Source organism: Tachypleus tridentatus, chromosome 9 (assembly GCF_004210375.1).
Source record: "Tachypleus tridentatus isolate NWPU-2018 chromosome 9, ASM421037v1, whole genome shotgun sequence".
Taxonomy (NCBI): Eukaryota; Metazoa; Arthropoda; class Merostomata; order Xiphosura; family Limulidae; genus Tachypleus; species Tachypleus tridentatus.
Genome location: NC_134833.1, coordinates 36875029 through 37322464, shown reverse-complemented (window position 1 = coordinate 37322464; position 447436 = coordinate 36875029). Strand labels below are relative to the sequence as shown.

Here is a 447436-nt window from a genome sequence, read left to right as displayed (position 1 = left end):
TACTAAACAGCATATATTGTCATTTTACAGAGAAAACTAACTTTATGTTTACTTTCAGGTTTTATAAGGCCATATTTGTTTTATTGTAGAAATCTGACTTGTTGATGATACATTTCAACTATAAAATATCAAAACAATCCGCTTGTTTTAAAAATAATATGTTAAAACAAATCAAACGAATGTACAAATGTTCGTTAACACTGTTGGTTACCACAGTTGTATTCAGACCTTTAAATAATTGTTTCTTTTTTGTCAAAGTCCACACAGACGAGCTCAGTTATTTTAGAGCACAATTAATAAAACAAATTATTATTCTACACTCGATTATTATAATATAGTGTGTGATAATTTCATTTTGAAAATCGCTGCTATATATTCTTTATCGCTAAATTCACGATCACGAAGTTGAGTTCTTTGTTAACATTAGGTGCAGTAGCACCTAGGTACATCCCAACCTTAGAAAATAAAAAAAAAACATTCTGCTCAATACTAGCATTGAACAGTGTGTGATTCGTAAACAGTTACGTAAACAAAGTTACCATAAAAATTCGCTTCTAAAAGTGATTAAATATAGTATCTACACTATTTAAACTATCTAAATCACAATGTATGCATTAAATTTAAACAAAAACAAACATGTATATCTAATATTTGCATTTTTTAGCACAGTATCAAAATATGCTATTAACAGCAGATATTTTATTTTTACCCCTATGAAGGGGCAGACTGGTATTTTTTTTTTTATCACTAAGAGATACTTAATGAGTGCTCCATACTCCATTGAGAACGGAACAGTTCACACTGAGATGAAACATGCATCAATACGTTAACAGAGTTTGTGGTCCAGATATGCAATTTAATTAATTTACATTACTGAGTTGTAGTCATCCTTGTTTTAAAAAATAAAAGAACTAATCTTGTTCATCTTACAATGATGACAATATTCTTAAAATTCATCATATTGTTAATGAGTTCGTTGGGTTTTATCAACAAGTATAATCTTTAGCACTTGGAAATAGCCCATCATGAGAGTTTTCAAATATTCATATGACCAACTTCCTCTGCTATTAGGCCCGGCATGGCCAAGTGTAAGGCACTCGACTCGTAATCTGAGGGTTGCGGGTTCGAATCCCCGTCACACCAAACATACTCGCACTTACAGCCATTGGAACGTTATAATGTTATGGTCAATTCCAGTATTCGTTGGTAAAAGAGTAGCCCAAGAGTTGGCGGTGGGTGGTGATGACTATTTGCTTTCCCTCTAGCCTTACACTGCAAAATTGGGGACTGCTAGCGCAGACAGCTCTCGTGTAGTTTTGCGCGAAATTGAAAACAAACCAAACCACATCTCTGCTATTAATATTACTATTTTCTGAAGACTACAATAAATAGAAAACAGTATCTATCACATGCATTTTTATTTTAAATTCACCTTAGACTAGCATCAAATTAGCAACATATCACTTGCTGGAGCTTGTAGACACCCTCCAGTAGCACAGAGGCAAGACTCTGGGTTTATACCGCTAAAACTTTGGCTTTGATACCTGCTACGAGCAAAGCAGAGATGGTCCGTAACACCAAACAAACAAACAAACTCTCAGCCACTGAATATATGGCCCACTTTCTACTCTCTACAAAAAATGAAATATTCTGGATTCGGTACAACCAGTATATCAATTATTGAACTGACATTACTAGTTTACTTTCTACTCTTTTTCTCCAAATAAAAAATAAACTATTCTGAATTCCAAACAGCTACTAAACCAAATTCTTAAGATTACATTACTGATTAGGGAAATACAAATGGAAACGACAATAAACTTTTGAAGTTTGTTAGCTTATGTTTACACACTACTATTTTTGTTTCGATCTCATATCGTGTGATACCAACAAAAAATAAACTAATAAAAACACCTAACTGGTTTATTTTGTACGTCCTACGTACAAACATGTAAATATAAGAAGAGGTCATGACGAAAACATGGAATGAAATTAATCAATTTTTATTTGAATTTTAACCCTCTATTGCGCACATTATGAAAATATAATAGAAAAACTGTTTTTTTTTATTTCTTACTTAAATAGATCTCAACTGTACAAAAAAAGAAATTACTTTTGTGAAATATGTTTTGGTAAGTTATGAATAGATACGTTACGTAGAAGTAACATTGTTCAACTGAGAAGTCAACAAAAATAATTCCGTGCTTTATTTAAGCTGTTACCTGGAAGTAAGAGCAACCAACTCCAGAATTGAAACTTTTTTTTTAATGTTTTAAGCAACAGAAATAAATTTGTTACCTATAAGTTGCAATGAAAAATTGAGATATAATCTTTAAAAGCTGCTCATCAGAGTGTGAATATTTTGTTTAATGTGAACATAGATAATGTTTCATTAAAAAAAATACGAAAAGCAAAGGGTCAGGATTTACACAAGGGTATGAAAGTGATATTTATATTCATATTCACAGAATGGCGCTTTATGCAACATAACAAGCAAAGCTGCTAGTCAGAGACTTGTGGTATAAGGCACGCTTATCACTACGATATGCTTTGCTGAGTTCGCACAAGAGCCAAATGCTTACAATAACTGAACCTTGTGAACTATAATTCGGATTACGGTCGAAAACGTCGATAATAGCGAAGGTTCGCTGCTGATGAATCAATGCATTTCAAACATTAGTTTTGTTCTTAAAAACTGAACTCCTATTTAAATTAGTACATTACATCAGTCACATTGATTGTTTTTCTAATTTTTACTTGTGATCTATTTGGGTTGCTTGTTTTGCATAATAAATTATTGATAAGTGGTAGTGTATTATATAGTTCTTTTCTGTAAATATATAACATTAAATGAATTCTGTAAAAGAAACTAATTTTCAAAACGGCTGGGCCTTGTCGAAGCGTGTCTGTACTTTGAGACCATGGGTGTGCATTATAAAAGTGGTGATCAAATTTCATCTCTCTATCAGACAAGAATAGCTCAAAAGTAAGAAATGGATGATGTTGACTAGTTAGTTGCCTACTCTCCAGAGTCTAGTCAGAGGAAAGAAAAAGTTACAGGTGAAGGTTATTAAAGTGTTTAAGAGACCTAAACATGACAATTAAATAGTAATCAAGGGATATGATCCCCAAACGCTGTAGCAGTGATAGACTTCAAATAAACCAGTTCCTAAAAAGGAGGCCTAGCATGGCCAGGTGGTTAGAGAGTTCGACTCTCAATCTGGCTAAATTAGGGACCGCTTTTTCTGATTAATAGTTCAGAATTAGGGATGGTTTTATCTGATCTCTAGTAGGAGTCTCTAATCTGACCATTTAGCCCAAAATATACATAACGTATCTTTTCATGTTGAAAATACTAATGTAATAAATAAAATGATTAAAAAAAACAACATATTCTTAGGACAAGAACCAAATGTCTTTTAAAAGGTTTGATAAAAAAGGAAGGTGTAGTTTCGGATAGAAAACTGCTCTATTAATCTCGTGGAAATACACCATTATAAAATAAACAATTAATGATCAATTGTTTGGATGAAGATAATTATAAGTAACACATATAATTTGAGTTTCAGCGTCATTAGCCTGCAGATTTACCGCTGAGCTGCTGCGGAAGCAACATAACACGAAACGAACTACTTTTCTGGTGTCAACACCTGATCATGTATGTAAATGTTCCTAAAACACTGTGCACATTTTAGCATAGATGCATTAAACAGTTCAGAAAATTCCTAATCTAATCAAAATCTCCAGACAGTATATAAGAAACTTAAATATAAAGTTTAGATATTCGTGAATATCTAGTTGTATATTTGTCTTCCATTTGAATTATTTTCAAATGATGTACAGAGGATTGAGAGCGTTATATTAAAACAATTTTAAATACGTAAATGAAAACATCATGTGACAGTCACGGGCACTGTAAAGTCACGATGGGATGGAATGTATCAACCTACATTTGGACATTTTTGACATTTCTTTGTTAGAATTATAGTACCGAAAACTGATCGCTTTTGGGAAATGTATGAAACATACCTTTTCACGGCAAAATATTTATACACACAAATTACATTGCTGCGTTAAAATTGGGGTTTACAATCTCCAAAAATACGTGCATTCTTTCTACTTAATAGTAGGCTTGGCATGGGCAGGTAGGTTAAGGCGTTTGATTCGTAATCTGAGAGTCGCGGGGTCGAATCCCCGTCGCACCAAACATGCTTGCCCTTTCAGCCGTGAGGGCGTTATAATGTGACGATCAATCTCGTTATTCGTTGGAAAGAGAGTAGCCCAAGAGTTGGCGGTGAGTGGTAATGACTAGCTGCCTTTCTTCTAGTCTTACACTGCTAAATTAGGGACGGCTAGCGCATGTAGCTCTCGTGTAGCTTTGTGCGAAACTGAAAAGAAATAAACTTAATTGCATTGAAAACTAAAGGAATGTGTATCAGCTTTGGGTACCAGGACCAAACAATAACTGGCAAAAGCCGTCCACCTACTATAGGAAACACTATGTAACAGAATAAAGAAGGATGTCCATCCAGAAATGCGGCATCAGTCACATGCACACAAGTTATTTCCGTGACATATCATTTCAATTGTCTCATATCTTATTAAGCAGATGGAGTATGAAAAATGTATTCTTTTTATTTCGTACGAAACCATTAAACACAGTACCTGCGATCAGACTGGTGAAATAGGTGTTATTAGAAAACCTTCTTCCTCATATATTAAATGGATTATTGAAAGCATAAAGAGAGAAGGAATGCATTGAACACGATAAGCTTATGATAGATTCTTCTGCAATAGAAATTACGTTTCGGGACGAGTTTCAAAATGCTCGGTGTTCAGATATAGTGTAATGACACGGTTAAGCTCTAAAATCATTTAATATAATATTTTAATTCTGTATGACACATAGGCTTAATGCTAAATAAATAGTAATAATTTGTTAAATGCACACAAAGCATTAAATTGTAAAAAAAAACTAGTTTATTATACGTTTAATAATTTAACAAAATAGCTTTATCAAATTAACTAAAATAAATATTCATAGAAGAAATATTCGAAGTGGAGTAAAATGAATTATATACAAATTATTTTGAAGTTGCCAAAGTTTTCAACTTTCCACAACATGTTAACTACACACAGTGGTAGCTTGATGTAATTCAAGTAAAAAAAAAAAGAAATTTTCAGCGTTTTTAGTCTTACATGTTTCTTTGGAATAGACAGTGTCATACCTTGAACAACGCAAAGAAAGCAGAAAATAATTTAAATTAATGACAAAATTATATATATATATATATTTGTATTCGCTCAAAACGTTTTGTACCTTTTACAAACAATTCTGTCTCCAAATGGCTTAGCATAACACTTTTGTAAATAATGATTGATGTTGATACTGCTAGGTCACTCTGTGAACAACAACAACAAAAAGTAATCAACGTTATATATTTACAAAAATAATATCGAACAATTTTTTTAAACTCAAGTGTGATTTAGCGAGGGCAATACTAAGTAGTTCAGAAAACAGGTAAGAATCAATATAAAAATCACTATATATTTAGCTAAATCTTTCTAAGAATAACATTTATTTTATTTCAGGTTTATTCGAACCTGAATTCTGTTCAATGAATTCAGGACTGAATAAAATTATTTAAACTGGGTAGTTCTATACAGTCTTCTACGGTTTCATGTTTTCATCTCTATCTTGTTTTTATACTTTTTGGATGATAATCCCGACACCGTACTTAACTTTTGCAATTTTTTTGTTATTACTTCAAAATTGTGTCGTTGAAATAAATTGATAAGTGAACATTTGTTTTATGTTCATAATTCAATGGTAATATATATTGTTAATATCATATTAATTTTGTCATTTTTTCTAATTTTGAATTACAACAAGAGACAGTGAAGCACCTTGAAATGCTGAATCTACGTGAAGAACCCACGCCTTCTAGCTTCACCCTTATTTACTACATGTGCACATAATCTACTTCACCACATACTAGGGTCATGTTGACTAAACCTCTTCATATGGGTTAAATGTCAAATGTCATGCCATCGCGTTTATTGACTCGCATTTAAATTATTTTATTGAATTACTATTTTATGAATTTATGTCAGTAAATTTGGTATCAAATTGTAGATCACAATTCATATTTTAGTATTATACATTATTTAATTTCTTAGTTTAAAAGTATTATTCTTATACGAGATTATCCAAAGGATAATAAATGAAAATAGTATTTAATATTTTTAATTAAATAACATACTAGTTTGAAACAGTACCCAACTGGAAAGTACGTCAATAGAACATTGGTTGGTGAAGACAGTAGATAGTTTGAAAGTATACAGTCAGGGAAGATATAACAGAATGTGACAGTAAGTTTTAGGAAAGCTAACCTAAAAAAACAGTACATAGTAAGAAGTGTGCTGAGTGCAAATTTATTGTTCTAAGCTATATCTTCAATGCTATAGTGCAACTGATTGATAGAGGAAGATATTAAGTTGTCCAGAAATAAATGTCGAAATTCTCACATTTAGAAGCTGAATATTGAGTAACTTATCGTTGGTTGATTGGCTTAATCTATCGTTTGTCGCTTGCAAGGTGTCTTAATTGTCTGCTTTTTCAACCCTACTCAGAGTAAGTTTTGCAACCCCAAGGCAGCATGGACAAAAAGGATTTTCCTCTGATTTCCCTTTACGACTTCAAACTTGGACAAAAGGTATCAAAATTACATGGAACATCAACCAGGCTTTCGGCCAAGGGCTGTTACTGAAGGTACAGTTCAGCGTTGGTTCCAAAGGTTTCGATGTGGAGATGAATGTCTTAAAGACCACGAAGGTCATGGAAGGAAACCATCCTTAAATTAAACACATTAAGGGGAGCATTTGAGACAGACTCTCGCACAACAGTGCATGAACTTGCAGAAAAACTAGGCACAAGCAAATCACGTATTACCAACCACCTGAGTGCGACTGAAAAGACGAAAAAGGTATATAAGTGGGTTCCACATGAGTTGATTGAAGATCAACAAAATTGGCATTATAATGGAATTGGGAATCGAGGTTTTGCGTCATCTACCTTATTCCCCAGACCTTTCCCCTACAGTTTTTCAGTTTTTCAACCACTTTGACAACGTTTTGAACAATAAACGCTTTCAAAACCAGGCGCCTGCAGAAGAAGCTTTCAGGGAGTTCATCGATCATAGAAACTCTGATTTCTACAGCAGGGACATAAACAGCATCGTTACACGTTATCAAAATGTGCAAAAGCAAATGGCGCTTATTTTGATTAAAGCATGTTTTACAACCCTGGCTTATACTTTTCCAAACTTCGCAGTTTAAAAAACGAAATTTATTTCTGGACAACCTAATATAAAATACAGCATAAAGAGCCACCACTGTTTTATGACTAGGATAATCTCCTACGGTAATCGTCCACTATTAAAACTTGCTGAAATATAGTACCGAAAATCCACGTAGAGACTGCAAACTCGAATAAAGATGGATAATAGACTCGAGTAATCGATATGCGATAGAAATATCGGGAACCTTTCATGTGGCAGCTCCCAAGTTAATACACTATAAAATACAAGAGTTTAAGTTCCCAACTAATGTACAAGCCAGGAAATCTCCATATTTTCTTATTGCAAAAAGTAGAGGTCTTAGGAAATTTCGCAGCACGACAAAATTAAGGAGGTCGAATTAAGTTTACAATTACTCATTCAGTTGTTTGTTTGGTTTTTGTTTTGCACAATGCCTCTGCAATCTCACTACAGAGTAGATATCACTTGTAATAATTTTATAATGGAGTTATAATAAGGATTTGTACCTTGATAAAATTGTCAGCAGTAGACCTATAATCTTCTTTGTTTATTTTTTTCGATCTCTTATTTATAAATTCTCAATTCTCAGTTTTTAATTATCTTGTATGTTATGTTGTTGTTGTTTTTTTAATGCACAACAATGGGCAAATATATGTCTAAAGAAAGACAACTCTCACTAAGAACGTATAACAGTTTATTAGTAGAAAAGTAATTTTTTTCAATTAAAACAAATGCGTCTAAAATACCGCTTTCAATAAAACTTCGTGTCTTTTAAAACAATTATTTACTGAGTCAGGTGGTTTTGTTCTTGGGGTTTCGTGTAAACACGCATTTACTACACTTCGAGTACAAAAGCAACTATTCAGCAACTATTAATTATATAATATTGTTTCTTCATTCACTAATAGTTTCCCGTGATTTTTGTCTAGCTTTTATACTAGTAATAAAATAGCAGCATAGTAAAATAAAGTAACAATCCAGAAAAACAATTTTGGGAAAGAAAGTAAGTGGTAATCGTCGCTGGAAAAAGGTTACTGTTTGTTGTTTAATGATATGTAGAGATTGTATGTCTGATTATTTTGAAGTTAAGTAAAAAGACACACGATATCCATACTCTGCCCACCACAAGTATCAAAATCCGGTTTCTAGCGTTGTAACTCCCCAGACACTTTTTTTTTTTACTTTATTAATCTGCCCTCATAGAAGGGGTATAAACATAAATATATCATACTGTTTAGAACAGAATATGTTAATAACATAACATAGCAATAAAATAGACAATTATTTACAATATTCATATTATAATACACTGCTTAGAAGAACAATAATGAGAAATTTGTCAAATAACAAAAGAGTAAAACTCGCATGAAATATTACTGTAACTTCTCACACAGTACATATCCCTGTGGACCCTCGAGACCATGATTCCTGTCTCGACTAGAGGCTCTTCCTCATCCTCCCGACAACTTCGAGCAACATGACCTTGCCTGTGACAAATCAACTGTGGACAATCCTTGTGCAGATGATCTTCAGTGAGACACAAATTACACAAACATCGTTGATGGTCTTCTTTTGTTTAAATAGACTTTTACCCATGTGATCTAACACTTGGATCACATAAAGCAAAGATATACAGTAACCAGTAAACGACACACGCACAAACTTAATACCATTATAAATCACCAGAACACTTAACTTCGCACTCGTAGTCGTTTAACTCATAAGTATGGCTGTCATCAGTAACATACTCAATTACACCAAAACATTAAACAGTCAATGTACTACTGGCCACCTTTTGAGTCGCACAGTTTTTGCCATGAATATTCAGACCAGAATCTACCCCAAGATGAACGTCGTCGGTTAAAATAAATGTAATCTCATAACTCTCAGGACGAGGTACAATAGGAGAAATGGAATCAGCATCAAATTGAGTAATAACAGCTTGATTAATATGAGACGCCTCCACAAACACAGTTCTTTTTATCACATCTGAAGAGCCTGACTGTGCAGCTTGAACAGGACAAAACTAACTAGGTCCAGGAAACTCTACATTCAAGAAAAAAAAAGAACAAAAGAACAGTTCATGATCCCCCCGTACAAAAAAGCGTAAAGCACCATCTATACCTAAACAGGAGACGATGTAAAACACGTTTACTCAGTCCGCAGAGATACTGCTGTGCCACTGGGAGTAGAGGACGGGGAAAATAAAATAAAAGCAGTGACAAAGGCAACTTTACCATAACAGGTATAAAAATATGTACCCATACTTCCCAGATGTGTGTGTGTATAGTTGGTATGGCAAGCCACACATATGTTGACCATGTACATTCAAAATAAGTTATGTAACTTTCTTTCTCATAAGTATGAAAAACATCATCATAATCTACTCGTCAGAAACATGTTGCTTATCAGAAGTGTTTGACTTATATAGCAACAGTTAATTATACTATTCTTCTGAGGGGGACATGGCCCCAGAGTTTCCTAGATTGAGCTGCTCTCAAATGGTATTGATCAACACTGACTACTGGGTGCTCGGTAAAAGTTCGCCAACACACTGTTGCTTTCCCATCACAAGAATTACTAGTCTAGTTTACAATGGGAACTTTTACAACAAATTCGTTTTTGATTTTATTGAATCTGTTCTTGGGTTTTCCATTACGATTAGCATTCAGTGCAACAAAAGATGTAGGTCTGATCCAACTGTTGTTTTTACACAAGTTGCTTGTGACATATTCTCTCATAAAAGGCCAAATCATTCGCAAGAAAAAACTAAACATGTCCAGAATTTTGTAAAAACAAAAAAAAAGGCCTGGCATGGACAGGTGGTTAAGGCATTGGACTCGTAATCTGAGGGTCTTGGGTTTGAATCCATGTCACACCAAACATGCTCTCCCGTGGGGGGTGCTATAATTTTATGGTCAATCCCACTATTCGTTGGTAAAAGAGTAGCCCAAGAGTTGGCGGTGGGTGATGATGACTAGCTGCCTTTCTTCTAGTCTTACACTGCTAAATTAGAAACGGCTAGCGCAGATAGCCCTCGTGTAGCTTTGCGCAAAATTAAAAACAAACCAAACCAATAATTGTAAAAAAAGGCCAAACGACAACGTGTCCGAGAAAGGAGGGTGGCACGGATTTTTGTTTGTGTTTCGCGAAAATCTATTAGAGGGCTATCTACGTTAGTTGCTCTTAAATAAGAAGTGGTAAGCTACAGGGAAGGGACCTATTTAACACCACCTACTATTCCTAAGACTGCTCTAATCAAAGAGAGAAACTGATAGTCACATTACAGTGCTGAAAGGTAGAGCAGGTTTGGCAATGGGATTCGAATCCGAAACTTACTTGTCGCGAGTCAAGTTCCATAACCATCAGGCCTGCAAGGCCAGCCCAATTGCCATTGCCTTAGCAGTAATAATCTAGCTGATGTTATAAACATTCACTCTTATATAAGATAAAAAATGCGGCCCGGCATGGCCTAGCGCGTAAGGCGTGCGACTCGTAATCCGAGGGTCGCGGGTTCGCGCCCGCGTCGCGCTAAACATGCTCGCCCTCCCAGCCGTGGGGATGTATAATGTAACGGTCAATCCCACTATTCGTTGGTAAAAGAGTAGCCCAAGAGTTGGCGGTGGGTGGTGATGACTAGCTGCCTTCCCTCTAGTCTTACACTGCTAAATTAGGGACGGCTAGCACAGACAGCCCTCGAGTAGCTTTGTGCGAAATTCCCAAACAAAAAAATAAGATAAAAGTAATATGACAAAAACAGATTAGACACAGAATATATGTTACAAGCAACTGAATATAACCATAATCTTTATTGTAGTGACTGGAGTGTTACAGTTCAATAAAATTTACTTTAAGCATACATGTATCTCTGTATCTGGAAGTGGAAATAAGCGATCAGTTGTCCCCGAAATCTTCGAAACTTGAAGTATCTTCAGCAGAACTGTTACCACCCGTTTCATTTGAATGCACAAGATTGGTGGTATGTAAATTCCAGATACGCAGTGTTACAAGAAATTCCTTGCAGCACTTGCTACCAAAGTGGAAGTCCATGTAAATTATGACAATATTTACGAACACTGAACTGCTTATGCAATCTAGAAGCTTTGTTTCTATGGAAGCGACAAAAATACGCGTTATGTAACAGAATTGCGCATATGAGTAATTAAGCAGGAAAGAGTGCAGATCTGGAGGTCTCTGAATAGTTTTTACTTCACCAAATGTTCCTATATCAGGACAATTGACTAGAAATAATTCTCTGAAAAATGCTTCTTCTACAAAACTGAGGTGGGGTTAATTCCTCATTTGGTGTCCAAGTACGTAAAATGAAATTGGTTGATTGGTAAACAGCCCATTTGACTTAAGGCTTGGTCGTGATACAGGTGACTTAACCCTCGGAACATATATTTTTGCTTTCGATAGCCTATTCATTAGCCTGATCTCCACTCTTCACGGATTCAAGAAGTCCAGACACATTGTCTTAAACTCAAGAATGTTTACTTCGAACTGGGAAGAATTGCTACTTGTAATAAATTCGTTTGTTTATGCAATAAATTTTGTTCCAAAATTGTCTATTAATACAATGTTTTCACGAATAATTTTAAAACTAAGGTTGTCAAAGCGCTAAGTGATGAAAGTTTTATATTATTATCATTCTGATACAAAAGATTCCACTGTTAGTTTCAAGGTTTCTTACACAGGGATATCAGTGAACAGAGAATATAGTCAAAACTTCCGAAGTAAAAAACATAAAATATTAAAAAATGTTAAAACAAAATACCTTATATAATCTCAAGCTTCAATACTTAATCCAACATAGGTTTGAAAGTCATAACGCAAAAGCCGGATAAAAATTGTAATAAAATAACAACAACAAATTCTTATTGCTATTTCCAGGTGTGTTTCTTTTTCTTATTCTGAACAGTTGAAGTTATGTTTTCGTTATTTCACCTGTAATAGCCCTTTGTGAAAACAAATTGCAGACATGGTAAACATTTTAAGCATGTTTTATATCACTACTGTATGCGGATCTGAAAGCAAACTTTAAATTAATGCTCGCGCACGTTTACTGAAATGAAGAATGCATCTGTTCTTTGACGGAGAAACGTTGCTACTGCCTCGAGTTTGGCTAGAACAGTATTAAACTTAATTTGCTTAATCACGAGGCCTCTAGTCAGTGGTTAGCATATAGGGTTGTGCTGTTGTTGTTGTTTTGAATTTCGCACAAAGCTACTCGAGGGCTATCTGTGCTAGCCGTCCCTAATTTAGCAGTGTAAGACTAGAGGGAAGGCAGCTAGTCATCACCACCCACCGCCAACTCTTGGGCTACTTTTTACCAACGAATAGTGGGATTGACCGTCACATTATAACTCCCCACGGCTGAAAGGACGAGCATGTTTGGCGCGATGGGGATGCGAACCCGCGACCCTCAGATTACGAGTCACACGCCTTAACACGCTTGGCCATGCCGGGCCTATAGGGTGGTGAATCTAAAGTTCCGTGAATTGCATTATCTTAACGACAAAACAAAAATGATTTGCTTTTTGCCCAAAGCTATACGAGGACTAACTACGCTGCCGTCCCTAATTTAACAGTGTAAGACTAGAGGAAAGGCAGCTTGTCATCACCACCTACCGCCAACTCTTGGGCCACTCTTTTACCAACGAATAGTGGGATTGGCTGTAACATTATAACGTCCCCACGGTTGAAGGGACAAGCATATATGGTGTGACAAGGATTCGAACCCGCGATCCTCGGATTACGAGTTGAATGCCTTAACCACCTGCCCATGCCTGGCCCCAAACAAAAATTACTCTCTACACTTTAGACGTGTGTGTGCGTGCTATAAAAAGTGACGTTCAAATTTTCTTCTTCATCTGAAAAGGAAAAAAATAACTCTAAAGTTAATGGAGAGTGGTTTTGACCAGTTGCCTTTTTTCTAGACTCGTAGCGAGTATAGTACAGATAATCCATTGTGTTGCTTTGTTCAAAACATTTCAAAATTACGAACGGCTAGTGCAGACAGCCTTCGCATACTTTGGGTGATATTCAACAAGCAAACAAAAACACAACTATTATTTTTTATTGGGCTGAACTTCCTTGCCAATAATTACATAAAGTCATAAATGAACTTACGTGATTCTACGTGATTAAGTTTTTAACATTTTTACAGAGCCGTACAAATTGCTTATGATGTCTTGTGCAAAATGGAAGTTCCACGCTCCTCCTAAAAAAATATAATCTATTTTTGCCTTTAAAGATGCAAACTTGTGCCCCTACGGGTCAGTGCAAGGTGCGGGTGCTGCGCTCATACCTAGGTATCGCCCTGCACATTTATGTTATTAGTATGCCCAACTTAGAAAGATAAACTTAAAATATACAAGAATTTAATAAGTGTCTGTTTGTTTGTTTGTTTGGAATTTCGCGCAAAGTTACACGAGGGCTATCTGTGCTAGCCGTCCCTAATTTAGCAGTGTAAGACTAGAGAGAAGGCAGCTAGTCATCACCACCCACCGCCACCTCTTGGGCTATTCTTTTACCAACGAATAGTGAGATTGACCGTCACATTATAACGCCCTCACGGCTGAAAGGGCGAGCATGTTTGGTGCGACCAGGATTCGAACCCGCGACCCCCGGATTATGAGTCGAACGCCTTAACACGATTGGCCATGCCGGGCTTAACTAGTGTCTATTCTAAATGAAATTATTTTATATAATACGGTAAAACTAGATACATGGAAATGCAATGCACTTTGATTTCAGACCATTTCGTCTTGAAGTTGTCATATTTGGCCTGGCATGGCAAAATTGATAGGGTGCTCAACTCGCAATTTATGGGTCACAAGTTCGAATTCTCATCCCACTAAACATGCTAGCCCTTTCAGTCGTGAGGAATTATAATGTTAAGGTCAATCCCACTATTCGTTGATAAAAGAGTAGCCCAAGGGTTGGCAGTGGGTGGTGATGACTTAGTTACTTTCCTCCAGTCTTTCATTTTTATATTACGGACGGCTAGCGCAGATAACCTTTGTGTAGCTATGCGCAAAATTCATAACAAACCTTCGAAGCTAAATTATTAAGTAAAACTTAGCAATACATTCATTTATATGGTACAGTACGATGTTCTAAAATCTTGGATATAAGCCATAGAAAATGAAAAGGAAAACAACAACTAAAGCTCAGAAAAAGTTGTTTTTGTTTCAACTAATGGTACATGGTGGTATGTTGATGGCAGACATATATTAGGATGCCTCTCTTTACTAACAGCAACACAAAGCATTTGTAAGAAATTTATCAGACAATCAATTACTAAAACTATTTTGACAAAGTAATAATCATCACTTCGTAGTCATTTAAACGTGATTTGCTTGTGGTGAAGATGTACATGCATTTTACAAAAGACTGTAACAACAGATCCGATACTAACGGATAATTCGCTATGGAGGGAGGTAGCGGGAGTGCTCCCCATTGGCTGATTTGAAATATAAACTGTTGGCAATAATAGCATTGTTGAGACTATACATACAGTGGAGGAAGTTATATACCAGGTAATTAGCCAGAAAACTTGTCAGGTTGTTAAAAACTGGTAAGTAACCTCTGACATCAGGTATCTTTGATCAGGAAATCATCCAGCTTTGGATTTATTATAGTTATGGCGTCTCAAAACAATGGCTTAAGCTGTCTACGGCGTTATCTTATTCGTTTTTGGACACGGAATCTCAGGGTTCAGGTTCTTTGGCTAAATCTGTTTGAACCTCTTTGCTTTTGATATTTATGGTTATAGGGGTTTGATGGTTCAAAGTAAAAGATTTCTTTGTGAATGTTAAAACACATTTTTATCACCTGAAGTTTAAGTTTGTCGATTGGTTCTGATGGTTTGATTAATTTGTATCTTGGGTTTGGATTGAAATCTTGGCGTGAACTTAATGATCTGGCGTGAAATGAAGGGAATGGTTCTCAGAAGTCCATTGTTGTTATGTGTTTTTTTTTTTGTATGTAAAGTGGATGTATTCAAGGTGGCAACTACATTGAAATATTCGATCAGCTAGTTAACTAACAGTTTAACAAATAAGGTAATCTTTCCGGTTTTTCAGGATCTGATTCTGTAAACAGTTGATAAACCATCTATTAGGGCTTGTTTGACTTTCTAAATAGTGACATGAAGATACAAGTTTCTTAGAAAGATACTGTACAGGCTGGTACTGCTTACTAAAAGATGACAAGATGAAGACTTGGTTCTGAATTACATTGACAGCATAGGTAAGCGAATCTTTAGATATAATGCTTGAACAAAGGCAACACCATGATTGATTCTTCTTGTTTTCTCTGCTTGCAATTTTGCAGCGGGTGTAAAATTTCTGATAAAATCACAAATTGGCTGAAAAGAGCAGGAAGATGACAAACTATTGATAATTACCAGGTACATCTCTTTATTCAAAGTCTAGTTCTTCTCTCTCTCTCTGTCAGATGTCTCTGTCGACTGTCTATTTTCTGCTCGAAAATTGATTTTACCCAGTCATACATATATTATTTTTAGATAAAACGAATACAAGTGTTCTCTAAGCATGTGACCTCTATGCTAGACTAGTTATTCAAGATCAGTTCAATAACTCGACCAGCACGGACATCGAGATACTTGCTTGAGAGATGTGTTGGATGAGGGAGAGTGTACTTGAAAGCCTTTGTTTACATCAAATTAGGAAGTTTTGGGCAACGTTTCGAGCTGCTAACACAGACTTTCTTCAGGTCTGATGATGATCCGTATTAACAGTTCAAAACATCTGAAACGTCGTCCAAAAATCTCAACGCAGATGAATTCACTCCATTAACAATGTCCTCCAAGTGTGTATATATTTGTACAGATCCATTTCTGAGTGTAATAACCTTACCCTTTTCCATAAAACGTACAGAAACATATACTGAAATTTTGCACACAGAAAAATTGGGTGTACCTGAATAAAGCATTTAGGATAGGTAATTTTAAAATTACAACTGACTTTGAAGTGAAACTAAGATAAAGAATGTATTATAATTTGTAATTTTTTTTTTCCCAGAGTCAGATTTTCTAACTGTTTTTAACAAGTTTGTTTCATAAAAATGTTAAAACCAATAGTTCTGCACATCTACAACCACCACAGTTACCGTATAAGTATTATTCCACAGCATATACAGCATTTCTTACATGATTATGGGCTATTTGTGTTGTAAGTACATAACATGGCTCTCATCATTTTTCGTTTAAAAATAAAACTAGTACATGAAATTGTTTGAAATTTGACAAGAACTTTACTAAATGTATTTAATTTCAGAGAAATAAAATATTTGATTTTGCTCACTATTTCTAATAAAACTTTATTATTTAATAATCTTCAACACTGTTCTCTTCTTTTTTTTTCTGAATTCTGTTAAAAGCAGAAATTCAGCTCCAAAAGATTTCACTGTTCTTGAAACTAGTCGTTTAGAAATATACTTTTTAGTTTATATTTTTAAACGTATATGGTATGAATGACTTAGGCGAGTCTCCCGCGAGAACAGCGGTAAATCTTCAGATTTACAACGCTAAAATCATGGGTTCGACTCCTCCTCCCTGGACACAGCAGATAGCCCGATGTAGCTTTGCTATAAGAAAAACACACACAGACATAGGCATTTTCTTTTACACTGAGAGTCGTAGGCTCTAATCTCTATTTCACCAAACACGTTCACCCCTTTAGCTGTTGGGACCGAGGTAAATCCAACTATTTGGTTGGTAGGGATGACTAGTTGTCTCCCCTCTAATCTTTCACTGCTAAATTAGGAATGGATAGCACACATATCCCTTGTGTAGCTATATGCAAAATTCTGAATAAACCATACACTGAGAATGAAAGGCAATATAATAAGGTTGTGTTTCTCACTGGTACAGCGGTAAGTCTATGGATTTACAACGCTAAAATCAGCGGTTCAGTTCCCCTCGGTGGACTCAGTAAATAGTCTGATGTGACTCTGCTGTAAGAAAAACACACATACTATACTAAGGTTATTTCAAGACTTGAATAATTAGCTTTACTGAACGTTTAAACAACAAATCCTATATTTCTTAGATTTGATGTAGAAAAATATACCTCCGTATTTATGAAAACCGTTACATAATACAAATATGGAACGTATTCTTTCAAAAAACGTTGAATGATGAGTAGGCTTCACTAAAAGTTTGTGGACTATCTTCATATATACCAAAATGTTTTTTTCTTTTCACAAGTTAACTATCAAACATGTAGTGTGATTTTGATTTTGAGATTAAAAATATTTTTATGTATCAGAAAAGTTTCAAGATTCAGATGCGTAATCTTTATAACCTCTAGATGATTATCAAATGTATTTTAAGAAACCCTTTATATTTTATCTATCATTTTTCCTATAGAATCTTTCTACAGTTTGGGTAGATTTGACTGATCTCGTAATCACCATAAAAATTAGAAAATTGATGTAAATTGTGCCTTTTCGTTCTAGAATGGCTACAAATTATATGAAAACGTAAATTTTTAGTCTAAATAGCTTACATCTCATAACATTATACATACATATATATATTTACCATTTTTATTATAGCCCCCCAGTGGTACAGGGATATGTCTGTGGGCTCACACCGCTAAAAACAAGGTTTCAATACCCGTGGTGGGCGGAGCACAGATAGTCCATTGTGTATCGTTGTGCTAAATTATAAACAAACAAACAAACCTTTTTTTATATTGACCTTTCAGCTGTGCCTGGCTATCGTGAGAAAAGTTTCAACCATGTGAGTCACGTGCATTTTATGTTACCATATCCAAGAATAAGTGAAATGGCTTGGCTGTGTTTTAGTGGGCTATTATTCCATAGAATAGAATTAAATTTTATTTATAACACATTATGGATGTATGTGTATTATTACTGTTTAAAATAAGTTCTTATGTTTCAGATATTTTACTTAAAACACAGAACAGTAAAGAAATTATTATAGAAAGTAATTATCTCTTCTAGTTACGAATTTTATACTCTTTTGTTGTTTGCCATAGGCTGCTAAGGATCGTTAAATTTCCCATGTGGAGGATAAATTACTGTATCAATACCGTAGAATTCCAGTATAATTTATCCAGTTTGGTGACCATGCTACTGAAATTTCGACCCCTCTAAAATTTATCTTATCTGTTTAGAGCCTGTGATCCAAAGACGTTGTTTCTCACGAAAGTACTTTACAAAGGCTCAGAAAACCACGTGAGAGACATTCTGAGCTTTCGATTGGTTATTCATACGCCGTAGATAGAAGTAGGTGTATGTAAACAAGTGTTTTCAAAAATGGAAAGAAGTGGGCGGTGCCACTGTGATTGATTCAGCTCGTGTAGTTGATATCTCAGCAAACAGAAAATAGCGGAGTTTCTTATTTTATATTCGAGCTTGTCGTTATTGGTAATTTGAGTTCCTAATCCGTAATAAACTATAAACTTTGTACTTGTATACCATAAATTGAACTAATACTGGATTTAACATACCACGTGACACACACAAAATATTTATCTTTAAATTAAGAAATTAAACAACGTATATTTCTAGAACTTTAATTATAATCTACAATTTGATACCAAACTTATTGACACAAATACATAAAATAATAGTTCAATAAAATTTTGAATCTGAGTCAACAAAAGCGATGACATGACTTTGACCTATGTTGATAGGGTTATAAATTCAAAGATATTGTTCCAGTAAGAACTCTCCAGTTAATAGCATATTTAACCAAAACTACGTTATTTCTTTTAACTTTGTTTGCTTTTTTTTTCAGTAAATGCGTTAACATTGTGCCACCTACTGCATTACAACATATTGGTAATTATATCATCTGTCATGATTCTTCAGAAGTAGAATTTATTTATCTAATATTCTAATTACAATTAATCACAACATTTCTTATTGAAACATATTGATGTATTCCATCGTACTAAAATGTTGCTAATATTACGTTACAAAAGTTAGTTTCTGTAATGTACACGTTGTTATTGTAGATACTATTATTGTTATTATACAGTACTGTGCAACTATTCGGACAAGAGAAGATTTTGTCATTCTTTCCAATATTAGGGCTAATTCTTCCATATCATTACAGAATGTAAATTTCAACGTTATGGTAATGCTTCACTGATCCCTGTTGACAACTGAATGAGCCAGGGTAAGAATATTTATCATTCTCTATAATTCCCATATATTTGTACCAAGGGCATGTCATAAGGGTTCTGCTTGAATGAACATACTGATCAAACTTAGGGTATGAAATAACTGTCATGGTACTCCATACAATGTCTTAACTATATAAAAAGAAGCTAGCATATAGCACCAGTATATACTAAAAAAAATCAGTTTAATAGCATTCCAAAAATAAACATTGATAAAAGCAGTGTTAACACTACATATTAAGTCTTGTTATCATGTCATGGCCCCAAAAGCGTAAAGAATTATCATTAGAGCTGAGTTCGCATAAAAGCTTTCGTTGATGCTGGTTGGACTCTCCAACAAACTGCTTCAGCCTTGAAATGCTCCCCAGTCACTGTCAAGTACACTCTAGATTGTGAGACCAAGACAGTTAAATTTGAAAACAGGAAAGGAAGAGGCAGAACACCTAAACTCAATGGTACTGATGTTACGTATCTTTGTTTATACAGCTTTTGTGACAGATAGAAGACTACCACTGATCTCGAGCATAAAGTAAATGACCATGCACCAGATGACAGAAAAAGTGTCCAGATCTACAGTATCAAGAAGACTGAACAAGAATAGAATATTTAGTCACGCAGCAGTTACAAACCTTTACTTTGATCTCCAAACATTGTCAAGAGACTGAAATTTGATAAAAGGTACAAAAACTGAACTAGTAATAATTGGAAAAGGGTGTTATGGACGGATGATTCGAAGTTTGAAATATTTGGTTCAAAGCACAGGTTGTACGTCAGGCGTAAGAAAGGTGAAAGAATATTTACCTCAATGCATAGCACGTACCATAAAACATGGGGAAAGCAATGTGATGGTTTGGGAGTGTTTTTATGCTGAGATGACAGGAGATATTTTCAAAAAAGATGGAATAATGGACCAGCGTATGTAACATTAGATATTAATCCATCTTGATAAACCCAGTGGTTTGCGTAATATACTATTATAATACCAAGAAGATAATGAGCGCGAACACTCATCCAACCTATGCAGACTTTACTTAACTAAGAATGAAGCTGTTGGAGCTATTCACATGGTTCAATATCCCCCACAAAGCCCCGACCTCAATACAGTTGAGCAGATCTGGGATTTTATAAATCAAAAACTTAAGAAATGTTAGAGACATTTGGAGTAAACTTCTTAAGGATATTTTGATTCAATATGTTGCAACAATACATGAAAAACTGTCTGCAGTTATTAAAACAAAATGAGAAGACACAAAATATTAACTGTTTGCTGAACTCAACACTTCTACTGAGTTTTGTTGTACATGTTTCACCTGTGGTTTACCTTCCATTGTTTTTTGAAAGTAACCTGAAATATAATATTTAACTTTATCCTCTCACTTTTACACAACACTGTTTAACTGTGTTGAAAACTTTGTAAAGTTGTGTATTACATTTTGTGACTTATGTCACACTGAGAGCTGTTTGTAGCGTTTGAAAAGCATAAAAACGACACTTGGGTTGAATTGTTTATCCCAGAGCACAGGCTAGCATAATTTATATATAGATTTTGAGAATGTATTCACAAAAGTAACATTCAAGACTTACTTGACAATAGAGGCCGTCTTTTACACCGAAGCTCAACAAAATATACTTAATTTACTAAAAATAAAGAGTTATTTTATATACAGGCAATTATGGTACTATAAGGAACAGGGAAACAAGGCAGTCCTACTTGTTTTCTGAACTATTTGATCATGCTAAAAGAACTAAATAAACGAAAATGTTTAAAATTTTCAATAAAATTAAAGCAGATAGAAAACATATGACCTGAATATATCACACTGACATATCTCGGTGATATAAAGCGAATGTTACTCTCAATGTCTCAGTTTTAAACATAACTTCCTAACAAAAAATACTGTCATACCACAAAAGTAAGAAGGTAATTTTTTTTGTAGAAAATTGTCTAGGATGATTTGTAAATAATTTCAGCACTGTTTGTAGAAATTGTAGTTAAAATAGACTTAAGTTGTTAGACGGGATGCTACAGAAAATACTTTCGGGTTTTAAAGGTAGAAATAATATATTGTGAGTTACAATAAAGCATACTCACGGTAAACTGCAACTCATAATACATTATTTCTAGCTTGATTGTGTCAGTTTGTTTGAATTTAAGCACAAAGTCACACAGTGTGCTATCGGTGCTCTGCCCACCAGGAGTATCGAAACCCGGTTTCTAGCGGTGTGAGTCCACAGACATACCGCTGTGCCACTGGGGGACCGTTTGGGTTAGCTAATAATAAACCAACAATGTGAAATGTTTGTGACCACCCAGTGAACTACATGGTAGTTACTTTTTAATAAGTGACATATGTACAAAAAATTTAATGTAGCAAATACCTTGTTTTAGTATTTTCGTTCAAGTCGTAAAGTTGTCCTTATAAATATTTGAGGTCTTTAGAATTTATTAGAGGATCATTGTGGCTGTGTGTTACTGGAATTCCTGTAAGTTGTATTCATTTCTATCTATTTTGTACTTCAAAAGTGTCTCGATCATTCCTTGTGTTTCTCACAAATACGAAGAGTTAAATACCAGGAGGATAATATGTTAACTGTGATTAGCAGCGCCGAAAGGGAGCGTATTCAAGAAAGGTTTGAAAACTGGTGGTTCCATCCTCTGTACAGAACATATCAGTAAGAAATGATATGAACAGTTTTTTTCATCATAACAGTTTATAGTTGGTCTATAAACCCTGAAAAATTACATTATTACCCAAGTCATCAAGTATAACCTGGCATTACCGAAGAAGTAAATCAATTTTTATGTGAACTGCAAGTACACATTTTGTAACCAAACATAGACCAAAGACACCATTTGTTAAAAATAAAGAAAGGAAAATACAAAAAAATTAAGAGATGAAGATCTCCAAAGCTTTCAATAGTTCTCTGTAACCAGGTGCTATCATGAAGCTCACAATGACAAACATATGCCATCTGATGAGGTGGTTCCTGCTTTGAAGAGATAAGGCACTACTGTGAAGTTATTTTGTGGAAGTAACTCTTGCCAGCAGCCATAGAGAAGTGCTTGATGATTATATTTTTCAGTTTCTAGGTCTTTTGCTTTCATCCTACCAAACTGAAAGCTTACACACTGGACATAAAGTACAAAAGTTAAATTTTGGAGGAGAACGAACAGGATGAAGACATGAATATAACAAGACTTAGCACAGCTATTTTGCCAATCTTTAAGCATTCTGCTCTTGGAATTTCAATACACATTGTTGGGATATTTTTTTCATTGTTCTTTCAAAGAGTCTGCAGTTCATGGCACACTTCTTTTGCACAACCATTTGATTCGCTCACTTAGAGATCCACTCAGTGTTTAGCAGGTACCTTGAATTATTTTTCAAAATGTCAGTAATGCAGAACAAAAAAATTGAACAATGATTTATATTTCTGTAATTATAATTGTTGTACAATGAGATTAAGGTCTTAGCTCCTAATGAATTTACAATTATGGATTATTGTTCTTTCAGGCATGTAGATTGGCAAATACTAGAATCAAACGTTGAGGGAGAAAGTTTTTGAAAACTCTTGAAGATGGTGTGGGTCCTAGTTAGCAAACTGTATAAAAGAATGGTTGGAAGGAAGAAAGCTGAGTGTTGTTTCAAATAAAGTTCAGTCAAATTGGATTATCCTACAAGTGCAGTACCTTAAGACTCAGTCTTAGGACCTTTGCTCTTTTCAATTTCTATCTCTGACAATTTTTATCAATGGTCAATAAATTATTTAAACTTGCAAATGATATTAAGGCTATATATGTTGTTAGCTGTGAAGAAAATGATGTTACCTGACAAAGAATTTGGATTATTTGATGAGTTTAGCAAGTAAATGGTAGATGGCTTGTAATTATAAAGGAATGCAAGGTAATGCATGGGTATATCATAATTCGAATTATGACTACAATATTGAGAGGAATAACCTTAACAGTGCTATAGAAGAAAAGAATTTTGGTGTTCTGGTTGATGACTCTCTAAAGTCATTTGAAAGAGATTTGGTTCGATATAAAGAAATATTTAATGCAAATAAAAAATGTTATAAGTTAATTGTACAGGTCACTGATTAAGCTACATGTCAAATATCGTGTTCAGTTTTGAGCTTCTTTCCTTAGGAAGATGGCCCCCCAGTGTCTCAGCGATATGTCTGCGGACATACATCGCTAAAATCCGGGTTTCGATACCCGTGGTGGGCAGAGCACAGATAGCCTATTGTGCAGCTTTGTGCTTAATTCAAAACAACAACCTTAGGAAGGATATTAAATTGTTGGAAAGGGTTCAGAGAATGATTAAATCGCATGTGTTCAAATGACTAAGTCATTATTGCAGTACGTATTCCACATTTAAAATCAATCTGCAAATTAAATTGTGAATATATTTCTTTGTTGTTGTTCTTTTTGAAAAGTATATCATCTGTAGTTGTACTGGATCCATTTACACCATCCAATGTCACACTGTTAAGTTGATTTTTATTAATTTAGCTGTATCACCCGAACAGAATACAGTCACTTTCTGTGTGACTTTCGTTTTCAAAATTATATTTACCAGGAGAAATTGGTCCTTTTAAAATTCTGAAACATTGTAGCAGCAAGTTGAAGTTCTGACCTTTTCACTAATTTTTAGTAGGAGTGGTTTTTTCAGTCCTTCTAATAGTATTCTCTTCTCTTTCTTTTAGTGTGTCATGAAATGGAAAACATAACCTTTTTCGTTTTCTAGATCTAATTTTCCTTCTCGTTTTCGCATCCCCTTTCAATTTTGTGTACAAGAAAGATAGTGGTTCTTGGTTTGTTTTGTTTTGGAATTTCGCGCAAAGCTACACGAGGGCTATCTGCGTTAACAGTGTAAGACTAGAGGGAAGGCAGCCAGTCATCACTATCCACCACCAACTCTTGGGCTACTCTTTCACCAACGAATAGCGGGATTGACTGTAACATTATAACGCCCCTACGGCTGAAAAGGCGAGCATGTTTGGTGAGACAGGGATTCAAATCCACGACCTTCAGATTACGAGTAGAGTGCCTTAACCAACTGGCCAGGTTTTGTTGGAAGAAAGGAACTCACAAAAACGAAAAATAAATTCCGTACTAAAACAAACAAAAACAACAACAACAAAGTAATGGGTGCTTATGACATTCTATAAAACGAACCAAAGATAAATTATTGCAAAATAAATTAAATGCAAAGTTATAATGAAAACAATTAAGCTGATATGCAAAAATGTCTTAAAGCGTATTCGCACGTTTATAAACATATGCTTTTGAACGAACTGTGCATGCGTATTTTAATACTAAACAAGCAAAAAAAGTTGAAGAAAGCTGTAGCAATTACAGAAAATATAACGTTAATTTTCTTTTCTGGAAATTACACGCACGTAAAGCGTTATTTGTGTGAAAGACTGTGCAAATAAAATTCCAAAGTTGAAATCGAAGCTAGTCGTCACGTGATAAGAACGACATTGCGTCATGACGTAGCACACTTGTTGATAAAGCGATTATGAATGGAAAAGCTGGTATGCAATACGGACTCCTTGGGCAAAGACCTTTCTTACAATTTGAGATTTCTAGCACAAAATTAAGAAATTTGCGAGAAGAGTTCCTGACAGCCAAACGCATTATATTGATTACATTTTATTTCCCACTGAATTAAATATACTGCAATTTCTTTGTTTTAGCTACGATGAGAGTTTTAGTTACGGTTTCTTAAAAACTTTTTAGGGGTAACCATTTTTCTGAATAAAATCTTCGGACATTCTCCTTAGTTCGATGCTTAAGTTGTAAATAGTACAAATGTCAAGAATGATTTGAATTATGTGTTTAAAATTTCTAGTTCGTTCTGCGTATTTCAAGTTTACTTATTTTTCTGACTTTTAGTTTCTTATAAATACAGGAGTTAAATTCAACTGATTCTCTAATGATGTTGTTGTATGTACTTTTGTTAAACTACATAGTTGCGATGTTCTGCCTTTACTACATTGTAAACACTTTTGTTTAGTTATATTGCTCTTCGTAGTTTTTTTTTAACACAGTGCACCTGCTTCTTATCGATAGAACACAAATTTTCCTTGTTTTTTTTTATCTCTGGTCAACCGAACTTCACTAAAACCACGAACTGACCCTTTTTTAGTATATCCTTTTTTTGTTATTATAAAGGTAGGTTGTTTTCTTATGTTAATTAACTATTTTCCTTGTTTATTGTTTAAATATGGTTTAACACTGGAAAGTTTAATTAAATTTTTGTTTTATGATTTAATGGAAAAGTCTTTTCGTGGGATCTGTTTTTTGTGTGAAAGGAGTGTGTGTGTGTGTGTTTTCATATAGCAAAGCCACATCGGGCTCTCTGCTGAGCCCACCGAGGGGAATCGAACCGATGATTTTAGCGTTGTAAATCCGGAGACATATCGCTGTACTAGCGGGAGGCTGTGTGAAAGGAAATTTACCTTCAGTAGTACTTTAAGACTTTTAAATACAGTTTCTTCACCGTTTTGTTCGATCGCTAGGGTTTTGATTTTTCAATCCGTTTACATGTTTCAAGTGTTTTGTTGAATTTTAGCAAGGCGGTTCCTAATTTTAAAATGATTGACTGAAGTGATATTAGCAACACCACCTAACGCCAACTCTAATCGCATATTGAGATTTGACTGCCACTCTTGTAACGACTCACGGCCTCAAAGTGCCGAGTGGGAATTTGTTTTTTTTTAAGAGGTAACAGGAACTTCACCTACACAGGTCAATACACTAACCACTGAGACTAACTCGGCTGGCAAGTTTGACTTTTGTTCCTCTTGAATATGATACTTCACGATTGGTTTTCTACTTCGATATCCCCAATACATTTGTGTTTGTCAATGGTAGGTAACTTATAGGGGATTATGAGCATATTAAGTTCTTTGTTAAACCATACAGATTTAGTGTTGTATTGGGTAAACGGATGATCACGGTTTTTCGAGATGTGGCTATTCTTTTGACATTTCAAAATATCAACTTCTGCTGATAACGTTTGCGCAACCTTACATATTGTTTTGGTTGTTGATAAATCCCTATAAATTACTTTTTTGAATAAGATATTTTATAAGTTGTAGAATTCATGTTAAAAATTTAACACGTGCACTGCAGCGAATAACACTCGCACTTTGACGAGTAATTGTTGTTAATCGAACATTGCCTTAAACGTCGCACTAGCAATTGCTTTATAAAACAAACAAACAAACCAACACAGTGATAAGTACGATATTAAATTTACTCATCCAGTGGAATCCTCATCTCTTAATACTCAAATATCTGTAATACATAAAGTTGGTGTCTTTTATTACCATAGATTGCCTACTTTTAAGAATTTTAAAGCTATTTTGAGTTATATAGGAATATTTTTACTATTCATACTCCTTGAAAAACGATTCATATAGCATATGCAAAGAGACTGAAGGCCCAAAGGCTACAAACAGCTTTCATTTAAAAGGAGAATCTTCAATAGCAACGGCTGTAATTAGATCTCAAATCGTTCAAGAGATGGAGCAATGAGCTAAAAGTTCGTACTTGAAAAGAAACTTGGAGCCCTTTAATGAGTGGCTAAGAATGATATTACAAACGTACATATAACAAATTAATCAGTAAAATTAGTTTTCTAATGCAGCCCTTACATGGTGCTGCATGACACAGTTGCTTATTTTACTTCTTGATAAAGTTAGCCATGGACATGACTATGACAGTAGCTAAGCATATCCCCAATACAAGTCAGTGATTGTTTGCTGTAATTTGAATGCATTCAAATCTTGGCATAGACCATGGAACAAGAAAGTGTTATGGAACTTGGTCAACACCACTGCACCTTCAACATGATGATGAAGACTTTGTGAGGGTCAATAGTTATCTACATTTGCTAAAACGTGTGTTAAGTGTTTTACAGGTGTTTGCAAACACAAGCAGAGGGCATCCATAAAGGTCTTAGAAATTTTCCAGTAGGTTGGTCTCAAATGCCATAAATAAGGTCTGCTAACATCATAATTTAAAGTTGTGAAATTACACATTTTCATTAGACTATAAACATCCTGTAAGCTGAATAAATCATGATGAAATGCCTCTCAGCCAATCAGAGTTTATTTCCTAGTAGTCAAAAAAGTGCCAGTATAAAAAAAACAAAAAAAAAACAAGAGCATAAAACGACAATGAAGAGTAAATTCTGATAGCTTAAAGTGAGAACACCAATAGGGCTTAGGTTGGTAAAGATAAGAAAAAACATTATAGCAATAAGACGATGAAGACACATCAAAGTTCCATTAAACATTAAAGAAGAGTGTTGATTTTAAACCCTTTTATTTTTCTTACAGTTGTTAAGTGTGTGTTACTACACTTTTAAAGTTTTTAATTCACCTCATATCAAAGTTCAGTTTGTGTTCTCTGTGTTTACACAGTAAAATGTAGTGGTAGTGTGTTTATCTTTTGGTTAAGAACTGGTTTTCTTAACTTAATGACACTAGATTCTATCATTCTAATTTAGAATTCTTCCAAGGAATGGAGGATGACACAGGAGGTAGGCATATCATCATATCTGTGTAGATAAGGGTTGGTAACACCACTGGTGTTGTAGGTTTTAGCATTAGTTTTTCATTCAGTTCTAGAGCCTTCTAGTGGCTGATCCAACACACTCCTACTTGCATCTCTTGCACATGAACTTGTAAACCACTAGTGAGGAATTCAATGAATGCTGTTTGTCTTTAAAGCTAGAGAGCCAACCCTTTTAACCTATAATGGTTGTAAAGACTCATTTTAACTGAACTTGTGAATATAGTGTCTGATTGATTGATTTTTTATTAGTCGTGTACGAAACAATGCCTCAGTATGGTGTGACTAAGATCACAATTTTCTTCAAAACAATCTAACACATGTAATGTTTTAGTTTTCTTGTAGATTAATCTATTCAGGAATCACAATGGAAAAACATTCCATCTAAGCAATAGTTTAAGGTTAACTTCTACTTTGAAACTTTTTTTACTTCCTAATATTTGAAATGCTATATATTCCAGAGTTTTAATTAGAATTCCTTTCACATTTTCAAAGTTTCATTTCTTCAGTCACTAGAAGGTTCTCCAGTCAGATAAATGAATACTGTAATAATAAAAATTACAACACAAGTGTCATTCCTAACCAATGTCTAAACAACTGTGATGTCATGTATACTCCAGTTTCTTCTGAATCATTTTTCATCCTCAGGAAGAATTCCACTTTAGCATTAAAGGTTCTCTTGTCATTAAGCTATAAAAACCAGCTCTTAACCAGAAGATTAGTACACAACTGCTACATCTTTAATAGTGAAAGTATATGGAAAGAACAAAACAAAAACTTTAACTGTTACATTTTTTTCAACTTTAGAGACCCAAATTTCAATTTTAAAAGACTTCCTAAAGCATTCAGATGAAACAGCTGTATAGATTTCTTCAATGATTCTTGAAATGTAATATGTTTAGAAAAAGTTTCCTATCCTTTTCAATTTTACTTCAGTGGGGTTTGGTTTGGTTGTTATGAATTTTGTGTAAAGCTGCAAGTGGACTACCTGCACTAGCTGTCCATAATTTAGCTGTGAAAGACTAGAAGATAGGCAGCTAGTCATCACCACCACAAACTCTTGCTATACTCTTTTTCCAATGAATGGTGGACTACCTGGATCACATTATAATGCCCTCACAGCTGTAAGAGTGAGCATGTTTAGTGGAATGGAGATTGAAACCAACAACCTGTATATATCAAATATAGCACCCTAATTACCTGGCCATGCTAGGCTAGGTGTTTGGCTCTAGTAAACATATTTGTTTTAGGAACATAAATACTCCTTGGATATTACTAGAATTATGGTAAAATAAGAGAAGTTAATGATTCACTGTTTAATACAAATAACATATTAGATAAATCGTTATCATTTTTCAATTTCCACAAAAATGTTAGCATTAACCCTTTCCTTACTTGAAAATATATTTCAGATACATTCTAGATCACAAAGCACTATTACCTCACATGATTGATTGATTGATTTAGTGTTTTATGGCACAAAGCAGCGAGGCTATCTGCGCCAGACATTCGGTAAAAATGTAAAAAAAAAAATAAAATAAATAAATAAATAAATGTAGTAATAGACATAAATGGAAATGAAGGTAAAACAAAAAAGTATAAAACCAATGTTGACACCTAGTCTACAATGTTAAGATAGAAGGCAGAGTAAAAGAAGTTGTAAGGTATTTACTCTAGCAAAAAGGTAATGATCATAACCCGCCAGGAAGACTAACAGGTAAGTTCAAGAACCACCGTCAGTCACCTGAAGTTGGTCTTTCCAGTCCTGGTTCTGGGTTATGTGTCATAGCAACCAGTATCAAAATGTAAAAGAATAGAAGTTTTAAAAGATACATAGCAAAATTGTAACAATGAGTAGCCAAATGTACTGTAAAAAGATATAGTCAAGTAAATGGAGTAAAATTTGTAAAAGTAATTGAAGATAAAAGCAAAATGGCAATTAAAACAGAAAATGGCGTAAAAACCAATGTTGACATCCAGTCAACAAAGTTGTAAAGGACTATCTGTAGCAGAATGGTAATGATCATAACCCACCAGGAAGACTAACAGGTAAGTATAAAAACCACCGTCAGTCACCTGAAGTTGGTCTTTCCAGTCCTGGTTCCGGGTTATGAGTCAATATGGCCAGTACTAAAAAGTAAAGTAGTAAAAGTGTGAAATGATATGCAGCAAAAGTATAATAACAACTTGCCAGGACGACTAACGAGTAGTTCAAATGGATAATTCAAACAGTAGAGTTAGTCACCTGAAGTTGGCCTTTCCAGTCCTGGTGTCGAGTTATTTAATGTTCTGGCCATTGTCCAATGTCAAATTGAATGAGAGAGATTAAAACTGTAAAAAAGGAACCACAATTAAAAAGGTGTAATGAATAAATATGCAACACTTAAATGAGATTAAAAAGATTAATGGCCATTAAAAATTAAAAACATTGTCAAGGTGGACAGAGTCACCATCACCAATAATTCTGTCCAATGTTACAGACTGACCCTGGGAAAAAATATGTTTAAAATATTGCCGTCGTTGAGAATTGTAACGATGGCAAGAAAGTAAAACGTGGCTGATAGTGATTTGAGTGTTACACAAACTACACATTGGTGCATCAGTTCCAGATAAAAGAAAATGATGAGTTAAAAAACTGTGACCAATGCGTAGCCTAGTGAGAACAACTTCCTCCTTCTGATCTTTACGGAAGCTAGATGGCCAAAGTCCAATTTTAGGTTTGATTTGAAAAAGTTTGTTGTCGCGTTGCTCACTCCAAGTGGACTGCCAGCTGGCATGGAGCCGAGCCTTGAAGACAACACCATAGTCCATGTACGGAATAGGCATAGGAGTGATGGTGCTGAAGCAGACATATTTAGCTGCCATGTCTGCAAGCTCGTTCCTGCGAATACCAACATAGCCTGGTATCCAGAAAAACTGGATTGAAGTAGCTGCTAATGAGAAATGGGCCAGTCGGTTTCAAATATCAGCGAGAATAGGATGTGAGCTAACGTGTAGCGATTCCAAGGCAAGTATAGAACTAAGCGAATCAGTATAAATAGTGCAGTTGGAGTACTGCTCAGCTGCAATATGATCCAGGGCAAGAGATATGGCATACAGTTCAGCAGTGAACACAGAAGCTGTAGAAGGGATTCTGCGCGCAACTACTGACCCATAACAAACCATAGCAGAGCCCTCTGAATTACCTGATTTGGAACCATCTGTATAAATGGGAACTGAATGATTGTTTGAAAGATATTCATTGAATAAAAGACGGTACTTCCAATCTGGAGTATCTGCCTTTTTTAGGTGACTGAAAGAAAGGTCACATTTGGGGGCTGTAATAAGCCATGGTGGGATGGGCCGACCTGTGGAATCTGCAATGTTATCCAAGGACAGACCCAATTCATCCAATTGCGCCCGGATCCGAAGGCCAAACGGAGCAATGACAGATCGTCTGTTCTGAAAAAGTACTGCCCACCGAGGAAGGAAAACACATTTCCAGGTGGGATGCTTTGGTAAGGAATGAAGTTTCGAAGTATATTGTAAAGATAGTTGCAATGAAGGTTCATGAGATTCAATGTATATACTTTGAACTGGAGAGGTACGGAAAGCCCCAGTGCAGAGTCAAAGTCCTTGGTGATGAATGGGGTCCAGCATCTTTAAGGCGAGGGTCTGGCAGAGCCATAGACCATTGATCCACAATCGAGTTTCGATCTAATAAGAGCACGATATACCTTTAACATTGAACAGCGATCTGACCCTCAACTGGTAGAAGAGAGAACACGGAGGATGTTCAGTGCTCTTGTGCATTTGACCCGAAGCTGCTTTAAGTGTGGTATAAAGGTCAGTTTACGATCAAAGATAAGCCCCAAGAACTTGGTCTCCGGGACCACTGGCAGCAAAACTTCACCGATATGAAGTTCAGGATCAGGGTGAATACCCGTCGGCGGCAAAAGTGCATGCACACAGTTTTGGAGAGAGAGAAATTAAAGCCGTTCGCCAGAGTCCACTTCCGTACACAATTGAGGGCGGTTTGTAGTTGCCGCTCAATATATCTCATGTTTGACGACTGACATGAGATGTGAAAGTCATCGACATACAGCCCATTCGCAACAGTGAGAGGGAGTTGTTCAGTGATGGCATTTATCTTTATACTGAAGAGTGTAACACTCAATACACAGCCTTGAGGGACTCCAAGTTCCTGTACAAAAGAACGGGAAAGTGTCGAACCCACACGAACTTGGAATCTCCTGTCCATTAAAAAATTTTTAATAAACATGGGTAGATGGCCACGTAACCCATATGTATGGAGGTCTCACAAAACGCCATACCTCCATGTTGTGTCGTAAGCCTTCTCTATGTCAAAGAATATTGATACAAGATGTTGGCTGTTGAGAAAGGCTTCTCTGATAGATGTTTCAAGACGAATTAGGTGGTCTGTGGTGGAGTGCTGTCGACGGAACCCACACTGGGTAGGCGAGAGGAGGTTGTTTGATTCAAGGAACCAAACAAGACGAGCATTAACCATCCTTTCTAATGTCTTACAGAGACAGCTCATCAAAGCAATTGTATGGTAGTTTGAAGGAATCTTGGGATCTTTCCCTGGCTTAGAGAAAGGTAAAATAATAGCCTGGTGCCAGGCATCAGGAAAAACATTCTCCTGCCAGATCCAGTTGAAAACAATCAGAAGGACATCAAGAGAAGCAGGAGATAGATGGTGCAGCATGTCATAATGAATATCATCAGGTCCAACAGACATACTAGCAGACCAATGAAGGGCCATTTTAAGTTCCACCAGAGTAAAGGGACAATTATAGTCAAAGAAACAGTCAGTTGAAAAGGAAAGAGGTGATCGCTCTGCCCGAGTCTTGATAGCCAGGAAGGTGGAGGAACAAGCAGAAGTGCTAGATACCTGGCAAAAGCTTTCACCTAGTGTTAGCGATGTTCCGAACAACAGTCACCTCCTGACCATCAGAGAGTAAGATCGAGAGGGGGACAGAATTGTAGTGCCCATTAACCTTTCGAATCCTGTCCCATTTGATCTTGGAACTGGTGGTAGAAGATATGCTGGTTGTGAACTTAATCCAAGATTCCTTCTGGCTTTGACGTCTTACCCACCCAGCATGTGCACGGGCCCGTTGGAAAGCAACCCGGTTTGAAAGTGTGGGATATCTACGAAAAGTATCCCAGGCCCGCTTTTGAGCCTTCCGTGCTAAGTGGAAAGCAGGATTCCACCCCGGACGAGGATATCGTGGAAAACGTGTCGAGGTTTTAGGAATACACTGAGCAGCTACATGTGTAATACAGTCAGTTACCGCTGCTACACAGTCGTCTATTGATGGCTGACAGACGAAGGCAGTGAAAGTGGACCAGTCTGCCTGATCCAGCTTAAACCGGGGCACGTGGGTAGGGTGGCATTGACCACATCCAGTCTCTCTCAAAAGGATCAGAAAATGATCACTGCCTAGTGGATTACTGTCAACCCTCCATGAAAAATGGGAGAATAATGAAGGGGAGCAAACTGAGAGATCAATAGCAGTAAAGGACTGACTAGGTGCATGAAAGTAAGTGGAAGAACCAGTATTGAAAGAGAAAGATTGTGATCAGAGAGCATCTGCTTTACAGATCGGCCCCTCCCATCAATAATAGCACTTCCCCAGAGGGGATGATGTCCATTAAAATCTCCTAGGATTAGAAATGGAGATGGCAACTGTTCAACAAGAGCATCAAGATCTGATTGATCATATGTCTCTCCAGGGGACAGGTACAGAGAACAAACAGTGATGGTATGACCCAAGGAAACATGGATGGCTACAGCTGCCAAGTGTGTGTTGAGTGACAAAGACAGGGTGGGCACGTGTTGATCAACCAACAGTGCCACCCTCCATGTACTTGACCATCACACAACCTGTCATTTCTGTACAGAGAAAACTGCCAAATGGAGACAGTATCAGCAGTTTTGAGAAATGTTTCTTGTAAAGAAAGACAAACAGGATGGTAGAAAGCAATCAGCGTTTTGATATCGTCCAGATTAGAACGTAAACCTCGACAGTTCCATTGTATCAAGGTGGTCATTTTTAAGAACGGGTAGGTGAAGTGGCTGGAGAACCCTTCAGTTTACGACCACGTCTTTTTTCTTTACTGTCTTTAGTCGGAGGAGGTCTATCAACCTCCATGGATCCTGCTCTGGGTCGGGTGGGCAGGTTTTTGTTATTGGAAGGGGAATCCAGTGACTGAGGACGTGAACGAATAATTGTTTTGTCTCTTGTGGTGGGAGAAAAAGATGTATCAGAAGAAATGCCTGTATTTGAAACTGAAGGACGTGGATCTTGAGGTTTGTTGGAAGGTATGGGAGGAACAGAGATGGGTGTGGAAGTCGATTCATCAACCTTTTTAACCACGGAGGTCAAAAGGCTTTTCATTTGTTTTGAAAACGATTCTCTTGGAGGCACAGAGAGATCTGTCTGCACTCCCACTGTAGTTGTGGAATGAAGTGCAGCAGCATATGTCGAGATGGAGTTGTGGACAGCAATTTCCAAGCCTCAGGATAACTAATGTTATGTGTCGTTTTCAAGCGCTGCACCTCTTTTTCCTCCAACCATTTTGGGCAAGAATGAAAGTAAGAGGGGTGAGAACCATTGCAGTTTACACAATGTGGATTCATGTCACAGTCATAGGCATCGTGGTCCTTGCCTCCACAACGAGCACATGTCAGGGAACCACAACAAGATGTCTTTGAGTGGCCGAATCTCTGACATTGGAAACATCAAAGAGGGTTTGGTAATGTATGGCCGAACCCTGCAAATGAGATTACCTGCCTTGATGGTGGCAGGTGCACGTGGTGAAGTAAATGTTAAAACGAGGGTATTTGTTGGCAGTGTAACTCCATCTTTGCAAGTGGAGATGTGCCTCACTGCAGAAACTCCTTGAGTGGAGAGACCAGCGAGAATCTCTGACTCGGGAACATTCTTCAAATCCCTTTCAACAATAACTCCTTGTGAAGAATTCAAGGTAGCATGGGGTGTAACCTCAATAGGTATATCCCCAATTGCCTTTGAATTCAAGAGGAGTTCACTGTGTTGGGATGTGGATGTTTCAACCAATATGTCACCAGATCAAAGTTTCTTTACTGACTTTGGAGAGCCAGCAAGTCCCTCTAGTCCCTTTTGAATAAAAAAAGGGGCCATTTACCCTAAAGGTTTTTCCGAAAGAGAATGTAATATAAGAAAATGAGGTACGTGTGTTATTGATGTTGAAGATTGCTGTTCTGAGTATTCAAGACGTGGTCGCTTACCCATTGACTGTTTTTTTTACAATCTTATTTAAAATTTTTGGAGGATCCATAGGAAAAAGAAAACATTTCGGTATCCACTGACCCCACCCACCATGGAGCCCTACAAGGGGACGCACTACAAAGTCATGCAAGGACAATGCAGCAACGCCAGGGTTTTGTGAACACTATACCCAAACACCAGCATCAGGCACAATGTCCACAACACCCGTTGAGAACTTCCAACACTGGTACTTGGTTGACTCTAGCCCAAGTGGACCAGCCAATTGACCCAAGGGGGGCCACCCAAAGGTCGCCCGTCTACAGGAATTCAAGGCCAAAGTGGTGTGTTAGGGTTGGACCCCTCAACCATCAGGATCCTCTCCTCCCCTTCACGGGTCGCCACGCACGGCAAACACGTGGGTGGATGTTTAGATCCCAGAGAAGGTAACCAGATAGAACAGAACCTTCCCTGGAGGTCCCCTCACCACATACAGGAATCCACACCGAGGGGTACCTCACATGAAACTGTTGTGGAATTTACTGATGATGATACTAGCTTTGAAAAAATTTATAGTTCTTAACATATTGACATGTATTATGCCAGCCTATTATGTAATCTCATAATGCCGTAGCCCTCCACCAATAGGAGTACAACACAACCTTTATGTGCCATAATTGCTGTTAGCATCAGCACATGACCACAGGCTTATTCTTGATAAGGTAAATAAAATGCATTGAAAGTGGAGAGAAAGGGTGAGAGATGGTACAGAGAGGTATGTATTTGAAATACATCTTCAAATATGAAAATTTTAACTTCAGAAAAATTACTTCTCTCTCTACAACAGAGCTACGAGAGTTTCACATTTAAGATGGTTGAGTGGCTAGTGCTGAACAATTACAAAGTTAACTCCTTTTGGTGTTCACAAAAGGTGATAGTCCAAGCAGAAGAGCAACAGGTAGCCTTAACTGGACATAAAAGACAATCAGAAACAGAATGATCTCATAATCAGGAAATAGAAGGAAGAGAAATGAGTGAAAATAAGCCAATCATCCTCTCAGATAGCTGAAGTTTTCAGAAGAAAGAAATCAACTGGTCCATATGATATAGATGATGAGTGTTTGGCAAAGATGTGATTGTCCAAACAATGATAATCAAAAGCAAGAAGAAGAAAAGTGAAGAAAAGGAATAGTAACAGGAAAAAGTTGTGAATAATGCCACTAGGTACTCTGTAGTCACTGAAGTTGACTGGTCTACATAAAAAACAAGGAAAACAGAGGTCCCAAAAGTAGATGTTTTCCTGGCAGACTATGGATGAAATGAACATAGAAGCACTAGAATGTAAGACCATGAAATGAGTGAACAACTGTAGCTAAAAATTTTGGAACCTGCAGATATCCCTTATTTGTTGATAAACCCAGATCACTATTTTGTAGACCAGAATTTAGAAACAGAGGAGATAAAAAACTGTTCCTCTCAACTGGAAAGGAAAACACTGATGTGAAGATGCAAGGCAAGTGCAATTCAGTCATAACAATGAAGATGAAAGTAAAAATGAATGGAAATGTAGAAAGGCAGATATGAGATAGCAGGATATGAGCCACAAATTTCTCTGACCTCACTGAAGGAAGATACAGGGCAGATAGAAACCACAGTCCCCAAAAATGAAAGAATGTTTCCTGTGGCAAGAGAATGAGACTGAGGCACCTTTTATATCAAGGTCTCCATAGTGTGAAAACGTACAAGAGATGAATGAGCCCACCAAGTACGAGAATCAAGAAACTCTCAAGAAAATGTTGAAAATGCAGAGGTTCAGATGAAAGAGGATCAGGAAATGGAATATGAAAAGACAGACTGAAAAAAAAAAAAAAAAAGGTCACCAGTGAAGGGAGACAACAGCTGAGCAACTGAGGAAGATGGTAAAGGTAAGGACTAAAGGTTTCAGAGCCAAAAATAAGCTCCAAGAATGGGTTACCACTGAGAATTTGATGTCCTGCACTGTGGAAGGAGAAATAACTCATGAGTAAAAGTTGATAGGACAAGGAAATGAGAAAGGTAAACCCATGAAACTCTCTTGGTCAGGTAACCAACTAAAGTCAGTGAAGTCAAGTGAAACAGGAAACCAGGAAACTGAAAAACTGTCGGCAAGTTGCTCCAACTCTAAATTCTGAGGAAATGAGAAAACTCACAAAGAATGGTAAACAGTGAAAAGGGGCAAGATATACATCATGGAGGAAGGGAGGCAGATACCCAAAAGGAAAGCATGCAGACTGAGAAGGTCTCAAGAAGAAGGAAATCAATACAAAATAAACAGAGTAGAAAAGGAAACAGAAGTCAAACAAGGAAGAATGAGTGTCTTCATGAAAACTATCAGAGATCACAAAGAAAAGACAGTGAGAAGGTGTAGGTTAGAAATATAGCAAAGAAGTAAAGATAAAATGAAAATATGCAAGAAAAAAGGAACAAATAGAGAGAGAGAGAGGAGTGCTTCAACCAGACAGAAAAGATACAAAAGAGTGGAATTTATGACATAACAAACAGAAAAAAAGAGGAGATACCTTTTCCTTAGATAGAGAAAAGCAGAAGCTACAGCTGGAGGTTGAAGAGCTGTTCAAAAGTGTCTTATAGGCAAAGCATTCTCCATAGAAAGCAATGAAACAACAACAAGGGACCTGGAACTGCAGAAGTAGGAAAAATGGAACCAACCACTTGATGTTTGATAGCAGATACATCATAGTTGAAAAACGTTAGAAGTTAGAATGTTGTTATACTGTAGTTCATTCATAGCTCTGCAAGATAATAGTAATTTAATATTTTTACAATATTTACAGAACTTTGCCACAGATTGGAATCTATTTCATGCAAGGTGTTTGATCCAGTAAGTGAGCTAAAGAGAACTACTGAACATAAGATTCTTGAACAGATAAGATGATCCCAGTTGCTGTTGACTCAGCTGAAGAACATACTTGAATGGAAATGTCTGGGCCTCAGAACTTTATTTTTCTATGTTGGTTAGATAAAGCCAAATTGCAATCAGATTAATAGAACATAAGTGCAATGACAAAAAGTAACAAAATTAAATTAAAGGAAGTTGATCAAAGTGACTAGACACTCAAAAAACACAGGCAGTACTGAGAAGAGAATGAGCCTATGATCACATACTAGTGCTTTCAAGGATTACTGTGTATGGAGGGCTAGAATATTTTGACAATTATGTGATAGGCTGGCATTTTACACATACACACATGTATAAAAGTAAAAATATTTAGTTTTATTGTTTAAAACATAACTATTATGACTAATTGTTATCATCCATAATTCTGAACTACTGATTACAGGGAAGGGAAATGACTGACAGCACCTATCAACAACTCTTGAGCTACTCTATACCAATGAATAGTGGAATTCACCATCACATTTTAATACACAGTTGAAAGATCAAACAATTTCAGCACTGGGTTTCAATTCAGCAGCCTGCAGTTATCTTTTGTACTTTAGAGTTTTTATTTTGTTTACATTATTAACATATATTAACAACAATTTTTGCTAGCAGTTTTTATACAAGTGTATGGACTCCCTTAAATAGAAAAAATACATAACTTCTTGAGGAACTGTTTAATGGCTTGAAATATGTAAGTCTTCCAAATTAAAATGAATTATATTTATTGAAGAATAACACCAGGAAATACAATGCAATTGTATATTTGTCTTACATGTATCTAACTCATATCATATATTATTTACAAATTTATAGCTCTATTCCTTGTTGTCACCTGATAAAAAAAATAAGATCTTTCTGTATTATTTTTGATATTTTAATCAATATTCTTTCTTCATATATTTCATAAAGCTTTCACTTAGATGTAGTGATATATCATACACATTAATTCTTTATACAATATTACATTTCAAGATTTCCACAATTACTACAACATGCAGTACCCTGGACTTGAAAAAAATCCATATTCTAATTCTAAAGAAAACTATAATTCCTAAGCATATGCTACAAATTGCTAAAAGTTCACTATTATCTTTTTTGTCTTCTTTGGATCTCTTCATTCATTTGTTTCAGTCCTTTCTGTTATAAAAACAACAAAACATATCAAGCATATCACTTGTGAAACTTACTCAGTAGCACATCAAATAAGTTCTCCATCACATTACTGATTACAAATTTCAAGAACATTTAACAATATCCTGTCACTAACATTCTGGTTCTAAGACTTCTAAACAGTCACATTATTTACAGTTACATTTTCTTGTATTTTTTACATCAAGTATAAAATCTTTAAAAATTTATATAATGATTGAAAATAATTTCCAAAAGTTTTAACAGACTTTACATATTTTCAGGAGATATTTTAAACATTTATATGTTACTACTTAATTCTTTCAACTCAATAAACATACAATTTATGAAATTATATTTTATATAGTGCATATGTAAGAATTTGATATAATTACATAAAATAGTTTTTAAAGGTATTTTCACATCTTCACTGTTTTTAACCCTAATCATCATTTTTTATCAATACACAACCTAATTACTTTTAAGAAAACTGTTTTTTTTTTTTAACTTGTTCTAAGGCTTAAATCTAGAAATTCCTGAGAAAATTTGAAATGGCTGCAGAAGTGGAAATATTTCATTATATTATCAAATAATTTGGAAAAACTGTAGCTACTTTTCTGTAGAAAATTATTAAAGTCTGTGCACATCAAATCATTTGTGTTACAATGTAATCAGTTAAATACTAGGTGCACTGATTTAATACAGTATTGGATAAATACAGAAACATTAGGAACTGTTGTAAACTCAAAGTGTATGAAACACACATTGAAACTGTTTTGAAGATATTTGAAAAATGTTTAATCAGCATTATCCATAAACCTAATTAATGTTTTTGATTTTTGGTTTTAACTGATAAAGTACTCTTGATAAAAAATAAAATAAAATAAAATAAACATACCCACTTTCCAAAGTTCATGAAATTTAACTTTTTTCGTACTGATTTCTTTATAGTTTTTCAAAACTAATGATGGAATGTAAGCTTATTTTTTTGCATTATGATGCAAAATTAGTACGCTTGTTACAATTTTTAAAGAAAAGCTATAAAAACAGGGATTTTAAAGTATTAATATAAAACTGAAAATAAAGTCTTCAAAAAATTCTGATTTAAAAAAAAATTAACACCATAGAACAGAAATTTCATTAATGATGTGGTGTTTCTATATCCCCAAAGCTGAAACACTATAAATTATAATACTTCTTTTCAGGTAACTTTGGAGTTTAAGGTTTCAGTGATTTTTGTCAAGAGAGAAAATGGATGGTTGGTCATAAACTGCAGATTGAACTCCTATAAAGGTAAGTGTTAATTTGTAAAGGCAACATTGTATTTTCCTAAAAAAGGTATTTCAGATAGATATTCACCTATCTACAGAACAGATAGCTAGTACTTTATTTCACTGCCAAAAATTACGTGTGCAAACCTTTGAATGAAACTCCCACCCCCACATGAAAAATCATGTTCTGCAGTAGGTTATGATGCAAACAGCATTCAACTATACCCCTCCATCAGTAGGAGGTTAACAAATCTTATTCTCTGTGTATGGTACTCCTCTTGAGCATTTTGTGTATACCAAAAGGTAATTTTTTAACTTGACCCTGCAGTGTTCACTTGTGTTATTTTTTGCATCAATAATTATAAAGATTTTGCATTTATTAAATTTTCATATATTTATTGACATTCAAGTGTTATCTTTCTTTCTGAAGTTTTTTTTTAAAACTGATTACCCTAAAAAATTACCTGTCATATGGAGCTGGGTTAAATCTACTTAATTTATTATGACATATGATTTAATAATGAGGAAGGTTATTAGATAAATATATTAAAAATCAATCATCTTCAAACCTTATCTATTATCATAAAAAACAACAAAAAACCTATGATAATTACAAGATGAGCTGTCACTATCATTGTCACTATAGTTTATAATGTTGCATCTGGTATGGTGGGGAATTTTCAACTTTGGCTTTTCCTAGTACTTAACTATTTAGCTGCCTTGGGCACATAATCCCACTTTAAGAGCACTACAATCAACACACATGTATATGGAACATACTATATAACACTTGTTTCCGCTTTGAAAAACGATATATATTTGGAGTTTGGAACTTTGTACAACCACAAAAAGTAAAGATTTTAGTTTTAACTTTAAGATAAGCAATGGAATATTAAAATATGTATCCTGCTTTTTATCCTGTTTCTAGAAATAAATTTGGCACTGAGAGAGTGAGAACATTAGCCAGATGCTTAAAATTTAGAATAATATATTTATTTAAAAATTTTGGTTCACCATGGTTAAACAAAAATGAAGTATTATTTACATACACAAAATGTGTCTAAAGTAATCAGTTATAACTACACAGTAAAATGTTATACTCACATCATTACACCAACTATAAGACATTAGTTGGAAGTACAAAAAATAAAACAGCTTCATATATAGAAGGATTTGCCATTTCATTTTGGATTTTTTTTTCATACATTTTTTTTTTAATCCTTAAAATCATCATGGAAAATCTTAGGCTGCACATAATATTATCCACAAAAAATATTTGCAAACAACCATAATAAAATGTAGATACGCTACCAGAAAAAACTATTTTTTTGGCATATGTCTTAACACTTGGGATTTCTGATAAAACATTACCATTTTTACTATTTAGTGTAATAAATAGTAGGAGAAAAACAGAAAAATTATCCTATTATTGTCTGTTGAACTTTTAGCACATCACTTAAGATTTTGAAATACTAAACTGAGAGGATAAAAGGTATGCAAACATAACATACCTTGAGTTCTTCACTGAAACTTGTACCAAATGAAGAAACTTTCCTGCCAGTATGTTTTAACTTGTCTTCTATATGATATAAGGTGTCTGAATTTTTCAACTTCTCCATGCTTTCCTCACCTGTCAATATTTCAAATACAATCCATTCATAACAAGTCCCATCATACTTTGAATTTAAATTAATCTGAAACAAAATAAACAAGGAGTTCATAACCTGCCCTACCAATTAATATATCCTTAAATAGTTAAAAAAAAAACTATTAAGTTGTCAGTGTATTATTTTTAAAAAAACCTGTAGACACCAACTGAGTAAGAAAAAACTAGAAAAAATATAGACATAGCTTACTGATGCCTCCTTCCAGACAAAGTTCTATAATTTTTAAGGGAATTTTGGAGAAATAGAGAAATTTAACACAATATATGTGACTAAATGCAAGGGATATGTCATTCAAATTATTTTTGGATACAAGAAATTTGACAATTTTCAAACAGACTACATTACAGATCAGTCATTTCCCATATATTTAAAAGTGTATAAAATTTCATTTTTAAGAAGGTGGCATTTTGGATATACATAGAGCACCCAAAACTTTTTTGTCTTCAAATAAGGTGTATTTGCATAACTCCTTTATTTTCTTGTTTACAAAAATACACATCTAGAAGACATCAAAATAGAAAAGGTTTTATTTATAAAGGAATGAAGTATATAGACAATTATGACAAAATTATTTTACCACTCATGTTCCTGTTATTTTATTCACACACACACAGTAGCAAATTTACGCCTAAGAACAAAACTTAATAAAATGAATTTAGTAAAAGCTATGAGTAATATTAGATTAGATACATGCTGTATAAAATGAGTGATTAACATCATTATACACCAATGATACATCTAGTTCAAATTATGAGTTTATTATAGATTCAGTGAGTTTTAACTAAATCAATGAATACAAGATTTGTTTAAAATAAAACCATTTATGATACTTCTAACAGTTATAATGAACTATATTACATTAGCTGTGATATTTTAATAAAAAAACAATTAACACAGTTAAACTTGCAGCCTTCAGCAAATAACATGCATAAAAACAGCGATTATAACTTTGAATCTACGAGACTACATCTTTCAGAGACATGACATGAGTGAGACTTTGACTGCTCCAACTGCACTTTTCTGCATCTGTTGGTCAAGTTGTTATAAAAAATATTTTTATTTCAGATGGTTATGAAATGTGAGGTTAAGGTATAGTATGGGGTGTTGATGGTAGAACTTGCCCCATCATTTTTGATGTGTTATAAGCTAGTACCTTGATAATAATATTGTCATATAGCTAGATGTAACAAAATGGCATGAATTGACATATTATCATAAATTTACTTTCACTTCTATGTTCTTAGAATTACTGTTATATAATAAAATGCATCTCAACTGTCAGCACCTTCAGTTTAAACTATAAAAACAGCCCCAAACTTGACTCATTTAACAATGTATACCAATTTGGATAAAGTTAACAGCAGTACAGAAGGATACATGCCTCCCTCTTAAAAAGAAAACTTAAGTCTTAAGTTATGCCTATGACTAGAAGCTAACATCAAGCAATAAAACAGTGGTGAGTACAACTAAGCTCACATCAAAATGTGTCCAATGTATACAAATAACTCATGGAATTCACATCATTAAAAAACTTTTAAAACTTTTGACATACTTTAGACTAAATTTTACCTTATAACTTATACGACTGTTAATTTTGACTAAATTTGATTTGTCAGAGTGACAATGCAGCCACCAAATATGGCATAGCCTTTATGAATATCCACATTTTATTCTGTCAGACCATATGCAATGACAGTTAAATGAGATATATTCAGCCCAGAAAGTAAAGATAACCATATATCTTGACCAGAATTAAGTAAATTAGGCAATGTCTATCCACCACAAACAAAAATAAATTATTTTTACTCGTTTACTAGTTTCCTTTTATGCTATTATAAGCAAAAGTACAGGGTGTTCAGAAACTCACTGTGCACTTATATATTTATCAACAGACATGTTTCAATATAAAATACAGGAGGTAAATATAAATGACAGTTATAAACAATGTTGAAAGTGACCCCCATTGGCATCAATACAGACTTGGATCCTTCTTATTTTGTTTCTAAACACCGCTAGCAGTTGCTGGCTTGAAATAGACTGAATGAATGCTGTTATCACTGCTTTCAAGCTGCACAGTGACTTTCTGAACACCCTGTACTTGCCACCAGTGATGGAAAAAATTTAAGTTAATCTATCAATCAAAATTATTTCATGGACTTCAAAAAGGTTAATTATTTTGCATTCTTGGTTTCACTCAGAACCAAAGAACAGAGCTGCTCATACAACCCACTGTAAAAAGTAATTATTTAGCACTTCAGTCCTGTCAAGAGCCTCTTAACAATAATATAGTGGCAAATCTAAATTTTTATTTTTTAACTTACATCAGAAATTGAAACCTGTGGTTAATTTCTAACAACTTGGTAGAACATACTGCTTGAGTATTAAAATTTGGCATGAACATTATTCATGCCTGTTCTCCTTCCATTTCAAAAGTAAATGTTGAGCTTTGGCTGCATATAAAGCTTTTCAAATAGGAGACAAACAAGCACTCGAACAGACATCATGGTTTGCGTTATACATAAAATACTGTATATTACCACTAAAATTGTTGTATCAATGCAACCACACTTATGCATATATGCACATTTGTTTAAATCAGATAAAACTATTACCTCTACAGTCATCTTCTTACAAATAATTCAATGTACAGAAGTAATTATTTTTGAATGAGGCATGTTATAATTCAGATCAATGTGTAGATAATATGGCAGGTGGTAACATAAGCAATAAGGGAGATGCCATAAACATCATTACAAATGTGTGGTACAAACTAATAAGGGGTTTTACTAGCAAAATATTTTTGATTCTATACAGCATGATGCTGTGCTGTAGATATTTAACACTTCATAACACTCAGTAGGTCTACACACTGGTAAAACTTTTAAAATGAGCTATGTCTCCTTTTCAAGACCTTTTAAACATCAAGACCTGCAGATCGCTGTACAGGACAGGTTAGCTACGGCTCTGCCACTGCAAAATGACCTTCAGTATTCCACTGGAATCCGTGTGTTGACCCAAACAGTTCACTATTGTCTACATAAAGGATGTCTTAGGGCCAGACGGCCTGCAAGAGGTATTATTCTGACAGCACAACACCATGCAGCCAGGCTGGAGTTTGCTCATCAGCACCTGGACTGGGTACTTCATCAATGGGCCACTGTGCTGTGGACAAATGAGAACAGGTTCACCGTGTCTTGTGATGATGGATGTGTAAGAGTGTGGAAACCTCGAGGAAAGCAATTTTCCACCTGTAACATTGTGCAAGTCGATGCTTATGGAGAAAGTTCTGTAATGGTCTGGGTAGGCATATGCTTGGATGGTACAAGGACTTATTCATACTCGACAGGGGTGCTCTGAATGCACTATGATATAGAGACAAAATTATGAAACCCATTGTGAGGCCTTTTTCTGATGCTGTCAGCAATGGGTTCATTCTCATGCAGGTTAACGACCGAGCCCATGTCGCCAGACTGTGTATGGACTTCTTTGATGAGGAAGGAATAGAGACTTTTGAGTGGCCCGCCAGATCTCAAGATTTAAATCCAAATGAACATTGTTGGGATATGTTGTCGAAGCATGTTAGTGAATGCTAGCACCCTCCTCAGAATGTACAAGAACTCCGACAAGCCCTGATAAACGAACGGGATGCCATACTTCAAGATAACATTAACAGACTGATTTGAAGTGTGCCAAATCAGTGTTTGGAGTGTGTCACAGCCCATGGAGATCAAATTAGATATTGAATGTTTCAAACATTTCTTGAATAAATGCATGTAAACTGTTTAAAATCTTCTTTCACATGGGATATCAGTTTTGGTGATATTGGTCATTTTTAAAAATTTTATTTCTCAGTGTTTTATTGTTCATCACACATTAAAAAAATAGATACAGGTGGAACTGAAATGAGGTAAATTACCTAAAAAAATATTATCACATTTGGAACACTAAGATAAATTATGTAAGAAAATATACTTGTTCCTTTAATTTTTTTGAGCAGTTTATATTTCTGATAGATACTTACCACAGAACAACTAGATCCCTTATGGGTTTGCCTGTGAGATTTGCATGTCACTATTCTTGAGCTAACTCCTACTGAAGATTCATGGGTTAAACATGAAATGTGCTCATACATGAAATCATTATGTGACAATAGTTCCTCACAAAGAGGTTGACACGTTTTCTGCACACAGTAACTCCCTTAAGCACTTAACACTTGCAATAACTTCATTCTTAAATGAGGCAAGGAAAAAATGCATTGGAAGTGAGGAGATTTGGTGGGAATGTGTGCAGTGGTGATTATTTAACAGAAATATATTTTTAGATTAGGACGATGTTAACATCCAAGATACCTTACCTTCATACACAGAATGGGTTGAATCACATATTGAATTGATGGAGCAGCCAATGCAAATGAGCTCCCTTCAGAAAACACCCAAAGGGAAAGCTCTTGGAGTGTAACACTCAATGGCAGAAGTTCCATGTTGGCATATCTGTGGAAGACCACATCTTGTCTCAACCAGGGTATACTCTTCACTTGGAATATGATGAGGGAAGAAGCAAATAAACCTCAAGTGTTGCAGAGACAAGTAGAATAAGAACATTTGACCATCTGCACACAAGCCAATAAGAGTATTGTGGTTAGAATGAGATCAAGCTATACAGAGTGTGCTCACCAACTCTTTGAGGGAGACATGCTTTACACTGACAGTAATGTATTCTCCCTGTATTACACAGAATACAATCAAAGAGAAACTCTGAGGTCTGCTGCCCCAAGAGCTAGGAACTGTTTCTCATGTTATACTTCAAGAAAGGGAATGAGGCCCAGATAAGTGGCAAGATCTGCATTTGGTTCCAGATGCCTGTCAGAAATATATTTTACTAGAGACAGTGCAATAGATGACCACAAAACCCTATTTTAAAAAGCCAGCAAGTGATTGCCAAAGAAGCAAGCAGTAAGTTCCTTCATTCCAACTTTTTCCATGATAGTCCACAGAACAGTATGGTCTGGATCAAACAATCAAGTAATTCTGAAAACCATGAGATCATCTGTAGTGGTTTTTCAGAAAACTCAATCTCAACAGTTGACACTGGTAGAGCCAGGGATGATGAATTAAACACTTTCTGTTACCATTGGCCTGATGTCAATATTTGGAAGTAAGCATACCGTGGGAGGCAACTCTAGAAGAAGAGATAAGAAAGCATACTTACCCATCTCAAAGACAGTGAGTTGATTGGTGAATGGAGGGATGAAATCCTACTGGCGATAAAACAGCCACATGGTGAAAATAATGAGTAATGCCTGCTTGGAGTATTGGTAGTGTGCAAGGACTGATAAAAACAAGAAACAAGAAAATGAGATTGGTGATGAATCTGATGCCAAGAAATATGAAAAAGCTTGAAGATACAACATCTAGGGAATAATACACCAACTGATGAAGTTGATAAACCCATCTAGCAAGAATAGAAGGTGAGAGTTCCATGAATGAAGTTCTCAATGTCAAAACAGGCAATGACCTTAAAAATGAAAAAATTGTGTCAGGTAACATAGAAAATCCAAAATTGGACATAGGAGTTGATCTGGGTCTCAGAAAGTATAGAGATAAGAGACATAACAAGAAGTCTTAGGAAGAAAAGGTCCAGTCAAGCTGGAGGAGTAAATAAGTGCAATGTTATAGTGTAAGAGAAGCATTAAAAGCACATCTATCTGAATGACACTGACCACAAGAAGGAGAAGTAAGATGAATCTTTTGAGAGGTCAAAATTTCATGTTTTTTAGACCTAAACACAGCATAGTTACTAAGCTTGATAAATTATACTGAAATTCTATGTTATTGATGCAGTAATTTATGATTTGTTTGGTTATTCAAAGAGGTATATATAAAACCTAAAAAATAATTCATTTCACATCCTCCACATGGCAAATTTGATGATCCTTAGCAGCCTATGGCAGACAACAAACAAGCCTAATGTTTGTAACTGGAAGAGATAATTATTTTCTATAACAATTTATTTACTGTTCTGTTTTTTGAGAAAAAGAAATGAAACTTAAGAACTTATTTTAAATAGTAATAACACATATACATACATGATGTTTTATAACCAAAATTTGATTATATTCTATAGAATAATAGTTCACTAAGACACAGCCAAGACATTTCATTTTGTAAAAGCCAGTTTTATATTCTTGGATATGGTGACATAAATGCACGTGCTTCACATGATTGCAACTTTTCTCATGTTAGCCAGGCTCAGCTGAAAGGTCAACATAATAAAAAGGTTTGTTTGTTTATAATTAAGTACAGCAATACACAATGGGCTACCTGTGCTCCACCCATCATGGTTATTGAAACCTGGTTTTTAGTGGTGCAAGTCCACAGACATGCTGCTGTGCCACTAGGGGCTACAATAAAAATAGTAAATATATATAAAGGTATATAATGTTATGAGATGTAATCTACTTAGACTAAAAATTTGCATTTTCATGTTATAATTTCTAGTTATTCTGGAACAAAAGGCATAATTTATATTTATTTCCTAATTTTTATGGCAGTTTTAAGATTGATCAAATTGACCAAACCCATACAGAGATACAATAGTGAAAATAACAGATAAATTATAAAGTTTTTTCTTAAGAAGTGTTTAATAACTATCTGGACATTATTAAGATTTTGTATGTGAAATATGAAAATTTTCTGATGTATAAAAGTGTTTTTAGTTTTAAAATATTTGTATGTTGGATTGCCAAAATGACATCTTGTATATGAAAGCCTTGTAATTTTTACTGACAATCTGTGTATGCTTACTAGTTTAGAAGTTAGAGAATGAAAACTATAACAAGCACACAATGGTCAGTCTCTTCAGCTACGTCCATTGCAAGAGAGTTAAAGGAAAGACTGGTAAAAAGCAAGTAGCTATATGCTTAAAGTGATTGTGTGTGACAGCATGCAAAACCATATTGAGATCCCACTCAAGTATAGGAGTTAGTGAAGAATGAAGGACTAACAGTGTGAAGAAGACAGGAGAAGAAAACACTCTAAGATAACTGGAAAAATAGTAGATGAAGCCACCTAATAACCAGCAACTGTGGAAACCAATAAACCATAGTCAATCAACCAACTGAAAAATTGAGAAAGGTGTGTCACAGCATGACAGCCAAGAGGAAAGGAGTGGCAAATAGATCAACAACAAAAAAATCACCACTTCTACTGATGTACAGAAAATATGGAGGGATGACATAAATGGGATAAGAAGAAGGCACAAGCCCTAAGAGCAATGGATTGGACAATTCCTACATATGGTGATAAAGGGATGATACCCTTCGATGAAAAAGTGACCTCTGAGGTTGAAGTAATAAAGTGGGCAGAGGAAGAGGAGACTTAGATACCAATGAAAGAAGCAGAGAAAATCAGAGGCATCACCAAAAGGATCCAACAAGGAGTGTCAGAGAGGAGATAGGCATACAGAAAAAAGTGATACCACTACTGGCTGAAAGCACCAACAATCAGTTACAAAGGGTGAAGAAATGGGTACCAGAAGGAAAAATGCTCGGGGTTAAAAAAAGTGGCAAATGCATTCATGATGGTTGACATAATAAATGACCACAGAATTGTTAGAGTGGATCATGACCAACTTATCCACTAGAAGAGGTAAGATACAACAACATATCTAACAAACAGGGAATAATTTGAAGATATTTACGTGGAATGAACTCTTCTCCTGTGCCCAAATATAAGAAGTCATATTGTCATTAAGAGGTGTGTCCCAACCAAAGAGGGGAGTGTTGATGAAGAGATGAAGATCTGGTCACAGTGGCAGTAAGGAAATATCAAATTTGGTATTGGCACAGCCAAGCATCAAGATACTTCCTTTTGTTTTCTAGGAATTAAGGTTCACAATTGAAGATAATAGATCCACTGGAGGAGGCATCCAAAGGAAAAAGTGATTCAGGCAGATGCATAAGGGATATAGTTATTCTGTGGGAAAAGGTGAGGTATTGTCTCAGAATTTGTTATTCCAACAACAACAACAAAAAAGACTAATAATATCATAAAAACCTGCAAAAATTTAAAACACCATTGTTCTTGAACTATTAGCTTTGAGGAAAGCACAATGATCTAATTGTTAGTTGAAATAAAGTTTTTAGTTATTATTCACATATTAAAGGTTGTTGTTTTTAACTTTATTGTCAAAATAATTTTATTGTTTTCTAATAATTATGCCATACATAATTGTGAATATTTATAAAAATTACTTTTACAAATTGGCAAACATATATGTCAGAGCTCAACCACAAGTTATAACAAGTACAAAGACTAACTGTTGCAGTATATGTGCATAGTTAATTAGATAGATGTTCTTTGACATACATGTTTAATTTAAAAACACAACTGATAATTCATTCTCTTCAAAGAGAAGCTATGAATGGGTCTTGTTACATAATTATCATCAATATCATATTAAAGCAAGATCCTTATACAGAATTAAAAATTAATGATGTAATTAATATAGCTCATTTAATATTTCAATCTAACTACAAGCAGGGGTATGCAGTGTCATACACAAAAAATTTTAAAGCTTTGAATACATTGATACATCACTAATAGCAATATTTTAAGCCACAAGTTATTATCAACAGCTACAAGTTATTCAAATATATGCACCCACAGGTTGGAAATGCATTATAATAACAAGCCCTTCCTTTTTCAGGTCTGTTGAAAGCCTTCTCTTACACTTCACCCATTGCACATTTAAAAAAAAACAAAAAACTACAGCTCAAGCACTTAAATTATTTTTGCTCAATTACAAATTGAATATATTCAGTACATAATTATAACAAGATATAGAAAATTTCAATTTCAGATTTGCTTTAAACATGAAAGCTATGGGTTTATATTAGGAGCTTTGAGAAAACAAAAAAAATTAGGTTACTGAATATATTACATTTATCCATTGTATTTTTGCCAAAATTGATGATGTTAACTTTTAAAATCCATTTAACTTTCCTTATTTACCTTTCTAATGAAATGTTACTTAGAACTGCACTATAAACCACAAAAAAAAGTTTACCAAGGTATTTTCCTTTCATAAAAATATATGCAGTTAACTGTGCTGCTCTCCTTATGGGATAAGAATTGGCAAGCTAAAAGAAATAAAAACAATTTTGATTATGCATTTATATCAGTGTTACTAATATCTAAGACAATTCTTATTTTTATTATCATTCATTTTTTTAAAAATAACACTTTCACACACACAACTTAGTAAAACAAACACCAAGATGAATAATCTTATTGAATTGTTGATATATTTTAAAATTAAGAATTTTAAGCAACAAAAATTAAATTGCTAATTTAAAACTTAAAATAAGTAAATTTGATCTATATAAACAAAATATTGGTACTTTCTTTTAAAGAAGGTGAAAGCAATCTCTGTCAAACATCACTATTTTGTACGAAAAGTCATAAAAACCAATGAATGGAAACCACAACAGTCCATGTGTTTTTTTTCAAATACTTGCATATACAACTGACATCAAGTGTTTGTTTCTTTGTGTCAAAAAGATTCAGTAACTACTTTGATGTGCTGCTTTCTGTCAGAGAATTTTTTTTTCTGTTGGGAGTTCAATCACATAATTTCTTTTCTTAAAATTTATAACATTCAGAATATTCTTAAGTAAAGCACTTATAACTATGCACAACAAGAATAACACGAGCATACCCTTAATAGCAAGCAAGTGAACAGCTAAAATGTACTTACAGTTACTAGTTTTGTGTTTTAATTTATCAAAAGTGTCTCCTAAAGAAACATTACAAAACTCTAAAAACACCCTCAGAACTCTTTAGATTGTTTACCACAAGTACATAAAAATGTCACATTTGGTTACACACTTCTTATTATAACATTTTATGGTACACAAATAAGATTAAATCCAAACATAAGCAAATTTTAGTGCTATATGATACATTTAAATAATAGAAATTATTTTCAAAAAGAAAGATATATTTAACATTAAAAATATCAGAAGGCAACATAGAACAGAAAGAAATCAGACCATAATGGTAAATTTACATTTTCTATATTGAAAAATTTCTTTTTATAGGTACTTACCTATCTTTACTCATATAAATAGCTATTTTTTTTTCAGTGCTGCCTTCTATATGCTAAATGTATTTAATACATTTTATCTCCCTTACATTTGAATTGGCCTGTTCCAATGCATCTCTCATGCAAATCATCATGGGTCAGCCCTTCACCAATAAGAGTGCAACATACTCTCATAATTCATGCAACTTCCTCTTCAATTCTACCAAACCATCACTGAGTTTTGGCAGAAGATGGAAGCACCAGCTTTCAGTGGAGAGAAAGGGTGGGAAGTGTTAGGAGATAAGTACCAACTGGAAATCATTCTCAGTATTGGAAAATTATAACTTTCAATACAGTATAATAACTAGTAAGAATTCCACATTGAATAGGTGGACGGACAAGTGTGAAGGAAATAAAGAAGAATCCTTCAAAAGATTACATAGGACATACCCTAAAAGGAGATAGTCACATTCTAGGATCTGATGTGGGAAAATGCATCATTTCTGAATTAGTTATACTCTTTGTCCAATGTAAAAAAACGTCACACATATGGGAAGAAAATGGTGAAGCACATCCAAGTGAAAGAGAATTAAGGTCATATAGTGATCCAAACCATATAATACTTAGCAACTTTATCACATAAATCATAAAAGTGGGTAAATTAAAATGATGCATCCTAGGTAAGAGAAGCTAGGGCACTACAGACCAAAACCCAGGCTGCTGGGAACCAACATCCATATGAGGGTAGGAAAGAAAATCATACTGGTGGTAAGTCATCTACAATCCAAAACCCAGCTATCTGGTGGGGTTAAAAAACAAGATCACACTGTCTTTACTTCAAATTCAAGAGGCTGAAGGGAATCAAAATCCCTCAGATCTGGGAATGTAGCACATGTTAATATAAGAAACTGATAGCTTGTTCCAGAAACTCAACATCCCATATGGAAAAGATGTCTGCATAATGTAAACCATCTCTCTCAAAATCGAAATTAACTGAAACTGTCCCAAGCACATTATCATCCTGTGAATAATAAGCATTAGAGATTAATAGAAAGGGAAAAACTGTAATAATCTGCAAGTACCTCCACCGTGACCCACAACACTGATGGAGTAACAATAGTATAAGTGAAGGAGAAATACAGACATCTATAACGTGTGTGAAGACTTACATTGATTAGTTTAAATGCAAAACCCAGCCACTGAGAACCAACATCCATATGGGGGAAGGATGAGGGACCCTAATCAAAGGAATGAACTGCAATTTTCATGGTTCACTCCTATTTATACATTTCATAAAGACTGATATCATGTTATCTATACTAACAGACCACCACCTCCCTACTTTCAAGTAATGGTTGAATAACCATTGCTATATTATGTTTGCATTTAAAGTTATAAAAATCCTGATTCCCAGTTTGCCCATGAAGAAAAAAGGTCCATCTTTTAAAAATACTCAGGTTATAAAGTTTTTATTACACTGTGTTAAGACTTCCTGAACTTGCATGTTTTTCTGACATAAGGAACATAAACCCAATTCAGATAAGTATATTCTTTTATTTCCTAACATAGGCATTTTAGTGATTCAATGCTCAAGTACCAATATAAACACTTAACTTTTATTAATGGGCATACAGTCCTTTCAAAATCCATCAGCAGGGTGAGAACAAACAATGCCATAGCTATGACCACTTCTATTCCCAAATGTGTTGGATTTCTAATAATTCATTTTGGTAATAACAACTTGAAACAATCTAATATGACTGTTGAAGACTTTCTCAGTTTGTGAAAACACAATAACACACATCTTTAGCCTCAGACCACACATTAGACTGCCTGTCTCCAGTATTATCTATTAAACATGTGAACAGACATATCCTCTGATTGTAACACACAAAACAGTACACACAATAATTAAACAACTCAACAATAAAATTCAACATTTTAATGAATTAACAAAACACCAATGCAGAATTAACCCCCAACTTGCCTTAATTAACCACCAAAACCTAATATCATTCACTAATTTTCTCGCACAAGATGGATTTCACATTAACTTTTCTAGCATTTTTTACATTGACTGGCAACTTCAAGTACTTTATTTCCTGTAGTATTTTTTCACTCTTGTCTTTCTATTCTAAGTTACTCCAATCATGTTTTTAACTTTTAAAAGTTCTTCTACTACACCTAACTAAAAATCCATTCACTCTCTATACTCCTTCAAATTCTTTTTTAGGTTCTGCCAAGAGAATAAACACAAATCACACTTCCCTCAAAACATCAAATCAATATTAGTGTAAACACTGCATGTGCCACACTATAATCTTCATCAGTAAGTCAGTCTCTTGCAGAATTGCCTTCATTAGAATATAGTCCTTCACCTGTTAGCATCAACTCTATATGCAGATACTCTGAAGAAGGCAGCCAATCCCTCTTACTTCCCTTAAACTTCCTCAACATTTACTTCACGATTACAATGATGCCCTCACACCAATACATGTCAACACTCAATGTGAACAAATGGGTGAATTGCTCAACTATAGCTGAAAATAACTATTCCAAAACTCAGAAACTCACTGAGAAATGCACAAGTCATTGTCAACATGCTAAGTCACTAGTGCATAACATAAAGAACCAAGATGTACCTAAATCTCTCAAATTAAAAGCACCAATCAGAATAGGTGTGCATGATCAGAATTTCTGCAAGATTCCCAGTTTGTCTCTGAAGAAGAAATATCCACCTTTTGAATGTGCTCGGGTTATAGGAATTTTAATCACTTCGTATCAAGACTTCTTGAACCTACATGTTTTTCTGTTATCATGAATTTTGTTTGTATTTTGTTAACACATTCAGGAGGATGCCTCTATGGTTTACTACGCCAGTGTCTTGAAAGTGGAGAGAACTTTCAAACTCTAACAGAAGAAAACTGGAAGGAAAATGCAGTAGAGAGAGTGGAGGAATGACAATACCTGAGACAGTACAACAGGTGATCATGAAACCCTATTTTTAGAAATAGACCACACTTATTTGTGCAATACAAGGCATAACTAGGATTGATAGCTATCCCCTTCTGCTTTACCTATATAGTTCAAGGAGATGTAAAGTCTGGGATGAGCAAATATTTTGTTAAAATTAAATTTAGAAGATAAACTTACAATCAATCTTGTAAAGCACTTCATATCTGCAATGTGTGCTATGTGGCCATAATATACAAGTTGACATGGCCTTTTGGTGTGAATTTATCTGTTAAAGATGAAACACCAATGAAAAGTAAGGTGTTGAATTCAATGAAAAGATACTTGGAGCAGAATATTTGAGAAAGATGATAAAGAGGAATAAGCCAATTGAATTAAGAGCCAAACCCAAGTGGTGAATGTGGAAGGAGAAAAACTTCCAACCACAGATGGAAGTTATACAAGTATTATAACAGAGAAGAGCATGTACATAAAAATCTATCTGGGTCAGGTAGAGAATAAAATATAAAACAGAAGGAAAGGAAGGTAATTAAACAGAATAGTTATCCTCACAAGCTGTCAAACAGTCAGGGAGGGAAAACAATCCAGAGAAAGGAGATGGTACGTGGAAAAATAAAGAGTATGTGAAACATTAATGGCAAATAAACACTCCTGATGCTCAAAGGTAAATAGGAAAAGGAAGAAAGATATAAGGGAAAATGAAATGTAAAGCACTGGGAGAATGGTCCAAATGTAGGCAAAGGGAGGCAGTGCAAAACCACCTTAATATTCCAATCCAGAAGGGAAGCAAACTGTGTCAGACAATAAACCTGGAAGGAACACATCAACAGGTAAAGTGTAGAAAAGATAAATACCTACAGAATTACAAAAAACAAAAGATAAAGGTGTGTGGTAGAACTGCTTGAAAATTCAAGATCAAGGAAACATAAAACCTCAAATCCAAAAGCAAAGAAATCTACATGACAAAGAACAATGGGCAAATCAGGGCAAATGTAAAAGCCTGAAGAGAAGCTAACTATCAGAAGAAGTCATATTTCCTCACTAATGATCAGTCAGAGGAAAACCATGTATGATAATGGAGGACAGGAAGGTCCAGATGAAACACAGGTGACAGAGTGGTCAGAGGAAGAGGTAATGGAAGAGGAAAGCAGAGATGGAAAAGCTCCAAAATGGCCTGGATAGAACCAACAGGAGGACTGAATACGGAGTGTCAAAGATGATCAAAATCACCTGAAGAAAAATGAGAATGGAAGATAAGAAAAATGTATTGATCCAATCCTGGCTGAAAACATCAATAGTCAGAGGAAGACGATGAGACCAAACCTCAGGCAATTTATGGTTAAGAGATGTAGAAAAATCCTCAATTTGAGGAGCACCCCAATGAAGTCCCCAGTGGTTATCAAAGAAGGTCGAAACATTGTTCGCTCCTCAACAAAAAATTATTTTCTCAACCCAAACCAGTCATTTTTACATATAATAGGATAGAGACTACTTCATCAGAAAGATTTTTCTGGACAGGAATTTGATCTCCAACAAAAGTGAAAGCACCTGGAACATGACACTCAATATTATATTCTTGTGGAGGAGCCCAAAGAGAAGTTCCAACATATGAATGCATGCAAAGGGATTGAGAATAGGGTGCCAACCTGGTGATAGAGAAAATCAGATGATTTCTGGACAAATGGAAAAAAATGAACCAAAACAATGTACAGTGAGAAGCTATGAAATACTGATATGATAAGACCTATCCACCACAGACCAAAACCCTGAATCTTCCTGTTGATCAATTCACACCCCATCCCTGAAAGAATTCATCCAGGGAATGTGTAAATCCAGACAAGTAGGAGGAAGTGGGACACTCTCCGACATGTGAGTCATGTCTAACCACCAATGCTGATCATCAATAAGGGCAGGAGGAAGGGTAATAAGAGCCAACAAAGGATCCCTTGTGAGATTCCACTGGTTGTGAAGAGCCTATGAAGAAGCCCACATATGAACCTGACCTAAGGAAATGAGGGCTACTGTGGAAAATCACATCCCCAAAAGTGACAGAACCTCACAAGATGTAATAGAACTGAAAACCTATCTAACAAAGTTAAAGAGTGGACCTAACTGAGATGGGTGTTCTAAAAGAAAACATCCAAGTTGGCAAGATATTGGAAAGGTCACAGCAAGAACTTCTCCAGCTTTATTAACCAACCCACTACAGCCACCTCCAAAAACAGTTGATAAGAGTGACATGCAGACACCTGTACAGAATAAGCTAAAAGTAACCAGTCATCCAAAGAAAACGGAATCCTCAACCTGAAAGCACATAAATGATGAACAAATGTTCTGACTGCCCAACAAACATACAAGGCTGGATCAAGTCCAAAAGGCAGTGCAAAAAACAGATATACCACCCCATAGAAATGCATGAGTGACACAGTACCAGGATGTGAAAATAAGAATTTGCAACATTCCTCATGGCCATCAATAAACCTGGAGAAAACCCATCTAAAGGTGAGAAAGGACTCCAAGGTAAAAATGGAGCAGATTGAAAATTAGACTGAGACAAGACAAACCCAGTACAGGCCACCAGTCTTTGGTTTGTTGTGAGGGCAACAAACAGCCTGGAGAAAGATGATGAACTGGTGTAATGGTCTGTTGAGACAGAAAATCCTGTACAGCCTCAGATAGATGTTGGCTGGTGGCAGGATCTGAAGTAATAGAGAAGAAAAAGGGCACCTGAGTCAAAGGAAGTGGAGAAAGAAATACTAGGAAGAAAAAGGGAATAAAAGATAATATAAAAGACCAGGAAATTCAGTTAAATTAATAAAAGATTTCTTCAATGTAAAGAAAAAACAAAGAATGAAATTCCACTTCAGAAATTAAACTGTTAAAACCATAAAAACGATTCACATTAAGAGCACTAAAAGAAAAAAATATCTCAAATTTAGTAGAATTGAACAGAAGAAATCACATGCATGATGAGAGTATGTCACACTCATAATTGATGGAAGCTAAACCCATCCTTTCCATAAGAGACACTGGATTCAGTCAATTCCAATGGATAGAAGATAAAAGGCTTGTAGCATGAATAAAAAAAACCTTTTGCATACAAATAGCAGCACTGAACAAGAATAGCTATTTATATAAGTGGAAGTAATGTACTGAATCAGGATTAATCTCCTGTCTTATTTAAAACAGATGAGAGAATTTCACATACACAATAACAATAAACATCACAGTTCAATAGAATGTACATAACAAATTACATATATTAATTTTAACTTGCTAATATGAGTAAATTAAGAATGAAAAATAATTTAAACTGTTTTTCATTTTCACATTCAGTATATATTGAGTAAACTTTCAACTCTTCAAGTTGGTAAATAATAATAAACTTATTATTTTTGTTTCTTTTTAAAATGAAGCTGCACAAATACTAACCTAGAGATATTTATTGTATCCACCAGAGGTAATGAACTCAGATTTTTAATGTTAAAAGCACTTAAACCTACTGCCAAGCCATGTGGAGGAAGAAAGGGTATTGTGCAATTATATGTAAAAGGTAAAGTTTTGTTAAAAGTGAAAAAATACACACAACAGTCTTCAATGTAAAACTGTTTGTACAACAAAACATTGTTCATTAAGGAAAAATATTCTAAATATAGATCTCACCTGTTCAATCAAGTACTCATTGTTAACCAGGTAACTAAAAATAAAGACAAAAATATTATTCACAACTTACACACTGAGTGCTATTAAAACAAAATAATTACAGTGAAAGTACTTCTAAGAACATGTAGACTGATACCTTTGCTTTTTCTTGTTTCACATTTTTACTTTAATAAAATGAGATCTAATTAAGTTGCAAGGAAGGTAGGTATTACACATTAACATTTTCAAATCAAACTTATAAAAGTAAGAGATAGAAACATTTGAGGTTTGGTTTGTAAATAGACTTTTTACTTCATAAAATAAGGATAGTGAATTATTAAAACAAACTTTATAATCTATGGTTTTAACCTCACTATTTTTCCACCATGGTCCATGCTGGGAGGAAATTGTCAGAAATAACAAACACCCACTTCACTTACTATTGCTTTCTACATATAGGAAACAATGAAAATGCAGCAAATATGAATGGCATATTGAACACTGCTCACAAGCATATGTAATGGCAGGAAAATGAAATAGAAAACCTTTCAAAAATAATATTCAATGAAACTGTTTACAGTTTGTAGTTGTCAACTGCTTCATATATCAGTGTACATGCATTAAGGTAACAGATATTGTTTTAAACTGTTTTTAGTTAGTTACTATGATTATCTTTGCATTGCTTTATATTAGACATTCCACAGCATCAAGCATTCTTCCCAGTTTCTTATGAATTGAGGAATGGACAGTTTTAAAAACATCCAACTGACAAAGTGATGGTTTTATAGCATAGCACACTAGAAATGTGAACACCAACAACTGAGTTTAATGCAGTTACTCTCATTTTGTTAACTGAAATTTAAAAAAAAAATAATTAAAATCCTGTTCTATCAAAACTACAGACCAGCTTATTTTATTTCAAAAGGAACAATAAACTGTCTACAGTCAGTATGAATTTCTTAGGGTCAGTTAGATGATCAGAAAAATACATTTTTATTTGGCCTTATGTAGCTAGTTTAGTCAGAAGCAGACTATATAACATTCATGCAAGAAACTAGAATAGTAATACTGCAAAGTCCTAACTGATTAATAATAAGCAGTTTGGATTTTTTGTGTTTTTTTTTCCATAGTAGCAAAGACAAGCTAGCCATGTAAGTATAAATTTCAATACATTTTTTATTTAGATCATATAGAAGTAGCAGATACATAGTAATAGGTAAACAAATCTCAAGTTAGGACAACCACATTTCCATGAAGTTGGTTTTAGATACAGAAAACTACATTTTGAAAGCCAGATGTGTAAAAATAAAAATAACACATCATTTGTGGCATTTTATATGCACACATAACAATTAAGTAACATTTGGTTTCTAAAACCCTGTCTAATTAAGATGGTTCAAGGATCTGAATACAATGTGATTAAAACAGCTTGTCTCAATAAAAGACAACTTCAGTAGACATGAAAAGTAAAACATGACTCTTGGGATTAGTGGGAGTTCATTCAGGTGAAGTAATACCTTGCATAGAATTTACATGTCCATATTATTAATATAAACACTTAAACTAAATCATTTTTTATAAATAATTCATTTTATTTTAAATAACACAAGTGTAATAAAACATCAATTTATTTCTACTGATGCTTCAATTACACAGGCCTGCAAATTTAAATTTCATAAAAGTTTTGTTTTTAATAATAGATTTTTTATAATTCAGTGATGTAGATTTCGAAAATAACTTTAATTTTTTCTGTCGCATAAGAATTTTTTAAAAATAAAAAAACTCTTACTTGGATCAAATTATTATTACGTTTAAATCAATAAGACTCTTACATTGCAACTGGTCTAGAGATATCTACAGCCAGTGATTGTAAACATCTGAAACACAACAAAATGTGACCTGATTTCAGTGAAAATTATTCATTTATGTAAAAGCACATACTGTGGAGAAAAAGGAATTACTATAGAAGATGTAAAAAAATTTGAAGACAACAAAACCATCACAGGCCTGGATTATTGGTTTGTATTTCTCAATAACAAAGCTGTAAGTGCATTAAAACACAGTACATTGAGTGTGCCAGAATGGGTCATTATCATGCCAATGGGAGACTCTGTAGATTGAAAAACAAGCTGTAGAAAGAAGAGACATTTAAAAACATATAGTAAGTTCATTTCCATTATTTGAAAAGGTAGCCATGTGTAGTGAGTGTCTTACCTATGATTTGGCAACTTAAATTTTATCAATATGCAACTGTGTTAAAATAAACCTCCTTATCAATAAATAACAGCTGTTTAATGATCAGAAACTGGGCAGGTTTAAGGACAGTTAAAGGATATGTTATCCATCATTTTAGAATGTTATGTATATGAGAGAAAGGGTATCATTTCAAAATGCACCATACAAAAGATTAAATAACCAAATTGCATGAACAGTCTGAAAGACTATCTCATCTTGATTAATCTAAAAAAACAGTTATTATCCAGCACAAACATCAGTCCATCATCCAAATCAAACACATATGATGTATTTATGTTGCAGTATAATGAAATCAGTACTTTTAAGTGCATTGCATTTAATCTTTATTTCATTCTCATGAACTCAGGTGTCCCAAAACACACAATATTATTCTGCAATAGATATTTTATCATATCTCCTGTTATTAAATAGAACCTTTTCCAGTACTTTAGAAGAAAAAAATCAGTGTTATCTGAATATACCACAGAATTATATGAAGCTCAAGCCACTAAGGTAGTGTTTTATTATTAGTAATAGAAATAATAATTTTAGAATGTATTTATATGTATACTGATGAAAGTGAAAAGTCAATAAAATCTCCAGTTATGTCTCACTTAGAATACTGTGTATAGTTATGGCCACTTCTTCTAAAAAATTACAATGACTTACAGGAGAGAGTTACCACATTAACTTCAGGTTTGCTGAGGCTGTCATATGAGAATACGTTGAAATCTTGACATGTTTTCATTGGAAAGATGAAAGGCTCAGGAGAATAACAGAAGTTTGAGGTTGTTAAAGAATCAGAATTCATATGTGTATAATAATATTTTCAACAAAAAAGCTGCAGACAAAAAGGTTAGAAGATACATGTTTAACATATGAAAAACTCAGACATGACTTCAGTGAAGACTTTCCCTTTCCTAAAGTAACAGAATGTTGCTTTATGGAATAGTTTTCCTTTAAGTGTGGTAAATGCTACAATACTGAATGGGTTGAAAGGAGATTGGAAGAGTGTTTTACAAACTGGAGTTGGATATAAGACAGTGGTTCTTAACCTGGGTTCAATTGAACCTTAGGGGTTTGGCGAGTCAGTCTCAGGGGTTCAGCAGAGGTCAAGACACACACACTGTGTGTGTGTCCATTCCATTAACCCCATTCGTATGATTTGTGATGTCATGCTCCACTTCACCATCATTGGCTGTGGCTGATCACGTCACATCACCTGGCCTTAATATCTGTGCTGCAGGGAACTTTGTGTGCTTAGCAGTCGACTTGCGACTGTAGTAATGGTGTGTCATTTGTGATTTTTTTCCTAATCTTTCAATCTCTTCATTCTAACTATGTCGAGCAAAAACAGAAAGAGGGTCAGACAAATACGTACAATATGGATTCACGTGTGTAATGGAACATGATGGAAGTCAGCGTCCTCAATGCATGATTTGCAATGCCAAGTTGAGCAATTCTATCTAGCACCGGCAAAACCAAGAGAACACTCCCTAAAGCTGCATGGAGATGGGAAATACAAGAACACAATGCTTGCTGAATTTAAAGTAAAGAGAGCCAGGTTCGATGAAAAGGCTACTTTGCCTGTTCACGTCTTTGTACCCATCGACAAACCGATCCTCACAGCATCGTACGAAGTTGCTTACTTGATCGCAAAGCAGGGCAAATCACCCACCATTGGTGAAGCACTCGTAAAACCAGCTGCATTGAATATGGTGAACAACATGCTGGGAAAAGCTGCTGGAAATAAGTTATCCCAAATTCCTCTTTCAAATGACACCATCAGCAGCAGAATAGATGACATGAGCAATGACATTTTGGTTCAGGTAGTTGCAGATCTGATTTCAATCCCAGCAAAATTCAGCCTTCAACTCGACGATACCACCGACATTTCCAATCTAAGCCAGCTTGTTATATTCGTGCTATATGTGAAGAACGATGAGATAAAAGAAGATATTTATTTTGCAAGCCTCTTACAACAACAACTAAGGCAGCTGACGTGAAGAAACTTGTGGATGACTTCTTCAGAGACAACGATCTTTCATGGGATATGGTTTCTGCAGTTTGTTCAGACGGAGCTCCAGTCATGCTGGGACAAAACTCTGCTTTTGGTGTGCTGGTGAAAGCCAATGCACCACACATCATTGTAACACATTGTGTTCTGCACAGGCATGTGTTGGCAACAAAAATTTTGCCTTCAAAACTGGCAGAAGTATTAAAAATTGTAGTGGAATGTGTGGACTCTGTGCAAAATAGTGCCCTGAAGCACCACGTCTTCAAAGAGTTGTGTAATGAAATGGGCTCTGAATTCGAGGTACTTCTGTACCATTCTAACATTCGGTGGTTATCCCGGGGAAAGGTGCTGAATTGTGTTTTTGCCATGCATGTGCAATTAGCCCTGTTTTTGTGAGAGCACCAACATTGTCATGCAGATTGCTTCAAAAAATCTGAGTTCATTCTCATTTTGGCATACATGGCTGATATCTTCAATGCTCTCAATCAACAGATGCAGGGCAGTGGAGTCAACATCACCTGAGCAGAAGAAAACCTGAAAGCTTTTCCAAAAAAGCTACCGTTATGGAAACGACGAACAGAGAATGATAACTTCGCAAACTTCCCCTGCTGGATGACTGTGTAAGTAAGATCAAAGATGTGTCTGAAATCGGAGACATTTCTGTACCCGGGGAACTGAAGCAAGCAATTGTCATGCACTTAGATAAGCTCACAAAGTCTCTCGACAGATACTTCCCCACCAGAGAGTCATATCCAGCATGGGTGAGACAGCCGTTCACGTTTAGTGTTGCGACAGCAGATGTCAATGATGAATACCTCGACAAAACCATTGAACTTCAGCAAAGCCAGGTTCAATAGCAACCTTTCAGATCAACAACGCTCTCAAAGTTTTGGTGTCACCAAATCATAGCATACGCTCTTATTGCTAAAAAAGCCCTTGAGATACTCATACCGTTTGTTACAATGTATCTTTGGGAGCAATCCTTTTCGAGGATGATAGATATAAAAACAAAGAAAAGGAACAGACTTTGTTGTGAAAATGATATGAGAGTGGCACTTGCCAAGGTGAAGCTGCACATTTCTGAATTTGTCTCTGAAAGGCAACAGCAAAAGTCGCATTGATTTGCAGTAAATATTCATTGAGTTATGTTTTTGTTTTTGTGTGAAATTCATGTTTTGTTGGTTTTGTTCTTTTAACACAGTGATATTGTGTGCAACTGATGCATGGTTCATTTTGTGCACTAATAAAATATCTACTTATGTTTTGAATTTGAAAATATCATTTTTCCAATTATGAAGGATTCAGTGAATGCAAGTACAAAACTTCCAGGGTTCAGTACCTCCAACAAGGATAAGAACCACTGATATAAGAAAAGGTTTCCAAAATTCAGTTTAAAGAAGGGCTGTAATAAGAAATGGGGTAAAGTATATGGGCCAAAGGTACCTCATTATTGCTTAAAAATGAAAACATTTTACACTAGGATAAAAAATTATTGCAACTGTATTTCATTGAAACATCTCACATGTAATTAAATTTAAAATTATTTTCAGTGCATATAACTTTAAGACACCAAAAGGTTGATAAAAACTGTTCAAAAGCAAATCTTAAAAAAAATTTCTATACCATTTTGTATAGGTGCAAATACTTACACAGCACAGAAAGTTGCACTTAACTGAATGTTCATGGAGTCAGTCAGTAGATCAATCCCATAATGAAGATGTAATGTTGTCTATAATTCAGAATTTATGAAGTTTATTTTTATGAAATGGAACAAGCTTTTTTTTTGCAGTACAAATCTGTTTTACATAAAAAAATCAGACATGTTTAGGAAATGCTGATACTGGTCTGACTCGCACTCTGATAAGCTGAAATACAAGGTGATATTCATGTGAAGAATACTTTTGTCTGTCATAAGGTTTGCAATTTGCATTTGAATAACTTCTACAATGTTCCAACTGTATATAAACATATTATTGAAGTATTTTTATATATTTATCTGTTTTAACAATAGTAACAGGAGATTGTAAAATGTTGGGTAACATGATATGTTGATAATTAATCCTCCAATGCATAATAACATGTTGAATGGCATTCTGTATGTTTGTTTGTTTAGAATTAGGCTGGGCAATGCATGAGGCTGGGGATTTTTTGATTCCCACTCATGCACATAAGGTTAATTGTTAAAGTTGCTACAATATGGTAGATTAATTCCCATATCCACAAACAAAATGAAAATTTTAAACTTGGGGTATTGAACATATACAAATTGAAGACCTTGTATAATGTACATATTATGTTTTCAATGGCTGGGAATATGGTACATCTTCCACACTCCAGTTCTTGAGTTCCTCTTATACCAATAGACTAGAATTTCTAATAGTATCACTAATATAACTTTTAAATTTTAAGTACAACTACTTCAAAATACTGTGATTTGTTTCAAGTTAACATTTCAAAGTGTACCAATAACAGACTCAATTAGGCTGAAAGTTAATATTTAACAGTGAGTTGCTAACATTCGCAATATAACTAAAACTAGTGGTAAAACTACCAAAAGAGAAATAGTAATAATTAATGTCAAATAATAAAATATAGTAATATTAATGTATTATAACAAATATAATGAAGTAATGCTCATCTTCGTAACAAATCATTAAAAGTAATACTTACCGAAACAATGCTCTTAACACCATTTCTCCATTTGCTGTGTTACATACAACACGGTAGTACTTCAGTATTAAATCTTTCCCAAAACTGTAATTAAAATCCAACAATTTTTGTTTGGTTAACGTATCCGCTAAACATTAGATGTAACTAACCTATAAGAATAATACTGCCCTCTAAAAACTTCAATAATCATTTTCTAAAAGCTGTTTTTATTTTACTTATTTTAATTAATTTTTGTACTTATAAAATGTCGTTAGATAACATACATATAAAGATGTAATAAATAAATGGACAAGAGATTCGCTAAATGAAATATCTTTCATGAACAGAGCACTATTAAGGCAAAAGTATTCAGAAAACCAATTAGTAAATTCCTTGTATACGAGTACAGATCGCTAGACTTGGTTGTTGTTTGTTATTTTGAATTAAGCACAAAGCTACACAATGGGCTATCTGTGCTCTGCCCACCACAGGTATCAAAACCCGGTTTTCAGCGTTGTAATTTCCGCAGACATACCGCTGAGCCACTGGGGGGCACAAGACTTGGTAAATAATTTTTATATATATAAAAACGCTGGTATGGATTGAGAAAATTCTATGTAGAGGAGCAAACCTGACGATGACCGAAGAAGGTCGAAACGTTGTTCGCTTTACTACATATAAATTTTTCTCAACTCATACCATCCATTTTTACATAAATATTTTCTCTAGAAATGGGATTTCTCGTCATCACGGATAAATAATTTTTATCGATCAAATCCTTGTAGTTTTAATCTCTTTGTTTTATCTGCTATAATGATGACGTATAAATTTTTATTGAGGAAAGTTCGAAGACCTGCTACCAAATCAATATGTAGATTAAGTAATTTATGCTTCGAAAAAAAGCTTATATTTCTGTTTTGTTTCCAGTAGCCTAGATAAATTAAAGTTAAGGGTGCAGAAGTATTAATATTTTTGGGTGATTTATTCGTTTGTGTGTGTGTGTGTGTTTTCTTATAGCAAAGCCACATCGGGCCATCTGCTGAGTCCATTATTTGTTTGGTAAAATAATAATATAAATTCAGTATTGAGGGTGTTAGCTTTATATCTTGGAAGGCCATTTGCAACTTATTTTTCGACAAAGTAATTTATCAATGTAGTAATTTGTTTGTTTTCCATAAAAATTACTGGTCATAATAATACCTAATGATCGAGAGTTTTTGCGAAATATCTAAAATCAAGTTTGTTTGTTTTTAAATTTCGCGCAAAACTACTCGAAGGCTATCTGCGCTAGCCGTCCCTAATTTAGCAGTGTAAGACTAGAGGGAAGGCAGCTAGTCATCACTACCCATTGCCATCTCTTGGACTACTCTTTTACCAACAAATAGTGGGATTGACTGTCACATTATAACGCCCCCACGGCTGAAAGGGCGAGCATGTTTGGTGCGACGGGCATTCGAACCAGCGACCCTCGGATTAGGAGTCGAACGCCTTAACACGCTTGGCCATGCCGGGCCGCTCTAAAAACATCCATAAATACAAATAAATAATAAGTTCATTAATTCAGCATTCAGTGAAGTACTTAGTGAGTGAGTAGTAAATGAATATTCAGTGAAAATTCAGTATTTAATTTCTGTAGTGTACATTAGTATATAAGAGGCATTTTAATACTAAAAATAAAAGAATTTATAACACGAAATTTGTTATTTTTTCATTGGACGCTCAACGTTTCACTTTATAGCTTCTTCTGGAGAGTTCCACTGAAACATAGATCGTAACTGACAGCACAAGGCTTAAATAGTTTAAATAATTAATTTGAAACTACAGCTTGTCTTTGAAATATTAAGAATCAAGGCTTATTGTTGAAAGATTTATATTGCTAAAATATTTAAAAGCATTATACCTGTAGTACACAAAACATTCTATTTACGTTACATATTGCAATAACAAAAGATAAAATGCAAATAAATTAATTAACATTATAGGCATCATTCTTTATCGCTATTTTTGTGCTCGTAGATGTCCAATGAGAAGAGCTTCTTAAATTTTTCTGTCATTGTACTTTGTAGCTTTGGCAAATCAGTTGTTATTTGTTAACGATTTGCTAAAAATATTATCTGTAATTGCACTTCTTTCATGTTGATGTTTGTATGGACAGTCACTATTTTCTCTTATCTCTGTGTGTAAGCTAGGTTCTTCCCTTTCACCCAGTCTGATATGATGATCGATATTACATGTAAGCTAGTAAACAACATTGGAAACAAGTCATCCATGTTTAGAACGCAAACACGTTTTTGCGAGACAGTTGGCTTTATCATATTGTAGGGTAGTACTGAGATTTTGAAAGTTGGCATTTTAGCTAAGAAATAGTTGTCTAGTAATCTTAGCTGGATGATCTTCAAGAAATAATGGCTTCCTTAACGTGTATATATGTTATAATAGGCAAAGATATGAGAATTAGATGAAGCAGCCTCAGCAAAGTAAGATTACATCTTTACCCCTATGTGGATTGGTTGGATTCAATGTGTGCATACTTCACCTTTGTGCAGAATGCAATGTAACATATTATTATGCATTTCATGTCAGAGTTAAAAAATATGTCACACTGCTGATTTCACAACAGTTCGTGCTAGACTAGAAAAAACTACCAGATATGGCAGAGGAAGGTACAAAAAAAACTCTCAGACATGTTTTTAATTGTTTGTTTGTTTTGAGTTATAACTCCTCACACACACAGCTGAGAGAGCGAGCATGTTTGGTGTAAAGGGAATTCGAACCCTCGACCCTCAGATTACGGGTCGAGTGCTTTAACCACCTGATTTATACGAACTATAGAACAAATCTGTTTGCGGCTTTGGTCAGCTCTCTGCTGGCCAATGCATCACGCAACACATTTTTATGTATATACTCTATTGAGGTGAAGTTAGAGACGGTCCTTGGGGTCTTATGTACTGCAGGATATTTTGTAACTTTCAATATAATTTCCTTCCGTAATATGCATAAATTTGCAGGCTTAGGTACACAAATGTAATACAACTAAACACAACTGGCTAATTGAAAATAATACAGCCAGAAAGGTTAATAATTTGTTCTTAAGTATCTAAATTATGAACTGAAACGTAAGATCAGTTGAATCCTGATTGGTCAGAAATTTTGCTTTATGTTCCAAAAGCATGGTTGCGGCAATTCTTCGTCCTAGTTTCTATCAGGAGCAAGTGATAAAATATTATTGTAGTCAAGTAATAACATTTTTACAGACTTATGTGTTCTTACACATATATATTCCTTCTGTAAAATATGTATTTCTTTCACCTGTGGAAGTAAAACTGCTCATATTTATATACGAATCCAACCACATTCCTTTTATCATCACCTGGTTGTTATGCACAGAAACTCTAGATCCAGTAAGAAAGAAATAAGGGATGAAAGTGAGCCTCCAAATTCTAATTCCTGTATGTGTAACCAAAATAGGTCAGCCATCATGCTGACCATAACTGCGTCATTTTCTTAACCATGGAAATTCGTTAATATAAATGTTTTGTTTCCTTTCAGATATCAGTTTAGCACAGTTGCAAGCAAGTACACAGCATTACTACAAAAGTGTCACTTTATGCCTTCTGCTATAAACTCGTAGTCTGCATTTTCATGTATATCAAACGCATCTTGTGCTGAAATAATGTTAAATAAGTATTCAGAGCACCTCAATCTGCATGATTTAAAATGAATTTGACCCGGCATGGCCAAGCGTGTTAAGGCGTTCGACTCGTAATCCGAGGGTCGCTGGTTCGAATTCCGGTCGCACTAAACATGCTCGCCCTCCCAGCCGTGGGGGCGTTATAATGTGACGGTCAATCCCACTATTCGTTGGTAAAAGAGTAGCCCAAGAGTTGGCGGTGGGTGGTGATGACTAGCTTCCTTCCCTCTAGTCTTAAACTGCTAAATTAGGGACGGCTAGCGCAGATAGCCCTCGAGTAGCTTTGCGCGAAATTCAAAACAAACAAACAGTTAAAATGAATTTACTCATAACCAAATAAAACACTGGGTACACCAAATTTAAATTTGGAGTGATACAAACTACTATTTCGCTTTTCCCATTGAGTCAGTCTTTAATGCTGGTAAATATTTCGATTCAATACATTTGATATATTACTTACTATCAGTAGCAAATATAATAGTTTTAATTGAATTTTTAAAAGCATATAATATATCTAGCCGTTACTGTTATCTTTGTCATGAACATTCACTGTTTGCCGAGTCAGGCAACTTCAAAATCAAAAGATTCTATAACCAGTCCTAATGAAAATATCAAATATACTGTATTTTCAAATAATAATTTATACGATAATAATTATAGTTAATTTCATATCTCAAAGTTTTAACACCAAGATAAAAAAATTGTACTCTCAGTAACTGATTCACTTGTGTTATACAACGTTCTTAAATGACGTCATATAAACTTTCGTACATATATTTATAGATATATTTCTACATATATATTTATTATCATTATAAACCACCAGGAACACTGTTACTGCAACAAGACTTCTGCCATAAATATCTGCGCTTGTCATCTCTAATTTAGCAGTATAAGACTAGAGGGAAGGCAGCTAGTCATCACCACCCACCGCCAACTCTTTTACCAACGAATAGTGAGATTGACCGTCACATTATAACGTCCCCACTGCTGAAAGGGCGAGCATATTCAGTGTGACGGGGGTTCGAACCCGTGACCTTCAGGTTACAAGTCGAGTGTCTTGACCACCTGGCCATGCCGGGCATCAAAAAAGAAAGCGAGAGAGTTAAAGGCGGTTTGATTAGAGTGTGAATAATTTTTTTTTTCATACCTAATAGTGAGAAATGTAAAACTGTGGAACATATAGAAATTTTAGCAAGGTAGAGGCTATCTTAAGCTGAGACAGTTCAATTTCTCTAAGAGGGTCGATGCCCTTTGGAATGTGTTATTAACGGATACTGTGGAAGCAATAAATTTAAATTAGTTTAAGAAAAACCTTGATAAGCAACCAAATGATAATGGGTGACTTTAAGATTTTAAAACTTATTTATTAATAATTTTAGTTTAGTTTAAAGGATGGTATAGCCGAGATGGACCAATATTTCCCATGTTGTTCCAAAACATTATTTTATGTTTAAAATAAAAACAACCACGCGGCTGTCTGAGAACTGAATATACTTCATTCTTCTTTGTTGCACATAGAAAGGAGGTGTGAAATCTGAGTCGTCGCGAATAAACACAGTTGTTTCATTTCGTACAAGAAAAACTTCGCATTTAAAAATAACTATTTTAATTTCAGGAAAAATGATAACCCAAATTAGGGTGTTAAAAATACTGAACTTAAAAACATTCACATTTTAATTTACATGTAGGTAATGGATTAACCTATCGTTAGTAAGCAATTATTTGTCTCTTGCTAAACCTAAGGCTACACAATGGGTTATCTCTCCTCTGTCCACTACAGATATCGAAAGCCGGTTTCTGGCGATGTAAATTAGCAGACATACCGCTGTGCCACTGGGAGTGTCAGTAAACAGGTTACTTCATTAATTAAATATAGAGGTGGACTTCACACATGTGAACGTACTTCATGCACGTAAAACTGTAAATCCACTTTTATCCCGTTGCAAGTGCTTAAAATGTAGTAGTGCCAAAGGTCAGACTCGTTGACTTTACACCCAAGAAGAGTTGTCTCAGGTGTAATAAAGAGAAACAAATCTAATTAATATAGTAAGAATTCAAAATAAATATATCATATTTAAATCATTTATTGTTATAAAACATAAAACGTTTTATATATTTAAAAACGGCTGGTATGAGTAGAGAATGTTTTTTTTTTCTTATAGTAAAGCCACATCGGGCTATCTGCTCAGCCCACCGAGGGAAATCAAACCTCTGATTTTAACGTTGTAAATCCGGAGACATACCGCTGTATTAGTGGGGGGCGTGAGTAGAGAAAGCAGTAGAGGAGCGAACAACGTTTCGACCTTCTTCGGTCATCGTCAGGTTCACAAAAAAAGAAACGGTTACTGACCACATATTTGAAGGCGGTTTTGTAATTGAGTGTAGGAATGTAGAGGGCGTGTTTAGATGTTTGATTATATTTATTAATATAGGTATATATGTATTGGTTTATTTTCGGCTTTAGTTGTTGTATAAGTAAGGCTTCTTTAATTTTGCATTTGTTTATGTTTGTTCCTTTTTTTAGTATTTGAGTGTTTTCTATGGTTATGTTGTGTTTATTTGATTTGCAGTGTTCGAAAACGTGTGATGGTGACTTTTTGTGTTCTTTGAGCGGCAGCATAGGCAAAGCTTTCTTTGAGCAAGTGTTTGTGTTTTGACTGCTTTATTTATTATATTAGTCATACGGTACATGCTGAATTGTTTTCGTTCTTTTATTTTAGAAATTAATCCCAGTCATAATGTCCACAGCTAGTAATAGAAAGTGCACATTCAACAGTGGATTGCAAAATGAATATCCATTCTTGAAAAAAATTGTGGCAAGGAAGACAGAGTGAAATGTTCACAGTGTTCAACTGACTTCTCTGTTTCACATGGTGGCCGCTCAGACATAACAAACCATTCAAAAAGTGCTAAACATGCAGCTAATCTTTCAGTAGCTGCTCAAAGTTCAAGAGTTGATGTGTTCTTCAAAAAACTGAGCCTGAAGAGAGTGACTTGTTAATAGCTGCCAAAGAACCAACCTTTGCTTATCACAGTGCTGTCCATAACATAAGCTTTAAAACAGCTGATTGCTCTTTCAAACTGATTGCAAAGTTATTTGAACCAAAGTTCAGTTCTGGTAGAACGAATAATGAGGCTATTAGTTTGAATGCAATTGTTCCTTTAGCAGCAGAGGAATTGAAGAGAGACTTAATGGAGGTCCAATTCGTTTCACTTACAGCAGATGCTTCAAACTGAAAATATGCCAAAATTATACCTGTCATGGTGCGATATTTTTTGCCAGAGAAAGAAGTGAAAGTAAAATTTTTAAACTTTTAGTCCGTTCCTGGAGTGACATCAGAAATTTTGATGAATTGCTTGCTTCCTTTGTATTTCACCCTATTAGATGTAATGTTAAACTCAGAAGTGAAGGGTAACTAGGATTTCTCTCAATTGATAGAACAACTTATTATCAGGCTAGTTATTTAACATGGCTACCATACTAATTTATTATAAATTCAGAAAATCATTGCTTGAGGTAGAGTAAAGCATAAGCAAGGTTAGAGAGCTTTCAACTAATAAAATATTTATTTTATATAAAGCATTCAGTATCAATGGCATGTTTATAATAACATCAATTCAGATTTGAATTTATTTAAAAATAACACTGAAAAAAAATGTGTATTTGTAGTATGGGAACTGTACACCCCCTGAACATGAAGTGAAGAACTGATGCTCCATTTTGATCCCAGCAGAACTACACCACTTTCCATAAAATTCTCAACAATATCAGTTGTAATGCATATATAACAATACAACAACTTAATGCATATATAACAATATTTCATTATGTTCAATGAAAATAAATCATTCAAAATCATTTTACATAATATGAACAATGATAAAAAATAACTGATCAGAAAGCAAAATAATGAGTTCTTTGAACTCTTAAGTTCAAATTAATTTTGGCAGATTGAATATTTCTGGTTTTAAAAAAGGCTTTGTAAATTTTTAGCAATGGTAAATTCATTTTCACTGACTAAAATTTAGAGTCAGTAGAATAGTGTAATACTTTACAAAGGAACTGTTTATCTTGCATTCACAAAGATTAAGTCCAAGTCTTTTTTTTTTTTATCTTTTATTCAACAGTAAGGTAGTGGTGTTTGTGCAAATATTCTGTTTTTTCTGATGCAGGGAAAAATGTTTACTTGTTATATGAAAATGATGAAAAATTAGAAAATAATAAATAATACAAGATATCACATTCAGTCTGTTAATAGTAACAGTTTCCTTGTTTTTATTGCAGCAAAACATCTGAAGCATCACTAATAAATATTTGGCAATACAATATTTAAAGAGATTAAAGATTTTACAGTACTTTCAGTGCAAACATAGTGTAGATTTTGTATGGTAGTCAAACTTTTCACCCTGAGTACAAAGTAAAACAACGAATACACATGGTTAAAAGAAAAGTATATCTAATTTAATTACCCTTAAACATTATTTATGGCTTAATTTGCCTTCAGAAAAATTTAACATCTTCCATGAAACATGCAGATATATATCTTCTGGCTTGATACAATACAAATGTTTTACAGCTATCTGCTAGAATGGAATTTTTCCAAATCCTACTGGGAAATTACTGATCAGATTTTCTTAACAATCTTTTGGCTTTAAGGAATTCTTCCTCAGAATAAGCCATGAAATAAAAGTTTTGATGAGTATTATTTCTTGGCACTTGTGTATAATATGATATTAAAATAACAAACCATGTTCAAATAGGTACAAAATTAAAAACATTCTAATTAAGGCCAATCAAGATGATGTTGCAAGATCAAACATGATGAATCAACTTTTTAGTGGTCATAGATTGGCCTTGATTAAAATGTTTTTAATTGTGTATCTATTTTAATATGGTTTGTTATTTATTCTTTCAAAAGTTTTGGTGTTATTGCTTTATTATCACCTTTATATGCAAGAAAGAATGTATGCTTGTTCTAAAAATATCCACAAATCTACCCAATCTTGAAGTTAAAAGTTGTAGTGTGCAGTACTAAATTGCCTATTTTGTATTAACACAGGGTACTATTTATCCATGATAGTCTCTGTAGACACATCTTATTTGCATAAGTGAAGTATGCAAGAGAAAACATATATCTAGTGTAATTAACTACTACTTATTTGACCAATTAATAACATGAATTGAAAAATAAATACAATTCAAAGGATTCTCATTCAATGAGTTTCATTAAGATGTCTTAGTAAGTGTGCTTGTTTGTTGAATTTTGCTGAAAGCTACACGAGGGCTATTTGTACTGGCCGTCCCTAATTTAACAGTGTAAGACTAGAGGGAAGGCAGCTAGTCATCACCACCCATTGCCAACTCTTGGGATACTTTTTTACCAATGAATAGTGGGATTGACCATTGCATTACAATGCCCCCATGGTTGAAAGGGCGAGTATGTTTGGTGTGACGGAATTTGAACCTGCAGTAAAACTGTGATCTTGCAATGCAACCTAAGAAGAAAAATTCCATAAAAACTGCAACAATGTAACAAAAAAATGCTAAAAATAATATACAATCAACAGAAATCTGTTATAACGATTCATTGTGGTTCAATTTATTGTAATGGTAAAGTGCAGGAGCACTTATGTGTATTGTACATATAAATTGCTTAGCCTATATTATTAACCATTTAAATGCTATGCAGTGTTATAGAATTTGTAAGAATAACAAACTAGCTTTAGAAAAGTGTCTACATTTTGGTACTATCAATTAAAATATCATTACAAGTACAAGCAAAAAAGCATAAACAATTATTATAAAATAGGTTGAAATAAATAAAATAGTACAAACACTATAATTCCATACCTAGTACAACTATATACAAGCTTAAGTCAAGTGTAAAACATACCTCTTGATAAAAAATCAAAAAGTAAAAAAACAATCTTGAATAAGTTACCTGAACAACTTGGCACTTAAATTTGGTAATTAATTTTATTATACAGCAAAGTTATAAAAATATTAAGTGCAGATAAAGTGTAATACTTAATTGAGTCTAAACTAGAAAAAGTTATATAAAAATTTTTGTTCTTACAATTCCCTTTTGTTGTATTATACACTTAACACCAACATTAAAATGTTTTCATGCAAAGAACTTAGTATGTTTAAATCAAATTTTGTAATTACAATTATGTGCCGTAATTCTCAAGACAGACTGAATATGTTTAAATATAAAATGTTATAAGAATAAAATCCAGTTTAGTGAGTGAACAACTTGGCACTTTAAAATGGCATTTCTTGTTCTTGTGCTAATTACATTAACACAAAAAAATTATATTTCAAAAATGAAAAGTTTACACCAATTATCTTAAGCACAACTTAATTATTGGCAGTAAGATCATTTAGTACAAAGCTACATATTGTGCTATCTGTGTTCAGCCCACAGTGAGTACTGAAACCTGATTTTTTGGTTAGATAAGTCGTCAAACTTACTGATGAACCATTGGGGTTTGTTGAAGAGAAAGCGAGACAATAAGTAATACTGTGCTCCATTACATTTCTCAAACTAGCTTCAAGTACTTATAAAATTAATGGTATGATTTACTACAATAAATAAATTTTTAATCACGAATTTTAATAATATTCAAATAGAAATGATAATCAATAGGTCAAAGAACTGATAAAAAGTGTTCTGTAGGCCATAAAAAATCATGTTTTAAACAATGCTTTACAGTTACTAATTTTTGTGTAGGTTTCACTAATAGCTTTATGAAAAAACTTCACTATCATTAATAATATTAACAGGTAACAGTAGTGAAAGTGAACCTTGATTTGAAGAACAATGCTTAATATTAGTAAATCTTATAGAAATAGTAGCAGGCATAAAATGTGTGATAAAAATTATATTAACTGTAGATGTTTTTTGCTACATTCCTCTTAATTTCTTCTTTGTAGGTACAAAATCAGAAGCATGTAAAAAAAGCATGTCAGATCTGATATATGACTTCATGAGCTAAATGGCCAACTCAGATATCCCAAGATTCAAATATTAACACCCTTAATTTAGAGCTCCTGATAAAAAGAATGCAACCTAGTACAGAGAAGATACCAACATAACCTTGTATATTCTCTTAATCAAATAGCTGGATTAACAATCACAATTACAATATTTCCATATATGGTAAAACAGAACATGTTCTGCTGCATTTGCAGTTTGAACACTGAGCCTCCCAACCCACAGCTGAACATATAAGCCACTTGGCTATGCAAGTATGGTTCACATTTGTGCAAATTCATTTGCCCAGGTGTGCCTCACTAATTTCTTATAGGTTTATATAAAGTCATATTGAATGTATGAAAAATGTCTATTAAATTTTATCTTTTGTCATCATATAGTTGATTTCAAGAAGCTAATAACAAAATGATATTCTTATTATGTTGATGATTAAGAGAACATTAAAATAAAATGTAATTGGAGACTCCAGCATATCTTTATACATATATCACAGATCCTTGACAAAATCAGTGTTTTATTCATAGTTTTCCACACTGAATATATTTACCTTACATAAATGTTTGCTTACATATTGTCTTAATTTAATGACTTTTCCTTACTGCTCATTAGGTCAGTGTATGTGTGTTTTCTTATAGCAAAGCCACATCTGGCTACTTGCTGTGTCCACCAAACGGAATCAAACTCCTGATTTTAGCATTGTAAATATGCAGACTTACCAGTGGGAGACTCATTGAGCCAGTCTTGTAATGACCAAGTTATTATTACTTTCTATTTATTAAAATGTAAAAAGTAAAAAGAAGAATAAAGACCACTGTAACAGGACACTTATTTCTGAAATGAACAGGAAATACATTTGAAGGAAAGTCTGTAATATTAGTTAAAGAATTAGAAAGAGAACATACAGTTGTGTGTAATAATCCATTCTATATTCTGTAGTGATATGTGTAAGAATTTGTGTAGTTTCTAGGAAAACAATAAATGCTACTACTAATTACAGAACTTTACTTAGTATATCATTTGCATTTATCATAATTTTGCTCTAAGTAAATTTTCTAAAATATTTTCTTTAACATTTATTAATAAAATCTCACTTTCTTACACCTAAATACTTTTAGACATTGTTGTTTTGAGCATTTTATAATAACTAGTTTTAATATAATTAAAAAATTATTAACATTATGTCACAGCATATAATTACTGTTGGTCAAACACAAATTATTATTACTAAACAATTTACCTTCCTGCTACCTGATACACAAAAGGGTGACTATTTCAAAATTGCATCAAAATGCTATTTATATTTATATTACAAACACTTCAGTATTTTAAGAAACTATAAAGACTTATTTTTTGTATATGATGTTATGAAAATAATTTAGCAGTTACTTATATTTATGAGTGAGCTTTTAATTATTGTAATTTACCATTTAACCTAAATTTATAAAATTGAGCTATTCTTTTATCTTAAAATCAAATAAGTTTAAAGGTATTGCATATTAACATATGCTTTATGTTCTTATTTATTGCACATTGGTAATAATGTTTTTGAGGAATATTTCTTTTAAATGTTGTAAGAAAATAATTATTCTAACTTTTTGTAAGCTGTTTCAATTAATTTTTTGTTGGAAAAATGATTTTTGAATTACATAATTAAACATGTAAACTAGCTGTGACAAAGAAAAGGAACATGAAATAACACTGTTATTTTTAACATTCAACTCAAAACCTGAAATGCCTTTAATAATTATATCTTTGGCTTCTCTAAACGTTTTAACAAATATAAAATCAACAACCTTTTCCTTCAATAATTTATTACTAAATGAAAAAAGCTTTTAATAAATACTGTTAATTATATAATTCACACAATATATGTACTGCTGCACTTAGAATACACATCAGACACTTTTAATGTTTAAGCATTTTTCAAGTTTTAATTATTAAAAGTGAAATAAGATAAACAAAAAGAGCACTACCAATTTTTTTGAAAAATAAATTCATATCAAATTTCTCATCACAAAATTCACAAGAAAGGTTTTAATTGAAACCTTTTTTAATTTTTTATTTTAAATTAAACGTTAATGATCGTAATTAAGTTAAATGAAGGAATATCAGTTCATAGTGTAAAGCTGATTTGATATGCAAAGAAAATATTCTATTCTTTCATTCAAAGTTTGTGGAGTAATATTACCTTCAAAATCTTGTCTATAATTAGAACAACAATGTTTATTTGTTTGTAAAATAAAGTTGATTATACTGCAAAAACTCAACTTATTCTGGATTAAGGAAGAAATAATGATAACTATTTTAGATACTGATGAATATCAAATTATTAAATTAATTGTCTGTAGAAAATCTATCTGTACAAGTACTTGATATGTATATGTGAAAAGGACAGGTTGGTGAAGTGCATGTGCAGAAAATATATTTCTTCAAGTACATGATATGTTTTTGTGATGTGATGTGTTTAACAACACTAAAATAGTATTCAGTTACGAGAAGGTTAAGTAAGCTTTAAGATTGAAAAAGGAAGTATACATACCTATAAAACTAGCCTACTACAAAATGTGACAACCAATAACATCAAGTACATTACTAACTCTATGTGCATAAATGGTTCATTCAACAGAAACACATATATTTATAGAGTGCAATACAACAAATATAATACCTTAATTTCTGGTTAAAGGATTATTTAAATTGCAGAGTAATAAACACATTTTTATTCAGAAGAATGCATGCTTATAAAAATCAATAACTGTTGATATGTCTTAAGTAAAGTTTGAAATATTTCTTAAAATTCAAAGTGCTATTACTATTTGTATGTATAAACAAACAATACAGAAAACTCATGCATTCTCTGTAGGCAGTTTAATCATTAAAAATTAAATAAAAGCAAAAATTGAGCACTACAGAGTTTTGAAAAATAACTTCACATCAAATTTACAAGAAAAGTTCTTATTTAAATATTCCCTCCCTCTTTAAATAAGTTAAAACATTCTTGTCTAATGATATTTGTGAAACTTCATTTCAGAAAATATAAACTATCAAATACAATTCATGAAAGTATAAGACAAGTGGATAAGTTTGTATTTATTAGTACTAGGATCATCATACCTACTTTTTCTCTCAGCATACTACCACGAATTTCAAAGAAATACTTTCAGTTTTAATCCAATTTAGACCCAACTTTTCTTTACAAAAACAACTGAAAGGCACTGATGTGCTTTCTGAAGTGCCAATTAAACAAGATGAACAAATCCAATCTTTTAAGTAAGAAAATAAAATTCAGAAACTTGACATATAAGATATATTGCTCAACACAAGTATAACTCATTAAATGTAAAAAAATATTTTGTAATGAGTCAATATCTAAACCTACAGCAATTAACTTAAATATTCCATTACTTTACCAAATTGCTTCATTTCATGCTATCTGGCATCAAATAAAATTTTTATTCTTAAAAATGTAAAGTAGAACAATAGAGATTGATTGAAGACATACACCATACTGTAAAGTAGGTATTACAAATCTTATCTATATAAAAAAAAAGTTCATTCTGAACAAGTGCAATAAGTTTCCAAAACTTTAACTCACACTATCTAATATAATAAACCTTACAAAAGTTGAGGAAAAATTGAACAAATAATTGAAATAATCTAATAAAGATAATTGTTTGAAACATAGTAAACAATACGGTGATTCTTAAACACCATGAATACACCTTCATGTTATTTTATTACAAAAGTATATTAGATTGTAGAATTTCAAAGATATGTATGGCACTTAATTAGTTGATAATTTTCTAGGTAGAACCTGTGATACTATTTATCCATCCCAGGATCTGTGTGGAATAACACGCTAACATTTTCTCTGATGTAGAAGGTGCAGAACGGTAAAATTACACAGAATTATCTGAAAAAGCAAAATAAACATAAATGTTGATGACAGCATAAGAACAAGTTGCAGACATTGGGAAATAATTCCAAAATTATCTACCAGGTCAGTCTATTTTGTGTTCAGTTTTTTATATTTGTTAATTCTATTCAAAAAAGTCTTTCTTGATGTTTGTTTGGGAAATTCATACAAAGCTACACAATGGCTGTCTGTGCTAGTTATACCTATTTTGAATTCATGGATAGACTACAGAGATAGCAACAAGTCAACAGCACCTACTGCAAACTATGGGCTACTGTAGTTGCAAAGTGGGATTTGATTGTTCATTTTAATAACACATCCATGCCCCCAGAATATGGCGTTTGTTTTTGTGACAATTAAATGCAAGCCATGGACTTTAAAATCACAGTTTGGACACAATAATCACTAAGACTTGCTCACCAGTATTACTTAACTTTTCCTCAAATCAACTATTATGGAACACTTTAACTGTACCAAAGTAATATAACAACCCTGTTTTATTTAAGTAGGACTAGACATTAGTAATTTGGTATATGAGTGGAATACCAAATATTTTCAAAAAATATAAATAAAAGAATAAAATAATATCTCAGATAACTTTTAGCCCCAAAAAAACTTAATGTAGAAAAAAACAAACATTATACTCCATTTGCTATTACTGAAAAACGGTTCAGAATAAAAATAATACAATGATGTTAAACATTTTGTAATTTAGGACAGAACACAGGAGCTTTACTCCACTTGTCTTAAATGATGTATTTTATTGCATATTTGTTGTTATAAAAAAATCAATATCCATAGAATTTGGTTTATACATACTGCAGTCACTTGTCTTTTAGATTTACACTGGGAAGTGGCAGAACGTTTGAAAATTTGCCATAAACCAAATATCCCATGCTAAATATGTCTCATTGACAGTAACAAACACTGCATTAACGTGTAACAGTTGTTCTAAAGTTTGACTAACTCTCTGCATTTTTGAGTGACCTAAATAGTTATTGAATAGTGTTTAAAACTTATTAAAACATGAATAAGTCACCATTTTATATTTTTCTTGTTCTTGAGTTTCTGTGAACTTATATGATTATTAACATGTATATATTACTTAAATTATAAATTTCATGAACACTTACACCTGTTTTGAAAGAAGAATGTTAATACAACATGATTAGTGTAGCCCCCATGTACAAATTGTATTATGTATATAAAAAAACAGGTCAATAAACCAGGTAAAGCAAGGCACTTTTCAAATAATCATTTGATTTTTCTTAAATTAAGTAACAAAATACTAAGACCTTAATAGCATAACTATATTAAGAGGTTTATTTTAAATATAAAATTATATTATAACTATAATACTTGATAAAATCACTGGCATTAAAATGAGTAATAAATCTCCTACATACTTGTTGAAAGATTAAAATAGCTAGTTCTAAGTGTATGAAAACTAAAATTTTGGGCATCTGTAAGAGAAACAAGGATTGCATGTATAAATTTTAACACTCTGGATAGGTTATGATCTTAAATGACAAAGAAATTGTTAATACGTCTGTAAAAGTGAAAGAATTAAATGGTCAATGTTTTGACCTTATGACCTGCACTGGGACCAAAGAAAAGTAGTATAGAACATTAATAATATGTATATAAATAGTAGCCATTTCTTGTTCATAAGAGAACCAATCTTATGATATCCATGTGAATAATTTCTACTCTATTTCATCACATAAAACAGGAGTTTGTGACCTTTTTTAGTGCAACCCCCCCAAGACAATTAAGGCTCCCCTCTCTCTAACGAACTGATAGGTAATAAGTACTTTACTTTTACTGCAAACAACATATGTAAAGAATGAAATGATAAACCCTGTTAAACCAAGGCTTATGCTGTCCAAATGATATTCATTTCATTTTCTTAAACCAAATGAAAAAAATGTCAACCTTGATTATGGTGGTAGGGTGGAAAGGTTGTCCTGTATGTAGTATGCTGTGATCTTGTATTCATAAAACAGCCCACATTTAACTAACCTTGAATGGTTATAATAATATATTGGTTGTGTTGAATACCTTGAAGGACAAGAGTGGTTATAATAAATACATAACAATAGCTATTTATGTAAATCAAAAATATGTGATTCAAATATATTTATTGATTGTTCTGAGAAAAATGTTTTGTTAATCTTAATCTAGTCTTTGAAAAAAATGCTGACATAGGAAGCATATTATCTGATTGGCAGCTTTAATTGTTTGTTTTTTAATTTTGCACAAAGCTACACATGGGCTATCTCCATTAGCCATCCCTAATTTACCAGTGTAAGACTAGAGGGAATGCAACTAGTCATCACCACTCACTGCTAATTCTAGGGCTACTCTTTTATCAATGAATAGTGGGATTGACCATCACATTATAATGCTCTCATGGATGAAAAGGCGAGCATGTGTGATGTGATGGATATTTGAACCCACGGCTCTTAGATTGTGAGTTGCGTGTTGTAACCACCTGGTCATGCCGGGCCTCAGGCAGCTTTAAAAGAAGCAGCTGGAGACATCCACATATTGATAAAGGGGAATTACACAAGATCCTTATATTTGGTAATTTGTAGTGAAATTTGATAACAGGGTAGTTAACAATTAGTTAAGTGTAACTAGAAGTGAATAAAAGGTGGTTTAACTGGCTAGAAATGAATGAAACTCAATATCAAACTATCCATTTGCTGGAAGGAAGTTCATTTTGAATAGTTTGAACAGACAGTTTTGCATACTCTAAAGGCTGATGTCTGTTACTTATCAGAACTTTTTCAATAAAATTAAATCCAGCACTACTCTATTCCCAGTATCTTTAATTCCCTAAAAGTCATTATTAGCTACTGTAGCCTTTGTATGGAAAAGTTCAAGTTCCTTTTGAAATCTTCTGCCATTTCCCACAGTTCACACTTCTACTCTGCTTACAATAGCCTAACTACAAACTCTCTCTACATACAAATTACACACTTTCACTACTAGATTTCTTAAACTTGCATGCCAGTTCCAAGTTCTCTCATAAAACTCACTCTTTACAAACTATAAGCACTTAACATCTATGCTACTCCTAACTATTGTAGCCTGCAAATATGTAATTAATGCTACAAACAAGTAGTCAATTGACAATGCTATTAAACCTATTTTACCATTACCTTATTTTCTCACTAAAGTAATGAAGCTTATTTATAAAATAGAAAGTGCCAAATAACTAATCTTTAAAGAATATTTAGGTAGTAATACATTTGGCCATTTTTATAACTTTCCAATTATCTAAATTGTAAGTAAAGTCATGTTGCACATGCTAAGTCTAACCTAATGTTTGTAATACTTACAGCACTAAGTCCTAATTAACCCTAATACTGTTATTTACCAGTTCTTTAAGACAAATGAGTGTTAAATATTATAATGGAATATAACAACAACTACTTTTTGTTTTACTGTAATTAACCATTACAAATTAAAATACTTACTATGATAGAATTAACAATCCAAGTGATTTAGGAAAACGTTTAAACTGTTTCTTATTTCATTGGAATGGAAGCCATGTTTCTCCAAATGAATGGAAGCTGAGCATTCTGAATGCTAGAAAGTAAGAGCAGTAAGTTAGCAAGTAAACAATTTAATAAGTAATAGTTTATATAATAAGAAAGTTGTGTAACATAATGAGTACAAAGAACTAGACTGCTCTTTAATTATTTGCACTCACTGAAATACACAACTATCTTTCCACAACCCTTTCCATATGTTGGATACACTGATTATGTAATATAAGAACAAATTGTTTTTCAGTAGTCTTACACACATAAAATAATAGACACAAGACAAGGACCATAGTTATCATAAAACATGAGAATAATATATCAAGATTTACAATGATTTCATGAAAGAATACAAAATGTGGTTAACAATCATCATGTACAAGGAGGAAAACGTTTTGCATCAGTCTTGTACTATAAGGGAAATATGAGATGTTGCTTGAGATATAATGTATGATACAAAATCATGTAACAACCAGCTGTACAATAGTTTAATAATCTGAGGGATGCAGGGATATGATTATGTGATCTGAATATTACAGTAGTAAAATGTCTTTCTACATAGGAGGCATTTTTTGCTTGTAGTATTTCAACACGAACTAACACGATGGGCTATCAGTGTGTAGTTTGTAGCATTATAAACCTTCAGACTTACTACTGAGTTACTGAGAGAGCACTGTAGGAAGCTCAAAAACTAATATAATAGTTAGTGAGATAAGGGAAATAACTGTCAATGGTTTAATAACATTATAGGTGAAAAAATGTGGGAAGTAATGACCAGTACAAATGAAAAATTTACAATGATTGCTAATATTGGTAGAACAAATTGCACCCTACAGTGATAGTGAATTATGAGAAAAATAATTTAATAAAAAGACTTCTAATATGGGAGGTAAATGAAAAAAACAGTTATTGTGGTCTCTTGTAATCTCAGTGAAATGGTTTTAAAGTGTACTTGAATCATATGAGCCATATTTTATATTTCTTAATACAAAAATGTTCTTAAGCTACATAATTACTATTAGTAAAATCTTATATTTCCATGTTTCATGAAGGACAATATTTCACAGATGTCTTCTAATAAACTAGATACAAGATATATAGGCTTGAGACAAAACAGCATGAATACAAATATTCTTACAATGCCTTTTAAGTGCAAGGAAAGTACTGAACTAAAAAAGCAAAGCAAAAAAAAATCACAATAACACCCATAACATGTTCATTGAAAGATGAGGATGGTGATAGCTATGGAACTTAAGCAAAGCAGCCCCTTGCTAGTACAGCGGTATGTCTACGGATTTACAATGCTAAAATCAGGGGTTCGATTCCCCTCGGTGGGCTCAGCAGATAGCCCAACATGGCTTTGCTATAAGAAAACACACTTAAGCAAAGCAACAGAACAATGAAAATGATAGAAATACATTTACTAGGTGAAAGAAATTGAATGTGGTTACAAAAGTTAAAGATTAAATTAGATTATCATTTATAGCAGTGTAACTTCCTATCACAGTAACCTATTGTTATATATAAAAAATAACTTCCAAACAGAGTAAGCCACTGTTATGTATATAAAATAACAATAACTTCCTATCAGAGTAAACTATATACTTAAGAGATCAACTGAAAATTAATCTCGTCATCAGTATAGGTGATTAAATATAAGTTTCTTTTATGTATTTCTTACAAGCACTAGAATGTAGTGCTTCATTAGTTGGGTATCCTTACTGTTAACAATATCTGCTGCTGTAAACCCAATAATATCTTGTGAGGTTCAGCCAGTTTAGGAGATTCAAGTCAGTCATAAATACATATAATCAGCTAATAATGGAAGCAATCTGTATAAAGAACATATGAAACTAAAACTAAATATATTAGATATTCAAATCATTACTATTAATAAAAGTAAGTACAAAGAAAGAAAACAGCATATCTTACCTAAAGGACATAAAAATATTAGTATTCAGCATTCCAAATGTCTTCAGATATCATTCATCATTATTTTAACTCATTTTGGTAATTTAGAAAAACTATACAATGCACCAAATGTATTTGTATACGACACTAGTTTTTTTTAAATACTCATCAGTTTTTATTACATTATGAAAGGTACCCAGTGAAATACATATGACCATTTACAGAAAACATGCCCAAACTGACATTTCAAACCCAGCAATATTTAAAATTTATTACATGTGCAAAACCATTCTGTACTTATTGTTACAAATGCATTTAAGTCATTCATGTTTAAAATAATAAAGTTTTTAAATGCTTACAGAAAAGTTTCTAGCTCATTTTCCTAAAAAGAAGCTAATATTTTAAGTAAACAAAGTACACAAAACCATTGTAATTTACTTTCTACACATTGTATACAGAAAATATTGCCTTAATATTGAAATACTTTCTACACATGAAAGAGATACAATTATGAAAGTTTCATACTGCATATCTGAATGTAAGTTGCATGTAAGTATGTTGTGGTCTCTTTCTTACTCAGAAAGCTAGGTGGGATTAAAAAAAATATTACCTGGAACATACTTTAGCTCTTCTGATTAAAACACTGTAGGTCACACATTTGATATTTTTTTTCCATTCCAATATATTTAAATTGTATTTTGTCCAGTCATAATATCTAATTAAAAATATCTTTTGACCAACATGTAATGTGAATCAAATCTATTACTTTACTGCTACCATAAATTTAACTCATCAAAAAGAAGAGTATTGCTCTATTTTTTTGCATGTGATGGGGAGAATTTAAATTAAGTCATACAAGTCATCATTTCAATGATAAGCTTTATTGGACCACTCCAACACATAATAAGCAAAAAGACATACACTTTTTAACAAACTCTCCCCTTCTACAATAGATAATTTATATTTGTATTGAACAGCCCATCCAAGATAATTCAATTAAAAATGTGTCCAATTACAAAACACTAGTAGAAACTGGAAAACACTGTATCACTTCTAAGAAAAATTCTGAAAAATACACAATTTCAAACTACTTTTTTTAAATTATCTTGCTGATCTAACAATTTTCACATATAGGCTTTATCACAAAAAATAAAACAACTAAATTCTGTCATTCATTGAAACCAACATTTCAATTAAACAAAATACATTTAATCTAATACACAAGTAGAGGTGTACAGAACTTCACAACAAAAATAATACTGAGCTCCAAATCCACAATAATATACCATAAATTACAATCCAATGCTTTCTAGTACTGTAATGAAAGACTACAATATTGCTTATTTAATAATTTTACTTTGAAATAAATTACTTCAAAGTTTGACAAAAAAAAGTTGTGTTTTTCAACAACTTTTTTACCTTGTACAATCTGATTTTTTAATATTATATGAGAAAAGCTAAAAAGAGATATAACTCAACTTCCAAAACAGATTACTGCTTTTTCTTCTCGTGATAGTATAATACATTTTAAAAACTTTTAACCCTACTGAACAAACACTAATTTTACAGAATTCTTGAAGTTAAATTACAACAAAAATTTATTAGGAATATTTGCAATTTCATATCACTATATAATTGTATTTCCCAACTTGGAAATGCTCTAAGCAATTTACATAATTTTTTATCATCTCATGATTGGACAAGTCAGCTTATGATAGTAAACAGAACCCTGTTTTTAATTATATTTTTTTCTCTTACATTAAATATTTATAGATTAGTATTCAATTAATTATTTAAATGCAGTTATTCTACAATAACAGTATTTATGTATATCCAACCTACTTCTCTAGGTAATGTGCTATATCAGTCCAGTAAATGTCATTTATTATATACAAAATGTCTATCTGTGTAAACAATTTAAATCATAATATCTTCTCTTCTCCTTTCTCAGTTTTAAGTAGTAAAGGATTACGTACACATCTCTACAACATTTAAAACACTAGATTTGGAAGAATTTTCAAACAGGTAAATTCCATTGTATACTTGCTTCTCATAACAACAAAAAAAATTTAAACAAACAACCAATAACAACACTAAATACTTAATTTATTTTCAGTGACCAAAAACTGTGTTCTTATATCACTCAGCTTTAGTTATAAAACTATGGAATGACAATGTGCAAAAATGTTTGCAATTAACTTACTGACAGTTACTTTATTATGAGGTATTCATACACAATGTAAAGACAACATCAACCTCACTAACAAAAATACACGACTATATTGAAACGATACTGAAGGTTACAGAAAATTACAAATACAACAAAAGTGTATTGAATAATAGAAAAATGTAATTACTTGTTTATATCTGACTTTTTCAATATATTGAAGGACAAGTCTATAAAATATATTAGTTCAATTAAGAAATTGTAAAAAAACATACCTTACAGTTAAAGGAATAAAGGGAAGGATGCTTAAGTTTTTTTCACTGATAAAATTTTAAATTACATATAAGCCATGCAATAATATGTTACTAAATAAAATACATGAATGCTAATGTATTAAATAAACAATAGTAACAAATGTCAGTTATACAAACTAATTGTAGTTATGTATTACTGTAGTAAGATTATATAAAAGTCATGAATGCTATTTAGAATAACATTATTTTACATGTCTAACTTGTAGAAGCATAAAGTACCATAATGAAAATAAATCTATACAATAGATTAGTACAGGCATAATTAAAGATTACTGAAAAATCTCATACATAAAAAACATATTTTCTTTCTCTCTGAGTGTGTGTGTGTGTGTGTATATATATATATATATATAGAAAATTCTTTTGAAAAACCTTACAGTAGTAACTTCACTTATTATTTGAAAATATTTAGCATATTTTAATTACTTAAAATAACAAATACTTCTTTAGTGATGCCAATTCAAATATTTGTATGAAATTTGATGATTTTTCATTCATTATTTAAGTCTAACCATTCATATCAAGAGTGTTAATGTATTTAGAAATATCTTTATTAATTATGCAAACCACAAAAAAAATTTTAGGAACTGAGAAAATCACTTAAAATAACTTTCTAGATAAATGTTGAAAAAATTCCAAATTAATTACAAGACAAGTTTGTTGTGCACAGTCACTATTTAAAAGGGTAAAGAAAAACCTATAATATTCTTATAGCTACATATTTCATTATTTGGACTAATTTACAATCAATATAAACTTAATGGAAACAATGTTTGTCTCAGAGCTCTTATTTGAAAAGCATAATATAAAAATCATGGCTAAAAACTGACTCACTCTTTTACAAACGAAACAACATAATGTTAAATGATACAAAATTTGTCTTTTGGATTCAGTACAATCAGCAGAACACACACCTAAAGGATTACTGACTCAGTAAACAACAGCAATGAAAAAAAAACAACTTAGAGGTATAACTACATATAAAACTGCAACCTGAACTTTCTTAGTCAAAGAGTGCTATCCAAACATTCAAAACACCGTGTAAACAGACCACTTAGTAATATACAATGTTCAACTTAAAGGATGACAGACAGAAAAAATAACAGAAATAATATTGTAAGCAAAGATAAGAGTTTGAAAAAATATTAACCCATGAAACATGATTATAAAGCCCTCACTGTGTTTTCTTCTTTGATAAATAAAGAAAAAGACACAGACAACTATTACATAAGGTTCCACAACAATATCCTAAAAGTTCTTTTTGTAGAAGTCTATACCATTCTATACATACTCTCCAGTTACAAATATTGAGGTCTGTGATTCACTACTACAGGTGTCAGTCACACCATTAAAGGGCTATTTACTATCAGTCAGTTGCTTTATCATATACTATCATGTTACACATTCTTACACGGTGTGACTGTCACCCACTATCATCTAGTATGGTGAAAACTTATTCCGCTCTGACTTCTTACTCCCATTATGGGATGTACTGGTACGTATTTTGGTGGTGAGAGTTTTGCGAGTCTGAGATGTGAGGTTGTTGAGATCAGCAAAGAGAACAGAGGTGGTGGGAGTATAGGCAGCAGTAGCAGCAGTGAGGCCTAGAGCCAGAGGACTTGGCTTGACCAGCTGACTGAGGGATATAGCCAAGGGACTTGGGGTGGTAGAAGCCACAGTGTGTGATGAGGCAGGGAGCGAGTTCGGGTCAAGGGTCAGGTTCTTATGCAGTTCCATGCTGCAGACAGAAATGGGAAAGAAAACAAAAAAAAACACAAAAATATGGATTAGACTGTATGGATTTTTAGGGTACAATAATAATAGCAAAAAAAAAAGAATAAAAGGCTAAATGGGTAAGTAACATAAAACAAGTTTATAAAAACATAATATTTGTTAGACTACTCAACATTAACACAAACTGTGAATCTTAACACATTCATAATCTTTTTTTTTTTTTTTTTAAAGCAAGATCCATATTAATTTCCAATATACATCTTTAATGGTGTTATTGTACCATTACCTGAATAATAGTAGAATATGTTGTAGATGCAAACTAATTGAATTTTGAAAATGAAATGGATGGAACTGTTTGTTCCTCAAAATCTGTATCCCAATTGAGCAACAGTAGCAACTATGACATTATCCATCAGCTCAGCAATTGTTTGTAACTGATATCAAATAGTTCAAAAAATGATTTATTTAAATTTTATTCACTTAATCATGAAGGATAATTGTTTACTCTTCATGAAATTAAAGCATAAGATAATAAATGGATAACTTGCAATTTTTATCAACAGACATTTCAATTCAGTGAAAACAGAAACCTTAAACAACAAGAATCTTACAGTGTGACTATTTGAGCTGTGATACAAAAAGAACCCTCTCACTTCCACAAAATTTCTCTTCCTGTAAGTAATGCAGTGTAAATGTTTTATTCAATTATGAATGAATATATAACACTTTTGTAGAAAGCAAATAATGAAGTTCGTAATTTAAATGAAGAAAATTATGTTATTTACTAGGCCCAAGGTAATTTTATCTCCATTCTTTAGTTATTTTTCATGTTACATTGTGCCCTACAGCCATAGGTATAATTCATCAAATAAAAGTAATTTAGGGAATGTCAAGGTTTTCAATAAAAATAAAACATAAAGTTCTTAATTTAAGTCGTGAGAATCTATAGACACCAATTTCAGCTCACAAAATTGTAAAATAACTACTAAATAAACATTAAACTGATATTTTGTTTCCTAAATATCCAAGCCATATAAACTTAGTGTTTAATTTGTAATGTTCTATCCTGACCTAGGATACTGTTACTTTGACAATGTCATTAAGTTTGTATAGCCCTTCCAGAGGTGACTGGTCCTCTGGTGGGATAATGGTTCATTGTGGTGTTATTTAAATTGCTAGAAGTTATATACAGGGATGTGAGAATTTTAAAAAAATATGTACTTATGACATGTTTTAACCATCATCCTCTGTTTGAGAGTTTGGAATTTGCCAGATTTATTTTATGTCTGTGGTCAGAATGATGTTTTTCATTAAAACTGTGATAACACTGAATTCAAAGCAAGAAAATTATTTATCAAAACTATAGTACTGAAGTACAACTTACATTGAGTAACTTTACCAGACCTAGTCAAGCAGTTGGGTGAGATAGTACCTATGTGTTCAAATGCAAGTGAGTTGAGCAACAGAATACCTAGTTATGATACTAACAACTTCCAGGTGTACTCATTTCTTGGTCAAGGCAAGCTATAGAACAGGCAGGATTGCAAAGAAACTTCTGCTCTCATGAAATTATGAATTTTGCGTGATATGATATGCCAAACTGTCAGTGAGTTTTATTTTTCAAACCTCAATTTGAGTTTATGAGTAGTATTGTGCATTCACTGTTTGAGTTTCTATTAACCGTTGCTGTTGTGTGTGTGATAAATATAAAAGATTGAGAAGCACGGTAATATTTTTAGGTGCACAAATCACACACTAAATCATATACTGAACAGTAATTTTGTATTATAAGGACCAATCAACTATAAGGAACCTAATGAAAATGTATAACATATTATTATACCATTAATAAAATTAAATTCATTATTGATAAAATCTGTTTAAAAGAATACTCTTGTAATGGAGTGAAATATAGTACCCAATTACTCTAACTGAAAGCAGTGAATATGATAACTTGAAAAAAAAAGTAACAATATGATAGGTTATGAGAATGAATTTAATAATGAAAACAGTTATGTTATAGAAGTGATAACATGATTTGGTTCGAATTTTGTGCAACTCTACGTGGGGGGTATCTGCACTACCCATCCGTAATTTAGCAGTGATAGACTAGAGTGAAGGCAAATAGTCAGCACCATCCACCACCAACTCTTGGGCTATTATTTAACTAATAAATAATAAGGCTGACTTTCACAGTATAACGCTCCCAGGACTGAAAGGTCAAACATGCCTGATGATGGGTATTAGAACCTGCAACCCACAGATTGCGAGTCAAGCATCTTAACCACACAGTCATGAGATAATGTAAAAAACAACTAACTGAGAGGGGTGGGCATTGGATTTATCTATTATTTTTGTTATTAAGTTTAAGATTTTTTTCTCTTATGTTTGTTCAGATTACATTATCATGGACTGAAACTATAAATGAATTACATAATGCTAAATCATTTGGTTCATATTTGTAACTGATATGTTCTTTATATTTTCTCATAACTGACTTAGTGTATGAGTATTAAATTAAACTGAATATACATACACTGAACTACTGCAATACATCCACTTTACATCTACTATGCATGCATGTAATTTCAAATGTTTAGGTTGACTGTAATGCATAGATTCACACATTAATCCAGTGTTTTTGCATGGACAAAACAATTTAACTTTTCACACATATCATTTTTCAATTCTTTTCACCTGCAGACGATCATGACCTTTATTAAAAAACAAACATACAAATAAGTCGGCCAATTTTACATATGATTTCAAAACCTTTTAAAATATTTAATACATTATTACCAGATGGGATTGTCATCTGGAAAACATATTAAGATCTTCTACTTATATTAGTGTGAAATGATGCAGTGAGAAAAGCAAGATACATTATCTTTATGCTATCCAAATATAACGTAGCACTGATCCACTGGATTGATCTTACATTGAAGATAGAATATTGAATATATGTTTAAGTTTACTATGTGTAACTATGTAAACAATACTATGCTGAATGACATTCTGAAGAAAGTCATGACTTGCATACTCTGGCCCTCACCCATGCCCAATAATTGGATCTGTGCACAGTTGGTTATGGTGTTTTCATTATTATTATTACCCTGACTCAACACTTATTTGTTATCCCTATTATCACCAAAAACATGATAATTAATTTGCAGTAAAAGAAGCACTACAATTTGATACACTGTTTACCATAAAAATTTTTGCACAACTTTTTTTTTTAACTAAAAGAGACAATGCATGAAATTAATATATACATAAAAACGACTGGTATGGGTAGAGAAGGCTTTATGTAGAGGAGCAAACAACGTTTCGACCTACTTCGATCATCATCAAGTAGGTCGAAACGTTGTTTGCTCCTCTACATAGTGCTTTCTCTAACCATACCAGCTGTTTTAACATATATATATTCTCTACAAGTGGGTTTTCTCGTCATCACAGAATGCATGAGATTTTTATTTAATTTTCATTTTTACTTGTTGACATTACATGAAACATGTAAATATTCATAATCTAATGGTATGTTGTATGTTTGTTTCCTATACTAACATAGCATTCTGAAAAAAATCAAGATTAATCCATAAGTCTGAGCCACTGCTAACTATTAATCTCTCATAAATTATGGATTAATATTCCAAATTCGTCATATGAAAAATCTATGAAAGAAAATATAATATTAAAAATTCATTTACTACACAATTCTGTTTTTGAAACTTTCATCTGAGCTGGAGATCTTGAAGGTGGCAGCAAAACCATCTAACTAGAAAAAAATAAGTTACTGATGATGTTTTCAAAATACAAATGGATGAAATAGATTGGTTTATAAAAGAAAAATGTTTTCATGTTCTATTAGCAAGAGTATTTTAAGATTTATAATATGATGTTAAATGCTACACTTAACATATGCTGTCATACTATGATGGCTACTACCTTAAATTTCAGCTTACCATGGCCTTGGGCCCATATTGCATACATGAAGAGAGAAGTGGTTTTGTGCCTTCTTTAATAACTTATGTTAGAAATGTTGGTGTTAGTTTTACATCAAAGGAAGGATGAAAGTCATAAACCAATACTGCTAGGAAAACTATGGTATTTTAATAAACATTGACATAACAAACATATAATACCTGCTAGTTTAAATAAATTCATGTTCCTTTATTTTGACTTTCAAACTAGAAACCCACATTCCAAGCCTGGGTGTTGTCTAGCTTGGTAAAAAATTGTCTTTAAAAAAGGTTCATTATTAAATACATGTATTAAAAGTCTAAGCCATTACCAATTATAAATTCTTTAAAACATCATTCTAAAGAACCAAAATTAATGCATGTATTTAAAGAGTAATGTATAAAGAATAACAATATAAAAAATATTGTATGATGAAAATTTATTTATTTTAGTGTTTTGAAAAGTTTCAGTTAGAGCTGCAAAATTATCACAGGATGAAACTTTACTGTAAGTAAAATTATTGAATTAAATACATTAAATCTATTAATTACTAATATATTACAACTAGAACTTAAAATGTTGTTATTAAATAAAAAATATATTATAACACAATCATACTTTGTGTGTTTGCTCCCTTATTTGGCATTATTATTTCCAGCTTAAAAATATTGTATAGTATATGTTGAGAGAAGATAGAGATAATAAAAAATGGTATATGGGTGTTTCATTGAGGAGAGTACATTTCTTCAAGAGCATGAACTGATTCTTTTCTATTTTGTAACCACCCATGGGTGACAGTAAAGATTACTAAAATGAAAGACTCATACACTGCCTATGCCTGGCTTATTCTGATACTTACATAATATTCCATGATGTTAAAATTATAAACAAAAGTGTAAAAATTACTGTAAAAAAATCAAATCTGAAGTACATTTACAGTAAATTAACAAGTTCCTTTTGGTTTCATAAAAATCAAAGGTCAGGAGACTAGTTATATGTATTCATAAAAGTAGCCCCAACTGTAAAAAAAGAGAGGAAGTAAACAACAGTGTGAGTACTACTATTTTATTGGGTTTAAATAATACATAATTACATCTTATATCAACAGTGCCAAAGCTTACTGCACTGTTAGCCAGTCTTCATTTCATGTGTTTATAAGGAAAGATGGTTCATAGTGATGCAATTTTTGTTATGGTAGTTATTCCAGATTTACGAAATTCCTCAGATAATATATTAATGTGTTAATTTCTACAGAAACCTAAAATAAATCTAGAAATGGGTATAATCATTGTTTGCTAGAGAATTGAGGTTTGCCAATCATATTGCTACCCAGCTTAGAACTTGTAAAGTTATCAAATTTATGTAGTTCTGTTACTTATTTATTTTTGTTTTCACATTAATGCAAGTTATGTGTTAATGGAGGTTTTTCATTTAACATTCCTGTTGTCTGAAGACTTGAATTATTAATTAACAACACTTTGGATTATTTGGATGATATTTGATAAACTGGGATGATATTTTTCCAAAAAGTTAAATGTATATAAAACAATTTCCATTCAAAAGAAGACAAAACAGAAATTCAAATATCAATAGAAGCTCTGTAGGTTTCAACCAACACAAACATTTAAGCAAGACCTTACCTTTCACTGTGTATTAATAAAACAGACAATTGTCCTACCTTGTATTGATCAAGTATTGTGCTAAGTTAATGGCTTCAGGTGTTCCAGATATTGACACAGTTCTGTCTTTGGAACTTTCATCTGAGTTAGAGATCTTTATAGTGGCCCCAGAGAGCTGCCTATAAAATAAAGTAATATATAAATCGCAAAATAAACATTTCACACAACTACTTTTATCAAAAGAAAAAAATTCAATTATTGTATACATAAAGGAATGTCTGTATAACTAACTATATAACTGACCTGCATAATCTAAACAGATATTTAACCCTCTGTATATAGATTAAGTAATTCTAAATATGTAGCAATGAAACTATACACAGTATAACTTACTTTATTAAGTATATCATCACAAATGTTAACAGACCTTTTTAAAGAACATTAAAAATTTGTTGCACTTAAAAAAAAAATTCTAATTAAGTATTTGTATCACACATTTTCTCTAAAAATTTATAAAGCCTTTACTCAATTTGCCAAGTGCAAGATGAATTTCGTGTGAAAAATAAAATATATTTTATTCTTAAAGTTTTATATACTTCATTTACATGACTTCTAAAATCTCCTATATGAATATCAAAGGTTTTTCCAATAAAACGTCCCTGTATATAGGCTTGGTTCATTTGACTGATTTTGTAACCACCATATAAAAATATAACATATATATAAATTATAATTTTTTTTCTTTTTACAATTACTGCATATTGTAACAGATAATTACAGTTATTTACCCTAAAAGTTTCACTCCTATAACCATTTCACAAGTGCTTCCATTTAATTATATTGTTTTATTGCTCTTCAAATTGTATGTAATTACTAAACCAGTCAATAAAACAATAAGTTATCTAATAAGTTTCTAATTTTTAAATATTAGTTACTTTTAAAACAATGAATAAAAATACATAAAAACAATGTTTTTGCAGTCAAGATCTTGATAAAAAATTAACCATAATTTTTGATGAGGTTTTTATTAGTACATTATTTATTTCATATATTCAATTCAGAAAACAAAGTATAATACACAAAGAATATAATCTCTGATAACTATTACAATTTAACTGAGTTTTCTAATTAAGCTATAAGTGGTTTAAAATAATTCCTCTATTTGGTCAAAGTGCCTTAGCAATAGCAAAAAATGAAACTATAGAACAAATAATTTAAAATATGTCATCAGAAAGAGTTAGTCTTGAGAAATTCACTAAATTAAAATCTTTTCTTTTTACAAGTGGTGTGGCAGCGATTGAAAGGAAGCATTAGTGACTTTTTTTGAAAAACAGGATGATATTGGAATGCATGACATAAGGTTTTGACTATTTGGTTTAAATTTCACTAAAGCATCAAGATTGGAATCTGTCACATTTTTATGAGACTGCATTATTTACAGTAGGTGTCTGTGAGTTATTGACAGTAAGTTTCAAAAACACAAAGACGTATCACAATCCACTTGTTTTAAAATAATGTATTCAAAACAAGTCAAACATATGTACAAAAAATCATAACACTATTAGATATCACATAAGTATCCACATTTAAATAATTGTCTCTTTCTGTCAGAGTTCATACAGACAGGTTCAATTACTTCAGAACATACTTTGACAAGACAACTTATTCTCCTCTCCTCTTTTGTTTCAAAACAAGACTGTGACATTCAATTTAAAATCAACACTTTATGTTCTTTATGACTAATCTCACAATCATACAGTTTCTTTTTCTTTTTACCGCTTTTACCTTCATCAACTTCAGTTTCTTGCACTAATTTGGTCACCTACATTAGGCCTAGAACTTCCTACAAACTACAAGACACTATGATGTAGCAATACCCACTTAAAGCAACATTCAGAGAAACATTCAGTAAGTTTGAGTAATATGACATCAACTGACAACAGCTGAACTATGCAAATAATGATTCGTAAACAGTTATGTACACAAATTTGACACAACTATCACTTCTAAAAATACTAAATTTAACACTCATGAATTACACCTACCTAAATCATAACTCTCATATTACATTTAAATGAAACACTCACTTATATCTAACAGAGGCTATAAATTTAGATTATGTGTTAGCAATATCAATACCATAATAATGTAATTGGTATTAAAACTCAAAAGCTGAAACAGGAGTAGAAATAACCTAAAATGAGCAACTTAGAACAAAGAAGTGTTATTTGTTACACAGAAGTAAAGCTTGAGAACTTATTTAAATATATCCTCTTGAAATGAAGAAATTAAAGCAGAGATAATACAAAAATTAACGTCAAACACTTCATTCTGATATGAAGTTAAATGACATGTATTGATAATAAAGTACATTAATGACATGTGCACTTTGACCTACCTATATACTAAAGCTTAAAACAATCAATTTCATATAAAAGTATATATCTTTTAAATCTTTTCATTGTAATAAAAAACAGGCATTCAGCACTAGCTTTAAATATTTTGATGAAATATGTGAAAAAAAATTACATGCTCAGTGTTTGAGGGGGGAGACATTTTGAGTTTTGAGAATTATACCCCTACTCATCAGCAAACCTCACACTTTTACATTTACTAATCATGTTCAAAATATATGTAATACATAAAAACTTGTAAAAACCATGTGATTTTCACCTTTGTTGATTCTTAAGTCCAATAAAGTACAACAACGTTTACCTAATTTCATTGATTTTAGCTCCACCTTTGCCAATAACACAGCCAATCAGATCATTTGGAATATTCATTTCTGTTACAGTTCCAGGTGCGATGATGTTGGGAGTGGCAGAAGTACCTGGACGTAGACTGCCATGTGCTGCAAGTGAAGCTAGAGCTGGTGACATAAGCAACCCTGCATCAGCATACAGTTCCAGTTTCTTATTCATGTCTACATTTAATATATAATGAAAAGAAAGTTATTAGCACAGATACATAATGGAAACTTAAGACTTAAACTATATCACACAAGCAGTTAAACCCTGACTTTAAATTTAAAAAAGAAAAATTTCTATCCATAATCCTCTTATTCCTTGGCAAGAAATTGCAAGATTTTAGCATATGTTTTTATTCAGAAGAATCAATGATTTGCTTCTGGTAATTTTTTAAAATTTTACAGGTTACTTGAGTAAGTAAGGGTTAAATGAAAACTGTATAAAGTGTATGAGATACAGCAAGGTGTTGATGATAAAATGTCAAGGTCCAACAGAAACGTTTGTTCAGTTCTGTAAAAATAAAATAATTTTAATTAATATTAATGTCTAAATGTATGTTCAACAGTGAGTTGCTGTGCTTTGTGTGTCTTCACTGATATAATGTAATAATTTTAGTTTGAGAAAAATGCACAGTATATATTTAAATGTTTTCAAGCAGTTGATAAAATACCTATTTTATTATTAATCTTTTTTTTTCATCAACAAAGTCATAGAATTTAACATTTTCTTATTTTCATTTACATGAACAGTAGGTTTTATAATAAATATGTATTTATTAAACTTTTACTTTCTGTAGTTGAAAAACTTTAAGGCCATATTTTAGGTTATACTATAAACATATTTTTTGATGAGGTTCAATTATTTTATGATAAACATTTCGTTTGGTTTGTTTTGATTTTCACATAAAGCTACATGAGGGCTATCTGCACTATCTGTTCCTAATTTAGCAGTACCAGATTAGAGAGAAGGCAGCTAGCTATCACCATCCACTGTGAACTCTTGGGTTACTCTTTTAACAATGAATAGTGGGATTGACCATCACATAATAACATCCCCATGACTGAAAGGGTTAGCATGTTTGGTGTGACAGGTTACAAGTGCCTTAAACCACCTGGTCGTGTATGATAAACATATCTCCACTGTTATGGTTGTAATATGATTTGATTTTTTTTTTATAAAAGATTATTCCAAATGATGTTATGAATTTAGAGTTGTATAATTTTGGAAGATAAATTAGTTTTATGTATTTTTTGTTCATAAAATTATTTTAAAAAATCCTTATAAAATTTGTTATGTTTAGAAATATGAACTACAAGTATGTGATAACAAAACAAATTTATGTTCATTAGTAAAATTACCAGGTCTACCAAAAACATTTATATCCTTTGCTTCTTCTGGATGACAAGACGGCATGGGCTTACATCATTTACCTTGTAGGTCTATTGTCATAAAATCTTTAGAAATTCACTCCTACTAGCCAACTGCTTCATATTCATGGAACTATTTTTAACCCTTTCACTGTGGCTAGGGATGTATATTCCTCAATGCACTGAGAATTATACACCCTAGCCACAGTGAAAGGGTTAATACATTACTTAACTTGTAATTCTAGGTGACCTGAATACCTGAGTCTTGCCTATGTCACCTGAATGTTTCTTGATGATCATAGTTTGGGAACTATGCACTAAATAATTAGCAAGGAATTTCAAAATTGTATAAATTAGACATAGAGTAAATAATGGGTTTTGGAAACCCTCTGGGGTATACCCAAGAACCCCTGAAAGTTTCATGGTTATTAGAAATCAGGAAGTTTAAGCATTTTTGTTATGGCCAGACACAAGCCACTTTCTAGTAAAGGTACTACTAGTTTCTCAAGGAACATAATTTAGGTTTCATTAACATAACCAAAAATTCAGTTTTGAAAATATTCTATCACCAATTTTTCTTCATGAAAATAGCTTTCAAGAAGCAGAAACTTGCAGTTGTAAAAGGATTGCTAAGAACAAGGAGTAAACAAACACTGATATATCTCTAATATCATACAAGAAAAAAAAAGAGGTTACCTTGAGCAGTTAAAGTTCCAAGAGCATGAGTTGGTAAGAGTGGGGCATTTTGTAGAGCTAACTGATGTAACTTGGTTAGCTGTGATCAAAGAACAAAAGAGTTAATTACAGAAAGAACTGCTAGAGTTGGTTTGAATTTCTTAAAAAATTGGCTATTAATATGATGTCATAACATTTGTTCAATATTTCACAATGATTAGCTAATTGTGTACTTGGGATGAAGTTTCTACAAAAGATTACACTTCAAAACACAAGTAATTATCCTGTTGATGTTAGCAGTTTATGAAAATGAAAGTGAATATGCTTTCTAGCCTATAATAAAACTGAGATCTGATAATTGGTAAAAGCTAAAGAACAGGGTATTAGTTACATGGTAACATATTTTGGTTCATTTTACTGACACAGTGCTCGTGCAGTTAGTGACTTAAGTCTTAACTGAAACAGTTGATTTAAGAACTTCCAACATGCTATGCATGCATTCCAACACTAGCTGAAAAAAGTCTGGTGCTAAGTTTCAAAACAGTGACTAGTCTTATGCAACTACAGAAACGACAGGTTTATTTTGTCAGTCCTGTATTCATGACAGATTTTTCAAAGGCATTTGTGGACATACAGAAGTATGCATAATAAATCACTGGATAACTTTCATAAGTGCATCATGTTTGTAAAAGAAAACCCAATTTTTACATGAAAGTTGTGAAGACACTACTTTAATTCCCAGCAAAATGTCAAGCCCAAATTGTTTAATAGTATAGAAGGTTTCAGAAACCATAGGAAGAAAGCTCATTCTTTAGTTTCCTATACTGCACTGCTGACTATTGAAAATGAGCTAAAAAAACCTGCTGAAACACTTTGTGGTTTTCCAAATTTACCAATAAAAGTAATTTGGCAAATGATAGCAGTACAATAGAACTGTGAAACATGTTGCAACCCTCTCACAAACAGTTATTAAAATTATAATTGCCATGTTTCCAAACATCTTTGTTGCACTAAGAGTTAATGCTTTCCCAAACTTAGTTCATGAGATACTTAAGATTAACCATGATAAAAAAAAAACAACACTGGTTGAACTGGTATATTTTTCAATTGAGTATGAAACTGCACAAAAATTAGACTTGAAGAAAGTAATGAGTGATTTTTTTGTAAATGAAAGAAAGAAAAATGAAATTTTTCACACCTGTAAAATATGCAACTGACATAGCTTAATGCATTAATTGTTACTCTGGCATGTCCTCAGGTTTTAATAAATAATGTTCATTTGATTTGTAGTCCTATGAATTTCTTGTACAACTGAATGTAAAAGTGAAGGGAGGTTGACTGAAACATGCCTAGGATGGTAAAATAGCTATCATTGGCCTGTTTCCACACAAGTATCATCTTGTATGAAAATAATTATTTGGGCGAATTATTTACTATTAATAAGATGTAATCAAACTATAATACTGTATATTATGGTGGTTTTTCAAAATGAAAGTTAAAAAAGTAATGCTCCTAACCCTTAAAAGTTTTTGTATGTATGAAAAAACCATTGTGATGAAATTTTAAGTCATGTGGACTAAATTTAGGGGTTGTACACAGAGATTGTAATTTCACATTTGTGGCTCACACACGTTTGGAGTTGATTATTTATTCTCCACTGCTGTACCTGTGATTTCGACCATTCCAGTTGACCTTGCTATGTACAGCACGTTCTGAAGTTTTCTTAATTGTGTACAGTACAGCTGTAACCTGGAGTATGCAGACCAGTGGGACAAACTTTTTTATTTAATCAGTACTATCATTTATTTATTATTTACTGTAATTTTTTTCATTAAAATCTAAACAGTTTCATGCATTTTTTTCAGAATAATTGATACCTATCAATGAGTGATCACGACAACTCATTCTAAGGATTACCTTTGCAAACCAGATGATGGGACTGAAGGAACAAAACTTCCTTCTATGGGTTAAGTTCTTTCATTCTTTCTGCACTTTCACATTAAGGAGGAAAAGCCAATTAGGAAAAATGCCACAACAGTGATCATACATGCAACAGAATTCTGGGAGAAAGCAAGAATTCCAATGATCTGCAAAGATAATACAATTACTAAAGTGGAGAAGTTGTACACAGTTTATTAGTTTGAAGAAAGAGAAAAACAGAAGGAGAATGACTTTGAAGCAGAAATGTGCAACTTATTTGACATAGCCATCTCCGATGCCCTCACAACAATGACAAATCAAGAAGACTAAGAATTCCTGATTACTCAAAGGGAAGCAGGCCACTGAGGAACAATGGGACCAACTGATGCCAAGCATGTTATAAAAGAGAACCAAATGCTGAAGAAGAAGATAATGAGAGAATTATGAAAAAGTCAATGGGAGAAGGAAAATGCAGCATCCTCAAACACAGTACAATTGGAGTCATCTTCCAGCAGCAGTACAGATGAATCTGCAAATGATGATGAAGATTCTACTGTTGTTGTTCAAGGAGCAAGCCTTTCAAAACGTCTCAGAGTCAAAAAGAATATAATATCTTGATCACTGTCAACAGCTCTTGACATGACAAAGCTGTCAGACAGGGCTGCTATTTATGTTCTAACAGAAACAGTACACTCAACTGGTAAAAATCCTGAAGAATTCAACATCAACTACTCCTCCATCCAATACATGCTACAGAGTCACCAGAAAATGCTCATAGAAACACTGAATGCTGAGTTTTGAAATGATGTGCCTTTGATTGTCCACTGGGATAAAAAATTCCTCAGGACATCCAAGAAACATATTGACCACCTACTAATTACTGTTATTGGCAATGGGGCTCTCAGGTGTTAGAAGTTGCCAAGTTATCAAATGGGACAGGATCAGAATAAGTCGAGGCTGTAATAGCAGCTCTTAATGAATGAGGTTTGAAGGAGAAAGTTATAGGATTGTCATTTGATATTACAGCTGCTAATAATAGGTGAAAGTTATGTGCATGTGCTCTCATACAACAGGAGCTGCAGAAGGATCTTTTGTATCTGATATGCTGCCATCATATCTTGGAACTTCTTGCTTATAGAGCTCTTATCACACTCATGAATATTACCAAAGGACCAAATGTTTTGATTTTTAAGAGGTTTCAAGATTATTGGGAGTTTATTCATAGAATGTCATATGCAACTACAGCTTATTTCATCAGTGACTCAGAGCCAGTGGCTTGGGCTGAAAAGTCACTGACAGAGTGAAATGACCATTACGATGACTACTAAGAATTCAGAGAGCAATCATTGATCTTAATGGGTGTCACTTCTTCATTGGGCATCCACTTTATGACATCTGATCCCATGCACTATCCTAGGTGGATGCCCAAGGTAATATACTTGCTCAAGAACTGGCTTTGTTATGATCAGTTTAAACTGACAGACAGGAAGAAGAAAGGTTTTCAGCATATGTGTGTCTTTGCAACTAAGATCTACCTCAAGAGACATGGAATGAAGCTCCTCTGTCTGCATCACCACCAAACAATGACCTGAATCTTCTGAAGGCTCTCCATACTTATGACTCTGTCAACACTTCTGTATCAAAAGCTGTTATAGACAAGTTCTCATCACACTTCTGGTACCTGTCAGAGGAGCTAGTGGCCTTTGCTTTTTTTATCCATTTGTTCTCTTCTACAAAGAAGCTTAGGGCAAGGGCAATAAGGGAATGTGAAGGAACAGAAGATGCTCCTAAGCAACACAGTCAATCCAGCAGCTACTGAGCAGCTTTAGCTACCTGATCTTGTGACTAGAGGGTCTGTATTCTTCTTTGAAAAGCTTTATTTGTCCACCAATTTCGTAGACCAGTATCCAAACACACAGTTAGCTAGAATGGATTATAAGGAGGCTCTCAAGGTTATCAACAGCCTAACTGTCACAAGTTGCTCCCATTGAAGAGTACAATTGTCTCATGACAAAAGATAAACACACACCCAGTATCTGATTCAAGTTGTGACAGACCATTGCAGGAGGTTTCCCAATTTCAGGAAATAAACAATGAGTGGGTGGTAACCATGATACTCTTGCCTTTGAGCAGGTAATACTCTCTTTTTAAGGAAGGGGACCCAAGTGCTTGCATTTTTAGGCCACCAGAAGTTCTCCTGTTTTTTATTATGAAAGTATCTTTAATCATAATATTTATCAAAACTTTAACATCATTGTGCGACCCCTAAAACTTAATGTATTTAAAATATATTTCACATGAAGTTTTACCTCAATACCAAAAAAATTAAAGGTTAGGAGTAAAACAATTAAAAAAAATTTGCTTGATGTAGCTAAGAACCACCTTACTGTATATACTAACCTACTGTATAGTAAAATCCTACTAAAAAACTCCAGATATTGTAAATCTTAATTTTTACACAGAATGCAAATCAGATTGGTTGTTAAAGTTTTTATTGATTTCAAGCATAAGCCTTTAATTATAACACTTTTTCTGTACTACTATGCACCTTTAATATTCAAAATTGATTAATAAAATAAAGCTTTAACAATCAGTATGTAAAAATAATATTGGAAAATGAAGTCACATTTGTGCTTATTTATATATTTCAGTGTAAAAGTACTGTCAGTTAACTATAGCTACATAGGATATAATATTTAGCAGATATTTTGCATTCATAATGCTATTATTTATAAAATATTACAATGTATATATCTCGGACAGAGCTTAAGGCAGATTAGCCCCATGTTACATGGGAAATGATACATCTTTTCTTTTCAAAATGAAATAGTTTTCAATCTATCTTATCAGTTTCAGAAAAATCAGTTCAACAAATTTTCAAACATTAAACTGCTACAGGGTTTATGTTACTACATGTACAACAACAACAAGCTCTAATAAAGGAGCTTTGAATGTATGATCTCACTCTGAACACATGATTTTTGTAAATTACATTAAAATATTTGTACAATGTAAGTTAAATAAAGAAGCATAACTTTTCACAAGCTATCAATACAGAGAGCTTGAAAGAAAAAGCACAGAAAATTTAAATGCTAAACACACAGGCAAACAAAAAATGTGGAATTACCGGTGACCATATACTAACATCAGGATGTGGGATAGCATACTGCCCCTGAACAGTGTAGGCCTGACCACCTGCAAATATGACTGGTGGCATTGTTGGCTTTGGACGGTATGGTATTGTTGCTCCTTTTGGAGAGGACTATAAAGAATTAAAAATGTGTAAGATTCACAGTCTGATATATATATATAATTAATATTTAATTAATAAAACATAATTAATAACTAATGAAAACTGTTATCTCTTTGATGTAATGTAATTTCAGGTAATTTCCTTGGAGTTATTCATATGGAGAAAACTTCACAAGCTATAAAAGTTACATTTATAATACCATAGCAGATATAAGTTCCTTGAACAAAATATCATACCTACTATTACACATGTCAATGTTAGAAACATTACGAGTCGAGTGGTTATTAACACACTATTCTATGAGTAAAATGGGTACTAATATTAATGAGAAGATACCTAGTTTGTGATCATACTTAGTCCCATAGAAACACTATATAATCCAATCAAAAGAAATCAGTAATTTAATTAATTAGTTATTCTTTTGTTGGAGGTGAATTATCATTGCTATAGTGATTAAGTCAGACAGTAGCAGTCAGAATTGAATTTATTCAAGTCTATACTAGATAAAGAAAGACTACTTTATGAATGAAATTATGTACATGTAATACAAGGATGGCATATTTAAAAGAGTTCTAAGACAGTTTGCAACTGAACATTTCATTACCAGACATTTTGCTACCAGTCTTTTGGTTACTAGGGTATTCCCTACCTGTTCCAGCTATACATAGATGTTTCATTATGGCTTGACAACTATTCAAGAAAGTGGCTGGCCTACAGGCTAATGACCCAGTAAATAAACACTACTTTCTTTATGGAATTGCTCAAAGCTTGAATCATTTTTAAACTTTTAAGATCTTTCATCATTTTAAATAAAATGTTTTGTAATATGAGAGCCATTTTAAATTTGAAGGAGTGTTTCTTTAATAAACTAATATTTTCTGATATTTTATTGACTGAACTGTTCATATAGTGAATAATACTGATGAAATATTTATATTTTATTATTCTAAATATGATATGCAAGGAAGATTATGACATAAAATTATTAGATAGTGAAATGCCCTAGTAACAAAAAGACTAGTAGGGAGTGGGTGGGTAGCAAAATGGCTGGAAACAAAATGTTCAGGGGCAAACAGTCAAGCCACCATGTAAAAGAGCCGTAACTCAGATATATTTACTTCCATTAAAGTGGTGTAATTTTACAATAAAATAGTTTCTTAATTTAACTCACAAAGTATCAACCAATGAGAATACACCTAACTGAAGTTGTGACAAACTGTGGTAAAATTTATAAAAAAACATAAATTAATGTAATTTTAAGTTTTACATTATGGCATAGGTTATACATAAATTTTCATTTATTTATGCTGAAATAAATGTAAAATGTCTCAGAGTTTGATCATAAGCTTATGAGAGAGATAGCAACATGTGCTACAATTTTTTATAAATTCAATTTTAATAATTTACTAAATCAGATGTAAAATTTACAGTGTAAGTACAGACATACCCCAAGTGTACCTAAACTCAATCAGAACATGATATGGGACTAAATTAAATACATCATAATACTTTTCAACAACAAAAAAGTGTAACAATACAGTATCAGCAGTAGGATTATTAATGGAGTCCATGGACACTCTCAGACTTATAAACACATTTTTCTAATTTATTCATACACTGAAGTGCTTGTGGGCAGGGTTAGCTCTTGCCCAGTTTAGGTCTCATGTAAAGCTCACTTCTGGAGCTTCTACCAGTATTGCCTGTAAGGGGAAGTGGGCTTTCTTACATGTACATGAAGCAACAATTGTAAAAAAAATAAAAAGAATCTCACTAATACTAGAAACTAATAAGAACCAAAATAATTTACATTTTATATAAACATTTTTCTGTAAGACATTTCCACTTGTTGCTATATTTCAGAACAATACTGTATCATAATTTTGCACAAACAATATTTTACAATAATAATACAAACTTTGATTCAGAAATATTTTGCTTCTATTGCGTAAGCTTTTTATACAAGGCTATGTTACAAATCACCTTGACGTTTATTTGATAAAGTCTTAAACGTTATGACTTCAAGTGTGATTGTGGAGCTTGGATCATGTATGAACCAAAAGATGTGTAATGTATTATAGATTAATCCAATTACTAATGGTGTTACAGGGTGTTCTCTATCCAATAAAATGTGTTGCAAAATTCAGTATTACTAAAATAATGTCCCATAATTTAGTCACATTAAAAGAGTCATGAATTCTTTTTGTTAGTATTTGAGTTAACAATAAATATAAATTCAAACTCAAACTACTTTGCAAATTCCAATACAAGCCAGGCACCATGCTTCTGCATTTACTTTATTACCAGTGGCATGTAAATGAGTCACCGTAGCATGGGGCATTCTCACTACTTCAGGGTCCCATGTAACTGCATGGGTTCCAAGTGCTTTATATCACTACTGCTTGTGGATCTATGGGTTTTTCTTTTTCTAGTTACTGGGGTACCAATAACACAAATTACACAAACAAATTTTAAAACAACATGACTGTTATTGCAATTATGACATAAGGAAATAACATGTTTTTTGTTTTTTTTACCCTCCCTGATAATATTTGGAAAAACACTTTCTTGTGGAATTATGTTTTTTGTTTTCAATATACTTGAATAGTTGTGAGATATCTGAAATTGAAAAGAAAATTCTGAACAAAATGCTTTTCATTATAATACAAAGAAGGAATGCTAAACGTTTTTGAATGTGTAAGGAAAAGTGTGCTTACATTTGCATGGTTAATGATTATGCTCAAGTTTACAATTGCATATTTTTTATGGTGAAAATATTTCTATTTATTGAAAACATCATACACATAGATAAGAAATAACTAATAAAATGGCTTCTAATGTTATATTAAAACCTTTACCTGTCTAAGGAGACTATGTAAAATATGGAATTTGTAAGAGTTCACTTTATTATTAATGTAGTGGATTGTCAGAGTTTCAGATATAAAAGAATGTTTAGTGTGGTATTACTAATTAATTTACTTTGTGTCTGTAGTTCACTGATGTCAAGACTAGAAGGTCTAAGTGATAGATGTACAAGTAGTTGTGACCAGATGAGTAGAAACAGAGTAAAAGTAAAGTGAAAGAAAAGTTTGGTCTCAGAAAAGTTAGAAAACATAAAGTTAACTGTTGTGAGAGAGAATGGACTAATGGTTGATATGTTAAAGTGAAATTAACAATTTGAAAGAGATGAGGTGAATAATTTGTCTTGTCAAAAGGTGTTCTAAACTTACCTGTTTGACTTCACAAAAGGCAGACAGACAATTATAGGAAGTACAAAGAGCAGACGATTGTTGGAAGTATTAATATAAAATGATTATTGAATGTTCAGGATATAATTGCATACAATGCTCAACATAAGTGAATTATACACAGATACCATTGTGAGAAAAATAGAGAAAAATAGTTTGGCTTATCAACTACATTATAAAATAATTAAATTGGCATAAGTAGATGTTTGAGAAGAAGAAACGAACTGCATAGTGTTTAATATGCACCCATGGTCTCCATAGTGTTAAGAATTTTTTGATATACGTTTAACTTGTTTAAAATACATACATTATTTTAAAAACAAGTTCAGTGCATGCCGTGCGTTTATTGTCAAATTTATCACCAACAAGTCACAGATACCTACTGAGAATAATCCTTAGTTTAACACACCCATATATATACATTACTATATATACTATTAAAAAGTGAGTTTACAACACAGAGACTACATACAGATGCACGTCTAATGCCAAAAATTGTTACACCATTGTTATCGCTCATAAGACACCAGTAAATGATCAGAAAATGTATGTTGAATGATGTAAGTATAATATCAAAAGAAGATCCTAAAAACTCAACTAGATCTAGATGTGACTAGACATGTATCATGTGGTAGCTACTATGCTCCAAAATATAAACAAAAAATTAAACATATTACATGAAATAAAAATAAATATGAATAAAATTATAAACTTTTTGTCAGCTAAATATGATGAAATATCCTTAGCAAACAAAGCAAACATTCAGAAAATATCAATATATTGAAAAAAAAATGTGGAAAGTTTGAAGGCTAATAATACTCAAAACAATGATTTAACTTCAAAAATATTAATTCAAATGAGTGATCTGGAATTGTATGAATGAAGAATCAATTTAAATGTATATGAAATAACACAACAAGATAATAAGGGACTGAAAGATATTCTACACAGAGTGGCTGAAAAGTTTAGTATACCAGATAATAAAAAAGATGAAATATTAATGGCTCATTGAATACCTGTCCATAATAGTTAAAAAAAACAGTACCTACAGTAGTTAAATTCAAAAGTGTTTTGAATAAAAAAATAGTTGAAGAATAAGAAGTGGTTAAGAAAAGTCAAATCCAACAGAATGCGGGAAAAGGCAGAGTTTATATAAATTAAAATCTATCAGCTGTTAATAAAGAACATTAATAAAAAATGAATATATAAATATTTGGACAAAAAATGGCAATATGTTTGGAAGCAAATCAGAATTTGAGAATGCAGTAAAATTAAAATTGAATTGTAATTTTGAAAATTTCTAATTTAATTTGTGTAATCCATGGATGTTAATCTAAGAAATACTGAATACACTGATATAAATTGTAAAAAGTAGAAACTATAAATAATGTTATACACAAATTAGAATACACTGAAGGTAATATTTTTAATTTGTTACACATTAATATTAAAAATATTCACAATAAGGGAGACTATTTTTTTTAAGAGTTGGTGGTAAAAATTTGATGCTGTTAGATATATTAATAATCACAGACATTTCCATATGAACATGAAACACAGAATTATAATTTGGAAGACTATGAAAACATTATCTACAGAACTAGTGAAATTAAGTTTGGAAGATGCAAAAATATTATCATTCACTGTTGAGGTAAATGACTGTAAATTTTTACTACTTCCAATCTACAGACCTCCAAATTACATTTCTAATCTTTATATTTTAAACTTGGAAAAATTGCCAAAGGAATTAAAAACTATAAACATATTGTATATCTTAGTGATACAAATATCACTACTGAAGAAACAAATAATGAAAATAGTAAGCTGATCAATGATTATCAAAACTTGTTATATGCTGATGGATTTCAACAAAATTTGAATATTAATACAAGATCAGAATAGAGAATTGGAAAGTTGGTTAACATTTGTTTATATAATGTGTATACAAAACTTAAGGTGTAAATGCAAGTAGCTATGTGATAAAGGAAAAAAATATTAGATAATAGGGTGATTTTAAATAACTTAAAAATAATAATGATATAAACAGCTATAATTAGGAAGAGTTCTAAGACTAAAATATTCTAAGATAATGTATAAAAAATTGGTTTGCATGTTAAGTTAAATTTAATTAATAAAATTTGAGATTAAAATAAAAAAAGAATATACAGCATAAGCTTTGGATACATTTCAATATTTTAGAATTTATAAGAGGAAAGGATAAATTACAGCAAAAAAGGATAAATTAATAAATTATAGTGATAAATCACTTGAAGAAAAAATAAAGCAAAACTTTATCATTACAAATATAAGTGCTACAGATATAGCAACTAATTTTAATAGAGAGTTTATAAATAACATTCATATTCTAAAATGTAATCATAATACTGAAAATAATAGTAATTGTCTCATAAGTAGAATAAAAATATTCAAAATGTAATCTCATAGACCAATACAATTTATTGTTCTCTAATAACAGAAAAATTATTAATATAGTACATTTAATGGGTATTAAGAAAGGATTAAGAATTTATGTCATTTAGATACATATACCATGTATTAGCAATGGTTATAATACACCAATTAAATTTAATTTATGAAGAAGGGAAAATACCTAATGGACTTAAAATATCAATGATGAAACCTATTTACAAGTCATAAAAAAAGTAATTCAACAGACCAATTTCCATTTTATCTGTGATTTAAAAAATATTTGAAAGGTATATATACAAGAAAATGCTAGGTTTTATTTATAAAATACCATTATAAATAAGTGTCAATAAGGAGTTAATAAAAATAAAAGTATCACATTACTATTAGAAAACTTTTCAAATGATATAAGTTTATAATCAGATAAAAATAAAAATGCACTTGTATTATATCTTGATCTGGGTAGAGCTTTTGATACAATATATCACAAAATACTTTTGAATAAACTGTACTTGATAGATTTAAGGGTAAAGTTACATAACTGGTTCCTGAATTATTTGAGTAATAAGGTTGCAGTAATGAAAACTAGAGAAGTAATGAATGATACAATGACTATAAAATATGGTCTTCCACAAGGTTCTATTCTGGATCCACTATGAGTGAATTTGTTTGTTAATGATATTGTTGATATAAGTTTAAAAGAGTAAAATATATCATATGCAGATGATACAGTTTTAACTGTAACTCACGCTGGTGTGAAAGTTGGTAAAAAACTTTAAAAGTTGATTTCAATAAATTAAGGTATTGGCTTAATATAAATAAAATATATATGAATACTAATAGAACAAAAGCTGTAATAATTCAGATAGAGTATACAAATATAACCAACAAAATGTTTTTTTAAAGATTTATGATTAAAGATGTAATAATAAACATTTATTTGTAGATAATAACCAATATTCTAATTATAAAGTGCATATGTAGAAAATGTTAATACTAAGACATAATTAGGGCTAATTATAGATGATATTTTCAGTTAGTCTAAACATATAAATATGATTTACAATAAACTAAGACATATTAAAGCAAAATTATGGATGATACAGAATATTTTACCAAATAATTTATATACAAACAGCACTGTGTGTATCTTTAGAAAAATCTGTTGTATGTTATGGATTGGCAATATATGATTGAACAAGTAATATCTACATAAAAAAATATATATAATTTAAAAAATAATGTTTACGATCACAGTCTTAAATAAAAATGATGAACTTAAAACAAATGTCACATTAACAGAATGAAATTATAATAAATTGGTTAGTTGTAGCAAATGCACTTCATAAATACTTAACAATTTTGAATTCCTATTGTAGTTTAAATCAAAAAGTACTAAAAATCATGCATATAGTACTAAAACAATTAAAAATAAGTATTATGGAATTCCAAATTAATATAAAACAATTGTAAAAAAGTATCATATACCATATATAATGAACCAACTCCCCAGGGAAATATAAATATTAAAAGATTGGTTATTAACTGGTGTTCATAAACAACCTGAATGGCACTTTATGCATATGCAATTGATATTACCATTAATTTATTTTTTTATTATCAATGTTATTGTTTGTTTGTGATAAAGGTAGAAAAAACCACTACAGGATATTATGTTTTTGTGTTTATGTTCAATAAGTTGTTGATTTCAGTGATATATTAATACATGATGATGATTAAGATAGACTTCTAATACCAAGTTTGTCTTTTGTGTTTTGTTTATTTATATTTATTAGTATATATAAAAATTTTTGGTCACAGTTATTAATAAGTTTTTCCACAAATAAGCTAATTAAGCTTTGTGGGTGGAAACTTCCTCACTTTCATGTTTACTTTCTATTGATATTTGCATACTGTATGTGACTAAAAGAAGTATACATTTAAAAAACAAACTACTGGTATACCATGTGCATTGTTCCTGATGGGACAACAATAAGTAAGTCATGAGATTTACAATGCTAATATCAGGGGTTCAGTTCCCTTTGGTGGACACAACAGATAGCATGGTGTGGCTTTGCTATAAGAAAACACACACCTTATGTATTTTGTGTAAAAAAAAGAAAAAGAGAGTAATTTCACAAAATGTATTTTAACCAGGTCTTTGCTTTGAGTGTTATAACAGACAAAATATAAAATTAGTCCATATGATGCAATAACTATGCTCCACCAGTAGTAAATACTACAAAAACAAGTGAGTAATTTGAGGGTTAATGACTAAAATACGTTTTTATCAAATATCTAACTGATGCATATTCTGCCAATTGATATTTACAGAAACAAAGTTAAAAGCTCTTCCAACTTAAATTGTTTTAAACATTCATATGCAAAAAAATATCCATATGTTAGCATTGGCTAAACTTTCACTCAAAAGTACTGTGAAAGTTTTTGGCAAATGTAAAGGTAGAAAAAAACAATTGCCTTTGGTATACCTATGAGGAATCAGTGAACTGTGCAAAGCCTAATTAAGCTAGAATAAAGTAATAGTATATCTTCCACTGACAACACCAAAATAATTAGAATAGTTTGATTCTGTGCATTTCCTAGATGTTAATAACATTTACAAAAACATTTATGTTAAAAAATTTCTATTGATGCATATTTTTTTCCCATTCAGTTACTGAAACCACTTTAACCTTTTATAAAACCATTCTCCATAAGAAGATTGTGTGTGCTTACAAACACATTTATGTATATGAAAGACAACAAAAAATTGTATTGTATATAGAGTACACAAGAATGAAATCTATGTAAAAATTAAAGACTGTGAATTTTATAAAGTATGCTAATAAGAGAGATATTTGCAGCAATAATTATATAATTTCTGTCCCCAACCCTTGCATAAAATATAAATTTAAAAACTAGAAGCAAACATACATATGCTCAAACCAACCATATCCAACATATATCTATCATTATTTTTAGCTTTCTATAGTCAGTTTTGGGAATGTAGTTGCTCTCATGAAATATAAATAAAAATAAAATAAAACAGGTCTCTAAAAAAGCAGATCACTTGAAAAGTAAAATAAGATTTATTAACTTGTGGAGTTGGCATTCTAACTTTCAAAATGACCCCTTAAGAAATTAAAAATAATATTTGAAGGTGTGAAGATTTTGTTATATTATTTTCATTTTCCTCTCAATGTTAAATTTAATCCTGTAAATATCTAACCTCCATCATCACACAACAGGTTTGGTAGATACATTTTGTGATGGCATCAGCTGTCCCTGAAATAGTAACTGCTCTCTCTGTAGAATTGGGTAACATCTCACTTGCCACTTGTATAGATGCCCCTGTAATCTGATGAAAGAAAATTACATATAATTTAGTCTATAAAGACATAAAGCAATGAAAGTATGAAATTAGAAAACTACAATAGTCACTGTTGCATTTTAGAAACAGTTAATATTTATTGTTCATTTCCAATTATAATCATACTTTGCAAATCTTTTACATAAGCAGTTATATGTAAATGCTGAAGCCAATTTATAATTATAAAAACAAAGTCTGGCATGTATGTACAATATGTGCATTGAGATCTAATTTAATCTTTATTTCCTTTAAAATAAACATGCCCAAAGTAATTTTTTAAAAATTAATTTTACAATCATAAACTATCTCAGCTAGCTTTTAGAATTATGGATGTTGTACATGCTTTATTCAAAGCTTCAATCTATCCAGTATTACTAAAGATATACAGTTTTTGAAGTCTTTTGCCTTTTTCTCACTGGAATCTTATTATAATTACCAAATTTTTATCTTCTGTCTGCCTGTGCATATTTAAATAAATGCATATAGTTCTACCAAATCTCACATGATTAAAACATGAGTACATAATTCATAAAAAAATATCCATATGTAATATCTGTGATGTCAAATAAATCATTTTATTATGATGAACACACTTCTAAGATTCTATCTCATCTATAATCCAAATTCTTATGAAATCTGATAGTTATATTTTGAACCTTATAATGATAGTAATTAGTCTAATAAATTGTACATATGTATCAAAATTAAAGTAAGTTACATAATTAACATAAAAGAAGTAGTTAATTAACACATATATAATTAGTAGAAAATGATAAAATCCTATAAACTGAGTGCTCTCTAAAGGTCCACCTATATAGTTTTTGACATTATGAATATATAATTAGTATACTATTATACATATTAATTTTTCTTCTTTGTTTTATATTTTCTATTTATATAGTTAATTTTCTACAAAAAACACATTCAATTGGTATGTTATTAATTTATTTTCTAGTGTAGTTAATTCCTAAAACACTACCAAATTAGTTTGTTATTAATTTATTTTCTGATTAAATTAATTTCCTAAAAAAACTTGCTTACTAATATGTTGCAAATATTTTGTTTAGTCATCTCACAATAACTTGTCAATTACTACTGTATAAGTCATGAATTACTTCAGAGTTAACTGACTATTTGTTTTGGCAAGTTGATAACAACAGTATTTTTGCACATCTGTTGCTGACATCTCAATTTATTTTGTATATTAAAATAACAATCACTTTTTGTTTTAATTTTTTTCAGTAGTTTAAAGCATAAACTATTTAAAGATTCAATAAAATAATTAACCACTTTAGAAATGAAATCTCAGTATGACAGCAGGGATGTATTCAGAATGTTTGAAAGGGGGCCCTAATTTATGAAATCAAAAGTCAGCACAAGTTGTGTGAAGCACAATCAATATACAAATCATGGTAATTCTACAGGTATCTGGGGGCATGTCCCACAAAAAGCTTTCTAAAAATATAGGTACTACAAGATTAAACATTTGAAACAATTTTGGATGAAAGATTGGTTAAATATTTGCATTCTTGATAATAAGAAATCAACTTGAAATAAAAATGTATCTCAGAATAGCTGGTATGGGTATTAACATTTTTTGTTAACCTTAAGATAGCCTAGGAAAATCGAAATGTTGTTCTTTGCTTATTAATAAAAGTTTTAATACCCATACCAGCCATTCTGAGATACAAACAATTGCATTGCTGTTCACATGCAATTCACAAACATCAGATGAAATGTCTACAACTTGTAATTCTTTTATAACACTGCCTGGAGAGTTAAGACTTAAATTAGCATTAATATATGTATGTGTTATTATAGCAATGTACTATGCTATTCGGCCCAGCATGGCCAAGCGCGTAAGGCTGCAAATCGTAATCCGAGGGTCGCAGGTTTGCTCCCGTGTTGTGCCAAACATGCTCGCCCTCCCAGACGTGGGGGCGTTATAATGTGACAGTCAATCCCACTTTTCGTTGGTAAAAGAGTAGCCCAAGAGTTGGCAGTGGGTGGTGATGACTAGCTGCCTTCCCTCTAGTCTTACACTGCTAAATTAGGGACGGCTAGCACAGATAGCCCTCGAGTAGCTTTGTGCAAAATTCCAAAACAAACTATGCTATTTACATGCAGAGTAGTTAGCAATTCTTAAATTATATTATTAATTTAAACAATTCTATACAACAATAATATATGTTATTTCAATCAGTGGCTATTATAAACATACTTGTTTGCACCACTAAAATAATGTGTTAGCATGCTCCATTCCACAAATAATTCATGTTGATAGCAGTGCCATAATGATTATGTACTAAAGCTAGAGCACTCAGTCTTTCTTCAGTTTGTGTACATCTCAGGCAGTTATTCAATTGGCAGAGAGCAGATACCAAACATTCTTTATGTTGCTGAAATCCCTTGCTACACTAAAGTATGGTTTGACAACAAAAAAACAGACAATTATTTTAAGCTTTGGATAGAACCATGATAACTAACAGTGTGATGAACAATTGGATATACACGTTTCACTTCTTTTAATATATTATTTTAAAACAAGTAAACTATGTTGCTACTTGTTTGTTGTTGAAATTCATCATCAACAAGTCACAGACGCCTGCTACAAAGAAACCAGCCTACAAAACCTGACAATAACAATAGGATTTTGGGTTTCAAGTTACAAATTGTCAACAGCAGCCACTGTATGTGACTACTTAAATCCAAAAAATGCAAATAATTCATCAGAAGAATGTAAACTATGTAAAAACAAATTAAATATCATAAGCAGCTGCACTATAACTATACAAGCATAATTTGTTTACATTATAAAAAGGGGGGGTTTGGCTAACCCCCCTGTATATGTGCATGACCAGATTCAGGTTCAAAATAATGAATTAATAAATCATTTACTTCTCTGATTTCTTTAATCTTTGATCCTCCTTTTCCAATAAGTGAGCCACACTGGCTGGCTGGAACAATGAGCCGAAGGGTGACTGGAGGCTTGGGAACATTGAAACCAGGAGTGTTGTGCAAATCCTACAAAAAATGAAGTTACTAAGTATTCCAGTGATCTAGAACAAAGAGTAAGAATTAAGTCTACAGTCTTCCATGAGCAACGATAACTAGGACTCCTGAGTCATCATTATCAAACAAACAATTCTCCTGTCCTCAAAAATATTGGGTTGTCCAGAAATAAATGTCATTTCTGAGCTGCAAAGATTGGAAAAGTATAAACCAGTGTTGTGAAACATGCTTTAATCAAGTAAGCACCATTTACTTCAACACACTTTTGCCACCGTGTAACGATGCTGTTTATACCCCTCCTGTAGAAATCAGAGTTTTTATGGTCAATTAATTCCCTGAAAGCTTCTTCTGCAGCTGACTGGTTTTGAAAGCATTTATTGTTCAAAATATTGTCAAAGTGCTTGAAAAAATGAAAATCTGTAGTGGAAGGGCCTGGGGAATAAGGTGGATAAGGCAGAACCTCAATTCCCAATTTGTTCAATTTTTGGAGAGTCATCCTTGACAAATCTCATAATGCCAATTTTGTTGATCTTAAGTGACCTCATGTGAAATCCACTTATCCAACTTTTTCATCTTTCCAATTGCACTCAAGTGGTTGGCAATGTTTGATTTGCTTGTGTCCAGCTTTTCTGCAAACTCACATACTGTTGTGCAAGGGTCTGTCTCAACTGTTTTCCTTAATGTGTTTTCATGTAAGGATGGCTTCCTTCCACAACCTTCATGGTCTTCAAGACTTTCATCTCCATGTTGAAACCTTTTGAACCAACACTGAACTGCATGTTCAGTGACAGATCCATGGCCGAATGCCTGGTTGATATTCCATGTAGTTTTGGTAGCTTTTTGTCCATGTTTGAAGTCATAGAGGAAAATCAGATGAAAGTCCTTCTTATCTATGCTGCCTTAGGGGTTGCAAAGTTTACTCTGAGTAGACACCTTGTAAGTGACAAGACAACAACACGTCACTCAATATTCAGCTTCTAAATGTCATCATGAGAATTCCAACATTTATTTCTGGACAGCCTAATACATTATTCCTATATTTGAATCTTTATAAAACATATGCCTTATTTAGATATTTACCCTATTATATATAATTTTCTCACTAATGTTTCATGTAAATATACTGGACTCACAGCTGCTATTGCAAATATAGCTGTAAACTTTTACATACTGAAACTACAGTTACTTAATGATGAATCAGTTGACATATTGAACTAATACCTTCTACATATACTGGATGAATACAATGTAAAGTTAAAGCAAATGATATTCTTGATCAACATAAATAAATTCACACTTGTCAAAACTGGTACAAGAAGGAGGACGGCTTACCTCTTCCAACTTTCTAGTAATAAGTGTGAAAGCTTTTAATATTGCATCTGTGGCTCCTGTAACTGTGACAATACGTTCTGGACACGAGTTGTCTGAAATATTAATTTTGGCTCCACTCTGGAGAATAAAAATGTTCAATAAATCAATATCAGTTTTTCATTAATATAAATGATTTAACTGTGTGTAATAATATGATGAAATAAAGGTGAAAAAGGGTTCCAACTGTCTTACAGAGATAGCTGAATTTTACTGAAATGGTATAATAAAAGAATACCAATGTGATGATACATAATAAATTTTCAATCTTCAGGTCATAATATGAACTGATTGCACTTCATATATAAGGTGTTTGGTGAAAATGTTTGATGTAGAATGTGAATCATAGGTAGTACTGGAACTTCGGTGTTTCATTAGGAGTTCAGTTTCTGTTTCCTCATTGGTTGATGAGATGGTCATAGTTTACTTTGAGTTGCATTTGTGTATCTTTGTGTGTTATTCTGTGTTGACTGAAAATTTCAAATCTCCAAACCTTTGTTTTGAAAAGGCTTTAAAGTGTATATGTAGAAAGCTTCCTGATTTTATGGAAAGAAGATGGCCAATGAATAACAGAAAAGCTTGGTATGGTGTTGTTCATTTCAAGTTAGCTGCCAACTGATACAAAGACAAACTTTCAATACAGGGCTGTAGTATATAGGGGGTAGGCACAACTGTGATGGCACTAGAGATGACAGACTTAGCTGCAGTGACAGCAAGCTTGTTACCGTTAAAACCAACATGGCCAGGTATCCAGAAAAATTGGATACCAATGAAGATGGATAAAAATGGGCCAGCTGATGTTTAATATCAATGAGAACAGGGTGAAAACTAACAATGAAGTGATTCTAGGTCCAATAGGGAGCTACGAGAGTCAGTGTAAATAGTACTTGTTTCCTTAAGGATTAGAAGTTGACCTAGTTTAGTTATGTTCTGGTAAAAGTTTTTTTAACCAATCACTGTTTTTTACCTGGGACTGATCCACCAATGTGTGGCTTTTGTGACACTCAAGTCCCCATAGCCCACATTTTACTGTTGTGTCACTATTACAACTCTGAATGATGACACCACTTGAAACATGGGTTTTCCAAGGGCTTAGCCTTAACATTGGATGATGTCAATAGCAACAGTGACACTATCTAACTTGATTGTCCTTTTCAATTTTTATGAGCCATTGGCCTATTTAATTCAATTTAAATCTTTTATCTGTGTCAAGGAGCTTGTAATTGTTCCATATGATTGTGTGCCATGTTACAAAAGTGTGCTCTGTAATGAAATGGTTTAATTTATTTCACTACTGTTGTTTTTTTTTATTTTTAGGAACAAGGAATCTCATGGGTAACAATATTGTGTTTATTGTTTGTCATGTTTTATCTTTACCTTTGTTTCATTACCAGTGCACTTCCTAAATCACTATTTAAAGTACTTAATGGTACTTTATATATCCTTTATATATATAAACTTGTATTGAAAAATAAACACAAAGTGACCACTATTCATATAACATATTGGCAGACTGATGTTATTCAAAGATTCCTATAAACAATAAAGTATTATAATAAACCTATGTAAAAATTATGAGCCTTTTCTATTTCATCTTTCTCAAACATTTCTCAGTTATTTTATTAAAATATAGACCACTCATCCCTGTGATTTGATTTTCTTCAGTAATTATTCTAATAGTATTAACATGGCCATCTACAGTACGCAAGAAGTAGTTATTTCATAAGCATTTATTAATTTTTTATTTACAAAAACAAAAAAAAAGATTGATGCTTGATCAATATTAATCTGTTTTACAATTCAATAAACACTGTTATTTTAGAAACACAAAACTATAAATATTTTAACACTAATTTTCCTTGTTTATAAACTTGATTTAATAATTTTAACCATTTAATTTGATTTCACTCATTTGTTATGTACTATACTTTGGGGGACATATGCAAAGAAAGTACAATTATAATTTTTTAAATTTAATTTATGCAATAGGCTAGTTTTGAGTACACTAGAGATTCAAATCCAAAGTTTTAGAATTATAAGCCCTACAGTTTACTGTTAAGTCATTATAGGGGGTAGTTATAATTTAATGTTGATGTAAATTATACTGTGATAAGCCTACTCGGTGACAACTTTTTATAACACAAACGTATATATACATATAAAGCAGCTCAAACAATATTTTAAGGCAACAGCATTATTTTCATTCTTCTCATTAAGTGTCAATTAAATTATATAAAAATGTAGTTGTTATTTCATTACACAAAGTAACATATTTCAACATATATATTTAAACCAGTTTGTAAATTTTGTAACTACAAAAAAGTTCCCGGTTGTAGAGAAAATGAAAATGCTTTTGGCTAAATCCAACACATTATAGATGTTTGTTTCCAGTTTTAATTTGTATTAACATACTTTAGCATAAAATTTACACTGCTTAGTATCATTCAGTACTTTGACAACATAACTCTTTAATTAACTGTTTAGCAAAAAAACAAACAAATATATTGTTCATTTATTAAATGAACTACAAAAATGGCAATAAACAAAGGCTTATTTTTATATATATTCCAATCCCAGTGTTTTAAAATTTTCAAACATTCTGACACTGACATTTCAAATTGCTTGATTACAAAGCCTGAAAAAGTAATATATTCATGGTTTCTTTTCTGAAGAATTTGCAAGATTAAGACTTCTGTCACCTGTCAAAAATATTAGAAAACTGAGTTTGCATATTTCTAATAAACTATTCTAGCTTACCTCTTCACGAAATTTCTTTATGTTGTCACCTTTCTGTTAAAGCCAACAAAAAAACACTTATTAAAAAAACAAAGCAATAACAGTATCAAATGTGAACAACCCCAGTAGTTATACTGCTTGGTATATTATTCTACAAAGATAACAATTATAGTGAGAAGTGTTCTTAATGTTTAGAAAGCCAATTAGAGAATTTTACTTTTTTCACTATTTTTATCTTGAAGGGACCAGTTTTCTTTAGTCTCATGTTTTTTACATGTCTAAGTTTTCTGAATGAATAAATATTAATTTAATGTTAAGGATCCTGCAACAGTAGTCTATAAATTACTTTTGAAAGTAACTTAATTTAATAACGTTTATTTTTTAATCACTTTCATCTACAGATATGACAAGCAATATGAAAAACCCATTGTATACAAAAACAGAATAAGAGTTTTGGTAAATTTGTTAAATTTGAACTTATCACAAAGTTTTTACTATACACACACACACACACATGATCACGTGTGGATGAAAAATATATTCAGTAGATCTAACAGCTATAACTAAACGAACTTTAATTAATCACAAATGTTAGGCCTAATGGCAATTATACAAAGTAAATCTCTAAAGATCATGGTGTTTATTTCCTCGTGTTTGAATATATAAATAATAAATGATAACATTATAAAACATGATCTCAGCATAAATACAAATATTTTTTCATGTTCATTTCTGTTGATAAGTAGGTCAGAATTCTAAAAGCTGAATATCTATCACTAAGATTTATTTACTTTCTGAGCTTCTACTTAGTTATACATAAAAAGATAAAACATTGAAATAATGAGTACACTACATATTTTACCATTCTGCAATTTCTTTCTCACAATTTATGAAAATAGTAAAGCTACCTAATTTACGTGAACAGAAAAAATTTACCATTATTAAATCTACCAGAAAGTAATAATCAAGAATAAATAGATTAGTTTTCAAAATTTATATCATGTTAACCAAGTGCACATAATATACAATATTCATGTGTTTCTGTAATATTTCTGCTTATTATGGACATAGAAAAAGTGAAAGTTAAGCAGAAAATGGGCATATTAAGCTATTCCTACACACCTTGTAGCACTACCACATGGAATCTTTAATGAATAACAACTGTAAGTGTAATAGTTAAAGTGTGAACTACACTTAAACAAAACTTAATTTCCTATAGGTTAACATTCTTAATAAACAGCTGTGCATAGCAGAATGTTTACATCAAAGCATATGGTTAATCATAGGAAATAAAACAGCAATTAACAAAAAAATAACTATATATTGCAGAATGTCTACACCAAAGCACATGGCTAATTATATGCTATAAAACAACAATTAACAAACAAACAGTTGTGTATTGCATAACTTCTGCACCAAAGCTCATGGCTAATTATATGATATAAAACAAAAATTAACAAATAAACAGCTGTGTATTGCAGGACTCTGCACAGAAGCACATGGCTAACCATATGTGCTAAACTTAAGAAACCATCTACAAATTATTCCTGAAAATAATGACTTTTTTTGCCATTTCCTTTTATTACCAGCATGAGAATGTTATACAATTTTTGAACCAGGTCAAATTCTTTTAGAAGTACAGACACATTCTGCCCCAACATAATGAATTAAAAATAAATTATTACATTGGTTTTTCACAGATCACAGATACATTACTTTAAACAATTAGAAAAGTCATAGTTACATGTCGTTCACATTCTACAACCTTTTATTATCTTCAGAAAACAAAACTACTTCTGAAAATAAAGTTTAAAAAATTTGGGAAGAGTACCACAATTTGCTTACCTTTCCAATAATGCTGCCAACTTCCTGTGGAAAAAATAAAGGAAAAAAAATGTTCAAATCTTGAAAACTTGCCAGTTCTATTACATAATGATCTATATCCTTACTATATATACATTATGACATAGCAGCAAGATTTTTCTATTCCACATTTTTATTCCTATATTTCAAGTTACAACTGTAGCAATTTTCTTGGGTGTTTCTATTGTTTGAAATTGTGGTTCAATTTAACTGAGTGGTTTTGCTTTCAGCTCATTTTCTACAAAACACAGAAGAGACCAGCTTCACTACATCTCGGTAATTTTTATAATTTTACAAAAGACTTCTGTAATTACATAAAATAATTCACAAAGTTCACCTCCAAAAAACAAAACAAAAAATAATATGCATTTACCAAAATCTTTGTAACTCAGTAATACATACATGTGAAAGCAAAGAACACAATCATATGCATTCAGAAAAAGAGCAAAAGTTAATATAAGGCTAAAATATATAAATAAGGAGAGGCCACTGTAATAGGTTAACTTCTTTTTAATGTAATTGTTACATAGTACTACTGCCTTCAGCATTTATGCAAATTTTTGATTGATTATAAAAGTAAAATAACTACTCAATTACAATACATTGAAACATTTTTTATTACAATACTATTGGTTTTTGTCAAGTTGAAAACAAATAAATAAATACTAAGTTCCCAAATTTGATTCTTTTAAAGGAATTCAATCCAGTGATAGACTAGGATGAGATTACTGTCAGAACCAACACTGATCTGAACTAGTCACATGTTTGATCTGAATAACATATGGAGTCAACAGTTATTTACTGCTATTAATAACCAATTTTTTTCTTCTTCTGTCATATAGGGAATACATTTGTCCTGAGATACAAAAAGTGAGTTTCATATTAACCATCAGCCAGTTTTAATGTTTGTGTAATTTTAATACAATTACAGTTTTGATGCATCTCCAAAATTACTATTTGGTAAGACACTTTTTGTCTGATGACCTAATGTATGATTAATAACATATGACAACATACTGTTATAGTATTAAAGTTGTATATAATAATAAACAGGTAAAAAGTGAAACATACTGCTAACTGTGATAAACACTGATTCCTAAAGAATAAATAACAAATTCAACCCAACTGAACATTCAAGCACCCATTCAAAATATTAAGGTTGAAAAATGAAAACTATCAACACATACAATACAATCACAAGTTAATAATTTTATAAGAGATAATTTAAACTTAAAATCATGTTTAGGGTCTAGGTTTATGAGACTTGTACTAATTATAAGCCACCTAAATGATATTATAAACTGAAAAATATAAGATACAATACAGTATTCATTGTAAGTATTCAGTCCAAGCCACTAGTTTTATTAAATGAATAAAATCACTTCTAGATCTCAAGGAAAGAAAGTATATATATTCAATTTTGTCCACATAGCTTGAAATATTTAAACCAGTTAGCAACAATACCTTTCTTTATTATAATAACACCCTAATACCTGATGAGCTAACCTGGTTTAAATATTCAAACTTTTCTAAATAATGAAATCGCTTGAGCTCATTCTTTTAATATATCATTAATAGATTTTGTTTTTTGCATCTATAGTAAATGGCTTTTCTTTATATTAGAACATTTTTATTAATACTTCACCAAACATTTTAACAATTCTTTTCACAAAAACAGGCTTGTTAAAGTTTAAACTAGTAGCATTGTTTTTCATGCTCAAATTTGTCGATTAAAGTAGTATTTTCTTATTTTCCAATCAATATCGACACCATTAGTCAACCAATTATTCTATCATGCTCCCCTACATCATTTGTGTATATGTGTGTAGTGACTCTTCAAATATCATAAAAAGAACTGAAACAGGCATTTAAATCATGGTGACGTTCACAATGAGTTAAGGTTTTTTGGGTACAAACCTAAAACAAATCCTTTCTTTAAGTTTAAGGTTCATGATGAGGTCCAGTCAAATAAATGCTTGGATTACATATATATATGTGTGTTTTTCTCACAGCAAAGCCAAATCGTGCATCGAGGAGAATGAAAAACCCGATTTTAGCGTTGTAAATCCGTAGACTCTCCGCTGTACCAGCGTGGGGCGGATTACGTATAAAAATGTGGTGAAATCCCGCCTCAAAAGTATTTGCATAATTACAATAATTATGGTTTAATGGTGATTTTTCAATTTTTTTGTTTAACTTATAACATTTAATATTAAATAATGCAATCAATCGTACTAATTACTTCTTCGGACCAATATGTGTTTTACAATGAAAATAAATTACTTCAAGAAACCTTTTCTTGGAACAGCTTTTTTACATCGAATGTTGTAACGGGCAAAAATAAACCAACTCACTGGTAATGAACGATATAAAAGGAATTAATTCATTCGATGGTTGAAGGGAACAAAAACTTGTCAATTATTGTATGTATAATGAACTAATGTGTACAATACGTGTATTTATACAAGTCCGCTCACGTACACTTTGTCTCCCAACACTTGCCCATGTTTCGGCAGCATTCCAGAAACAACGCACAGTAAGGATATATCGAGCTCGAGATTAAAAATGAGTTACAACAGATACTGTCAACTAAACACATCGTTATTACCAGAGATATACAAACAAAAGTTTGTAACCCTATTCAACTGAATGAAGGCAGTCACCGCAGTGGTTATGAAGCGCCGCGCGTCAATATATTCATATATTATTACATGCTCACATGGAGGTTGCGTTTTCATTGTCGTGCAATGAAAAATAAGCAGCAGTGAAAACAACACTGTATGAGCATTATTGATTAACCCAGAGGAAATCATTTTCAATTCTGTTAAAAATGTATTGTGCTCATATCATATCAATAATGAATCTATTTGGATGTTTTGTTCGTCAAAGTTAATAATGTATGATATCATCTGAGTATGAAATAAGGTCTCTACTGGCGTTGACGTATGAAGATGGTTATTTTACTGTATGGTCTGAAGACGAGCCATCTTTGGCTGTGGATATGTTGTGACTATTTAAATATTTTCCACTATGATACATACTGTTATTATAACAATCTAACCTTTCATAGATAAATGAACCATGTAAAAACCGCGTTAAGACGAAATACACCAACTAATAATGTACTCCTGTGATTCGAACAAGGTGTAAATTTTTTGGTTAGAGTGTGTGTGGTTTCTTATAGCAAAGACATATCAGGCTATCTGCTGAGTCCACCGAGGGGAATCGAAACCCTGATTTTAGCGTTGTAAATCCGTAGGCTTACCGCTGTACTAGGGGGGACTTTTTGGTTAGAGTGCTCAACATTTGAATGCCAGGTTTCATGGTTTACGTTACGTTGTCACACAAAAATGCTCCAAACTTTGGGTGTGCTATAAGGATGACAGTCAAATTCCACCATTCAGACAGACAAGAATGGCGCCAAAATTCGGTAGTGGGGTGGTATTGATTAGATGCTTTCTTTGTAGTGGAACATTAAGGTTTTGGAAGAACTGAATATATATGTACTTTTGATAATGATAATATATTTAAATATTTCATCACTATAATTTCAGCTCACAAAACTCATAGTTTCATTGTATAACCACAAAATTATTCGATGTATACATTTACAAGATTAATTCTATCGCCGCTTAGACCCGGCATAGCCAGGTGGTTAAGGCACTCGACTCGTAATCCGAGGGTCGCGGGTTTGAATCCTTGTCAAACCAAACATGCTCGCCCTTTCAGCCGCGGTGGGCAGAGCATAGATAGCCCAAACAATTCCATTCGAAAAATAACGCTGAGCGATTAATCGAAAATTCAATTATTTATACCTTAACATCTAAATTTCGATTCGATTAATGGATAAAAATTTATCTCCATTTGTGTGCTGCTCACATAGAAGAACCTAGAACCACTGCTTTCATCATTACCTCCATCTACAGGCTTAGAGGAAAAGAGACGTTCTTTTTTGTTTCTCAGTGTTGCACTAAACAATAAAAAACAAATAAAAATGTTAAATAGCGACATTACGTTAATAAACTTTCATGCAGTATTTTTTTTCGGTTATTTTTATTCTACACACAATATTAATGGATTGGGTTAATTTATTTCACTGGGCAAAACCAGTGAGTTTCTTGCACGTTGGGCTACTCTGAGATTTGTAGTTCTGGTGATGAAGCAATTCAAACACAGACATGCTCTTCATGCCGAAATACATCTCACAGAATGCATTTCAAATGTCTGGATAAGGTTGATAAAAAGAATTATTAGCCAATAATACGAGGTGATTGATCACTCAAATGTATACTGTGCAGACACACATCAACAAACTGTTTTGGTATTTATAATGCTTACTCGAAGAAGTCAACAAAGCAAAACAGTAAGATACCGTTTTTTTATTTATTAATAAAAGAAATTTCAGAGAGAGCCTGGTATCAGGAACTGAGCAAAAGAGCGGTAATAACTGGTTATTTTATATTTATATTAACTTATTCGTAGATATATTCCGTTATTAGTTATTTATTCTTACACAATATATTTAACTTGTTTCAGCAAAGTAATAAAAACCATATAACCCAAGCTCTCTCAAAATGACCTCACCTTTGGAAAGTACTTTGGTTATAAGGTTTTTATCATCGTATCAAGATTTCTTGAGCCTACGTGTTTTTCTGACATCATGAACCTAACCTGTTTCTTTTTGTTTCCACTTGTTTTTTATTTCCAAAAATGATCAAATTAGAATAATCGATAATTTTAAGCAGGATTATTTACAAATATCGAATCGATAACTGAATCGAATTGCAAAAGTGATAATCACTTAGCACTAAGGCAAAGTTACGCACTGGTTATCTATGCATACAGTATCTACTTTTTGAACTGATAGGTTATGGAGAGAGTTAGCTTTTCAACAGCACTCCGATATCTCTTGGGATACACTACTTGAAAAGTGGGATTTGACTTTCACTCTTATAATAGTTCAAAGTATAGAGCACGTTTTTGTTGCAACGGAACTCGAACCGTTCACGATAATCACTCGGACAAAAAAAAAAAAACACGACTTGCTTCACATAAACTGTATTATAAATAATTTCCTCCCACAATATGTGGTTGACAAAATGCCAAGAAAGGTTCTGAACAGCTGTACGAAGATTGTTTAAAAAACTAACAGTAAGAGAAGGGTTGTAGAAACAGTCTGTTCTAACTGTAATGCCGCCATTCGTAGCATTACAGGGATATTCTAAAACTGATATTAATATGCTATTAATTCCCAGGAACTTCCACCAATGTCACACAAGTAATTTAAATATTTTCAGTTACATAAACTACCAGAATACAAGAGCACACTATGAGAAGCGACCTTAAAACATGCGTTTTAAAATAACCAGCCGGGAACAAACGCATACAACGGAAGTTGGTATGAAAAAAAAAAAAAAGCCTTCGTATCATTTGAACTTGAAGGAAAGCCAACAAAACTAGCATCAAGAAATTATTAGCGCGATACATAAAATCAGAAAAACAAAACATGCTCTTCTCCACAGAACAGTTGTAATTTAATTTCAGAAGTAAAGCACAGTTTTTTGCGTTTTTCGAAACGTCATCCTATAAAGGCAGACAAAAGAGTAACGTTCGGTTTTGTATTTCGTGTAACGTTTATCAGCGCTTTTCATACGAGATACAATTTGTAGACAGTCATATTTTATAAAAATAAAATAAAGAAGTTAATGTGAAGCAGTTCGTCCAATTCTTGTAAAAGGCGTAGAATAATAATTGTTGTTTTGAATTAAGCACAAAGCTACACATTGAGCTATCTGAGCCCTGCCCACCACGGCTATCGAAACCCGGTTTTTAGCGTTGTAAGTTCACAGGCATACCGCTGAGCCACTGGGGTTCATAGAATAATAAACTCTAAATGTCACATACTGATTGTCAGTCCTTAAGTCCCGTCACACCAAGTATGCTGGCTCTTTCAGCCGTGGGTACGTTATAATGTTAAAATAAATCCCACTACTCGTTAGTTAAAGAGTAGCCTAAGAGTAAGTGGTGGGTGGTGATGACTAGCTCGCTGTCTTCCCTCTAGCCTTTCAATGCTAAATTCGGAACGGCTAGCATAAACAGCCCTCGTGTAACTTTTCTCGAAACTCGAAACAAACCAAGCCAGTCCTCACGCCTGATTTACAATTGCGATTTAGCCAAACGTTTCGTTACATAAATCTGGTAAACTGTTATAACGTTAAAAACCAGGTTTCGATACCAATGATAGGAACAACACAGACACCTCATACGTAACTTTGCGCTTAACAACAAACCAATAAACCTGGCAAACTGATTTTATCCAATAATCATAAACCAATAACTTACTTATTTACTTAATGTGAAAAAAAGTTGAAATCATGTTTAACTTTAGTCACTTTTGGTATGTCCCGTGTTTCAGTCGAATATAGTGCGAAGCTATATATTTGGAAAATTGTGTAAATATTAAAATGATAACTACAGTGAAAAGGAATGATTTTACTGTCACAAAACTAGAATAAAAAAGCCAGCAGCAACAACAAGAAGAAAAAGAAAATTATAACAACATATCAGAAAATGCCTTTCATTTCATTTTCAAAAATTGTTATTCGGTAAGCAACTCTTAAAAATGTATTCAATCGCCGTGACTGATAGAGACTGTTTACGTTTATATATATTCAATAGTATATGACTATAAATTCTATATTTTGTTTGTTTTGAATTTCGCGCAAAGCTACTCGAGGGCTATCTGCGCTAGCCGTCCCTATTTAGCAGTGTAAGACTAGAGGGAAGGCATCACCACCCACCGCCAACTCTTGGGCTACTCTTTTACCAACGAATAGTGGGATTGACCGTGACATTATTACGCCCCCACGATTGAAAGGGCGACCATGTTTGGTGCGACCGGGATTCAAACCCGCGACCCTCGGATTACGAGTCGAATGCCTTAACGCGCTTGGCCATGCCGGGCCATAAATTATATAAGTTCATTCCGAATGCCACCATTCGTAGACACATTATAACGTACAGTTACAGTTGCTTAAGGAATATCATAACCGGTACTTACTAAATGTAATAATGTATACTTAACGGCTGCCTAAGGTATGGCACCACACGCAGTGCTTGCAGCTATATAATAACATATAGCTACAATGTATTTATTGGAAAGCCACCAATGGTACTTATAGATTTCTTATAATTAATACTATTTACAGTTACTTCTGGAATGCCATTTCCGGTACATATAAATATCTCACAGTAAATGCCTTCATGTGATATCCATTACATATTTTATTTTCATATTTATTCATCAGTTCTTAAGAAAACAACGAGTCAGCTGACGTATGACAGAAATAAGAAAAGAAAACGCTAGTTCATCAAAGCACCGCTTACCCTAACGTAACTAAGAAATTACAGTTATATAATAATTCGCGAGTTTCTCAGATTCAGAACGACGTTTCCTTCTTGTACGCATTTCACTTTGATACCATCATGGAATGGAAATGGACTCATTCTGAGGTTAATGTGATAATGTAGAGACGACGCTAACATTAATTAACATAAACCACTCAAATAGTTTCTTAGAATTAACATATTATTTCAAACTTCAGAAATAAAATTCTGGAAATTACACAATTAAAAACTCTAACTCGATGGTAAATTTATCTCTACAATCATGTACTGATAATTAATAATATGCTATACCGTAATATTATTGTCAACAGTGTAATCATACTATACTGGGTTCTAATATTATTATCAACAATACAGAAGCTCATGATTGGTTTTTAATCCATAAATTAAACAGTTCACCAATAATATTGTTCTAACTTTTATCTTATCTCCAATATCTAAAACCTATTTTCTTCTTTTATACAGTCGTACTTTTGTAACATTTTATTCTTTAGGCTTCATCTCATTTGTTTGTTAATTTGACAAAATAAACAACAACAAAAACACAACAATAAAAAACAAACTAAAAAACAACAAATAATCATCCTATACTGTGTTATGGATTGGTTTTTAATGAATCCAAACAGACTTTTGATTTGTCACTCAGTGAGAATTACAAATCACGAAGGCCTAAACTAACTTTTGACCAAAACAACAACGAAAATATGTTGCTATATAGAGACATAAAATTTTAGAATATAAAAACCCGTATATTGTACAGTGTTATTAAGTACTTGGTAACAATACCCTCATGTGTTCGTGATAGTTTCAGGTTCTTTGAAAGCTCCCTCTCTGGCAAAAAAAAATAAAAAATTCTTACACCAATGCCACACGAGATAACTTACTCTAACACCATTACACAGAAACATGAGGAGCATATAATACCATGATAGAAACGAATGGTGGTCAAATAAAGAGGAACAATATCTTAATCTAAAGCAGATAGTCTGAATACAGTGCAGGAATACCAAATACATCCAGAACGTAACGACAACGTGACATTAGCGTTGAAACAGCACAAAGACCCAATGGAAGCATTCTGTATAATGCAAATACAAATCGCAAATGTTGTAGTATTCTAAAGAGTTCGAAAAGTACGTTAGTATGTTTCTGAAGCTTTCATCAATGCACCTGCATGTATAAATTATATACTACTATATTTTAACAAGTAACTGAGCGAATAAACTTCACTGAAAAATTAATAACATACTGTATTCTAAAGACGGCTGGTAAGGGTATTAACACTTCAATTAATATAAAGTACAAAACGTTTCGACCTACTTAGGTCATCTTCAGGTTAACAAAAGTCGGTTTTCGTCATCATGAATAATGATATAGTGCCTCATTTGAACTGTTATAATAAACGACTCGGGCAAATATTCTACACACAATTAAAAAAGAAAAGAGTTATATAAACGGTCTATCAAGCAAGTTGATTTTCTGGTCAATATATAATTTAAAATGTAGTCGTTCTTTTAATTCGTGAGTTGGTGATCATTTGTGAAAGTACTAACAGCTGAATTGTAAGCTGTTACATCTTTAAAAAAAAAAAAGATTCATTCTTAGTTTCTGACAATGAATCTTTTCTCGTCCCCCCTTCTCAATACCTAAGAGTTAAGAGCTAAAAAATATTGTTATGTGATCTATCTTCCACGAAATATAATCCAAGTGTCTGTATTTTGCATTTATGGCAAAGCTATTACGGTTGCCGCCTCTAATTTTGAACAACTTTCCAGAAAGAAGTTAGTCATATCCTACCACTCACAGTCCACTGTAAGAAATTGACTCTCACTCTTATAACGCACGCACTGTTTCAAGTCCGAGGAGAGATTTGATCTATTGCACAGATTCGAACGCAGCTTATCACCTCCGAAAACTAGAACTCTAACATACGGATAAAGCGCACACTTCCAAATATCCTATCGTCTGATAGCAGATAATAAAACGATTATACCAAAGTGAGATAGTAAGTTCAGTTTTGCGGCAACGATCACGAAATTCCTTTTTGAAAGACGATGACTTTCGCGAAGGAGAAAAAAAAAAATCTCGATGAGGTATTCAGTTCAATATAGTTAAAGTGTAATATATGGGAAAGTTGGTGGTTCGGAGAAACTTCTGATAATGATAACAGAAGAGTTGTCAATTTTCGTCTTAAATATACTCTCGTACAACGCGTAATAAAAGGTTGAAACAATACTATACACCGAAATCGAAATTAACAAATGTAACAACAATACTTGGAGCAATGTTATTCAGCAAAACCGAAATTAAATCACGTAACAGAAATGCTTGGAGTTAAAGTATACACCAAAAACTGAGATAAACATACTACATAGTACCACATGTTCGTTGGTACTGTCTTGGAAAAGAGAATAGTCAGAGACAGTTTTTAAATATCGTTAAGTATAACTGTTTTTTTTTTTTATTCACTTTGAAAGTTTAATTACAAGCTTCGACCTGAAAATGCCTCGCTATATCTCTGTTGATTGTTGGTGTGAATGTGTAGACTGGTACTTTGCAGGTTCTCTACAGATGTGATTTTAGAGCAGAGTAACATTTCCGTTTGAACGGTACGGGTTAGCCAAACACAAGGCAGTATTATATTGGGTTGAGGAATAATTCGTGAGCGTTTTTCAAGTTAAACAAATATATTCATAAATGAAACGCTTTCGCAAAATATTTCATGTCATTTGGTAGATAATTTTTTGCTCTAATAGATGGTGTGTTTGATTTTCATATGTCTTTAATTTTTGCTTTCATTTTCAGCTCATTAAATGGAATGTCAAGTGGACAAAATCGAGCATTTTCGACACCATCTGCTTTTCGCATTTAATTTCTTGCAATTTCGTTTAAAACAATGCATACTATATACCTAGGTATTACATGAAATAAAGTATCATAATAAATGTTTTGGGTGTAATGTGTTCATGCATTGAAGTATTGTATAGTCTTGCATGTAATGCTTGAATGAAATTATTTAAAAACGCTCACGAATTATTCCTCAACCTAATACAATAAGTTCGTGATACAGTTTGACCAATGGGATTGAGATACAGTTACAGACACACCACACCCATCTAATACAGAGATTTTCAACAGTTTTGATGATTATGACCATAGAGGTTACCTGTGCTTTGGCCACCTCGGGTTTCCTGTTAAGCCACTCGGCGAGGCTAGTGTATTCTAGTAGTACTTATTTCACTTTACTGTTAAGCCACTCGGCGAGGCTAGTGTATTCTAGTAGTACTTATTTCACTTTACTGTTAAGCCACTCGGCGAGGCTAGTGTATTCTAGTAGTACTTATTTCACTTTACTGTTAAGCCACTCGGCGAGGCTAGTGTATTTTAGTAGTACTTATTTCACTTTACTGTTAAGCCACTCGGCGAGGCTAGTGTATTCTAGTAGTACTTATTTCACTTTACTGTTAAGCCACTCGGCGAGGCTAGTGTATTTTAGTAGTACTTATTTCACTTTACTGTTAAGCCACCCGGCGAGGCTAGTGTATTCTAGTTGTACTTATTTCACTTTACTGTTAAGCCACTCGGCGAGGCTAGTGTATTCTAGTAGTACTTATTTCACTTTACTGTTAAGCCACTCGGCGAGGCTAGTGTATTTTAGTTGTACTTATTTCACTTTACTGTTAAGCCACTCGGCGAGGCTAGTGTATTCTAGTTGTACTTATTTCACTTTACTGTTAAGCCACTCGGCGAGGCTAGTGTATTCTAGTTGTACTTATTTCACTTTACTGTTGAGAAAATATGAAAAAGAATCTCTACAACGACAACTTCGTTTATAAACTTTACACAACATTGTTATTTCAAAACCCTGTATTTTAAAGATAGCCGGTGCGGATATTACAACCATTTCAGCCGTCTTTAAAATAAATTTTTACTTCAAGTAGATTTCTTGTCCTCGTGAATTTCAAACCCTTGGCATTAATAAATATGCCAGAATGCGTTTATCGTATGTTGTCTTATATTATGTTTTGGTGTTTACTTACGTACGAAACATAGCTTCTAGTTTATTCCTGTGTAGCACATTTCATATGTGAATACAAACTATACCTATCACAGTCATATTACAATAAGTCATTGCTGGTAAGTAATGTACTTCACATGTCCTAAATGAATGTATTTTTGGCAACCTTCCCTTGTACAAATATTTTAAATAACTTATGATGTGGCTAGTAGTATATGTACTGATGATTAACGAAATCGACTATATTAATATTATGTTCTTCAACTTTTTTATGGAAATGATACGTGTAAGAAAAGTCCTATAAAACTGTTTCCAATTTTATTTTATACAATAAAAAACCTCTTGTTTAAATCACGATTTTAAAAGCTCTTAAACAATGCTCCCGTCAAAAAAAAAGAAAGAAACGAATCTTCGCTTGTGAACATGTTAGATTTCCATTTAAATCTTTCCGTCTCAAGCAAACATAATGAACATAAAAGTTTGAACCAAATGTTAGTGAGAACTATGCTAAACGTAATAACTTTTAAATATACGCTGTTGCTTCTAACCCAGCACGATTTATGCACACACAAAAAACAAAAACAAACAACTAAACTTAACATAAGAACTGAGATACTATTATTAACATTTGGTGTTCGCCACGGCTATGAAACCGTACTTAGAAACATAAAAACAAATACACTTACTGTTTGATACATACAACATACGATGCGCTGGCTATATCCAAACTATTGCTTAATGGTAACAATAAATTACATTAACGTCACGACAATGCCGTTCGTTTCATAACCTGTTCCTTCCAGACGGCCTTACATAATTCAGTACGATCGCACACCAAACAGCTTAATGGCAGACGTTAGGCCTTAAAAGCGAATAGTCCGCCAAGAACGTCTTACCGCAGGTTTGGCTTTGAAGAACCAGATGGTACTAAACTGTACGAAAATTACGTATAAAGAATGGTGATGAAACCTACAACTATCATTTTTAACCTGAAATCCAATAACAAAACCAAAAACATTCTCAGCTGTAGAAGAAAGGTGTAAAACGACTTGTTCCAACCATGGCAAATCATTTACTATCTAACAAGTTCGTTTTTCTATTGCTTGTGTAATACCTTAGTAACAGCGAACTAAATTATTACCAACAATGTCCCATAAAACACACGTAAAAAACATGTTTTAAATGTTACACGAGCTATTGCGGTTGTAAATTCACACGCATTTTTGTTTGAGCATTTCACTTTCATTACCATTCCTGGTTTTAAAACCCATTTTATCTAAAATGTGTGATGTAGTGAAGCATACGGAAAACCATTTTAAACAGTTTAGATAAACGACTAATTGTTTAATTAAGTAATAAAACAAAATAAATAATGTAGAATGAACGCTATTTCACAAAAGGCTTATGGTGGAGAAGGCGTAGCCACCCAAAACAGGTGAGGGTGGGATCTAAACTCAGGCATAATTAGCGTACACGTGTTAATCCCGCTTGAATAAAATGCCTCACAATATTTCTTTTCCCAATCTCAAATAACGCCCACTGAGGTACAGGTACTGATGTTACTTCTTGCCAGTGAGACAAGTATAACTGACATGTGAAACTTTATTAAAGCTACATATTATATAGTTTTCCCCAACTTAGCGCCGTACGTGTATATACATATAGAAGCCGGCGATATCCAGGTTCATTTATTCAATTTTTGACCTTCTTCAAGTGAATTATTTGAGAACTGTAGACCAGCGAAGTACAATTTGTTGCGTTTTATCTATGACATTAAAACAATAACCACACATTTTTTTTTACCTTATTAACGATCTTTTTGTGTTTGAGTATTAAATACATATTTTGAAGGTAGACTGTACACTTTACTCGAGTTATGTAAAAAGAAGGAAGACATCAGTACATTCACTTGAATTAAAACATGAAGGAGATTACCTCTGAACGACGTTAATGGGCAAAAACAATTAATTGATTATTTGGAATCAAACACAAAACTACACAATGGGATATCTGTGCTCTGCCCATCACGGGTATCGAAACTCGGGTTCTCGCGGTGAGAGTCCGCAGACATGCTGCTGTGCCACTGGGGGGCATGAAAAACTAATTACTTTATCTGGTACTCACCCTAATGTGATCTTCTACCATCAATGTCCTTCAAACTCGATGAGAATAGAAGTTGAACCAACACATGGTTTGGCAATTCATACACACAGTGGTTAGTTAGCAACATATACACGGTATTTCGCCAGAAATCTATCTATCTATCTATATATGGTATACAGCCAGAATATATATACATACGGTATTTAGCCAGCAATATAAACATTGTACTTAGCCAAAAATATCTACCTATATATAAGCACGTTATCTATATCAATGCTGAATTTCTGATAAAACGACCGACTTTCAAATATTCCAACACAACTTTATAAAAACTTTAACGCATTCTACCTGATATTTAAATCCATTATATTTTATTCACTATTTGACTGATTGTTTGAAATTAAGCACAAAGTTACACAATGGGTTACCTGTGTTTTCCCCACCACGGGCATCGAAAACCGGTTTCTAGCGATGTGAGTCCGCAGACATGCTGCTGTGCCACAAGGAGAAGGCTTATTCATTATAATTGTTGATTAGAAACATTTTACACAGACTGTCTGTAGTAACACGCAAATGCATTTTTAAAGTTTTTCATCTGTTTTTGGCAAAAGTTCTCAAATTTTGTACGTAAATCAAATATGAACAAAAAAAAAGGAATTTTTCGAAAGACGGTAGAGGTTTTGTTTGGGTTTGTTTTTAATTCGCGCAAAGCTACACGAGGGCTATCTGTGCTAGCCGTCCCTAATTTAGCAATGGAAGACTAGAGAGAAGACAGCTAGTCATCACCACCCACTGCCAACAATCGGACTACTCTTTTATCAACGAATAGTGGTATTAATCGTTACATTACAACGTCCCCACGCCTGAAAGGACGAGCATGTTTGGCGTGACGGGGATTTGAACCCGCGACCCTCGAATTACGAGTCGAGTGCCTTAACCACCTGGCCATGCCGGGCCTCGGTAAAGCGGTCTTAAAAATGATGGGTCAAGTGTTTTCGGACTATCACATTTGAATGAGCCAATTTACTGAAAACCTGGAATTAATATGAAAGAGGATATTCAAATAATAATTTAAATTCAGGTTTAGGTATTTTTCAAATTTTAATCTCCACGATGGTGGTCAAATGGATTTTGAAAGCTCTCAGAATCGGGCCTATTAATTTACAGAAAAATTAGCACATACATGAAACAGGTCGTTCAAAATAAGTACGTACGCTTAAATGTTTGAAATTTTATAAATTGAGCCCCAGGGAGAAAAGGGGGCAGCTCAAAGGAGTTTTAGAGAATCTAGGGAACCTAAAGTGTTAAATTTCAAGCGAATAAGTATATTATTGGTTTATGACTATTGAATAAAATCAATTAATTAATTTTATTTGTTTGTTGTTAAGCGCGAAATTACACACGGACTATCTGTGTTACATCCCTCCACGGTTATCGAAACCTGGTTTTTAGCTTTATAATAGTTTACCAGATTGATGTGGTTTGGTTTCAATTTTGCGGAAAGCTACGCGAGGGCTAACTGCGAGAGACGTCCCTAATTTAGCAATGAAAGACTAAAGGGAAGGCAGTTAGTCATCACCACTCACCGCCAACTGTTGGGCTACTCTTTTACCAACGAATAGTGGGATTGACCGAAACATTATAACAACTCTTTATAAAAAATTCCATATAAAGTTTGGGTCACGCACCACAGTATGGAAAAGTGTCTCTTTTATTGGAATTTTATAACATGTTCAGCAATTTAAAATGTTTTAACTATACACAGAGTACATCATTGAAAGTATCATAAGAATGAGACCGATTCCTATGATAATACACAAGACAGTGAGAGAGATGTAGATAAAAACTTTCCATACTTTTCATGGCTTAAAATGTTTTTAGTTTCGCAAGGAAATAAACATCAGGGAAATTTAATTAAATAGGGTTCAATTTTGTTAATGTCAAAAGCCGAAAAGACATTAGAAACATAGTTTTAAGATGTTCTTAGATTTACTGCACTTTTCGAATAATAGAAATGCCTTTTAAGAAAACATCAGAATCAACTTCTTACTAACTTAAAAGTGGAGATACGTTAACTTACTGCCCAGTAAAAATCATTACATTTTTGTAAATTTTATGCATAAGAAGAGAATAATGTAACTGATTGTAAACTGATGGAAGATAATGATTAAGAAAATCCCCAGCCAACTGACTTATTGTTCAGAAGGTTATCATTATATATTTGATGTGAGGTTTTCGATGCATTTTTCCAATTGAAAGGCTTATGGGCATGTAAAACATTACTGTTCTCAATTAAAGGAACATGAAGAACTGGTACTCGTTAATTTAAGTAATGAAGACATGACACAGGAGGATCCTCTGTTGACAATATTTCACAATAGAGTTGGTCAGCGCCATATTGATCTAGGGACAGCAGATATACCAGTATAAGATTGTTAGAAAGAAGAAAATGAACAACTAATTGCCAATACTATCATAAGAAAAGATAGCAAAGAACCAACTGAAATCATTGAAGATAGTGTTATGAAGAAAACGACAGAAACGTAATCAGAATAAAACAATCGAACAGATTTAACTGATGTAAATGAAAAATAAACTGCTATAAGCAGAAAAAAATCGAGAAATAACACAGAGTAAGAAAATTGCAAAGCAATTATTGATAGGATCGATTAGAAGAAAGGTCAGAGCCTGACCAACAAAACGGAATCAGTATGAAATGTTTGTTGATCGAACCCCCTAGTGGCACAGCGAAATGTCTGCGAATTTACAACACTAAAACCCGGGTTTCTTGATGAGGAGAAACCCACTTGAAATAAAAACGTCTGGTATGGGTATTAACACTTTTATTGATAAGGAGAGAACAACGTTTCGATCTTCTTAAGTCATCTTAAGGTTTCGATACCTGTGGTGGGCAGAGCACAGATAGCCCACTGTGTAGCTTTGTGCTTAATTCTAAAACAACAACAAATGTTCATTGAATATCTTTCTCAAATTAACTTAGAACATAATTATGACAGCCAAGCAAATCTGTGTTTAATGAAACTAATTATTTAAAACATCTCGATAAAGAAAGTTACGATAAGGCTTTTGAAGGATCGTTGTTAAAATAAAAATTTATAAATTGTCAAAAGAAATTTATATAGGGCAGTCTGACAGATAAACTGAGAGAACATACTGTTAGTAAAAAAAGGAAAAGAAAAAATTATCAGAAAAGAAAAAAAAAAACGTCATATAATTTATCTAAAAGTTTAAGTGAAAATTTTGCAAATTTACTTCAAGATGTACGTGTTAATGGTGTCAAATTTTCATTATAAATTTTGTTTTTCCTCTTTCTTGTTCTTCATGGCAGTTACTGCTATACAAAATGTTAGAGGTTGTTCTACAGATAGGAATAACCGAGTGGTTAAAAGTGATATTTTGTGTGATAATGCAGAAAATACTGTATTACAAGAAACTAATGTTCATGCAGAAAGACCATCTTCACTGAGGAATAATTGAAATTATCATATAGTTCCTTCCTATACTACACAACAACATAGTCCGGCATTTCTAGATATTTCTGGCATTCGGTTCGTAATCCGAATGTTGCGGGTTCGAATCTCCTTCACACAAAACATGCTCGCCCTTTCAGCCGTGGGTGCGTTATAATGTTACAGTCAATCCCACTATTCATTCGTAAAAGAATAGCTAAAGAGTTGGGTGGTCATGACTCGATCCTTCCCTCTAGTCTTACACTGCTAAATTAGGGACGGTTAGTGCAGATACACAGGGATTTTGAGTTGGAATAAGAAGACGTGCGCTTATTAGCGCTTTAATAATAAGTTATTGGAAAATACCAAATATGTAACTGAAATTGACCAAACTATAGCAAATTTTCAGACAAAAAAAGATAAAACATTTTAAATGTTAGAGTGCAATGGTATCGCTTGGAAGAAATAATTAAAGCACATACTCAATTATTTTAAGGAATACTTTATTTAAAAAAGAAATGGGAGTTATCGCAATTATTCCAGCCTGACGATATGCATCTTAAGAACGAGGAAGCTTTAAAAGAACTTCGTATAAATTGAACCAAACGTTGTTGAATTTACGAAGGAAACCAAATAATTAATTAAATTTATACTCTACATCTTGACCCCCCCAGTGGCTCAGCGGTATGTCTGTGGACTTACAACGCTAAAAACCAGGTTTCGATACCCGTGGTGGGCATAGCACAGATAGCCCATTGTGTAGCTTTATGCTTAATTCAAAACAACTACTCTACATCTTATTTCGTCAGATTAGTAAAAAAACAAACAAACTGTATTAACAGATTTAAAGGATAAAAATGATAGGATAAATCGGAATTCAAACGAAATAAATTCTATAATTATTGATCTTCATAAGAGCTTATATACCCAGAAGAAACGGTTAATGAAATTAACGACCCTTTTTTTTATTTGAAAGTTTACTGAGGTTACCAAAAAAGCAAAAAAAAAAAATCTTTAGCCTGCCAATCATTAGCAACATACAAGTTCCCTGGAATTGATGGTATAACGGTTGAGCGGTTACTAAAATTTTGACCTAAGATTGATATATCTCAACTAGAAGTTTTTATTGAATGCCTAGAAATAGGTGAATGTTCTAGAACTATGAGAAAAAAGCAGCAGTAGTGTTAATATCTAAAAAGGGAAATTTGACAAGATTAAAACCAGGCGACCGCTTCTATGTGCTGATTAGATTTTCTAAAGACGTAAAAAACAGGATAAAACCTGTTATGAGTCAACTGACTCACGAGAGTCAAACTTATTCTGGTTCCAATCGATCTATTTATAGGCCCAGCATGGCCAAGTGTGTTAAGGCGTTCGACTCGTAATTCGAAGGTACTGGGTTCGAAACCCGGTCGCACCAAACATGCTCGCCCTTTCAGCCGTGGGGGCGTTATAATGTGACGGTAAATCCCCCTATTCGTTGGTAAAAGAGTAGCCCAAGAGTTGGCGGTGGGTGGTGATGACTAGCTGCCTTCCCTCTAGTCTTACACTGCTAAGTTAGGGATGGCTAGCACAGATAGCCCTCGAGTAGCTTTGTGCGAAATTCTAAAAACAAAGAAAAAACAACATCTATTTATGAAAATATATATGTTATGAGTTATATACAATAAATCTCGCAAATCAAAATAACGAACTTTGAACTAATTGCAAATTTAGATCCAGAAAAAGCCTTTAATTACATAAATAATAATTATTTAAAAAATATACTCAGAAAATTTGGTTTTAGATGGAATATTATAAAGACGGACGATATAAGGTATAAAAATACCAAATTTTATGTAGTTCATAGGTCGGTTTTAACTTCGGTTATTTCTCTTAAGATAGCTCCTCCATGACCAGATGGTTGAACGTTTGATTCACAATCATATGGTTACGGGTTCGAATCCCTTCCACCAAACACGCTTACCCTATCGGCAGTGATGGCATTATAATGTTTCGACCGATCTTACTGTTCGTTGGTAAAACAACAGCCTAATAGTGGGCGGTGAATGGTGATACTTGCTGCGGTCCCTCTAGTCTTTCACTGCTAAACCGAAGATGGCTAGCAAACATAGCCCTTGTGTAGCTTTGCGCGAAATTCAAAACAAACCAAAATCTTTTAAGAGAAGTACAAGACGAGCAGAGGAATCTGAAGCATATTTAGAATCAAAGCTCAATGAAGAAAAATCCCTTGGTTTATGGTGTGGCGCTTGGAAAACACGAATAGGAAATCAGGGAATAAAAGTGTTTTGATTGTGTTTAGTAAATAGTCTGGTATTGATTCAGTAAACTGAGATGAACTAAGAGAGAAATGTAAACTTGTTACAGTCTAGAAGAGTCTTCTGCTTTTTTATCATTAAAATAAAAAAAATATATTAGTTCTTTATCAAGTTTTTAGTAGTATTATGTGGTACAGGTTTCAAGTATTAGAACATCCTAAGAATTCGATGATTGATTTTCAAAACTCTTATACACTTTGTTTGAAGGATAGTTTACTTGGTTAATGGGAAAAATACTTTATTATTACCTTGGAGAAGGATTAAATCTTATATCCTAGAATTATAAACTAACTACTTTAGGAGTTTTTACTTCGACCGTGTATTACATAAACCAACCACTTCACCGATCGGAGTTAGAACTGAAACTATTTTTATACGAGAACATCAACCTTTCAATTTTCTCACCGAACATTTAAAGCACGAGGGCCATCAGGAATGTTTTATAACTGTTTTAAAAAGGTGGTGTAGAGTTAACATGAGAAAGAAAAAAAACATTTAGTTCAAGCACTTCTTCAAGACATTTTTTTTGCTTAAATTCGTATTTATTATATAATAAAGAAATTATTATTTTTTCTTGTTGTCAAACGAATTGTCTCGCCCCGAGGTTTGCACAAAAGTGAAACTTTTCACCCAACTCCTTAGCGAACCCTCCCAAGTTTGGCATTGATTTACATTCGAGAACGTAAATAAGTAGGCGTAATAATCACAATTTGCAACTTTAGTAATTCAATTAAATTTACATTAAAGAACCAACGATCTTTGGGCCTGGCATGGCCAAGCGCGTAAGGCGTGCGACTCGTAATCCGAGGGTCGCGGGTTTGCGCCCGCGTCGCGCTAAACATGCTCGCCCTCCCAGCCGTGGGGGTGTATAATGTGACGGTCAATCCCACTATTCGTTGGTAAAAGAGTAGCCCAAGAGTTAGCGGTGGGTGGTGATGACTAGCTGCCTTCCCTCTAGTCTTACACTGCTAAATTAGGGATGGCTAGCACAGATAGCCCTCGAGTAGCTTTGTGCGAAATTCCAAAACAAACAAACAAACCAACAATCTTTAAACAGAAAAAAGTGCAAAACAGCAGTTAAAGCAATTAATTTACATTATAGCTACCGTGTAAATGTGGACAATAAATCTATGGGTTCGATAGCATGGTTGTATAATGAAGTGAAAAAGCAATTCGACTACTTTAAATTAAGCAGCATGAAATCAAAACAAGACAAGTGTACATCATGTGAACACACACAAACATTAAAATAAGTTATAAAAATCATATACTTTATTAACTTATTTATAACTGTAATAAAATACTAAGAACTTCGACTTTTACAGTGTTTTGCACTACATGAGGGCTATTTGCGCTAGTCGTCTCTAATTTAGCAGTGTAAGACTAGAGAGAAGGCAGCTAGTCATCACCACCCACCGCCAACTCTTGAGCTACTCTTTTACCAACGAATAGTGGTATTGATCGTTACTTATAACATCCCCATGGCTGAAAGGGTGAGCATGTTTGGTGTGACGGGGATTCGAGTCCGCGAGCCGCAGATTACTAGTCGAGTGCCTTAACTATCTGGTCATGCTGGATCGGAAGTTCGATGAGAACTCTTAAACACATACTTTCACTGTTGAATGTTTTCAATGTAGCTAATCTTGGTACAATTATTACAGTAAATCTGTGCGTAAAATTAATGTCAAATGGCTACTTTTGTGGTAAAAAAACTATCAAAAGCACACAAATGATACAATAAACAGTTTCGCTAGTGACATTTTAGGGTCAGAACTCCTATTCAAACACACACACACACATACATACACCGTGATTCACAAACATATTAGCCCCTTGTGGCACAGCGTTACGTCTGTGGACTTATAACGCTGGCCCGGCATGGCCAAGCGTCTTAAGGCGTGCGACTCGTAATCTGAGGGTCGCGGGTTCGCATCCTGGTCGCCCTTTCAGCCGTGGGGGCGTTATAATGTGACGGTCAATCCCACTATTCGTTGGTAAAAGAGTAGCCCAACGGTTGGCGGTGGGTGGTGATGACTAGTGCCTTCCCTCTAGTCTTACACTGCTAAATAAGGGACGGCTAGCACAGATAGCCCTCGAGTAGCTTTGTGTGAAATTCCAAAACAAAACAAACTTATAACGCTAGAAACCGGGTTTTGGTACCGGTAGTAGGCAGAGCACAAATAGTCCTCTGTGTAACTTTGTGTTTAATTATAAACAACGAACAAAAAATCCATTAAAAAGTAGAAGTGGAGAGAAATAGGAAAATAATTGTCAGTGATATCAAATAATATATTATTGGCCTACCCTGTAAGAATATCATTGAGGTCATTTGAGTTCAACTCCAGGGTTCACGTCTTTTGAAACTTTTTTTGCTGTTCATCATAAGCCAAACAATATCAATTGCAAAAGCGTAGACAGTAAAAAAACATGAAACAGTTCAAACAAGATACGACTTTCGAAAGTAGTTCCACAACAACAGTTACAGGCATAAATGCAGATTGGACAGACATCCTTATAATATTACGAATTGTAGCACATACTAATATAGCAATTTTATTAACAATAGTGTTTGCTGTTCTTTGAGGCTGCAAGCACGGTATCTATGCGTAAATAACCCTGTAGTACGCAGCCACAGATACATATTTTCTATGATTAGACGTGACAGATGGCGTACATATGGAAATCACTCAGCATACAATCAGATAGCAGGCCAGGCATTCTGATGATATTTTTGATATAGTACGACTGTTCTTCTACTAAATGCTGTACCATTACTTAGATTATTTGGAAACAGCTTCAATACAGTGCTTTTGTGTTGTTTTATGATTAGGACTTTTATTTCAATACCTTTTAACCTTTTGTCCCCTTCAAAAGTGAAACAACCTGCTTATACAAACTCTTCTGACCTTTAACACAAAACCTGGGATTGTGAAACAATCACTGGTACGATGGGGTTTCGATCTCCTGTGTCACAAATACATGAGCATGAAAAAGACGTCTTTATGTTTATAACTGCTGTTCCCAAACAATTAGTTTAGGTACCTTTTTGGTTTCAAGTGCTTCGCTTGTTACCGTCTATACATTTTCAGTTGACATACTGGGCATATGTAAAAATTTCCAAAGGACACAACTTTGAATTATCTCAATAATACTGTCAAAGAATGGCCCACAACATCTAATTCCACAGCACTAACAATTACTTTCTTATAACTTTCCATTCATGAGTGACTTGCCTATCAGTGGACTTCTGGATCACGTGCACTTATCACACATTTAAGTATAAGATATATATATATATATATATATAACTGTAAGTAGAGTAGATAGCGCAACAAAAATCTAACAGTTATCTTAGAGATAACATTCGCCTCCAACAGTTATACAGTGAAGGATTCAGTTAAAAAAAAAAGTCTTCATATATAGAAATCATGTTTCTGAAAGAATTCACCCCTTTTGACCCCCCTTTTTCAGGAAATCAAATTGGATTTGAACTTTGCATACATCATTTGTTATGTGCAATTTTCCCATCAGTCGTATCAAATGTTTCTTAAAATTCAAAGTACCGAAGCCGTAAGGTAATTAACAAATGTACTTACTTCTTAAAACGGAAAGAACTTATGAAGTAAAGAATGTTTCGGATTTCTTTCCTTTCATAACACCCATAGGAATGCGAACTATACATACGCGATCTTCAAGACTTTATTACTTAAAATTTACGAAAGCGAAATATTAATCAAGAACGTGTCTTGCTACTTGATTAGTTTACTTGTAACTTTTTTGGGGTGGAGGAAGAACTTAAGGTTTTTTTGTTTTTTTTTACATATACAGCACAAATTCTAATTTTGGCACATACTGTGTTTGTGTTTTCTTACAGCAAAGCTACATCGGGCTATATGCTGAACCCATCGAAGGGAATTGAACCCCTGATTTTAGCGTTGTAAATCCGTAGACGTACCGCTGTATTAGCGAGGGGCATTGGCATATATAGACTGATATTCTATTTTAAAGAATCAAGATGATAAACTTTGCCCCCTCATGGCACAGCGGTATGTCCGCAGACTTAAAACGATAGAATCTGGGTTTCGATACCCATAATGGGCAAAACACATATAGTTCATTGTGTTCCTTTATGATTAACTTCAAACAACCAAACAATGATACTCTCTGAAAAATTGTGATTATATATATTACACACATACAGTCAGTTGTTGTATCAAGCACAAAGGTACACAAAGGGCTATCTGCGTTAGCTGTCCCTAATATAGCAGTGTAAGACAAGAGGGAAGGCAGTCAGTCATCACCACCCACCGCCAAGTCCTGGGCTACTCTTTGACCAACGAATAGTGGGATTGACCGTATCATTAAAACGCTCTCACCGCTGAAAGGGCGAGTGTGTTTGGTGTGACGGGGATCTGAACCCGCGACCCTCAGTTTGCGAGTCGAGCTCCCTTACCACTTGGCCATACCGGACTGCAAGCGGAAGGATCAAACCGTCAATCCCACTGTTTGTTAGTAGAGAGCAGCTCAAGGGTTTGTAATTGGTGTTTTGATTAGCTGCGTTTTTCTAGTTTATAACTTTAAAATTAGGGAGGGCTAATTAAAATAATCTTTGAGTACTTTGGCGCAAAAATTCAAAAATCACACAATTTAATAAAAAATTATTAAAATACAATATTCAATATTCTGTGGAAGAAATATTTCGTTGTTTTTCTGTTCATCATTATTATATTTTATGGGAACGCCAACTGAAAGCCAACGCAACAGTTTATTTTATTTGAATAGTTTGATCCTTTTGAAAGGTTTATAACGTGTATAAGTAACAAAGTAAGCCCCCCCCCTCAGTGGCACAGCGGCATGCCACACCGCTAAAAACCCTGTTTGGTTTCGATACTCATGGTGGGCAAAGTACAGATAACCCATTGTGTATATTTATGTGTCATTATTTCGATCAATCAATGAAATTTCAATTGTGAGTGTGATAAAAATGTGAAAGCTGATAGTGTAATTCGGTTTGAAGTGCTAACAAGATTCTTGTGTGTGCTGCTTGTTCCTCTCTGGTAAGTTAGGGATGACATAAACACTGATCTCGCTGATTAGCTCCCACATGCACATGATATTATTCAAGTGGAAAATTCCAATTTTTACAAAGCAATTAATTCTACAAAAAATAAAAACAAAAACACATCGGTAAAGAGAACGGCGATAGTTTTGTTAAAACACTGAACAATAAATAAATCAATTTATTTATCGTAAAATATTGTATAGGTAGTCGAGTAACTAAAACTCCCCCCCCCTTAAGATATATATAGGTGCCACGCGAAATTTTGTAAACTGAAGTCCCCGCTGGAACAGAGGTAAGACTTCGGATTTACAACGTTAAAAGTATGGGTTCGATCCCTCTCGTTGGATACAGGAGATAGCCCGATGTGGCTTTGTTATAAAAAACACATACACACACACTTTAAATTGTAAATTCTGATTCTGATCAAACATACCGAAGCAAAATATTACAAAATATTAGAATAGATAACAAAAATTACAATTTAATAAGTCACAAAACAAAACACACAAATCTAACAAAAGTTGTCTTTCATGAAAACTTGAATGCTCCATTCGAATTTGCCCAGAATTTAGAAAATCCCATTGAGTCACGTTAGAACCTCATACAGAATGCGTGGGTGAAAGTTGAGGCCTGGTGGAAGATGTGCGACGCTAAGAATTTCTACTCAGAACAGTGCACTGTTTCATCCAGGTGCGGATTGCCATTAAATGACCAGCCCGGACAGTACCGCATACTGGTTAAGAATCAAAATCTAAAATTAATTTCTAAAATGCATCAAATGCATCGAACAGCCCACCTGAAAATTGCTCTGTGTTCAATTTAACCAGTAATCAACACAGAAAATATACTTTAACGAACATGTAGGTTTAAAGACGTCTGTAAACACTATGCTGAGAATTATGACATAATAAAAATGAAGCTGGTTATAAACGAACTATCATATACCACTTGTCACATTATCATTGGAACCTTCACCAAACAGCATCATATAAAAATTAGTCAAACAGGGAACACAACAATATCTAACTAGGAAACGAGAGAAAACTTAAAACAGAGCTTAACTACAAATTACATATATAAACAGAAACTATCTATTTATTTAATGAAACAACAGAAACAATATAATGTGAAAAGTTTAAGACGATTCTTTTCAAACATTATGTAGAATAAGGTACATAAGTTACAACAGCGCTTAGGATTTTAATCGTATGAGACACGCAACACATTTAATCGGAAGCAATGAGCACATTTCACCAGTAAGAATACGTGTTAGAACAGGAAATAGAACAGCCTTATAGAGGCGATTATTTTTTCCATTTATTCAGAAAATTCATTGTTTTCTGAAAATTCGAAAATGTCTAGTGATCGTTAGGTTCGAAGTAAATTGTATCCAGTTCTAGCTTATGCTAATCTAAAGCTCGGTTCATGTTAGCGTGGGTTTCTCTGTATCCAGTAGAATTTCTAATGAACTGCAGACTACGCATCAATTTCGGGTCGAAACACAAGATAAATCACGAGCAAGGTAAGCGTGCAAGGACACATTCTTTTCCTAATTATCTCTTCAGACCACATAGAACCTCCTAATGACGACAGTAGTGACTTGGAATGGAGTTATTACAGTTATGAGATGGAGTGCAGGAATAGAGGTAGGTGAAACAGGAAATAGGATGAAAGCAAACACGAGAGGCTTAACAAACGTTCGATACTTTACCAGCAAGCTTTATTTTGGAGCACATCCACGAAGGCTTTGTTCGGATTGAATTCTTTTATTTATTGGGTTTTGCTTTAAAAGTTTCTGTTTGGTTTCGACTTAAAGTACGAAAATAAGATTGGTAAAAAAGGAGAAAAAAGAATATATACAAGTAAGATTTTTAACTTTTTGTCCCCTTGTGGATGAGAGGTAAGTTTAATGACTTACAATTATAACACCCGGGATTCGATTCCCCAAAGTGAAGAGAATGTTGATTGCCCAGTGTGAAAATGTGCTCAAAAACAACAACTAAACTATTACTCATATCAGTATCGATTATATCTTGTAAACAAGCAGCTATTTGTTATTTGTTTGTTTGAAGTTCAGCACAAATCTACACAATTGGCTATCTGTGCACTGCTCACCACAGGTATCCAAACTTGGTTTCTAGCTTTGTAAGCCCGCAGTCATACTGCTGTGCCGCTAGGGGATAAACGGCTATTTACAAATTGTGTAAAATATTTGTTAACAGAAATTTATGTTAATTTTTCAAAGGGAAAAAATCGCGTCGAATATCGTTTTTGTAAAAGATGTAAAATAACATTAGTAAAAATAATAATATACAACAGCAGCTGATGCTTTTTAATATACTTTGAAAGCCAGTAAACTGTATCTCACACGCGTACGAAAGTCTAGAAGTAATACCAACATTTCCATTGTAAAAAAAAAAAAAAGCTTCAATATTCATGGTGGGCATAGAACAGAAAACTCACTGGGTTGGTTTGGTTTGTTTTGAATTTCGCACAAAGCCACACGAGAGATATCTGCGCTACTCGTCCCTAATATAGTGATGTAAGACTAGAGGGAAGGCAGCTAGTCATCACCACCCACCGCCAACTCTTGGGCTACTCTTTTACCAACGAATGGTGAGATTTACCGTCACATTATTACGCCCTCACGTCTAAAAGGGCGAACATGTTTGGTGTGACGAAGATTCGAACCTGCGACCCTCAGATTACCTTAACCACATGGCGATACCGGGGCTAACCCACTGGGTAGATTTGTGCTTAACTACACATAAACAAAAGTTAAAGAACATTTTAAGACTGTCGATCAATTTTCATTGTATTGTTCGTTGTTGTTTTGGAAATTTTCACTTACAACTGTACAGCCTACAGAGGTTAAACATGTTATATTAAAATGATTTTGGAGTCTTACCATGCCGTTATTACACATTTCGTCATGTCTTATCACACTGCACCTGAAGATCATGAATTTTGATAGTAGCTCTGCAGTCCAGTATCCACTGCAAAATGCTCTGTTTTAAGGCTGTCATGCTTAAAGCGTATCACTCCTTTCTGACAGTTCCACAATACCATGTAACACAAATTTTGTTACTGGATAGTATGTGTTATTTCTTAATTGCTTATGATGTAAAAGTACAGAAAACGGCCATTATTCCCTTCAAACTTTGCTTTTGTGGCCTGGATAATGAAATTTAGAAATTGTCCTATTTTCTATGTAGAAACGGGCAAATTTGCACATTTTCATTTACATAAGGTCTAAATAACACAACATATGAATCAAGATTTACATGTATTTATACTGAAGTTATACAAAAATGAACAAAAATATTTAGAAGTGAGTGGTTTTCGAGATTTGCAACTGTAATGTAAATCACTTTCATGTATCAGCCCCTAAATATAATCTACCATCATGTTGTCGTTATACGCTCCTTGGTAGCGGCGTTCAAAGTCAAGTACACCTTGGTGGAAGCGATCGCCTTGTTCCTCTGAGTGTGCTCCCATGTTCTCCTTGAATTTATCAAGATGAGCGTCAAGGATATGGATGGACTTTCAGGGACATCCTGCAGCCCATTTTGCTGTAGTTTTTCACCAGATCCTCAACCAGTTCCACATAATTTTCGGTCTTGTGATTGCCCAAGAAGCTCCGAACCACTGCGACAAAGTTGCCCCAAGGTTTTTTTCCCTTCCTATTGAGCTTCTTGGGGAATTCTTTGCACTCCAGGATCTTCTTTATTTGTGATCCAACAAAGACACCAGCTTTGACCTCTGCCTCAGACAGCTTAGGGAAGAAGTCTCGAGGGTATCAAGAGCTGTAACAAATTGTTTCATAAACCTCAATTTTATGTGTAATAATGGCAACAACACCTTCTGGAGGTCCACTAGTGGCTCACACTTGACATTGTGCCTCCCCACAGAGAACTCGGTCCGTTGTGGCTAGTGCTTCATGTTGTAGTGCGATGCGGTGTCCCTGCTGTCCCAAAGGCAAAGATAACAGGGAAACTTGGTGAAGCCTCCTTGGAGACCCATCAGGAATGCCACCATTTTGAAGTCTCCGATAACCTCCCAGCCATATTCATCATACGTTAAGCTTCTATGCCTTGTGAGCTTCACATATTTTAGCAGATGTTGTCACAGAGTACTTTTTCGCTCTTATCTTGATAAATTGGCCATATACACAGCAGAATGCATCAGGAGAATGCTTGCAGCTTCTTGATGTCATCTTTGATAAAATCAGATTGGTCTATGTGTTCACTTAGGCAGTTAGAATTAAATTGAAGTGGTGAGTGGTGAGCCCCTGTATATATATATATATATTACTGTGGAAAGTTCTAGAAAATTATAAAAGGTTCTTAAAATTCTCGTAAGTTCTACAACATTCTAGAAAGTTCTTTAAAATTCTTGTAACTTCGAAAAAATTCTCTATCAGCTACGCAGCAATGAATCTACCTGGAATGTTTTGGAAAATGGGTAAATTTGAAAATTGCATTACCCAGATCACAAAAGCAAAGTTTGAAGAGAAAAAAAGTATTTTCTCTTTACTTTAGGCATAAGCAATTGAAAAATGACACTCTCTGCCCAGGAACAAGAAAAAATAAAAATTTTGTTACGTAGTGTAATCCATCCAGTGTACGAGGACGCCTATTTCATCAGACCTAACGCACATAAATCCATAGGTACTGCAACTGTTCGATATATCATCATACGCAAGAGCATGAATATCCATTTCATTCTCCAAGTACTTGAGGTATACGAAGGTTGAACTGCTATGTTGTTGAAGCTACTTTTGTGCGCATAACTTGTGTTGCTTTTCCAGATAAAGATCCTTCTTGAATATGTAATACATTGTTGGTTGCTTAAAGCATGTGTACGGTTTTGTCAATTGTGCTTCTGCTCGTGAATTCTCATTTGGTACAAGCCGTCGCATTTTTTTGGGAAACGACTTGTTGCAAGTCTCTTCGGAATGGTCCTTCTATTCCAAAGTGATTAATATTTCTTTGTTTTCGAATATTATTAAATGCAATGGATATTCACTTCTGAGAAATTTTAAATTCGTTATGTGAACGTATCCATATCATTTTGTAAATAAATATTTGGTATCGGAAAGGGCTAATATGTAATATTTCTAAAATCAATCAATTTTTCAATGTTCACACCACCTACGAACACCAAGCAATATTAAAATGTAGTTCTGATACACGCCATTTCACTACAAATTTATATGGATCGTGGTCGTCGTATGACTTGCTGTTTTCATATTCAAAATAGTTTTAATATAACGTACCCAATCCTCTGTATTTTCTAATAAAAATGTTATAAAATTATGATATATATATATATATATCTGATATGTGTATTCTATGTAAGTTATAAAATAAAATACTACTTTTATTATGTAATCTATCCAATTATTTCCTTGGAAGCGTAGAAAGTATCTAATTATATATAATACAGTGATCCTACACACTAAGCTTTATTCTAAAACTGTTTCCCAATAAGTCAGCGATAAATTTACGGATTTACAACGTTAAAATAAGAGGTTTAATTTTATCTGACGGAAAAAAACGCTGAAAGTCTGTTAATTTTATTTGCGCTAAAACAAACAATTATTCTAAAACTACAAAAAATAATTATAACTGTTTACACTGATGGAGCATTGCCTTCTGGCCTGGTATGGCCATATGGTTAAGGCGCTCGACTCGTAATATGAGGATCGCGGGTTCGAATTCCCGTCACACCAAATATGCTTGCCTTTTCAGTCGTGAGGGCGTTATAATTTTACGGTCAATCCCATTATTCGTTGGTAAAAGAGTAGCTCAAGAGTTGGCGGTGGATGGCGATGACTAACTGCTTTCTTTTCTTACACTGCTAAATCTAGGATGGATAGCGCAGGTAGCCCTCGTGTAGCTTTGCGCTAAATTCAAAAACAAAGAAAGCATTGCCTCCATCCCTCAATGGCCCAGTTGTAAATTTAGAGCTTATAACATTCAAAATTGGGGGGTCGATACCTGGAGTTGCAGAGCGCAGAGAGCTTGATATGCAGGTTTGCGTTTAAACATGAACAAAGAATAAAAAAACATTACATGTTCTCCAACGAGTGTGTTGGATTACAACTCTACCATTTCTCAAGGCTCTACGTTACTTGTAACTGTTAACAAACCACTTAACATGAGAATCAAAGTATTCTAAATATACTTAAGTACATTTTCAGTGAAATGTGTTCTACAATAAGGGAAACCTACTAACGCATTAGTTGTTTCATTAGAGATAAATTAATGTATAATGTTCTTATCGTGAACATTTCGAAACTCTCATTAGAACCTTCACACAAGGCTATTATCCCACGAGTTTATACAGCGTTTCTTCGGCTGTTATTATCCAATCAGTTTGTCAGGTTTGCACAATCCTTGATACATTGATACGAATGGAAATAATTACAGTATTAATAATTGTTTCTTTTTTAATGTTTTTCCAAGAGCTTTGGTTTTCTAAACATATAATAAAACTATTTTTCAAGTAAAGTATATCTAGCAAAGCCACATCGGGCTATTAGCTGAGTCCACCTTTACACTCAAATGAAACTTAATTTTCAAATTATCTAGTTGAATAACAAGCTCTAGAACCTATTAAAACAACAATTACTTTTATAAACTTCTGTTTCAAAGATTGACAGCCAGGAAAAATATCGCTAATTAATGACATTTCACAGAAACGCCATGATCATCACATATCTGGTTATTCACATACCGAAGGGTCTGCTTTGTTTTATTATTTTCCAATTTATCTTTTGTTATATCATTGCTACCCTCCCACACACACTACAAGTAGCTCATTGTGCACTTTTCACTTACACGAACAAGACATATTACTTAAAACGCTAAAACCCCAACATATAAAGAACAAGTAATGAGACAGCGTCTCCCCTTTCCTACAATCTGCATGCAGATGGATTATATAAGCTGTGTAGCAGTTTTGCTTGAAACCACAGTTTTGTTCATTTTATCGAGTTTAACACGTTACTCCACTCTGTTTAAAAAGTACTTCTAAAGTAGGAAAGACCAGGTACAGAATATTGAATCAGTTTCTTCTTCAAAATCCATGTAGTAATAATAAACTTATCACGTTAATATTCAGAGAAAAAGGCTACGATGTAAGACCTTTGTCTTAAAATACCCCGTTTCAGTTTTCCCTTCAGATAAGTCTGGAATTCACGATTTCTATCGATTTGCATTTTATACCAAATTTAAATAAATCAAATTACCAGATGGTTAAAGCGGTTGACTTGCAATCTGAGGGTCGTGAGTTCGAATCCCCACTTCCCCCAAACGTGCTTGCCTTTTCAGTCGTGAGAGCGTTATAATATGACAGTCAATCGCACTATTTGTTGGGTAAAGAGATGGCAGTAAATGGTGGTGACTAGCTGTCTTCTCTCTAGGTTTTCATTGCTAAGTTGGGTACAGCTTGCGCAAATAACCCTCGTGTAGCTCTGCGCAAAATTATAAAGCAAACATATTTTCTAGAAAATATTTAGGTTGGATTTTTTAAATATCTGATAAAGTAAAAATAATTAAAGTTTTGTTTATGTCAGATCCTTGCTGAAATAAAATTAACGGGTCGAGAAAATAAAGGTAAAATAAGTTTCCAGAAACCTTTCAATAGCGGAACAGCAAAAGTGCCTTTTTTTGGATATTTTGAAATTTTTACATCTTTCAAGGTATTACTGATCTCCTTATAAATAATTTGCCTCTCTAATGTTTCCCCTAAATTTGAAACTTTTTTTTAAATCTAGATTATCCTAGCCCCCCCAGTGGCACAACGGTAGGTTTGCTTGCTCCCACCATTCGATGTCATGTTTCGGTACCCGTGGTGGGCAGAGCGCAGATAACTTATTGTGTAGCATTGTGCTTGATTCTAAACAAACAAAATACAACATCCTAAGTTAAACTTATGACCCTTGTAAAACCAAAAATTGAACTTTCAAAATGTTTTATTATATTGAATATACATATCAGATGTGTATATATATATATATATATAATACATAATAATTTTATATATATCATTATCAAACATTACCTAAAGTTAGGAAAATAATAGTTTCTTTTCATCCACCTCGTAACTTTACATTTTTACTTAATCATACATATGTTTTACATTTCAGTCGGGTTATTATGATTTTCATTCAAAAATTCTATACGTTTTATTTATAATTCAATAATAGTATGTGGTTCCAAAAGTAATGAAATATTAATTAATACAAATTCTTTTCCTGTTCATAACTTTATTATTCTTGTAATTCATTGTAATTATCTTATCAAATCATGATTTCCCAAACTACTAACATTTCAGCTATACTATAATTAGTGTTAAAGTACATTTTGATAGACTAACTTTAAAAAGTATTCATTGAATGAGAAATACATTAAAATATTTGTATATTTTAGAGCAAAGTCATTGAACTATCTGCTGTGCCCATCGCAAGGAACTGAAATCCGGATTTCAACATTGTAAGACTAAGGATGTAGTGATGATCTACATCATCCCAAAATTCTTGTTTGTATTATTTTTGGCGCTGCAATCTCTACACTATTTAACATTTACGCAATGTTTTTATTACTAGTTTGTGCTGCTTTCCCTTTGACTGAACGTCATTGTACTCTATGAATGTGTGCAATAAATTTTAATATCATGTATAACGATTATTTTTCAAAATAAAAGGGTTGGCTCCCTAAAAATACGGATTGTATAGTGTACAAAGCGCTAAGTATCCTGCATGTTACAATGATCTAATGTTCAACTATTATTGGCTGGTAATTCTTGTTTCACCTTGTACTTAAACTTTTTTTTTTAAAAGGAACACCATATTTCTGTAGAAAAACTAACTTTGAGGGTTGATGATAATATCGTTTGTCCTAGAATTACATATATTTTCTACTTACTACTAGTTATTACAACTAAGCGATGGCATCATGCACTGCACAGAAATACATAGAATGGTTCTTGTTTTGAACTGAACAAGTAAAGTACTTGTATAGTTATCTCGACTGAAACAAGAAGAATGAAACATTTGGTGGGTTGATCACTTTCTGGTTTGGCATATTGGTGATGGTTTATTGTTGCTGGTTTGGTATACTAGTGATGGCTTATTGTTGCTGGTTTGGTATATTAGTGATGGTTTATTGTTATGTTTTGGAGCTTTTTGAGTTGAGTAACAAATTAAAGAATTGTTTGTTTGTTTTGAATTTCGCACAATGCTACTCGAGGGCTATCTGTGCTCGCCGTCCCTAATTTAGCAGTGTAAGACTAGAGGGAAGGCAGCTTGTCATCACCACCCACCGCCATCTCTTGGGCTACTCTTTTACCAACGAATAATGAGATTGACCGTCACATTATAACGCCCCCACGGCTGAAAGGGCGAGCATGTTTGGTGCGATCGGGATTCAAACCCGCGACCCTCGGATTACGGGTCGAACGCCAAATTAAAGTAAGTGGCAATTACCTTTTAAAGTAAAATTCTGTCACTGTTGATTGTTTTTAGCATGTATATTTGTATTATTCATATTAAGTGCCTCAGCCATTTCTACATATACTACAGGGTGTTCGAAAAGTCACCGTACAGTTTTGTCTGTTAATAAACATATAAGTGCACAGTGACGTTCCGAACACCCTGTACAATGGTTTCTATTCAATTTCCATTGAAACATATTTTTAGAAGCATCCCCCCACTCCAACAATATGCCAACCTTCTGTAAATTATCGAATAAAATTTCGCATAATCTAGTTGCTTCAAAAATATTTTCTTTAAAATGTATAACGGGATTAAAAGTGAGTCCTTAAGACAAATAATTATTTTTAGCAAATATCATGAAATCCTATGAATGTCTTAAAAGGGATATATGTGTAACCTCTTTTTTTATTGTAAAACTGTTAATATAACCATCAATGAACGTTTAAGGCCATTAAAAATAACTTGACAAATTTAAGAATTGTTTCGCACAAAAAAATTTAAATCAGACGTTTGTATATACTTTCCGCTACTAATCGTTTGTAAGCTGCAAGGAGCTAACTGCGTTGTGTCAACAGCGGAGAACCAAATCTTGGATTTCATGTGTTGTATGATTAACAAGTTTTTCAAACACTGAATGACAAATGTGTTGTTTTTACTACTTCAGTTTACTTTATAAGCCTGTATTGTTGCGTTATTATTTAATTGTTTCAAAACAATGCTAGTTAGCGAAACTGCTAAGTACAACTTTTCAAAACTAATAATGAATTATTTAAATATATATAACAGTACGCCATTAAATTGTTCTTCAGTGACTTAGCAGTAAGTGTAGGCTTATAACACTAAAAACTTGGTTTCGATTCCTTCGGTAGGCATAACACAGACAGCCCATTGCGCTTAACGACAAACAAATGGACTTGGTTTCGATTCCCTCGGTAGGCATAACACAGATAGCCCATTGCGCTTAACGACAAACAAATGGACTTGTATTATATTACTTCGAAACATTCTAAATGTTATTAATCGGATATTCGGCCTTATTTCTATACAGCTTAATAGGTTTCTAATATAAACTGAATCCCAGTGATAAATAGTTTTCCACAAATATCTTGCAAATAAATTTATAATCGTAATCAATTTTGTCCAGTAGGGTTACCGAATTATTCTTATACATAGTTCAAAACTTGATTGTAGAATAAACGTGTTTGTTATAATTGTTCAAATTATTTCGTTTTATTTAGTATGGGGATCATAAACTATTTTAGTTATTTTGTTAATCCACATATCATTTGTTTACAATTTACACGTGCATTATTTTTTTTTTTTAGTTTATAACTAGTGTATTTTTTTTCAAATGATACATTTAGCTGCGTCTCGAAACATGTTTCGCCCACTTCCAGCGTTTGAGGGCTGAACATTTGAGTTCTATACAAAACGCAAATATCCTCTTCTGTATCTCTGCGTTTAAACGCAGACAAATTTAAAGGTTTTTTTTTCTATTACTAGAAGCTAGAATCAATAGCATGTGATTTCAACCTGCATCATAAATGATACCAAAAACACGGTAAATCATCTCTTCTTTATTTGCATGCCATATATGGGAATTATAAAACGAAAGTTTGAATAAACGGTAACACAACTTTAAAGAAAACCATGCTATTTTCATTGATTAATGCAAACGGGTATGTTTGTTTGTTTGTTTGTTTTGAATTTCGCGCAAAGCTACACGAGGAATATCTTTGCTAGCCATCCCTAATTTCGCGGTGAATGACTAGAGGAACGACAACTAGATAACACCATCCACCGCCAACTCTTGGGCCACTATTTTACCAACGAATAGTGGTATTAACGGTAATATAGTAAGGTTCCCACGGCTGAAAGGGCGAGCGTGTTTGGTGGGACGGGGATTCGAACTTGCGACCCTCAGATTACGAGTTGAGAGCCCTAACCACACGCGTGTAAGTTTCATATCTTAAGAATGCAAAATAGAACACTGAATTCAAAACTTTCCACCAGGGAAGGGGATGAATTAACTCGAATTAAAATTCAACAAAACGGAAAATACTGTACACTTCGGTGGAGTTTTAGCGCAAAGGGGAGATTGACACTTACGCCACCTTAATTAAACACCGAAAACTATAAACTGTACAACGATGATTTCTTTACATTAAGACATAAGTTTGGAGTTTGATTACACATTCTATCAATTATGTCTAATAAAATATCCAGTAAAGTTCACCAGTCTGGTCAGTTGTTTTGCTTTTTCATTATTTTCTTCTAGTAACATCAAAATAGAAAGCTAAAATTAAAAAACACACTAATAAATCAACTATTTTATGTTAAAAATCCTTTATTTACATAATGGTAAAAGTGTATATATATATAAAGCTCGCCTTAAAAGCTTTTATCAAAATAAACGTGAACAAAAATCGAAACAGAATATTAAATTTCACATTCTACCGTTTGTTTTTTTAAAAAAAAAAGATTTGTAATGTTACAAAGACAAATATAATAAATGTTGGCATCTAGAAGGCCAAACATAATATATTCGATACATGAGTAATAGTCACCAAGTGGTACAGCGGCATGTCTACGAACTTGCAACGCCAGAAACTGGGTGTCGATACTTGTGGTAGGCCAAGCGTATGTAGTCCATTGTGTACCATTGTGCTTAACTTCAAACAAACAACTATAATAACAGTTTGTAATTAAGTTAGCATTGATTTACCGATTTTCAAAAGTACAGAAATTAAACAATAAAAGCCAAAAAAATTGACATCAATCGGTAAAGATGTTTAACAAACGAAGTAGAATCAACGGTCTCTCTTCTAAACCTCGTAACATGTATTATTAGTGCAATATCAAAATGTATGTTAAAAATTATTGCCTGGAATATCACAAATGTATATAAATCAGGCTTCAAGTGTCATCGGAATGTTACTGTATCTTAATGGAGAAAGTTTTTCTCAAAATTCAGCTCTCTTGTCGAATAAACTAGCCACAAAAAAGAAGAAAAAACCGTGTCATGCCGCAAGAAAACACGGCTGTTAGACAAATAAATCACAGATTCATAATGACCTTTATATTCGGTCTCACCTCACTGCTCTGAAGTTGATTTCTTATCTGGCGCTTTTAAAGAAGAGTTTTGTTCCTTCAAGAAATATCGCATTGTTTGTTTAACATATCGACATCGTGCGTGTCTAAATGGCTCAGACTCATCCAGAGAATGTTGACATCTTGTATTCCCCAAATAAGTGCGTGGCAATAAAAATGTGGGGATGCACATAGAGGGACAAATAAGCACCTCCTTCTTTCAAGATTTAATTACCGGGGCACATTCATGTACATCAGATTATAGGTTTTTCCCATATGTAACTTTATTAGCAAATAAACTGAGTCTACTCTAAGTTCAGTAATATATATTGGTATTAAGACATTCATTGTCCAATAAAGAAGGAAAGAAATCATGGAATGTGACAACCGTGCACGTTATTAAAACTTCACGAGTTGACAAACGAGGTATTTGAATTTATTAAGTTCCGGCCTCACTTACAACACTCTCTAAGTACTTCACTATTCTATTAAAGACGTCGTAACAACAAAGAAAACAAAAACTTTTGTTTTTTTTAAAGAAACATTTCAGTCTAATTTCTGTCAGTTCTTCAGTGGATTTTACTCGCTACTTTCACATGAATCCCACTTTTTTCCAAATTAAGATATTCCTAGTAGGGAAAGGATTAAAGTAAGCCTAAGCTAATAATAACAATTACATCATTTTATGACTAGACATTTTTGTTTGTTTTAGTATGACAATTAGCTTTCTCGAATTTACAGAATAAAAATTCCAAAGTTAAAAAAACACAAACTTTTCAAAGTAATATATTTATATGAAAGGTTGTAGCTTTCTTTATACAGTGGATTTTTGCACTTTTTGGTAAATTATTTTAACGTGTCCGTGTTCATAATCTTTTAACAATCAAACGAAAAAGACGAAAGAGTGGAATAACAATGAATACAAGTAATAGTGTAATGGTCGCAGTGATTCAGAGAAAACCGAGTTGAAAGAAAGATCAGACTTGAAAACGTTCGTTGTTTTTCATTCCAAGTAAAATTATCCTTATTGTATTATATATATATGTATATGGGCAAGGAAAAATGTAAATATGTAAGGATAGCATTCATAATTTTATATTAACATGAAAGGTTTGTTTATTTTGTAATTAAGCACATAAGTACGCAATGGAAGTTCAGAGACATCCTGCTGTGCCACTGAAAAGACTGAAAGGTCATTTGAAGAGAAGATACGCTGACACTTACATGTATGTTCTGTTTTTTAAAAGGAATAATCTCCATTAGAAAATAATTTTAAAAACATGTTGTTTGTCATTAAGCACAAAGCTCTGTGCTCTACCCACCACGGGTATATAAACCCGGTTTCCAGCAGTATAAACCCGCAGACATACCGCTATGTTACTGGGGGATGGGGGCAAGAAGAGACAGAAGAACAAAAGCTTCTTAAACGTGCATTTTTGACAGGAATATTTTTCAAAAATCATTTACCTTACAATGGATGAGTTTTTTTTTACATAACTTAATAAAATATTTCGAGTAATATCGCATTCATTTTTAGTGGAGAAAAGTTATTAAATAAAATTGGAAAAGAAATTATTTTAAGCCTAACGTTGAAATAAACTAAAGCAACAAGCTCCAGGTGAGAAAGGAGTTGTTTGTTTGTTTCTGAATTTCACGCAAACCCACACGAGGGTTACCATCTCTAATTTAGTAGTGTAAGACTAGAGGAGAGGCAGTTAGTCATCACCACCCACAGAAAACTCTTGGGCTACTCTTATACCAACGAACAGTAGGATTGACAGTCACATTACACCACCCCCACAATTGAAAGATCGAGCATGTTTAGTTTGACGGGGATTCGAGCCCGCGAATCAAGCGCCCTAACCATCTGGCCATGTGGGGTCTAGGTGATAAAGAGTTGTTTATAAATAAATGTTCCTGACAGTATCACAATAATGATATAAAAAATACAGATCCATGCAGAATAAGTTGAATCAGAGGGAATGCGCATTCTTCAAAACGTATATGTTGTACATACAAGTAAAACAAATAAACGTTTACTAACTTCTTGGTCTTGAGTATAGACAAGGAACCGATGAGGTTCTATATAAGAAACCAATACAGATTGCTCTTTATGTGGATGCGTTCAGCCCTCATTTCATTTTTATTACATGGACGTGGACGGATTGATCACAGTTTCCTGATGAGGTGTTTTCAAAGGTGTTTAATAGGTGTTATATGAAAGATCTGTGGACTCCATAGAACAAACTGGAGGCCTTTGCATCTACTATGCAGTGACTGTTTGATCAATACAGAAAGCGGCTCCGTCTTCCTCAAGACAGTAATGAAAGGTAAACAATGTTAGAAGACTGACTGAAAGGGTTCCTACCTATCTTCGAATAATTCCAAATTACTTTAGCTGTCGTCACAAACACCATGGTATTGAAAGCCTTCCTTCATATGTGACGTTGGCTGTAGACGTCCAGAATTAAACACCTCTCCACATTTTCTTCACTCCTATATCCGTCCATTTCCTGTATATTGCTGAAATATCCCAGTTTGCTTGTTTTAGAGCAAAGCTACACTGGGCTATCTGCTGTGTCCACCGCGGGGAATCGAACCCTTAACTTTAGCGTTATTAGTTCGTAGGCTTACCACTGTCCCATTGGGAGAGCTGAAATATCAAATCATCACTAATCACTAGCAACTTCCAGAGCTACTTTGGATGGTCTACAGGATTTTGTGACTTTGCAAATTCGCAAATCACATTGATTTGTTAATCAATTCAATCGGTCAAATTGAATGATCTCTGCGTGGACCTTTTCTTGATCATTATGATTTTTTTTTTAAACAACCATCCGTTCGATGCGTACTTTCATTGAGAATTATATGAATATGTCGACCCTGAGTTACATTAATAGTGACCTCAAGACCTTGAGCAACAGTCTTTCACTGTAACTAGCCTCCGAATAAGCAACCATGTGATATCGTGCAAATGTTATTGTTAACCAACTGTTCTAGAAATTCTTATCGCAGGATATGACTGTTTCGATCGCTATTCCACTTTTATCGATAAAGTTATAATTGTAATCTTATTACACCCATATACAGCTCATTCCGCTTCATTATTATGTCATTACATGACGACTATTCTGTAGTAATTTGATCAAGATGTGTCGCTGTTTGAGCTCTGAATGCAGTAACATAAACCATGAAATGTAGCAAGACTTTCTACTGTAAGTACTTAGTTTAGGTTGATTACGTATCAGTTAAATGAATTTTATCGACTTTACTGTACGGAGAATAGGTACTGTAATATATACAACAAGCAAAAGACTAAAGTTGGTGTGTGATAAACTGTACTTAACGTGAGATACATGTATCTCCTTTAGTAACCACAGCCACTACTTATTTGATAAAGTCAAATAAAAATATAAGTTACTTTTATTGGTAAGTACAAGAAATTGTACTGAAACAGAGCCACAATGTCTACATATGAGGTTATTTATATAATACTTTATGATAAACGGTTACGTACATGTAGTGATATTTTAACATATTTTAGTGTAAAATGAAGCTTTTTCTGTGGTTAGTTCAGAAATAACTCATAATTTTAACAGCTTCTGCCTTTGGTAATATAACTTTTACTACTGATGTATATGAATCATTTTTCGTTGCAAAGTCACGGAAACTGTTGTTGTTTAAATAAGGTAAAAGGTAACTTTTTTGTTGCTTATGTTTACTTACAATTGATTGTACTTATTAATTGATTTTAGAGGGTGCTTGCCTGGTGAAACAAAACGTGCGTCTTTGACATATTGAAATGAGAGTGTTATATTTATATACAACACGTACTTTTGTATTATATAAGGATATACAGTTTACTTGATGAAAAAAAATCAAATACATTTATTAAAGTTGGTTAAGAGCACCTTCGACTCATATTACAATATGGTTGAGGAGGACGTGAGGTGAAAGCATCTAAAAGAGCTCAACAAACTACAAACTAACTCAAACCAGGTCACATAGCAGGGTAGTTCCAGAAGGCCATGGTTGATCCTGCTACAAAGACATTAAGCTACAAGGCGCCCACGAAACCCACCAACGAGAACTCTAGGGTGCAGCTTTAAGATGAATTTTAGCAATATGTAGCAACATTGAAGAATTCAAGTGGAAAGTTCACCACATAAGACAGCCTTCAATGGCTTTATAGCGGCCATCAAAAATATCAACGCTCTTTATTAACAGTATGTGGAGTAGGATGCATCACAGATATCCTTCATATTGACTTATGTGTTAAGCCAAAGTAATCGTCAGTTGTTTTTGTTGCTGTTTCTTTCAGGACATCATATTATTTTTAATTGTGGCTCAACTGTTTCTCAATTCATTCCTAGTGAGGCATGAGGTAAAAGAAACTGATGTAAACTTCATCTTGCTGGGCATGATGAAGATCCTTTAAGCCACACAAACAATTAAATCGTTGACTGATGCAGTGTCAGATTAGTCTCAGAACATCCTGGTTTCCGGGCACTACGAAATATTGCTATCTTCTGAAGAATCAATGATGACTTTAATGCTGTCTCAACACATTCCTGTTGTATCACTCTTAAAGAAAGCTGTTGTGTGTGGGTGGGGGTGCATTACCAAATCTGGGGTTAGCATGGTCAACAAGAAGATTCACTGTTCTGAGTATCAGGCAGCGTCGACAGCAGCTGAGTGTAGTGCTGACGAATCAGATCACACTCTAGTTTGTATCAGAGACAAAAATGAACTCGTCAAACCTTTCCAAAGAGTCTTTAAATTTGTTTCCAGCGTCTGTTGATTTCAACAGATTCAGGTCTGTCCTTGGACTTGGAACCTTATCTTTCATAACACCCACAGTCCTGGCGGATGTTGCATACACTACTTTCGATGGCTTACTTTAGTGCATGTTTGATTCAGAGCCCTATAACAACCACGTCCTTGGTAATGTGCACTATTTTGTGCTTCTTCAAGAATACGATGCATCACATGGTTAAATCATTAACACACACTATTAGTGCTAAACTGATGAATACCCCTTTATTACGAATGACAGAATTGGTACCAATAAATATTTGTTTCTTCTTGGTAAGAAGGGCTTTGTTCTTCTGCATTTCTTTAAAAATATTTCCGTTTTCTTTGACCTATCGTTGCTATCTCTTTATTTTTGATTTACATTAAGCATCTAATATAACCTGTAATATAATTTAACGGGAGTTTTATTTTTTAAATCAAAACTACACTCTTTTTGTTAATTCTATGAAACTATGCTTTATAAGTGAGTAGTCAATAAAACTACTAATACAATGACCTTTAAACTATATAAAAATAGTTTTGAATCTTATCCTATGATTTTTTATTACGAAGAACAAACTTCAATAGAAAGTACTCATAGTTTTATATAATAGTTCTGTGGTATGGCACTAATTAAGTGTGGTAAGATGGCGGACTCATGGGTTCAATACGGCACTGACTAAATGCTATCCACATATACAGATCAGTGGCTTCAGTTATTCCTACACGTGTACAGTTGGTGAGCTCTAAAAAGCTTGCATAAAAATTGTGATGAAACTGTTACTTTTTCTCCTCAGTAAGCTAATATGGCAAGTTCGCTGTAATCAGAACTAGCAAACAGATGGCATGAAATATAGATCAAGGCGACAAAGTTACGATAAACGCCTTTATTTAACGAGAATGTACTATCTTTTGTCATAATACTTGTTTACAGATTTTCAAGTTATAAATTACAGCAAAGAAGAAGGTACTATTATTAAGCAAAGATATAACATAATAACAGGATCCACTTTTTATATTTACCTGTTAATTTTCTTCGGCTTTATAAGTTTACAAACATTTCCGTAGCCTAGTGTGGTTAGAGTGCTTGAACAGTGAACCCAAGATGTCATGATTTGTGGTCTATTGTCACACTTTTTTACCAAGGTTCTTCCATCAAAGTGACGATTAAATTCCACTGTTAGGTCAAACAAGATTATCTCAAGAAGTGGCGTTGAGTGCTATTGGTTATCTACTTCCCATTTAGTTTATAAATTTAAAATAGGAAGACAGCCTTTATGAAGGTTTGAACGAAATTCTGAGAATAAATTAACTCTGAAACCGACAAAAATGTGTCAAGTTTAGTATGCACAAGCCAATCAATTTTAAGTGCTAGAATAAAGTTCATTGTTTCAAACCAGAAGCGTTTACTTCAATCAGAAAGAATATCTTAAATACATGTTTGTTTCACTTTCGCTGTACAACGCGAGTACAATCATTCGTCACGTTTCAACTAGTGAGGAGACAGATAAGGTAACATCTGTAGAAGGTTCTAAGCACTAAAAAGAGTACATGGCAAGGAAGAATGAAACACACGCGTATTTATTTATATTATATTTTTTCCATAAACACAACAAAAAGCAACACAATTTTTGTGAATAGGGAGGTCTAAACACAGTAACTAAGTGAAGCGTGTAATCTTGGTTGTTCAATCAATTCCAAGCCACAAAAACTGATTAACTAGTTACATTTTCTTCCACAACACCCAAGTAGTGCCGACTTGTAATGAACTGGGAAGTATTTCTATTTCTACGTCAAAAAATACAACGCGAATACAACTCATAAACAAGAAGTACGAGAACGACAGACTAACTCCTGATCAGTAATACACATGTAAGGCAGGCCGACCCTCTTGATAAAGCACTATGTACCATTAAAAAATAATGATATCCAGCATGTTGATAAGACTAAAGTCACGCAATCTGCACGCTTTAGTTGTCCAGTGGCATGAGACTTAGTCAAAACACGTTCCAAAATAGCAACAAAGTGAACATAAATACAGATATGTTCAACAAATTTTCGTTTAAAAACTTGTATCAACATGATAAATAAACTAATACATATGTGACAAATTTAAATAAATTCAGGTATAAACGAAACGTATGTCTTTATATGTAAGCACGAACGCCTCTTTCTCTGTGGGTCTTATACAGGGTCACATCTTTAAAGTTCAAAATTCCTAGCTGGTTACAAATACAACTTTGTGTGAAACATGGGCTATGTGGTCGCGGCCTCCAGAGACCGTTTTGAGATTGTAATTTTAGGCCAAAGTAGCAACGTTTGCCAAACATAACAAGCAATTAGTCTCAAACTGAAAAGTCTGTGTTGTTTTTTTTTGTAATATTTGATCTTTCCATGTGAGAACTTGTCTTAATTATTTTATCTATGATCAACTATGTATTAAAATAATTTCTAAACTTCGTGAACCTTTCATTTATGTTCTTTCTCTCCCCACTTTTACACATACGTCTCTACTCTCTAACTCCCCTTAACTGAAAAAGCATGATGCTTTCTCTCGAACATTTACGCACACTCCCTCAACTAATTAGGCTTAACTTAGGATGACTTTACAGAAACGTTTGTTATCGGCAATTTTCTAATTACGTTGTGTTGCAATGAAGATAAAATTAATTTCTTCATTAAATGTAACGATAATTTGTTTGTTTAGTTGGAGCTAAGCACAAAACTACACAATGGACTACTTGTGCTCTGTTCACGCTCACCAAGTACATCGAAACCTCGTTTCTAACATTGTGAGTCCACAGACACACTGGAAGTGGACGGGAACGGTAATAATGTAAGACCTTCTTCATCGTCAGATTTGCTCTTCTATGTAAAATATTTTCTCAACCCAAACGAGCCGTTTTTGCATATATATTTCTCTACAAGTGGGTTTTCTCGACATCGCTGATAATTTTGTTTTGGAAACTTGGAAAATCACGCAAATCATATGCAAGAAGTAGGGACGATGAACCCGGTTTTGATTCGACTAAAATAGCTTCAGAAAAATTTTATTTTTTTACACATTTTTAGTTGTATCAAAATATTAAAGAAATACTTTTGATTTTCTGTTGTTCAAAAAATCACAATTGATATGGTTGACTAATCAAACAACTCTGAATATTTTAGGCCCGGCATGGCCAAGCGTGTTAAGGCGTTCGACTCCCAGTCGCACCAAACATGGGCGCCTTTTCAGCCGTGGGGACGTTATAATGTTACCATCAATCCCACTATTCGTTGGTAAAAGAGTAGCGGTGGGTGGCGATGACTAGCTGCCTTCCCTCTAGTCTTACACTGCTAAATTAGTGACGGCTAGCGCAGATAGCCCTCGAGTAGCTTTGCGCGAAATTCAAAACAAACAAACTGAATATTTTAAACCATTTTCATCCGAGTAAAGCCGGGCATTCTGGCGGTTCATAATTTACAAGTTACTTTAAAAATAAACATGTATCTCAGTACGAGAAATAAGTAGCTAGTGTTTTGTCTAGTAGCTGAGCAATTATTTTTACTACGTTTTTTCCCAAGTATTTTTAAACACTGAATGAAATATTTGTCAGTTCCAATTCATCTAAACTCTATATAAGCAATTTCGTGGACTAGCATATCCTTTTTCGAGAATTCATCATCAAACTTTGTTTTCTCTTACTTCGACCGCTCAGTTAGAAATAACACTAAACGCTTGTGTAAATGCTCTAGTTGCAAAATAGTTCCGTGGTGCTAAAAACAACTACAACAAAACAAAGATAACTGTTCACAGAACATGTTTTAGGATCAAGCCTCTTGAATTCCTACTTATCTTTAAAGAAAGCTGTACTAAAGAAAGTAATCAAATATACTTTCAGTAAATGTGGCTTTGCACCGAGAAGTGACACTAATCTCTTATAACTAGCTACCACCCTTACAGGAAACATACACATTTATATTTTCTAACGACAAAATATGGGCACTATGAGGTTTTCAGATACCTTGACGTAAGGTTTTGAGATCATAGAATACAGTGTACTAAACATTTTATTAGTATTTAATATACTGTTTAAATAACACATTATTTAAAGTTATGCGTACTACAGATTTTATTGTTATTAAATATATTGTTTAAGTAACATATTATTCAACATTTGCGCACCAAAATCTAAGAACTTTAGTATTCGGCAACAACGCTGCGCTACGAAAACTGACGCTAAAGTGTTTAGTGTTTATCATGAGTAATATTTATTTTGATTATTAACACATAAGCACACACAAATAATTCCCCCTTCAAAGAAAAACAATAACAGAAGATAAATGTATTGAAATAAAAATATGGTTTCTTATCTTTTTCCCAATGTCAAAATATTTAAATGTGCATTCCTAGTATTAATGCGAAAATTCTATTTTCACTTGTGTATGTATATATATGAGATACCACCTCTGCATTCAGTTTCATTTAAGAACTGTGCTTCGCTAATTCTGTGTAATTCGTTGTCATACAGATTAACAGTTTCTATAGTTATAAACCAAGCTTTCTCCTGTTTCTGAGTGCGAATACATAATGACTTTTATGATCCTATTATGGAGGATTCTGCAGATCTAGTCCCCTGCTTTTGAGCAGTTATTCCACTCTAATACTTTTACAGCAACCTCAGAAGCGGTAATGTTCTGTTTAATCTACTGCACTGCTTAACACAGTGTGAAAAGTAAACTAATATTACATTATACTGAAGCCAGCAGCTCTCGTCAATATTCCTATCCTAGCATTGAGCTTGCGGGCCTTAAAGTATATGAGATACTATCAGGTCGTCCCATAAGCAATGTCCGAAAATTTAATACATAAAGTGCATCATTATTTCTGCCTTTGTAGAAGGATTTAATGACTAAAATATGTACTAGGACGTGTATAACAATGTCCAGACAAATAAATGAAACTAACGCAACTCCACTTTTTCAGATCATTAATCAAATAAATCCTTATAAAGACTGATGTATCTGAAGTGCACATTAGGCATATAATGCTTTATGAGTTTAAAAAGCAATAATGCAGCAGAAACTACACGAAACAATCAAGGTGTTTATTATGCAGAGTCTCTCAATGGAAGAAAATGTCGAAGGTAATTTCAGAAGTTCAAATCAGGTGACTAGAGCTATAGTGATGCGCTACGTTCAGGTCGTCCTGTTGAGTTTAATGATGGCTTGCTGCTGGCTGTGCTTGATTAATATTGTGCTGTAACAGTTGAAGAACTAGCACAGAAGCTTAATTTACCCCATTCAACAGTTCACCGTCATCTGCAACAGCTTGGAAAGGTGTCAAAACTTGGAAAATGGGTTCCCCATCATTTGACAGAAGCCAATCTCAGAGCAAGAGTGAACATTTGCACTTCTTTGCACTCTCGTGAACGTAACTCACTCTTTTGGACAGGTTAATGACTGGAAATGAAAAATGAATATTTTATAAAAATGTTAAGCACTACAGACAATGGCTCAGTGCCGGTACACTGACTAAAGCACAACCCAAAATGGACCTCCACCATAGGAAAGTCTTGTTAAGTGTTTGGTGGGATGCTATTGGTGTGATTCACTTTGAGTTGCTGCCACTCAATGTAACGATTACATCAGACTTCTATTGTCAACAGTTACAGCGCTTGAATGTTGCACTGAAAGAAAAGAAGTCTGCTTTGATCAATCGTAAAGGTGTTGTGTTACACCAGCATAATGCACGGCCCCATACAGCAAGAATCACATCTGCAAAGACTGAAGAGCTAGACTGGAAAAAACTTCCACATCATCCTTATTCTCCAGATCTTGCCCCATCTGATTATCATCTATTCCAAAGTTAGAAGAACTATATTGATGGAAAAGAGCTTGGAACACATGAAGATGTCAAAACTACCTTCTCTACATTCTTTTCCTCCAAACCCCAATAATGTTATCGACGTGGCATTCAGAAGCTTGTGAATTGTTGGCAGGAAGTAATTAATAATAATGGAACATACATTATTGATTAAATAATATTAAAAGCGTTTGAAAGCCTTTATCTTTTTCTTAACCTAAAATCGGACATTACTTAAGGGATGACCTGATATATATATACATACATACACCTACTGCTATATGTATAAATATATCTATAGTCGTGGGTTGACAACTACATTACCAACTAGCTGGTTTCGTTATTGGTTAACACTGAATTGCAAAGATTGGTGTTTATACTAAGTTCTTTTACAAATAATAACTTTTACTTCTCATTTAACAGTTAAACTAGATTAGTGTCAATCCATAGGTGCATTAAAATTTATATTGTTTAAATACCGCACTTAAGCCTTTAATTATTGAAGTAAAGATTTCAATAAACAAAATCCAGTAATCTTTTAAGTTTTATTTAGGGTTTATTCTACAATATTTGACATATTTATGGACAACTCTTTTAAAAATCTTTACTGCTCGTGTTCTTGAGCAAATCCTTAATGATGCAACCAAAAGATGATAGGTTAATAATAATAATGCTTCTAAATTGTATTTCTAAGGTAATTACTATATTTCAATATATATTTATTAAAAAGGTCAAGTTTGAAGAACAGTGATAGATTTTTCATGAATAATGTCCACTGAAGCACCTTTGTTATATTGTTATTAAACTTAATATTTCACATTTAAATTTCTTTTATGTTAAAGTTCGTACACGCAATAAGAGCCTTTTAGAAACAGATTTAGTTGTAGTACAACAGGCTAAAATATAAAGCACTTATCAACGGTATTTATTTCAAAGCTGTGTTTTTATATTCTTACTCTCCAAGTTCAAGAGAAAGCATTTCGCCCAACGAAATACAAGTCATTCGAATTTTAAGTGTAAAAAGAAAAATTTCTGCATACAGTTTCCCCTCAAAAAAGTTTTGCTTTCCACAATGAATAGTTTCGATATATCTTAGAAGGTTAGCCATGCGCAAGAGCATTAATTTTATAAATTTATGACACTCGTAATGAATTTACTATACATAAGTCAATCCTATACAATTTTTTTTTTTATCTAGTAGAATCGCTTACACACTGTATATCAAGAATATAATATTATAAGCAGGCCAGTGCTAATATTAGTTTCTGGACTTTTAACCATGATCCAGCTGTGGTTAATTGATTGATTTTTTAAATGCTACATTCTATATTTAGTCCTTTGGGATCTTTTAATAATTAGAAGAATGTATAATAACAGTATATCAGTTAAATTCATATTCTAATTCTTGAAATGTACTAATTAATTGTTTATGAATTTCGCGCAAAGCTAATCGTCCTTAATTTGGCAGTGTAAGACTAGAAGGAAGGCAGCTAGTCATCACCACCAACCGCTAATTCTTGGGATACTCTTTTACCAACGAATAGTGGGATTGACTGTAAAATTATAACGTCCCCATGGCTGAAAGGGCAAGCATGTTTGTTGTGATGGGGATTCGAAGTCGCAACCCTCAGATTACAAGTTGAGCGCCCCTAATCGCCTGATCATGCCGGGCCCATGCTAATTAATCTCTTGTAAAAGGTATTCGCACACTAACAAGTATTTGTTTGTTGATTTTCGTACAAAACTCGATAGGTATCTGTGTTAGCCATCCCCAGGCTTTCAATGCTTGGGTATAGAACGCAACAATTGGAGAGGTGCATCTTAGGGATTTTTTAATTTCAATCTCTAAATGAAATTAATTTTGAAACTTCTTAAAATTAAACAAATTTCCACCAATTTCGTTGGATTTTAATTTATTATTGTTCTTGTGTTGTTAAATTTTCCTGGTGAGTCATTCCAGAAGGAAGGGGCGTTAATTAGCCTTGATATGCCATTGGTCGTCCCTAATTAAAAAAAACAACGTATAATTGACCACAGATATCTTCCCCCACATTTTTTCTTAATTAATACATTACGGATTTCGAATCAGATACGTGTAAAAAAGAAATAGAAAACATTTCCAATGTATTTTTTGTCTGTCACAATTCACTGCTCAGCCGAGCCGATGAGCTCTTGCATTGATCGAAAGGCCTTCTGGGCAGTGATTTGTGGCAGACGAAAGACAGATCGTAAATGTTATTGTGACATACGTCTTATTAAAAATCCAAAATCAAACGCTAAAATCGAGGGTTCGATTTCCCTCAGTGGACTTAGTTGAAAGCACGATGTGGCTTTGATATAAGAAAACACACAAATCCACAATGGACACATAAGAAGTAATGTGGGGGGGAACTACTACAGTCAACCGTAATTCTTACTACTTTTGTAAACCCTAAAAATAAAAACTTCCTTGTTTCTTCAGTTAGAAGGCTTACATCATCGCACTAGTCTATCATAGTCAACGTTTGTTGAAACTGAATTCACGACAAAATTCCTAAAACAAATTTCAGATTAATTAAAATGGCCCTGGTATTTACGAGTGGCCTTGTCGGCACCGAATACGAGAGATGTATTGTAGTTGATATATTACTACATGTTTTTCTTTGCTTTTTCTCATACGATCCTAGAATTTATAACTTAAAAAAATTAATGTAATAATGAAATCACAGCAACACATAAAAAAGACCATTCGTATCTACCTTCCTCAAAAATCCTGGTGGTCAATTCAACTTGATTTAGAATTTCTCTTACAGTATTTGATATACTTATGAAGAACTCTTTTAGAAACCTCCAATCCGCATGTTATTGAGCAAAATATAATGTGGTTAAAAGATGGTAAGCTAATAATAATAATATGACATTTAAATCTTTTATCTAATTTCTTATTCAGTAAAAGACGTTTAAAAAATAAGCAAATAGTTAATGTAAAAAAACAAACTGGTAACATTCTTTATTCTAAAATCGCACTTTTTCTCTCTAAGATCTATAGAAATAATAAAATCATATCGTTATCATTTATAAAAAGTAAGAAGCAGGTTTATATAACAAGTGTCATACAGAAAAACTACTTCATAAATATATTCCAGTAATGTCGTCTAACAAATAAAAAATAAAGTTGAATTACCCATATAGAAGAAAATAGATTCAAGACCTGTGTGAGAATATTAGGGAAATACTTCCCATGATGCTCTAGCTCTTTAATATACAAAAGAAAATAAAGTACAAGCGAAAAAGAAAAATGTTTATAAAAAAAAATGGTAAGGGTTTAAAAGGCCGTGTCGTGTTTAGCTTCCGATATTGAGAAGACTTCAGCTCTTCGGTGATAAGTGGTTGAAGGCTATAAGCTGACAAATGGGCACGACGTAAGCCTAACCTCAATGGAAAGGAGGGGATATCGCATGACGACACTCTGGACGATTCGTCTTGTTAGTCTCTTATAAACGCTGGCCACAATCTTTGGAGATAACACCGCCCTGGGATTAGATGTTTATGTTTGAAATAAGGTATAACAGGAACTGGATAATAACAGTTTTGATTTTTTAAAACCTAATCTATCACGTGCTACAGTCGCCATATCTGAGTTCTTGTTGGCTAACGCTTCGTGAAGTAGTGCAGGGCAAGTTTTTACTTGAACTTAACGAAACTTTACAGTTTAGTTTTAGTTCTGTTGCAAAAAATAAAAAATTATATATATATATATATATATGTGTGTGTGTGATACAATAACTATGAAATATTTTTAATAATAATAAAAATAATGTCGTTTTGTTTTAAAGCACAAAGATACACGAAGGGCTATATATATGCACTGCCAACTGCGGGTATCGTAACCTGATTTTTAGGGCTATAATCCCTCAGATATACCGAGCCCAGCATGGCCAGGTGGTTAAAGCGCTTAACTCGTAATTAGAGGGTCGCGAGTTCGAATCTCCGTCACACCAAACATGCTCGCCCTTTCAACAATGGGGGGTGTTACAAAATGACGTCAATCCCATTACTCGTTGATAAAAAGAATAGCCCAAGAGTTGGCGGTGGGTGGTGATGACTAGCTGCCTTACACTGCTAAATTAGGGGCGGCTAACGCGGATAGCCATCGTGTAGCTTTCCGCGAAGTTCAAAAACAAACAGACATACTGCTGAGCTTCAGGTAACAAAAGACAACACAGACGATTTAGCTTGTTATAAGTACAGTTATACAAAATACTTAAATTTTCTGGACATACTTATACAGGGTTGCACCTAAACATGTATACATCCTTTACGTTATGCAACTTCTGTATATCGATTCTAAAATTTTTATTCCACATAATACTGGAGGATGTCTAAAAATAAACCCAAACCACTGATGAATTAAATCAACAGATCGCAAATGCTTTCTATCGAGCCCCCCGCTAGTACAGCGGTAAGTCTCCGGATTTACAACGCTAAAATCAGGGGTTCGATTCCCCTCGGTGGGCTGAGCAGATAGCCTTTGTGGCTTTGCTAAAAGAAAAACACAAAACACTTTCTATCGAATCAGAATTGAAAATTGTACCAGGCATCCCGACCTAGTGGTCATGATTGTTTCGATTATAGCACAAGTAACGAGTAAAATACTGGTAACTTATTACGGTGAATGCAACACATTTTGATATATATGAACTTTTACAACACAATTTTTATTAAGGTTTTATTTTAACAAAGGTCAATATTTATGTTGGCTTTACTTCTAAACAGCTTGGGGTCCCTTCGCTAGTTGTTCCAAGGCCCACTCTACCCAAAAAGTCCACCGCTGTGTAAGACAATGACAGTTATTTCACGAAAATTAATAAAATTTAATTAATTAAAGGAACTTCTGAACAATCATAACAATGTAAATATTTCAAACAAAACGTCTTATTTCAAAAACGTTTCACAGATGGGGCTAGTGGTTAAAAGCACATATTAACTTCCTCGCTAAAAACAATATATTAACTCTTAACACTCCTACGAAAAGTGGGGCCTAATAGGCCCCAGAGCAACTTGAAAGGTTATTAATATTAGGCTAATAATTTTGTATTTAAATGAAATTGCCATTTAAATCCATTAATGAATGGATTAACGAGATTCCCACTGTCCCTATCTACTATCTAGCGAAACCACAGCCAGGGGAACGGGCTTGGAGAAATCAGGACTAGAAACTTCTTTTCGTAGGAGTGTTAAAAACCTGACACACGCGACAAGAAAAAAAGAGTATGCCAGTGTGTATACGATTAACTAAAATATAAAAGACGAATTAAAAATTCAAGGTAATTAATTAATAATTTTTACTTTCTTTTTTACCGACGCACACTAGAAAAATGAAGCTTAAAACGATTTTTATTAAAACTCCTGCTATACGTCTCGACGCAGAAAAGTGACTTCCTCAACGTCTGGTGTGTCAACAGATATTTTATCCAGTACACACAGATTAGGTTCTGCAACATAAATTCATTTTTACGTCGTTTCGTTCGATTACTTCATTGACCAATTTATTTGTTAATTGTCAAGCAGAAAGCTATACGATGGGCTATCTGTGACGTGTCCAGCTTTCTTACTGAAGCCCGGTTTTAGCATTGTAAACCATAGATTTATCACTGATCCACCAGGGACGATAAGCAGATAGTATTTTGGCCGTAAAAAAGTACATGTGTTAGTACAATAGGAACTGATTGAATTTATTTTTTAATATTAAGTTATTTTCGCGACCAAATTAGAATATCTCTATCGTTTTATAAGTGGTCACTCTCAGTTTCTTTCTTTTTGTTTGTTACCTCCCGCATTAGCTCAGTGACAACCCAGGAGAGTTACTACGCTAAAAATCGGGTTTCAATACCTGTGGTGGGCAGAACACGCATAGCACATTGTGTAGCTTTTTGATTAAAAACAACAACAAAACATTGTTTTTGTACTGTACTCATTAAATAATTTTATTTCACGACTCGTCCATAATAACTTTGAAAGGTACTGTGAAACGAAACAGTACATCCGTTACCCAAGTCTTTAAAACACAGTTCAAAACCGCTGGCTATTCGTGCCACCAGCTAATTTCACGGACAGCTTTTAGGTTGTGAGTCGATCACCACGACTACGAATGGAAGGCATTGGATCCCTTCTTATCCAAGATACACTGAACTTGAGGCGACGAAGAACAGAAAATTCTTCACGGCACGAGATAAGTCCCTGTATTTACAGTTCACTTCAATGGGCAGGTCAAGTTTGACTGTAACCCGATGACCGCTCTGAACAAGACAGTTTAATTCAAACCCTGAAAGGTACCATCACAGTGTGGGCATGTTTCATGTGGTACGGAATTGGTCCACTTGGTAGTCATGAATATATTTTGCTATTGTGGCTGCATGCTTTAATAGAAGACCATGGAGAAGAAACATATCTTTTTTAACATGATAATGCATGTTAACACCATACCTTACTCGTGTTCAGCAGCGGTTTAAGGCACATGGAGTAGAATGTACTTTCCAAGCCCAGAACCTCATTTTGGATCTAATTAGTCCTTCTAGAACGTTTCAAAATATCTTGCGCGTAAAGAAAATATAATTGTTTGTTTGTTTGTTTTGAATTTCGCGCAAAGCTACTGAGGGCTATCTGCACTAGCCGTCCCTAATTTAGCAGTGTAAGACTAGAGGGAAGGCAGCTAGTCACCACCACCCACCGCCAACTCTTGGGCTACTCTTTTACCAACGAATAGTGGGATTGACCGTTAAATTATAACGCCTCCACGGCTGAAAGGGCGGGCATGTTTGGCGCGACCGGGATTCGAACCCGCGACCTTCGGGTTACGAATCGAACGCTTTAACACGCTTGGTCATGAAAATGTAAACAAAATAAAAGAAAGTCGATTAATCTCAAAATGTCACGAAACGAGTGGTGACCTATTCTTCCAGATAGGTGTCAAAGATTGACAGTAGGTGTTAGCGAGATAATTTAGTCTGTTATTAATATCAAAAATCGCCCTTTATAAGGTGTGTTTTCTAATATTTTTAATTGCATACATCTTTCTGCATGTATTACACAAACACTTTTTCTCAGAATAAACTTTTCTCACGATGTTTCCCTGATTCTTCCTCCTTCTGACCTTGTTGAATAAAACAAACGTAAATGGCTGTCTTTATAGATTTGTTTCCTTGGGCTATGGGGGAATAAAATGCGCCACAGTTTCTTTTCTTCTTTGCTACAATCGATTATCCTTAACAGCTGAGAAGGGGGAGGTAAAGGTCAATATAGCAAGCATAATTAAGGCTTCGACACAGTTGGTGGCATAATGGTCAACTTTAATGACAGCTGTGCAAAACGTAACCCACACTTTCTCCTTATTTGTTAAACAAATTAACTTATTCACCTTATTGTAATTTTCAGTTTTTGCTACCTAAAAGCGATAAATAAAAGTGATATGGGGATAACTATATATATGAAAACTGAAGTTAAATATAGCCAAGAAACAAGGTTTTAAAAATAAAGTTGTGTTTCTAATAATTATTTAGTACAATAGAATACGCAGACCGTCGCATACCGGGTAGAGGAGTGTAAGTTCACATCAGAGTGCGTGTTGAAGTGAAGTTATAGAAACGGAAGGTAATAAATTTAAAAAAGAAAAATCTGATCTTAAAATTAAAAAAAAAGTAAAAAAAGAAAGGATTAGCGCCTCCAAAACAACAATCATCATCCGGGTTATTCATGAACTTACTGACCTATCAAACAAAGAGAAGGCAATGGTGAACATAAGGACGACTATACGCCCAGGATTTGGAAGTGGATAGCCTATACGAACTACAAGTAAAGATTCAACATCCTTGGTATGATAATATCGTGAATGTGTCTTCCCCACACATTGTTCTAGCAAAAGCTAGAGAAATTAGATGATAAAGAACTGCAAACTTCATTATGAGCGTTCTAATTAACTAGAAACGTAACCACAAATAGAATAGAATTCTAAAATAAAAAAATAAAAGAACAGACATTTCATGTAATGAGAATTTTTCTCATCACCTGTTTCTCATTAGTTTCACAGAGAAAACAAAACGATAAATAACCTTTAGAAACTGCTAAAAACATACTGAAAGTTGTCATTCGTAGGCTCACAATTTAAGGTAAACAATACCTTAACGCTATCTTAAAATTGCTTATTAACACAGCTTAAGATGTATCACATAGCAGTTTCGATGCTGATAAAAAGTCTTGAAGTTGTTTTGACAGTGTGGAACGAAATAACATTTTACACACTAGCTTTACTGTATTACTCACATGTGATTCATTAATTTTAAGTAATTTCGGAGCCTCAAAGCTTCACTTTTTCAACGTATACGTGAGTCATACTTTCCAAACGCACAGGGTATATATATACACATACACACTGCATGAACGGTTATTATAAACGGCATGACACAAAAAAACAACAAAAAACGAAGGAGAAACATTACTTCCCTCTTAGTCTTTTTTTTGTGACAACCCCGAAGTTTAGAATACACCATGGATGATGCTTCCTTTCGCACAACTTACATTGTCACCATAAACAAGCGAAGACATATGTAAAAACAAACAGGTATACAGATATAACATATATCTTTTAGCATTACTTACGGGTAATGCTTTAGGTAATACACCGCCCTAAGGACGATGTTTAAAGTCCTTATTCAACGGAATTTCTGTATTATAATCAACGGTAAACACGTATGTAACAAAATGTTACAGCTTCTAGTATTTTGTACTTTAATAAACTTTCTTGTCTCATTTTAAAATATTTACGTTCAGAACAGCTTCATTTTACACGTCTTGCCTGTGGCTTCAAAAGTGTAAAGTACTTTTGTAAAATATATTTAATTCAGTAGACATATGGTTTACTTATTTATTTGTAACTAAACACAAAGCTGCACAATGATTCTGCAATCACGGGTATCGAAACCCGATTTCTAGAATTGTAACTCCGCAGACTACGCCTGTTTTTTTATATATAAGATAAGTAACTTGTAGCTTCAAGGTCAGGTACGGGCGGCGGTAAAAAGAGGTAAAAATACAGTGAAATAGTCCACCTTAGTAAAAGTAAAATTAATGTAAAAAAACTCTTCATCATTTACAACACAGCTGCCTTTCTCTTCTTGCCGCTGAAGTTGGTCTGTGAAGAGGTCAGCTGTGAAAACAACGTCTGGCTGAGTAATCTGTTACACTGACGGTAAATTAGTATTTTTCAAAGAAAATTAGCTTTGTTCGGATTTCCCTAGTTACCCTGCTGCCAGAAAGGAACAATCAACATTTGGAATATAAGATTCACTGCTCAAACCCTAATGGAAGTATATATACACTAATCTTTTTTCACAAAGCCTGCGAATAATCACACATGTCGAGCAGAAAATCATATTTTATAGGGTAACAAAAACCAGTTCTAAAAATAGAGTCATTAGAGTGATAAATTGGAAATAACAAATAAGGAGATGTAGTATTATCATCAAACTAATTAGCTGTTGACTTTCATACAACTGTGAGCAAAACGAGAAATGTCAAAGAATTTTTTTGCCTTCACGTGCTATTTCGAATGAAGCAAATATATCCAAAAAAACGTCTCTAAAACAGTGTTAGCTAATTTTTTAGACCGCAGATGTCTTTAAAACTACTTCAAATACTTAACAACACTAAATGCCATCGAAATGATATAATCAATGAGTACGAATAACGAAAATGTCTAACGGAAAAATCTATACAACAAAATGTCATTACATCTTATTTATTTAAAGAACATTTTAATGGAAGCTACATTCCGGATTTACATTAAGCATTAGGAACAAGTAAATGTTGCGAAAAATACGTTCCTTATAAAAAAAAGGAATTTAGGTCTGTCATTTTTCCTTTTTCACATTTAAGACTACTTGGAAGAAAATGCCGGTTTCCATATTCCATGGGCCCTACACGGCCAGGTGGTTAGAGTGCTTGACTCGTAATTTGAGGGTCACGGGTTCGAATCCCCGTCATACTAACCATGCTCGCCCTTTCAGCCGTGGGAGCGTTATAATGTCCGGTCAATCCCACTATTCGTTGGTAAAAGAGCACCCCGAGAATTGCCGGTGGGTGGTGATGACTAACTGTCTTCTCTCTAGTCTTACACAGTTAAATTAGAGGAGGCTACCGCAGATAACCCTCCTGTAGCTTTGCACGATATTCAGAAAAACAAACAAACCATATCCAATTTTGTTTCTGTATCTCGAAAACACGTTTGTATTGTGTGTTAGATAACAGTTAACTCTATCTCTTTAGAACCGTAAAGATCTATATGAATATTTTCTATCTACTTCACTTACAATCATTTAGTTAATAGTGCAGTAAAACAAAAGCGTCACAAACAAAACAGCTTGTAATACTTGCATCTGTATCCAAATTTTCATGTGCAAATGAGGAAACAAAAACAGAAAACAAGACAGAATAGCCTCGAGTGTTAGTTTTAACCAAAAGAAATGTTTTGAAAATAGTTTTCTTGATTCAGGCAAATTTCAAACCTATAAGTTTAACTAACTTCCGTTAGTTCTATCGTTTAACTTACGTCTAAACGCTTTTAATGGACGTTTATTCATCATCTGTTTCTTTTATTCCACATTTACATTTGTTGGGACTTGGAGGAAGAAAGAAAATCTGATAGTAAGCATTACATTGCATTTCAAAGTTTCCAGTCATCTACTTTTGTTATTTCAATGTTAGCCAATGAGAAATTAAGCCTTGTTTTTACATACTGTTGTGTCGCATAAAACATTAGTCCCTACGAAACCAAGCGATATTCTTGTACATTGTTGTATGACAAAAACACAAGCCCCTGAAAAATTAAGGAGATATTATTAAATATTTTTATATCATAAAAATATTAGCCCCTTACAAACTAAACCACGTTTTACGATGTATATTCCTCCGGAGGAAACAAACTATGTTCTTACGTCTTGGTTATGTCAATTAACGTTAGTAGTTCCTGCAAAACCTGCCTCCCGGTAGTTCAACGGTAAGACTGAGAACTCATAACGCTAAAATTAGGTTCCGCTAGCCGCGGTGGGCAGAGCACAGATTGCCCATAGTGTAATTTCCTGCATAACAACAAACACCAAACATACCCTTGAGACCAAGAGATATTTCTATATAAATTTAGTTGTTTACACATTTCTATACCACTCCAATACTTTGTCCTCTAATCTTAATATAATATAGATAAAATCATTCCAATTTCAAAAATAGCTTCTTCACCCGCTAGGGTTATATTCCCAGTCGTAACTAGTGCAGACTTTATTACATGTATAGAGGGTAAGCATTCAAAAACATTAATATTTAAAACCTGTATTACAGATGATTTGGGGGAAGGATATTATGTTTCTATTCTTTATGCTATGAAAAACTACATAAAAAAAGCTACTTAAAACTCAGAGACGCGAAGCTTGAGGGGAATTTATTGATCTGTAAGAGGAGAGAAGGAAAACCATTCGAAAGGAAAACGAAGTAGTGTAATCTCGAATGAACGTGCACCAACACACATGCACACACAAATATGTCTATTGAGGTTAGAAAAAAGCAAGCAGCTAAATTAACAAAGGAGTTGCTCAGCTCAGCCAAGAATCTGCAGCAAGGAAAGAATTGCTTTGTTTCACATCTATATAAAACTGTTTCTGGTCACGTAAGGAAAGCTTACAAAGGAAGTTATTCTTCAAAGAAAACAATTAAAAGGAAAAGAAAAAACACAACAACGAGCTGCTTACCATCGTAAACGTCTTTTAATTTCCTTGCATACTGTCTTACTTCAAGGCGTTAGGGACATTTGGGCGCGCATATAACCTATTTCACTTACATTTGGAAGCATATTTCCGAAAAAAATAAAAAAAGGCATGGATCTGTGGCTTCTTAAACATCTCAGAAAACAATCAAAATGACAAAATATATTATAGTTGAGATTTGCATGAACGTGTAATTATATTTTAAGGCTATATATATTTATACACAACCTTACATCTAAATTTGTTTCCTTTGTTCTTCTTTTAAACAGACAGTTCAATCAAACTGCTTCTCTCAGTGGCTCAGCGGAAAGTCTGAGGGCTTATTACGCTGAGAATCGGGTATTAGTTGGCGAAAATATACAGTCCATTCTGTAACGTTGTGCTAACAAACAAACAAAGTCCAACAAATAGTTCGTAATTTGGCAAGCGCGAATGAAATATGTTTACGGATCGTTTTCTTTTCAATTTTTGCAAACTGGAATTAGAAAAACAGTTTCGGAACGCCTTCCAACAGGTCTATGATGAAGGCATTACCTACTTTCCAGATTTAAACCTGTTAACTCTAGAATTACCGACAAAATTCCTATCCCATATCGAATGTTTAAACACACCTTCTAAATTATTTATGCACCAAACTGCTTTTGGATAAATAGTTTTTAGCTTTTGAATTTATACAGGATCATTAATATGATAAATGTCACGCAAATAATTTTAAAAAAGTTGAATATCGTCTAATAATTACTTAAAGGGTGTTCTACCGATTTTGCATTATTATTATATGAGTCATTTTACCTTTATTTTTATTATAATCAGCCTTTTACAATGAGTGGCGTGACTGGTAAAGCACAAAATAACATAACATGACGAACATGATGCTTTGTTTGTATACCAGCATTACAAAGAACTGTATATAAATTGCTCAGTAATTTTGAGGGTTAAACGAATATACAGACTGTAAACACCATTATCAACACATGAACAATACGGCAATGAGGAAGTGTGAAATCATAAGCGACATTAAAAACCTGTCGCAAATAAAGTAGCAAAAAAAATTCTATAACTTACATACTTATATATTAAAATGTTATAAATATTGAGTGCCAACTTGATTTGCCCTGTCCCGACTAAACTTTCCGAAAAAAGCTTCTACAAACTATCTATTGTCTAGCAGCTAGGCCTTTAAATACATTTATAACACCTTCCGCCAAGTGAAACAAACGTGATAGTTTTGGCTCTATATACACAGGAAAAGGATGGTGTAGCGACGAACTCGCAGACAGGCTAGCAAAGAAAAAAACAAAATTTAACATCCGTTTCTGATGTTATAAAACGGCGAGGAAGAGCGCAACGACTCAGAGAAACTATATTTCGTTTCCTATGCAACAACAACTGGAAAAGTAATAAAAAAAAAACAAAAAGCAGAGAGTTTGGAATTTCGCGCAAAGCTACACGAGGGTTATCTGCCCTAGCCGTCCCTAATTTAGCAGTGTAAGACTAGAGGGAAGGCAGCTAGTCATCACCACCCACCGCCAAGTCTTGGGCTACTCTTTTTACCAACGAATAGTAGTATTTACCGTCACTTTATAATGCTTCCGCTTTGGTGTGACGGGAATTCGAACCCGCGACCCATGGATTACAAGTTGAGTGCCTTAACGATCTGGCCATGCCGGGCCCAAAACAGAGAGAGAGAGAGAAGGTTGTGTAAACGAATTGTGACAAATAACCAGTCTTGACTGTTTTCCATATGTAAATTGCCCGTAACAATACGATTTGTTTGTTTTATAATTTTCAGCAGTTTCATAATGGATATCTGTGATGTGCCCATCTTGGGTGTCGAAACCCGAATTTCAGCATTATAAGCCTACAGAGTTATTCAACAACACTCACTTTCAACTCTTGAGCTACTAATAACCGACCAAATTGTTAAATTTCATTGTCAGCAACAGGACAGGAAACACAAAACCTCGAATTCACGGTACACTAATCACTAAATTATGCCTGGACTAACTTTTAGTAGAAACAGAATAACTACTGCAGCAGTCTTGTCACGACGTTACGGTTACTTCCTAACCGTGAGTTACTTTTTGTTACACAATACAATACGCAGTCTGTCCCTCAGTAAAAGATTGGAGAATTGTTTTTGTTTGTTTTTGGAATTTCGCACAAAGCTACTCGAGGGCTATCTGTGCTAGCCGTCCCTAATTTAGCAGTGTAAGACTAGAGGGAAGGCAGCTAGTCATCACCACCCACCGCCAACTCTTGAGCTACTCTTTTACCAACGAAAAGTGGAATTGACCGTAACATTATAACGCCCCCACGGCTGGGAGGGCGAGCATGTCTGGCACGACTCGGGCGCGAACCCGCGACCCTCAGATTACGAAGTACACGCCTTAACGCGCTAGGCAGATTGGAGAATAAAATGGGTTTTTGGTCGATTCCGAGTTTATAAACAGCCCATAAAGAGGTATCAAACGTTAATACTTTCACATACTTCTACATCGTTATTTTGGTATTACTCTGCTAAATTACGTTAGGTTATAAAATATTCATAAAGATTTATTATGCCCGTCAGTAAGTCACATGTTACTCTGAATACCTACATATGTGTTAGTTAGTTGACATTTGAAGATAATTTAGTTTTATATTTAATGATCAAAAGAATGCACTTCGGTCTTACCTGCTGATGCGAGGTGACTAAACGTACATCACGTTGCACAAACAAGTTACATATCGTAACTGATATAAAGAAAACGTCCAGATCTTTTCACAAGTAGCCTTGATTTTTTAAAACATTCTCGCAAAAATTCCTCTGAAGTGCAAAAAAAAGAAAAGCGTAAAATGTTTACCAAACACTTGATAAACGAATATATCTCCCCTTTCACAAAATAGTATGGAAAAACAAATATATTATTACACGTATTACTTAAGTCGGAATGTTTTGGATGGTCTTGACTGACCAAAGCAGCAAGTTATTGTAGTCAACCTTTGAACCTAACTGTGAAGAAAAATTGTACGTATAAAAACTGTATCAGTATTTATTATCAATTCAAGATTTCTGTTTGTCCTGGTGAGTAACACTAAATCAAGTAATTTATAACCATTTCGTTATCACATTACGTTATACATAGAGCCTGTAAGAGAGAAAAAAAAACAATAAAGAAAGCTAATGTCAGCCTTAAGGGTCTTATATATATATATCTACAGTAAAACGAGCAGCATATCGAAACTATAAAAAATGCTGAATTCATGTAATCGTCACCTCTGTATAGCACGTGACTGACAACCAATCCTAGCTCTTATTATTTCTCGATATCGTATATTGTAAAATCTCATATCAGAACACGAAGAATGCTTCGTGTTCAATGCTGGTAGCTGCTTTACATAAACTGGGATCATAAAACAGCCAGGAATAGGTCCTACTTGATGCCGAGACGGATAAAGCGGCAATCCTTTAAGGTTTACTCTGAAACAAGTCATCTTTCTTTTACACAGAATTCTCCCATTCTTCGAAGGTCCTCTGTGCAAAGAAAGACTGACAGCTTTGTTCTTCCCAAATTTAGCTCAACGTAAACCTTAAAAACAGGGATCTCCAAGACACGGGTGTACTATCCAAACAAACTAATGTCTTTTTAAATAGTACCATGAAAATTCCATGTAATTTACCGCTACAAAACGACTCTTCTAAAGAAGAGATGGAGGTGTAATTAGTTATATAAAATTATAACATAAAGGAGAAATAGCCTTGGTATTCATTTTAATATAATAACCTAAGAATGTACTTTAACATAGGTTTTACGGATAATTGTTCTTTTGTGGTTTAGTTTAAGCTAACATATTATGACAGATACTAAAATCTTAGATATTTTTATGTATGATAACATACTGTAATATATGTGTATAAGAAGGTCGATGTATTCACTTCTAACACATTAAAATATACAAAAAGGCTTGAGGTTAATATTCATGTGAAGTGTCCCCCGCTGGTACAGTGGTAAGCCTACGGATTTACAATGATAAAATCAGGAGTTCGATTCCCCTCCTTGGACTCAGCAGATATTCCGATGTGGCTTTGCTATACAGAAACACACACATGAGAAGTACTGTTTATTCATTACAAATAACATACAGCTTCAGAGTCACAATAATTTACTTCCATAAAATGTCCTCCGGTGGATTAGCAGTAAGTTTACAAACGTATAATGCTTACATCCAGAGTTAGATCCTGACTGCGGTGAACAGAACACAGACAACTCATTGTGTGGCTTTGTGCGAAAAAAATCAACAACTTTAAAATAATTCGTTTTGATGTCCTTCAGGGGGTCGGTATAGCTTTGCATTAAAACAAACAAAAACAATCAATCATATATTTTCAATATGATAAATAAAAAAACTCCCAAATGCCTAGTGTTTCTGCATGTACACTCTTTGAAAGTGTAATAAGAATTTTTAGAAGATATACTATAAAATGTGAAACGTCTGTTCGTGAAGGAAAAAACAACAACCATTAATAACAGGAGAAATAAGTAACTTGTCTTTTTTAACGAAGAAATTGTTCTGACTTGTGTGTTTTATAAAACTGATAGTTACTAAAATCCTAGACCGCTCAATTTAAATAACAAAATTTTATCCATTTCATACAGGAAAACACCATCTAATTCCTACGTTTACTTTAAACACAGAAGTTCAAAAACAAACAGAGATTCTACCATGTGGGTACGTTCGTAAATAGCAGTGATCAAATAAGTAATCATAGAAAACAGAATAGTCTAAAATGGTCTTTTCGTCGTGCGTGTTCAAAACAGGAAGTAATATATCTACTTGATACCGAAACATATAGAGCAGCTATCCTTTACGACTTGCTTCCAAACCCATATCGGAAAATCACATTTCTTTACACACAGAGCCCTCTTAAATTATATCAAAGAAAATTAATGGCTTTGTTTTCCCCAAATTTTAGCTCACAGTCGAACTTGTATGGAGGACTTTGTCTTAGTTCTGTGTTTAACGCGTAACTTTTATCTTTCACTGAAAGGTATTTTTGCCCTTGTTCATATAGTTGATGATTTTATCTATTTTAAAACGAAAACTGAGGTTTACTTAAATTTATTCAAATTCAGTTGGAACCAAATAATCATTTTATGTTGCACTATCCAACAACGCCCCCTAAAATTGGGCTGTTAAGTGCACATTAGCTTTTCTGACTTGAAGTGAAGTACTTTGATAAATGTTGTTTTTGAATGGTGGTGAATAACTAAAGGAAGAAAGAGTATTAAAAAAATATCAAATGTATGACTGCTTATAAAACGTTTTTGTTAAGTTCAATTTTGTATTCAAAAAGTTACTCATACAGTGAATTTTTTTTGCCACTGAAATGCCTTGATATAATATTCACATTTCGTTTTGAAAGAAAACAGAAAATTATGAATGAATGTTACCTAAACCTCCTATACAAACTGTAACATATAACATGAAATAAAATACTTAAACACAATCATGGTTTGGTTTACTTTGTTTTGAATTTCACACAAAGCTACACGAGGGTTATCTGCACTAGTCGTCCCTAATTTAGTAGTTTAAGACTAGAGGGAAGGTAACTTAGTTATCACCACCCATCGCCAACTCTTGGGCTACTTTTTTACCAAGAAATAGTGGGATTGTTCGTCACATTATAATGCCCCCACAGCTGAAAGAAGGAGCATGTTTGGTGTGACGGGGATTCGAACTCATGGCCCTCACATTACGAATCGAGTGCCTTAAGCACCTGACCATGCCAAGCCCACAGTCATAGAATGCAGATAAAATCAAGATTATGGATCTTAATCTGTGGAAAACATTTCTGTTGTTGTATATTTCAAATGTATGCACTTGAAAAACTAATTCTGGTTGCTAAACTGCCACATGCAATGCTTTAGTTATAAGCTGAATTTGTAATTCAGTTAAGGTGCTCCACCTCTATCTATGTGTTTCAGCATCTAAGATGTATGCCATCTTACTCAGTTAATAAAATACTGGATTAGTGTATAATCATCACTAAAATGTCATCAGAACAAATAGTACAATAATGACTGATTTTGAAATAATTAATACTGTGTGGAGTTTTGAATAATAAGAGAACAACTCTGGTCATACAGGTCAGCTGATAAAACAAATACACCTGTAACACTAAACAACAACAAAAAGTAACTCAAAGTGCAAGATAAATATTGTGTCTAAGTAGGATTTGGCATTTTGAAGTTAGTAAATCAATTATGTGAGGAAATTTGCTTCATTTGTTTGAAGTTAAGTACAAAGCTACACAATGGGCTATTAGTATTGTGCCCACTATGGATATTAAAACCCATTTTTTAGCATTATAAGACTTCAGAATCACCACTGTGTTACTGGGCAGAAGAAACATGCAGTAATATTTTTCTTTATCTGAAATGTACTCTTGAATGATTTTTATTTTATTTTAAAATTATAATTGTAAGCCTCTTGGACTTATTCAAGTTCATTTGTAACCAAATAATCATTTTAATTTTGCCCTATCCAACAATGCCCTCTATAATTGGGCTGTTAAGGGTAAATTGGATGCCCTATATAAACAATCTGCTCTATAATTGGGTTGTTAATGACACATTGGCTGCCTCATCCTCAATGCATTCTAGAACTGAACTATTTAGGACAGAGTGGTTACTTATCCTCAATGTACTCTAGAACTGGGTTGTCAAAGCTATTTGAAGTTAAAAATTTTTGAACACTAAATAGACCTTCAGAAACATCAAATATACTTAATCAACATCAGCCAAGAGGCAGTAGCTTCTTCCTTCCTATCTATTCTTCAAGATGTTAATAATACACATGGTTTAAACAACCTAAAATTAATATTTTGTGATTGTTGCTAACTCTTCATTTCATAACCTCGAACAACTGGTTCATTAAAACAAGTATTTGTTCCATTTAAAACAAATAAAAAAAATAAAGACAATTATGTCCTTTTGTTTAAAGTTTGAACAAATTTAAAGAAAGCCTAAAAAACGAGTAGAAAATAAACCATAAACTGGAACCTATGATACAAAATAACAGACTTTCTGGTTAATTTAACTGTTGAGATGACTTAAGTCAACTTGAAGAGAATACAGAGAATTGACTAATATATTTACCAAACCAAAATGAGGCTTTAGAATAGTTATGTCGAATGACATTAAGAAATAAAAGGAAAAATCAAAAACTAAATGAGACAATTAAACATACCAGGTATACTGCTGCAAAAACAAAAAAGAAAAAAGGTTAAAGAAAATGAAAAATTATTGTAAAATACTACTAATACTAAGAAAAAACTGAAGATATGTCATAATTTGGCAACCATCATATAGGTTGTCGGATGACAATTTAAATAACAAGTTGAAGGAACTTACACAGCAGAATAAAAAAAACAAATAGAAGACAAGGAAAATAATTTTCCTTTTAAGGGTATAATCTTTTCAAAGAGTGTTTGTGAACAATCACTATTTACTAAGGTAATTAAGGAAAAGCTATTCATGCCTTTCTCTTGGAATTGTGGTGATTGAGAAATCGTTAACAGAACTTCAAACGTTTGGTGTTTCTTTATTTCTTCGATGCACAAAATGACTGTTTGATAAGTATGTTGTGAATTGGCCTAAAAAAAGAAAAACTTGCATGCTCAAACTGTACCAAAAATAATGTATAACAACACAAGGGGGCAGCTGCTGGTAATATTCTACCACTCATACTGAAGAAGAAGAGTCAACTTCTCATGGATAGATGAATCTTGATGAACATTTAAATAATCATGTATATGTTTTAAATAAATGTATAAAGATCAAATGCCTTGCAAGATACTTAAAAGATTGAGGGCTTGGGCCTAGAGATCAGTTGGAGAATTAATCTATTTTTAATACCAAATGTGGTAAAGGAAATTTTTGATGAAATTTTGACAAGTACTACCATCTTCAGTGTAATTATTATTATACGCATTTATATATGGCATTGTACATGTGTGTGTGTGTGTGTGTGTGTGAATGAAGGAAATTATTACTGGGTTGACCTGCTAACAACCACCCTACTTGATCAGCCTGAGGAACTTACATTCAGTAAAGTATATTTTTATAGTTGCAAATAAAATGGTTGATGTACTTCAAAAAGTAGAAGCTTATAAAAGCTTTAATGGCACTAAATGTACTCTAATATTGAGAAAAATAGCAGTTACCTATTCCTTGACTTCAGGTGCCTGAATATGAGAGCTGACAGGATGTTGCCCACAAATCCTGTAAACTTTGTGCAGAATGACTAAAAACTGTTTGTATCTCAGTTTTAGTTAGCTAGATATATTTTTTAACCCTACTGCATATATCCAGTGTTATTTTTGTGAAAAGAAAAGAGCTGAAGCTTAAATATACAGTATTTTTCATATCTTGTCAGGAATACATAGAAAACAAGTATGAGTACAAAAGACTGTTTTTATAACACAAACAGTTTCAATAAATTTATTAAAATGCATTTGTATGATACTTAGACTAATTCAAAAACTTGTTGATGAAAAGAAGAATAGAGTTGAGGTCCACTGGACTCAAGCACAAAAATAGACTCATGGATGTCTGTTGGCAAATTAAGTATTTTTAACTCTTTAGGTCACCGACTTATATGCAATTTAAATCAAAATACTAAATAAAAAGCAATACATTTATGTCAATAAGTCTGCTCATCTCATTAGGTTAACGTCTGTTGTCACCTCAAACAAATTTGGTCGTTAATTTTTTTTTCTTTTCACTACTGTTGGAGTTTGTATAGATTATACTATAATGTATCATGTCTTTGTTAAAACACTCAGTATATAAAAAGAGACCAATAACTTAGGTGCAATCATTGTTCTCTGGGACTAATTCACAGGAAATCCTATTAATAATAAGCGGTATTAATTGTGATACTTAGTTGTATTTTTTGTACAATCCATATATTATTAGGGAACACATTAACCAATAAAATCATGGATTCATTAATAATTTAGTACATGTATTAATTTAAAAGATGTTTAGAAATCTGTAAAGAAGTCAAAAGAATTCATTCTGAGTTCAGATATTTTTTCTATGAATTAAAGTTCTTTAAAGTATTATTAAAATATTTTATATTGTATAATAATGTTTTTTTAACTTTAAGTAAAATATAAGGTATAAAATTATTTTGAATTTATGAGTTTTCATAATTTCAAATCTCTTGTTATGTTATAGAAATTGAGTGGTACTTTGGTAAGGAAGCACATCATGCTAATATAATAACAACTAGGCAAACAACTATTTACAAGCATAAAGAAGGAAGAACAACATTCTGTTAAAACATGTAATATGTATGTTTATTAGTTTTTTAAATTTTGCACAAAGCTTCATGAGGGCTATCTGTGCTAGCTGTCCCTAATTTAGCAGTGTAAGACAAGAGAGAACACAGCTAGCTATCATCACCAACCACCAATTCTTGGGCTACTCTTTTACCAACAAATAGTGGGATTGACTGTAACATTATAATGTCCGTACAGCTGAAAGGATGAACATGTTTGGTGCGATGGCGATTTTAACCCATGACTATCAGATTTTGAGTTGAGTGTTCTAACTACCAGGCCATGTCTGGCCAGGATATAGTATATTTCATCATAAATGAATCACTTTATTATGTTTATAAGTTATTGTTTGGCAACTTATTATTAGAGTTGACTGATATTTCACTTGTATAATATAAAGATCAATGAATGTAAACAAGAGTACATACAAATTAGTATAATACTGTACTATAGTAAAAAAAAGAACAATAATTACATGTATGAGCTAAAGAGTTAGTGCACTTTTTTCTTTTAAATTATTTACGGATAAATTCAGATAGTACATAGAGTCACTTCTAATTTCCCAATCTTAGTACAAAGCTAAATCTTCAGTTACATCTGACATCTACAGTCTCTGGGATTTAGTCTATTTTGAAATTAATAAATGCCATTGTTCACACCATAACATCAATGACAGATAGAAGTTCCCTACCTAGCAACACATTAACATCCCAACAGAATCAGATTAGCACCTTCTTTAATGTCTAGATCAAGAAATAGTTAAACATCTCTAGTTAAATTACCTTAATGATGTTATTATTGGCACTTATTCAAAGTAGTGTTTAGTGGCAAGACACTACTTCAAATTGTATAAAAAGCTTGGTAACACTAGTTAAATTTGTTTAAAAATACAGTTACACACAGTGTGTATTAATACTATAAACAAAGAAGAGTCATCCCTTCACACTTGCAAATAATTTTATTTTGGTTACAATAATTCATATTGGCCCTTAATGAAAATGAAATTTACACTTTTTAAGTATATATATGTGGAAAATGGATTTACAGCATATTATTGTTTAGTTACACCCAGCCATTTACATTGTAAAACCCCTCAGTGGCTCTGCATTTAAAAAACTATATCGCTAAAAACTGGGTTTCGATACCCGTGATGGGGATAGAACAAATAGCCCATTGTACAGCTTTAGTTTAAGTGAACACAAATAAACACACTGTACAATTTATTTTATTTATAAATTAAGATTTTATAGTCAATCAGTCAGAGAGTCATAACATATCTATAACAGGACCAGGTGAGACAAGAAAATCATATGTGTGGTCAAGAAGTTTAGTACAACTTATAAGATGGTCAGTACTTCAGGTTATTAATATATATTTATCTGTTCCGTTAGTCACATGAGTTAATTGTGTCTGGGGAACAAGTCAAACATTCTTATACTTTCAGGTTCAGTTAATACAAGCTGAATTTAAAGGTCACTACTGCTAAAAGTGTAACATGTTATTTACGTTTCGAATAAGAATGTAAAATAACTTCACGTTGCACGAAGGTCATACTACAATAAAACAAAACTCTCATGTCAACTATCTTTTCAACATAAAAACGAAATTCCCTTCAGTTACGTGATTATATACATAAAAAAGGTTGAAAGTCACCAGACTACTTGAAGATATGGCTACAGCCGATTAGGTGTACTTTTTTGGCAATTCTTATAGAGAGAAAGCTTCGCGCTGTGTATACTAGTCTACAACATCGTTCTGAACAGATTTTATTTTCCAAGCAAGATGCATAATTCATAGGTATCACATCTGACGACTATGGGGGTAACGGCTGTCGACTTTGTTGGTTTCTCATAATCCAGAAACACAAAGAAGACTTACGGAAGTGTATGAAGACGACGTTATGATTACAGAACTGTGTTATAGAGACTTATTCTCTCTGTTTTTTTAAGGTGTTGCACAAATTATTACCAACTTGTGCTGGAAAAAAATTAATCAAACTATTGAATGAAATCAAATCACTCGTCTCTCCATTTTTGTCGCTTCAAAAATTTATCTGTGAACTTCTCTCGGCGTTTCAGGATTGACAGTAATCGATTTGTCCATTTTATGCCTAGTTTTACAGCATAGAATAGTTAGTACCAGTGCCGTGAAGACTTATAAAAACTTAAACTCTGCGCAACACTTAAATGAGAACTTGATAAGATAAACGTGGATTTTTCTTCACGTTAAGAAACGTTTTAGTTACAAAAGATTAGTGGAAACATGTTACAGGTCAAAATTTAGGTTTTGTGATATATAATAAGTGTTAAGCTTTGTGATCAGGTTAATAGTTGTCTACATTTTAAATAAATGAAAATAGTTCAGATTATTTGATGGTTAGTGTCCTGGTAGAGTTATTTTAGTCGGTTGTATGCGTCTGGCGCTCGATTAATGTAAAGTTTTATGTCTACAACATATGAGTAATGTGTTAAAAAGTAGGATATAACCTAGTACCTATATAAGTATGGCGACCAGTTTCTAACTAGACCGATAAAAGCCTAATACCAAATTTATTAAAGTATAGAGAGGTTTATCAGTGGTATTCAATACTAAGTAGACAAAACAGTAGCGTAAGAAGTCCCCCTCTCCACTTTTCAATCTGTCTCAGTCAAAATTACTCTCAGGAAAAGCAGGATAATTCATAACATTTAATCCATAAGCCTGGAGCTTCTAGAGCCCTAAGGCGAATCCTGAAACCCGGCCGTATTGAATGCACCTGCGGCGCATATTCAGTCGTTTCGCTGGCCCCGCCACTTTATATTTGCTTTCTAAAATATTTGCAGTGAAAGTATTACGTTCCGTAGTTAACGTTTCTTTACCGGGATGTATAATACGGAAGAGCTTAAATTGCAATTTAAACATTTGGAAAATTTAACAATATGTACTTATGTAGTTAATGTGTTACGAATAATTCTTTTATAACCAACCCGAGGTAGTTCACATGAAAAAAAAACACAACCAGACTACGTTTAGGTACTTGCTTGTTTTTGTATTTCGTGCAAAGCTACACGAAGGCTACCTGCGCTGGACGTTCCTAATTTAGCAATGTAAGACTAGAGAGAGGGCAGCTAGTCATCACCACCCACCGCCAACTCTTGGACTACTCTTTTACTAACGAGTAGTGGGATTGACCATCACATTATAATGCCTCCACAGCTGAAAGGGCGAGCATGTTTGGTTGACGCATACAACTTTAAATGAATAAAATATTACAATTTCTAGTAAATTTTAAGTTCAGCAGCTCTATTTCTGTCTTTTTTCGAGTTTTTTAAAGTAAGAATATTTCTTTTGTGTGCGTGTGTTTATTTGTTTTGGATGAGTTTTTCTCTTTTTCTTCTTCTTAGCTTAAAAGTATAAAGTACTTCTTTAAGGTCTAAACAGAGATTGTTTAATATTCAAGCTAATTATCTTATTATGTTTGTCTTTCTGAAGTGTTTCTAGGTCATTAACACATGATAAAAGCAAGCCGTGGACCCCAATCGCATTGGAGGGCCCGGCATGGCTAAGCGTGTTAAGGCGTGCGACTCGTAATCTGAGGCTCGCGGGTTCGCATCCCCGTTGCGCCAAACATGCTCGTGGGAGCATTATAGTGTGACGGTCAATCCCACTATTCGTTGGTAAAAGAGTAGCCCAAGAGTTGACGGTGGGTGGTAATGACTAGCTGCTTTCCGTGTAGTCTTCCACTGCTAAATTAGGGACGGCTAGCACAGACAGCCCTCGAGTAGCTTTGTTAAAATTCAAAAAACAAACAAACCCAACCGCATTGGACGCACTTGGGGTTGCACATTTCCTCAAATAAGTCTTCCCCCCCTACAAAAACCAGCAGAGTTTTTAGCTTTCATTCAACTCAAAACACCTATTGGACAAGAACGTTCTTTTTAAACACCTCCTAAATACGTTAGACATACTAGTTACTCAAACTATTTGTTTTGAATTTCGCACAAAGCTACACGAAAGGTATCTGCGCTAGCCACCCCTAATTTAGAGGTGTAAGACAGAGGAAAAGCAGCTAGTCATCACCACCCACCGGCAACTCTCGGGGTACTCTTCTATCAACAAACAGTAAGGTTGACTGTACATTATAACATCCTCGCTATTGAAAGGATGAGCATGTTTAGTGTGACAGGGATTCAAACCCACGATCCTCAGCTATCGCGACGAGCATCGTAACCATCTGCCCATGCCCGGCCTACTCGCACTGATTAAATCCTTTCCCCATCTGACATTTGTATGAAACAACGTCATCAAGTTCCATTTTTCGCGGAGCCATGCTTTGTTCTCATTAAGTTACTATCTTTCCATCTTATCCTGTCTGTTGAAAGAGGAACAGTTTATTCTTAGTGTGTAAAATGTTTATCCTGAGTCCTTGGAAGTAAATTTATCTCCAGCCCCAAATGTTGCATACTTACACAACAGCAAAAACTTAATAAACTCAATTATCCAACTCAATACGCAATTTTAAAGATAATAAATAAATATACACACAGTTAACACTTTTACGTTCCCGTTATCGTGAGAAACAGCACTATGACAATAAGTAATGCGTAGTTTTATGTTTTTATTTGATCAAATAATCTGATTTCATTTCCTCTGGGTACGGGTCTGTAGAAGAAAGCAAATAAGGGCATCTATAATTCAGTGATAATTAACCTCATTAATGTAAATATTTACGAAATATCAAGACGGTATTCTCCCCAACACTAATTAACATTTTATAAGATGTACGTGTCTTTTAAATTACGTATAACAGAAGCTTTAAGTGTAAGCGCACGCGCAATATAAGGAAGTGCATAAACCAGCAGATCAAATTTTACTTAATGGCTTTAAACCTACAGAAGAGTGATAGAGCAACGGGTTAAAATAACCTAAACTATTTCTGTATTGCAAGAGTAATTTCAAGAGTAAAGGGTTATAAGAGTCTAAATTATATCCTTTTAACAAGGAATGATAAGAACCGAAAAAAAATCGCTCTTCGAATTTGTTTCGTTCACAGGGTAAAGAAAATATTGACACAAATAACTGAGTAGTCTTGTTTTCTTTGTTTCTGTGATGAATACCTAGGTGTAAGTGTAGTCACACAACAGTTGCAAATGTTAACAATAAAACTCACAGTAACCTGAATGCTCTAATATTTTCAGCCAATTTAGAAGTAAGCAACATTAATCATATTAATAAACGCCTCTTGTGTAATACATAGACAACAACTTCTACATACATTTTAAGTAGAATAAATATGTAACTGGACAGGATAAATTATATTTCGTCTCGTGTACAGATCTATTAAAGTCATAAGACATTGAAAAAAATAACAAGTGTTAAACATTATGTGATGTTAATCATACTTGTTATGTTATTATAAGATATTAGTATTAAGCCTTTTATATTTTCTACCACTATAAACTTCATTCAGTCCCTCGTAGTTTACAATAAAAAGAAGGGTGTTTAATACTATATCCACCATATCCGTTATCCATGACGGGTTTCTCTCATTACAGAACTCATCAACACCGTCAGCAACGTATATGATGGACATAGTGTGGTTGAAATACAACTCACTCTTCTTGTGAACAAAAACTCCTATGGTAGTGAATAGAGAATGTAGTGTTATAAATTATAATAGACTTAGTACTAACATTTTTATAAGTAATTATACTTATGCTTCGCCATGTTTTCTTTTACTAATTAAAAAAAAATATGTTTATAATCTTCAAAGTTACTACTGTTATAAAAAAAATGTATCGCACATGTTTCGGTACACTCCGAGTTTTATGATGAATTTATTTGTTTCTGTCACTGAGATTCCTAATTTTCAGCCTATAGTGTGAGATTTCTAGACAGTTATCGTCTGTGTTTAAATTAAAAATTCACAATCCATAGTCCACAATTCGCTGTTGTACCAAATTTGATTCGCAAGATGTTTTTGTGAAACACTTATATCAATATATTTATATATTTTTTTTTTATCCTCGAGAACAATTTATTCTGAGATTTAGTTTCGAATTTTCTCTGATTGTGGTTTCGTGACTTGTCTTTTCAGGGGCTTAACTCCATATTAAAAAAAACAACAACAGTTACATATCGTTTTCCTTTTCATTCTTTTTTTTTCATTTGTTTAAAGGTGTTGAAATTCACTATTTAATTTTATCAGAGGAGAGAGAAGAGAGAGAAAAAAAGATCAACTGGGAATAGTTGTTAATAGTTTGTTTTTTCCCCGTTTATTTTGTCAAAATTAAATTTTGACCATAAACCATAACTAATGGTTTATGCTGTTGTTTTTGAAAGCACCTTAATACACTAGAACTATATATAATATTTACTAATGATTCCAGTGAAAATCAATCTGTGACTTAAAACTAATGAACAAGTAACAAAGTTTACTCACCTTGCCTTGCATGATCAACCGAATAGTAAGAGTGATGGAAGGGCCATCGCTGGACAACGGGTCAGAGTCTACGGTGGCCATAGCTGGCGGTATAGAGAGGGATGTAGACAGGCAGGACACAGGTCACGTGCTAAGTAAAACAGAAATAAATCACGTGTCAGCAGAAGTAAACGAACGGGTCAACCAGCAGAGAAATTAATGTTCTGGGTTCAGAACACAGCTTTATAAATTACATCAGGGACTGGCACAGTTGCCAGGATCTAAGTGACTACGTCCACTTCCAAGGCGTGTTGCCAGCTCATATCGTACAATACTACACTGTGTAACGAGGACGCATTACCCACAAGCCAAGTAAGAAACTATAAAAACTGTTACAACTGAGGTAACAGGTGCACATAGGCGGTCCTTACTTATGAAACGACTGTTGATGCATATCATAACGAATCTTGGGATGAGACAGACGAATTGCATAATTTTTTTTAAGATACTGATTGTTGAATGCCAAACATTCTAAATCTGATTGGTGGAAGTTAAACATTCTTAAACAAGACAGTACATTCTGGCAGAATTGTGAAAAAAATCATTTTAGTTGTTGTTGTTTTTTTCAATTTATTAATATTAATTCTTGCTACGTGAAAATTCCATCAAACATTTAACATTCCGCGCCAGAGCCTTTAACTAAGATTATGCTGTGTTTCCAACGATTTAAATTTACTGCATTTTTTTTTCCCACGATATCACCCTATTGTAACAATGACTTTCCTGTATTAAGTGTTATTTTCTGTGTAACATTCCTACGAAATTCAATTTGTTTGGCTGCAGCTATTTCGAACTTAAATTTGGTAAGGTTTTACTTTATAAAACAAATCTTCAAGTTCTGCATGTATTGTTTCCAGCGGACATCAATATTTCTCCTTCCAATAGCATAGACATGGTTTTTGTAACTTCTTATAGTTTGCCACGTAAATTTAAAATTAATAAAAAAATTTTTGCCACATAATCTCAGAGAAATTAGATCTGAAACTAACAGATGAGTAAGTAATCTTTAAAACTGTCTTCTTACTTGTCTGTGATTATATGTTCCAATTCTGAACAGTAAGAATCTATTGACTTAATATGGCTGTAGCCAGAACAAAATACGAACTTTTCGGCTTTCACTAATACCGTAGTCAAACAACCCCTCGACCCCGTCACCTCTATATCAAGCACAGAGGAACTGTGTAGACAAAGTGTTGATCTGTTTCGAAAAATATGAAAAAGCCTTTTATCCAAAACAGGTATGAATGTGTGTTTTAACGACCAAATGTTCAAAACAACTTTTACATACCAGTAAAGAAGAACAACTTGTACATCTTTGTCTGATTCTACGCCATCTTTTGTGTTACTACTCGGGCATTTACTCACTAACTACTCCATGCATGTGCACTGCAACATCAATATAGAAAAATATACAAACATTTTGGCCAAGACTGTATATAAACTTGAAAAAGGTCATTAAAAAAGGTACGACAGAGCCCAGTGCATCGGCAGTAATAATAATCTAATAAATACATAAACTCGAAAGAAGACACGACAAGAATTCAGTATACCGCCAGTAACGATAACGTATAAACAGACTCGAGGAAGACATCAAAAAAGCATGACAAAATTATAGTGCATTGACTGTAATGTGGAAAACAAAGAAGGAAGAATGAATTATAAAAGGTACGAAAGAATATTATTTTTTAAAATCTGTAATTAATCAGTAAAACCGACTGAAATGCGCGTGGTCAAGAAAAATATGTCTAAGTATAAATAGTGTACAAAGTCGTTTAAAAAAACAACAACCAAAAAACGAGCAATTTATTTGACATGACTACGAATGCTGAGAGTATATGCCAAACAAATACAACTTACACTTTAAGAACAAAACCTTTATATTACACAGAGGGCATGCACTCGAGCATTCAGGTATTTCTTATGAAACTTACACTGAAATCAAAAGAACTTGAGGGACGAGTGACGAGATCCTGACGGTTGTCAACAGTCAGCTAAGATTATGTGAGCATATTCCAACTAGAAAACCAGCAAGTCTCAGCAAAATACTTCTGAATGCACAAAGAGGAGGGGAAAATAGACGTGTAGTCATCCGAGGAACGTTTTATGTCACACTACTTACTGTCTGTATCAGCAAATCAACCAGTGCGTCATTACTGAACAAAGTAAGCTAATAAAAGGATGGTAAAACACTGGTTAGCAAGGAAAAAAAGGACAAAAACTCTGTTCAACAACACAATACCTTCTCTTATATGTGTGCGCGCGCGCGTATATATATAGCGAAAGACAGTTCAGTTAACAACGTAATTTTATAGTTAACGTTGCTAAGAAGCGTTTGGCAACTAGACAAGTTGCATGCAACATGTTATAAGCTTCTATTTCGATACAACTGTCGTTGTTAAAACACTTCAGTCCCCTGAAAAAGGTTTTATTTCCAATTATTGTGATGTTTCTTACGAATATGAAACATTCTTTGTTTTTCAAAGATTGAAAACATACCTGACAATCATTTGTTACTTGTATTGTCAATTTCATCTTGAACTCATAACATAAACATTAAAGAAATTAACTTAAGTAATTGTGCTAGCTCACAGGTGGCTCAAGTGTAATTCGGATGGTGTATAACGTTAAAATTCGGGGTTTGATATTAGCTCTCTTGTAAGTTTGTACAGAGGAAGTTTTATTACTCCATGTTAATTGTTTCTCCACCTTTGTATACACCCAATCTTACACCTTACATTTTAAAAATATTTTTCAACTTGTTTATGCACTTTTCTCATACAAGATGACACGCTCTCTTGTGAGTTTGTACAGAGGAAGTTTTATTACACCCCGTCCATTCCTACCTTGTTTCCTCACTTTTCCATGTACCCAATCCTACGCTTTAAATTTAAATATTTTCCCCCCTGCTCAGGTACTTCTTTCACATTAGATGACATCATCTCAAGCATCATTCATTCATTTATACTGATATCCTGTATCTATATAATCAGTATGGGTGTGCATAATATTATGGTATGCACATATAATGGTGTATGTGTGTTATGTGTATTTTCTTCACCTGAGGTATGTGTACATATTATAAGTGTGCGCGTGTGATATACACGTGATGTTACGTACTTTAAATCGTGCATTGTTATTTGGGTGATGAATTGTGGTTGTGTATATACTAAAGGTTGATAGAGTGATGTAGTGTGAGTTGTGGTTGTGTGTATATACTAAAGATTGATAGAGTGATGTAGTGTGAGTTGTGGTTGTGTGTATATACTAAAGATTGATAGAGTGATGTAGTGTGAGTTGTGGTCGTGTGTATATACTAAAGGTTGATAGAGTGATGTAGTGTGAGTTGTGGTTGTGTGTATATACTAAAGGTTGATAGAGTGATGTAGTGTGAGTTGTGGTTGTGTGTATATACTAAAGGATAGAGTGATATAGTGTGAGTTGTGGTTGTGTGTGTATATACTAAAGATGTGAGTGTAGTGTGAGTTGTAGGTTGTGTGTATATACTAAAGGTTGATAGAGTGATGTAGTGTGAGTTGTGGTTGTGTGTATATACTAAAAGTTGATAGAGTGATGTAGTGTGAGTTGTGGTTGTATGTATATACTAAAGGTTGATAGTGATATAGTGTGAGTTGTGGTTGTGTGTATATACTAAAGTTGTGAGTGATGTGTGAGTTGTGGTTTGTGTGTATATACTAAAGATTGATAGAGTGATGTAGTGTGAGTTGTGGTTGTGTGTATATACTAAAGGTTGATAGAGTGATGAGTGTGAGTTGTGGTTGTGTGTATATACTAAAGGTTGATAGAGTGATGTAGTGTGAGTTGTGGTTGTATGTGTATAGTGATACCAAAGTTGTGTGTATATACTAAAGAGATAGAGTGATGTAGTGTGAGTTGTGGTTGTGTGTATATACTAAAGGTTGATAGAGTGATGTGTGTGAGTTGTGGTTGTGTGTATATACTAAAGGTTGATAGAGTGATGTAGTGTGAGTTGTGTGTGTGTATATACTAAAGGTTGATAGAGTGATGTAGTGTGAGTGATATACTAAAGGTTGATAGAGTGATGTAGTGTGAGTTGTGGTTGTGTGTATATACTAAAGAGTTGATAGAGTGATGTAGTGTGAGTTGTGGTTGTGTGTATATACTAAAGATTGATAGTGAGTGATGTATAGTGTGAGTTGTGGTTGTGTGTATATACTAAAGGTTGATAGAGTGATGTAGTGTGAGTTGTGGTTGTGTGTATATACTAAAGTTGATAGAGTGATGTAGTGTGAGTTGTGGTTGTGTGTATATACTAAAGTAGAGTGATGTAGTGTGAGTATATACTATATACTGAAAGGTTGATAGAGTGATGTAGTGTGAGTTGTGGTTGTGTGTATATACTAAAGGTTGATAGAGTGATGAGTGTGAGTTGTGGTTGTGTGTATATACCAAAGTTGATAGAGTGATATAGTGTGAGTTGTGGTTGTATGTATATACTAAAGGTTGATAGAGTGACGTAGTGTGAGTTGTGGTTGTGTGTATATACCAAAGATTGATAGAGTTATGTAGTGTGAGTTGTGGTTGTGTGTATATACTAACGGTTGATAGAGTGATGTAGTGTGAGTTGTGGTTGTGTGTATATACTAAAGATTGATAGAGTGATATAGTGTGAGTTGTGGTTGTGTGTATATACTAAAGGTTGATAGAGTGATGTAGTGTGAGTTGTGGTTTTATGTATATACTAAAGATTGATAAAGTGATGTAGTGTGAATTGTGGTTGTGTGTATATACTAAAGGTTGATAGAGTGATGTAGTGTGAGTTATGGTTGTGTGTATATACTAAAGATTGATAGAATGTGGTTTGTTTATCATCTAAGAGTGTCTCTCAGATACTTTAGAAAAGTTATTATTTGATTATTAGAGATGTGTCTGAGTAAACAGTTTGTATTTCATGTATTGTTTTCTGCCCCATTCCTACAGTGCAAAGCGCCACGTAATTTGTCACTTCCTCAGAAGTCTTAAATGCGTCAGTCCTACACTAAAAAACAAGGCACTGTACTGTAAAACTAAAGTTTCTATGAAAACAATAAGGAACAAAACACTTTTCTTTATGCATTTCGTTACGAAGTGGCATTAGTTTAGATTGTATTGTGACGTCATTTCTTTATGACGTGACATTAGTTTAGATTATATTGTGACGTCATTTCTTTATGACGTGACATTAGTTTAGATTATATTGTTACATCATTTCACACAAAAAGTTGAGAATTTAAACAAACCGGTTGATTTACAAATCCATAATGCAACAAACGATATTAATGAAAGAGTTACAAAAGGTATATAATTATGGCAAAAGTAGTAAAACTGCAAAGTAAACTAGCAATTCAGAGTGTCAAAATCAATTGGTTGAAGATAAACTTAATAATAAATATATACTGGAAGATATATTTCGTATATCGTACGTATATAACTGGAGATTATTCTAACTGTATTCCAGAATTTTTTTATTGGTTCTATAATAGTGATGAAAATGAAACGTTTAATTTTGACATGAGAAGTATATATTTAAAACGTTTCCAAACTTTAATAAACAAACTCTCCTAATTTTATTGAATTACTTCAATAAACTTCCTTATGAAAACGATTCAACAATAAATTACTCGTTTTCTAGATATATGCATATATATATATATATACAAAGCCCTTATCGATACATTTCTGCACCTAATATATAGTTAACTGTCCGTCCAGTTGAATTGTCACTTTTTTCACAGTCAACTTAACAGTTGTGATATTACAAACTATAGTTTAACATCTTTTTTATATTAAAAATTCAAGTATGTGATAGTACTCGTTAAGATTATGCCTTCTAGCTTACCCAGCTATAACTTTATTTTTGGATTTTTTTTTATTTGTATAGAGCTACCTTGCACTCTGTCCAATGCAGGGTATCGAACTACAGGTTTTAGCGTTGTAAGTTCAAAAACTCACCATTGACTCACCGGGGAACTTAGATGTATAAGTTCATCCTAAAGTAAAAAAAACAACTTAAAAAGCTTAATTAATAGTTGATTGGTTGGTTGTAATTAGGCACAGAGCTGCACTGGCCTATCTGTATTCTGCCTACAACAGGTAAGGTAACGAAACCCGGTTTCTAGCGTTGTAAGTCTGCAAACATACTGATGTGACACCGGTAGCCTGTAGTTTAGATAGACTGTTTCTTTTCAGGTGTAAATAATTTAAAGTGATCTCCTTAACAACTAAGAAATTAAATAAAGTTCTTTTTAAGTTGTTCAAACTTATTATGATATATAAACATACGAATTGTTATTAGGCCCAATAAGGCGTAAGTATTTACATCAAACTGCACTGTAGCACTCCATTGTTAAAATTTCTTTCAGACGTCCTCTCATAAAACGCTAGTTTAGTTTATTATCAAAATGTACGTTAGAGGGAAAGTTGTCTTTGACGATTGTTAAACAAATCTGATCGTTAGTCACAATATCTGATATTCGAACTTTTAAGTTAAATATACTGTAAATCCTCTTGGTATTTCGTTTTCTTTGAAGAATATCAAATATAAAGAAAAGCTATCAGTAAAAAAATACTTTTCAACAAAACCTGATAAACATTTATAACGACGTTGAAAATCAAACGTTTCGAAAAGTGGCTCAGTTAAGGGTATATACTGCAAAACTGAGATGAACATCCACACTGCACAGACGATTATGAAGTGTGTTAAACTCAATAAACTAAACCTTCTTTTTAACTGTCGTAACTACTTGAGGCTTCACATTCAAGCTCAATACCTGCTGATGATTCAGACAACGTTAAAATTCAGGTTCGATTCTCGGAGTGCTAGAAACTGCTCTGGCTTCGAATGTAACTAAAAACCGAAAAGAAACTAGGTTGAGTGACGCAAAAAGCTGACATAGTTTCTAATTTGTATCACACTTTTCTAAGATATTACGAGGGTTTTTTTCTTTAGAGATCGGAACTGTTTATAATTAGCTACGAGCAAAAACTAATCTTCATCGAAATACTGCTTTGTCTCTTATGATTTATAAATATGCAGTTGATAAACTATTTTTCTTTTAACTAATATTAACCAACGATGATTCGAGAACCCATTTCACTCGATTCCTTATGTTTAATACATATTCATATAACAATATTGAATTAATTTCGTGAACTCGGGCATTACAATGAGCGTCAGTTAGCCCTTAAGGCTACGAAAATTGATATGCTTCGTTCACTTGCTCATTTATCTGTAATTCTAAAGTAAAATCTACAGAAGTACACAAGTGTACAGTTAATTTCGTCAGGGATAACAAAATTAACGTGAAACTTATGGCTCATATAAAAGTTGAGAATCTAAACAAACTAATTAATTCACAAATCCATAAAGCAATAAACGATATTAATTAAGGGTTTACACAAGATATACGGTTGTGGTAAAGGCAGTAAAACTGTAAACTAATAATTAAGATTGTGAAAATCAATTGTAAACTTTGATAACAAGTATGGTATCCAAACTTATACCATTCTAACCTCATTTCAAAACACCCATCACTCTTGCTATGCTAGCCACTTTGACCGTAGCGGTTTTATTATGTGATGGTCAATCTCATTGTTCATTTGTAAAAGAGCAGCCGAAAAGTTAACTATCACAGCTAAATTAAGGTCAAAATTAAAAATATGCAGTAACAGCGAAAATGAAAACAGATTTATAACTAAAGTTTATCTGTTACTTAACACTGACAGAAATAACAGTTTGAAGTAACTGAGGATTAGAAAAATGATTCATTACAAAACTCACACTACAGACAGTGTCTCTAAAATAAAATTTAACAGTAATAATATTGTCATTGAACGTATATTTCTTAAATACTATGTGATTTATTATTGAACAATAAAGGCTTTTAAATACAATACGTATCTTTAACGTTATCTGAAACATTTCATTATTTTCCTATATTATGTATTTTTAACAGGATATATATATGTGTGTGTGTATTATATACTTATAATTAAAATAAATATAGGTATCATAAAGCTGTCTAACCTTTATAACTGTCAAAGTAATTAATGTTATCGATTATCAATTGCCAGTTTCATTAAACCAACATTTTATTCTCAAGTTATTACAAAGGTGTAATCGCACTCTATCACAACGATTTGCATATGCTAGTGCATATTTTAAGAGATATGCGTCACAGCGTCATGGGCAACATACTTAGCACTTATATATTTGGTTTACAACGAACAAATTTATGACCATTCCGGGTTGTCTTTTAGATTTAAAACTTTCTTTGAGGCATGAAAGATCTTAAACCTAAATTTCTGCCACGGTTTGAGAGTCTGAAGTTTTTGATTCGACAAAGTAATCCGGCCACAAGTAGTAGCAGAGTGAGAGTTATGGTTACGACAGGGAACTTTTCGACCGAAAAAGTCACCCGCTGGTACACCGGTAAGACTATGGATTTTCAACGCTAAAAACGGCGGTTAGATTCCCTCGGTGAACTCAGCAGATAGCTCAATGTGGCTTTACTATAAGAAAGCATACAAACATACACTAGACCCACAAAACAAATATGATGAAGTCGAGTAATTAAAAAACAACAACAACTGATAAATGTTCACAAAACTTTCAGTTAAATTTCAAAATAAACTGTTTTTCACGCACAAAAAAATAAGTTGGAAACATTTAACCACAGTCAACCAGTTAAGCTCCCCGATATAGATTAAGTTGAATTTGGTTAGTTTGCTTAACTCGATAACACCAGCGTTAAATTTTCAATCATTAAAACCAGGTAGTATAAGGTTAATAGTGACCCCACACTGGTTAAAATGGTCTTGGACACCGAGAACGATGTGTGATAGAAGTTATAAAAAGAGTTTTCAATATATACAGTCATGTGAAAAAGTTAGGACACCCTATGAAAGCCTGTGTATTTTTGTAACATTTTTGGATATATAGATATTTAATCTCAATTTCAACAATATTGAGAGATTATAGAAATATAACTAAACAATTAAAACTGAAAAAAATACTTTTCAAGATCTTCTGTAAATGTAATTCTACAAAAATGCATATTCTAACTGAGGAAAAAGTTAGGACACTCCCACATTTATTCCCACTTAAAATGACTCAACTAACACACAGGTGTATCACACCAAGTGCACATCATTAGAAGATCGTTACTCAGCATTTTGAATGAGGCTTTCCCTATTTAAACCTCAGACATTTAGTTTGGTATGCTCCTGACTGTTGAAGTGAGAGTGAGCACCATGGTTAGAGTAAAAGAACTGTCTGAGGCCTTCAGAAAGAAAACTGTAGCAGCTTATGAGTCCAGTAAGGGAATTAAAAAGGTCTCAAAAGAGTTTGAAATCAGCCATTCCACTGTCTGGAAAATAGTCAACAAGTGGAAGGCTTTCAAAACAACTGCCAACATGTCCAGGTCTGGTCGTCCAAGAAAGTTCACCCCGAGAGCAGACCGCAAGATGCTAAAAGAGGTCTCCAAAAACGCTAAGATGTCATCATGGGACCTACAGCAGGCTCTGGCTACTGTTGATGTGAAAGTGCATGCTTCTACAATCAGAAAAAGACTGCACAAGTTTAACTTGTATGGGAGGTGTGCAAGGAGGAAACCTTTGCTCTCTAAGAAAAACATCAAGGCCAGACTGAAGTTTGCCAGAGAGAATGCAGACAAAGACCTGGACTTCTGGAATAATGTTCTTTGAACAGATGGGTCCAAGATTGAATTATTTGGACACCAGAACAGAGGACATGTTTGGCGTAAACCAAATACAGCATTCCAGGAAAAGAACCTCATACTAACTGTGAAGCATGAAGGTGGAAGTGTCATGGTTTGGGGCTGCTTTGCTGCAGCAGGGCCTGGACAGCTCACAATCATAGAATCCACCATGAATTCTACTGTGTATCAGAGGGTGCTTGAGGAATATGTAAATCCATCTGTTAGAAAATTAAAGCTGAAGCGGAACTGGACCCTGCATCACGACAATGACCCAAAACATACTAGTAAATCCACCAAAACCTGGCTGAAAACTAAGAAATGGAGAGTCCTGGAATGGCCGAGTCAAAGCCCAGATCTTAATCCCATTGAGTTGCTGTGGGGTGACTTGAAACGGGCTGTACGTGCAAGAAACCCCTCAAACATCTCACAGCTGAAAGAATTCTGCATTGAGGAGTTGGGCAAACTTTCTTCAGACCGATGTCAGAGACTAGTAGATGGCTACAAGAAGCGTCTTACTGCAGTTATTTCAGCCAAAGGGGGTAACACTAGCTATTAGGGGGTAGGGTGTCCTAACTTTTTCCTCAGTTAGAATATGCATTTTTGTAGAATTACATTTACAGAAGATCTTGAAATCTTTTCTTCAGTTTTAATTGTTTAGTTATATTCCTATAATCTCTCAGTATTGTTAAAATTGAGATTAAATATATATATATCCAAAAATGTTACAAAAATACACAGGCTTTCATAGGGTTCCTAACCTTTTCACATGACTGTATAATCTAAGATTGACCTCCCCGTCCTTCGCAGAAGTTTGTTACAATGAAAAATTGCGTTACCATGGCTACGATCAACGACGTAGGAAGTATGGCTCTAAAAGGTACTGGAACACTATTCTGATAACGTGCAATTAGCACTGGATATTATATTTGTGACCAATATATTTTTTTTAAATATCAGAAATATATTCGAACATTTATAAGACTGCATGTCTGTCCTGACAGGCCTGGTGATTATCGTGCAGGGCTATGTATCTGCGGGTCCAGGTCTTGAGTCAGATTCCACTATTTGGCCGGTCAAAAGTACCACCACAGTTGGCAATGGGTGCTGTTGACTAGCTGTAGTCTCTCTTGTTTATCAGATCAAAATCATGGATAGCCAATGCAAATAGCTCTTGACTAGCTATGCGCGAATATTCAAAACCAATCATCCTGTCCTAGTATGTCAACACAACTCACTTTTACATAACAAGACAGACAAACGAAATAATCTTAATAACTCGTAAAGAGGAAGCAAGCGTATTACAAGCACCCTATCACTTAACGTGGTATGTTTAATACTGATGTGTGTTTTCAGCTGGTGTTCTGATTAAAGTATGAATCTCTTCTTTCTTTCTTTTTGGAAAAACACGTGATAATAGCATACGTAAACAGTTCTAAGCAACTAGCTGAAGCTAAATGATATTTTTAACTTAGAAATTTATAATAACAACAAAATTACACAGAATGATGGTGGTACAAAGTGATCTATTTAAGTGCTAAACGTCACGCTAACAAAAACTCCAAATGCTAGCATTTCAAAGTTGGTGACAGCTTTCTTCCTGGAAAAGAAGAACCAATTAACGTTGAGTTTACTACTTATGTTTTTTATTTCTTGGAATGCCACTGAGTAAAACTACTTGACTGTTACTCTTATAAAACACCCACAGTTTAAAGTGTGGGGAATGTCTGGTGATATCACATAAATCCGAAGCTCTACTGCAGCTCCAACCAACACTCTCTTTGCTTACACAAGCACTCATGCATTCAATGTCTCGTTATAATCTTATTGACGAAGAAGAAATTACGATAATAGGCCAACAGAGCAAAATCATGAAGGCATTTGATTATAGTTAGTAGTACATTTTTTTATGAGATAAAATGCTTTAGCGCTCATCTTTAACACTATCAGTACACGATCCAAACAATGTGAACAATTAATAATCTTAATTAATTACGAGCTTCCCAATTCATATACTGACGAAAAATAACAATACATCACCTGAAACTGTGACAGAATATGGAACAGTTCTAAAATAAGACTGGGTAACTAATTACGCTACTTAAGCCCATCATACAAAAAATGGCAAGCCAGTGTGACAGATGTTAATGTCTTGCCACACTCTGCCTTGCAAAATAACAATCAAGTTATTTAATTAACATGTACTTTGCGCATGAAAATCGGGAGTTTACACGAAAACACACATTAACACTCAAAACAGAAATATCAAGAATGACCAGAGGAGACCAAACACAGGAGGAAATGGTTTACAGGAAAACTGTGTAAAACTTTATTGCAAAACTTGGTTAAGTAAAATGTAAAACTTTATTGTACAGCTTGGTTAATCAATGTGTAAAACATTATTACAGAGCTTGGTTATACAAAGTTTAAAACTTTATTGCAGAAATTGGTTAATCAAAGTGTAAAACTTTATTGCAAAGCTTGGTTAATCAAAGTGTAAAACTTTATTGCAGAAATTGGTTAATCAAAGTGTAAAACTTTATTGCAGAGCTTGGTTAATCAAAGTGTAAAACTTTATTGCAGAGCTTGGTTAATCAAAGTGTAAAACTTTATTGCAGAGCTTGGTTAATCAAAGTGTAAAACTTTATTGCAGAAATTGGTTAATCAAAGTGTAAAACTTTATTGCAGAAATTGGTTAATCAAAGTGTAAAACTTTATTGCAGAGCTTGGTTAATCAAAGTGTAAAACTTTATTGCAGAGTTTGGTTAATCAAAGTGTAAAACTTTATTGCAGAGCTTGGTTAATCAAAGTGTAAAACTTTATTGCAGAACTTGGTCAATCAAAGTGAAGGGTATTTTTATGTCAAAGAAAATCATCTTTAACTAAACCAGATTTTTAAATGAACTGAGAAGGTAAACTGTAAGTTATTTGGTCTGACATCACATATATTTTCTTCGTCTGTTTGTAAGTTGTTTTTAGGCACAAAGGTACAAAATAAGCTATTTTGCTGCACCTACACGGGTATCTAAACCCGGTTTTTAGCGTTATAAGTCTTCAAACTTACCACAGAGATGCTGAAGGGCTGTTTTTATGCATGGTTTAAAAATGACGAAAATTTGTTGCTAATAACAAGAAACATGTATGTTTGTAACTATAATAACAACAATCTTTCAATTAACGGTATATTTTGGTTTGGTTTTCTTACAACTCTACACAGTCCACTAAATATATTTGTGCTATGCCTACCACAGATATCTAAACTAGAGTTTTTAGGATATTAAGCCTAATCATATACCGTTAAGCCACTGGGAAGCGGTAGAACTTTGACAGCAAATCATAAACCAGTTCAGTCTAATAAACCCTGATGAAGATTATGAAATTTCTCACTTATAACAGAAGAGGGGGCACTAAAACAAATAATTTATGCAAGTTATTATTGGGAAGCTATTCGGCCCGGTATGGTTATGTTTTAGGGCACTCGACTCGTAATCTGAGAATCGCGGGTTCGAATCGCCGTCATACCAAACATGCTCACCCTTTCCGCCCTGGAAACGTTACTATGTGACGTTCAGTTCCTCTATTCGATGGTAAAAGAGTAGCCCAAGAGTTGACGTTGGGTAGTGATGACCAGCTTCCTTCCCTCTAGTCATACACTACAAAATTAGGAACGACTAGCGCAGATAGTTCTCGTGTAGCTTTGCACGAATTCAAAAATAAACAAACTGACATTGTTTAAGAAGGACTTACATTCTCAAATTCTTACGTTCAAAGAATGAGTTACCGGTGTTACGAAGATTTCACTCACGTCGTTTCGAGTTAAAAGGTACATTTTAGTCACTTCCCTTCGAGACGTTCGTATATTCCATAATGTGAGAATTAGGTTGTCGGCACATACAGTTACCATGGAACTATCAAAAATAGTGAGCTTGCAAACTGAATGCAATAACTGTTTCACTTCTAGTTTTCTTGCCGACTGAACAGCTCAAACTGACTTTCTGTAATCACTTACTTTATTATGCAAACCAATAAGAACGATACCGTGAAAGTGATTCTGGTTGTAAACACATGGATAATTCGCAAATCTCAAACAGAGTATTTAAAGATCTCAGTAAAGCACGAATCGACGATGCAATAATACTGTAACATATAAACGTTAATATTTTTTAAGGCAAATGGCCCAGAAGAATTTCAATAGACATATGCTGTGTAAGGGAAGGGACACGTTTCCCTACACTGTTTAATATTGTCTCACAAAGTTTTAGAGATGCACCAGTTATGACAAAAATTGTACAGGGATTGAAAACAACAACAACTACAAAAAACAAAAAACTGTTAAAACTGCTTCAGTTCTTTATAGTACGGTATCTACAAGTTCCGAAAAGTATACTGAGGATTTGGTTTCATTTCTCAAGAACACAGCTTGATATAAATCATGGAGGTGCTATCCATTCATAATGATCTTCAAACTATTGTTACTTAACACAGCTTGATATAAATCATGGAGGTGCTATCCATTCATAATGATCTTCAAACTATTGTTACTTAACACAGCTTTACATAAATCATGGAGGTGCTATTTATTCATAATGATCTTCAAACTATTGTTACTTAACACAGCTTGATATAAATCATGGAGGTGCTATTCATTCATAATGATCTTCAAACTATTGTTACTTAACACAGCTTGATATAAATCATGGAGGTGCTATCCATTCATAATGATCTTCAAACTATTGTTACTTATCACAGCTTGATATAAATCATGGAGGTGCTATCCATTCATAATGATCTTCAAACTATTGTTACTTAACACAGCTTTACATAAATCATGGAGGTGCTATTTATTCATAATGATCTTCAAACTATTGTTACTTAACACAGCTTGATATAAATCATGGAGGTGCTATTCATTCATAATGATCTTCAAACTATTGTTACTTAACACAGCTTGATATAAATCATGGAGGCGCTATCCATTCATAATGATCTTCAAACTATTGTTACTTATCACAGCTTGATATAAATCATGGAGGTGCTATCCATTCATAATGATCTTCAAACTATTGTTACTTAACACAGCTTTACATAAATCATGGAGGTGCTATTTATTCATAATGATCTTCAAACTATTGTTACTTAACACAGCTTGATATAAATCATGGAGGTGCTATCCATTCATAATGATCTTCAAATTATTGTTACTTAACACAGCTTGATATAAATCATGGAGGTGCTATCCATTCATAATGATCTTCAAACTATTGTTACTTAACACAGCTTGATATAAATCATGGAGGTGCTATCCATTCATAATGATCTTCAAACTATTGTTACTTAACACAGCTTTACATAAATCATGGAGGTGCTATTTATTCATAATGATCTTCAAACTATTGTTACTTAACACAGCTTGATATAAATCATGGAGGTGCTATCCATTCATAATGATCTTCACATTATTGTTATATCTGCCCGAAGAGACTTATGGGAAAATCATTATGTTGTAGAAACCTTCGGTTCTGTTTGCAAAGTCAATAACTCGCGCGATTTGGGTAATTAAAACAACTAGTAAAACTCCTACTATTTTAGGAAAGATACTGAATTGTTGGAAAGGGTTCAGAGGAGGGTTACAGAAACGGTACCTGTGGTGAAGAATTTGTCATATGAGGAGATTAAAAAAAAAGAAGAAGAGTTAGAGGGGATATGATTGAAGTGTTTAAGATTCCACAAGGCACTGAGTAAAAAAAATAGTGTTAAAATATTTTAGCCCTAATACTATTGTACTATAACAAGTATAATTATTGCATTACAGAGTTTTAGAATCGCATATACTATGTCGAAATACTGTGTGTTTCATAGGTACGTGTTTTCATATAGCAAAACCACATCGGGCTATCTGCTGTGTCCACCAAGAGAAATCGAATCCGTGATTTTAGCGTTGTAAATCCATAGACTTACCGCTGTACCAGTGGGGAAAAGCGAAATACTTATTGTTTAATAATGTCTAGGGTTTAGACATAATAAACTCTGTAGGGAATATTTTTATTAATGTAATATGGTATCAGAAATGCAGATAATAAAACAAACATTTTATCATTTAATAATTTATTAGTTAACTTCAAAAATACAAACTATGATAAACATTACTATTTCATAGCGTCTTAAAGCCTTAATGATATAAAAGCTACAAATCAGTGTATTGCTCAATAATGTCACAATGTAGATACATTCAGAAAACATTTTGTTTAAAAATGTATTAGTTACAAAGATGCGGGCATTATAAGAAACAGTGTAATTGTTTAGTAAATAGGCTTAAAATGAGAGAGGCCAGTTCGTAACCTTCACTCTTACAGGCTTCCTTTTTAAAAGCTTGTTGTCGTTTAATAATGAATTATATAGTTCGAAAGAGAAACTAACAATAAAGACATTTCTTTTTTCTATAATTATGTGTCTTCTTTTGGAGATAGAGGCTCATTTAGTTATGATTTTCTCTTTAATAATGTCTGAAATAATTTTACAGGTATAGATGATTTGAAACTATTTTAACATTCAATAATATACTGGTGGAGGGTCTCGGAGAGGCTTGTTCGGTATATTTGTTATGAATTTTGCGCAAACCATATGTGGGTGAGCGGTGCTAGTCGTTCTTAATTTAGTAGTAAAAGACTAGAGAGAAGATAGCTCGTTAGCAACACTTACCACCAATTCTTAGGCCACTATTTTACCAACGAATAGTGGAATTAAAAGCTACGGCTGAAAGGTCCAATATGTTTGGTAGGACGAGGATTCGAACCCGCTTCCTATGAGTCAAGCACTCTAACCATCTGTACAGTTAGAAAGGCAGGTTGGTAAGAGAACAGTTCAAATAAGACTTTAATGGCTTGAAAGGAAAAGCTATTGCGTGATTTTAAACACTAAACAACGTTTAAAAACAAAACATTATTCAACGATGAAGACACGTGTTTAATTGAATAACTTAGCTTCAGTCTCTTTCATGATCATGACAATACATGCATGTACACCAACGTGTTTAGACTTAATAACCGATGATATTCTATGCTGTACGTTGCGAGTCAGTGTGTTCAGACTTAATAAACAGCAGTGCTCTCAGCCAACCCAACAGTAACGTTAAAAAGTATGAAGAAAATGCTGTCCTCGTCCATGTTATCGACCTTCTAAAGGCTCGCCTTATGATTAATAATCGACATTACAACGGGGAAACTGTTATTCCTGATGTAATTTTTAAAATTAAGTTATTTATTTCCAGGTCACCAGTTTTTATTCACACTGTCAATGGTGAGGACACAATAGAGACATGCCCTAATGTAACAAACTGTTTAAGCTATTACTTTTTATTACAAGGGCGTACATAAACAAGGGCAGCGTTTCCATGTAATACGATTTCTTTGTTATAGATGTACATATATTTCAAAAAGATATTTATTATACAGAGAACATGAAGAATTGTTACAATTTCTGCGAAACTTTTTATTCAAATGCCAATTAGCTAAATACTGTATAAATAAATTAACATTTGGCATATAGCTTGGGCATGCGCTCAGTCTGTAATACATCAGTATACACTCGATTCTTTTTTCAGGTCTCTCAATTCATGAATAACTTCAGAACTGTTAACTCCATGACGGTGTTTAACAAACAAAGCACTGCATGACACGGAAGTCGAAACATATTTCCAGTATCACAGATGACAACATAATCATAGCTCCTGGGTACTGAAAGAACCCAGAAAATCTCTGGATCAATATCCATGAAGACATACCTCAGAAGGCAGTTACTGTTAATAGAGACAAACAGTCAGAGACATACACACGCCATTATTGCATACATTTAACTAATAAAGTCGACGTGCGTTGAAACGAACAAAAGTAACTGGGACTAAACTAACTTGTCTATCCAATAACACACAGCAGCTGGATGATTATATTTTATAGCAAATAACTGTTAGCAAAATAAGATAGCGAGCTAAAAACATGCAAATCATAACGAATACGTCATCTGCAAAACTTGCTTGGCGCTGTATACACATTATTCTGTATGTTTTTCTAATAGTATAGCCACGTCATGCTATCTGCTGAGTCTACCGAGGAGAATTCGAACCCTTGATGTTAGCATAGTAAATCCGTAGACTTAATGCTGTACCAGCGTGGGACTACACAGTATTGATAACTGTATTTTTTCCTACGCATACACGTGTTCCAACTTGTTTAAATTTCACAAACGCTTTATCATAAATGTTTCATCTTATCTCAAATACAAAGTCGCGAAGTTCATCAGTTCTTAGTATTTATATTTTTCATTTTGATGAGATGATACAGGAAAAAATATTTTATTCATTCTTGTACATTAATATTCTGGAACCATCTTAACTCCTATATTGGATTAAATGGTAGTACCAAGAGACTGTGAAAACGTTTGTAAAAATAACTAACCGTCATTAAGGTTTCTTTTGTTTGTCTGTATTTTTTTAATTTAGTGCAAAGTTACACGAGGGCTATCTGCGTTAGCCGTCTCTAATTTAGTAGTGTAAGACTAGAGGGAAGGCAGCTAATCATCAACATCAACTGCCAGCTCTTGGGCTACTCTTTTACCAACGAATAGTGGGATTGACCGTCACTAAATAACGCCCCCACGGCTGAAAGGGAGAACATATTTGGTGTGACAGGGATTCGAACCCGCGACCCTCAGATTACGAGTCAAGCGCTCTAACAACCTTGTCGTGCTGAGCCACCTTTATTGAGGGATATAATTCAGAACCAAGTATTGAAAGAAAACAAGGTTGGTGTTGCTTTGTTAGTGTTCAAAAACACTCAAATAAACAAACAAAATCCATGTCACGCAGTAAAACAATTTTCAAATTTAAACAACTAGTTGGAGAAAAGTTCTATTTGTTGTTTTTTATTTCTATATCCATATAACTTTGAATTCAAAACACTAACTAAACCAAGTGGATGCTAGCTGCAGAAAACGTGGAGAGGAGATAGCCAGAAGATTGGTCGAAATATATTTCACTGGAACCAATCTTATTCAATGACTTAGTAGAAATACCCTACATTTCCCAATAAAACACAACGTTTTACCCATCAGGGGAATTCCAGTGTTCTCTGTTTTATTATTAAAGGTCGTCTACATGGTGCATGCGCGTATTTACAGCTTTCGGGCGTGACAGTGTTCTTTCTATTCAGAAGGCAGTAGCGAATTGATTTTTATCAGCATCGTTCTGGTCGCTACACAATGTTTAACCACGTGCTACCTAAAGAAGCGGACATGAATGCTTGAAGCGAGAGTTAGATTCCAAAATCTCTTTTACTTTCTAAAGAAGCACAGAAATAACTCCTTTAAAAAAGAAGGAGTCGTTGCGGATCTCCCTCCTCACATCGTTGTTTGTTGAAGTTAAGCTCATAGCTACGCAATGGTCTAACAGTGATCTCCCACCGCGGGTATTGAAACCCAGTTTCTAGTGTTATGAGTCGTAATATATACCGCTCTGCCACTGGAAGGGGCATCGCAATTTCATCAATTACTTATCAAACCACTAATGAATTCATCAGATTAAAATATTTAATAAAATTCAAGCAAATATATATATTATAAACTCAATGAATATCATGTTACAAAATCATGAGATGTATGATTGTGATAAAAACTAAATTACAAAAACAAAATAAACAATAAATTCCTCATAAAAACAGCCTAAAGAACAAAAATTTTTAATCATGCGCTACGAAAAGAAATGAAATATATTTTGAGTGAACTTGAACTGCTAGCGTAAACTGCTGCTGTTGTAATTATTTAGGAATTTTCACTCACGTACATATTTAAAATACTACATTTACTTACATAAGTCATGTAATTGTTTCAGTTCTATAAATCTATAGATATAGTCATATCATGGTTACTTTTCAAAACAATATGTGTGTGGGCAAGGATATGGCCGACTTTCAAAGAGTCGTTTAGCAGAAGTGTCGTTGTCAAATACTATATCTCTGACCCATTGTTCAGATGTCTGTAATTAGTGTATGTCAACTATGGTAATCGCAAAGGAATATGTCTACCACACAAACAAAACTCCGGCCACCAACTGGGAGGTATATATGGAGAAAAACCACATAAGGCACTTCAACGTATTTGTACAAAATGTATAAAACATGTTTGTTGCAGGAGTTGGTTCCTCTGATTTCTTTAGATGGAAGAATGGCATCCAGATTGTACCTAAATATGAATATCAGTCATAGGTATAGCCAATAATGTTGAATTACTTTTTTAATATCTACGAAATTCCGGCAGATATCTACTGAATTATTGTTATGAAGCCTAACAATGGCAGACCTCAAAGAAATAAAAACATTAAAATGAAGAATTTGAAAAAAAAACACAAATAAACTGTCGCAATTATTGGATCACTTAGTGATTTTTCTACTGTTTATTTCGGAACACTGCATTGTTTATTGGAAACTATCGTAGTTGTTGGATCTCTTTGTAGATTTCCACTGTTTCTTTAGAACTGTTTATTCAAAAGGTGCCGATAGTCTTATGTTCTATTGGATATTATCATGTTTTTGGGGTTGTTTGTGCATTTCCAATACTTCTTTGGAACTGTTTATTTGAAAGATGCCGATAGTCTAATAGTCTTTGATATTATTGTGGTTGTTGGGTTGTTTTGTCGAGTTACATTGTTTTTTTGGAACTGTTTATTCCGAAAATGTCGACAGTCTAATGGTCTCTTTGATATCATGATTGTTAAGTCGTTTTGTAGATTTCTACTATGTGTGTGTGTTTTTTGGAACTATTTATTCGGAAGGTAAGGTCCCTTGGGATAATCTTACCATCATTGATTTTACTTCTTTTCCTAAAATCCTTAGCCTGCAGCTTCTAAAAGTTTGCGTTTAATATTTTTTCCAATCTTCAAATACGTAAGAAACCCCATGTAAAAGTTTAAACGACCTTCCCACCACACGTTTGTGAAACGTTTGTTGATCAATATGTTTAATCAGTAAATAGGGAATTTTCATCTTGAAACTATAGTGAAAAATAAAATCAAATAACACTAATGATGAAAAGAACGGTGGACTCTGCTGGTGTCTTAGTGTCATATAACATGTAGTCATACTTTACTTATCAGTATCTTTTAATCATCTGATGTTGAATGAACGTACGTATGTATTGAATTTACCAGGATATGAAGGCGAATGGAAGTATATGAAGATTCCCTAGGGAAAGTGGTACGTAAATATTTCTGGCGGGTTTAGGAAGAGAAATGTGTCAATATTTATAACGAGTTTAATTCAAAGACAAAGTAATCTAGGTGTTCATATAGGAATAAATGATAGAGAGGCACTAACGAGAAGGCTATCGATCGACTGTTATGTCTGTCACAAACAGTATACACAACGGTGGAATGATACTGAGAAAATTGAGTCATGCAGGATCTTCGTAGCAAATGGAGTTGCTGATTGAAACTGTGTATAAAGCTGTTACGTTTCTCACACAGTACCTGGTTTGTTATCTGTTAGTTCCAAGTAACATTTTTTAACCCACATTATAACAGGAAAATTTAGTTAAAATCCATTTTAATGTTAAGCGTAACGAATGATGACGTTCTTGTCGTTTTGAATTAAGCACAAAGTTCTGCCTACCACGAGTATCGAAACCCGGGTTTTGGTGTTGTAAGTTCGGGGGGGGGAGCTTAATGAAAATTAATTTAGTAGATTTCATAGGATTTCGTTTTTTTTCCTTTGGTCTGGTTTCAAAAGAATTCATAACCTTTAACCTCTAAAAATGTCTAACAGAATAAAATGATGAAGCTATAACAATGATTCGGAGAGAGAAAGTTGCAGTACATATAGCAGACAACAAACTGTCTAAACAGTTTAGGTTGAAAGAAACACTAGGTGGATGAAATCTGAAAAATAGGAAATACTACAATTCATATAACATGACGTAAAAATGCAAACGTCATTACTAAGCAAATAAAATAAAAGATTAACAAAGACAATATTGTTAGATATAGCATAAATATTACTCTTAAACAATACCTATTACACTGCCTCTAAGTAATTCAGCGATAAATCTGAAGGCTCATAACATTAAAAATCAGGTCTCTATACCAATGGTAATCACACCACAGATAGCCCATTGCGTAGCTCTGTGGTTAATAAGAAATAAACAAATACAGCTTGTTGGACCATTGAGCCCCACATTTAAATTCTGCATTTAATCCAATCCTGAAGAGGTAAACATCTTCCAATTAAGATATAGTTATATATTAAAGTAAGTTTTATATATTATCATGTTAAGTAATTGCTCATGGTCTGCTCCAATATATCCTGTCTGATTTGGGAAAGACATTTCGGCCTCTGTTCTGAGTTCTTAAACAAATCGTTTCCAAAACCTGACAGAAGGGGTGAATAGTCCGTAAGAAACTACCTAAAATATTTTTTTTAAACCAAGGATCATTGTTATGGATACTATAACAATTTTTATTCTGAATATATGTCCGATATTCATCAAAATATGCGTGACACTTGGCCTATCCACTAAACTTAGTTTTGTTTTACCAATGTTTAGTGCAAAAACTTTCACTGTAATTAAATCTAGTTAAACTGCAGTTATCAATTTTGAAAATTAGTAATGTTTTTGAAAGTATAGCTTAACCTCCAATGTAACCAAGATTTTTCATCAGAGAAAAAACCGTATCTTAATTCAATGATGTTTCATTAATCATACGTGATGTATTAAAAAAAAAGAAACAGTAATCACAACTGTACAGATACATATATAGCAAGTAAAAGATGTTTTTAGCAAACTGTTGGATTTGTTTACTTATTGAAATTTGCGCAAAGCTATTACAGGGCTATCTGCATTAACCGTTCTTAGTTTAAAAGCGAGGAACTAGGGGGGAACTAGTCAACATCATCCATCACCAACTCTTCGTTTGTAAAAGAGTAGCCCAAGAGTTGGCGGTGGGTGGTGATGACTAACTGCCTTCCATCTAGTCTTTCACTGCTTAATTAGGGACGGCTAGCGCAGATAGCTCTTGTGTAGGTTGGCGAGAAATTCAAAACAACCAAATATTTCAAACTGCCCACAATAACTTACAACGACGAGTAAAATGGAGTCTTGCTAACGACAATGGAAAACTTCCCAGTTTTTAAGCACTTTCTAATTATTATTAAAACATTTCGAAATCCGTCAACGAAAATGTCCAAACACATGAATGATGTCAGTTTGATGTACAAACCAAAGAAGATATTAACGTAGCTGCCCAAATAGGTATGTTTCCTTTTGAGGACAATTAACAGAAGTATGGGGCCGCCATGTTGGAAATGCGATATTACCAGACTAAAGGTAATATACATTATAAACGTCTAACAGAATATATGGATGAGAATTACGGTTTATTTTCAGGTTTATTAACAATTATTCCGGGTCTGTTGCAGAATTCCTTTTATCAAAGATTTTTCGGTACTGTAATCATATTCTTCTGGTGATAATAACACATAATCGATCACCACAATCACGAACAAATAATCAGTAAACTTAAAAATCAAAACGCTATGTCTAGTTTGGATTTTGACCAATCTTTAACACCAGCATGGCCACAACAGTATACTTACACATAAACACATTAAACTGCTTATGGCTAGTAAAACTTTCGCTCTCTCCCTATCGACCAATATTTTATAACTCTGGTTTCCAGTTTTACTGTCGCCTCCTCCTCGATTTCTGGGGTTGAGAGTAATGGCTATCGATTTGGAGACCTGGATGAGAGCATGAAAACTAACTGATGGATAGAATTCACTCTAGGAATGGATATAAAGAATTTTTTTTCCAGTCGTGGGCTAATTAACATATGTATACTAAAAATAAAATAAATATACACGCGAGTTTGTATATATCGAAGTCGCAAGTTCTACTCATCAACTGTGAAATTGATTTTGTGATCACCGTTAAAATAACACCCTCTATTTAAACAAAAGATACTTTGCAATAAAAATGTGTGTTTTTCTTATAGCAAAGTCACATCGGGCTATCTGCTAAGCCCACCGAGGGGAATCGAACCCCTGATTTTAGCCTTGTAAATCCGGAGACATACCTCTGCAATATAAATGCAACGGTTATATGAATCATTTGTTCACCATTACTTTATCTGCAATTTTTCACAAAAAAAATCTAACGAATGAACTCACGACCATCACTTTATTACTACGATGACAAGGCAGGTGTAGTATTAGACAGAATATCTAAATAAATTTAAATTTAAACAAATTTAAATTAGTAGCACCTTTAAATGTTTCTTAAGGGACAAAAGTAATAAAATTTAATTTATAATTATTTTGTCTTTACGCAGAGACACAGTTATATTGTTTCGAGACTTTCTCTAAACACTTTCAGCCCGCTCAAGTTCTCATTTATAGAACAGTCCTTGTGGAGTTTTACTTCCAATTACGGAACTACTTGTTTAATTTGAAATATATATCTGTCTTGTATTGGTGTTTCGAAACGCTGTTTATTTTTTATTATTTTTCATTCTTCCACATTTACCACATCTAAAAGCAGCTGCAGAGTGTCTTCCCAAATTATGCCCTCCGCTAGTACAGCGGTATGCCTTCGGATTTACAACGCTAAAATCAGGGGTTCGATTCCCCTCGGTGGGCTGAGCAGATAGCCTGACGTGGCTTTGCTATAAGAAAACACACACTTCCCAAATTACACTCAGCGTAGACATAATTACGTTTTATGTAACTTCTTATAACTACCCCATTGGTAATGCTCCTCACGACAATAATAAAACATTTTACTTTTTACTTTGCATTATCTGAATTTCGCACAATGTTACTCGATGGCTACTTTTGTTGGTCGTCTCTAGTTTTGAAGTGACAGAATATATGGAAGGCAGTTATTCAACAATGCCTACCGCCATCTCTTGGGATACTCTTTGTCAACGAAAGTGGGATTGACCGTCACGGCTCCCAAGGCTGAAAGGGAACGTTTGCTAACGAGGTTCAATTCGCAGCCAGCAGATTGCGAGTCAAACGACCGAACCACCAGCCTCCAAATGTCAGTCTTTAATCTTGGGGTGATAGATATTTATTTTTTTAGCGAATTTCACGCGAATAAAACATTTATACATTATGACCTACGATTACTGGCCTTTTAGTCAATAGTGCCTAATACCAACATAGGACTGAAACTTAGAGGGCTAGTGCATCAAAACGACAGATCAGATATCACTCGTGATTGTTTGAAGTTAAGCACAAAACTAAACAATGCACCATCTATACTCTGGCCATCACGGGTATCTAAACCCGATTTGTAGCGTTTAAGTCCGCAGACATACTCTTGTGGCACTGAAAAGCCTCGTGATTGCAGATCCTTGTAAATCCTGTTTATAGGCTTCAATCCACGACTGAATAATGACATTTTCTTTTAATAATGCAATTTCAATCCAGATATTGTGCTACGTGGAATGCAGCCTGTAACATTATGTTTAGAAGTCATTATGACTTAATGCAATGTACCAGACTTACTAATAATGCTAGGCCAAGCCACCAGTCTGAGAGAATCAAAGAGAACTGTACAAAACAGTAACATCCCTCTCTCTTGCCATTTATATCCTAAACCATGTATACCACCTTTCTTCACAACCTTAACACAGGAAAAACAGTTAAAAGTAACTGTTGAAATATCAAGAAAAGACCGTCTTAACTTAAATCACGTCTCACTGTTATTTAATAAGATTTTATTAAAAGATAAATTACGTCTTTCAATCTCAATCAAAAACATCTAGCAGCGTAGAATACTATTATTGTTAATGCTATTATTCTCTAAAATCTGCCGCGTAGCCAATAAACTATATAATATTTATTTTTAATCAACTATATAAATGATAAGAAGGATACTTTGAAGACTTTTATTAAACTGATTGTCAAAAACATATCACCTGAAACATATGCTAATATCTTTAAAGCTAATAAGTAATGTATAATTGTAGCAACTTTAGTGTGTAATTAAAACAAGGCAACAAACACATCTTCGGAACATAGGACTGAGTGGGTAAAGCCGAATGACGTAAGATTCCGTGCAAAAGTAAGTAAAGGTAGACACACTTTAAAACCATGCAGATTTGGCAAAAATAAATTTTACTCACAAGCGCGACCTACCGTAAACTGGTGTAGGTTAGTTAACGTTACACAGTCGCTCATTGTACACCAGTAACGGTTTGTTGGACAAAAATTAAAAAGATACTGATAAACGTGAAGCGGCATTATGAATGATTCCTGCAGAGGCAGTAAACAATACGTAATATGATACGAGTATCTGTAGCACATGAAACAACATACAGACACGAGTCGGTTAGGGTGCTCAACTCGTAACCTGAGGGACGCGGGTTCGAATCCCCGTCACACCAAACATGCTCGTTGTTTCAGTTGTGAGGGCGTTATATTGTGACGATCAGTCCCACTATTCGTTTGTAAAAGAGTAGCCCGAGAGTTGGCGGTGCATGGTGTTGACTAGCTGCCTTCCCTCTAGCCTCGCAGTGCTAAATTAGGGACGGCTAGAGCAAATAGCTCTCGTGTAGCTTAGCGCAAAAACAAACAAACTAGTCGGCAAATATTATCCAGAGGAAAGACAACTTTCACAGAATAGTTTACTCTTGCACTACTGCGTTCAGTCTCTTCCTAATGAAAACAATTCAGTAACAGAGTTAGTGCGAAAACAACAAAAGAAGCCCACAATATCACCCCATCCCACAAAGGGCAATTTATAACAAAAACTGTTTACCCCATGCAACTAGAATGTTGGCATAAAAAATAAGAATACTGCCTCCCCCCTCCCCGATTGTTGTTCGTTCTTCTTTCAAAAGTCATGTACCAGATGTCACATTACGAGCTTCTCGTGTTACCAACTGGAGAGTCGATTTATACTACATCAAAGTTATAAAGAAAATAAATACACTAAGACCTTTACCTTCTACGCCATACGAACTAGATTAATAGTACCACCACACAAGGATGTACAAATGTTCTGGTAATGTTGTAAGTTTTACATGTCTAGCACATTCACTGTATTCTACGGGATGCATAGATTCAAGAAGGAAACAACGATTTATTAATGCCAAGAGATTGAGAAACCGCATGTCTTTTCAATAAAAATAATTATTTCTTTACGAAAGGCCAATATTTTCTGCTTAGTTGCTCGCCTTACTACAAGTCTATATTATTTATCGAAAAATAAATGTTTTTCAACTTATTTACGATTGAAATAAATAAATGGATCCGTTCATTCAGAATTCTCACATCATATTTTCTCTTCACATCATTGCACATGTAAATGTAGACGTTTATAGTTCAAGGTATGTTGTAAACCACTACGTACGTTCAAGTCAATTTCAGAGCTTCAGAGCCACCAAAATTTCACAATTAATACTTGGTTATATTGCATGAACATACGATAACAAAAGATGTTTTGAGGACAATGAAACAATCTAAGAATTTAAAGTTCACTCATAGCATCATTTCTCATACTGCCAAGGCATCACACTGTGAAACAGATGCCTTGAAGCCTTCCAGTTACGTACTTGCACAAAGGGATATTCATAGCTGCCAACAACAAGTCTAAAAATAGTAAATAATGTGTTTTTCTCTTGCCCAGTATCGGCATATCTTTTTTGGCTCAAGTTTTTATTTTATTACTGACAAGACGATTTAAGAATTTAATCAGCTGTACCAGTCCTGGTACACAGATGAATCAAAATATCCTATCAATTGTTTTCTGTAAATCAAAATAATCTAATAATTGTTTTCTGCTGACCAAAATAACCTGCCAATTGTTTTACGTAAATCGAAATCACCTACTTATTGTTTTCAGCCACTCAAAATAACCTACTAAATGTTATTTGTGAATCAAAATAGCCTACTAAATGTTTTCTACTGAACAAAGTAATCTACTAATTGTTGTTAGTTGGTCAAAATAACTTAATACTTGTTTTTTGCTGATCAAAATAACGTATTAATTGTTTTCTGTAAATGAAAATAACCTACCAATTGTTTTCTGTAAATCATAATAACCTACTAACTGTTTTCTGTAAATCATAATAACCTACTAACTGTTTTCTGTTAATCAAAATAACCTATTAATTGTTTTTACTGATCAAAATAACCTACTAACTGCTTTCTGTGTGGATCAATGTAACCTTACCACGTGTTCTCACCAGATGTGACTTTGCTATGAGAAAAATACACACAGATTATCTATTCTTTTTCGTTCAACGCAGAAAGTTCTAGATTTTTAAAGGGAGAAACCAGCCAAACACACGGAAATTAATAGTTTATCAATTAAACTTGTGAAATAAAGTTAAGGGGTATCCTTTATTTTCACATTGTTTCGCTACACTCAAGTCTTGATGGAGATCGAGGACTACACACTATTTTGATCTCGAAGTCAAAAATATACATTATGTCTAATAAAACACTTTCTACCAAGCTTATAGAATTAGTTAAAGCTCATTAAAACCTTTACAATTTTTCAGGTAAAATCGAATTGGCAGCAGCTCAACAAAAGAAGGAATGTTCATCTCTCTTTACGTGTCAAAAATATTGCACTGGAATGACAGCACAGCAGTAAACGTTTTGACGTAATATTGACGTCATATTTCAATGTTTCTTTCAAAGCTGACGCCAAGCTCGTGAGAAGAGCCTTTAGGACGTTACAAAAAATAAGAGACTGGACACGTGTCAATTAAATTAGCGAAACAAAAAATCACAAACTTTCGTTGGTAGCTAATTATACGTGTTCGTTTCACAATTAAACAAGATGTGAAAATAATAAGTGTTGGTGCATAATGGCACAATCAAACTTATAAAAAAATGATGGTTCTAATGGAATTTATAACACTAAAATCGCCAAAAAAATACACTGCTACTTGTATTAATTACAAAATTTATTTATCTGAGCATAACGTTCGCATTTGTCGACTATAATCAATATCCTGAGACAAAAATACTAAACTTCGGTGAAGGAAGTTGATGATAAAACATAGTTTTGTTTGATCGGAATTAAGCACAAAACTACACAATGGGCTATCTCTGCTCTGCCCACCACGGGTATCGAAACCTGATTTTTGGCAGTATGAGTCCGGAGATATTGGGGGGGGGGCATATATATGACGAAGCTAGAAACCTCCTTCACTAGTCGAACTTGGGAGTTAAAATGAGCTTACAACTTAAAATATGGTAAGTTACCAACTGACGATTCAGTGTATTCTAACCATTAAAAGTTCTAGTTTTCGTGTTTACTGATTTATGAGGTTATTAGTTTCTAGTCAGTTTTATATAAAATTGCTTTCATTAATTTATTATTACATATTTTTTCTGATCTCTAAAGCCAGTTTACTTTTCATCAAAAGTTATTAATAAAAGTGATAGCTTAAACTAATCTTTTGTACTTACACACACTCGAGTAAAAATTATTATTTTGCTTTGTTAACACTAGCTGTATAAATATATAAAACTGATCGAGATTTGATAAAGAAAATTCTATGCATCGTCACTTAACAACAAATGATAAAATACGAAAGATAAAATTTTCAAAGTATGACACTATTCCAATGTCCTTTCTCATCAGGATAGGCACAAGAAAGCAAACCATTAAAAATTGTTTGTTTTAAATTTCGCGCAAAGCTACTCGAGGGCTATCTGCGCTAGCCGTCCCTAATTTGGCAGTGGAAGGCTAGAGGAAGGCAGCTAGTCATCACCACCCACCGCCAACTCTTGGGCTACTCTTTTACCAACAAATAATAAGATTGACTGTAACATTATAACGCCCCCACAGCTAGGAGGTCGAGCATGTTGGGTGCGATCGGGATTCGAACCCGCGACCCTCGCCCTAACAAGCTTGGCCATGCCTGCTTACCATTATGAATAGTAGAATAAATGTTCAGCATGTTTTATCCTGACCAACCCGAAAATCTGTTCAGTTAAGGCATTTTTAGAAGGTCTATATAAAAATCAGTGTTAATAAAAACTGAATCATTTCTGTGACACAAAACTTGTGTCTGAGCATTTTTCAGTTGTAATTTATTTCTGTTTGAATCTAACTCAACTCGACAGGGCTATTGTTTGAGAATATTGACATCAGATTACCAGTTTATGTTCCCAACCTAGAAGAAAATAATAGCTTAATATTTCTAAAATTGCATTGTATTGTTTTTATATTAATAATTGAAAGATGTTTAATCTATATGTTGCATTTTAAGAGTAGCATCTCGTCTACAATGAATACCAGAGCTATAACTTGAAAAAAGGCCAATCATCTCACCCATTGTTAATACCAGACCTTTAATTAACTAAAAGATGGTCAATCGGCCGAAGAGCTCATATCGCTCACTGTTTTCTCATGTACATCTCTGAATGGGAGATCAGACTAGGATGCAATCCATAAAGTTATTTGGTTAGTACGAGGTGAAATTTCCTTACATTACTGCTATTACTAAACAAAAATGATAAAATAATCAAATAATGTTTAACTGTAGAGGTACAATACCTCCTTATGTGTTTTGTCATGTTCTTCTTTTATATTCTACAATTATGTAAAACTCTAACATGATGCGAAGCACGAAGAAAAGACTTTGAGATGAAATATGTTTATTACAAGGTAAGGAGATAAAATGTAAACACAGTTAATCTCTAAGGCACCGTTATCAAATTTATGAGACTTTATTACATGATACCAATAACATATTTCATGTAATGTCTGTCTAATAACGACCAGGAGTTTTCGCTGCCAATGTTTCTCCGTTATATTTTAATATATAACACATTATTAATTTAATTACCTACTTTTAAGGTTTTACCTACTTAGCTTGACAATATCAGGAGGTTTTTTTCTCTTCTTATTCTGAATGTGTTCAATAGTTCTTTATTTCTTATTTTGGAACCGGTTTAATTATTTAGCATAAAGTATTTTTCGTAAAGAAACTATCTGAGGATTACTGCGGGAACTTATAAGAATAAAGTATTTCGTGATGTAGGTGTCGCCTCGGTGCGTATCACGGAAAAATAGGAAGAAAGCACAACTATTAAATATATTTTTAGACATATGAATATCAATATATATACACTTGTTTTGATACGGAAAGATGTTTTCTGTTGAATTCACTCGAAACAAATAAAAACATTGGGCGCATTATCCCTGTATTTTTGTACTTGGATACAATCATGTTATAACAATCTGTTAACCGCTATTTCGTTCCGTATTACCATTTCTTAGAAAACACCCCAAAACAGCTGATTCAGTGTATTATGACGTGTGGTGTCACCATTACAAGACCTTGCTGGCAACGTTAACTTTGTATTTTAAAGGTTGTCTGTCTTCCTGGTCTGGCAGACAACAGCTGTGAAATAAAAGAAGCCGATATAAACAACAACGTCACCCCATGTGGAAATACCCAACGGCCGTATGTTACAGAAGCCATTGTTGAGTGTGTTACAATCACTTTAATGGTGTTGCAGTGGCTTAACACGTGTAAAACAATCACTTATGATGTCACAGTGATAAATGTTAGAAGCGTAAACACTCCAGTGGATACTTTCACATGAGTTACAATAGACATTGTCACATGTTTCACAATGATCGTGGGCCCGGCGTGGCCAAGCGTGTTAAGGCGTTCGACTCGTAATCCCAGGGTTGCGAGTTCGAATTCCGGTCGCACCAAACATGCTTGCCCTCTCAGCCGTGGGGGCGTTATAATGGTACGATCAATCCCACTATTCGTTGGTAAAAGAGTAGCCCAAGAGTTGGCGGTGGATGGTGATGACTAGCTGCCTTCCCTCTAGTCTTACACTGCTAAATCAGGGACGGCTAGCGCAGATAGCCCTCGAGTAGCTTTGTGCGAAATTAAAAACAAACACAAAGGAACAAAAAATACAATGATCATTGTCGTATGTTTACAATGGTCACTGTCATGTGCTTATACGTTATCTCTGCTTTGCGCTTTTTACATTATCACTGTCATGTGCCTTACAGTAATCATGCCATGTGTGTTGCCGTGATTACTACGATGTGCTTATAAAGACCACTCCCACGTGTTTCACATTGATCAATGTCACGTGTTTTGCAATTTTACTCGACTATCGCTAATATGAAATAGTAGTCACACAGTATACAACATTCCAAAGTCATCCATAACACAGACTGTTTTTAATGTGATGAAATAAAGAGTATTCATATGAAACATATTATATCCATTCCCACAAAACTCAGAGGTTTAAACTTGGAAAATGTTGACGAGAAAGTGTTCTTGATAACAATGAAAGTCTGTGCACGAACGTTCAACCTACAAGTGTAGGTTAATGATACTAATGAATGTATCGATATGAACGTTCAACCTACAAGTGTAGGTTAATGATACTAATGAATGTATCGATATGAACGTTCAACCTACAAGTGTAGGTTAATGATACCAATGAATGTATCGATATGAACGTTCAACCTACAAGTGTAGGATAATGATACTAATGAAAATCTGTGTAGGTTTGCTCGTTTGTTCTTTAATTTCGCATAAAACTTATTAAAATTTCTAATGTTTTAGTTTCGTTGTTAAATTTTGTATCTTTTGAATTAATTGCTGTTTTGGTGGAAATAGTTTTACAATAAACTGGTCCTCATCCCTATATAAATAGCTATATGTTGACTAGCTTGTATTACATATTAATTAACGTTTTATATCATAAAACCCTAGTAAATACTTTATGATACAATATTTCTTCTACGGTTTGTTTGGATTTTGCTCAAAGCTACTCAAGGGCTATCTGTGCTAGCCGTCCCTAACTTAGCAGTGTAAAACTAGAGAGAAGGCCATCAGTCATTACCACTCTTGGGCTACTGTTTTACCAATGAATAGTTGGATCGATCGTCATTTTATAACTCTTCTACGGCTGAAACAGCAAACATGTTTGATATGACAGGGATGCGAACCCACGACTTTCAGATTACGAGCGAGCGCCCTCACAACCTGGCCATGCATGCTGGGCCGATAAGTGTAGGTTAATGATTATAATATATAAGTCTGTGTATAAATGCTGAATCTATAAAAGTGTAGTATACTTTGAAATATTTGCATTTCACCATAATTCTTTAATTCGTATTCCATCTCCTGGTGGGTGAGTGGTAAGTACTAGGGCTAACAATGCTAAAAATTGAATTTCAAAACTCGTGATTAGCACAGATAGTTCATTGTGTTTGTTTTGGAATTTCGCACAAAGCTACTCGAGGGCTATCTGTGCTAGCCGTCCCTAATTTAGCAGTGTAAGACTAGAGGGAAGGCAGCTAGTCATCATCACCCACCGCCAACTCTTGGGCTACTCTTTTACCAACGAAAAGTGGGATTGACCGTCACATTATAACGCCCCCACGGCTGGGAGGGCGAGCATGTTTTGGCGCGACTCGGGCGCGAACCCGCGACCCACAGATTACGAAGCGCACGCCTTAACACGCTAGGCCATGCAAGGCCCAGTTCATTGTGTAGGTTTATGTTTAGTAAAAAAAAAAATTAATTAGATATTTTCATGTTACCGATGAAAATCCACGAATATTTTTTGTATAAAAATACTACGACAGTAATCACACAAACATTTGTATAAAAATACTACGACAGTAATCACACAAACATTTGTATAAAAATACTACGACAGTAATCACACAAACATTTGTATAAAAAATACTACGACAGTAATCACACAAACATTTCAGAACATTTTCTTAATATATTTCTTTTAATTCCTATTAGCATCAGTTATTCTGATAAGAATACTTCCTAATAGCCGGCCTGGCATGGCCAGGTGGGCTAAGGCGTTCGACTTGTAGTCCGAGGGTCACAGGTTCGAATCCTTGTCGCACCAAACATGCTTGCCCTTTCAGCAGTGGGGGCGTTACAAAATGATGTTCAATTCCATTATTCGTTGGTAAAAGAGTAGCCCAAGAGTTGGCGTTGGGTGGTGATGACTAGCTGCCCTCCCTCTAGTCTTACACTGCTAAATTAGAGACGGCTAGCGCAGATAACCCTTGTGTAGCTTTGCGCGAAATTAAAAAAACAAACAAACAATCGTAATAGCCAAAGCACACTTAGTGCTTTCTGAAAACTATGGTTCCTAAGACCCAAAGCGTACTTGGTGTATCAATTTTTTTTTTTTTCTATACTGAATTGTAAAATTACTCAAGCAAATCAAAATCTTCACATTTCAAATCCATTTTGCTTTTCTGCTACTATAACCTTTTATTTTGTTCGAAAATATTCGATAGTTTGGTTTTCACAGTTCTGAGTTGTTGTCGAAAGCGTGTTTTTCAGTTGTGAGTTGTAATACCAAAGGATCCAGTTTCTTTATTAATAGTTTCGAAACTGAACTTGTCCTTCACTTCACTTTAATAGTTTAGCTGTTAGTTCCAATCGTTCAAGGCATTAGTTTTGTCGCGTGTGTATGTGTTTTGTTTTTTTTTCCAATCAGTTCTGTGATTGTTTGGTCTGTACGTCTCTCTGTTACAAACTACATGCAACTGATTTTGTTGAAATTTTTCATATCATCTTACGCTATTTCATCATACTGAAACGTTATCTGATCCAGTAAAGAAAGCCTTCAGCTGTCCATTAACTTCTCCGGTTTCAGCTTTGTTAGCCATCTCAGTAAGATCTATCTTTTAAGACATGTTTTATTAAAATTTTGACTTGAACTCCTTATCTCTCCTGTCCACATTCAGCATTACTTTTGCCCCTTTCGACCCCGGTGAGTGTTTTTATCAAAGTTATTTTTAACATATTTAATTATTCTGTTTATTTTTTGGAGTTTTTTTTTCTCTTTTAGATCTTTTCTTCAGGCCTCAATTGATTCCACTGGTATAACTGATTAACTTGAACAACTGGTTTGTTTTGTTTCATGGATCCTCACAAACTAAGTATATAAAAACATCACCGTTTCTGTAGAGAACTGCTCTATGGTATCTTTGAACAAAACTGGATCATTGTCTTTGTTTAAAAAGTTGCTATTAAGGAAACCGTTTGATGATTACATTTATTGTGTCTCAATTTGTTTGTTAAAAACCAGCTACAAAGAACAAATGTACATCGATCACAAATGATACGTAGCGGTTAACACACATTTGTGTTTAAATCTTTCTGTTCTCCTCCATTAAGGATACTGAAACAAAACCAAATCATTTTCTATTTCGCTTTCGCAGAATACTGAAATTATATCAAGAGGAGCTGTAAAAACGTAGCATTTTTCTAAAACCAACCACTCTAGAACAGGTGGTTATTTCGATATTTATTCGATAAACATTCGGTATAGGTAGTAGAAATGCTTGACACCTTTGTGTTTCTTTCCATCTGTAAGTCTATGCAATGTTTCCCACTTTTTTTTATAAATATAGTTTTTTCTTCAGTAGTTTCTAACATGAAAAATAAACTTTTTCATAAATTCTTTTGAAGTTCAGCGCACTCATTAACATTTCTAATTAAACCTTGAGTATATATTTTTGTTTCCTTGTTGTTAAATTTTAAATTTTTGGAATAAATTCCTGTTCTGGTGGAAGTAGTTTTACTATAAAACTGGTTCTCATCTTTATTTAAATAGCTATATATTTGGTAGCTTGTATTACATATTAATTAACGTTTTAAATCACAAAACCCTAGTAAATACTTTATGATACAATATTTCTTCTACGGTTTGTTTGGATTGGCCACAACTTTATAACGCCCCCACGGCTGGAAGAACGAACATGTTTGATGTGACGGGGATTCGAAGCTGCGACCTTCAGATTATGAGTCGAGCACCTTAACCACCTGGCCACGAAAACAAAAAAAATGATTAGGGCGCTCCATTGGTAATCTGAAGGCCGCAGGTTCGAATCCCCGTCACATCAAACATGTTCGCTCTACCAGCAGCGGGGGCACTGTAAAGTTACGGCCTCACCAACGAATAGTTGGTAAAACAGTTGACCAAGAGTTGGTGATGGGTGGTGATGATTAGCTGCTTTCCCCATAATCGTACACTGCTAAAAAAATGGATGACTAGAGCAGATATCCCTCGTGTAGATTTGAGCGAAATTCAGAAACAACCTTTTCTTTGTATTTAAGAGTGTAACAGAGAAAGACAACTTGTACGCGAGTCTTGCAGTTTTTAACAAGCAATATGATTACGATTTGTTGAATCCTTACGTTTGCATGCAGTATTCCTTTATACTGAAGGTTTGTGCTCATCATACAGTAGGTTGAAAAGTCATTTTTTTTTTTTTGCTATTCATCATATTATATATATATATATAATTTACCTAACTTCTGGAATAACAGCCACTTGCTATTGAAACTACTATCCGTTTTCATTTTTCTCCAGCTAATCAGGACCACCAAACGCCAATTCTGTACGAATAGTGCAATTTGACTACGACAATTATGACGCACTCAAGACCACATAGTGCTGACTGCATTTTTTCCAGAGAGGCCCGATATGGCCAGGTGGTTAAGGCACACGACTCCTAACCTGAGGTTCGCGAGTTCGAATCCCCGTCACACCATACATGCTCGCCCTTTCAGCCGTGGGGGCGTTATAATGTGACGGCCAATCCCACTATTCGTTGTTAAAAGAGTAGCCCAAGAGTTGGTGATGGGTGGTGATGACTAGCTGCCCTCCCTCTAGTCTTACATTGCTAAATTAGGGACGGCTAGCGCAGATAGCCCTCGTGTAGCTTTGCGAAAAATTCAAACCAAACGATTTTTTTCGAGAAACAGGGCTCAAACTATGGGCCCTCAGATCCAGCGTTTGGCACGCTAATCACAAGACTAGTCAAGCCCACTAAAATATATGACGTATAAGTAAAAGATAAACCGTTTAAAAGAAGATAAATTAAGGTCTGTAATATGATGCTTCAATAAAGAGAAAATCGGTGAATATTTTTTGTTGTTGTTTTGTTTAGCTAAAATTTGTTGTTAAGCAAAAAGCTATATACTGGATTATTTGTTTTGTGCCCACCGTTAATATCGAAATTCGACTTTTAGCGTAACCTACTTTCGGGAGACACCCGAAAGTAGGTTTAAGTCAAATTGATTAAGTAAGTTTAGTTAGCTACACAAGGGCTATCTGTGCCAGCCGTTCCTAAATTAGCAGCGTAAGACTAGAGGGAAGGCAGCTAGTCAACACCACCCACCGCCAAATCTTGGGCTACTCTTTTAGCAACGAATAATGAGATTTACCGTCACATATAACGGATTAAGTAAGAGAAGGAAAACGTGAAAATAGTCCTTAATATCCCACCTCCCACCCTCCCCCATGAATGGATAGAAACAGATATGAAACAGTTCTAACACCTTCATTTTTCACAACACACCTACTTGTATGGTGTAACACTTACTCAAACAGAGATTCCTGCGTTCTCGTTTCTTCTTCTTCTTCAACGTGAGAGTTATCCTGTTTTATCTGCGAAACAGAAGCAGCCACACTGAGCTTTCATGTTGACTGGTGAGGTCTTCCCACGTGACTTACTGTTTACACTTGAGTGTTCTTTAACATTAATACCTCCCAAGCAATTAGAGGAACTTATTGTTTTCATCTCTTCCTTGGCTATTATTGATGTTCTCTCTAACATGCTGGTGTTGTGGTAACTTTGTGTATAGTAGAGACGCCGAACAGCACTGTATTTTAACCTAAAAAGTGCGTAGCCTTCTATCGAGGGACCACACTTTTTCAAAACTAAAATGACATAAATACTGTATGTATAATAAATAAATTAGTAAAAGACATAATACAGTAATTCTCAGTAAAGCTAAACGACATAAAAACAAAAAAAGAAAACTCTGTGTGTGTGTGTGGTTACGTTTCTTTTGTTGTTGGTTTTCGTACTTTTAATGTGTAGTACAAAATGTGGAAACAGAAGTGATGAAAGATGTCACAGAGATAGAGCAGGTGCATCTGAGTAATAGAAGCAGGAGATTAGAAATCTTGGATGCGAAATCAGAATGGATTCAACTACCTAGTTTATCAGTTGAGTAACTGAAGCAGGAGATTAGAAATCTTGGATGCGAAATCAGAATGGATTCAACTACCTAGTTTATCAGTTGAGTAACTGAAGCAGGAGATTAGAAATCTTGGATGCGAAATCAGAATGGATTCAACTACCTAGTTTATCAGTTGAGTAACTGAAGCAGGAGATTAGAAATCTTGGATGCGAAATCAGAATGGATTCAACTACCTAGTTTATCAGTTGAGTAACTGAAGCAGGAGATTAGAAATCTTGGATGCGAAATCAGAATGGATTCAACTACCTAGTTTATCAGTCGAGTAACTGAAGCAGGAGATTAGAAATCTTGGATGCGAAATCAGAATGGATTCAACTACCTAGTTTATCAGTTGAGTAACTGAAGCAGGAGATTAGAAATCTTGGATGCGAAATCAGAATGGATTCAACTACCTAGTTTATCAGTCGAGTAACTGAAGCAGGAGATTATAAATCGTGGATGCAAAATCAGAATGGTATCAACCACCTAGTTAATCAGTTGAGTACCTGAAGCAGGAGATTAGAAATCGTGGATGCAAAATCAGAATGGATTCAACTACCTGGTTACTAAGTTCAGTGATAGAAGCAGGAGAGTGAAAATAATGGATGCCAAATCAGAATAATATTAACCACCTAGTTAATCAGCTGACTAACTGAAGCAGGATATTGGAAATCGTGGATGCAAAATCAGAATGGAATCAACTACCTGGTTAATCAGTTCAGTGACAGAAGCAGGAGAATGAGAATCCTGGATGCAAAATTATAATGGAACCTGTTTCACAATGGCAGTGACACCATTTATCATCAAAACTCTTTCAGTTGCCACTACGGTGTTGGGTTAAGAAGTACCAAACTCTCAAGATATTAGATTCTTTCAAACATGAATGCATAATCCATATAATCCACAAAATGTATTTTGAGATGGTTCTTTCTTGCAAACCATGGGTAATATGTAATTGCACAGAATCAATTTTTTCTATTTGCTTATATTTTGTTTTGTTTTTTCGTGTGCAAATAAAACAAGGCAATATGATGATGGTGGATATGTTTAATGATGAACTTGAAGAGGAATTCAAATAATTAAAGTTGAGTTCTATCATCTCTATCCAATAAACTTGAGATCACCTTTATTGTTGCTATCTCCAACTCCACCTATTGTTTGTGTTGTATTTCTGAGAATGTAACTTATGAATAAAAGCTAACATTAAAGGATAAGCCTATTTATTACGTTGCGTCTAGACACTGCAGGAAGTATATTTCTAAGACACAAGAACCTCCAGATATACAGTGGAACCCCTCTAAGCGGCCACCCCTCAGATTCGGTCACGCCTTGAAAGTGGTCATTCAATCATAGTCCCTGAGTATGTACAGTGGACCCTCTTATCAGGCCAGTTTGTCTCAGTCCCGAAGGTGGCTACTTTAGAGGGGTTCCACTGTATATATAAAAAAAGATTAGGTACTTAATGTACTTAAAATCTAGTATTTGCATTCAAATAAGGCGAGAATACTGTAAAAGATTTATTTATCAGGATTTTCTGTGTGAACAATAGAGTGAAATACCGAAAGGTTCCATTTCAAGTTATTTCAGATCCGCGTCTTTTTTCTTTTGTTTTACTCAAAATCTGTATATCTACAATGGAGTGAGAACCAAAACCTTCCAACATAAGCTACATTCAAGTAGTACGTTTTTCTTTATGACAGTGAAGCCCCAACATAACACTTTGTACCAAGTATTGCTATCTATTCTTCGTTATTTATAAACTTCAACACAACACTTTGTACCAAGTATTGCTATCTATTCTTCGTTATTTATAAACTTCAACACAACACTTTGTACCAAGTATTGCTATCTATTCTTCGTTATTTATAAACTTCAACACAACACTTTGTACCAAGTATTGCTATCTATTCTTCGTTATTTATAAACTTCAACACAACACTTTGTACCAAGTATTGCTATCTATTCTTCGTTATTTATAAACTTCAACACAACACTTTGTACCAAGTATTGCTATCTATTCTTCGTTATTTATAAACTTCAACACAACACTTTGTACCAAGTATTGCTATCTATTCTTCGTTATTTATAAACTTCAACACAACACTTTGTACCAAGTATTGCTATCTATTCTTCGTTATTTATAAACTTCAACACAACACTTTGTACCAAGTATTGCTATCTATTCTTCGTTATTTATAAACTTCAACACAACACTTTGTACCAAGTATTGCTATCTATTCTTCGTTATTTATAAACTTCAACACAACACTTTGTACCAAGTATTGCTATCTATCCTTCGTTATTTATAAACTTCAACACAACACTTTGTACCAAGTATTGCTATCTATTCTTCGTTATTTATAAACTTCAACACAACACTTTGTACCAAGTATTGCTATCTATCCTTCGTTATTTATAAACTTCAACACAACACTTTGTACCAAGTATTGCTATCTATTCTTCGTTATTTATAAACTTCAACACAACACTTTGTACCAAGTATTGCTATCTATTCTTCGTTATTTATAAACTTCAACACAACACTTTGTACCAAGTATTGCTATCTATTCTTCGTTATTTATAAACTTCAACACAACACTTTGTACCAAGTATTGCTATCTATTCTTCGTTATTTATAAACTTCAACACAACACTTTGTACCAAGTATTGCTATCTATTCTTCGTTATTTATAAACTTCAACACAACACTTTGTACCAAGTATTGCTATCTATTCTTCGTTATTTATAAACTTCAACACAACACTTTGTACCAAGTATTGCTATCTATTCTTCGTTATTTATAAACTTCAACACAACACTTTGTACCAAGTATTGCTATCTATTCTTCGTTATTTATAAACTTCAACACAACACTTTGTACCAAGTATTGCTATCTATTCTTCGTTATTTATAAACTTCAACACAACACTTTGTACCAAGTATTGCTATCTATTCTTCGTTATTTATAAACTTCAACACAACACTTTGTACCAAGTATTGCTGTCTATTCTTCGTTATTTATAAACTTCAAAGACGTATATTTACATTGCGGGCGCAGGAATTTCAACTAATACCAGCAGGACGTCCTGATGATAAATAACTGCAAATGATTCTCAACTGAGTTTATCTAGAAAATTACGACTCTTATTAAAGTTTCAAAACTTACACACACAAGCAGATATTTAGAAAGCCGGATAGACAAAAACAATTCCTAGCTTTGCAATAACAGGCGTTCTAGTTTCAAAGAAGGAATATCTCTCCTGGGGTAAAGGTAATATATCTATATTTTTACACATTGAGATAATATATCATTCTAGTCCACATTATGATCTTTGGCCTTCCATCTTTGAAACATTTTAATTAAAAAAAATTGCAAAGTTTAGTTGCAGAGAAGGGTTTTGTCGTGTAAAACTCTTTAATCTCTATATTTGTTAAAAACATATTTCCGCGTGAAAAAACAAAACAAAAATGGCTTAAAGTGCAAAAATATGATGGTTTTCTTTAAGGTGACATTTTGAGCGTTTATTTTCGATCTATGATTGATTCTAAGCGCCCAAACATGCACATTTGTTCCCACTTTTGAATGATTGTTGTTGTTATTTTTGGTATTATGCACAAAGCTATCCAAAGAGCTATCTGTGCTCTACCCACCATGGGTAATGAAACCCGGTTTCTAGCAGTATAAATCTGCAGACTGTGCCATTGGGGGTATTTGTGAATGAAAGGTCTAAATTATATATTAACAATCACTAAAGTAAAAGGATAATTAAAAATTATAAATATAAAAAAGAAAAAATAGAGAAACAAGTTGAATTAAAATGCAAATATTATATTTTCAAGTCTGCAATTAGGAACTCTAAAAATAAAATATTCTCAAGCTACAAACCCCTATTTTAATTCCATGTTCACAGTACTTATAAACTTTTAATTACCTTGTTTAAGTTTTTTTAATGGCCGTCTGTGGTGAATAAATTGTAAGCTACGTATGTACATACACATTCAATTGAATGTTTCGTGTTTTTCACCAGTTTACTACTGCATCGGCATTTCCTCACCTAACCCTAATTTACTGAGATTTTGTGCCTGAGGTTTACTGTAAACACGCGTTTAACAAGCGTAAGGTACAAAGGTTTGTTTGTTTTGGAATTTCGCACAAAGCTACTCGAGGGCTATCTGTGCTAGCCGTCCCTAATTTAGCAGTGTAAGACTAGAGGGAAGGCAGCTAGTCATCACCACCCACCGCCAACTCTTGGGCTACTCTTTTACCAACGAAAAGTGGGATTGACCGTAACTTTATAACGCCCCCACGGCTGGGAGGGCGAGCATGTTTGGCGCGACTCGGGCGCGAACCCGCGACCCTCAGATTACGAAGCGCACGCCTTAACGCGCTAGGCCATGCCAGGCCCGGGTACAAAGAAAGTCGCTCACAACAACATTGCATATAGACACGTAAACTAACTTGTAATGAAAAATAATTAACTTAGCATATAGGTCATGGAAATTCACAGCGTGTCATAGAGTACATCCGTCTAGATTTTGGTGAAAAATACCAAGCCGATTTTGCTGTGAGCTTGTGAAACAAAAATACAAGTAATAATCATAAAATAATGCTATAATGCGCACTTATAATTTCAGCGACGTATAAAAATGAGTAAAATAAATCACTACTCAAAAAAGTAGAGAAATCTACTATAGTAATCGTCTACTGTTAAGCACTCACTGAAACAGTTGCAGAAAATCACTTAAGAGACAAAGCACAACAGCGAACTCCAGAAATATTAAAGTTTCCAATTAATGCGCTATAAGTTGCACAAATTATTTTCCAATTAAGGATCATTAGTAAAATACTGGACATTTTCAATGGCAGAAAGTGAAGGACTTAGGACTCCCTTATGATATACTTAATGCATCATTCATTACTATTGTCCAGGTTTCAGTATTTTCCTGAAGCGGTTTGTAAAACTACAATTAATAGTAATAAAGCTGTAAGCCTGTTATAAATATTCACGTTGTTTACTTTACTAAAACGAAACGTTTCCAACTAAAATAACGGTGCTTAATTGGTTTCTATGTGCCTGAATGGCTTCGTGGAGCTTATGTTGGTAGTGAAGAAGAAAAAAAAAATTAGTGTGTGGGAATCTCGACTTTCAAGAATAGTCTTAAAAATAGCCCTACACACTTCGCAAGAGTTTGCTTAGTAGCTGTTCATAGATTTTGGTGCAGTATACCAAGATGTTCCTGTTGCAGACTTCGGTACTTGAATGGAGAAACTAATACAATCTCCCATTCTGTTCTAAGAATCAATAGAATACTCCTATGACTTGCGAGGAGTTATTTTTTAGTAGGTTTACCTAAGATTGAATAAAATATTCACAGCTACTTTTTCTGTAAGCTTGTGAAATAAGAATGATATGATTAGTAATAAGATGTTTGTTTATTTAAAGTTAAGCACAAAGCAACACAATGTGCTATCTGTTGTCTAGCAGTAATAATACGATGTACAAATGGAAGAATTTTGAAATTTCCTTAACAATAAGAAAATACTCTCCAGGTGGTTAAGGCACACGACTCGTAATCCGAAGGTCGCGGGTTCGAATTCCTGTCACACCAAATATGCTCGCACTTTCAGCCGTGGGGCGTATACTGTTACGGTCAACCCCACTATTCGTTGGTAAAAGAGTAGCCCAAGAGCTGGCAATGGATGTTGATGACTAGCTGCCTTTCCTCTAATCTTACACTCCAAAACTAGGGACGGTTAGCGCATATAGCCCTCATGTAGTTTTGAGCGAAATTAAAAAAAACAAAAACAAACAGTTTTTGCACGAGTGTTCTATTACAATTTTTGTAAAATTCCCGAACAAACCCTGCTATGAACTCTTGTAGTTTATGATGTGTATAAAGGTGAATAAAATTTTAGTACATATGTATCATTCGGAAGATAAGGTAGTTATCATAATTAAATCCCACTAGCTATAGTTGTAAACCAGTGTCCACCTGCATGTTCTATGTGTGATCTTAATTATCGCTGACTCAGTACTCGTCTTAACTAGAGGTTATAACTGCAAAGTGAGACACTATCCCCCTGTCCACACACACAAAGCTGTCAAATAACACAGCTAAAATATGTTTCAGGCATCATACACACATCTGGAAATAGGGAGGTAAATGTCCCACAGACTAAAGATTACGTGTCCAGCATGAGGCTTGTGTTAACATATACATACATTGTTTGTGCATGTCAAATATTCCATGACGATGAATGCTTTGTTTTTGCTGTTTATACAGTTGTCTAAAGACAGGTTTATAGTTAGTTGTTTTGGACAGATGCCTAGCAATACCAATCGCAGTTAACATTAATTATATTTAAAATTGTTTTGGTATGTGTGTGTTACGTGTTCCTACGTGGTGACGGGAATAGTAGATGCTGTTAACTTGATACTTCATACATTACCAGAAAGCGATATTTCACAATAGTTAAAAACCATCTGACAAATGCAGACTCACGCCGCTAGAAACTGGGTTTCGATACCCGTGATGCGCAGAACACAGATAGCCTTGTGCTTAATTTCAAACACTCAATCAATCAAATTGACACTATATGTATGGTAACTACTTGTAAATGTTATATGTGTAATAAATACATAATAATAATAACTAATAACTGCTAAATGTTGACTCGTGAGTGGCACGTGATGTTACACGAAATGTGTGTGTACGTGTGGCAAAACTTAACTGTTGTTATACAAATGGCAGTGCTGATACATCTGTAATAATTCCTTGTATATGAATGGGAAATGTTGGTACATGTGGGGTAACTTGTTATGGAAACGCTAGATACTGATTATATGAGATACTGTTTGTTATATGAATGAGAATGGGAAATATTGATACATACGCGATGTCGTTATGTAATAAATGTTGAAAGACGATTTGCTATTGCGTCGTATTTGCTGTTATGTGAGTAAGTGGTAGACGTTGATATACGAATGGTAAATGTTGATACATGTGAAGTCAATAGAATTCATAAGGTGATCAACCAGTAGAGAAAGGGTAAGCCCAAACTTACCGATGGTGTTCACAATCGAGTTTTAACCAATGTTTTAGCCCCAGTGGCTCAGCGGTATGTCTGCGGACTTACAACGCTAAAAACCTGGTTTCGATACCCGTGGTGGGTAGTGCACAGATAGCCCATTGTGCAGCTTTGTGCTTAATTCAAAACAACAACCACCAATTGTTTAAAACTTTGTATGGGCCAATTTGGTTGTAAATTGGTGTATTTGCTGATTACTGAATCTGCAAAAAATGAACAAAACTACCACAACTATTACAAATAATCCCACTAATTACTGCTATGATCCTTTTCATACTTTAACACAGAAAACGAGTCGTACGATTACTATGTTTCAGTCAGTTCTTTGCACTGAGTGTTGTTTCAACAGTGATAATAAAAAACAAGCACAGTAGTTTATGGGTTAAATGTAATGCAAGTAAACAAAGGGTTGAAGAAAACAAATTAATGAAGGGAGGGGCAACTGGAGAAAATTGAAATCGTTTCTATTACGTTATGACTTAACTGTACTAAGTCATGAAAATGGAGAAAGAAATCGAAGGTGGAAGCGCGGTAGTCACCCGCTTCTCATGAATACGAATGAAACTACCGTGTTTCTCCGAAAATAAGACAGGGCTTATATTAATTTTCACTCCAAAATATGACACTAGGGCTTATTTTCGGGGGATGTCTTATTTTGATATATTAAAAAAATGAAGTTACAAAGTAAAACTATTAAACTAACCATTTAAAATAAACTATTATTAAACTATTAAACTAACTGATTAATACTTAAACAAACTAATTAACTAACTATTAAACTAATTAATAAATTAATTTTTTTTATTTCTTTCCTCTTCCTGCCACTCTTAACTAGGGCTTATTTTAAGGGTAGGGCTTATATTAAAACTATCCCCAAAAATCACACTACGTCTTATTTTATGGGTAGGTCTTATTATCGGAGAAACACGGTAGTACCATATTCTCTTTCAAACATACGATTATACAATAGTTAAGATCATAGAAATCTGATCTCCGTAATATGTTTTGAAAATGAAAGTATTTGTAGACATACTTGTCATAAAAATATTGGCTAGAACTGGCCAGTTTCGATGTTATATCCCTCTTTACAGAAGTTCCAACCACTGAAGCCTGCAAGATAGCCTTAGAACTCTATATCCGAGACCCTAACCCAACTATAGAAATTCCCAGTAACCAGTTAGCAACCCTCATAGAATTCACCACGATAAAGACAAACTTCATGTTCAACAACCAAAACTATATACAAACAAATGGCCTAAGCATGGGCAACCCAGTATCACCAGTTCTAGCCAATATTTTTATGACACAAGTTGAAACACAAGCAATTAACACAGCATTACATCCACCACTATACTGGTACAGATATGTAGATGACACGGTTGCGGGATTCAAATCTACAGAACACATACTTAATTTTTTCAACCACATTAACTCTATACATCCCAACATTAACTTCACATGTGAACAGGAAGAAAGCAATCAAATATCATTTCTTAACCTCAAAATTACAAGAACTGACACACAATTCAAAACAAAAATCCACCGAAAAATCACCCATACTGGACTATACATTCCTTGGGACTCAGCACATGAAACAAAACAAAAACTCAACATACTAAGAAACCAAATAAACACAGCCATAAAACTATGCTCACTAGATAAAATTAACGATGAATTAGACAAAATAAAACAATACTTCATCAACATCAATAAGTTTCCTCCACAAACCGTAGAAAACATTATACGCACACACCTAGAAAGAAAGAAAAATCAACCAACTAAAGTAAACACAGCTCACGAATAAAAAAAACACGAAACCATATACTGCTGTAAACCATATATTCCTGACATCAGCAAACAAATAACCAACATTTGGCAAAAATTAGTAACAAAATATGACATTCCAGTTAATACCAAATTTATTCAAAAACCAGGCACAAAACTGAGGTCTATACTATGTAAAAACTACACTGACAAACACCACACCAACATTATTTATAAAATACAATGTGATAACTGCCACGACTTCTATATTGGAGAAACAAGTAGAAAAATGGAAACCAGATTCAAAGAACATAAAAAAGTCACCTTCACACGTTTTCGAACACTGCAAGTCAAATAAACACAACATAACCATAGAAAACACTCAAATACTAAATAAAGAAACGAACATAAACAAACGCAAAATTAAAGAAGCCTTACTTATACAACAACTTAAACCCAAAATAAACCAATATAAAGGAACGCCTTTATACCTATATTAATATAATAAAATAAATAAAATTATATATTCAAACATCTAATACCGCCCTCTACATTTCGACACACAGTTACACAACCCCTTTCAAACATGTGGTCAGCTTCCGGTCAGTTACCTCTTTCTTTGTGAACCTGACGATGACCGAAGAAGGTCGAAACGTTGTTCGCTCTTCTATGTAAAATATTTTCTCAACCCAAACGAGCCGTTTTTGCATATAAATATTAAAACTCCTATAAACGGAACAAAGATCAGTTTTGGAGAACAAACATTAAAACACTCATTGAGGGACCAAAGGAGATCTGATAAAGCGGAGGACTATTTGTTCTAAGTTATTACTCAATACCAGATAAAGGACTATAAAGCGCATAGCTATTCCTAATTTTGAAGTTACACACTACAGGGAAAGCAACACTCACTGCCAACTCTTTGACTATTCTTGCATGATCGAACAGTAGGATGTCAGGAGTAAGAATCAATGTTTCGCTTGACGGCATCTTTTTGATGCCACATTTGAAAGCGGGCGGCATATTAGAATAAGTGGCAACAGAGTGTAATATACCGTAATTTATATGGCCTATTAATATACATATAAATGTACAGATAATACTGATTATTGTAATCTTCAATGATTCACGTTTACTTCAAAAAACATTTATTACTATTTTAATTTCACTTTAAACATGTAATTGACTGCTAGTGTGCATCCCAGACACAGGTTAATAAACTGTTTTATAAACTTCTTAAGAACAGTTTGCTTAAATCGCTATAATTAACTTTATTTCTAAAGAGAGACATTATGTTTTTCTACTGTTTCTTCCTCTTCCAAACTCTTTTTAGATCGATCGACTTTCCTTCATTTCTTGGCGGATTGACGTGAAACTTATTAGAGTTACATCTTAGTCCAATACATCTTCACACATTTTTCTGTCTTTTTTAAAATTTGAGCTTCCTCAATGAGTTGATGGGATAAAATGTCAAACTAAAAAAAAAATGTATATTTTGGGCTCCCGTGCGGTGATATTTACAGCAATCAAGGTCGAAACTGGCACAAATATAAATTTTCTTTTGCTCAGCAAATACATACAAAGAAATTGGATTTTCCCATTTTGAGTCTTTTTTTTGGGGGGAGACCAAAGTTCAGAGAACATAATTTGGGGATTTTGGTCAACTACTCAGTCGCAATTTGATCAATTTAGGTGGGATTTGGAACAAATAAACTATTCTAAGGAACCTACGCATTGACAAACCAAAATATTCGATTTGCCCATTTTCTTCAGTAACTATAAGAGGATCAAGATGCCACAAAAAAAGCACAATTTTAGGATTTTTATAATTATTCCGCCATATTCTGGACAATGTAGATAATATTTAGTATAGATTTAATATTTTAGAGGTCTCATAGGTATACAAACATACAATTTTAGTCATTTGAAGGTCAAAAGGTTAAGTAAATTAATCATTTTATGGGTTTTGATCAATTAATTAGACTTGTCTCGACCAATTCAGATGGGATTTGGTATAGAGATACGTTTATAAATCTCTAAAATAGAGATACAGACAATTCTGGGATTTTTATCTTTTGCTTAACTTTTCAGCGAGGAAAGTACAATTTGGGATTTTCGTGAATTATTCACGTGTACGTCAACCAGATTACATTAAATTTGGAATAAAGATACTTACTTGCACTTCCCAACGAGTGACATAGACAGGTTTAGATTATTCTGTTTTATTCACAATTTTTCTGGTGTCAAAACTGGACTGCGTGACGCAGACATGTTGCAATCGCCCCCGAAAACTGGCCACTTTAATTTTTACCCCACCTTTTTAACACAAATGGCATTTATGTTATTACGTTTAACTATTTCTCAAAATTCAAAATTAAAATTAACACACTCTGTTAAGAGCCTGGCACAGCCAGGTCGTTAAAGTGCGTCATTCACAATCTGGAGGTCGCAGGTTCGAATTCCTGTAACACCAAACATGCTTGCCCTTTCAGTCGTGCGGGCGTTATAACGTTACGTTCCATTCAACTATTTGTAAAAGAGTAGCCCAAGAGTTGGCGGTGGGTGGTTATGACTAGCTGCCTTCCCTCTAGTCTTTCAATGTTAAATTAGACGGCTAGCGCGAAGAGCTATTGGGTAGCTTTACGCAAAATTCAAAATAAAACAAACAAAAAACTGTCAAACTATACGCAACGTGACCGAAACTCTGGATTATTGTGTGCTTTAGTATCAAAAATAAAATTTTACTGCTTCACCTTTTACGTTATTTTACGAATGAGGAAAGTTTCAAAACACCGTTATTGTTGTTTCGCTGTATTTTTTTAGCATCAAGCAATGTTTTGATTTTCTCGCGCTGGGAAAATTGTATACCGCACGAGTAAAACGTGACAAACTGGTGCCTACCTCTACTTTTATGATTTTGCATATATATATATATATATATATCAACACAAATATCTAATAATTTCCACGGCGTTCTCTTAATTAATGCGCTTCCGTTTGCTTTTTTTTTTTTTTTTTTTCAGTGTATTTGATGTCCTAATCTTGATGGCTTAAATGTAAACCACTTTGAATAGACACTCGTGTTAATGCAGTATTCATTATAGATATACATATAACAGCTAGAACACAATATGGCCGTAAACAAAAGAGATGAAACATGCTGCGATGAACAAAATTTTAACAAAAATATAACCATAAGCTATGAAGTTTTGAAAAAGTTATTTGTGGGATAATAGATTTATTTCTGTACAACGTTCCGTATCTAACACTGAGAGCACGTTTCAGTTTTGCACAAAAATAAATATATTGTTCCACACTTAACTGTTTCAAAGCTTCATACTGTTCATAATTAAGTAGATACCTCTTAAAAGGAAACTATCCGTAAGGAATATTTTACACAGGCAGCAAAACGTTGCAGCCACTGGCAAGTGTCGGGCTATAAATTGCTCAAGACGAAAAGAAATCGTTGATTTTGCAAATAGGAAATCTGAATGCTGTATTTGACTGTCATTCTTATAGTACACCACAGCCCCAAAGAGCAGAGCGTGTTTTTGTAGCAACATGGCACGCCAACCATAAAATAAAATTAGGAAACGAAAGTTCCGAAAGGCATCAAAAGATTCAGAAAAAAAAAATACAACTGGTAATTTTCAATTCAACAATTAACAAAACCACTAATTACCAGCATACGATTTCGCATTTCTTCAAATGCAAAATATTTTCTTAGGCCTAATCGCCTTAAATTTGAATAACATCCGTGCTTCATCTTAAACAGAGAAAACTACGTATGTCTGATGTTTAATAATACATGCTCAGATATAAATATATACGGCGTACATTTATTAATCATTATTAAGTATCAGCTTTGCCGTGTTTAGTTGTAACACAACTTGAATAATTTATTTATGTTCGGTAGATAAGCTTGAAAGACGCCTTCCAAACCTCAATACAGTGTTTCCAGCTTTGATGAAAAATTCCCATCACACAAGACACAAGAGTTATTTTAGCCAATCAGAAACTATAATTATAATTCACACAAGACAGGAAATACGTAACTTTAACTCGTAAATTTTATCGTACATTTTAATTCTCATTTCAAATAACTCAGAAGTAAAAATCGATGCATAACTTTTGTAAAGGCACAACAAATTGGGTGGGTAGCCACAGCTATTTAGAACCTTTCTATCGCTTTCTTTCTCAGTCAAGTCTCAGAAAGAAACCTACAGATTACTGAAAGAAATTACGAATCGATTTCTCAAGAAAGTAGTTCTGTAAACTACGACCATCCAACATCTATAGCACATTCTTGAACTTCACTTTTCTACTTTTTAATTTTCTGACCCGCTAGGTCTTTTGTCCCTGTGGAGTGAACACGTAAAAAAGTTATGGTCATTGGACTTTCGAAGGAGTATGTTGTTTTGAGATGAAACTTTGTATTGGATTACACACTCAATAGAAAGTGTGACTACAGCCCTGCACTTACTATACATAATTTAATATATGTGTTTGCATGCGTTTTGTATTGTAAAAAAGCGTTAAGTCTTGAATGAGATTAAAGTTTATCACCACTGAAGTCAATCTTTCTACTTTTATAAAAATTTCTCTTTTAAAGGTTATTGTCTTTTTTTATTATTTTCTTTGCTATTTTAACCATCTAGTTAATAGATCAAATGAACATTACTTGCAAATCAATATACTATGATGTATATGAGAAAATGTTAAAACATTTTTATGTACTTTTCAGTCGTAATCCAAAGGTCATCACGAATACCGCCTGTGGCATCCAAATGCGTTGGGGATATCTTCATCTATCACACAAAATACAAAAAACCTGATGACAATTTTCTTTGAAGCTTTAGAAGTTTTTTTCACGTATAATTTTCTTTCTGTATACTTTGACTTATCTGTATTAAAATCACGATTTGAATTATAGATGTACATGCAAACTCAGATGCATAAACAATTAATTGGACATTAAGAACCTATCAGTTATTCATATAATAATTATTCAGCGCATGCGTATAAAACAATTTTTTTCAATATAATACGTGTTCTCATATTAAACGTATTATAAAATCAAAATAAATAAGAACGTGTAATTTAACCTTTATCTGGTTATATTCGAGTAAAACATTATCCTTTAATAACACGTAACATTGATGTATGGTATAAAACTGGTATAATACCAGTACTTAGTTGTATTATTATAATACAACAAGGCTTAGACACAACTGGTTCTGGTTCGAGCAAGTAAGTAAAAGAAATCTATTTGCTAAAAGCAATAATAGAGTTTTACAAAACATTTCATGAGTCATATAGGATATTAGAAGTATATCTCATGGTATATTAGAAGTATATCTCACAGGATATTAGGAGTATATCTTCTGAGAAACTAAACGACATGAAAAAGTTAACGACGTGCAGTGAAATGGTTTTGTCATCTTATAACTAACTCGTGTATATATATATATTTATAGAGAATATAGTGGCACTCTACCTAAGCCCCTAGGTTATTATATTTTCGGGTAAAATAACGTCTTTGCTCTATCAATACGGTTACGGAAAGTACTTAGAACGCATTTTTTTTGAGTAAATTCTGTAATTTCTGCAACTTTTTTGTATTTTAGCTTAGCACACACACACAAGCATACGGTTGTGTTTTTAACTTACAAAGCATCTTCACTATATATATATATTATAAAACGTGATGATTATATAGAAACAATGTAAGGATGAATACACAAAACCGTACGAAGATCTCTACAAAAGTAGTCACGTCTTTCCAAGAAATATTTATATCTTCAACTAAATGCTGAATTCTTTCATTTGTATGAAGTTACGTTTCAGTTAAATCATTTAAACTGACTGTTGCTATTAAGTATTACAATGGCTAACTCCCATAAGCTTGTGACATTGACTTAGTGGTTACTTATGTAGTTGTCTTTGTAAGATCAAAATAACCAACACGACATTCAGCTGTTACATCACTTGCCGATTCTTTACTTTAGCGATGTTGTTTGGTAAAACTGAGAGTCTTAATAGATTTTGGAAATCTCGAAAGCCTCAGTTAGGTATTCGTAAAAGTATCTTAGATTGTTATGTTGACCAGTACATAATAAACGACGGCCATTTTTTCCTGGCCAGTCCCTACATACTAAGCATTACGGTGCTATTTAACACAACACACTAATTTGGGAAAAATATTTCTGAATCTATTTCTTTCCACTAGGTTTTCTCCACTGAGATTATGCCGGTGTAGCATAGCCAACTGTAATTAGGTGCTAGCTCTATGTTAAATAATCGTTAGAATAGCCATATAATTCTGCGCGTTATTCAAATCTTTCATTTATTTTCGAATGAGTCCAAACAATGTTAGAAACTGCACGTATATAATTCCAGAACTACGACGTGTACGTGTACGAAAATGCAACTCTAAAACTCGTTAACTTGTATTCCTGGTCGATATTTTGATGTAAACACTCGATATATATATATAAAATTTGCGTTACCTCCGAAAGTTTAGTATCAGATTAGTGAGTTAAAATCGATGCACGATCTCTATGCATATATGTTATAGTTCTGATCCAGCAATAAATCTACATATTTATTACATATCGAACTGACAGGCTTCAATTATTTAGCCCAATTTTTCTTTAGCTAAGAAGCTATCACAGCTGCCGACTCCCAGGGGAAACTGTACAGTTTCCATCCTTCGTTGAAGTTGATGCATACCTCACATCTACATATTAAGTATTGATACTGATGTATAGAGCATAGATTAAATCAATGCGGACCTTTTGTCTCTCGTGTTCTTCAATAATCTCATACAGTATTAATTAGCAGAAGCGACCAAGAATATATTTATATACGTGTCCATGTTATATAAAACAGATGAACTTACTACAGCAGATGTAAGATAGGAATGGTCGTTTAGGAACCTAAAATTCCATTTGGTGGTCGTCGCATGTTTCAAAATGTTATCGTGGAATGTGCAGCCGCTTCGTGCGGCTGTTATGGACAATGGGTTGGCACGCTCGTACGAGCTACACTAATTTAATTACCTTATAAAATCGATAACTCCTTCACTGAATGTATAAATGAATATATATTTTTTAAAACCAATGAATCTTTTGCTGAATATTTCTTCTTAACCTACGGTGATTAATTAATAAACAAGAGAGACAAAGGGAGAATTTCTTTCATCGGAGGTAATGAACAATTAGCAGTTAAAACACTGTTTCATATTCCGAGGTCAGCTGTTGAAAAAAAATCAAACACTAATTTTACCAGAAAACAAAATATGCAAAATTATTTATACCTTAGTCGTCAAATCTCAATCTATAACATAAGTAGTGTTTTACAATTTAGCAGACGTGTGTCCACTGGGTTTAAGTGGGGGCAGAACTTTCCAGTGGGGTCTGCCCCCAGCAGTTCCCCCATCTGACATACCAGGATTTAGTCTTTTAATATTTTAAATTCTCCCTACATTGTGATTCCCACTGGCACAGGAGTGTTAATTATTTGAACAGGCGGCGTACTCATACTGCGTAGTTTGAAGCAAAGAAGTAAACGCATTCTGTTAGAGAGCTGAGAGATGGCGTTAACGGTAGTTTGAATCAACATAAAACCGCCGCGAAATTTTTCAAAGAGAGACTGATGTAAATGTCGAATATTTTGATATATAAATAGATGACGCTTAAAGATAAAAACTATTTATTTGTATTTAATAACAATTGATCCTCTTCTGCTCCCCCCAAAAAAAACTGCAAATAGACCTGAACATGCATTTTCACTTTTCAGTCTATGAAATATATAAAATGTTTACAAATTTAATTTTCACTTCTAAAACTATGAAACAAAAAATGTTTTTGTACTTCGTCTTAAAATCTTAATTTACGAAATGTATACAAAGGTCTCTAATTTAGTCATCAACCATAAATCTACATAATGAATAAAAAGGTCTCTAATTTAGTCATCAACCCTAATTCTACATAATGAATAAAAAGGTCTCTAATTTAGTCATCAACCCTAAATCTACATAATGTATAAAAAGGTCTCTAATTTAGTCATCAACACTAAATCTGCTTAATGTATGAAAAGGTTTCTAATATAGTCATCAACTCTAAATCTACATAATGTATAAAAAGTTCTCTAATTTAGTCATCAACACTAAATCTACATAATGTATAAAAAGGTCTCTAATTTAGTCATCAACTCTAAATCTACATAATGCATAAAAAGGTCTCTAATTTAGTCATCAACACTAAATCTACATAATGTATAAAAAGGTCTCTAATTTAGTCATCAACACTAAATCTACATAATGTATAAAAAGGTCTCTAATTTAGTCATCAACCCTAAATCTACATAATGTATAAAAAGGTCTCTAATTTAGTCATCAACACTAAATCTACATAATGTATAAAAAGGTCTCTAATTTAGTCATCAACACTAAATCTACATAATGTATAAAAAGGTCTCTAATTTAGTCATCAACACTAAATCTACATAATGTATAAAAAGGTCTCTAATTTAGTCATCAACACTAAATCTACATAATGTATAAAAAGGTCTCTAATTTAGTCATCAACACTAAAGCTACATAATGTATAAAAAGGTCTCTAATTTAGTCATCAACACTAAATCTACATAATGTATAAAAAGGTCTCTAATTTAGTCATCAACACTAAATCTACATAATGTATAAAAAGGTCTCTAATTTAGTCATCAACACTAAATCTACATAATGTATAAAAAGGTCTCTAATTTAGTCATCAACACTAAATCTACATAATGTATAAAAAGGTCTCTAATTTAGTCATCAACTATAAATCTGGTTAATGCATGAAAAGGTTTCTAATATAGTCATCAACTCTAAATCTACATAATGTATAAAAAGGTCTCTAATTTAGTTTTCAACTCTAAATCTACATAATGTATGAAAAGGGTTCTAATTTAGTCATCAACTGTAAATCTAGATAAGGTATTAAAAGATCTCTAATTTAGTCATCAACTCTAAATCTACATAATGTACAAAAAGGTCTCTAATTTAGTGCATAAAAGGTCTCTAATTTAGTCATCAAAAATCTACATAATGTATAAAAGGTTTCTAATTTAGTCATCAACTCTAAATCTACATAATGTATAAAAGGTCTCTAATTTAGTCTCAACTAATTGCTTAATGTATGTTTCTAATATAGTCATCAACTCTAAATCTACATAATGTATAAAAAGTTCTCTAATTTAGTCATCAACACTAAATCTACATAATGTATAAAAAGGTCTCTAATTTAGTCATCAACCCTAAATCTACATAATGTATAAAAAGGTCTCTAATTTAGTCATCAACTCTAAATCTACATAATGTATAAAAAGGTTTCTAATTTAGTCATCAACTCTAAATCTACATAATGTATAAAAAGGTCTCTAATTTAGTTTTCAACTCTAAATCTAGATAAGGTATGAAAAGGTCTCTAATTTAGTCATCAACTCTAAATCTACATAATGTATAAAAAGGTTTCTAATTTAGTAATCAACTCTAAATCTACATAATGTATAAAAAGGTATCTAATTTAGTCATCAACCCTAAATCTACATAATGTATAAAAAGGTCTCTAATATAGTTTTCAACTCTAAATCTACATAATGTTTAAAAAGGTCTCTAATTTAGTCATCAACTCTAAATCTACATAATGTATAAAAAGGTCTAAATCTACATAAATATATAAAAAGGTCTCTAATATAGTTTTCAACTCTAAATCTACATAATGTATAAAAAGGTCTCTAATTTAGTCATCAACTCTAAATCTACATAATGTATAAAAAGGTCTAAATCTACATAATGTATAAAAAGATCTCTAATTTAGTTTTCAACTCTAAATCTACATAATGTATTAGGTTGAGGAATAATTCATGAGCGTTTTTAAATAATTTCATTCAAGCATTACATGCAAGACTATACAATACTTCAATGCATGAACACATTACACCCAAAACATTTATTATGATACTTTAGTTCATGTAATACCTAGGTATATAGTATGCATTGTTTTAAACTAAATTGCAAGAAATTAAATGCGAAAAGCAGATGGTGTCGAAAATGCTCGATTTTGTCCACTTGACAGTCCATTTAATGAGCTGAAAATGAAAGCAAAAATTAAAGACATATGAAAATCAAACACACCATCTATTAGAGCAAAAAATTATCTACCAAATGACATGAAATATTTTGCGAAAGCGTTTCATTTATGAATATATTTTTTAACTTGAAAAAATGCTCACGAATTATTCCTCAACCCAATATAAAAAGGTCTTTAATTTAGTTTTCAACTCTAAATCTACATAATGTATAAAAAGGTCTCTAATTTAGTTTTCAACTCTAATTCTACATAATGTATAAAAAGGTCTCTAATTTAGTCATCAACTCTAAATCTACATAATGTATAAAAACGTCTCTAATTTAGTCATCAACTCTAAATCCACATGATGTATAAAAAGGTCTTTAATTTAGTTTTCAGCTCTGAATCTACATAATGTATAAAAAGGTCTCTAATTTAGTCATCAACTCTAAATCTACATAATGTATAAAAAGGTCTAAATCTACATAATGTATAAAAAGGTCTCTAATTTAGTTTTCAACTCTAATTCTACATAATGTATAAAAAGGTCTCTAATTTAGTCATCAACTCTAAATCTACATAATGTATAAAAAGGTCTCTAATTTAGTCATCAACTCTAAATCCACATGATGTATAAAAAGGTTTCTAATTTAGTCATCAACTCTAAATCTACATAATGTATAAAATGGTCTCTAATTTAGTCATCAACTCTAAATCTACATAATGTATAAAAAGATTCCTAATTTCGTTGTCAACTCTAAATCTACATAATGTATAAAATGTGTCTAATTTAGTCATCAACTCTAAATCTACATAATGTATAAAAAGGTCTCTAATTTAGTTGTGAACTCATTCCATAATTACTGGAATTTTCTTCCAGTTTAGTTTTCAATTCTTGATGTAAAATGTGTTTCAATTTAGTCTCTAATTGTTATCCAATATTTGAATTGTGTTAAAAAGAATAAATATCTATATACACTGCTGGCCAAAATCTTAAGGCCAATAAACATAAAGAAAAATATGAATTTTGCGTTGTTGGACTCAACATCTTATTCGAGTAGAGCTTTGAAAAATGAAAATAAGAAAACTGAAAATAAATATCAAAAATCTTTTCCAGCTTTTAATAGGGAAAATGTGAACACTATGAAATGAGCCTAAATACTAGCCAGTCAAAAGTGTAAGAGCACACCAAAAAGAAGTCCTAAACAGGGTAGGAAATACCCAACAAGAGGTCTCAGTAGTGAGTTGCACGGCCGTTGTTTCGAATAACTGCAAACATTCGCTTTGGCATTGTTGATATAAGCGTTTCCAGAAGGCTGGATAGAATGTTATTCCAAGTGGTGAAGATGGCTTCACGAAGGTGATGCATTGCTTGGAATTGACGTCCATTACTATAGACTTCCCTTGCCATCCACCCCCAAACATTTTCAATGGGATATAGTTCGGGTGAACACGCTGAATGGTCCAAAAGAATCACGTTATTCGCCATGAAAAAATCCTTTGTCCTGCGGGCTTTGTGGATTGCAGCGTTGTCCTGCTGAAAGATCCAGTCATTTCCACACAAGCGAGGGCCTTCACTTTATAAAGATGCTCTCTCCAACATGCCAATGTAGCCAACTGCTGTTTGACGCCCCTGTATAACCTAAAGCTCCATTGTTCCATAGAATGAGAAAGCACCCCAGATCACGATGTAACCTCCTCCACTGTGTTGTGTAGAAAATATTTCCGGTGGGGTATCCTTATCGTGCCAGTAACGCTGTAAGCCATCTGGACCATCCAGGTTAAATTTTTTCTCATCAGAGAAAAAACTTTCGTCCATTTTTCTACGTCCCGTGTTTGGTGCTTCTCAACAAAGTTTAACCAAGCTGTTTCGTGTTGTGAAAGGAAGCGTAGCCTTTGAAGACGTTTACTATTTTTAAACCCTTTCTCTCGTAGATGCCGTCTTATTGTTGTTCTTGAGCTGCATTCTGCGTCCGTAAGGGCCTTAATCTGGTTCGACGATCGGCTGATGTCTTGTCGGACAACCCGTCGAATCGTCCCACTCAACGCCGGTGAAATTTTCTTGGGCCGACCACTTGAAATTCTCGTTCCGTATCCCTGAGAGTGTTTTAAGAAATTTCCAACAGCAGTTTTACTACGCCCAATCTCACCAGCGATGGCACGTTGAGACAGACCTTGCTTTTGCAGCTCGACAATTCTGCTATGTTCAAACTCTGTCAACTTTTAACTTTCGCCATGTTTTTATCCAATGTAACACAGGATATGTCAGTGGAAAATGTTGATAACGCTTCGTTTCAGTATGGTCTTAAACTTTTGACTAGCTACCATTTAGGCTCATTCAACAGTGTTCACATTTTCTCTTAAATGCTAAACAAGTTTTATTTTTATTTTCCCTTTTCTTATTTTCATCTTTTGAAGCTCTACTCAAATAAGTGGTTGAGTCTAAAAACACAAAATGCATATTTTTTCCTTATGTTCATTGGCCTTAAGATTTTGGCCAGCAGTGTATATCATTAATTTCCACCGTACACCTGCACCACAAAAAACTATTCTGAAACACATTTAACTGATATAAAAAATTCTACTTAAAGAATTTGTAGAAGAGACTGGGTATACTAAAGAAACAATCTTTATCAGCTTTGTTATTCTATATATGAATAGCATCCTTTGAATATTCCAATGTATTACCATTGCTTTTGAGTTTGTATTTCTTAAGCCTATGTGTATTGACATTTCTTACCACAGGTAATAATAATTCTCGCGCGATCAATAAATGAACAAATTTATTATACATTCACAAAAAGTTGTTTGTTTGTTTTTTGAATTTCGCGCAAAACTACATAAGGGCTATCTGCGCTAGGCGTCCCTAATTTAGCAGTGTAAGACTAGAGGGAAGGAAGCTAGTCATCACCGCCAACCGCCAACTCTTGGGCTACTCTTTTAAAAAAACCAACAAATAGTGGGATTAACCGTCAAATTATAACGGCTCCACGGTTGAAAGGGCGAGCATGTTTGGTGCGACGGGGATTCGAACCCGCAACCCTCAGATTATGAGTCGAACGCCTTAACCCATCTGGCTATGCCGGGCCTCATAAAAGGTAGATACATGTTAAACGTCTGAAATCTAAATTATGTGATAACCTTTTAATCTATGTAAACCATGTTTTTAATCTGTGTAAATCAGGATAACTTTAGTGTAGTAAAAGTTGTTACATATTGCCTAGTAACATGGTATATAATATTGGAGTTCCATCCCAGTAACATGTGTTACATACGTTTTATGATGGCCTGTAATAATGTGTACATAATACTGGAGTTTCATCCCAATAAAAGGTGGTACATGCGTTATATGATGGCTAGTAACAGCGGTAGGCCCCCCGCTAGTACAGCGGTATGTCTCTGGATTTACAACGCTAAAATCAGGGGTTCGATTCCCCTTGGTGGGCTGAGCAGATAGCCCTTTGTGGCTTTGCTATACGAAAAACACACAAACACACACAAACAGCGGTAGATAATACTGGAGTTACATGGTGACCAGTAATACGAGGTACCTAATACTAAAGTTATGTTCCAGTAAATGGTGTTATATGTGTTAAATTATGGCCAGTAACACGAGATATATACTTCTGAGATTCTGGCCCAGTAAAACATGTTATACAACAACTGGTAACACCGTAACACCGGAATGACATCACAACTGGTAACGTTGGGTAAGTAATATTAGAGTTTCTATATCAGTAAAACATGTTACACTGTAAACTGGAACATGGAGTACATAATGGTGGAGCATCTGAATAAAACTTGTATCACAACTCGTAAAGTTTGGTAAGTTAGAGTTTCCATTTCAGTTAAGTGTGTTACACGATAGCTGCTAACAGGAGCACGTAATAATGCAGTTCCATCTTATATTATATTACAGTAGCAGTAGGTGATATTAACTAGCTGCCTCGCCTCTAGTCCATCAATTCAAAAATGGGGACTTCTGGCGAGAGAAACCTCTTCAACAAACAATAACAACAACTATCTGAACCTAATCTTTCGCATTTGATGCACATGAATAAATTGTCCTACTGTGTTTATCAATGAAGTTGTTTTAACAAATTAACTCAGTAAACACGAATAACAGGACAACGTATAGTAAGCTATTAATTACAATGCTATACTTTAGTGACAATTCAACTTATTTTAACTTAAAACTCCCCGTATTTAGGTGTGTTTCACTAAAACAGCTTTCTAGTGGCTCAGTGGTAAGCTTGAGAGCTTTTTTATGACCTTAAAAATCGAAATTCGATAGTTGCCCTGCGTATAAAGTAGGTGCCCCGTTGCGTAGCTTCGTTTCTAAAACCAAAACAATAAAACAATTAAGACATCATGTGTTTTCATTTAAGTTTTAAGTTGTTTTTATTTCAATATTTGTAACACCTGACATGACGTTTAGAAAATCTTAAATATTGCTTAAGTCATTGAACTATTTTGTTATAAGTATCACTGAAGTGTACTTTTAATAAGAAATGTAAATTTCAGGAAAAAATTTCAATAAATACATCTTTCTTCAGTAGTGGAGAGATATGGGTAATACGTAATACATTCCACTCGATAACTTATAGCTGCCAAATATATTGGAGAGTATAGCACTATGTGACAAAATTTTTACTTTTTCTTGGGCCCGGCATGGCCAGGTGGGTTGAGGCGTTCGACTCGTAATCTGAGAGTCGCGTGTTCGAATCCCCATCACACCAAACACGCTCGCTCTTTCATTCGTGGGGGTGTTATAATGTTACGGTCAATCCTACTATTCGTTGGTAAAAGAGTAGCCCAAGAGTTGGCGATAGGTGGTGATAACTAGCTGCCTTCTCTCTAGCTTTACACTGCTGAATTAGGGACGGCTAGCGCAGATAGCCCTCGTTTAGCTTTGCGCGAAACTCCAAAACAAACAAACAATACTTGTTCCTGGGCAGAAAGCGATATTTCCCAATTGCTTATGCCTGAAGTAAATACAAAAGACCTATTTTTCTCTTCAAATTTTGCTTTTGTGACTTGGGTAATGAAATTTTCACATTTACCCATTTTCCACATATTCCAGGTCGATTCAATACTGAGTAGTTGATAGAAAATTTTCAAGAACTTTCTAGAATGTTGTAGAACTTACAAGAATTTTCAAGAATGAAAGTGTACAAGTCTCAAGTCAGAGGAAGCGTCACCGATATTTTTCAAGCTTCTTCACTCGTCAAGATAGATTCTGCTTCTGCTACAATGTATCCGGTCTGAGCGAGGTAACTGGAATTGCCTGTAACCCGAACGAGTGGCGCCTCTTCATTGATAGCTCATCCAGAAGCCTCAAAGCTGTGCTGCCCCATAACGGGAACAAGTATCCGTCTCTTCCCCTGGCTCATTCGGTGCACCTCAAAGAGGAATACAACAGTGTCAAGACCTTGCTATAAGCCTTGAAGTATGATGAGTATGGCTGGGAGGTTATCGGAGACTTCAAAATGGTGGCATTCCTGATGGGTCTCCAAGGAGGCTTCATTACGTTTCCCTGTTATCTTTGCCTTTGGGACAGCAGGGGCACCGCAGCGCATTACAACGGGAAGCACTTGCCACAACAGACCGAGTTCTCTGTGGGGAGGTACAATGTCAAGTGTGAGCCACTAGTGGACCTCCAGAAGGTGTCATTCCCACCATTGCACAAAAAATTTGGTCTTATGAAACAATTTGTCACAGCTTTTGATAAGGAGTCTGCAACCTTCAAGTATCTTCGAGACTTTTTTCCTAAGCTGTCTGAGGCAAAGGTTAAAGCTGGTGTCTTCGTTGGATCACAAATAAAGAAGATCCTGGAGTGCACAGAATTCCCCAAGAAGCTCAGTAGGAAGAAAAAAAGCTTGGGGCAGCTTTGTCGCAGTAGTTCGGGGCTTGTTGAGCAATCGCAAGGCCAAACCGAAAATTATGTAGAACTGGTTGAGGCTCTGGTGAAGAACTACGGTAAAATGGGCTGCAGGATGTCCCTGAAAGTCCATATCCTGGACGCTCATCTTGATAAATTCAAGGAGAACATGGGAGCATACTTAGAGGAGCAAGGCGAGCGCTTCCACCAAGATATACTGGACTTTGAACGCCGCCACCAATGAGCGTATAACGAAAACATGATGGGAGACTAAATTTGGGAGCTGATACGTGAAAGTGATTTACATTACAGTCACAACTCTCGAAAAAGTACTTACTTCTAAACATTTTTGTATAACTTTAGTATAAATACATGTAAATCTTGATTAATATGTTGTTTTATTCAGAACTTATCCAAATGAAAATGTGCAAATTTTACCGTTTTTACATAGAAAATAGGTTAATTTCTAAATTTCATTATCCAGGTCACAAAAGCAAAGATTGAAGGGAATAATGATCATTTTCTGTACTTTTACAACACAAGCAATTAAGAAATAACACATACTATCCAGGAACAAAATTTGTGTTACATAGTGTAGTCATAGTGAGGGACCCATGATTATCGATAGAAAGCACGATTTATCCAATAACACCGTAGTTCTTAGTAGGTAGAGATGGGCCAGGAAAAGTGACCGTTAATTATTATGTATTGCTAACTATAGTCTCAAAGCTCTCTTAAGTTTTCGAGGTTTTCAAAAGCTATTAAAACCTTATGCGTAGTTAAACAAGATCGCTAAAGTACAGAATCAGAGCAGATTTTTTGCTAATTATTCTGATGTCATAAGGACTATACCATCAGCCACTGAAATTGTGATGATAACTTACACACCAAAATATTACATTTTAACTTGGGGAATGCAGAAGCATTATAGCGTTTTCCTCACTTCAATACATGATGTCCATTATGACAACTCTCAAAGCCAGGCTGAAACTGCTGTTTTCATAGTGACCGCCGTTCATTATAAAAGAAAGGAAACAATAAAATATGTAAAACAATAACGATCAATTACGTATGGTAATAACAAAAAGTACAGAAATAAGATAGAGATGAATACGCAAAACCACACAAAAATCCCAACATAAGTCACAACTAAGTTAATGTCACGAGCTTATGGGAATCAGGCATTGTAAGACTTTATAGCAATATTCAGTTTAAATGTTTTATTCAAACCCTGAATGCATACATATGAAAGAAATTCAACATCTGGTTGTAAATAAAAATATTTCTTGGAAAGATCTGGCTGCTAATGTAGGAATTTGAATATGTGTTTATTTTTGTACTCATCCCTAACAGCCCCCCAGTGACTCAGCGGTGTGTCTGCGGACTTACAACGCTAAAAACCGGGTTTCGATAACCGTGCTGGGCAGAGCACAGATAGCCCATTGTGTAACTTTGCGCTTAACTCAAGACAACAACAACATCATCCCTAACGTACTGCCCCCTAGTGGCATAGTGGTATGTTTGAGGGCTTACAATGCTAGAAATCGGGTTTCGATACCAGTGGTGGGCAAAAACACAAATAGCTTTGATTTCAAACAAACAAACCCTAACTTTATTTCTGTACTTTCTGGCATTACCATCTCTACATCATCCTTATTTCTTCAATTTATTACTGCTTGTAGAGATATTTGATAATGGAATACATATTATACAGAAGTGATTCTAAAAGTTGTTATATGTTTGGAAATCCGGGCTGTTGACTGAGCAAATGGTAAAAGATTTGGAAGTTTAAAGCCACAATACCTAGTCTTGCGACTAGGAATCGAATCTGATGTCTTTATTTTATCAAAGTCTTATATTACAGAAAGCTAACTAATTCATTCTCTCACTTCCTGAAGTACAAATGAGTAAAAGGAGATTCGATGTGATAAAAAAGTACGCAGGTACGAAACAAAGACCGCAAAGATGTAGGAATGTCTTCTCCCCAACAGCAAATACCCAACACTGTTATGCAGTTTTTGTAACTAACTAAGCGTTTTTATGATATCAAAGAAAACTGAAACCTTGACTCTTGCCTCATTATATTTTGTGGAGCAAGAGAAGGCGGAGGATCCTAATACAAAGAATAATAGGGAACGTACGTTAAATAGTACACTATACTTAAGGAAAAAATTCAATTCAATTTAAATCTGTTTACATCGTCGATGATCCAGTTCAGTGTTTGAATTGAATCTAGTGTTTCCAGAACTTGTAATTATACAAATGGCCAGGTGGGCTAAGGCGTTCGATTCGTAATCTGAGGGTCGCGGGTTCGAATCTCCGTCGCACCAAACATGCTCGCCTTTTCAGCCGTGGGAGTGTTATAATGTGACGATCAATCCCACTATTCGTTGTTAAAAGAGTAGCCCATGAGTTGGCGGTGGGTGGTGATGACTAGCTGCCTTCCCTCTAGTCTTACACTCTTAAATTAGGGACAGCTAGCGCAGACAGCCCTCGTGTAGCTTTGCGCGAAATTCAAAACAAACTAAACCTAACCATAAATTATAGTAGTAAATGGCCTGATAATACCACTTTGTTATTTATCTTTAATAGATACTCAAGAACGTTCCGTTAACACGAACTGTAACTAACGGTTTGTTTGTTTGCAGTTAAGCGCAAAGCTGCACAATGGGCTATCTGTGTTCTGCCCATCACGGGTATCAAAACTCAGAAATAATACTAAATCTTTGGAGTATCAGTTGTGGTTTGTGTTTTAGTGGAACGCTTCTGGAGAAACTGTTGACAAAGAATAAACCGAAATTGATAGCGAATATCGTAATCAGTCCTTACATGTCAGATGTAGCGTGTTATTTTAACCACCAACCTCCGTAATAAGTATAATGGTAGCTTACATAATACAGCAATTGCATTAAAATGTACAATTATATATATACTAACCGGGTACTAAATTTGGACAAAGAAATGGATAAACGTCGGGAATATACTTCTTAAGTCGATAACACTGAATAAACCTAAAGGTAGTTAATTGTATTAAAGTGTTGATTATGTTTGTCCAACATTCTTGGTTCTTTTTTTTTAATTTTAATCACTTGCTTTCTATATTTTTAGCCGTGGCAAAGCGGCTTATAGAACGGGTCTGAGTTTTTCAAGTACAAATTTAAGCTCACAGCTCCGTCATATTTTCACCTATTTGAGGTCTGATTACAGTATTAGACTTAGGAGGTCAAACCCGTTCGTCTGGTGTAACTGAGACGCCCAAGATGGGCTGAGACAGATCCTGATAAGTAATAAAACTGAATCCTGTGTATGGTGTCCCACACTTGATATTGCTTACGCACAAAAATATAGATAATAAAAAGGAAAAAAAAAAGAATTGTATATGCCGCTGCTATTGAGGATTCCCTTTATTACGTAGTTGTATTATATTTGTTTTTGAGTCGCACGTCTAAGCTGATAGTCTATGAATCTTCGAAATGGTATATTTGAGATTAAATATTCTGTTGAACCAGGTTATCATGTCAGACTGTCAATCTAAAGATGTGTAGTCCACTTCTCTTTGCCGAAAAAAAATATCGCTGTATTGACTTTGGGACTGTGGGTGCATTATAAGAGCGACAGTCAAATTCCACTAATCGATGATACTGTCTCAAAAGTTGAGGATGGATTCTATTGTTCTGTTGACTAGTTGCTTTACCTCTATTCTTCGAGTTCAAAATTGGGTTAGCACACACAACCATCGTGCAGCTTTGTTCGAATATCCGAAAGAAACACACGAAATATTCTATCAAATTCTACTACGCACAAATAAAACTCAGTTTTGCTGCTATGTTGACATTGTTTCAATTGCTCTAATTAGTTAGCAGCAAGTTGGTCAAATGTAACTTTCTCCTACCTTAAGAAATATGAATATTGACCACTATGCAAGTTTTATATGGTTTGTTTGTTTTTGAAATTTGAGCAAAGCTACACGAGGGCTATCTGCGCTAGCTGTCCCTAATTTAAGAGTGTGAGACTGGAGGGAAGGCAGCTAGTCATCACCACCCACCGCCAACACTTGGGCTACTCTTTTAACAACGAATAGTGGGACTGATTGTCACATTATAACGCCCCCACGGCTGAAAAGGTGAGCATGTTTGGTGCGACGGAGTTTCGAACCCGCGACCCTCAGATTACAAATCGAATGCCTTAGCCCACCTGGCCATTTGTATAATTACAAGTTCTGGAAACACTAGATTCAATTCAAACAATGAACTGTATCATCGATGATGTAAACAGATTTAAATTGAATTGAATTCTTTCCCTTAAGTATAGTGTACTATTTAACGTATGTTCCCTATTATTCTTTGTATTAGGATCCTTCCGCCTTCTCTTGCTCCACAGTTTAATGTACTCGTCAAAGTACACTACATGGCCAAAAGTATGTGGACACCCGACCATCACACCCATATGTGCTTGTTAAACATCTCATTCCACAATCATGGGCATTAACACAAAGTTGGTCCCTCCCCCCAGTTGCTGCTATAACAGCCTCCGCTCTTCTGGGAAGGCTTTTCACTAGATTTTGGAACATGGCTATGGGATTCACAAACCATGTATTTATGTGCACAGGGCACTGTCATGTTGAAACAAAAACAGGCCTTTCCCAAACTATTGCCACAGAGTTGGAAGCAAACAATTCTCTAAAATGTCATTATATGCTATAGCATTAAGATTTTTTTTCACTAAAACTAAAGAGTCTAGCCCAAATCATGAAAAACAGCCCCAGACCATTATTCCTCCTCCACAAAACTTTAAAGTTGGCACTATGCATTCAGGCAGGTAACGTTCTCCTGGCATCAGCCAAACCCAAATTCGTCTGTCAGACTGCCAGATAGTGAAGCGTGATTCATCACTCCAGAAGACGCGTTTATACTGCTCCAGAATCCAATGGCAGTGTGCTTTACACCACTCCAGCCGACGTTTGACATTGCACATAGTGATCTTAGGCTTGTGTGCGGCTGCTCGGCCATGGAAACTCATTACATGAAACTCCCAACAAATAGTTCTTGTGTTGACGTTGCTTCCAGAGGTAGTTTGGAATTCTGCAGTGAGTGTTGCAACTATCAACAGATGATTTTTACGCGTTACGCGCTTCAACGCTCGGCAGTCCTGTTCTGTGAGTTTGTATGGCCTACCGCTTCGTGGCTGAGCTGTTGTTGCTCCTACACGTTTCCACTTTACAATAACAGCACTTACAGTTGACTGTGGCAGATCTAGCAGGGTAGAAATTTGACAATGCCACGTTGAAAGTCACTGAGCTCTTCAGTACGACCCATTCAACTGCCAGTGTTTGTCTATAGGGATTGAATGGCTGTATGTTTGATTTTATGCACCTGTTAGCAATGGGTGTGGCTGAAATAGCCGAACTCGCGAATTAGAAGGGGTGTCCAGATACTTTTGGCCACGTAGTGTATACTCCTTATTATATTTCTTAATTTATTATATACAATGTACTCTTTACAGTAGGATCCTTCTGTCTTCTCTTGCCCCACTATGTATAACGTACTCGTCAAAGTATGTTTCTTACTGCATCTCTTATTTTAATTTATTACACACAATGTAGTCTTCACAGTAGGATCCCTACACCCTCTTACCCCATTAAATGGCTGCTCTGTATGTGTACAGTTATGGATTACAATTGTGTTACTTTCCTCGGAAAGATGTAACCAAGACAACAGAGACATTTACCTCGCCTTGTATTTCAGATATTTTTAAAATGTCTATATTTTAATGAACTGATGTTTACTCTTTTACATATATGGCTTACTAAATGCATTATTCCAAAACATGAGACTTTTAAGAGATTATTTCATGAAGTACGTAAAGTTTTTAATATAAGGTTAACTGATGGCACTATTCCAAGCATTCCAAGAAATATACTGACATTTTTTTATTATTTTATTTTATTGCTTTGTATATGGATCATAGCTGACAGCATTCCAAAAATTACACTTATATCTTTTCGTGAAATTATTTTAGTCCTTCATATACAGTTGATTAATGTTGATTAATGACATCACATTAATTGTTAAAGGAACTGTGCAATTTGTTTGTGAAGTTAATCACATTCTCAAATTAACTGATTGCTTTTTGATTTCTTTTAACTTATTAAACATAATACAAATTGACATCATTCCATGAGTTAAAACGTTTCGATAGCATGTTAAATGTTTCATTTGTTTGTTGTGTTTAATTTTGTACAAAACTTCTCAAGGGCTATCTGCGCTAGCAGTGTTTAGTTAGGAAGTGACAGACAAGAGGGAAGACAGCTAATCAACAACATTCATCGAACTGTTTGTTTGTTTTTCTTATAGCAAAGCCACATCGGGCTATCTGCTGAGCCCACCGAGGGGAATCGAACCCCTGATTTTAGCGTTTTAAAACTGTAGACTTATCGCTATACCACCAAGGGGCTCTTCGTACTGTATCCAGTTATTTTAACTCTAACAGGGTTAACTGAATGTTCCATTCCCAGGTTCCGACAATTTCAAATACTTTACAAATTTTACTATTAGTTACGTACGATTAGGAAATACGACAAAACCTTATGTTTACTACATTTCATACTATCATTACGTTTAATATATGGTTCATCACAGACGTTATCCTAAATATTCCGAACTTTTGGGGATTTTCTTTTCTGTTCTTACATTTTACGTATATTTATATAAAAATCACATGATACTATCGCACCACAACATTAAAATACTTTCGTGTACTTCCTAATAAAACGTTATTTATTTCAAAAATTATATGTTAGAAGAGGAAAAGACTAAATATATAGTTAACTAACATCATCATTCTAGAGTTTTGAGAATTTTTCAGAGAAATTGTTTTAAATTCGGCACAAAATATTTATCTAATGCGTCATTCCAAACACTGTGAGAGATAGATTTTTTTACAAGTTATTTTATAAAGGCTTTACGAGCGTATGACTGAAAAGTTCTAAAATTTCGTATGCTTTTATAAAATTATTTTAGTCTTTTATAAAAAGCTAGCCGAATGTGCCATTTTTATGTTTTGCAGTATATATATATAAAACTACCTAAAGGAATCAGTTCAACTTATGAGAGTACCACGGATTATACTGTTTTAATCTTTTCCATAGGTTACCTGAAACCATCAGTCTAAATCCAGTAAGTGTTTTAACGGATTTTATCCACTAGTTGGATGAACACTTTTGTTAGCAGATTGGAGTTTCCTCTGCACTGTAAATGAAGTTCTTTTAGACCATCCTTGTAGAATACAACCCTTAAACTAAGCCTTAACCAAATACTCAATTTATTTTTAAAGTTCTAAAACCATTCTATATAACAACTAAAAACATCAAATAAGTCCCTTGAGCTTCATGCCTTTCATGCGTATACTCACAAGTTAGTTGGTGAACTTCAAAGAAAAATACATAAACAAGAGGACATGTCAAGAAATTTTGAAAAATGCGTTTACATAAACTAAATATTATTTATTCATGCGGATTCAAACTTCATCAGAACCAATATTTTTATTCTATTATAAGATCATACAACTTCAGAAAAAAGCCACACTCTTTATATTTTATTCAGAGCTATAAATTTTAAAAAGGGCATATTTTTACATCAGAATACACGTTTTCAAAACATTTTCATATGTGAAATGTTTTTATCATAACTTGTTCAATTTTTCCACAGTTTCAGCAAGAAAGTTTAACTTTCTCTGTTGCTTATTTATGAAATTGTTTGTTTGTTTTTTGTTTGGTTTAGAATTTCACGCACAGCTACACGAGGGCTATCTGCGCTAGCCGTCTCTAATTTAGCAGTGTATGACTAGAGGGAAGGCAGCTAGTCATTACCACCTACTGCCAACTCTTGGACTACTCTTCTACCAATGAATAGTGGTATTAATCGTTACATTATAACATCCCCACGGTTGAAAGGGCGACCATGTTTGGTGTGACGGGGATTCGAACCCGCAACCCTCCGATAACGAGCCAAGAGGCTTAACCACCTGGCCATCCCGGGCTGATTTATGAAATAAGAAATCTCCAGAAGTTTCAAACTGCAATCCAATTAATTGGCTATTTTAAACCATCTAATACACTAATTAGAAAGAATTTCAACAGCCACTGTAGTGTGTTATTTAAAAAAACCAACTCTAAAGATACACTGTTAATATAATCCATTATCAGAGAGTGAGCAGGCAAATGAAATAAAACCATAATTTCCAATCACAAAATGTTACGTTATAGTAAAATAGCATAAAACTACTGTTCTAAAGGTAACTAAATGAAGGGTATAACGGTGATGAAAGCTTAGATTCTATTCAAAAATCAAGCTTTTGACAGATCAAGTGGGGGGAGCAAGTAACGGTTAAGTCACTCGACTTGTAATCCGAGGGTTCGAACCCCCGTCACACTGAATATGCTCGCACTTTCAGCCGTGGGGGCGTTATAGTGTGACGGTCAATCCCACTATTCGTTGGTAAAAGAGTAACCCAACAGTTGGCGCTAGGTGGTGATGACTAACTGTCTTCCCTCTAGTATTACACTGCTAAATTAGGGACGGTTAGCGCAGATAGCCCTCTAGTAGCTTTGCGCGAAATTCAAACCAAACCAATCTAACGCTTATGATCCGAAATTTCGGCGTTCGTTCTCTACAGTGGGCACAACAAACTGTTACAAATAAACAAAAAACAAGCAACAAATGTGTACATGGAATTTACACATATTTTATGAAATAGAAATGCTGAAGACTTCTACGCGCTAATCATATTGCTTTCAATCTAATTTGAATGTAACGAAATGTTCTTGTCTATCTTGTAGGTCCACTGTAAAGAAGCATGGTGGTTTAAAAAAAAAAGCTTTCACCCATTCAGCGTCAGACAGTAAACGTCTAAAGAGAACTGTTATCTAATATATTTCAACAGAAGTACACGAAAATCACAAAAAAATATAGCGTAAATATTATATAAGAGCAATTTAAAACCAAATCAGTCAGCCTCGATCCACAAGAGAGGTATTTTGTCACCGACCACGGATTAGGAGTGACAAATGAACGCACTTCATGATGAAGAGAAACCCATTTGAAGCAAAAATGTATTCTCAAGACGGCTCGTATGGGTATTAGCACTTTAATTAAAATAAAGTACAGAACAATGTTTGTTTTCGAATTTCGTGCAAAGCTACTCGAGGGCTATAAGTGCTAGCCGTCCCTAATTTAGCAGTGTAAGACTAGAGGGAAGGCACTAGTCATCACCACCCACCGCCAACCGTTGGGCTACTCTTTTACCAACGAATAGTAGAATTAACAGGCACATTATAACGCCCCCACGGCTGAAAGGGCGAGCGTGTTTGGTGTGATAGGGATACGAAACAACGACTCTCAGATTACAAGTCGAGTGCCTTAACCACCTGACCATGTCGGGCCGTACAGAATAACATTTCGACCTTCTTAGGTTATCTTCAGGTTAACCTGAACAAATGAATGAACGCACTGCCCTGGTTATGTTTTCCAACCAAGCGGTTTTTTTTTAATGTGTCACTAACTAACCAAACACCTGCTGTTGTTGTCGTTTTCACATTTATCACTCTATGCTAGCGACAAACTTTCCATGAGGATTCCATGCTATTTCTGAATGTAATGGAAACTTTATAGAACAAATGAAACACTTATGTACAAACTACATTGAAATACACCACCATAATCCACTGTGTAACACTCAAATAGGTAAACAAAAAATCTCAGACTATTATGTGCTCTTTCATAATTTTGAGTTTAAAAATCAAAATCTGAAGAGCACTCTTTGGAAATATATATATGTATATACACAGTAATATAATAAAAAATACTGTATACCTGTTTAGAAAATTACATCACATTTTACGGATAGTTTATATCGGAATGCTAAAGTAGTATATCATATTTTACGAATATTTACGGAACTGCTTGTTTGTTATTTTGTACTAGGAACGTGCATGCACTACATACGGATAGTTACGGAACTGCTTGTTTGTTATTTTGAATTAGAAACGTGCAAGTATTACATACGGATAGTTACGGAACTGCGTGTTATTTTGTATTCGGAACCTTCAAGAACTATATTGTATTTTACGCTTACTGCGTAGTAATTTATTGATTGCTCATTGATTCTACGATAAAAACAGCACAACAATTCAGGTTGAGCACAATACGCTGATTACCATATCAAATCGCGTATCAATATCAATCAGTTAAGACAACATTCATTTATACCAAATAGATATAAAACAACAACAACTTTAGTTTCAATTATTACTGAAAACTGGTTCATATGTAGTAGTTTCAGTTCAGTTGAACCAAGGAGAAATAACTGCACGTATTTCTCCATTTTAGCTCAATTCGAAGATTGCAGAGTCAACTTACACATACAATCGACGTGACTGCAGGAAAACGAAGTTTCATAATAATAAGGATAAAAACATTTCAGATAAACATTATTTATTTATAACAGAAGGTGATGTAGATGAAAAGTTTTCAGAATACCACAGAATATACATAACTATTTTTGAATAATCCCAATCAAAAATTCACAACAGAAGTTTTGCTCCACGTGCTTTAATAAACTAAAAAACGAAATTACGAGTATTCTGGGGAAATATTTACTCAATAAACTTTCCTTTTCAGTCAAATTTACAGAAGATGGACCTTAACAACTAAAATTGACCGATATCCTTTTATTCCACGACTTCACTTACTTTTAGTAAAGTAGAAAACAGCCTTACACACACAAACGATTGTGTTTAACCAGATTACATGACGTCACCTTCAACCGGTTTCCTAATCCATTATCACCTTATACATATCGAAAATGCCAGAACGGATTTTTCTACCACACTCAACCCTCTGTATTGTATAGGTTCTTCAACTTTCAAGGGTTTCTCTTTTCAACTCGGACTTTTGTCACAATTTTTCTTCCCGTCGTTCCTGTTGTATATATAAAACATTTAGAGGGAATTCCTCATGACTGCATGAAAACCCCAAACAATCTGGTATTTCTGTCTTATTCAATGTCGTGGAATGTATATTTTTATTGTTCCACATTCAATACAACCTCTGCCACTCGTCTTTTCTCCGGAGATATTCTAAGAATGTATTTTATTTACTTGCCACCTCCATGTGTTTCAACTGTACATGTTTTCTTTTCTGAGCAATGAATACCTTACTGTGACCTTTGACACATGTAAAAGATCTCACTTGAACCAATTATACGTGGTATCTTGTTACAAAAATATAACATCGTATCCAATTAAACACACAAAATTTAAACGTTCGCAAATGTTCCCCGCTGGGACAGAGGTAAGTTTACGGATTTAGAAAACTTAAAAAAACAACAAAAAAAACACACATGTTCTCATGAAACGACCTTAATATAAAAAATTGCACACGTGAATTTCTTATAGCAAAGCCACGTCGCCAATCTACTGTATCCATTGAGGGGAACCGACCCCCTAATTTCAGTGTTGTAAATTCGTAGACTTACCGCTCTACTAGCGGGGGACTTGCGAGAAAGTATCACAGCCATTTAATTGAATTGAAACTCAAACACGAATCCTTTTATTCATCTTCCTCCTCGTGTCGGCCGGTGCTTCTATTCTTTCTTAATTTTTTCTTGGTTTAGCACGTTCTTAGATTTAAGATGCTAGGTCATAAAAACAAAACAAAAAACACTTCAAATTATTATGTAAAAAAAAAATAGAATTTGTTTGTTTTTGTTTTTCAATTTCGCGCAAAGCTACTCGAGGGCTATCTGTGCTAGCCGTCCCTAATTTAGTAGTGTAAGACTAGAGGGAAAGCAGCTAGTCATCACCACCCACGGCCAACTCTTGGGCTACTCTTTACCAACGAATAGTGGGATTGACCGTCACATTATAACGCACCCATGGCTGAAAAGGCGAGCATGTTTGGTGCGACGGGGATGCGAACCCGCGACCCTCAGAGTACGAGTCGCACGCCTTAACCCACCTGGCCATGCCAAGCCAAAATTAGAATTAAATTATTAAATAGACCCTTCATCGACTCGTAATCCGAGGGTTGTGGGTTCGAATCCCCGTCACACCAAACATGCTCGCTCTTCGAGCCGTGGGGGAATAATAATGTGACGATCAATCCCACTATTCGTTGGTAAAAGAGTAGCCCAAGAGTTGGCGGTGGGTGGTAATGACTAGCTGCCTTCTCTCTAGCCTTACACTACTAAATTAGGAATGGTTAGCACAGAGAGCCCTCGCGTAGCTTTACGCAAAATTCAAAACAAGCCATTATGATAGAAACGATATAGACGAAAGAAATTTGAGGGAACTTTTTAAAACACTAAAGAAAAATAATTTAATAAGACGCCGATTATTAACGGAATAGATGTAAATCAATTGATTTAAAGTTGCTCATAATTTGTTACTTCGGGTTACATGAACTAAAGCTGTAATATTTATAATTACTGTATCGATGTTATCTGATATGATGAATCCGACGGTTAATGGTTTATATTTCGTTGTCGATCTTTGGGGCCGTGTCTGCGTTATAAGAGTAAATATTAAATTCTACTATTCGATTAGATAGCCGAAGTGTTGGCAATGGGAGCTGTTGTGTAACTGACTTTTCTATAGTGAATCAGTTCTAAATTAGAGAGTCTAACGCACATAGCTCCTCTTGTATACCTCTGCAGAATATCCGAAACAAATTAACAAATAAACAAAAATCCATTACTGAGACTGTACTACTGTTTCGGAAAACATGTTCGATCGCCACTTACGAGAAAACAGTACTTACAAATAAACTTCCTAGAACAGGGCGCGTTTTATTTTTCCTTTTTGTTTGTTTCGTTCCATATAAAGCTACAATAATGGACTGTCTGCGCTGTGCTCACCATACAGAAACCTGGCGCTTAACGTTATAAGCCCTGAAACGTCCGCCGAACATATGCTAAATAGTAAATTTAACTAATAAAAAATACGGTTGATTATATTTAACATTAAGAATGAATAAGTCCCCAAATTAGTGACTCAAAAATAAGTTGCAAAAATTTAGGGTTCCACTCTCGCAGCGAAGAAGATTCTGATAACCGTTACATAACTTTGCACTTAAACACAACAAACAACAAAAGTACACTAGTTACAAAAATGAAAGGGCAGTGAGATTTGGGTAATTATTTTTCAAAATTTAAAAAATAAATAAATACACACAGACGTTTAATATTGACGAAGCTTGCTTATTACAACTTACAACTATCACACGAAAACAATACCAAACAAATCGAAAAAATGCTAATATTTGTCTCCAAAAATATTAAAGGGAAATATAACGTTTTAAGATGAACAAACTTAACAAAACGAGTATTTTAATAAGTACTAAATCCTCCTTCATTGTTTGTAACTTATTTGCATCTGTTCCCCTAACTGCTTTATAAATATTTTGACACAAATGTCTGAAGAACGAGTGAAAAGTAAAAAATTAATGTGATTAAGTACAACCAGGAATAACGTCAAAACTCTAACAAGTGACGGAGCTACAGAAAGATATGGATACTAAACAGATAGCAGGTTCCCTGACTGACCTTTGATCAGCAGGAAGTGACTCCCTGAGAAGAACAAAACTGACCCGAAAAGTGGCTTCCCTTAAAACAGCAGGAGTAACCAACCATAAGCAGGCAAATTTAGTTATGTTTTTTTTTCAATGTGACTACTAGATCGGTATAGCCTCACAACATGACATTGATTCCAGTAGGTAGTGGCCCGGCATGGCCAAGCGTGTTAAGGCGTGCGACTCGTAACCTGAGGGTCACGTGTTCGCATCCATGTCGCGTCAAACATACTCGCCCTCCCAGCCGTGGGGGCGTTATAATGTTATGGTCAATCCCGCTATTCGTTGGCAAAAGAGTAGCCCAAGAGTTGGCGGTGGGTGATGATGACTAACTGCCTTCCCTCTAGTCTTAGACTGCTAAATTAGGGACGGCTAGCACACATAGTCCTCGAGTAGCTTTGTGCGAAATTCCAAAACAAACAAACAAACAATCCAGTCGGTAAATAAGAAAACAGATGCTATCGAGATTAAGAAAAAACTCAGAGGTGGTCAGCTTGAACATCGTGTTTGTTCAGTAATGTAATTCCCAATTAAAACTATAACAGTGAGTAAAATAAACAGTAATAATGAAACAAATCTAATCTAAAACGATATTCCAAAATGTTCGACACCATACGGCGCGCGAAGCAATGTAGTGGAGACAGAAACTATGTTAGACCTAACTTTTGTTCTCAGGCCCTTGTTATTAAAACAAGATAATATATGGGCACAGAGAAGGTGCAACAGCTCACAACGTAGATACTTACATACACTGCCTGCATCCAACTGTGTAAAAGATATTTTAAAAAGGTTGTTTGTTTGTTTGTTTGATGAATTTTGTGCAAAGCTAATCAAGAGCTACCTGCCTAAGCCGTTGCTAATTTTGAAATTTCGGACGAGAAGGTAGGCAGCTAGTTGACATCACACGCCGCCAATCTTTGGGCTACTCTTTACCAACGAATGTGGGATTGATCGTCACATTATAACGCTTTCATGGCTGAAAGGGCGAGTATCTACGGTGACATGTTACCTTAGGGCATTTGAAGAGGCTGTGGAAATAATATTAAAAGCAGATATTTCTTTATAAATATATATGTGTGTGTGTGTACATGAAAGTATGAATGAAATCAATATAACCATGAAATACACCCTACAAAATACACATGAACATTCTTTTTTTCTGACGTCATGATTACCTGGAATTTCTTGTATACAGCAGAATGGCTTGAAATAAATACATAAACTAAGTAAAACCAATACACATCAACGGCTTCGACTGTTTCCCAATCAACTGTACAATAAATAGGTAGCTGGAAGATAAACAACCATTATTAGCAGATCAACCCTTCCTTACGTTGCATGCACACTTCGTTATACCACACATTCAATATGCACGAGAAACGTGTGTGAACATTTTTTAAATCGAGGTTTAAACTACGATTCTACTTATACTGGAATTTCCTGTATTCTTCGAGTCAACAATGCTAAAATTTGGAGGGAACTACTACACCTGTTCAACAACGCTAAACTTTGAAGAGAGCTGCTGCGTCTATTTAAAATGCTATGCTTTTCATATCCATTCTCCCGGCAATTAAATTCTGTGTTAAAGCGTGCATTATTTCAAGTTATCTGCTATCAGCTGTTGCAGCAACTAAAGTTTGCTGTAAAAAACAATAACAACTTCTGCCATTATAACAGTAAACTAATAAATAAGTACCACAGTAAAACAAGGAATTTTAAAGCATGATCACACACAAATACATGTGCTATAAAAAACAAAACATTCTTGGTGTCGAATTCTTTTGAAAATTAATGTTCACTGTGGATAGAAAAGAATGGCTTGAGGTCCAGTAAAGTAAAGGTTAATTAGAACAAACATCAGGTTAAAGACATTTTATTCTGGCCTTTAGGGACGTGGACATAGAATGATAGAGACAAGCGTTTAGTACCATGGAGAACGGAGGTTAATATGAAGAGGCGGCTTGCAGTAAAGATAATTATATTTTTAGATATTTTCCGTGTCATGAGGAATACGTGGCTCTACATAGATAAAGGATGCAAACAGTATGTTGGTTTCAGTTAATTTGCGTATTTATGTTAATGAATTCTGGGTAATCATAACACACACACAAAAGAGTGGACACTGGATTAGGATATGCAGGGTGTTCAGAAAGTCACTGTGCAGTTTTGTAATCATATTTTACTCAATATATTTCAAGCCAGCAACTGGCCCCCCCGCTAGTACAGCGGTATGTCTCCGGATTTACAACGCTAAAATCAGGGGTTCGATTCCCCTCGGTGGGCTGAGCAGATAGCCTTTGTGGCTTTGCTAAAAGAAAAACACACACACGCCAGCAACTGATAGCGGTGTTTAGAAACAAAATAAGAAGGATCCACGTCTGTATTGATGCCAACGGGGGTAACTTTCAACATTGTTTATAACTGTCATTCATATTTACCTCCTGTATTCTATACTCTTCAAAAAAAGAAATGCAAAAGGGATATTTTTGTTATTTTAAAGAGAAATATATGTAATAACGTTACAAGCTCAGAGTATGTGATATTACACGTGTTAAGGCACTGATTGTCAGACCAAAATGACAATAAAAGTTGTGCACTTTGAAAACGGAGGAAAACATCGGATTTTTCGCCAAAACGCATTCGTGTCCAATAAATTTGTTTGAGAGATCTGCATGTTCTGCCAGTGCAACATGTGTAAAATTCCTATAAAAGTGACGGGTTCTCGATTTCCATAGCTCAGTGTTAAGCCATCGACACGCAATACAGTTACACCAAAACTGACTGAAGCACAACGCAACAACGCCATTGGTTGATTGGAAGCAGACGAATCTCAATCAGATGTTGCCAGAGCTGTGAATGTCCATCCAAGCACCATCACAAGGCTATGGAATCGTCACCAACAACATGGATCAACTTGTGACCGTCCACGATCTGGCAGACCTCGTGTGACCACGCCCGCACAAGATCGCTACATCCGGTTACGTCACCTTCGGGATAGGACCACCACTGCGACGTCTACTGCCTCAACCATACCAGGGCTGCGTAGGATTTCCGATCAGACCGTACGCAACCGTCGACGAGATTCTTAGGCCCCATGTGCAACCCATCATGGTGAACGTCAACGACGTTTTTCAACATGACAACGCCCGTCCTCACACAGCCCGACTCACCACTGTCTTCTTGAGACACCACAACATCAACGTTCTTCCATGGTCCTCCAGATCACCAGATTTAAACTCCATCAAACATCTTTGGGACGAGTTGGACCGACGTCTGCGACGGCGACAACCTCAACCGCAGACTCTACCTGAGCTTGCAGCAGCTTTGCAGGATGAGTGGACAGCCATTCCACAGGATGTGATTCGTCATCTCATCGCTTCCATGGGCAGGAGATGCCAAGCAGTTATTGATGCTCACGGGGGCATACTCGTTATTGATGTTGAGTGACGTTAAACTTCAACTAGTGAGCGTGGACTTCGCCTTTGCAGACTTTGCAGTAAATTTGTAAATTTCACACATGTCATACAGAACTACCCGGAATAAACTTGTTAACAATATGTCTCAAATTTTGCCTTTTGCGTTTCTTTTTTTGAAGATTATATATTGAAACATGTCTGTTAACAAATATATAAGTGCACAGTGACTTTCCGAACACCCTGTATATACACATATATATATATATATCCAAATCCAGTGTCTTGAATTCTTAAGCAAGAAATACACGAACAAATTTCATTGTGAATTCACTTGGTTTATTTTGTTTTTAATTTCGTGCAAAGCTACACGAGGGCTATTTGTGCTAACCGTCTCTAATTTAATAGTGCACGACTAGAGGGAAGGCAGCTTAGCCATCACCACCCACCAACTCTTGGGCTAGTTGAATTGGACACTACATTATAACGCTCCCATGGCTGAAAAGGCGAGCATGTTTGGTGTGACGGCCATTCGAACCAGCGACCATCAGATTGCGAGTCGAGCACCCTAACCACCTGGTCATGTCGGGCCGGAAATTTATATGACAACAAAAAGTGAGACAACTGCAATTCTGAAAAAAGTCGAGTTATTAATTAGTAACACACAATAAGTTTTTATCGTCAATTTGAGGCGCCAAACAAATTGTTTAAATCATTGCTAATCAATCTCCAGACTAACAAAGAAAAAGTAATTTGTATAGGTTTTCGTGTTTTGCCGGTGAGAAAATAATTTGTCAAAATATCTCAGCGATAATTTGAAAGATAGACGACGATTTCGACAGATATGTGGAACCACGAAAGCTAAAATTGGTCTAAACAGATTTGAGGTATCTGATGCCGTGTAGAATAAGGATGATTCGGAAAGACGTCAAGTATCACAACATTAGGGATGGTCTGTTCAAATGTTTAGCGATTGAAAGGATAATTTAGTGGTTTCGATAGTTTCTGCATTTTTTTAGTATGGAAAATATATATTCATAATGTATAATATTACGAAGAATGAAATACGAAGACCAGAATTTCAAGTCTTGGCATTGTTGAAAAGAAAAGGTAATTAAGATAAGCCGTTAGTATTAGGTATGACAGATGGTTATAAAAAGTCTGATTCTTGAGTTGTAGCAGATAGGTGGTAGTGGTCTAGGTTACTTCTGGTATAGGATGAAAGAATAAAGTTTAGTACTGCATAGGATGTTATCATGATTCAAACATATTTTGTTATGCCAAAGGTTGCTATCATGATTCAAACATATGTTTTACGCCAAGAGATTGCTATTATGATTAAACGTATGTTTTATGTCAAGAGGTTGGTATCTTGATCCAAACGTATATTTTATATCAAGAGGTTGGTATCTTGATCCAAACGTATGTTTTGTATCAAGAGGTTGGTATCTTGATCCAAACGTATATTTTATATCAAGAGGTTGCTATCGTGATACAAACATATGTTTTGTATCAAGAGGTTGTTATCGTGATCCAAGCATTTTTTTTAAACTTTGGATAATCAGTACAATAGAACACATACACCCTTTACAGTGTATTTTTAGTTGAAATAAATGGTATAGACATGTATATACAATGTTTTACCTTCCATTGCCTAGAAAAGTTAAGAACATGTTTGAATATTCTAAAACATGAAGAACATGCTTTGGATATACCATCTTTATATATCCTGATGTAAAAGAATCATGTCTAAACAGACTTCTAGTATCAGAAAAATCAACAAAGACCATGATTAAGATACCCTTAGACGAATTTTGGGCACCTGTTACCCTAAACATCGAAGACTATGCTTTAGATGAACTTTAGTATCTTGGAAAATGGAATGATGTCTGGAGGAATGTTTGATATTGCAACCAGTAAAGATAGTGCTTCAGTGACAGTTTAATATCTTGGAGGATTGGATCATGTGTGGGTGAATATTTGATATCGTAACCAATAAAGGATGTGCTTAAAACGTAATTTAGTATCCTGAAGAATCAGATTATGCCTGGGTGAATGTTTGGTATCTTAACCAATGAAGGATGTGCTTTAGACGTAGTTTGGTATCCCAAAAGATCGTGGATGGATGAATGTTTTTTATCCAAACTATGAAAGGCCTATTTTACAGTTTAAAATCGTGCCTGGATGGGATATCCTAATCAAGGACAAACACGGTGTAGATTTAGTTTAGTACCCTGGAGAATGTAGTCATGACTGGACGAATATTTGATATTTTACCAATGAAGAACATCCTTTGAATATACCATAGTTACCTTGGAGGATGAAAATCCTGTCTGGATATATACATACATATCGCTGAAATCCTAAATAATAAAGAACATACTTTAGATATAATTTAAGTAACCTAAGTGTTATTAGGTGGACTGACCAACAAATCTGGTTTGATAAAGAGGATGTAAATTAGTGGTCTGTAGATAGTTCTGATGTTAATGAACAGATTCCAGAAAATACACTTGATAAGTTACATTCTAGTTTTACAATCGAACGTTTTATTTTTTCAGATTACTGATGAATCCAATAACCACAAGGAAGCAATTGCACTTTTCAAATAAATTAATTTCACCTGAAACATAAGAAGAAAAACCGTATTAGACACATTACAAACCAAAACAGAGAGAGAGAGCAATGTTTTCAATAAATGTTTATTTATTCATACATATGAATATTTCTGTGAACCTCAGAATATCAGACACACTTTTCTATTCATGCAGCGCTCACAACAGGTTTTTCATAATCCGGCTTCTTTTTATATTTACATATGAACTCTTGTTATCTGTGGAACTGAGACATTCAAATTCACCTGGGTACCGAAAGAATCGTTGTTTCATGGGATATCGACCCAGGTTTTTTCTTTGTTCAGGTTTTAGCATTATAAACCTTCGAATATAGCTCTGAGCCACTGAGGGTGTGTCATATTGATATCAAGAACAATACACACTTGGCTTTGCAGGCTGATTCTCTCTTAACAAGAACACTTGAAACAGTCACACCTTTAACTCTCTGTATTTAAAGGGTGTATTGGATGCTTAATCCATCCAGAAAAACTTTAACTGACACCAGATTGGAAATGTAAGCAACTCGCGTTATTCAGGATATCTCTAGCAGACAAAACGTTTTACAGATAAAGTGTAGAGATGTCAGCATAAGGTGTAAAATACTAGCTTTACCTGCTTACTGCAGTTTTATGTTATGTGCACTGAGCTGAGGTAGCATTTATAATTTCCATTCACTCTAAGATACACTCCTACAACATTTTACTGAATCCACTCTAAGATACACTCCTACAACATTTTACTGAACTCACTCTAAGATACACTTCTACAACATTTTACTGATCAGAAAAGAAATAAGAACTAGTTAGACTGTTATCGCTCACTCCCCACTTGCTGTCGAGCATCACCGCTCGGCCTCGCTCAGCCATTTTGAAAAATCCAACATCGATTGTAAGTAAAACGCGCTCACTGTAAACAGGAAGTGAGCCGAGCGGTTTATTATCCCAATGATCAATTCAGATACGTGACGATCCTCAGTTTACAGATGCACAATATTACAGTGTAGCATGGTCACAGCCTATTCACGGACACAAACCACAAAGTTTCTAGACTGCACGACGTGAGTTAAAGTTTAATACGTGATGAAAGCTATAAACTGTGCAATTCATTAAAGTTTTTCCATATAATTTTTCTGTAAGATATAAATCAATTATTCAGAGTCAGTACACAAACCTAAAAGTTTGTAAAAAAAAAAGATACAAACAAGATATGTTTTAAAACGCATCCAAGTTTGTATCTATGTAGTTAAATAAACAAACGTAATTATGTGTAATATCATGAGCTAACGCTGAGTCATCCTCTCTTAAAAACAGACTAACATGATGGTAATTAAAATAATTTGGATAATAATTTAATTCGTTTCATTTTTTCTTTTTGTTAGCTAAAAACGTTTTGAAGTTAAATATATAGGTGGTTGCATAAAAAAAACACACGCAAAGTTGAATAGTTAAATAACTGAGCATGTTCGCTAACCAGAAACTTACCTGTTTTTGGTGTACTTTTCACATGTGGAAAAATCCTGAAGCCAGCGAAGAAGCGTAACTCATACAATCAAGAATGGGAAATGAGAAGAAAATAAGTTGTTCTCTGAGAAGAAGGAGAGACAAATTATCAAATCTCCCACACTAGCGTTCTTCTCGCGTTTCTTAATAAGCCTCTTTACCACTGGTCCACGCTAAGTGCACAGACTGCGTTCATGGGAGCGTCTTACTCGCGGAGAGACGAAAACGAGGCTCTACATCAGTGAGTTTAAACCAGGTCTTGACAACCCTACTGCGTTCCCACCAATAAGCGCAAGATAAACATGCAGCTGATTACAACGCATAAGAACGCGGTAAAGAACACTGTTTGAAAGAGTTGGTAACCTTTCACAGTTCCATTAACCGACAAACTGCAACAGAAGCTGGTGCTCAAACCAATAGAGATAAATCCACACTGAAAGTGAGTGAATTCCAGAGAGACACCGCGAATTCTTCTGTTCCCAGTGATATACGAACGGAATAAAGCAACAGACATTCAAGACTTCCTTTACAGTTGAGTGAATACACTTATGTGTAATATTTTGTTACTGTTTTTCGTTCTGGAATTATGGGTGGACATAAGTCATGACGCCAACATTACAATTTTCAGTTTCTTTAATGCCGGTATGATATATATCAAACTGTCTTTTACATTTCCTTTTCCTCTACCCTTAATAGTTTATGCTCTCCTCCCAGGGGCATGTATGCGGACTTACAATATTAGAAAATGAGTTTCGATACCGGTTGTGGGCAGAACACAGCTGGCCCCATTTTGTGTCTTCGTACTTAATTACAAACAAACATTTAGTGTTTCAGCAGTTTATCAAAAGCAAAGAGAAATCACATCCAAGTTACAAATCACTACAGTGATTCATAATGCGTACCGTTGAGACCCAAATTCCTGTATTAAAAACTGCAATACGTCGAATAAAATACCTATATAACGATACAAAATAACAATAAGAGCCAGTTTAAATCTAGTGATTATCGAAGCATGACTGCTAATAATTAAGCTTAGCTATTAGCACTGAAACTTTATTTGTGATAAATAAGTGTTGTAGGTAATTTTTAAGCCTAATTACCAATATATAAGTTTAACTATTGACACTTAGCCTAGTCAGAAATGTTCAAATATTTTCTACTGTTTTTAAACAGTCAACGTTATACTAATGGATCACTTGGTAAATTCTCATATCTATATTTACAAAGTAGAGTTGTCCATTAAGATATTCGTCTATCTGGTGTCTTGACGTCAAAAATTATTATGAGAAACTGTCTGAACCAACTTCGATGAAATTTGATAGAAATACTAAGAGAACCCTTTAAAAATCAAATAACAAACTGTATGAGCGGTTCCACTTTGGCAGCTAACTTTTTTTTTTTTTTTACACTTCCGCGATTGAGACCTTAACATAGCGAAGTCAAGTAAAATAAGTATAGTCGACACCAAACGACGGTTAATGTCGCGCGTAGCATGGGGGCTTCGGACGATTACTTTTTTAAGTCCGATACTGCTATGTATCTTAACAGTTTTATATACCGATTCTAAACTCCAGAGAACCAACACAAGTGACTTACAAATACCGTAAACTTCATATCCAATATGTTTCCGCTATTGCGAGAGCGGTAGCTAAAAGGGTTTGTTGTGAAGCACCTGATAAACTTATGAATAAGATGAAGAGGGCCCAGTTACCTTTGAAGAACATCTCTTGTAGCTAAGCCAGACTGAAAGTATATACTGTACACACTATTATAAATACGATTTTATTAAGTAAATTGGGTTCGAATACCGGTCGCACCAAACCTGTTCGCCCTTTCAGCCGTGGGGCGTTATTATGTGACGGTCAATCCCACTATTCATTGGTAAAAGGCCCACCGCTAGTGAAGCGGTATGTCTACGGATTTACAACGCTAAAATCAGGAGTTCGCTTCCCCTCGGTAGGCTCAGCAGATAGCCCGATGTGGCTCTGCTGTAAGAAAACACACGCACACTCGTTGGTAAAAGAGTAGCCCAAGAGTTGGCGGTGGGTGGTGATGACTAGCTGCCTTCCCTCTAGTCTTACACTGCTAAATTAGGGACGGCTAGCACAGATAGCCCTCAGGTAGCTTTGCGCGAATTTCAAAAATAACCAATTAAATAACTTTTTTTTTTTTTTTTGTCGGAATGGAAATCAGCACAGAAGTTGAGTTTTTCTTATTTCTTTCAGAAAGGTCACGCAGTAAGTTCAATAATTCATAATATTATCGTTCGTACTTTGGTTTTGGTTTTTGAATTTCGCGGGAAGCTACACGTGGGCTACCATGTCCCTAATTTAGCACCAGGTGGATGGCAGTTAATCATCCCTACTCATCGCCAATTCTTGGGTTACTTTTTTACCAACGAATCGTGGGCTTGTCCATCACATAATAATGCCCTCACGGATAAAAGAGAGAGCATATTTGGTGTGACGGGAATTCGAACCTTCGGTCCGCAAACTGCGAGTTGAGCGCACTAATCACGTGGCCATGCCGGGCTCAGTACTAAATGGTTTAATTCAATTCACACATCGAAGTATATGTTTTGTGGTGTTTCTATCGTACGGTTCGATCCCCGAATTCTTTTGATATATACCCTTAAGCTCACTGTTTAGATGTTCAGGTACAAAAGAAATGTAAATCTAATTCGATAAATGTCAGATTAAGTATCTTTGGTTAAAAAACACTGCAACAATGAGACAATATAAATCAATGTTTTGTTTTGTTTATATAACAAGGCATTTTATAATATACAATACTTTGCAAATATTTTAGGACAAAGACAAAAATTAGATTAAATATGTTGCAGTACTGCTTGAAAGACTGTCTGCAGTTATTAAAACAAAATGAGAATACACAAAATATTAACTGTTTGCTGAACTTAACACTTCTACTGAGTTTTGTTGTACTTAATATGAAGATTAATAACATTTTGATGTTTCATCTGTGGTTTACCTTTCATTCTTCTTTGAAAGTAGCCTGAAATTTAAGTGTCTTTTGGGATTTTACTTCACATGTCTCTAATACACTCCCACAAAGTTTCTTTGGAAGTAACTTTTAATTTGTCAAGTTTTCAATCTGTCAAATCCCACACCTGTTTAATAGGGTTAAGATCGGGGCTGTGTGGGGTCATTGCACCATTCGAATGACTCCAGCAGTTTCTTTCTTAGTTAAATAATTTCAGCATAGGTTGTATGACTGTTTGGGGTCATTATCTTCTTAGTAGCAGAATTATTTACCAATAAATAATACGCAAACCACTAGGAATACCACAGCGGATCATTATATCTAATGTTGCTTGCAATGGTCCATTATTCCACCTATTTAAAAATATCTCCTATCACCTCAGTATGAAAACACCCCATGCATCATATTAAGTACCATGCATTGAGGTAAGTATCTTTCAATTTTCTTCCGCCAAATGTACAACCTATGGTTTAAATTAAATATTTCAAACTTGGACTCATCTGTCCATAACACCCTTTTCCAATCACCAACAGTCCAGTTTTGCACCGTATAGCAAACTTCAGTTTCCTGACAATATTTTGATATAGAAATAAATGTTTTTAACTGTTATACAACCAAATATTCCATTGTCGTTCAGTCTTCTTGATACTGTATATCTGGACACTTTTCTGTCATCTTGTACATGGTCATTTATCTCATGCTTGAAATCAGTGATAGTCTTCTATCTGTCCCGAAGGCTGTGTAAACAAAGATACGTAACATCAGTATCATTGAGTTTAGGTGTTCTGCCTCTTCCTTTATTGTTTTCAAGTTTACCAGTCTGGGTCTCACAATCTAGGGTGTACTTGACAGTGACTGGGGAGAATTTCAGGCTGATGCAATTTGTCGGAGTCCAACCAGCATCACGTAAAGCTTTTATGCGAACTCTCTGCTCTAATGACAATTCTCTACGCTGTTTTGGGCCATGTGGTGACAACAAAACTAGATGTATAGTGTTAAACACTGATTTGAAGAAGGTTTATTCGTGGAGTTTTATCAACTTGATTTCTTCTAGCATATACCGATATCATATGCTAGCTCCTTACTAGCTTATTTCTATATAGTTATAACACTGCACGTGATACCGTGATGGTCATTTCAGACATTTAATCAGTACGTTCATTCAAACAGAACCCTTATAACATGCCCTTGGTATAAGTACATGAGAATTGTAAAGAATAATAAGTATTCTCTCCCTGACTCATTCAATTGTCAACATGGATCAGTAAAACATTACCATAGTGTTAGAATTTACATTCTGTAATGACATGGAAGAATTATTCCCATAAAATGGAAAGAATGACAAAACATTACCTTGTCCTAACACTTTTCACAATATTGTATATTGGACGTAGCCTAGTAGTCTGTATCGTTTTTGCACACATAAACAAAAGCGTTCCCTATTTTGTGTCCGTGGGTGCACTATAAGAGTGAAAGTTAAATCCCCTTAGTGAATCAGACAGAGGTAATTCAAGAGTGCCGTCTTCCCTCCAGTCTATTAGTCTAACGTTAGAAACAGCTATGCGCATATAAACCCTTATGTAGCTTCGCAAAACAAATCTAAAAAATGTTAACTTACTCAAGAATACAAATAAAATAAATATAACTTACACTACGCATTCATTTAACTATTAGTTTATTTCTTTATTGTTAAGCACAAAAGTGGTTATCAGGTTGTTTGTACTTGCCAATTTCATGGATTGAGCTCTAAATGTCAGTGTTAAAAACCTTAAAACTTTAACCATCATTCGTTTCTAAGAAGGGGAGTTATTTTCAATTAAGAAAAAGTAATTTCCGAAATATTTCAACGTCATTTCATGATCCAAGTTTTCTAATTGATAATTTTATAAATGTAAGTAAATACATACACCGGTAAAAATGACAAAATTATAATAATTTAGTTTCAGTCAGAATTACGTTACAACACTGAGGTAGCCAAACGTGAACACAAAAACGCACCCGAATTTTGCTGGACAGGGAGACCGTGATTTAGAATTGTGTACAGTCCCAGAAATTCTGTGACACAGGTCACTTCATTTTAGATTCGAAATAAAAGAAATCTATTTTTAAACATTCAGGGAAAAAAGAGAGCTCTAATAACATAATAAATCTTTAAATACTTTACTACATTTTAAATACGTGATAAATTGCTCGATTTTTTTTTCTTTGTTCAGTTTCATAAGCAATACATCCGCAGATGTTTTACTTCTGCTTCTAAGTGTTCTTATATATTGACTATCGTAAATGCCAGTTTCAGATCGTTTCCTAAAGCCCACGACCGAGCAGCACGACTAGTCATCTAAAACACGTGAAAGCTGCTGGTGTAGATAATCTACTTTATAATATTGAAGTAGACTCACTTCCAATCTTTATCGGTAGAAGATCATAGTAGAGACCTTTCTGAAAAGGCAATAAAATAAGAGTAGGTTGTGCAAGTGATTTAAATTATGTTATCACTCAAAACAATTCGATGGGCTGAATTATTATTATTGCAGAAAGTAATAACTAGCTACACACACACACACACATACACACACACATATATCCAGCTGAGAACAAATTTTTGAAAAAATTCTTCAAAATCGATTCCTCTGCCTTACTAGATAATCGTAATGTTATTTGCTAAGATCAAGTTCTAAACTACTAAAAATGAGGCGTCAGCGATGTAAGCACACACAAAAAGACGTGTTCGAAGAAAAACTTTATATATCTTAGGAGCAAATGGGCAAATAATATACAGTAAGTAAAAATGTAAAGTTCATCTGATTTCATCAAAACAGCATCAGGATCTCTACTGTTATCAGTTAATAACACCATAACCATTCAACGGATTTCCACCATATTTTATGTACACGATAACCTTATTGTACACTTGTTACTACCTGTCAGATTCAAGCATCATACTCAGCAACCTTTAACTACACGGTTGTCTGTCAGAGTCCTCTGTGTAAATACGCGACAAAAAATAAACTGGATGAAATCGCTCATCTTCTCTGTGAAATACACAGAGGACTGCAGCAACATTAAGTGGAATATTTATGGCATTTTTGTTTTCCTTTTTTTATTACATGTATCTCGTTAGGGGGCTCTGTAATCCCCAAGTTCATAGACACGCGAGTAAGTTGGCGTATACACTGTTTGCAAGGATGTGTTGATGTGCTGATATTGGTAATTCTATAATCACTGATGTGTGCATATTATCTCGAACGAAAATAGCTTTTTAAGTAAGTAGAAACGAGAGCATTGAGGTACAATTTTGGTACACGTGGAAACGACTAAAAATGGTTCAGTCAAAGGTATGCAAACAGATTTGATAAAGTATTTATCAGAAGTATTTAGTTTTAAAGATATTTTAGTTATACTATAACGGCTTCATTAACTAACAAAACAGCTGATTTGGTTTGTTTTGAATTTCACGCAAAACTACACGAGGGCTACCTACGCTAGCCGTCCGTAGTTTAGTAGTGTAACACTAGAGGGAAGGCAGTTAGTCATCACCACCCACCGCCAACTCTTGGGCTACTCTTTTACACATGAATAGTTGGATTGTCTGTCACGTTATAAAGCCCCCACGGTTGAAAAAGCGAGCAAGTTTGGTGTGACGGGGATTCGAACCCAGGACCCTCAAATTACCAGTCACGTGCCTTAACCACCTTAATGATTTGGTGGATCGTTTTAACAAGATTGGATAAATTATTGTTATTGTTGTTTGTCATTACTGCAAGAAATGTTTCTTGCGATTGGACTTACAGACTTCTTTTTACATCTTAAAAAGTATATATAATAAAACATAATAAAGTATGTGTTAAAACGGATTAACACTCACTTGTGTTAATGAAATGGGCTTTTATGGAATTAATATGAAATATACTTCAATACAAAATAACATAAAATGGAAACGGTGAATAATTTGTGCTTAAAAATGCATGTTTAATTCTTCCCTACTATAAAAATTATCGATTTTACAATTCGTTTTTAATAACAAAAATGTCTTTGTTTTTATCATCCATCTTACTATAACCTTTAACCCTCAGAAGTTAGTTTCTGTGTTTATAGACAGAGAAAGGAAGCCGATACATGAATAAAATTATTTAGTAGAAAAATACGTGGTTGCTAGGGGCTGCAAGTTCCAGCGATAAAGGGGGGGGAGGCCTTGTCAAAAAACTACTAATTATGTCACGTCAGAATAGGATGAAACTGTAAGCGTTACTATGGGAACACGATAAAAGACGATGAAGACGAAAATGGTTTACACAGAGAACAAGGGCTTTCCAGTAGATTCACTAGCATTCCTCGTCAGATTAAACGTTAATAGATTTTATTATATCTTACACACGGAATATGACACGATTTTCATAAATGTTTAGTGTACATACATATTATATAAACAAAAAAGTCATTTAAGGAGCTCGAAAAATTAAGTAAAGTACAACATATTCGTTAGGTTCTGGATTATTCTCTTCCTTTCTTAAACTAGACGGATTAACAAATAATTACCAATTAATATTCTGTTTTTTATCCATCGAAATATAAAATGACAGCTCTATATGAATAGTAGTAATAAAGCACAAGCGAAGAACAAGAAAGAAACATTAATACATCAGCTTATTTCTAAATATTACTCATTCGTTTGCCGGTCATCTGAAAAGAAGAGTTCCCCTTCACAGCGCCGCCTAGGTTTGTGTGATTGTAACACAAAAAGAACTAACTTAACACTTATTTGATCTACGAAAATCCCTTGTTAAAGGACTTGATCAAATTATAAAAAAAAAAGGCAACCCAACACGTGTATTGCATATTTATTACAGGAGTAATGGAATGATAAATATTATACGAAACATGTGTCCTACGTTTATTAGATAAGTAACAGAATGATCACCTTATGTTTATTACATGATTAACAGAATGATCACCTTATGTTTATTAGATGATTAACAGAACGATTGCCATGCCACAAAACCTTTAAGTATATTAAAATATCACCATAGTAGAAAACATTTAGGTATGTTAGTTTATTGAAAAAGTAATTTGTTAACAAAATGGTATGAAGAATTAATCACACACATACCTCTGAGAAGAAATAAAATGTCACTTGTCTTAACAACAGTCACGCCTGTGTAAAGATAGGATAGAAATATTATACAAGTATGTTCTCAAAGAAACTGACGGCTAACGCCCATCATTTGAAGTGCAAGTCATAATTAAGATCGTAACTATTTCTTCTAATTCAATTGTCTCCACATTTCTTTTGTTTGGGGTAAATCGGCTAAAGCATGCTGATTTCACATAAACTAGAACAGTTATTCTCTACAGTCACATCAAAATAAAGTTGAAATATTTTTTGATCACAGAGAAATAAAACCTTATACGAAGTAATGAAGTGGCACCGCGTATTAGCAAAAATAAAAGTGGTGCCAAGTGTTACTAGAAATAAAAGTAGTATCACGTGTTAGTAGAAATAGAAGTGATGTTACATGTTAGTGGAAATAAAAGTGATTTACATGTTAGTGGAAATAAAAGTGATGTTACATGTTAGTGGAAATAAAAGTGATGTTACACGTTGGTAGAAATACAAGTGGTTTCATGTGTTAGTAGAAATTCATTATAAGAACTAGAACTTTCAGTACAGATAAAGTATATCATACAGGTTGAACATAGATAAAAGGAAATGTATCTTGCACTCCTTTATCTCAAGTTCCAACATTACAGATAAGCTGGTAATACAATGTCCATAAAAATGCGAGGGAGATAATGGTTTGTGTACATTTAAGTCTACACGTTGTTAATTTGATACACATGAATTTGAACTTAAGTATGATACATAAAAAAAATATTTACACGCTGATAAGGAAAACAAAGATTAAAAGTATATACATTTATAGAGCGAGAGAACGCTAGGCAATAGAAGAGGTACATATTCAAACGAACAACCTACACAGGCTTTCATGCATGCGAGAGCAGCTGCATCAAATAATTTCAATGGAAAGTGAAATTGAAATCCAAGCCAATGAATAATGTATGGGAATGTAGTAAGATAGCAGATGTGATATATAGAAGTTGTGTATAAATGTATCATTGAGGGGAAATGCTGCAAAATTTTACATTTGAATAAGTTAGATAATAGTCCATTAAAACAGAATCCAGGAAATGCTAAAATGTATATACTCTGAAATAACAAGTGCACGCTCACTTTAGAACAACAAATAATTCATCCTCTATACGGTTACGTGAATATCGTCAAGAGAATAATAACCTATCAGCAATAGATTGTTTATATACAACGAAAATTCTAAGCGAACCAAAGATAAAAATTATTCAATCATTAGAGTCTTGAAACGCTTACACTTTTATACGGGATCAAATGGAAAATGATCGAAACTGTTGTACCATCTTAATATAAAGTTATTCGTTGTTCTATACTAATATGCTTTATTATTACTGTTGTTGTTATTTACATTGTACAATACTTTACGTTACTTTGTATTACGTTTACTATTCCTTTTATATTAAAGTTTTACAAAGTTTATTAGTATATTTGAAGACATATTTTCACTGTGTGATGTAATATTTAAGCGACGTAAACTTTTAAAATATTTTTCTGAGTACACAAAAACAGTTGTGGAATGAGAAATATCCAGTACCTTTAACCTGTTGACTGCCAAGTATTTCAGCTGCTATAATACAACTCTAATGCTTCGTAATTTTGTAACTTTTTTCGTGACGTCATTTTGGATCGAAAGTGAAACAATTTGTAAGTAGGTTAAATGCATGTATGGTACTGACATCTAGTGTTAAAGTTATGTATTATTGAGAACGGATTAACTCGTCCGTGGCACTGTGTTACTAATCGGCTTGGACGAGTTATCTCGTCTACGGCACTGAGCAGGTTAATAAGTTTGAAAGTAGATGATAGTTGTAGTTTAGAAATCAGAAACTGTAATATAAGTAACCATGATAATAAATTCGGGAACTGAGATATTCGGTAAATTATTGTTCAAGTCTAGTGTTAGTGAGTTTATAAGAAAGTCCCAACTGTATGAAAGTATGTGGCCTATTTAAAATAAACCTACTTCTAATAGTGATCGTTTAATGACACACTTGTCTTTGTTTTAAATAAATAGATGCATGTTGACATTATTATTTTTGCTCTGAAAAATTAAACTAATATCATACAAATATTTTAGCAATTTCGATTATAAGAATGCGTCTCCAACTGAATGTTTAAATACCCTAATGCTGAACAGACTTTTATTCATTTACAATGTTTTTAGTTACAGTTGCTTAAGAGAAATATTAAATCGTTTAATAAAACGAAAATCCTGCCGTACACCTGGATAAGGAACGTTTCTGAAATTTTGCAAAAAGATTTCACTTATAACAAACAAAACTGTAACATAGCAACAAAGACTATCACTATGGCAACCTGTGTTCTTTACACCTATCGTTAACAGTATTCATTTGTCTTTTACCATTAACAAGAATTATAATTAGATTAAACATTTTTATTACATCACAAAAATCGCTACAAAGTATTCAATATTATTGTCTTTTCCCACGTTTCAGACATTCTACGCAATTTACAGATATTTTTTAAAACCCAAAATAATAATAAATATTACTATATTTTCTATTTCATTTAATGCATCATTAAGCCTTTCTTTTCTTCGAGATGGGCAGTGTCGAAATAAACTGCACTTTATCTCTAACCGTTTACCATAATTGTCGAGTATTCCTTGAAATATCCAATGTATCGTGATTACAAACATCGTGCATTTTGTTCGAATTCAGATTGCTTTACTTTTTTCTTTCCTCACGAGTAGCGACGATGCTCAAAATAAACTCATCTCAACAAGATGAAGCAAAACAGAACATATTTGTCTTGTCAGACAACTGCGGGAGTCTTAACTAATAGCTTGAATAACATAGTATTATTATATTACTTCCTTGTAAACGTTTACATAGTATACGACATACATCAACTTACGCAAGAGTTGAACTAACATACACAACAATTTGACTTAAGTAGTGGATTTATTTCATCAATATCCAAGGTAAGAAATATTTCAAACGCTTTTATTATTGGAAATTACTGAGCACAAGTTTTGAAAATAATGTTAATTGATTAGAACTTCATTAGAAAACTTTATGTTACGTAACACTGAATTTGTCTCAGTATAAGTAACTTATTACGTAATACAGAATCTTCGAAGATGTTTAATTTAAATATTTGGACTTATCGGTTCTTTTCAGCGCTGGTTATTAAACAACATGTCTGGATGTCTTTTTGTTTTTAACTCCTCACTTTTAATTTCTCGTCGCTCACATATGCATGCGTATGTGGTTCTTAAGTTGGTTCACTTTCTACGTTAATTAAAGAAATAATAATAACGTATATATTTTTTGTTTCCTTATATTTACAGCATTCCGTAATAAAGGATTTCTGAGGCAGAAGAAAATCAGTTTCACTTAGTCCTTAAGACTCACGTAACTTTTTAAAAACAACCTATGAATTCATAGAAATATCACATCAATCATAAATGTGAATACAAGATATGTTTTTATCCTTAATTATTTCAGATTACGTCAAGAAAATCTGAGACATGATTTGAAAATTCGGGTAATTTCACTTCAAGTATTTACCGAATTAACTACACATTAACGTACGTTGGTGTATTCTGGTTTAAATCTAAGACTGATGCGACTACAAAAATATATGGTGAAACGAAATAATTATTAATATCAATAATATATCGCTCCAGGTTACATTAACCATTTAAACCGAATTTGAATGGTCAAACCAGCGTGAAAAACTAGCAAAATACTGATTTTTTTTTAAAATATGAGTCGAATGTATCCCACTATTAGTGTGGCACACTGTGAATCTGAGAGTCCATGTAAGAGTGCATAACGGTCAAAGTCCACTATTCAGTCAGACAAGAGTAGTCAAAGCGTTGTCGGCGAGTACTACTGACTAAGTATTTTCACTCCAGTTGTTTCAATACGTTATTAATAATGTAAAATTAATTTAAAAATTAAAAATAAACATTTACTAAACGATGTTAAAAATGTTTTTTAGTCTGTAATAGTTGTGATATTTGACCACAATGAACTCCATGGTGATTCGAATCATATCATTATTTATACGAGAGTATATCAGGCTGACCCTTCTAAAAGAAGACCCATACTGTACTGAACCATGTGGGTAAAGTTATTAATAATAATTACTGTTCGGTAAAATTACATCTATTACTCTTTAACATTTAATCCATTGTTAGATAGGTCGTTATAGACCATAAAGTTTTAATGTATCGTAAACACCTATGAGACCGGTTTTGGAAACAAAAATATCTTTGTATTTCCAGTAATGAAAAACAAGAAGATTCCTGGGTTCCGAAAAAAAGTAGATCTGAGTTTTGTCTTCTGGTTATCGTAAATCCAAGCATTCAAGGTTTATGACCCGCTGTCACAAAATCGACTTATAAAATTTGGGGCCTGAGTGCGTTATAAGAATGACAGTCAAAAGCACTATCCTAATAGATTGACCCAACTGGCGTTAGATGCTGTTGACTGCTCAAACCTCTATCAGTTCAAAATTGACAGACAAACAGCCAATCCCAGTAACCAATTTCTTTTTGTGATTTAAAAGGTGATGTTAAGTCCCCAAAAGGTTAGTATGAATCTATTCTGTTACGTGATAAATGTGACTTAACACAACAACATTATAAATAAATCAACAATAGGTGTTACCTTGCTTTTGTATCCTTGCTTCTTTCTTCTGTATATTCGACTTTTTTGGCCGCTTGACTTCCTGTAACGTACCAACATTTATAAGTCCACTCTGTACAAAATGACATAATAAAAATGACACTACCATAAAAGATGAACAACGAAGTTTCGTGTTTTCTAAATTTACGTTATTTCTTGTGTTATCTAAACGGTGTTTAAACTATTATCGGATTTTGTTTTTAGGTCTTCGTTTATGGACGGAACAAAATTATCAGACCGACATTAAATTAACAGACTTTTAAAAGTCGGGACAAAAATAATGGCATATTAGCACCGTGTTATTAAAGTGTAACGTTTGACACTGTTAGTTCACTGAGTATAAAAAAAGGGGCTTATTTTAAGCTGCTTACAATGAAAGTTCATTCACACAAAACAGTTCGTTTCCTTGTTTCAGAATCCTCGTACAGAGCAATAAACCAGGTTTATCTGCACACAGCCGTTCGTAATTTTGAACTGATATACTAGAGGGAAACGACTAATCAAAAGCACCCACCGCTACGTTTTGGGGTACATCTGTCTTACTGAATAGTGGGATTTCATCATCACTTTTAGAGCGCCCCCACGATGCGGAGTTCAACTTCGCAGCAACAGCAGTCGAGCCAAGAACGCTTGGTTTCACAGTCCAAATACGCTAACCACTACACCACGTCCAGCCCTGTAACAATTTCCACGTAAGCACAAGTTATCTTTATTTAACCAACTCCTATCCTGGTTGTTTATTGGTTAGGGTGTCCTGACTGTGAACCCGAGGAATTCTGACTCGCGGCCTGCTTTAGATCTGCGGGTGCGCTATAAACGATGGATAAATTATACTATTCGATCAAATAAGATTTTGTAGCCCAACAGTTGACGGTGGGTGACGTTATATAGCTGAAAGTTTATGAGTTCAAAATTGAGACAGCCGTACGCAAATAGCTCCTGTGTAACTCTGATCGAAATTCTGAAACTTACTTCTTGGTGAGTCAGTGCTGAGTTTATGGACTTGCTCCACCAAAGCCGAGGTTTCGATTACTCGCGTTGCAAAAAGGACAGATAGCTGACTGAGTAGCATTGTGGTAAAATAAGAAATAAACTTTTTTTCATTTCTTAAGTATATATACCTTCTCTAATAAGAAATTCACTTTTCCATCTCTGTACATGAACAGTTGAAAAACAAACAAACAAAAACAAACCATTAGAAGCTTACATTCTTAAAACTAATTATACCTTAACTAGGTTTGCTACTGCTTATAATCAGTGACGTCATAAGCTTATACTCTTAATGCTAATTATACTTTCCACGTGCTTCCCACGTCTTATAATCAGTGCCGTCATAAGTTTATGCTTTTATGCTAATTATATGTTCATCAGGCTTCCTACCCCTAATAATCAGTGATGTCATAAGCTTATACTCTTAATGCTAATTAAACATTCCACATGCTTTCCACGTCTTATGATCAGTGACGTCATAAGTTTATGCTTTTACGCTAATAATATGTTTAACATGCTTTGTATTTCTTATAACCAGTGGCGATAAGTTTATACTCTTAATACTACTTACACATTCACCAGGTTTTCTACGTCTTATAATCAGTGGTGTCGTCTTTTACAAATTATTACGTCGCCGCATATTAATATGTATTTTTATGTAAAAAGTCAATTGCACTGTTTTCTAGCATACAGCTTTACATTTGGTACTTAAAACTCGTATCATCTGGTGTGTTTGTTTCAGTCTTACCAATGCGTTTACGACTGTATTAATTAATTAACAACTTCGATACAGTTCCAGTAAACTTATGTATGGCCTAAGATTAACAGAATGCCATTGGTTTAATAATCACATTCAAAACATTCACATCTTATTTGTAATAACGCTATAACCTTAAACAATACACACACACACACACACACATCTTATCCAATATATATATATATAACATATTCATATGTACATTATTGTTGTTATTTTCATTTTCAAAAATCCTCTTACAAGAAAAAAGGAACTGACGGTGAAAACTATAATGCTCTTTCTGAACATGGAAGTTGAAATGGCTGTAAAAGTGACGGAGGTTAGGACATGTGAGGCCTCTGACAATATTTAACTTACTGCTGTGAAACGATACCAAGTGAATGCAGTCGTCAATATTATATTGTAAAAATACGTTATTTACACTGCACATAAGTTTATTTAGTTGTGGTGAGTAAACAGAAATACCACTTTTTTTCTCTTTTTACAATCATGATATCTTCCTCCGTTTGGAACGTAGCCAATACTTTGCTGAAGATCAGTACAGATCTCGTGCAATTTAAACTAAGCAGGTAACAGTGTGGAGTTATACAGGTGATAGTTTCCCACCATATAGGTGATAGTTTCCCGCCATATACGTGATAGTTTCTCACCATATAGGTGATAGTTTCGTAGTATATAGGTGATAGTTTCCCACAATATAGATGATAGTTTCTGTAGCATATAGGTGATAGTTTCTCACCACATAGGTGATAGTTTCCCGCCATATAGGTGATAGTTTCTCAACATATAGGTGATAGTTTCCCACCATATAGGTGATAGTTTCTCACCATATAGGTGATAGTTTCCCACCATATAGGTGATAGTTTCTTAGCATATAGGTGATAGTTTCCCACCATATAGGTGATAGTTTCCCACCATATAGGTGATAGTTTCGTAGCATATAGGTGATAGTTTCTCACCATATAGGTGATAGTTTCCCGCCATATAGGTGATAGTTTCTCACCATATAGGTGATAGTTTCCCGCCATATAGGTGATAGTTTCCCACCATATAGGTGATAGTTTCCCACTATATAGGTGATAGTTTCCCACCATATAGGTGATAGTTTCGTAGCATATAGGTGATAGTTTCCCACCATATAGGTGATAGTTTCCCACCATATAGGTGATAGTTTCCCACCATATAGGTGATAGTTTCGTCGCACATAGGTGTTTAAGAGTTATCAATAAGCACATTTTTTATATCCACAGTTTGAGAAGCACATTTTTTTCTCGAATTTAGATTATTAAAAGTAGCCGAACAGTGAGTGCCTAGTGTTTAAAATGTGGGTTGGCAAAGGCTCTTTTCTCATCCGTCCAGCTCCAGTGCCTATGTTCATGAAGATTAACCTGTATGCAGTTCCTGGTGTGCAGTGTTAACACAAGCCTTTTTTGTGCATTGATACGTGTCAGTTCCTGGTGTGAAGTTTTAATGCAGGGTCGTGTTATGTATTCAAACGTATCAGTTCTTGGTGTGCAAGTTTAACATAAACTTGTTTGTTTATTCACACGTGTCAGCTTCTGATGTGCTGTTGTAACGTAAGCTTGTTTGTGTATCCATGTGCGTTAGTTCTTGGTGGGCAGTTTTAACGCAGGCTTATTTGTGTATTCATTCGTCGCACTACTGGGTGTACAGTTAGTTTTAACGCTAAATTGTATTGTATATTCACACGTGTCACTTACTGATATGCAGTTTTAACGCGGGATTGTGTTGTGTCTTCATAACTATCAGTTCCTGGTGTGCGGTCTTAATGCAGGTTTGTGTTGTGTATTCATTAAAGCTGATACGATACTTATATATATAATGATATAATGAATTTTATGGTAATATGATAACATTTAAAACAGGGTATTATACGTACAATGTTATTGTGCTGGTTGAGAATTAGTGAAATGTGTTGTTTGTATATACCAAACTGTTCGTTTAAGTGTAAGACTTTACATTAGCGACATTATACGAAACACAAAAATGTTAATGCGGATACCTAGATGGATATTTGGCCTGGAAGTGCTGTTTACTCTGTCGTATCATCACAAACATTCACCCTTAAGCACACCAGACATGAGGAAGAGGTCCCAGTGAACTTGACCATCCCTGGTCTACAAAGACCAAACTCCCGATAATAATAATAAGACAGCCAAAATAATATGTTTATATGGATATAGACAAATAAATACATGAAAGTTAAACCTTACATAACATTATAAACAAAAAGATTGTACACTTAAAAAATGTCTGAGAACTATCTAGATTTATAACTGATATGTTATTGTCAGATATGAGCTACGGTTTTTGTTTAAGTTTAATGCAAGCATTATGATTTAGACAGTTTATATGACGTGAGTGTTAATTTTTTAGAAGCTGTAGTTTATCGGTTTGTTTACGTAACTGTTTGCGAATTATGCGTTGTATTGTTCAAGAGTTGTGAACTGGTGATTATTATATTACTGCATGTTACTAGAACTTTCTGAGTTAATAGAACCTTTTAAGTTTGTTTCATTGATTTACTTGAGCATGATATTGCATTATAAGATCTAGCAGTGTGTGTAACGTTCTAGTCCTCTGGTAAGGTATAAATACGTGTCGAAAATTTGATAGATAGATCGATACTGTGTGATTGTGAGTTTAGCTATAACGAACGTATAGTGCCAATTTTTAAGTGAAATTTTCGCAGAATGTATTGTAATAACAAAGTTGAAAAGAAGTAATTTGTCTTCTTAAATCGTGTTCAGGCCCCGGCACGGCCAGGTGGTTAAGTCGCTCGACTCGTGATCTGAGGGTTGTGGGTTCTAATTCCCGTCACACCAAACATGCTCGCCTTTTCAACTATGGGGGCGTTATAATGCGACGGTCAGTCAGACTATTCGTTGGAAAAAGAGTAGTCCAAGAGTTTGCGGTGGGTGGTGAAGACTAACTGCCTTCCCTCTAGTCTTACACTGCTAAATTAGGGACGGCTAGCACAGATAGCCCTCGTGTAGCTTTGTGCAAAAATCAAAAACAAAACTAAAACAAACAAATTATGTTCAGAAGTAACCGAACTAACCTGTGTGGACTTTGACGAAAACGAGACAAGTACTTAAAGCTCTGGATATAACTGTGATAACCAACAGGGTAACGAACATTTGTATACATGTTTGACCTGTTTTATTACACATTTTTTTTAAAAACAAATGGTCTGTTTGTTTATTTTTGTACTTTATCAAAAACACAAACACTTATTGTGAAGGATCTGGCTCATACACAAAAGCTGACAGTTATACTGCAATCATTTTAAAAAACTTCATAGATACAGAGTAAACAATGGTTAAGTACTCAAATCTAGTATACTGCTAGGAAAAAGTTCGTTCTAACTGAATCTGAGAAATATACGAATAAAACAAGTTGACAGAAAATTGCCTTTGTGCCATCTGACGAATAAGAAATTTAAAAGATCTGAAAATAATGGAGTTATTATACAAAGAACTAAATTTAGACTTCCAGTACTCTGTGAGTAAAATATTTCAATATTCGGCTTTCACTTGTGTTACTAGATTTCGGTTTTCGCTGTCACAGCAAAAGAACATGTCGGTTAGTTGTACAAAAGTAACTAAAGGAAAGGCCAGGCATGGCCAAGTGGGTTAAGGCGTTCGACTCGTATTCTGAGGGTCGCGGGTTCGAATCCCCATCACAACAAACATGGGGCGTTATAATGTTACGGTCAATCCCATTATTCGTTGGTGAAAGAGTAGCCCAAGAGTTGGCGGTGGGTGGTGATGACTAGCTGCCTTCCTCTAGTCTTAAACTGCTAAATTAGGGACGATTAGCGCAGATAGCCCTCGAGTAGCTGTGCGCGAAATTCAAAACAAATTCCTAAAAGAAAAATTCCACCTATTTTGCATGACATAACATTCAACTAATGGATGGTGTACGTTTTAGATAAGCTGTCCTTCCAAGGTGCGAGAAAAATTATAATAAATCATTTTCGAATTCTAACTAGCTTATAAAAACAATTTTTACTAATGTATGATAACCTATCTCTGTGTAAAGTTTCGGTTAACGGCTGACTAAGCACATAAAAGTAGGGCATCCATTTCTAATATATTTTTACGTCCGGTAGTTGATATTTTTTATCATCATATATATAGCGAGGCTTGTTTAACCTTACACCACAGGTAATTTATACACGTTTCGGTTAATAGTTTTTATTACTTAACAGAAGATCGCAAGACAAGATCTACTGGTTTTGTCCATGTTTCTTTCTGAGGTAGTTTTCACCCCAAGCTTCCTAAACTTTTCGTTTTCGTCATAAAATCAATATTAAAGTAATTACTAAACATATTTGGTAGTTTCTGGTTAGCTATGCATAGATTAAACATTATAAAATAATTTGATTAATTTACATAAAAAAGCTTTTGCTCATTGGAGTTTGTTTGTAGTTGTGCAACGTGCTATCTGTGCTCTGCCTACTATGAGTATCGAAACCCGGTTTCTGGCGCTGTTAATCGGAGATATAACGCTACGCCACTCGTGGGGCACATAAAAAATAGAAAACCACAATAATCTAATTATTGATTATTCTGGTACAGTATTAAATAAATATTTGTGTTGTTGTCTGTGCGGACTTTTGATTTAAAATATTGAATTTTGTGGAAAGTGAAAAATAAAATATCTTTCTTTATTTAACTAGTGACTCGGAGCTCCGCTCTCCCAGTGATTCAATGGTAAGTCTGTGAGATTATAACACTAAAAATTGGAGCTCGACATCAGCAGATATTGCTTTTCAATTAGCGTTGCGCTTAACAAAAACCTAATAACTGAAATGCTAAATTGTAATTTGATTTCTATAGAATATCAATCAGCAAGACACAGAAGCAACAATTATTTGTTTATGTTTTTGTTGTTGTTTTTAACAAAATACACAAGAACTTAAGTTTTAAATGTAAATTTTATCACTGATATCATTATGTGGAAGTTCAACTTATAAGTAGGAATTGCAAAAAAAAAAAAAAAAAAAGATTTATAAAGTGTCAAAATATTTTATTTTGATCCTTATGCGTGACATAAAAGTTTATTAAATCATTTTTCACAATGAGGCGATGCAGACTCAGAATGATGGAGTTGCCAGTTTCCTTCTAAAGGCTTTCAGTTGCTTCAACCATGAAATGTAGCATATAAATGAAATGACATAGATAGATATCCAAAGTCTCAACACGGTGAGAAATTTAATCTAGATTATCTCCTGGTAAATCTAAGAGTCGAAAGTTTCTTAATTATACGTCTGTGAAAACATGTAGAGGCACACTTTGTCTATGTAGTAGAGCTCTATATTTCAGAGCTGGCGAGCACTGTTCGAATTCATACTAAACCACAAAATGTTCTCAGTAATTTAAACTGTGGATGCGTTATAAGAGTGACAGTCAATACCTGTACTTCATTATTACAAAGCACATAATATAAATATATCAGCAGAATAAGTTTATTATGAGTTGCAGTTTTAAAACTGGTATGACATTTCGATCAGTCGTGTGATAATTCTGATCTACACAAGTTTTAACAGTACAAAAGGTTTATTTGTACTTAAGTGAAATACACGCACTGTAACTTGTAATAAACTAATACTTATACTCAATAATTAAACACAAAACGAAACTAATAATAGAAGTAGAACATTTTCCCAAAATGTTTTAACATTAAAAACCAATACCTGTTGTTTTTTTTCTATAATCAAATAAAGAACTGGACATAGCCTGGTGGTTAGAGGGCTCGACTCATGATCTGCAACAAGAGAGCGCTAGAATTGCGTTACTGAACCCTGAGGGCGTTATATTGTGACGATCTATTCTACTTTTCGTTGGAAAAAGATCACTGCAGAAGCTGCCTTCCTTCTTCTCTATCGCTTCTAAATTAGCACACATAGCCCTCGAGTAGCTTTGCCTAACTTTCACATACACACAAAATAGTTTTTTTTCTGGAATTTCGCACAAAGCTACTCAAGGGCTATCTGTGCTAGCCGTCCCTAATTTAGCATAAGACTAGAAAGAAGGCAGCTAGTCATCACCACCCACCGCCATCTCTTGGGCTACTCTTTTACCAACGAATAGTGGGATTGACCGTCACATTATAACGCCCCCACGGCTGGGAGGGCGAGCATGTTTGGCGCGACTCGGTCGCGAACCCGCGACCCTCAGATTACGAAGCGCACGCCTTAACGCGCTAGGCCATGCCAGGCCCCACACACAAAATAATTATCCAAAACGAACTTCCCGTAAATAATTCATACATTTTTAAATCAAAAACAACAAAAGTTATATTTAAATGCATGCACAATAACTGAGGATAAAAATGTTGTTTTTCATGAACATTTTGGTTTCGGAAAACAAAGAAACAAACATATACACCATAAAGTCCCACTGCGGTATAGTTCAATAATGCTCATGAGAATGTATTTGAAATTTTCAAAATGGACTAAATGACCATGTTTGAGACCATATATCTTGGTTATAGCTCTAATTTTGAACCACTGGCTAGAGAAAAACCGACCAGATAGTAAAATCCATCTCCACAAGGGAACTGTCCAGCTAGATGGATCATATAACAGCGTTAAGTTTCATTTTTATAAAGCGCATCAAAAATTAAAATGTGAAGCATGTTTAGCGGCATCATGTTCTGAACCTGGAGTCTGATTCGAAGACCAGTAGTGGCACCATGTCCTAAACCTGAAGACTTTGATTGGAAAACCAGCAGCAGCATCATGTCCTGAACCTGGAGTCTTTGATTGGAAAACAAGTAGCAGCATCATCTCCTGAATCTGGAGTCTTTGATTGGAAAACCAGCATCGGCATCATGTCCTACACCTGGAGTCTTTTATTCGAAGACCAACAGCGCCATCACTTCCTAAACCTGGAGTCTTTGATTGGAAAACCAGCAGCGCCATTATGTCCTGAACATGGAGTCTGATTCGAAGACCAGCACACTAGACATTTGGACACACCTGACCGTTTAGGAGGAGCTACGCTGATTAACTTCTTTATCTAATATTTTTAATTGTATTTACGGCAAAACTAATAATTGTGTGTAATGTATCCAATTTTGAACTATTTACCAGAGGTGGGGAAGCAAACAGTCGGCAGCACTCTACCACCCAATATCCACGTTAAATGATTGATTCTTATAAATGTGCATTGCTTAAATTGCGGATAATATTCTGTGGTACATCACGGATTTTAGCACACTTCACCAGCTCCAAAATCCAGAGCCCCATTATAGAGCCAGTCTGTGACGTGGGTAACAAAGAAGATCAAATATTATTTGATCTATTATTAAGTGTGCTATCTCTCAGCTTAAAATATTATAAAGAAACTGCTACCTTACAGCTTAAAAAAGAATAAAGAAACTGCTACCTTACAACTTAAAATATAAAGAAACTGCTATCTTACAGCTTAAAATATTACAAAGAAACTGCTACCTTACAGCTTAAAATATTACAAAGAAACAGCAACCTTACAGCTTATAATATAAAGAAACTGCTAATTTACAGCTTAAAATATTATAAAGAAACGGCTACCTTACAGCTTAAAATATATTATAAATGGACTGCAACCTTACAGCTTAAAAATCTATGTCCTTGGTTAAGAGACCTATAGAAGACAACTACACAGTTAACATTTTGAATCCAAGAATACTGACATACAATGCGTTTCACATCAAAACCGTAAATTAACCTCATAGTCCGTAACATGTTTGGTTGAGTCAAAAAAATCAAAAACCAGTGAATGCTGTGTTAAATCGTTAAGCATATCTAATCAACATATTTTCTCCATAACTCATTTACCTTTAATCATGAAGTTTCACCAGTTTTGAAAATGTATTTTCCTAATTAGAAATATTTCATTTTTTATTCACATATTATCCCAAAATAATTATATACTGAAAGCATTTTCTAAAGAAATGACTTGTTCTATTTCAACTCTAAAGCAAAGTTCAATTAATGGTTTGTCAGAACAATCTTCCTATTTTCCACTTCTCTTCAAAATGTATTGTAAATAAAACATTGTAAGATAAACATTTTTCTTAACACGTTTAAGTTTTAAGGTTGATTTCTGACGAAACGAAAACCATGACAAAGAAAAAACAACGTCATTAAAGACAACATTAATTTGTATACCTTGGTTTTTGTTTGTTTGTTTTTTTAATTCCGCGCAAAGCTACACGAGGGCTATCTGCACTAGCCGTCCCTAATTTAGCAGTGTAAGACTAGAGGGAAGGCAGCTAGTCATCACCACCCACCGCCAACTCTTGGACTACTCTTTTACTAACGAGTAGTGGGATTGACCATCACATTATAATGCCTCCACAGCTGAAAGGGCGAGCATGTTTGGTGTGACCGATATACCTTCGTACAGGAACTACTAAAACATTGTTTTACAACGCTTCTATACGTAAATGAGGAAACTAAGAGTAAAGTATTTTATGAATTTTTTTACATTACATTTTAAGAAGCATTTAGCATCAGAGGAACGTTTATATACTAATAAGAAAAAAAAACAACGTGGTTTGAGTCCATATGGTAGACAACATATAAATAATCCACTGTGTAGCTTTACATTAAAAGTCAAAAACAAGAAAAAATTAACAATACTACACCCAAGGGGCGTAGTTTGTTAAAAAAAATGCACTCAATGTAATTATATGAACAATTGCCAGGAACCACGAGCTGGAAAATACCTTAACGTTATAATGATATATGGCCCGGCATGGCCGAGCGCGTTAAGGCATGCGACTCGTAATCTGAGGGTCGTGGGTTCGCGTCCGCGTCGCGCTAAACATGCTCGCCCTCCCAGCCGTAGGGGCGTTATAATGTGACGGTCAATCCCATTATTCGTTAGTAAAAGAGTAGCCCAAGAGTTGGCGGTGGGTGGCGATGACTAGCTGCCTTCCCTCGACTCTCTCATTGCTAAATTAGGGACGGTTAGCGCATATAGCCCCAAGTAGCTTTGCGCGAAGTTCAAAAACAAACAAACTAACAAACTCTATAAAAATAAGAACAAACTATTTGGTCATTTTTTGTGTTGTTGTTTTTTATATTTAATGAATAGTGTTACCCCGTAAATTGCCAAACCTGACAGTAATGGAATATTGTTGGTTAGCTACTGTAAATATACTATATATAATTTTCAGATTAGCACTTATTAATCGGGAAACGCAGATACTGGACCAGGAACGTTTACAGATTTCGAATATTACGAACCGTGCAACTTCAGATAATTAAATTCGGACGTTAATATTTCTATGAGGATGTTAAACATATCTATCTTCCTCTATAAAAAGTAAGCTTGTATACCGTGTTAGGCCAAACAAGAATAAAGCTAGCTAGTACACCCGTCAAGTGAAGTATACCCGCGTATTAACATAAAAGTAATTTACACCTCATGGACCTGAACCGTTGATAAAATATTCACTTCCAGACCAGGCAGAAGACTGAATATTGTTTGTGAGTTTGTAAAATGTTTGTATATAAATAATTATTTGTAATAAGCGCTATTATAAATTGTATTGTTGTTTGTATATTAAAATATATTTCTGTGAAGAAAGAAAACTGTATCAATCCCGCTGGCAAATATCAGAAACTTGATACATATTTACAATCAATTAATTTCTAAATTAAATTTTTTTCGATCATTTGAAATTGTAATATGTAACGTACGTAACATAATAGATCGGAGAATCGTCCGATATAAAATTAATACATCTCCATCAAATATCTGGTTAACATCGTATATATTTTCGTTAAGACAATTTACAAAGCAATATTTTGTATCACTTAGTTACTACAACAATAAAAACACACAAAAAAACAGTGTCCCACTGGTAAATTTACGGGTTTAAAACATAAAATATTAGATCCCCGCTGGTACAACAACGCTAAAATCAGGGGTTCGATTCTATAATTGGACTCAGCAGATAGACCGATTTGGCTTTGCTATAAGAAAACACACACTGAATATTGGTTTTCGATACACGTAGTGAACAGGCCACAAGATGGTCCGTTGTATAGCTTTAAGCTAGATGACAAATATAAAAATAAATATCACGACATAATTAGAAAAACAGTCTGATTTTTTTCTCCACTTTCACAGCAACGTATGAAGATCAGACGTTGACAACTGGTAATATAATTAGTAGTTGTCATTCTGTATGGAAGAAAATATTATAATATTACAATACTTAGTTTTTCAACTTTACCTATCAAGATCTATATACATTCAAGAAAATCGTTAACGTTTAACGTAGTTTATTTATCCAATACTAACCTTTTCTTTTTTTGTAGCTCAGCACAAAACTACAGAATGAGCAATCTGGTTTCTAGCGTTATAAATCTGTACATAATATATATGAATATTATTGGGTTAATCAAAGTCTTTCAGGTTCATTAGCCACAATCAAGAATGAAAATGAACATATAGCTCATTATATTCGATGTTTTCGTCACACCAACAAGACGAATGCTCTTGACAACGTAATTTGTATTCTAGTATAATGTTTACTTTCGTCTTCTTTTGTGTTAAAGGACGAAATTAGTTCATTAGAATATTTTTTATTAATATACATGTAAGTAATGCTTACTTATGTTTATCAATCTACTGATAATGTTGAGCAATGTTTAGGTAAGTTTCTGTTATTCACTTCCTGGCCATGTTGATTTAATGTCAGTGAAAAATATAATTTGTTCTATTTTGTAATTTTTCTTCAAATTTATTTACGCTTGTTTATTTTAGTGCATAGCCACATTGAACTATTTGTTGTGTCTATCACGGGAAATCGTACTCTGGATATTAGTCTTATAAGTCCGTAGACTTCATGTAATCCCATGGCTCAACGGTACGTCTGGTGGCTTAGAATGCTGTGTGTTTTCTTTTAGCAAAGCCACATCGGGCTATCTGCTGAGCCCACCCAGGGAAATCGAACCCCTGATTTTAGCGTTATAAATCCGTAGGCTTACTGCTGTACTAGCGGGGGGCACTTAGAATGCTAAAAATGAGGTTTGGCACTGTATAGCTTTCTGATTTATAATAAACAAGCAAAAACATTTATTCATACAAAAAGTAAAGAATCGTTTCTTTAGTAACAATTCCAGATGGTTTTAAATTAAAACAAATTAATTAAAGTAAATATTAAGTGAATACAACAATCGGGAGTTTTCGATAATACTTTACATTAGAATAAATAAACAAGATATTCTCTGTATTATTCTGAAGTTAAACTTTTCTAACAAGATCTTCTCTGTATTTTTCTGAAGTTAAACTTTTCTAACAAGATCTTCTCTGTATTATTCTGAAGTTAAACTTTTCTAACAAGATCTTCTCTGTATTATTCTGAAGTTAAACTTTTCTAACAAGATCTTCTCTGTATTATTCTGAAGTTAAACTTTTCTAACAAGATCTTCTCTGTATTATTCTGAAGTTAAACTTTTCTAACAAGATCTTCTCTGTATTATTCTGAAGTTAAACTTTCTAACAAGATCTTCTCTGTATTATTCTGAAGTTAAACTTTTCTAACAAGATCTTCTCTGTATTATTCTGAAGTTAAACTTTTCTAACAAGATCTTCTCTGTATTATTCTGAAGTTAAACTTTTCTAACAAGATCTTCTCTGTATTATTCTGAAGTTAAGCTTTTCCGTCGGTATTATCACTATTTTTCACAGATCAAAAATTAAAAAAGGACGAACATATTCCATATGAAACCCCATATTTAAAGTAGTATAATAATTATTAAAATCTATTACATATATTTTTTTCATTTTACTAAACCAATAATTTTGATCAAAATAATTACATTTTTTTTACCATCCATATCTTTAAGCGTCAAATGCAAAACTAATACTGCATTCCAAAAGTCGTTGGTACAGAATGAACTACATCAGTTACACAAGAAAGTCACACTTATTAAAAGGGAAAGATGATAACTAATTTTCTCGGTTCTTAGTATCTAAAAAGTACCTAAGACGTTTAATTAATATGAGAACACACGTTCTAGAAGCAGCAACCAGTCGATAATACGAACAGTAAAACGAGATTGCTTTTAAGTAATGCGAAACAGACGAGAGCCAAGAATAGTTTAATCTTTTCAAGCGCTATTTTAAGTCCTTCAATAAATTCACAAACCCATGAAGGATGGGCTTTATTAAAAACAGCTTAATGTAGCTCGAGTTTGCATTTTCCAACATCATAAAGTGTGTATTAGTTATTTATATTAGAATGTGTCCTACGTTTGACAAAAAATAATAACACAATGCCAGTGGAACTTCATGATTTATAAACTCCGGCACATGGAAATTTATAAATAGAGATAATTCATGGATCCTAAATATACAAGTGAAAAAGAGGAAAGCAATATATATTTATATATATATATACACACACACACTGCTGGCCAAAATCTTAAGGCCAATATACATAAAGAAAAATATGCATTTTGCGTTGTTAGACTCAACCGCTTATTTGAGTAGAACTTTGAAATATGAAAATAAGAAAAGGGAAAATAAAAACTTTTTTAGCAATTAATAGGGAAAATGTGAACACTATGAAATTAGCCTAAATACTAGCACGTCAAAAGTTTAAAACCATACCAAAAAAGAAGTCCTAAACAGGATAGGAAATGCCCAACAAGAGGTCTCAGTAGTGAGTTGCACGGCCGTCATTGCGAATAACTTCAAACATTCATTTTGGCATGGTCGATATAAGCGTTCGCAGAAAACTGGCTGGAATGTTATTTCAAGTGGTGAAGATGGCTTCACGAAGATCATGCACTGTTTGGAACTGACGTCCATTTCTATAGACTTCCCTTGCCATCCGCCCCCAAACATTTTCAATGGGGTTCAGTTCAAGCGAACATGCTGGATGGTCCAAAAGAATCACGTTATTCGCCATGAAAAAGTCCTTTCTCCTGCGGGCATTGTGGACTGCAGCGTTGTGATGCTAAAAGATCCAGTCATTTCCACACAAGCAAGGGCCTTCAGTCAATAAGAATGCTCTCTCCAATATGCCAATGTAGCCAGCTGCTGTTTGACGCCGTTGTATTACCTGAAGCTCCATTGTTCCATTAGAGAACAAAACCTTCGTCCACTTTTCTATGTCCCATGTTTGATGCTTCTCAGCAAAGTTTAACCGAGCTGTTTCGTGGTGTGAAAGGAGGCGTAGCCTTTGAAGACGTTTACGGATTTTAAAATCTTTCTCTCGTAGATGCCGTTTTATAGTTCTTGAGCAGCGTTCTGCGTCCGTAAGGGCCTTAATCTGGTTCGACGATCAGCTGGCGTCTTGCCGGACAACCCGTCGAATCCTCCTGCTCAACGCCTGCGAAATTTTCTTGGGCTGACCACTTGAAATTCTCGTTCCGTATACCATAGGGTCTTTTAAGAAACTTGCAACAGCAGTTTTACTACGCCCAATCTCACCAGCGATGGCACGTTGAGAGATGCCTTGCTTTTGCAGCTCGACAATTCTGCCACGTTCAAACTCTGTCAACTTTTTAGCTTTTGCCATGTTTTTACCTGATGTAACACAGGAGATGTCAGTGGGAGATGTTAACAACGCTCATGCTTGAACACAAATGACTAAATTTCGTTACGTGTTTACCGATTAACGCTTCGTTTCAAAGTCTTAAACTTTTGACGAGCTAGTTTTTAGGCCAATTCCATAATGTTCACATTTTTCCTATTAAATGCTAAACAGTTTTTTATTTTAATTTTCCCTTTTCTTATTTTCATCTTTCGAAGTTCTACTCAAATAAGTGGTTGAGTCAAACAATGCAAAATGCATATTTTTTTCTTTATATTCATTGGCCTTAAGATTTTGGCCAGCAGTGTACATGTGTACATGGATATAGAATACTCAATATTTCTTTCTGTCACCTTATCATTATAAAATTCAAATGTTTTAACCATCATACTCTGAAAACAATAAATAAATATGACAAAATCATGAATTGTAGTTACAATGAAGCATATGTCGAGTGTGTCGGTAGGTATGATTTTTTGACGAAATGCTGGTTTGGTTTCGTTCTTAACTACATGAATTGTTATCTGATTAACTAGAGCACCGATGTAAATTCACTATTAATGAAAGGTTATCCTAGGACAAGAAAAGTTTCTTTCCTTATATTTAATTGTAAAACAAAATGTCAAAACGCCCACAAAAACTGGAAAACGCGATGCCGCAAATTTCCAAACACCACATGGACCCAACAAACCTTCATACCAAATTTGGTGAAGATCCATCTTCTGGGGGCGAAGTAATGATATAAAAACGCAAAATATAAAACTGAATATTTGTATATGCCTCCGCACGAACCTAATGAGCCCTCATAACAATTTTGACGAAGATTCATCCACAGCAAGCGAAATAGTTACCCGGAAATACAACAAATAAAAATCAGTGCTGTTATATTTATACAGATACGCAATCTCTCGCTTTTTTATTAATACGTCTCTCACAGTTATGTATCTTAATTCTCGTAATTACGTGTATCTCCATACATTATAATAATGTATCCTAATACCAACATGTAGCTCCAGCTCTTACAGCGATGTACAGCTCTTACCTTTATAATTAATGCATCTAAATTTCAATCACTATTTGTAGTTCCTACTCTTACACGTGCGTACTTTCTTAATTTTCCTAACTATATGTAGCTCCGGCAGTTATAATGAATAAAATCGTAACATTCTCTATACTAAATTCATGTGTATCCACAGACAGGAAAAAATGTATCATAGAATATAATTCATCTAATATAAAAGCATTGTAACTTTCTACGGGGAATTATAATATATAAATAATTTGTACTGCAACCATGTGTTCCAAAGTTTCATGCTAATCGAAAGGTTACTAAGTTTCAAGTTTATATTTTATTACTATTCTTGAATGCGATCTGAGTAGAACTCAACCACAAATGTGTTACATGTATGCATTTCTTGTACGTGGGAACTTTAATGGTAATTAGTTAAATTCTATAACATTTATTTCAATGTTTATCAGTACCTTCACGCCTGCATTGTTATATGAATGATATGATAACATCGCTTTACAACATAATTGATGCAAGTTGGGAATTTGTGACGTCATATGTTATATAACACTGGTACAACCGAATATACAGAGTGTTCGGAAAATCACTATGCACTAATATATTTATTAACACACATGTTTCAATACAGAATACAGAAGGTAAATATGAATGACAATTATAAACAATGTTGAAAGTGACCCCCGTTGGCATCAATACAGGCCTAGATCCTTCTTATTTTGTTTCTAAACACCGCTATCAGTTGCTAGCTTGAAGCAGACTGAATAAAATACGATTACAAAACTGCACAGTAACGTTCCGAACACCCTGTATTAAGGACGATGGCCCGGCATGGTCAAGCGTGTTAAGGCGTTCGACTCGTAATTCGAGGGTCGCAGGTGCGAATCCCGGTAACACCAAACATGCTCGCCCTTTCAGCCGTGGAGCGTTATATGTGCCGTTCAATCCTACTATTTGTTGGTAAAAGAGTACCCCAAGAGTTGGCGGTGGGTGGTAATGACTAGCTGCCTTCCCTCTAGTCTTACACTGCTAAATTAAGGACGGCTAGCGCAGATAGCCCTCGGGTAGCTTTCCGCGAAATTCAAAACAATTAAGGACGACAGAGACGACGAATTATTGATATTATCGTACAAACACCTTTCGTCAAGTAAACATTGTTTAATATGTGTTTTCTGGTATTTTTTGTTGTTGCTTCTTTTAAAAGCCAGTAAGAAAGATCCAGATAAAGCATAATAATCCATTCAAAAATACATTTTTCACATATGTTCGAATGTACAATTGAGATCCTCCGATAAAAAAGGCAAACCGTTTTCAAAAAAATAAAAAATCAAGTGTTAAAAACATCTTAATTAACGTTTTATCATTTTTCACTTCCATTTCTTTTGCTTCATTAGAGCTCGACACGGCCAAATGGTTAAGGCGATCGATTCGTAATCTGAGGATCGCAGGTTTGAATCCCCGTCAAACCAAACAAGCTCGCCATTTCAGCCGTGGGAGCGTTATAATGTGACGTTCAATCACACTATTCGTTGGTAAAAGAGTAGCCCAAGAGTTGGGGTGGGTGGTGATGACTAGCTGCCTTCCCTCTAGTCTTACACTGCTAAATTAGGGATGACTCGCGCAGATAGCTCTCGTGTAGCTTTGTGCGAAGTTAAAAAACAAACAAACTAACAAACTCTATAAAAATAAGAACAAACTATTTGGTACGTTACACTTTTCTGTTAAAAACCATTATAACACAGACTTTCGCCACCTATAATTACAAAACACTGTAAACTGTTTTGTTTCCGATTGAGCGCCACCTTAAATTTATCTGTTCTAATGTGTGCGTTTTTCATATATATTTAAAGAATGATATTCGAATCTACATATCGAACGTACCATACAGTCATGTCAAAAAGTTAGAACACCGTATGAAAGCCTGTATATTTTTATAATATTTTTGGATATATAGATATTTAATCTCAATTTCAACAATACTGAGATATTATTGGAATATAACTAAACAATTAAAACTAAAGAAAAGACTTTTCAAGATCTTCTGTACATGTAATTCTACAAAAATGCATATTTTAACTGAGGAAAAAGTTAGGACACCCTACCCCCTAATAGCTAGTGTTACCCCCTTTGGCTGAAATAACTGCAGTGAGACGCTTCTTGTAGCCATCTACCAGTCTCTGACATCGGTCTGAAGAAAGTTTGTCCCACTCCTCAATGCAAAATTCTTTCAGCTGTGAGATGTTTGAGGGGTTTCTTGCATGTACAGCCCGTTTCAAGTCACCCCACAACATCTCAATGGGATTAAGATCTGGGCTTTGACTTGGCCATTCCAGGACTCTCCATTTTTTAGTTTTCAGCCAGGTTTTGGTGGATTTACTGGTATGTTTTGGGTCATTGCCGTGTTGCAGGGTATAGTTCCGCTTCAGCTTCACTTTTCGAACAGATGGTTTCACATGATCCTCAAGCACCCTCTGATACACAGTAGGATTCATGGTGGATTATATGACTGAGAGCTGTCCAGGTCCTGCTGCAGCAAGGCAGCCCCAAACCTTGACACTCCCACCTCCATGCTTCACAGTTAGTATGAGGTCCTTTTCCTGGAATGCTGTATTTGGTTTACGCCAAACATGTCCTCTGTTCTGGTGTCCAAATAATTCAATTTTGGACTCATCTGTCCAAAGAACATTATTCCAGAAGTCCTGTTTTTTGTCTACATTTTCTCTGGCAAACTTCAGTCTGGCCTTGATGTTTTCTTAGAGAGCAAAGGTTTCCTCCTTGCACACCTCCCATGCAAGTTAAACTTGTGCAGTCTCTTTCTGATTGAGAAGGCATGAACTTTCACATCAACAGTAGCTAGAGCATGCTGTAGGTCCCGTGATGACATGTTAGGATGTTTTGAAACCTCTTTTAACATCTTGCGGTCTTCTCTCGGGGTGAACTTGCTTGGACGACCAGACCTGGGCATGTTGGCAGTTGTTTGGAAAGCCCTCCACGTGTTGACTATTTTCCGGACAGTGAAATGGCTGATTTCAAAATCTTTTGGAACCTTTTAAATTCCTTACCAGACTCATAAGCTGCTACAATTTCATTTCTCAAGACCTCAGACAGCTCTTTTGCTCTCACCATGGTGCTCACTCTCACTTCAACAGGAACCCACCAAACTAAATGTCTGAGGTTTAAATAGGGCAAGCCTCATTCAAAATGCTAAGTAACGATCTTTTAATCATGTGCGCTTGGTGTGATGCACCTGTGTGTGAGTTCAGCCATTTTAAGTGGGAATAAATGTGGGAGTGTCCTAACGTTTTCCTCAGTTAGAATATGCATTTTTGTAGAATTACATGTACAGAAGATCTTGAAGTCTTTTCTTCAGTTTTAATTGTTTAGTTATATTCCTATAATCTCTCAGTATTTTAAATATTGAGATTAAATATCTAAATATCCAAAAATGTTACGAAAATACACAGGTTTTCATAGGGTGTCCTAACTTTTTCACATGATTGTACTCAAAAATCAGACATCCTAAACATAACTAACTGAAAAATACATAATCGCTCAACATAGTAGACATTTTCTAGATACCTATAACAATTACGTATTACATTGTCCAAGATACATCCTATGTAAGCATACAAAAACATTTTAACCAAAGGATTACATTATACTGTACTACCTAACCATGGTATTGGATTATACTACTGAACGAAACGAGTAGGCAATACTATACCACTGAACTAAAGAATTAGATAATACAATACCACTCAATCAAACGATGAGGTTATACAATTATTAGTTTATATAAAGAATTAGTTTATACAATACCATTCAACCATTGGGTTAGGTTACGCTATACCACTAAACCAAAGGACTAGACGATAACATACTACTATTTTTCTTCATTTCTCACCAAATTAGAAGTCGGTTTGTTTGTTTGTTTTGAAATTCGTGCAAAGCTACACGAGCACTATCTGCGCTAGCCGTTCCTAATTTAGCAGTGTAAGACGAGAGGGAAGGCAGCTAGTCATTACCAACCACCGCCAATTCTTGGGCTACTCTTTTACCAACGAATAGTGGAATAGACCGTCACATTATAACACCCCACGGCTGAAAGGGCGAGCATGTTTGGTGGGAGGAGGATTCGAACTCGTTAGGAGTCGGCTGATAACTGTTGTAAAACAAGAGTGTTTTACACTCGGGTAGCAAGCTCAGTGAATATATTTGGTAATTGATAGAGATTCGAAATTTTGACCCCGAGATTGCGATTTAAGCGCCTTAATCTTGTCAGGGCCAATACGTTTAGAATATAATTTCCTTTTTTTCCACGCGAATGATAAAAACACATGCTCAGAAATCGGTGAATCATTTAAATAAGTTTGTACGAATAAATACTTTCACACTGAAAAGTGCTGAGATTAAGCCAAAACATCTGAGTTTAGAACTAACGGATAATGAACAAGTGTATAAAAAATTTGAATTCAGTTTGAAAAAAAGGCATTTTCCAAAACCCTACAAATTATTTTGAACAAACAAAATGACGATCTGTTAGGTGGGAATTCAAACACAACATAAAGATATTTGGATTGAAACAAAATGTTATAATTTCCATATTACACTGTTACAAAATCTGATGAATTCATTTGTATCCAGTGTCAGGCGTAGCTTACTTGCTAGCGTGCCCAGTGATTCATGCCTCGGCCCGTTTGGCACAGAAAAAGGTGCTCAGTGACTGTGCTATAAAAGTGACTGTCAAATCCCACTATTCAATCACAAAAAGATTACTCCACGAGTAGCTGGTGATGAATCCTCTTGTCTAGCTATCTGTTCTACTGCTTAAAATTAAGGAAATGTAATGCGTTGATTACGCAGGGTACAGTGCTGCTGAAGCGCACCAGAGCTCTGTTCCAACACCTGAAACTGGAACTGAGTTTTGGCTCTTCAAAAATTAAAAATATGTATACACAAAATAAATTATTCAGTTTACAACTGAAAATAATCACATTATCAGAATGTTGAAAAACAACCTGGCTGTTTGTGCCCACTTGTGAAGATCATCCAAACTTCCCACATACACTCTGTCACTTTGCCTCAAGAGCTGGCATTAGGCACCGTCAGACCACCCCGGTTAAAGTGTCAGTGATGAAATGTTTTTATGTCATACATCACGTAGCAATTACGACACATGAATATGATATTAAAACTTACACACTTTGCAAGACATTCACATAACGTACAGCGAAAAGCACATTTTTTCTTTCTTTTAGCTATTAATATTAGCAGGACAGGAGATAACAAGAGCATTATAATTGGTTTGTTTTGGTTACGGTTAAACACAAAGCTACATACTGGGCTATCTGTGCTTTGCCCATCGCAGGTATATAAACCTAAATGTCAGCGTTATAAACCTGCATATTTATTGCTGAGCGACTGAAACACAAAGCACATGAGTATGGTATCAAAACACTTAATAAAATGCATTTTACAACTGTCAGGTGTGTGTTTAAAACGAAAACATTCTAAAATTATACTGTGTGTTTAGAACATACATATTTTATAATTATACTCTGTGTTCAGAAAGTACGTATATAGTGATTAGTTTAAACTTCTAATACTAATCCCGTACCACACCTATTAGTGTTCTGAAACTTATTTTCCATGATTACTATTAATAAGTAGAAAATAGCTTCACTTTGTGATCAGTGGAACTTACCGTGCTCAGCAGAGTAACATGATTTCCTTGCTTATCTCCCATTATAACTAACAACTTTATGTTTTATTAAGAAAGCTGTCTAGATAAGTGTTGTTTTGTACTTAACTTCTTCCAAAAATATATGTAATCGTTGAAAATATTTTATCATCTTTCAAAACCTCTTTACACATTATATTCATTAACGCAACAAGCAACATCCGGATAACAGATTCACAACTGAGCAACAAATATAAAGTACCGTTACCTTTCTTCACTTGAATATTCCAACAAATAATAAGAAAAAAACAGAACCCTAGTGCTTTTGAAAAATAGACATGTCGTTCCCTCTGTGAAAGACAGGTCACCTCCAGAGAGCGTTAGTTGTTTCGTTTTTGTTACTATGATTGTTGCTGTTTTGAATTAATCACAAAGCTACACAATGGGCTATCTGTGCTCTGCCCACCACAGGTATCGAAACCCGGTTTCTAGCGTTGTAAGTCCACAGACATACCGTTGAGCAACTGGGGGGCCGTTACTATGAACCGGTTTAACTCTAACATTTTAATAGTTTCACAGTTCTTGACTTGACACTGGAGTGTTGTTCTATCTTCATGCTAACAAGTAGTGAAATACTTTAGATCAAGTTTTTATTAAAAGAACAAATGTGTTTCATCAAAGCACGAAACACATATGAATTACCAACGAACAAAAAGCAAGCAGGTTTCGAGCCCGCGATCGGGAGTCGATAAACCTAACCACCAGTTTAAACTAGGCTATTTAGAATGGAATTTTGTCTTTATGTTATCAGTTAATATGGGCGTATCTCAAGATGGCTGGTATGGGTATTAAAACTTTTATTTACATTTTTTACTTCAAGTGGGTTTCTCGTCATCTCAAGTCAGTATAGGGGCTTAGAGCCACCATTGGTTAAGAGAAAAATTAGATTTAATCAGAGCACGAAGCACGTTATGTATTAAGTTCTTGTGTAAGCTGAGATATGTCTAATAGAACAGTGCTACAAGACTGCTGTACTCAATTATCTACAACATCTCTCACTTCTAAAAGTCACATTTCCTCTTTGGCGCAATCAACAATTCCAAATATGTGACAGTTTCTTCACTTTTATTTCGTGGCATTAAGGCCACATATGAGCAAGATGTATTTCTACATAGATTTTCGTCTCTAACACTTTTCTTTTATTCTATATTTAAAGTCAGCAGTATTAAAGATCCAAACAGTGATATTGTGATAACAGAATTATCGTATGGCTGTAAAGTAGAACGAAAGAGGACAACAGTTGTACAGTAGCAATGGACGTGTGCTAATTGGATTTTCTGTTTCGTTTCGGTAAATCCTCAACACGTTTCAAGTGATCATTATGACCCAAAACGAAAGTTTAACGAAAAAAAATGAAAACCTAAGCTCAACCACTGTTCGTATGTTTGGAAGCTTTCCCTACGTTTATAAGTTTGGTTCCAATTTTCAGCAGTCTACCCACAACTTCGTTTGAAAAATGAGAGAAATAAATGTAAATTTCCTTGTAGTAAATAACATATGGAACGTAGAGGCAAATTTGAGATATTATGTTATTAATTTACTTAAAACTTGATTTTACTTTTTTGAAAGATACTATAACATACACATATAGCATTTAATCACAGAATGTACTTGCATGCACCTAAACATTTTTTTTTTCATAATAATCTATACAGCTTGTTTGTTTGCTTTAGTGCTGAGTTACAATAAACAATGGAGTTAGAAAATAATTATACTTGCTTGAGAATATGAACATTATTAAATACATATAAACATATGTAAATTATATATATTATACTCAGAGAGTTTGTTTCTTTTCAATTTCGCACAAAGCTACACAAGGGCTATCTGCGCTAGCCGTCCCTAATTTAGCAATGTAAGACTAAAGGCAAGGCAGCTAGTCATCACCACCACTATCAACTCTTTTCCCAACGAATAGTGGGATTGACTGTCACATTATATTCCCCCCACGGCTGAAAGGACGGGCATGTATGGTGCAACAGGTATTCGAGCCCACAACCCTCAGATTACGAGTTGAATGCCTTAACCACAAAGCCATGCTGGGCCGTATAGAGAGAGAGTCAAATGATACCATCTACGTTAAAGACACGTACTTGAAAATTCAACGCTACATAAGAATGATGAAAAACATTTTCAAAAGTCAAAATTAATTTCTGAAAAGCAGAATTAAGATCATTTTTGAAAATGATCTTCATAGCTCAAAATATTGTATTGTTTAAAAGAAACAGATTCCAAAATCACACAAAAAACGTCAAAAATGGTCTCCCATCACGCCAACAAAGGTAGCCAATAATTACAGTACTTGTCGTAAAAGTGTAAAATGTATCTTGTAAGCTGTGAAGAAAAATGTCTTCAGTAATAGCTCACAAAGACATTTGAACAACACGCCTATCAGAGAAGTAGCTAGTTTACTTCGTCTTAGTCCGATTTATAATTGAACCATACTACGGAAGAAGGACAGGTGCTCAGTTATTATTGAATTATTCGAGTAAGGGTTTTATAGTTCTTGTTATATTCGAATGATATACTATGGGTAGAGGTTTGATGTGTCACAACTGTAGAAATTGAGGATGTTTATTACGAACAGATATTTCTTCTATGACTCTATAACATAATTTAATAGTTTAATGAATGGTTTTTAAGGGGAATTACCAAACTCACAACCAGCTGTGAACAATGAGGGAAAGTGAGGTTTGGGACATTGTACATTGTAGCACCAAAAACCTGGTCTTTATCTGATAGTCGGGCTTGGAGCATTGTATGTTGTAGCACCAGAACCCTGACCTCTGTTTGATAGTGGGGTTTGGAATTGTATATATTCTAGCACTAGAACTCTAGCCTCTATTTCGTAGTGGGTTTCGGGACGTTGTATGTTTTAGCATCAGAACCCTCGTCTCTATTTGGTAGTAGGGTTCCAGAAACCTAGCCGTTACTTGGTATTGGGTTTTGGGACGTTGTATGTTCTCTGTTTGGTAGCGGGGTTTGGGACGTTGTGCGTTCTAGCATCAGAGCCCTGGCCTCTATTTGGTAGTGGAATTTGGGACGTTGTACGTTCTAGCATCAGAGCCCTGGCCTCTATTTGGTAGTGGAATTTGGGACGTTGTGCGTTCTAGCACCAGAACCTTGGCCTCTATTTGATGTTCTTTGCTGTCATGTTGTTGATCTATGTTTTCGGATGATCTTTGATATGCTGGATATTCCTAACGCTTTTGAAAATTATCGGTACAGTTATTGTACTTTCCTGGCAAATGTTATGTTTTAATTATCTTGATCTTTTTTTTTTTTCTGCTAGATGGCTGTTCCTTTTTTATGCTGTTTCTGCTACATATTGTAATATCTTTTGTCATGGAAAGCATTTTCGAAATGTGACGTAGATTTCGGTTAAATTTTGTTTTATCGACCTAGCTATATCTATTTATTGCAAAGTTAATAAGAATATCTACCATCGTTTCTAATTTTGAACTACTAACCAGAGATAATACTGCTAGTCGACGCAGCACTCTACCGAACTAACACCACTCATGCTAAAAGATTGACTATAGATCCTATAAAGCGTGGTTTCAATCCCTAGTCCCCAGATCCGAAATTCAGAGCTTTACCACTGGGTCATCTTTCGTCCACCTAAGTATCTACACACACACATGTAACTCTATGCTATTCTGTTCTTTCATCTTCCACTATTTTCGGTCAACACATTAAAATGGTTGTATATTCCAATTTCCATATATATATATATATATATTTAATGAACAAGCTTCTAAACAGATGATCTGTTTTCCTATTGAAGCCAATTTTTCTTCAATTGTGGCTAACCTGTATCTTTACTTCTATGAATGCCCCCTCCTCTACCCAGTGGCTCAGCGGTAAGTCTCATGATTTGAGCGCTAAAACAGGGTTTCAATACGGAGCACAGATAGTCCATTGGGTAGCTTTGGGACTTACAATAAACGAACAAAACGTACGTGAAAATATTTTTTGAAACAGTTAACCAAACCTAGCTCATATATCATTACTTTCTGTTATATAGGCGATTTAATTGTTATTAGTAATTTAAATGTTGGTCCCTCTTAAAACTATTCCACAGAACTTACATTATAACGAAATAAAAGTACAAATTATAATGCACTTTGTTTAAATACAGATATTACTTATATAAAAGGAAGAGTATAACTGATCATTTTGAGTTTAATTTTTTTTGTATCCTCCCCAAATAAAGTGATTTCCCATATTCTTCCCAACCAAAAATATATGTACTTGCTTGTAATCATAATATTTCATTTACAGATAATATTAAGCCATTGGCAAATAAATTAGTGTTTATGATTGTAACATCTGTGAAATGATAAATAATTTTAAACTCTTTTCTAACAAATATTTCAACACCGTTTATGGATATTATGGTTACATTTGTTTTCTATATGGTCCCCCCGTGGCATGTCTACGGACTTAGAATGCTAGAAATCTGGTTTCCATACTCGTGGTGGGCAGAGCACAGATAGCCCATTTTGTAGCTTTGCCTCAATTACAAACAAACAGATTTTTAGTATGCGATCACTGAGAAAATGCTTGTATTTCAAGGTTATCTAGATACCAAAAACACTAGATTTAATTCTAGCCTTAACATTTAAATGTAATTCAGGCATTGTACTTGGCCCAGAAAGGACAACTTCAAGTACTTAGGTTTGTTTCTGATATTCCTGATCGAATGTTCATAGTTAACGGAAAAGGAAGGCGTTCAATTATTAACTGACAAATGGCACAGTTTTTAATTATCTTGCTTTGTGTCTGCCACTCAAGTGACGGTGACCAGTTTTTGTTTTTGATTGGTTTTGTAGTCCATTTTCACTGAGTTTCTAATATCCGTCTAGACTTTCTTACACGCAACATTTCATAGAATCTGTGCGAAGAATCGTTCAGCTCTGTAACTATGTTATATAAAATTATTTTTGTGCATTTTACACAAGTAGACACTTCATATATATATATATATATATATAGCTATTAACATGAAAGCTGGAAAACTGCCAACTTGTGCTCAAAATGCTTGAAGCAAACAACAAAAGTTGTTTCGCCGGTATTTTGTATCATCATTCACAAATCTGAAAATTTCCATAAAGTAACTGTGTATACGCTTCCACTAAAGGCAATCAAACTCCAGAAAATACTGCTACTGTAACTGTAATTGTCAATCAGGGAACAACAAGTGCCTACATTGAAATGAATTGAAAAATCCTTACCACAAGCGACATTTTATTAAATAGAAAAATTATTAGTTAGTCATATGTTCACGATATATATACATACGTATATATAGGTAGTGAATAATGCCTACCCCCTTAATGAAATATACCTATAAGAGAGCGCAGGCTGATCCTCTGATACAGCTCTGAATATCGGAACTAGCAGCCCGGGTTCGAATCAGTGCGATATCACAAAATGTTCTCCGTGGTATGAACTCTGGCTCTTAATGCACAGTAGTACTTTGATGTACTTGCATTGTACCATAATGCAACTTTAAGCTATGGTTGCATTATAAGAGTGAGAGTCAATCCCTTAGCAACTACAGTGAGCGGTAGGATGCCTTCCCTCTGGTCAATTAGTCCAAATTAGGTATAGCATTAATAAATGTGCAATAAATACAAGAACCTAAATGGTTACAAAATCACATTAACTGAAAATCGTACAAAAATAATTTAAAAACATAATGTAATTATCTATTTATCGCTCATTCACGCTACACCTGAGCCGCGCTACAAGCCGTTAATGGGAAACTGAACACCAAATTAAGCCTAAAACTAAATAATGTTAGAACAAAAACAAAATTAATTCATGATTTTTTTCAAAGCCCCAAGCATAATTTTCCCAGTGCCCTGGCGACCAAATCTTCTTCCGATTCAACCAGAAGCTATTTTATTTTACTTTAAACTACGATTTCCATGCAGTACTAACAAGGTAATATTAAGGGGTTAAATGGCGACTAGAAACTTAATATATTTCCGCAGGTTTCCCAAAAGTTTTCTGTTTCAAAAGCAAATAAGAAGAAAATTAAGAGTAACAAATATTTTTATTTTTCTCACTTTTGAAGTTCACGTCATGCTGTGTTGTAGCCTACAGATGTGCATAATCGTTTTCGTGAGTCACAGCGAGTGCACGTTTTATTGACGTCATGACAATACAAATTATGACGTCATTTTAGTATCTACTGACTGACTGAGACTTCTGTACAGTGGTACGATTGGTTAAAACGGGAAACCATTCGGGTGAATAAACACAAAATGAAAAGAAACACACTTGGGCTACAGACAAATTAAAGCGGCACCTACCTTCGAAATAGTTTGCTGAGTTATTATGTATACACCAGTCTCAAATATGTTATCGCTTCACCAGCTATACCCTTTTATTCTGAAAGAGTTATTTCTTTGAACTGATCACACAGTGTAAGGCTTTAAGTTTAGTCAAATTATCAGATTTATTTGTTGAAAATCACGGAGGAACTGGAGAGTCAATACAAGTCCCATTAAATGTTGTTTCACTCATGCGTTCACTGCCCTTACCAGTGCTTAAAGGGTTAACAATTCCTGATCCATATCTTCATAGCTATTTCTAAGTCTTAATGTTGACTGGGCCTTTAATGTACCATGGCATACTAACATTATGTGACTTTAATTGTTTAATAATGCAATGCGTGACGACGAAATACGACGGCAACGTACAGTAGCAAACTGTCAGTTTTGAACGTTGGAGCTTAATACACAGTGTAACAAGGTGCCTACAACGCAGTACTTTTATTTATATACTGTAGTATTATGTCTATGAACACTGTCTCTTATTGCACAGCATAATATACTGTCTACGAAGTACTACTTTGATATATTTGCAATAGAATTAATATAAAGTGTTAAACTGCCTGCTGAGGAACCTTTTCCTCACGCAAGTGCGTTGTTTAGATGTACTTTCGTTTTCTTAGTTGTCTTATTACAGTTTCCATTTTGGCAATTCATGTGCACTGGACTAATGTATAATGCTCGAATATAGAAGTAAATTTTAGCAAGATTACAGATTTGTTGACTCATAATAGAATTATATTGTTCTGCGTTATGTCTGTAGACTTCTACTTACATTTAATCGTTGGAAAGTTTATATTTGGGCTTTCAATGTCCATACTACCCAGTTAAAACCACAACGCGTGGAATTCGTCACCTCTATAGCATGTATGCCACAACGCATAGAATCCTTCATCTCTGTAGTCTGTATATCACAAAGAATGGAATTCTTCACCTCTGTGGTCTGTACATCACAACTCATGGAATTCTTCGCCTCTGTAGTCTCTATATCACAACGCATGGAATTCTTCACCTCTGTTCTCTGTATATCACAACGCATGGAATTCCTCATCTCTGCAGTCTGTATATCACAACGCATAGAATTATTCACCTCTGTTCTCTGTATATCACAACACATGGAATTATTCGTCACTGTAGTCTGTATATCACAACGCATGGAATTCCTCATCTCTGCAGTCTGTATATTACAACGCATGGAATTATTCACCTCTGTTTTCTGTATATCACAACGCATGGAATTATTCATCTGTGTAATCTGTATATCACAACGCATGGAATTCCTCATCTCTGCAGTCTGTGTATCACAACGCATAGAATTATTCACCTCTGTTCTCTGTATATCACAACGCATGGAATTATTCGTCTCTGTAATCTGTATATCACAACGCATGGAATTCCTCATCTCTGCAGTCTGTATATCACAACGCATGGAATTATTCACCTCTGTTCTCTGTATATCACAACGCATGGAATTATTCATCTGTGTAATCTGTATATCACAACGCATGGAATTCCTCATCTCTGCACTCTGTATATCACAACGCATAGAATTATTCACCTCTGTTCTCTGTATATCACAACGCATGAAATTATTCATCTGTGTAATCTGTATATCACAACGCATGGGGTTCCTTATCTCTGTAGTCTGTTTTTCCCAACGCATGGAATTCGTCACCTCTGTAATCTGTATATCACAATGCGTGGAATTCTTCACCTCTGTTCTCTGTATAAAATAGCGCATGGAATTCTTCATCTCTGTAGTATGTATATCACAATACGTGAAATTCTTCACCTCGGTGGTCTGTATATCACAACAAGTGGAATTATTCATCTCGGTGGTCTGTATGTCACAACGCTCGGAATTCTTCACCTCTGTAGTCTGTATATCACAAAGCATGGAATTCCTCATCTCCGTTGTCTGTATATCACAACGCATAGAATTACTCAACTCTGTAGTCTGTATATCACAACATGTGGAATTCTTCATCTCTGTAGTCTGTATGTCACAACGCAAGGAACTCTTCACCTCTGTAATCTGTATGTCACAACGCGTGGAATTCTTCACCTCTGTTCTTTGAATATCACAACGCATGGAATTCTTCATCTGTGTAATCTGTATATCACAACGCGTGGAATTCTTCACCTCTATAATTTGTATGTCATAACGCGTGGAATTCCTCATCTCTGTAGTCTGTATACCACAACGCACGGAATTCTTCACCTCTGTAGTCTGTATATCAAAACGTATGGAATTATTCGTCTCTGTAGTCTATATATCACAACGCATAGAATTCTTCATCTCTGTAGTCTGTATATCACAACGCGTGGAATTATTCACGTCGGTGGTCTGTATATCACAACGCACGGAATTCTTACTCTCTGTAGTATGTATATCATAACGCATGGAATTCTTCATTTCTTTAGTGTGTATGTCACAACGCATAAAATTCCTCAACTCTGTAGTATGTACATAATCACGTACGAAGACTGTCCTCCAATAAGTCTGTCGAGCTGTCGAGTCCAGTGGATTAATCGCCTTCACGTGCACAATCTCATGAGAAATATTTGTCATGTACACATGCTTGGTTCCGATGCCCAGACGGGTTAGTTTCGATGTTAGGTTGTTACAACAAAGGACGACCTGCATCCCTCTTCGCTTTCCTTACGATCTGGTAAAAATGAGATATATAGACATCTCATTCTGGAAAACTTCGCAGCCAGTATACTTCCATTTTTAATCATTTCGAACGGGCGTATAAGACGTGATCTTGAAGAATAGCTTCATCTTCTGTGTAAAAGTTTTTGCTGAATTCGTCATTAATACTCTGAATTGATATATCCCAAGTTTATAAATAAAGCGTCGAGTTAGTATCAGTCGAGAGTTAAACTAGTCGCAAACGCCTCTTAATTTAACAAAAGAAACATAATTAATAGTACTCTTACAAGAAAGTAAAGGTAAGTGAGCTCATGTAAGCAGACTTAGGTTTAAGCGTGAGTTTTGATCCGAATCTTAATTCTGCACAGCTACATTACACCGACAATATCAACGCTTTTAAACAATATTTTAATTTTAATATAGAGGGCGCTCAAAGTAACATACAACTGTTTGTTTTCGAATTTCGAGCATAGCTACTCGAGGGCTATCTGCGCTAGCTATCCCTAATTTAGCAGTGTAAGACAAGAGGGAAGGCAGCTAGTCGTCACCACCCACCCCTAATTCTTGGGCTACTCTTTTACCAAGGAATAGTGGGATTGATCGTCACATTACAACATCCCACGGCTGAAATGGCGAGCATGTTTGATGCGCCGGGGATTTGAACCCGCGACCCTAAAATTACAAGTCGAACGCCTTAACCCACCTGGCCATGCCCGGCCTTGTAAAAGTTTGTTTTGTTTTTGCTTTTGAATTTCGCGCAAAACTACTCGACAGCCATCTGCGCGAGCCGTCTCTAATTTAACAGTGTAGTAATAACACTTTTCTGAGATATTTGTTGGTCTTCGCAGTTACCCTAATAAACCCATTTGTGTATTCACACGATTATTCTAAAACACAACTTTATTGTAGAAACTGTTCTACGACTGTTTCAGTGAGTTCCTTTAAACAATATTCGCCTATATCCAATGCTTCTTATCAAATTCAACATCCTACGGAGAAATTACTCGTGATAAGCCTATTCTCTACTACCCAGTTTTCAACAGCTTCGTTTCTTTTTTGTTAAGCACAAAGCTGCTGCACAATAGGCTCCACCCACCGAGCGTTTCGAACCCCTCTGTTATATATAAGTCTTCAGATTTATCGCTGAGCTACTGGCAAAAAAAGCTTTTCAATGGTTGTCATTTCATATCGTCCTTTCTGTATAGTAAAAACGTACAACGAAACGCTTGTCAGTAAATTTTAACATCGCAATGGACGTAACTGCGTCCTGAACCGTGTATCACCGTCCAAAGCAGCGAACATTTACCAAATGCCAAAAAATTCGAATCAGAATGCCTCAAACAGTTAGTTTACGAGCGAATAGATGGCTGTATTATGTTAATCTTTCATTTTTTACATTTTTTGCTTGAAAATATACCACGGTAAATGACTTCAAATTTCCAATATTACAGTTTAAGTTAGATAAACATCATAAACAACTAAACAATCGTTTCACTTTCCTTGTTTTTAGTTAATAAACGTATTTCTTTTATACAACAGAAGTTTTGACGTAGTTAGGGCGTTCCACTCATAAACTGCGGTTCGCGAATTCGAATCCCTGTCTCCGAGCATGTTCGCCTTTTCAGCTATGGAGGGATCATAATGAGAAAATTGGTAAAAAGAGTAGCTCAAGAGTTGGTAGTAGGCGGTGTTGACCAGCTGCTTTTGCTGCTATATTCGGAACGGCTACCTGGGAAGGTGACGAATACCACCAAGTAAATGTACCCGAGAATCACCAATGAACATTAGCATCTACGGTGCTCCAACAGTTGGAGTCAGCCTCGTGTTTCAAATTACTAAATTTATTGATATATATACTACATATTCTACCTGATATTCTGAAATGTCATTGTTTCTATAAATTATTTATAACATGATTATTTAGTGACAAACAATAAATATATAAATAACAACGTTTAAAAATTAATCCGAAATAACTGGTATTTATTTATTCAGAGACACGGAAATCGGTTTTAACTTCCTATAAATATTTCAACAATTTCCTTTTCATCCCACTAGTTGTTGTTCTCTCTGTCTCTTTCTCTCCCTAAGATGGATAAATAATCTTGTGAGAAAATAAACTATGAATTCAGCAGTTCTTAAACAAACAGAAAAACGTGAAATAGATGTGTGACCAACCATCTGCGTTTTAGAGAGACCCTGCTCTTTATTTCAACTCACCGAGAACCTCATCCGCCATTATTACGAGTTATAATCCCGCTACTCAAAGGTTTGTTCACCATCATAACGTTTCAAGTAGCAACCATTTTAATTTTGCAGCAGGTTGGGTTTGTTTACTTAACTTTCAAGTAACTGATTTGATAATAAAACAGATGCAAAACTCAGTACGTAATTTAACACAAACATCCAAGACAGATTAAGTTTATTTTTTATTTCCAGAGAATGTTTATCTAAAGGTTACGAATCAGTCTGCTTTAATCCTATATTCGTGGTATTTATTTTTATCTGAATTATTTTCCGTACTTTCAGGTTTTAACATGGCCAACGTTTTACAAGGTTCATCAACCCTGTATTTAAATTAGCACATCCGTTTTTGTTTTAATATATATATATATATCGAGCTTTTGCGACTCGTAATCTGAGGGTCGCGGGTTTGCACCCCATTGCGCGAAACATGCTCGCCCTTTCAGCCGTGGGGGCGTTATATAGTTACGGTCAATCCCACTATTTATTGGTAAAAGAGTAGTCCAAGAGTTGGCGATGAGTGGTGATGACTAGTTGCCTTCCCCCTAGTCTTAAACTGCTAAATTAGGGATGGCTAGCGCAGATAGCCTTCGCATAGCTTTGCGCGAAATTCAAACCAAACCAAATTCTATAACTAGTTCATAATCACTGTCGCTTTGACATACATCAACATAATTTACACTTGTGATTCATCAAATTCATTCATGAATTATGCAAACCAACCTTGTCTAATAATACATTGTGATGATAACATTTTAATGATCTACGATCAACAAAATACTTTTTTTTTGTCTTTAAACAACTGTTACAAAAAAACTATTAGTCTAACGACCATTCACACTTGGTCAATATTTTACAAAAATATGTATGTTCTTTTACAATTGATTCTTATACACACTAGGAACTATATATTTTTGATATATATATATGTAAATGTGCGTGTGTGTTACTCTTCACTGAAACTTCTAACTTCATATAAATCATAAATTTCTGAGCGACATTTCAAAAACGTTTCTCGTGCATACGGTAGTTTTCCTACTATTATTAATTATTATATCTATTATTACTATTATTACAGGCCGGCATGGCCAGGTGGGTTAAGGCGTTTGACTCGTAATTCGAGGGTCGCCGGTTCGAATCCCGGTCGCACCAAACATGCTTGCCCTTTCAACCGTGGGGGCGTTATAATGTTACGGTCAATCCCACTATTCGTTGGTAAAAGAGTAGCCCAAGAGTTGGCGGTGGGTGGTGATGACTAGCTGCCTTCCCTCTAACCTTACACTGCTAAATTACGGACGGTTAGCACAGATAGCCCTCGAGTAGCTTTGTGCAAAATTCAAAAAACAAACAAACAAATACTATTATTACCTTTTTTTTTACAGCTTAAATTCTTTTGAACAAGTAATTTTTTCACATTGCTAATTTGAACAACTAACTGAAAATGAAATAGTAGAAACTGTATATATAATAAATTTAATGAAATTTCTAGATTGCAGAAATAAGTGTGTGCGTGTTTTCTTAGAGTAAAGCCATATCAGGCTATCTGCTGAGTCTACCAAGGGGAACCAAATCCCTGATTAGAAATGAAAGAATACATCAATCTTAACTTCAAGGTAACACCACACTAAATTATAAAACATAATGTTAATTTTTGTAAAGAAGGCTCTAGAGAAACTGCGTGGACTGGTTTAGTTGAAGGGGGATTCCTTGAAAATCGGTATCTTAGAATTAAATCTTTTGAGTATATCATTTTTATCCCGACCATTTTTATGTGTTATTGATATTTAACATCACTTACACTAAAATTAAAAAAAAAAATACAATTCAGTCACAATATTTACATTATTGTAACAAATTTGTAGACAATGACGTAAATTACACTCGCTTACATTTTTTTCTTATTGATAATTACAATCGTAGAGCGTATTTGTCGTTGTGGGAGATCCTTCACATGTTTAAGTTTCATTTTAAGCTCACTGCTTTTTATTGGTAATACTAACCACATACCAAATTCACTTTATATGTAGGTGTAACTATGCAAACGCATGTGACTTATTGTTGAAGTTTGAGCAAATAAAGGTTTTTAGCTTAAGAACGTTTTTCGTTGTGTTTTGTTTTTTTGCTTAAGAAGCTTATCTTATCTGCTACGGAGACTGGGGTCATTCGAAGCCCCTAATCCCAAGCCTACGATCTTAGATAGTATGGGCAACCAACAGAATTTTAAAATGTGACTTTTATAAAGCTCTCCATATTTTATGGACAAAATAATTTTATGATGAGTAATTTGTGTAAAGCTGTGCCTTATACTATCTATAATATGAGCAACAGCTAATATAGACAAGAAAATTCCTTAATGTTTTATTACCAAACATGGTGTAATAAAATCTTGCACTGATACAAAATGTTCCTTCTTCAATTAAAACGACCAACAAATTGTGATTCTATATTTATCATACGTGAGTTATATAACAAATACACAATCAAATTTAACCATGCTGTTTATAAATACTTGCATAAATACTGATCTTGATTAAAGTTATAAGTTAATTCACAATAAAACCAATTTATTTACATTTTCTGTATTTCACCACACTGGACATTCATTCTTAAACACAGGGTGATATTTACTTAATTTGTTTTGCTTATCCTACACCCCCTCTGGTACAGACGTAAGTCTATGGATTTACAACGATTAGATCAGGGGTTCGATTCTCCTCAGAGGACAAAGCATACAGCCCGATGTGGCTCTGCTATAAGAAAAAAAAACACAAGCACACTTATTCTAAGTATTATAATCACACCTGTAATTACCAGGTAACGAACATTAAGTTGCATGTTGTATACATCCTGTTTTAACAGTGTAGCACCATTTCTAAATGTCTCGTTTTATATATAACACAATTATCGACGATCAGTTTCATTTAAACAAAAGGCAAACGTTCACACTAATTATTGGTATTACTTAACGCAAAAAACAACAACATATACAACCTTGGAATATCATTAAGTTCTGGAATTTTGCTTTAACGTAGCTTTTAAATTATAATATTTCACGATACTTAAATAATTAATCCTGGCTATTTCCAAACATTAACAGGATGAGTGGGCACTAATGCAATAATCAATTAGTATATTACACATAGTGGTGTTTTAAGTAGTACTAATATAACTCCTTTCATATCTTACGTTTATATGACAGATTTTGAAGACTGGTTGACTTAAAATAAAAGGTAAAAAAAACAAACGAATTCCTTTTTCCACTTTCTACACCACCACTTTCTTTGAACTGAAAAGTAAAAATATATCATATTTTACACTTTTTGAAACACCATCATGTCTTTTAAAAAGACTTACAATTTTTACTATTGAAATCCGCTAACAGTTTATTTGTTTGTTTTGGAAATTTCGCACAAAGCTACTCGAGGGCTATCTGTGCTAACCGTCCCTAATTTAGCAGTGTAAGACTAGAGGGAAGGCAGCTAGTCATCACCATCCACCGCCAACTCTTGGGCTACTCTTTTACTAACAAAAAGTGGGATTGAACGTCACATTATAACGCCCCCACGGCTGGGAGGGCGAGCATGTTTGGCACGACTCGGACGCGAACCCGCGACCCTCAGATTACGAAGCGCACGCCTTTACGCGCTAGGCCATGCCTAACAGTTTATAATGCTGTGTTACAAGAATTCTGTACAGTGGTGGTAAAAAAAAGTGAAAGTGGGAGAAAGGTTTCGAACAAGCTTCGTTTTACGGAGGGCAATTTCGCAAAAACGAAACGCAAGAGTACTCACAGTTACACGTAACAGAACGGTAAATATTCTGTTCCTTTACGAAAATTTAAAACAATTTTTTTAAAAATCGAACAATATAGTTATTCTCGAATTCTCTAGCGACAGAAGCAAGTAGATCAAGTCATGCAGATGAACGTTTAGTGACAAGGATGTGTCGTGTCTTTCAAAGTCTTTCAGTTCGCGAGATGTAAATTCGCCCGTAACATCCGGATAAAAAAGAGGCGATAGTAAGTTACTTGCTGGGTGTTAACCCTTGTGTTCACAAACTGTGTATGATCAATAGTGTGCACCACAGAATACATACAAAAAAAAAAAAAAATATTTACTGCACAATTCCAACTGGTCAACTGATATATCCCACAGCCTAAAACAGCTACAGTGATCGTAAAATATCAGATTGGACTTGGTCTAACTCTATAATCAAATGTTATACTGGTTTTCAAATGAGACCCAAAATTCGAGCGTTTTAGAATAGTTCAATATTCTTCTTTGTCAAAAGCGCTCGAGTTTTGGGTCTCGTTTGAAAACCACTACAACGTTTGATTATAGAGTTAGACTAAGTCCAACCTGATATTTCACGATCACTGTACCTGTTTTAAGCTGTGATCTTTGTGTGCTAATATCTTAATAACATCGTATCTAATTAAAAACACCTTAGGTGTAAACAAGAGGTGCAACTATAAAAGGACTGAGGGTGCAACTTAAAGGAATGAAATCAAATTTGGCTGCCAATCTGGTAGATATACTTTAGTATTGATACACATTTCAAAACATATACTGATTCGTTAGTTAACTTAGTCGCATTTTTTGTTTAACTTAACTAATGAAGCATGATGGTGGATAAAACAAAATATGCAACCTACCTAATTGTTATTAATGCTATAAGTTTAGCTACCAGTTTGGCCGTCAATTTTGATTTCATTCCTTCAACCTGTTGATTGCCAAGTATTTCAGCTGCTACAATACAACTCTAATGCTTCTTCATTTTGTAACTTTTTTCGTGACGTTATTTTGGATCGAAAGTGAAACAATTTGTAAGTAGGTCAAATGCATGTATGGTTCTGACATCTAGCGTTGAAGTTAGGTATTATTGAGAACGAATTAACTCGTCCGTGGCACTGTGTTACCGATCGGCTTGGACGAGTTATCTCGTCTACGGCAATGAACAGGTTAAGTCGCACGCGAGCCCGACATGACAAGGTGGATTAAGACGTTCGACTCGTAATCCGAGGGTCGCGGGTTCGAATCCCGGTCGCACCAAACATGTTCGCCCTTTCAGCCGATTGACCGTTATAATGTTACGGTCAATCCCACTATACGTTGGTTAAAGAGTAGCCCCAGATTTGGCGGTGGGTGGTGATGACTAGCTGCCTTCCCTCTAGTCTTACACTGCTAAATTAGGGACGGCTAGCGCAGATAGCCCTAGAGTCGCTTTGCGCGAAATTCAAAATAACAAATAATAAGTCGCTAGCATAACTCTTTTAAGACCACATACCTAAGGTGTCTTTTATTAAATGTAGTTTTTTTTTTGTCCAAACACACCAATAAACCACAGCAAGTAAGAAAGTGAAACTCAATAGTAACCAGCAGTAGCTTTAGAATCACAATCTCATTGTTCGGAATAGTTCTATACTTCATAAAACCAACAAAATCTTTTAAAATATTTGGTGGTAGTTTTCCTCTCTAAAACAGTGCTAATAATTGCCTTTATCGTAACGCTATGGAATCTATAGTAACAGTTTCTTGTTATCATCAACACACACTCGATGCATCTGTACCAAACATAAAAATTTGCGCTAATATCAAGTGACGCTCAACGCTCTTTGATCATGAGAATCACATGTAACTTGAAAAATTTATGCTTAAAAGTCAGCAAAGAATAATGAATAATAACCGTCCACCCGAATGTTTCTTTTGTAAACTTGAGCTAGAAATTACTAATCTAGTTTAGTTGGCCTAACCTGTGTACCTGCACGTCCTTTAACCCTACAGTTTTGCTGCTTTAATTCCAATGACAGTCCACTTTCACTCTTAGGTCAAGCTGTTGTAAAAATTCAAGATCAAAAACTCAGGTGATATGTTGTTTTGGTGTGCACAAAAATTTTGGCAAAGTTTGACCAGATTTTGTTGAATAACTTTACACAGGTGACTTATATTTAGACCAAATATGACATCCAATTGTAGGTTGTAACGATCTATCAGTGTCCCAAATCTAAAAAAAATCCATAAAAGTATATTTTTCTATCAAATACAATTTCCGTATTTTTGGTGCGAAAAAAAGTAAAAAATGTCAATCAAAACTGGACATTTTACATATATCGTGTATTTTTTAACAGATTACCTTGAAACTTGGTATTTGGAATAAGCACCCTCTACTAAAAATATGTAGTAGTTTGGAGAAACACGTTTCGAGCAACATCGTTACGATATATATGTACGCATATTGTGTGTCGTAAAGGGTTGTCACATACCCTTCTTAAAATCGATTATCAGTTTTTAGTATTATAACATTACCTACGCGACGACAAATAACGCCAAAATGTGATACTGATACAATCTTTCCTAACGTAATCTTATATCGATTATGCTTGTCACATTACTTGTAAACTTGCATATTAAAAACCATTCAAGTATACTGTACTCAACCGTTTATGATATCTGCCGGTAGGACAGCGATAACTCTATGAATTTACAACGCTAAAATCAGCGGTTTAATTCCCCTCGGTAGATTCAGCAGATCGCCCATATTGCGGCTTTACTATAACAAAACACACACACGCCCTTGGCATAACGTACAGCTTGAGTTTTAGAAATTTAGAATTCTTTAATCAACTCACTTCTTAATATGTCTACATGATGTCTTTCCAAACCTCAGGGTCAAAGTTAAGCATGTGTGATAAAGTCGTGCAAATCCAAATACACCAGCTTTTAGAAAGAGTTATTTGTAAAGTGTGATACAGGAGAAGCGAAAAATATTTTGAATAATTGTTAAAGTAAGCAAGTGGCTAGAAAAATCAAAACTGTCGAAGCATCCACTTTCTTATATTTGCGAAGCCCTTGTGGCTCTATCAATACATAAAATTGTAGGATTTTCTGCCGTGTTAGAAGACTTTACAGAATGTGTAGCTTTTCTTTGGCTTCTTTTGGAATTTCGCGCAAAGTTTCACGAGACCTATCTGCGATAACCGTCCCTAATTTAGCAGTGTAAGACTCGAGGGGAGGCAGCTAGTCATAACCACCCACCGTCAACTCTTGGGGTACTCTTTTACCAACTAATAGTGGGATTGACCGTAAATTATAACACCCCCACGGCTGAAAAAACGACCATGTTTGGTGTGACGAAGATTCGAACCCGCAACCCTCAGATTACGAGTCGATCACCTTAATCACCTGGTCATGCCAGGCCAAACGTTTGTCAATAACACAGACCTTCTACGGGCTCATAACACCAGAAATAGAATTTCCATACTCGTGGTAGGCAAAGCACAGATGGCCCACTGTATAACTTAGTGCTTGTGTACAAGCAAAAAAAAAATGTTTTTCTTTTTTTTAAAAGCTGTATTGAATTGAACGCACTCGTGCAAGTTAAATTAGTCGTACGATTTGAGGATCTGTCACAGCTTCACCTATCATGCCAATACAGATCATATTCCCTCTATCTAAAACAAAACCAAAAAATGGGTGAAGGCCGCGAAAAGATTTCGTCACGCTTAATTTCTTGGCACGTTTCTGAAGCTCTGTCTTCTATTGTACGTCACAATCCTGTTACAAACACCAAATTCTTCGTTTTCCACTTGGTGGCACGTTTACTGGTTGTTTTTTGTTTTTTTGTTGTTGTTGTTTGCTCCTGCACTATATTCTTAGAAGACAGCGTTACGTTTCATTTGCGTCATTTTGCTTCATCCCGCGTTATCAAAGTATTCCAAACATCTCGTGATAAAAGTTCCCGACAGTAGAGCTTTTTTACTGCTATTTCCAATACAATTGTAGAGCGAGTTTTTTTTTTCAATAATTAAGACATTTTTGTGTTCGTGGCATTCACGGTTACTTTCGGTTAAAGTTTTTTAAACTGTAATGAGAAAAAAAACTTGAAAATATACTTTTGGGGATATGACGTACTGATATAGGAGATGCGCCTAAAAGGGGTCACATTTACGCCCTTCCTATGTACTTCTTGCATATTATACACTTATACATTAAGTGGTGTGAATTTTTACTTTTTAACCAATGCGAGAACTTGTTAACGTTAGCAATAAACCTCAATCACAACGTTGTTTCTTATGTATTACAATAAAATTATAATTATGTTGACGTTATTCTTGGGAACTTCTTTTCGTATCCAGATAAGCTCGGATATTTTCCTAATTTAACATTCAAGCAAATCTTCCAGTTTCGTTCCATAATGAAATTGAATCACTAAACTTTTATCCTAGAAATAAGTTAATGTGTTTTTTTTATATCATTCTCACAAAAGACCATTTATTTGATTTATTTTGTTTGTTTTATATTTCGCGCAAAGCTTTAGCAAGCCCTAATCATGAAATGACAGACCAAAGGGTAGGCAGTTAACTAGTCAACGCCGTCCGTCGTCAAATATTTAGCTGCTCTTGTCAGTAGAATTTGACCGTCACTCTTATAATATGCTTAAGACACCAAAGCATAGAACGAATTTTTTTATATATATATATTGGCGGCAAACTACGGAACCTGTGTTTCAGTCTGGAAAGGTAACCATAATGATACACAGTATAATTGTAAGGTTCTAATCTGGTTATGTATTTCTAAACGATTTTTTTTAAGCTCAAAATGCGCTATGAGCTATTCGTGTTATGCCCATCGCAGAGATCGAACCAAAAAACTTAGCATAATAAGCTCTGGCGTATTGCTGAGTTGCCAGAAGATGGATCTGGAAATCATAGAAATATTAATTTCTGACGAATACACTAAACATAAGTGATAATACACTGCACAAGTGCATATCTAAATATGTCATCGAACATATATCATTGTATAAACGTTTACACAAAATGAATATAAAACAATGGCAAGTTAAAATGGTAAACAATTTCTATCTGATTAATTTTCCTGTCTGCATTGTGGAGACAAAATAAATGTTGTGTGAGAACATACAGTGCATGTGAAACGCTTAAAACTGATCTGCTTAAATTTCCATTATTATTATTTGTTTGCAATCTAAAACCAGAAACTGGTTCTAAAGTACTTCAACTGAATATTTGTATTTAAACAGGGTGATAAACCCTCAAGTTCATAGTTGAGCCGCCAGCAGGCAGCAACGAACTATTGTTTATCGTTTTGTTAAAGGACGTACAGTGAGCATAAGAAAGACCCACAGTAAATATCTTAGAAGGTTAAATCAACGTCATATACGCAACAGTAAAACAACAAAGGTTCTCAACGCCAGTGGAAGCTGCAGTTTTCTATTATTCAGAATGCGTTTATTTTAGATGTTGTACGTATATAAAAAGAAGGTTAGCTTGTTCTGAAACTTAAAACTAAATAATGGACTAACTTATGCTCATTTCACTGCAAGCATCGGAACTCGATTTTTGACATTATAAGTCCGAATACTTACTGATGAACCACTGGAGAGGGGAGAGGCGGCGAAGGAAACCTCGGGTTAAAATTATTCTTATTTTCTACAATGAGTGTTTACTTTATACAACGAATGAAATTTAGAATAATTAAAATATAAAAAGTAGAACACAGATATTTATCAAGTGCTCTATGTTAATAGTTATGGTTCCAGGTTGGCCTTGTGATACCGTTCTGCATTTCGTAGCTGCTGAGCTCCGTTCGAATCTGTGCTGTGTAATAAAATATTTTGCCCACCTTAAACAAAGGGTGCCTTATAAGAGTGACAGTCAATTCAATTGTGCAGCGTGGGTGTTAAAGTGGTATGATGTTGTTAAGTGATTGGTCAACAGTTCCAAGTTATGATCATCGGCAGAAAGTCATAGTTAAAAAAAAAAACTTTATAAAAACAAATTATTGTGCGTTTGTCAAAACCTTCTTATATTTGCCCTAACAGTAGCATTTCATAAAACAGTATAAATCAAACTACTCTTCAAAAGGGGCACGTGTAACGTTGCAACTGCTAAAAAGGTTTCATAATAAATTTAAACCTGTATTTCTTATCTTGTAATCAATCTCTTTGCGTGTTTACAATTCATATATTTAATATTAAAGCATATAACTGCGTCTACCAGAATGAGGCCCTAACGATCTTATGACGCATATATTTACAGAAAGTACGTTCAGAAACCGTAGTATTCAGTTTTGCTCACGATGGTTGGTTGACCCACGTAAGATCCCTTCGTTTTCGTCAAATTGTTTTTATTTCGAACTTGAACTAAATATCAGAAGAAGGTTATTACATCTATTTAAAGATTAAATAATAAGGTATTAGTGTTAAAGAATAGATGTGTCTTCCTGAAATAAATTACATTTAACTTGACGCGTTAGAGGTCTACAAGAAAACAACAACAACTGATAACTGGATAACTAAGTATAAAAATTCACAACTTGCTGGAGTACCCCTCCTGGGCGTAAGTACATGTAAATTAATGGTTAATAAAAGGTTATCTTAGGACAATGAAAGTTGCCTCCGTTATGTGTAATTGTAAAAAAAAACGCCAAAACGTCTATAAAAACTGCGAAACGTAAAATGTGAAACTGCAAATTTCCTCGTATCTCCGCATGGACCCAACAAACGTTTATGCCAGATTTGGCATTATAAATATAATAAATTATAAATATTCGTACATATTATTGTTACATTAGAAAAATCTTTTCGTAAATACATTTCATTCTTGCCGTGATCAACTGAAACTTTTAATGAATTAATAAAATCCAATTTGGGGATCCTGGCACAATTAAAGTTGTGTACGCACTACTATTAAAAACTCAGCTTTTACAGTTACATTAAAAAATACTAAAGCTTGAAGTAAACAATCACACAAATAGAAATAGCTTGCTGGGATCTTCCCCAACCCCAACTTAGTTTGGCTCGGCATAGCCAGGTGGATAGGGCGCTTGACTCACAGTCTGAGGGTCACGAGTTCGAATTTCCGTCGCACCGAAAATGGTCGCTCTTTCACCGGTGGGGCCATTATAATGTGACGGTCAATTCCACTATTCGTTGGTAAAATAGTCCAAGAGTTGGTGGTGGGTGGTAATGAATAGCTGCCTTCCCTCTACTTTTACACTGCTAAATTAGGAACGGCTAGCGCAGATAGCCCTCGTGGAGCTTTGCGCGAAATTTAAAACAAACCAAACTCAAATTAATGTGTATGTTTGTGTGTAATTTCTTATACCAAAGCCACATCGGGCTATCTGCTGTGTCCACCGAGAAGAATCGAAATCCTGATTTTTAGCGTTGTTAACGCTGTTCAAGCGGGGAACTCAAATTAGTGAACGAAACACGAAAGAAAATATGTGAATTTCGTTTAAAATGAAAATAAAAGTTAAAGAGTTAAAAGAACAAAATACAAAGTAAAGGCACGTCATGGCCAGGTGAGTTAAGGCGTTCGACTCGTAATCCGAGGGTCGCGGGTTCGAATCCCCGTCGCACCAAACATGCTCGCCCTTTCAGGCGTGGGAGCGTTATAATGTGACGGTCAACCTCACTATTCGTTGGTAAAAGAGTAGCTCAAGAGTTGACGGTGGGTGGTGATGACTAGCTGCCTTCCCTCTAGCCTTACACTGCAAAATTAGGGACGGCTAGCGCGGATAGCCTTCGTGTAGCTTTGCGCGAAGTTTGGTGTAATTTATTATATATTCTTTCCTTTAAAGAACATTCTGAAAAATAAAAAAATTATACACGAGACGTTTCAAACCGAATCAACAAGTTTGTTTTCCTTTGAATTCCGCACAATGTTATTCGAAGGCTATCTGCGCTAGCCGTGCCAAACTACGTGGAAAGCAGCCAGTGAACACCACCAACCGCTAACTCTTTAGGGTACTCTTTTATCAACGAACAGTAGGATTGCCTCTCATTTACACGGCGAAAAGGGTTCGAACCTGCTGCTACTCGCAGACTGCGGAATAAAGTGTCCTAACTACCAAACCATGTCATGAATTTGAAAACTTAAATGGTATAAAAGCTGTAGAAATCATCAAGTAAGAAATGAAAATTAGGAAAAGTGTTCAGGCTTTGATGACGTAAGTTGCTGTGACTGTACTAATGTTAGGGTTATTTATGCATTTGTTTGTTGATGTTATTATTACTGTCCATGCGTAGGATTTAATCGTATAGAAATTACGACGTACACTGAATATATCAGTTAATGTTCTAGCTGTTATTATTATAGTACTTGCACGTTTACATTTAACTAATTTCAACTTCATCATGCACAGAAACGTTACACATAAACTGGTGGATTAAGTAACGTTTCACTTATTCTGAATACACAGTACACTAAGACCAATGACGACTTTCTGGATCTTGCTACAGGGTGAATTCCAAAATTAGTTTTCCCTGAGCAACATATTAAATCCTTTTAATTTTCTTCTATTTCAGATCAATGTACGACTCATGTGAACAGTGAACAAGCAAGGCATGTTGAATAAAGGACAAAAAAACAACAACATGAATATTTGATTCTGCAAGTCAAAGGCTATCTGCCTGAGGAAATTTTAACGTGGGGCAACTGACTTTTGGACCACTCTAGTATTTACTCTCTGTTGGTCCGTCAGGCTTAACTAAAGTTTCTAAATAAATAGATGAAGAAAGAACTAGTAGCAAGTTAGTGGAAAAAAATTAAAAACTAATAACGGTGTTACATTTGTTTCAATACTGGTGCCCCCGCTAGTACAGCGGTATGTCTCCGGATTTACAACGCTAAAATCGGGGGTTCGATTCCCCTCGGTGGGCTGAGCAGATAACCCTTTGTGGCTTTGCTGTACGAAAAACAAACAAACAATCAATACTGGTTCAAATAATTGTGCTTAATTGTGGAGTAATTCTCAATACGTTGGAAGCTATTTGGAAATTGTAGTTCATCATGGAGTAATTCGCAGTACGCTGGAAGCTATTCGGAAGTTGTAGTTTATCATGGAGTAACTCCATAAATTATACAGTGTTCGGAGTAATTCGGAGAACACCTTAGGAGTTGCTTATACATATTCATTATAAAAGTGAGAAACAACCCTTACTACACGTTATTTTTCTACATCGTAGCTTACTCATGGGTCAGCGGAGAATAATAATGTTAATGAAATTGAATATGTTATTACGCACTGTGCATTGTAGTACGCTAGTTAACGACCAAAAGCCAATCCAGAACAGAAAGCATGCTTTCTTCCTGGTAAAAGGGTGTTAAATAATGGACCATTTTCTTATCCAGTAAATGTCTTAAGTAATGATCTCATGGGATCTATTTATCTTTGGTCGGGCTTGTCTCATTCATCTTTCATATCTCAGTCAAATATAAAAACTCCATTATACGCACACGTTTAGAGATATATACAAAGCAGGAAAAACGCGTAAGAGATCCACTTTTACAGAATAAAACAGAAATGTTCGAATGTGATCAAAAAACTTTGTTTGAAACCTATAGGTTCCTCTGTGTCCATATAACCAGGAAATCCGGAAGTTAAAATATAAAACTTGTCAGAAATCGTTGACATCACAATTTTTGTTATAGGTTTGTATCCTTATAAAAAACAAGAACAAAAACACGAACAAGATGGGATAGAATTACCCCAATGATTTGTACTTTATAAATATTTCTTGGGCGATAAATACGACTATAAATCTGGAATATTTTTACAATGTTGATTTATTGTCGCATAAAAAACGAATTATAAAAGTTATTTTGATGAACTTAATCTACTAAAACTGGTCTCAATGCTCTTTATATTTCAAAACATGTACGAACGTAGGTAAATCAACCATATTACTCTCATGGAAGAAAATCACTTACAATACCAGTTTATGAATTTACAATTTAAGGTTGCTATTTATAAAAAAAAGGGTTTTAAAGCAGAAAGCCCCCAATAAAAATGTGATAATTATATAAATCCTCACAAAACATACACATATTTTAGTACATTTTTTTCAACACCCAAAGTCAGGCGTAGTATGTGTGTTTTCTTATAGCAAAGCCACATCGGGCTATCTGCTGAGCCCAATGAGGGGAATCGAACCGCTAATTGTAGTATTATAAATTCGTAGACATACCGCTGTACTAGCGGGAGGCAGGTGTAATATTGACAAAGATTGGTAGAACAAACACGCCCACCCAATACTTCACTTAACATTAGACAGAATATACTCTTTCTAAACTAGTATTCCCGAAAATCAAACTAGTCAAACAAACAGAACGGACAGTCCAGTTTACTACCAGCCTCCCAAAATAAGTTGTCACGAAAATTAAATAAAGGCTACAAATCCAGATAAAAAACAAAACGTAGTTTACTACTTCGTATAAATACTGAAACCCCCTCTTCCTTAAAATTCAACCGTCGGACTTCACAAGTAATCTCACACAGCGATCATATTCTATTATTGGGTAGTATATAGATCTGTGTTACATTATGCTGTCTATTACATGTGTAATGTCACATTTATATAAATCTGGGTTATCGTATGCAGTATACTCCATGTACAATGTCACATTTATATAGATCTAGGTTACCTTATGCAGTATACTCTATGTATATTGTCACATTCATATAAATCTGTATTACCTTATGCGGTATATTCCATGTATAACGTCACATTTATATAGATTTGAATTACCTTATTCGGTACTACGTGTATATTGTTACATCTATTTTAACCAGGGTTACCTTATGCGGTATACTACATGTATATTATCACATCTATATGTGAATCTGGATTACTTTGTGTGGTATACTTCATATATAATATCACATTTATATAAATCTGGGTTACCTTACATATATATTGTCGTATTTACAGAAATATTTCCGAAAATTCAATTTTCCAGCTCCAAAGTGGAGAGCTGGTATTCTGATCTTCAGGGTATTTTATCCAGGTGACAAGAATATATGAACAGCACTCGATAAGTGTGATGAAGGAAAGTTTGCGCGAGCAAGTAGCCTTCTCACCATAGCCAGTTCTAAGTTTGAGCTGATAGATTAGAGCGTGGGGCGCGCCACGCAAACATGAGAGGGCAACTGTGATTATAGGATCATATAAATTATTATTGACTGTATAAATTCAAAAATAAGAAAGTTTTAAAAACTATCGCATAAATATTGCTACTATTAAATCATACATTAGCAACAATTAACATATGAAAAAGATATGTACTGTATGTACACAAATAGGCTAGAGTATGGAAATGCGTCAGCTTGCTGATTAAGAGGGAAAAGTAGACGTTAATTTCGCGCTTAAAACTAACTAGAAAGAAAAGGTACACAGCTGAAACATTATGTATTTTACTAACTTTCTTTTTACTTTTTAGCGGAGAATTAACATCCTAAATACATAAATAATTCTGTATTCCAACAGTTTTGTACAGATGGCCAAAGTATTTTCACTCCAGGCATAGAAAATTTAATAAATTTTTTGGGGTAGTGACTGTTGTCTGTCCCAAACCACTGCACCTCGCTGCTTACTGATAATAACTTGAAGTCTCTGAATTGTGAAACAAAGCGGCTGTTTGCAAACCACTGACTGTATTGTTTTAATTTATAAATGAAACTGTGCTCACAGTTAATGCTGACCAGTCGTCCCTGAACCTGTTCATTAATATTTCATTCTCCCACTTACCTAATTAAACCTCCATTGTTTTACTGTTTTATTTGTGTATTTTTAATTGTTGTCATTAACTGAAGAGGAGACCTAATTAATCCAGCATAAAATAGCTGTTTACGCATTACAAGTGCAGCGTTTAAAATTTTAATCTTATTAGGAAAAAAACATTCAAAACCCGACTAACAATACCCCTCTTTTACCCAAAGTGCAAAGATGCATTAGATATTGTAAATCAACAGCTCTAATTACCATGCTACAGTATGTAAGTAACTGGTACGGTTTGGTAATGTAACCCGTGGTCATGACCACAATTCATCCAAACAGTATACTGTTGATTGGAAAGCCGAGATATTATGAAATTGTTTTATACATTTTTTAGATTTTTTGGTTGCAAGTTTCGGACAGTACTTTACATTTACTAGCTTTTCGACAGCACAGATACGTGGGTGTTACATATTAGGAAAAAAAGCGGTCTTTTCTCCCTCTGAGTGAAGGCTCAGAAGTAAACCAACAGAAGAATTCGTTAAATGGTGATGATGAATAACAAACTGGTGGCTCTGCAGCTGAACCAGCACTTCTTCAATTTTTGAAAATGAGTCACATCATAGTATTATTCGTGACGTCAATTCTATTCAACTGCAACTTGACACTGAAGTTTTTCGAGTTGAATAGAATTAGCGTAACTCTCCATCTACTTATGTCAGCCCATGAAAAGCTCCTAGAATTATTCGGTAATAAAACTCTTAAGAGAGAATTCAAGTAATAACCTCATGCGAACTTCTGGTTGATATTTCATAAAGAATAATCTGACATGTCAAGAAAAGTGATGGACGTACTTTTACCTTTCGCATCAACATACCTGTGCGAGTAAGCGTTTCCTGAACTAACAGCAACCAAAATAAAACAATTATCTTGACTACTGTAGCAACAATTCAGCCAAAAAAGGACTTCAACGTATCTGTAGCTGGAATACATTCTTCACTCTAACTTAGTGAGAAACCTGGAACTGTTTGCTTTAGGCCATGTACCGTTTCAATACTTATTTAATTTCTCTTTGGGGCGCGGGTGGAGACCAAAGTTCATGTTCAGAAAGGGAGCGCTATAAGAGAAAAAAACAGTTTGGGCTAGAGAGAAGGCAGCTATAGTAAATAGCACCAACCGCCAATCCCTTCTGATAGAATATTTGGATTTGATGGTCACTTTTATATCGTACCTACGACCCCAATATGTAAAGTATTTTTTGCTCTCTAACACAACGAATCATAAATTTACAATCTAGACACACTAATCACTGGATCACGAAATAATGTACGAAACCTTAACTTATATGAACGGTATACCAACTTGGACAGTTAAAATTAAACGTATTTTTACTCAGCTGCTTTCATTGAAGTGTATAATACCTGAAGACCTTAAGGTAATCAACACTGTTTGTGCTCGGTGTAATACAGCTGTGTATACGAATGGTCGTTTCATCTCACTTTCTTGGGCCTGAGATTGGTCTGGTGGTTAGCGACTGTGAACTGGAAGTTCATGGTTCATTCCTCAACACCGTGCTCACCACTGTGGTTCCATAAGTACCTTAAAAAGTGACAGTCAAATTACACTATTGGAGTTTCCCAAGAGAAGGTGGAAGGTGTTTTCTGACTAACAGTCTTTTCTCTCTAGTCTATACATTCAGAATTAGAAAGGACTAGTACAAGACTAGTACAGATAGACCTCGTGTAGCTTTTCACAAATTTTCGAAAAAAACAACAACAAAATTTATTTATTTATTAAAATAAAAAAATAATGATCAAAGATTAGAACTGTTCTAAGAAATAAAAAAATAATTATTTTACCTCGTACTAATAACGATCTATGCTGCTAAACGTTTATCACTAATGAAGTGCCATTTATGAGTGGACAAAAAAAATTGATCATTGTTCAAACCGATGTTTACATCAGGTATACACCACTGAATGTTGAGAACCAAAAATAACAGATACGTCACTTGTGAATTAGGCATACATCACAATAGGCAGCGAAAATGAGTCAATTCTATGTAGGAATAACGTAAAATTAACTATAAGGTTATAGTGGTGTTTATCAGAATGAACGCAAACCCACACAAAGGACAAGCTGCACGTTGTCGTCTATATTTTATAACTGATAAACTAGGGACGTGGCAGCTAACAAACAGCACTCTCCGCCAACTCTTGAGCTGCTCTTGTTTTATCGAATACTAAGATTCGATAATCTCTTTTATACCTATCAACGGCCCCAAGAGACGGAGAGCATTTTTACGACAAAGGACAGCGAGCCATGAATCCTCAGATGATATTTGTACGTCCTGCCCTTAATATAATTTATTAAAGTCACGTTTGTATTGCATTATACCTTTTATTGTTTTTGTTGTTGTTACAATAATTAATTGCAATGTCATTAATCTTGGAAGAAAGTGCGGAAGTTATCTCGTGACATTGTGCCGTTACGTTAACAATATACAAGTTATCTTGTGACATTGTGCCGTTACGTTAACAATATACAAATCATCTTGCGATTTTGTGACGTTGCGTTTAAAGATATACACGTTATCTTGTAATATTGTGCCCTTACGTTAACAACATATATGTTAAATATCGTTAAAGGTACATAAGTTATACTGTGAAATTGTGCTGTTAACTATATACAAGCTATCCTGTGATATTTTGTTGTTAACTATATACATGCTATCTCATGATATCCTGTCGTTAACTATATACAAGCTATCCTATGATATCGTGTAGTTAAGTTAACGATATACATTTCGAATGGCTTTAAAGACAGTCCACTGAAAAATCAAGATACTGAGTGATTTTTGTGTCACCCTGTACACAAACTATAAAACTAAACAAGCAATACTGATAAAGTAAGAGTCATTAGCCCGTAAACTCGTGTATTACTCCTGTATAGAATTTCACCATCATGGAATTCAGAACCGTTCACGTCCAGTGACTATACGGTATTAAAACGCCCATATCTGATTTCAGTTACAAACGCGGAAGCTCCATAAACAGTTTATTCACTATTAGTACAGGTTACAATTAATACCTACAAACAGTTACACGCTCTCCAAGTATATAATCTTTATGACTAAGTTTTGAAGTTAAGTATGTACGTAATGTAACAGACATAGTAGCTAATTTTCTTAAATATTCCGTGTAAGATTAGTTAAATTCCTATAAATTAGGACGTTTATTTCATTATAATTCTTTTTAAAGGCAAACTTCTTAAATATTTGTATAACGTATATCCCTAATCAATTCTGCTTAATATAGCAGACTCGGGTAAAAGTCAAAACCAACTTATTCTAAAGCCCATAAAATCTGCAATTTGCATATAATGCGCTTGCGCACACTTACAAAATAAAATATTTTATATTGCTTGTAATCTAGTATAAGCAGATGTAGACGAATCAATACGGTCAATAAAACAAATTTAAATCCGCAAACATTTCACTTGGTAAGAAGCTTAAAATAAATCAGCTATAATCCTTCGATAACTAACCAATAACAAAACAGGACTTGGCACTGCCTGTTTAAAAATTATACTACTGACTCATAGCAACAGTTACGAAATGCTTATTCCTTAGTTTAAGGCCCTTTCAGTTGTGGGAGCGTTATAATGGTACGGTCAATTTCACTATTCGTTGGTAAAAGAGTAGCCCAAGAGTTGGCGATGGGTGGTGATGACTAACTGCCTTCCCTCTAGTCTTACACTGATAAATTAGGGACGGGTAGCGCAGATAGCCCTTGAGTAGCTTTGTGCGAAATTCAAAAACAAACAAAAACCTTAGTTTAATTAACAATAATTTCATAAAATTTCACGCAACTTTAAGTCACAACAGTAGATCTACTTTCTTTTAGATTAGTTTTTGTCGTATTCGCAAAGGATTTCTTAAAGCGTATTAAAATATATATCACGCACATGTTTTTAGGCCTCATATATTAACAATACTAGATTTCAAGTATATAAAATGCACTCGGTCTCGTCGAAAATTACTCACGACGTATTTCGCATTTAATAAATTTTATAACACAATCCACTGTTAAGGCACTCGACTCGTAATCCGAGGGTCGTAGGTTCAAATCCCCATCACACCAAACATGCTCGCCCTTTCAGGCATAGGGGTGTTATAAAGTTACGGTCAATCTCACTATTCGTTAGTAAAAAAAGTAGCCCAAGAATTGGCGGTAGGTGGTGATGACTAGCTGCCTAGTCTTACACTGGGACGGCTAACGCAGATAGCCCTCGTGTAGATTTGCTCGAAATTCAAAACAAAACTAATCAACCAGAGAACGTCTGTGAAGTTAAGGTATGTTACACAACTATAAAGTATCGATAGTTTGAAATAATGCAAACGTTTAATAAATAATTGCAGAAAAGTTAGATTAAGGTCTATCAATAAAACTGAACAGAACGCATGCGTTTGTGTACAGGATTAGAAAATAAACATACGATTAAGTCCAATAACAAATATAAATGCATAATTCTAGCTACTCAGCAGTAAGCTCACACTTACAATTTTGATATACTGAATGAATCCCTGCAGCACCACAGCACATACACCAATATCATTACATTATGCTTAACATCACACAGACTTATTTCTCGTTGGATGAAAAACAAAACAAGAGAGACTACACATCCCTAAGTTGTAAAAATAAAAGCAAATTAATATGTTTTTAAATAATTATAAAGTCTCTTGAGACAATTATCATACAACTCTTTCTGTAAGAGTTTGTTCTCTTGGCAGGTATTTATGTGAACATTAATAACTACTAGAATTATTAAACATATACTTCAGTTTCTAACTTGTTAATAAACATAACTTGTTTTAGTTATAAAATACTAAAGTTTGGTATAACCAAAAAGAAAAGCTAATCTGCCTTTTTTCAAAATATTGTCCTTCTTGTGTTAAAGTACAAAAACTATGACCTAGAAATTTAATATCTAGCATGGTTTTATGTTAATATATATAATAAATTACAGATTAAAATATGAGTTTACAAACATGGAAAGACTTACACAAATGAATATCTTTTTTCTACCATCCAAATTATTTAACTAATGAAAGATGCTGATCTTTAGAATACGAGTATCTTTAATTACTTCACGCATTATCAAAAACAATTTCAGTCGTTATAGCAGCGTTGTTTGAAGATAAAATAGAAGGTCATAATTAGTATGTCAGGAGCCTTTAACTAGGATGATACAGAATGGTAATAGCTTTCCAGTAAGGTTAATGACTACTACAACAGGCCCGGCAATGCCAAATGTGTTAAGGCGTTCGACTCCTAATCCGAGGGTCGCGGGTTCGAATCCCGGTCGTACCAAACATGCTCGCCCTCCCAGCCGTGAGGGCGTTATAAGTGATGGTCAATCCCACTATTCGTTGGTTGAAGAGTAGCCCAAGAATTGGCGGTGGGTGGTGATGACTAGCTGCCTTCCCTCTAGTCTTACACTGCTAAATTAGGGACGGCTAGCACAGATAGCCCTCGAGTAACTTTGTGCGAAATTCGAAAACAAACAAACAAACAAACAAACAAAAAGCAGTTATTATTTGACTGGTTATTATTGTTATGTGTCTACTGAGTGATTGTAGTTGTCTAGCTATCATTGTTGTGAGCTTTCTAATTGTTACTATTTGCCAAATTATTAATAGTGCCGTCTGATAGCCACTAGTATTTGTGTAAACACTTTTGCCATGTGTTTCAGAAACGTGGTTATGTCCCAGGTTATTGATGTTTCGCGTTTTGATGTCTATCAACAGCTGGTTTTAGCTTTCTTTTCTCACTCGTGAAACATTTAAAAAAATTAAAAACCAATCTTTTCTTAACTCTTTTATCAAAGCTTAGTGTGTGTACGTGCCTAAAAACAAAATGATTATTATCCACTGCTCACATACTACCAGCTAACGTAACTTACACATTTATCAGACCGATTAATACTCACAATCAAACCAGTTCAAAAACATGAAACTACCAAGCCTAATTTTACTTTGTGCAATAGTTACATATAATACTCCAACTTTTTTTTTCTGAATTGCATGTGAACATTCACATATGGTTCTTACAGAGGCTTCATTTTTGTTGTTGTTTTCAAAACACAACTGCACTTTCGTATAAGAGTAAACAATTCTTTACCCTTTAAAAATGTCTGCCATTTTATGACAAGTTAGAGGTTTTATAGTAAGGAAGAATATTTTTCAAACAGAAACGACGTTTCGATCACTTTTGTGGTTATTTTCAAGCTTTTAGTTCTTTACCAATTAATCAAATGCTCAGTTGAAACGCGCGCTGCTTTAACTTAACTCGTCATTGTTTTCAGTCCTTTACAAGTTAATCAAAACTTTAATTGAATTATGTGCTGATTTAACAATTCTCGTCATTGTTTTAGCCCTTTACGAATTGATCAAAACTTTAATTGACTTGTATCTGCTTTAGCAATGCTCGTTCATTACTTTTAATCCTCTACAAGTTAGTTAAAACTTTAATCGAATTATGTGCTACTTTAACAATGCTTCTCGTTATTTTTAGCCTTTTGCAAGTTAATCAAAACTTTAATTGACTTATATCTGCTTCATCAATACTTGTTGATGTTTTTAGTCCTTTACAAATTAATCAAAACGTCAAATAAAGTGTATGCTAAATCCAGCAACGACGAAGTATGGCTATTCATGTAGCATTAAGCGTAAGGTAACAAATATCGATCAACACCTTCCAACTGCTTCCAACTTAATAGTTATCGCTGATACCTAAAAGGTATATAAACAGAAATATATGTTCACTTGAAAAGGTATTTCAGAAGAAAAATAGTATAAAACACGTCTGCTACTCGAGAGCAGAATGCAGAATTCCACATGAAATTTCTTTAGGCTTATTCGATTTAGTCCTTTAATCAAGGTACTCACTTTGCCTTTCCTTACCCACTTTAATATGAGCAAAAAAAAACATAATACAGTTTAATACTCATGCTCGCTTCACGCATCTCGTGTCGTTAAACTGAACTTTGTTAATTTAAAAGGAAAACAACGTTTATAAAGTGCTTAAGTATAAAAAGTAATCATAATAAATTATAGCAAAAAATGTCAGTACGTCATTAATTTTGTGAAATACTTAAAAGTTGTCAGCTATGATCTCTTTATTTCGTGTTTTCTTCACTCTTGTTTTCTGTTATTGCTGTTCGCAACACCGTTTCTCAGCCTTTCGATTGTTTGTTTTTCGTGAAATCCCATGGGTCGAAAAGGCAGTCGAGAAACAGTATTTTAAAACAGGTTTTTTTTTAATATGTCGTGCGCTGACCCATGAGAGACTTACTTGATGTGGTCGTGAAAAAATTGAATAATTACAGAACGAAGAGAAAAATATAGAGTGTAAACAAAAATGTTTGAGAACCACTGTTTTCTACGTACGTTGAACTGGTACGTTAGCTAGCATTTCACACTTCAATCGGTTTTCTGCTAGCAAGCATCTTGGAAACATGAGAAATGAAAACTCGAACGAACATAAAAAGAAGATATAATTTAACTGGATTTTTATTAAAATCAGTTCAGAAATGTAATAATATTTGCTTCGGTGGTCCAGTGGTAAGTTTGAGGAAACCTATAACACTTTAGTATTTTAATACGAAATTCGATCCATGCAGTGGACACAACTCGAAATTCAGCTTTGCTGCAAAACAAATCAATAATAAAACAGCTAACAAATCAGTAAACTTTTTTTTTTCTGATGACCATACTATGTCACAAACAGGTTTGATTGGAAAAACACAATTCATTTCACCAATAAAGAATTTATACAACTAAAACAAATGGGGGGGGGCAAACTTGAAGCCAGAGAATAATACATTTGTTAATCAGTAGTTTAACGATCTTAAATGCATTTGTAATTGATTATTTATAAAACTTATTATTGGTTTAGAAGTATCGAAAAGACTGTTACTCTCTTTGACTTCGACCTTTTAAGGCCCAGCATGGCCAGGTGGTTGAGGCACTCGACTCGTAATCTGAGGGTCGCGAGTTCGAATGCCCGTCACACCAAGCATGTTCGCCCTTTCAGCCGTGGGGGTGTTATAATGATACGGTCAATCCTAATATTCGTTTGTAAAAGAGTAGCCCAAGAGAGGTAGTGGGGATGATGACTAGCTGCCTTCTCTATAGTCTTACACTGCTAAATTAGGAATGGCTAGCGCAGATAGCCCTCGTGTAGATTTGCGCGAAATTCAAAACAAACAAACAAACAATCAACCTTTTAAACAGACAAGTACTGACTTTGATGCATGACATATGCGAGTAACAAAATCTTAGAGAATATATGGAAAAAACGAGTACATACAGAAGAGCCTTTTTGCTGTATATGTTTATTTTCCTCACCGTGCGGTTCGTGGTGATATTATAGGAAACATGCGCATTCAAATGCTCTTAGATATCTTTAGAAAACTTCAACAGCTACCGTAAAAATGTCTTCTTAATTGAATAATGTGTCTCTCACTGCAACACGAAAAGAAGAGAGTTTGATATATCCTGTTTATTGATTTACTGGTTGGAACTTTATCAAAGCTGCTACACAAGCGAAGCAAATTCGAAGGATTATATGAGTTTGGAGAGCTGATTGATGAACAACATGATAAACTTGCACAAGTGTGACATCCTCGTGTGAAAGTCAAGTGCTGAAGCTTTGGTATGTAGAAGAAAAAGACAAATCATAGAATTATCCAAAAGTGAACACTAGAAGATTCATTCACCACATAAATATCATGTGAACAACGAGAATCAAAACTGTTCATGAAGAAAAGCTGACAGCTAGATCAAACTACAGGACTACGTAACCACAAAACGATGACATGAAAGACTAGAAGCTACCTACAGAGACTCGGATACTTTCTTATCTTCACATTCAATTATATAACTACTCATAATTCACTTCCTTGGATATAAATAAAATTTGTATGGTGCCAATGTTACTCACATTTCAGATTTTGCAGAACACCAGAACTTGCTTAACTTTGTTACACACGAGTGTCTCCGCTTACGTCAAGTGTGTTAAGTGAGAACATCCTTATACCAATGCCAAATCACTGATGTCGTTTTTACAACGCGAATAATGTTTTTAAACGCCCGTCAGCACAGTATCGCATCAAAATAGAACATAAAAAACTCAAAACTATTGTTTTGATCAACGAGTCGGTGAGTGGATTCATAACAGGATGTGACCCAGATGTTTCAATATTGGTGCAAAGCGACTTTTTTGTGATCGCGATAAATAACAAACCATGTAGTCCCATTTGCTCTTTGCTAGCAATAAAGCACCATCTGAGCTGGATTTGCATATTAATGTTTTAGTTTTGGCGGTGTTGACACGTATACCGTTAGCATAGTGATTATTCTAACACCTAATGGTTATGTTGGTCTGTAAACGTGATTAATAACGCTTGTCCAATAACTGCCAACAGTATGGTTAATTAACAAAAAAAAATTAGAGGAGTGTACTTATGTACAGTGTAATTATATCTAGTAATTATGTATTAAAAATATTTGTCCTCAAGGGATATAATTTCACCAGACACACACTGAAAACCACACGTTATATTCTGGAAACTACAGTATCTTTGAAATAACGGTGTGATAATACAGCGATAAGTGAAGCCGTGACACGAGTTTATCGATACATCATCCGATATGATTTATGTATCTTCACATGTAACGGATTTACCGTTATACGTTTATCTTAATACCTACGCTTTTTTAAGTATAGTTTATTTTTTTTGCAAGTGGCGTATACCATTGGCTCCGTATTGCGCAAGTCCCGCCTGCTCTACAAATTTGTAAAATATTCGTGAGAGTAAAAATAAACAATATTTGTTACACGAAAACACTGGCTTGTTTTCGAACATTGTTTAAACTTCGAAAACCTCGTGTGATTCATATAAAAGCAGTTAGTTGAGAGACAACAATGGAAAAATGTTGCGGCAGCTACAGTCGGTGCGCTACAGGCCTCGAAAGCTATAATTGTGATTCACGTTTATTAATCAGAAAACTATAGAATTTAACCAGGAACGTTTATATATTTCGTACATTGCAAACCGTTCAACTTTAGTGAATTAACTTCAGTCTTTAGCAATTTCTTCGAGGACATTTGATATTGTCGCCAGTGAAAACTTACGAGTGCTTCAAGTTTAGCCAGCCGTCAAAAGAAGTTTACAGGTGTGTCAACAAAAAACTAACTTGCTCTCCGTGAACGTCGATAAAATATTCAGTTCCAGACCAGATACGAGACTCATTATTATTTGCAAGTTTATTAAACTCTTGTATATAAACCATCATTTGTAATAACTATTAGTAATAACCGTTATTATAAATTGTATTTTTTTAGTTTCTATATTAAAATACATTTGCGTTAAGAAAGAAACGTGTGTGTCAGTCTTGTTGTTAAATATCATAAATTCAATACATATTTTCATTTAATTAACTTTTAAATAAAATTAAAATTTTCGGATATTTAAAACTGTAATACATTGCTGGCCAAAATCTTAAGGCCAATAAACATACAGAAAAATATGCATTTTACATTGTTAGACTCAGCCACTTATTTGAGTAGAGCTTCGAAAGATGAAAATAAGAAAAGGGAAAATAAAAATAAAAAACTTTTTTAGCATTTAATAGAGAAAATGTGAATACTATGAAATTAGCCTAAATACTAGCTGGTCAAAAGGTTAAGACCACACTGAAACGAAGCGTTAATCGGTAAACACGTAACGAAATTTAGTCATTTGTGTTCAAGCATGAGCGTTGTCAACATCTCCCACTGACATGTTCTGTGTTACATCAGGTAAAAACATGGCAAAAGCTAAAAAGTTGACAGAGTTTGAACGTGGCAGAATTGTCGGGCTGCAAAAGCAAGGTCTCTCTCAATGTGCTATCGCTGGTGAGATTGGGCATAGTAAAACTGCTGTTGCAAGTTTCTTAAAATACCCTGGTTGTCCGGCAAGACACCAGCCGATCGTCGAAGGCCCTTACGAACGCAGAAAGCAGCTCAAGAACAATAAGATGGCATATACGAGAGAAAGGCTTTAAAAACCGTAAACGTCTTTAAAGGCCACGCCTCATTCCACACCACGAAACAGCTCGATTAAACTTTGCTGAAAAGCACCAAACATGGGACGTAGAAAATTGGACGAAGGTTTTGTTCTCTAATGGAACAATGGAGCTTCAGGTAATACAAATGTTCGGGGGTAGGTGGCAAGGGAAGTCTATAGAAATGGACGTCAATTTCAAACAGTGCATGATCTTCGTGAAGCCATCTTCACCACTTGAAATAACATTCCAGCCAGCCTTCTGCGAACGCTTATATCGACCATGCCAAAGTGAATGTTTGAAGTTATTCGCAATGACGGCCGTGCAACTCACTACTGAGACCTCTTGTTGGGCATTTCCTATCCTGTTTAGGACTTTTTTTTGGTATGGTTTTAAACTTTTGACGTGCTAGTATTTAGGCTAATTTCATAGTGTTCACATTTTCCCTATTAAATGCTAAAAACGTTTTTTTTTATTTTCCCTTTTCTCATTTTCATATTTCGAGCTCTACTCTAATAAGTGGTTGAATCTAACAACGCAAAATGCATATTTTTTCTTTATGTTCATTGGCCTTAAGATTTTGGTCAGCAGTGTATATAGTATACGTAACATAATCAATGCAAAACTCATCCGGGCCTGGCACGGCCAGGTGGTTAAGACACTCGACCCGTAATCCGTGGGTTGCGGGTTTGAATCCCCGTCGCACCAAACATGCTCGCCTTTTCAGTCGTGAGGACGTTATAATGTGACGGTCAATCCCACTATTCGTTGATAAAAGAGTAGCCCAAGAGTTGGCGATTGGTTATGATGACTAGCTGCCTTCCCTCTAGTCTTACACTACTAAATTAGAGACGGCTAGCGCAGATAGCCCTTGTGTAGCTTTGCTCAAATTTCAGAAACAAACAATTCTACCTGTGAAACCTGAATCTTCGGAACATTAGTTTTGGTTTTCCATATACAAATTTGAAATAAAGATGTTCCTTATAACCAACCCGTTTAATAATTAATATTTTTTATTTAAGTATGTAAAAATTACCTACACTGGCAATTAATTAGAAGCGCGATTTAATTGAATTTGACAGTACATATGCACAACCATCAATCTAAATATATATCTATACTAACAACTTTCTTTTTGACAAAACCTAATCGGTAAAATAGAGTTGATCTGAGCACTGAACTAACGCGATAAGACTTGGAAAAACTAAACCGATATGTTTAACGTCTACTAGACTTGAAAAACTATCTTTCTAAAATTCCATGCATATAAGGTACTTGGAGGTTAATAATAAACATCCTACGGTTTCAAGCCGTACCCCCCCCCAACAAAAGTCCAGCACTCTAGTAATCTAATCCTTCTTCTACACAAGCCCCCTCCCCAGTAGCACAGCGGCATATCTGCTAACTTACAACATTAGAAACTGGGTTCCGATACCAGTGATGGGAAGAGCACAGATAGCCCTTTGTGTAACTTTTTGCTTAGCTACAAACAAACAAACACCTTCTACACATACGAAATTCCAGTACTACTCTCGTCGGATTCCTCACCGGCGACACTCTCGCTCTCAGTGTAAGGTTACCTTAAAGTATCTGCACCAATTAGGTTGGTAAATCTTTTAACGTACGAATGGTATTGTTTATTTATACAGTTTAGATATTTACTGTGCAGCATACACTGACGCACCTCACTTGTCTGTTTCGTACAGTCTCGTCGGTCTCGCACGACTTGGTTAATTTCTAGTCATGCAGGGCAGTGCGTATGACGATTGAAACAAACAAGACAAATTCAGTGACCAAAACGAAACTTGTAGTACGTAACACAATACAACTTTTGTGTATATCAGACTAAACACTGCAGTATAACAAATGCAGCAGTCACACAGAACAGCCTGAACTGCTACACAGGTAATCACGGAATGTCAATTTCACATTGTTTCTTCCCTGTTTTAACAACACAGAAAAACAAAGGTATCTTATCAGTGAAACCAGAAAATGAGTTTATACTATTTTGTCAAGCTCAACATGTTTCCAGGAATATCGTAATTGAGATCAGTTGCTAATTAAATACTAGTAATAACTACCGCTATAAGAAGGACGAAATATTATTCTAACACCCAGTATGTCACACCCTAAACAAATACGACCAAAATATCAATTTATAAAATGGATCAACTACTTGTGGGTATATTATAAACCAAATATTAACATATTTTCCGTAACTTAATATAATATCAAACTTTATTCATTGTAAACAGTTTCTCGAGAGAATAAAACACTTTGAAATATAAGCCTTATCACAGAAAATAATTAAATTTAAAACTGTACACTAATCTTCGTGATAAAACCACGTCCTAAAACAATGGGCAATACATATATAATCCGGGATTACATAGAGCACTGGAAGTAATTATGGGAAAGGTGAGGAAAAGATATAGGCTTCAAACACTACACGAATCCCAGCCCTTTATCATCTGAAAATGAGCTGCACCAGAATACGGTCACGTGTTGATTGCCAACCAATCAATCCGAAGTTGCCACACCTTTGGCGAAGGGGAATAACAGTATCTCAGAATGCTCAGGTTGAGAAAACGATTTTTTCTTTCAAAACTAAATTATTGTCACGAAATGTTCCTTTTCCTTGTGGCACACCACTTATAAAGCCTATAAAAGCTCATAGTATGTCAAGTAGCAGTAGTGTAAACCAGTCATGGCTCTCAGAATTGAAGTGCTACACGATAATTGTGTAGAAATATACGATTTTTACAGTGGCGGATACTTCATGTCAGAAACTGTAGCAAGACTCCATTATTCGGCATAAACTGTATGCCAGAATGAAGAAAGAGGGCATGAAATTAGCATTGTTAATGGAAATGGTTGAGGTAGAAAACCGAAATTCGCCAAAATAATGTTAAGTATCTACATGAGACATAATATGGTAGAATAAACATCTTGCCAATTATTTTGCTGTTGTAAATACAGGTGTGAATGTTACTCCTACAACAGTAAGATACACATTACCACAAAATGGTGTCAAATGACGTGTAGCTGCTCAAAAACCATTGCTGAGAAGAGGTAACCAAACCAACAAAAGATTGAAATGGCCATCGGACTACAAAGAGCAGAATAAGAAAAGCTAGAGACATGTGTTCTTTTCAGATGAATCGAAGCACGAATGACTTGGTAACAATCAACAACAATCTATTCGACGGCGAAGAGAACAGAACACCAGTTAACGTACAACTACAGAGAATCATTACAAGTTTGGAGCTGTACCTCAGGCAGAGGTGTTCATGATCTACACAAGACTGATGACACCCTGACTGCTGCCAAGTACAGGCACATCCTATTTATCATCCCACTGCTTGCGGAACACACCTCATCAGGAAGGATTTATTTTCCATTAAAATAATGATCCTAAGCACACTATAAATGTGGTTAAACCATGTCATAGCTTGACAATAAATAGTCTGACAAAATACAACTATGCTTGGCCTGTACAAAGTCCCGATATGAACATTCATGTGAGGCTGTACTGTACTGGCTTATGAACAACTGAGAAAACCAACTTATATCAATTGTGGGAAACGATACAGAAAAAAAGGTCTACATACGAGATACCGGTGCGTTGTACAATGTATTTGCTTTTTCATTTTTATTAGCTTGTTAATGTAAATTGTACCATTAATAAATTCACTTTCGGCAACTACATATTTCCATGATTATTTCATTAACATAATAAACCTTAAATTGTCACTCTTATTATACCTGTTTTCAAATCCTTTCTTAATGTATTTATACGTATCTGCTATTAGAAATCTGTATTAGGAAGGTTAAAAAGGAAAGTAAAATTTGTTAATCTAAATTGTTCTGACCAATCTTATTCCACTGAGAAGAGTGCTTAAACTTAGTGCTGACGAGGAACCCACTTGAAGTAAAAATATACCTCAAGATGTCTGCTATGGGTATTAAAACTTATATTAAAATAGAGTAGAGAACAATCTGAAGATGACCTAAGAAGGTCGAAACGTAGTTCTCTACTTTATTTTCATAAAAGTTTTAATACCCATAACAGTCATCTTGAGATAACAGTGCTTAGGCTTTTGCGTGCAACTACATCTTATAACACAAACATAAATCTTTCTAAGCTATCCCTCCTTTATTCAGAGGTACAGTTTTGGAAAAATAATTGCACAAATAAATAATACAGTATTTATACCAGATAGTATCCGCGGGTGTTTACGGACATCGCTGTTCACCGAAGTAAATGAAGAAAATATATGTAAGAAATTCGTTCTTTTTCATCAGAAAAAGAAAAATTTTTTTATTACAATGGGTAAATAACACATCTCTTAGCTTATTTATACCTCAAGAGGTACTTTAGGGTTGCATAACATTTTATATACTATTGTAAGCGACTTAACGCCTTAAACAATATTTTTTCCAGTGCCAAACGTCGCCATTGTCTACAATTCTTCACTTTCCGAATCTTCAAACATTAACCAAGTAACACACTCACAACCAAGGAATGGATAAGTCAGTATCTCAGTACAAAGTAACATTCAATGAAACTGTTTACGTTGATAAAGTAGTCTCGTGTACAATCTAGACATAATACACGCGTTAAAGACCCTATTAAACCGTAATTAAATTAAATTATCACAACCAGGATAGCACAACATATATTTAACCTCACATAAATCTTCGCAGCTAATTACGCTTTACAAAAATAATATTTTATCTTAATATGTTCTTTGCGAACGGATTTATGTTATAAGATATCGACTAAACAATTCTACTTTAGTGTAATATCTCACGGTTTGAATAAACAACATTTCACATTAATTGTAACAAGGAATATTTTTGGCAACTGCAATTCATTTACTTTCAACAAAAACTAGGAGATTTTGAAACTTATACGAGTGTCGTTGCTTTCTACACATAATGTATGTTGGTGCTTTTCTAACCAAGATATATGTTGTTACTTGCTTTATACAGATGTACGTTTATGTACGTTAGTGTTTTTTATATATAGATGTATGTTATTTACTGATACATACAGATGTATGTTTTTCTTTTCACACTTGAGAAATACATTTACGACGTGGCTTTCAGTATATAGATGTATGTTGTTACTTTCTACAATTACTTGCATATTGTTTTCTACATATAAAGATGTATTTTGTTGTTTTCTACATTTAGATGTACATTGTTGCTTTCTATGTATAGAGGAATGTTGATCCTTTCCAGTTATAGATGTATATTGTTGATTGCTATACATACAGGTACGTTGTTACTTTCTACATATAGATTTATATTGTTGATTGCTAGATATAGATTATGTTGTTATTTTCTACATTTAGATGTTCTATCTATCTACTAATAGATGTATATTGTTACTTTGTGTTATGCTTTCTACATATAGATGTATGCTGACTCTTTCTATATTTACATGTTGTTACTTGCTATATATAGATGTAAGTTGTTGCTTCCTACACATAGATGTTGTTACTGTTACATACACATGTATGCTTTTTGTTCTACATTTAAGAAGTAAATGAAAAAGTACATCATTTTCTACGTACAGATTTCTGTTGTTTCTTTGTGTATGTAGATGTGAATTATTGATTTCTACATTTAGATACATGTTATTGTTTTCTACATGTTGATGTATTTTATTGTTTTCTATATATATAGTTTTTTGTTTGTTTTTTATGGAATTTCGCACAAAGCTACTCGAGGGCTATCTGCACTAGCCGTCCCTAATTTAGCAGTGTAAGACTAGAGGGAAGGCAGCTAGTCATCACCACCCACCGCCAACTCTTGGGCTACTCTTTTACCAACGAATAGTGGGATTGACCGTCACATTATAACGCCCCCACGGCTAGGAGGGCGAGCATGTTTGGCGCAACGCGAGCGCGAACTCGCGACCCTCGGATTACGAGTCGCACGCCTTACGCGCTAGGCCATGCCAGGCCATATATATATATAGATCTACGTTGTTACTTTCCACATATACATGTATGTTTTTGTTTTCTACACATATACATGTATGTTACGTATTACGATTTCAAGTAATCGGAAATTTTAATTTTAATTAGAAATTAATTAAATGTCAATATCTATCAAATTCATGATATTTGACACACAGATTTCGTTTTAACACAAATATATTTTTATAAACATACAACAATATAATATATGATAGCGGTTATTATAAATAATGGTTTATACACGAGATTTTTACAAACTTACAAACAGTACCAAGTATTTTATCCGGTCTGAACTAAATACTTTATCAGCGAGTGAACTAATTCTACGTTGACACAGAGGAACAATTCACGTGACGTGGGAGCCAGCTAGCTCTATTCCAGGCTGGCCTCATGTGAGTTTTTCACAGCTAAAGTTATACAATGTCTTCATTCAGATATTAACGTTTGAAGTTAATTCTCTGAAGTTGAACGGTTTGTAATGTACGAAATCTATCAACCTTCCTCGTTAAATTTCTGAAGTTTTTCGATTAATGAGCAATTACCACAATTATAGCTTCCGAATTTTATAGTATACTGATTGTACAAACCAAAAATATTAAAATGCCTCTCCGCGTGTTGCAATTTACAAACGTTAAGGCGAGGTTCTAAAAAGCTCAGTTGGCCCAACAATACTGGTATTTACGTAGATATATATATATACATTGTTGGTTCTTACGCTCTAGAATCTTCTACAAATTTAGACGGGTCTTTCGCAATATACATATGCATTTCTCAATATATATTAAAATGAAACAAACACAAATAGTAAAATAAATACCTAATAGTAAATCCGTTACACAACAAACAAACAAGCCGTCTTCCTGAGAAAAATAAAAAAAATATTTAGGAGATTATTTGAAACTTGTCCTCTGTGGGTCAGTGATAAGTTTATGGACTTACAGTGCTAAAATCCGAGATACGATTCCCCGCAGCGGACATAGCGCAGACAGCCTATTGTATAGCTTTGTGCTAAAAGACAACAATTTAAGCAACAAGACTGTTGCCCAAATTGTTCTATCACTACTTTTGAGAGAAACCTAACACCAAAAATTCTGTAGACTTCGCTGATTACTATTACGACAACCTATTGCCAAACACGTTTTCTGAGAAGATTAATCACACTTAAATAAAACACGTTACAAAATAAATACCTGTTGAAACATTGATTAATAGTTCGTATACTAGTAATGGGAGCTTGCCCTATTACGTATCTAACATCGTTGACTTATCACTATGACATACTCAAGTCACAACACACACAGTAGCGACATGCGATTTTTCTTTTTCTAGCCTTCTTTATTCAAATACGGCAAAACTAATATTTAAACATTTAATGTCAATATTTTCAGTTGGTTACGGGGTTTCTGCAATAACTTAGGGATTCTTTACAAAAATACAAATAAAGGGAAAAATACTATAAAAACCCAAGGTCCAACCTTCCAAGTCCATAGATATTTCAGTCAATCTTCTATAAGTAACTCCAGTAATTTGTGAGGTTCACGCTTCCTATCGCATCGAGTAAACTAATGGTTTTTACCTTGTTTTTCTTCCACGTTTTTATCCCTCAGTTGGCGATGATTTTGTGCTGTAGGAGATTTCTGTTTCCACTGTGTTTTTTTAGTGACAGTGGAGCGAACCTTGATGATCGTAATATCGACGTGAAGAGTGATTTATCATAGTCTACATCTTCTGACCTTTAAGACAGGAACACACGCCGCCGATATTTATTTTTCAACATAGAAACGTAAAAATAATTAAAAAACAACGACAAAGACCGTTCGTAAGAGCAACTTTCCTAAGGCTAGTGTTTTTTTTTTTTACATAATATAGGGCTTTTCATATGAAATGAGAAACGATATAAACTCATTTCAAATCAAGTAATTGACACTGTAAATACAAGTCAACGAGACACACTGGTCTATTACGAAAGCTTTGAAAGGCAATCATTTGGGATTTAGACATTTTTTCCCTTGACTTAGAAACACCACAGCATACTTTTAGTCATGCGATTAGCTTTTATACGTATTATACATTGAATGCAACAACTGAATGATTACTGGAACATATATTTCATATATGACATTAAGAAAATAAAAAAAGCTACTGCTATAATATAACATAGCATCAATTATCTTCCTCGCTTCCAATTTTCATGCGAGCCTAGTATCTGGTGAAATGTCATGTGATCTGAAATAATCGGGTATTCAAGCAACGCTGTAAATAAATATTTTGTCGATGTACCGTTATTTCTTTACATCTCATGTAATTTACGTTTGTTGAACAAGTAGTGCAGCCTGCTATCTATTGTACATAACGTAAAATCAGAATAATCATATGGTACTAAGATATCCTAGACCAGGTGTTTCAAAAATTTCTAGACACAAATTCCCCACTAACACCCCCGACACCTAGCAAATCCCTCTAGCAAAACTAGTTTCAGTGCAATTTAATGTCCGAGGTCACTTCATGGGCTGCAAATCACCTCCAAAGACACGAACAGTCTGATGCGAATACAGTCCACCTTATCCAAAGACACGGACAGTCTGATGTGAATACAGTCCACCTTATCCAAAGACACGAACAGTCTGATGCGAATACAGTCCACCTTATCCAAAGACACGGACAGTCTGATGTGAATACAGTCCACCTTATCCAAAGACACGAACAGTCTGATGTGAATTCAGTCCACCTTATCTAAAGACACGAACAGTCTGATGCGAATACAGTCCACCTTATCCAAAGACACGAACAGTCTGATGCGAATACAGTCCACCTTATCCAAAGACACGAACAGTCTGATGCGAATACAGTCCACCTTATCCAAAGACACGAACAGTCTGATGCGAATACAGTCCACCTTATCCAAAGACACGAACAGTCTGATGTGAATACAGTCCACCTTATTTAATCAATTCTTTCTTCTTCGAAATAGTGCAGATCAGTTTAGAAGTGTAGAGGCAAACGTTATCATCCATTAGAGTCAATTACTCTAGTATATCACAGCACAAAGGGTCATAACATGTGTGAAATGATAGCAGTACCATTCTGTAGGATGTAGAGGTCGGTACGCCCAACAATTCTCATTCCTGTACACATCTTACTTTCACAACCGAAACATGCGTTGCGTTCGTCTTTTTCAAATGAAACACAACCTGTGTGTAACAAAGAAACTAGTAAAAAAAACAATGCTGAATATGTTATTGGTCCACTTGACGAACATATGACACAATTACAAGCAGGCCGTTTTATAGCTAACTATGAGTCGAATACACCACATTGGGTATCAGACATACAGACAAGCTGTGGACGTACGGTTCAATATATTTCAAGACGGCTGGTATAGGTATTAAAACTTTTATTAAAATAAAGAATAACGCATTGAAATACGTTTTTCCTTCAAGTGGGTTCCTCGTCATCACGAATTACGGTTCAGTGCTTCATCAGACACCTTATCACTGTGGCAAGCAAAATTCAAGGAACAAACAGAAGTCATCTGCTAGTGCTATGGATAATAATTTGGCTTGTCCATTTGTCCGAAAAAAAAAAACTATATTGTTGATTTTGATGCAGTTCCACATTCTTCTAACGACAGTGTAACAGTAAAAAATTCACAATACTCGTCTACCATTGGTTACCTTACATTTTGTTTCACACGAATAAAACACCGATGTGTCTTTTTCGGGAGTCTAACCATGACCAACATGGAGCACTCTGAACCACGTTACTGGCTTTCTAACGACAGATACAAATTTGTTGACACAGTTAAGCATATAAAATATAATGAAAGATCAATCACTTATGTTTCAGTTCAGGATCTCATGACAGATCATGTACTTAAAGGGGTGACTACACATTATTTTATAGCTATGACTTGATAAAACTTTCGATCAAAGAATGGCTATGACTTATCATAGTAATTATATTACAAATACAGACGTTGATTTAACTGTCTTTTACAAAGTAGTTATTCTGTGATTTCAGTTATTGTACAGGAACTTTCACATTTTGGTTTGAATTTCGCGCAAAGCTACACGTGAAGTAGCTCTGCTACCCGTCCTTAACTTAGTATTTAGAGACTACAGCAGGGGTTGGCAACCTCTTTCCGCACAGTGGCCATAGGCCATGCCTGTGAGCGGATGGAAGGCCACATTCATCTGTATAGCTAATAAATAAAGGTAATAATAATAAAATACAATGAACTATAAATAATGTTTATTTTAGTTAAGTACTAATCATGTCGTAAAGGACACAGCAATTAGTGTGACACTTGATGCTGTTTGTCGCTCGAAATCGGGCCCGAGATAGAGTTACAAACTTGAATTCATTTTAAGGACCACCGCAAGCTGGATGGATGAGATATTTCATTTCGGAACTGAGAGCCGGATGATTTCGGCTGGCGGGCCGTAGGTTACCGGCCCCTGGCCTAGAGGGAAGCCAGCTAGTCATTGCCACCAACAGTCAATCCTTTTACCAAAGAATAGCGGGATTGATTGTCATAATGTTCCCACAACGGAAAGGGCGAGCATGTTTGATGGGACATGGATTCGAACCAGCGACCCACGGATTACAAGTCAAGTGCCCTAACTACTTGGTCATGCCAGGCCTAATTTTTATAGTATGTCTAACTGACAAGGTTGTATCAGAAGAAATCAACGCCAAAAGTGAGATGTATTATGAAATAATAGTTATATAAACAATACATATTAATTTCATTTTTTCGTATATCAGTCAGAGGAAGTACAATTTACATTTCAGAAAACTTGAGTTCTTTATAATGTTATTTTTTACGAAACTGTTTCAGAATTATTATGTAAAGCTCTTTAAAGAGCTATCTGTGCATGTGCATAAGCGTACTTAAGTTGGAACTGATACACCTGGCAGAGGACATACAGTTCACAGCCAAGTTTTGGGATTTCAATGTCACATTAATGGTGTACTTACGTCCCCAAAGTGTGTAAAGCGTTTCATTCATAATAGTCCCGTACTGGTACAGCGGTAAGTCTACGGATTCACAACAGTAAAATCAGGGACTCGATTTCCCTCGGTGTACACAACAGATAGCCCTGTGTAGTTTTACTATAAGAAAAACACATTTTATGTCGCGACCTCTCGCATTCAGAGTTCGACCAGTACAACCAGTAGACCCCGCCTAGTCTCTTTTTCTTCTGAAAATAAGCTTACTTATCAAGTCAAGTGAACAGTTCCCTCGAAGGTGAACCCATCTTACTCCGTTTCGCTTCTTCTTTATGGGTATTTGGATACGTTAGAAATTTTGATATCCAAGAGGGTCAAGTGCAAAAGACCCCTTCCTCCATCCCTATAGAGTTATAGATATTTATAAAATATGTATATTATATTAGTTTTAAGCGTCTAGTGCATGGTGGCCAGCTTGATTTTTATTTCTTAAATATATCTTCACTAAAGAGAGGTACTTAGTACAATGTCTACCATGTATGTAGATCACACAATAAATCATTTTATGCCGATTTCTATTAAAATAATTTAGTACATTATGCAAGAGTCTATCGGATACTGTCTCTAAATTTGCATACTTGTGCATAAATGTGGATGAAGTACTGTGGGGTACTTTATAAGCTGAGGTTATGATTACATTTTGTACTTTTTTTGTAGTTTGTGTAGATGTTTTTGTGTTATATTTAACCAGGGTGAACATGCGTATTCTACAATGGGTCTAATGTATGTTTTGTAAATTTTTATTATATTATTAGGATTATTCCGCTTCGCTTCGCTTCTCCTTTGTGGATATTTGGGTATATTGAATTTTTAAATACCCAGGATGGTCAGGTGCACAAGACATCTTCCTCCATCCCTAGCTTTCATGTCGGCTACTATTAAGAATTTGTGGTTGTTGTAGTGCTTTTGGGCCAGAGTATCCCACAGTACTCCGGCCCTTTTCAGGGCAATGTCCATGTATTGTCTTCATTTGCCCCTTCTATTTCTTCTTTATCCATTTATTATTTTTTCCTTTTATTCAATTTTTATTTTTTTACTTTTATTCTATATGTAAAATTACGGATTACTCCACTTTTTCTTTGTGGGTATTTGGGTATGTTTAATTTTTAAATACCCAGGAGGGTCAGGTGCACAAGACCTCTTCCTCTATCCTTTGCTTTCATGTCGGCTACTATTAATTTGTTGTTATTATGGACGACTAGCTCAGATAGCCTTCGAGCAGCTTGGCGCAAAATTTAAACTTTCAACTTAAGCTTACACGGAGTAATCTATTCCAGAGCTCTGCTGTCATGGATTAATCCGCTTCGCTTCTTCTGTGTGGGTATTTGGGTATGTTAATTTTTGAATACCCAGGAGGGACAGGTGCACGAGACCTCTTCCTCCATCCTTAACTTTGATGTCGTCTATTATTTGGGGTGTGTTATTGAGTAGAACTTTGGGCCAATGTATTACACCGTACTCAGGCCCGTTTCAGGGCAATGTCCATGTATAGTCTTGAAAAGTTTTTTTCAATATTTCTATTCGTTTTCTTGTGTTTTTTTCTTCCCTTGTATATTCATAATCTTTTTTTTTCATATATATGAAATACTACTACTACTAATAATAATAATAATAAAATACATATTAAAAATAATAATAATAAATAAATAAATAAAAATAAAGTAAGGTACAATAAAATAAAACTAGTTTTAAGCGTCTAGTGCGTGGTGGCCAGCTTGTTTTATATTTCTTAAATATATATTTATAGGAGAGAGGTACTTAGGACTATGTTCACCATGTACGTAGTATCTGTCTAGTCTCTCTGGTGTTTGGGTATATTTATGTGAATACCCGGGAGGGTCAGGTACACTCGACCTCTTCCTCCTTCCATAACTTTGTTGGAGTGGCTAGATTAATATATATTTCGATTTAAATACAGAATGGCTGGAGTGATATCATAAATTTAGTCTGGTCCTTTTCAGGACAATTTCCATTTATATTGTTCTTTGATTTTTTTAATTATTATTACTATTATTATTATTTAATAAGTCTAGAACGTAGGTGGCCTGTTTTATTTTATCTATATTCTAATACTACTATTATTATTTTAAATCATTTTATCTTAATGATCCAATGTATAGATTTAACGGGGAAAGGTGTTTAGGTCTCTCTTCATCATATATGCAATATCTGTCTAGTTCGCATAGCAACTCATTTTTTCGCCAATTTTTATCAAAATATTTTATTGTACTCTGTAGAAGTCTATCTGGTATTGATTGTGTATTTGAGTAATAGTGCACGAACTTTGATGAAGTGGTTTTAGGTACTCTGTATGCTGATGTAATTAGTGTATTCTGTAATGTTTGGAGTTTGGTTGGTATTTGTTTTTCACTTACATTGATCCATGTAGGAGCTGCATAGTCTATTACAGGTCTAATGTATGTCTTGTATATTTTAATTAAGTTTTCTGGTGTTGTTCAGTAGTTTTTACCAGTTAGACTCCTAACATAGTTTATTCTTCGCCAAATATTACTTTTTATGTTATTTACATGTTTTATCCATGTAAGTTTCGAATCATATGTTAATCCTAAAAATTTTGCAGATGTAGCAGTCTGGAGGCGTTCCCCATTCATATAGATTTTGGGTTGAACTTTTTTATATTTCGTAGATTTTCAAAATATTACTAGTTGCGTCTTCGCTGTATTTATTTTGATTCTATATTTTTCACAATATTCATATAATCTATTTAGTTGTGGTTGTAAGTTGGCGGCTGCTATTTCTGGTGTAGGGGCACTTTTCCAAATTGCTACATCATCAGCGAACTGAGACGCGTATCCATGGTTTGGATCTTTTAGTGGCATATTACTTGCATACATGATGAAGAGAATAGGGCTAACCACCCATCCTTGAGGAACTCCAGCTTCTGGAGTGAAGAACTCCGAAAAAGTTCCCTCTACGTTTATTCTACATTTTCTATTTTCCAAAAAGTTTGATAACCAGCGAATAATTCCACGCGGTAATCCCATTTCATACACACGGAACCGAAGACCATTGTGCCATACAGTGTCGAATGCTTTCTCGATATCGAGGAAGCAGGCAACAGTGCAATCTTTATTATTAAAGCTGTTTATTATTGTTTCAGTTAACCTAATTAAGTGATCTGTTGTTTGTCTATATTTTCTAAATCCGTTTTGTTCTTCTGGTAATTTTGAATTAATCTCTAAAAATGTGGAGAGTCTATTGCTTATTATTCTTTCGAGAATTTTGCCTACACAGCTGGTCAGGCTGATCGGTCGATAATTGTTTGGTTTATTGGCTGGTTTTCCTTCTTTGTGGAACATTAAGATATTTGCTTGCTTCCAAGAAACTGGGATCTATCCAGAGTGTAGAGATAAATTAAATATTGTTAATAGGTGGTCAAATAATTTTGGAGTGCCTTTTTTGAGAAGTATTGCTTGTATTCACTCATTTCCTGGTGAACATACTCCGTGTAAGCTTAAGTTGAAAGTTTAAATTTCGCACCAAGCTGCTCGAAGGCTATCTGAGCTAGTCGTCCATAATTTAGCTGTAATAGACCAGAGGAAGGTAGCAAGCCAATATCACCCACTTTGAACTCTTTTTCCAGCGAATGGTGATTTTGATCGTAACATTATAACGCCCTCACGAGTGAAGGAGTGGGGATGTTGTGAGTCAAGTGTTCTGACTACCAAGCCATTTAAAATAAAAAAGTAAACGAATATTTGTAATCTATGGCGAATTATTTTACAGTTACGCACTTGTCTTTTATTTTAAAAAAGTCATGGATTTGCTGAGTGAAATATAAGCTACTTACATTTTCTAACTACATTAACACATTAAAACTGTTTCTTTTGTACAGTAAGTTTATTACAGCCGTTGGATTCGTGTGCAAAAACGTTTAATGCAAAAATTCATGGTTCGTGACCGTTTGTCGCAAAACCGCACTCTGCCCAGTTTGCAGTTTGGAGTGCCAGGTGTTCTATAAGAGTGATATATGCTTCAAGTGAATTGTCTTGGTTTTGACCAAGTTTAGAGTAAGAAAACGTCTAACAACAATGTAAAACAACCTTTACTTGACACTGAAACATAATAAAATATAATCTAATGTGTGTGGACAAAGGACAGCATCTATTATGGAAGTCGAAATTTGGGAAGATCGGTGCAGATCTTTTCTACATTTGGAAAAAAAAGTACTATATACAAAGTGGTACAATTATATGTTACTATTTCACCTTTGGTCATTCATATCGAAAAAAGTATCTCTTTTTAACTTGACCCCCAATGGAAAATATTTATGTCTAACTTTACAGAATGTGTACTACTCTAAAGCAATCTTTTCCACAAGAATATTCACGTGATATCACAGGAGAATGATTCGGAATAATATGTAACTTGGGCAAAATGAACTTAGCCAGAGTCTTGACCAACTTTCTACTTTAACCTAAAGACACTGGTATGATGTCCAGCTTTACAGAATGTGTACTACTCTAAACCAATCTTTTCCACGAGACTATTCACGTGATATCAGAGTAGAATGATTCGGAATAATATGTAACTTGGGCAAAAGGAACTTAGCCAGAGTCTTGACCAACTTTCTACTTTAACCTAAAGACACTGGTATGATGTCCAGCTTTACAGAATGTGTACTACTCTAAACCAATCTTTTCCACAAGACTATTCACGTGATATCAGAGGAGAATGATTCGGAATAATATGTAACTTGGGCAAAAGGAACTTAGCCAGAGTCTTGACCAACTTTCTACTTTAACCTAAAGACACTGGTATGATGTCCAGCTTTACAGAATGTGTACTACTCTAAAGCAATCTTTTCCACAAGAATATTCACGTGATATCACGGGAGAATGATTCGGAATAATATGTAACTTGGGCAAAAGGAACTTAGCCAGAGTCTTGACCAACTTTCTACTTTAACCTAAAGACACTGGTATGATGTCCAGCTTTACAGAATGTGTACTACTCTAAAGCAATCTTTTCCACAAGAATATTCACGTGATATCACGGGAGAATGATTCGGAATAATATGTAACTTGGGCAAAAGGAACTTAGCCAGAGTCTTGACCAACTTTCTACTTTAACCTAAAGACACTGGTATGATGTCCAGCTTTACAGAATGTGTACTACTCTAAAGCAATCTTTTCCACAAGAATATTCACGTGATATCACAGGAGAATGATTCGGAATAATATGAAACTTGGGCAAAAGGAACTTAGCCAGAGTCTTGACCAACTTTCTACTTTAACCTAAAGACACTGGTATGCGTGAAAATGTTGAAAGCATTTATGCGAACCTGAAAGTTACGTTTACTGAGTAAATATGGTAGGAAACACCTAGTAGCCTACATACTAGATTAGTTAAAATCTCACTATGTGGTCACGTAAGAGCAGAACAATGGTCAGTTGTAGGGGCCTTGACTAATTGCCTTCCACCTAATTTACGAGTGTTCCCCCCCGCTAGTTCAGCGGTAAGTCTACGGATTTACAACGCTAAAATCAGGAGTTCGATTCCCTGGGTGGGCTCAGCAGATAGCCCGATGTGGCTTTGCTATAAGAAAAAACAAACAAAACAAAACAAATTACGAGTTCAAAATTAGCGACGATCATGTGCATATAGTTCTTGAAAACTCTGCACGAAACCCTGAAAGAAATATGAATCACTTGTCAAGTACTTAAAAACTATTAAACTTTAAACAGATCCAAACTTGCAGGCCATAATGAACATAAGAGTTTAAATAGATCTATACTTGCAGGCCATTTATAGTAAACATAACAGTTTTAAAAAGATCCATACATACAAGCCATATATAGTGAACATAAGAATTTAAAAAAGGTCTATACATATAGGCCATATATTGTGAACATAAAAGTTTAACAAGATCCATACATACAGACCATACACAGTGAACATAAAATAGTTTAAAAAGATCTATACTTACTGGCCATATATGTATCAGACAAGAGTGCAAAATCTGCAATAACACTTCTCATTGAAGGTTTAATGAGTTTTTCAAGGTTTACCTTCTAAAGTCCTACATTGACTTACTGTTCAAAACAACCTCTGTCATCTAGAAACCACAGTCTTAAAGTTTTATCTTGTCAAGTACGACATAAAACCATTTTTCAGGACAATTCCTAACTGCTGTTTGCGAGATAGTTGTTTAGGTTTCTCTTGTGAAATACATTAAAAAATTACTTTATAAAATAGTTACTAACTTTAGTGCTTGAAATAATCTTCTAGATTTATCTTGTGAAATACAATAGAAATTACTCTCCAACACAACTCGTAACCTTAGCGCATGAAAGTCTTTTAAGATTTATCTTATGAAGTATAATAGAAAGTACTCTCCAACACAGATAACAACTTCAGTGTGAGAAATAGTCTTCTAGAGAAGTACAACAGAAATTACTCTCCAAGCTAGTAACTTTAGTATACGAAATAGTATCCTAGGTTTATATTGTGAAGTACAGTATAAATTACTCTCCAACACAGCCAGTAACTGTAGTATACGAAAGAGCCTCCTAGGTTTGTCTTGTGAAATACAATATAAATTACTCTCCAGGGCAGCTCCTTACTTTAGCAGAGCTGGAATAACCAATAAGCTAACTAGGCTACAACCTGGAGTCCTCAGTTATTTGGGGTCCTATTCCAACTGCGATTTTAACACAGTGAACCTAGGCCTAGATCTACATTATTAAAGGCCTACATTGATAAAAGTAGCAGAAAGAGTTAAAAGACTGAAAATGTGTGAGTGAAATTATTTATATTTTGCACTTTCCTCTGAATCAAATAAAAATGTTCACCCGTGCAAGGAACATACATATATATATATATGGGCCCAACACTGGGCACCATAGCACTGCAAAATATTTAATACATAAAATACTGTACAATTTAATTCCTGTACTGTATGTACAGACATCATTTCGCACGTGATATAGGCCTATCGTTAGAAGATGTTTAATTGTAATTCCTAGGCTATTCTTTCAAAGTCATACCACTAATCTGTGGATAGTGGCGTAGTAACTCCTTATAAACAAATTAAAAATTAAATATCACATGTTAGTCTATGACATCGAATAATATTGTAAATAAACATAACATTGCAAAATACTTACAACGAGTAGGCCTACCCATCTATCTGTTGTGCTTTTTTCAAATGTAGACAGACTACCATGCTTATTGGTTTCAAGATTCTACCTTTAAAAATTGTTAAAATTTTGTTAAGAATTGGTACGTTACTAGCACTTTAGGCGTCTGCAATGAGTGAAGGACGACGTTATTTTTCTGATTTTGTGAACAGTCCTCATTGCAAGTAAGGTTATCGTAAAATTACAGAATTGTAGAACTGTGAAGAGGTTTATTTGTTCCGCCAATGCGGTCTGCGTAACGCAGTAAACTTTTTAGATGCACCAAAATAAAAAAGTCTGAATAATGTTTTTTCTTCTTAATTTTGTTACATATGATATATTTTTTATTGCAGGCTAGGATATTTTGTGGCATATTCGTATTCTCTTTAATCGCCGTTTTTTTTTTATCTGAAACAAGGCAAGATAGGCCTATTTGAAAATACCATTAGTAAGCCTTAGAGATCAAATTAATCATTTATGTTTGGTCCCTAACGTTCCAGCGTAAAGTCTCTGACACGTCATAATAGCCTAAAGCCTCCATAATAGTTAATCCGGCACTGTACTCGAGTGCGTGAAACAATCGTTAAGTTACTTTTGTGAAGTACAATAAGCAATATATATATATATATTATAATAATTTTTAGGGTTAAATTTACTTATGTTGATTAATAGAAAGCTTGTCTTTTCTTTATTTTAAGTTCTAAGAATTTTTTTAGAAAATAGTAGTAGACAAAACCATTACTTTTTTCAAGAGCACCTTCCTTACATGTTAAGTAGAAAAGTATTTCATTACATTAAAACTTTTCAAAAATGTTTTTCACAGTACGATAACTATTATTATCATGTCACGAACATTTTTACGAAGTATTTCTCAATACGCATTAAACTTGTAACACAGAATTAAAAGAATAACTAATCTTACAACATCTTCGCTAGGTATAATGTTTAGGTTATTTTTTTTAAAAAATGCATTACTTTGTGCGAAGTGCATCTTGTAATGCCTTATTCTTTTTAATTTCTTGAAAGTTTTCATGAGAAATTTCAAGATTATTATAGAACTCAGACAGAATAAGAACGTTGAGAAATATAGTTATAGATCGCTTAAAGAAATAAAATGTTAAAAGTTTTCGCGTTTCCTAAACCATCTTCTACCATCAGCACGTTATAAATAAACAAAACAAAAATAAATAAGTACCTAGTCAGCAATATTTAAAAGAAATCACATACGAGTAAGAAATTATTATGGTCAGTTCTAAAAACAACTGAATTTCTATTACACGCATCTTGCTAATTAAAATAATTAATCATTAAAATACCGAATTGAGATTATCAGACGACTCTAGAGATCGAACAGTTTTATAGCTGAGTGTTCAGAGAATAGGTCATTAGGCCTAATTAGTTGCTGTATCGATTCTTCAGCTAAGTCTTCAATTTCAACTATAAGTGAAGATAGCTGTGTATTATTAAGACATGGAATTTTTCTGGAGATTTCCAAGCTTTCATTCATTGACGATTGAAATTCAGAGAAACCTGAAGCAAACACCTTCACACTAATATATATTGATTTTTCAATTTTATTTCGTAGATACAACTTATTAAAAACGTGGCACTCCTTTTAAATTTCTGGCCCGGCATGACCAGGTGGTTAAGGCACTCGACTCGTAGTCTGAGGGTCGGGAGTTCGAATCCTCGTCGCACCAAACATGCTCGCCCTTTCAGCCATGGGAGCGTTATAATGTGATGGCCAACTCCACTATTTGTTGGTAAAAGAGTATTCCAAGAGTTGGAGTATTCCATCTAGTCTTACACTGCTAAATTAGGGACGGCTAGCGCAAACAGTCCTTGAGTAGGTTTGCGCGAAATTCCAAAGAAACAAACCTTTTAAGTTTTTCGCGAATACTTGTGTTCTAACTATAAATAACCTATATTAACAAAACTAAATTTATATTGAAACATATTACGAATGTTATCGAAATAATTATTGTGTTTATATGATAAAAACTTTTTCCTTCATTGAAAGGGCAGGCGTGGCCCAGTAGTTAACGTATCGAACAATGGGCCTGCAAGTCCGCTGTTCGTGCTCAGCATTTTGAATTTATGGGTGCGTTATAAAAGTGACAGTCAAATCTCACTAGTCGGTCAGACAAGAGTTGGTGGTGGGTGCTGTTGAATACCTGCCTTCTCTCCAATCCACCATTTAACCACTTACAAATTAAGAACGATTAGTGCAAATAGACTTTTCGTAGCTGTGAGAGATGACTCCGAAAAGTAAACAAAACTGTTTAGTCAATTACTGTGTTAAAAAAGAGTCAACCTCCTTATCTCCGTGATCAAGACGCTAGCCTGAATAACTTCGGAACGTGAATTGAAAAGCTCGCTAAATTGTAAAAAATAATATTAGAAAATGCACAAAAAGGTCATAATTACTTAACCTGTTGACTGCCAAGTATTTCAGCTGCTACGGCAACTCCGAACCAAGTTCAAAATACAACTCTAATGTTTCTTCATTTTGTTACTTTTTTCGTGACGCCATTTTGGATCGAAAGTGAAACAATTTGTAAGTAGGTCAAATGCATGTCTTTAAAAACACATTGAAAACGAATTAACTCGTCCGTGGCACTGTGTTACCGATCGGCTTGGACGAGTTATCTCGTCTACGGCACTGAACAGGTTAATTATGCCTTGATTGTTATATCTCTCTTTACAATCTTATTTTTTATTTTGTGGATGTAAGTTCTCAAAACTTGGTTCGTTAGAGTCCTCCAGGTGGTCTGTAGGCTGGTTCAAAATGCAAGCCACTGATGAAAAACGTCATGGCCATAGAGAGAACGGAACAGGTGTTGTAGGACCAGTAGTTGGTCCGTTTTTTTTTTTTTTGCCACGTTGAAGCGGTCCTTCGATGAAAAACTTTGAGAGCAAATGCTTTAGAAGGTTAACATTTATTCTACCTAAAGGTTGCACTTTTGCTTTGCCTGTGATTGTAAATTCGACCAAATATGTCAGTCAGGCTAATCGAAGAGTTAGTTCTCATCAGGATCTGGCATACCTTAGTGGTTAGTATGCCGGACAGTGGAGCCGAAAGTCCAAGGTCCGCGTCTCACTGTCGCAAAATCATGTGTGTGTGTTTACAAGAATGCGGTCAAGTCTCCGTCATCGATCAAACAAGGATAACCACCTTTACTTTAACATATCGGTTTAAAATTAGGGACGGCTACTACAGAATACCTTATCACGAACATCCGAAAAAAAATTACCATTATAGATGAATGACTTATTATATTTTTAAAATAAAACTGAATCACTATAGTAAAACAATAAATAATTACTCACCTTACTAGACGTACTTCCGCAGGATCCCCGGAAGTGTTCGGACTGGAGATTAAATGAGATGAGCTTTAAGAGTAACTATAATTTTTATCTATTGCTTTCGAAGTTCGTATGTCATGTTGTGTTGCATCCTACAAAATAGGTAATCTTTTTTCCTCACTCATAGCATGCGCACGTTTTGTTGACGTCACAATAACACAAACTGCAACGATAAGCATTCCTTATGTGACGCCATTTCAGATCGACTTTCAGCCGTGGGGACGTTATAATGTGCGGTCAATCCCACTATTCGTTGGTAAAAAAGTAGCCCAAGAGAAGTGGTGGGGGTGATGACTAGCTGCCTTCTCTGTAGTCTTACACTGCTAAATTAGCAGACAGCTCTCGCGTAGTTGTGCGCAAAATTCAAAACAAACCAAACACTTAATGCATAACAATACGTGACAAAATTAATTTAAATTCGCAAACAAAAACGAAATCTCACTATTCCAAAACAGTAAACAAAAGAAATACACTATGGTTATAAAAATGACTGAACTACTAATTACTTAATACAGATTCAGAATTTATTTCACACCTTCTCTGTTTTCCTCAAGAAAGATAAAAAACAAACTTGTTTGTAATTTTTAACTTAGTCATGAAAGGCGCTATCATTTAAAATTTCTTAATATATTTTGGAAGATTATTTGTTCCTTTTGTTAGATAAAAGTAGCTACAAATATTTTTTTAAAAAGTTTAAATTTTATATTTTGAGTTGTCGACAGAATGCACCTTTTTTGTAATTTACAGCGAAATGAAATAGTAGAAACGTGATGAATAATATACACAAAAATAAAGCAATGCCAACTGGTGTTGAGAAAGGAAATACTCGAAATTAAAAATAGAAGGAAAAAAAAGACTGGGAAATCCACTGAAAATGAACCTCGTTGAATCTTAATTAATTTTGTTTAATAACGATGTTGTAATTCGCACACTAAGAATCGTCCAGTAAAGACCACAGAATACATTAACCTCACACAATCAATAAAAAAAATGTGCAATATACTTCCAGCTCCATTACAGACAAGAAAGGCATTCGATTAAGGAATCTTTGTAGAGAATAATTTGATAATGGTTAAAATTTGTCCTTTTGCAAAAATATGATACTGACGCTACAGTAACTACGTGACAAGATAGACAGACACGCGTCATTCGCCATACCCAACTTTCCATATTGGAGTTCGAGAAGAACTCAGTCCTGGTAGCTATATACTAGTCTAGAGGAGTTAACCCTCGTGTTTTAAATATGTTAGACACCACAATTTAAAGTTTATCTAACTACGTATAACTCACAATTTAGTAAAAAGTACGTAAGAAAACCGACTAGACACTAACTTTCTAAAATCGCAACTGGATAAGGCCCAGTAATGTTTGGTAACATTCACTTATTTTGTGAACGAGATTTATACACATAATTTTCTACATGAATTATGTGTACTTTCATCATGCCCACAGCTATTTTTATATTATATGTTGATCTTTTAAAGTATCTCAGACATAAAGTTCATAAGTGTCTCAAGAGGTTTCTCATTTATAATCAACATTAAGGATTAGTCAGAGCTCGTCAGTAAAACGCGTTTCGTACTGCAGTAATACAGACCATAAACACTCAATCTTTAGAGTTGTGTTCTCATGGACCTTTAACCTAATTATTCCTTGCCACACAGACATAAAGTACTTCTTTAATAAATTTCTTAAATTCTCAGTTTCAATACCAAGTACCTTAAATTGCAATATCATAAAAAATAACGTGTTTTAAAGGATTCTTTCAAACGTCTTTGTGGACGCTTGACGAACGAAAATAAACATGGAGCTTTCTTAGAGGTCTGTTACCTTATTAAAATTGGCAACTTTCTTTAAATGTACCATAAGTTATAATATAGGGAAATATATAAAACATTTTGTAAAGGGCAGATGTAAGCTTCATAATAAATATAGATATAGATGAATTTCAAACATTTTAAGTAATTTTAATCCTGTGAGGTTTCTTAACCAACAGTTCTCTGTTTAGAATTTTCGCGCAAAGCTGTAAAAGGTTATCTAAGCATACTAAATTTCAGCTGACAGACTAGAGGGAAAGTAGCCAGTTAACAGCACCCACTGCAAACTCCAGGATGGCTTTCTTCTGACTGAATAGTGTAATTTAACCGTCACTTTTACGGAACACTAACGGCACAAAAGTGAAAATGGGTAGCATATCATTAGCTTTCGGATTCATAGTCATCGGATATACACCATACGGTTTGAAGTTCGTTTCTAATATTTAGCATTAATGTACTTGAAACAAAGACTCCTCTTACACACGGATGTGACACAGCTTTCCATGTGTAAGATATATGCTTTTTCTCCCTTAGTCTCTTGTACCACAGTTTCAAATTTTTATTTAGCATAAAATACATAAAGGGTCATAACAGTAGCAATACACCTCAACAAAAGAAAACGTAACTACAAACAACACAACAAACTTTTCTTCATTACTTCCACCACCGAAGGTGACAGTTATGCTTTCACTGCTCTGTGTGTTTGTCAGCAGAATTTCTCGAAAACAGGTAAATGGATTTGGACAAAAGTTGGTACACGTTTGGACTATGACCCAACTTAAAAATGATTTATTTTTGGAGGGTCAAAAATCAAGGTCACCGAAAAAATCCCTGTCTCTTAACATGGGGACCGATTTTCACATAATTTTGTTATATAATTCAGTCAGAAATTATCGGATTTCGATGAAACCTTGATGAAAGTATGTAGAATATTATTCCTCACTGTCCGCCCCACAGTGGCATAGCGGTATGTCTGTAGACGCACAACGCTAGAATCCGGGTTTTGATACCCGTGGTGGGCAGAGCACAGATAACCCATTGTATAGCTTTGTGCTTAATTACAAACGACAACAACCTCATTGTCTTGCCAAAAATGGTTAACGTTTGTGGACAACGACGGATATATTTTCGTAATTTTTGAGAGACTTACATGATCAACGCTGATTGGTGGATGCATGGCTAGTCTACCAGTCTAACATTACAGATGTTCAAAATGTTCTCCACCGCTATTTAGCGGCCCCCTAGTGGGGTATGCCTGCGGACTCATACCGCTAGAATCCGTGTTTTGATACCCGTGGTGGGCAGAGCATAGATCGCCCATTGTGTAGCTTTGTGCTTAATTCCAATAAACCAACCAACCAACGCTATCGCGCGCTTTATAAAAAGTAACAGAATTACTCTCATGAGTATCTGTGTGGTGTCGGCACCGTTTATTTACTTGAATATCCACAGCAAAGATGTTACAAGTTACTGACTGAACTACCTTAGTGACAACAAAGATGTTACAAGTTACTGACTGAACTACCTTAGTGAGCCAGACAGATAAAATATTCACGTCACTATTTTGACGACATCAGCTGTTCCTCGAGACGAGCAACAGTTGCTGTCAGAAATACTTATAATGATTAAGACAAATGTACAGTTACATCCTATACTTAAGTTAAGTACTGCTTTGTTAATTTGTTGGGTTTACGATGCTTAATGTACTGCATAAGTTTGTAGTAATGTATATGAAGCTGTCATCTTTAGCTAAATGATCAAAAATGATAACGAAGTTCCCTTGTTTTAACATGTTTAAACACTTTCCATTTACTACAGCTGCCACGACACCTACATCTGATCATGAACATGTACTCACTTGTAACATATAACAAATGGACGTTAACATTACGGAGGAACAAGAATGAACACTAGCTCTGTATTTTTGGAAACAGAACCAGCCTCCCCAAGCAATTTTTACATTATACGTGACCAAATTTGGTCTGAGACTAATTTTCATCCCAGTCACACACATACACCAAAAAGCATCCGAGAGTGGAAGGGGATAGGACAAGGCCATTGTTGTCTGTCCATTTGGCGGGCCTAGAAATGGCCTGATGGTTATGACGCTCGACTCAGTTCAGTTCTTTTTATACGTTATTAGGTCTAGCCATTATTTATCTCTGTAGCACTAAAATCTTAACTTTTCTTACTATTATTTGCAAAATTACACAATAAGCTATCTGTGCTTTGTCCACTGCAGTTATCTAAAATTTACTTTCGGAATAAAAATCCGATTTGTTTGTTTGGTGTTTTATTAATTTCGCGCTAGCCGTCCCTAATTTAGCAGTGTAAGACTAGAGGGAAGGCAGCTAGTCATCACCACCCACTGCCAACTCTTGGGCTATTCTTTTACCAACGAATGGTGTGATTTACCGTCACTTTATAACGCCTCACGGCTGAAAGGGCGAGCATGTTTGGTGCGGCCGGGATTCGAACCCGCGGCCCTTTGATTACGATTCGAACGCCTTAACACGCTTGGCCATGCCGGGCCCTAAAACACTAGTACATGATGCAACGGGAATTACTAGCCAATAATACATGAACACTAGATGACTGTCCCATGTAGAATACTCAATGTTTTGTATACTATGCAATCGATGTCTTTGGAGAGCCAATCCCAATATCCCTCTTAACACGTGCATCTTTTACTGCGCATGTCACAAGGTTTTAAGTGGGTTACATTCAAAATTATATTTAATTAAACAACATTTTTTTCGTGTTATACCAATAAATATATTATAAAATCGTAACTAATAATCCATGTTTCGGTCGTATATAAATTTATGTTTTTAATTTCATGACGCCATAATTCAAAGATCCTAAATTTCCCTTAATGTGAGAAATGCGAGATTTTTTCCTCTAAGCATTCTCTCTTTTCTAATTTATTTACCACACCTCCAAGAAGTACGAAATTTAACGTAAATTACTTACTATAACGTGTCATTATTCAGGCAAAGCATACTTTTCATAATATTAAATCTTGTTTGATTACAGAGCCATCAAATAGAAAATCAGAATTTGTAAATAGTTCTCTCATACGTTAAATACTATATTGTTTATAACCAATAGAAACACCAGTTTTAATCTGTCAAATAACGCACTGTATCAAGTTGTTTTCTGTACAGAGAACTGTTTACCTGCCAGTTCAACCTTTATTTCCATGAGAAACACATCGACCAGTGTGGATGAAATTCCAAAAGTTCTTGTCGCATAGATAGAAAGCCAGAAAAATTGTGATAGTTATAATATATGTCTGCTTTTTTGCTTGTTATTATTCTATGTTCTTCGGTACATTATTTATTGAAATAAAAATTTGTTTTGCATTACTACTACCATTAGTATAAAAAGGAAGGCTTAAGTGTCTCCAACGGACGATAGCAAAAATATTAAAATAAGGCCCAGGTGAGTACTTATCACTTCTTATTTTTATTCTTTATTTACTATTATAAAAATAACTAAAACGTAGAAATGGGAACTATTTAAGTTAGTTAATTAATTTTGAATATAGTAAATGTACTTTCAGAAAGTTTGGAAGACTTTTAGTAAACATCACAAATATTTTATATAAAAAAAACAGAATTTATAGTAAAGTGCTTTTACTAAAGACTGTTTGTAAATATATTGATTTTTTTTTTTCTTGTCTGAGTGCAAAGTGATTGATTTTTCATGTGAGACTAAATATACTTTTCTTTATCTGAAAAATCTCAGATTTCCTTTGATGATTTCTAAAAACCCTCAAAGCATTTTAAAACGTTTATTTTTTCAGTAAAAGTTTACACTCTATTATGTTATTTTCCCTGTCCTAACTCTCTACAAGGTTGGTCAATTTGACCGCCTTCGTGAGCACCAAAAATTTAAATTATTCTTTTTTGTTGTTGTTTCTGTAATGACTTCAAATTTTATAAAACAGTTTACATGCACCTGTTTATACATGAATAGTGCTCTTCGAACCTTGTCTAACTGTATTCGCGCCATTATGAGTTATAAATATTTAGGGTGCGTGCGACTTACGCATCACGCTATCAAACTGCGCTATCTATGAGCTGCTATTCGGAGCTGTTCGCATGCGTGCGTGCCTCGTGAAAATTTTTATTAGAATATCATCATCATTTATTTTACCTAATCTAACCTTATACGGATAAAGTAAAGGAGTAAAAATATCAATATATATATAATATTAAATATCATTACACACATTCACAGAATCACTAACTTTTAGTCACGAGAAAAATGTCACAAAACAACTAATAAAGAACATATTGTAAATGTAAAATAAAAATGATGTAGGGATGGCAGTACCAAAAATAATGCAAACAAGAATACAACTATACATACATCATCCCTAAATTACTTTCTGTATCAACATTTAATGTTACACTGTAAAATGCATGCTTTAATATTACTGGAGTTGGAAGTTATATACTCCTTTTGTGATTATTAATATGCAACTAATTTATCATACAATCATAGTCATTTCATGGTAAATGTCAATGTAGTATAACTAAGAGCTTAGGAAAACTAACCAAGTTGAGTGAAAACATTTAGAAAGCACCAAAGGTCTAATCCTCTAACTTTATAGACACAACTAGTTTTTGTAATATTTTTTTATTCAGCATCAACAAAAATATGCCCCAATGGTGGCTCAAAATAAACTTGGTGCATATAACGCTGCAATCTGAAGGCACATCCATATTCATCATGCTTTTCCTCTTTCTATAACACCTCAACTCAGTCATGTATTTGCTCTATAATGCTATACAGTTCCATCACACTTTTCCTCTCTTTATAACATCTCAATTTAGTTACGTATTTACTCTATAACGCCATGGAGTTCCATCACACTTTTCCTCTCTTTATAACACCTCAATTCAGTTATGTATTTACTCTATAACGCCATGGAGTTCCATCACACTTTTCCTCTCTTTATAACACCTCAATACAGATATGTATTTACTCTATAACGCCATGGAGTTCCATCACACTTTTCCTCTCTTTATAACACCTCAATTCAGTTATGTATTTACTCTATAACGCCATGGAGTTCCATCACACTTTTCCTCTCTTTATAACACCTCAATTCAGTTATGTATTTACTCTATAACGCCATGGAGTTCCATCACACTTTTCCTCTCTTTATAACACCTCAATTCAGTTATGTATTTACTCTATAACGCCATGGAGTTCCTCTCTTTATAACACCTCAATTCAGTTATGTATTTACTCTATAACGCCATGGAGTTCCATTTTTCCTCTCTTTATAACACCTCAATTCAGTTATGTATTTACTCTATAGCGCCATGGAGTACTTTTCCTCTCTTTATAACACCTCAATTCAGTTATGTATTTACTCTATAACGCCATGGGTTCCATCACACTTTTCCTCTCTTTATAACACCTCAATTCAGTTATGTATTTACTCTATAACGCCATGGGTTCCATCACACTTTTCCTCTCTTTATAACACCTCAATTCAGTTATGTATTTACTCTATAACGCCATGGAGTTCCATCACACTTTTCCTCTCTTTATAACACCTCAATTCAGTTATGTATTTACTCTATAACGCCATGGAGTTCCATCACACTTTTCCTCTCTTTATAACACCTCAATTCAGTTATGTATTTACTCTATAACGCCATGGAGTTCCATCACACTTTTCCTCTCTTTATAACACCTCAATTCAGTTATGTATTTACTCTATAACGCCATGGAGTTCCATCACACTTTTCCTCTCTTTATAACACCTCAATTCAGTTTTTTTACTATAACGCCATGGAGTTCCATCACACTTTTCTCTTTATAACACCTCAATTCAGTTATGTATTTACTCTATAACGCCATGGAGTTCCATCACACTTTTCCTCTCTTTATAACACCTCAATTCAGTTATGTATTTACTCTATAACGCCATGGAGTTCCATCACACTTTTCCTCTCTTTATAACACCTCAATTCAGTTATGTATTTACTCTATAACGCCATGGAGTTCCATCACACTTTTCCTCTCTTTATAACACCTCAATTCAGTTATGTATTTACTCTATAACGCCATGGAGTTCCATCACACTTTTCCTCTCTTTATAACACCTCAATTCAGTTATGTATTTACTCTATAACGCCATGGAGTTCCATCACACTTTTCCTCTCTTTATAACACCTCAATTCAGTTATGTATTTACTCTATAACGCCATGGAGTTCCATCACACTTTTCCTCTCTTTATAACACCTCAATTCAGTTATGTATTTACTCTATAACGCCATGGAGTTCCATCACACTTTTCCTCTCTTTATAACACCTCAATTCAGTTATGTATTTACTCTATAACGCCATGGGTTCCATCACACTTTTCCTCTCTTTATAACACCTCAATTCAGTTATGTATTTACTCTATAACGCCATGGAGTTCCATCACACTTTTCCTCTCTTTATAACACCTCAATTCAGTTATGTATTTACTCTATAACGCCATGGAGTTCCATCACACTTTTCCTCTCTTTATAACACCTCAATTCAGTTATGTATTTACTCTATAACGCCATGGGTTCCATCACACTTTTCCTCTCTTTATAACACCTCAATTCAGTTATGTATTTACTCTATAACGCCATGGGTTCCATCACACTTTTCCTCTCTTTATAACACCTCAATTCAGTTATGTATTTACTCTATAACGCCATGGAGTTCCATCACACTTTTCCTCTCTTTATAACACCTCAATTCAGTTATGTATTTACTCTATAACGCCATGGAGTTCCATCACACTTTTCCTCTCTTTATAACACCTCAATTCAGTTATGTATTTACTCTATAACGCCATGGAGTTCCATCACACTTTTCCTCTCTTTATAACACCTCAATTCAGTTATGTATTTACTCTATAACGCCATGGAGTTCCATCACACTTTTCCTCTCTTTATAACACCTCAATTCAGTTATGTATTTACTCTATAACGCCATGGAGTTCCATCACACTTTTCCTCTCTTTATAACACCTCAATTCAGTTATGTATTTACTCTATAACGCCATGGAGTTCCATCACACTTTTCCTCTCTTTATAACACCTCAATTCAGTTATGTATTTACTCTATAACGCCATGGAGTTCCATCACACTTTTCCTCTCTTTATAACACCTCAATTCAGTTATGTATTTACTCTATAACGCCATGGAGTTCCATCACACTTTTCCTCTCTTTATAACACCTCAATTCAGTTATGTATTTACTCTATAACGCCATGGAGTTCCATCACACTTTTCCTCTCTTTATAACACCTCAATTCAGTTATGTATTTACTCTATAACGCCATGGAGTTCCATCACACTTTTCCTCTCTTTATAACACCTCAATTCAGTTATGTATTTACTCTATAACGCCATGGAGTTCCATCACACTTTTCCTCTCTTTATAACACCTCAATTCAGATATGTATTTACTCTATAACGCCATGGAGTTCCATCACACTTTTCCTCTCTTTATAACACCTCAATTCAGATATGTATTTACTCTATAACGCCATGGAGTTCCATCACACTTTTCCTCTCTTTATAACACCTCAATTCAGTTATGTATTTACTCTATAACGCCATGGAGTTCCATCACACTTTTCCTCTCTTTATAACACCTCAATTCAGTTATGTATTTACTCTATAACGCCATGGGTTCCATCACACTTTTCCTCTCTTTATAACACCTCAATTCAGTTATGTATTTACTCTATAACGCCATGGGTTCCATCACACTTTTCCTCTCTTTATAACACCTCAATTCAGTTATGTATTTACTCTATAACGCCATGGAGTTCCATCACACTTTTCCTCTCTTTATAACACCTCAATTCAGTTATGTATTTACTCTATAACGCCATGGGTTCCATCACACTTTTCCTCTCTTTATAACACCTCAATTCAGTTATGTATTTACTCTATAACGCCATGGAGTTCCATCACACTTTTCCTCTCTTTATAACACCTCAATTCAGTTATGTATTTACTCTATAACGCCATGGGTTCCATCACACTTTTCCTCTCTTTATAACACCTCAATTCAGATATGTATTTACTCTATAACGCCATGGAGTTCCATCACACTTTTCCTCTCTTTATAACACCTCAATTCAGATATGTATTTACTCTATAACGCCATGGAGTTCCATCACACTTTTCCTCTCTTTATAACACCTCAATTCAGTTATGTATTTACTCTATAACGCCATGGAGTTCCATCACACCTTTCCTCTCTTTATAACACCTCAATTCAGTTATGTATTTACTCTATAACGCCATGGAGTTCCATCACACTTTTCCTTTCTTTATAACACCTCAATTCAGTTATGTATTTACTCTATAACGCCATGGAGTTCCATCACACTTTTCCTCTCTTTATAACACCTCAATTCAGTTATGTATTTACTCTATAACGCCATGGAGTTCCATCACACTATTCCTCTCTTTATAACACCTCAATTCAATTATGTATTTACTCTATAACGCTATGGAGTTCCATCACACTTTTCCTCTCTTTATAACACCTCAATTCAGTTATGTATTTACTCTATAACGCCATGGAGTTCCATCACACTTTTCCTCTCTTTATAACACCTCAATTCAGTTATGTATTTACTCTATAACGCGATGGAGTTCCATCACACTTTTCCTCTCTTTATAACACCTCAATTCAGTTATGTATTTACTCTATAACGCCATGGAGTTCCATCACACTTTTCCTCTCTTTATAACACCTCAATTCAGTTATGTATTTACTCTATAACGCCATGGGTTCCATCACACTTTTCCTCTCTTTATAACACCTCAATTCAGTTATGTATTTACTCTATAACGCGATGGAGTTCCATCACACTTTTCCTCTCTTTATAACACCTCAATTCAGTTATGTATTTACTCTATAACGCCATGGAGTTCCATCACACTTTTCCTCTCTTTATAACACCTCAATTCAGTTATGTATTTACTCTATAACGCCATGGAGTTCCATCACACTTTTCCTCTCTTTATAACACCTCAATTCAGTTATGTATTTACTCTATAACGCCATGGAGTTCCATCACACTTTTCCTCTCTTTATAACACCTCAATTCAGTTATGTATTTACTCTATAACGCCATGGAGTTCCATCACACTTTTCCTCTCTTTATAACACCTCAATTCAGTTATGTATTTACTCTATAACGCCATGGGTTCCATCACACTTTTCCTCTCTTTATAACACCTCAATTCAGTTATGTATTTACTCTATAACGCCATGGGTTCCATCACACTTTTCCTCTCTTTATAACACCTCAATTCAGTTATGTATTTACTCTATAACGCCATGGGTTCCATCACACTTTTCCTCTCTTTATAACACCTCAATTCAGTTATGTATTTACTCTATAACGCCATGGGTTCCATCACACTTTTCCTCTCTTTATAACACCTCAATTCAGTTATGTATTTACTCTATAACGCCATGGGTTCCATCACACTTTTCCTCTCTTTATAACACCTCAATTCAGTTATGTATTTACTCTATAACGCCATGGGTTCCATCACACTTTTCCTCTCTTTATAACACCTCAATTCAGTTATGTATTTACTCTATAACGCCATGGGTTCCATCACACTTTTCCTCTCTTTATAACACCTCAATTCAGTTATGTATTTACTCTATAACGCCATGGGTTCCATCACACTTTTCCTCTCTTTATAACACCTCAATTCAGTTATGTATTTACTCTATAACGCCATGGAGTTCCATCACACTTTTCCTCTCTTTATAACACCTCAATTCAGTTATGTATTTACTCTATAACGCCATGGAGTTCCATCACACTTTTCCTCTCTTTATAACACCTCAATTCAGTTATGTATTTACTCTATAACGCCATGGAGTTCCATCACACTTTTCCTCTCTTTATAACACCTCAATTCAGTTATGTATTTACTCTATAACGCCATGGAGTTCCATCACACTTTTCCTCTCTTTATAACACCTCAATTCAGTTATGTATTTACTCTATAACGCCATGGAGTTCCATCACACTTTTCCTCTCTTTATAACACCTCAATTCAGTTATGTATTTACTCTACTCTATATTTACGCCATGGAGTTCCATCACACTTTTCCTCTCTTTATAACACCTCAATTCAGTTATGTATTTACTCTATAACGCCATGGAGTTCCATCACACTTTTCCTCTCTTTATAACACCTCAATTCAGTTATGTATTTACTCTATAACGCCATGGAGTTCCATCACACTTTTCCTCTCTTTATAACACCTCAATTCAGTTATGTATTTACTCTATAACGCCATGGAGTTCCATCACACTTTTCCTCTCTTTATAACACCTCAATTCAGTTATGTATTTACTCTATAACGCCATGGAGTTCCATCACACTTTTCCTCTCTTTATAACACCTCAATTCAGTTATGTATTTACTCTATAACGCCATGGAGTTCCATCACACTTTTCCTCTCTTTATAACACCTCAATTCAGTTATGTATTTACTCTATAACGCCATGGAGTTCCATCACACTTTTCCTCTCTTTATAACACCTCAATTCAGTTATGTATTTACTCTATAACGCCATGGAGTTCCATCACACTTTTCCTCTCTTTATAACACCTCAATTCAGTTATGTATTTACTCTATAACGCCATGGAGTTCCATCACACTTTTCCTCTCTTTATAACACCTCAATTCAGTTATGTATTTACTCTATAACGCCATGGAGTTCCATCACACTTTTCCTCTCTTTATAACACCTCAATTCAGTTATGTATTTACTCTATAACGCCATGGAGTTCCATCACACTTTTCCTCTCTTTATAACACCTCAATTCAGTTATGTATTTACTCTATAACGCCATGGAGTTCCATCACACTTTTCCTCTCTTTATAACACCTCAATTCAGTTATGTATTTACTCTATAACGCCATGGGTTCCATCACACTTTTCCTCTCTTTATAACACCTCAATTCAGTTATGTATTTACTCTATAACGCCATGGAGTTCCATCACACTTTTCCTCTCTTTATAACACCTCAATTCAGTTATGTATTTACTCTATAACGCCATGGAGTTCCATCACACTTTTCCTCTCTTTATAACACCTCAATTCAGTTATGTATTTACTCTATAACGCCATGGAGTTCCATCACACTTTTCCTCTCTTTATAACACCTCAATTCAGTTATGTATTTACTCTATAACGCCATGGAGTTCCATCACACTTTTCCTCTCTTTATAACACCTCAATTCAGTTATGTATTTACTCTATAACGCCATGGAGTTCCATCACACTTTTCCTCTCTTTATAACACCTCAATTCAGTTATGTATTTACTCTATAACGCCATGGAGTTCCATCACACTTTTCCTCTCTTTATAACACCTCAATTCAGATATGTATTTACTCTATAACGCCATGGAGTTCCATCACACTTTTCCTCTCTTTATAACACCTCAATTCAGTTATGTATTTACTCTATAACGCCATGGAGTTCCATCACACTTTTCCTCTCTTTATAACACCTCAATTCAGTTATGTATTTACTCTATAACGCCATGGAGTTCCATCACACTTTTCCTCTCTTTATAACACCTCAATTCAGTTATGTATTTACTCTATAACGCCATGGAGTTCCATCACACTTTTCCTCTCTTTATAACACCTCAATTCAGTTATGTATTTACTCTATAACGCCATGGAGTTCCATCACACTTTTCCTCTCTTTATAACACCTCAATTCAGTTATGTATTTACTCTATAACGCCATGGAGTTCCATCACACTTTTCCTCTCTTTATAACACCTCAATTCAGTTATGTATTTACTCTATAACGCCATGGAGTTCCATCACACTTTTCCTCTCTTTATAACACCTCAATTCAGTTATGTATTTACTCTATAACGCCATGGAGTTCCATCACACTTTTCCTCTCTTTATAACACCTCAATTCAGTTATGTATTTACTCTATAACGCCATGGAGTTCCATCACACTTTTCCTCTCTTTATAACACCTCAATTCAGTTATGTATTTACTCTATAACGCCATGGAGTTCCATCACACTTTTCCTCTCTTTATAACACCTCAATTCAGTTATGTATTTACTCTATAACGCCATGGAGTTCCATCACACTTTTACTCTCTTTATAACACCTCAATTCAGTTATGTATTTACTCTATAACGCCATGGAGTTCCATCACACTTTTCCTCTCTTTATAACACCTCAATTCAGTTATGTATTTACTCTATAACGCCATGGAGTTCCATCACACTTTTCCTCTCTTTATAACACCTCAATTCAGATATGTATTTACTCTATAATGCCATGGGTTCCATCACACTTTTCCTCTCTTTATAACACCTCAATTCAGATATGTATTTACTCTATAACGCCATGGAGTTCCATCACACTTTTCCTCTCTTTATAACACCTCAATTCAGATATGTATTTACTCTATAACGCCATGGAGTTCCATCACACTTTTCCTCTCTTTATAACACCTCAATTCAGTTATGTATTTACTCTATAACGCCATGGAGTTCCATCACACTTTTCCTCTCTTTATAACACCTCAATTCAGTTATGTATTTACTCTATAACGCCATGGAGTTCCATCACACTTTTCCTCTCTTTATAACACCTCAATTCAGATATGTATTTACTCTATAACGCCATGGAGTTCCATCACACTTTTCCTCTCTTTATAACACCTCAATTCAGATATGTATTTACTCTATAACGCCATGGAGTTCCATCACACTTTTCCTCTCTTTATAACACCTCAATTCAGATATGTATTTACTCTATAACGCCATGGAGTTCCATCACACTTTTCCTCTATTTATAACACCTCAATTCAGTTATGTATTTACTCTATAACGCCATGGAGTTCAATCACACTTTTCCTCTCTTTATAACACCTCAATTCAGTTATGTATTTACTCTATAACGCCATGGAGTTCCATCACACTTTTCCTCTCTTTATAACACCTCAATTCAATTATGTATTTACCCTATAACATTATACAGTTCAATTATGCATTCTCTCTATCACACCTCACAATTTTTACATAGCTTTAGAACGTTACATTTTACTTTTGTACAGCACTAAATTCTAGACCTGCAATTTCTTTGTTAGAACACTAAAACCTGTTTCTGTTGGCTAGTGTTTTAATTTATATATAGTATTAATGTCTAGCTTCTTAACGTATTGTTATCCAACCTTAAAAAATATATCCATAATGTTTATATGAAATCAAAATATAGAATCAAGCCATGCAATTTCGAATAAGCAAAAACGTCTATAAGATCTAGGCATTAAATTTTTTGCACAGAATTAAAAATTAGCCTGTAATCTTTTGTAAATCACTAATTCCTACATCTGTATTGTTCTACAGCATCGTAATGTATTCCTTACGCTTTAAAGAATGTAAAATTTAACTGTGCAAACATAACAAAACAAATATTTTATACAATATTAAAACTTAGACCCGTCATTATTTATATTTACACAGCATCAAATTACTTCCAAATATTTAAGCCTAACCTTGTGTATTTATTTTACACGACACAAAGTTTATCCCTATACATTTAATTAGTTAGCGACACAGCCTAACATCACATATTTGTACAGCACCAAAATCTGACCCCTTTTTCTTTCACACAGCACCAGCATGTATCCATGTAATTCCTTTCACACAGCACCAGCATGTATCCATGTAATTCCTTTTACACAGCACCAGCATGTATCCATGTAATTCCTTTCACACAGCACCAGCATGTATCCATGTAATTCCTTTTACACATCAAAGAGTTTCCTTTCATTTTTTTTTCTTTACATTACCCCAAAATCTGTCTTCAGGTAGCTTTTGTACGTGATCGTAGTGTTTGGACATTAAATTTTTATGTACCACAAGTCTCATGCTGCTTTTGATTTGTTTTTGGATAGGGACCAAAGTCTAGTCTGATAATTCTTTAAGAAGAACGAAAGAGAACCAACCTTAACTCTGTATCTTTTTATTTAACACCATACTCTGATCCTATACATACTTTACAGCATAGAAGATGAAACTTTATTTGGAAATCTGTACGTGGTATGTTACATATCCATGAAACCAAGGGCAATACCTTTCGTAACAGCAGGTTTGGTTCACAACCAAAGTTCTTGCCATTCAACAATATAGTGCTGCCATGCATAGACTTATAGCTGAAATGATATAGAGTCCTTTCCAAAAAGAAACATTTACACATCAATATAGAGCCAAAGTACAGGGCATTAACAAGAAAGAAGTCATCAGTATTGTAAGTTAGTCCACATTTCATTATATCGTTTCTTTGTTTTGGTCTGTGAGATCTTCAGTGTCACCGTATGAAAATAAAAATATATACATACAGCAAAGTGTAAACTTACGACAGCAAAAGGCTCAAAAACCAGACCCTCTAATTTTTTGTGCTTCATTTTTCTACATGAACCTAAAACAATTAACACAAGAAAAGATCTGGGGCAGCAAAAGATTCCAAAAACCAGGCCTTTTATTGTACCAAAGTATATGTGCCTTAACTTTATAAAACATCCTCAATCTATATCTAGTTTGATTTTTTTAAAGAGAAAGAGAAGATCCAGTAATAACTTTTTGATGTAAGGTCATGTTACAAGCATTGTAATAAAAATAACACTCTAATATAAGATTCCTTCAAGTGTTTAATACGTCCAAGAAACTTCGTACATCACTGCAAATAGTTGACTATCGACAATTTGGAATTTATATAGTTTCTTTTAGTTTTAGGCCCGGCATGGCCAAGCGTGTTAAGGCGTGCGACTCGTAATCTGAGGGTCGCGTGTTCGCATCCCCGTCGCGCCAAACATACTCGCCCTTTCAGCCGTGAGTGCGTTATAATGTGACGGTCAATCCCACTATTCGATGGCAAAAGAGTAGCCCAAGAGTTGGCGATGGGTGGTGATGACTAGCTGCCTTCCCTCTAGTCTTACACTGCTAAATTAGGGACGGCTAGCACAGATAGCCCTCGAATTGTGCAAAATTCAAAAACAAACAAACTTTTAGTTTTTTTGCAATTCTAAAAATTGACCCTGTCTATTTCTATTGGTATATTCTTTGTAAGATTTGGATGTGAATAGGTTATTGGGAATTTACGTATACTGACATTTTTAACAGATATATTTATATAGATTGGTTATAACAGAACTATATAATTGAAGTCTAAGTAAATACGTACTTTAAGCATGCTCAACACACAAAGTCTCATGTAATATATAATAACCACAAACTTTTCAATAATTCTGGCCATCGTTGCGAATCAGTATGAAAACAGAAAAACTAAAAAAACCATAAACCTAACATCCTAATGTGTAGTTATTGTATGTACACACGCTTTGAAGCCTATTTTTACTTTCGTTCAGTCACATTATATCACCTTAACTCTACCAAAATGGACAAGGCTAAAAGATTTCAAATCAAATTTGAAAACTCATTCCCGTGAAATGCCCTGTTCTCAGCTATTGCTTCACACAAGCCTAACTCCTAGTGAGTTTTTTGTTTTTTCACTTCTCTACTTCCAGCCTGTGAGTCTCTCTAATCCGACGGGATGTGCTGTACTGCAGCAGAGTGGAAAATAACGCGTTTAAGAATCGCAGTCTGCACGACATAACAAAGTGAAGCAGTTTCCATTTTTTTAGGCGGTGGGAATCTCAAGTCTGCAAGTTTCGTATAAAACATAAAAATACGGAGTCACGCAGAATTTATTGAGTTAGAAACTTTCTTAACTCGTAACAGTCCCGGTTTCAGTTTTTCTTAACTGGGAGAAGAAGAGAAACAATGAGACATATAAAATAAAATTAATGGACCACATTAGCTTGGAGAGCACAGATGATATTCCATGGGATTCGCCGGCCTTGACTTAGAAACAAAATCTATGACGAGGCAATTTTGTAAAGAAACAAATCATATACATAAGTAACGTAACTCGGAAATGTATAACTTACTAATAGCTGGTACAAAAGGATACGAAAATAATATGAGAAAACAAAACAACACAATCTGTAAATGTTTAAATCCACGCGCACTATTACAACAAATGTATTCATTAGCAGTCAAATTATATTGTGAATAACAATATTTATGCTACAAAACGATGAAGGAAAAAGTAATGCAGATAACTTCATACAATGTTCTTATGAAACTTGTTCAAATCCCACGGGCTGAGAAAACTTTATAAATATACTTTACTATTCGGAATTCCCTTTTAGGTTGTAAAGTTCTCGTAAATATTCTGATGGGTTGTTGTTGTTGTTGTTTTCTATATTGGGATACGGCCCAAACCAAAATCATATATTCAAAACTGGTATCAGAAGCCAAATAAATATCCCGTATTTATCGTATTTTCTTCTTCGCCACGTCGCTATCAGCTCTCCAGTGGCATAGTGGTATGGCTGCGAACTCACAACGATGGAATCCGAGTTTCAATACCCGTGGTTGGTAAAGCACAGACAGCCAATTGAGTAGCTTTGTGCTTAATTACAAGCAAACAAAATTTTGCTACCAAATACACTGAATATAAAACGAAAAGTACAGAATCCTGACAAGTGATGACAATACATTAATGTTCATTTAATAAAATTTTTTGCCCCCCTCCCGGTAAATCAACAGTAAGTTTCTGAAATAATATCTCTAAAATCCTGTGTTCAACTTCTCGCGGTGAATAGAACGCAGATAGCCCTATTGCAGCTTTGCGCTGAAAACCAGGAAAATCAAAATGTCTCTGTAACCTTAAATGGATTCCATCTCTACCCTTGTTTGTATACAAAACATACATACTACAATGTGTCACTTTGTTAGAGTAATTGCGAATATTATACTCGTAAACATTCATATATCATTTCGTTGACAGCAAAACCTTCAGTTTTCCATTGTAAATTTAACAAAGTAATTTTATCAAAAAAGTTTAACAAAGCAAACACGAAATCACAACACAATTTCAATATTTGTTTTAGTTTTAACAAAGCAAATACGAACTTAGAATATATTCTCAATATTCGTTTCAAGACCTTTGCATTAAAAGCTCGAAACATTTTCTCGAAGCTTCCAAGATATATATTTTCGACAGATAATAGAATTCATAGGCACTACTACAAGTACACTATTCACTGCCCAAACTTTTCCATAAACAACAACCTTTGGCAGATTTACGAAAGCTCAAATATTATACAATTGCATATATCTCTAGCTCTGGGTCAGAATTTTAGAAGTTGTGTTTTTGAACACAGTTTGTGAAGAATGTTGTAATAACCTGTCTCTTGTTCAGCGCAAAGCTACATAATGGATTGTATTCTACTGACTGTTGGTATCGAAACTTGATTTCTAGCATTATTGGCCCTCAAAAACAGTATTAAGTACGTGCTTTGGCGAATCACAGAGAAAAATAACGTGAAACTCGTGTGGCCTATCTTCTCAAACTGTACATATTTCCTGTGGGTTATTTTTATCAAGCATACATTTACTAGAAGAAAAAAAAAACAGAGCTTGGTTGGAGACTACGACACACCCGTGATAACAGAAAACACCGTTATCTACAGTACCGGAGATCAGTGAGAAAAGAAACAAAAGACACACTGATCGCCAACAGCCCCTTCAGCACGAATCCGTCAAAGTTTTTACACTCTTACTAAGCAAAGTGTGTTCATTCTCGAATCTTCCTTTACTGAAGAACTGAGGCGAGTTCTTTTAACGCCCCATTTGTTTCTCTCCAGGAACTAATTTTCGTCAGGACCACATGGCTACTTTTTTGCTACCTTTCCAAACTTTAGTTTATTTATCTTCCGACAGGGAGTCAGGTAACTATCCTTCACTGTCCACCTTCTTCATTTTAATTTACGTTTATGCATTTTAAAAAAACAACAACAAAAACTTACCTGTAAACCAACAATTTCAACATAGAAGCTCGATTTCGTTTCTTTGTTTTTATACTGACAACGAATACAAGTTGTTGTATTCCTTAATGAAAATAAAACGTAAACTCCTTCGTTCTTGACACCGTCACAAATGACACTCACTACAAGAACAGTGGAAATTCTATCCTTGCAGATTCCATCATGCCAACCTTAAGTGTTGAATCAAATATACCACACGTTCGTGGATACGCTTCCTCTATCAAGCGTTAAACAAATACTAGAAAATTTATCTTTCACAGAAACGTCTTTCTCCTTTGTCAATTAAACACACTGAGATGACAAATGAATGGATGTCTATTCTGTTTATCTGTTAATCAATGATTCTATACACAGTTCAACAATCGTATTTAGAATAACAAAAACAGTGCAATGAAAACTTTCTCATAGTTTAGTTGTTCAGTAGTATATAATGTTATTTTATCCCTTTCTGCTTTATTTATTAAAACTGTTGCTTTATTACTGGGCACAAAACTACACCATGCGTTATTTATGTTGTGCCTACAACGGGTATCAAAACCTGATTTTTAGTGTTACAAGCCATCAGTCTCCCACTGTGTCAGCAGTGAGCTTACTAACTTACAATCTCAAAACTTCGGGTTAGACTCCCCTGTTGTGTAGCTTGGCGCTAAAACAAACGAGATTATTGAGTCACGAAACTCTACTGCTACTTCAAATCCGCCCTACGTGATGAGATTGAAAAGAATACGAAATAAAAGTTGAAAATAATCCCTAAAAGTAAATACGATCAGCTACGAACATAGGTACTTCACCAGGGTTGTCAAGACAACGAATGAACTGGTAACAAAGAACCTATGGCGATCATTTACCTCTTCAAACACTACTTATAAAATTAATTCATGATATGAGCCATTTCATTCTCGTGTCAGATTTCGGTCCATTAAATGTTTCAGCGGCTATCAGCCAACTGACAGTTTGAATGAAGACAGGGTCCTTTTGTGAGCACGTAATTCACTCCCGTACTCTGGTTCCATTCATTGTTTTCCACACATGCTCTTTTCACACACACGAACCACAGAAGTACAAGGTTAATGTATAACAAGAGCAGAGGTCACAAAGGGAATTAGTCACCTCTATATCGGTTTATCTTGGTCATTTTTGTTAGAGTAAAACTACTTTGAGTTATCACGTGTCTTATAACAATATCAAACCATTATAGGACAGAGAACAAAGCAAAGTTTGGTCTGCGCGCTTCTTATTTCGTCAAACATGTGTCGAGTTTCTCATACATGTAAATATCTCCAATGACTTTGCTACTCAAGGTGTGATATATGGTAACTCTTCGTACGACAGAGTATTGTATAACTGTTGCTTTAATTTTATCTTATAAGCCTAAATAATCGAGACATCCATCGACATAAAAAAATCATCTCAGACCACGCACCATGCTATCGTTTCAGAATGTCCAGAAAATCTCAGTTCTGGCGTCGATTTCTTCTGATACAATCTTGTCAATTAGACATAGTGTAAAAATCAGGCCATGTATGGCCAGATGGTTAAAGTGCTCGACTCCTAATCAGAGGGTCGCGGGTTCGAATCCCCGTCACACCAAACATGCTCCCCCTTTCATCCGTGGGAAAGTTACAATGTGATGTTCAATCCCACTATTCGTTAGAAAAAGAGCAATCCAAAAGTGGGTGGTGATGACTAGCTGCCTTCCCTCTAGGCTTTCACTGCTAAATTAGGGATGGCTCACGCAGATAACCCTCGTGTAGTTTAGCGCGACATTCAAAACACACCTAATCACGTGCTCTTAACTCATCAGGAAAGCAAATATTCATCATATGTGTTCAAATTTAATATCCACTAGTAGAACTTTGTTCCATGTCAATCCTTCTTTCTTTATTATATGATTTACTTCTTTAACAAGAATATCAGCAATCATTTCATGATTTTAAACAGTTTATTTTTATTAATTTTAAACATACGTGAGGATTCTACATGTAATAGCAAGTAAGAATGGTTAGATCTATTCAAAACACAAGAACACTGGTATTCCAGTATTTGGAAAAGCTGTATAAATGCTCCATATTTAGTTAAACATTTGATACTCAACAGAATTTATTGCACTTTTACTGAATCTTTCAAATTTGGCTACAGTACCTACTATGTCTCTACATATTATTTCGACTACGTGTTAAAATTTCATTAGACTTACTTAAAAATAAACCACTATTCATAACTTTTGTTGTGTTGTTGTTTTACAGCGTATCTTCATACAAACTGAAACAAATAAGTATTGTAAATTGAATATTTAGATCATTTGTTTTATCATAAAAAACTTGTCGAATGTTAATCGATATGCGATGTCTTTATATATTGATTTTCTTTATTGGCCTAGCATATCCAGTTAGGGCAATCGATTTGCAATCTGTGGATTCAAATCTCCGTCCAACCTAAACATGCTCGCCCTTTCAGCCATGAAAGCATTATCATGTTACGGTCAGTCCCACTATTTGTCTGTAAAAGAGTATCCCAAGAGTTAGTAGCGGGTAGTCATAACTAGCTGTCTTAATCGTTCACTGTTAAATAAGAGACGACTAATACAGATTTCTATCATGCAGTTTTGCACGATTTTCCTAACAAACGCTCTTTATTAGCAAATTAAACATTACAGTTGTTGTTTCATTAAAAAGATGACAGAATACAGATACTTTCATGTCTGTCAATGAAGACAGATCGGACTTCTTCCCTCGTGCTTCTAGTACACGTAATATCACCAGAACTTTAAAACTGCTCTTATTTTACCAACAGGCTCTCACCCACTAATACCTCCATTTACCCACTATCTTCTAACCCAGCTGCCTTTTTAAACCACTCACGCAAAAATCACATTCAACCCAATTGGTCACTCACACATATAAAACCCCATACTTTACGTTTTACATCTAACACTTCATCCAATTCCCAGCCCGTCTATCGATTCATCCATTCTTTTCTACTAACTAATCTCCTATCTACTGTAAACATCACTCTCAGTTTAATAATCAGTACTAGCGGTCTCTCACTGAAAAAAAAAAAAAAGGAGTTTAATTTGCAATGTGTACATTTCGAAAATACCTGTTTTCACGAACGTTAAATGAGTGATTAATTTTTCTGTATGAAGATAACTCTATAAGTTTTCTCATCTCACTTCGTAAATGCTATTCATTAGCTGTGAGGCCTAAACATAACAAAGTTGAAAACCCATTAAGTTGTACATCTGCTAAAATATGTTTTCTATATAAAACAAACTAATGAGTGTCATCAATGGTTTTGTATCATAAACATAAAAAATATAGTTTTCTATTGACACCAAACACAGACTGAACATCTGAAATAAAAAACAAATAATTTGTCTGAAACTGAACCTTCATGGGTGACTTGAGAAAAAGAAAACCATACCGACATAAAATCACGAGACATTTGTAGCTCAAAAAACCTAAAGGGACATAAAACCACAGAAAAACATCCTTAACAAAAAAACAACATAAAATTATTGCTGCACAATAGGGTATCTGCTTTCCGTCTCCACCAAGGGGAAGTAACCCAGGAATTTTAGTATTATAATTGTAACTTACCGCTGACCCACGGTACACTTTTTATTACAAATTTGAAAAGATATTTTTATACGAATACTTTGATTACCATATAAATATCTCTTATTTCACAGTGTTCAAGTTCATATTTCACAAATACCAGCTTAATTAAACTATTAAAAAATAAAACTCGCTAACTATATTTACTCACAATAGTTGTTTACCTATATTTTAATAAACCATTTTCAGGTCTTAATGAAATATATTTTTACAAATAAATTTTAATAGCACCTGTTATGTTATTTTTATAAAGTTGGAATATATGTCATTTCTTACAGAACTAAACACACTGTTTCTGGTTAAGTTAACCCTACCATACCACATAAACATATGTAACCCTTACGTAGTACGCATAAAGACATGGGATTTATGTTGTATTTTACAAAACTAACAAGCAGTCTTTCGTTAAGTTAACCCTCCTACACATGCATACGGCGTAAGGGTTACGTATGTACGCACAGATCGATAATTTTATAATAATATAGTGAAGAAAAGGTATTTCTAATAACTATTAATTTTTCACATACAATAGATTTTTACCAGCTATTATTTTGTATATGCAGTGCTTCAGGTAAACTAATTTAATCACGACAGTTTCAAACTTCTAGTACTTACACTCGCTTATCATTATCATGGAGAGTTTAACTCGAAACATCACTCGCTCATCTACCTTTTTATGATATCACAAAACTATTGTAAGATACTTGTAGAATGAAAAAAAACACACGTAATTTTAAAATATTCTGCTTGTTCGTTGTTATACATAAAGCTATTGGTGCCCAACCTGGGTATCAAAATGCGAATTTGAGCGATTATAAACCCTCAGATTTATCGCTGAGACACAGGAAGGCGAAATGAGCATCAACCGTAATATAGTGTTTCACAACCGCTTAGTCTGTAAAGCCAGAACAACACGTGGTCACACGCAAAATGTTCAAATAAAAGTTAAACCTTCATCTTAAGAGAAAATGAATGTGAATCAACGACTGTGAAATATAATTCGTAATAAACGATTAAAACACATATTAAAACTTAACACAAAAAATACATCGTCTTCGTGGTTAGTTTTGGCGCCAAAATGAACTCATTCAATAGATTTGATCTAAAACAAGTACTAATAGTAATTTCAAAGAGTACCTGACTCTCCAGGGTACGTACATGTCATACCCAAACCCCGGGAGTGAGACAGAGCGAACTAATAGTAATATTTTTAGTGGTATATTTCCTATCCACGTTACGTGTGTGCATACACGCTTCAAAATATTAATGTATTTATTATGTTATCCTGTCGTAACATGTTACACTTCTTCTTTCTTTCTTTCATGATCTGAGGGTCGCGGGTTCGAATCCCAGTTACACCAAACACGCTCACCCTTTCAGTCGTGGGATCGTTATAAAGTTACAGTCAATCCCAGTGTTCGTTGGTAAAAGAGTAGCCCAAGGGTTGGCGGTGGGTGGCGATGACTAGCTGCCTTCCCTCTAGTCTTTCACTGCCAAATTATGGAGGGCTAGCGTAGATAACCTTCATCTAGCTTTGCGCGATACTCGTAACAAACCCTGATATTAAATTACCAACAGATATTCCATAACCAAGCGCCAAGTTTCGACTGTTGGTAGGTATACCTTTTTTTTTTCACTCTTTCAAGTACACCTGAAATATTATGGAATAAAAACAAATACCAACAGTAACTTAATTAGCTAAAGATGGCACCTGATACACAGGTAACAATTCCAAAGATCATTTTCTTCTAGGTCTACCTACGGATAAGTTACTATTACTAAAATGTACAGCACTACAGAAAAGCAAATGTCTTAAACTTTTTTTTCATTATTTATAAAATGTCAGTAGAAGATTAAAGATATTAGTTGTGGTTATCTACATGGTAGTTCCAGGTGGCTCAGGGACAAGTCTATGGGCTTGTAACGTTATGGGCAGAGCATATATAGCAAACTGTGTAGTTTTGTGTTTAACATTTAAAAAAAAATTATGACTTATAATACGAAACTTTCGCGGGTTTAGGTAAAAACGTAACTAAAAGATGTGCTAATACAAGTTTGTTATTTCATTTTTTTAAATATTGGCATCACTCTTCCCAATTTTGCATATTTTTCAGCGAAAAAATTATAATTAACGGGCACGAATATGTAAAACATAGAATCTGTTTACAGTAATGAAAAAGATAGTTCAATTGGTACTGAAGATTATAGAAACTAACGATAAAACATGAGGTTCTCGCACCTTGTGGAATATTATACAAACGATAATCCTTTTATCAAATTTATCTTTGCTAAACAACGTTAAATATTTGAGACTTAAAACCTACCTTTTTGTTCTTTTCACTTTTAAATTTTTATTTTCACATATTCTGCTTATTTTCAAGAGATGTTGTTCTACAAGAAAAAAAAAAGCCGTAGTTTTATACAATTTGATTATAATTACAAATCTGGTGTGGTTCACAGCAGGAGATAATTGTAGAAAGTCTACAACAAGAAGACGTGTTATGGTCCCTTTTCCCTGTTTTCTATAAAACATGTAGTTTAGTTCTGTTTTTAATTTCGCGCGAAGCGACACGAGGGCTATCTGCACTAGCCGTCCCTAATTTAGCAGGATAAGACAAGAGAGAAGGCAGCTAATCATCACTACCCACCACCAACTCTTGGGCGACTCCTTTACCAACGAATAATGGGATTGACCGTCACATTATAACGCCCCCACGGCTGGGAGGGCATGTTTGGTGCGACCGGGATTTGAACCCGCAATCCTGGGATTATGAGTCGAACGCCTTAACCCACCTGGCCGTGCCGGGCCCAAAACATACAGTAAAACGTTAGGTGAACATTTGAATGATTTCTGTATCGTTTTAGTTTGTTTAAATAGGTAAAGAATCACACTGCAATTCCAAAAGGTTCACAAAAATTCTTTTCATACATCGAATAACCTGAAGTTATCTAAGAGGGAGAATGCCATAGGGTTTCAGTTTTTTTATTACAGAACACTGTGGCTCTTGCACTATAACTTCTAATTTACTATAAAAACAAAAAAAGAGTAAATAAATTATCACAAGCACAGAAGACACATTTATTTATGATTTTTCTGGATGTCAAAATCCACATAACTTGCCAGTACGTCATGATATCGTATCTTAACTATCTCTGTTGCGCTTTAGCAAGTGGCTGAATGGTAACCTTATATTTACCATTCATCTCATATAAACAAATAAACCATTTATCAAAATAATGTTTCGTTCAAGCAGTTACTGGCAACAGAAACGCTCGAACAATGTGGCCTGTCACAAGTAGATGAGTTTCTAGTAAATATTGGAATGCATTAGCTGTTTTGGGAAAACAAAATTATACAAAATACTATCATCTGGTATAACTTTATGTATATATTTATTTACAGTTCTTATTTCTTAATTAACAATTAGTCTGATACTTTAACATATTTGAAGAATAAAAAAAAATGAATATATTTACGTTCTCTGTTGGTTTATTATAGGTAGAGAGCAAAGTGTTCGCACTTTGTTTCAACTACCTCATGAGTAGCCTTAGTTTCCGAATAAAGTTGGACATCTCTTAATAGATCGATACTTCTGTAGCTCGCAGGAGCAACCTGACAATTGGTCGGGTTCAGAATATTTATAACAAAAAGTTTAGCTCTTTGTTCTTTCGTAAAAGAAAAATAACTGAAAACTAGTTACATTCTAAGGATGTTGAAGAACAAGTTTTAGATAACTTTATGCAAAACTAGTAACATTCTGAAAATGTTGTAGAACAAGTTTCAGATAACTTCATGTAAAACTAGTAACATTCTGAAAATGTTGTAGAACAAGTTTCAGATAACTTCATGTAAAACTAGTAACATTCTGAAAATGTTGTAGAACAAGTTTCAGATAACTTCATGTAAAACTAGTAACATTCTGAAAATGTTGTAGAACAAGTTTCAGATAACTTCATGTAAAACTAGTAACATTCTGAAAATGTTGTAGAACAAGTTTCAGATAACTTCATGTAAAACTAGTAACATTCTGAAAATGTTGTAGAACAAGTTTCAGATAACTTCATGTAAAACTAGTAACATTCTGAAAATGTTGTAGAACAAGTTTCAGAACACGTTCAGATGAGTTCATCTAAAACTAGTAACGTTCTTAGAATGTTGTTGAACAAGCTCAGACGAGTTCATCTAAAACTGGTAACGTTCTGAGAATGTTGTAGAACAAGCTCAGACGAGTTCATCTAAAACTGGTAACGTTCTGAGAATGTTGTTGAACAAGCTCAGACGAGTTCATCTAAAACTAGTAACGTTCTGAGAATGTTGTAGAACAAGTTCGGATGAGTTCATCTAAAACTAGTAACGTTCTGAGAATGTTGTAGAACAAGCTCAGACGAGTTCATCTAAAGCTGGTAACGTTCTGAGAATGTTGTTGAACAAGCTCAGACGAGTTCATCTAAAACTGGTAACGTTCTGAGAATGTTGTTGAACAAGCTCAGACAAGTTCATCTAAAACTGGTAACGTTCTTAGAATGTTGTTGAACAAGCTCAGACGAGTTCATCTAAAACTAGTAACGTTCTGAGAATGTTGTAGAACAAGTTCGGATGAGTTCATCTAAAACTAGTACGTTCTCAAGACGTTGTGGAACACGTTCAGATGAGTTCATCTAAAACTAGTAACGTTCTGAGAATGTTGTAGAACAAGTTCGGATGAGTTCATCTAAAACTAGTAACGTTCTGAGAATGTTGTAGAACAAGCTCAGACGAGTTCATCTAAAGCTGGTAACGTTCTGAGAATGTTGTTGAACAAGCTCAGACGAGTTCATCTAAAACTGGTAACGTTCTGAGAATGTTGTTGAACAAGGTCAGACTAGTTCATCTAAAACTGGTAACGTTCTTAGAATGTTGTTAAACAAGCTCAGACGAGTTCATCTAAAACTAGTAACGTTCTGAGAATGTTGTAGAACAAGTTCGGATGAGTTCATCTAAAACTAGTAACGTTCTAAGAATGTTGTAGAACAAGTTCGGATGAGTTCATCTAAAACTAGTAACGTTCTCAAGACGTTGTGGAACACGTTCAGATGAGTTCATCTAAAACTAGTAACGTTCTGAGGTTGTTGTAGAACAAGTTCAGATGAGTTCATTTAAAACTAGTAACGTTCTAAGAATGTTGTAGAACACGTTCGGATGAGTTCATCTAAAACTAGTAACGTTCTCAAGACGTTGTGGAACACGTTCAGATGAGTTCATCTAAAACTAGTAACGTTCTGAGGTTGTTGTAGAACAAGTTCAGATGAGTTCGTTTAAAACTAGTAACGTTCTCAAGACGTTGTGGAACAAGTTTCAGACGAGTTCATCTAAAACTAGTAACGTTCTGAAAATGTTGTAGAACAAGCTCAGACGAGTTCATCTAAAACTAGTAACGTTCTGAGAATGTTGTAGAACATGTTCGGATGAGTTCATCTAAAACTAGTAACGTTCTAAGAATGTTGTAGAACAAGTTCGGATGAGTTCATCTAAAACTAGTAACGTTCTAAGAATGTTGTAGAACAAGTTCATATGTAAAAGAAAATTATAAAAGACGTAACTTTGATTTACCTCTTGAAAATATTCCTCACTTCTTTTCAATCTCTGTTAAGAATGAAATTCTGCAGCTGTAGTGTCGAACCTATCTTATACTATACTGACAGATGTATTTCTCCAGTAGCGTTGTACAATTTTAAATCGGAATTCACACATGGACCGTTACATAAAAAAACTGTAAACTGTATACAGCGACAGTAAAATAAATACAATTTCATGCAGGGTAACGAGGACTATTTAGCCTAGTTTAAGCGCACATGTGGATAACCATCATCGCATCACTTTAGTCGATTTTCATTTCTTCTATTGTTCACTTCTGGTTTCGGTCTCACTTCCATTATCATATACACGAACAACGAATTCAATCATACATACTCATCAATAGAATCCATTGTAACATACCAAACCACACAAGTTAAAGTTTTAATTCCAAGAGTACATCTTTCATTTCGCTAAGCGCCTACTTCACAAGGCTGTAGTATTAGCTTTGAAAAACATAAAACCAAACAGTTGTTCAAATCAAATATTCTAAAATAGAATTATACGAGCAAAACTAGCTGCTAAACATCTTCTACAACAACGTCGTGCGATCCTTGTGTACAGAACAAAGGTAGTGACTCGTGTGTATATATTTTTACAGAGAAAAAAAAAAGTGTTCAAAGAGCGCAAACTTTAACTGACCAATTAACAATCCGCACAAAACATAAAACTGACTAGGTCTAACCTGCGATAGTCATAGTGTGTGTGTTGGGGGTAGCATCTAATTCTGACTCGGCTCCACTCAGGCTAGTTTTATATTAGAATTTCCTTTTCTATGATACACATGCGACTTTTGTTCCAGCTTTGTTGAGAATACATTCACACAAACTGTGCCCGTCTCCGATCAAATTCGCACGTGATTTTGTTTACCCTTCTTTAATTATTGAGATTTTACGACACATTTTTATGTCTTCTGACATCAAATTGTGATTTTCTTTCTAACGCAATTATGCTACAGACGAAGTGTTTTTTTTTAAACTTTAGTAACCTTACAATGATTGCCAATAGAAATATTTTCAAAAGGGTCCTAGGGGATCAGCTATCAAATTGTAAGTTAACAAACCGCAAGCACAGTCTTTGAACTATTGAAAATATTAAGTTTAACTACAATATTAGGTTTACATCATAATATTTGCAATTTTTGTGGAATGTGGGAGGAGACAAATGCCCCTTTCTGCGGGCACCCGTCAACCTGGCACCCCTTTTAATTAAAAGTTGTTTCGCGGACTCCACAAACCTATAGATGTTTTTTGTTTTGATAACATAAAGGTTTCATGTACATGAAAGCTGTATTTCTACATCATACGTTTTAATTCATATAAATTTGACTTTAAGAGAAACATATTCTGTACTACAAATAATATTTTTTAGAAATATCTGTGAAATTTCAGACATTACAACAGACCCCAAATTGAGAAAAGCTGCTGTAGATATTCTATTGTGCTTCGCTATTCCTTCTTATTACACTAAATCTACATTAAAATTCAAAATTAAATCCCTACAGTACATAATGTTCGTCTATGACATTACGACAATAATTGAAAATAATGGGTCGCTATGAGTTAATGTTATCTGTTTTGTTGTAAAATATTCATTTCTCACAATTCACTTTGTCTCACACTTCGTAAGTAAAACAAAAAAAAAAACTTTATTTCTGAAACAACAACATACAAATTTCTCCATTTGTAGTATAGTCGTCTTGTAGGTCAGATAATTTATATTAAGAAGATGACTTCATAATACGAGGTTATTTTAAATTTCTTTTTGATGGTAGTCACTAGTAGGTGATGAGGTTTATTTACAAGTGATAATAGGTAGGTTTTGGAGGCAGCACGTGAATAAGGGTTACACAAAATTCATGGTAAACGAGACACTAAAAAAGCTTGGTTAGGATAAAGTTGAATAAAACGAGTGAAATAATAATAATAAAATATACTACATTTTGTTCAAACGTTGGTGAAAGCATTTAACAACGTATTAATTGATAATTACAGTTAGGTCAAAAGAAGGATAGAGCACAGGTTTCAATATAAAGTAAGCAGTGGTAATGACTGCAGATATATGAAATTCAGTTTATATATGCCAACTGACAGTATTACATCAATTACTTAAGAGTAAACAACCCAGATTACAAGAGCATATGCAGAAAAAATTGCTAATTTCTCAGTTCTATCTAGTAACAGTGATAAAGAAACTTGTTAGCAAGTGCAAGAGAAACATCGATGCGTGCGTGACGTTATAAAAGCTAGGCAGAAGGTAGACATGTCTGCGGCCAGCCAATAGGGATAAAGGTATACGTAAACATAAACTCAAGGAGAATAAATAAAAAATAAAGAGAGCCGAAGGAGATTGGGACATACCTTGGTTACGGTCAAAGGCTAGATGGGATTTGCAGGACCAGGAAAGATCTTTGGGGTCTAACAGGATATGAACAAGGATTCAAACAGGGAGAGGGAAAGTATCTGCATGCTCCAAAATAATCTGTTCATGGTCATGCCGTTGCGCAGCCATAAGTTAGTAGTACGCTGGGTAAAATAGATCTTCACTTTTTTCTAAATAAAAAGTAGTTACCTAGTTTATTTCTTCTTAATTTAACGTTAGTTTATTCTATAAAATACATTTCAAAACACAGTTGTTAATAAGTTACGATACTTGTTCACCAAAACATACACTGAATACTTCAGTATTACTACGCCAATAATGCACAAAATGATTCTGTCGTGTCATCTAGTGATAAGCGAACACACTATTTCTCATTATTTAATTTAAATAAGATTGCTCTTAATTTATACTTTTGAATTGTAAATAATTAACACAAATATGTAAAGGGGATGGTTTAAACATATTTCTCATTGTAGAAAAATGTTTTTAAATGGGATTATCAGTTAGTAATTCAAGGTGAAAAGACGTTAAATAATAATGTAAATAAGTTTTTTATTAGCATAGTTATCTCTTATTAAAGGACGGATTTGAATTTATTTTCTAATATATATTTATCATAAATAGATTTGAAGGATTTCATAAGAGTGTGTAAGCAGGATGCGTCGTGTTTTGCACGTACATGTTTTGGTGTAAATAAATAATGTTTAGGTATGAATTTATGAAAAAAAAACACAAGTGATATGCTAATACTAATCTTAAAATTTTTAATCAATTTTATTTTAATATATGCGCTTGTTTCAGTTTGAAGCATGTGACGTGTATTGTTGGACAAGTATTGCGCAAGCACTACCTGCTCTCTAAATTTGTAGAAGATTCTCGAGCGTAAAAATCAAAAACGTGATTAACAGTATTGTTGCCAATTAAACTTTCTAGAACCTCGCCTAAAAGCTCGTAAATCGACGCGCCAAAAGACAACGATAGATTATTGTTGGTTATCTACGATCAGTACAGTATAAGCCTCGGAAACTATAATTGTGGTTAACAGTCATTAATGGAGAAACTACAGAATTTCACCAGTAACATTTATAGAGTTAGAACATTACAAACCGTTCAATTTCAGTGAATAAACTACGTACGTTAGTTATTCTGCGAGGACATTAAATATCTTTGTCGGTAAAAAAGTCAACATGTAAGCGGTGTGAGGCCAACCAAGCTACCTAGTTAAAGTGAAGTTTAACAACTTCAACTCCGTATTAATTTGCTCGTCGTGGACGAGGGTCGTCGATAAAAATATTCATTTCTGGACCGGATATAAGGCTCAGTATAGTTTGTAAAACTGTTGTACATAAACCATCATTTGTAATTACTATTAGTAATAACCATTATTATAAACTGTATTGTTTGTATATTAAAATATATTTGCGTTAAGAAAGAAAAAATGTATACATCAATCCTGTTAACAGATATTTTAATTTTATATATAATGTGATTTAATTAACTTCTAAATTCAAATTTCCAGCTATTTGAAATATTAATACGTAGTTTACGTAACATAATAAATCGGAGATTCATCCGAAATGAATTCTAATACGTAACACATCTAGGACAAAATAACGTTCAATATAACAAACCCCAATTTTCAGTTAGTTTTTTTTATATTTTAAACAACTAGTGATTTGAAATTATTGATAAATCACATCCACACATACTTATATATAAAATATGTAGGTAACATGTTACTTATTTAAAACTAATATGCAAATATTCTTCGGGAAGTATAACAATATTATAGTGCCACTTTTGTTTGTTTAGGAATTTCGCACAAAGCTACTCGAGGGCTATCTGTGCTAGCCGTTCCTAATTTAGCAGTGTAAGACTAGAGGGAAGGCAGCTAGTCATCACCACCCACCGCCAACTCTTGGGCTACTCTTTTACCAACGAATAGTGGGATTGACCGTCACATTATACACCCCCACGGCTGGGAGGGCGAGCATGTTTAGCGCGACGCGGGCGCGAACCCGCGACCCTCGGATTACGAGTCGCACGCCTTACGCGCTAGGCCATGCCGGGCCTATAGTGCCACAACCGAGGAAAAGGGTTAAAATTCTTGAAAGTTTTCGATAGTTTCTTAATTGTATCGTACCTGAAAGTGTTAATAATAGGAAAACAACATTTTTTATCTGTCAAATTTAAAATACACAAAACGTAAAACCAAAATGGCATCATAATACCACGTTGCTACCCTAGGTTTCAGAAAATGAAGGTTTGGACAAGAAATGTGATGATGAATGTTTTTCTTTTAGGGACCCCGGTTGCCGAAAACCAACGCAAATTCAGGAAAAAAACAACAACATCAGAGCCGAAAAACGGATTGGAGACGCCAAATTATGTAGCCGTAATCCAATAATACAATCTAAAAGAGCTTATTCTTCTGATTGAAAATATACAAATATACACTCATAAGTGAAATCTGTAAAATGCCTTGCCAGAAACTTAAACATAGAAAGAATGCAGACTGCTACACCTGTGGCATTTGTAGATACTGCTTACCTTTAGATTCATGCTTGAATACAGCGAATTATACTAAATGGAAGCGAAGAAATGGCGCTAAAAGTGAAGAAAGAAGAGTAAGGAGAGGGCAAGTGTCGTGAGAGGTCAAAATCGAATTACTTTAAAAAAGTAAGGTGTATGATACTGATTGTATAGATGGAAACGCTGAAACATCTAAAACCATTAATGCTATATGTAGCTGTATGTTTTTCATATTTAACTATTTAAAATCTAAAAAAAAACAAAAACGATTTTAAATAGTAGAGTCAAGTACTTTATTTTTACCACTCATCTCTCTCTCTCGAGAGAGAGATATCTGGGTAATCATATTTACCCTGGAGGGGTCAGGTGCACTTTGACCTCTTTCTCCTTCCTTTACTTATATGATCATGCAATGTTGGTTGGTATGGCTACTGCTTTAGGGTCAGAGTGGACTGAATTTCTCCGACCCTTTTAAGGGTAATGTCCATGTTCTGGTTTCATACATTTATAAATATTATTTGCCCTATCAGTAGGAAGTCTAATTTGATGGTGGCCTCTTTTTGCCCTCCCCCCTATATGTATATTTATTTAGTTAGTTAGTTTTTCCATTTATTTATTTTTATGTTTAAAATATATGTTTATCAGGGAGAGGTATTTAGGACTATCTTCATCATGTATGAGGTACGTGTCTAGTTCGCATAATAATTCAATTTTAATCCAGTTTTTATCAAAATACGTTATTGTACTATATAGGAGTCTATCTGGTATGGTTGGTATGTTTGAATACTTGTGTATGAATTTAGATAATGTGGTTCTGGGAACTCTGTGCTGTTGTGAGGAATGTGTTTTGTATTGTTTGTTTCTTGATTTTAATTATTTTGTCACTTACATTAATCCAAGCTGAAGCTGCATAGTCAGTTACTGGTCTAATGTATGTTTTGTAAATTTTTAGTATATTGTCTGTTGATACTCCACTATTCTTGCCAGTTAGACTCCTAGCATAGTTGGTTCTTCGCCAGACTTTACTTTTAATTTCATTTAAATGGTTAATCCATGTTAATTTTGAATCATAGGTTAGTCCTAGAATTGTTACCGATGTGGCAGTCTGAAGTAGTGTTATATTCATATATATTTCAGGCTGTAGTTTTTGTGTTTTGTCAGCTTTGTAAAAACAAGTTGTGTTTTTCCTGTATTTATTTTTATTCTGTATTTTTGACAGTATTTGCTTATTCTATTTAATTGTGGTTGCATGTTTGTAGCCGCTATTATTGGTGTTGTAGCACTTTTCCAGACTGCCACATCATTAGCGAACAGTGAATCCATACCAGTCAGCGCCTTCTGGGACATATTTCAAAACCTGCCGCGACACCAAAAGAGGTTAGGTTATTGTGACTTGGATGGGTCTTACAAAAGAGTAATAAGGATTTTCAGCTTCTAGAGGCAGCGATAGCAAATTATTTTAGTGGTGCGCGAAATACAGATGTAACGGATTTACTGTTATAATTTATTTTAATACCTATATTTTTCATCAGTTTGATGCATGTAATGTATATTGTTAAATGTGTTTATGCAAGTCCCGCCTGTTCTCTAAATTTGTAGAATATTCTCTAGCTAAGAAATCAACAATGCGATTGCCAATATTGTTGCCAAATAAAATTTCTTGAACTTCTCCTAGTAGTTTACAAATTGACATGCCAGAAAACAGTTACATATTATTGGTCAGCTACAATCACTATACTATAAGTCACGGAAGCTACACTTGTGCTTAACGTTTATTAATCGGAAAACTACAGAATTTGACCAGAAACGTTTATAGATTTCGAACATTACGAATCGTTCAAGTTCAGAGAATGTATTTCAGGCATTAGTATTTCTACGAGGTCATTAGACATCTTCTTCTGTCAAAAGTAAGGTTGTAAACCGCGTTAAATCAAACAAGAAAGATAGAGTTAACTAGTATTCCCGTCAAATAAAGTATATCTGTGTGGTGACATAAAAATAATTTGCCCCTCGTGAACCTGGACCGTCGCTAAAATATTAAGTTCCAGTCCATATATAAGGCTTAATATCGTTTATGAGTTTGTAAAATGTTTATATATAAGTAATTATTTATAATGACCGTTATTATAAATTGCATTGTTGTTTGTATGTTAAAATATATTTGTGTTAAGAATAACCTTAGTACATATTAACATTTAATAACTTCTCAATTTAAATTCAAATTTCCGCATATTTGAAATCGTCATACGTAACGTACGTAACATAATAAATCGAAGACTGGTCCGAGGTAAATTATAATATGCAACACTGGTAATTTCCTTTATAAAGTATAGAAATGAAATATAGTAGTGTAATTCAAATTTTCTGTATTTTGTCTGCTGTTACAGTTATGTCTTGAGGGTTGGGGTGGTAGTATTCATGTACATACTCACCCTGCAGATGTATTAAATATTGACATAAGCCTTGCAAGAAGTTATCTCTACAAGGTAACATGACAGTAACGAGCTTCTCAAATTACACTTTAAACTTCTCGATAAACAGACAAAATATCAGAGGGTAAACTTTTACTGGATTTACTCACGTTTTTTCTCAGACAAGTGCTTGATGAATATTATGACTGCGTTTGTTTGTGTGTGTTTTGTTGTTGCTGTTCTTTTTATGTTAAATTGGTTCAAATTGCTTATTACTTCCATAATTGTATAAAACACTTTGTAGTCTCAAATGTATAATCCAAATTCAAATGACAGGTTTAAGTATGGTTAAAATTTTGATAAGTTAACGGTTTGCTTGTTTTATTGTTAAGGTAGAAACTAAACACTGGGTTATTGGGGGTTGTGTCGATCACGGGGATCAAACATTCAATTTTAACATAATAAGATCTCAAGCCTACCGCTGATAATTCAGAATTACCTGGATTCATCTCACAATTCAATCGTCACACTGTAATGGCTCCTATCTTTGAGAGGGATTCTTTTTTGATTATTTGGTAAACATAATAAGAAGTAAAGGCCACTTAACAAAAAGTGAAACGTTTTTATTTCTTCGACTGAAAATGTCACAACTTGCAAGGTTTCACAAACTAACGATAATCAAACAATAGGCCTAACTCTCAAATCAAACCTAACAGTTGTTTTCGTTATTTTTAAATATCCTCTTAAATTTGCTGAGTAACAGACTCTAGTCCCCCGCTGGTACGGCGGTAAGTTTACGGATTTACAACGCTAAAATCAGGGGTTCGATTACCCTCGGTGGACTTAGCAGATATCCTGATGTGGCCTTGCTATAAGAAAACACACACAGACTCTAACCAGCTAACTCACTGCCTAACAGATTAACTACTCTTTCACTGCAGAGGCGAATTATGATTGAGCAGCGCTGAAGCCTCAAGTCCCATCTTGAGGGAGCCCTGAATCAGCGCATTCCGTATATAAATATATAAGGAATGTAATATCAAAGTATCAAATAATCATTAAAATATATTCAATATTAGCTTTGGCATCAGATGTGTAAGTTGTGTAAAAGTACTATGTATTGTACGTGTTCACGTATTGTTTATAAATATCTACATAAAAGAGCCCCCAAAATAAAATTAGCCTCAGGTGCAAAGAAGAGTTAATCTGTTCCTGATTTTTTCTAGGGCTTTTATGTATCAAATCTAAACACTTGGAAATTTTTATTAGGCGTCACAAAATAGCTATCTTTCATGACAAAAACAAATCCCTCTGGCAAACATTATGAAACATCTAATATCAGAAACGTAACCTACAATAATGAACACACGTTACTCCTAAGATCAGCAGCCACATGCATCAAAACGTCATGACTTGGTTTCACTTTAATTGAAGTCTTTTTTTTTTTTTTAGAAATGACACTAACTAATAAATATATAAACAAGTGTGTAATTTATATAACGAATTTAAACAGAAACAAAATTTATGTTCACTTTAGCTTATAATTCAATCATTAAATAATTGGTTACATCTTGTAAAATGATAAAACTTCATTTTGTGATCTAAAGCATACAGTATTTGAGCTAAATTCAAATTCAATCTATATTTCACTGTGTACAAAAGCATCACGGGAAATAATCTATATTTCAAGTACTGGAGCGACACTTCCTCTGCACATGAAGTGAGAAGCCAGTACTTCTTTGAGCCTCTTTAGGGCTACACCATTGGAAGGGAGAGAAGCGTTCTATACTATGTTTTAAATATTGTAATTCAGATGTTTTCTATTATTTGATACAAAAAGATTTGGCGTATTATGATAACAATAATTTAACGCCTAGGAATTTCTTTTGTGACTGGACATGTGACGTCTAGAATGTTCTAGACTCTTGAATAGAAGTTGTACAAACATACCAGACAGTTGACGAGTAAATCAGTTAGTTGGCTAGTTTATTGCTGTGGATTTTTGTTGAGTTTGTGTCTATCGATTGATAAATTGTTAAACTTTTAATTGAACAAATAAAACACTTTTCTTTTCGTTAAATAGGTTGTATTTTACTTTATTTTCCCCTTATGATAAAAAAGAGCCACCATAACGATAGACACCATTGCAAAACTTGTAAAAAATACTTAGGTTTTGTTATGGAATAACAAAAGTATAGGTATAGTGTTTCGAGTTATATTTATTTTTCAATGTTTAATTTTAGAAATAACAAAATCTTTTACAATAGCATTTCAAGATATAAAATTATTGCGAGTATCTTTTCATGTTTATTGGAAACCTGTATTACAATTTGAAGCATTTGAAAAATAAATTCAGTAATAAATAAACAATAAAGAATAATCTTCAACGGACAATTTTCGAAAAGTATATGGCCCGGCATGGTCAGGTGATTAAGGCGCTCGACTCGTAATTCGAGGGTCACATAATCTGTGGGGACGTTATAATGTTTGGTCAATCCCACTATTCGTTGATAAAAGAGTAGCTCAAGAGTTGGCGGTGGGTGGTGATGACTAGCTGCCTTCCCTCTAGTCTTACACTGCTAAATTAGGGACGGCTAGCGCAGACAGCTCTCCAGTAGCCTTGTGCGAAATTCGAAACACCCAAACTTCTGAAAAATATGATACTCGTTGGAATTTGCAAAATGAATAATTATTAGCGACACCTATTGTTTACTTTAAAATATATATTTTGCTACTTTTTACTTTTATTTATTAATATCTAACATCTTAACCTACCGTTGAGACATTTATATAAAATATTATAATATTGTAAAGATATATGCGTATGTATATTTATAAACATATATCTATATAAATAGTTAATATTATATATTGTTTACGAAACTGCCATGAGGGAGCGCTAGTAATGACCTTCAGCTTCAGTCGCACAAGTGGTTCTAGAGGTATGGTAAAATGTTTTGCACGTTTTGTTTAGACAGTTTGAAAATATGTATGCATAACCAGAATTTCTATTCATCACTCTTTGGCAACTAAGTGAGAAATATCTCATTGTATACGGATGAATATATTATTTAGGTAAAACACTGTAAAACTTAAATTTCTGTCAAAGAAACTTCCAAACATTAATATTATGATAAACATGATATACATGAAATAAATTGATAATTGTTTTATTTGTGCCTATGTATAATTATTTGTACGTGTCTCCCGACTTTTTTCAATACGGACCACAAATACTTTGATTAGTGGCCAAGTGTACCTTAATTATTATTTATACAATTTGTAAAAAAAATGTTTTATTGTGTTCTTGAATTTTATTAAAAATGCACTTCTTACAGAAATAAACAGACATCTGTTCATTTGGTTGAATTTGATTTTTAACATATCTTTTTATTCAGTACTTTCTCAGGTGCTCATCGGTGATACAGCGGTAAATCTGAGGGCTTATAATGTTAAAAACTGAGTTTCGATATCCATGGTGAACACAGCACAGATAGTCCATTGTGTAGCTTCGCACATAACCACAAACAATCTTAGGTAAGCTGGTATAAAACTTTATGCACAATTAATATTTGTAAGTCTTACAAGCCTGTAATGAACTTTGATTTTTGGATTTTTATCATTCCTGATGTTATGGCGTCATAACAAGTAATCCTATTGATAAATTTGGTTAGTCGTATTTATTCATCAAATGAATGAGAAGTTATTATAGTTTATTTATAAACAATGCTATATTTAACCTTTTTGCTACGGGTCACGGTCAAAGGCCGTGCCATCACGTTTGTTGACTTGCATTCAAAACTTTATTTAACTAGTATTTTAAGAATTTATGTCAATAAGTTTAGGCCTTCCAGTGGCTTAGCGGTATGTCTGCGGACTTACAACGCTAAAAACCGGGTTTCGATACCAGTGGTGGGCAGAGCACAGACAGCCCATTGTGCAGCTTTGTACTTAATTCAAAACAACAAGTTTAGAATCATATTGTGGATTATAATTCAAACTTTAATATTATATCTGAATTAATTTCTTGATTTAAAATTAAATATTAAAAGAATACATCTAAATACAGAGTTTAGTGAGTCACATGGTATGTTAAATGCATCATTGTTTAAAATTAAATGTTTGCGATGTCAAAATACTAAGTCTCTCGTTTTGTACAAATTAGGAACACAAATTACTATTATTATCAAGCTAGAATATAAAATAAGAACCTCATATATTTTTATTTTGCTGAGATATGGCTCATGTACTGAATCAAACATGGTGGCCCCGCTCACATCTTTCCGTTTTATGAAAACAATATCTTGTATACTCTTACTTCAATATATGACATGTGAATAAACAATCAACAGCTTAGAATGTCCCCTAGTGTTTTTTCAATAAATTCATGGCTATCTTTATCTTAAAAACAAATACATAAGAGTATGCGAAAATAATATGAACTTTGTAGCTATATTAAAAATGTATGTAAAATTTATTTTTTATGCCCAGTGTATTCTCTGATAAAGAAGAAAAACTATTATCTTATGTTATCCTAAATTATTTGTGTGTTTGCACTACTAGTGTGAAGATTATATATATATAGGGCTCTTGGTGGACATGGCCCATGGCCCAAACAATTTTTCCCTAGACTGGGTGCACCATAGGCAGTTACTTTATACACTTTAGCCTTACTGTTGTCAAAAGTTATCGATTGTCCATAAAATAAACTGTTGATTTTATCATAGGTAGTAGTAAGAAACGGGAGGTCATACTGCTCAGGTTCTAAATGACATAGTGTGAAATAATTAGCATTTACTTTAGCCGAAGTAATAACCATTGTTGTCTTCTACTAAATAACTCCTCTTAAGCAAGACATCCTTAGCTCAGAAGAGTTTATTTGTTTGATTTTGAGTTTCGCGCAAAGATACACGTGTGTTATCTGCGCTAGCCGTCCCTAATCTTATAGTGTAAGACTAGAGGGAAAGCAGCTAGTCATCATCAACCATTGCCAATTCTTGGGCTACTCTTTTGCCAACGAACAGTGAAATTCACCGTAACATTATAACGCCCCACAGTTGAAATGGCGAGTATGTTTGGGAGGAAGGAGATTCGAACCCGCGGCTCTGAGGTTGCGAGTCGAGCGTCCTAACCATCTAGCCATGCCATAATAGTTCTGAAAAGTAACAGTTACATTTAAAAAAAGAAAATATAGATAGTTAATTGAAATTTGGTTATAAGATCAGTTTAGGCATATTTTTAATCTAAATTATAGTACAATTAGTTACAGGAGTTGTGATTATAAAAACTTTGTTCTGTATATAAAAATAATGCACGCTGAAATAAAAATAGCTGAATAGTCAAAGGCAAAAAATGTAAAAAATATTACTCAAAGATAACATAAGAAACAGAAGTGATGTTTCTACAGTAACACAAAATAGTTACATTAAATTTATACTGCAGTCATTTTCATCTGAATTTTATATTTAACTGTTTTAATTGTATTTTGAGTTTCACAAGTTCAAATTATTTTAGTTCTGGAGGATTTTAATAGCAGTAATTTGGATATCAAATTGTATTCTCTTACTGACACAAATTTTTATATCTAAAACTCTCCAATAAATATTCGTCCAACAGAAGCAGTGAATGAGGTGAGTGAGCGTTTCCAACTTAATATCAAGCTGTTGACAACTAAATTGCAAATAGGGTTCACAATGCAGTTGCTTAAACGCAAAACTGTAGCACAGAAAACCAGCATCACTAAAAGTGAATGACTCGTTTCGCTGTCTTCTTAAAATAACTGTTGTTTTAACATTGCTTAAAGAGCTTCTCCAGCCTGCTAAGCTGTCTCTAGTGGCTGAAGTTGTCATTTAGGAAAATAACGAATAGTGAGACTTCAGCATGTTTTAACTTTTATGTATAGTTTAGTAAACCTGGGTTTCAAATGTTTTATAGTCGTTGACATATATTTTTATATTTGTTAACTGTAGTACCTGAAGAAAATGGTTTACATATGGTGGATGATATTAATTTGTTTCTGCAGCCGGTGACTTTTGTTTGTTTTGTCTATATATATATATATATATATTGATGCTTTGGTATTATGAAGTGTAATGATTCAGGTACCATCTGCAACCAACTAGAAGTTCAGTCAGTATAAAGTAAGGCTTGGGTCTATTTAAGAACTATTTTTTGTCGTACTTGTTAATTTCAATCGCCAGAAAACACACGATAGTTTGGCATGGATCAAGTACAAAAACACGTTTGTTTACCGTTTCAGGTGTTATTGGGAAAGGAACGTATGCATGAACTCACGGTGTTATTCCTGTAACCCACATAACAACAACTGTAGCGAGCAAAATACCCGGCTGTAATGTGAAATAGTAGACAGATGTGAAATGTTCAAATCCACAATGTCCACGTAATGCTGTCACCAGAAGAGCCTCAGTCGTTAGTATCTTCAGAACTACTACTCTACCTGGCGAGTCAATTATGTCATCTTGAAATTGTCCAGAAATTTATGTAAGTGTTGGGATAACGATGCCGCATTTTTTTTTATATTTAGGCATTTCTGTTGGTCAGTTTTGTAAATCAAGAGTACGAATATTAGGTGTCACATTATTATGAATGTTAGAGTATATGAGATGCCATAGTTACGCGTACTGAGTTTTCAGCACTCGTGACATTCTTACCGTCCTCACGCTAGAAGTGAAGGTAGGTATAACATTCCTTTTTATTTATAACATATAATTCACTGTGCAAATATTAGGTGATACGTGTACGTGCTCGAAGTTAAAGTCAAGTTTTGATTTTTGGCAGAAAGTGATACAAGACCTCGAATATGCACACCATAGTAACAAACAAATTACAAAAATCTGTATGTTGACTTTCTTAAAGTTCTGAAATTACCAAAAATACAACTTACTGTTTTCTTTCTCAGTACGTTATTGTGTTTTGCATTGTAGGACTAAAAATTGACCCTCATGAAGACCCATCCTATGAATTTTGACTAAACAGTCTGAAAATCAGTCCTTAGTTATTAGTGTGAACTATTATTATAAAGAAATATTAGCATAACATGCATTTATCACTCACATGTGAATTATGCCTCTGGTCATTTAGCCTATGGATGTGAATGAAAATTCGACAGAGGCTGTTTTACATTTTTGGAGTTCATAGCATTAATGTGGTGGCTATTATAAACAAGAAGGGTAGCCCAGTATAAATGTTGCATACTTTAAAAAAAACAACATCTAAGGGACTCTTCAGCTGCCCCTCTTTAAGAGCTGTTAACAGAACATGTTTAGTGTTAGAACTACTTAACAGAACACATCTTCCAACAGCATCTAACACACGCTTTTTGTGAACGAAACCTTTTGAGAATACACTTAATTTCATTTGATTAGTTCCTAGCTCTAGTCCCGGCATGGCCAGGTGGTTATGTCAATCGACCCGTAATCAAGGGTCGCGGGTTCGAATCCCCGTCACACCAAACATGCTCATCCTTTCAGCCGTGGAGGCATTACAATGTGAGGTCAATCCCACTATTCGTTGATAAAAGAGTAGCCCAAGAGTTGGCGATGGTGATGACTATCTGTCTTCCGTCTAGTCTTACACTGCTAAATTAGGGACGGCTAGCACAGATAGCCCTTTTGTAGCTTTGTGCCAAATTCAAAACAAACCACACCCTTCTTCAAATAATGTGTTAACCTGTTTAGCATACATTAATTAGTAAGTTGACATAAACCGCACTAGCATGAAAGGTCGTAGTTAGGATGATGCTCCTATATCGTGTGGCACTAATGGAGCCATTCTATGGTATGTAGAGGTTGATGCATAAACCAGTACTTATTCCTGCTCACATCATACTTACGCCATTGCTATTATGAAAATGAGGTTGGGCCCATCTCCTAGTTCTTTCCAAATGAATACGCGACTGTTATCAGTCTGTTAGAAAAAAAGGATATAATCTTCTTTATGGATCCTTGGGGCCAATGCAGGTTTGCTTTATTGTGTCCAGCTATAAATAGAATGCAATTTTCTTGCTAGTCTAGAAAAAAGAAAATGAAACAGCCGTATGATATGTATAACTTGTAAACTGACAGAGTGATGACCTTTAATAACTTGTAAACTGACACAAGATGACCTTTAATTGGATACAGTTGTTGTGAAATCACCGAAAGGACAGCAGATTTAACAATGCTAAAATAAGGGGTTCGATTTCCTTCAGTGGCCACAGCAAATAGCTTGATATGACTTTGTTGTAGCAAAGCAGCACGCGGAATTTTGTGAATCAACAGATTGGTGTTAGCTGCTCGTGTTTTAAACAAGTATTTGAGCAATTTTAACATCAGTTTGTAGATAGCTCCATATCCCCTTAATAACTCTATAAAACTACTAAGGTTGGGACGTGTACGTATATTAATAACATAAATGTATTAAACAGTGGCGGATCCAGAGTTGATTGACAAGGGGGGGACCCAACAACAGGACGCAAAGAGCCCGCAGGCGCTCATGATGGGGTTCGGGGGGTTACATTGGATTCACTGGCCTTCCCTCCTCTCTGTTCAATATACGTTTGCATACGGCTGAAGGAACTGAAATACCAAATGAATGAAACCAAAGATGGGGATGATGAATCTCCAAATACATAAAAAGGATATTTGCACATAAAATTTTTCATTGTTATCAAAAAGAAGGGAACCAGTATCTTCCACTGTTAAATGAAAAAGACAAAATTTAATAGTACACAATAAATATTTTACAATGGGACAGAGGACATTGTATCCAATCTGTAATACTATATTATGACTCGCTAACTTCCATTCATCTCCATAATTGAAACATCCAGATGTTTTCTTTATTACTAAGCCATGATTCTCGAAACATTTGTAGCACTTTAAGTTCTGTGGGCCCGGCATGGCCAAATGGGTTAAGGCGTTTGACTCGTAATCTGAGGGTAGCGGGTTCGAATCCCCGTCGCACCAAACATGCTCGCCCTTTCAGCCGTGGGATGTTAATAATGTAATGGTCTATCCCACTATTCACTGGTAAATGAGTAGCCCAAGAGTTGGCGTGGGTGGTGATGACTAGCTACCTTCCCTCTACTCTTACATTGTTAAATCAGGGTCGGCTAGCACATATAACCCTCGTGTAGCTTTGCGCGAAATTAAAAAAAAAAAAAAAAAAACAATTTCTGTGGTTCATTTCAAAGTAGGACCGGCATGGCTAAGTGTGTTAAGGCGTTCGACTTGTAATCCGAGGTTCGCGAGTTCGAATCCCGGTCGCACCAAACATGTTCACTCTTTCAGCCGTGGATGCGTTATAAAGTTACGGCCAATCCCACTATTCGTTGGTAAAAGAGTAGTCCAAGAGTTGGTGGTGGGTGGTGATGACTAGCTACCTTCCTTCTAGTCTTACAGTGCTAAATTAGGAATGGCTAGCGCAAATAGCTCTCGAGTAGCTTTGCGCGAAATTAAAAAAAACAAACAAACAAAATCAAACATTTCAAAGTAACAAATAAGACAAAATTGTGTGAGACTATTGTGTGTTCATATACCGTTGGTTGTGTGGCCAACTATTTATATTCCAAACCGCATAATTGGTCATCAGGTGACTGAGTTACCTAACAATCCCCTAAAAACATATGTGATGTATTTTACGACAATGGTTTTGCACTATAATTAATGTAACATTGCAAATTCCAACCATCGTTTGATTGTTTATTGCAATGTGTTTGGCTACCCTTTAATCCGTTGATACATGTATGTCATTGGAAGTTATTCAGGAAATGCACAGGTAATACACATATAAGAGTCATAAACAGTGAGTAATTGAAATTAACTCATCATGAAAACAAAACTTTATTAGAGAAAGTACAAAACAAAAGTGAATACGTCGTACGATGCTTTATTATTTTGTATTTGCTTTAAACAGAGAAGTATTTCTTATATTTTTGTTATCATAAGTTTATCAATCTATTATTTAAAATGTTCTTCCGGCAGTATTACGGCTCATTGTACTTATATAGACATTACGCTGATATTGCACTGTCTTACTGGGTCAATGCTAGCAAATCACAGTGTAGAAAATTAAACATGATATGATATGATAATTATATAATGTGCCCTCGTAGCAGCGAAAGAAAGACCCAAACTGCTTCGGGAATACACCGTTTATACGGTTTAATCTCAATTGTGCCAGCCTCACATGCTTAAGTGGGTAGAGAAATAGGAGCACTCAAGATACTCAAACTCAATGTCGTCCCATATCTTTATCATGCCCCCCCCAGTGGCTCAGCGGTATGTCTACGGACTTACAACGCTAAAAACCGGGTTTTGATACCCGTGATAGGCAGAGCACAGGTAGCCCATTGTGTAGCTTTGTGCTTAATTCAAAACAACAACAACAACATCTTTATCACCTCTCGTTGTCTGCATCCAGAAGTGGGATAGTAGTTAATCTGCTGTTTGATACTTGAGGGAGGTAGGGGTGATATACATATATATAGTAAGTAAAATAATAATTACCATACTATACATCAATGGGAAAACCAGCAAAATTGTCCTTGAAGCTTTTGGTATAGCTCATGTCCTCTAGTCTTTTATATATACTATATATACAATTTAACAAAACCTTAACACAGTTGTTGTTTCAATTACTATATTTGTTAACAGACAGAAGTTTGTAAAAAATCACAAAATCATACATATTTTCATTCAGAGATGCCAAAAACAGTAGTTCTTATACTTTTACAGAATGTCAGTAAGTTACTGCCCTTGAATAATTTCTTTAATTGACATGATTTATCAGCAAATATGGTTGTGACATAAAAATACATTTAAAATACACTTCAAAGGCAGTACAGTATCTAAATTAAAAGCACGGTTGACTGCAGACATTTTCTTCACCTTCTTCTTAATTAAGATCTTACGAATTTCGAATCAGCGATGTGTAAATATAGTAACTCGTAAAAATATATTTTTTCCTGCCAAGTTGCCTAGGGGTCTTTTGGTTCAATTCCAGAACTTCGCGTCTGAGCTGTGAATATGTGACAGCCTAAAGTGTATTCTGAACGTTATTTGCAACTCGTACAAATATATCGATGTATTTCAAATTACCACTGCGAAATTAATAAAATTATTAATTTTACATTGAGAGAAGGAATATTTTACGACACATCATAGTGACAATAAACAGCTTTGGTTTTCATATTTTTGTAGACACTAATTTGATACAAAGATCATACAGTAACGTTTCAATTTAAAATTTGAAAACCCGAACATTTACTGTATGCACAAAGATAAAAGCTAACCAGTCTATCAGAATAAGTGCCCCAAATGTTATTTATCTATGCCAAAATGGCGCCTACAGGATTGCTCTTTCGTAACTTTTCAAAATCGTATCTCAATGTTATCAAACTCAGTTCATGTGTCATACCTAATGAGTTTACTTCTTTTATACTTGAATAATATTTAAGGTAATAACAAACACACAAACAGTTCACATCCTTTGAACTTTTTAAGGAACGTGTGAAACAACGAAGGTCATAAAATAAAACATTTCAGGCTCACTGATGTTTTATGGTTGACAGACAAACATAATGATGACATTTAACCAGATGATCTTTGTGTGGCATTCAGCCAACCCATTCACTGGAGTCTCATGAGAATCCCCTGGGGCGCAACTTTATAAAATTACGATTTAAGTTTGTGTCATTTAGATAAGAATGACATTTTTCTTCGACTTCAAAAGTTGTGTCATTTTATGAACTCACTATATACAGCATGGTCATTCACATGCAATTTCATCAACAACCTTCACGTTACGTCAAAGACTGTTTCGTATGACAAGTACCCCCATAATGGCATGGACTTCTACTAATGTAAACGATGTTTAGTGTAACAAGTCTCACGTGACGTTAGAGACCTCTCATGACGTCAACATTGTTTAATATGAAAAGGCTCTTGGTACATCATAAGACCTCTTGTTGACGTCAACACTGTTAATTATATCATTTCGTTTAGTTATATATTGTATATGAAAATTTAATAAACATTCATAAAGGCGTACACAAAAAACAAGCATTCATGCTGGCTGCTAATTTTCACCGAAAGGTGGATTTAAGTTTTAATCATTTAAGATACAAAACTTCTGAGGAGTCTCAAAGCGGATTGTAACAGTTTCGACGGCATGACCAGGTGGTTAAGGCGTTCGACTCATTATCTGAGGGTTGCGGGTTCGAATCCCCGTCGCACCAAACATGTTCGCCCTTTCAGTTGTGGGGGAGTTATAATGTGACGATCAATCCCACTATTCGTTGGTAAAAGAGTAGTCCAAGAGTTGATGGTGGGTGGTGATGACTAGCTGCATTCCATGTAGTCTTGCACTGCTAAATTAGGGACGGCTAGCGCAAATAGTCCTTGAGTAGCTTTGCGCGAAATTCAAAACATACCAAACCAAGTAATAGTTTCGATTTAATATACACACACGTGTATCTCAATCTACCTTGTTTTTAATTTACAGAAGGAGCAAGAAAACAATAAGAAATTTTGAACAAGCACATCACGCAAGTCTTCTTCACAAGTGCTAAGTTATTTGTGTGAGGTCGTTTGGAGACAAGGTTGTACCAACAAAATCATCTATTGCTATGACTTTCAAGTTTTACCAATCTTTAAGCGCCTTAATAACAATTGTTTTCATACTTTTCTTATGTATTTGTGCGAAAATTCTTTGTGAAAGATACTGTTCGAAAGTCTGCTGCAATAGAAACAGTGAAGCTGGTATAGATGATTACAACGTTTGACAATTATACTTAATTCAGAGACAACTTGTGTTTCAAGTGAATTGTTGCGTTTGAAATGATCCTCAAGTGGACGTTTTTGTTTGATGTTGAAAAGAAAACAATAGCAGTCGTTGTTTAATTATTTAAGAGATTTTACACAGATAAAGTTAAAGGACGTATTAACATTTATGAAGATACACTTTTCTTTCTTTTATATAGAAGAAATTTCTGATTCATTTAAATACCACTATGACGAAAGGAAAGTCATTGTGAACACGTAAATATACGAACAGCTAAAGCCAAAACTGTAACGTATTATTTCTGTATTGAACGTCAGTTTCATCTCCAACATATTTATATAATCCGTTTAGAAGGATTTGTTGATACATATTTATGACTGAAGATAATTTTTATAACACATTGTATCTACATTTAAAATATTTATGAAAGCTTCTGTTAGACCGGGAAAACCTTCGAGTTCCTTGATTAGATACAGTTCACCAATAACTAATTTATTACTCAATGCATTTAGTGATATTCGATGTCTTACAATTATTTTATTGCTAAATACACCAATTTGAATATAAGTATTAATAAGATTTATATTCAAGGATTCCGTTTAAGTCAAATACTTTTCGGAATATTTTTAAGTTTCGATTTTAGATATGGCAAAACAAAAGTCAAAAATTATCTTTAGCCTGATTATTATTAATGATATTCAGCCATATCAGAATAATTAATAACACTCAGCTGTATCATAAAAAAATGTATTTAGGTGTTTACAGTGGCATGACTACAGAAGATTGTCCCCTATATTCATTTACCTGTAATTGTAGTTACGATTCTATTTAACTAGTCCCCCAATTTCAAGGATATAGTTACGCGGAACCTGTGTAACGCGGACGGAAAACCATCTTTCATCTATCAATAAGTAGAATTAGAACCTGAGTAAGGCGGGAAAAAATATTTTTGATTAAATATTAATAAATTCTCGGGCATTTTGTTATAGTAAGTATTGGTTAAATATATTCTGTTCTTTTTTTCTGCCGTCATTATTCTGGTGGTCGCTATTCGAAATAACGATTGACTGTGCTGTTGGAAAACTAGTCACACAATTTCAAGGATATACCTACGCCAGTGGATGGTTAAAAACCGTTTGTCTAAACAGACAGTTCTTAAAAATTGTTCCTCTGATAAGAACACTAACTCAGAGGGAGAAATAACAGTTAAAACAGTTGTGATCTAATAGGAGTAAAAGTGAAAGCCCGCGCTGTTTCAAAAATTTAATTAATAATCAACTTCCTGTGGAATGGAAAGTGAATAATAAAGTGTGGATGACAAGTTATATTCGAGGAATTTTTGAGCAGATTAAACAAAAAATAGAACAAGAAAATAGAAATATTCTACTCTTCCTAGATAATGCAACTTGTCACCCAACAGTTCGACTTTCAAGTGTTTGTTTAGTCTTTCTACCTCCATGTACAACATCAGTTCTATAGCCACTAGATAATGGAATTATATAGTGTATAAAATTGAAATACAGAAAATTGATGCTTCAGCATATTATTACAAACATGGACGACTGTAAGACAGCATCTGAAATGACCGTGAAAATTGACATGTTAGATGCAATTGCATTTTTAAAGTCATTCAATCAAACGCGCAATAAAGTACTTTCGAAACTGTGGATTTATTCTTGATAATGGTGAAGATTGTGGAGAAGTTGTTTGTTATGATGATTCTATTGAAATCCAAACTCTGATGGAGAAGAATGATGCAGATGATTCTGTGAACATGGAAGGTTTTGTGAACGTTCACAAGAATATTTTAATAGAAACTGAGGAGATTGATTTAAAATCAATAATAGAATCGCAAGATGGTAACAGTGCGAGAGATTCAGAAGATGAACAAAATGGAAAAGATAGTGAGGAAATAGATATTCCTACTTCATCACAAGTGTTAAGTTACATATCAAATTGTATGCAAATATGAAGGGGGAAAATGAACTTCATGAAAAGGCCATAGAATTGGTGTTTTCTTTTAACCGCATGAGAAAGCCCATTAAAAAAACGAAACAGTTGAAATCGTACGATTTCTTCAAATATATTTAAGATTTTGTGTATATTTTGAATGTCTATTTTTGTTCTTATTCTAATAAGTATAGCATAAACAGTATAATAACTTTATTCACAAACGTCTTACTTCCCTTGAGTTAAGCAAATATAACGTTCCGCTCAAAAATCATATATAATGAAGGAAATGCATATTCATTGTCTAAGCCGGAAATTTTACTCGGTCCAGTGCGATTCCGCCTTAGACAGGTTTTACTTATTTCAAAGTAATACGATCACCATAAACATCCAAGTGACTTTGCAGCTGATTGTAAGACTGAAATAATCACCTTAAAATCTATCCACGATAAAAATTGCGAATTGGATCCTCTGGAAGCTTTGGTTATATCTTTTGCTTTAACACGCTTTGCGCAGTTTAACTTCATCACATACGAGGTTTGTTCAAAAAAATACGCGGACTGTTTGAATTGCGCGGCTCCAGTGGAATCTGCTTGGTGTCGCTAGGTTCGCACAGATCAGCTGATTACGACGCCATTTCCCGATTGCAGATATCTTCATTTGTGTATTTGCTACGCGGTTTTAAGTGAAGTGCGATTTTTTCGTTTGGCGGATTTCAGAATGAATGACCTGAAGGAGCAACGACTTGCTGTGAAATTTTGTGTTAAACTTGGAAAATCTGCGACTGAAACTTTTGCTATGCTTAACACGGCTTACGGTGATGTTGCTATGAAGCGTACGGCATGTTTCAAGTGGTATGAACGTTTTAAGGATGGTCGACAGTCCATTGAAGATGATGAGGCTCCTGGACGTCCTTCCACGTCAACTGACGACCCAAACGTCGACAAAATCAACACCCTGGTGCGGGCAAATCGACGTCTGACTGTCAGTGAGCTTGCTGAAGAGTGTGGGATATCAGTTGGATCTTGTTACGAGATTTTGACCGAAAAATTGAAAATGCACCGCGTGGCTGCGAAATTTGTGCCTCAGAACTCGTGAGTTTTTGGCCAAACACTCGATCACTGTTCTTCCCCCCCCCCCCTACTCACCTGACCTTGCTCCTTGCGATTTTTTCTTGTTCCCCAAACTCAAAAGACCCTTGAAAGGAAGAAGATTTGAGACGATTCCCGAGATTAAGGCAAATGCGACGAAGGAGCTGGAGGACATTACAAAAGAAGCGTACCAGGACTGTTTCAACAAGTGGAAACACCGTTGGGATAAGTGTGTGCGTTGGGGAGGAGAGTACTTTGAAGGGGTACCAGACCTGTAACTTCTAAATAAAGTACATTTTGTTTTATGACGTCTGTCCGCGTATTTTTTGAACAGTCCTCGTATGCATGTTCTTTAATTTCACAGTAACACCAGATAATATTTAACTACCGTCAAATATGTTATTTGTATTTACTCATGAATCCAAGTGCAACAGCTTGTAGTTCGCTATCTCCATTCCCACAGAGAAACCGAACTTCACAGCTAAAAGCCAAAGAACCTAAAATGAACTGGCTCACAAGCATTTCTTTGCCTTGTTCTTCCGTTTCGTACTTAGTCGGAACTTCCCGAAACCCTGCTCTTTTGATCCTATACGGTAGGTGTAATTTCTTTTGCCACGGAAATATTTATCTTTATTAAACCGCCTTTTTTTTTTTTTTTTAACTTACCTATCTTGATATTCAACCACATATCCCAACACCCGCATTACATGTTCTCAAAATATATTGTCACTGGATCAGAATTATGTTGTTATACACGATGTTTTCTTTTTCAACAGGTTTATCTGTAGCTTGCAAGTCTAATCTCTTCAACACTAATTCCTCCACTTCAAAATATTTTCTTAAATTATTAATCGTCTGTCAGTTGTCAATGGCATCACTCACGCTTTCGCTGTGCCATCTTAAGAAGTCAGAATGTTTCCTTTTCTTTGAACAAAGGACTTACTTACCTAAACTCTTTTGATAAGGGTTTTAATCACTATGTAGTCTTCCTACGGTTATTCAAGTTGTTTATTGGTTCGAAAATATTGGTAAAAATCATCAGAATAGTTATTTACATTTGTCTTTATACTAACTAACGAATTACCTACTGTTAATTGTGCATGAAAATTAATATTAATGGTTGTAATTTTGAGATTTTGTAACTACAGAATAACACACACCATAACTCAATGTATTAAGTATATTTTTAGACATTTAAGAAGCTTTCAGTAAACATTACTAATTTTCTAAACTAAAAAAAAAAGCTTTTTTAATAAAATATTTTTATTAAAGATTTTGTGCGAATTTACGAAATCTTTACCAAGCCGAAGTGAAAGATGATTTTCACATTAAAGTAGGCCCGGCATGGCCAGGTGGATTAAGGCGTGCGACTCGTAATCTGAGGGTCGCGGGTTTGCATCCTTGGCGCACCAAAACATGCTCGCCTTTTCAGCCGCGGCGGCGTTGTAATGTGCGGTCAATCCCACTATTCGTTGGTAAAAGAGTAGCTCAAAGGTTGGCATTTGGTGGTGATGACTAGCTGCCTTTCCTCTAGTCTTACACTACTAAATTAGGGACGGCTAACGCAGATAGCCCTCGAGTATCTTTGCACGAAATTCATAAAACATGCACACACATTACGTACAAAAATACTTATTTCATCTTGCATAACTGTTAATCTTGTAAGTGCCGACCAAGTTTTCTTGCTGAAAACTTTCTACTCTTATTTTCTATACCCTAACACTAATTGTAGCGAAATAGTCAACATACAATAAAAAGTTTAAATATAAAATGTGCAAAAATGTATCAGACAATTCCAAGTTATTTCACATAACATCTTCAACGTTTCATAACTGCTTTCTTCTATTTTTATGGTTTTATTGCTGTTCTTCGAACTTATTAGTTTGCAAGAAAAGTAGTACGTCATATGCAGAAGTAATGATGATGGAGAAACCCACTTGAAGTGCAAATATATTTTCAAGACAACTGGTATGGGGCATTTGCCCGGCAACGGTCAGTTGCACTTTCTTTGTTAACCTGAAGATGAATGACGTAATGTCGAAACGTTGTTCTGTACTTTATTTTAATTAAAGTTTTAATATCCTTACCAGCCGTCTTGAGAATAAATTCCTGAGTCCATTAGCTGTTTAATAGTTAACATAAACAGCGGGATAAGTTTGTGCATCCACCAAACCCATGAAATGTTAGATATGTTATTTCACTGCAATTTTTTTGTGTATTCTAAGCTAACAAGTTTTTAATTTCACATTTTAGTTTCGTTAAAACATATAACAAATACAAAAATATACACAAAAGATTTGGATTTTTAAGCAGTCACTAACACTTAAACAGTATTGCGCTCCTTTACCTTCGTTTCAATCGGCTTTGTAGCTGCACGCATTTAGATGTCCAATAAAAAATTCGCGCAGCTTTGAAATAAGCATTTTATAACTACGTTACTATAACAGAATCTTACAAAATACTATTTATGCAGATTTATATGTAAACTAAATTAGTTTTAAAAATTCCTTTATAATTTGGCACACAACATAATTACATATCAAGTAATTCCACTAATAGTTGGTGGTACAAAGACTAAACCAAATTTATCTACATGACAATTTGTCATAAACATGCCCATGAACCATGTAAAGTTGATTAATAAACAATTTTTCTCGAAAGCCATTAATCAGAACGATTTATCTGGTGGTATGAAATGTTTATTGATACTTCAAGCAAGCCAAGATGAAGGGTTAAAAGTTTAGATTTTGGTATATAATTACCAATTAATAAAGTTTGTTTCCGACTGCTTGAAAGCTGTCGAAGCCTGTTTTTGAAGCTACAAGTTTCTGAAATTGAGAAATTAGAACTGACACGCTGTTGTAACACGGGAAATAGAGATTGTTAGTTTTAAACATTTTTCTTTGAAATTAAGAACTTGTAACTTAGATAATACACGTATTTAAATTATACACTTTGTTTTAATATAAATTTTATCAAGACACACACATCGATTAGTTAATTAAATATACTCCACAAAAAAAAAAACCCAACAAAAAACAATTTGTCCAGATGTGGTTTCAATATAACATCTCAACAGGTAAGATTGTTCTTTTGATCTGGATTACACATTATATAAATTAAAAAATCATTTCACATGCAGAATTTCTCCACTTGTGTTTCAGTTGTTTGTTTGTTGATTCATTATAAAACAAAGAGGAAAAGTGTATCTAATATTCTAGATTGAAAAACACCATCAGAATAATCATCTACACAGATTAACAGATGAACTACCATATGCTAGTAGTGTGCAAAACATAAGTAGCTTCACTGGTTTTGAGTATCTTTACGACCCAAACATTTTTTTTCTTTCCCCAAAGCAAATGTCCATTTGGATATTTACACAAATCTACCCAAAAAATATCTAATATCCATCTCTAATTTTTAACTGAAGACAGCTAACCAACAGCATGTACTGCTAACTCTTATCTGATTTAATAATGGGAACTGACTATTATCATCGTGACATACCCATAGCTCCAACGTGGTGATCACGATTTTTATCTTTCCCAACAATCCAACATGAACATTAAACTCACAGACCCATAGTCTGACATGTAACTATAGGCCACACTTGGCCCATTTAAAGGTCAATGATAACCATACACTTCCTATACACAACCACAAGTCATTTTTATAACCAAACTTTCTGTTAGAATTAAATAATTATATGAATGAAAGTGATAATTAAGATGAAAACTTTCAACCATATTGTAAACAAAACTATCAAACAAGTTGATAGGCAAAAGTTTATCAAAGTCTGAATTAAATCTATAAGTGAATTATCAACAACAAATGGATAAAAATGAACTATCTAAACTTTTATTCTGCAGTTAACAATAAAATGCCCTCACAAACTGTACTGTTGTTAAGCATTTTGGTTCACTTTTTATCATTTAATAAGGTTATTGTCCACTTTTACTAATATTTAGATTACTTCTCATACTTTGATGGTATTTTATAATACTGATAGAGTCTAAGCTATAAATTACTTTAGCATGGTACTTACCATCATAGGTTTAGGATATACTGAAAAAGCATTCTGCGTGTGTAGTACCCTCCACATGTAGGGTCGTAATATTAATCTGTTTAATAATGTGTTGCAGCTGATTTTAGTTAGGTAATGATTTGTTTTTAATTGCTACTATATAACATGACCAGTAAACAACTTTGTGTAACCAACAGACATGGAGCAACATATTCAATAAAAGCAACAACTCAAGCTAGAGAGTACAAAGTATTATATGTACGGTCAAGACAAGCAGTCGCATGCTTTGATGGCTTAACAAGTTAGTTACTCAACAAATGAATTATCATATCAATATACTTAAATGAACCTCTACATTCCTGCTAGTTGCCATGGTCATGATGCCTAAAGAATGTAGGAATACTGTTATTCACCTTTAAGCATATTCCAAGAGGGAGATCCATTTCTGGATCTCAAAATACAAAAGTTGGAAGTCATCATGTGAATAAAAACAAACTGTCCACAATAAACGTCAGTGTAGGACTGGCACAGGAGTTATTCTCATATAGGAACCATCACACTTTTTCTTTAACATTCCAGTAATGAGGAAATTTACCTCAAGAGACCAGCATTTATTTCTGCAGATACATGTGATGCAGCAAAAGTTAGAAACATCTTGGATGATTTGGACAGAGCATCAACAGAGCATCAGAAATCTCACTTCTGTTACAATAAAAGCAGTATTAAGACTATTTTTTCATATTCTGTTAAATGTACTTAACAATTTCAGTTAAAATTGCAGAAATTCAGTTTGAGGCATTTTGTCCATCTTATGCTACTTAGTCTTTGTTGCTATAAGTAATAAATTTTGTTTAAACTTTATTTCTTATACAGGAAGCAAAAACAGTTCCAACAGTAATTCTTGTTCACGCTTAAACAAATATCACAATTCAAAGCTTACAGGTATGTATAGTAATTTTTCAATTCGTTTTACTTGTGAAGTATAACAGAGCATGTGTTACAGCTAATAACAATTAGCAATGTTAGAGAATCCTACACCTCCTTTCCTGTCAGTCAGTTCTCAGAACACAGCACAAGTCAGTTATTTTAACAGTAATGTTACTGCAGAAGGGTAATGAATCGATGACAGATCTTTCAGAAAGACAAGTATTTGTAGTGTAATATGCTTCACTAACAGGTGTTTATATACTTTTATAAATGGAAATAGAAAGCTGATTAAATAACAAGTTTCTAGAAAACATGTTGGTAGCTAATTTATTGAAAATCAAGGACTTCTATGTTATTATTTTTTTTAATCAAACAAGTCAACTAATTTTGAGCATAAATGATGGAAACTACTAGCATTCTAATAAGTTTTTTCTGAACACTCTGGAAGTTTATTTTTTGTTAAAATTATTTTTATTTTTCCACTGAAGATATATGGGATTATGTAGAAATGTGATGTGCTAAATATACTTTTTATTTACATAACTGAGGGAAAACAACACTATCTATAAATTGACCATTTTTTTTTAACCATTAAGACAGCAGACACTATGGTTGTTAATAAATGAAGTATTTGTGAGACACACAACTGTCTTAGGTTTTTCCTCCAATTCTGTAATTATAGTTTCACCAAGTACCAATAGTTTCAATTATAAATTAAACTTTTCATTTAGTTCCCTGAATAAGTGCAATCTTTTAAGACAAACTATGTTTTAAAGAGTAAATGTGCAAAGATTGAAATATGATTGACTACTTAAAAAGATCCAAACTGGTACTAAGATCTTTTAATTTATTTATAGAAACTATCAATATAATCTTGGTCATTAATCACATAATAGAGCATTATACTTTCTTTAAAATTTTCTGGTAACTGTTCCTCTTTTGAACTATCTTGAAAACTTGGTTGTTTCTGAACTAAACTTCATTACATATCCTGTGAAAGAAAAAATAATTAAGAAAAATAACATTAAATTAGAATCTGCTTACAGCACATTATCTTATTAATGAATCTTCACTCAAAATATTTACAATCATTCAATAAAGCATATGAAAAACCCTTAAAAACAAGCAGTGAAGCCAACTATTTTTTGATAAGGGTACTTACTATACTATAGTTGTTTAAAATAAAACATTTAATTTATTAGCCAAAGAAGATTCCTGATAAATCAACAAAATGATGTTTATGGATTACAATAAGTCAAAATGGTATTTTAACTGACACAATTATTTTCTCTAATTTGTAATCTTCATTCAAGGTCTCTTAGCATGACCAATTTCACACAGTTCAGATAAACATCTCAAACTTATCTGTCACGTACTTCAGTTTAAAATACATTTATTCTGTTAAAGAACTGAGCAGCATGTGATGATCTACTGAAGATGGTTGTCATAATGCCAACAGCAAAATTGTTTCAGACACAAACTACAGCAATGTTGCTGCATTACAAAAACACACTTCATGAAAAAAAATTGACTTTTACATACCTGATCAATATTTATAGATCTTCACCAAACCCATAAATTAAAATATAATTTAAATAATTCCCTATCCAAACAAAACTACTGAACACTAGAGCTTAACAACAGCTAAAAGTTTTATGTCATTTTCAAAATTCACAGAATATGTCTGTTCCCAAGATCAAATGTACTTGCTTACATAACTACTAGTTTTTGGTTTAAAACAAAAAAACACTAATGCACAAATTCTACATGTTAGTAACATTCCACATAAGTAAAAGAAATGACTTTAAAACTTACAATATTAAAATTCTTTCATTTGATGTAGTTTTATTATACCCTTCAAGCCTTATTTAGACACATAATTAAGATAATGTTGGTTTAACTTTAATACTTGTGCAATTTAGCTTTACTTGTCCTTTTATAGTAGAAATTTCTTTGAGATGCATTTACAGAAGTCTCTTAAATTAAAAATTAAATGAAAGGTAATAAAACTAAAAATACTATAATGAAAAATGACTCTTATGATTGAAACAGTTTTCATAAATCCTCCATACAAATCCTGGTAACCCACTATCAAATGTTAAAGGACATCCCTTATTGTTGTTGAAATTTTACAACTGCTAATACCAAGTCTGATTTCTTGATATATTGGTTTCTGTTCAGTAAAACTAATCATACTAACAACTAGTCCACAAGAAACTAATATACTAATTCACATTTCATCATACACAGCATGTCAAAAAACAGTGATATAAAATAATCAAGTAAGAAAATTGTAGTGAAAGTGACAATACAAACTGTAGCACAAATCTCCACACAAACATCAGAAAGGATTTCTGTAGCATTTGTAGAAACAAACAAAACACTGTGGACTGGGGAACAACTGCAGCATTAAAGTGTTGTTTACAAAATTACAATATATAGGACCACCTACATAAAGAATAGATAAGCACATGTGCATTGAATACCAAAATTTACAAAACTTGGAAATAGAAATGAGCACCACTGTGCAATAGTTTCTAGATAAATGATTTCCTCATCCATGAGAATCCACAAATGATTCAAATGTCTGAACAATTAACCGATCACAGCCAAAAAGTAAAATACCGGTGTTAAACCTTGAATAATTTCTTCAATTAGCTACTAATTAATTACTTTATGGTGGTCTGTTGAATAACTGAATTTTATTTTGATTTTATATTTGCAAGTTTGTTTTGATTCTATGAATTTTAATGAATTATTTGATACTCAATTATGGCAGATTTCAAGCTTACAAGTTGTCTTATCTTATTGTTGAGATAATAGATGCAAGTCTATTTGAAAGTATTACTTCTGCTGCTATGTTTCAATAATGCTTCTTTATCTCACAATATTACACTTCAATTCACCTAACGAAAGATCATACAACCACTGAAAACTTTGAATGTCATTTGTTTAAATACATTTATGTCTATGCATTTTGCTTCTGAAAAATCAGTTACCAATAAAACATTTGCATATTTTTTTTCTTTACACCAATTGTACATACCGTGTTGCTTAGTAACAATTCTTCAAAATGGTTAGAAATATACAATACAATTTACTATATTGTGGTAATCACTGTTTGAATTAAAAAAAAAAATTGTTGAAGGTATATGTTTATGGATGTTTTAGTGACAAAAAAGTGCACATTTCATGCTTTGTGTGGTATACAATATTTAATATTTTACATGGGTCTGATATATCAGTTGAAAACTTCAATTTTTAAACATGTTCTTGTTCTTTAACCAGAGTTTTATTAACCAGTATCTCCACATTTTGGTACCATACACAGAAGGTTTTAATACACATGAAACAGTTTTGGCTTTCAAATTAAATTTATGAAACTACTGACAAAAGATAACTTTTCAAATTAAGGTTATAAAATAATTTTTTCTTCAAAAGACTGAAGCTGAAACAAACGTAACACAGAGGACCTGCCATGATACATTACAAACAACATCTCTACCACTACTATCTGGCCTGATGAGCCCTGGTACTGGACAAAAAGCATTACGTATGACAGATATTTGTGTAACTGACGTGTTATCACATTCTTTATTTTCACTTGTAGGTTATCACAATCTAAAGTAATAATACAAAAATGAGTGCCAAAGACTACAACATTTACTTTCACAACTGATGTTGCTCTATGCAATGGCTCTGATTACAGGCCATTGTTCTGCAACACTATTTTCACTGCAAGAGGCTACCACACACACAAAAGTCAATAGTACACACCTCTTTAGATGTTTTTTGTAGTCCACCAACTACTTCAAATGATATGTTACAACCATTCACAGGCACACATATCCATAAGAGACATCTGCAACTAATGTTAATTCTTCTCTGTACTTCCATCTTGCAGAGAAACTAGCAGGTCAACTTCAAGATGCTTTGTATTGATGAAGCCCAAGGTTATTGGAATGAAATTTATGTAAAACAAACATGTTCCTCCAATGCAGTTGTTTCAGAATGTTAGTCTGATGGCATGCCATTTTTTAAAGGGAAACACCATCTTTACTACATGTGAAAGTATTATGGCTGCTTAATTATATGTTGGTTAAGGCAGGGGTTCCCAAACTTTATGGACAAGGTACCCAAAACAGTGTTCAAGGCCCCCACTCAACAAATCTAAAGATATTACTAACAGTATTGTGTACTTTACGATCCCCCTAAACCTTTCCTGCAGCCTCCAGCTGATCCCCTAGGTTAAGGAAAATAATTATGTATATTGAGCAATAAATCTAATTTGATAAAGAGAAGTAGACATCAATATATATGTACCTAGTTAACTACAGAATATAGAAAGTTTAATGCTAGAAATATTATAGAGAAAGAGAAAAATCAAACTCAAAAACAGAGTTACTTAAACTTTAAAAAACATTTCATCACTACTTTGGCAAGTCACTGCAATTGTTTGTTATCCCTACTTTGGTTCAGACATGTTTCAATTTTAAGTAGTTCTTTTCTTTCGTAGTTTTGACTTTTTTGCTTCCTTACTTTTCTAGCATTAAAATTTTCTAGGTTACATATATATTAATCCCCAATTGTTTTTATAAAAATTAAATTATTTTTATTATACTTGTTATAAAGGAGAAGATCATAAGCTAAAGCAGTCTAAATCTATGGCAGTTAGCAATGAAATTCCTTGGAAAACAAGATCAGGAACATTTCTGAAATATTGGTTTTGTCATCATTTCAGCACTCTGCCTGAAAACCAGCCACATGATGACTAGGATTCTTAATTTTCAGTGTTTAATACTTGCAGGTCTACCTAACACAGTTTCAATAAGATTTGTTTCACCATCAGTATCACCAGTTTCATGAAATATAAAATTTCTGTCTGTATATTTCAGTGAATAAATAAAAAAATAAATGAATAAAACATTTGTCTTCTGTGCATCATTTCAATAAAGATTTATGCAAAAATGTGGGATGACCTTCTCTAAAAATGTTCACATGGGAAATGTAAACATGTAAAATTTATCATGATCTACTTAACAATGACAAAAAAAAAAAAAAAAAGTAAGGTAAGGTACAATTACGTTGTGCAACTCACTCCTGGATATGACATTGCAACATTGAAACGTGTAGAGTCAACATTTCAGTGGTCTTATATTGACCTTTAAGTTTTTAATTGCGTACCCATTTTAATATTGTATGTTATTTACTATTTTAATAGCATTCACAGTAATTTCTTACCTAAATACATGTTATAGTTAGAGTTACAGTTTAAATTGTATTTAGGTCATATTTATTATAATTATGTATTAGTTATATTGTAAAATGCATAATTAAAAATTTTAAACATTTTTCAAATATACCATCCTTTGCATTAGTTATCAAGGCTCATGATATAATGCAGTGCATTAAAATGTTCCCAGAGGATTGCACATCTGTCAGAGGCGATGTGGCATGCCTCAAGGGCACTGACAACTTGCATCATGATAGATAAGTGTTGAGATGCAAAAACACAAATAAAAATTAATGCTAAAAAGAAAGATCTGAAATTACAAATTTAACAAATACATTTTTTAGGATAATGAACAACAAATTATGTTTCTTTTTCTTTTTACTAATTTTAGTTATTACATTATACGTTGAGGATATAGTAGAGAAAATGAAAAGTATAAACATATACCTTAAAATTGTTTGGTATTCTTTTAGATGGTTCTAGGAATTATGCAAACAAAATCTAAAAACCACTATACTAGAAGTACTTTTATACTTGAAAAGAAAATCATCTTACAGTCAATTTGTTAAAAAGTTTTAGTCCTAGTAACTACAATAGATACTAAAAATATTGTTTACGAACTGTAATAATATTTTTTGTTTACAAGACATGTATGACTAACAAAATCTTGAGTTTTGAAAGGATACAAAACAGAAACCTCAAAGTTACCAAATCCATTGCTGTACAAGTGAAGTTCACAATTAAATATCCTCAAATTACATAGCCCAATGAAACAGGTTAAACAAAGTATTCTACCCATAAACTGTTTGATATAATTATGTTTTACTTGGTTTACACTTTTATAATAGTCATATCATTCCTACAAATATTAAGCACAGAAATATTCTGTAAAACTAGCTTCACAAATATCCATTTAAACTTTCTGCTGAGTTTTCATATTTTTTAATGGAATTAGACTTCCTCTAGTCGAAGGATTTAACACATGGTAAAGTAGGCAAGAGTAAAGTTTTACCATTAAACCACTCATGAACATAGCTCTAAGCACATTTACCTCACAGCATAGAAGATAAAGTGCAAATAGTGTTCTAAAGAATCTGCTATTTTAGAGAGAAAAATATATTATATATCCTTTTTTTGTCTTAGAACTTTTTATATTTTTATGGTTGATTATTTATTGACATATCTTGATACATTGGTTTTGCCATCCACAGTTGTCACCATTTACAGCAATGAACTATATACAGCATTCCTAAAACAAATTTCTTACAGACCTAGGACATAACCCTTCATAATAACATCACCACTACCTTTATCAAAGCAGTTAAAATTTTTTAAACAATTTTTTAATCAAGATCGATTTAATCTGATAAATGGTTTATTTAAGAAGAAACAACTTACTTTATTTGCAACCACTATTTCACTGATAAGCTTAAAAATAATATTCCAAAAATAAAATTTTGAGTGATGAGAAAATAATTTGCTATCACCTACTACACTAACTAAATAAGCTTACCTTATGTCTTATTACAGAAACATTTCTGTAACTTCAAATAAATATTATTTAACAAAAATTATTTAGAATAGTTTCTAAAGAATGTATAAAAAACATTTCCAAGCCTTTAGGTTCCAATTAAAGTACTGAACATTTTAATTAATAAAAAACACACTAAGAAAGTGTTACTTTCATCTATAAATATATGCATAGTTTAGTATCTATGTGTGCCACTAGCTCCTTCTAAATCACTGGTTACACTCGAGTTCCAAGTGGTACCAAACAAACCATTTTTGTACCTAAGTTTTGAACAAATGGTAAACTTTTCACCCAACTCCTTGAAGAGCCCAGGAATTTCCCCTTCTCCTAAAGTTCTGGAATCAGAAACTTTTAAATGGTACCAACTATTGTCTTTGCCCTAAGACTTCCACAATAATAAAAAAAATTTTCACCAAACCCTGAGAGAACCCAGGCATTTCAAGAACACTTTTACAAGGATTCTCAAAAGCAAACAAAATTTGGTATTGATTTACATTTGAGCACATAAATAAGCAGGTCTAATAATTACCCTTCATAACATGATTAGAAAAATTTTAGTTGCTTTATGTAAAGCAATAACCATTAAGCTGATAAAGTGCAAAACAGTAGTTTGAACATTAATTTTGCATTACATGGGCTTCATAAATTATGGACCACAATTACCTCGCCAATAAATTTGCATTATAGAGGCTTCATAAATTATGGACCACAATTACCTCGCCAATAAATTTACATTATAGAGGCTTCATAAATTATGGACCACAATTACCTCGCCAATAAATTTACAAATGTTTTGTAAATCCTATAAAAATAGTAAAACATTATGCAAAATAACTGCATATGATGCATAATAATGGTCTGTTTTCTACTAGATACCAAGCATTAATCATTTTATTACAGTAACAGTATACCAGTGCTAGTAACATTTATATAAATATTTGTCTGCAGATATTTAAGTAAAAAAATAAAAAACCTTAATTACAATAAATAAACATGTGTATACCTAAGAAGATGAAATTACAGTCCTTTCTACTGGGTTGTTTAGTTCCACAATTTTCCTGTAAATTAATTTGTATAGAATTGAACATTATTATTGAGCTGTCTTCACTGCCTGTTTGACATTGTCATCTCATGACCTTTGTTCTCCAATAGTATTACTTGGTTTATATATCTAGTCAACATCATAATCAAACAAAGGATATTATAGTGTTAATTCCATTAACCTGGATGCTACAATTAACTGGGTAGAATAGATATCACCTACCATACAGAACAAAAAAAATTGGAACAAGAAGATAATCTTACCAATGTTTTAGACTATATGTTGCTACCATTACAGCATAACATGGAAAATTAACTTTAAACTGAAAAAAATGTTCAAATCTCCAGCATTAAACCAGGTAGAAAGATATACTTGCATATCATAATAGCATACTTCTACTGTCACATTTCACATGGATACTAAATAACCACAAAAACACTTAAAAATCTCTATCACTAAACCAGGTAGAAAAGATATGACCACAAAAGATAATACTACACTATCACTTCACATATTTCCCAAACTGCTCAAACAGCTTTTTATTGCTGTATGCTTAAGGAAAAATTATGAAATGACTCATGGGTCACTTCTGTAAGCTAGTTATAAAGTAGCCTATTTCTACCTGCTGAGATCACATCTTTCCCAGCTATACTGTAGAGTTAAACACAACATCTGTTCACTTCTTTAAAATGCTAAAAGTTATACCTCACATCAGAAAGTCCTTTAATGTAAGTATCCATATACCATCTGCACTTGCAAATCACCACACTTCACAAGACTTAGGACTTTCAACCTGTGAAGCTGCAAACCATAGGTACGTCTACCATAAAAGTCACTGAATATTAAAATAGCTATCGTACATCTAAACAATCTGCTGTTCTAAGAAATTATTACAACAGAAAGACATACATGGAGATGTATGTTATCATTTCAAACCAGTAAATAAGCAAGGTTAAGTACATTTAGATCTTAAATTTCCAAAGCACTCTTTCACTGAACTAAAAATTTGAACACAAGAATCTGTTAAAAGTTGTACTCACGTGTGTAGATGTATTAGTGACATCCTGCATCATAAATTTACTTCTTAAGCAGCTGATGTCTTAAAAGCAAGAATGGAGCACCAAATCCACTCCCAAAGAACAGCACAAAAAGGGCAGTTAGCTTATATCGGTTTTCAATAGAAAAGGGAAGATTCTACATAACATAAAATAGTTTTCATTAGTGAACTTCAAAAAAAGATTGATCATAAAAAGGGTTAGACTAATTTAAAAAATAAACCTCTTAAGATCCTTATATAAGCATGTTACCTTCACAATCATACTGTCTGTTTTCTCACAAGCCCTTTATACCAATTTGACCAAGAATCATATCAATTTCTTTGCAAAATATAACATTTTTGTATATTATAAGCAAACTGTATTAAGCTGACAATTCAGTTGGGAAATACCTTAAAATCACTCAAAATTTAATTTTATTTCCAGTATGTAACCCGACCAAACTATTTTCTACCACAGCTACTCTTTACTCTAGTGTTAAAATGTTTTGAGTAAATTTTTACTAATCAAAATCTCATAACAAGAATCCACTGGAGAGAGAGAAAAAAGCCATCCAAGAAATATAATCAAAAGAGAAAAAACATGAAATATTCAATAACTATTTTACGTATAATTCTTTTAAAAATTTATTCATATACATAAATTAAATATAATTTTTTCATTAGAAGACAACTATCAAAACAGAAAAATAAAAAGGTGTCCACTATAACAGTGCATCCTCTCAAGTCTGCTTACAAGCCTAAATATTTAACCTTATCACAACAGATAACAGATCAAAGACAATATCTTCATGTTTATCACCTTGCATTCAAATTTTTGTTGAACTACTATTTTATGAAATTATGCCAACAAGTTTGGTATCAAATTGCAGTATTATACTTTGTTAATTTAATAAAGTAAATATCAAAAGAACATACTAAGTATTGATTTTTGTGAGTCATGCATTATGCTGAATGCAGCACTGGTTAGAATGAATTGTTTGTGATGCCAAAATACTCAAGTCTACAGTTTTGTATGGATTAGGAAATCAAATTACCAATATTGACAAGCGAGAATATAAAATAATAATTTAATATCCTTGATATTGCTGAAATGTGGCTTATGTACCAAATCACACATAGTGGTCCCATTCACCTCTTTACATTTTTGGAAATAGTCCCTTATACACACTTACTTCAACATATGACATGTGAATAACCAACCAACAGCTTAGAATGTCCCCCTAGTGGATTTTTCAGCCATTTGAATCTGTTAGAAGGCTTCCTTTTTCTTTTGAACCAAAGAGGTACACAGAGTCTTTAGTGTGCTCGACATTTCTTAGTTCTATACACCTAAAATAATGCTTTGCAACCTACACTGAGCAGCAACTGAGTACAAAAGTCACAGCCAGAATAGATAATAGTTTAATTTTCTTTATTTACTGTTCTATATTTTAAGAAAAAATGTAATTTATTCCTTCATAGTAATAATCTACACACATATATAATGTATAATAACTTAAATATCACTGTATATTACAAAATATTACTAGTCCACTAAAACACAACTAACAAAGGGTCACTTTGTAAAATATTATAAGTGAGTTTTATATTATTAGATACGGTAACATGAGTGCCATGTCAATGCAAGTTTTGTAATGTTAACCAGGCACAACTAGAAAGTCAATATAATAAAAATAAATGTATAATATTACAAGATTAAAAAAAAACAAAATAGTATATACTTATTTCCTAAATTTTTAAATGATGGTTATGAGGTCAGTTAAATTTACAGACTCTACACAAGTAGGAAAGAAATATAAAGACAAAATATTCTTATTGATAATAAATATTTAAAAGTGTATTCATGGAAAACAAAATATCTTGGAATACTGATCTGGTTTACCAAGGATGTTCTTGTTATATATCAATAACATTATGAGTATGTGTACTTAAATTCTTTAAAAGATTTTGACACAATGTCATACAAAAGTATAGTTAAGAAAACCCTAACTCACAACAAACAGTAAAAATGTTTGTAATGGTAACTAAGTGATTTATTAGAACTTGACATAGCCACAATTTAAATATTATATTTCAACTGTTCATATGATTTACATTACTATTTAACAATCCAAACAATTACAGGACCTGAAAAATAAAGTCTTTAATGCTTAAACCCATTACATACAGTCATCAAAGACACATTTTATCCTATAAACATAAGTATAATTGGGAAAATTACCAGATCTTTGCAAACAAGGTGAAGACCCACTATCATAAATCTAATCATGGGGTTAACAAAAACAAATATATTCATATAGAATCCTAATATAAAGCTAATACTGGTCTACAAAAACTTAAACTTACTTCAAGTAATTAAACACCTACATCATGATATACTTACCTAATAGAGCTCATTTAAAATATTCAAACCAACAATTACACAACCTGCACAAGTATGTACAGCCCGCTCTTTCCAGTATTGGCAATTTTGTGTTACATACAAATTTATAAATTTAAATACATTTTAAATCCCATATTCCATGCAATACTTGGTTACAATTATTATCCACATCTTACATTCAAATAAAAAATAACAATATTAAGAGGCAAACTACAGTCACACTTATTACTATTATACAAATTATAGTTCAATTACAGACACCATGCATAAAAATATTAACTTTTAAAATTTGTAGAACAGTAATTTTAAGTAATTCATAGGGCTGTGAAGTAGCTACATCATTGCCTAAATGTTAAATATATTTCACCTGTATATCTCAAGACGACTGGTTTGGGTCTTAAAACTTTCATTAAAATAAAGTAGAGAACAACGTTTCGACTTTCTTAGGTCATCTTCAAGTAGTTCTGTATTTTAATAAAAGTTTTAATACCCATACCAGCCGTCTTAAAATACATTTTTACTTCAAATGGGTTTCTCGTTACCACGGTATATTTCACTTGTTATTTTTTACATTGTTGTCAATAAATAATACTTGTAATGTTTATAATTTTATCAGTTTATACGTTCAAACTCTATTAGTATTAGTACTAGCGGTAATACTAATACTTTTTAACAGTAGTATTACTATATTAATAAATACCGATATTAACAGCTTGATAAACAATTAATATGAAAAATAAAACGATTTTACAGCTGAATATATGAAATATTGAATCTTTTGTCGGTATAAGAATCATGAAGGTGAGCGAATATGAGTTAAATTTGGAAAGAGGTATGCCACATTACCAGGTTTTAAATGTTTGGAAATTAAACCTATTCGATACTACAATAACATTAGTAATATAAACGAAAATAGCATTCTCACACTTACTTCTCCAGGAACCCCTCCGTGGCCGCCTCTACGTAAAGCGGATGTTGTAAAATTTCGTGCGAGACCTGCAAGCTTTCCAAGATTCATTTTCCACCAAATTTAGTCTGGTACTCTAAATATCGTTAAATATAATCGTAAATAATATTACAGTTACAATCCAGCTCAACAATAAGTTATTACTCTATAACTTTACCTTACCTGATGACCTTCCCTTAAAGTAACACCGCAAGGATTATGGGAAAAATTATGTTGCACATTTGTATTAGTGCGGCAGCCTTGTTAAAAAATACTTTTTGTGAAAATTTAAGTAAGAATCAGGAGAAAATAAGAATTTGAGACAAGCAGCTATTTTTTTATTATGAGAATTATAATGTAATTACTAAATATATATATCCAAAATAACTGGCTTTTAGGAATAGAAACTACATTTTTTCATAAATCATTACATGTATCCACATTATTTACTTAACGAGGTTTTCAGTTCAGAAAACTGTGACGTTTGTATATTTTATAAGTAATACATTCTTAGAATTTTTATGATGAGTAAAATCACGTGCATATTGTTTTTAAATCAAAACAACGTGTCTATTTTTCGTATAGCCAAGCCACAAAGGGCTATCTGCTCAGCCCACCGAGTGGAATCGAACCGCTGATTTTAGCGTTGTAAATCCGGAGACATACCGCTGTACTAGCGGGTGTCAACTAAAAACAAAATATATTTCAAGACGTTCTCTTGATTTTTGTGATATTCGTATATTTGAAAGTTTTAACTAGGATATGAAAATAAAGCTTTTTAATTTTAATGTGCAAATAAGATTTCTGTTGTTTTTATCTAAAAGACTAACTGTTAAATTATGTATATGTTTACAAATCTTCAAAATATGTTAAATTTTGTTATTGTTATTAAGCGCGCAAAACTTCATAATGAACAATCTGTGTTTGTTTGTTTTTTACACCATGAGCGTGTGGTTGTGTTTTCTTATTGCAAAGCCACAGCAGGCTATCTGTAGAGTCCAGCGAGAGAAATCGAAC

The 447436-nt window shown here is 34.1% G+C and overlaps 4 protein-coding genes and 2 long non-coding RNA genes across 31 annotated transcripts; 3 read left to right on the top strand and 3 right to left on the bottom strand.

Moving 5' to 3' along the window:
- Positions 1 to 38835: 38835 nt before the first annotated feature.
- On the bottom strand, positions 38836 to 66491 carry LOC143225075 (protein NCBP2AS2 homolog). Of its 2 annotated transcripts, XM_076453795.1 has the most exons (6): positions 66241 to 66491; positions 65978 to 66061; positions 59077 to 59110; positions 51424 to 51496; positions 42202 to 42320; positions 38836 to 39428 (listed from the first exon to the last, which is right to left on the bottom strand). In XM_076453795.1, exons 2-6 carry the CDS (start codon positions 65998 to 66000, stop codon positions 39378 to 39380), a joined length of 300 nt encoding a protein of 99 aa, XP_076309910.1. In that variant the 5' UTR covers positions 66001 to 66061; positions 66241 to 66491; the 3' UTR covers positions 38836 to 39377. The 2 variants fall into 2 exon arrangements, with proteins under 2 accessions (XP_076309910.1, XP_076309909.1); XM_076453794.1 differs by lacking the exon at positions 66241 to 66491 and having other exon boundaries at positions 65978 to 66187.
- A 5328-nt stretch (positions 66492 to 71819) lies between these two features.
- Positions 71820 to 73906, top strand: LOC143225074 (uncharacterized). The gene is made up of 2 exons (XR_013013602.1): positions 71820 to 72082; positions 72371 to 73906. It is a non-coding gene; the product is annotated as an uncharacterized LOC143225074 (long non-coding RNA).
- On the bottom strand, positions 73889 to 408621 carry LOC143225071 (poly(rC)-binding protein 3-like). 20 transcript variants are annotated; one of them, XR_013013597.1, is made up of 14 exons: positions 408485 to 408621; positions 295581 to 295641; positions 198957 to 199086; positions 123789 to 123812; positions 121965 to 121997; positions 119172 to 119288; positions 117726 to 117851; positions 114687 to 114815; positions 105660 to 105794; positions 100634 to 100712; positions 98539 to 98746; positions 95883 to 96002; positions 84050 to 84161; positions 73889 to 80561 (listed from the first exon to the last, which is right to left on the bottom strand). XR_013013597.1 is itself a non-coding variant. In XM_076453776.1 (13 exons), exons 3-13 carry the CDS (start codon positions 199035 to 199037, stop codon positions 89948 to 89950), a joined length of 1353 nt encoding a protein of 450 aa, XP_076309891.1. In that variant the 5' UTR covers positions 199038 to 199086; positions 295581 to 295641; positions 408485 to 408621; the 3' UTR covers positions 86895 to 89947. The 20 variants fall into 20 exon arrangements, 16 of the variants coding, with proteins under 16 accessions (XP_076309891.1, XP_076309898.1, XP_076309894.1 ...); XR_013013599.1 differs by having other exon boundaries at positions 105678 to 105794; XR_013013600.1 differs by lacking the exon at positions 123789 to 123812.
- Positions 80509 to 101795, top strand: LOC143225073 (uncharacterized). The gene is made up of 2 exons (XR_013013601.1): positions 80509 to 80648; positions 98618 to 101795. It is a non-coding gene; the product is annotated as an uncharacterized LOC143225073 (long non-coding RNA).
- Positions 408622 to 416279: 7658 nt separating the features above from the next.
- On the top strand, positions 416280 to 439151 carry LOC143225069 (uncharacterized). 6 transcript variants are annotated; one of them, XM_076453773.1, is made up of 6 exons: positions 416280 to 416391; positions 416848 to 416986; positions 419709 to 419950; positions 429737 to 429866; positions 434174 to 434242; positions 438969 to 439151. In XM_076453773.1, exons 4-6 carry the CDS (start codon positions 429776 to 429778, stop codon positions 439091 to 439093), a joined length of 285 nt encoding a protein of 94 aa, XP_076309888.1. In that variant the 5' UTR covers positions 416280 to 416391; positions 416848 to 416986; positions 419709 to 419950; positions 429737 to 429775; the 3' UTR covers positions 439094 to 439151. The 6 variants fall into 6 exon arrangements, 5 of the variants coding, with proteins under 5 accessions (XP_076309888.1, XP_076309889.1, XP_076309884.1 ...); XM_076453774.1 differs by having other exon boundaries at positions 438899 to 439151; XM_076453769.1 differs by having other exon boundaries at positions 438860 to 439151.
- On the bottom strand, positions 435055 to 446863 carry LOC143225070 (cytochrome c oxidase subunit 7C, mitochondrial-like). The gene is made up of 4 exons (XM_076453775.1): positions 446603 to 446863; positions 446405 to 446516; positions 443074 to 443227; positions 435055 to 435218 (listed from the first exon to the last, which is right to left on the bottom strand). The coding sequence occupies exons 2-3, from the start codon at positions 446489 to 446491 to the stop codon at positions 443111 to 443113; spliced, it is 204 nt and encodes a 67-aa protein (XP_076309890.1). The 5' UTR covers positions 446492 to 446516; positions 446603 to 446863; the 3' UTR covers positions 435055 to 435218; positions 443074 to 443110.
- Positions 446864 to 447436: the final 573 nt, after the last annotated feature.

Bases quoted from the DNA above. Each gene is read 5' to 3' on its own strand.
- LOC143225070 (XM_076453775.1), bottom strand. From the start codon at position 446,491: ATGAATCTTGGAAAGCTTGCAGGTCTCGCACGAAATTTTACAACATCC. The intron at 443,228-446,404 runs GTAAGTGTGAGA...TATGTTATGTAG, and splicing joins ACGGAGGGGTTCCTGGAGAA to AATCTTCCCTTTTCTATTGA.
- LOC143225069 (XM_076453771.1), top strand. From the start codon at position 429,776: ATGAACTGGCTCACAAGCATTTCTTTGCCTTGTTCTTCCGTTTCGTAC. The intron at 429,867-434,173 runs GTAGGTGTAATT...TTTCTTATACAG, and splicing joins TGCTCTTTTGATCCTATACG to GAAGCAAAAACAGTTCCAAC. The intron at 434,243-438,859 runs GTATGTATAGTA...CTTGTTATAAAG, and splicing joins TCACAATTCAAAGCTTACAG to GAGAAGATCATAAGCTAAAG.
- LOC143225075 (XM_076453795.1), bottom strand. From the start codon at position 66,000: ATGGTGTTAAGAGCATTGTTTCG. The intron at 42,321-51,423 runs GTAAACTTTTTT...AAATATTGACAG, and splicing joins TATGAAAGGAAAATACCTTG to GTGAGGAAAGCATGGAGAAG. The intron at 39,429-42,201 runs GTATGTTATGTT...TTTTTATAACAG, and splicing joins GTTTCAGTGAAGAACTCAAG to AAAGGACTGAAACAAATGAA.
- LOC143225071 (XM_076453776.1), bottom strand. From the start codon at position 199,037: ATGGCCACCGTAGACTCTGACCCGTTGTCCAGCGATGGCCCTTCCATC. The intron at 117,852-119,171 runs GTAAGCCGTCCT...CATTTTTTGTAG, and splicing joins TTACTAGAAAGTTGGAAGAG to GATTTGCACAACACTCCTGG. The intron at 98,747-100,633 runs GTAACCTCTTTT...TATTAAATGTAG, and splicing joins TGGAACTTTAACTGCTCAAG to ACATGAATAAGAAACTGGAA.